Source organism: Grus americana, chromosome 8 (assembly GCF_028858705.1).
Source record: "Grus americana isolate bGruAme1 chromosome 8, bGruAme1.mat, whole genome shotgun sequence".
NCBI lineage: Eukaryota > Metazoa > Chordata > Aves > Gruiformes > Gruidae > Grus > Grus americana.
The window spans coordinates 3,058,690-3,635,405 of NC_072859.1; the positions used below are offsets into that span (position 1 = coordinate 3,058,690).

A 576,716-nucleotide genomic window follows, 5' to 3' on the forward strand; every position below is an offset into this window, starting at 1 on the left:
TTCCTCACAGATAATTTGCACATGTATCATACAGCGACATGCTGGAGGCACAGCTACAGCAGTATTTAGGAAAGAAAGGAGCTGGTAGCCCATCTGCACAAACAAACAGGGGCATCTTCTCTGAAGACAAGCAAAGCTTGTTTCTAAATATTCATGTCAGCAGCTTGTTGAGGAAAAGTTTGATGAAAACAAACACAATAAAATGGACATTCTTTATTTCAAGACTAAGTAAAGCATAGTACCTAGATCTCCAAAATCAGCTGAGGAATGTAGACCCACGACTTCTGTTCCTTTCAATGTGTCTGTATTTGCCAGCACAACCTGAAAACCTATGGCGACGTGACACCAGCTCACTGTAGGGTTATAGATCTAGAAACACACACAGTCCAGCAGTCCATCCATTAAATGGATAGAAATCTGCATAAAACAGCACATGAATTTTAAAACTCTCGTACAGAAAATAGCTGAGATATGTTGAAGGCCATCATATGTCTTGCACTAAAACTCCGAAATCTTACCTGCTTTGCAATTATATTTATTTTGGCTGCAGTGCCCCATTCTCCAGTTCTCTCTGCATTGCCTGGCAGGAAACATCCTTCCTCTGCAAGCCAGAGAAAGCTCAAATCAACTCCTGTATATAAAGTTATGCTTATAATAATTTATTTTTTTTTAAGGAGCTGGAAGTTTGGGGAGCAGATTCTGGTCAAAGACGAACCTGCTTGACAAGATCGGGTGATTTGCGAAGAGAAAATTGTTGCCTGTGTAAATGTAATTAGGTTGCACTAAAGAGAAGCTGTCAAAGTTGCTGCACCCTCCATTGGGATAAACCGGAGTAATTAAAGCAGTTTTGATGCCGATTTACACCAGCAAACAATCTGGCTCTAACACCGGCTGTAAAAAAAAAAAAGAAATGTAGAGGTGGTGAAATTACATAATTTCATAAAAAGTTGTTACTAACTAGTGAAGTGCTGGTGCTGAAATATCTAAATATCCATCGGTATGGTATGGTATATTATATTACGTTATGTTATGTTATACTATGCTATACTATATACTCTATATATACTCTGCCCACAGATGTCAAAGTGTGAAACAGAAGCAGTGCATTCAGCGCAGTCACACACTCCCCGAGCCCCTACCAAGGTGTAAAATCATGAGCCGCGGCAGGTGAGTTCACCTGTTAATTTGCCGTGAAGGCTCAAATCCTGTGTTCTGCTCTGCAAAACCCCCAAAAAGGGTTAATCAAAGCTTCCTGCAGCAAAAAACGTATGGACAGAAGGCCTTTGGAGCAAGGGAAAAGCAGGAAGAGCGTTCAGAGAACAAGTTGGAGAACCCAAAACACAAGTCACCCAGGCTGAGGAAGCCCTACCTCAGCTCGGCTCTCCCATGTCCGCACTGTAACATTCTTCATCTGAAGCACCGCTTCTCTTCCTATATTTCCTGGGAAAGAATTTGCAGTTAAGATCTAAATACCGTCCATAGGAAGCTAAGATAACCTTAACTGGCGAAGAGGTAAGACTTAATCATTTCTTAACTACTATCAACATTTCTATAATTGCCGTACGTTATTGAGATTTGAGAGGCAGGCGTTGTTTTGGGGTTTTGGTTGTTTGTTTGGTTTTTTGTTTTTGTTTTTCTTAAATTAGGCAAAGCAGACAATTTGTACTTTGTAATTTTCCCCTCACCAACAGAAGGCTTTGAACAACAACCGCTTCTTCCAGTTCTCTCCATTTTACCTACGAACTCAAAGCTGACTTTCACTATTGCTGACAAAGTGAACTTGAGCAGTGGGAAGCCAGTAAATCTCAAACAGCAGTGATGCTTTATGTACCTTAAGTACTGTAAGATTAAAAATGTGGTTTTATCACAGTGTGATACCAACGTTAATAACTAGTCTGGAGCAAGAATTCAAAGCTTTCAGTATTCTGTAATTGAAAGTAGCCCAATCGCACATGGACTCATTTAGCAACAGAGGAGCTCAAATCATCTCAATCAGTATTTCACTCAAAAAGGAAAGCCGGAGAAGGGCAGTGAGGCATCACTCGGTCACGTATTAGCAACAGTGGTGCAACAAACATGGGGTTTGCATTAGCAAAGGAAGCTACCTGCAACTAACAATCTGACACCATCTAATTACAAAGAAGTTCAAGCACGCAGAAAAATTCATTCATGCCACTTGGCAAAAGCAGAGAGAACATTGAAATTTTAGATTTTCAGCCCAACAATAATAATTTTACCTGCAGCTACATTTTCAGTTGTCACAGCACCAAGCAATTCTTTTTCATTCAGTTTTTTTATTATTGCTTCTCCTTTTCAATAGGCTTTTGTAAGACAATTATTTCATAAATCTTAATTGTTGTTTCATTTTATATTTTAACTGAACTCAACAGCTAATAACTACATCATGTTACAATCCAGCTGTCCCTCACAAGCATAGAAACAGATACTGCACATCGCACTACAGAACTGGCATTTGGATGAGGTCATCACCTACGAAAAGGATGCAGAGCAACAGGAGCAAGAGAGACTTAAGGAGTTACAGAGCCGGGGGCAAAGGGCCACCTGCCTCCAGCATGTGTACTGCACACTCCATGCATGGCCACCAAGCAACAGCATCGTTGGAGTTGACAGGTGGGACACTGCACGGCAGGAAAGATGGATGGACACAAGTTCATCAGGAAAGAGATGCAGGGATGATGAGGAGGGCAGCTGCCCTCCAGGTGAAGGAGCAGGTTGGATGTCACAGCTCTGCTAGGGGATGGAGGACAGCTGGGTGAGAGCTGTGGGTCAGAGGCAGAGGAGGGGCCAGTGAGGGTGACTCTGTGGTAGGGCCACCTGATCAGGGTGAGGAAATGAAACGAACCTTCCTTAAATAACTTAGAGAAGTTTTGACCCTGGTTCTCGTAGGGGACTTTAACTTCCCTAATGTGTGCTGGAAGGCCAACATGGTGGGAGACAAGTAGTCAAGAAGATTTGTAGAGGGTGTCAGGTATAACTTGTTATTCTGGTCCTGGACTGGCCAGCGAGGCTGATGCACAACTGGGTTTGCTATTCACCAAGAAGGAAGCGCTGCTTGAGGATGTGATCTTCCAAGGCAGCCTTGGCTGTAGTGACCATGAAACTGTGGGGATTACTATCCAGAGGGGAGAAAGGGGAAGGAGAGTAACAGAGCAGAGACCCGGACTTCAGGAGAGCGGACTTTGGGTTATTGAAGGAACTGGTATTTGGGACCCCATGGGAGGCAGCTCTGAAGGGAAAGAGCTCAGGAAATCTGGCAGGGATTTAAGGTCAGCTTCCTCCAAGTGTGAGAATGGTCCATCCCAAAAATCAGGAGAACATGTGGATCTGTCAGGAGACTGGCTTGGCTAACCTGGGAATTCACGATGGGTGTCCTACACAAAAGGCAGAGTACAGGAGGTGGGAGCAGGGACAGGACATTGTGAACATTGCCCAGGTGTGCAGGGGTGGTGTTAGCAACACCAAAGCTCACCTCGAGCTGGGGCTGTCTGGCCCCCCGGCCCAGCCCTGCTGCCTGGCTGGGAGGGTGGGCAGGCCCTGGCAAGGCAGCCATGTCAACCCCCTCAGCTCCCTGGGGAGGGGCTGGCCCTCGCTGCACCCTCAGAGACACCTGGGCGGATGACACGAGGCAACGGGCCTCAGATGAAACAAGAGAGGTTCAAGCTGGAGGTAAGGAACAGCTTTTGCTCCATGAGGACAGCCCAGCCATGGCACAGTTCGTCCAGAGAGGTTGCACCATCTCCGTCCTCAGAGGTTTTCAAGTCCCATCTGGATCAAGCCCTGATCAGCCTGGTCTGACCTCAGAGCTGACCTGCTTTGAGCAGGAGGTTGGACAGGGACCTCCTGAGGTCACCTCCAGCCTGAGTTATCCTGTGATCTACATTCAAGTTTATTATATCATAGAATATATTCCAGAATACAAGTCTAAATTGAACATATTCACAGATTCACAGACTGGTCGGGGTTGGAAGGGACCTCTGGAGATCATCTGGTCCAACCTCCCTGTTAGAGCAGGATCACCCAGAGCAGGTTGCACAGGATGGCATCCAGGAGAGTTTTGACTCTCTCCAGAGAAGGAGATATGCTTTATATCCTATAAAGCAGAAACTATACCAATGCTTTTTAGAGTTGATCATAAAGTTTGCTCTGGGCTTTCACGTGCCAGTAAAAAGTAAACTACTTAACACATGAGAAAGGTCTGTATTGTCATCCTAAGGCACACACACAGGGCAGCAGAAATGTCATAACTTTCCCTCTTGTTTTCCCAGGAAAATCACCTCTTGGAAATTAACTTTGCACATTAAAAAAAATTTTTTTTTTTCAAACTTTATCCTGGATTAATCCATCTTATCTTCCTAGATATGAAGTCTCCACCAGATCTTTGATAATGTCCTGCATACATACTAAATACTAAATCTCCTGGCATGACATGCATATGACTTTGCTGGCCTGCCTGGACTGTACACTTGTTTTCATGAACCTTTGGGCTTTGTCACTATGTTCTCATGCCAGGTCAGATAGAGCTCTTCAAATTGAGTAGCTCCATTCAAAGGTTGGTGACCAAAGTCTGCATCACCCCCTTGGCAAATAAGGGGTTGACATATTGACCAGCTTGACATATACATGCTTAATTTTGTGTTTTAAGTGAAGATATTTCTTCAACCTTGTAAATAAATATTATATCATCAACTAATACCTTCCCTCATGTATCTCCTTTCAAGTGAGCGCTAATAGTAGGGGTGGGGAGGTCAAACCTACCCAGTTTGCGAAGCAGAACAAACATAGGTCTTCTGAATTCCAATAATCCCTTTAAAATCTCTACATTGCATAAAATTCACTTAAGAAGATGGAGATGAACGACAGGAAAAGAGCAGCAGAAGCCAAACAAGCACCAACAACGGCAACCTGAAAACTGCACAACATTCATCTGGATTGCAACACTGTTTTCACATCTCCTTCTTAGCTGTTGCTAATATTAAACTCAGCACAAAAGACAGCATCTGAAATTATTTCCAATAAAAGCAACACTTTCATATCACCTCTAGAGTTCCATTAAATTGGGGCCACTTTCAGCGATGGGACTGCAAGTTAATTTTTTTTTTATTATTTTCCTTAAATCGTTAAACGCTTGCAGCTAGAAGACAAGCTCTTTTTGGCATGCCTCGTGCGCTGTGCTCCGGCGGCAGGCGATGCATCCCGCTGCTCACACCGCTGCTCCAAAAACCACGAACTCGCCCTGACGCATGGTTCTTCCCCAGACTTTTTTGGGACTCGCACTGCTCTTGCATATTTTGCTGCTCCCTTATTCTCCAGCTCTTGTGCTGTATCAGGAGAAGTGCGTCTCCTTTTACTTTTAAGGATTAACTAAAACATAAAACGATCAGAAATGTAAACGCTGCTCTTTCACAGCTGCAACCAGCTGGAAGTTGTTGATTCTGCTCATAAAGACCACGTGTCCATGGTTGCCTGGTACAGATAGCTGCTGATTTTCTCTGTTAGAAGACACGAGAAAACAGAACAGCAATGAACCGTGAATAATACGGTATTATGTACAATGCACTAATTCTCAGGAGAAATGGACGCATTTGGAGCTAATAAAAATGTCAGGATGTCATTTTAACAGCTTTTGGTTACTATTTCATCCCCTTCTGTCCCAGTACACACATCTGCACCTGACCTTAAAAGATCATAAAAATGTCAAGGACACAAAAACGGTCTCTCTGTGTGTTCACAGGTATGGGTGTAAATCAATGCTACAGTTACAATTAGTTCTGAACAACACCACCACCACAAGTCTCTTGACACCAACTGTCACCATTTTTACTTTCTAAATCAGCTTAAATACAATCTAACGTATAGGACTCAATACTACCTATAAGCCTGTGCGAATGGCTCTCCGGGCATATGCATTGCTCATTTCCAACATGAATATTCTATACTCCGTCTCATTTGTGCAAAGCAGACCAAGTGCGTGTTTCTGTTCCAGATCAGTCTGCAGTGGAGCAGGATGAAGCCGGGAGAGCTTTAGCATGTAGGGAAAAAAAGAGCAAATCACTCCTCCCTTGTAAATCACAATGAAAGTAGGTAGGTATAACGCAACATAAATTCAGGCAAATTCCAAAATTTCTGATGAAAGAAACCTAAGGGTATCAACCAGAAAATTGCCAGAGACCCACAAAAATAATAACAAAAATAAAAATCAACTTATGCAGACAATCGTAACTTTTTTAAAAGCAAGAATATTTAAATAAATCAGGCAAATGTCCTAAGGTGGAATTGCAGGTGTGTTATTATTCAGCCATAATTTCATTTGAAAAGTCTAATAACACCTCTTGATTTAAATTCTATAGATTCTGCTTTTGTTTTACAGTTGCTGGAAATGCCATCATAAGAAAACACTATACGCTGTTTCTAGTAGTGCGTGTTTATGGCTTACGGTTTCTTTATCCCAATGAATTGCCATATATGTAAAGAAAATCAATCTTTTCAATTTCCAAACTGTTTAAGAATTTATGTTCATTTTCTATTATAAGCACTTGACTTGGTCTGTGAAAAGTCAGATGGAAAAATCTCTACCCTTTACAGTCAGGAAAATTATGTTCTTGAGTATTTTTGGACCCTGCAATATACAAGTTTCAAAGCCAGAGATATCCCTTCACGTTTTCTTTTCTGATGCTTAATATCTTTTCTGTTGCCCATTGTGTGATAACAATTCCCGTCGGGGATAATGAGGAAAAGCAAACATTTGTTCTGCACAAATTCTGCCTTCTATCAATAACGCTGACAGGGATATAGATGTTGAAGGCAGTTTCTGTGCATTCGACAAAAAACCTGATAGGAAACTGTAGACGCATTTTTGGTTATATTTATCACCAGCTGTTGCATTTAAAGATCAACATGTTTGCAAAGTAAACAAAACAGAAATAACAATCATGGCCACACCTGCAGAAAGAAGGTAAAAAGCGGGGTGTAAAACTGTCACCTCCTGAACCTTGCCAGCTTGGCTTAACACACGGATTTGCAGGAGAATACAGGCACATGACATAAATTTGAATTTAGGGCAAATTTAGTCTCACCAAAAAAAAAAAAAGAAAAAAAAATCCTTAAAACTCTACCCCAACTGCAAGGAGCACTGTCACAACTCAAGATTGCAGAACAAGACGGAAATAACACGAGCCGAACTCAGCACATCCTCAAACAGGCAGCCTCCGCCAGCCCCCCGGCAGGGTCCCACCTCTTGCTCTCCCCTCTCAGCCCCTCGCGGGTGGCAAACAAACACCTTTTGCCTACAGATTTCCCACCGCAGACGACTGCAACAGACACGATCCCGCCTCGAGAACAACGTCGGAAAGTCACCTCCTACGGTTTTAAACCATTAACTTGAAAATCAACAGTAAAACCAAGCGATGCAAGGCACAATTTGTGAATAGGCTACTGGTGTGGAGGGTACTGCCCACACAGCCAGGAAGGAGCACTGCCCCCAAAATGCAAGCAGGTAAAAGAATATGGAAGAATTGTTTCTCCATAAAAGATTTCCTTGGTTTTTCTATCAGCATTGAGACTCTACACCAGTTCCTGATCATCGTAAATAAGAACTGGGCAGAGAAATAAGGAACTTCAGTGCAGTGCATGAGAGGGGAGGAGTATTTCCCCAAGATTGTTTTAAACCGCTTTAAATTTAGTGCGTTCTGGTAAGATTAAAAAGTAAAATGTGCACTTGGAGAAGCATTTTATAAGCTTGAAGGATCTGCTGTTGGACACAAATAACTTAGCGATGCAGGGAGGGGAGATGAAGAAGTGGCAGAGAGAATAAGTTACACCAACACTTTCTTCCCTAGTTTTTAACAGCAGAAATCTTAGAAGATGGATGAAAAACTTGAATCCATAGTAATTTTGAGAGTCTGCAAATCTCTGCCAACAAACGACAGTTATATTCTCTAATATTATGGGGAAACTTTTGTCTTTTGGAAATCTGTAACTTGGCAGGATTTCAAAAACTGTGTTGCATCTAAACTCACAGATGAAGCGAGATACTCATGGGTTATGGCGTTCTCACTGAAAATCCTCCTTTGCTGGAAAATAATATGATTTGTAGTGCTTGCCCCACTTTCCCTCGGGCACTGTACTCAACAGACACATACCCACCTCACAATTTTTGCGCAAATATTATGGCATAAATGTGCTGGGGAAGGAGAGGAGGAAATAACTCTACCGCTGAATTACCTGGCAAGTTTTTGCTCACCTGCAGGTTGGAAGAATTCTTGTGGATTTGTTTATTAACAAAACTGGGAAATCTTCATATTTCTATTAGTTGCTGCCCAACCATACTTTTGGCACTATCAGCAGCAAAATACATCTCCCAACACTTAACCGGCATCATTGGATGATCATTCTGGAAAATGTCAAGATTTTAGAGGCAAAATCTAACCTAACATAAATTGAAGTAAGCATGCAAATATGGTTAGGCAAAAAGTACAGTTTGTCTTTTTATTCTACTTCTATGTTTCTGGTATTTTCTGTACTGTTTCAGATATTTTTAATTTTTCAAATGGGAAGAGAGGCCAGTCACAGGAATTGTAATATAATTGCAAAATGTAAAGGTTGCTATGCAAGTATATTTTCATTTATCCTATTTAACTCTGAAATATACCACTAAGCTGTTAATATCTAATAATGCATTTATAGAAGCTGAATGTCATCTGTAAAAATTTAATTGTTTACATTCACAATGTCATACAGTAAATATAAATGCTCATTCATTATTTAAAATGTCTGTCTCTCCGCAGTACATTTACATCATCGCAAATTCTATGTTTCCCCCCTCCCTCAGTTTTGGCTAACCAACTCCACAGATGCGTTAGCACCATCTTTTGGCTAAACTGCATCCTGACCTATACTTCTATCTTTTTCTTACAAAATCTACTACAAAGCGGGTTTTTGTAAGGGGGCAGTGGGAAGGGTGGGAGAGGCTTTCAAATTCATATTGCTACCATAAACACTCAGGAGAGCTGGGGAAAGCTTTGGAAGCAAAGGGTCACACAGTCGGTTACCTGCGCTCGCTCTCTCTCTGGATGGAAGATTTAAATTGGGCTGTGAAATTGGGACTGACGTGGGGGACGGCCACCCACCATGCCTACAAAAACCACCTCTAATATTTCCCTTGGGAGCATCTTCTGACCATCAAGAGGAGCCAAAACGGGAATTGAAGCTCAGTCTCCAGCTGATAACCCACCTAAGAGAATCCTATTGGTCCCGATTTATATTTACACCGAGGTGCCTTTACATTCTGCTAGCCCTAAAACTGAATTTTTATAATTACTTTGTTGTCCACGAATTGTGTAAAGGTGATTTTGTGTACAAATACAAATTAATCCACTAATTATTAATCAGCTATGGATGCTTGTTTGCATTGTATCATTTTTGTAAAACATATAGCGTGGTCCTACTCTGGAGATTTGCTGCTACTTTGCCATTCACTTGTACTTTATACTTTACATTACCTTGTGTAGAGAGCTCTAAATTCACACTAAAGATGATTTGTAAAAAGTATTTTTCCCTCCTTATTTTTTGTGTTGCTTTCTTTTAAAATATTATTGAAATTAGTTTAAAAAAGGGATGAAAATGCTGCTTCTTATTAAAGCAGAAATCTCCACTCCTTTCTGTATCCTTTTGTCAACTGACATCGCACATCATGAAAAAAAGAAAAAGCTTACATATGTTACATCTACTAACGGACCCACAACGGGATTATGTAAGAGCAAGGATGGCTACTTGTGCAGTGACCAGGATGGAGGGTATATATGCCAAATAAAGCATAAATCCAGGACCTCAGAAGAGTGTACAAGCTGGGCTGCCGAAATTTGCTGGAATTTTGAGAATATTCCAAAAGAGAATTTTTTTTTTTTTCTTCCTTTTCTGGATCTGGATGGATTCTGGATAAGCACTTATTTTCCTAACTTCAAAAACTGGGACTCGCGGAGCACAGAGGACCTCAGAAAACGTAGAATTGTCTTGCTGTCACTGGGGCAGTCTTACCTTCATTCAGTCTTACCTTTGCCCAAGAGAGGTCTCACATTCTGCTTCCACTGAGATCTCTGGAGTTTAGTCAATGACCTCGGTGAAAGCATGTGTCGGCTAACCTGAGCCTGCAAGGCGCACTAGGATGACTGAGGTCCTTAACTACTTAACTTGCCTTTAAGGGTTAAGTTTGTTGTCTCTGTGTAGATCAAAGGGTATCCATCTCACCATATCGCCACGTACACACAACTGGGTGCACCACCCTTTGTACCAAAGGAAGTACCATTTTAGAGCAAGATGAAAACAGTAAACTGCAAACACGGGTGATTTCTCATTGGACAAGGACAGAACTTGGCATACCTTGCTGTTGAGCTCATGTCATCTGTAGAGCTATTAATCCCATCAGAATCCCCTCTACCTCACTTGTAAAAAAAATATTCTCCCAGGGCAAAACAACATAAAGTATTATGTCTTTTTAGTGTGATGCTTTATATTCCAACTACTGCAATATGTAATCAATTTGACATTCTGCTTTGCAAAGCAGTCATCATTCTTTGCCACCCTGATCTATGAGTGTAGATACATCATGATTTGCCCATGGCATCGAATATTGCAGCTTTGTTAATCTACAACAGAAAGATAATTTACTGCATGACAGCAGCAAATACCAGTGCAAAACTTAACATAAAAGAGAAGCAATAACACTTAAGAGAGAAATACGTGCCATGTATATATTCAATATGGGTGTATTAGAAATACATATTTGCTAATAACAATTACAGCTGTGGGGTCAGATTCTAGCAGCAGTGCTGCTTCAGATTGGTGCCTCACCCCACAAAGCTAGACTTTTTAAACTAGATTTCCTATGCCAAATTATTGTGACAAAACTTTTCTTTGTATATTACTAATTGCACGTTAGACCACAGTCTGGTGGTCTGGCAGTTTTGCCATGGTTTGCAGTGGGACTATGTTTACAGTGAAGTGCCATCTTGCATAAAACTGGCTGAACCTGTCCAATCAAAAGGCACAAAACTGGCTGAACTTGTCCAATCAAAAGGCACTTTTACTTTCTGCAAATTCTTCCTTCGGTGTTTTTTAGAGACAATAAGCAAAACTGGTAATAATTAGCTAAATTATGACTTATGTGTAAAGCTGTGCGGTTCAAAAACCTCCTTTAGCCCTTTGGTAGGTTTATACGTACTCTTGGAGACAGAGGTGCGAGACAGCTGCTATAACTGAGCACAGCAGGATAGGCAGGAAGCCTGTGAAAGGGTTTCGTAGTCTGAAGAAAGCCAAATGAATTTAAATAAAGGCATCTAATAAGTACTGTTAATGTTGCCACAACCAGATGCCTGTGAAGATGTGAATAACAAGTACTTAGAAAGGTATTACAGGTGTAATACAGCTTATATATCTATATAATCTGTAGCTGTATAACATAACATACCTATGCCGCGTATTCTTTTATCTCTGATGATATAATTTGAATCTTCAGGGTTGAGAAATCTGGAAGTCCTGATGTTAGAATGTACGCGTGAACCAGAATGTTTTAAGGCCATGTGGAATCACATCTGGGAACAGGAGCTAGACAATCACGTCTTAAAAGAATATTGTCCCGCATCTGAAGAAAATTATACCAAAATGGATAGTCGAAAGAGATACAGGTTATTTAAGGAAAGAGACACTGATGGATAGCAACGTGAATGGACATTTTGTCATAGCAAAGAGGACCCTTCTGCTGCAAACCAGTTAACCTTGTGTAGGGAATCATAATTCATCCACGCATAAGAGCTGACTATACAAACCGCAAAGGTGGCGCTACCTCTAGACTGGGTATCTAAAACTGTAACAAACTGCACATCGTTGTGTCTTCAGAACTGGAGGGGCAGAACAGATCACGCTGCTGTCCCACATAAGTACTACTACATACGTAAATACGGTCTTGTTACCATTAAAGGGGAATATCTGGTCCACATATGTACGTGCTGTTTGATTGTTCTGGTCACCTGCCCCTTTTGGGTGTGGCGATTAAATCTGGATGCAACTAGGAAATGTCCAGTCTTCCCAAGCCTGACTCGGGTGTTGGTCTTCTGACGTCCAGGAAGCCCTGTGAATTATTGTGTTGGTGGATGTGATGCCAGGAGCGGACCAGAAAGCGGGCATAAAAGCAGGAAAGTACAATAGCTCGTCTCATTCTAGCTGGCACCAATTACATTAACCGGGAATTGTACAATACCATAACTGGAGATGTATGTGATAGAAAACCCCATAGCTTGAAATTTCAAAAAGGTGGGGGAGCTTTCTGTTCCCATTATTCAGTAAATGAGGGGGAAAAGTGGTTACAGAGCTACGTTGCTTATATGCTTATAGTGCTCATAATTTTTTTTTTCCCCAGCAAGGGAAAATCTTCAAGGAACTAGTAGGTTTCTGCTTGCCATCTAAAGAGGCAGCGTATTGTAACTTTGCATCATTGACTGAACGCACAGTGTTCATAAAATGGCTATCAAGGGACCCAGTCAGGCTGAATCTCATTCTGGTTGCTTCCAACCACATCTAGTGGAAAAGCTACCCTGACAACATACACAAATAATAAAATCCACGACAGCAAAATTTAATATAAGAAAAGAGAAGAGGAAAGAACAGAAAGGAAGGAAAACATTTATCATTATGTGGGCAACACGGAGGCAAAAACTGAAATCACCTAAAGCAAGTTAAAATTGCTAGAACTGAAAAATTAGAAAAATAAGTTTTTCTTTGAATTCTGAAAGTCTAAAAAGTCTGACATACCTGTTTGCATAAGAGAGTTTAAGTTCAAGGGGATATTTTGGACAAATAAAAAAAGATATTAAAACCTGCAAGTTCCTTTAAAGGTAGTACCCCAAGCAGTTGCAATTAGTTTAAATTGATTCAGAAAGAATTTAAACTTTAAATTTGTTCTGAATTAATTTAAACTACATCAAAAAAAGTTTCTAAATGGAAATACACTGAAGTAAGGGGGAGGAAGGGATTGTGAACTTTCAGGAGGGACTTTTCTCCCTGTTGCACTGACTTTACTGGTTATTTTTTAAGAGTTTGGTAAGGCTTCTAAATCTATAGTTCATCCTTGTTAAATTTTTTAAGTGTGGAAGCTTTGACATTTAAGCCAGAAGGATACAAAACATACCTTTTTTTTTTTTTCACCTTCTCAGTTAATATTTGATAATTGGCTATGAAAGCACTTATTTGAGCAGAATCCAGACAGTCTCAAGTATTTCGGGTACCTGCCGTTAAAAGCAGTATTGTTATGCAACTTAGAAATGGCAATTTTCCCATGCCAGCCACAAATTATTTTTAACAGTCATTTGGCACAGCGTGTGTCTGCTGTATCATTATCAAGGCAAATGTTTTGTTTATTGAAAACCCACTCTCTGTGAACGGCTAAGCCAACTAGCATTAGGTATTAAATAGCACTCTTCACGTCGGTCCCTGAGCAAGTGCTGTCACACTAATGTATTCAACTACATTATTGCAAGCAGCGGAATATTAGCTCCTGCCAAACACTTAAATATTCTTTTTTAAACCAGCTATGAACATCTTAAGGAAACTGGCTCGTCTGAGAGATTCGATGTCACTGTTAGAGGAGCTGAGATGACGGCATCGCCATGGCCTCCTCGTGCACAATGAGGTATGGCGTAGGGAGACACAACGCAAAGAGCTTGTCTTGGGGTGTCCCAGTGCCCAAAGACTCCAGAGCTGAGTCTTTGCCATCCTTCTGATCCCCACCATCCTTCCAAGAAGCATCAGCAGGGGAGAAGGATGGGAGAGGGAGCTGTCAAGGACATGATGTTTCTGTAGAAGAGGCAGAGAATAACCAAATTTTTCTTGTGCATTGAGGGAGAGCTGGGAAAAACAGGTTTTGTCCCTCTACTATATTGTCCTCCATAAAAGAAGATAGGAAAAAAAAAAAGAACAGGAACTGTACCAGAAGACCTTAAAAAAGGAGAAAAAATAAACCACAACACAAACCACACAGGGGTTGTCATCTGGGATGATCCATCCTCTTCTATAAACCTGAACACTGCTTCCCTTTTGGCAGGAAAGGATCATTTTAAACGTCCTTAACAGACATGCTTCACTGCTCAGCACTCAGGTTTTCTTACCATATAAAACCATCTATCACAAGTCAGTGAAGACCCAGGAAGAGATGAAATACTAAGCAGGCTGAGCTCTTCCCTGCTTTTAAAAATCAACCCAAACATGAAAAAAAGATATCAAACTTCTCACAAGCACTACATTTCACAGGCTAAACCATAAATGTATTCAACCAAGTCGGTCTTTGAAACTTTTCATTTAGCTCTATGAAGATAAACAGTAGATCAGCATTTTCATTAAAAAGAAATGTCATGGCTCATTCCTTTCTGTGATTGAAGAGGATGTAGCAACATCTTTCAAAACTCAGGAGAGAAACATATGCTTGCAATAAAAAATAAATAAAAATGTGATTGTTGTTCCATTAAATGTTTCAGCCTGTGATTATAATTACTTCCTGATTGGGAAGAATTCCCACGTTAAAAACCCTATGTAATAATAGCTAAAGTAGATCAAAACAGAAATGATAAGGCTCACTGGATCAGCCAGGGGTTGCTTCCCTAGACAAGGTTCAGGGAAGGAAACTTAACTGCTTTTCATATGTTCTTTTTTTTATTACAATTGTGCAGCTGAAGAAACTTTCACCCCCTAAAACCTCACTGTTCTCTCTCCCCAATCCATATAATTTAGCAAAGACCTGGAACAAAACTACTTAAACAGCTGAAGTTAGAGCAGATTTGGATTGCGACAATACTTAACAGGTAGGACTGGCCGAGACGGTGGACTCCAGCTGGCACAGCAGCGCCAAAGACAGGTCTGTCCCTTGGATGTCAGCAACAGCCAGGGTGGGATGGCTCAAAGGGTGGGTAGGAACGAGTCATTGTCCACAAAGGAAACCGCTGTCAGGAAACAGGAGGCAGTGTCCCTGTGTCGGGCAGACACAGACCCTGGAGGCTGTTTTCTAGGGCAATGGCCTGTGATTAAAGGCTACTAAGATATAGACCAAGGAGCAAATATAGAGCAAAGCCAATCAGGAGGGTTTTGGTAAAATGTATTCCTTCACTGCAGATCTTCTGAGATCAGAACTTTTCACTGGAGGCTACAAGTTTCAAGGAAGGACTTGTCAAGAAATATTTCTTCAGGATGAAATGACTGGTTCAAATGAAGGATTGGTGGAGAAGATGAGGGAGGAGGAAGGAGAGAGCCTCAAGAAGCAGTACCTGACCTTCCCATCATTTTGAGCAGTGTATCTAGTTCTTATCATGACCCAAAAGCATAAGAAATACATAATGTGAAAAGCAGGAGATACAGCAGCTTTGTCTTTCAGGCAGCACATGACAACTCCTCCAGCGTCCATGGCAGGATGACATTGATGGGGATGTAGCCAAGTCCCAGGCAAACTTACCCAGACCGGCCTCAGCCTCCCCTCACATCCTTCTGCAACCCTCAGCAGTGCAACCTCCCTGCCATTTCCATTGCCCTCCTCCCAGCAAACCCCTCTGCCAGTAGCCTGGCACGGTCCAGGACGGGAGTTGCACTTGAGCTGCTGGGTATCATGGTGGAAGCTAATGCCTCATTTATTTAGACTGTCGCACAGAGTCAAACACCTAGGGCCACCAGGGAAGCTGCACAGGAGCTTCTGCTTGTGTGACATGTTAGACCAGGAGAACTAGTCAGAAGAGCTTGAAAGGAAACAGAAATGGCCGGTTTGGCTTTAGACCCCTGGGAGAGGTAGAAGCAATAGAGACAGGACAGGTATTAGAGCTACGACTGGAAATAAACTGCCCACGCGTTAAATCCATCTTTCAGAAAGCAGGACTCCTGAGAATTTGCAAAAACAGTCAAAACACAAAGAAAATCTCACAACTGTGCGTCAGTGATTGGATGCTCCACAGGGTAAGCTGGAAGGCAAAGGCCTCCAAATTCCTCTTCTTGAGAAGCGGTGAAATAGACACTGATTACTGGACAAGAATTGCTGAGCAATCTCAAACCAAAAGTAAGCTTCTGAAGTCCATACTTTTCTCCCTTCCTGCCCAATTGGTGTGTAAACTCCAGTCAAGAGCAGGAACCACTAGCAATCTTCACAGAGCACCTCTCTGCAAGAATCCAAGCCCAAATTTGCAAACCAAAGCGAAGACTTGAAAGAGTTTTGGATGTTTATTCAGGATTGTCCTTCAGCTCTTTAGTACCATGATGTCGTATACTAGTAATTTAACATAAACATATAACTGTACGTAAAAAGTATACACAGAGCGACTCAAAAAAAGCATCCAGAAAACTTACAGACAAGGAATTGGAAACCCTTGGTGTTGATCATGACTACTTTCTTTGTGTTAACTTTAAAATAGTAATGATTTTCTTTTATCTTAAATACACGAACAATGAAGTAAAACAATGTCAAGTCAGATGAGAAAATCCTAAATCACTTCAAACAATTGAAATCTGATGCATACTGTAAGTACAGTTCTGCTTTCAACAGATTAAAGTACTCTCAGATCTATTTTTTGTTCTAGTCAAAGGCAGAGACGTTGCATAAAACATCAGGGGGCTTTCTTTGATCAGATGCATATCTTTACATTTCTTGTTAAACAGTTATAAAAATAAAAAAGCCTTATAAAAGGTAAACTCAGGGGATATTTATACTTTTCAAATGACAGCTCAATCGGGGTCTTGAATTGAGTACCACTTTCGAGGTGTAAAAATAATTATTTGTGCAGTAAGTTTTGGAGTTATATCTCTAGAGGAGATAAAGGAATAATCCACAGCTCTGTGCAAAACAAATCCCACTTGGAGAGTGTTGTTACCTTCATTGAAATAAACCTCTGCTTAATATCACTGGATTAGAATGGCGAGAGTTTCTGAGCATTAATAGGGCCTTTTTGTGCCACTCTGGAAGTCCACAGGAATGACAAAACTGTCTTAATTAAGTCTAAAGATTTTCTCAGCATAAGAGATTATCCCTCTGAGAGACAGCCAGAGCAGTTCTTTGTCTTCAACAATTAGATCAGATCTGAGGTACGAATGGCAAAGCCCAGAACAGGAGTTTCTAAAAATAAAGCCTGGCAAGGATGGGGTGGTGTTCAGCCTCAACCTATAGCCTCGTTTATCTTTTTTTTTTTTTTTCTTAAGGCTTTTCCAAAAATAAAACTGAATTTGAGCTCTCAAATTTTTATATTGATTTTCCTCTGTGTCATAAAAAAAGAAGGTTAATCAACTGCTAAGAAATTGGAAGGAGATTAACCATAGAAGAGAACTTGTAACACAAAGGAAAATGGGGCTGTTAAGACCCTCGTACTTAGGGGGAGATAAAAGCCACGCTGGAGTGAAGGAGCTTGATTTCTCCCTTCTATTTTTATCTTGCAGCTCTGCAGACTTTAGCACCCAGCAAAATAGATCTAACCACGGAATGAAAGGCTGCTTTTCCTCGGACCACATTTGTTTGTCAGATCACCAAGTCGCAGCGAGCACCACGGATGCATGGTAACCGTTCTCCTTTTCTGCGTTACCTAGGCAACTTCATTCCAACAGTTGGAGCAAAAGAGGAGGAATTCTTCTTAAAACATCAAGAAATCAAATAACACTCTGGCAGATTAAAGGAGTTTTATCCTCGTTTATCTGAACTACTCGTCAACATACTTAAACTCAAAAAGATGAGTTTAAACTCGGCTGTTCTGTCCTTTCTTGAGTCATATCTGCAGCCATGACAGGGCAACCACTTTGAACAGCATCTGCTTGCCAATCCCACCCCTTGTCTCAGAAACTATAACTTTCATCACCCAAGACATTTAGGGGTTTTTCAGGAGGGCCCTACTTTGTATTTTAAAAGTGCATTTTTTTTCTTATGACAGGGGTATATCGAGTACCAGGTAGCATTTCTAAAGTCTTGATCTCTCAAGAAAAATGGTTACTGGTTAGGTAAATAAAGGCCAGCTCAATGATTCATGTTTTGAGTTCATCAACGCAGAGCAATGGATTTACACAAACAATTTTTTCAGACTGTGGAAAGCAATTTCATCCTGATTTGCAAGACTAGGGCTAAGAGCTATGTAGCTCCATTCCTTTAGTGGTCCACTCCCCGCACAATTCCTGCACCTGTTTTACAGCATGTTCAAAGGCATGATGTCAGACCTGTGCAGCAGTTAAATTTCAACTCTACACGTGTTAAAACTTCATATGTACACCTATGCTGTATACCTGCCGATATATTATTTATTCTCCTTCCAAAAAGCTGGAATAGATTGTGAATTTATTTATTTTTTTTAAACCAGCACCTCTACATGCACACTGCAGTATCTACATAGTGCAGTTAAAACAAGACTGGCATTTTGCTGGCAATTTTGTGTTTTCTCAAACCAGGTACAACTTCTGTACCTAAGGTAGGCTTTCCGTTAAACTGACGTAAGAGGTGAGGAATTATTGCAAATTGGTTGTACTAGACCATTATTCTCCATTTCTCTGTAGGATTGGAATCCGTATGGACTGCCAAAGTTTATAGAAATCATTTATAGTGATAGGAAGATATTTTTGTCTGCAGGTCAAGCTTAGGTATTCTCAGAGAAGACTGTTGGCAAGATGGCCAATTCATGTCATCCCTTGTAGGATGAGGTGAGGATCTGTCCGCTATGAAATCCACTGAGACTTCTGACTCGTCTTTGAACTGCATATCAAGCATTTAAGGATAAACATCCTCTTGGTAAACAAATACCTTTGGTAGCACAGCTTGGTAAAAATAGCTCCACCGTGACAGCTTCCAATATTAGACATTCTCTCCTGTTCACGTTTGTGCAAAATAATTTGCAAATACCAGGTACAACGGGATAGGGGTGAACAATGAGCAAAACTCTTTTTTGCATTCATAGGTTTCAGTGAATTCTTTCCAAGTAGTTCAACATGCCTATGTGTTAAAATGCTAATGCCAACCATTTGCATAGTCTCCTCTGAATAATAAATAGTGGAGACTCACTGAATGAGAATCACAGAGCGAATTCCGTGTCTACACAGACACACCACTGACCTTACAGTCTCCTTTACCAGTTTCAGGACATTTTCCTGTTTCACTCGGGAAACCACAAGTGATATTTTGCTTTTATTTTCATGTTTATATGCACTATGATTTATCCTTTGTTGCACCGACCCCCACTTCTCCACCCCTTGGGAAACTTCTCTCCACCCTCCATGGTTCAGTTTTCACGTTGGTTTTGACAGTTATTTCCCATAGCTGCAGTAAAATCCCAGATTCCAGGTAGCAATAACTGTCCAAAGAAGAAATTCTGTCCGCAGTTGCAAGTGATCACTGGAAAGCACTGAGAAGAAGTGCCTTCCATCTTACAGGAACCCACCCATGCATAGGTGACAAATGGGACCATGTTGGCAAACTAACCCTTATTGGGACACAATAGCTATTTAACCAACCCTCGTCTTTGTCATCTGGCTTTTTTGGGCCTTTTTTCTCTGAAAGCATGGCTACTGTATCATGTAAATAATGTATTCAATTCTTCATTTCAATTATGCAAAACCAAATCTACACAGAAAACTGTTTCCCTCTGGCTCTAATTTTGATATCAGAAAATTTTTCTAAGCTGAAAATGCGATATGAGGCCATGATGGAGACAGTAAACCTAACTTCATTTTTGAGGGGTTCGAGGGTAAAAGAATCATTTCTAGGATGATTTAAAATCTATAGTTCTCTGCCTCTTTCAAATTAACTGCATATGAGGCAATACAAAACAAGCACACGAGCAAAGCAGTTTGCAAAGCATTTGATTTTACCTGAAGCTTCAGACTCCAGACCTGCACCGTATATGTGTATTTAGCCTTGCACACAGGAGTAGCCCAGCTACTGCGTGGGCATGGTGGAGGTGGTTCCTCTAGGGCATGGCTAGAGGACATGTTTTGCAAGATGGAGCTTCTGTTGTGGAGAACCAGATCTCATGGAGACATTTCATGTATGGGCTAGAGTGTTATACCTCAACAAGATGCAGATTTGGGTCTGAACAGGAAGGATCTCACAGCTGCAACCACACAGCATAACCCAGAAGCAATTTAATTGTACTAATTTCAGCTAATGAAGCAGTGCAGATGAAAACCTCTTAGACACACACACACAGAGCCCCTCCAGCAAATCTTTGTGAAAAGGCTGAAACCTGGTCTCAAAGTCAACAGCACACATTTCATAGATGTGAGCAAGCCAGGATGATGTCCTGAATCTTTGAGTCTTCATGTCAAATAAATCATTGCAAACTGAAATCTGTGTTGTTTCTCAATACTGTGGGAAGTGTTGCTGCTCTGTAGGTCTTGTGGGGGGCTGTTTGTTTTCTAAAGACAGCTCATGTGTATACATGACAACCAGGTCAGAGGAACATGTGGCCTCTAACCCGAGATCATCAGCTTTCATCCCTCTAATTACTTATCAGAGAGCATGAGAGAGCACAAGAAAGAGCTGAACATACTTAAACAGAAAAAGCAGGGAATTAAAGAACAAATACACTAAACTTCAGGGGTATTCACAGAATTACAGAATGTTTGAGGTTGACAGGGACCTCTGGAGGTCATCTGATCTACCCCCCTGCTCAAGCAAGGCCACCTAGAGCGGCTTGCCCAGGACCGTGTCCAGACAGTTTTTGAACACATCCAAGGAAGGAGACTCCACAACCTCCTTTGGGCAATCTGTGCCAGTGTTTGGTCAACCTCACAGTAAGGAATCACAGAACCCCAGACTGGTTTGGGTTGGAAGGGATCTCAAAGCCCATCTAGTGCCACCCCCTGCCATGGGCAGGGACACCCTCCACTAGCCCAGGTTGCCCAAAGCCCCATCCAGCCTGGCCTTGAACACTGCCAGGGAGCCAGGGGCCTCCACAACCTCTCTGGGCACCCTGTGCCAGGGCCTCACCACCCTCACAGGGAAGAAGTTCTGCCTCACACCTCATCTAAATCTCCCCTCCTTCAGCTTCAGGCTATTCCCTTCGTCTTATCATCACACTCCCTGATAAACAGTCCCTCACCATCTTTCCTGTAGGCCCCTTCAGGTACTGGAAGGCCGCAATTAAATCTCCCTGGAGCCTTCTCTTCTCCAGGCTGAACAATCCCAACTCTCTCAGCCTGTCCTCATAGCAGAGGTGCTCCAGCCCTCTGATCAGCTTCGGGGCCTTCTCTGGACTCGCTCCAATGAGAAGAAATGTTTCCTTATGTTCAGAGGGAGCCTCCTGTGTTTCCGTTTGTACCCGTTGCCTCTGGTCCTGTCACTGGGCACCACTGAGAAGATGCTGGCTCCATCTTCTTTGCACCCTCCCTTCAGGTATTTATATACACAGATGAGATCTCTCCTCAGCCTTCTCTTCCCCTGGCTGAACGGCCCCAGCTCTCAGCCTTCCCTCACAGGGGAGGTGCTCCAGTCCCTTCACAGAACCATAGAGTATCTCAAGTTGGAAGGGACCCATAAGGATCATTGAGTCCGACTCCCTGCTCCTCGCAGGAGCATAACTGTACGTAGCTTTGCATAACTGTAAAAGATTTTAGTTTGCTTTTAAACAATCTTAAACTTTTAATTATGACAATAAATAGGAACAACCAATGCAGTGTTAAGAAACTGTGCAGAGCAAGTAGATGTGAAAGCTGTTGCACAATGTATCTGCTGAATGTCTTTCATCAGCTTCATGTCCCTTCTCTGGACTTTCTGCAGTATGTCCATGCCTTTCTCTTACTGAGGAGCCCAGGACTGGACGCAGGTTCAGTTATTAAGTAGGAGGTTCTTGGTTTTGACCGGGAAATGAGACTGAAAGCAAGAGGAGGGAGTTTCCGTTCTGCCCCGGGCATGGACTTCCTACGCACTGCAGACAGCTTAACCTCAGCTTCCTCTTCTCTGCGACTCAGCTAGCAACGTCCATGCACTTCTTAGGAGTGCTGGAAAATGTAAGTATCTGTAACTGAAGTATCCATGCATTTCCCTCATCAGAAAGTTTTTATGAAGTATCACAGATGGCCTGATAAAGTAATTAGCGCTACCAAAAAATCATGATGGCAGCGGCTACATGGCTACCTGGTGGCTCTTGAAATACCACTGTAAAGGGGAAAGGATGCAGAATTGAACGGGAATGTTTTCAGCAGGATCACACAAGGACGAATTGCTGCTTTTCATGGTTTTATTAGTGATAGGAGGAAGGAAAACTTCCACCATACCCTCACTAAAACTGGTAGGGGAAATAAAGAATAGGGCAGGGGAAAACATGAAAGAGGAGCAGTCACTGATAAAGACTTTATATTAATCTTTAGAAGACAGGTAAAGTAAGCAGCACTCCTCTAAATATGGAGAAACATAAAATTGTGCATCTGTAAGTACATGGCAGAGCTGGCAGACAGCAAACCCTCTCTTGTCTTGATGCATATGGTTCAAAATGCCTACTGATAAATCCGAGATTTTGGAAATTTACTTCACGGGGAAAGAGTCCAAAACTTCAGTCTTAGTTTAACTAAAAGATAAGTCAAAAGAAGATTTTATCATGATCCATAAACACCAATATGAAGAATTTATCTGTGGCACTGGACTCTTTGATTTTAGCCAATAAGTCTATGAGAAGGTCAAAAGATACAAGAACCACCGAACAAATTAAGGCAGAAGATTAGATTAATGTATTTTAACAATTCTGATGGTGGCACTTTCAGAAGATATGAGAAATTTTAATATCAACTGATGTTGCCCTTGTTTTGGAAAGCACTACACATTTTACTATGGTACAATGCTAGAAAAACATAAGACAATCACAGGTCCTTTACTGAGAAAATTATAAAAAAAAAAGAGTTACATAATTACTTGAACCAGTTTAGTCATAAGTCAATAACGTGATGATTTCCTGGAAGCTTTGGGTTGCTCTCCGTTACCCTGACGACATGCAGATATGCTTCCTGTGCAAATTCAAAGGAATTTAATTATTCTCAAACTTTCCCTTTAATTCATGAGGAGGCACCAGCAAGCTAGCCAAGACCATCAAGATACTTCATGGCTTCTAAATAACAGAGCCAAGAGTTGCTGAAGTTTGCAGTCAAGGGTTTTAAATAAGGATGATCCTAAGTAGAGGTGCCAGCAAAGCCCAATAAGTTCATTTCAGGTGGGAAGTGAGTTGTTATAAAAGGATGGACAAAGAAAAGTTAATAAAGTCTTGACTGATATCCAGGTTGAACCCTAGTTAAATTATATGCAGAGATATTACCTTTTAGAGAAAATAAAAGGTATTGCTGACATTGATACGTCAGAGCCAAATCTGCACGAGTACCAAAACCAATAAGATGCTTGATATGGCCTGAATGAGGGAACAGAAATTACAAATGGCCAACACCTGCTGCATGACTGATTTGGATTCTCTTCTTCTAAGCCTGTGGGCATAATTTGAAATTTCAGTTCCATTTGTACTAGACCAAAGTTTTCTGTCAAGGCACCATCTGTAGCAACAAAATTCCCATCCAATTCCAATTCCTGACACAAACCAAACCAAATGAAAATTATACCCACAAAACAGCCACATGAAAGCACACAACTTCAAAACATCAAACTCCTTATTTATCATATCATATTTACACCCTGTATAAAATGCCCTCTGGGATGATTTGGAATGGTAAAAGCCTCGATAAAAGCAAAAAAACCAACAATCTGAAAAAGGCTCACAGATCTGCGTCCCCAAGGCACCGTGTCCAAAATCACTCTCTTTGTTCTTACGGAGGGCGATGGGGACCATCATGGCCGGCTCAGCAGCTGCGGTGCGCCGGGCTCCGTGCGTACAGAGGACCACATGCACTGTGCAGTCAGACACAGGTGAGACAAGCAGTTAGGAGGAGAAAAGGGAAGTGTTTCTGATACAAAAGAGCATCTCTGAATTGATCTGTTTTATTTTCTCTCTTCTATTTCGTGATCTTCTGAAGGAGGTAAATGACTGGTGATGGGAAGGGATCCAGCAGTTTTGCATAGATTTTTCCCAGGACCATTCAGAAGAGAATTGGATTCTCAGCCAGGTAACAAAAATAGGAATTAATATCTTACAAGGGAAGAATCTGAAAGGTTTTCAACACTTTTCATATTTTAAGCTGGGACAAGCACACCAGAAAGTGTTGCCTAAACACAACATGTAAGCAAAGAAACTTGTCTACATTCTTGGTTCATGCTTGCAGAGTTGTGATAGAGAGGAAAGTGTTGTAACATGCTCCTGAGCCCTTGTGCAACTCCTTACTACAGGGTGGAACCAGGAAGAGCTCTAACCAGTAGTGTCACGCTCAGCACTTCTCTCAGCCCGGTATTTTGGGCTGGTAACCCAACAGAACTGTTTGGCATGTGCATTTTTTCTGTCCTTTTGAAAAGAATTTAATAAATTGCAAGCCTTTGATACCACTGTGGTGGTGACCATCAACTAATACTCATACTAAGGTTAGCCCCAAGGGAAATGAAGCTTCCAGGCAGGAGAAGAGAGAACTAACCTACTGGTGAAGACACCCTTCTTGGAAGCATGAGTTGAAAACCTTTCAGATAGAAGAGAAAGCTGTACCAAGGTCTCCTGCACCACGGATGACTATGAGCCCTACCTCTTTTCCCCTGGGTAGCTTTCATGGGAAGGAGATCCCAGATCGCACAGGCATCTAACTTCGAAGGGCCGTTCAACGTCATGCTCCTGCTGCAAGCCTTCTCAGCCAGCACAGCCTGGGCTGGGGCAGGACAAGCGCTCCCGGGCTGCTCTGCTCGTCCATCTCTGCCGCAGCCTCTGCAGCCAAGGATCAACCTGCCAAATCACATCTGCCCCTGACTTCCCTCCTAATGCTACCAGACATTAAATAGCTTCAAGCCAATATATCGAGCTGTTATTACAGTTAAAATTTATGAACAGTTTTGGATTAATTAGATTGTATATAAACATTTTAAAACAGTACGTGCAGAAATCACTAGAATACCTGGAAAATAAAGCTGCCAGGATTACTTTGAGAAATTTGCAATTTTCCTCTGAAAGCATGTACGTGTGACTGCAGGCTTTACAATGCACGCATGTAGTCATGGCTACTAACAGAGACTTTCATGGCTTTTGTCCAAAGTTGCTTAACAGCTTTGAAATAACCACCATCCTCTGAGGAGCTGGGTGAAGGGTTTGGTGTACATGCCTTTTCTGGCCTTTGAAAAGAACGTTCAAAATTGCACACAGCCAGCTCTTCCACAGCATCAGTTGTCTATTATTAATTAACATCTGTGCCACACTCAGCTGAGCCTACAAGCCCTTTTCCCTGGTCACCGCACACACTGATAACGAAGGGTAGGCTGATGCAGTGATTAAAAAGTAAGACTGGAGAGGCAAGGCAAGGCTGAGGCCACCCAGCAAGTCCCTGATACAGGAATGCAATCCGGGCTTTAAACAGCTTAACCCTGCTAAGGCCAGTATCTCCCTGCCCGTGTAGTCCCTGAACAGCGTGAGAAGCTGCTGCTGTTCCTTGATGCTTTGGTTGCAGAGATAGCCATTGATTTGTGATTTAAGGATAACCAGTGCAACATCACCTTCCTGATCCTGCAGACAGCCTGAAAACATATTTGGGCCATTCAGCAGGATATATGGATGGTTTGCCCTCCCTAAACGCCCAACTGTGTAGTAGATTGAAAGCCTACTCATTACTTTCTCCACTAGCATGTTTTACTGGAGGTCTCCTAAGCGGATGGAAGGAAACAGGGTAGAAGTCAAACTTGTGAGATAAAACTCAGGAGCTTTCCAATGAATTAGGTCTGAGCCTATCCAGAAGGTCAACAGTGCTGAAAGAAATAGGCTCGCTCCTTCCCACCTTGCTCCGGGAGCTGCTTCCCATTGTCCCCAGCCTGCTGGAGCTCCTTAAATGCCAACGCAGAACAAAACCCCCAAGGAGATGGAGGATGGGACCCTGTCCCCTGCCTTCCCAAGTGTTTGTCCACCACAAAGCTCACTTTTTAGCAGGATGATTTGCAGCTTTTTTTCTAGATTTGCAGGGTTTTTCCTGGGTTGGTTTTCTGTTGGCAGCATCAGTAAAGCGCTGAAGCTGGTGCAGTGGAAGCCATGACCACGTGTGAGGGCACTGAAGTGAGCAGATAAGCTTGCACTAGCCCTCCTCATTTGTCCATATCCTTAAACGAGGGGAAAGTAGGAGGAAAAACACAACAGAAGAGCTGCAAAGATACAATAAATCTCTTTAAAAATAATTTTTTCTAAGTGCTAATGTAACAAAAAAAAAAATTAAAACATGCGAATCCAAAGTTAAAATTAATGACAAACTTCACAACATATTCCTTTAATCCCTGCACTAATAATAGAGAATGTAAAGCTCATTAGTAATTCTTTGCAGGATTGAAGTCATAAATTCAAAGAAGAGTTAAAAAGGATAGCCTTACATTTTGCTGTTTTGCTCTTTAAAGTGTTGCCATGTACTGGATGCATTTAATGTGCTTAGAAAAAGGGCAGGAGAGGTCTCCGCAACTAGGAGATTTAGAAGGAAATTGTCACTTTCTACTCTTAAGTGACTATTTTATAAATTCTAGATGTGACAGTAACAATCGAAAAAGTAAATTATGGGGGGGGCGGGGGGTGGTGAGGTTGTTGGTGATGGGGAAGGGTTTGACACAGAAAGAGCTCCACAGGCTCAGTTACAGCGGTTTGATCAGGAATTCAGTATAGCTGCTATAATGCACTTCTACAGAGCAATAGTAACATCTAGTGGGCGTGGGGGAAACGTCCACAGTGGGATATTGCGGCTCCACACTCACCATTAGTGATGGAAACAGATTTAGGGAGAAAATACGGGTATGCCCTTACCCCCTCCCCCTTTTTTTTTTAAATATATGCGTACATCTATTTAAACAGTCCAGTCAAATCTCACTGGTACTTTGCCAAATTTAAATGGGATGCTTTGCCATTTCTGCTGGCAAGAGAGGTAAATTAAGTACCCACACACCAAAGGAAGAAACCCCAAACCCCACAGCAGGCTGGGAGAGGATGACGGGCTGCAGGAAGGGAGAGCTTGGAGGAGATGCTAAAATCCGTCCGCACGCACCCAGCTCACATTTAGCCCCGCAGCTCCCTTCTGAGAACCAGCATCCAGATGTTTCAGATTCAGAAAGGCTCCAGCAGCAAAAATCCTCCCAGCACCCTATTCTCAGGCAGAATTCAACTGATCTTTATCTCTTCTTTAACTGAAAACCTACCTAAAGGTGCAGCTGCTACCACAACTTCTGCCCAGAGAGGACCACAGAAAACCAGTTGTCTCCAGCCCTCTTGCTTCACCTTGGCTACATTTTTAAAGGAAATTTCTACAGCTGGACTTGCAGTTTCTTTGCTGGAAGTGGTGCAATAGCCATCAGCTGGAATGAAATACAGTCGATGTAAAAGAATTTCATTCAGTCCAGCTAAAAGATTTTCCGCTGTCCATGCTCCATTTTTCCCCAGTTGCTGAAAGGTCCGCAGCATTACCATGATTATTCATGTGCAGCTGAGTTGTAAAGCCCCCACCCCCTATCAAATAGCTTTAGCAGATAAAAATCAATCAAGATGTGGTCTTCATTAGGTTCTTCTAGGTGTTTCATCCCAGCTAGCCCTATAATCACCTTGTTTGAGATGAATGGGTCACAAATATTAACATCTTCAAGAATAGCTTCCTTTAACTATCAGAGTAGTAGTAACATATCTAGTTTTAACAAATTACTTGTACCACTGTTTCGGTTTTGTTCTGAAAGATCACAAAAAAGGCCCTTTATCCATCATACATATTGTTGTATCCAGATTTTACAACATCCTTCATGGGTAGATGACCATACCAACACCCTGCCCAATCTATGTGATCCAGAGGAACACATCTGATATGCAGGGCCAAGAATTTTTTGATAGTCTAATTAAACTCTTGACAACCTAGTCCAAAAAATTTTATTACACCAATTACAATGATACGAACATTTATAGTCCAAAGCATCCAATTATAACAGCTCTTTTGCAATGATGATATAATTGAAATCCATACATGCAAAACCGTCTCACAGCTATCCCTTTCTCTGGGGTTATGCCCACCTTTCACTGAATGGCGTCACATTGTCATCAGCATCCCACACTCCTCACCAGGAGGGTGATAATGCTGATAATGGCATTTCTTCCTCTTCACTCTTGAGTCTGCGTGGGTTATTTTTATGACTTTCCTAACAGTTGGCTTATTAGCTCTATCGTCGTTGGTGCATAAATTCCACATTATATCAAGTTTTACTGTATATGGTAGAGTTACTGTATGTTGGATACTTGTTTTTTGTTCTCTTTGTTATGCCTAAAAGCAGCTTTATCCAGTTGTCCATGGTTACATCCTTTGAGAACTAGTAATGACCACAAGTGTTTACAAGGAGTTACTATTCTATGCCTTGCACTCTCAAGGCCTCTGTAGCATCTCATACTTGTATTTTTGGGGCCCTCTGCTATCACACTATTACAGAATCCCAGACTGGTCGGGGTTGGAAGGGACCTCTGGAGATCATCTAGTCCAACCCCCTGCTAAAGCAGGATCACCCAGAGCAGGTCGCATAGGATGGCATCCAGGCGGGTTTTGAATCTCTCCAGAGAAGGAGACTCCACAACCTCTCTGGGCAGCCTGTCCCAGTGCTCAGTCACCCTCAGAGGGAAGAAGTTTTTCCTCATGTTCAGATGCAACGTCCTGTGTTCCAGTTTGTGCCCGTTGCCCCTTGTCCTGTCACTGGGCACCACTGAGAAGAGTCTGGCCCCTTCCTCTTGACATCCGCCCTTCAGATATTTATAAGTGTTGTTGAGGTCCCCTCTCAGTCTTCTCTTCTCCACGCTAAACAGCCCCAGCTCCCTCAGCCTTTCCTCATACCAGAGATGCTCCAGTCCCTTAATCATCTTTGTAGCCCTCCACTGGACTCTCTCCAGTAGTTCCCTGTCTGTCTGGAGCTGGGGAGCCCAGCACTGGACACAGAACTCCAGATGTGGCCTCACCAGGGCAGAGCAGAGGGGAAGGAGAACCTCCCTCGACCTGCTGGCCACACTCTTCTTAATGCACCCCAAGTACCATTGGCCTTCTTGGCCATGAGGGCACACTGCTGGTCGTGGAGAGCTTGGTGTCCACCAGGACTCCCAGGTCCTTCTCTGCAGTGCTGCTTCCCAGCAGGTCAAGCCCTCACCTGTACTGGTGCCTGGGGTTGTTCTTCCCTGGGTGCAGGACCCTACACTTGCCCTTGTGGAATTTCATATGGTTCCACTCCTCCCAATTCTTTAGTCTGTCCAGATCAATATATCTTCTGGTTTTTGTGTGCTAATAACTTATCAGCACAGGCTACTCACACATACATCCTTGTTCCACAGTCATTGAATGGTGCACTAAAACCAGTGATCCATTAGAAGGTACACATACACGTAGACATGCACAGACACACTGCTCTGGTAACCGTTTACTAACGATACAGTAACACCTACAGAAATTTCACTGGCATACCATTAAGACTGCTCTACAACATATTGGAGTCCCACATTACTTACAGAGCTCATAGCAGGAAGCTTCCTTCCTTCCAGTACCTCCTGGTGAAGAACTAGAAGGAAAGCCACAAGCTGTGGAGGAAATACTACATTTCTCTTACTGAGACATAAAACCAAGCATCTCTAAATTGCTCTACTACCAGCAGATCTTGATATTTATTTTCCTTCAATCTTTTGGCAATTTAAGACTTCCTTTCTACTCACTCCAGACCCTTCTCCAAACCTCCCAACCAACTGTAATTAATGGTTACTTGGAATTTTATTTAAAGATCTAAAGAGCTAAATCTGAATAACTCAGTTCCCTCACTTTGGGGTAAATTTTGCAGGACCATCAGATTTAGGTTCCTTTTTTCATCTTCCTAAATGTTCATTATTGCTCACTTCATGTTTTGCTTCTTCTGCGAAGTTCCCAGCTGTGATAAAGGAAGTGTCCAGAAGGACCTGGTATCTGCTCTCTGTGTGTTTTAATATGATTGATTACCAGCTTCTACCAGCTTCTCCTGGAAACTGGATCCCACCTAGGGTGGTCTTATGCTCACTCTTAAATACATCGAGAATTGTAAGCTGAATTTCTCAGGAGACAAATCAATGGTGGGATTTGTTGTTTCTGGGTAGTTTCTCATTGTTGGAGAAGTCAGACGACTGCAGTCTGGTTTCCCCCACCAGCTCATAACCCATTAGGTGTCTTCCCCTTCCCTCTATTCTCTTCCTGTCATCCCTGAAAATATATTAGACTAGCTCTGAATAAGTGATTACTTTTTTTTTTTTTTTAATTTCCCAGAGATAAGAAAAACCTCATTAAGTTTGCCACAAAAACTTCACTGCCGGGAATAAACTGGAAGTGGCATTCAGAAACAGAAATCGGCTACACCAGCCAGCGGGGCCCCGTGAGGCCAACGGGCTCTCACTCCGATATACCATACCGGTTCAAGCAGGGGTGCCCGCGGACCCACTACAAACGTGCTGGGGAGCTCCAGAAGTTAAAGACTACCTGGAGCGAGAGACGCTGGGAAGAGTCTGCATGCTCTTTTAGCCTGCACAAAGAAAAAAAAAAATTTTTAAAAAAAAAAATGCATGCTACAGTATGCTAACCAAGCAAATTGCAAGTGAATATATTCCTGCAGAGAGTTTCTCCACTGCTCCATCCACTGGGAAAGCAGTAAAGCTTTACATCACCTTGGAGGCAGCCTCAGGTACTTCATGCAAACCGCGGCCTGACTAACAATACGGCCTTGAAAGCAGAATTCCCAAACACTCCGTTTTAGGACCATCCGACTTAATATTCAGGGTTCTTCAGCTGGGTTCTTCTTTGCAGCCCTGAGGGACAAAAGTGTGTCGCATTTTACCCCTCTTGCTTTAAAGATAGATATGATATCTAGAAGAGGCTAAGTTCTCTTTTACTATAAGACCAATTTAGCAACATAAATGTGCAAATGAGAATTTATCCGATGGCATCTATATCCCAGTATTCAGGGCAGGCTTGCAAGACCCCAAAGTGACACATTAGCATCATTCCTGTCTCCATCTCTCTGACTCCCTCCTCTCAAAGAGATAAAAATATAATTTTGAACAAGACATTATGAGCTGACGTTATCAATAAAAGAAAAATTTTTGAAGAGTAATTCAGTTTGTTACTTACTGCTTACTTAGGTTACAGATTGCCTCTTTCAATGCGAATCTATCTTTTCTCATTTATTGTTTGTTTTAAAATAGTGACCCATGGTCATAACTGAGGTTAAAATTAGAAAGGGAAATTCAGAGCATTTTCAGAGCATTTTGTGCATGCAAACACATCCATATTGACTTCTAGGGATGTTTATAACAGTATTCCTTCAAAACTCAACTTTGCAAGAGCAGATCAAAGCACTGATCAGTTAAACCATCCTTTGAGCCACTTTCAATTTTCCCTGATTTACCCCTTATGGGAATAAATGAGTGGAATAAAATTTCAGTCTGTATTCAGCCCAGCATATACACCCAGACTTTCAAAGTCCCGTATTAGCTAACTCATTTCCTCAGCCTGTGCCTTGACTCTCTTTTGCTCAACATAGACATTAGATATTCACTAAATTTACCTGAAATTTCTACTTTAAATGAAATTTTTGCATTCGTGTAGCTTTTTAATCTCCAGATTAGACAATTAAATTACTGATTTCATTTCAGCTTGTTTCTAGGCTCCTACCAAATAGAAGAGAAAATAGAAAACACATTTTCTTTATTTTTACCAAGCTCAATTTCTACCTGTTTTCTTTCCCTTGCATTTTTCTTCCCCCTCCTCCCCAGCCCCGCTAAGGAAAACCTTTGGTTTTCTATGTAAGGAAAAAACCCAAGGAGATTTAATGAAATCATTCCAATTTTACTGCTTACCACACTGGAGCTAGAGGAGGAGAATATCAAACACTCAGAAACAAGGTACTGCAGTGTGAGAAGCCTTATGAGTATCTGGATCCCTCTGAGCCTCCCGACTTTTGGATGTGTCAGCCAGACAAGGAGAACACAGGTCCCTGAGATACCGTATGGAAAATGGGCGATGCCACATGTCTAGGGACATCCTAAGGGGTGGCCTATAAGATAACGTGGCTGAAGGGGCTGGTTCATCGTGAATGTTTTACACTTCTAGAAACTCTCTTCCACCTTTGGTACCTAGCTCGGACTACAAGAGGAAAGAAATTACCTTACCCAAGGTGAGTAACGATCCCTGCGAGCTCCTTTCTGCTGATGAAAACTAGTCGGCAATTCATGCCTCAAAGTTCAACTGGAAGCATAATCCATTCACAACAATTTTACTTTTACGGAACAAAGCTGGTCCCTTGAATTATGACTGGGGCAGTGGAAAACAGTGAGTAAGAGAATATTTTGTAGAGCTGACAGTCATAGAATCATTACGTACTTGAAACAAAGCCCTTTATTGGGTTGGGAAGGGGATGGGGGACACAGATCATCTCATTTTCATTTTAAGAAAAAAAAAATGAAAAAAATCAAACCCTGGCACTTTATTCCTCAGCGTTTTGCTCCTGCCATGCTGGTGTTGCCATCCTATTTAATTCAGGCTGTAATGAGAGTAAATGATCGACTAGTCAAGAGATGTACCGATTTCCAATTCCTTTCCTTCTTAATGATCGCACTGACTCTGGGCATAACTAAGCAGAGTTCTGCTAAATGTCTTCAGAAAGGGAAAAAAAAAAAATAAATACAAAAAGCAATGCTGTGCCAAGAGGAAAGCATCAGCTTACCGAGTCTTCTTCAGAGCATGCAAACAGTGGTCTGCTGCACCTGGGTGACACCGCCACGAGGAACGCAGCTCATCCGAGCCCCTTGGCAACCAGAACCCTGCCTCTTGCTGCCCACCTCCAGCGCGTGCAGGAGCGGTGCTTCACCTCTCCCGTCACAGGGCGATGGCACCCCGCGACGAATGGCAGACGTAGGTGCTGTGGGGCTGAAAGCAATTCCACCTCTGGTTGTAAAGCCCAGGACTGTTCTCAGATGTGGTGGATGCTCAAGTCACACCTGTGAGAGCAGTGAAGACTGCGGGGGGGCCGAGTGGGGGGACATTTGCACTACATTTTCACAGGTGCAGCTTCTTCCCATTACTTACCCGCTCTTTAAATATTTGTAGGCCTTCCTCCATTCCTTTAAAATTTTCTATTGCTTCTTTTAAAGATTACTTGATACCTGACTGAGACAGGTATCTCAAACAGGCTGCCCAGAGAGATGGTGGAGTCACCGTCCCTGGAGGTGTTCAAAAAGCGTGTAGACGTGGCACCTCGGGACATAGTCTAGTAGACACGGTGGTGTTGGGATGATGGTGGGACTTGATGATCCTAGAGGTCTTTTCCAACCTTGAAGATTCTATGATTCTATAAGGAATATCCTCGTGCTTTTCCAAACCATCCCACAGTCCTATAAACTCGTGTTGTTATTAGTTGCACTGTTCTCTCTCTACCTCCTGGCAATTAATGTTGTCTGCCCCAGCTAGAGCCAAACTGCAAATAAAGAGGAACATAAAAATGTCAAAGTCCCATCCATTACAAAATGCAGAGGTTGGCACCCCTTGTTGCTGGAATTTACAGACTGCTTTTTAGTTTTATCATTTTATCTCCCTTTAATGGCAAAATCAGTTAATCCTGGGTGGCATCATAAAACCTGCAAACAGAGGCAGACCATAAGTCAGCAAGTCATTCCTAGAGCTTTGCGGCACAAATCCCCTTTGTAAAAAGCAGCAGCAGCAGTTAACTCCTTCCACTTCTGCTCCTCTTTCAAGGACTTGAGGCAGGCTACAAAACTGTTATTTATCTAATTAACACCACTAATAGCGCTGCAATTCCTGCCCTTCAAAGGTAGAAAGCGGCCCGAAGGCACAAGTCCCTTAATTAGTCAGTAAAGCACATTTAGATCGGGGAGGTGAACCTGTTTGATGAGAAGGCTCAAAGGATGATGACATTGGAGGGCTCAGATACTGCAATAGCTTAGATACTGCAGGAGCAGGGCAGAAATGTTCATTTTCAGCTAAAATGCTCACCTTTCATCCCACCCATGGTTATACAGACCTCCTTTCATTTGCAACTCCTCGGATAACGCCCCAAGAGTCACCCAAGCACTCAGCATTAAGGAACTAACGAATGAGATTTTCATCCAAACGTTAACGCGGGATCCCAAGGGAGATCCGTCACCATCTGCTCAGTCTTCCCTGCGCACGCCACCGGCGGCTCGCAGACCGTCACGTAAAACCCTCCAACACATACCACGGCGAGAAAGTCTCCTTTCCTGAGAACAATAACAAAGGAAACGAAACACATTGTCTTGATCGATTATTGAAACTTTAATCAGTGATGTAAGAGTTTGGATGAATTAAAAGAAAGGCAACAGAGAACTGCACCTGTGCTTCTCTGAGTTACTAAAAAGGATGTTGAATCTCATCGCTTGATGTTTTCCCATCAGGCTGCTTTCTCCCTAGAGACCCCCCCCCAAAAAAAAATATAACACAAAAAAACCCAACTAGACAAACCTGATCTGATCCAAAACATCAGATTCTGTTTCTGCTCACAAACGTGTGGTTTAGAGAGGCAGTTTGGGGATTGCTTTCAGAGATGCACATTCTTCTCATTTCGAGGTATGATGTTAGTGAACCTCCAGCTGGTGCTGCAGGGATCTTTCAAACAAGCTGCTGACACTCACGCTCACGGCTCTCCTCACCACCGAGCAGAGCTCCAGGGCAGAGCCCATCCCTCAGCTCCACGTCCAACACCATGTGGAGGAGACCTGACCACACACCCCAGATCTCAGCGTCGTATAGAGAAGCTCAAGAGCAGGATATGGAAGATGCATTGAACTCATGCAACCATGATCCAGCTCACAAGCTTTGCTGCCAGCCTTCACAGGAGACGACCTACTTGAAGACCACGTTGTAGGGCAGTGTTGCAATATTGCTCTGCTTTGTAGCCAAATCACGAATAATGTAAGGTTCTCATTTGCATTACATTTATTTTAATATTATTTTCTTGAAAGCCCAGTGTGAAATGAATAGAGCGTGTGGAAACAAGAGCTTCACGAGCCCAGCAGAAGGAAGGGTCTATCCCCAGCGACCAAGAGGTGGCGCCCAGAAACCTGTAGATGTTGCCTGCGGGACTGGTTTGAGGTGGGGGAACCACCCAGCAGAATGCTGCTCAGATCAGGCTTATCAAGGCAGCTGAAAAACAGATATGAGCACCCAGCAGATTTTTGGTAAACTGTACAAAAAGAGGAACAGCCCTTTCCAGCCTCCATCTGGCAGCTTTCCCGGCTCCTCAGCCTCCAAGACCTACACCTCAGGTTACTGCAGCCTTGCATAGCCCCAATAAGCTGTTTGCTCCTTTCCCACATCTTTGCTGGCTGATTTATTCAAGACAGGCCCTTGGCTTCTTCTACTGGTCCCAGCTTCAGTTTTATAAACCCCTTTGAAGAACATCTGAGCACAGAAATGCGAAATTCCATAGTAAAATTTCCTATAGGCTTTTTCAGTACCTTTTCCAGTGTCATTAAGCTGAAATTTCTCAGGTTCACATTTAGAAGTGAATATCCAATATTCACATTTTAAAAAAACAAACTACTGGAAATTCAAAGAACTTGACTATACTGTCCTAAACTTTTGGATACTCTTGATGTCTTGATCAGTAGTCTTGCATTTCTACGCCATGGCATTGCTGTATGGATATGGTTGGATAAAATATATTTATATATAGTCCAGTTCAGAGACAAACAGCCATCAGGAGTGTTCAAGGATAAAATAAAAGTAAATACACAAAACGCATTGACAGAAAACAAAGACCCATCAAGGTAAAGTCAGAAAATAAAGTTGGACATTTAGGATGCGTTGGTAGTGGGGTGGCAAACACTGAACGTGGTACGATGGGCTCTGCTGCCAGCCAACTGTGGGGCAATCTCCATCACCACGTGCCTCTGTTTTCCTGGATAGGGGAGGTGAGGCAACTGGCCTGACTTGCAGCTTCAGTACACTGAAGCTCCATTCCCCATGGAGGAGAATAAGCCTTTTAGGGTAGGAATTAATAAAGCTAAACAAATCAAAGTGTAAGCCTACCACTTCTTGCTCTTTCGTGCCATGAACACAAGTCGATGATCAGTAATACACTGCAAGAGAAGAAAGAAGAGAACGGGGGGAGGGTCTGGTTAAAATTTGCCTATGAAATTCGCTGTCAAGAGATTTCACTGAGGCCAAGATGTTATAAGCACTTAAAAAATAGATATTTTTTTTATATACAAATGAGCAAAATATTTGCAGGACTTTTTGAGAGATTGATAAGCCGGTACTGCAGAGTACCCAGTCACTGACTAAGAGCTGTAACTATTATGGGGCTGATTTTTCTATAGCTGCTCGTATCAAAGCTTTTCTGAACACGACTGAAGGACATACCAAGCTTAACCCCAATTAGCAGCAAGGAAAACATCCCGTAAATCCACCCCATGATTTTATCAAGGGAAAGGAGCTGAAGCAGAAGCAATCTTTCAACAACTTTATTAAACGGTATTTGTCTAGATTCATAGCAGTCTTCCTCATAGCTGTCGCTTGCCAAAAAAAAGAAAAAAACCCAGGAGAGGGGCAGGGGGGGAGGCTGCCAATATTTAAACGTGCTTTTGGGAAAGCTCTGAGGTTTCGTTCTGCACTGAACCCAACAGGCCCTCTTCTGTCTCTTAAAGAGGGAAGAAGAGCTCTGGAGGTTTCACGCTGTAGGCTCCACGCTGCACACACCTGCTTTAAAGCCATGTTCCATCTGGAGCGCTCTAAGTGTTTTAATTAAACTATTTTCACGGCATAACAGCAAGACAACAGAGCAGTAAAGTCAAATACAGCCACGCGATCTTCCCTTTACACATAATTCCTGCGAAGTCCAGGGGTTGCTTTTCATCCTGTGGCTTAGGCTTTTTCTCTGCCTGCACGGCGTACAATTTTTTCCTTCTTTTTCCCCTTCGATTGCTCTCCACCTAACAGCGGGACGACAACAGACTCAAAAGCCATTAGCACAATGGGCAATCATCACGCGACAACGGCAAAAACCAACACAGATATAAGTAGCTAGTTTGCCAGCAAGGTGCTGATTTAACTGGAAATTCTGCAAACGGGAGAAGGTATTTATTCTCCCCATGAAGCTTAACAATACGGTTGAATTATTTCACTTAAAAAGAGAGTCTTTCATGCATATATTAATATGGCAAAAGTCTATTATATTCTTCCATTCCTTATAGCATACTTTTTTTGACTTATGTCTGAAGTCACCTCCAGCTGCCTTTGCAATTTGCTTGATCTGCTTACTAGCAAGCAATCAGTGGGAAACTCTACCGCTTTTCGTGCCTTCTATGTTTTTCTCCTAAGCATAAATTACTTTAGAAGAGCACTCTCCGTCTTCACTATGAGATTTTTCAAGCACGGGAAAATTAACCTCTTATGCAACATAGTGCATACTCTGTATTTATTTACACCATTTATCGTGAGTGCCAGGCGGTGTAACAGATAAACAAATTTCTTCAAAGTAGTCACAAAAAAATGACATTTGAATTTAAACACTTCATCTACCAAAATGAAAAGTCTTTACAGTGCCTGGCATGACGTAATTTTTTCCCCCTCCTGTATTACTGCATCTGACTTATCTTTTCTATCATTCCGATTTAGATGACAACATTCAGAGGACAGTTGAACACCTTTGGCAGGGTCAACTGGACAGACCTTCAAGCAACCAGAGTAGTATGGCTGAGTAATTGTGTTTAAGAGGACAAGGAGCAAAGTTTGAGCATTGCTGCAAACACAGGATCTAGCAGAGCTCATAAAGGAGAAACAGTAAAAAAAAAAGTTAGAATTCTGGGCCGCTACATAGGTTTTGTGTCCACACTGATGGATTAACCCAAGTGGGGTTACAGAGATGACACGGTAGCATTGGCATTAACACCAGCCACCCCACACAGCCCAGGAGAGGGAAGGTTTTTGGGCTCAGCTCTATCGCAGCAGCTCTCAGCTCATGAGACAGAAGGCACAGCACCAACCCCGCCATGGGTCAGGCCCTACTGCTGTCTTGCTCCATCGTCAACAGTGATCACAAACGATGCACCACCACCCAAAAGAGTTCTGTGGCTGCTTTGCCAACCAGGATCATTTCCAGCTCCCCCTGAAACAACCCCATTTCTGCAGCAGGATGCCAAACAGCCAGCAGCCGATGTTGGTTTAGTGATGGGAGAACCTGTTCTCAGCTGGGAAGTGGTCTTCTCCAGAGAGCCACACAACCAGACAGGCCCCCTGCAAGCAACCAGCATCTGCAGAAATGCTACTTGGTTTCCCCTCCATAGGTTGAGGGCAGGACCAGACTTAACTTTCAAATTCGCTTTCACATCCATTTTAGAGCTAAAACTGACTTTAATTAACACCTTCACTGCAATAACAACAGTAGTCCATGCGGGTGAAATGGCCTCATCTTCAAGTCAAGGATCTGTAGAAGTAACTCAGGAAGAAGTTTAACGTGCTGTTATTCCTTCCACGGTCATCACTGCGGTTAAGTGTCTGCAGAACATTAACCACGTGGGATTTCAGCACCAAGCCTTACCCTCAACTGCAAACTCTTACCGTGCAACATTATACAGAATTAAGGCTTTCCAGAAATAGAATTTAAAACTAACCTATTTGCACTGACAAAACTTTCTCTAGACTCTTTTTTTTTTCCTTTTTACATCAAATAAAATTAGCCTGTATTAATTCTAAAACAAGGAACTGTTAAAGTAATTGTTAAAATTTCTCACCCTTACAAAATTCATGACCTTTAGAGACTTTTCTAGTAGGTTTTATACAGTTCTGAGAGTTTCCTTAAATTCTGAAACAAGTCTCATAATGGACTTTTATTTAGTGAATTCCAAAACAATTTTAACTTTTAATTGGAGAGAGATTGTTTTGGATAAAAAAAAACAGATCCTGGTGCCACTGTCCTTTAGCAGAAATCCAGATGAATATGACCTTCAGTTTGGTACAATATTTTAGTTGTCTTCCAGCCTCATGATTTTGTAATTCATTGTCAGGAAGAGAAAATAAACCAGGTAACCATTACAAGACAACCTGTGAAATAATCACAGCCTTATTTACACGGGTAAATATTAACTAAGAAGGAACTAAAAGTTTGTTTAGTTCTGGGTTGGAGACTTAAAACAATGCTGTACACACCTGGAAAAAACATGACAGCTAATTAGTAATGCTGTTTGGATGAAGAATCGGGGAGTTTGAAAGTTTTACTAGCTAGCAAGTAGGAAAAAAGGGCAGGATGACTTTCACTAGTCCTCTGATGGATGCCCAGCTGTTAGCGATACCTATGGGTACGTGTGGGGAAGACACGCTGAAATTTATTCTCTTTCTCTTGGTTGGCCTCCGTTCCTCTTGCTCTTCTCCCCATCCCTGCATCTGTGTGACTCCCCTCACTACGAAATCCTGATAAAGTCTACATTTAATCAGAGATTTTCACCTACTGCTTACAACCTGCAAGAAGTCCCAGAGGCCACTAGATGGTATATTCAACCCTCCTAGCCTTCATAGGGTCAGAAGCAGGGGAAAATAAAGATGGGAGAGAAGAGCAAGCAAGTTTAGGAAATAGTGCAGGAATTTTCACTACTGGTAAAAAACCAGGTTTGAGATCAAACCTCCCATCATACTATCATCGCATGTAAATAGTCTACACTACCTCTGAATCAACCCCTTTTTTTTTTTTTTAAACAGCTAACCAACAGATTTTATGTATGAAAGTACGGTATGTCAATAACAGCAGCTGAAGTTGTGGCAATGTGCAGGAGGGCACACCCTGAAGGCATTGCCCAAGACACAACCAAAAGCCCACAAAAAGCCGGGGTTTTCTCCACCGTTTGATATTAAATCCAACACATTTTGAATGTTATGTGGGATCTGTCACTTCTAAAGAACAATGGCTATAAATATATGTATGTATGTATCCATGTATCTACACATAAAATTCTTACGTGTCAAAATTAAGGCCAACCACAGAGTCTCATTTTTTTTCTTGTCTACTCAGACCAGAGTAATACATAATAATATATTAGTAATCTATCTGTTAAGACTTTAAAGCTGAAAATACCTAAAGGCAAGAAAAAAAAAATAAGGCACAGAGCAAGCTACTAGTGAGCCTGTGAAGGAAACCCTGTTCCCCATGGATTTACCTTCCATTCCTAAGACCAAATCCTCGGCAGAGATTGATCACAGGAGTTGACTCACTTTGGTGCATAGATGTCCTACGTTTTCTTTATCTTTTTATTCCCATGGCTGAAATTCACCCAAAGCTATTATCAACCCATTTGTAACATGACAGTGGTCACGGGAGTTTATTAGATGCAAAACACAAGCAGAAACCCCAGAGGACACAACCGTCCTTCAGTGGCCCACACGCAGATATGGCGGGACCCAAAGACACGTCTACACTGACGGTCCCGGCGGAGGAGATGCGTGAGGTCACACGCTGCGGTTATCGACAACACAGCCAAGGCCGCTCTCCTGTGCGGACACTGACTCACTGCAGTTCCTACCAGATAAGAGAAAATGCCAGCAGCTCTTCCTTGATTTGTCACCGCCACAAAACCATTGGAAATCTGAATTTTCCTACTTTTAGAAGCAGGGGTTTATTTTATTTTTATTTTTACACGCAGTTGTCCTTGACATGAGCTGCAGGCTGGCAAGGACTTTTATAGCCACAGACCGCTATGAAGCGGGTGGACTGATGTACAGACTGATATATAAGTTACTTAGCAAATAGCCATACTTAACTAATTAAACCAAGAGTCTTGAACAGCAGCTACAGGTGGAGCAAGCCGGGGTGAGCTCAGAGGCTCATGGAGGCACTGACGATGTCTTCTCCGTGTTTTCCTTAAGCTTTACGGAATCCACAAGACACAAAGCTGTCCAGCGATTCATTCATGAATGTCTCGTATCCATATACGTAATTCTACTGAAAAAAAAATGAGTAGACTTACTTACAATTGGTTTTACTGCAATACCACCGAGAAGTAGCAAACGTTTTGGGATAAGAGTGCTGAAAAAAATCTCATGACAAATTAGGAGACGTGCATTACCGTAAAGGAAGACTGAAACCTGTTCAGTTTTACACTGAAATAATTTCTATTCCAAGGTTAATCAGCCTTTTTGCAGCTCGATGGACTGATTCTGCGGTGGCCTGTCCTCGAGTCACGGGAAGGACGCATTGGGTACCGCAGGGTACGTCCTCCTCACCTGACGGGCGACCAGATTGCCCAGAGGCACCGCGCGTTAATGTCCCGCAAAAAGTGTGTTTGCGCATCTGGGAGAAATCTCATGAATCATTAAATCCTCATTTACCGAGCTCATACCTCGCAGCGTTTAGCACCTTGCTCTCTCCCGGGGAAGGGCTTTATCACCTCCGCGGGATGAGCGAGCCATGAGCTTGCCCAGGCTTTCCGGGGAGCAGCGCATCGCTCCGTGGGTCTGACCTTACCGCGCTGGATTACATCGCTCTGCTAAAAACCATCGGCCCGCAGCGGTGGGAGGACGGGGTGGGTGGCGATGCAAACACCGAAGGAGCCAAAGCTGGCGAGAGGGAGGCACTCGAGCTGTTTCCTCCTTCTGCCAGGAGACGAAGGCCAGATTTTTTAATTATTTTTATTTTTACTAAACAACTTGTCTTTCCTTGGAAGGCAAAGGAACGTCACCTGGGTACTACCTGTAGATTCACAAGACAAAGTTTTGTGTTTTGCAAGAGCTTTCCTCGGTGTCCTGCCACACAGGGAACTGGGAAAATATCAGCAAAGGCTGTTTTTTCCACCGTGATGGTTTGCCATCAGAGAACCGTGATTCAATTGCATCCACTAAGTCAACATATTTTTGCTAAGTGCATCTTGCAACATCACAAGCAATTATAGAAAGACGTTTCAATGAAGTCGAATTTTTCACCCTGACATTTATTACATTACACAATATAGCAGAAAAGTTGGTTTTCATCACATTGCAGAACATAACTGTTGAAATTTTTACATCGGAGTGAAATGTTAAAACTTTACCAAAGTGAGCTGTTCAGCTACAAGACTCCGACTGCTCATTCTGATTTGAAAGGAAACTGAATTTAAAATAGCAAATTCTCTTCAGGTCTATAATGCAAGGTTCAAGTCAGCAATTTTTCTGTGCATAGTCCCCTGCGCATGCTTTTCCAGCTTGGCCACCACTATATATTTTTGCAGGAAGATCTTTGGCCTCCTTGTTTGGTTTTTTTTTGGGTTTTTTTTTTTTTGGTATTCCCTCCTTCCTGTTAACTTCTGTTTAAGAAATAAAACGACGTCTGGTGGGTGCTGTTTAGATGACACGTGCGTTCCCAGGTGAGCAGCTCACAGTGGTCAGCCAGCAATGGGAGCCCACCACCCATCGATGAAGCTCTCCGGCTTCCCGTGCCCCATCCACGAGGTACGACTCCGGCTGCAGAACGAAGCACCGCGCTCCTGGGAGTGTTTTATTTCAGTCAGCTCCACCGACATCAGCTGATGTGGTTTCTCCTCTGTATATCAGACGCATCCTCAGTCCCATCCAAATCTCTCCTGGTAAATCCTTTGAAGTCAGTGCACCCAAAACGTGCTTTAAAAACAAAGCATTAAATAAAAAGAAAAGGGAAAATAAAGACACTGATTAAAGACCGCTCGCCGCCTGGCTTACGCCGTGTAAGGGACGGGTCAGACCTCCCTTGGTTCGACAGAAGGAGAACTCATGGAACTTTATCCTGAGCAATGACAGTTCGCAAGTTGAACATAAATTTTAAACATATATATTTAAATATATAAATATCTGTGTTCTTCATCTAGAAGACTGTATTTCTTGTATTCTGACCAGTTGGCGAAGACCCTTTAAAACCATTTCAAACACCCAAACATCTTGCTTCACAGCAGCTGGATGTAAAGGGAAGGTTTCTATTTTTCCAACGCAGCTTGAAAGCCAGAAGCATATGGGGAAGAGGTAGAATTTGCAAAAAAGACAATTGTCTTGTTTCCCCCATATATTTCCACTTGGCAAATACAAAGTCTAAGGTGAGTAATGGTGTGTTACACTATCCTATATTTTTTTTGGAATAAGGATGAAAAGAAGTCATGCAAAGCGCCCTGCAAACGGCAGGTTTTATCTGCAATGGGTAGAGTGAAGGAGAGAACCTTTCCATGCACTGCCCTGCCTTTATATGTAATATCTGACATTATAGATACATATATATGTATATATACTAGCTGATATTATTGTAATGTCAGCTCCTGGCAGCCTGCAGGCTTTTGGGACACCGCTATTGACACAGGGGCTGGACACAGCAATGAAACTGCGGGGAACGGCTGCTTCCAGGGTGGCCGTGGGGCCGGCGTGCCGGCCAGATGCTTTTCCTTTTCTTTGGTATTTTCCATACTGAAATCGAGTTGCAAAACATCCAAACTTCCAGTGAACCAGAAACCTTTTCTGTTGTTTTTTCTGGGGTTATTTTTGCACATCCGGAGCCGCTTAGCTACTGGGCAGCTGCCTGATGCTCCATCACCCCACCCCACCCTGGATCTTCTGGGCACCCCAGCTCACCGCTGCGGGACAAGGCTCCATGCAGATAAATCAGGAAAAGGCAAAACACGCCCGGCCCTGGCGCTGGTGCGGAGAACCGCGTCTCAGCAGACCCCGAACAGACTGATTGTCCCCAGCACGTCCCAGCAGACGGCGGCACGGGGAGAGGAGAGTGCTGGGGCGGGCAGGGGCCGAACCGAATTTTAATCTGTTCTTCTGCGAAATAAATAAAAAAATAGCCGTGACCTTTTGCTATTTCCATTAATCATATTTGATAATGCGACCCATGGTTTCCATGATCTCCTTTACTGCTGGATGCAGCCATTACCCGTTAGCGACTTAATGAAGCCTACTAATTACAGGCACCTCGCTAATCTAGGCTTTGCTTCCGTATCTTGTTTCCAAAGTGCCACGGCAGAGTGACATGGAAAAGAGAGTGTAGATGTTCCTCCCGGGGAATTCAGAACACACGACGCTGGTGAACAGCTTCTGCGTTGCTGCTGAAGCCCCCAGCCGCTGTCGGCACGCCATCGCATCACTCCTGCGTCACCGCTAATTGCTGGCAAACAGCAATTGCTTGGCATAGCACATCAGGTTCGGGCTCATAAAGGAAATAAAAATAGAAGAAGAAAAGGAAATGAGCGATATATCTGAGGATTTAAGATGCCAAATGGTTATGTCATTTATCTTCTGGCAAGCCCTTGTCCCACGCTGCCTGAAAGAAAGAGAGAGAAAAGACGCTCAGGCATGCAATAACAGAAGAAGGTCTACGGTCCGGTGGGTTATTGAAACCTGCTCTAAACTGGCTTGAAAGAAATTTCTCCACCTAAAAATGCGGGGAAAAAAATGTGACTTTAAACGAGATGTTAAAAGAGACTTGAAGCTGAGGGAGGGACAGCAGACGGAGTCAATCAGCATTACTAAATTTTGGACCTCTGCAAGGTCAAACAAGCACCAGCTCAAAACGGGAAGAGGTTACTGGAGGCAAAACTACTTAATTGGTGTTTTTCAGCAGCTTTATTAGGCAAAGGGGAAAATGCTAAACACGGCGCAGGCTGTCAGGCCGCTGGTTCCTCCCAGCCTTTAATATCAGCTGCAACGAGTGCTGCAGCGGGACGGCAAACCCAAACTTCAGCAACTGCCCACGGCGCGTGTCCCACTTCGGCACCCACGGCGGGTTTCGCCACCGACCCCGACCCCGTTTCAGCCTCTGCTCCCGCCGCCACCGCTCATCCCACCCCGGGATCCGTGGGCAAACGAGGTCATGGCTCCTCCGCAGCCACCGCCTGCGGCATCCCAGCTGCAAGAGAGAGCCCTGGGGCGATGGAGGGAGGGACGGAGGGACGGAGGGATGGAGGGGCTTCCACATCCGCCGCTGCCAGTGCGCAATGTGATCTCAGCCATTCAGGTTGGGTCTGTTTCTGCCAACAGCTAGCACGGATTAGTTAGTGTCATAAACAGCGTTTGACCATAATACAAAAATGTCCTGTTCAAATCCCCAGGGTTTAGTAAAACAGGACCAGGAGGAAGGATTTGTATTAAATCCACAGCTGCAAAGTATCAGTATTTCTCCTTCCCAAACATGCTGGCAAAATACTTGTCTCAATTTCTTTTAATGTCATCACGTTAATTCCGTTTCATATTTTCCAGAACGCTCGCTAAACAACATGTTGACAACCAAATGTCTGTAACATGCTTAGCCCAAGCTGGATGCAGAACATGCCTCCTACACCAACCTCCTCCTCTGAAGCACTTCATGACCCGCCTTACGGAAGAGGCGAGTTTCCGCCGCCCGTGCAGAGCAGGGGCTGGCCCCAGCCCCCCGTCCCCGCGACCCCGTCCAGAAAGTTGGGCAAGGAGCAGATGTGAAGCTAAATTAGAAAACGCTATCAAAGAAATTGTATAACTTTACCTGCATAGCTTGTTCTGCAATGGCAGAAGTTATAGGTTCACACCCGAATAAGAACGGAGCTGCCTATTTTTTCTTGCTGACTTTTGATTTGCCTAAAAAAATACATCTGGCTGAGAATTAGAGGGGAACACAAAGGCCAAAACCTTCCCACACGCTCAGGTTTCTGCTTTTAGTTCGGCCACAGGCTTCAAGGCGGAGGCCCTGGAAGAGCATTGCTCTGATTAAAGGCAAAATACTTTCTGAGCGTAAAGTTGGACCAACGTTCAGTTCCCCAGGGTTTTTCTGGCAGGTCTCGGGCAGACGTCGCAAACGGGGCCGATGGCTCCAGGCGCAGACGGAGCTGCGGGGAAGCCGAAGTGCCATCAGGACAATCGGTCTCCACAGACATCAGACGTCGCCCGCCCCAGCCCTCGCACCAGCGCCTGCTGCCCCCGTCACGGCCGGGGTCTCCCTTTCAGTGCCCCGTTTGCCCCCGCCTATGTCTCAGACCCGGCTGGGTTTGTGGCACCGCCGGGGTCCAGGTGTCCCCTGGCCCATGGCTGCCTGCTTTGGGACTTTGCTTTTCTATTCCCGCACATCTCCTGCCAAAACCTAAAGAGAACGGAAACCTTTTGACTTGGCCGTGGGCCCCCAGTATCTGCTTGAGCCACGTTTGCGTGTCTTGGCACCCAAGGGTTAAATGGACACATGAGGAATTCCTGTTCCTATGATACCGAATATTGTGGGGTTTGGTTAGTCTAAAGGTTAACAAGTCACTCTGTCAACTCCAGTGCAGCACTGCCCATTCTTCGCGTGCGAAATAGTAATAACTTAATTGGATGAGTCACATCAATACACAATCTAGCCCGTATGCGAAGTGTAAAAGCACAGCAGTGATGGGTGAATTTACAGCTTCAGGAAATGTCTACATGCTTTTGCTTTGAGCCAGCATCAGAGCAAACTCGTGTTATGTAAATGCACGCGGTTGCACAACGGATCTCGCATCCACCGGCGTGCGCAGAGCGGCTGAACAGCGCCATGCAAAAACGAGGTCATCGCTGCCAGAAAGGCAGGGATCTGCGGGAGGTCCGGCCGTGCTCGAGAGCACCGCAGCCCCTGCACACCGACTTCTCAAGTTTCATCCCACAGACAAAATATCCTGGGTCAAGCCAGAAAAAGCGTCGTTGCGGCCCCGTTTCCCTGCCAAAATGACTTTTATTCTCGCTGATGCAAATGCTCTCGAGCTCAGCGCTCTCATGCTCTCCAGGGCAACAGGATTTTATTCTGAGCGTTCGCCTCCACTGCTGAAGAAGACAGGCAAGCGGAGATTTCAGGTACCTCTGCAGCAGCTGGAGACTGTCCCAAGTCCTGCAGAAAGGGAATGCCGTCTCAGGGCCAGGGCCAGGGCCGGGGCCAGGCTTCCCCGGGCTGGGACCAACGCGGGCTCCACCGCTGCTTCTCAGGAGCATTGAGCTCTCTGCCGTCACACCACGCTAGCGAGACGGCGCTTCCGCGTCCTGCAGGCATCCCCTCAAATAATTTCTGACTTCTGAAATAATTCATTCTCTAAACATACCTTGTGCCCGCTTCTAGGTATGCATGCATTTGGTTGGAAGGAAATATTGCAGGCTTAAACAGATGAACCAGGCACTGAAGGAAGGGAAAATGAGAAACAAAGGACAAAATTCTTCAGCTGAGGAAAAATGTTCTTGGTTTCCCATCAGGTGCCAGAAGTGGAAGAGGGTTTTTTTTCATTACTATTCTCTGCTGGCCCAATTGTTATCGCAGTGTGTAGCGAAGGCTTTTCCAGCATTTTGATCTGAACAGGTTTGGAGGAACTTCCCTCCTCGACCTGCTTTTTAGGAAATCCAAGATGAAATGGGTTGAGAGCAGCCCTGAGGAGAAGGACTTGGGGATGTTGGTGGATGAGAAGCTCAACTTGAGCTGGCAGTGTGCGCTGGCAACCCAGAAAGCCAACGGTGATCTGGGCTGCATCAAGAGAGGTGTGACCAGCAGGTCGAGGGAGGTGATCCTGCCCCTCTACTCCGCTCTGGTGAGACCCCACCTGCAGTACTGCATCCAGCTCTGGGGGCCCCAGGACAAGAAGGACATGGAGCTGTTGGAGCGAGTCCAGAGGAGGCCACGAAGCTGATCAGAGGGCTGGAGCACCTCTGCTATGGAGATGGGCTGAGAGAGTTGGGGTTGTTCAGCCTGGAGAAGAGAAGGCTCCAGGGAGATCTAATTGTGGTTTACCAGTTTCTGAAGGGGCCTACAGGAAAGCTGGTGAGGGACTGTTTATCAGGGAGTGCAGTGACAGGACAAGGGGAATGGCCTGAAGCTGCAGGAGGGGAGATTTGGATGAGATGTGAGGCAGAAATCCTTCCCTGTGAGGGTGCTGAGGCCCTGGCACAGGGTGCCCAGAGAAGCTGTGGCTGCCCCTGGCTCCCTGGCAGTGTTCAAGGCCAGGTTGGATGGGGCTTTGGGCAACCTGGGCTGGTGGAGGGTGTCCCTGCCCATGGCAGGGGGTGGGACTGGATGGGCTGTGAGGTCCCTTCCCACCCAAACCCGTCTGGGGTTCTGTGATTCTGTGAAAGGCAGCGAGGACCCACACCCAATGCCCGTGCCGTAACTCCCTGCCGTAGCTCTGACACAGCAGCACAAGCCACCGGGCAGGGTGCTGCTACCAGAGTCTGTCCGCAGGAGTAAAACCAGATTGATGCGCTGTTCCTGCACGCTGCGCTGCTCAAAAAAGTTGTGGTTTTAACATCTAAACTATCGAACAAGCAAAACTTGCTCGTGAGCTGCCCCATATATTCACGGTAAGGTGAAGATGGCACGTCAATGATCAAAATAAACTGCCTGAAAACAGTAGGTGCCAAATATAATTAACTTTTATTGTCTGATAACACTGTGATAATAAAAACTGTATAATGCATGATAAAAAAATTCCACGAAACAAGAATAGGTACATACTATAAAATAAAAAATACAAATACTATGTTACAATAGGGGGAAGAAAAACATTAAAAAGCAAATATTACAATAAAATAATGGTGCCAGTTTCTTCCTGTATTCCAAAATTTATTGAAAATGTTTAAATTATGAAGCACTTATATAAGTTACTTTTATTTTCTCTCTTGATTTTAAACATGCACTAACTCAAGCAGAAATAAAACCTATTAATCAATACAGAAAACGTTATTAATCACGTAACATTGCATGGAGATTTAAGGAGGGATGATGCAGCGGCTGCTAAAAGAAATGCATTATAATTACTTTCCTTCCCACGGGCTTACAGAATTTAGCAATTAAAACCAGCTCAATAATTCCCAATAAAAGCAACAGCCACCAAATTAGCAATAAACTCTGACAAACGAGCAGCTGTCGTAAGAATTGTTTGTCAGAGAACTATCGAGCCCAAGATCCGCTGCGCTTCGAACGGGCTGCGCGGGGAGCGGCGGCACTCACTGCGGCCAGGACCAGTGCCGGGGCCGGGGTCTGGCAGCCCCAGCGGCACGAGCGGGTGAAATCCCAACCCAACCGCCGCCAACAGCGATCCCGAGATTGCCATTCCGCTTACAGCCCTTGCAGAGAAACCCACAAGCACTCCTGCTTGCAGCGCGCTTTGTTTTCGCCGCGACGACGCGCCTCGCCAAAGGGGTTGTGCTTTTCGTCTCGGACAAGCAACCCGCGGGGCAGCCGGGGATGCCTTTTCCCCCTCTCACCTCTGCAGACACCGTCCTGCGTTGTTCCGCATTAACTCAGGGGCGGCAATCTCGCCCCGCACTGAACTGCGCGGCCCCTACCACCTTCTTCCCACAAAGTTCGTGACAAGGGCAGGAGCCAGCCAAGCGCCCCGCAGGCGTGACGCCGGGGTCCCGCAGCGCCAGGCCATCGGGGGCCAAGGCAGCTCCTTCTGCTCTGTCCGATTACCGTATTTCAAAGGAGGTCGGAAGTTTTCGGAGGTGCAACTGCTATTTTCTATGCTTTTGCAGAGCTTCCTCAGCACTTGTTGAGATGGTACTGAAACAATCTATGTCCACGCACGGTCTTTCATCATTCGGCATACTAAAAATGGATTTTTAAGATGAGCCCTTAACACGTGGAACTACTTCACATTCTTACCGAGGAATGCGTTATCTGTCCCCAGTAAACATTGCCACTGTCCCTTTGCAGAAATGTAATGCTTTTTTTAATCATGATCAAATGCAAAATCACTTTTACTTTAAACATTTTGGTCAGAAATACATGAACTAACAATAACTTAACACACAGGTGCTACTAGCTCAAGGATTCAAGCAATGTAATTTTGTGGAACAAAAGACAAAAAGAAAATGTAAGAGGTTGGATGCTCTGCTGAGTGGATAAATGCATTCTTAAACAGCAGTAAAGCGGGCTTCAATTTTTGTGAAAATATTTGTGATGAAAAGATTAAAGAGCGGATCCTTCTTTGCATCAGGTGCAAAAGCTCTACTAGCATTAACAAACAGCTGAGGATCCCATTTCCAATATCTAAGATGCATAGACTCCATTTTTTTGACATCCAAAGTTTGTTGGTTTTTTTTTTAAGGGACACCACTCATGCAAGAAAAGTGAAATTTGAAAGACAGCTTGATGATGGGGTTAGGCCAGCGTGGCCAGGGGTTATGAGCGAGCAAAGCCCCTTCCAGGAGAAGAAACCGACCTTAACACAGCGAGCAAGCCGCCAAGTGACTCGGCGTACGCGGGAGCTGCTGTTGCCTGGCACAGCTTAGCAATTACCGACTTCTCAAACCAAAGTCAGAGGTCATTGATACAAAGCAGAGTGGAATCTGGGCCCAAGCCCAGGTATACATACACTGTCTCTGTTACTAAAGCTTTAGACTACTGTGTTTCTAATTCCATCTTATGTTTCAAGATACGCCCAGCTTACATTGATTACATATCAGACAATTGCCCCGCTACAAGAAACCAGTGTTTACAATTTTGTAAGGAAAAAACCACACCACTGAACCCAATGACCATACTCAAAATAAACTAATTCAATAGTTTTTAAAATAAGGATATCAGCATACTGAAATGTTTTCAATGTTTTTAGTTTTTAAAAAAGTACAAAATCATATTGAAACTTGAAAATTCACAAGAAAATGTTTTCAGGAGTTTTGCACAATCCTGTTCAGGAGCGTGACGCTCTGATGATGTTTTTTTGACTCCAGTTATAAAGACAGAAACAGCTTCTTGAAGGAGTGGGACCTATGACACATCCTCTACGTATGGTTGTTGTTAAGATTGTTCTTATTAAAGAATCTGCTTGCTTCAACACTGCTAAGAGACACGGAGCAGCGAGATGGGTTCTGTTTCCTGTATTCAATGCTTTCCATCATAGCTTGCTTGATCACCTGGAAAACAGTGAACAACGTGCCAGTCAGGGAAATAACTAATATTTTAATGATGTATTAACTGATAGAAAAGGCCCCCTCAGATGTTACAACTGTTGCTCCTGCTTTTACCACTGCTCCATCATTGAACAAAGTGGTTGCTGAGTATTACTACAAATACTATTTTCTTGATTGTATAAAACACTGATTTAAATGTAGTTAATATATAAAGATTTGACAGAATACCACTGCCAAAGAAGTCACACAAGAATATGCACCATTTGAACCAAGTCCCAATGAAATTCTGAAAGGTAAATCAAACATTGAGAAAATCCATACTTAAAGGATATAGATAATAACTATTATTTTGAGAAAATATCCACATTTGCTTCCTTTGTCCTGAAGTAACAAGATTTGTTCACTATATTGAAAAAAAACCCCATTTATTTATCTGGGATGACCATTTACACTTGTGAATATGGCAAGTATGGATGCTGGGATCATGGTCTCGTGTTACAGCTAGCATCAATAAAAAATAATTATTACTGAGTTAGTTGATAAAGACATTTCCAGAGATCTTTACCAAAATCTTCCATTTTCCTTTTTTTCCAGTGAGAAGATCAGCATACCTTAAGAGCTGAGTATAAAGCCCTGAATATAATGTCTACGTCCTGTGCAGACACCTGTGCTCAGTTACCCTGCAGTACTTTTGATGGTAAAATGACCAAAAAAAACCAAATTAAAAAGAAATTAACTTACTTAGGGTACAATCCAGCTCTCATTAAAATAAAGCAGGTTTTTTTCCCACTGACTACACATGGGCTTTGATCCAGCCTCAATTCAGAGAATAGCAAGGGGCACAACTAAATGCAGGAAGCACTTTATATGTCATAATAATCAGGCAAACCCTGAAGTAAACGCCTGTACCTTCTGTATGACAGGTTTAGGGCTTTCCTCACATCACCTACTTTCCTATTTAACATTCTAGACCCTTTAAGCGCCTTCCACACCGGCATACGTACATCTATGTTATTGAGGGTGTTGAACTCCATGAGATCATGAAGCCTCTTGAAAGCTTCATTGGGATACTGGAAGTTGAAGGTGGAGAACGGTGTATTCGGATCATCAAAAATGTCAAAGTCTGCAAAATCCTTCTCTTCCTGTGTTTCTCTTGGAACGCCTGCATACGGAACAAAAATACAATCTAAATGTTAGGTCTGAGGACTTACCGCCTCATTTTTTAATGGGTCTTTTGAAATCTCTAACGACTACAGATAGACTTAAAGAGTTATTTCAGAGACAAAACATTTCTAGCATATAATCACCAGGTCATTATAAAGCTTCAAAGGGAAAGCTGGCTTTAGCATCAGAAACTGTGTGCTCACCTGGAGCTTTGTACTTCCGGAAGTTGATGTTGGCCAAAACAAAATGGATTATAGTTGGACAGTCTTTCTCTGAAGAGGTATCCTTTGGTTTGAAAACATAGCACTCCTTCATGCCCTCTCGATCAAATACATTTGGGTCTATTTTTGGGAAAGGGAGCTTGTTCATTTTGGCCCATTTTTCAGCAAGCAAAATTTCCTGAGAAAGATAACAAAGACTCAGGTGCATATAAGCATCCACTGCAAAGTGAGATTATCTTTAGAGACACGGGTCAAACTGGTTACTAGAAGCAGTTTTATTAACTCTTTGGGCAACCTGGGCTAGTGGAGGGTGTCCGTGCCCATGGCAGGGGTTGGAACTAGATGGGCTTTGAGGTGCCTTCCAACCCAAACCAGCTTGTGATTCTGTGATTCTATGAACTCACGCTTCGTTACGGCAGAAGACCCGATCAAGTCAATCTTTGTCTAGATGACCCAGTATGGCACCACCTGCGATGATTCACAGGAAGGAAAGAGCAGGTCTGTCACATAAATATTGGGGCGAATTTACAGAGCTGACAGCTAGAAAAACCCATCCATAATTTTACTTGCAAAACTGAGTATCAGTGCTATGGAAACCAAGGAGAGTTAATAAACACAAATCACGCGTTGTTATGTTCAGAGTCACATCACAGCGCAGACCAGCATTTGAAAGCATGCTAAGTAATAAGTAAGTCTGGAAAACAAGCCTTTTTTCCCTCGTGACAACTCAGTAAACAAAATAATTTGTAAATAATGACTCAAAAGCGTGTAATGAGGGTGTGCGAGAGGGAAGGTCAACAACATCTTTAATCTTGGTTTTGAATGAAATAGGACCCTTCTTTGTGCAACTGTTTTGGATACGCAAAAGATTAAAAGATAGTGGGTGTAAAATGATAAACCAAGAGTAGAGTTACTGACTTCAGCTGGCTGCTTTCCCTACGTGTTGGAGTAATAAAAGTATATCAGAGCTCTACCCTAGATACAGGCCAACTCTTGAACTGGCGTTTACTCCTTGCAATGCAAGCAGAACCATGGGATTGCACAGCCAGCAAACAAAACTGGTTTCTGTCCTTCAGGCCATTAGCACACAGCCTCTGCTTGTGGGATGTACCTGTGCATTAGCTAGAGGTACGTCACTCTTTCTAATATACATATATTTGTGCTTAGGAAATAATGAACCTTTCCCTTCAACGGTGGCTTCATGAAAACCTAAGGCGCCATTTAATTTTCCCACCATTTTTTCTTGCGTAAAAGGATTTTGCCTTTTGGAAATTAAGAGTTTACAGAAAAACATTCAGGGCACCACTTGACTTCCAATCAATCTCTCCACGTTATCCTACGTTCCCCAAAATGGAACAGAAAATTGCAGCTGACGGAGATGGAAAGCTCATGCATTGGCTAAGAGTAACAGAGACAATGAGACACAAACGTTTGCGCAGACTCCACGTGCAGAACACAACACAGGGAGGAAAAAGAAGATGTTTCAGAGGAGATGGCAGTGCTGTGTCAGTAAATTTAGCTGATGGGCAAAATACTCTGTCATGACAAAAAAGGAGACAAATTCTTAAACAAATAGAAAATTAAAGGAAGAAACAGGCTGTGGGATTCAGTCAGTTAAAGAAAAATGAAGGATCTTGGCACTATTACGAGTCTTCTCAGTGCTCTACTCTTCCAGGGAGTCCCTAAGAGACCTAGAGATTACAGAAGTTACTCCTTTTTATCCTCATGAAGCTTGTTTTCCTTTGCATTTGACAACACTGATCTAGAGTTCACTTTGCTGTTGATACTATTTTCTAACATTGTTTTGCAATTTTGTCCCTTGATAGCAAGAGGAAGGAAAAAAATGCCAGTTGTTTCTCAGACAGACATGTTGTCTTGGTTATTTTATAATATACACTTGGGTTTCAAATAAATATTGCCTCTTTTTTTAGTACCTCACAATGGTTTCATTAGTGCTGCTTTTTCTGCGTCAGCTACCAAAATGATTCAACATTAAACTTTTGTGATCAGTTGGAGCTGTCTGGCTGTGTAGGTTGTACAGGTCGTACAGAATAACAGCTGTGCTTTCCACACCTTCTACAGAAAATAATGTCATTTAATCTCTATTCTTCTGTGGTTGTTTTGCTCTGGCCTGAATGGATTTAGGAATCCTACTTAAACCAGTTCTGGGATTATCCTAGTGAGATGTAAATCAACAGTTAGCCCCTCTTCCAAAATGTTATATGTTTAGCAATAGCAGAGTGAGTGAGTGAAGACGTATTTCTGCAAGATGATGACGGAAAACCATGCATTTACATCACAGAGGAAAACAGCTGTACAGAACTAGAGCGCTAGCACAATGGCAAATGACTTAATTGTTTAGTAGTGACATAAGGTAAAATTCTGCAATTCAGTGTGAAGCCAAGATTTCCATAAAAACAACAGAGCTACTACTTCAAACAAATTATATTAGCCGCCTTTGTGTCAGCGGTCTCACGTGAGTCATGTAAACAGGAACTGAGGCAGAGTGTAATATTCTGCCTTGACATAGAAAGAAATTCCTCCAATGCTGTTGATACAACAGCACTAAGGCCTTCTAGAACCATGAAATGTGTAACCAACCCGACTGGAAGAATACAACTCAGTCAACTTAAATTTATGAACACAAAGAAAGGAATGGCCTCTCTTACTTACTTTGAAAGGAGGACTGGAATCACTTGGCCTCGCTGAAAAATCGAAAGAGATGATGAGATCAACGCCTCTTTGAGGTCTTAAGATAAGTGGGTATGGCAGGTTAAACGTAAGCCCACTGTCCACTATATGAATCTTTTTGCTCTTCACATCTAGTGGCTCATATATCCTCTCAAACTCATCTGGATCTGCGCAGAACAAACAAAACCAAAACAAAACAGGAATAAGAACTGAAATTGTGATAGGCTTTCCCATGTTTTCCCAAGTACTGAAGGTTCCACAGAATTTAAAGTATACAGCATCCCAGCTAAACATACCACAAACTCATCATGTGTAACCTTAACTCTCACCTTAACAACTGGAGAATGAGAGGGAAAAAGCAGAGCTGGAAGGCACCTCCGTAGGTGAGGTACACATGTGCCCTGTCCTAAGGCAGAAGCAGAGGTGGCTCCAGACATACCCAACGGGGACAAATGCCCAGGCTGGACCCCAGCCTTGCCAGCTTTACCCCTTCATCCCTAACAACCCAGACGCAAAGGAAAGTGTTTATGAGACGTGAAGAGAGAGACTCCTAACGTACATCCCCTCAGTGTCCTACAACTCCCGCCCAAAGCTCTTCCTCCAGGTTCCCTCCCAACCCCCCTTGGCCTTCCCAGCTCCTCTTCCCCAAATAACTGAGATTTGCCTAAAAAGCCTTAACGTGGCTCTGCTCTTGCATGATGCTTGTCTATTTTTCTGTTCATCAGAATTCGGACTGCCAAGTCACATCACTTGCTTCTCAGCCTACACCAAATCTCACGACCTCATAGTCACTACTATACTGGGAACAGAAAGGAACGGTAACCCATAGCCGTATCTGAAGTTTAAGCATTGGGTAGAATTACAGGTAAGCCATTTACTGCTACTCCTGTATAGCATAAACTAGTCTCCTATCTCTGATGCCCACACCGAGGCCTGAAGAAGATGGTATTTCCCCTTTAACCCTAGAATTCGCTGGGTTCAGCTTAGGAAAGAACGAGCCATTTTCCCAAAGTGCCTTTGCACTTATCCAAGTCTCTGGATACTAATAAATGATCCCTGCAGTTCTTTTCTCCTGACAGTTTTTTCTTGCTCTAGATCTTAAAAATATTTCCTGTGCATGTTTTTACCTTTTGACTAAAAACTAACGCTAATATCTGTAGAGGGCAGTGTAATCCAAGGAATGACAAATAGAATAATATAATCATTTCTTGTATAATTAAATTTCCTAGCACCTACTTACTGGTGATGGAAGTAATCTGAAAAAAGATATTTTAATGTGAAGAAAATCCATCAGAAAGAATTCAAACTCTAGTTCCTATCATTTCAGGATCCATGATAAAAAAATATTGTTATGAGTAACAAAAAAAATCTCAGAACAGGTATTTTGTCTTTTTATTTCTGTTATTGTTATTATTGTTTATTAAAGGGCACTTTGCTAAGAAATGAGGCACCAGTTTCCTAATATTTATCTGGATTTCTAAGGGAGAAAACACTTTCTCATTGTTGCCTATTGCTAAAGGGCTACGTGTGTTTACAGACCGATCTTAGAACCAGATATATTTTGTGCATAAATCAATGAATTTGCATAAATCAATGAAAATACAGTAGTGTTTATCAAATTCATCATCATTAAAAAAACACTGGGAAAAAATACACTTACTACAGATCCTTTTAGCACAAATAAACCAGATTTGTTTTCCTCTCCTTTTGCAAAGACAATATTTCAAATATAATTTAACCTTTGTTCTCAACAGAATTTCTAGAAATTGCATAAACATTTTCATTCAAGTTTTGTATTATCTTATTTTACAAAATTTGGATCTAAAAAACAGCAGTGGTCCTTTAAACGAGACTTGTACCACCTACAATCATGTTTGTGATAGGAGTGTTCTGCATACACAAACTTCCTTCCAAAAGGCATTGGAGAACAAGACGATTCCTATTGCTTAGAGCCTTCATGACTCTATCATCAAATTTATCATAATAGTTTTACGACATTTTAAATGATGAAACATCATACTGCCATCAATAAATTTATAATGACCACACAGATTGTTTTTATTAGTCGTGGTCTTCCATAATTACAGGAGAAATTCAACTTAAAGGTTTTTCTTTTTGTTACAATTAATTTTAGAAGTACATTTCTAATCTTTGAACTGAGGAGAAAAGTTCCCAAATGTAACTTGTGTCCACGTTACAGGGTCAGAATTCAAAAAGCAATGAAGATAACCCAATGTTATTTTAACGAGATGACTTAAAAGCAGACTCAGACTGTAATTTGATTTGATTTACAGAGGATCCAGAGCCAGAGGCCAGAAGCAGCAGGCAATACCCCGGTGAGCCGAGGCAAGCAGGCAGACTGACCGGTGAGTCAGGACACCGCAGGGGAGCCTGCAATTGCTCCTGGGAGAGCTGTAGTGGACAAGAAGCATCCTCGATGCTAAAAGAAGCGTCAGCTGCTCTATAGCCTACACTGTAGTTATTTGGAAAGGCTGGATAAGAAAACTTTGTTCTTTTTATACTTTACAACACATGAATCCAGAACAATCATTCCACATTTTCTGGGAGCCCCAGTAAGTCAATCCATCATTATTCATCAAACAGTATGAAGACTGAATGGAGTATTTATGCTCCGAGAGCCTGGGACATTAATTTTCAGGCCATGCAGACGGCTTTTATGAAAGATGCATCCATATTACGAGAAGCTTTCAGTCCATCAAACGGCAACCTGGGAGAAGCACAAGATGTTTACGAGTACAGCTCTGTGTGAAACCCACACAGCATCCCTATCTCATTCGCAGTAATCGGATACACAAACGGATACTAAGAATTTTTTGGAAATAAGAAAAAGAACATGTTCTAGAAACCAAACTTTGTCACAGATGGCAGCTTCAATGGAAGCATGGGAGACGAAAAGGGCATTTGCTACTGACGTGTGTCTACTCTAACAGAGTTTCCATAACTACTGAAATAAGGAAGCAGAGATTATGAGTTATTTCTTCCCTATTGTTATTCACTTGGCATTTTCTCAAGTGATTTTGGTGTGTTGTAATATCAAGGCATAGAAACACAATGAGTTCACCATGAAATTCAAGGGGTGGAAAGTTTTAAAGCATATGTGAGATCAACTAAGAAAATGCTCAGCAGAAATAGAATCCACAGCAAAGCGAAGCCAAGCATTTTACTTTCAGATCAAGCAGCTGGGATCTCTGCTGAATGCACTGCAGACCCTAAATTCAATCCTCAGTAATGACTGCAACATCAGCTTAGGTTCATCCTCTGCAGTGCAACCCAGTGGGTCTACAGAAGGTTTGAGACAACTGGAGATGTAAAGTATTATTTATATCGGGTTTGATTCATTTATTTCTCTTTTGGAGTGTGTGGTAACACAGAGAAAGTAAGTCCTAAAGCAATTCAGACTTCTCTCTGTACTCAAGTTGATAGGTAAACTCCTAGTGGCAGGAAAAAATGTGCAAAGCTAAAAATGCACTGAGTGCCTTGGTAATATACAGTATTTTACAGTTACACCAAAGTTTCCTTTCTATCATCTGCTCCTCTGGGCTCCGAGGCTCTTATATGTATCAGCAAAATTCACAGCATTAAAATGTGAATACACTTATCACACTACCGAATGATTAAATTTTATATTAACTACTGAAATTTCAGAGGTCTTTTTACTATTCTTTACCATAATATTGCAACTACTCATAGCTGTTAGATTTGAGTTGTTAGTTCAGGTTTATGAGTGTGGGCTTCAGCTAATGCTAAAAAAATGCCATTATGTCAAACTTTTGCCAGACATTTTACCCAAAGAAATTTCAGGCACTCAAAAAGTAATTGTCTCAAAGGTGCAGGCTCGTTCTGAATTTTATTTCAACTGAAATTAAAACCCAGGAAGTTGATAGTTGATTCTGAAGATTACCCACATGTCTTAATTATGCAAAATTCTCATCAAATGTCATTTTTTCCAACCATAAATTTACTACCCACTTTCCTGCCTCTTTTACAACTACTATAAATATTAAGATTACCCAGCTGTAAACACCTCTGAGATGATAAAAATATTTAGAAAGTGGAGTGCAGATGGAAATTATTATAAAACCACTCAAAGGGATTTGTTACATTAACAAATACACATTAGAATGCGTCTGCTACTTAAGCTTTTAAACGACATTTGGTATTTACTATTGCATAATAACCAGCTAGGATAATCTCTTTCCTCTGCATAGAAAATCCAGGCTGAAGTGACCGCTATGATGACGAGGGATGGTTGGCAGTGCTGTGCCGCTACACGAGAACATGGGAGGAACACCACTTTCACAGAGTTGTAGTTCCTCGGTTTGATGGATGTCAGTAATAATCCATAATAATCCAGAAGCATTATAGTTTGTATCACAGAATCAGTATGTGGGGGCTCCACCAAATACGCGTCTTCACTGTGACATAACTTTTCTATAGGGAAACTCGCATCCATAACTCAGTGTTCTGTTGCCTCCTGAGGAGGAAAAAAAAAGCAAGTGCCAGAAGAATGCTTAGAAATTCATTAGCTCTCCTTGAGAAGATTGCAATGAACACTGCCTATTGCAAATCTCCAAAATACTAATCGAACATGATTCCTAATTATCTGCAGCTACTGCCCCAGACACCATACACTTCATAGAGTGGGGTGAAGACACTGAACTTCTTTTGCAAATTAACTTCTTTTGCAAATTAACTTTTTTCTGAAATTCTCATTTTCCGTCTGCATTCCTGCTTCCTGCTTATGCCAACATGAAATGTAGATGCATCTACACATCAGTCACACGTGAAATGCGAATGCACCTGACACATCAGTCACACTGGGAAGAACACGGTGTCAGCAAAGCAAGGATCTACATGTAAAGAAGTGTCTTGCCTCCACAGGCAACAGAAGCGGAAGAGCTACAAAATTTTTGGAACAGGGAAGCCCTGTAGGAAGACAAGGAAAAGTTTTATTTCCACCAGAAGCTTAGCACCAACAAGAGAAAAGGAACAACACAGGATACCCACTGGAGAAGTCCAAGAGAGTGAGAAAGTGGCCTTAATGAAGGGCATCATACACAAAAGCAGCTTGGTCACCTCTGCCAGCAAGTCCTCCAAAACAAAAGGCCACTTCCCCTCCAAACGGTACTGACTGTTCTGCACACGCTGCCAGGGGACACGGGAGGCAGGCAGCAGAGAGAAACCACTGTGCGGTGCCCTTTGAGACACGCAGCCAGCTCACAACCTCTGCTGCTGATCAATACTCACGATTGCCGCTACAGAAACCCTCTCCTGCCTTCAGGTACGTGCTGTTGTAAGCCTCACGGTTCGACGTTACCACACTGAGAACTCGCTGCTTCTGGTTTTACTAATGCATATGCAGCAACACAGGCTTTCTGCGAACTAACCTGCAACGGCCGCATCTAGTTCGTCTTCCTCCACGGACTCCTGAGTGAGGAGGTCTGCCAGAGGAGAGAGCGGGTAACAGCTGTTGAGGTTCAATCCCAGCATGAAGTTGTGCACTTTCCCGGCACGCCCTTCCCTGGTGTTGAAAAGGGCACTATCACCCACCAAAGCCATCAGCATTCGCTGCACCCAGCTTTCTTGGCTGCTGTTCTGATATTCCTGATTTGCCTCAGCATTTTCAGTGCCTGCAGAGGAAAATTACAATAACATATAAAGTATAAAACCAAGATTTCTGGGTCTACTAAAATAAAGGACCTATTAAAATGAAAGGAACTGGCTCACAGCCTTCTTACAAGGAGTCGTGGACTGAATGTTCAGAGGAACGGAGAGAAACCATCCTCCTACCTTCACAGTGAAACTGTGTAGTGTGGATGTGTCCATCAGGAAAGCAGACTGGGAATGTGTTAGATGATCTGAGCCGGACTTAATTGGTCCGGATGGCAAGGGCAATGAGGATATGGCTTTATCTGTGCTAACACCCGAAATGCAAGCTCCTGGGCTCAGGAGACAGACTTGAGTCACCAAGATCCATACTCTGCCTAGACCTAAATTCATCTGATGTGTACTGACATCCTTCTCCATCCTCTGCTGACTGCTAGAAACCCAGCTTTCCTTAAGAAGGCAAAGTCAGTCTGCATAGAAGAGAATGCTATAGTATGGGAATTCTAAAATATCTGAAAATTAGCTTTCAGTCAACTGTAGACTACAATCAATATTTGGTTTTAATTAACTAAAGAGTACAATGAACCATCCAAACTTAGATGTCTACAGCCTAGACATCACAGCAAAAATGACTTGGATTAGCGTGACCTTGCATTTGTACCGTCAAAACCTGACTTTTTGAGGTGTTTTGTATAAGGAGGTAATTCAGGCTCAGGCTTGATACTTTAAATCCAGCACCGAAATGTGTCTCTTTAATCCAGGCTTTAAAGGAGCTCATTTTTATGTAAGTAGAGAGAAAACAAGCATCAAACACCACAAAGTTTACAGGTCCAACATCTGTACAACAATATTCTATAGAAGTGAGAGGGATTACCAAGTGTTTACAATCGCAGATTTGTAGGTTGTCCACTATGGCTACAAACTATGAGAAAAATGCAGTGTTTCATGCTGGCTACTGTGCTTAAACAGGAAACCCACAAATAAACACAAAATGTGGTATTGCCCTCTCCCTATTATTTTACACATAAGGGGAATTGAAGAAGTAATCATTTAACTGAGCTGATGACATAATTCACTGTCCCATCACACAAGATTTTCTTTTCTTCCTGTAGATCCTAAAATTACAGAGCTGCATTCCCATCTTTGCTTTAGTTGTTAAAAACGTAATCCCCGTGTGTATCATCCAATACAGAAAGCATTATTAGGACGAGATGGAGACCCTGACTAAATTCAGAGAAATCCCCAGGTGGGTTAGGTGCCTAAAGATAATTTTCAATAGGATCTTTTCTTCCCACTGCTCAGTGTTCTTCTGGGAAACTGGATCTGGGCACTGTTTAAAACACTGTGCCAACCACTAGGAACTTCCTCTATCAGATGTCATTGATGTCCCGATCAGATAGCATCTATGGATGCTGGAAATACAAACTGTTACCTGATTAAGGAACCCTTGAAAACAACAGACAGTGTTTGCTGGGCTGACAACAATTCGAACATGGCTCTGAGCTCAGTAGCTTGCTGGCAACAGATTTCTGGAGATTACTGGCTCAGCAAGCCTAATTTCTGGGTGTATGTGAAACTGCAGACCTTTGTGAAGCCCTGCTGAGCTGATGCCGAGACTGAAGACATGTGAAAGAATCATTTGATCATCAGCTTGAACCGGAGGCATGAAGTCAAGCCAAAGGCCCTCCTGAGGTCTCTTGTTCAACATTTCTCTATTTTGCTGGGCCACTGGCTCCTTTAAGATCCTTGAGGTAGGCAATTAAGTGTTACCATTGGTACAAATCAGAGCAGAGCTCTCCGTTGTAAGAGACTATTGCTAAGATTAAGGAAAACCAGCTATGGCTAATCACCAAAATCCACAAACTTGACCATGCTATGTGAAAGCTGAGGAACAAAGTAAGCTGTGAAATAAAATGTGAGGATTTCCTTACCTTTTGGATGCTGTGATTCATCTTCGCTGTCTGAACTATCATTGCTTACAAGGTGCTTTAGCCTAATATTTTCTGTTGAAAGAAATATAAAATTACTTTAAATTGCCAGGCTTTAATTGTTGGAACAGCTAAGAATTTCAAACTTGAGTCATAAAACTATCATAGTCTTCATAATAGAAAATCCAGCTGAAGAGATTTGATCTCTGTGGACACCTCTATGGTCAGAATCTGATCAGAATATATTGGCTTTAGCCTGCAATTTTTGCAAAGCTCCTGCACTGAGGAGATTAGTCATTTGTTCGAGAAAACAAATTGTAATCCTAAAGCAGTCCCTACCGCTCAACTCTGCACCACAGATCTGACACATTTCATTCACCTTGAATAAAATTTAGATGTATAGCTTCTGTCCTCTCAATAACTCCTAGTGAACTAGGAAGACAACGTTAATTTCTAATAATTACGTGCTAATTTAAAAAAAAAAAAAAAAGAGGAACACGTAACCTCATTCATACATATATGAATGGGTACTCTTAAAAATAGTGGGGAAAATCAAAAGCCAAGATGGTTACGAAAGTTCTACTGGCATATGTGTGAAAAACAAAGGCCAATGCAGTTACGCGCTTAGAAAAGACAATGGTTTTCATCTCATAACATTGAGAGAAATAAAACCAGAAATGAGTGAACTTCTCTGGCAAAGATCCACATTTTGTTAGGGTTAACAGTTTGGTTTCCAAAACAACCACAAAGGCATTGTTAACTGTTCATTACTATCTCAAGGAATTCTTTCTAAGTCAAAATGAGCACCGAAAAAGCAACACATCCCACTCAGGTAAGGTTTGCAGTGGAGGTGAATTCATGTGAAAATGGATGATCCCTCTCATTATGGAGGGATGCCTTTCTTGCAATACAGTAGATTTGCAATGTTTTATTGACAGCCTCATCTTGGAAGCTTATATCCTACAGAGATGGAAACAGGGACTGAAGTCCAGCAATGCAACTGTATCCAAGAGAAGACTTCTGAAGACGAAACCCCTTTATTCAGTAGTATAATGTACACTAGGAATCATCTCTAATTGAAATTTGAAGCCAGTTCAAACAAACTGAATGAAGGTTGTTTCCTAATGAACGTATTATCAACAAATTGTTTTTTCAATTAAAAAATGAAAATAAAATAACATCTACTTTTTTCTCACAGAAGGATAAAGTAGATGTTGGTCTCTGGTGGCATACCCCTGCTTTGGAATGTAATTCCCAACAAATGCTGTCATTTCTACCAAACGCAGGATCAAAACAATGGCAATTACACTTTGCACTTTTTGCTGAAGTCTAAATCTAATTCCTGTAACTACTCCTGGTTGAAAGAGAAGATTGAAGAGAGAGTCAACATAATATCCAGTGTAAAATCCACAGCTCTATTACCCTTGGTAATGAACACTGGATACAGCTGGCCACCACTGTTGCCTTTTTTCTGAAGAGGACTATGCCCTCCTGGATTACATACAACACTAAAAATCCCCACAGACTCAGGAGAACTTAGTCATCACATATCTTTCCTTAAATACTTTTTCTTTTTAATACCCTGTGGGTCCTCAGTCACTGCTCAAATATCATCAATGGACAAACATGCACCAAAAACAAATATGTACAAATTCTTGAGCGATGACATAGGAGACAGGTCAAAATAAAAATTAGCGACCACGAAAGGAAGCTAACAAAACCAACAAATCATCTCTTTAAAGCAACCCCTATGCAAAATTCATCATTTAGTGCCCTAAGCATGATTGATACATGCTGTGTCCAACACTGGCTCTTCTGACATCCACTGGCATTTTGGCATTCGCTTTGGTGGTACCAAGCTCTCATCGGGACACCTTCAGCTCTGGTAACAGCTTGTGGTTCAAGTCACATTAGTATTTTCAGATCTAATCCCACTTCTAAGCATGCTTTTTAAATTACATGTGAAATGAGCCACAGATGAGAGATAACAGTCTGTCTCTCAACATCTTAAAAAGCAGTAACAGAGACTTTTCCACTATCAAATTTATTGACAGAGATTTTCCATTAGTAGGTGTTAACACTCATGAGAGGTATCAAAAATATGAAACCGGAGGCACAGGTCTCATTTTCATCCATAAATAAGTACGTTATCAAACAGCTCGATACTATCTCTTAGAAGACAGAGACAGCTAAGGGGTTTGGGGGTTTGTTGTTGTTTTTTTTAAAATCAACTCATTCTGCATTTTCTCTCCACACTTTTCAGAAAAATCTGGCTGTCTAGTACAATTTATTTATTGGTTATATATTTCCCTGTAATGCCATCTTCTGAATGGGAAAAAAAAGTGTAAGAACCCCTTTCATTATCAACTGCATTCTCAAATAAAACACAATAAACTCTATCCAAACCATGCTACAACTCCTTCCTTACAGTCATTATGCCATTTGTGCATTAGGAATGAAATCGAAATCATTTGCTAGTAAGCAAAACCAAAAAAAACCCAACAGGTGACTTGTGGTCATAATGGAACAATCTAACAATCCAGAGATGATAAAATTTGGTTTTACTTTACTAATAAATAATACAGTCCAGTGTCAAGACTACACAAGTAACTATCAAGCATTTGTCAGCTTCTGATCTCTAAAAACTAGCGTAACAACATAAGAAAGGGAGTTGGATTCTTTTGACTTCCTGAAAACAGTTGGATGTATGCACGCGACTTTCAGTACCGCTGACACTGATGAGAAACAAAAGTGAAAGAAAGAAAAGAAAATTACTAACCCTCTTTCCCTGATCTCACTGGATTCTAGCAATGTCAGCAACTAAAGTCACTTGAATTCCACATTGTTAAAATGACTACCAGCGGAGTGCCACCCTTCCACACAGTGAGAGTGCACTGAATCTTGCTAGTAATTGTTTTGCATAGTAGAAGAAATATTTACTAATATTACCTAATTCTTCTTCCATGGTGGGACCTTTATTTTGAGAATTGGAGACGCCAAGCACTCTGTTAAATAATATAGAAAACGCACTGCCCCAGACACCTGAAAGGGAAGAAGTAAACAATGAATGGAGGCTGGTAGAAGAAAAAAACCCACCATATACTGCACTATTTAAGCAGTTGCTTGGTCTCTGAATACACCTCTGATTTTTAGAACATGCTAAGTCATAAGCTCAGATGTACATACCAGAAGCAAAAAACCAGGGAATGCCCATCCATGTCGGTGAAATCTTTCAAATGGATGTCTTCCAACAAACTGAGAACTCTACTTCTGGTCTCACAATTTGTGTGACTGCATGTAAAAGCCCTTGCCCACGAACTACTGAAATTAGTTTTATTTTAAAGTCTCTTTCTGTCACATACTCACCCATCAAGAAATGCAAGGGATTTTCATTATACTTCTTCACCACTGTCCCCATAAAAAATTTGCTTCCAAACAAATCAGGAGACATAAAAGTGCCATACTTTGCCATACCGATCTCATAGGGACTGAATTCCACCCAGTCTACAAAATAAGAAACAAAATTATGCTTAGTTGACAATCTCCACCTGAACAGAAACAGAGGATGAATAAACATAAATGAATGAAACCTCTGTCCAAGCAAAGACATTTTAGTTAAATGGGAAGCTAAACAACCAACAGGAACATCTCTTAGGTTGTGCGGAAGTCAAAATTTTGATTTCAAATGAAGGCCAGTCTAATGTCTCATTCTCATTCTCCCTTTTCGCAACAATCTTTAGTGAAAAAATATGAAGTCGTAAAAACAGAAGCATAAGAGTAGCGATCACAAATAAGAAAGCGTTTTCCTCTCACACTTAAATATGATCCCCTGTCACATGAAATGCAACGTGGGTCTAAGTTCCAAGTTTCTTTTCTTTCACTGTGATCCTACCAAAAATGTGGGAGGCAGTGACAAAGGCAGCAGAAAAAATATTTAGTATCACAGAAGTTGTGAAATATTCTAGGAAAGACATTTGGATTCCACGGAAACCTAAAGTTTCTAGTGAAATCCAATATGAAAAGGAAGCTGAGAGGCAGCTGAGAAACTTATTAATACCAAACAATGCCAAATGTATTTTTAAAAGTACATGCCATTTTATTCAATAGAGAGCTCAATAAAAATATGCAATCAAATGTTCAAATACATTTGCTGATCTTAGCAGAAAATTTCAGAAGTGATTTACATTCTATGATGTATGCCTCTCTTGAAAATGGATTTTAGCTGACTTTTTGAAATATTTTCTTTGATATCAGTGGAGTTGCTTACCTCAGAGCATTCATTTCAAAGAGGAAGCAATTACCATCACAAAATCCCCTACATTTTTAGTATTTCACCCATTCATCTATTTTCCATATTTTAGCAGTGATTAATTTGATTGCTTCTGTAAACAAGTTAGAAATACTTGTGAAAAAGAAACGTAAAAGAAATAGCTTTGAAAAATCCCCACAAGTCATTGGATGCCATCCACTTCTCAAGACAGTCAGTTTCTGTTTAAATGTTAAGCTTAAGGTTAACCCCTTGCCCTGAAAAGGAGAGATTTAATCATGACTGATGAGAGTTTTGTTTCATGGGGCAATGCTTATCTATGCTAAGTCAAATACAACATCCTATTTTCCAAATAAACCACCCACAAATCTTCACATTTACTGGAGCAGAAGGAAATTCATTTGAAGACCCAGTCCAGGAATTTAATGATATTTCCTTTTAGATACATAAGCAGGAATTGGCAGATACATATTCAGAACCGCACTGACAGCGAAACTGAATTTAGAATTACAATCGTGATAGTCCACATTCATTTTGTATTTGCACTGAAGAAGACGGTTTCTCAAATCACATATCCTGCTTAGGGAAATAAGTTTTCTGCCTTAAAATTAAAGGGCTTCAGCATTAGCTTCTGCCATTCCAGAAGCTCCTTGAGACAGTGGCCATTTAAATGAGCAGGACTTGAATGTCCCAAGGACAAGAAGTCTATACCAAGAGAAATACTTAGTGTTTATATCCTGGTAAACTGGGTTAGTTTCTTGGCTGTGGCTTAATCCAAAATATACTAATGTCAAACCTCTCAGCTGTGTTCACTGCATTTTGGATGTGGCCCTGAGGAAAGTTAGATCGTAACTCTGCACTGCTTCATACCAGATGAAGATGCGACAGATTTTTCCTGTTCTCAGGAAGGAGAACAGAGAGGTGATATTTTGCCAGCACTAAGCGTGATTGGGCGTCTCTATGCACGGACTGTGCTCACACGCTGAGACCAGATTCACTTTACAGTCCAGCCTTGCTGCATGCGGGCAGATCAAAGGCGCATACCCAATGCAGCACGTGTGATGAAGACGGCTAACCGAGCACCGACTGAAGGATCCCTCTGGAATCCAGAGCCTGGGATCCCAGTGCTATGAATCCATACCTCAAGGCAGCCCTGCTTCCCAAATTAATTCTGTACTGCTTACTGGTACGGAGCAACACTCACACTCTCCCTCCCACATACATAAGTTTACTATAATGACTTTCAAGAGCAAAACCCCAAAATCCAAATATTGGCTGGTCTGGCACTGCAGCAGCAGCAAAGCTGGTGAACGAGGCTGTTAGGGGATGGAAGCACGCGATACCTAAGCCAAACATTAAATTCCACTCCCCTCTTTAACATTGCATATCAGTACCTTCAGGTAATTTCTTATCATTACAGAAGCTATTGAAATAAAAAAAAATAAAATAAAAAATCTGTCTTTAACTAAATCACTGTAATTATGTTCAGTTACAATGAATATTGCAGTTTTGGGTATGGCCGGCGCCACCTGGGTCAGAAATGCTATTGGTAGGGGAAACATGCAGAGCCTGGGGCATGAAAGGTATTAGCAGCTGCGTGAAATCTTGCACCATCGCTCCCGGAAGGAATGTTATCTGATATAATTAATGCATTTCAACTTGAAACAACATGAACGATCTCACCTACATCTATAATCTAGTAAATAAGAAAGCGTAAATTATTCTGTTCAAAACTTACTATATATTTCACATCAAGAATAGCTGTTCAGTTCTAAAAGGAGAGAAAAACTTACAATAGAAACAACCAAGATCTAGCATCCTACATAATGCTATAGATGATAGCCTCAAAAAAGCAAAAATAAGGTCCATTAGCAGAGGCAATACCTTTTTTAGACCAATTGGTAAGACTACAGAAACTAAACGAGCCTTCAGGTGCTTCTGGTCTTGTTTAGAAAAGGCCATTATTAACTAAAGATAATCTTATTTTTAAAATGGTAAATAAGTAACTCAAAATGTTTTAGAAAACTGAAGCTCATCAAAAAACAAAGTACTTTTGTTTTCAAATAAAAAGGTTTCAGTTTCCTAAGGAGAAAAGTTCTCATGAAAAGTTCTCATTCTCCCATGAAAAATTTAACCTCATTTACAATCTCATTTTCCATTACAAAGTTTTGACAGCAACTTTTGCAAATAATCTTTTTAGGAAATGCAGATGCAACATCTGACTTAAAAACCCTGGGCCAGCCACTTGGTGTTTCCTTTCTCAGTCTTATATATAACTATATACATAGCCTTTCCTTTGCACATCTAGCATCTAGCGCAATTGGACTCACTCTCAACTGAGGCTACTAGATGGGATTAAAACCTATGGAATAAATAAAAGCAAACAGCCCTTTGTGTTACCAACAGTACTTTAGACTGTGCAAGAAATAAAAAAAGAGGGAGATGGAAAAAAAGAGAAATAAAAGGCTGTTGACCTAAAATACAGTCTGTCTGTCTCTCCACGGACAGGGAAAGATGCATTTTAAAAGCCAAGAAAAGGCTCAGTTCCATGGCATCCATGAGGAATATGCCTATCTGACGCCTGGTCTCCACAACCCTGTGACCTTGGTGCAAACACTGCACCAGTCGGGTAAGTATCCACCTACCTTAGTGTAGGATCACTTATCCCTGAGCAACTTCTTGTTATTAGACTCCACTGTCGGATCCCCAGAAACCGCTGAACACAAATGTGTCTGTTCCCCCATCACCTTTTAAAATGCATCAGAACTGCCCTTACGATGTGCCCATGTGGTATATCCTTCAACATTCCAACTTCCTATTCTTTCTATAAATTAAATCTCCCTGTACTTAGTTTGTAACTAAGTACAAATTAATTACAAATGCAAATTTTGTTAATCCTCACATAATGTTTCATATCATGGCTAATTCTTTCCTAATCCTAAGCCATAAAACTAATAATTTCAATGTGTACCAAGCTGCAAGACACAATTAGTCTCACAAGTATTAAAAAATAGGCTTTTTTCCAGCCACGCACTTGTCTCTTCACAAGTGACTCAATAGAGAGACCGAAACATACCTGCAAACATCAGCTCTGAGACATCTGGTTTGACGTGGAGACATGTAAAGAGTGGGAGAGCACACTGTGCGTTGTTGATTTTGTCTTTCATGTTGCTCAAAGTGGTGTCCATTCTCTGCAGGAAAAGAAAGACATTATGTCCCAACAGATCCCATAAAGGCCTGCCGGTATTTGGGAGACTACTCATTTCTCTGAAATCCTCAAAGAGAAGGGAAATGGACTAACTCGGTTACTTCCAAGGAAAACAGAATAGAAGAACTTGTAAAAGGAAATCACCTACTTGAATACCTTTTAGATACACGGTTCAGGAAGGAAGGACTGGGAGAAGACATGACAGGAAGATGAAATAAGCATGTGTTATAGAATCCAAAATAACATGGCCAAAAAGCAAACAGAATTGCTGGACAAAGCAAGTTCTCTTCCTCTGCCACTGTAAAGATGAAAACAAGGAAAAACCTCTCAGGCAGAACTGCCATTAATGATCATGTAATGATTTTCAATCTGTGCTGTTTCTGAAAAGTCGGCAAAGATAACTAAGAGAAGCAAATGGCCTATCAGGAGGCTTACGTTTGCTAACTGAGGATCTGCATCTCCCCCAGAAAATATTCTGGAGTCTGCAATCAAGACAGACTGAAAGTCATTATGACATAATGGTACAAAGACGTGTTGTCTGTGAATAACCAAGAGCCTTATTTCCATTTTTAGCTGATTGTGTCAGGTTCAGATTTAACCTAAACATCTGGGCATTTGTTTAACTCCTTAGCAAACAGGGACTTCTAACCAACCTCACAGATCATTAACATCCCTTCAGCATCAGAAACTCATGCTATATATCACAGTTACTAAAAGCTGTGCTGCTGGTTTTCATTATTTTAGAGTGTTTAAAACCTAACGGTAATGTGTACTCGTGAAAGATACAAGTGTATAAAGCAAGTCTGTGAATCTATTAACACATTTCAATCTTACGACAAGATCAAATCCAAATTCTGCTCACCTGACTCGTGAACTTGAAGTCTGTGTGCCTGATTCAGTCAATTAGGATTTGTCAATAATAAAATACAACAGTATGAAGCCCTCCCATTATCTCTTTTTTAAGAAAAAGAAGTAATAATAAACAGAGATGTGGATCTTTCACCGTGAAATTAGTGTTTTGTTAAGCAAATGCTGCTTTTCTTATAGCAAAACATGCATAAAGAGGTTACATAATTTTGTAATTTTTTTGTTGAAATGGCTTGAGCAGTAATTTTAATGGACAAAAACCAATGCTAAGAGCTTGCTGCAAGTACCCAGCAGTTGAGTTCATTTCTGTTGCACATGAATGCATGATGTCTTCCTAGCTCCTGAAGAAATGAGTACTATTCAGAAACATGTCCCACAGCAAGGAAAGCATTTTATATGTTTCTGATCCAGTATCTGTTCAGCTATAACTTAAAATAGCCCTATTGCTAAACATGTTTTGTTAAATGTTACCAAGGTCATTTAAAAAAAACCCCAACTAACAGCAATTGTTATGCAGTAGTTTCACAACTCTAATAGTCATTAGAAAATGAACTCACATTGTGGATAAGTGTTTCGCCTATTAGCATTCCAAAGATATCTGTGAAGGTGACAGGCTGCCCTGAGCTCTTCTTATTCCATAGTGCTTCAATGTAGCGTTTGACTTTCTGAGGAGTGAGCAGCAGAAGTGGGTTGTGACTCACGGAGTTCATCAATTCTTGATTAATCTCCTTTGGTCCTTTTTCTGGAAAATCCGGGTGTGAATACAAAGTTGACATGTACCTGCAATGGAGAATAGGCTCTGTAAGTATCAAAGCGTGGTTCGATGTCAGCTGCCTGAAGCGTACAATAAGCTCGTGAATAATTTGATACAATTACTGATTAAATCAGATCAATTTACTGTTTGTGAAGTAAATTGTGAGTTCTTTTTTTTCAAGGCAAAGCAAGCTAAACAATTTGTTCTAAATGTAAGCATACAATCAAACGCTCAACATACATTTCCATAATGTGCACGATGTAAAATATTAGTGTGTGCCTCATTTATCTAAGGGGTCAAAGAATCATAGAATCCCTGACTAGTTTGGGCTGGAAGGGACCTCAAAGCCCATCCAGTCCCACCCCCTGCCATGGGCAGGGACACCCTCCACTAGCCCAGGTTGCCCAAAGCCCCATCCAACCTGGCCTTGAACACTGCCAGGGAGCCAGGGGCCTCCACAACCTCTCTGGGCAACCGGTGCCAGGGCCTCAGCACCCTCACAGGGAAGGATTTCTTCCCAATATGTAAACTAAATCGACCCTCCTTCAGCTTAAACCCATTCTCCCTTGTCCTGTCACTACACTCCCTGATAAACAGTCCCTCACCAGCTTTCCTGTAGGCCCCTTCAGAAACTGGAAAGCCGCAATTAGATCTCCCCGGAGCTGCCTTTTCTCCAGGCTGAACAACCCCAACTCTCTCAGCCTGTCTGCACAGCAGAGGTGCTCCAGCCCTCTGATCAGCTTCGTGGCCTCCTCTGGACTCGCTCCAACAGCTCCATGTCTCTCCTGTACTGGGGCCCCCAGAGCTGGATGCAGTACTGCAGGTGGGGTCTCACCAGAGCGGAGTAGAGGGGCAGGATCACCTCTCTCGACCTGCTGGTCACACCTCTTTTGATGCAGCCCAGATCACCGTTGGCTTTCTGGGCTGCAAGCGCACACTGCCAGCTCACGTTGAGCTTCTCATCCACCAACGTCCCCAAGTCTTTCTCTTCAGGGCAGCTCTCAATAACAGCCAGAATCATCCTAAGCTGAAAAAACAGCTTCTCAAGGGTCAGAGTGCACCTAAACTTGCAGACTGGAGGTCTTATAAGTATACACGTGCAGTTCTTTCACTCTAAGATGTACCTCTCTCTGCCACTCTCCAGTTCATGATTACTATTCAAAAATTCCTAATGTATATTAGTATATGTCATGCTTTCCGGGTTCTAGAGGTTTTCATAATAAGATGAAGCACAATAACTACAACCTGTGCAGAGATTTAATTGAGTCCAAGAATTCAGAAGAGGACTATCAGGCAAATCTTGATTTTGTCACTAACTCTGGAAACTGAGGTTTTGTTCACTGAAAAAAAGTTTAGACACACATGCAGACAACTGCAGTTTGTGCTTGTTTGGCTTAAGTAATGCTCAAGTAAAGACTCAAGGCAGGCCGTCCTCATCTACTAGATGCTCATTTCACTATTATTTATTCAATTAGCTGGCTCAGGTATACATACCATACTGCAGGCATCATTCTGCATAGCAGTGAGGTATACGCTGTGTAAGCTTGGCCCTGACATCGTTGCCCGGCCATTCCCTTGACAGCATGATGAACCCCATCACATGCATGATGTTAGAATTTGACTCATTAGTCCTTGCGCAGTCTCTAAAGTTTAGCATGCACGTCAGCTGGCGAGTGGAACAAACACAGCAGCAAGCTTCCATGTGAGACGAGAAAGGAAAATGCAGGATGAAGAATTCAGTACAAGGTTGAAGCAAGATGACAGAAACGATCAGGGAGGTAAATGCATTGCTCCAAGGTTAGGCATGCATCTGAACGAACAAGCAAAAACCTGCCTCTCCCTGCAGGAAAGGAACTCTCCACCCTTCAGAAAAGAAAGAAGGGGAAAAAAAAAAAAAAAAAAAAGAAGAGAATTATTCCCAAGCAATAGACTGCATGGAAAAAAAGAAAGGGAGTGCCAAAGTGTCAATTTATTTATTCATCAAGCAAGGAAAGTCTGAATAGGTGACATTACCAAGACAGCAAAAGCAAATTTGTTTAAATACAACTGTTTCCAACATATGTTCCTGACTGAATCAGTCCAGCTAATCTTGCTATTTAATATAGATTTTATAGGTTTACATTAGATCAACTATGTATTCACACCTGGGTTTTCCCAAAAAAGGACCTCATGGCCACCTGACTGATGTCTTTTCAGAACATGGACTACACACCATTCCCTAGGAACACAGTGAAAATTTTTCACACTGCGTTGCACTATTCAATTGCTCTTCATCCAGCCATATGACATCTGCTACTTTTTGCAATTTGACAAAAGTGCATCCAGGTCCCTCAACAGACAGTGCTAAATCTGCTGCCCCAAACAACTCGTGATAGAAAATGCAGGTTCCAGGGATGCCAGGCTTTTGTAGTTCAATCCAAATGAGAAACTTACTCTAGTTCATAGACACTTGCGGTGTTTCAAAACCTTCTGGCATTCTAAAAGCTTTCTATCTAGTCTGGAAGGGGGGAATTAAACTTCACACAAGTGAAAAAACCCACACAAGGAATAGAACAGATCATTATCTGTTTCAGAAGAGTTAGCAGCTTTGGGGTTAGAGTATTTCCTTACAACGTGCGGAACCAAAATTCATGTGCTTCCTCAGAGTTAAACCAAGGGATAAAATTCATCCCAGGTAGATTCCCTGCTCATTTATATTTAGCTATTCCAACAAAAGTCTTTTACCCTTACTCTTGAAGAAATGAGATATTCATATAATCTTATAATTTAGACTGGAAGGAACCTTGAGGTCTCTATTCCCACCTCCTGCTCAGTGCAGAGCACACTTAAGAGTCAGATCAGGTTGCTCAGGGCTTTGTTCAGTCAAGTTCCACTTTCACATGAAGAATTCACTGAGTCAGACAGAGAGAGGATGACACCTTACCCAGCCCAGTCAAGTAAGGATGCGGCAATACATTCCTGTGTTTGACCACTCTCACTGCAAAATTCTTCTCCTAACAGCTAATCAACTTTATCTTGCTGGAACTAATAGCCATTCCCCTTGTCCCTTCTCTGTGCATCTCTTTTCTTTACAGCTACCCATTAGGTGGGTGAAGATAACAGTAAGATCTCCCCCCACCACTACCTTTGCCTACTCCTCAAGGCTAAACAAATCCAGCTGCCTCACTTTCTCATGTGCTCCAGTCCCCCAGTTGCCTAGGCGGCACTCTGATGGAATTAATCCAGTTTGTCAACACCTTTCTTGTACTCGGTGGCCCTAAACTGGATTCATTGAGTCAGACAGGAGGACATCGTAACTACCTCATTATGGCATTCTAATTGAGACATCATGGAAGACCTTTTCTCCCATCTGACCTACAAACTATTTTAAAAAAACAACGTAATTTCTAAGTTAAACAGTGACAACAGGAGTGATACAAGGGAATCCACAGCAGGATGCCCCGCGGCATGGCAGTCAGTCCATATTGCTTCCTACAAGCTGAAATACATCTGCTCACAACTCCTTACACTAAGAGAGAATCGGTGAACAGATCCTAGACATCCCTAGTAAATCCACTACAGGGACTAGTGAGTCTAAATTGGAGCAAAAGACCTTTCAGTGATTTTGAGAATAATACAATCCATTTGGGGTTGAATGAGTCACGATCTTCAAATCGCAAGGATTTTTTTTCCCCATTTCATCAGGAAAATAAAGCAACACAAAAAATATTTTGGATTTATAACTACAGCTTAAATTCTTAAGGTTTTGGTTATCAAGATGAAGGAATCAGTTACACAGTCCTTGTACGTACAGTATTGGCTGTCGGTACAGAAACGTGGGTGCGTATGAGTACCACCTCTTTTCATCCGTTCCTGCTATCAAAGCTTCTAGGAAGATCACCTGGAGACTGAGCTGTCCTCACCGGTCGAGGCATTCTGAAACGCCTCCACCAGCAGACTTGCCCCACTGACCTGCTATGCTGCAAGCTGTCTCCGTATGTCTTTTCCGTACTGATAGTGTATGCATAAAATTTGCTGTGAATTATAACCTTAGAAGTAAGTCAACTCTCATGAAAATGCGTTCTTTAACTGAAGAAAAACAAAAGAAAAAACGCTTACCATGTGGATCCTGAGAGACCAGCAATGTAAGTCGCACAGTCTAAAATTCCTGATTCATAAAGTGCTTTCATGACTCCGGCAAACCCTACCATGGCACGAAATCCACCTCCTGAACCCAATATTGCTATCACTGGTACCTGCAGAGGTGAGAAGAACGTAATCACCACACCAATTCTGATATAGACTTAAAAGTAGTAAATCAATGTTATTCATCAATCACTGGCCAAACATACCAGCCTTGTGCAATTAATTGGTCATCATCCAGAGATCTCACAGCACAGAAGAAACCTCTGTTTTTCCAAACCTGTGCACAGAAGTTCTAACAAGCCAAAAAGAAGGTGTTCTGCAGTCTCTTAGTGGTAAGTGTGTAAGAAAACAGCAAAATACTTTAATAAACACTTTGACGTACGACTTTTAAACACTGCATGTAGAATGGAACAGTACCGTAATGAAGTTACCTGCCCCCCTTAGGTTCTCTGGGCCCAAGAGTGATGTACAATATCTGTATGTTATTTACTCAGTCCCTTCTGCTTCACAAAGAGCTGGAGGGCAGGAGTACTTTTGGACTGCGGCATGGGAGGAGAGCACTGCTGATCACGAGCAAGGGAAGGCAGGAACCAGCCGACAGCATGAGGGATTCTGCCAAGGTGGAAAACTCACGGAGCAGCAGAGCAGACTTCCTTCCAGCTTCCTATTTACTTTGTACCTAGGGAGCATTAGCAACCAGGAGGTGCAAACAGATGGCACGTAACAAAGGACCTGGCATGCAGGGATATAAAGGGAAGCTAAATGCGTCTGGTCCCATCCAGACAAGAAGGAAGATACGAGTGAAGCAACACAAGGGCAGGAAGAAAGCATGAATTCCCAGGAGAGGGGGAGCTGCAAGCTTGCTGCTTCTGGCAGTGAGAGAAGTGTCCCCTTCCACCTGCAGCTCTGGTGACAGAGGAGGAACAAATGCTGTCAGGGAGCATTTTGGACCAGATATCACAGGTTACTGGATAAGAAACAGTGCTGCAAAGTGACAAGTGACAGTAGCTGATGAGTCCCTCTTCTATGGGACACAGGCCAATCTGCCAGGCAGAGTGATTGCTTATGGAGCTTTGCTGCTTGCCCAGACTCCAGATCCATGACAGCGCTGAGAAATGGCTGAGTCTCACCTGGCCTTCCAGATGCTACTCCTCATCCATGTGGGCAACAGTGATACAAGCAGGGGAGACCCTGAGCAGATGGGAGGTGCTTTGTCCCCTCCTGGAGCAAGGATGGGGGGTACAGGCGCACAAGGCTGTTGCCTGTGGACTTGATCTTTCTAGTCTGGAAGAGGAATGGCTCAAGCAGATGATATCAGGCTCAGGTTGTGTCACTAGTGAGAATCTTGGCTTCCTGACCATGAAGCCTTGCTTGCTGATGAAGATGCTCCATGGGAAAATAAAGAATCCACCTGACCAACAGAGTGAGGAACACCTTCATGAACAGACTTGCTAATTTAGTGAGGAAGACTTTAGACTAACTCCAACGATGGGGACCTAAGTGAGTGAAGGGTGCAAACACTGCAAATGCAGGAGGAACGTATGGGAGAAAGCTAGTAGTGAGACCTGCGTGTTCCTGCTAGGAAGGAAGAGTGTCCAGAGGCTTACCTCAAATGTCTCTATATGGATGCACAGAGACATCAAACAAGAAAAAAATGGAAGCTCAAGTGCAGTCACAGACCTGTGACACAATCAGAACAGCCCAGACTCGGTGGGACAGCACACACGCCTGCCGTACTGCCATGGCTGGGAGGAGGCTGGGAAGACAGGTGGGCAAAAAGGGTGAGTAAACTGAGTGTTGGCAACAGCGCACCTTCCAGGGACCACTGGGACTAGCTGACCTCTACAGGCCCCTTCCAAACAGTATTTCTCTGACTCTGTTATACTGTATTTTTTATCCAATACTATTGCTAATAGGGCACAGTATCGTCACTGCACAGAATCCTTACAGGCACAGAAAGGTAATGCCTGATGTTTCTGATTCTTCAGGTCAAATAATAAAAAATAACTATATAGTGAAAGTCAAATACTATCATTATGACCCTCCTTAGCTTCTTGTCTACTGAAACAATGCACAGAACTTCAGCTCACTTGCACAGATTTGTGCCATTGCTTCAGGCCTACAACCAATAGGTCTACAAAGTGAGTGAATAAACCATGTCAGGTCTCGGCATTAGCAAGTTGTTGCCCCCACAGTGCCCTGTTACTTAGAACTCTAATTGCCTGCTTTCTGAAGAATTAGAATCTATTTGAAGAAGTCGTCACTTGAGCAAAATTTCTAAATAAAAATATACTCAGAATTTATTTAGAATGTCTGTCCTTCTTATCTATAATCCAAAATACAGAAGATATTAAATTTAGTTATTAAATAAACTATTTAGTTACAAAACCACAGAAATTTTTACAGCAATCCAAACACCAGCTTTAATCCAAATGCTATCTTTGTGACAGAGCCAAAAGCTGTAAAAGTTACTAATCAGAAACAGAAGAGAGACAAACAATATTTTGGCTAGGAGTTGAAAAACATATTTTATAATAAAAACACCTGATATTGCTACATAGTATGAAGACAGTCTTACATTTACAACTACCTTGCAAAAACTACAGGAGAGGTAAGGAGAGTTTATGTATACCTGTACACCTTCTCAGCTACCAAGAGATAGCAAAGTGAGCAAAAGCAGAGCCAGTTACAAGTGACACCATATTGGAAATATATCTACAGTGGGGTTATTCTGTACTCCGTTCCTTCTTACTTCCCAGCCTTCACAGTTCTGAATTCAAAACTGTTCCCTTCCATTGCATAATTTTTTCAAGTATCTAGAAAGAAGGCAAAATAAAACGAGATAGTGATAGGAGAAAAACTGCCAGCAAAACCTCGACCCTGGATATGGGAAGAGCAGATTTTGGGCTGCTGAAGGAGCTAGTTAGCTGGTTAGTGCTGTGTTTGGATTTAGGATGACAATAATGTTGATAACACACTGATGTTTTAGTTGTTGCCAAGCAGCCAAGGACTTTTCAGCCTCTCACACTGCCCTGCCAGTGAGAAGGCGGGGGGTACACAAGGAGCTGGAGAGGACACGGCCAGGACAGCTGACCCCAATGACCAAAGGGATATTCCAGACCATATGACGTCATGCTCCATATATAAAGCTGGGGGAAGAAGAAGGAAGAGGGGGCTGTTCGGAGTGATGGTGTTTGTCTTCCCAAGTCACCATTACAGTGATGGAGCCCTGCTTTCCTGGGGATGACTGAACACCTGCCTGCCATGGGAAGTGGGGAATGAATGCCTTGTTCTGCTTCGCTTGTGTGTGCGGCTTTTGCTTTACCTGTTAAACTGTCTTTATCCCAACCCACGAGTTTTCTCACTTTTACCCTTCTGATTCTCTCCCTCATCCCGCCGGTGGGAGCGAGCGAGCAGCTGCTTGGGGCTCAGCTGCCAGACAGGTTTAAATCATGACAAGGACCTCTCTCCATTACTTTTCAACAGCCTTAGGAGTCTGGAGAGGTTCCAGCCGACTAGAAGCTGGCCAATGCTGTCCCACTTTTCAAGAAGGGAAAGAAGGAAGACCCTGGTACTTACAGGCCTGTCAGTCTCACTTCAGTGCCTGATAAAATTATGGAGGAGGTTATTCTGGGAGCTACTGAAAAACACTGCAGTCATTAGTCATAACCAGCACAGGTTCACGAAGGGAAAGTTCTGCTTAACCAACTTAATTTCCTTATATGACAAGGTCACCCATCTAGTTGACCAAGGGAAGCCAGCAGATGTGAGGTTTTTGGATTTTAGCAAAGCTTTTGATACTTTTACAGTATCTTTCTGGACAGAACACTCAGCACACAGCCAGACACGTCCACCCTACATTGGGTGAGCAATTGGCTGACGGGTCGGGCTCAAAGAGTTACAGTAAATGGGGTGACATCAGGCTGGTGGCCAGTCACCAGCAGGGTTCCCCAGGGCTCCATGTTAGGGCCAGCACTCTTTAATGCTTTTGTAAATGATCTGCACACGGGAATTCAATGTATGTGAAGTAAGTTTGCCGATGATACTAAACTAGGAGGAGCTGTGGACTCCCTTGAGGATAGAGAGGCCTTACGGAGAGATCTGCACAGACTAAAGAGCTGGGCAATCACCAGCCGTATAGAATTTATCCAGAGCGAGTGCTGGATTCTCCACCTGGCATGGGGTAATCCTGGTTATACCTACAAACTGGGAGACGAAAAGCTGGAGAGCAGCCCCACAGAAAGGGCTCTGTGGGTTTGGGTTGATGGCAAGTTGAACAGGAGTCAACAGTGTGTCCCAGCAGCCAAAAGGGTCAGCGGTGTCCTGGGGCGCATCAAGCAGAGCATCGCTAGCCGGTCGAGGGAGGTGGTTGTCCCTCTCTACATGGCACTGGTACAGCCCCACCTCAAGTGCTGTGTGCAGGTTTGGGCGCCTCAGTACAAGGAGGACATCAAACTGTTAGAGTGTGTCCAGGGGAGGGTGACCAGGATGGTGAAGGGTCTCAAGGGCAAGACTTAGGAGGAGTGGCTGAGGTCAGTTGGCTTGTTCAGGTTGGAGAAGAGAAGGCTGAGGGGTGCCCTCATCGCAGTCTACACCTTCCTCAAGGGGGGCAGCATGGAGGAGGTGCTGATCTCCTCTCTCTGGTGACCAGCCATAGGACATGAGGAAATGGAATGAAGTTGTGTCAGGGGAAGTTCCGGTTGGACATTAGAAGGTTCTTCACTGAGAGGGCGGTCACTGGAACAGGCTCCCCTGGAAAGTGGTCATGGCACCAAGCCTGTCAGAGCTCAAGGAGCGTTTGAAAGATGCTCTTAGTGATATGGTTTAGTTTTAGGTGGCTCTGCAAGGAGTAGGGAGTGGGACTCGATGATCCTTATGGGTCTCTTCCAACTTAAGATATTCTATGATTCTGTGATTCTAAAAATTAACTTGCTACCATCAGCAAGTGTTTCAGCAAAAGTCCCACCTGGTTTCCAGTTTCCGAAACCTAGAAGAATTTTCCACTGTTCAATGGTGATAAGGTAACAATGTCTTGGTTTTTACTAAGCATAAAAAGAATTACATACTTGTGCAGAAAGTCCCTATCTGATCAAACTGGTAATCAGTCAAAAATTTCACTGAAATGCAATTTAAGGTGCCAATAGACGGGATTAGTTATAAGAAAAGGAACCATGTGACTACTGAGTTCAGTTTCTATCTGCAGTCTCCACACTCCAACCCATGAAACTCCCCTGACGACTGAAAACACACAGTCACACGGAAATGACCATGCACAATGACCAACTATGTTGAGACATTTCTTGAGGCTTCCATACCACAAAAACTGCTTATTCTTCATGCAGTAATACTATTTTATTATCTTCATAAGTGTTAAGCTTTAGTAATAGAAACCACAGGTATTTACTGGCATCAGCATTCATCATGCACCTCCAGAGATAGCTATCTATCAAAAAATGACAAAACGAAGGTAAAGATTTAGGACATGCCTGTTTTGTTAAGCCAACACCCCAATAACGGAGCAGTTGCTTTGAACAGTAGAGCCACATTACTAATCACAAATTTAATAATGTACATTAGGCTTTGAAAGCTCTTTACAAACACCACCTAATTAACCTACAGAGACAAATCCCAACAGGATGAAGACAGTGGTTTGCAGGTGCAAGCCTGGAAAAAGTATGTGAGAACACTTCCAAAGCACCTCTATTCAACAAATCTTTTCATCAGTGCAGTGGCACGAGCACAAGGGAAAATCTGAGTTTTCTTCAAGATGCAGAGAAATCTGTAAGCAGGATCAATAAAGAATGTCGAGAAGAGTCACTAGCATCCTTATGGCGAATGCTTCCTGTATACTTAATCCACAGGAATTATGGGATTCATAGATTCCTATACTGGGGGAAGATGGGTATACCGAGAAGTACGTGTATGTATAGTATCTCTTAATTTCCACTTGACACCAAAGCAGGATATGAAGAGTTGCAATCACTGCTTTATTTCCAGAAATGAAATTTGACTAGAGAGCTCTAGAGTAGAGGGCATCAGCTTAACTAAACTTCCCACAGCAAATAAAGCTTTTAAATGATGAAAAAATAACTGAAGAGAAGCATCTACTGCACATTTACATTCATTTATTTCAGACAACTGAATACAAGTTGACTTGTAGGCATAAGTCAGGTGATGAAGGTTAAGAGTCCTTTCCTGCTTTGCAGAGGAAGGTAGAGCACGTTTCCAAGCTGGTAGCTTTGTTAAAGCAGCTTTTTAGCTGCAATTCAGTTTCCAAAACATTTAAGGGCAAGAAATGGCAAAATTTGAGACTACTTACACCCATCTTACAAGGTGCCATCAAGGATAAATAGGGCAGAGGCAGGGGGGCAGTAGCTGCAGACAGAGTACAAAGGGAAAAGAACCAAGAAGCCGTCTCACGATGGAGAAAGAATGGAGAAAAGATATTGTGTACGCTTCTCCAGGTACACAGGCTGGGGCTGACGCACTCCACTCTTTGAGGCACTCTGAACCCAAAGTCCTTTGTAGATAATCGGCAAAACTGGGGCAGAGGTAATAAACCCATTCAAACAGATTAGTAAACTTAGACCAAAAGCGTAAGTGACTCACAAGAAAGTGATGCGGTGAGTCAACAGCAAAACTGTGAATTGAGTTCAGAAGCCTTGGAGACAAAAGCCCATTGGTCTAATCCCTGGCCACGCTGCCACACTCAATTCTATACGGTTGTGCCCACTTCTGAGCAACCAAACAGCCATGGCTTGGTTTTTCCTATGGTCACTCCACACGGCACAATGCTGAGGGACCCAAGCTAGTTTTGAACAAACCAGCTTAGACATCATCCAAACAAACTCCACTGAACAGGACTGAACAACACAGATGAAGTGTTTTGTCAATACCTCTGTACTGTTTCTAGGATCCGTGGGGCACTGTACTGTGTGGACAAGCTCAGCACCGCACAGTTCCACTTCAGTAATGGGCGCCTCATCTCAACACGTGCTGATTGCTTCATCACCAAACTGGGCAGGAAAACGAAAAGGATTTGGGAATATGTTTTAAGAAAAGAGAGCTCAACCATATTTTCCAGTAATCTGGCAAAAAAAAAAAGCTAAAACATATTAAATCTTGTTTTGGGAATGAGTGGTGTAGATGTTTTTATCCAAATGCCTCGGAAACACAGTGCACAAAATCTGGACAAGAATACCTGTGGTGGAAACAAAATTGCCATAGGGTACACAGATGATTATTAAAAAATTGTTTTGCAAATCCAGTCTTAAAGAACTCTATGCTTTCTTTAATTGATTATGGTATTTTTAGAAAATTGTTTTAAGCAACAAAAACTATAAAAATAAACTGAGCAATAACACAGGTACGAGAAATCGCATCCTCTGTGTTTTCAGAACGTGCCCCAAGATTAAGTAAGGAAATTTGGAAGTACTCACTTCCCCATCCAGGAATGTATAATTATTTCACAGGTATTAAAGTCCCACAGCATCCCTGCAAGGCACGTGTGTTGCTACTCACAGGTGAAGAAACTTAGGTGAACTTTGAGTAAGTGACTTGTTTAATATTAAACAAGATAGACAGCCAAGAATACTCATTATTAACGTCTCCCAACTTCTGATGCCATCTTAAGACTATAAACATCCTATAAATCCTCCTGCTATCTCCCATCTGTAGCAATAAAAGTAAAAATGACAGGCTATAAGGACAAAACTACATTTTAATTTGAACAAAAAGGGTTTTTTCATTGCTAGAAGCAGCTAAGAATTCTGAAAAGTCAGCTTAAAAACACACACTTGGCATATGAAAAATGGGAGGATCGCATTACCTCAGTCCTTCCTAGGGTTGATAAGCCAACAATTAGAGATTACTGTCTGGTCTTGGAAGATGCAATTTAACTAATAAACTTCCAGTATTTGAGACAGTGACGGATACCAAGGGAAGATGATGACGAAAAGAATACAAAATCTTGCCTAGCGTTTATAATAATTCATGCAGACATACCACCTGCATAGAACTGATACTTCAGGCACCAAATATCACTCCAGTCCTGACTGGATCTTTGCAAAATATCTGCATCCTTTCTGAGAAAGATATTATTCTGCTGTTGAAGATCAGACTAATGTCACATCCACAAATATCTATTCTGATAAGAATGTGTGAAGATTAAAATAACTGAACTGAAAATTAAAAAACCTTGAAAATGTTCCTTCACAATACGCACAATTTATAGCTCTACGAATAAAATATGTATGATACTTGTCAAATTCTTTCATCTTTTTCAGAAAGTGCACACAAGCACAGTTTACTATGCAATACAGAGCTCAAAAGCGTACAACAATAATGCATTTACCACCTGCTCAAAACTTCATAGAAATTTAAAAGGAATTCTTCAGTGTTGGTTTCGGTTTCTGCAAAAGACTGTCACTTTCTGCTTATTCTAAAAGCACAAAAGGACTCAATCAACCCAGATTAATTTATTGACTCTGTTCATTGCATGACACGCCCCACATACACACAGTCTTCCTGTCACAATTCTGGGAGTAGAACAGGACGAGGACCAAGCAAGGAAGAAAGAGGAGGATGGAAAAGCTACTACAAAACAAGTGGATCTGTACCAAGTGTATCCTTAATTAACTCAAAATAATGCAGTGTTTTATGAATTCAATGAAATGATCAGTAGGGTTTGGCACCCTTCCTCACTCTGATGTGACCCAAACCACATCTGTTGGCTTGACTTTCTGTTGCCTTGGTACAGAGCTCCAGCCAGTCAATGAAAGCCGCAGTTTCTCACATTCTCTAAGGATAAACTTCATGACCCTAATCCTATAAAATGGGCTAAAGAAGAAGGGAAGGGAAAAAAAGAATTTCTACACTGACTCTAACATTAAAACACCTCATTTCCTGCCTAACCCTTTAGACACGAAGGCCATACAGCCAAGGCCACTTGAAGAGCAGAGGCTGGATATCCAGCATGCAAGGGCAGATTCTGCAGCTGGGTGCGTGCCCAGAGCCACCGCACGCTTTGCCTGTAGCCCGTATTGCACACAGCCTTTAGGCATTTTTCAGATGACGATCTCAGCTCAGAACCAACACCTTAACAAAGGATGGAATTCAGAATCGGAGCAAAATGAAAAGCATGGATTTATCTCCTTTACCCGATTTTAACCTAGGCACAGACTGCTACAGAATAAAACAATAGAGAACCAGAAAACAGCTACAGCAGTTTGTTTAAGGTGCCAGTGCAAAAGAAAAGCTGTGATTTCTATTCTATGATGGCATTTACGCAGTCTTGTCCTTTTGCACATAATGGAGTCTTAAATCTTATTTAAGCAAAGCTTCATTTTGGCACAGGATTTTGTTTCCTTCAACTTTAATCTATAAATGTAGAGCACGAGAAAAATTATTCTCCATTCTAAATATTGTAGGTGCACAGAGGAAAAAAATTTTTTTGCTTCTGACATCTGTCTTTACATGGAACCCTTGTACCTCATATGTCTCATTCATTAGAGAGACAAGGCAGGTGATACTAATCTTGATGTGAAGTCTCCAAACTTACATCACGGGAAGTGGTCAAGTTCTTGCTGTCTTCCTCTCCTAGAAACGATTTCATACTGTGCATGATGTTATCTTTTCTCTGTTGCCGAAATTTCTTCTCCTCATCACACAGAGCCATGCTGAACCGGAGATCAGTTGAAGAGCTATTTTGCAAAACAGACAGGCTTTAACAAAAGGCATAACTCAAAACAGAATTTAAAGTATCACCTCGGGAAATGAATGGAAATAAGAGTAAATTCTTCATTAATTACATAAGATGAAATAAAATAAAATTATGATTAGCCATCTGACATAATTGCATCAGCTGATTTCATGGAGTGATGGATGCAAAAGACAACGGCATGTTGTGTCTTTAAGACGTGCATTTGATACAGAAACCTCACTGTTCTCATACTAGTGAAAACCAAACACAAAATATGCAGCTTCTAGTGGTGTTTTACGTGGTCTTCAAAAGAACTAAATTGAAATATAGCAAGTGAGTTCACCACTCACATACAATTATAAATTTACAGTCTAGAAATCTGAATTCTCTGCTTATCCACTGAACAAAGAACTGCAATTAAAAATGTTCATACATTCCTACTAACATATACTCTTCTTAACTTAGAGGTTCATGTTAACGGAGGAGAGGGTAATTTTGACTCTGCATCCATTCAGTCTTACAATCAATGACTGTATGGATCTCAGCACAAATTGTACTGGCTGGCCACAGGAAAAAACCCTTTCCTCTAGCTTTTTCCCCATATTGTGTGATCAAAAATGTACACAGGGCTGTGTAAAGACCTCGATACTGTACTTAAATAAAAGCTACAACTTCAGCTCCCACTTCTTTGAGAATAACAGAGCAGAACTTGATCAGATCCTTTTGTTTAACATATTTCAAAGCCTACTGCCCAAGAGCAGCAAGACACAGCCAAGCATCTTCTGCTCATTTATTGTCAGAGGGATGAAATACTTGTAACGTACAAGCCCAGGACGGTTTAGGGGTGGTCTCAAGGACCACCCACATGTGCATCTTTATGAGTACAAAATGAATAGCAGAAATTATCCCTGGGGGATGTTTGTCAGTCTCCGGAGTCATTATGAAAGAGTTCTACATTTACAGTTACAGTGCTCAGCACTGCTATTTATAGTTACAGACAAAAAAAAAGACTCTTTAAATGTCTTGTTCTCAGTATTCATTTTTAGACTTAAAAGATATTATTCTGATTACGCCTCAAGGTGATTTTTGGTCTTTCACCTACGTAGGTGGGAGAAAGACAGCTAGAAAGGGGAAAAAAAAAAGGGGGGAAAAAAAAGGTCTAAGCTAGGCATCCGCTTAGCTTTAGACACAGTGAAATCCTGGCCCTACTGAGATCTTCACCTCTGACTTCAGTACTGCATGCTCTTAACATTCAAATACATTTCAGGGGCAGCTTTGTAATGAGTATCCATATATGCTGAAAGTTAATGTGAGACACAAAGTTATCGGAGAAGGTAAAATAATGAGGTAACAGCTGAACCTGATGTCTGAGGTTATTAGAGAAAAAGTCCTTGAAAAGGAAACATAAAGGTTAACATAAACCAGGATGAGAAATTCGTATATGATGGCATTGATCCTGCAAACATTTGGAAAGGGCACACCCCTTAGCACAAGTAATGGTGTTTAAGTCAATGATACAATTACAATGTGAAAATAACGCTCAATTTTAAAGTCTCCTGACTTTACTGTACTTGGTATTTCTATGTTAAAACAAGGAATTTTTGTACTCTACCTGACATGTTTTTAAGAAAATTCTAACAATAAAATAAAAAATACCTTTGCTTCTAATACTTTTTCCACCTTTTTCTTAAGGATGAGATACTTACCATACTTCAAGAGACAATTCCAAAGTCATTTCTGTGACCTAAACAAGAAAAATTTAAATATGGTTACACCACTTCCGAAGGGAAGAAAACCCACAAACACACCTCGAACATGAACTATTACTGTCAGAATTCTTCTTTAAATGGCTTTTTTTTTAAAAGGAGGACACTTCTGAAATAAATGAATGAATTTCTTTTCTACGCAACATTTTTTTTTTTAAAAGCATGCAATGTGATTCCCAAATACACCACTAGCACTGCATACAGTAGGAAATGCTGCTCAGTGCTGCTAGGTCCTGACTTTCATTCATCAGATGCCATTGTCTTGGCTTTCTTCCACTGACAATCACTTTTTGACAGTGCTACTCATCTTTGGCCTGAAGGGATCGAATTGTCTTCACACACTTATGATTCTTTGTTTCTACAGCCAGCCACAGTCTATCTGCCCCTTGGTTCACTGGGTAAACTTCATACCCAACTTGTATCTGAAACAAAGACTTGTTTTAGGAATGACTGTCCTGTGTTCCGCATGAGCCACCAAGTGTCTTTCCACTGTTAAATACGCTTAAAGTGACAATCAGGAAGAGTGAATGCTTACAAGTTTCTGAAAGATGCAAATAAATGAATAAATGCCACTGCATAATGATTTTATTTGCAGACCACATAGAACTACCTGACCCGTAAGCTATGAGTTTTGTCTCCTCTACCTCTTTCATAAAGCACTTAAAGGGGCTCCCTGCAGGCAAAAGGTTAAAAAATGCCGGTTAAAGCACCAATTGCATTTGTTAGGCAGAATTCCAGAGTATGAGGTTGCTAGAACTGAGACAGAACAGACAGGCACTATCATCTGCCCGAGCTCTCTCATACGCAATGGCCACCGACACACTGGTACAGCCTTTAGGTGTGTAACAGACTCACACACAGCGTCTTCCTCCTCCTCTGTGGTATGTGATCACTACGAAGGGAGCTAGAACAGCTCAGACTGAACGTCTGCTTGATGCTTATAGAGCAGTTAAGGACATGGAAGTGCAAAGCTGCATCTGCCTCCCACGTCCCACGTATCTGCTGGCGGGCCAGGTAAAACTTGGCACTTCGCTCCTGCCCTCTGAAACGGGAATTGTAAATGAGGTGGAGTATTCACAGGGTGGTGGGAGAAAGGAAAGGGAAAGATACAACAAAGGGAGAACATGAAGAAACAGAGAGAAGAGTCATTTATGGAAATACTTCAAAGACAGGGTAGTAATTACATTATTCCAGCACCTGATATTACTAATTTAGAAAGCACTTCAGAAACCACACAGTGATCCAATGCTTGAAAAAAATGTACGCACACGGTACTAAATAAAACCTTGAAGTGAAACGTTCCAATAGGGAAATAGCATGCCATTTTCTATACCTTATACAGACTGCCACAGAAATCCCAGGAATACACGTGGTGTATACAAATCATCTACACTGGGCTCAACCTGACCTGATGTTCTCTTACCATTTGCTTATAAATTCCAGAGTGCATTTGGCTTTTTTCACTGCTTTTTTTCCCCTATGTACTCCACCAGGTTTTGCTGAGTGCTGATGAGAAGTTAAAGTGTATCTGTAATGTAGCAAGGCCTTATATTATTGGCATGAGCTTTGTAAACTGTGTTTTCAAAATATATTCATGAGCTCTTTCTCACTACCTCACCTTGGGCCTGGCAGAACTAGTCATCTGCAGTCAGCCCATACTCTGGAAGCCCAAGTTACTGAAGCACTTAGTGAAATAAATATGCAGAAACTTCAAAAAAATGCAGATACTTTAAAAAAAAAAAGAAAAAAAAAGAAAAAAGAAAAAAGAAAAGAGAAAAAAGAAAAAAGAAAAAAAGAAAAAAAAGACTATCAAAATTCCAGCTGCCCTAAGGCTACGCCTAATTAAATGCTAAATCTTGCATATGAAACTCTCTGATTTCCAATAAATAGGACTGTTACCACACTTTCAAAGTTATATCACATGGAAAACAGCAGAGCAGTCACAAATTAAGACCTCTGATCATATAATAAACCACAGTCCAAAACAGAAATGCAGACAGTATTTATACATATAGCATATGCATACAATATATATACATACAAAGATAACCAGATGTGATGGATATAGCTACAAGTACTGAATTTTGTTCAGAATGGCCTGTGATGTGTTACTCTAATAAATGATGATATTCTGATATGTGCAGAACAAGCTCAATTACACACAGATTTAACAAAAATTTCCTGGAGTTACCGTGCAGGCAGACCACCCCTGTTAAACTGACTCAATCTGTTTCAAATACATGTTTAAAGAGAATAATCCAATTGGGACTTGCCTTTTTTTTAAAGCGTGCACATTAATGCATTATTGCATGGTAACTAGGGCTGGGTTACAACAAGCCAGGTATTGAAAGTGAAACATATAATAATAAAAGAATTTACATCTCATAACATCCTCGTCAGCAAGCTTAGGCAGTGTGCGTTGGGTGAGGGATCAGTGAGGTGGGTTGAGAACTGGCTGAATGGCAGGGCTCAGAAGGTTGTGATCAGCGGCACAGAGTCTAGTTGAAGGCCTGTGGCTAGTGGTGTGCCCCAAGGGTCAGTACAGGGTCCGGTCTTGTTCAACATATTCATCAGTGACCTGGACGAGGGGACAGAGCGCACCCTCAGCAAGTTTGCTGGTGATACCAAACTGGGAGGAGCGGCTGACACAGCAGAAGGCTGCGCTGCCGTTCAGCGAGACCTGGGCAGGCTGGAGAACTGGGCGGAGAGGAACCGTATGAAATTCCACAAGGGCAAGTGTAGGGTCCTGCACCCAGGGAAGAACAACCCCAGGCACCAGTACAGGTGAGGGCTTGACCTGCTGGGAAGCAGCGCTGCAGAGAAGGACCTGGGAGTCCTGGTGGACAACAAGCTCTCCGTGACCAGCAGTGTGCCCTCGTGGCCAAGAAGGCCAATGATATCGTGGGGTGCATTAAGAAGAGCGTGGCCAGCAGGTTGAGGGAGGTTCTCCTTCCCCTCTGCTCTGCCCTGGTGAGGCCACATCTGGAGTTCTGTGTCCAGTGCTGGGCTCCCCAGCTCCAGACAGACAGGGAACTACTGGAAAGAGTCCAGCGGAGGGCTACAAAGATGATTAAGGGACTGGAGCATCTCTGGTATGAGGAAAGGCTGAGAGAGCTGGGGCTGTTTAGCGTGGAGAAGAGAAGACTGAGAGGGGATCTGATCAACGCTTATAAATATCTGAAGGGCGGATGTCAAGAGGAAGGGGCCAGACTCTTCTCCGTGGTGCCCAGTGACAGGACAAGGGGCAACGGGCACAAACTGGAACACAGGACGTTCCATCTCAACATGAGGAAAAACTTCTTCCCTCTGAGGGTGACCGAGCACTGGGACAGGCTGCCCAGAGAGGTTGTGGAGTCTCCTTCTCTGGAGAGATTCAAAACCCACCTGGATGCCATCCTATGCGACCTGCTCTAGGTGATCCTGCTCTAGTAGGGGGGTTGGACTAGATGATCTCTAGACGTCCCTTCCAACCCCTACCAACCTGTGAATCTGTGAATTTCTGTTAGCTTTCTGGAAGCCACAGGCATCAGTAGTAGAGATAGTATACTGACCAGCAAAATCTGCACAACCTCTCAATGCTAACAAAGTCCATTAAACTAAATTGAACCAAATGGTGCAGAAACTGGTTTAGCAAGCGTAAGTTTGAATCTAGACTTTTAAAGAGGATTCTCTCAGAAAGGACACCAAGGCATTCAGCAGCACTGCTTAATTCTTCCTCAGCAGGACTGTAAGAACATAAAAGAGTGCCTTTAGGCTAGCACTCTGTGTTTAACTATGGACAACCATGAATGCTTGGAAAAGAACTTCAGAACAGGGTATGCAGAGAAAAAGCCTGCCCCAAGATACTCCCTCCTGTGCCCCACATGTTCAGCTATCTCCTGACTGAAGGGCTGCCACTCTTACCCCCTCCATGTCATATTCTGATCCCTTCCTGAATTCAAAACACAGCCCTATATTAAGAAAACACAAACATACATAGTACTGCGGTAGACTGATGGGATCAGAAATAGCCTTGGATTTCCTTTCATCTAGGACCATGTACATGATGAGTATCGAGAGCAGGCCATATGTTTTTCTTATGCTTCACCAAAGTGGTTGAGGGAATACTCTGAGTAACATCAGACTCAGAGAGAGCCCTTAGGACGTGTCACTTAGCCTTTATAAGCACCATCCTCTACTGATTTATGAAGAAGCTATATGTGACCAGAATGGGGCACAGATAAAATTCAGACACCTGATAAAGGACTGAAACACGGTACGTCCCCGTCTACACAACAGTGTAGGTCTCTCAGTTCAAGTGCTCTTTTAAGAACTTTCCATCGTGTTCAAAGCTGCACCAACACAGGCAAAGCTATAAAGGTCACAACTTACATCATTGAAAGTTAGCTGGACCTCCTTCTTCTCTCCCAGCTTCAGAGAAGATATAGGAAATGTGGATGTGCCAAGAGTCTCATCCATAACGTAGTTGGCATCCATCAAAGTAACCTAGAAAAGATATGTGGGTATTCAATTCTACTTCGATAAATCCTTTTTTAATTCCATATAGGCTATGCCTAAAGTTAAAAAAAAAAAAAAGAGGATATGGAAAAGGAATAGGCCTAATCCAGCCCAGTCAATGCTCAATGCCAACAGACATGTTCTTTTAAAAGAGGCTAAGCTCACATATAGTGTAGGTGGCACCTTCAAGGCATTCAATTCCATGAGTACAGCAGTATCATTTACAAAGCGTTTTTCATCTGAACACCTTTGTCTGTAAATCTCAGAATCGTTCAAGGCAGACATAATACCTTCAAATTATACGTATAAAATATACAATTACTTCAAATTTCCAGTTAGTAAAACTTGTCTACAGAGAAACTAATATAGTTTTGAAATTAATACACCAAAAAACATGTCAGTGAAGATAGAATCCATACATCCTAGCCTTGTATCTACAGACCAAGATTTTTATTGCAAAATTGCGCAGCATTCCAAATTACACAAAGCTTTTCCCTGTATCCAGCCAGATCTTCAAGTCTCTTCTCATATTCTCCATGTCAGAGCATATACCTTTTTCATCTGTGATACTATCCAAAGATGTATGTGGATACTGCAGAATACTGTTCAATGCTTTTGCTCTAATCTACATGGGTCTACATCTAGCAGTCTTTTTTCTCAGTGGCAGCCTTCCAACTTCTCAAGATGTTCAGAAAGAATTTCAAATTACCATTTACATGGTTTCTATTAAGCGAGTTCTCCAAACTCATCTGGCTTACGATTTTTTTCCACTTTGTGGAATTGTATCTTCTAAAATATCATATGTTTGCGGCTTGGACCATATCTTTTGCATAAAACAAATGGAATCAAGATACTATCACTTGAATAACTAGTTGCTACATCTGGGTTCAGCCTCTTCTCAGCTATAAAGAATCTTCTTCATCCTGTGCCACAAGCAACCCTTTGAAATGATGAAATGTATTTTAGGACAGAACTCATTATTTTAATGGCAGCTACATTCTTCTGTTTCCCTGCAGAACTTTATGCCCATTGCTGTAATCTCTGAGGGCTTTTAAAACCAATAGCAATAGCAAAAACTTCTTAATGGGATCTTGGAGAGTTTCTAACACTTCAGAGTAAAAACTGCACTTGGGATAGAGTTAAAGATTTAGATTAAAATAATCTGAGGAGTCAAGAGGATTGTGGGGTCTGTGTGAGCTTGGGAATTCACAATGAGGTTGTGGGTGGGGAGGTGGTTTCACAGATTTGAATTCTGACACTGCACTCCATGCAGAATCCAAAGGTTCTGCCAGGCATTGCATGTGTGTACAACAATGGCAGAACACAAAGTTTTAACCTAAAGACTATACCTTTCATGGTGAAGAGAATGTTTACTGTGAACAACACATATATGTGTGGCTAAACCACGGCAACGTATCAACCAGGTCCACAATTAACCATTATTACAGGGTATCACCAGCTCTTTGCAGGCAATTTCCATGGAATTTTATAGCATGTGTCTCAGAAACCAGCAACAGCCCTAAGTTATTGTAAAGATACATTTCCAAATTCTACTTATTATCAATCTTGTTGCGTTCTGTTACAGGAGACAGAGACGTGCAGAACCTGGCAGTATGCTATGGCCATACCGTCCTGGAAATCAACAGCGTGCCAGCTCATAAAAACCTGCACTTTATAATGACTGTATAAAACCATGCTAAAATCTGAGAAACACCTTACAAAATGTTAGACAAATTACATAAGATGTTTTAGTAACTGAGGGTTCTCACGCTGGTGGGAAATGAGCTAGTCACATTGTTACCACGGAAGGAAGCAAATGACCCAGGGCCCCAAAAAGTCAAAACTATCTGAGATCATGTAACAGTAAGAAATTAATGGCTTGCCAGCATCTCGACTTCTTCACATCAGAATGCATAAAGATACAGAGCGTAAGAGGTGGTACTGTTCCCAAGAAGGCAGCAGGTAAGCCATTGGCCACGGATGTTTGTGACTTTAAGAATTTATCTTTTAAAAATCCTTGAACCAAATTTTGTACTCAACAAATTCATACGTTACCACAGAAGCTGCCTAAGTGTAACTGCAAGCAGAATCTGACCTACTCTTCATAACTATTATTTGCTATTCCTCAGCTTACCATTTGTATTGGATTTGTATGGTAAGGTTTTGGGGGGGGGGGAGGGCTACAGGGGTGACTTCTGTGAGAAGCTGCTAGAAGCTTCCTCTGTGTCTGACAGAGCCAATGCCAGCCAGCTCCAAGACGGACCCGCCGCTGGCCAAGGCCAAGCCAATCAGCGCCTCTGTGGTAACATATTTAAGAAGGGAAAAAAAAGTTAGAGAGAGCTTTTGCAACTGGAGAGAGGAGTGAGAAGATGTAAGAAACTCTGCAGACACCAAGGTCAGTGCAGAAGGAGGGGCAGGAGGAGCTCCAGGCGCCGGAGCAGAGATCCCCCTGCAGCCCATGGTGAAGACCATGGTGAAGCAGGCTGTCCCCCTGCAGCCCATGGAGGAAGGATGAGGGGGTGTAGAGATTCCACCTGCAGCCCATGGAGGACCCCACACTGGAGCAGGTGGAGGCACCTGAAGGAGGCTGCGGCCCGTGGGAAGCCCACGCCAGGGCAGGTTTGCTGGCAGGACTTGTGACCCCGTCGGGGACCCCACGCTGGAGCAGTCTGCTCCTGAAGGTCTGCACCCCATGGGAGGGACTCCATGCTGGAGCAGTTCGTGAAGGACTGTCTCCCGTGAGAGGGACTCCATGCTGGAGCAGGGGAACGATGAGAGGAGTCCTCCCCCTGAGGATGAAGAAGCGGCAGAAACAACGTGTGATGAACTGACCGTAAACCCCATTCCCCGTCCCCCTGTGCCGCTGAGGGGGGCGGAGGTTGAAGCCGGGAGTGAAGTTGAGCTCGGGAAGATGGGAGGGGTGGGGGGAGGTGTTTTAAGATTTGGTTTTATTTCTCATTCCTCTACTCTGTTTTGCTTAGTAATAAATTAGATTAATTTCCTCCCTAAGTTCAGTCTGTTTTGCTCGTGATGATAATTAGTGAGTGATCTCTCCCTGTCCTTATCTCGACCCACAAGCTTTTTGTTATACTTTTTCTCCCTGGTCTAGTGAATGAGGGGAGTGAGAGAGCGGCTCTGGTGGGCACCTGGCCTCCAACCAGGGTCAACCCACCACACCATTCCATTTATCTTTTGAAGATAATGAGAGCTACTACAGATCACCTCAATAATTTAGCCAACTGTAGCTCCTGCAGATCTTCCAAAAAAGCACAGGATCTGCAAAGAGATAGATAAAAATCTCTGTCCAGGGACGTCTGTTAGAATCCACAAAGGCTTTATCACACAAAATTGAAACAATTTTTAGTTCCCATACTGCAACAAAGGCAGGTTGATGAACCCAAGTTATTCTTTTCCTATTTCCACAAATGCTTTCTCACAAAGAAGCCAGAATCACTCCATTCCTCTTTCTAATTCCTGGTATCTATTTGCCTGACTTACTAGCAGGCAAGAAGTAAGGGATTTCAAACTGTTCTCAAGTTTCATGTGGCCAGTTTGCATGTCTATGACCAAAACATTTAGTAAGAATCAACTCAGGTGACTGGTGGACCTGACCAGCTGGTGGAAGCTATTTTGGGTAACTGTGAATTCCTGAGTATTGCTGTCTCTTGTGCAGGACACATATGGTAGTTCTTTGTGCTCCACTGAGCTGAACATGGGATTCTTCCTCGCCCAACTGTCGAACGTACCCCTCTCCCCAGGAACACAGGGAGCCTTGTAGGAAGCACAATTCAATTTTCAGATCTTGAACAGTTTAGCCCCAAGAGATTATGGTTACTAGCTCAAGGAAAAGCTCCACCGGCATTAGCCTCCGTCCCAGTTGGCCCATTTATGCTGAAACTCTGTAACCTTGGGTCAGAAGACTTCACAGGTTATGGCCATCCCCTACAAAGAATCAAGCTAACAAAGGACTCCAGATAACCTTAAATGCTTGCCACGCCCACTTATAAAATAGTTACACTTAACACTCACCTTTTGTACACAACCTGGAAAGGCTTAACATACTGACACTTAATGGTGGCTTAGTCAACGAGCCTGCACATGGAGTAAGAGTACCCAAACCATTGCTGGGTGGGCTGCCCAGCCCTTGGCTCCAGGCACAGAGGACAAAGCAGAATCATGCTGCTGTGTTCTGTCTCCTCGGGAAGAAGCAGGGAGTGGGCAGAGACTTGACTTTACCCTCAGCTATTCACTGTCCATAATAGTTGAATCAGTGTAGGAAGCACACAGAAAATAATTTATGGCTGATGCGAAGAACAGTAAACTACTAGTCCTCAGGAGCAGTTTGAGATGACTCAGAGGCGTATCTCACAATGACTCTCAAGGTTACTCCTCGAATAACACAATTTATACAACATCTCTTGCCTAGCACCATGCCTAAAGGCAAAACCCAACCTTTAATGTTTAGAAAAAAGCTGAAATCTTGAGACAACAGATGCCATGCACGTACAAGCTACTGTTATTTTAATCTTCCAGACATTGTACAACTTCTGTTTTCACAGATGCAGCTCAGCCATGTGATTTACCTCAAGAACATTCTCTTGGTTGGGGTCCAAAATGAACTCGAAGGTCTCATTCCACACAGGATTCACATTGTTATTGAAATGCTTCGTTCTCTTCCTGCAATCAGGGGCAGATGGGATGAACAGCTCCACATACGGGTCTGGAGTGTCAACTACAGAGCAAAACCGATGTTCAAGTTAGATAAAATTCTCAATAATATAAATAATAATCAATACAATTATGTGAAACCACACATCACCTCCTGATCTATGACAGAGACATATTCAACTATATAAATTATGTTAATATAATGACATGAATGATACAACGATATTAACAATCTCCCAAAAAGAAACAGACATTATGCTTTTAAGAGGGGAGGAGAAAAGCCTTGAACAAACAGAATGGCACAGGGACTGATGCAAGTTTATTGGAAATGTGTATACTTCTACCAGGCAGTGGTAATCATTTGTAAAAGCTCTTACCCCTTCCTCTCTTTCTAGCCTTTAATTACTTTGGCCTGTGTCACAGACGTTAAGTATTCCACAAGAACAGTCTGCTGTTAACAACGAAAACCAGCAGCTTGGTATAGAGTTTTGGATCCTCTTTCACCTCTGCTGATTTGGCAATCGTAAAGGAAATCATCCAGGCCACTTGTGTACTGCTGAACACAGCGTGAGGAGAGCTGTTCAAATCTGAAGCCACTGCAACCACCAGAGCTTTGCAGGGGTCACCACAGAATCAGGATCTTATTTACACAGTATATTTCAGTAACAACTGTACGGAACACTAACTGAACATACAGAAACACACGCCAACCGTAGCTAATCAGAATTATCAGTGGGAGAAAAATACATGTTTGACAAAACTCATCTGATGTGTCTAATAACAGCCAGTCCTGAGAGGAAAGAACGCATTGCTGGCAGCAGTAAAAATCCGACCTCTCCAACTGGCTAAAGCACGTCACTTTGTTCTGTCCAATGAGATTTTTTCCTGTCAAATTGGGCCAAGGCTGATGTAGTCCTTTACAGATTTCTCTAAAACATTGCTCAGATGCTTCACAGGAGAGCATGGGAAGTTATTTCTGTGGTTTTGGTGATCATGAAAAGCCACCTGCTCTGCTGTGATAAAACGCGCACATCTTTCAAGCATCCTTTCTTCAAAGTTTGTCCTCTGCTTTAGCAAACACTTTCGAGCAACTACAATACCCATCATAAACAACAATTCTTTTCTTAAAGGTCTCTTTTTGAAAGAGATTGAAACCCACTACTACATAAAACAGGTCTGAACATTACTCCTTGTACACACTTTAAGTCTAAAGATACTTTTTTCAACAAAGCCACGTGATTTTAGAGCCTGTTGGATTTAAATACAACATTATCAATGAGATTGCTGACGCCCAGAACCACAAGGTCATTTCAGCTGGGAGAAGGAAGAAAAGAGAAAAACAGAAAAGTTTGATACTTGCAAATGGGAATTGATTATCTTTTGGAAAAAAATCAACCAACTAACAAAAAATAGGCTTTTTGAAACCACTCAGGAGGTTCTCTATGTGTATCAGGGCAGAACAGAATCCAGACTCAAAACATTTGGCCTCCTGGCAATTCCAATGAGGAACATCACCAGACCTCACGTGCCTTCTGATGCCATTGCCAAACGTAAAAGACACTGAACTTAGCCACAAAGCGCTTCAAATATCTCTGCAGATACACAGTAACAGGCAAGGGTTATGCTTTGAATTAAGTATTCCTCTAGCTAGGGAAACTTCAGGGACAGTAACCAAACCTTCTCCTAGACTCAGGCTCCCGTCAATTAAAATTGTGTATGTAAATAGATTTTGTGATTCAAAGATTTCACTGTGTGAGAATTTCCTTGGGCTGCTACAACACTCCCCAGAACTTCCTAGGGAGTTTTACACTGTGCTCCCTATCTGTGGGTCTTACCTAATTGCTAAGGTCACCCTGCTACCTGTATAATTAACAAGCAGCTATTTCAGGGCCTCTTGAAATTAAACAGCAAAATATCTACCGAAATCAGCAGTGACAAGATCTCATCTGGTAAGCCTGGACATCGAGTACTACTTTGGCCATAAATACTACAGACTTGCTCTGCCCAGAGACTGAACTTGCCTACAAAAGCTTGGGTTTTAACCAAAATAACGGTGCTCAACACTGTTCTGGGCAAAACATCAATGCTTCCCTTTCTATTCAGTTGTTTATGTGATTATGTGATCAGCTCAAATGATAAAGTTACAAAACTCTTTTAATTTTTTCTTTTAAACACAATCAGCAAATGGTTTCCTATCTGTACTGAAAATCCGAAAGCCCGTGGAAACCCCATACCACCGCAGAGCTGACATACCAATGCCATTGCTAACTTCTATCAGACAGGCTCCAAGTCAGTGTGGAAACAGAAACTAAACCCAAGGCACGGAACAACCAAACTTAGATAAATCAGTCTTCGTAACTCGGTATTGCTAAGCCGTCCTCTCACTCCCTGCCTTTATTATCTTTTTTATCTCGAGGCAGAGTTAATCATCCGGCCTTTCATGTTTGAAAGTTTATTTTGTGCTATTTTCAACTAAGAAAATAAAAATCTGTTCTTTTATAACTTCCTTCTTCAGATGAAGAGGAAAAATACTGGAAGACTGTGCTCTGATTAAGATATTGCTATAAGCTACGCTATATCAATCAAAATCTTACTCCTCATTATTGGTTAGGGACTAAACACTAGCTACCAGCAATCTGGCAAGTTACACAGAAGCATTCACTTACGTATTTCGAAACATTAAAGTTATCAAACAGATAGACAGGGTGTGTATCCTTTTGCATGGATATATTTATTCCTGCTTGTGGTTTTGCTACTTGTTTTGCCAGGTATGTTTTTCAAAAAAACTAATCTGAAAACGTAAGTGAAAAGTAGCTTGATCACTACCGTTATCTATATTTTGATTTTGAAAGCAAGCACCTTTATGAAATGCTTTATGGGTCAAAAGCTGATGTTTTGCGAGTGTAATCAATACAGAATTATCTATGTAGAGGCAACTGTCGTGGAATTGCTCTTTTATATTAGCAGCCTACTTGAAATACCAACCGCAGACTTTTCAAAAGAAGCAATCAATGTGTAAGAATTTGTACCTCTTCCTCGGGACAGCTCTGAAGAAAATAAGGTTCCTACACAGCTCAGCTAGGCTTCGGGCTATTCTTCGCGCAGGCATGCGCATGTGACTCCTCCATCGTTTGTGGGCTAGCAATCTGCAGTGCATTGCAACTTTCTAACGTAGGTAAAGGTTGCAAGGTTTGCAAATGGACGCAGGCAGTGCCATATGACAGTGGCTGTACGGTAGGATTCCATAGTCCTCTCTTCCCAGCACTGACTATTTGCAGCAAGTGCCTCAGTGTGTGCATGCAACTAAAATACCGTATTTTCACAGCGTCAAAAGCTTCATACGTAACAGCACAGGTCACAGAGGGACCAGACTCCGTTAGTATTTCTCAGGAAAAAATGAATCTGACGTGACAATTAAGTACAAGTGTACTTAAACCCCCACTTTAACACTAAAAAATAAAATTAAGAGTTTCAGCAGTGACGTCATTGGAACTAGCAGAGGGTCCTGCGATTAGCAGCTTATAGCTAGATGAATTATAAAAGTAATTAACACACCGCTTATAATAATCCTTTTGTAAGATTTATAGCACCCACCAAATCTCCAGGGGCTGAAGACAGATATCCAATAACAAAAGCAGAGTCAGCATCTAAACTGTTATTTTTCAACACACTGGCTTAAGAAATGGTGGAGAGGTAGGAAGTAAGGATTCAATGACTTTTCCTCGTTTGATTTATCTCCTGTTTAAGTAATTGCTATAGAATTCTATCTCTAAATTACATTATGAATCAGGAAGTGAAACACACAATGGACAGTAATTAGGATCAATCATTTTCACATTAAAAATGAGTAATGCTTTAAGCAATCTGTCTAGTAAAGAAAGAAACCTGTAAAATTTTCTACAATGACTGGAAACCATTTGATCTTATGTTACTAATTTGGTGAGAGGACTGTCATCAGGCCCCCATATTAATATAATTAATATTTCAGACATATAATTTATATTTCAGTCATTCCAATTTCAATTATTTCAACAGCAAAATAGACATAAAGAAACTATAGAAAGCCTGTTCAAATACAAAATACCAAGGATGAAGCCACTACCATCATACATTAAAATTTATCTCATTTGTCCATCAAAAGTTGAAAGAAATGCAAAGTTATTGAAGTGTGCCAAAATTTGGTTTGCTACCAAAAAAATTCTGCACCATAAGAATTTGTATTATTTTTTTCCACATGAGCATGTCATAAACACTTGTGATCATAATGGACATTAAATAAAACTGTATTAATTTTAATTTCAGTTAATATATGCATCATGATTACAGAAACAAAATCTGGATCCAGATTTTTTGGACCCATTATCTCCAGATACCATGTTTATGCAATTACAGGAATATTCCAGCAAGTACATGGCAGAACTTCCTTAAAGAACTACGTTAGTTTGGTTCATTGGAGGTTTTTTGCCTTCTGGTTAACCAACATCCTCCACCATTAAGTGCAATCACAGAATCACAGAATGCCAGACTGGTCGGGGTTGGAAGGGACCTCTAGAGATCATTTAGTCCAACCCCCTGCTAAAGCAGGATCACCCAGAGCAGGTCGCACAGGATGGCATCCAGGTGGGTTTTGAATCTCTCCAGAGAAGGAGACTCCACAACCTCTCTGGGCAGCCTGTCCCAGTGCTCGGTCACCCTCAGAGGGAAGAAGTTTTTCCTCATGTTCAGATGCAACATCCTGTGTTCCAGTTTGTGCCCGTTGCCCCTTGTCCTGTCACTGGGCACCACTGAGAAGAGTCTTGTCCCTTCCTCTTGACATCCGCCCTTCAGATATTTGTAAGCGTTGATCAGATCCCCTCTCAGTCTTCTCCACGCTAAACAGCCCCAGCTCTCTCAGCCTTTCCTCATACCAGAGATGCTCCAGTCATAAAATCTTACTCCCATTCATAAAATCTTACTAGGTCACGAACGACCCTCTTTGTCTACTTCCCACCATGGTTTTGGCTCACTGCATGGCAGTCCAACTCAGTTAGCATGAAGTTACATGCAGCTGAGCGGCTTGACTGAGGCCAAGCTAAGGACGGGAATTGCTAGACCACCTCCTTCTCCTCCCAGGGGAAGGAAGCTAAAAAACACCAGCAAGCATATGCACAGGAGGTTTTCTGGCCGGGGAAGGGAGCTGGAGCAGGCTGTGCAGCTCAACTCGCTGCTGCCTGGCTGCAGGGCTCCTCTGAATTTTATGGAAATTATCAAACCCACCGTTTGCCTAGAGAAACCCAAAGCGGGGGCTACAAAGGCGTTTTTGACTGGTTGAACATTAACTAGTATCAATCACAGCATGGCACGAGCTACATGAATCACTTCCTAGGCCGGAAGTTGTGTGCTTAAAAAATAATAACTGAATTTTTATCCAAATACTGAATTTTAGGGGCTCACTGGACAATATGCTTCACAGTGGGTCAGAAATATGATTTGGTCTCTCCGCCACAGTTAGGTGAAAATGTAATGAATTTTAAAATCACGTTTTTTCCCAGTTTAATGTGATTTTCCAGTTTTAAAAAAGGGAATTCTTAAAAAAACTATTAATCAGTAATTGTCATATATCAATCATTCCCAAATAATTAATGTTTCCCAAACAACATCTTAACAAATATATGAATTATTAGATTTCGCTTACTCTTGCTCTGCTGCAAATCAGTGAAAGGACAGACTAACACAAGGCCCTAAAAAAAAGGTGCCTCCGGTGTTCAGAGGACACAGGCACCATTAATTGATTAATTAATTCAGTATCAGATGAGCAAGGAGGACTGGATAAAAGGCAGAGCCGCGAGGTCCCCCCAGAGCAGCTGGCAATGCCACCTGGCCCAGGAATGCCAGGAGCCGAACTGGCTGTGTCAGGCTGCCGCACACAGAAGCATCTCGTCACCCTCTCAGGTAATCACTGCGTTAAAAACTACCGCAGCCGCACAATCACAAGCCCTCTGTTCAATACCATCAAACACTGCAGCGAGCGTCGGGGCTCTTGGCCTTCATATTCAAGAGCGATTTTGCAAAAGGGATGATGCAGTGCGAGATTTCATGAGCGGAAGGTGACTACAAGTGAAGTAAGGCAGCTCCTAAAGCAGCAGCTATGCTATGAGAAATCCTGTGATTAGGTAATACATTTATTACAGATTATTAGTGCCTTTTATTACAGTGCTTTGCATCTCCGGTGTTACTTAAGTGAAGGAAAGAACTGAACTCCCAGCACCAGCTGGGCACTACCGGGTTACTGGGGTGGGACACCACCAGTGGTTTCACTGATCCAGCCTTGAAAGGAAAAAAAAAACCCAAACAGGTCAGCTGAACCCTTCGGTAGGTTCAACCTAATTTGTAGAAGTGCCAAGAGGTGAAAGGTGAAAAAAAATATTCACTATTCTAGGTTATCTGTACATTTCCTGTTGCAGACAGACAGCAGTGAAACATGACTGAAAGATTATCTTGCAATAGCCCAGAGAAAAATCTGGTTTTCTAGTAGTGTGCCAGAATCCAAGGGGTTTGGGGTTTTTTAAAATTAATTTAAATTAATTTAAAATGCCTAGTTCTTTGGAGCTTTTTCAGTGTTAAACTTCTGAAACATTTCATTCTGCCAACACAAGGAGGAGAGAAGGAATAGTTCAGCTACGACTGGGGGTCCGTGGCAGCACCAGATCTGGGCAGTGATAATTTGGTCTAGAGTAGGTCTAGGCACATCATTACATTCCTGGTAAATTACTCAAAACCCACAATATGAATTTTATTCCAGATTTATGTTAGCTGATGGAGTATAGATTATTCCTAGTCTGGCATAAAGTTTGCTAATACAAATTTAAACCGGCAACTTTTTCTGAATCCGCAGAACAAGTTTACACTGGATCTGTGTTTGGTATCATGAGGCTTTAGAGGTTTTGGTCCTCCACCAGCAGCCCTGGAGCTTGATTTACTGTATTGCTGAAGCGGAGCCTCCAGGCCTTTGAGTGGGAAGAGGCTCTTCCCTTGACTTTTTAATTCAGATAATTGTTAGGGATGTTTTAAAAACCTGGAGCTGTGCTAACTGGGCAGAACCATAGCTAAGGATAGGCTCAGGTTGGCTACGTAAGCATCACATCTTAGTAAAGCCACCATCATTGCTGCTGCAAGCAATTACAGGAAATGCAAGAATAAAGTGACACCTGTGAATTGTTTCTGCCCCAGCCTCGCTGCTCAGTCAGGTTATTACAGGCATTTCATCTACAGGACTGAAGACTGGATTGCGAAGCACTTACAGCGGCGTAGGCATAGCGATTTTACGGGCCCGTAAAGGGAAAGGGATGACTGCGCGTGTGAGTTACGCTGTCCAACCAAGCACAGCGCGATCCAGCACTAAGCAGACGTTCCCTGCATCCCAACTGCCCTCTAACACTGCTTTGATAGACCAGGGGTTTTAGTGACAGGCTTCACAAAAGTGTTCCATTCTGTGGTGACGAAGCTGAGGAAGGCCGATGATTTTTTTCCTCCTCCCTTTCAGAACACGTTCAGTCATAAATACATAACTCAACACATTTATTTATTTTTAAGAACTTTTCTTTGATACAGACTGACATACGGGACAGTCAGCATCCTGCAAAATGTGAAACACTAACCAGAGGAAGTTTCAAATCGAACTTCTAAAAAACCAATTTCAAAACAAATTAAAAGTCTCTTTCATGGAGTGGATAGCAACCTGCAGAACTTCTTATCAAAGGAGCTGTGGATGAAAAGACTTACATGGATTCAAGGAAAACCAGTGTAGTTTATGCATGAGAAACTCAGTGAGGCTACTAATTACACCAGAATCACAACCAGCTCTAGGAGTCGCTTACTGAAGACAGCTGAGTGCTTGGAAAGGATCAGAGGAGAGTTTCACATGCCTACCCTGTTCATATTTTCCCTTTGTATCTGGCTATGACTGATGTTCTTCCTGATTTGCCCTCAGGATAAGGCATTAGCCCAATCCTAACACAACTTCAAGGCCCTCCCTGGGAAGGGGGATGAGAGGGAAAAGAAAAGAAAGCAGGAAGAAATCAAAATTTTTACAGAGGACAAATGGAATAAAAGAAGGGAGGCCCCTGCTAAATGGAAGAAGTGAAAGGCTCCAACTGGAGAAACAGTGGTGTCCACAACTCCCCGGGGGAGAGCCCCACCACCAAGTTCTGCCTGGAGAGATGACAGCCATTGAACATGAGCAGTTCCCAGCCACCGTCCAGCTCCCTTCTCCTGGGGCTGCAGCTGGTCACAGCGTGGCTGGGGCAGGGAAACACGGAGGGCCTTCAATCAGAGTAGCAGGAAAGATGGATCCTTGGTCTACACCAGCATGACTGCTTTGGTGGTATCATCACAGTGCAACGGAGTAACAGGAGAGCCTTCCTCTAGGACAGAAACAAGTTTTCTCTAATATTTTACAGAAACAGTCCCTACCTCAATAACTACACGGCAAGTATGCAGAGACAGAATTTGGTTCTCATTGAAAAGATATTTTTGCAACTGGAAAGAGCAGCATCTTCTGGATCAGCTTCACTGTGGAACACGGGAGCTTGTTTCAAACATGACTTTCACCTCCCAGCGCTGCTTCTGACTAACCCTACAACAGGGCAAAAATATTGCACATGTCGAGGAAATGGAAATCAAGCCTGCAGTTACCTCGCTGTTAGACTGAGACCTGCAGCAAATGTTTCACGAGCAGTTGTTACAGGTATTGCTCATTTTTGAGGATACATGGCTTTTAAGGATATATATTTCCTTATTAGCATATATGGGAACATCTCTGTCTCCTTCCTGCAAGATACTTCCAGCCCTCCTGCTCTGCTTTGCTCTGTTAGGCATACAGTACATCTTAGGGCTGCTGGCCACATGAAGATCTACATGTGCAGCTTGTGGGACTTGGAAGATTGGCCAACTCTGACCTACTTTTTCCAGGTTGTTAGGCTGGCAGAGGGGAGGAGTTTGGCTTGTTTTCTTCCTGAAGCTCCCTTGCAAAAATCAGGTCCTGCTTCAGGGCCTTGCAGGAAGAGTTATCTGATGACATTTCAACAGTCAAATCATGTATACGGTAGCTAAGTCAGGGTGCAAGACCAGCCAGCTGTGACACAGAGAACAGCTGGATTAGTCCTGAATGAGCTGCTGTAACACAAACTGTTGCATCTCTGCTTTAATACAAGCAGGCAAATCTCCAATTCCTTCCCTTTCAGCTAGCTCACGTTTGAAACACCACACACGTATGCCTAAATTGCACTAGACTGCTGTGACTCTGGCTTTAAATAAGCCAGCTTCAACACGGCTCATAGTGAACACAACCCCAGGGCAAGGCCTACGAAGAGAGAAACAGTGACTGAAACTGCACGGGGCATCACCTCCTCTTTCTCTGCACAAGCAGCTCCTACAACCAGGGATCCTGGGGGCAGGGAAAGGTGCGCACACATCCCACAGCTCCTTGTTTCCTTTGGAGAAGCAGGAGGCAACCAGGAAGCACGTCAGTGACATTGCCCCAGCGGAAGAACGTCTCCTTGGCTCGGGGGGGACGTCTATTGCTGGTTGCAGCAGCGTGGGCTAGCTGTGCCAAGAGCCACTTACAGGAGCTGCCTTCCACCTCCACGTTAGCAAGTTTTGCAACCAGGGCTGAGCTGTGTTGACAGGAGTGCTCCCAATACTTTAACTTGTTTATCTGAGCAGCCTAACAACAGTGGAAATGCATCCTTACTTCCAAGTGGAACAGAAACTGGGATAGAAGCTGACTACTAGTGCCACAAGCTATCCAAACTTTAAAATGTTTTTAAGAAAAGACTTTTTCTTTAAAATGCCTGGAATTACACTGTTTATTATCATAACATCAAAAGTAGATGAAGCAAATAAAAGCTGCAAATTGAAAACAGGATTAAGCAAGATTAGTGATCATTAAGAATAGAGTCATACAACTCATTTCCTTTGTAGATGCTACCAATTATTTTGAAAGCCAGTATACTTAAAGAAAAATAGATCTTTAAAGATGTAAGACAAATTTTACAATGCTTCCTTTGACCCAGTTTTCTACCAAGCCCCCAGAAAATCCAGAAGGGGAGAGATTCTGTGGAAAGAACCACCACAGTTTGCAAGCATTTCTCTTCCAGAATGCTGCAGTTTGGGATGCTGGTCTTTGTCTGCAAGTTCTTGTACTGTCATACTGCCCTACAGTATGGTGGGGCATCTGGAATAGATTCAAAACTAAACTTCTACTATATAAGACCTCACTGGACTGGAGGCAAGGTCTTTTCCAAAAGCTCCAGTCAGCAAAGTGATTTTACAAGGTCTACTGACCCCTGCGACCAGCAGAAAGCTAAGCAAATAAGATAATTAAACCTTCACCAAAAACATACAGATTTTAAGATATTCCATCTTTTAATTGGTTTGCATGGCAGGTTTTGGGCAGCAGCAGGGGTAGCTCCTGTGACAAGATACCAGGAGCTGCAACCATGCGAGACAGAGCCAGCTTTAGCTGGCTCCAAGATGGACCAGCTGCTAGCCAAAGCTGAGCCCATCAGCAGCACTGGTGGTACCTCTCTGATAACCTGTTTAAGAAAGGGTAAAAAACACCGGGCAGCAGCTGTGAGAGAGGAAGGAGAAGCAACTCTGCAGATGCCAAGTGAAGGAGGGGGAGACGGTGCTCCAGGTGCTGGGCAGAGATCCCCCATAGTGAGGCAAGCTGTCCCCCTGCAGCCCATGGAGGACCATGGTGGTAGAGATCCACACTGAAGCCTGTGGAGGATCCCACGCTGGAGCAGGTAGATGTGCCCTGAAGGAAGTCACAGCCCATGCAGAGCCCACGCAGGGGCAGACTCCTGTCAAGAGCTGTGGCCTGTGGAGAGGAGCCCGTGCAGGAGCTGATTGTGGCCCATGGGGGACCCACACTGGAGCAGTCTGCTCCTGAAGGACTGCAGCCCATGGCAAGGGCCCATGCTGGAGCAGTTCTTGAAGGACAGCAGCTTATGGGAAGGGCCCAGGTTGGAGAAGGTCGCAAAGGACTTTATGTTGTGGGAGGGACCCCATGCTGGAGGAGGGGAAAGGTGTGAGGAAGGAGTGGCAGAGACCACATGTTATGAACTGACTGCAACCCCCATTCCCCATCGCCCTGCGTCACTTAGAGGGATGGAGAAGATTCAGGAATGAAGCTGAGCCTGGACAGAAGGGAAGTAAAGGGAGGAAGGTGGTTTCAGTTTTATTTCTAACTATCCTACTCTGTTACAATTAATTGGCAATAAATTTATTTCCTCAAATTGAGTCTGTTTTGCCTGTGACGGTAATAGGTAAGTGATCTCCCTGTCCTCATCTTGATCCATAAGAGCTTTTCATTGTATTTTCTGCCCCCATCCTGTTGATAGAGGGGGAGTGGTACAGCAGCTTGGCCAGACAAGGTCAACCCACCAGATATCTGCTGCAGTTGCTCATCTCATAAATCTTCCAGCCTGTAAAAAGACTTAGCCAGAAGAGCTGAGCACAGCTAGTAGAGCAGCAGTCACTAAAAACAGAATTTAAATCTTTCGTAAGGACAGAGATGCATCGACTGGATGTTGATAGGACAGTCTCTAGAATGTGAGAGTCACCTTGAAAGGGACACTATAAAATTAAAACAAGTGAAATCAGTAAAGGAAGTACTCCTATATGAAGGCAACAGTAAATGGGCAAATAGCTGAAATAAGGGACTTGAATGAACTCCTGGGAAAGAGGGAGTCTGCTCTCAAAACTTCTTCCCCCCTCCCAAACATCCTAGGTCATGCATTTTTACAGTAATTCTCATTTATCATCCACACACACACGTTTACAGAATGACAGAGTGGTGTGAGTAGACCGACTTCCTTCATATATGAAAAGCATTTGCATGGAAAACTTTTATGATGCAATTATTGCCATTATTGTTTATTTTGATGTGCTTTATCAGTGAGAAACAAAAGTAGCTACTGCAGCTTAGCCACTCAGATCCTGGTATGACCCAGGATCAGATTTGATTACTTGTCTTTGCCAGATCACTCTACAAAAATTTTAAAGCTTACAGAGACAATGGGAAATCTCAGCCAGATCAAATAAAAACAGAGGGCTGGAAGCTATCCTAGCTCCAGCTTTCTCTGTTGTTCCAGCCACCCAGATCAGCCAGGACACTAAAAATATGTCTTGAATAAGCACTGCTGTGTGTGTGAACTGTTCGCTCAAGGAAACACATTGCCTGTGGAAGTTACAGTGCAGTGGGCATCTATTACCTAGTTTTAAGGATGACACAACCATTTATGCTCTCCATTACTGAGGAGCTCAAGAAGTCTTGAAAAACTTGCTTAAAACACTGCAGATCTCCCCAGCCTAGGCTTGAGGAGACAGAGGTGTGGATAACTATGCCAGAGAAGTCAGGCCCTCCATGTACCCACAGAGTTGGGGCACCATGCACACTAGACCTGTCATTGACAACTCCTTAAGCAGAGATAGACCTCAAATCTTTAGGATGAGAAATATCACACAAACAGCAAAATTATAAGCACTTCCACGTATTTAATAACTTAGATTTACTCAGATATTTCACAGCTATTCCAGAAAGTCTTGGAAAGACTTGGATAAAATAAGAAAAGCAAAACATTACACAAAATCTCTTGTGTTCCCCAGGACCCCCATCACCACCACAATGTAAAGTTACCTCTCTCGCCCACAGAGTGGTCACTGCCTACACAAACTGGAGCAACAGAATAAATTAGGAGAAACCCACCAGAAGAGTCAACAGCTTGGTAGTGTCCATCATGGGAAAGCAACACTCCGGCACCCACCCCAACCAAGCCATCTCCCATTATGTATCACAGCCACCTTCCCCAGCAGCGAATCCTATCCTTCAGATCAGAAGCCCAAATGTAAAAGTTCAGAAATTCTTTCAACAAGTTACAGTTTTGGCAAACCATATAAATAAATATATATATAGGCAACTATAAAGACCCTCCACCACTCACAGCTTCATACATCTTTCTTACGTAATTAACACAATTACTGATTTGATCAAACAGCTTCCAGGCTCCAACACACCAAGCTTTGTATATACATGGGAAATAAAAACATTTTTCACTTTCCCAAAATAAAAACATAAGTAATGATCTGTTGTTTTTGCTCTGGGGGATTTGCCAGGACTCCAAGAACAAGCCCTGGGAACTTGGAAGCTCAGCCAGAGATGCCCCAGACTGCAGGTGCCTCAGGCTACACAGCACTCCTGGCTGCCTCAGACAGGAAACCAAGCAGGTTTCGATGGCCCTTGAGCATAGTTCTGCCAGGTTTTATCAAACTAAAGTTCTTCCTGAGTAGCTTTTTGGTTTTGATGATTTGGCAAGATAACAGTTTTGTCTAGAAAAAAAATCCAATTATATTAATGGGTAATATTTGGAATTTATACTGTAAGACCATACTTGTCCTGAGGGTGGGAAAAAAACCAAACACACACACACAAACCAAACACCCAAACATGGTCTTCTGGCTTTCTTCCCCCTTTCTGTACTCCCTTTAATATCATACCATGAGGTTCTCATTTCAACCCCCTTTCTTCCCTTCCCATGTTCCCCACACTGTCTCATGCCAGAGACCTCTGTCTCTCCATTTAACCCAGCTCCTTACACACACAAACCTGTGGGCCCCTTGTTCTACTCCTTAGAGCGATTCTCCAGAGGTCTTCTTGTACAAACACCCTCTCAGAGGCCACCAGGATAACACCGCCCTGCATCTGCTCTGTGTGCTCCTTTCCTTCACCCCACAGCAGATGCTAAATGGAGTCCCAACTCCTCCTCCCCTCCTGCCAGGACTCCCGTCTCTCCCCTCATACTTGGGGCTCTTGAACATTCCCTTCCAGCTGTCTCTCCCACCTACCCTCAAGTTTAATATCAAGTGGCCACCAGTTATGAAAAAAACCTGTTAACCCACTGAAGCAAAACTGTGCGTCGGAGCAGCTGCTGTAGTTTGACCTGAAAGCAGTTTCCAGGAACGTGCTGGGAGAGAAATAATTGCACAAACGAGCCCGATGAGAGAGCAGGAGCAAAGCACCACACTCATCTTCCCAGCCCCAGCCTGCAAGTCTTGGGCTATGCAAACCTCTGCATGAAGTGCCAGGGAAAGGGAGAGATGACCTGACAGCAAAACAGTCATCATCAAGGAAGCAGGAATATTCTTTTTACAGATTCAGCCAATATATTATTCTCTCCCTCTTCCCCCCTTAAGAGCAGACAGTTTTCATGGGTCATTCTTCCTAGTGGTTTCCTGTTCAGCTACCAAGTGCGGAGACTCAGAAGCCTAACAGAAAGGGGAAAAAGTGCTGGTGCCCCAGAGCCCCCCACCATGAGATCTGCTTATCCATTTTGGACTTCTTTTTTTCTTTTTTTTTTCTTCTTACTGCATTGACTCAGCAGAGCATTGGGCTTCTTTCTTTTTAAGCGTTCTCACCACCAAACCACAGCCTTTTGAAGATACAGCAAATGCCAGTTTCACTATATTCAGAGCAGAACTTCTGACTGAGCCAAAAACCTAAGTGTAGGTGTTGCTTGCAAATTGTTTACAACTCACTCAGCTTTTCTGGATCAATGAAAAGAAGGAGCGGCAAATCTGCTTTCTGAGTTAGAGTGAGTGAGCAATGAAATGGGTACATTGCCCTGGCTTTAACAAGCAAGACTGAAAAAAAAAAAAAACCAGCAACCCACTAACCATTATTTAATGCATGACAAGCTTCATGTGTTGCCTCCCCCTGCCTACAGCAACAGTCTCCTAAAAAAAAAAAAAAAAAAAAGGAAAAATAGAAGGAAATACTTACGCATGTCACCAATCGCTCCTTTTGTAACATTTGTGGCTTTCCTTACTGTCACAGTGAATATGTGTGAATACTGGTGTTCCACCTGGAAGTCAGAGAGTTAGAGGTGATTAAGCTCCAGAACCAAAAAACACCTATCAAAATAGGTTTCATTTTGTCCAAAAACTGAGACACATCACCCAGTCAAAATGCAAGTGAAACTCATACTGGATAGAGCATCTTAAAGCTGAACTGCATCCTGTAGCTTTACTGAAAGGTCAGACCTTATACTAGGGTTCCTTAATTTTCCTGCTGCCCCACCTACTAATTTCAATGAATAACACTCCTCCTCTCTACAGAGCCTGCTTTAAGGCATTTAGTCAGTCAGGGACAACTTGGTATGGTAAGGAAAAAAAAAAGGGGGCTATTTTACAGTGATGGGTGCAATTATTTCAAAGTATACATTCTGGAATGAATATATGCATACTGCACACACAAGGGATATAGTTAGTAATGCATGGAGTATACCTTTTTAGTACACATCAATATTCAAAGTGCAAGTGTCCTTAAGATAAAGGAGGGAAGATGAAAAGCAAGCTATTAAAATATTCACAAGCAATTTTCATGCAGTTTCTAGAGCTTCCTGTTTCCTGCAAAGCCCAAGCACATAGCAGGAGCTGCCTTTCTAAGAAGTCTGTCCTGAATGAACTAGGGAAGTAGAAAAAGGCATGAAATTAAGAAACAAAAGTAAAAACCTTTATGAAAAAAGGTCACCGAGTCATGTCTATTGTTATTTTATCTATATAGCCATAGGTTTGACCAACATACTGAACACCATTATGAGAATTGCCACAGCATACTGCGATGCAAACAACATCAGCCTCTACAGCCACACAGCTTGTTGGTAAGTTTTACATGTTAGAGCCAGGACGAGAGCTCACGCAATCGCCTCTCAGCACTTATACTTACACCGCTATCTTAAAGCCAGTCTTAGAACCCTCAAGCTGCCCGAGTGCCCACAGTGCCCCGACACTGATGTACCCACTGGTACAACCCAGAGGGCATCAGCTCGCTCTCCTGCGACGGGAACATGGGCACCAGGAGGGGACCACCGCACATCTGAGCTCTGCCCCTACAGACAGCGTCAGGTCTGAGCTGCCAGGCTCTCGCAGCTCAAGCTGCTGTATCAAAGCATACCTCCTATGCGACCGCAGGTAGTGGCCCATCATATGCAGTGACACACCCTTACCTCAGGTTTCAATTTCTAAAACTGAAACAGTGATATTTTTTCATCTTTTCCTAACCACTCATTAACTTTGTGAAATACATTAAAATAAACACTGCATATCAGTCATTAGGACCAAAACAACTAACCATATATTAAAGGTCTTACAACATATTCCAATCAGAAGGAAAAGGGGGAAGTGCCAGAATGAGGAAATGCACTGATGATTATTTAAAATTAGAGACAATACCCTCAATATGGACATGCATATTCAGGCTGTGCCTGGTGCCTTCTTGCTGTGTTTTCAGCTGGATACTTCCCTTTTTTTTTAAACCCCTTTTCAAAGGGACAAACAGATAAGCCAACAAAACCCTTCAATCCATACATGGCTTAGTTTTCAACAGTGGCACATGCCTCCATTTAAGCTGCTTCGACTGTTAGACTTTATAACAGCCTTCAGGTGGTTTTTCATTACTATTTCAGAGCCAGTTGTTTCAGCCAAGCCTCATTATTTTACACCTACGACATGCTTCCACCCAGAGACTAGAACCACATTGGTTCTCTCCGATACAAGTAGACCCCAAAAAAACCCCACAGTTTCTTATAGGTATATATAATTTTCCTCAAAAAAACCCCCAACAAAATAAGAAAAAAGCTAAAGACAATGTTCTAAAGACAGCAAAAGAGTGGCTTGTGAATGCTTAAGTAACAGTTGAGTTGAAACACAACGCAAATGATACCAATACAACCTCCACCACAAGCCTGTAGCCTAGAGGTTTGCAAAGGCATAGCCACATTGCCACAGCAAAATAGCATGGAAAAAATGCCCACAGTGACACTGAGGGTATGACTTCACTGCAGACACTGGCTGACCCAGACACTGAATTGTTGCATCTTTAAGGCTGTAATCGCCCACATGTTATGATGACTGCTGGAGGCTCATTTTGCGACAGTCTGCCCAGCAGTACATTTCAACTCTAATTTTTCCCCTGTAAGCTGTAGGAGTTGTCTGGTTCGAAGAACAAGTAAGCAGGCAGGGAGGAAACTGTGGCAGTGTGAAGTGCTACCTTACAAGTGGTATTCTGAAATTGTCATTGTGCAGCAGTTCACCAACCGCAGTAAAAATGGAATCCAGACTCTATAATCGATTTTCTCCCAACTGGGACTGTTAACTCACCTTAAAAGCATCAAACCCAAGAGAAAGGGTTTAGATGTGGGAATTCAAAGTTGTAAAGGAGCAACACCTATTTAACAGCCTGCTTTGTGCTGACATGGAGACAGACCAATGATTCTGTGACACCTATCACCTTTTGCATTGCAGCTTCCCACTCCTGCAGAGTGGACGGATGAATGGGAAGGCAGATAGGACATCTCTCTGAACAAACTTCTGCCTCTGCTACGTGGCAAAAAAACCCAGTTTTCCACCACAGCAGGGTAAACAGGGATTTTAGCAGGTATATGGGAACAGCTGGTACTACTGTGAACACAGCTACATAAAGTCACCCCAGCTCTGTCATTCACCTTGCTTCAAGAATTTTTACAAGCTGTGAATCTGCAGAGAAGAACAACTCTCGCTGTCCCATGTTTCCAGTTTGCTTCTTGAAAGTGCTCAAAGCAGTTTTATCAGTGTGTGCCACCGTCACACACATGTCAGATCGCTGAAGTGTCGGTTTCACAACATGACACGGGCCTCAGAGTTTGTTCACACAGACTGATGTAGTTACTTTGTCATATACAACCTTATAATTAAGAGAAACAGCCCAAAGTACAAACACACCACCCTTCTCCTTATTCTTAGCTGTTAAGAAAGAGCCTGTCCTCACTAGAGACCACAAATCAGAGATCTGAACATTTAGCAACAAAGAGGAGGATGGAGTTATAATTAAGTTACAAGTATGGGACACGGGCGTGCTGGATTTAGTTCTCAGCTGCTATGAGGAACTTGGGTGCAATTCTGGTGCCCCAGAGTCCTGGCTGTAAAAAAGGGATACCGCGAGATGCTCACTGACAAAAAGCACTTCTGTAAAGTAATTTTCTCACATCTCATGAAACTCATATGCCTAAATAAAACACCTACTATCAAAACAATACTAGTGTATTCTCATTACAGCAGTACAGAGATCGTCACTACTTTCTATTACAAGTCAATAACTGGTTTGCTACCATGAGAACTGCTTTCTATTGACCTAAGCAGCAAACCCTGTCAGTCCAGCTGTTGTTCTGCCAAGGAAGTTAAGCCTGGTTTAAGATCTGGTATCCTCCAAAATGAATGCGAGTACACAGAGGTCTGGCAAAACAGAAAAATATTATCTTATTTCCCCACGCCTCACCCAAAATAACACACTGAGGCTTATAATTACAGAGTTATTAATATTTGGCCATAATCACATTCTTGGAAGAAATTTGCAACAGAATGGTACTAAAATAAATGATCTCCCTCTTTGTAAAAAAAAAAAATACACAGAGATACACAGGAAGCTCAAAAGTCTAGATCTTTTCTTACTCCAAAATAAATGTTTTTCATGAAACTTAAGCGCAATCGGAAATTAAGGCAATTTTCCACTTAGGATCCAGTTTCTAAGGGTGTTAAGAGGCCTAAGTGTCCGTATTGACAACTAACACAACTTTCAGAAGCATTTTTTGTTTGTTAGTTTTTTAAAGGACTGCGTTCTGAAGAAGTTAGATGCCCTCTGAAAAATATCACAGAAATGTGTTGACTCTAAATACTTTTATAAATCCAGCCCTTGCTAGCTTAGATGACTAAGCTGCATTTTCTAAAGTGACTTATGTTCACCGTAAGTCTTGATAAAGATCTGTACATTGCCATCTCCTCAATTACTTCTGAAAAAGAGACGATGATGTATAAATCACTTAAACGTTGCAACACTGAGTGGAGCAACATCTGCATACCTTTAAAAATCCAAAGCCAGGTTAAAAATCTCAGAAGCTCACAATTAACTCAAAAACCTAAATCCTATCATCTAAAGTGACTTAGCTTCAAATGCATGCTTGTCCTGGTTTCAGCAGGGACTGAGTCAATTTTCTTCCCAGCAGCTGGCATAGTGCTGTGTTTGGATTTAGAATGAGAATAAGATTGATAACACACTGGTGATTTTTAGTCGTTGCCAAGCAGTCAAGGACTTTTCAGCTTCTCACGCTGCCCTGCCAGTGAGGAGGCAGGGGATGCCAAGAAGCTGGGAGGGAAAACAGTCTAAACTGGCCAAAGGGATATTCCAGACCATATGGCATCACACTCCAGATATAACCGGGGGGTGGCCAGGAGGTGGTGTGGCTCAGGAACTAGCTGAGTGTCAGCTTCAGCTGGTGAGCAATTGTGCTGTGCATCACTTGTTTTGTACATTCTTTTATTATCATCATTTGCTCTGTCTTTATCTCAACCAACAAGTTTTACCTCCCCCCCCCAACTTCTTTTCAATTCTCTCCCTCATCCCATGGTGGGGAGTAAGTAAACGGCTGTGTGGTTGTTTTAGCTGCTGGCCTTGTTAAACCATGACAGTGCTTCACTCCACTTCCTCTTTCTCCATAAATTGGGGGGGGGGGGGGGGGGGGGGGGGGGGAGGATAAAAAAAAATAATCAATATGCCCTCTCTGAACATGGGTTTCCTGAATTATGAAAGCTCCTGTCTACAGCATTCCCTCTCGTCCTGTCTACAGCATTCCCTCTCTACTGGTGCAATCCATCCCTTGTAGATACAACCACAAGTATCCTGTACAGCCATGGTTTAGTATCTCCTGTTCACATACGACAGCCCGAACTCCTCCTCCTGCCTCCTTTGTTCCTCTCCCACCTTTGACTGCTTTTTCCCCCCTCTCACAGTAAAATTTCCCTAATTATCTGATTTCCTCTGGTTTACATATCACTGCATTCATATGTACATAAACAACACTACCTTCCCACTAGAGGACTGGGAAACAGAACACCACGTTGAGATCTCCTCTAACACAATCGGGTTTTACCTATGAACTTTCTGCACTTACTGAGAAAGCAAGGGATTTGCATGCACTGAATATAATGTTTTTCATATCCCAGAATGCTGAGTCACAAAATGCAATTCAATCAGGAGACATACTTGCACACAAAATACCAATCAGGAAACTCTGGTATAGACAGACTGTGGTTTAAGTATTTATTACTTTTACTTCCTTAACATTAAGGACACTTGAGCTGACGATTAAGCTGGACAAATGAAAATGTTTACCTGTTTTCTTAAGTAACAGATTTTCATAAAGTCCATGCTCTTCTTTCACACGGTATTACAATTATGACATTTGTGCATACACACACAAATTTTTTATCTTGGAGTGATTTTCCCCATTGTTATAATATTTACCCCCCATATCAATGTAACTGAAGATGTATTATGCATTTTAATTCTTTATTCTCTGAATCTAAAAGCACTTTTGGTACAGTCAGTTCTGTCTGTACCTGCAGTAGCTTTGTGAGTGCCTTATTTTATTGCTTCAAGTCTTTCATAAAATAAGACACACCAAAAAAAAAAGATATCAGAAAAGACATAATAGTTAACAGAAAGACTTTTGGAAACGGCAGAATTATTTTGAGTCTTTTAATGCCAAATATCATTAAAATGTCATTATTTTCGCATTGGTATGAGCCTGCTGCCCTGACTGTTATAAATTTTAGTGAAACTTTCCATGCAATTTCAATTTTCAAATTAAGAAACCTCAAAGTTTTCCATTCACTTTTCAAGCAGTTATAGGATCAGCTCTTGCATTAACAGTGTTCCTTCCTGCATTAGCAACATTCCTCCAGCAGCAGTTCAGCACTGCCAGAAGACTGTAACTACAAATACTTCTAAGGCTGCATTTTGTTCATTATAGTGTATATACATATTGGCATCAAAGATCTTTTATATGAATGATTTAATGAACTACAACTGAGTGCCTCAGAGACCTGTTCCATAAAGATATGGAGCAGATCAAGCATTCCATCCAGGAGAGGGCACAGATGCAGAAAGGAGTAAGTTAGTGTATCGTTAAACAGAGACATCAACCTGAAACTTGTGAGTAAAACACAAGTTTGACATCTGCTGGCTGCAAACTCGTGTAAAGGATATGACTGAGTGGGGTAGAAACCACATCATTGATAAGAGATCATTTCAAGGAAGCATCTGCTGTCTTTTTAGCAATGTGAAAGTTCAACATGACAAGTGTATGGTAACTATCTTTATGTATGTATCACTTTTCCTGCTGTGAGATTCTGGGACTGTTACAAGAAGTGCTTGATATGAACACACTCAGCTTGTTTCAAGATTTCAGTTTGACTTCGAAACTGCAATTTCAGTGTTCACTTTGGAAAGTCACTCAAAGATAGGCGAGTGAACTTTATAGCTGAAAGCCAGCATTCAGCAAGCTCCTGAGCCACTCCGCTCTCCTGCCATGGAAAGGGCAGCTCTGCTCCCATTTCCCTTCCCCTCCTTCCCCTGCACCTACTTCTCTACTTATACATGGGTTTACCCTTCCCTTGAGCCAGCTGACAGCAGAGAACTCATCTTTTGCACTGAACTGGTTTTCTGCCAATTCAAGCAAGGTCAATGCCAATCGCATTGATTTGATAGCTGGTACAAGGGATGCAGCAGGAACACGGGAATAAAGTGGGAAGGAGGGAGCAGGAGCCTTTGGCAACAGTGTGCTGTTGAGTGGCACAGATCATTTCACCACAACCTAGATCTTGCAGGCTACGTTCTGAAGACTCTCTTCCAATCAACATCACTGATGCACACTAGTTTAAGATGTGAATATCCGAAATTGCCGACTTATCCCTCTATTTATACTGGTGAAAAGGGAAAAGGAGTTATTTGGTAACTAGAATTGTACCCAAAAAAAATTGTACAGTAAGGGAGAAAGTTAGACACATGATGTTACTTTTGTAGACTACATATCAGCTTGATAATCAGTGTGTGCAAAAACTTACATGGAATCGTTAACTACAGGCACTTTGATGAAACACTTTGAACAGGCAAGTCCTTCAGAACAATACTCTACAACATCATACCCATGAAGTCATTAGGAGCCCATATTCCATTTTGATTTACAACTGAGCAACTACACTCAAAAGCCATGACATGCTTTCAAAAATCTAACTTGAATCTTTCCAATTGCATTCAAATAAGTTTCTGAACAAATTTGCTCTAACCATGCTCACCATTTCTTTAAGGAATTAAAGATAACTCTAATGCTGTGTGCTTATTTAGACTAACTTCTAATAGGATCCATTATACGAGACACTATATATTATACAAGGCAGTATACATGGAAGATCTAAAGCTACTTACCACAATGTGTTGATAAGGATCTATGACGGACATTTTTGCCTCAATTTTTATTCAAGACAACTGTCAAATGTCTATTTCAATTCTACACAGAAGAGGCTTCCCAGTTTTTCAAAGCAGAGTTCAGTACAACAGCTCCTTTAACTATTAAATAAATAAAAATAAAAAATAATTAAAATTCTTATGTTCCTTTTAAACTACATTTTGTAACAGAGCACTTCAGGAACTTATGTTCCTCCACTTCAGGAAGGTTCCCACAATTCATTTGTTTACCAAGAACTTAATTTCATATAAGCTATAGAGGTATAGATATTTACTTGCCTGAACTAGACAAATTTCTTGTACTTACTTCCTCCACTTCAGGGTAAGAGCATGAACCAAATATCTTGAACTCCAGTCATCCAAGTGTTTCTAGCAGCTCTACAGATAAATAACAGAATAATTATATTTATCCATTACATACATTCAAATGTATATGCTTGCATGCATTACAATCCTAGTTTAAAAAAATAAATAATGAAGTCAGTGTTTAGTTAATGGTCTTTTTACTGTAGTGACAAATTCTTGGTTCCCATGCTTTGCTTCTATGTTAAGATGCTCACATGGCCAGGACAGGACAGAAACTAAGTTCCTTTTTGTATCCTCCTCCCTGCACAAGGTGAGCTACACGGATATGTCCTGCACTCCCACCAAGGGACATGAATTTTAGAACTGAAAAGCCAGTTGGAGAGCACAAGCACAAGTCAGCCACTTGCACCAGACAACCCTTTGTAGTAAGGGTCTGTTTAGCCATTTTAACACAGCTTTTCATACCACCTTAACTTTGAAAGCTTTTTCCACAAACAGCAAGTTCCCAAAGTCACACCTTACCAGAATTTAATCCACAGCAATAGAACAGGAGAGTTCATTTGGCAGCTGCTCATTTAACCACAAACAAGCAGCAATAGTGCCCTCTGTAAACCTGGGAAGGGAATTCCAGCTGAAGCTGGCTCCCTGGACAGCCCAGGTGTCTGGAGATTCACAAGAGGCTCTGATGGGCAAACTGCAAACCAGCTGGTAGGATTTAAACAGGTTCTTCATAGGCCCCTGTTTTCTGAATGCTTTGTGAAGATTTCTACTGAAATCAGGGGCCACCAGAGGCCTTAAACTTCAGAACTGTTTCCCACCATCAAAATAAAAGTATATTAAGAGAGGTTATTTCTTTCTACATCTCTAAAAACACCAGGATTTCTCAGATTCAGCTGGACCACGGTCAGACCTGAACCATAAGCAGAAGCTTCAGAATGAAAAGAAAAAAAAGCACCACGTGGAGCTTGGTCTCAAGGAAATGATTCCTAATCCTCAATTTTGAAAGGGCAGAATAAGCCCTAAAGAACGATTTATGTCACTCCCAAAACCCTTGTTCTTGAGCAACTATGTGCAGGCATTTCCATAAAAATTTTGTTTCATTAAGATAACTAGAACATTACGATATCCCTTCTTTAATCTTGTCAGCCCTAACAATAGCTTGAGGCTTGAAATTACTCTGGTTCTATTTATTTGTTTTTATCTAAGGAAGTCTGAGTAAGACAGACTAACACACATCCAGTTCGGTTTTCATTCAAGGAAGCTCAATGCCAGGGCAACAGGAACAAGCCATCTTTATCATAGAAAGCAAGCAGCTTTTCAGACTTAAAGGAAAATCTCTAACACAAACCCACCATTATTTCTTCTACACCAATAATAAAAGCAAAGACTTATTTTTATTAAAATTCTATCAGCCAAATTCAGCAGCGGCACAAACAGGCAGATGGGAGGAAGTAATGTGTTCATAGACATATGGTATAGCTGGTTTGTTATACTAAAGTTTATTTTACCTTGTGTCCTACTTACAGTAGGACATTGGAGAACCTTGGTAAACAAGCCCTGCTGTATCAGTTTTTGAGGAACTGTTACAAAGCTCAAAGGCAATCAAGGGAAGGGAACAGTGAGGGCTATCCAATCACTGTAACAATGGGGAAATCTGCAAGTCATAAACCAGAAAATACACTGTTTCCTCTACAAGTTACCATGCTTGTTTTGAGAAGATACACAAAACCAAGCTGAGGATACTGCTCTGTCTGTGGAAATAAGAAAATGGGTTAGGCCTAGGATGAGAAGCCTGGTTCGAGTTATTTGTCTAGCATATTAGAGGCAGAGTTCCAGTTCTCTAGATCATCACTCAACTGGTCGACTGGCTTAGACATTACATCATCCTCTTTTCTCCTATAACCCCCTGCCTCATTTCAACATCTGCAGGAAACACGTTTGTGATCCTGCAAACAACAGTCTCTTTGACTATATAGCCGTAATGAATCCCTGAGCACCATCTGTCCTCCATATTGGATGATGCAAGGGTCACGCAGACAGACAAATATGCGATCACGTAATTAACAACTGTATCAAACACACATGCACAAACTGTGAGCTGAAGACATACAGGCGGATTCTCTGAATAGGGAGAAAAGGGCCAGGGAGCAAGCAGACCCTGATGTGAGGCGCAAAGCCTTATATCCTAGTTTTCCATGCAGCTCTGACCAACAGCAGGACAGATCCCAGCCCTAGTCATGGTGGCATCACTCCAAATTGGAACTTTGGGTTTGCTGTTTTAAACAGAGTCTTTCAGGATGTGCTAAACAGAGGCAGGTACCCAAAGACAGGCATCGAGTGCCATTTCAGATACGTGAGCGTGCCTGAGGCACCCTGGGGCTGGCAGATGGACAGGTATCGGTGCCTCAAAGAATGTTTACTTCAAACATCTGCATTAAATAGAGCTGTGATACCAAAATAATCTCACTTAACACTGTCACTATGCACTGTCCATCCCACAAAGCCTAATGTAAAATCATCAACTCATTAAGGACTGTATCACAAGCGCATACAAAGAACTGAACTCTAGGTGAAGCTGGTGGCGGGCCAACCCTTGACAGATTGCAGGGGAAGTAGTGCCTCTCAGCAGATCTTCAAGGACACTTTAACAGTATTAACATGTATTGTTTTGTTTCCCTGCTATCTGGTGGTATTGCAGTGTCTGTGAACTGTGCTGTTCCCAGGGCTGATAGCATTCCTTCCCAAAGGACTAGGAAAGCACCTCACCGGCAGCACCACTGCAACACAAGCATAAATTCTGTCAGTTCATACGGTATCACCAAATTAACTAAGCTGGCCCAACTGATTAACTTATTTCTTGGTGTTTTATTGACAAATGTCCAAGTTTACAAAACACCATAGCAAACACAAGCTGTTGAACAGGCCACAGTTCAGGTTGGTCATGTAGTACAGAGACAGCTTTCTGCTAAGTTCCTAAATCTCATTTTCACCTGAAAGTGAACTCTACTTTTGTCAGCCCAAGAGCATTTAACTGAGGCACAGTTTCAGACATCAAAAGTAAAAAGCTATTAGTGGATAGGTGTTTTGCTGTTTAAATCAAGACTCTTAGCTCATTTTCACTCGAGGTGACAGACTGAAATGGATAAGGGATTATCATCTCTAAAGACCGACAATATCAGAGCAATTCCACAAAAAGAAGTTACACACACACGCACACACGGAGATGATTATTACTGGAATGTTTTCATTCTCAGTGTTGATCCAGTAAATTCCTACAGATAATTCAGTTTTACAGGATATGTCGAGAACAAAGAATGAGAACAATAATGAGATTTCTCCCATTTCATGCTGAGTATGAGCTTACTCCACAGTTAGTCTCACTGAGTGGAAAAGCTCTGAAAATAAGTAAAGCACAACACAGTAGAAGTACCACCACCAGAATACGTCCTCAAGATTGTAAGAAAAATCATAAGAGGGAGATTGTTTATAATCAAGCTGGCCATTTCCTCTTAAAAATCAAAGAAACAGACAATTAAAAAAAAATTGAATAAGTGCAACTCACCAGTACAGTCATTAATGTTCAATCTAATATGATAAGAGTAAGATAAGTACAGAATAAGCTAAGTATTGACTCAGGCTTTCAGTATGAATGTCAGCATCCATTTTTATCAAGTGAGATTACAGTGTTTTACTTGGTTACAGATTGATCCTGTGATTGTATAATAGAAATAACAAATAATCTCTTTCTACATGATTTTGCCTAGCATCCTGGAAAAATCACCGTAATGTTATTTCTTAATTTAGGTCTTCCCACCTCCAGCTTGTTTTTCCAGCAAGAAGGCCAAAAACCAAAAGAAGAATGTGAAAAATCTGATGGAAGTTCCGTGAAAAAGAACTATTAGGATATATAAAAGTGTAAGAACACTTACAGTACACTAGTCAAGTCCATCTATTATTTAAATCATTTCAAGATGATGGTCTATGCAGGCTCTTTACTATATGCACACTGCCATTAAGAAAAAGCAAGATTTAAAAATGCCCAGCATTTCTGTACATTAGGATTTCAGAATTTAGTTACTCCACAAATAAACTTTTTTATGGCTGACAGTTATTTGTTTAAGGATATTCTTATTTTTGAAAGCCCAACTTAAGGCAGCAGAGAACAAAAACCTCACACTTCAAGATAACAGGTGCCCCAAGTACCCAGCATGTTTGAGCTATCCAGCCAGGCTCTCCAAAATGGAAACACTCAGTACCAGCAGCAGCTTTAAAAGTGTTGCCAAAAATGCAAACACTTAAATAATAACTTCTAAGATTAAATAATATACATCTCAAGTGCAACACCTGACTGGACAGAGTTCAATTTACCCCTTTAAAACTTAGGTGAAGGGAAGGAAAGAAAGAAAACCTCCCCTGCAATTTCATTTTTACCCAGACCTTTGACAAAACTTTGTTTCCTCTGCTGTGCTGCAGTTTTGCTGGTAAAGAGCTGTTGCCTGCCAAAACTTCCAGGAACCCCCTTTAAGAAGCCTCACTGGTACTGTCGAAAGAAGAGCTGCTGAATGTTTCAAGGCACTAGATTTAGACTCAAAAGATCTCAGTCCAAATCCCTCACTCTCCCCTGGTGACAACAGGGATGTCATCCAACTTCTAAATACTTCCGGGCCAACAGCTTTTAAAGATTTTATTAAAATAAGGAGAGTTTGGTTCTTACATATCTAACTTACCTATGCCTTCATTCCTTCTTTTGCTTCCCTGCTGTAAAATAGGGATCATTTAAAATAAAAAAACTTTAGGGAAAATATTAGAATACATTTTTATTTAAGTATTTATGTTTGACTTTTTGGGGAAGAGACAAGTATGCAAAGCTGACCGATACTCTCAGGCTTCAATCACAGATGGCAATCCTTCTGCAGTTATGCAGTGGTTACACACAAAAGAACCACAATAATAGCTAAAAATGCAAGGAAATTAACAGCTGGCTTCTGTTCAGGTAACACATGTCAACAATAAAACAAATCTAGCTGAAAGTTAGGCAAACATTTCCTTTAAATCTCTTTTTCAATCATTTTTCAATTCAGTTAGTATCCAGAGCAAGTTATCCAAACTGCTCTCTGTTGTTTTTTTTCTGAATTTCCTGGCATTTCAGTGCAAACTGTTAACGCCAGCCAGCACACACAGGCTACCGTCATGTTGGCACTGCAGGGATGGAGAAAGGACTGCATAGAAAAGGTGTGTTTTGTCATCTTACACTCATCGTGTCTGTAAAACATGACTCAACATTACAGCTTTCATGTCCTGGTTTTGGACTACTACTCAAAATATGAGCTCTGGTCACTGTCTGTAACAAAGGGGACAATTGTGCTGCACTTCCTTTGGTCTATACGGTCATAAAGTGTATGACAAAGTAAGAGTGACTCAAGGAAATTTGTCAAGACTTTCTAGTAAAAGTAGTCATGAACAGACTTCTGACGCTGAGAGTTTTCAGCCTCTTAAACGATGTGAGTAAAATTTATATCGAAATATTTTACGGCTATTGCCAAACAAGAGTTTAAGTCATACGAATGTATGTTTTACACACAAACACAGACACAAAGGCAAATATAGGCATTCCTACTGCATATGTTATATTCTTGAGGGAAGACACTAAGTGGTGAACTTATACTATGAAAGATGTCTTTGCATTTTTAATATACAAGTAATTTCATAACCAACTGATTTAATAAATAAATGCTAGACCTGGCAGGAAAGCCCAACTGCCCTATCCATTTTCTTGAGAAGTCTGCAGCTGGACACTTTTGCAACAGAAAGCACATCAATATCAGCATTCTTCATCTTGTACCTAACACCCAGCTTCCACACAATGCCAAACAGCCTGGGGCAAAGCCTGCCTGACCCCACACAGCCAAGCCTCCAGCCAGAGAGGCCATCAGTCCAGGATCTGAGCAGTTACAAAAAAGCTCCCGAGTTACTGGCTCATGTTTGAAGCCAAACTTCTATCAGCAGTGCAGAGAAAGCATTTACTCAAGGGTTTTGATTTTCTCTACAAATTCAAGTAGGACTTAGCTGCAGCTCCTCCACAGCCCTCTTGTCCCAGCAGGAGAGGGTAAGCAGCAAGTGATCCTCCTGCTGAGCAACTCCACAAAGACGTGGCACATTATTCTGACCATTCTTGAGCTTCCTCTTTCTGTGCCATGCCTCTCCCCACTTTGCTGGAGCTTTCTCTGTCCCCAGCCACCTCTGCTATCCACACTGAAGCTGACAAGTGCCTGTGCCTGCTCTTTTCCCGGGGCTATGGTGGCAGTGTAAAAACAGCCTCAATTTTCTCTTCTACCGTTTCGGCTGAGTTCAGCGTAACATCAGCAAAAGCACCAAGCTGCTGCAAGAGCTCTAGTGCAATCTCTCTGCTGGTTGAGGAAGAAAGCTTTGAACTGGGTGACAGTTGTCCAGAAATGAAGCAAGCATCTCAAGCGCTACTGGTAACAACACAGCCAAACCCTGAGAGGATGAGGGGAAGGATCTAAGCCCCTATTAATGGATGCACATTACCAACTAAGGCTTTAGAGATGGGTTAAACCTGAAAATAATATTTTCGTTTAATACAATTATCGGACAATTTTCTGTTTGTCGTAAGTAAAGTGATGTATTAAACATTACTGTAATCTGATTCTACCAGTACCTAGCTACACCAGTGGTTAGACAAAACAACACAAAACTAAAAAAAAAAAAAAAAAAACACAAACAAAACAAAAAACCCAGTAACTGCTACCTACCCAGACCTTAAATGTGGCCTTCAGGAATGTGACAGAAACAATCTAATTCACTAAGGAGTCACAAACGATGACTCAAAAAGTAAATGGACAGCAATCAAAGTCTGGAAGAAACCCCAAATTTACATGTTCCCTTGTTAAAACAGCTTTGCAAAATTAGGGACATAAGAGGGATTTTCATGCTCTTCTGAGACATAGAGGATTGGTCAGCCAGAGAAAGTTCAACAAAGCTTAGATGAACTATGACTACTCTCTTACCAAACTGCCTAAGCTTTTAATTTAACTATTTCTTAAGGCACCGAGGGCTTACTACCTCCCTTGCCAACTCAAACTTTCTCTCAGCGTATTAAAACACCGTTTGATGTGCCTGCTCTGTGCTGAAAGGGAAATGACTGCCACATATTACAGGCCAGAGGAATACACAGTGGAGATGTTCAAATACTTTTCAACAAGAGGTTTTGTTCAGAAAATGTCAATTTGTCAAAGCAAAAAGCTGTCATTAGAGAACTACATCAGTTTTAACAAAACTCTTTTTGTGATAGTTTTGGTCTGTCTCATCCCCAATGTTTGTTCTTTCCCTGGCCCTTCATTTATGCATAGCAGGTGATGCCAAGAAGCAGGACCGTCCCACAACCATATATTCTGCTCTAGTACGCAAAAAATTCAGAGTCTAATTCTTCACCTGAATGATGCAGAAAGCAGGTTGGGCACTGCTCTCCTCCTGCACACACCAGACTGTTAGCCAGCAGTGCCCCGCTCTGCTCAGCAGTCATTTTTCTGAGCTTCTTTCAGAAACATCTGTACAGCCTCATAGCTGATCATAGACAGACATAGTAAAATAGTAATTTTAAAGAGAAGGAACGGGAGGGAGAAACCAGGCTTGGTTCATACGAACCTCCTTACTTTGCATTCACTGGTGAAAGAAGTTTTACAAGCAATAAAACCTGTTTTCCTTCTGCCTTAGCCATATCAAACATTTTTTCCATGCTTGCCTTATTTCAATTACAAGAGATAATCCTCAAAAGCACACAGAAGATAAGGAGAAGAAAAAAAAAAAAAAACACACAAACACAACCACACACACATACTACACACCTTAATTTTTTTTTCAGACAATACCTGAAAAATTACAGTGAATAAAATTCACCATAATTGTAGTGGCCATTTTTTCACAACACTGGATTTGAGAGTGGAAAGTCTCTAAGGTGAGACTATGAGACACGCTTTCAGGTTTTTATACATAATTTTGATTCAGATTTGTCTTAGTGACTAGGAAGAAGCTATTTAATTTCTCTATATCAAACACACCCTTATAAAAATTACAACTATGTCCACCAGGCCACAGAAGAGTTGAAGAGCTCATTAAATTTATTAATTTGGGATCCTTGGACAAAAAGGAATGCAAGTATAAAAAGCAAAATAATACTTAGAAGTAGGTCATAGTTAAGTGTAATCAGTCATTTACCAGGAAGGTTTGTGTGCTATTCAAAGCAGAAAATACCAGAGAAATGCAACATGTTGGTAGATTTTGCAATTAGTCGAGTACTGGTTTTCATTACTGTCAGCACAGACATTACACCAACTTCCTATAGGAACCTCGAACTGCCTGCTAATAAAAAAATGAGTCTGCAAGTATCATTGCTGAACACACACAAACCCAGGGAAAAAAAAAAAAAGGATGCAAGAAAAGCTAGGACTTGCTTCCTAGCATCTTCCTCTCAGATGTTGTACAAGCTGCTATTCTTGTTTGTCTTGAGGTTTTTCACTAGTGCTGTCCTTGATTCAGAGTTCCGGGGTTTTGGTCACGTGAGGCAAAACTATTTTTCCACATAAGGTGACAGTCCAAAAACACCATAGTTGTAAAAGCTTAGCAGATTCATGCCTTTATCAAAAGATAAAGGGGAATTGCGCTTAGTGCCATGGTTAGAAACTCATTATCTATTCTCTTTGGATTAGGAAGAAAAAAGGATTCAAACAAAAAACAGCAGCATAAGAATAGTTAGCTTCATATTTTATTGAAATTGCTTAGGTCAAGTTATCATCATTATTACAGATGTTCATTTTAAAAGTTTTGTACTAATGAAACTTTTAAGCATAGAAGTGCCTCAGAAGTGTATTATCTTTCACAATTCCCCATTATAAGTTATTTTTAAAAGATGGTACACAAGGGTAATGACCAGAAAATTTCTAATTAGTTACATTCCAAGGGTCTACACATTCACCCTCTCCCCAAAATTATTTGTAGTTCTGTAGGGTTTGGTTTTTTTCTAACAGGACCGCAATGTCCAGCAGCAGCTGCTGATTTTGCATAGAGTTAGACTTTTGCATGCTGAGCACAAAGGCACAGTTTTTCTGACAGAGCATGCAAAGTAATGGTTCAGGCCACAGCGAGAGCCTCTCCATGTCTGGTACAACAATTATCCATTGAGTGTTGTTTGTTTTCCCACTGACGTTAAAGGGGTTTGGAACAGGTCAAAATGAATACTGTATTTGGGAGCATTTATTTTTAGCATCCATTGACAATGCAGTAAGTTAAATGCCTGAGAAATACAGTTCCAGTAGTTAAACCCCATTTACAATCTATATCCTGGAGACACAGACATGGTAACAGGGAGGAAAAAACCCACAACAAATAAGAACAACCAAACACACACCAAAACCCCACAGTTAACCTACAAAGCTTTCCAAAAGCCAGATCTTTCTGTATAACAGTCTGGCCAATGAAATGGCCAGACAGGATGAAACAGCCCATTACATATGCATTCACTGTGCTGCTTACACCATGAATCCATCTACCCCAACATTCCACTTAATCAGTCATCTTCATCATACATGTCTTAAAATGCAATCCTGGGGGCTGTGACTGCCACTTAGTACAATAAATACGCATTTGTACAGATCTTATTATAGTCTGTGTGTGTGTGTGTGCTAATAAATACAGAACTTTATAGTCAATGTAAATATAAAAGGATAATTTATTATAGAAGTGCACATTCCTACAGACCTTGGCTAAGGATATAAACACTGTTATAACCAACAATAGTAGTAAGAAAAAGAAATAAAAAGTTTAACTGATTTATGCTGAGATCATTTTTAAGGAAAATATTAGATAAATATCAAAGACGAGTCAGTTCAATGGCTTTACTATCGGATAACCGGAAAAAAACACAAGCATGACTGAGTCAAATCATGTATAATTCTGAACCTGTGTATGTGGAAGCTTTTGACCCTCCATTTTCCACCTCCTTCCTAAATCTGCATGTTTAAGGATGGAAGCCGGAATGATGGAGAGACAAGGATTCTTGTTTGCAGACAGCCTACTTTATATTTCAAAAACTTTTCACCACCTTAGCATGTTGAAAACATAACAGTGAGCAACATTAAATTCAGTAATTGAGCCTATAAATGTCTGCCAAAGTAATTTTGTTATCAACAGACAAAAAGCAGCACTATATTCTTTGCTCTCAGCCTTAGGATGCAGTTACCGATGCTACCACTCATTTGAAAGGAGTTGGCATCTCAAAACTTAAAAAGGATACTTGCCAACAGAGCTGTGCAGTCTGCGCAGGAGACTGGTGTGCTCAGAGACACAGACCCCAGAGGTAGGATTCACCTCACTTAACTTCAAATGATTACCATATAAAAATTTTCAACTGTGCTTAGCTAACAGAGAGCAAGAGGTACTCCTAGCACATAACTGATGTGGCCTGTTGGATAACTGCTTTAGGATCACATTAGTTTTATCCTGGAAGCACCTGCTTTTCCTCCAGGGATTACTCAAAGAGTCTGGGCAACTCGTACATCGGCTTCTACAGTGTGTGTATTTGTCAGTCCAGATCCCAAAAGCTTCCATCACTGCACACGCTGACAGTCTTGGAAGCCCCAGCACACAGCAAAAGCATGAGCTGGGATGGAAAGCATCATCTCAGCTACTGCCTTTCTGGAAGGGAAAACATATTGGGAGAAAAACTGCAGTGTCCACATCCCTGTCAACTGGCACAGGACCAACACAGGCTACAGAGTTATCACTGATGCCAGCCCATGGATTTCATTACGAACATTAGAGAAAATGGAAAATGAATAAAATCTGTATAGTGATGGCCCCATCATCTATCAACATACATCTGATATGGTGCCCTCTCCCCCTCTTTTTTAAAAAAAAAAAAAAAAAAAAAAAAAAAAACCACACAGAAAAAATCACATTCTATACAATACTTCCAAACTGAAGAACTAATTGATCTTTCTAAGGAAAGTCCACCAATTCTCTCTTGCAGTATTGCCACAGTATTTTCCATTTAAAAAAAAAATGAAACTAAAGTTTAAATGTTCATTAGTTACTTTTGCCACAATCGGTTTAAAAAAAAAAAAAAACTTCTCTGGAGCTCCTTAGTGCTTTGTTTGCTCCTGCTTTGTGGACCACTTTCACATGTCCAAGAGATCACCTCTGGTCCCTGTACTGTGAGCTGAGTAATGCTGCTCCAGATGTTGACACATAGGCTACTGGAAATTGGTACAGTCAGGAAATTTGTATCATTTTTCTGAGGTAAATAGTAAATGAAAGCCCTCAGGAAAGTCTGAATACCGAGGTGTTTGGGTTATTTGGTTGGGTTTTTTTTTTTAAAAAAAAAAGTTCTTTTGAAAGTATTATAACCTAGGGCAGTGATGAAATCATTTCCATTACTAAGACAGGTTCTGGGATTTGTTTTTCAGAAAGACAGTCATATCACTAAGGCATGTCAAACACACATGAGAAAGTTCATCACCTTTAGGAAGATGATAGCCAATTCTGCTGCCACTGCCCATGAAGTCAAAGATAAATCTTTCCACAGATTACACGGAGCTTCTGTTTAGAAAGAAGCAAACGCAACAAAGACAGAACAGTTGTAAACTCAATTTAAAAATGTGTCTTTTGACTGGTCCCCCAGGCTTTAGCTGGGAGCTGAAAGACCAGCTGAACCAGAGCTGTAGAAAATTAATTTTATTGGTTAAACCACTTCCAGACTACAAGTCACAAATATTTTTGACACGAACTTGCCTTTAGAGCAACCACTGAAACGTGGGCTTCCCCATCAATGTCAAGTAAACAATTAGTCAAAAATTCAGTTTTGCTCCCTTCCTTAGAACACTGCCCTGAAGGATAAGGAGATTTTGATCCACATCAGTATTTTGTGTCAGGTAAAGAATAAATTTGAACTTGATCTCCCACCTCTCAACTCTACACACTAACCATAGGCCATGCAGTACTCTGAGCTTCTGCCTATCATGCTAGAAAGTCTCCATGAGACATTACGTATTCTCTCATATTTTGGAGTCAGTTTTCATACGCTTGAACTTCTGGGTACAAGTAGGAGACATCTCCTTCTCTGGCTGCTGCACAAGTCTATCCCTAATACCTCCCAGCCGAAGCTGGTCAATTAATTCAATTTGAATTCACAGTTCCCAAGTTTCTAGAACTGCTTCAGTTCTACTGCCAATGCTGTCCTCTTCCAACCTATATGCAAGTCACAGACATTGCCACGTACCTGAATATTGCACAGCAAGTAAAATAGACTCAAACAGAGCCATTTTCTATTACTCCTGAAGTGATGTGCAACTGGAAAGTCATTGCTACATTGCACTGGATTCAGTCGCTTGGCGTTGTCAGGAAAACATGCCAAGGAAGCGACCACAAATAGAGGTTAAGCAAAATGTCAGTGAAGCCTGCTCAATGGCTTTGCAGGAATACCTCTGAAGGTAATAGCCAGGGCTCACTCCATATTCATCATTTTTTCCCCTATGTATGACTAGAGCTATGCGCTGAGGTACGCTAAAGCAAAAAACAGAGTGGCTGAAACATTTCCTATTCTGGCTATTTTAGGCCAGCTGACAAAAGTAATCTATTCAAAGTATCATGAAAATTCAAGAAGAGTATCTTATGATAACTGTGTTCAATAAAACACATTTAAGATTAAATCAAGTATGCAATCTTAGCGAACCAACAGCCTTGGAATTTTTTTTCCTTTTTGTTTTCCTTAGAAGAATTAGACACATCATAAACAGCACTTGGTGCCAAGAGTCAAACTGGTATTTTTCCAGTGAAGATTAATTGGCCATGCAGTAAGAGATTAAGTTACACGATTCAAACATAAATAAATATTTCCATTTCTCTTTTGTTATGCATTCCTGGCACAGCAGAACAAGAGACTGCAGAGAGGTGGTCCTAGAGGGATGAGGTGGAGATGTTGAGAGACAACAATGGCAGAGGAGCACTTAACTCTACACAGTATATTCAAAACCTTCCCCCTAACAGAAATAAAAAATAGGCATATCAGGTTTAGGCTCATGTTTTCTCACCTGAAAGTCTTAGTATACTGAACAACTCTTGATAACCACGAAGAAGCTGATCCTACGAATCAACTGCTTCATGCAGTAAGTATCTGGGCCTACTGAGGTGCAGAAGGCCGTCTTCCTGCCAGCAACACCCACTGCAGTTAGAAGTCCTAGCCACACCGCTGCTCCTCACTTGGGATTACATCTTTATCTGCTTTCAGAGTCTGCATGCCTTCACCTGCAAGGAGCCTCCAAACTGAAAGTTTCACACTCCGCACTTCAGGTGGCTGAAGGGGTTTTCCCGAAAGACAAGCTCCAACCATCCAATGGATGCTGGAGCCTCAGCAGCTCCAGTTCAGAGCCCAGCACCATAGTTCAAACCCACCGTCAGCGGCTGCTGGAGGGAAGGCGGCTGCCTGCCTCTGTACCAGCATGCACCACTGAACTACTGGTCAGGAAGCACAGCCACCAGCACAGAAACTGGTCATACCACCGAGGCAGCAGCTTCTCCAAACAACACAGCGGGGACTGACCAGAGGTCAACCAGGACGACAAGTTAACCTCTACCAGTAAGCGTGTGAGTTTGTTCCCAAAGAGGAACACGTAACCCCAGGAAAACTAGGGAGCATGGTCTGTGAGCCTACTTCTAATACGTACCTGCTATGAATCACAAATAGGAACCCTTACACATTTTTTTCATATCAGACCCAAAAGAAAAGCTGCCATCGCAGGCATTTTGTGAAATATTTCCTTAACAGATGTATTGTTTTACTTCCCTATAAATTTCAAAATGGATTGCTTCATCGCACATACTATGCAGGGATAACTAAATGAGATGACAGAGTTCACAGCCATCGTTGCCAAAATCGGTCCAGCGACACTGGGCCAAGGCAGGCATGCACCGACACAAACCTACACCGTAACGAGTAGCGCAGTTTATGTAACTTCTGCGCTCCCAACTTGCACTGCAGATCTCCACAGCCGTGCCCTCGTACCTCCGGCTGGACGCGCTGCTCTGGCACACGCGGCGAGCGTAGCAGACGCTTCCCCCCCTCCCCCCGCTGCCTTTCTTTTACCTCATGGAGGCTTCGTTTTACTCGCGTGTGTGCTCGGGGAGGGAGGAGGCCGCACAGCGGTGGGGTTTCTGACAGAGGCGGACGGACAGCACGCCTTCCTCAGCAGCCACGGCCGCGCTGTCCGGAAGCGGGGCGCGGTAGGGCCGGGCGGGCAGCAGGTGCCTGAGGCAGCGCCCGCGGGAAGACGCCGCTCCGCGCCGCCCGGCGCTCCCCCGGCCGCCCTTCCCGGCGCCGCTCACAGAAAGGGGGCACGACGACCAGCCGCCTGCCCCACCGGGGGAGTGAACAGGCGGGGGAGGGGGGGGGCTCCGCGGCGCCTCTCGTTACCGCCGCGCTCTATCCCGCCCCTGCGGGCGTTTCACCGCCTCAGCCCTGGCCCTGTGTGCCATGCCCTGCCCGCCCGCGGAGCCGGGCGCAGCGGTCGTGCATCCCCCGCCCTGTCAGCCCCTCCCTCCCTTCCCTCCCCTGGAGGAGCCGCCGAGCGCGTAAGAAGGAGGCACCGGACTTACGGTCGCCTGGGGTCCCGCGGGCTCAGCCGTCCCTCTGGGCTGGCGCACGGTGCCGGTCCCCATTGCTGGTATACGGCACTTTTCACTCGCGCGGCGAGGGAGGCGCCAGCCGTCAGCTGACCGCCGCCTCTTAAGGAGGCGTGAGGCGCCGGCCGGCCGGGCCGGCTGAGGGGGGAAAGTGCCGGCGCTCGGCACGGCTCTGTGCCTCCGGCCGCGCAGGGGGCACGCACGGCCATGGCGGAGCCGCGGGCAGGCTCCGCTGAGGGGAGAACGGCCTCGGGGAGCGCGGGCAGCCTTAAGGGCGAGCTGCTGCCCAGCCGCCGCGGCCCGCACTCCCGTGAGGAGAGGGGCGGCGGGGCGCTGCCCCCCGGCTGGGTGCCGCCCCTCAGCGCCGACTTCAAGCCGTAGTAACCAACCAGGTACTGACTGTGACAAAAAAAAAGTTCAATTACAGTGGAGAATCTGTCAAGTTAGTATTTTATCAACCGAAAGCTTACAAATGCAAAGCAGCTGAGTTTACAGACACATGGCAGTCATTCCTGTCTGTCTTTTCCCTGTCAGGCTACTGCTTCCCACTGCGCTTCAGCCTTATTAAAGATTTTAGTCAGCACACACGCTCCCATCACACCTTATTCAAAGTACGGCCCTGGCTCCTCATCTGGCACCCGCGAAGTTAAAGGTTGCACATTCTGGCTGTGAGCAGTGGTCTTTCCTGAAGGGAGGGTAAGGAGGGGATTAAGGGAAGCGGCCGGCTGGTTTTGGTTGTTTTTAGTGACAACACATTAATTTCTGTTAATTCCATCACTTTTCTCCTTTGTGAAGATTTACAATAACCTCAAAGTTCCCATCCGCATTTTTTCTATCTTGTTTGAAAGGATTTAAAATTGAGGTATTTTGAAATATACTGCAGCATATTTATAAAGTGAAGTCTTGTACAATTTGCTCCACCATTAACACCCCAAAAAATATTTCCCACCTAGGTTTGTGGACTTCACAGAGAGTCAGTGGGAGAACACCACATGCTTGAGCCTCAGCTGCTGCTCACCCATAACTGGCCCTCTCAAGGTAACAGATCTCAAAGCCGCCAGTTTTTCTCTAGACACACCAAGAGATGAGACTTTCACTTTGATGTTGACGTCAAGCTCTTTCCAAATATCCAGTTTTAAGTTCTACAATGGAATTTGCTGCGGCTTTGCACGTACTTAGCATCTAAATAGGAACTCACTTCTTTGACAAATGTGGCCATAAAAAAGCATAGAAGGGAAAAAAATGGCTTAAATGACTCCCCTAGGACCCCCTCAAAGCACAGAAAAACAAAGGGTATACTTCCACAAGGGAGAGGTAAATAAGTGGCATTCACATGCTGCTAAGAAGTTCCTGAATGTGTAGTAAACTGGTAGCCACAATTAGAGGACAGCAAGCCACTCCTCAGCACTAGGCAATGCAGGCCAGAAACCTCATTTTCTCCGTCATCTTACTGGTCTCCTGCTATGATGCACTGCAAGAGCTGAGCAACTCTGGCCATTACTTTTAACCTGGTTTTCTGTCTCATAAGGAAAAAAGGCATAGTAGGAAAGTGCTGTCCTGTAAGTGCTGTCACAAAGAAGGGCAAATTTATGTTTAGAAAGCAAACCTAGGACTGCCAGCTCAGAAAGCACTTATTTGATGTGGACAACCTCTTCACCCAATTCCTCATCGTGCCTATTTGAGGGAACGTTAACCAGAAAAATGCAGCCAAAACCATGATGATGCCATTATTTAGGTCTTCTTGACTTCCACGTCAACTACTTGTCTGAAGATCGCCATCAACCTGTCTTTTGGTAGGAAAGGACTCCTCAAAATGTGTCAGAAGAGTACAGTAATGCTCCTGAGACATGTAGAAATGACAAAAGGCATGAATATGATTGCAATATATATCTTAGCAAATCAGTTACTTTCTTCCCTTTGACTGGTGATTGATTGGCAAGGCTGTGGGTATGCCGACCTTTCCTGTGCTCTAAATCCCTCAAATTTTCTCATTTTGAAGTGTCCAAGACATACACCACATACTGCTGAGCTCAGAGAGGCAGAGTTCCTAGAAGCTGCGCACGTCTCAGAGGTGACCCTGAGCACTCACAACTCCAGCACAGGAACGAGCTGTGTTCCGAGGGCTCTCGTTGCTCCACTTTCTCCCAGGCATCTCCCCCCGGCACCGTCCTGCTCCAGCCACACACAAACTTCTGTGGAGCCACGTGTAGCTCACAGGCTTGGTTAGCTGTCCCAGAACTGTGCCAAGGAAGGGTTATCTGCAAACAGAGGCTTAATCGCCAACTCTCTTGGCATTTTGCTTTTATGCATAGCGAGATTCCCAGGGCATGGCTCTGGTTATACTCTTTGTGCTTTTACAGACAGCAAATGCAAAACTAAACACAAAACCCAGCAAACAGGGGAACTCCAATATTTCCATCAAAACTCCCAGACTTAGTTCTGAGTAGCAAAACTCCAATTTCTCCCTGTCCAAGGAAACCACACAGACTCTTGATAAGGAGCTGACTAACTAGTGAGCAAAATTTCCTCTCCCCTTCTTTTGATGCAAGAAGAAATTAAAAGCTTACTTTTACATTATGACTGTTTCTGTTATTTCATATAATATTATGAAAGTTATTTTTGGTCTTAATGCTATTTCTTCAAGAAAATTACGGGTAGAGTTTCATGATATTTTTTTCCTGTGACAAAACAAGTTTAGCAGATGCCTTCCCCCCTCTCTCCTTCTTCCCCACATACTGCAGGTCCTTATTCACCTCACCTGTGTAAGGTTTTTCTGGGGTGCCTTGTCAACTAATCTCTGAATGATTTGGGTTAAGAAACCTCCTTCCATTCTCTTTTATGTGAAGTTGTGGGTTTTTGTTTCTTTTTTATTTCAGATGATTTCAACCCACTAACAACTACCTGCTGCTGCTGTTTGTTCTGCAGTACCCCGCAGCATGATGAGGTCACTTCTGCCCTCCACTGATCAACACATGCTGTGTGTGTATATATGTATGTATGTATGTGTGTGTATATATATATATATATGTTTCAATCTGCCAGAGCCCCCAGACTACGAGCTGCCTCCTTAGCTTTTCTCCCTGACAGCGGCTGGTCTGCAGTGGAAACAAGCCACGGCCTGCGGTGAGGCAATTAGAGGGTGTAGAAAACGGCATTGTGAAGTACGAAGCAGACAAAGGACTTTTCTGAAGCAGAGATGTAAGGGAAGCTATGACAAATTACAGAGGCTGTTTTAGTGTGCTGCTCAAGAGCGTCAAAGCACAGACACAACTTTAGGCAAACCATGGAAAAGTGAGACTGGGCATATCAGGACAAACTAAGTAAACAAAAAGGGCTATTTTGTCAGATGCCTAACACAAACCCAGTATTTTCTTCCAGTCATCTTGAAGCATAGACGCTTCAGGATGCATCAGAAAAAAATCACTCTTTGATCAGGCTTACAAACACCAGCTATTCCACAGAGGACCACTTCCTGCTTCACATGCCTGAGGCCTCCACGACGCCTGAGACATTGGCTCTTCTCAAGATAAAATATCTCTCTGCCATGAAAATAATTTAATTCACTGTATATATCACCACAGGGTGGGGGATAAATTGTACATCCTGCTTTTAAGACTGCTTCTAGTGAAAAATAGCCATTTGCTTATCAATTGCATAACCTGAAATAGTCTATCTGGGTCCCTGCCTGAAGCTGGATTCTCAGCTAGCAGCAGCCAGCCAAGTGCCTCCTGTCATTGCCATTTGGCAGAATAAATGCACTCTCAATTTCCAGTTTGCTCCTCTCTGACAATTTATCAGACATAGCGGTACAGCAGAAAACTGAAATTTCCTCTAAGCCAGTTTGCCTCTACCCTTACTCCCCCACATCCACATGCAAACACTTCCCCTATCACTTAAAATATAACTAATCATTCTAGAGGACTTTCCATTGCGAATAAGGAAGATTTGCGCTCAAAAGGAATTCTGCTGAGGTGTCCAATTCCTTGGCAAACCCCTTCTGTCTGTCCCTCCTTCCACCTACACGGTGGTTTTCTGGGGTTGTGGCCAAGTCACCCATGGCAGTTTTGGAAACAAACATGAAGGACTAAAATAATAGCAGGTTTCAGACACAATCCTGAGATCCTGAAATATCTTCTGAGACCTTGAAGTACAGCACATTGGGTGAAACCATATTAAGGAAGACGTTAGTCTCTGTAATTGTCTGGTATTGTATCTATTACGTCTGACCTCATAAGATGATATGATCATAGGATAACTCAGCCTGGAAGGGACCTCAAGATGTTTCTGGTCCAACCTCCAGCTCAGACCAGGGAGTCAGACCTCAGCTCTGGGGTCTGACCAGGTTGCCCAGGGCTTGATCCAGTGGAAACCTGAAGACCTTGGAGGACAGAGATGGCACAACCTTGCTGGGCAGCCCATGCCATGGCTGGGCTGTCTTTGTGGAGGAAAAGTTTCTCTTTAGATCCATTCTGTACCCCTCTTGTTTCAACTCACACCCATCGTCTACAGTCTCCCCATCACGCCCCACTGTGAAGGACTCAGCTCCCTCTTCTCCATCCCCTCCCTGCGGGCACAGCTCTTCTACTTCACGTTGGATCGTGAACTGGTGAACAGCTGTCTCTGTCACAGCACGACGCACCACTTGGATGCTCCGCACAGCCCGTGCGTGAACTACTGGGTCAATTGTAGTAATCTCACAGCAGTTGATGTTTCAAGGTAGTTCTAAGTTATTTAGAACTCATACATGGTATTACCAGCTTCTTTGCCACGTTTGACAGGAAAGTCATGTGAATTTTCAACAAATTAGAATAATTATACATGAAGGCTGATCTTATTTATACTAGGACCACTTAAAAGCATTAATTCTAAAGGAGATGAGTACAGGACCTAATATTTTATTAAATTATACCCTGGGGTACCATTTACATTATAGAAATAAATAAAGTTGCCTCAGTCTAAACAAAACTCAGTCACGAAAAGAAGCAATAGACAAAAAACAACATGAATGGTACGGAGTTCATTATTCTGAAGATCTGCTGACCTCACTGTAATTTCCCACCTTCCTTCTTTCCCAGTATCATCTTCAAGTGTGACCAGTAGTGGGACTTAAGGAAAAAACGTAGGAACCAGAAAGGGCATGAAGTGCTCCTTTCCCCCACAGCAATGTGCAGACAAGGGATTTCCTCCCCTTGGGGTTGCACCAAATCACTGTCTGTGGACATAACTTTTATCATATCTATTTTTTTTGATGGAATACTTTCTGTCTCTGTACCTTCCTATGTCTAGGAATTCCACAATTTGAGTCTATAGAACACTTTCTTTTGTTTGTTTGTCATCAGGTTGGTCATTATTGGAAGCTGAGTTTTCATGTTGTAAGTAACAGCAAGTAATTTCCTGTATACCTTTTCCAAATCACCGATCACTTCCAGACTTTTGCCTGTCACCTCTTTTCCAAGCTGAAGAATCCATGTTTATTTAGTTTTTTTTCTTGAGGTGCGTAAGTCACTGGTCTTTCATTTACATTTTCTGTCATCTATGTTCTTCCTAAGAGGGCTGAGTAGAATAACACATCATTCAAAACATGGGCTGTGAGTTCATACAGTAACAATGGTTTTGCTTGTTTTCTATTTCCTTCCTTCCTATTTTTAACTTCCTACTTGCCTTTTGCTGACTGCTGAGGTAGGCACAGTGATATTCCTAAACAGTAATACTGAATTTGGATCTGCATGTGCATAGGTACTGCAGTTCTAGCTATACAGAGTAATTCTGCAAGCTGCAAAGCCAGTTCCTTCACTATTAAACCTTTTTTTTTTTCCTGAATGAATATATTAAATAGCACAGGCTCCAGCAAGAGATTCCACTGGTTATAACTCTCAGTTATGAAAACTGAACACTCCTTCTATCCCTTTTTCCCCTCTTTTAACCAGTTATTAATCCATGAGAGGACTGTGGATATTTTACCTTCTTTTTCAAAAATCCCAGTTTATCAGATTGGATCACCTTCATCTAAAGGGTGGTGACATCTTCAAAGCGGATTTGTGAGGCATCACTTCTCCTTGAAAAAACAGTTGTTATCACATATTTGTAGTTATAATTTATTATTACCTGGGAAGAAGTAAGAACTCACTGGTCTAGAAGCCCCAGCTCTGCCCTACAACCGTTGTTACAAAAATCAGTAGTACACCAGCTACTGGTCTCGCAGTGAAACGGAACTGGCCACACGCATCAAAATTAGCAGTTCAAAATTTTGATACCTGAGCTATGCTTATATTTGCGTTATCAATCTGTCCCCAAATTCTTTTACTAAAACTCTCCCTCTAACCCCATCCCATGAAGAATGGGTCCACTGTGGGAATCTCATTGACTTCTGCTCTGTGGAGGAAGGATGCAGTAAATTTATTTAGATCTCCTACAATTTCCTACCATCCTTGAGTGCACCTTGCAGCATCTAAAGGAATAGAAAAAGACAGTGTAAACAGAAAACTATATGAAATACATTTCAGTTTGAAATTCAAAGTAAAAATCAGTAACTAGTGAAGACTCTGTGATCTGAAAAAACTGCATCACCCCAGGAATCAAAAGAACTTAAGTCAACCCTACTACTAAACAGAAGAGTGGTTCAAAGTATTCAAAGCAAAGTGTGGAAGGCCACGTCGGTGAAAAGCAGAGACGTACACACTGGGACTGTCCTCTTTATCACAGCAATAACAAGAATATGAATACAGGGCATTCTGGGACTTGGTCATGTCTCATCCTTTACAGTCATGTTCCTTCTGACAAACCTTTATTCATGGACGCTGTTCAAATAAAGAGAATGCTACTACTCTTGGGAATAAGAATTTGCAGGACTCACTACTTTATTTTTGGAAGTGTTTCGTGTGCGAAGAGCCTTATGGACAAACTGCACGTTTCAAACAGAATAAATACGGAATTTTTATAAATAAGTTTCCAACACTGACAGTATGGAGCAGCTTGAACACTCGCTGTGATGAGTGTACAGTCCTGGAGAGGGCTAAGGCTTCAATCAGGCAAACAATGTTTTCTGCAAAGAACTCACACAGGTATCGGAAGAAAAATGAAAGGAACCCATAGTTTATCTTTGAGAAACACTCATCAGGAGATAAAATATTTCTGTTAAAAAACTGAAGGTAGTGTTTGGACAACCTTGTTTGCCCTTTTGAGAATTACTGCATAATAAACATACTCTTGACACACTATTATTAACATCACGGGTCACTGGTTTTCTGCATACTTCATTCAGGTTCTTCAAAGGCAACACTCCAGTTAAAGGGTAACTTGCATATTTCCTCTCTTAAATGAGTGCATTTCTGTTACAATGTCCTTTTTTTTTTCCTTTTCTTTTTTGTGATGGCAAAGATTCTCTGTGTATTATTTATGACAAAATTTCCACTACTGTAACATACCACTGTAAACAAATCTCCAATGTCTCATTTTGGCAATAATTTTTCTTCTGAAGTATTTTTTTAAAATATTTCTTCTTTTGCAGTCAATAAGTCTGTTTCAATTAAACATTTAAAATACTCCAGGAATGTCTGTCTTATTCAGATTAATACAATTCTGTTTGTAGTAGAACTATTTGCTCAGGCAGTTAAGAAAATGAAAATATGTGACAATAAGAGGGTTAAGCATTTTTTCAGCTGCATCCTCTTCAATGAACATTTCAACTCCAGTCTTCTCTGCTGTCTTTGTTACTAAGTCCAGATTTCCAATTTATCCTCTATGCTAAAAGAATTCCTTTTTTTTATTCCCCCCCCCCCCGCCCCAAAGCCCATTACTCTTCTGCTTCTCCTTTGGCTAAAATCAGTCTGAGCTCTGCTGTCACCACAAGACTCAACATCCATATCAGAAATTAAAATGGAAGCCTAGGAGTAGCAAAAATCTCAGGTGCTATTTCCAGAGTGCTGCCTGCTGCTAGAGAGCAGAGAATTCTCCAGGGAGTGCTCACTGCCCAGGAATCCAGGTATGACAGACTGACATGAAGAAGCTCTTGAGAAATGTGTTTGCCGAGTATTTCATCTTCTGCTGATATATTCTGCTTTAATCTCTTCAGGTTATTTTGTCTTCATTCTCCTTAATGTTACTTGGTTTGCCTCATGTCCATAAACTAAGTCAGACATAAAAAACCTACATCAAAGACCAATATGAGAAACTACACTAGGCGGAAAGGTGGCTTTATTTTTTAATATGTTCTAATATTCAGTAAAGTTCCTAGATACCACTCAAGAGTCTTTGACTATCAGGAAACCTTATTCCATAATGTCTTAAGTCTACTATATTCTTAGGACAAAAGCAAAGTATGTAAAAATATTCCCTAACCACAAAGAAACACTCTGTAAAACAAGTTAAACTCAAATAGGAAATTGTTCTACCAGTAAGAGTTACAGACACGCAGTCCTTTCCCGTTACAAGGAAATGAAGACATTTTGGTGTACTGAGGCGGAATTTGAATTTTCAAAATACTCTGAAAGCAGCTGAACCTCAGTGTACAAACGCTATCTGCTACCAAGCACCTAATAAGTCTTGTATGGAACAATCTTTCAACTTGCAATTTTTAAAGCTTCGGAAGATTTCAGTCCAAATTTGCACAATACTCTCAGAAGTGAACAATTTTCACATTTGCAGAATGAGAAAATTGTATTTTTTTCAGGCTTTGTTTTTGTTTTGCGCTATAAGAATAGATCATCTGGAAGCTAAACATGTCTCAAATGTTTGCCTTAATATACAAATAAAAACAAAATCAGGAACCAGCTGTTTCTCAGAGATTATACAGACTTACACATCTCTCGCTGAGAAATTATGAAATCCTTTCTTTATCGTGTAAGTGGTCAAAGGCACTCCAGAATAACAGTAAACCTGAAGACTTCTCGCTATCTGAAAGCTGAATTTTTGAGTTGCTGTTACTTATCAAATTGATCCTGGCAGTTAATTATATGTACTGTTATGAATACTTGTGTTATTTATTTCTGAATGATTAAAGACATCTGCTCCCAGCAATTACTGGCACACGTTAAGACCACCACATGACTAACACCACCCCACCCAGCAGCAATCTGTCACTCTCCTCAGAATAACAAACTGACAGTCAATTTTGCAAGTAGAAGGTAAGAAATAGAAGTAAAATCTGGAAATATCCAAAGCAACCAACACAGAGATCAACATGGAAGAGGTGATAAACACGCAACGCATTCAGAAATACTTTTTTTACAATTCTACAGACAAACCTGAGCAACCCAATATAGCAAGAAAAAAATATCTGCATTTCATGTCTCAGAACCTGGGGCTTGGGAATATCTTGTTTTGCCTATTTGCACAACTTTGAGTTACAAATATACTCTGGGTAATTTTCCTATACCTTCCCTCATTCTCTTAAACTTTCAGTTATCATCTTAATTCTAGAGATAATCTCTAAAGCAGGAACCTTGCCCCAGTCTTGCATCCCTAGTGCTGCTGCTCAAGTCCGTACAAGGTAAGAAAGGCTTTCAGCTCAATGAGCCCTGTCCTGCAGCTCTAAAGATGCACACTCTGCGCTGGGACACAGCGATCTGGGGGCATCTGTTGTAGCTAAATTAGTGAAGAATTAAAATCTCTGTGATGGATGATTCCTAAATCAACATGGGTTGTGCCTTAGGCTTCTCACTCATTATGTCTCACAATCGTGAACTGTGCCCTCCTAGAACCAGGTGGTCACATAGGAAAATTGTGGAGATCCCTGCCAGAAGATACTGTAAAGGTCCAAACACTATCTGAACTCAGAGATTAGAGAAATGCATGAAATGTCCACGCGCAGCCATTACATGCAATGTTACAGGCATTACCTCAGCATCGGTAAGTTCTTAAACCACTGCTTGCTGAATGCTGGAAAGGATATTTGACCAGTTTCTTTTCTCCAGCGTACACTACTGACCAACACTAACAGGGCGGCAGTGAACGAAGGTGCGACCATCTCATCGAATGTGGCGGCTTCCTCCCCACTAGGCAGTGGGCCTCCCTCCATAATCCTTCCTTTAAACTGGAAGCCTTTCCTCTTGCCTTGGGGGATAACCAAAAATCAGATTGCAGAAGACCAGAAAAATAGCTTGCTTCCCTGGAAAAGCACCCATTTCAGTAAATACAGCCTAAATACATCAGAGGATAGTGTTGCAATTTTTGAAACACCCTTTAGCTTCAAGCTTAATCTATCTACCCCTCACGAGTATCGCTATCTACTGGAAAAGAATTTCCACTGATTTGCCAAGTAAAACAAACCTTATACTCGAATTAGTAGAGGATGTTATTATTATTGGATAGAGCATAATCCCTTTTAATAATGACTAAATGGGCGCAACAGCTTTGTCCGCAATGATTATGCTTCTTCACATTCCTGGCTATGCCCAAATTAAATTCTCTTAAGGGACATAACTGTATTTACCATCGCTACAACAGGGCTTACTCCTGCCAAGTTGCCAAGTTAAACAGCTGAAGAAAAAATAATTACAGATTGAAGTATAAACTATATTTTTGTTACTATGTGATAGTGGAAGGTTTCACTAAGAGAAACCAGCCCATTACTGGCAGAAGGGCATAGTCTTGTGTCAGGATACTTGGAGGAGCAGTCAAGTGAATGAAATATATAAGAAAACCGATAGATATTGGTACTTTCAGAAAGACCCCAGTGGGGAATTATTATGGCAACAACGAACTCAAGGATGTAAGTTATTAGAAAGAGTAAAGAAGTAGAAAATAAAAGAGAACAAAGCAGTTCTTATGCTTGAGACATTTCCAGAATTTATCTTTTCTTCATTCTTCCTTTTATTTGGTGGAGTTCTGCACAGCAGCACTTGTGAAAACAGCACTGAGTAGAGACCAGGTACCTCAGCTGCAGTTGCACTCTTCACTTCTGGGCTTCCAGACCCCAACCCTTCTTCTTTTGTTCTGCTTGCTTTTTTTAAACTACAGAAGTAACATAAATCATTACCAGCCTTCAGCAAGCACTGTCAATACTCAAATCTCAGCAAGCAGAACTCTTCTTGCTCAACAGCAAACCGGATTTCACAGCAAGTTCAGCACAGTTTACATCAGTATTCCCTCTAATTTGATGCCAAGAACACAGAGCTTATTCCAGCATCACGCTTATCAGAATAAATATCTTGTTTCCTTGCTGGCTACCTCTACTCTCCCTTCTCATGTGGCAGGACAACATCCAATTCAATGAGTGTAAAAATCGTCCCTGCTCTCTCTCCCTTAATGAAACATCTTTCCCCAAATGAAGCTTCCTGTGTAGAGAATTGTGCAAAAGCTATATAAAAAATTTTGCAATAAATAATCCAGCTAGCCCTGTTCTGAATACGCTTTGTCACTGCATTTTTATTCTTCTGTGCACATATTCACCAGTGGAACTTTAATACCACATAAAAGGGCACATAGGCTTTAAGGACTTCTGCTCCAGTCCAGTTTTAAATCAGCAGAAACATGAGGTGATGGAAGCTTCTCTAATCAGGACATCACTTAAGCCCTCTTGAAGTCCCACTGACGTCAAAGAAATTTAAGCATATGCTTTACTTTAATTGTATTCATAAAGGCTGGTCTGAAACGGGTCATAGATGGCCACCTTCTACACTCGTTCAAAATCCTATGGGATCTTGCATTTCCCTCAGGGGAATTAATTCTCGTGTTCACACATTCCTTTTTTCAAGACAAAGTCCTTTCTCCATTCTGTACATGTAAACCATCCTAAGCCTAACCAGGAGAAATTTCCAAAGCTTGAGTAATAATTCTCAGACATGACATTAAAACACTGCTTTTCTTATAATAAACTGTTGAAAACAAATCATTATTGTGGTTAATGATTAATTTGCTACGTCTTTGGTCTTAAGCTTTGCCTAAGGCTGAAAACTGCTCTTTCAGGCTATTATTTGTTTCGAACAACCAATTTCCTAGGTGTATTTCCTTAGAATTTATTATAACACTACCAATGGGTAAAGGTCGCCAAACAAATCCTTCTGCCTTTTCCACTCATACACCATCTTTCCAGTTCTGTTCTCGAGCCTTCTGATTTCTTTTCTGTTAGCCCACTAGGAACATAGCACTAAAGAATAGACCCGGAATATTAATATTTCCAAAATGACTACCAATTAGTTGGTGTCACTGCAGGCAAGGGGCATTTCTTGCTCTGACTCCTCTGGATGGGCATGCATCCCCGCTGGTCCCAGGCCAACTTTGAATTCAGGTTGTCTTAACATCAGAGCTCCTGGCTACCAATCACTTGAAAAAGGCAATTAACGTGGGATGCTAACTAAAATTCTGCTGTCATTCATATGGAATGTATGTTCTAAGCTGGACTGAATGAATTCCCAGTTGCTGAGATACAATGTTCAAATAAGCTGGAGCTGGAAAGGCTCTAGTAGATGAAACCACCGCTGCTCAGCAGAACGGTTGTCCTCCAGAAGTCCGTTCCAGCGCAGGAATGGGAGGACCGGCCAAGCATGGCTGGGAAGAGGAGACAGCAGGACATTTCTTTTCCTCCTCCTCTCCTGCCTCGTTTGTGCCTGCTTTGCTTCTCACTACCAGGCCACCTCCTCCCCAATCCTCGTGCTGCTCAGCACCCTCATAATTTTCCAGCACTTCCCAGAAAGACAATGTGACGGCCTGCAAGACATCATTAAAGGATCCCCTCCCCTTCATCCAGATGAATGTTTCCTCCATTACTTTGCCTGCTATTTTTAAAAACACCTGAAACTCTTCTTTCATCCTCCCGTATATACCCTTCCAATGTCCATAGATAGTCAGCTGTCCAGTGAGTTGTCATTTAGCCAAGTTATGCGGTATATTTACCTACTTTATATGCTCTCATAACCCAAACCTTCCAGCCAATTACCTTTTTTATTCCTGGGTCCGCTCTGAACTCCTTCCAGCTGTCTTCTGCTCAGAAGGGAATGCCGTGATCTAGGTCTAAGTGCACTAAAAATTACTACATCCCACGTAATGGGACCAACCTCAAAATCATACTGGGTTGTTTGGGGATTTGTGACAAACTTGCTGTGAATTCTTATATCAGAATTCCAATGGCATAATTCTTTCTCTATTTCTCTCTTTTACTCTCTATACTTTTCAGATTATTTTCTTTTGGTTGCAAATCTTTGCAGTTCCCATCCTGAATTTCATTTTGTGTGGTTTTGTCCTGATTTCTTCAGCTATTCGTTACTGCATGTTTACTTCTGTGCCTTCCTGTCCTCACAACCTCCTGCCATTTAGTGTCATTTCAGGCTTCTCCATATACAGACCTCTGTAGCCCTTCGTCCATTTGAAGCTTAAAACCAACAGTAGAAGAAAAACAAAATGTAGTATTACTATATATTTCATGTTTATGGCTTTTTTTGAATTACCATAAATTCAAAAGAATATACAATATTGTCTTAATGAAGCCACCACCAGCAATCAGTTTCTCAGTTTAAAAATAATCATAATCCTCATCAATGTAGTTTAATCATTACTTTTTTTTTTTCCAAATGTCCAAAATTTCATTCGTATTCACTTTGAGATGATTAACTAACTTATTAATAACAACTGACTGGGTATTTACTTCTGTAAGTAAACCATTATCGTTCATTATCTTTGACTTACTGTTCATGAACCCATTATCGGTCTACTGGAAATTTCAAGAATTTTTGTACTTGAGATGGCAGGATTTCATTTTTATTTCTTTTGACAATATTTTACTTAAACTTTGCTTTATAATATGCTGTCACCTCTTCAGCCACTAGTTTTGTAAAGCTCACTTAAGAAGGAATGCTAGAATTTTGGAGGGGCGGATTACTGTGCCTGGGTCTAAAGTGGCATTTTTAACCCAAGCTTGAACCAAACAATGGCTGAAGTTTTCAAAGTTTGATTCACCTTTTAAGTCCTAAAAATATGTCTCAGATGCAGACCCTTTTGCCCTACACATTTTTCTTTTGAAATTTTTATTCTTCAGTGTAGAAATACCAAGATGTTTAACTGTTTCTAAGAAGCAAGTAAGAATCTGAGGCTTGCAATTGTTACAGTTAAAACTCAACACGGTTTATAAATCCAGGTTAATAGTCCTTGCTTTTCTTGTCAGAAAACAATGGTTGCCTAAGTGAACCCATTCTTCCTGACGTGCTTACTGAGGCTTAGGAGAAGCTTGAGTAAAAATAACTAACTCCTACTCCCCACACAGCACCCTTATTTCATGCTAGGAATACCCGTTATCAGTAGATTTTTTTTACATACATAGTACATTTTATTCATCTGCCAGGCAAGTGTAATCACTCAGAGAGAAAATAGCAAGTAGTCCTGCAGACACAGAGGGATATTAGCAAGGAGAGATTAGTTAGAAAAACCTAACTGCTCCTTTCCTAATAATTAAATGGAAATTATACTTCCAATTTAAATTTAGCACAGAGGTAAAAGCTCTACAGAATTAAAAGACTCTCAAGGACGACATCCCTGTGTTTGCACTGTGTCTTAATAGGGAACTGTTTGTTCTAGCAAAGCACACTGTTTCTCTTTGATGCCAACTTTGACAATGCCAGAACAGCTCTGGGTGTTTTTATTGCCGTTATGCAATGCCTCAGATTATGCTGCCTACTGCACACACATATAGTCTTGAACTTCTGTGCCACTTTCTGAGCCACAGACTGAAGTGACTGGATGGAAATGCAGGAGGAAAGGATGAGAAGGAAGGCCAGGAAATAGATCTGTCGTCATTAATTTTACCACCTTTGAGTGCAACGAGCCCCTGGTGCAAATAGGATCCACAGAGCACGGTGACACTCTGAAACCATCAGCACCACGCAAAGCCTCTGCATCCATGTGAATCACTTGGTTTATTAGCTTGAGATAATCTACATCTAAATGGAGATGACCATTAAGTTCTAAAAATGGTTAATTTAAAGATTTTATCTACATTTTATCTAAAATTCTATCTACAGCCAGACCTTTCAGAAACTAAATACTATAGATTTCTTAGCCAGATTGGAATTAGGTCTAGAGTTTCAGACACACCAAATTATTTTTTCACTCTGGACTCTCGGAAAATCCTGTAAACATGTGTTTATGTGGCTGGATGTGCCACATATGTGTACACACACACTCTGTATCTATGTAAGTACGTCTGTCCAGTATAGTATGAACCAGTTACACGCACAAAACACAAGGCAAACACAATCTGCATCGTAGTGTATAATATCAATTACTCAGAACCAAGATAAAGGAAACCAAAAGAGAAATACTTACCAGCTGAGGTTTTCTCCTACAACTGGACCTGCTCAGGTTTAACAAATTGTTGTTAATGAAGCTAGAAGATTAAGAACGATGCCTTTCCATCGGGGTGCTCATCACTCTGGCAGCCAGACGCTCTTCTGTGTAACAAAAATGTCCCCGTCAGCTGACTCATCATTCTCTGAATCCTTGTTCTGGATTTAATTTTCATCCTGCTAATGTTCAGCAAAGACTGCAATTCTTCAGTAATTCCCCAGGGCACAGTCCCGTCCAGCTCTTCACCACATGGAAAGATGGCTTGACTAGTTATTGGCTTTAATCCTTTGCTCTTGTCTCGGATGATTTATCTGCCAACTTGTCTTGATGCCTGATAGCTTCCTCACTGTGACCCTGCTCAGCCACTCCTTTGCCTCCGTTTGCCTGAAGGACTGGGGAAGTAAGATCTTTCGGATAGTGACAAGCACATGCGTGAGACGTAAATGCCGCTGCACTGTGTTTTTCTCTAAAAGAGCTACAAGATACACCTAAAACCTTTGCTAGAAGTGAGACACACATAAGTAGATAGGTATCAATACCAGGATCATGAAGCTTCAGATGGAAATATGCTGGCTCTGAGCCAGAACTGCAAAAACAGAGGTCCTAGTCAACAGCATGTCAAGCAGCAGAGAGCACATGGGTAAGCAAACAGAGTCATCCTGGAAGGAGGGACGTCATGCGGAGTCATGTCTGAAAAACCATCAAGCTGGGGCTGAGCACAGATGTACCTAAACAAATGCCAGTACAATACTTTCATATGTAGGGAACTTACATTAGGTCGAGAAACATTCTCGAATTCTTCCCGTGGCTTCAGAGTATGGGAGCTCCACAGTGTCTTCCTCAGGGGGAGCTGCTCCAGGATCCACCACTAAGTACAGTTATGACAGTTTCTCCCTAGACACACTACTTGGAATTTCACACACCAGGTTTGGCCAAGACTCTCAGCAATCAGAAATCCCCTTGCAACTTTACATTCAGCTTTAGATTCAACTGACCTGAGTAACCAAGGCAACTGCAAACTTTGGCTTTTCACCTCTTCAGGTCCATCCTGTTGTTCCTGAGCGCTGAAGCACATGGAGCTCTCAGTACATTCGGCCAGCAGTGGTCGGATGCACGCTGATCACCCTTTTGCACTCAGGTGGGGTTTTTAGGGAGTTTCTTTGCAAGTTTCTCAGCACCAACCATTCTAAACCAAAGATAAACTCATCTGCACAAAGCTGGTGAGGCCAAAAAGAAGTCTTTATAGCTAAACCAGCTACTTGACAGAAATGTAGAAGTCCATTTATTTTCCAGTACGCTACAAAACTGATACTAGTAAGCTAAGGTACAGGAAGACAACCAGAAAACGGCTTCCAATGCAGTGGCAGTGTTAAGCTCTAGTCCCCCACTGATGCTCTTTGCCACCAGGATCTCACCTTGATTGCACAGACCTGGTTGCAGCAGGAATTCACAGAACTGTGCAGATGTCTCTCTCAGCAAGAACCACACAGCATCCAAGCAACCCCACAGACCACAACCCTCCACTTCTAAGTTATGAGAAGTAACAATGGATGAACTTTCACATTGAGGCTGCTTTTTGTCGGTTATGTGCACTTTACTCTCAGGTGATTTTTCATTTTAGGGTCTGAGTAGAATTAACTGTGCTCGTAGGAAGGCGGCACAATACATCCACACGTGGCAAGTAGCTATTGCACATAAACGCAGCTGTTGTCAGGAATAGCTTCAGTGTCTCTGGGATTTCACAATGAGCAGAAATAGATGGCAAGAGGCCTTGGCGTGTGAACCACATTTCAGGTGGTGATCTGGGGGAGCGGGTAAACCCCAACTCCCAAAATGAGGTGCTCTGACCTGACCTTGTGTGCCACCTAGTGCTGCTGTTAGAAAACAAATACCCCACATCAGGCAGAAAGCCAAGTCATTAAATCACTCCTACACTTGTCAAAGGTAGAGATACAGCAGCCATATATCAGGCACAGTATTCATCCACATTTTAAATTTGGACTATTTGAGCACTTCCCCAAAAATTTTCTCTAATTACAGTTATTTTTGCAGATTCCTTCTCAGCATGCATGAAAATTTATCTTAATTGAAAATGTATAAAGAGGGCCAATCCAATGAGCATCAGTCACACCTCATGTCTGGTGTTTACCATCATAAACCTTCAATCCATCTCGTTAGGGAGATTATTTGCAATTTATAACAGCAGGGACTCTCACTGATGCTGCAATCCATCTGTGTTAAATTCTGTAGGAACTCAGAAGAGTGTCCCTGCCCAGAAGAAGAACACCCTAGCCTAGGTGTTCACATTTTTAAACTCAAGCACATATTTATAAGAGCGTATGCAGAAATACGAAATGCTGGATGCAACCGAGCGTGTGTACAAATCATACCTGTGCAGTGGATCCCTAGCTATCCACACCTGATCCTTCATCAAATATCCTCATTGTCTAAAAGAGCAAGTATGCCCAAGGAAAACCATCGCATTTTTACTTACATCTAAAACGAGTATGAAAAATGTAAAAGGCTATCTCAGTTTAAATTACGCTGCACTAGTTCATGCAGGGATACTTGGGTGGACTGCGACGACATGCATGTAGTTTGACCCTACTCAAATTAGCCCTCTCTAACTATATTCCCTGGTAAGAAGATCAGAAATCTCTTTGGGAGCTCAGTTGTGTGGATAAACTTTGTGTCCTCTCCCAAAAATGTTAATTTGTTTGATATTATTTCTGTTACTTTTTTTTACAATTACTTTTAATTTCCTGTGTTTAGATATACTTTATCATGTATATTTATCTAGTTGAGTTCATAAAACATAAAAAAACCTTGAAACGTGGCAAGGAAAATGTTGGGGTCAGAACCAGAGAGAGGAGATCGAAGAAGGCACTTATGTACGTTGCAATCCATGGCTTGTACGCTCCCAGGAACTTCAGCAAAAAGGGACCTGAATCATAGCAGGTCGAGGGAGGTGATCCTGCCCCTCTACTCCGCTCTGGTGAGACCCCACCTGCAGTACTGCATCCAGCTCTGGGGGCCCCAGTACAGGAGAGACATGGAGCTGTTGGAGCGAGTCCAGAGGAGGCCACGAAGCTGATCAGAGGGCTGGAGCACCTCTGTTATGAGGACAGGCTGAGAGAGTTGGGGTTGTTCAGCCTGGAGAAGAGAAGGCTCCAGGGAGACCTTAGAGCACCTTCCAGTTTCTGAAGGGGCCTACAGGAAAGCTGGTGAGGGACTGTTTACCAGGGAGTGCAGTGACAGGACAAGGGGAATGGCCTGAAGCTGCAGGAGGGGAGATTTAGATGAGGTGTGAGGCAGAAATTCTTCCCTGTGAGGGTGCTGAGGCCCTGGCACAGGTTGCCCAGAGAAGCTGTGGCTGCCCCTGGCTCCCTGGCAGTGTTCAAGGCCAGGTTGGATGGGGCTTTGGGCAACCTGGGCTAGTGGAGGGTGTCCCTGCCCACAGCAGGGGGGTTGGAACTAGATGATCTCTAAGGTCCCTTCCAACCCAAACCATTCTATGATTCTATGATATATGTGTACACAGCCAACTGAGAGCAACCTGCTGTGCGTTTTGAGTCAGCAAATATTTTGAAAAACAGTATTTGTCCTTTTTGAAAAGGAAGTGGGAAGACAACAGGAGGAGAACCTACACACAGATGATCATTTTCGGTCTTGCTAAGTTTTCACCCTTATTCTCTGGGCTGTCAAACAGACAAAAGAACAACAGCAAGCCAAAAATGATCAACTCGCCATGCCCATTATTTAGCAAGTCCAGTCTCTGAACCGAAGACATTATCCCAGCTACACAGGAATAACCTGGTGTTGCAGAGCTTGCAGCTCACCATAATCCCCAAGCTTTTCAAGAGGTGCGGTTTATGACCTCTGTGAACTGAACAGTTCTTGTAACTAGAGAAGGCAAATAATCCTCTCTCACACAACTCCCATGCCATGTCACGTCATATGGACAAAAGGAGGTGGTGTGAATTCAAAGAACAATAACGGTGGCTATCATTATCGCAAAATTTGTATGGATTATTTTAGGATGAATTCCCTGTGCAATTTGCACGTCAATTCAAATTTGTAATTTGCCCAATGGTACTTTATGCAGTAACTAAACAAAACATTTATTTATGTTAGTGTCATTTACCTTAATGTTAGCAAAATAAAGTTTGTTTCCCCCTTAGCTTCGATACCCAGCAGGTATATTAACTCTCAAAATAGGCATTTTCAGTTTTTTTCTCACTGGAAGGAGATGAGGGTACAAGCTAGAAGGAGAGAGATAAGGAGATTTTGGATATCTACTCCTTTTTGTATAGAGGTCAACAAAATGATAACTCATGTTCTCAAATTAGCAGGAACAGAGAGTTACTTGGGAGATGATATTTAATTCAGCAAATAAATTGGCTCTTGGCCAATGAAATCCATCAAATGAATCAGGCACAATTAACACCAAATATACTGGCAGCTTCTTCTTCCATAACCTTTGTGAGCACAAGAGGAATCCCTCAAATCCTCCATCCAGCGCAAGACATAATGAAATGCTTTATGTGGGTCCTTACATGAATCCATGAAAGTCAGTTTGGAAGCTCTTTGGCCACAGTTCATCTCACATGTGAAAAACCATGCAGCACTACCATACCATGATGGCTCTCATGCTCTAGATGTGCTCTTGGACACAAAATAACAGCAAGCTTCCTTCCAAATCTGTCTGCCCAGCTTCTGTTCCTCATGTTTTCCTAACTGCCTGTTGTCTTTCAGCATCGATTCAAATAACTGAAAAAACATAAGCCATACTCACAAAAAATTCTCTAGGAGCCCCATGTCTAACCTACGACAGATGCATGAAATGAGCAGAGGGGGGAGTAGTCTGTATGCCAGGCTGGACTAAAATACTTTTGGCTCTTGTCAAAACAAGGTGCTTTTGTGTACTTTTGTGTAATTTTTTTTTTAATGCAAGAAAAAAGCATTGTTTAAAAAAAAAAAAAAGGAAAAAGCATTATTTAAAACAAAAATTATCCAAATGTGGAATACCCTTTCAGACCTGGATAAGAATATGGATATGGCAGAGTTCTCTATATTTAAAGATAAAGATATATTCTGTAGCTTTCCTAGCGGTGCTCCTGTTCATGATTGCCTGACCTTGGGCACAACTGGGATTAGAGCTCAGGGCTGAGGACTCCATCCCAAAATCAGGACTGATCCTGGTATTAACCTCAGACACTGGTAGTTTAAAAAGATGGTTAAAAATGGCTGCATGAAATGAGAAGTTCAAAGTGAGAGAAAAAGATTCATGTTAAGACAAGGACGTAGCTATGCCAGGTGGAAAAGCCTGTTTTTAAATCACAGGACGTTAACAATTTATTAATATTTTAGTTAAGAATCTGAGCAAAAAGGAACGGGTTAGCAAGAGGAAAATTAAAATTACCTTCCTAATTAAGTTGGAATCAGAACACCCTGGGAAGTGGAGGTTTTGAGATTTTCACCTGGATGAAATCCAAACAGGCTTAGGGTATAAAATGAAACACATTATCCCAATCAACACTATTTTTGTTGACTGCAAGCCTAAAGTCATAGTTTTTGCATAGGAACAGGTTCCCAAGTTACATGGTTCGGTAAGAGTTACCCAGCTGACAGGCTGGCAGCAGTGTAAGAGACCTTTTGGATTTGATCTAAAGACAGAGTTCTGTATACAGGCTTGTTTCACTCCTGTTTGCCACAACATTTTAACTGTCCAAATTTTGATGTTGTACTTAAGTAAGTTCTTTATTTCACATGAATCTTACACTGCCTTGTGCTGAGGAGAACTTCCAGGTAATTGGCAAGCACTAAAATATTCCATCCCCAGGATAAGACTCGCAGAGTATCCAAAACATTGCGATGTAAGTCTCCATGGAGCTACCCAGACTTGTTTGGGAGCGGGTAACAAATCAACTGATACCAAATACTGTATGTGCAGTGAAGTGCAGCAAATAGAAGGATGTTACCCAGATTACCCAGCAATTCCTGCTGTGCAAAGTGCTCTGCATTTGTTGGGTTTTTTCTTCCCCGTTCAGTATTGCTCATAGCGTGACAATAATATATGACTTCTCATAGTACTGCCTTTATGTCATTTGCATTCATTAGCGTCAAAGAGCAGGGGATAAGGAGCCTTGGGCAAGGGGGCTAATCATTGTTACCAGCCAAGTGAAACGACAAAATGTTCTAAACATAAATATTTCTCCTCTTTCCTACCCTCTGGAAAGTCTATAAACATTTCAAAATCCCCAAGAGCCAAGTTACAACACCTAAGAACTACTTTGCATGAAACACTCCATATTTAATTGATACAGCAGGAGCGCCAGCTATTTCAAATGAGTTCACCGAGAGGAAGTTCACAAGGTCTTGCTTGCCACATCCATGCTGCCATTAACAGCTACCCCAAGATGCCCATGGGCCTGACCCAGAATCATCTGAGTTCACCAAGTCCAGGAGAGAGGGTGGAGGAGCTTTTCGGGAGTTGTGTTTGCGGTCAGAGCGAGGGGGAGTTATTTCATAGAATAGAATGGTTTCTTCTCCATATCCTGGGTAACCAGGTCGCCCGTTTCATTCCGGAGGGGACCCACATTTTCCCTCGTCCTCCTTTTATCACTAACATACCTATAGAAGCTTTTCTTCTTGTCCTTGACATCCCTGGCCAGACTAATTTCTACCAGGGCTTTGGCTTTCCTAACCCGATCCCTGGCTGCTCGGACAGTTTCTCTGTATTCCTCCCAGGCTGCCTGCCCTTGCTTCCACCCTCTGAAGGCTTCCTTTTTTTGTTTGACTTTGCCCAGAGGCTCCTTGTTCATCCATGGGGGCCTCTTGCTGTTTTTGCCTGACTTTGCTGGGATGCATCGCTGCTGAACTTGGAGGAGGTGACCCTTGAATATTAGCCAGCTGTGTTGGTCCCCTCTTCCCTCCAGGGCTTTGTCCCATGGTATTCTTCCAACAGAGCCCTGAAGAGGCCAAAGTCTGCTCTCCTGAAGTCCAGGGTAGTGAGCTTGCTGTGTGCCCTCCTTGCTGCCCTGAAGATCCTGAACTCCACCATTCCATGGTCACTGCAGCCAAGGCTGCCCTTGAGCTTCACGTCCCCTACCAGGCCCTCCTTATTGGTGAGAATAAGGTCCAGCATGGCACCTCTCCTTGTGGGCTCCTCTATCACTTGGAGGAGAAAGTTGTCATCGACACATTCCAGGAACTTCCTGGATTGCTTGCACTCAGCTGCGTTGTCCCTCCAGCAGATGTCAGGGTGGTTGAAGTCCCCCATAAGGACCAGGGCTTGAGAGTGTGAGGCTGCTCCTATCTGCCTATAGAGGGCTTCATCTGCTCGGTCCCCCTGGTCAGGTGGCCTGTAGCAGACCCCCACTATGATGTCCCCTGCCCCAGCGCTCCCTTTAATCCTGACCCATAAGCTCTCGGCTGGCTCCTTGTCCGTCCCCAGGTGGAGTTCCATGCACTCCAGCTGGTCATTGACGTAGAGGTGACACCTCAGGCAGCCAATCTCACTACTGCCTTCCCCTGCCAGTGCCAAGTTCAGGCACTCCCCGCAGCCTGAGAGCTGGGTGGCTGCATGTTTCTGCGGCAGCTCTGTCTGTGCTGCCACATGCCTCCTGGTGAGCACAGAGCTTAGGGCTTTCTGCCTGGTGGGCACCATGGCTGAACGCCTTCTGTGAGAGGGTGATGACCACCAGTGGACTCCCCTTGTGAGCAGGCAGACTGACTAGGCCCTGCCCGCGCGAACTGACGCGCCACGCTCCAGGTCGCTGGCGCTCCCTAGGCTGCTTTTTATAGGTGTGGGTGCCGTTCCTTTGGCAACACCCAGGTCTCGTCAGCGGTTCCCGCGAGAGCAGCCAGCTCGTGGCAGGTCTCTTCCACCTCCTTAGCATTTCCCTGCCTCTGGAAAGTCAGGAAAAACCCCCTGTGCACCTGGATCTGCTGCTCCGCCGTGGGTCCGGCCGGCACCGGAGCTGCACTCTTCGGCAACTGACTGCTGGGTTCTGGTTACAGCTTGTTTAAATCTCCCGCTGTTGCTTTGGCAATGCCCAGGTCTCGTCAGCAGTTCCCGCGAGAGCAGCCAGCTCGTGGTGGGTCTCTTCCACCTCCCTGGCGTCAGGGAGCATAGCAGCTACGGCCCTTCCCTACAAGAATCAAGTCAAGAGGAATGACACACACTGCAGAGAGTCGGGCATGGGGTTTTTTTCCCAGCAAGAGCTGAAACTCTTCCAGAGCCACAGGCAAAGCAGCAAAGCTCACCGGGAGCCAGCCAGGAATGGTAATCCCCATCGGCCCTGCCACCATCTGCTGACCCAGACACCACTGCAGCCCATCAGAAGACTGTGACAGGCTTTGCAACAGTCTGGAACCAGTCACTGCAAAGGCACTGGTGGTGGCTCAAAGAAGCGTCGACTCCTTGGGGACGCCGGCACATGAGAGCTCACCAGACAGAACTGGAGTGACAGGACAAGGGGGAATGGCCTGAAGCTGGAGGGGAGATTTGAATGACATATGAGGGCATTTGGTTTTTTTACAATGTTTGTCTTCCAGAGTAACGAGTACGTGTACTGAAGCCCTGCTTCCCAGGAAGTGGCCGGACATTGCCTGCTGATGGGAAGTAGAGAATAATCTTTTGCTTTGCTTCTGCGTGTGGCCTTTTGCTTCAGCTATATTAAACTGCCTTTATCTTGACCCACAAGTTTGGGGTTGTTTTTTCCATCTTAATTTTCTCCCCTCCCTGCCTTGCTGAGGAGGGAAGTGATAGAGCAGCTTGGTGGACACCTGGCGTCCAGCTGAGATTAAACCACCACGATTAACTGCCCAGTTAATAAATCCATCCCTGCATAGTCTTGGGCAGTCACGTACCTTTATAGACTAAGTGCCCACAGAACTGTATCACTCTGTGCAGCCTCACACATCAAAGCCTTCCAGGAAAACACTCAGCGGCCCATCGGGCAGATGCCTACATTAGAAGAAGTACGAGCTGTGCTTAGGCAGTGCTAATTTTCCAGTTTGAGATTTGGTTTTGAGTGCTTGATAATATTCTGTGAATACAGATGATTTATAGTTATATTTGTGGACTATATATATAGCTATATATAGTGTATATAGCTATATATGTGGATAATGTTTCAATTGGAGTTAGGTTCAATTTTCTAGTCAGTAAACCCTATCATGGTTTGTTTTATGCAGTTTATGCTAAAGTGCTGCTGGTTTTTTTCCTTTTTCGTCCTTTGGTAAGTGGTTGTAACCGGGATATGATCTACATCTCCATAACAAAAGACTGGGTTTCAGCTACACGACAAAGGAGCATTTGTATCACATCCTGGGTTCAGCTCTTGTATTTAAGAATTTGATGAATACACCTGTGAATGTTGTGGACTTCTTTTAGTAAATGAAGGCAGCTCACCTCATCAAACTATGAATTCTCGGAGAGCCTTACAAATCCGCACAGAGCAGAGGGTACTAGATGGAACAGCAGTTTTTACACTGATGTAAATTGACCTGGTAAATGCTCTTGAAAAATGTTGTGCTTCATACTCCATTCATCTGCACTCCTTGGAAAAAGTTCGTCCTAGAGTGCTTCAAGCCGAGTTTAAGTCATTTAGGGCTTGTTTTTCAGGAACTAGTCAGGCAGGACTGAATTTGTGACTACCAAGCTTGCAAATGAGGAAAAGAATAATATTGTCTAATACATTTCATCTGAAACACAAAACACACGGTTCTGGAAGCCATTCTGTTGAGGCTTCATTATTAACTTTCATTTAAAACAACGTGAATTCAATGTCTAGTCACCTCCCAAAGCAAAGAGCTCAACCTTGCTGTGGATAAGGCAGAGACTCACATTTTAGCTGTTACTAACGAGCAATTCTTGTGGTTTTGTTCTCTCTAGTTTTGTGACAAATTTCTGTTTACCACGTACCAAGAAGTGTGCAGATGCCCTCTAACCATGTTATAATACAGGTAACTGGCAAAGAATTTGCAAAGCAAACAGGCCTACCTGGGAGAAACCTGGCCATGATGCAGAATGATGAAGTGTACAGTTGTCCCATTTCACATCTCACCTCACTAGTTAAATTTGACATGAATTCACACTTGTCACCTGAGTTTCACTCCAGCCTTTGGCTCTTAACTGAATCTGTCAAGAATGTCAAAGGATTAAAACAAGAACTGGGAGACATTAATAAAAACAGAAGCATGGAAAGAGTTACTTGAACGGGATTTACTCTAAGCAGATGTTAATGATAGAAATTACAATCTTCCATATTGGAAAGCATCCCTCAAAACTCCTACTGGCTTCCAAATAAAACATGAGCAGTGGATTTACATTTCCTCTTCAGTAGCTGGAGTGCAAAGTTAAGCTTCTTTGGGGGGAAAAAAAAAAAAATTGGGGCGCAAACTTGCTCAGATCTTGCCTAAACCAGCTGTAGCTTTTCGTGCCATCTGCCTATTTTTTGTACACTTTTTTTTGGATAATTCCAGGAGGAAAAGAAGAAAAAAAACCAACCCAAACTGATTTAGACAATAAGGTATACTCCCAATTTCCTAAGCATTGATCAATGCCCACAGCTGCCTCATTTAACTGACCTCCCACCTCACTCTCACGCTGCTTGTCTCCCTGGAAGAGGTCTGCGTAGGCAGCCAGAGCCCGTGCACAAGCATTTCTTGCCAATCACTGTCCATGGTATTTTGTTCAGCGCAAGGCAGTCCAGTTCCCAGATCTCACATACTCTATATTCATACGTACTTTTGATTGGAAAAAGCTTCTTCTGTGTTCCTGACAACAATAGCAAAATCACAGTGGTCTAGAAACTCCACAAATGAGGCACATTTTTACTGTGATTTTCCTGGAAAAATAAATAAGCCTCCCTTGTTTTAAACCCAGGTAATGGAGTATTTTTGTTTTCCAGTGGAACCTAGGGGTGCCAGTGAAAACTGGGACCCAAATGGCTGGAGCACTCCATGAGGACACAGAATAAAGAGAGAGAGAACTGGCAGCCCCGTTGCCTGGCCAGACATGAAAGTTTAAAGCAACTACACAACCAAACACTTCTGTTAACACATTTCTGATTAGCAGAAGGCAGCAAAATAAGCTTAAAGACGTTGACTTCCTCCTAAGGTCTTTAGATTTTCAAGAATGTTTTCAGAACATCGAGAATTGTTATCGTATCTTTGTACCCATCAGCCTCAGAGTGCGTTTTTGCTTCAGATGCAACATATTAAAACTATGTGATGGCAGACTTCAGATTGAGCACATTTTGCAATAAGAAAGCAGAAAAGTACAGACTGAAGAAATAGAACCGGCTTGCTTGCCAGGAAATTACTGCGCTATTATACATGACAACGAGATTCCCACAATCACAAAGGAAGGGAAAACATTCAAAACATATTAAGAAGGCTTGAGGATAAATTCACTGCTAGTTTAAGTGCAGAGAGCCCTGCTGATTTGAATTCTGCTTTCTCCTCTGAACCAGCTGATATGAGGTGTCTGTGTTTTACCGATGCTCTTTCCACGTAACGCACAGATACTATACAACCTATTGGTTGGACGATTTTTTTCTTTTGATTAGAAACCTGCAAATGCAAACACTGGATAGGGGAAAAAAAGGGGTTTTCTTTCGTTCCGTCTTATAGAGTACCTATAAATATTTCAATCACGTTTCTGTGCATGTGTCACAAATCCCACGTTTCCTTTGGAGCAGCTGTGATAGATACATACACTGCCTGTTACACATCTGAGCTCGCGGTGGACATAAACCTGACGAGGCTCCAACGGGGATCTCCGTAACTACGAACAGAAATATGCCTTTATTTAATACCGTGCATTATCTACTCACTGTTCTAGATAAATACTGAGTGCTCACTAAAGTGGAGATGAGCAGCTCGCTTTATTAGCATCTCACTAGGGACCACAGGCAGCCTTTGCAGTCGCATGCTCTCTCCCCAGAATATTGCCAACAGCACTACTCCGTCGGAGCCTTTCCATTACTCAGCCTTATCTTGGAGGTGGCCAGACACCCCACAGTACAGGTGAAACTCAGCAGAAGTCAAAATCACCCTGGGACCCAGACAGCTACTCGTGCTCTACTTTGTCTCTGCTCCAAAGCATACTGTGCAATCAACTCACCGGTCAGCAGAACTAGTGAGAAGATGGCAGCTTTTTCCCTGGAAAAGTAATCTTCCCAGGGATACCTTCACTCTAAGATAAGCAACAAAATCCTTTCACTTGCTATGGACACAATTTTAACAGGTCTGCAACTTAAAGGTTGATTATTTTGTTATCTTCACCAAATATGACACAAAATAAGAATAAACTCACACACCCTCTAAGAACCTTAAGTTCTTAGACCATCTAGAAACACAGGGCAGCTACAAAACAACAGACAAGCAAAAATGCATTAAAAAGTCTTAATATTTGATTTTTAAGCCAGTTTGGGGAGGTAATTTATGATCATAAAGTGGCAATATTATAAAACCTTGCGGTTACTTTTCTTCTTTTTCCCCAGCAAATTATAAATCTAATTCATCTTGCCTTTCAATTTAGTGCACTTCTCTGACATATACAGCATTAGACTGACAGTGAAAGCCCCTGGGAGTCATTCCCATGCATCTGATGGCAATGCCATTTTTTAAATTATTTTTTAACAGCGCACTATAATCTGGTAGTTCAAGTATTTGATCAATTCCATTTTTGACAGCTACAACTTGAAATTCTGGAAGAACAAAAAGTATTCTGAATTATCGCTTTATCTTTTTAAATTCAAGTTACTTAAAAGTACTCAATTTTTTTTCCTTTTATTTAACAATTTCTAATGACAGCTTAACCTTGCAAAGTTTGATTACAAAACAGAGCTTTATGTGGCCTGGATTGCAAATGATTAAATTAATAGAACTTATTCTCAAATAAGGTATCAGGTAAACAGTAAGAAGAGCAAAAATGAGCTACTTACCATCATTTATCATGTCATACAATAAGAAACAAACATCCAGCAAAAGAGGGCAGTAATACTCAGTGAATCCTTCTGCATTCACACTCTCTGCTTCCTTAAAAGTTGTCAAAAAACAGCTCATGTGGGGCTCTACATACTATTGGGGCAAAAAATATCTGTATTAGCTTATATTGCATCATGCACAGAATTATGACTTAATTTCCATGTGCAGCTGTTAAGAATTGTCCCAGAATGGCAGAGCTGAATTTCACTTCAGGGGTGGAAATATTCCCAAAGTGAGGAATTTACTAATTTCTCCCACTGACAAAAACGATACACATAAAATGAATGAAAACAATCAGGGAGAAAAGACACATTTGCTGGCAGGATTTTGTTGCTTTGAAAACTATGCTTAAAGGCTGGACACACTTTGCAAGGAAGACACACAATGGGCTTCGCAAAGCCTCAATCTCCCTTCCACAGAAATGCCGTCTCAGAAAAATCATTATTTTTAGAACAACAGCATTTGCCTTGGATTTTCAGGAGTCAGCACAAAAATGGAGTAGCACCAGTGCCAGGGGACAACAATTTCCCTGCTGCTGCTCTGTCTCCCCTTCTTTTAGTGGCATTACTGAAGCATGTCAATCCTTAGGATTGCTGTATCTTCTCCCAATCCTGCTGTGAAATCTTGCCTTTTTGGGAAACGGCAACCCAACCTCAGCAGAGAGGTGTGAATTTGATAAGTATTCTATATATAACCTTTCAGATGCAGTCAAACCTAAAATAGAAACAGGAACAAAGAGCTTTGAGGGAATCACCTCCTCCAGAAATTTCAGCCAACGTAAAAATGTTGAAGTTGAGGAAGCTACTCTCTTCCACAGACTGCTTTCCTCTGGACTAAAGGCTACTTAAAATAACTATTGCAGAAGTAAAAGTAATACCGATTTTTCACAAAGATAGTTTATATGCTGGGAAATGAAAAAAAAAAGAGCACTTGTGAGTTGATGTATAAAATCTCCACCTGGTGGTGAATCCTGCCACAGCAAACTTGTTTTTAAGAAAAATTCCCGTTCCAACATATAATCACTTCTTTATTATAGACAATCCCTAAGCAACAGCTGGGGAGGGGCAGCCTTCAGAAAAACAGCACTATCATATCTCCCTGATTTCCATCATCTTGGAACGCTGAAGAATCCTTTCAGTTACACAGCAGCTATCAGGCACACGAGTGACCTTCCCCAGCTGAAAACAAACTTGCAGAGAGCTCACGTTGCACTGTACATAGAGGAGGGAGGAAGGTGAAAGAGCGCTCGCTGGCTTTGCAGCTGCAAAAAGCACCCCTTCCTAAGGGGAAGCGCCCTCTGCCAAGGCTCAAGTTCTGCCCTGCTGCTCAGTTTGCACATTGGTTCTTTATAATAATTCAAAACTTTAAGCAGTATCAGTTACTTGTATCCCCAGGGTCCTCCAAATCATAGCATCGTTAGCTTTGTATGACCATTTTAGGGGTAATTCTCTAGCTGCACACAATTAGTTCAGTTTTCCCCTTAACGCTGCCAGTTCTACACCCTAGAAACATTTTCTGGATTTACATTTTCCTATGCACCTTATTAAAGCATAACAGCTCACTTGCCTAGTCTTTCAGTAAAGTCTTACTATCAAACAGCATCAATAAAAGCTTTCTAAGATGGAATAAAATCAGCATAAAACGGACATGTGAAATCCAGAAAGCCAGGCCATCAATCTACAGCCTCGTGCACACCATGCATCCCTTTCCATACCCTGTTCCGCTGGACACTACCAATGTTTCACAATTAGTCAGTTTGGCTCATGACACTTCGTAACGTGGGAACAAAACATCCCCCTGTCCCTTGTGGTAAGGCTGAGCCGCAGTTACAAGCCTTCTGCGAAGCCACGACCTGCAGTAACTGATGGTCTGCTCCCAACAGCCATCCTCTGCTTCCAGCGCCAAGGCCAGGAGGGTTTGGTTTTTTTTTTTTACATGCATGCGTATAAATATATAAATACATAATATAAGGCTTTTCCTATGCCAGAAGAATCGTGCCACTACAGACTTCTGTGCATCATTCTCCAAAACGTCTAGGATGACCTATTGCTGATGTACACAAATTATTCACTAACCACAACACAAATCTTCTGGGCCAAAAATAAGATTTTGTTTAAACTGGACCAGATCCACTTTCTATAAAGTCATCAATTTGCACTTTAAACACAAATCAGCATAGAACCTCAAAAAGATATTTATATTGAAACAGCAATGGATTTTTTTTTTTTTTTTTTTACCCTTTGGCTTTCAATGCTGACATCAAGGGCGAAAGTGCAACGGGAAGATGGCCACAAGCCCCCAGCAGCCTGCTGAAGAGAATTACACAACTGCGTTATTTTTTTCAAATCACATTTGCCACGCAACGACTATTACAAAAAAAAGTAACAGATAAGTAGATTTACTGATTTAAAAAAACCCCAACTATGAACAATTGGTAAAGCATCCTCCAAGAGCAAAATCTGTGCAGTATTTTAAGGTAATGAGCAAAGATTTGTTTACAAGGCGACTATACAGAGCAGAGGGAGTATTTTAAAGCAAAAACACTGGGAAAGAGCCACTGGTCACTTCAAAATGTGATGCCTAATAACGGGATCTGGTCTCGCCAGAAACACAAGTATATAGACATAAAACTAAACACGCTCAGCGTTCACTGCTCTCCTCAGCGTGTTCATTTGCGACACCAGAGCTTTGCAGCGAGGCCCCTTTCGCGGCTCTGGAGAAAACAAGCCCTCCAACCACTCGTTCAACCAAAGCACTGAAACCACCACATTAACCACCTTGTTTTCTCCGGGGCGGGCAGGTGTAGTAACGAGCTGCCTTTTGAAAACACCGCTCGGAAAAGGGGCAGTTTGGTGGGGTCAGAAAACTGCGGGAGGGGAGGAAGAGGAGGAATTTCGGCCCCTCTCTGGAGCCCGCGCACGAACGACGCGTTCGGCAAACCGCCAGCCGCCGCGGAGCGCAGTGAGGCCCGACGCGCCCGGGGGAGGCTGCCTGCCGCCCTGCCCCGACGAGACGCCGACGGGGGTAGGACGAGCCCGGGCGATGAGGAACCACCTCCGCCAGAGCGACGCCTCCTCCTCTTCCTCTTCCCCGAGGCCGCGGGGAACTCAAACGGGACGGGGGGGGCGGGGGGGGGGGGCGACGCCCGTCCGCCCACCCGGGGCTTCCGGCGGGAAGAGCAGCTGCCCGCCGCGGCGCAGGCTTGGCATGAGGTACGACGGGCCCACCGGCACCTCAGGGCCCCCACCGCACCGTGACGAGCGTGGGGGACCGCGGTCCGCGGCAGGTAAGAGCGAACGGTGGCGGCAGGTAAGAGCGGACGGCGGCGGCAACAGCACAGCCCTGCTCAGCGCCGACAAAATCGTGTAGTTTCCGGCGAGATGACGCGGTGACTCAACACGGGTGGGAATAAATAGGCGGACTCCTACTGGGGAGTAGTACTTGTGTCTCTCCTAAGTGAAACAGCGCGCACAGCCAGAACCTGCCACAGCCAGATCCCCGCCGGGACATGATCCTGCCCTGCGCCCTGCTAGCCGCTCTCCTGGCTGCCAGCCACGGAGGTGAGTCGTCCCGTCCCTGTCCGTCCCTGTCCGTCCCTGTCCCCGTCTGTCCCTTCAGGGGGCAGGAGCGGGTCCGGCCGCGGGGGAGTCCTGGTTCAAAGCACGGATGGGGATTTATTTTCTGTGCTTTTCAGCTGCAGGTGGATTTAATGATTTTATTTTTTTCTTTTTCACGTTACATATTCTTTTGTGGTGTCTTGAATACTTGATGTATGGTAGGACTCGCTGGGACTGTGTGAGACAATCCAGCTCTTCTGAGGAGGTTTATGGCTGTCAGGAAACAGACAAATTCCTATGCTTTTGGTGATAACTAATACCTGTGGCAGCCTAAAGGCTACTGTGAATGGATATTCATTCTCTGGTCTTCCTGATAAGCAGTAAACTTCAGGGCATTGTCTACCTATGTCTGAAAAATTACCTGAGTGAGATGAGAGTACGAGTGTCACGCTATGAGATGCTAATTGGGAGTATTTGGTTTCATTCCAGCCAACCCTTGCTGCTCAAACCCCTGTCAGAACAGAGGAGTATGCATGACAACAGGATTTGATCAGTATGAATGTGATTGTACAAGGACAGGGTATTATGGGGAAAACTGTACAACACGTAAGTACCTTAAATCTCTTTGCTTGGAAACGAAATTTGAGAATTCGGTTGGCAGATTATTCTCAATAGCTAACTTATAACAATTTTTCCATTGATGCTCACAGCGGAATTCTTCACATGGCTGAGGCTAACATTGAAACCTTCGCCGAATACTGTCCACTACATCCTCACCCACTTCAAAGGAGCCTGGAATATCATCAACAACATTCCCTTCTTACGAGATGCTATTATGAGATATGTATTAACGTGTAAGTATGAGTTCTCTCTTCTAGTCCTCCTAACTGGCAGAAGTTCCTTGTAGGACTCCAGAATATTGTACTTGATTGGTCCATATATAAAGTTAGCAAGCTAAAATGTACTAAGATAAAAACACTCCAACTAAGATTTAAGATTTCGGTATGATGCATACTTGTATGAAACACGCTTTGAAATGGAAATGTATTTTGCTTTGATCTCTAGTAAAATCCTTGATTTTGCTTGCATAAACTTTGCACTAAATTGCTTATGTTAATAGTTGGATCCAGCTGATAATCCACGACCCAGTCCTGTTATTCAGTAACTGTAATCCCATTTAACATCAGTTACTGATGTGTGTGGAATTTGTCAATACAACTGCTGCCAAAATACATGGAAAATATCTGGCCTTCTGATTTAATTTTTGAGACCAAAATGTACAGTTTAAAAAAAAAAAAAATTTTTTTTTTCTTTTCCAGCAAGATCACACTTGATTGACAGCCCACCAACTTACAACAGTGATTATAGTTACAAAAGCTGGGAAGCTTATTCCAATCTTTCCTATTACACAAGAAGCCTTCCACCAGTAGGACTTGACTGTCCAACACCAATGGGTGTTAAAGGTAAGGAATAAACCCGATGTGTAATGTTCACTTCTAGCAATTTCTACTTAGAAAATACCATGAGACCTGCTCGTCTGTAACCTTTTTTCAGTGTAGCTGACTTTAAGAATAGCTGTGTTTTGGATACACTGTGTAAAGACCTAAAAGATAACTCTTCTGGCTCTTACTATTGAGTTATATGCTTAAAACCAGGGAATTTAGAAGTAAAATAAAGACAGCGAGCATAGAAAAGCAGATAACTCCCCTCATTTGTATGCTGCTATCCTTCAATAATACATTGAATGTCTTAAGCCTTTTTGTTTTTAGGAACAAAATTAAGTATTGCATAAACATTCTTGTCTTGAATATCTCACTTTTTTTCTCTTGCAGGTAAGAAAGAGCTCCCAGATTCAAAGGTGATTGTGGAGAAGTTTTTACTAAGGAAAAAATTTATTCCTGACCCACAAGGCACAAATGTGATGTTCACATTCTTTGCCCAACACTTCACGCATCAGTTCTTTAAGACGGACCAGAAGAAAGGACCTGGCTTCACTAAAGCTCTCGGCCATGGGGTACGATTATAGCTCTGTAACTGAAACGCAGCACGCACTTAGTTGTTAGGAGCTACTGGGCAGCTAGAATGGCACCTTACGGGTGGTCAGGGTACACAAACACCTGTGCAGATACTGTGCAACACTGTTTGCCACAAACGGATGGGCTTACCCCTTCTGTAGGCAAAATTCCAGCACTCGATAGCATTTCCTCCTGGGTCAGAACTGCTTGTGCAAAGCACGTGGCCCTGTTTAAAATACCTGCACAGTGACCTGCAGGACTCTTTATTCTTTCTAAGAATTTGCTTTCACCTAAAGCATGTTAGATAAGTTCTGGATACTCACTAGCTCTGGACTCTTGCTGTCAGTTACAGAGAGCTGTATCTAGCACTGTGAAGTATCTTGTGTGCTGATAATTGAAGAGATTTAATTTTAAAAGAACTTCAAAAGCAGACTTGGATTTAGGATCTTTGTCTAGAAAACAGGCAGCCTTTGGGCAAAGAGTTCTTCAGTATGAGTGTAGTGTGTATGTCTAAAACAGAAAGCTATAAAATATGTGTGTATATGCAAAGAGCTGTCTGCATAATAGAAAGCTGCTGACACTTTAAACAGAGTCCTCTTAAATTGCCAGTCAATTTAAAAACTTGCTCTTATGCAGAGATGGCTCCAGTTGCCAGGAAATAATTTGGCTACATCTTAAATATCAGTGCATGATACTTATAAGGTAACAATAATATAATTAAAAGGTAAACATCTAAGGGATGAGCTCCTATTGGCATCCGTAGAAGTGGGACCTATCCTAAAATAGCAAAAAATGCGGCTTGGCTTCATGTTCCAAATGCTTTTATTTTATAGGTTGACTTGAACCATATTTATGGAGAGACTCTGGAGAGACAACTGAAACTGAGACTCCTGAAGGATGGAAAGCTAAAATACCAGGTATGTCTTATCTCAAAATTCCTGCCTTCTTATTGGATGACATATATTTCCTAAAACTAGCACTCTGCGCATAGCGTAGTTGATCTAAAGTGTAAGCCTAAAGTCAGTACTAACAGAGTCAACGCAGCTTAACTCCTAAGCATCATAGCTTATGGCATGTTCTTGCTTCCTCCCCCCGGCAGATAATTGATGGAGAAATGTATCCACCAACTGTGAAGGACACTCAGGCAGAGATGATCTACCCTCCTCACGTACCTGAACACTTGCAGTTTTCGGTCGGGCAGGAGGTGTTTGGTTTGGTCCCAGGCTTGATGATGTATGCTACAATATGGCTGAGGGAACACAACCGGGTCTGTGACATCCTGAAACAGGAGCATCCAGAGTGGGATGATGAGCAGCTCTTCCAAACAACGAGACTCATATTGATAGGTGAGTGTCACTTCTACTACGTGTGACTAACCCGCTCTTGAGCGTGACCCTTCTACCCATTATCTACTACAGCTGCAGTAGGAGTAGTAAGAGGAAAAGCTATTACTTAACCTGGTGTGTGAGGGCATACATTCGAGCCTTCATGACCCGTCACTAGGATTGTATTAAGATACAGCTTCCTCCCAGCTATGTGAAAGACAGAACCGAAGAAAACCGAGCTAAGTGATACTTAATTCCCTTATCTAAGGGAAACAGCTGAAAGCAGTGAAAAGGCAGGAAGCTAAGGTTCATTTCGCAGAGAAAGCTTGTGAAGCTAGATGACCTCATACTCTCAGATCTTGTGGGGGTTTTTGTGGGGTTTTTTTTTTTCCCCTGGGATTGGGTCAGTTCAGGTATGCTTTAAAGGAAAGGCTGTGATTATGCCTAAAGTTCAGGAAGTTGCGTAAAATGTAATTCTACATCTAGACTTGCTCTGTCTAACTGTCTGTTCAGTGGTATTTTGTTTTGTGTAAATGACAGTAGACACTGAGCTTGAAAAGACCTTGCCCAAACTGACTGGAATAGTAAACCAAGACAATTGTAGTAAGCAGCTCAGAAGCTGACGGTTGCTTTTGAATACCAACTTTCTTCATTATCCTCTACCTCTGTCCTAGAGAGTATTGTATAACTGAACACAATGTTGATGCTCATGTGTGCTATTCTCTGGAATATACAAGGAAGCATATCTTGGGGGAAGCAGGCTACAGGAAACACTTCTCTACCACAGCCAAGAACTGTTGGGATAGGAAGTACTGTTCCACCCCTTAGTCACATCAAATATATGAATCACTTTCTGTAGGAGATAACAGAATGTTGACATGTTTGTTAACCTGATCGCTGTAGTTAGGGGTTTTTTAGAACAGTTCAGCAGTGGTATTTCCTCTCAGAGCAGAGTAACCACCTAAAGTTTCTCAGGGAACCAGTACCAATATTTTCTTCTCTTTTACTGTCCAACAGGAGAGACAATCAAGATCGTTATCGAGGACTATGTGCAGCACTTAAGTGGCTACCACTTCAAACTCAAGTTTGATCCTGAGCTGCTGTTCAACCAGCGATTTCAGTACCAGAACCGAATTGCAGCCGAATTCAACACTCTATACCACTGGCACCCGCTTCTGCCTGACACTTTCCAGATACACGACCAGGAGTACACTTTCCAGCAGTTCCTCTACAACAACTCTATAATGCTGGAACATGGCCTTTCCCATATGGTGAAATCTTTCTCCAAGCAAAGTGCTGGCAGGGTAGGTACTTTCTCAAGTTGCTAGTGAACTAGCAGAGCCATAAACTGGGGATGGGACCAGGGGGTGGAATAAAGCCATCCAGAACTAATCATATGATATAAAGGCACAACTTCCTCATGACTCTTATCGGGAGATCTTACTACTTTTCATCTTTATTAAACAGGTTGCTGGTGGGAAAAATGTTCCTGCTGCAGTACAGAAAGTAGCAAAGGCTTCAATTGACCAAAGCAGACAAATGAGATACCAGTCCTTGAATGAGTACAGGAAGCGCTTCATGTTGAAACCATTCAAGTCATTTGAAGAACTTACAGGTAACAGTTTTCATGTTTTCTAACAAACAAGGGTCCTTTTTCTTAAAATGGGTAAGAGTCCTGCCATGCTAGTACTGGACTTGAACAGGATAGTCTTGCCGTGAAAATAGGACTTTTCCACTTACGGTTTTTACTTATCAATAATTACAGGAGAAAAAGAAATGGCAGCTGAACTGGAAGAGCTTTATGGAGACATCGATGCTATGGAGCTGTATCCGGGCCTCCTCGTAGAGAAGCCACGACCAGGTGCCATCTTTGGTGAAACAATGGTGGAGATTGGAGCTCCGTTCTCCTTGAAAGGACTGATGGGAAATGCAATCTGCTCCCCTGAGTACTGGAAGCCAAGCACCTTCGGTGGAAAAGTGGGCTTTGAAATAATTAATACCGCCTCCTTACAGAAGCTCATCTGCAACAACGTGAAAGGCTGTCCTTTCACTGCTTTCCACATCTTAAATCCTGAACCCACAGAGGCAACTATTAATGTTAGTACCTCAAAAACAGCAATGGAAGATATCAACCCCACACTACTACTGAAAGAGCGATCTGCTGAGTTGTAAAAATCCATCTATTTATTTATTTAATTATATAATTTATTCTATTTATGGCTTAAAGTGTTTAAAAACAAAAACAACTTGAGCATCTTCATTGAGGGGGTTGCTCTAGATTCCTTACTTGGGTAAGGCTTCCATTTACAAAAGGGATTTTCTGTGTTTGAGGTCTACAGTTGTGAATCCCTTGTTTAAATTCTTCTGTAACAGAACTATGTATTCCAAAGTGGACCAAGATTCCAACTTTTTTAATTTTTTTTTTTTAAATACTTGACAAAGGGTGTTGGTGGGATTTTTTTATCTTTTCACTTGATAGGTCACATAACACTACACAAGCAAGTTATTGCCTCAGCGACTTCTTAAACTTGACAACGAACCATTGAACTAAAAGTACAAGAAAATTTAACTTAATGAAAACTGCCAGAAAAGGTTACGAATTCAGTATGAGCACTCTAGGATGAACAAAAAAACCCAAACAACTGATACTTGAGACTCACTTATTTATGTAAAGTCAGAAAATGCATTACATTTATCGTTGATGCTACCTCTCCCTCATTGCAAATAAGGCACTTTGTACGGTAACTTACATGGTTGGTTTTATGTATAAATCTACTTTTCTGTGTCGTACTTTTAAAATTGAGTTATATTTTGTTTAAATAATTACTCTTGGATCTTATTTTTGAAGCATATGTCACAGAAGTATTATTTGTGCGAGAGATTTTAAGCTTAGAAATAACTGATCAGGCTGTTTGTATTTTGATACAGATGTTTTATTGTGCAAGTTTAGGGAGGTCTTAAACTTAGTCCAAAGTATTGGTATTTTTTCCATTGCTGTCGTTCTCCGGTCTATTTGATAATACAATTTTAATCTCTGTTGCTTTAACAACAGATGGAGAGTGTTGCTTGCATTAAAAATGTGACTATAGTATTGCTCTATGTACCCAAAACACAGAGATTATTGGGGAAGAGTAAATACTGAGAAGCTGTGTGAACATACACAGCGGGAAAATTAATACAGAATAGATATAGCAAAACTTTGAGGCACTAAGACTTGAAGGTAGCCTATGTCTGTGTGCACAAGGCATACTTCTAACTTATAATTCTATTTATTGGGGGAGGAGGAATAATGTTTTGTTTGTAATTTATAAACAGAGGCATTTTAAGTAAGTGGCTTAAGCTTAAATAAAACTGGCTAGCTAGCACAAAGCCTAGACATATCTGTCCTGATCCACCACTAAAATATCTAGTCTCATCTGGGCACATAAGAAGTTACGCAGGATCTTGTACCAGCACTTCAACCTTTGCATATAAGGGTATCTTTCTTTAATTTCTAGAGAGGAAATGTAGAAGATGATCTTCCCATAAAAACAGCTGGGGAACTGTAGGTAAAAAGGAAAAAGTCACTTCAGACTGGAGTAGAGCAACCTGGTATTCTGTGCCCCTGCGCAAAATTCGTTGACTGCTTGTGGAAAAGGACTTGAGTTTCATATTGCATCGGAACCTCTTAAATGGTTATAGAGGCTCGTACATTGCAACAGCTGTGGCACTAGTATAGTTTGACAGTGACTTCTGTTTTCTGTTGATTTGTTCAGAGACACTGATTACCTTATGCTGAGTAAGTCTGGAGTTGTTACATCTCCTATAGCGATCAATACTGGTGACTGATGTGAGGTGAGCTTTGGTATGGATGCTTTGGGAGAAAGAAGGGCATTTGTTTTCCTTTTTCTATTTATTTGAAGTGTGAAGAAGGGAAAAACTTGTACCAAAAGGTGGTCAGTACTGTGTAAGTGAAGGCTGCCTGGATGCTCGTTAAGCATGGAACTGTCATTCAGATCCATCTTTGGAACACGCTTCTTCAGAGCACCCTTCTGCCGGTGACAAGGAAAAGTGTTTGGCTTAGAGTCAAAGGGAGACAAGCCTGGACAGATCTAGTTATCGTGGGGTAGGTAAAGACAAATTCCTCGGACCATGTAATTTGAGTTAAGTTATAAGCTGCTTCAGAAAGGAATCATGTTCGCTCTGCGTTTTGTACTCTGCAGCCACATTTCAACAGTGTGACCCAACCTGCTGGGTTTGGCTGGGTTCAAGTTGCTCCTGATTAAAAAAAATGTATGTTTGAGATTATTTATTTAAAATTCTGTGAATTGTTTTTCACATTGTTTTTGTAGGACAAGAATGTTTTTTAACGTGCAAATGTTTATAAAAATAAACTGAAAACATTACCTGTATGGGCTCATTTGCTTGTGATTTCCTTCAGCCATATTCTTTCATCTTATTTGCCACTCAAGATTAAATGGAGAATTCCAGGGAATTATGAACATCTGGCAACAAAGACAGCATTAAATTCTCTTGTATTCCAAAACCAAGATGCCTGTAACTTAAATCATGCAAATATGGTTATTTTTTCTCTTTAGTAACCAGAGAAAAGGGATTTCATAGTGAAATCCCTGGAGAAGCCAACTGCTATTGACCATAGCAAAGATGCCAGCGATGCTCTCTTCTTCCCGGGTGTTTGAGAGGGAAAGCGCTGTACTGGAGTTGCACAACTCCAAGTTGGTGTAACCACCCCTCCCCTCCCCACTACTGGGTGCTAAGGCTTTCCAAAGTGAGAACAGTCCATGGGCCTTTCTCTTCAGGCTTAGCCCACCCCAGAAGGCGAAACTGCTGTGGGACACAAGCTGCCACCAAATCACAGAATCCCAGACTGGTGGGGGTTGGAAGGGACCTCTGGAGATCATCTAGTTCAAACCCCTTGTTAGAGCTGGATCACCCAGAGCAGGTCGCACAGGATGGCATCCAGGCGGGTTTTGAATCTCTCCAGAGAAGGAGACTCAAGGTCTTTGGACAAGGTCTTTGCACTTGGACATGTTTTCAGCAGTGGTAGCTCGCCCTTGTTTGTCCGACAGCAAACTCTGAAGCTGTGACAGCCGCTTCCTCGTTGACACTGCTGACTGCCTTCCCTCTGCACAAGGGCCACGCTTTGTTACCTTTGTCACGGTCATTGACTAACTTTGCAAAGAGCGACGCAGGCTGGGAAGATGGGCAGTGGGGCTAGGACAAGAGTAGCGGTGTGCTAAATAAAAACAGAGGCAGGAACTGCATGAGCTGGTGCAATGTGTTCCTCTCCTGCCAAGAGCACCTCAGCGGCCACCCAGTCTCTTCCCTATGTTTTCATCTCTGATAAGAAATGAGGGGAAGCTATGAAGGAGACAGCCAAGGGGGTCATGCACCTTGTACTGCCTCAGTCAGCTCCTACCACCTCCACCCAGCCACTGGCCAAATGTCACCTCCAGCACCCTTCTGTGCTCAGCCCCCCACTATCATCCCACTGTTGAGGATCCCCAGTACTCTCCTGTCCCAATACTGGTGCCCTGTCTTCTCACAGCCTCTTCCAAATGACCAACCCCAAAGCCATAGTCCTTCACCCAGAGTCACCTTCCTTCCAACCACCCCAAGTCCTTTTTGGTCCAAGGCTTATCCCAGGGACCCACAGCTCCAGTCCGGGGAATATGACTGTCCTCCTGCCTCTGCTTTGTAGCTCCTTTCCATCTCCACCAGTGTGCAGTTCCCTTGTATTCCTACTGTACCCAGGCACCTAAACACCTCCAGCAACTCTCCTCAACTTAAAACTCAATCCACATGACTTCAGTGACCACCTTCAGCCCCCAAAATGCAACATCCTTCCAAGAGCATCCCTCCAGTCCTGCTCCTGGCCACATGCAGAGACTGCGGGTGAACGGAGGCACGTGCAGACCGTGTATAAGCAACGTGGAGGGTTTGTTTTTTTTTTAATAACTAATCAACTCATTCACTCTATGAGTTAATTCATTTCTGACACGTTTCTGTTTTGAGGGGAAGTCAGGCGAGGGAGCGAGCAAAGACGAGGCCGGTTGCTTCAGCGGGACGAGGATGGGCTCGGCCACTGCCGTCGGGATGGCGGGGTGCTGCACGGGGAGGCACGGCAGCGAGAAGGCAGCAGCGAGGTCATCCATGGAGAAGGTGTTTCAGGTGACTGCTGCCCTAATTAGGGAAGGGCCAGTCTGGATGGATTCAGCGCACGATGGATGAGATATAGCTCGATTGTGGAGGAGCTCCTCCTTCCCTCTGAGCAGGGGCATGTCCTGATGATACAAAAGGCAAGAATGTTCCTCAGAGGAAACCTGCCCTGTGAAATACTCGCTCTCCAGCCTAGGTTGAGGTAACTGTTTCACCCAAGGCAATACGGTAAAGGAGGGGGGCTCAGTGTTCAAGTCATACCCTTGGAGGCAAGTCCGTCAAGGAGCATGAGAGCAGCGTGCTTTGGGAGCAGGTCACCATACACCATCACCTTTACCGAGGACTTTTGCCGTACGTCATTTGCTCGCTTGCCCACTGCGTAAGAGGTCTTTATGGGTGCTGAGTCGGAGCCCCGCGGGCATCTGACCGGGTTTATTACTTCTGATACACTCGCTGGAGGTGCGCTGACCTTTACGCTGGAGCACTAATGCTCCCAAGGCTTTACCCAGATTGCAGCAGACTTTTGTATCGCAAGCAGCTTCCACTCAGCAAGAAATTACCCTTTCGGCATCTATCCAGAAAAGTCAACAGGTAGTTTGACCAAGTTGCAGAAGGGTGGGAAGGAGAGACAGTGAACCTGGGTGGACACATCACTGGTTCCTTGCGTGTTCACAGCTACTGAAATAGATGAACAGCTCTGGAAAAGCTTATGGCAAAGCCGTGCCGTTTGCTTTGGAAGAGCAGTAAGGAAAAAACCTGCAAGTTGTAAGAGTAGGTACATATATTGGACAGAAAGGAGCGAGCCGTAGCTATATACGCTAAATATGGAGAAGGAGGTGAATGGAGAGATCCCAACTTTTTTGCTAAAAGGCATGAGAAGAGCCACGCAAGGCAGAAATGCAGTAGAAACATCATACGGAAAAAACCCCCTCTCCTTGGAAAGAGCTGAGTGCCCCTCTTCCTTTAAGCTGGAATTTCAATTTGGAAATAACATGATACTGAGACGCAACATGACTGGTTTCAATTTGTACTTTTTTTCCCTCTGATACTTTTTTTTTTATATTAGTATAAAATCTCCTGTGACTGCTGTTCTTACTTACTCGGGAAGTCCAGACATTTTCATTAATATTGGCAAGAGACTGATCACAACCGAAAAAAAAGAAAAACCCCAACCACTACATTCCTCCTCTGCCCTTTGGGAGTGAGACAAACAAGAAAGTAGACGTCAAGAAAGTGAGAAGGGAAAAGGTAGCACAAGAAATTATTAAACTTTCCTTTCTGGGATTTTCTCTGGCTGAGAACCACACTGAAAATCTCAGCATTCACTGACAGCCAGACGCAGTAAAGCTTGAGAAACCAGACAGTCAGAGGTGGCCTGGGCAAGTCGGGAGCTGAGCACCATCAGTAGAGAGAGGGTGTTAAGGCTTGTGAGATCGCACGGGTTTACCATCGGGGAGGGCAGGGTACAAAGCACTCCAGGGTTGACTCATGCTGGTTGCTTGTCCTCAGTTCTGGGCAAGCCAAGCCATTTTATCCAGCAGGTATTAGCCATCCGATAGAAACCAAAACACAGAACCCCCAAATTCGTGGGAGGAAGGCAAATAATATTGAAAGCATCTACTTTCAAACCAACCCACTGCATACCAGCTGAGGATCTAGCCCATCGCAGGGATACAGAAAGTAGAAAATGCATTGCATCTTCTAACCGATGTCATCCTAATGGTCTTTTCTTCTGCTAATCAGTAGCTGAAGAAAGGCACTGGATTTTCCCAGTGTCACATAACTAGGAGCATCGTGCTTTCAAGTGTCTCAGACCTTTCCTTAATATGGTGGCAAAGTATTAGTTCATGCTTCTATCTAAGGATAAACCCAAAAATACTCGCAAAGGAGGATCCCGCGGAAAATGAGTTCTTGCTCTGCACTTTATTTTTTCACGGTAGCCAGGTGTAGCTCATTACTTCAGGCTTACACAGTAGTGGATAAAGGTGTGTGCAAGCATCCTTGTTCAAACCTGCCCTGCTGACAGGTAATTTTAACACCCATTCATTTTCCGCAAAAGGACTGCATTTATGGTAGACTTTTCTATGAGAGCACATGAAACTTTTTAAACACACACACACACACACCTAAATGGGCAAAAAAGTGGAAGCAATGCCCATCACACTGAGCACCGTGGAGCAGCCGCGTAGCTGTTGGAGAAGGCAGCATGTTCCCCAAGCGGCATGTCGTCTCATCTTGCTTTCCCCTATAACATGAAGATCTACCCAAGGAAAATATTTTCGCAAGTATTCATCAAGGAAACATTGTGCAAGCCATACTGGCTTCAGCGTAACGCCGTAACGTGTGGCTGCTAATAAGGATATTTCTGAATTTATCCTGGCAGGTCTTCAGAGATGGGAGGTGAGACCAAGACCCCAACACAGCTTTGGTGTAAAAACCCATCCTGTGAAACTGCAAAAGCATCAATGGTTCAGTATGACTTTTTAAGCCCCGAAAAGCTTCAGTGAAACGTGTCAGAGCAACAAAACAGGGCTAAAAGCCGTGACGCTGACTCCAGATACGTTCTCCAGCACCTTCAAAACCTTACCCTGAGAACTGACACAACTTGATATCCTTTCAGTTGTGGCTTTCGAGCCTGTTGCCTAGGCGATATTAATTAATCCTGCCTAACAAATAATGGCAGAGTTGCTAAGTAGCAGTCATGGGTATATAATTAAAACAAAACCACTTTGAGCTTGCTCAGCTGTGAAATACTAGTTCTTACATAAGGCTGGGATGTAACACGAGATGATCCAATCGGATCTGAAGGAAGCTGTTAAAAAGGTATTATGTCCATTGAGGCAGCGAAGTAGAGACCATTCCCTGATGGGCTCAGATTTTCATAGCGCAGATAATCTCAGTGAAAGCAGGAAGGAAAAAAAAACCAAAATGGCATTTCTAAATTACAAACGGACTGACTTTTCTCAGTGTCCAATAAATCAACAGAATTTCAGACAAATTCAGGACATATTTTTAGCCCCGGAACCATAAAACCAGCTTCTTTTCACTGCTTGCTAGGTGAGATGTTTCAGTGTTTGTCATCATAACTGAGCCAGCGTTAGTGGTAAACAAAAGATTTCTCAACCTGACCATGAAATGGAAGGTGTTTTAAGGATCAAGCAAAATATATAAAACAATCCAAAAAGCAAGCTGGCATTAGTGTATAGTCAATAAGCTTGGATGTTCTCAATGATCTTCACCCTATATCAGATATGTTCTTCACTCAATTATAAAAGCTCTCCTACTTAGTAGAGGGAGATGGAAAAAACACCGTTTTGAAGTTTCCACTTGTTCTTCCTTGATCTGAAGAAAGAAAAAGCATGCTTGCCTCATTCTGAGGAAAATTTAAGGCGCGTATGGGCACTCCCCGTGAAGACCAAGTCAGCATCTCCCAAAAACTGCAAAACAAACGTCAGAACATTTAACAAGAGGAGACTTTGAAAAGTGACTCTGCCTTAGCAGAGCCCGGTGTTTTGGTTTCTGCAACTCTTTGGCACTTCTGGAAGCATCTCTGGAGATCTCCTCTTTGATATTGAAGTCCAGGGCTCCACCAGCGTGCCAGCAAGCTCTCTGCATCCCATAATAAGTAGGTGCCAAATGTGTAAGGGTCTTCAGTTAAGATATCACTTTATGTAAGGTATAGAAAAAATAAAAGCAGGCAATGGTTTACCAGTAAGCCAAGATCAATAGTGTTTCACAGACTAAAAAGCAACAGCAAAACTGAAAACAACCAAACCATCCATTTCTCAGATAAAGACTTTGTGAATAGAGAATTAAAATCTCCCAGGTTCTTGGTTTCTAGGAAGATGATTTCCTCTTTAAAATCACTTCCTCAGTCACCCTGTGTTGCAAACATAACTCCCTTTAAACCTGCTATGCAAATAAATGAACATTTACCACCGTCGTCTTAAATATTTGCTTATTCGATAGTCAGGTCTACAGTGACTTCAGCCCTGATATCAAATTTGACATTGGTGAAGTTGCATGTGATTTGAATAACATCGTTCCGCTGCAAACATCATTTGCAAAGCTCATGTCCCTTCCTAGGAACAAGGGACAGCTATTTTAGCAGTACTTTCCAGTCACCCATCTTCAGTGGGATGCGATGGAAGGACAGGTACGAAGCCATTTTCCTACATAATTTGTTAGGGAACTGAAAGATCTGCAGGCATCATTAAACAGAAAGCAGCACCTTGGGATGCTTAGTACTATCAACCAACTTGAAAAAACTCTTCTGTAACTGCATATCAGATTTAGAACCGAGTTCTGAAAAAGCAAAGAGCTTATCTGCATCTCCTGACTTTGCGAAATGGACAGGGAAGCCCACCAGAAAAGGTTCGTGTGAGATTTCTGCCACTTCTGCTTTCAGTCACAGTGAGGTACTGCAAGACCAGCCTCTAATACAGAAAAGTTTTAGGGATTTTTTTTAGGGTTTTTTTTTTTTTTTTCCTCTTTACTTACATACGAGGAACAAGAAGATAGACTGAGGAACTATTTGCTTCAGCACTTTCATAATGGTTGGTCTGAGAAAAAAGGAGAGAGAAGGATGTATTACTCCCTATCACATTACATCTGCTTGCTCATTCTCAATAACTATAAAATTTACCGGGAGAACTGGAAGTCAGAAAAAGACATAAATTTTCTTGAGTGACTAATAAAATTTATATTTATTTGCCTCTAGCTCCATTTTCACAGGAAGGACCTTCCTTTAGAAAATAAATTACATTACTTATGATTCAGCACATGAATGGGTAGGCAACATGGGAGATTATGAATAAGATTCCCTATTATTAAACGGCCATAAATGCGCCCACTTGAATAAAGCTTTGAAAGAGCAATCCATCATCAGATTTTAGGCTAGTCTAGATTTGCGTGACTTGCACAAAGCCAGCCCCACCTTCCAGTTCACCGTCATGCCTGGTTCTTCTCGAATCAGGTCAAGTTCTCCTTACTCAACTATTGATGTTGAATCAAAAAGAATTTAATCACAGAATCATAGAACCATAGAATCACAGAATCATTTAGGTTGTAAAAGACCTTTAAGATCATCAAGTCCAACTGTAACCATAACGCTGCCAGTCCAACCACTAAACCACGTCCCTAAGCACCACATCTACATGTCTTTTAAATACCTCCAGGGATGGTGAATCAACCACTTCCCTGGGCAGCCTGTTCCAGTGATTGACAACCTTTTTGGCGAACAATTTTTCCCTAATCTCCAATCTAAACCTCCCCTGGTGCAACACAAGGCCATTTCCTCTTGTCCTATCACTTGTTACTTGGGAGAAAAGACCGACCCCCCATCTGGCAACAACCTCCTTTCAGGGAGTTGTAGAGAGCGATCAGGTCTCCCCTCAGCCTCCTTTTCTCCAGGCTAAACAACCCTCAGTTCCTCATCAGACTTGTGCCCCAGACCCTTCACCAGCTTCATTGCTCTTCTCTGGACACGCTCCAGCCCCTCAATGTCCTTCTTGTAGTGAGGGGCCCAAAACTGAACACGGCACTCGAGGTGCGGCCTCACCAGAGTACAGGGGGACGGTCATTTCCCTACTCCTGCTGGCCACACTATTCCTGATACAAGCCAGGGTGCTGTGGGTCTTCTTGGCCACCTGGGCACATTGCTGGCTCATGCTCACGTGATTACACGCATGCTTTCAGTTCCGTAACAAAATCCCCTCCTCATTTCCCTACTGCACTACCTGTTTCTCATAACCCTTAGGGCACAGACTCTAAGATGATAAGAAGTGCATTTACTTGAAAAACGAGTTGCATAAAAGTAAATTTTTTCTGAACATTTTGCTTTTTAGCTTATTTTATTCAGCCAGTTTTTACCAGTCTAAATCTAGCTAAAAGCCTGTATTTTCTGCTGTTAGCTGCAGTCCATAGCTGTTCCAGTTTTTGTTCTCTACTGGGAGGAAACAATCTATAGAAATTTGAGAACCAGGCAAGGACTGAACCCAAGGTTGAACATAGATTTTTATTCAGCGCTGTCCCACTGATACAAGTTTACTGCTTGATTGTAAGCAATGTGGAAATTTGGATCTAGATTGGTCTAACAATGTCCAGGTCACATTTATTATCAGAAGGTGAAGGTGATCTGCTGGACTCTTCTGCAGGGATTCAGATGTGGGACTTGTTACCTCAATCTCAAAGCACAGTGCAGAAGACCCTTGTTATCAGTTGGGCCAGGATGGGTTTCCCACAATAGTAGAGAAGTAGAAAAATGAAGATTTTTTTTTTTTTCTTTTCTTCAGTGCAAAGTGGGAAGACATCCTTCCTGAGCAATGGGAAGCTGTCTAGCAACTCAACTTTTGCTCAATGCCAACAGCCATGCAGCACCTTCTTTGCATATGGCTTATTCTTGTTATCTAGAAGGTATGAATTTTGCATGTGCCTGACTGAAATAAAATCTCATGCTAATGTTCACTTGGGGCAGAAAAGGTTAAACTTCATATACCAGCAAATGTTCTCAGATTATTTTTGCGGTATGTAAGTATTGCAGCTAACAGTGACTTGGGCAAATGCTTTATGTGTGATTTGCAGTACAACAGGCAATGGACACAACTAGCAATGGTAGAATCAGGGGATAACATGGGCTGGAAGGGACCTTGGAGCTCTCTGGTCCAACCTCAGGCGCAAAGCAGGGGCAGCTCTGGGGCCAGACACCAGACCCTCAGTCCATGACAGGTTTGACTAAGGTGTGCCTCTGTTTTTCTCAGCATTATGGGTACCTTCATTTCTACTATAAAACTACTGCCCTGCCCTAAAGGTAGTTTCTGTCTTCAGACCTGTTGTCAGGAAGGAACACGATGACTATTCCCAATGGAAAGGGAGAAGACAAATCAACTACGGATGAAAAACGTCCGGGTTTAAACCAGAACGACAAAAATTATGTCTGTAAAAGCTGCCCACTGATCAGAGCTCCTCTGCAGATGGTGTCAAAGATACCGTGTCTACACGTCCACGGGCGTGCGTGTCCATGCCTGCGTGCTACAGACACGTTATCCCACCGGCAGGAGTGTGCGTTCACGTTCAGGCAACGCAGCGATGCACCAAGGACAAGCGGCAGAGGAAAAGAGTCTTATTTTTAGGCTGTATTTAGTGCTATTTAGTGCCCTGGCAAGACAAAAATCAGTTGCAAAGCAAAAATCAGTTGCAAAACCAATTTAACTGGTTTGGGTTTGTTGTTTCATGAGGTAGAAAGTGGTGTACATCTCTGAATGTAGACATTATAATAAAAGTCTTCCAAGTTTAAATCTTTGTAATTTAAAATACTCCAGAGCAACACATGATAAGATTTATCTTAAGCTTCTTTTTTAGTATTTACACAAGAATATATTATAACAAAAAGAACAATTTTAATTTAGGATACGTATAACATAGGAATGTTGCAATTAATAAAGGCAAAGTTAATGTTTAAAAGAAATATAAACCTATTAAGATAATGAAATGCATATTAGGCAATAAACTACTTCAGCTCTACTTCACAGTGATATCAGGAGTTAAAAACAGGTGAAATGAAACTGATGTAAAAATAAATATATTCCTGATAACAGGGGCCTACAATAGGAAAAATCCATGAAAGGGCAGAGCTAAGGCTCCCTTGGTTGAGTTTAAAATTTAGATAAGCAACGAGGTATTTTACTCTCAGGTTTGTTTTTTTTTTTTAACTTTTATTAACGTATTTCCAATCTACTTATAAAAGCCCTACATCACTAGCCAATTTTTAACCTCCCACCAACATAGCCCTTAAACAAAAAAGCACTGTTAGCACAGACAATAATAAATCAGCTCTTTTCAGATGTCATGGGCCACGGCCGGTGCTACAGAAACTCGCTCATAACCTTTTTCAAGCTGGGTCCTGGACTTTTCCCGAGCTCATACAAAAGCATCTTTATCAGGAAGTTTATTTTGCTTAATAATATTAAAGCGTATTGAGTGGACTCATTATGAGTAAGGAGTGGACATGTGGAGCCACATTCATCCAGAACCAGGAGACACGTGTCCCCCCGCCCCACCCCCATAGAAAATATGAGGTCGTTTTCACCTCTTTCGTATTCTGGGAAGCGAGGAAACGTCTCCACTTGAGACTGGTGGAAATTTTTGGACAAATCTGTCTTTTGTCCGAATGTAATATTTTTATGGAAGCAGGCCAAGTTCAACTAAACCGTCCTTGGGAAATATTTCTCAGGTCTAGCAAGGAATGTCTTGGTCAAAACACAGCTGAGACCTCCCCCCTGCCCTCCACTTGACAGATAATGCGGAGGTTTACCCTCTCGCGGAGGCTCTCGGACAAGCGCTTGGGAAAAGCTTTTACGACGCCTTGATCCTCCAGGTAAGTACGTGAACTACCAATAAGTTCACTGTTGCAGGATCGCTCTTGCCCCACCAATTCCTTCCCTGGTTAAAAAAAATGCAACTTTCCATTTCCATTTCTCCTCTACCATAAAATGGGAGAATTTTTGTAGGATGACAAATCTTTTCCTGCCTACCGCTAGACCATGCATATGTTTTCTCACTTCATAAGCAGCTTCATACTTCACAGAAAGGAATCTGTCTGCAAAAGCAGCTTTCCCGGAAAAGCAAAATACGGAATAACCGACTTCAGCACCAAGGCCGATTTTTTTGGATCGGAAAGTTAATGAGACGTGACAATTATAGAAAAGATGTGATGACTGACCAGTTGTCCCTTGCTGAAATGCTCTGGAGAGTCGCTGGTTGTCGGTGAACTTCTCGCAACCTCTCCATCCCCAAACTTACAACATGGTTAGTTGCTAACCAGGTCTGGAAGATAGCAGGCAAGTAGCCAGGCATGGCCTTTATTCTCCTGGTGACCAGACTTGCCCTTCTCATGCCAGCATTGAATATTACTAAATATTAAGGAGCCTTTCCTTCCTAGAGGGAACTACCCCATCCTGTAGGTCTTCGAGACCCACCTGCTGTTCCCTGGCTTCCCCCTCCCTTTCCTGCCCTTCGTGGTCTGCTGGAGGGTGGGAGGGAGCAGGGGAATTCGGCAGGTTGTTAAACCCGGCTTGCCCACCTCCTGTGGGGAAACCCACCAGTTGAAGAGCGGAGTCCGGAGCGAAGCAGCGCTCGTGCCGGATTTGCAAGAAGTCAGGGAAATTTTTTGGCAACAAAAAGAGGCTATGAATGTCATACAAGGAGAGCCTGTAATAGCGTTATTGGGGCCAGTTGGCTGAGATGATAGCATCGTCTGGACAGGACAGCGTACTCCCAAGCCCGTCATGCTGTAAAAGGAAAACCCCTGGCCAAAATAAGATTGCACTGCTTGAATGATGTTTCTTAAATTATTACAGAAGGAAAGATGTTTAAAATGGTGTGTATAAGTTGTTCAGGGGATGGAAGTCTAAAGAAAGGCTAGAGATATTTTATACTGCCCTCAAGTGAATAGGGGCAAGAAGAAAGTTTTTTAAAATTCACACTGTATGCAAAATAAAGTCATTTTCATGCACACACAGTCATGCTAGCAGCACAGCAAAAGTGCCTCTGGGAAGCAAAACAAATATATTTAAATTGGGTAGGGGAAAAACACTATTTATTTGTTCTAGACTGTTATGCTAGCCTTTCTTACGTAGGCTTGTGAAGATACAGTAACCAACCAGTCAACTGTTTGTACCAAACCCATTTTAGCCGTATGTGACGTATCTGACGCACTTCAGGGTGCACAGGAGCAGGTCGCGAGGAGTGAGAGCTTTGGCATGCCATCACGTCTCCCTCCTCCCCCTCGTTCCCAGAGGGTGGTGGAAAACAGAGCGCCGAAGTGCCGGGAGGGTCAGGTCGATCGTGGACCCAAACCGTGTAGTCACCGAGCAAAGTTCAGCCGCAGAGCAGCCCCCATGCAGGAAACCAGACAGCCTTTTGTTTGACCAAAAATGGAGACTCGGGCTGCCTGCATGGTTGGAAATAATCTGAGTTACAAGAAACTTGGGAATATAAACAAAAAAAGCCAACCCTTTATGTGAGACCGTGGTCATTGGGGCTACCACCGTGGAGCAACAGTGATGCTGCGGTGTCAGCGGTGGGAAAAGCACGGTGTTCCAGCACACGTGAAAGGGTGCTGTAATGTCCAGAATGTAAGGAAATTCCTGACACCTTCTATATACCTCTCAAAGAACATCCATAGAGGACACCATGTTAAGCGTATCACCCAAGGGTCAGGCAATGGGCACATGGGCACCAGGGAAGACGGGGAGAACCAGAAATGAGACCTGCTGCTGCCTAATAGCAGCGGGACTGATCTGGGGTGTCGTTGCAGCAGGACAGTGCACTGACAGCCTAACTGGGCTGTTGTCCTGGTTTCAGCTGGGACGGAGTTAATTTTCTTCCCAGCAGCTGGCATAGTGCTGTGTTTGGATTTAGGATGACAATAATGTTGGTAACACACTGATGTTTTAGTTGTTGCCAAGCAGCCAAGGACTTTTCAGCTTCTCACACTGCCCTGCCAACGAGGAGGCTGGGGGTGCCCAAGGAGCTGGAGGGGACACGGCCAGGACAGCTGACCCCAATGACCAAAGGGACATTCCAGACCATAGGGCATCATGCTCTGTGTATAACCGGGGGGTGGCCAGGAGGTGGTGTGGCTCAGGAACTAGCTGAGTGTCAGCTTCAGCTGGTGAGCAATTGTGCTGCGCATCACTTGTTTTGTACATTCTTTTATCACCACTATTATTATTCTCTTCCTTTTCTGTCCTATTAAACTGTCTTTATCTCAATCCACAAGTTTTATCTGTTTTTTCCCTTTTCCATTCTCTCCCCCATCCCACTGCGGGGTGGGGAGTGAGCGAAAGGCTGTGTGGTTGCTCTAGCTGCCGGCCGGGTTAAACCACAACAGCTGTGTAGATTAAAATTAAATGTGTGGGGTTTTGACTGCTACTGCAGGAGCCACAAGCACACTTGGTGGTGCATCAATGCATGTCGCCGCAGTACGCCGGAGGAAACCCAGAAATAACTCTTTTCAGGTGGGGATGTTTTGGAAAAAAGATATGGGAAAGGGTATTGCATTGAGCTTGTTCGTCACGTACTGCCAACGGATCTATGTTCGTACATTGCTGTATGCAAAAGCAGTTTAGAGTCCTTAAGGCCTTGGCTGGTGTTTACTTTGGCCAACGGCAATTGGGCAGACCTCACAAGGACCTGGCCTAACGTGTTTACTTCCATCTGCGGCTATTGTTCATTAAACTCGCTTATGCATAGATTTCTTCTCTATTTAAATACCTGTAGCTCTGTACCTTGCTTGCACATTAATGGGTAACTCCTAGGAGTTAACGCCAACCTGAAGCAGTAAGTGCTTCCGCAATTGCAGGAGAAACATCTCAGCAGCCTTTCTTTAATGACCATATATGTTCGCAAATGTCAGCCCCATGTCGTCAGTTCTCCTACCTCTTCCGTACATGCAGCGCTCCATTAATTATCACTATTTATATTGTCATGGTGCCCAGAGGCCTCCATGGGGAGCAGCTTTTGTGGTCCAGAAACAAAAGAAACAACACAGACCCTCATGTGAAGGGCTTCCTTTTCAGAGAGACACAACACAGCAGAGAAGCAAAACATCAGCAGCATGGTGGATCACTTTCCTTGTGTGGGAAGAAAAAGAATCACAAGGAGCCAGAGTCAAAGATGGAGTAAAGGAAGGTGATGGGGTAATGGGAGGAGGAGGAGAAAGGGAGTGATGAAGACACAGTGTAGGAAGAGGAGAAAAAAGAAGATTGTGAGAGCAAAAGAAGGAACGCAATGGAGGGTCTGAGAAGGGGAGAAACGGAGGAGGCGTAGCATGAGGTTGGGCAAACAGGCACTGAGCATGAGCAGCTGTCAGTGGACTGCACTCGGTGTCCAGACTCCCAGCTGTGCAAGGAGCCTGACATCATGCTCATCCCGGGGCAGGAAGGGGCAGCAGATATGACGTGGACATTTGGCTGGATCCAAGGACAGCCCCCGGGGGAGGTGTGCTCACCCAGCACGTCTGTGGGGCCGCGAGGGGCCACGCTTCCCACCCTTCCTCCACCGCCTCTGCTTTCCAGCTCTTTCCCTGCTTTTTATTTTCTTTTTCTTTCCCTTTTACTGAAGAGCCCTTTGTTGTGATTGCTCTACAAAGAGGCTTCTTGCCAGAAGGCGACAGCTCAGCTCCGACCAGGAAAGCTGGACCATGAAGGCAATGAGGAAACAATTTAGAAATGCCTCTCTCAACAGTGGGGGAAAAAAAAACCCCAGATTGTGTTTTAAATGATGCTTGAATCCTGGAGGTGCCTGCAAAGCCCCACAGAGCAGTTTCGTGCTTGAGAGCTGAACGTAGGGACTCGCCCTGCCCCAAGCTCATGACCGAGATTGCCAAAGGGTTCGAAGGCAAAGGCCAACTTATCTTTTTAACAGACGCACTTGTGTCTTTCAGATAAAAACCACGTGAGGGGCCCCGAGCCTTGTAGTAACTTTCCTATGAGTGCAACAGATTTTCCAGCTGTAAAGAACATCTGGAAGACCCCTTCCTCCCACCTGGGACCAGGAGCTCCCCATCTCTGTCAGCTGGAGCTCTTCTTCCCAACTCACTGGCAAACCAGCTGAGCGAGACGTGCTAGAAGACCGCTGCAAGAAAACCCACGTTTTTGGAGTCAGCGTGCTCCACGATAGGGCAGAAGGGGACACTGAGGATTAGAAAAAGGTTTGTGGAGAGGTTGGTAGGAGATGTTTGTTACCTTCTGGGCTCTAGAACAAGCTGGATGTGTTGCACTGGGGGGCTGCATAAGTACATGGAAAAATTAATTACGGGTTACCGGTGGGAAACCACGTCAGGCTGTGGGGAAATGGCTTGTGCTGTTCTTCCCCAGGCACCACCAGCTGGGTGCGGGGCTGGAAGGACCCTCGGTCTGAAACAGCGTGTCCATCCTCGAGTTATACCGATAGGTTGTGAGAGCCTCTACCGATCGCTAGGGACCATATCCTCTAAGAGAAAGAATTTGTGTTACGAGCCCTGTTTGGGGCTGCTCTGTGCGGCTGGCCGCTGAGGTCCCGCATGACGTCGGGGCCAGCGGGGATCCTTTTGACAAACCCCAGGAATTTTTCCTCTCCAAGCAAGGAAGCAAATCCCGTCTGATCCTCCTCCTCCTCCTGCGTTGGGAATCCCACTGAGCTGTGTGACTCAGAAGACCCAAAAAAGAACCATTTCTCCCCAATGTAGTCAGTGGACAGAGCTGTGCACCTACAAAGGATGACTCAGAGCATCTCGGATGTCTAAAGCCCTTTGATTTTTGGAAAATCTTCCTAAATTGTCTGAAATTGTAAAGCTTCCTATGGCTGCCTAAATTACCTATGACTTACATTAAAGCGTAAGAGGGAGAAATACAGACTGGGTCTCTTGGTAGTGACAGAAAATGATGAAAATTTCATGATTCCTCCTCACATAATGTGTAACAGCAACTTTCCTGGCTTTTAGAGAGATTTGAATGTATAGAATAACCAAAAAAGATAAAAATGTTAAAGGTAGAAACTGTTTCTGTCCCCTCAGGCATCACATTGCAAGCCAAAAGAACTGTGGGAGCTCTAATAAAGTGAAATCGCTCTGGTTTGCAGCCAGAATGCTGTAAAGTGGAGGCTAGGAAGATTTTAGAAAGGTATGCAGGCTTAGACAGCCAGGAGTTGTATTATGATGCTTGAAAAAGCTATTTGCAACTACATCTTCCTTCGTCTAGTTCTTGAGCAGTGGTATAACACCACACTTGCTCCAGCATTTTGGAACGGCAGGAACGATTTTTTTTTTTTTTTTTTTTTTTAAATTCCTGGACTCTGACATTGTCTGGCGATCGTTGGCAAAAAAAGTATGACTTCCAAAAAATGCAGCTATACAGACTAATTGTTTTTCCATTTGCTCCTCTGCTTGTTGAGACGCAGTGCTAGCACGGCAGCAGCAGACCTGGATGAGACTGCAAGCACTACTGTAGGACAAACCAGTATTTTTCCTTCAAGTCCATGAAAAAGAAAGCCTTTGGGAACCTGAACTAATTGTAGCTGTCTGGCTTCATGTAGCTGATCTATCATACTTGTGCCCGTTACCATCCCCATTTGAAACAGTCTTTCCTAAATGAGAAGTACCGTATTGCAGTATATATCACGAAGAGTATGTACGCATTATAAACTAAACTAAAACTCAAACAAGCACCAGAGGACTCCTAACGATGACACCTGAAGCATTTTTGAAGCCTGTAGCATAGTGGATTATGTATGTAATGTAATTACGTATGTAAATGTAATCCACTGTTCCCGACCCATTTCATTTCTATGCATTGCCAATATTAATAGTCTGAATTAAAAGAAACTTTAACTTTCACAACTGATTCATCTGTCTTCTGTGAATCACTAATCCTGAATCTCTTTCTTTTGCCAGAAACGGACATCGGGTCTGTCCAACAGACAGCTTAGGTGTGCGTAAGCAAGTTTAGCAGAAGGAGGCGAGTCTGAATCGAAAGTCTGAAACCCGCTCAGATATTCCTACTCTCATTTCTGATGGGAAACCCTATTTTATTGGTATTTATGTGGCATCTGTGAAGTGATTCCACATGCTAAAATAATCTATAACTGCTTCTTCATTAGCTTAAATCCCTAAATGAAATTCCAAGGACCGGCTAACTTTTGAAACTGATGATAGAATTTAAAAAAATCCCTTTAGTAGATCATCAGTTTAAACGCAGGAGAAGCCGTGAGAAACCTGAAGTAATTTACTCCAGGCACCATTATACATACCCGCATATACATACACATATATACCATTATAGTCTGTGCAGCAGTCTGGGTTAGTTGTCTGTATGAGTATTGGCTATGTGAACAAGTGCTATTAGGACGGGACAATCCTTCAGAGCAAAGTTTTGGCAAGTGAATTTCTATTCACAAGCACAGTTTTGCCTTGTGCTCCTGACACAAATGCGACAGCAAATCTCAGGATATCGCCTGAAGAGACCTGATCCCAATGGTGGCTGCTAGCCAGTCTGCAGGAGTAGACAAAAGATCCGCGTGGAAGACACGTGCTGTGGGAAAAGTAATGCAAGCGACTGAGACCCTCGGACTTTTTTACCAGATCCCCTCCCATCATAAAAAGGATTGGGGGCGGGGGGGGGAGGGGGGAAGGAAAGGCAGAAAGACAAGGATAACAAAAAATACAGAACAGCTGCTACAGAAGGAGAGTTATGATATATGATATGATAACTGACATTTGATATATTGGGAAGGGAAGGAAAGGGAAGGGAAGGGAAGGGAAGGGAAGGGAAGGGAAGGGAAGGGAAGGGAAGGGAAGAGAAGAGAAGAGAAGAGAAGAGAAGAGAAGAGAAGAGAAGAGAAGAGAAGAGAAGGGAAAAGAGAAAAGAGAAAAGAGAAAAGAGAAAAGAGAAAAGAGAAGAGAAGAGAAGAGAAGAGAAGAGAAGAGAAGAGAAGAGAAGAGAAGAGAAGAGAAGAGAAGAGAAGAGAAGAGAAGAGAAGAGAAGAGAAGAGAAGGGAAAAGAAGGGAAAAGAAGGGAAAAGAAGGGAAAAGAAGGGAAAAGAAGGGAAAAGAAGGGAAAAGAGAAGAGAAGAGAAGAGAAGAGAAGAGAAGAGAAGAGAAGAGAAGAGAAGAGAAGAGAAGAGAAGAGAAGAGAAGAGAAGAGGAGAAAATATTTATAATATATACTAATATATATTATGATAATATGGTATAGTATAGTATAATACAATACAATACAATAAATATAGTTTGAAAGAGAGCAGGCTGGTAGGAGAAACAAGCTCATAGGATAACTCAGGCTGGAGGTGACCTCAGGAGGTCTCCAGTCCGACCTCCTGCTCAAAGCAGGTCAGCTCTGGGGTCAGACCAGGTGGCCAGGGCTTGATCCATGATGCAGATATGACCGGATGGCATTTGGAAGGTGACTAGCACTGGAGTAGTCACTGTTTCTCACTACCCAGCTTGAGAGCTATTCAAATTATCTGATGCAATTTTAAAACAAAAGGATGACTTTTTCCACACAACTTATAAAACTACAAAACATTTTGCCACAGTATACTGGCAAAGCCTAAAGTATAAATAGATTTAATAATTAGTCGGATTAATGGAAGAAGGCTCATTCATTGATTAGTAGCCGTAAATAGATGCAAGTCAATATGGTCACCCTTATACCATGGCGTGCTGATACTGTGTGTGTGTGTGCACGCCAGCAAAACCAGCCACGCAAGTGACAGCAAAGCATCAACCCTGGGATGGAAGCAAAAGAAAAATCCTTCTAACGAGAATTACTGGCACAGATAAAGAACCGACAAATTTAAGCGTCTGTAACATCGGCTGTTCTGATCTCCTAAAAGCCATTTTCCAGGCAGAGAAGCGGCAGCTAACACCATCGCCGTGCCTGCGCTGTGCGGGGATTTCATTTTGCAAGGACGCTTGTCTACTTGTGGGCAAACAGCCCCTCCCTGGATGAGAACAGCCCCCAGCGCCATACCCCAGGGAAAGTCCACTTTATGCCACCAAGTTATTACAGAACTCACATTAGCTCACACATTAGCTCACACAAAACTTTAACAAATATATATTTTTAAGGGCTTAATGTGTTCACAAAAGTATTGTTTATGGTGACAGGCTATAAAACTGTGCAATAACCTGCCAAGGGAAATTTCAGAAATATCTCATCGGAGTCATCTCCAACGAGGTCATGAAATGGAGAAAGCCTTTGAAATGAATTACTGGTTTCTGGGATGGAAAAACCGACCAACACCCCGCCACACACACGCACACCAACAGCCAAATAAGATCTTTCCCATCACTTACTATTGTTTTTCTGTTGTTTTCACAGAACCACACTATTGACTCAGTCTTGTTGTACGGCCGAGAGAAAAGACTGCCGCATACAGCAGGTCAAAACTCAGCATTTCCAATTTGCAGAGAATTTCAACATTTTCAAGTTGCGTTCAATTTGGGTTTGTTGCAATTCAAAGAAAAATAGGCTTTCAAGATTTCCCGTAGAGTAGAAACTCTGTTAAAAGTGCTTTCAGAAATACCAACATCAGGAATAATTTAACATATAATAGTGGCTGGGATCAGTAGCTGTTAAAAGACGTATTTCATCATCTTGTTGCTATGGTCATGCAGTAATGATGTAACTCTATACTCTCTCATAACAAGATTTGCTACAAAAAACTTATTGAAATTCCTATTCACATTCATGTGTCCACCTACAATTCACAAGGATAACGTGAAATTTAGGAAGCTGTTCTAACATTGATCAATAAACTGTATATTTTTACATACAATTTAACATAGCATGGTATCTATATCTCACAGGTCTCCTGATTAGAATCAGAGAATGCCAGACTGGTAGGGGTTGGAAGGGACCTCTGGAGATCATTTAGTCCAACCCCCTACTAGAGCGGGATCACCCAGAGCAGGTCGCACAGGATGGCATCCAGGTGGGTTTTGAATCTCTCCAGAGAAGGAGACTCCACAACCTCTCTGGGCAGCCTGTCCCAGGGCTCGGTCACCCTCAGAGAAGTTTTTCCTCATGTTGAGATGGAACGTCCTGTGTTCCAGTTTGTGCCCGTTGCCCCTTGTCCTGTCACTGGGCACCACTGAGAAGAGTCTGGCCCCTTCCTCTTGACATCTGCCTGTTAGATATTTATAAAAGTTGTTGAGGTCCCCTCTCAGTCTTCTCTTCTCCAGGCTAAACAGTCCCTGCTCTCTCAGCCTTTCCTCATACCAGAGATGCTCCAGTCCCTTAACATCCTCGTAGCCCTCCACTGGACTCTCTCTGGTAGTTCCCTGTCTGTCTGGAGCTGGGGAGCCCAGCACTGGACACAGAACTCCAGATGTGGCCTCACCAGGGCAGAGCAGAGGGGGAGAAGAACCTCCCTTGACCTGATGGCCACGCTCTTCTTAATGCACCCCACGACATCATTGGCCTTCTTGGCCACGAGGGCACACTGCTGGTCATGGAGAGCTTGTTGTCCACCAGGACTCCCAGGTCCTTCTCTGCAGTGCTGCTTCCCAGCAGGTCAAGCCCTCACCTGTACTGGTGCCTGGGGTTGTTCTTCCCTGGGTGCAGGACCCTACACTTGCCCTTGTGGAATTTCATACGGTTCCTCTCCGCCCAGTTCTCCAGCCTGTCCAGGTCTCGCTGAACAGCAGCGCAGCCTTCTGCTGTGTCAGCCGCTCCTCCCAGTTTGGTATCACCAGCAAACTTGCTGAGGGTGCGCTCTGTCCCCTCGTCCAGGTCACTGATGAATATGTTGAACAAGACCGGACCCTGTACTGACCCTTGGGGCACACCACTAGCCACAGACCTTCAACTAGACTCTGTGCCGCTGATCACAACCCTCCGAGCCCTGCCATTCAGCCCACCTCACAAATATATAGAATATATTTCAAGTTTTCAAAGATACTGAGCCATCTTCTAACAGCCCCTCACCCTAACAGATATCGCTGGGTAAACAAAAATGTCCAATTTCCAGTATTTACATGGTTAACTGTGCAATGGAAATTAATTCAATTCTCCGTATCTGAGAAGCTAACAGAAATGAGTGCCTAGGAGTGTACGAAAACATATGAATTATCTGTCCAAGCACCACATACTCAAAAACTCAAGGAACTGAAATAAAATATTTATAGGAACTCACTCCCCCAAGAGATGGAAGGTAACAGAGCACAGAAAATCCTTTAATCCTGGAATCTGTTCAATGCTTGAGCACATCCTTCTCAAATATACCTTCTTTCAATACAGTGGAAATAAAAATTTCACACACCAAACAGCAGCACAGGACTGTTTATCTTGAAAAGGAACTTTGCAAACCGTGAACTATTATCTTCTGTTCTGCTCAGATTTTTGGCACTTATCTAGTGACTCAGAGATTATATATGTAAACATGGATTAATCCATTATATCAGAGTGTATGCAAATAATGTCTCCTTTTCTCTAATTTGCCATTAAACACAGCATGTAAAGGTCACCATGGCCCTAGAAAAAATGTCCAGGGATCTGCCCAGGCCTTCAGAATATCAACAGCATCATGTAGTCATATCAGAGTTAAACCCTGCCTTCTAGAATAAACACTTTTCAAAACTTTTTTTTCATGTGTAAGCAAAGTTTCCTATGTTTCTTCACTTCTGTAAACATTAATGGTAGCTATAAATACTCTCTCCTCGCAACTCATGATTCAGTAGCACTGCTTACAAGTGAACATTCATCCAAAGATCATCTTGAGTATTTGACAGGGTTAATAGCCAGGTAAGAAGCTGAAGACACTGTGCTTTCCCAGAAGAATGAGAAAGCAGAAATTCAAGAGTCATAATGTGCTCTTAGATCTAAACACAGGAGGAAATCTCTGCCTTTACACTTCTTCTCTGTTCAAAACTGAAAGCGAATTCTCACAAAAATAGGAAGTGGGGTTGGGGGATGCGGTCATCCACGGCAGCCTTGTCCAGACTGAGCTCCAAACTGAGAAGGCAGCGTACGGAGCTGGGAGCAGGGACAGGCTACCAGGGAGGCACTTGGAAACATGGCCCAGGCCTGCAGGGATGGCATCAGGAAGGCCACAGCTCCTGCAAGGGAGGTCGAGGGCAGTGAGAAGAGTTTCCACACCTACATGGGCAGTACAAGGCTGAACAAGGAAAATGTGGGCCCACTGCTGAGAGGGGTAGATGGTTCAGTGACAGTTGATGCAGATAGGGATGAGGTACTCAATGCCTCTGCTTACCAGGAAGGCCTCCCACACTCCTGAGCTTAGAGACAGGGTTCAGGGAGGAGAGGATCTACCAGTGGTAGAAGAGAATCAAGTCAGGGTCTCTTGAGAAATCTTACCCCATACAAGTCCATGGCACCCGATGGGCGGCATCCACCGGTGCTGAGAGTGCTGGCTGGTGGCCTTGCAAGACCAGTCTGTGGTCTTGCAAGATCTTTGAAAGATCATGGAGATCAGGGAAGGACCCAGATGACTGAAAAGGCAAATGTTGCTCCTGCTATATGTTATGCCCATCTGTGAAAAGGGAAAGGAGGATGGGGAAAGTAACGGCCAGTCATCCTCTCTTCAGTGCCTGGAGAGCCATGGAGGGAACCTCTTGGAGCACATTTCTGAACATGTGGGGAAGAACGAGGTGACTGGGAACAGCATGGCCCGACCAAGGGTGAGTTATGCCTGACCAACCTGGCTGCCTCCTATGGTGAAATGCTTACATCCATGAATGCAGGGAGGGCCATGAAGGTTCTTCTGTTTTAAAGGCTCCTATGGTGGGGTACCACAGAGAACTGTCCTAGGACCTGTCATCTTTAATATCTCTTTCAGTGACCTGAAAGAGGAGACAGAGCACTCGGCTCACAGAGTCTGTGGATGAGAAGATGGAGCTACGCCCTTTGCAGTGGCACACGGCAGGAGGAAGAAGGACAACCAGCATAAACCAAAACAAGAGATGTTCAGACTGGATTTAAGAAGAAAGTTTTTGACCATGCAAACAGTCAAGTATAGGAGCAAGTTGCTCCAAGTGGCTGTGTCACCTCCATCCTTGAAGGTTTTCAAGGCCTAAGTGGATAACTCCCTGCGTAACCTGCTTTGAATTTAGTGTTGACCCTTGCTGTGAGCAAGAGAGACCTCCTGAGTCCCTTGCACATGAAGCGGTTTTATGAATAACTGACCATTTAACATTATTTATGTTAAATTATAAAAAAATATAAAATACTTATGACCAAAACAAACAAAAGTGATGGCTTTTACCTGCAAGATTTTCCAGTGCTTGAACTCTGAAGGTTTCTACTGTGGTAGAAAAACTACTGTGAATACCAAAGAAGAAATCCTAGACTTCATTTTCATGGAGAGACTACTCAACTCTTTGGAAGTCAATTTTACTTCAGGTTTCAGCCAGTATTAGTTAAATATACGTCGCAAAGAAATTGTTGGTTTTTCATAAAGTTCCAACTGCAGAAGCAAAACTCACTCGTACTTGGAATATATTTAAAAAAAAAAAAGGGGGGGATGTGAGTGCCCTCAGATTGAAGAGAAGCATCCCTAGCTTTGGAAGGGACATAAAGAATCTTTGGAAGTTAGTAAAAGGAAGTAGTCCATTGGGCTGTAATCAGTAATTTAATCAGTTTTATTAGGGAAATCTTAATTTCAAAATAGTGCAGAAAGGTTGGCCGTTCTGCCAATGATAGCCAACCCAAAAAAACTGAAAAGGAGTAAAAACAGGAAAAGAAAAAATGCAAAGCATTTTGCAGTGCACAGCAGCCGTTGAACAAAGAGCCCTGGGCAAAGCTCTGATAGTACAGAGCTGAAGAAACAGTGTGAACAGTTTAGTACACTGCCAAGAATATTTCGCTTCCATGCATCTGCCTCTCCAGCCCTTTGACCAACAGAAGACTCATTGTGTTCAAGAGAATTTTTGTTTGCTTACATATAATAAGGCACAAAAGACTTAAGTAATTTCCTGTATTTCCATCATTCTAACAGAAATCTTTGCAGAAGAGCAATTTGTTAGAGGGCTGTTGAAGAAGATTTAAGTGGCATTGAAGTGTCATTTGTAACTTGGCTGACATGCCAGCTTGAGAGCTACTTGTTCATATGGCACTTTTGTAAAAGTGTGCTATTTCAGCAGACTTACAGCTGGGAATTAACTTAATTAATTTGGGTGGAGAATAAATGGTACCAGCTGAGGCATCTTGCTTCCTTGAGTTTATTTTAAAATGTTTACAGCCCAAGACTACCTCATACATCCAAAATAACCTGAAATACACAATCTACCTAGATTTAGGGCAGCCACGGGGAGTCTGGACAAGCAAAAAAAAAAAAATCCATTGAAGGGTGGCAACGAGGGCAGCAGACCATCCCCACTGACCAGGATGCTATCCCACCACACCTGAGCAGGCTGAGCAGGGCTGATGGCCATGGTCACGCCCAGCCTGGACATCACCAGACAAGCCTATAGAGATGGGGAAGGCTGGGACAAGCCTGTGGTGGTGATGAGGCCGGTCCTTGTAAGACCAAGGGTGGGGGCCTGAGCTGATGTCAAGCTCCCTAGCAGAGGTGAAGGACCCTCCCACTTCTCCCAGCTGTCTCCCACAGCTGCTGTCACCATGGTCTAGTCCACATGGCTGCACCATATCAGAGCTGGCTCCAGCACGGGCAGCCTGACCCCTTGAATAGGGAAAACATTTCACTCACAGCCCTGAAAACTGAGCCTGCCCAGGTTGATCCTGGGAATACCTGTCCTCAAGTGGCAGCAGGAGGCAGCAGGAGAGATCAGAACCATCAGTCCTTGACCCTCAGCTCTCTTCTACTGCAGAACAGGTCAACCGATTTGCACAGGTCAAGAACCATCCGTGAATAACCTAGCTGCTCGTGACTCCAAAGTAGGCTCAGCTTGCAGTTCAGAGGCGAATTAAAACTGACTGATGTTTAAGTTGTTGCAGTCTAATTCCAGAATTCATGTCAAATGGTTTTGGCCAAAACATTTCAGGGACATTGACCACTTGTCCCTACACTCAGCACTCAACACATGCTGGATTTCATTGTGAAGTGTGCCACTGCGAAAGTTACTCCTTTTTAAAGAACAAAAAGTCCTAAGATTGAAATTAAAGATTTCAGGTCCAAAGTGTTTTAATCAAACTCAGTCATGCTGACATTAAACCTGAAAAATGCTTTTCAGGTTGACCTGAAACTTTTTCCAACTTTTAATAAATCCATACATCTCACAGCTACGCTGATAAACACATTCCCAGTGGCAACATCCTGAGGACTCTGAAACAGCCACATTAGCAAAGCTGCCCAGCAGTCCTTTCTTAAATGTTACCCCAATTCAAAAAGACTAACTAATTTAAAGAAAATATAGTCCTTTTCTCGGCTGTGCAATTTTAAATATATAGTTCAAGTGACTTAGCTGAATTTGAAAAAGGATTCAAACAGACCTGAAACTTCACCAACGCTTTCACAATTTGCTTAAGCAATACGCCAGCACTAAAAAAAGTTGTAATCAGAAGAATGAATTTGACTAATTTTGCCGCCTTGAGCGTTATGTTGCAATGTGTTTCACTCTGCAACACTTCCTGTTACAGTAGCTAGTGTAAATCACCTCCATTGTGTTTATACTGTGCATAACCAACATTTTTCATACATAGTAATTCTACAAATGGCAGTGAAAACAGGTGAATTTCAGTTTATTCCTTGAGCAGTTACTGATGACAATAAAATTGACCATAAAAAAGAGTAAATAAAAATACTTTTTTCATCCTCCTGGTCTTAGGGAATCTCTTTTTCTTTTACATCCTGCCTAGGGCAGGGGTAAAGAAAGATTTAATTCAAGTGATTTTCCTTGAAGACTTTAGCAGGGACAATAGGATCAACTGCAACTGTGACGCAGTTACGGCCTCCTTAAAATAAACTAGATCTATATAGAGAAGAATGTGATCTTGAAAAGAAGCTCAGGAAATCAAGAAGAGTATTGTCCCAAGAAGGAAGAGTTCAGCCTGCAGGTCCTATTGCCTGGCACAGAGAGGAAAGCCCATGTCCACAAAGCAGATCTTGGCTTCCCACCTCCCCCACCAACCATTCGTGCACTCACCAGGACCTGGCTCTGGGATTACCTTGGGGGGGGGTTCTTCATATGACTGTACAAAACACATCTCAGGACATCTTGGGACATAAGTTTAGTTCCCTAAGAAGCTACTTAATCTACTTAAGAGACCAGCAGAGCAATGGCAGCGGATGTGGGGCCAAAACACGTCATATTCCCAATCTGAGCAAGGATTAATAGCAAAGGAATTGATTTTAGGAATGGATGTTACAATGGCGATTTGGACAGGAGTGACCGACCTCACCGCTCGCTCTGGGCAGGAGGAGGGTACGACATGCCACACGTGCTCACATTGCCCAGGGAGGTTGCACCACCTCCGTCCTTGGAGGTTTTCAAGACCCAACTGGATCAAGCCCTGAGCTGAGCCCAGAGCTGACCTGCTTTGAGCAGGAGGCTGGACAGAGACCTCCTGAGGTCACCTCCAGCCCGAGTTATCCTGTGACCCTATGTCATAGAAATTATACTCTCTGCATGCATCAGCCAGCAAACATAGTATGTCACTGATCTTTGACACAATTTTTAAGACTTCCTGCACTTATGCAAAGATATTTCACTGCAGCAGATACAATCCATGAGATCTAGTAGGATCATCAAGCTAACCACAAGAACAGTTTCCTCACACTTACACAACCGGCGACTTAGCAAAGAATTACGCATTATAAATTCTTTCATCTTCATGAATGAAATACTAGTATTCGTGGATTTACTGTATTTTCCCCATGACAAAATGTAGTCACTGTTTAGATGTGTTAACCTATGCCGTAATACTAAGTGTATTACTGTTGGTCATGCAGTTATTAGCATTATGTTAATTGTGTGTCCATTTTCATTGCAATTGAGAAAAACAAAATGCTCCATAAAGGTCAGATCCTGTTTTGGAGCAGGCAACAGCCCTGATCCAAACAGTGACCCTTGTCCCCATTGTCATAACTAGCTTTGTACAGGAATGTGATCTGGGGAAGGCTTTAAAGATCCTGGAGAAAAAAGAAATACTGAAATTGCAACCCAAAGAATTCCTCTGGTCTCTGAGAGCAGAAAGAGCAGCCCCGTGTTGACTATTAAAAAATGTCCATCTACCTTGACAGGGACACCACCCCACCCCACGTGAGCAACCCTGTGATGAAACCTGTGCAAGCTCCTCCACCCACCCCAGGGTTAGCGCTCACCCCTGAACCCATGCAGAAATGCTCAGTATTCAACATCATTGCTAGAGTCTGTGGGTATTTTTGCAAAATTATTAAGTTCCTCCTCACTGTGAGGCTCACTATTTCATTGCAAAGAGCAAACTGATTCTCCCTGTTAGAAGTGAGCAGAGGAGACAAACATGACACGTCTCACGCCGAACGATCACCAAAACAGGGGAGAGCTGCTGAGTGACAACAGCTTCTGGCTCGCACGTGCACTGCTCGAGTTTATGCATACACGCCACAAAAAGATTAGATATGCCGGTATTATAACAGACACATTTGCTTTGGCTGAGGGTAGCTACACTTAATTGTTTTGATTTTACGATCTGCTGTATTTTACGGCTTAGGAGTTTCCTGTTCTCGCTAAGTCCTATTATAATTTCAAGGATGCTCCAGTCCCTTAGCCCTCATGATTCGGTAATACGGGTTGGCTTTGCAATAGCTAAATCCACGGACAGAAAAAAATATTTTGGTTCAACACTTGAGAAATCAAGATTTGTTGCACACCATGCCATACGCTGGCACGTGTGTGTAGGTCCCCAACAGCGGCATTGCAACAGCCAGAGAGGGGAGGAACTGCTGGCTCTGGGTTCCTGCAGCCAATGTTGGCGTAGAAAGCGTGTGTGTGCTCATGTGATCCCCCTCAGCACCCAACAGCGGAGGCATTTTTGGCTAACACAAGCAAGAACCCGCTGAAACCCACCCCAAAGAGTGACTTTTGTAGGTGTCTGAGGCAGCAGGTTGGCTCCGTCAGGTGGTGGGAAGGAGGCAGCGCTCTCCCCCTCATCTCCGCTGTGTTTTCCCTTCCACGTGCGGTGGTGATGGTCAGCCCTTGTCTTTGCTCAGAGGAAATGCAAGGCCGCTAAGGCATGGGTGGGATACAAGAACCGAGGGGGAAGTTTGCCACGGTGCCACACAGAGCTGTATTCCGCTCCCCCGTGTGTCTCACGCACGAGGACAAAGGGGACAGCTTAAAATTTCAGATGGGTACACGACAGCTAGCACAGGGCTGGCCAGGCGTGCTGTGGTTTGGGGGAGAAGAGGAAAATAGTGCCAACAAGCAAACTTTGCGACGACGATGCACAGCTCTAATGAGAGGGGCGTGAGCTGAAATAAGTGTTTGCTCGCACCGAGCTCCATCACCCGCTGCAAACGCATTTTGAAAGGGGGTGCCCATGCTACACCCCACAGTACCACTGAGGCCCGGAAATTCTTGCACCCTTTTTCTTTGCTATGAAAATCTGCCTTGATCGAGATCATAGGCTTAAAACAGAGCCCAGAGCAGCAGAACCTGACGAACCTTGACTCCGGCCCCACCGAGGCTCACGAGCAGTCCTATCGAGCCCACGTGGGGTTGTTATCAAGCTCAAGTTACTCAAGGGAACAAGCTATTTAATTATGCTGGTTTGCATCATATCCCTCACTCTGCCCTTCCTCTCGGGTCCTTTCTAATAAAATGCTAAAAGTATTTTCTTGTTGATGAACACGCTGTTCTGAACCCTGCAATTGCACTTATTTTGCTTTTTCTGAGTTTTTGATAAGATGCACAGAAGTGTTTCATAAACCCCAAATCTTTCCGCAGGTCCTTCGTATTACTCGGTAAAGTTAGTGGGTAAGTTTGTTCCTAGAGGCAAGGCACAAGACATTAAAGGCCATCCTGCCCTAATATCTGTGTTTCAATCAAGTTATTCATGACATTAAATGCCGAACCGGCGCAGCAAGTTCTGCACATAAGCAAAAGTGCAATAAACCACTTCCCTGTCTCCGTTCTTAACCAGAGCGGGCAGTGCAGAGCGATGCAAGTTATTCGGACCTTTTCGGCAACTTTTGTACCCGTGTGTTTGCTGGTACTTGACAATCAAATACATTTGTGTTTGGCCAAGACTGTGTCACTTCACTTTTCCCAACGTATTATACAGAAAGAATCACGATAGGCCGGTTTTATTATGAAAATTTTCGCTGTTTCTTAATGCAAGTCAGGGTCGGCTTTTAAATATACTCCACTGTGAATCTGAATATAAAAGAGCCAACCAGTACTCTGAATGGAAACCACTGAGTAACTAACAGTGTTTAAAGACCCCCAACCCTTTCCACATGTTATATTCTACAATTTGCCATTATGCAGGGTGAAATTTTTCTCTCCGTCCAGCAGGCTATGGGAAATAATAGCAAATAATTGATCATTTTTGGTATCTGGGACTGTGAGACAGTGATCAACAGGTGAAAGCTTGCTGAAGGCAGCTGGCTAATGCAGATTTGAGCTGGAATATAGGAGACCTGAACCTCTGTTCATCATCTCTGATTTCATCAAGCGGAGTTAGAGGTAACATTTTTCCTATTTCAGGGAAATATAAACAGTTCCTGGACACACTGACAGCGTGTGAGCAGTGATGAGAAAAAGGGGAACCCCTAAATTTCTTTGACCTTTAGGTGGAGAGGGTTGGTTGGTTTTTTTTAGCCGCCTGAGGGGCTGATGCAAGATGCCTGAATCACGCGCACGCTGCCAGCCTGCGATTGCTCTGCTGTGCCTACACGCTCACGGGGGCATTTGCCGGGGCCGCCTGGGTTTTGCAAGCCTTCCTCGCTCCCGTCGAGGAGAGGAAACAGCTGGTTTCATTCACTCTTTAACCCCCGGCGCGTGGGGACACGGGGCAGGGGCAGCAAGCAGAAGCTGTCAGAAGGCACCGCCACGGGACGGCGAGCAAAGGCAGGATGTTGGGGCTGGCGCGGGCGTTGGCCGCTTGGTCAGGCTATCCTATGGTCTATGTTATAGACATACTCTAAGAGGGCATCCTTGTGTAAGGGGCAGAGAGGTCTCTAAGAGGGCGTCCTGTGGATTGGTGCTGGCTGAAGAAGCCTCAGACTAACGTCGAGCATTGGGAGACCCAACTGGAGAGGCTGTTTTTGAGGCAGATCCTCAGATCAGCGTCCTACAGGACCCCCAAAGTTGAAATCATCGCATATTTCCTTGAAAAGTGAACACCAAGCCATGTTACAGAGGTTATTCGGTGCATGACCTCTTCCCAAAAAGCTCTTTCACCTCTTGTTTGATAAATCACCAAGATAAAGCGTGTCTGGAGGAGCAGGGGAAGGTGCTTGTCAGCAAGTTGGATACCTCTAGCACTACTGAGTTTGTCATTCACCGTACAGACCAGCAGCAGTCAGCAGAAGCCACTGTGCTGAGACCCCAGATACCCTCTGGACATCTTCCATGCTTTGGAGAACTGTCTCCCAAAGGCTGATGCAGCTGAAGTGGTGTTTTTTACGAGTCAATCAACGTGAAGCCTTTTGCACTGGGTCAGTTGAAAAGTCATCAAGAAGGGATGTGTCAAACCCCTTTCCCTCCCACTAGGGGAACATCTGCTCATTTCCTTGTATGGGCCCTGCGGTAACAGTCCTCACTGGGGACATAAAGTTTCACCCTTTTTTTCCCCCCATTTTCAAACATTTTTCATAGGAGGAAAATTCTCATGCATGACTCTTACCACAAAACATCGTATAAGATATTGATGTCGTAATCCTCAAGTTTAACCCAAAATTCCTGGAAGTTTACTGTAAATACTGTGGTGGGAAGTGGATACACCTTAGCTGACATGGTACCAAGAAGGGGAAAACCACTATTAGCAAGTGGAGAATAATTGTTGGGAACTGCTGCAGTTCATGCAAATTTTTTTCCAGTAGGAAGAAGGTCCCTTTGTAAGAAAAGCCTTTTAAAACATTCACCAAGACTGAACTCTGAAATAGAAGTTATGCTTTGTGGTCCCAGGGGAAAACGTCCAATATCGGTCTAATTTTCAGTCCCGAGAGGAGGCTTTTTTCTTAGTGTCCCTTCAAATGGAGACCGAGTTTAGGGATGGGCCATGCACACCAGCCTTCCATGGCACAGGCAGGGCACCCCATGGTTTCTCTACATCTGGGTCCACCCCATCATCCTGTTCTTCCAGGATCTCTCTCCACTAAGATAAAAGTTATTTTTTCTCAAACAAATGTGAGTCACCCTGCTGTCAACATGCAAGTAAAAATAAGGTGTGTTAAGGTGATGATTAATAAACACAAAAAAACCCCCACAAGGACGACCATTTATCAGTCAGAATAATCCCATTTACATTCCCATTATCCTCCTCTTCCAGGACTGGAAGCAGGTGAGAAGGAAGTCACCTTTCAGTGACTTTTACTTTCAAATACCACCAGCAATCTAGGTTGCCTCCCAGACATTGTACATCTGAAACGGCCTCAGCTCCTCAGGCAGATGCTCTCACAGGTCAAACCTGTGAGAAAAAGCTTCTTTCCATCGGTGCACCAGCTGCAAATGGAGTCATCCCTCGCTGCAAGCATTTGTGGAGCTAAGACTATTGTCCCTACAGGCCTAGTTGACTATTTAATAAAGTTTTTTTAAAAAACAGTCTTTTAAATGAAGTCCTTCGTTCTAAAGCTCAAACTTGGAGGTATGGAGATACATGGTGACTCCAAAGCCATAGGGAAAAAATCCAAGATAAAGGTATTTGCAGACTCAAACTGCTCAAGGTGGAACTCACGGTCAGTAATTTTTCAGAACAAGACTGAGCATCTGAAGTCCTGAACTCCCTTTCGCAAATTGTTGGGTTTGGGGTAAAGTGCTCAGACGTAGTCATCACACACCCCCCAACCTTGTGATTTATCCTGCAACCTCCATCCGCCAGTTAGCTGGCCGCCTTGTAGATATCGACACCTTCCAGCCATGCTGAAATAGAATACAATAAATATCAGGTAGCTTGACCCAATTTCCTAACAGCTGGTATAGACAAGTGGCCAGAGCAATGAAAACCTGAAGACCTCTCTAATTATGTGATTTGATTCATATACTACATGTGCAGTGTGTGCTGAAGAAAAAACTTGAACACTTCTGAGACATTCATCCATCACCTACCTGTTAATCCAAACAGGATTGTCAGGCTGTAACAACTGCACTTCCTTGGTCCTAAATTGCTCAACTTGTGCTAGATTTAAACAGTGACTCAAAATTAGACAATGACTTCTTAGATGCCGAAAATGCAGATGGGGAGAGGTCAAATGATCCAACACCTGAATGCTCTTATCTGGCAGTGGGTAGGGTGGCTCAACCTGGCAAACGCTCAAAACGGCAAGGTAGTTTGAGTGCATAGAGCATGGAAAAGGCTCGTGGGAGATGAAACACCAGTCACACCTACACAGATACTGACTTGTCACAAGCCTTCATTGTCCAAATTGATCCAAAGCTTCCTGCACCAACCTTTTCGAGGATTCCAGACTCCCTGGTCCTGGAAAGCCATGGACAGGAACAAGAAAACCCAGTCATTTTCTACCACCAACACTAGCTCTCTTCCGAGAACTGGACACCCTAACTGGTCAGACTGGAAAGCAGGATGGTTCCCAGCCTCCCAGTCATCACCATGACAGCTTTCCCAAAACCGCAGGCTCTGGTCACTGGGATTCCCAGTGGCTCCCTCTCCCAAGGGCAGATAGTCGGACAGGTTTATACCAAAACCCTGGCTGCTTTGGCCATGAGTCCTTCAGAAACGACATATTTTCCTGAATTATTTTGGGTGTCATCATGCCTCCCTTCTCCATTATGCATTTCTTCAGCTGAGTTGCAACATGGATGCCTGCCTTCTTTCTTTGACAGGAGTTTTTAAAACTTTTCTAGTTCTTCCTCCAATTTTTCCCCTGCTTCTGAAGATACCCCCATATTCCATATTTATATGCTATATAAAAGGGATTGTTTCCACAACTGCCTTGTGCTGAATGAGAACCAAAATCAGAGGAGGAAGCTGCATGACCTGCAATAGGAAATCTGTGTTCAATAGCTTTGCAGAGTCCAAAAAGCAGCTTGTAACAGCCCAGCTTGTATTTCTGACTGAGCAGAAAGAAGATAAACTGTGGCAGGATGTGGTTTCTCTTCATCTCCTCTCAGAAGATATAAACTTTGTAAAACAAAACCCAGAACTCTTACACTAAGGAAAACATCCAAAAGCCCCAAGAGATCCAAGGGAATTCCCAAGGAAGCAAACAAAAAAAAAATTACCTTTTTTCTTAACAAGACATTTGATTATGAAGCTGTGTGCCACAGTGCAACCGTATCTGTCCCTGACTACGTCTGACTCAGAGGCGCTTAACTTTCTCAGAGGATTAAGATACACCTGCCCTCCGAAAAGTGAAAGAGAAGTCGGCTTCAGTGTTCATCACTTAATTTAATAACAACCATAGTGAAATAATCCTGCAGATGCTAAAATGCTTTTTGACTAGCATTATCTCAAATTTGTCATGGGGAAGGAGCAAACCAATGCACACCATAACCTTGTCTGCTACCTGTTACCTTTCCTTATTCAATTCAGAGCAGGGTTAAGCTTCTCAGCTGTATGTATTTAACATGCAGTATGAATGCAAACATGACAAATAATCTAATTTATCCCAGGTCAAAAAATATTTTGTAACGATGGATGATTTTACGTTTTACACCTACAAGCATAACTTCAACCCAACAGAGCCAAACCATGCATCATGGCCAAAAGGCAGCATCAAAACCAAAATCTGCAGCCTGCTCAGCGCTGTATCTGGTTGGAGGAGACCTCATGCCCCTCTTCCTGGGATTTCAGAGCACTCTGGAAACAAATAATTATAAAATTAGGTACAAATTATTTCAGGTTTCGCATTCAACTTCAGAGCGCTAACAAAAATGCAGCAGGGAGGAGAATTGCGCTATACTAATTGTACTTTCAGATCATCTAGGAATAGCACGAATGACTATGGTCAGGACGATGGACAAAAGGTCAAATCCTTCTAGAAAGTTCCCATGACACTCAACGGGTTTAGGATCAGCCTGTTACCAAACGGAAAGGGGCCTTTGAAAGGAAGTTGGGTTTTTTTTAAATGAAATCCCTTTTTTCTACTGTATTGCTGGCATTTCCTGCTTCCTGAAAATGATTTTGCCAGTTAAACTAGGGGGTAGAATGATGGAGGAAAAAGGAGGAAGAGAGACACTGAAGCAGGCATAAGGAACACTTGAAATTTCCAATTATTTTACGTACTTGGAAAAGTATTTTTAAAAAATCATCCCCTGCCACACTTTCACCTTAAATAAGTCCAAGGAGTCTGATAATAACTTCAAGTAAATAAATCAACTTCATGTCCTAGAAAAATCTGAGGTCAAGCTATCATTTGCCATGTTATGGTATCCTGACAACCTTAACTTTTACACATAAGAGTTCAGGAAGAGAAAAAAAAAAAAGAAATTCATCAAAATATGTAGCATCCAGAAGGAGGAAACTATTTTTCAATGCTCATCAAATTAAGCATGAGTCTTAATAACATATACAGAAGAGGAAATCTGGGAGCTGACATTGCACTTCAGTATTTCAAACTGATATACTTCAAGTTTCTGTTTCAGAGTCACAGGGTTTGGGAGATTCCTCCCCTCCCCCAAAATTGAAGGTGGAAGTTATGGAGTTTGCTTTATCTGTGGGTTTGGGTTCCATTTAAAGAAAGTATTTAAATATAATTATGGACCACTAAGACCTTGTGACAAATCAAACTGATTTTGGTCGATCCAGAAATAGATTTTAATTTTATTTTGTGTAGCTACTAGGACAAAGAAATACAACTCACCCAACCCTACTTTTTTAAAGTACAGACAGCAGAGCTTCAGCAAGCTGCCTCAGTGTGGTCTAGGTCAAGGCTGTAGCAACAAGCTGTTTTGCTCAGACAGGTCCAGGAGCACTGGGGCTCTAGGAACATGGATCAGCTTGCAGGGTCTATACTGCCTGAAAGTCTGTCCAAACCCAATAAAAAATACAATCACTACACAAATACAAGCTGTCACAACCTTACAAAGTTCAGATTTACTGAAGAGGGCTAACTAGGTCACTTTATTTCTCAGCTATCAGGAGAACATGTGATTTGCAGATTCACGGAAGGCACACCATACATCACTGTTAGCTAGTGAGGTTAGAGATGGACCTTCCCTCATTCTCAGAGCCCCACAAAAATAACATAGCCAAGACTTCATTTTTTCTCCCGTAAAGACTCATCACATTTTATTCCCAGTCCATGGCTGCCAACTCCACCTACGGTGCAAATCAGCAGAGGTGATGCCACGTGCCAGGAGCGCAGTGCCATGGGATGGGATGGAGCTGGTGGCACAAGCTGCATCTAGGACTTCCCAAGCTCCCCAGGGAGCTCCACAGGAGCATCATCCCAAATTGTTGGAGGGCTACTGTCCACCAGCCACTGGGTTGCATGTGGCAGGAGAGGGAAGAAAAGATGCCGTCAGAGCAGCAGGAAATAATTAGACATGAGCTCCGTCATACGTCGAAGGTGTGACAGGTGTCTCCAGTGACAGCTCCAGCCTCTTGGCCCTATAGGCAAGTGCAAAGGGAAGGGCTGTGGCTCTTGGCAAACAGTGTGGGGCTGGGCAGGAGGAGGAAGGTGGCTGATCAAGGACCCTTTGTCTTAGTTCTATTCAGATTTAGTTAAGCTATATTTACTGTGTCGTTATATTCAGGTGCATATGGTATATCCCATTTAATGCGTATGATATGAAAGCAAACTTTTCAATGGTTAGCAGCATCTCTGGTATTTTATCTGCACTAGAAACTATTGTAGCCAGAGTAACTTTGGTTTGGGTTTTGGTTTGTTTGTTTTTTTTTTTTTTTTTTTTTCTGAAAGAAAGTTAATTAAAAGGCAATTTAAATTGTAGGGAATGAAGACAGTTAATTGAAACCACCACAGAGTCAGCCTTCAACCCACAAAAGAGGAAGAGCTCCAACAACAAGATGTTATGCTTTACCATTCCTGACTCCAGTGTTTCAGCCCACATGTAAAATGAGAAAAGCTTGTGTCTCTGTTTCCCAGATGCATGGCCAGCGTCTCCCTAGATGACAGATATTCAACATGCACTTTTCCTACTGTCCCTCTCTCCTTTCTTCCCCCAATTTCAAACAGAAACATCTCAAACCATCTGCTTTCCTAAATGTCTCTTGGCCAGAGAGGCAAAAAGCAATGCTTTCCACCAGTCTTGAATTAATATCATTGAGCTTCTTGCCAGAAGGAGCCCCACAGACAGTGAGATGGATTTCTGCATGGAGAAAGATGTGAAGTTCAAGCCCTGGGGCAAAACAGACGTTTTTGTTCAAGTGAGCCAAGCTTAGTTATTCCAGGGTGCCTTACTGTAAGAAAAGTGTAGCTCTGTAACCACGGTTTTAAGAGGGTTTCTTTGTAAAGAACTCAAAGCCAAAGCCGCTCTCTGGCAAGCAGAAGTGGCTGCAGTGCTCGGTGCACACTAGAAGATACCCAAACACGTAGAAGAAATGCACTGTTAGTAAACGCACTGGGTGGGATTCAGCTCACCTACCTTTATCAGTGCAAAAGTTAAACAATTTGGTCATCCAGGCTCCATCTACGGTCAATAGATAACAGATGGATGTGTTCAGAGGATGAGTCATCCCTCTCAGACATAGATGTTCAAGATGTGTGGTATGAGCCTTGTTTAGACAAGACTTTCTTTCAGATGGCTAAATTTAGACTAAATTAATTCTATCCAACCATTATCTCACCCCAAACCTGTGAAGTCTTGCCCTTCTTACGTTAAGACTGCAGGAGATTTGCTCATATTCAGATGTTAGCATTTCATCATCACTGAATAATCTGTTGAAAATCCAGACTCAATTCCATTCATGCCACATGCCGTTTACCATTGGTAAATTAGTCATCCTGAAGATTTCTGAGGCAAACACCAAATTCCCCTTTTCTACACCAGCATTCATCAAACTGAACTTGATTTCCAGGAATATTGACTATCTTAATGACTCTAGACTAAGATCTTTAGGAAGCACATAATTTGTTCAATTCTGTAATTAGCACACATGCTAAAAACGCTAATAACCACCAGCTGGATCACCCAGGACCCACCATCGCTTTCCACTGATAAAAAAACTGCTAGAGAAGCAGGCCATTTTCAAGGCCAAGGCTGGGTAAATATTTTCATCTAGATTCCTGGTCCAGTCAACAGTGATAAGGGTTCAGCGTTCTCCTCACCATCTCAGTAAACAAAATATCCTATTATTGAACCCAGCCATTTCCTGAAAATGGTTCATCTCAGTGGACTGCCCTCAAAGCAAACCCAGCACGGGGAGCCTTACGGCTTTGAAGCTCCACGACCAAGCACACAGCTTCCCTCTTCAAAATGAAAAAGAAGAGGAACAACTTGGGAGGGGAGGAGGAAGGTTTATTGTTTTCTAGTCTGTATTTGATTAATAATAATGTCTTTTTCAAAGGGCTTAGGGTTTCCATGGAAGAGAATGGCTGGGTTTTAACCCAATCTCATGGCCACTTTGACGTGCATGTGGATGAGGTGCTCCAGCCTAGCCAGGCACTCCTCCTGCAGCAAGCTGCCAGAAGGGACGTGAGGCTTCACCTTTGCTTCATTATAAAATTGAGTTTCTTTAGTGCAATTGATTTAATATAGCACTGAGAAAACACCAGAGCTTATTATTTATTTTAACCACTGACTGCTTTATAGGAGGCCTCCCAGGAGATGAAAGCAAGTCTTCAGTGAGAAGAAGCGACAGAGGATTTCTTTCTTTCCGTTCCTTCCGGAGCCTCTGCCAAGCTGCACGCTTACAGTAAGAAACGCCACTGAGAAGAGCGGGGGCTGCCAAGCAGAGGCTCCCTGCACACGGACACGAAAGCAGGGTGTTTTTCCCCCATTAAAAGCTGATTCTCAGCACTGGGGATATGTACTGCAGTGCCATGTGCAGAAATCCAGAATTAAAACCCTTCCTATCACAGCTTACATCCCTTCCCCTTATCATCCCTTCCCCTCCAAAGCTATCCAGCAGTATTTTTGGATTTGTGGACACCTGTGCCACTAGGAAGCAGCCTTCTCCCCTCCCAGCTAAAAGTCGAGTCCATGCCGTGACACCAGGTATGCTGAGAACCAGAGCTGCGTACCGAACCCGTGACAGGTCACGCCGGGCGCCAAAGAGAAAGCGCAGGGCTGCTCCCACCCATCCCCGGGGCGTGGTCAGGGCAAATGCACGATATCACACAGAGATCAGATCCGTTTCGGTAAGTTATCACCTCGATTTAGCATCTCAGCCCTTGAAAGGTCTGCTGACTCAGGCACGCAGCATGCGCAAGCCAAAATCTGGGTGATGGCAATGACTGCGATTTCTCATCTCAGCACGTAGAAGAAACTGGCTGGTAACTGAGAAATTGTTTCAGCGAGCAGACGGCAAAATCTTATTCTAATTTTGCTCAGAGCAATTAAGGGAATGGGTTAATTGTGTAAAATTAATTACAAGTGTTTGAATCATTAAAATCCGTGTTGGGAGCATCAATATAGCTATGAGATATATTGTATTCCGCATCCTTTCATTGCTTCCCTCTCTGGGGGAAGAAAAGCAAAATTAAGTATGATAAAAATGGCCAAAAAAAAAAAAAAAAGTAACTATCTAGTGCCAGAAAAACTTAGTTCTGGAACTGTTCTTGAGGGAAATCATCTGAGGAAAATTTATCTTGGGTCAGACAATAAGAATAAGCAGTAACAGGAAGATGCTGCGCTGCTGAACTCTGACTTTCACAGCTGTTTGCTCAATTACAAAGTTGAGGAATCAAGGGGAGAACTCCTATTTTATCCCCTCCCTCGCTAGAACAGCCAAATACACACACGCATCAGTGAGCTGTAGGTTAAAACTGGTCAGACCCAGTTCGCTGCCCCCGTGAGACGGATGCCGTTGCAGTCACAGGATTTCTGCAGACAGCAGCGCACGTACGATATGCCTGCCTGCTCTGCCTTCCCACAACCACATCATACCCTCTCCCTGGGCATGGAGGCTCTCGTGTTGCCCATATGAGCAATGAATTGAGGAAACCCCAATTTTCCCCTGTGGCACACGTTGCTGCGCACCAAGGAGTGGGTTTTCCGGAGATGAAATGGGATGGGATGAAATAAATGTACCCCCCATCTCTAAATTCACATGCCGTGCCGGAGCCTGTTGGGGCTCTGTGGGCATCTTGCATTTTAAGCAATAAAAATTTACCAGCAGGTGACTACAGCAAGAAAAGATGAGGAAAAAAGGGCAAAGGGATGACAACTTTCTCTTAAGTAAACGTCCCCTTAAGGAAACAGTTTTCTGCTAAAGCTAAAGCTGCTCAGATCTGTGAAGCTCACACAAGCGTCCAAATATTTGGTTATTCCCCCAACACAAACGCAGAGCCCAGGCTGGGGGCTCTGAAGTTCACTGCCTCTTCTGTTCTCACAGACGCTCCCCGGAGCAGCCCTAAGGGGCAGGGAAGGGAGGGGTTTCTTCATGTGAAAACACAACAGCGTTTTTGTTTGCCCCTTTTTTTTTTTTATTACCTTAGCATGAATTTATTTATATTGCATGTTTTGTGGCAAAGACAGGCTTCTTGGAAAAGTGGTGAACTGAGTAGGTTCCCACACTTGTGGGTGACCACCACGCACAGTAAGAGCACTCATCCTGCGCTCTCGCAGTGAAAGTAAAAGCATGCGCCCATTTTTCAGCAGCTAACGTAGTAATGCATCCCACAGAAGCAGCAGTTCATTTCACTGTAAACGAAAAACACGCCATGCATCAATATACGCTTAGTTGTGAGGCTCCAAAGGAGCAGGCACAGCAGAACTCGCCTGATCAAGTGGAGGCTGAGAAACACCTCTTTGGACATATGAGAAGTCTGGTGGATCTCATCCCATCTCCTGTGAGAGATTTAGGAAGAACTGGTGACTGGCAAGCTCTTCCCTACTTCTGGAGGTATCCCTCAAGCTACCAAAATTACCAGCATCATCAGTCCCAAGTCTACAAATCACTTAATTGCTGAGACAGTGTGATTGCCTGCAGTTGATTATGGTCCACCAACTGTCAGTAACTTCACGCTACAGCCTCTTACAGTCTTCAAACATACCGGCTCTGAATGCTCCTGGCAAAGACACGTACCCCCTCCTTCTGGGCCCAACCGCAGACATGAAGAGCTCCCATGACTTGGTTGAAGTGTTTAAAAAAGTCATTCTACACTTTGAACTAAAAAAAATGGGAATTTAGCATTTAGAAGCCAGGGGTTTTATTCTATTGCAACCATAATCATAGGGAAATTTTCTACCATAGATCCCGTGGTTGCTAATAAACCAGTTTCTGATGAGGAGCAAGAACACATGAAATACAAAACCCAGCACAGAACCCAAACCAGATAGTCTCCATCAAAATTTTATGCACGGAGGAGAACAAGGAGCTGGCAAGAGCTACCCCCGTTGGAAGTGAGGAACCAGATGCATGAGGAAGGGGGATGGCGCTTATTTCCTAAGTGACGCTCAGCTCCAAGAAGGCTAGACAAGGTCCCTCCCGCTGCCCCAAGCCATGATCAATTTGACCCAAATAATTTGACAGATGCTGGTCCAACCTATTCTTAAAAACCTCAGCAGCGGCGATACCACACCCTTAGACCCATGCTTTGCTTTCATCAGAGAAAGGCAGTGGAGTTTCCTACTGGAAATTAAACCCACAACTTCTTGCTCTATTGCCTGTGGCCAGGAAGAAACAGCTCATTGCCTTAATCCCTGCAAGAGACTTTTTCAGACTAGAGGACGTCCTTCTCTCCTCCAGATTCCACAAGCCTGTCCTCCATAAAACGCAACTTAAAACTAAGTCTACAGAACAAAGTCCACAAAATATCCCTTAGGAAAGCAGGACTATAGTTACAGGATTCAGGATCCTCCATATCCATTGAAAAAAAAATCTTGGTTCAAAAAACTTTAAAAGCAGGGTGTAAACTAATCCACTTTTCCATTTTTCTTTGGTGATCAAAGTTCTCCAGACATTGCTCATTCTTGCCAACATCCTCTCCACTTTAACTGAGCCAGACCTTCTCAGGATCACCCAGCCAACCCCCCCCGAGCACCCCAAACACAAAGGGCCCTGCCCACCAGCCAGCACCTCACGCAGCACCAGGACTCAGCCAAGAAGCCGCTTTGGGACACAACTCAGGAAACCCACCAGCAGTGCCAGGGGAGGGGGACGACAGTGCCACCGGAGTGAAGGACGCACCCCTCCACAACAGGGCTTCAGAACCCTTTTGAGTTCCCCAGTCCTCACCCCCAGAAACACGTGAATTTTCAGATCTCAACTAACCGGCGCACCCAGGATCAAACTCGAAGCAGGACCGGAGCTCCAGGGCTGAGCCTAAACGGAGCCCTGGGGCCACGTACAGGGGTGCGGGAGGCCCCAGCTGAGACCACCCAGCGCCCCAACACACGTTACCTGTGAACATCTTTATTAGCTCTTAAATTCGGTTTTTACAGGTATCTGCATCCTTTGCAGTATCTGGGTTTTATTAACTTAAATATCCCATCTGTGTTACTTATTATAGCACCCTATAAAATCTTTCTTTTCCTGAAAGCATTTGCTGCACCCACAAACATAGTTTTAATTTTATTTGGCCTGTCTGTTAAAATTCATCAATGTTAATACTTAAATCATAAAATAAGTCATGGACAAAGAGCTGCACTTAAGTCGAAATGAAGGTTTTAGGAAACAAAGTGTTACCATTTAAGAAATGTTTAAAAAAAGAGCACCAGGAACAGCAAACTTAATAATGTGCTTTGCTGCATTATTATTTACAGTGCTTTAGTCTCACAGGCAGGTTTACTGGCTGATTTGTCTTCAAAGTCTGAGCTAGTCTGAACTCACCCCGCGCTTCTAATGGGCTCATAAAACTCCAAGCCAGCAGGTTCATATCCCATAAAAACCAAACTGCCTTTGCAGCACTGTAGGAGCATGTCTTCTCCTCTGTCCTTCACCTGCTTGTGTCCCAGGCTGGCAGCATCCGTCCTGATCTCCCTCTTTGAACGGGTACTTAAACAACTCCCTTTGCAGCTCCAGCAAGAACCACATCGCATCACGCACGTGCAGTGGGTTTCCTTGGAGGAAATACTCCAAAGCGCTGATCGAGGCCGTTCTCCACAACTATTTAGGTGCGTAGTGACGCCGATGGAAAAGTCGAGGCTGGTAGCCTGGGGGAGACCCTTAAGGAGAGGGGGGCCTTGGTGAGCCCCAGCGTGACATTTCTGCACGCAACCTCAATCTCCAAGCCGGGTCGGGTTGCTGTGAGCCTTCCCATCAAGCTGTTAACATCTCCACGGATGGAGCTTGCAGTGCTAAACTATTTTCTCTATTAAAAACTTTTCCCTATGTCCACCTTTCCCCTGTGGCAGCCTGCGCCCATTGCCTGTTGCCGTCACGGTGTACAGCGGTGAGGGCAGCATGGGGTTTCTCTGTACGCCCTTTGGCACGGCCCTCCGCACCCCCCGCGAGTGGCAGGGACAGGGCGGCTGGCAACCCTACCTGAGATACCTTCTGCTCCCCGATGAACGCGGGCTCCAGCCACAGCAAAGATCTGGGCACGAAATCAATGGGACAAGAGGAATGTGCTGAGTTGGAAGAGACACCGGCAGCTACTGCCATGCCAAGAGAAAGAAGCAATATTTTCCAAATTTTTTCTGTGTGTCATCTTTCTCTCCCAGACAGCCAGGGCATTTTCCTACTCTTCTGCACCATCTATGAGTTGGTGTCTCCAGTCCCGCTCTGGCACATGGCTTACTCTGGCCATGTCCTCCTCTGCCCTTTACCCCTTTTTTTGCCTTTCCTGGGCTCTCTCTGGCCTTCACACAGGAAATTTCTCTGAAGCATCAAGCGGCTTGCTAAAAATTGCAGATTCACAAGCGTGGCATGGCTGTAAGACACAACCACACAAGGAAGGCTCCAGACTTACTCAAGAGGTCCGTCTCTCCCATATGAACCCAGATTTTGGCTTATATTGCTGACAACAAGTTTTTAATTTATCTGACTTTATGTAGAGTGAACAGGTCTGGGGAGCCTGAATTTGCAGTAAAGGAGAATCCAGCCCCGTTACCCACGTCCAGCTGGACACCAGTTACAAGAATGGGTTTGGTACAGAGCCTAGACATAGTCTCAGAGCTTAGATTTTTCTTACAAACCACCTGGTGTTTAGGTGCCTGGTAAAGACATGTTTAAATCTTGCTTTAAAAGTTTTGCCGAACTACGAAATGAAATCGGCTTTAGCAGAAAAGGTGGCTGCATCCTACATCTGGAAACAAGCGGTGGATCGGCTAACACTTCCCGTGGGTATTGGGGAACCCTTGGGACAGCGCAATCCTCTGGCAACCATTTGTAACTCTTGACGTTGTCCATCCAATGCGCGTGGTTTTTTCCGAGCTGTGTATGTGAGGCTGAACGTGTGTGTGTGTGTGCATGACTCTGAATCATTTGTTTAATACTGCATTTATTGAGGCAGCCTCACACAAGCTAAACAGTGCCACAGGTGTGAGAGGGATTTTCTGGAAACCGATGATTCAGCGGGAGTACACGCGTACATATGGAAATGCAACTTGCGGCCAGTTTTTCAACTTTTACTAACAAAGCTCAAACCGGCACAATTTAAAATGAGGCTTCCAAAGACCCTGCTAATCACTACCCTGCCCACTCAGCGCAGTACCTGCCCACTGCTGTTTGGGCTTGAATCCACTGAACGGCTATGTACGTCCTCTTTAAAAATCCTTTTCAAGCCAAAAAAGACATCAGCAGAAAAATAAAATATCTTGTGAGCGCATAAGACAAAGAAATAAATCTTTCACTCTTTCTTTCACAATTTCAGCTGCTATTTTTCTTTCTCATTTTTAAAATCAAACTCAAGAAACCCCTCGAAACTCAGGTTTTGTTTAGCTTGATGAAACAGCTAAGGAAAGAAATTCATTATTAAAGCTGCAAGGCAGGGCTGGGCAGAATCCTCATCTTTAAATATTTAAAGACTTATTTAAATAAACACTTGATTTACTTCAAAAATCTGTTAAAATTATGCTTCATAAGGAGAACCAGAGGGGGGCAAGCTGGAATATCAAATGATTCTTTAGCAATTTACTCCATATTTTACTTTTCTTTACTTCGGTGTTAGATTCACCTAAATTCAAGACAAACGCCATAATGACCCTGGAAATAAGTCAGGAAAATAACCGGGATGCTAGCAAAATACGGGTAGCTAGCTGTGTCCAGAAGACCTGGGGGCCAAGACAGTGGCCAGAACACCAGGTCTTGTGAAGACAGCATGATCCAACATTTGGACTAGGTAGGCTTCGGGAAGGAAAGGGAAAATATTACCTACAATAAAATCTACATGTAAATTAGTTGCTGTCGGTCATAAATCTAAAGCAGCAGTGGACGCTGAAAGGCATGCGAAAGAGAGCAAGCTCAGACACCAGGCACGGTCTGGATTGCCCCCAGTGAAACAGCTGCTGGATTAGAAGTAAAGCTGGCCAAAGAACAGGGATTTTGTCTTGAGAAAGTATCACGAGGTTTTGACATTCTTCGCAAACGTGCCTGCACCTGTACCTGCGCGTGTCTGGCCCTGTTTGCGTGTGTGCAGGGGTAACTGCTCCCCAAAAAGGCAGCGCGCCCACAGCTGCGGGCACCTCCCAGTTGAGATGCTCCACTGGGTTGTCGGGAGGTTGCTCTTCCTTTCAACGGGGAGTGGGGATATGAACCTCCATCTCTTCTCTCCTACGTGCCAAGGGAATCAAATGCACCTTCCAGTTGCCAGCAATTGCATGTTATTGAAAAATAATATTATTTTTTCTCTATTTCTACACGAACTCGCCGTGTCCTCCAGCCCGGAGGGTCCATCAGGAGCCACGCTGTCTCCTCCCTGCCCGTGCACGTTTCCTCTCAGAGGAAGGCTTTCCCGTCCCCGCTCCCGGCTGCTTGCGGAGAAAGACAGCACACGCTCCCGAAACCCCGTCCAGCCCCCGCGCACATCTGGGGAGCAGGGCTGGACCTCACCTGTCCCGCAGGGAGTGCGCAGAGTCACGGTGACCCCGCAGCGTGACCGCAGGGCTCGTCACGCTTCTGAGGCACTTCCCGAGGAGGCTGCAAAGGACACGTTTACAAGAACTGAGCATCGCTGAAAAAAAAAATCCCCCAATTTTTTTCCTCCAGAGGCGACGTGCTGCCTGCTTAGCTGCGCTCCACAGAGAGCTGCTCGCCAACGTGTGGATAAATAGGCAAAAGAGAGAGAAAGAGGAACTTCTCCAGCTTGCTCAAGTTTAGCACAGTGATTATACTGTAAAAAAAGTGAATTTCTTGACCCGTGAAAAAGGTTCCATGCCTAAGTTCTGATAAGCGGTTATGAAGAAAACCTTTCTCAGAAAGATTTCCAGACCAGTACTGCGTTCTGGAGAAACTAGGGTGGAGTTCAGGGGTACGTGAAGGTTTTGGGTGCTGCAAAAACCTCCCTAAGACCCCAAAAGCCAGAATTGCTTTCCTGGCCTTAGTGCTGCTCTGCGGTGTAAACCCCCCAAAATCACTCCGACTTCACTCCTCGGCTTCCAGGTTGTAACGTGGAGCGACACCAGACTCCCTCGTCAGCACATGGGGACCTACACACCGGTGGCACCACCCCAGTGCCACCACGTGAAGCTGGATGGAAATGGCGCTTGCGTTTTCTGCAGGCCATGATGACGTTACATCATTCAGAAGATTTTAGGGGGGGGGGAGATAAAAATCAAGAAATCAGTTTTCCACACAAAAAGTCCTTTGGAGTCGTTCGCCTTGTGTTGCGGACCGTTCACAATGCCAGGGGTGAACAAAGGGGAGCCCAACACGTGCTCCACACTCAAAGTTGTTTCAGAAGACTTGAATTCATTTTTGTGTTTTTCCCTCAAAACCCTCCATCTGAAGCGCAGCTGATCTGCAGCGGCTTTGTTCTGCTTTGTCAGCCCCTTCTCCCAGAGGGAACAGTGTGGGGTATTGCTCTGATTAAATCCGTTCCACTAGTTATGAGCCTCTGGAGGCTATAACTGACAGTGTAACTTTCACTTGTACTTTCAGTCTTCTGGCTAGTTATTTAGCAGATTTATTTAACTTAAGTCTGTGTTTAACCAGAGCCCCACCCGACCTTGCTGTGACGGTACCGCGTCACGGTGAAAAACAGAGGTTTGCACTGAGACACCCCCTCGATGTGAGAATTGTACCAGCAACGGTCCGGAGGCCGAAGGCCGCTCTGCAACTCGTGCGGCGCAAGGAATGCAAGTGCTGCAGCCTCGTCGTTAGCAGAGGTACCGGGACCAGCACCGGGGCAAGGTGAATTTTTCGTGTTCCCAGTCGTCACCTCCAAGTTCCGGCACTGCCCAAAGCTCCCCGTCCCTCTGCGGCACCAACGCCTTGCACCGTTCCTGCTGCCCGGAGGAACACACCTAATTACAATGCCGAAAGCCGAATCGCAAAGCTACCGTTTGTCCTGTTACAACGATGCCGACGCTTCTGGCATCTCTCATCCTGCGCAAGCTCTGGGCAGAGGCGGATGAGGCTGAGCGGTCAGGCGGCGCTCGGCACAAATCCTGCTGTGAGCAGGGGTGACCGCGCGTCTCTGGGCCACGAGAGCTCGGAGCAGCAAAAAGGCCCTTGCAGGAAACTCCCAGTTAAAATCTCCCTCGTCGACTCGTGACCCAAAGCTGTATTTAAAGGGCGAAGGGGAAGGGGGCTGGGGCCGTTCCCGTCAGGCTGCTTCTGCAATCAACAGAGCTCCTAGAAATTTGTTTCAGAGAAAACACATTGTTTTGCTCTTTCCAATTCGGAATGACAAAGAGACCCAGTAAATACAGGCGTTATGTGGTTCCCTGCATTTTGCGGTTTAATATTTCATTATTTTTGTCTTAATGATGCGTGCCAAGTAGTGTGTGACATACTAGATCAGCCAAAGACACAGAGAGAAACTCTTCAGATAGCAAAGACGCTCCGGTCTGTACTATTGGCTGCCTTCCCTTGTAAAATCAAATTATACGCAAAAGGAGAGTATTAAAACACATGATCATAGCAATGAGAAAAAATAAAATTTCATTGCTGCCACTGACACGTCATACAGAAAGTAAAAAATATGAACGTGAAGAAGGAATAATTTGAACTGCACCTCTTCAGTCTTGCATGAGAGTTACCTGAAACTTTTTTCCTTTGCAAATATTTTTCCCAGAGGAAAAATGTAAAAATTTTGCAATTTCACAGACAACCAAAAAAAAAAAAAAAAAAGAGGAAAAACTAATCAAGACAGCTTTTAACAAACCGATTATTTCAGTAACAGCTCCCCGGCTGGGTTTCGAGGTGGGGTGTTAAGCATCCCTAGCCTTGCCCTGCTGGCAGGTGCACCCTGACGCCGCTGCCGACGGGCACCAGCCCTCGCTCCTCAGCCTCGCCGGCGACGAGCACGGCCGACGGGCCAGGGCCGGCGGGGCGCGGGGAAGAAGCAAGCCCTGGACCACCCCGATGCCAGGCACCGTCCTTCCCGCACATCCGCCCCCCCTCCGTGTCCTCTCTCCCTCCGCTGACCACATCCCTGCCCAGGACGCAAGCCCTGCCAGAACGCCGTGGGAGGGCAGGGTTACCATCAGAGGCTATAATTAGACTGCAGAGCTCCGTGACACCACGCTCCAAGCATGTCTGACAAGAACGCCGCTGTGGGTCCTCCAGCGCGGAGCGGCTGGAGACGGATATTTCTGACGGTGCCTCGGAGCAGGACGAGGTTGCACGGCGGAGAACCCCGCTGACGTACGCGGCCCTTCGGCAAACCCCTGTCATTATGGGCTGCCGAGACTGTGAAGTCAGCGCAACGCTGTAGGGGTTTTTGGGGTTTGGGGTTTTTTTATTTTATTTTATTTTATTTATTTATTTATTTTTGCAAACGGAGAGTGTGAGTCTATCAGGGAACGAGGGGTATGGCTTGCAAGCACAGAGCAACGGAGGACGGGCAACCCAATTTAGCCCAGGACATGCCTCAAAACAGCTTGCAGAGATGTGCAAAGCCGCTCACGCTTGTAATTATGTTTCTTGCATTTACGTTTAGGTTCCTTGTGGCTCTTTACGGGTCTTGAACCAGACGGGCAGGTGGATGCAGCTCTGTGTATGCGCAGCACAAGGAAAATGCCAGACTTTGGGGAATATAAATAGACGTCAGAGCTGGGTTTTGGTGTTTCTGATGCTTGCCTGAAATACTAGGAGGGAAAAAAGGCGCCTGCCATCACATTTCATTCATAAATGGCTCTTTTCTGGACAAGGACGGCAGATGAGTGAAACAGGTTCGTGAAAACCAGCACACATGTATCAGTTTCTTCACATATCAAAGAAATTTTATGCATTTTTGGACCCATTTCTAGCACTTCTCCGAGCCTACGCAGTTCTTCCTGGTCAACCTGAATTAACCAGGAAATCTTGCTGAGAAACACCCATTCCCCTGAAAGGTGTCAGCGTTTCCCACGTTACGCTGGACAAACATCATCCCACCCCAGCACATCTCACACCATCCTCCTTCACAGCCCCAGCAACAAGGAGAAGCCTGTGAAAATGCAAATAAGGCCATCAGGAAAGAGAGTTTGGTTTTAGATCATGTTTTGGGTCAAGTTTGCAGTTTAAATCTATCCAATTTCTTCCTCTTTTATGTGCTACCCTGCTGAAATTCGGAAATAATCGTGTGCAACCATTTGTAAGGGACATAAAAATCACATGTAAAGGAGGTGCTTTTTAGTAACATAAATGAAACAGAGGCAGGAAAGTGAGAGAAGATATCCACAAGAAAAAAAAATCCATCTCAGTAGTTATTTTCTAGATTGTGATGGTCTAAATACCAGCCTAAATACCTGGTGGCCGCAGGGGGTAGAGGTAACTGGGCAATTCACCGCAAGAAATAAAGACTCCGCCGCAAATGCTGTGCCTCTCCGCACCACACGGTCTGCAACCACTTGTACGCACGCCACGTAGTCAGCACATCATCATCACGATCATCATCACCCCACCATGAAGGTACTTTTCCCTGCGTCCCTGTGGCCACACCACGCTATTTGGAAAGGCGGGCATCGGCGTGACGGCCAGGCGCGCCGTGGCGTCTCCGGGCTGGAGGCACATGGACTTCTCCGCATGGGGCAATGGCATTTCCCTCAAACCACAGGCTGGACTCCAAGGGGACGATTGTGAAAATGTTTTGTCATCTCCAGCTCTGCCCCAGGCTGGGAATAGCCCGCATTACAGAATTCAAAGCGGGTGATGAAAAAAAAAAAAAAAAAAAGAAAAAAATCATCAATAACATTTTATCATTCTTAGCAAGGAGACTGGATTTTCAAAACAGCCTGCTGCCCCTAGCAATTGAGGCTCAGACTGAATAACTCCCCTGACGGTTTATCTCATCCCACCCGTCTTGTTTTTGTCGGTCAGGTTGCCTGCAGGACACAGGCATCCTGGAGGACCGAGGCAAGCACACAAACTAGCAGCTGCCATGCATTAATCAACCGGTCTAGAGAGCTGAAAAGGCTGATAACGAGATGAGACATTTTCTACTTTTTTTTTTTTTTTGTTAACGTCTCTGGAGGACCATTCACACTCTACCAAGTAGCACAAACTGATCAGAGAAGACAGAAACTTCAGGATGCCGAAAAGCCAGTTTCCTAGAAACCAGGTGAACGAGTATCTCCCTTTTTATACAGTAGCCACAGAAGAGAAGCTGTCTGGGCGACGTTTTAGGGGAAGAAACGCCTCAGACTGCGCAAGCCTCACGCGGTTATGTACAGAGACTGTGCCACCGAGGCAGCGCCGCACTCCTGGGGAAAGTGTGTTCTTCTGCAGACACTAACAATTCTGGCTGTGATGGTCCACCTTCCCCCTCTTCTCCCTTCTCTTCCATACTTCCGTAACCATCATCCCCACCTCATCCTCTGTCTTTCTCTCACTTGGGGCACACCAGCTCTTGAACCATCTCATCTCCCGACACCTTCCCCCACGCAGCCTGCATGGGCATCCATTAAATCAAGAAAACTAGCCCTGGAGCAGAGTAGGAAGATTCAGAAATCCCTGTTTCTAGTTGATTAGTCAAGACTCTGTAGCAAAAGAGTTAACATCTTGCTCTCATGACACAATTCTGCATTTGCTCCTCCTGTGCCTATGGAACATGGTACGAGCAGATTTCTGGGACCACCTCCAGGTAGATGCTGGAGGTCCACCTGGGCAAGGAACGTGGATGAAAGAAGTCCCATGTGTCTCACAGACGTACGTAGAAGGCACATGTGTCTCAGCCTCCAGCTCACTCCTCCCTACACCACTGCTTTTGTTCCCAAATAAACAGGAAAGCATACACGAACGCTGTCTATTTGGAGGCACAGTAGGTTAGGAGAGTTGTTTCTCTGCTTTCTCTCCTTGCTCAAAAAAGCCTTTTGGCTTCTTGCCCACCTTTCTTCTCTATCTTTTTATACTTTATGTTGCTCTGTACAATGAGGGCGGTGAGGAGCTCCTTGATTTCACTGATCCTGAACACCTAAGAATAGAGTATTTCTGCCTCAGATATGAGCAAGAACCCGTTAAATCATGTACTTTTGAGTATTATGGTTGCAGGATCTGGTATCCATTTAAACACGAGAATGCCACTCTTGAATCACGCTGGAGTTGAGGCAAAATAAACAATCTCTTACATAAAGTTAGAAAGTCCAGAGGGAAAGCTAGCGTGAGTAGAAAGTAAACTTCCTTGTTATGCAACTCATCTTGCCTAACTTTTTAAAGAAAACCTTAAGAACCGAAGCTAAAACGACAGATGCAGAATGATCTTATTTCCTGTTAAACATTTACTCTCTCCAGCAACACAAGGGCTGTGCGCGGCTGATCGTCGACGCAGATCGCTCTGGCTTGCAAAGCAGCTCTAAGGAATGGCCGTGCCTGGTTCACATCACGAACAGAGGCAATTCATGCACGCACAGCACTCGGTCACCTACAGCCGTGTCAGCACTGATTTAATTGTGTCACCATTTTTATGTCCTTTTCTTCCCCCAGAAAATTGAATAACTCCACTTTTTTTTTTTTTACTAAGTGGGGTACATCGCTTGCACACATCTCAGCAAGCCATTACGAGCAAATCTGCTTACAAAGACAGCATCACTGCGTCGAGTCTGAGGAGCAAAAGTCTCTTTCCAAAAAGTCCACGCCCACGCACCGGGTTTCTCGCAGGCGTGCGCGTACCTGCAGGCACCGTTCCCCCACTACCAGAGCAGAGCCAGCACCCCCAATACAGCCTGCCAAAACCAGACTGCAGGCAGAGCTGGGTTAAACTCAGGAGCAGCATGGTTTTCCTCTTGATACAGGATCCGTGAAGAGCAGGGCTGGGGAGATACTGTCCCACCACGAAGCAAGGTGCTACCCGTGAAGTGCCTGCAAGCATCTTACCTGTTCGGGATGGAGCATCTCCCTGTCTCTGCTGAGTTTCCAGCAGCACGCTTAGCCTCTAATTTGAGAAAGGAAAAATACAGTCTGGCACACCACCCTTGAAATACAGCCCACCCATCTATTATGCCAAAGCTAGTATTTATAGTTTCCCTCAAAAAAGGTCACCAAGTACTCTGCAGCACTGCACAGCGTGGGACTCTGTATCCACACGGGATGTCAGAAAGCTTGCTAAAATGGGAACTTAGTTCTGTGCAGAAGAACTGTATTTCTGTCACTCACAAAACCTCCCTTAAAGCTATGGATTTCCTCCATCTCACATTAGGCAATCGTAGGAGAAGTCCTCTAGATCTCCCATGATGTCCTCTACAACCAAACCACCCTACTGAAGCCTGCAACTCCTAATAAAGACAATGAAGCCCTTGCAATGTAATGACATTAAAAAGCTACGCGAAGAGCAAATTTCCTAGCACCACTTGAAGCCTCCTTGGTATTTTAATAACTATACAACCACAGCTAGAAACACACGGACTGCAGGCTATGTGCACGGCCCCACAAACTAGCAGAAAAAAATTGATGTTTAATATGAAAAATTTTAAGACCTTGAATTTAAAGAGGTGAAAATGGCAGCAGTAATTAGCTATAGCAGTTCAAAATTTCAATTTGGAAAATGCCATTTGCCTTTCACTGTGACTAAAAAAAAAAATATTTGGATATACTTCTCCGCAAGGCTTTCATCACTGCACAAAATGTTCATTATCATCATCATCATCATCATCATCATCATCATCATCTTTACTTTTAGAATCATAGAATCATAGAAACATAGAATGGTTTGGATTGGAAGGGACCTTAAAGATCACCTAGTTCCAACCCCCCTGCTGTGGGCAGGGACACCCTCCACTAGCCCAGGTTGCCCAAAGCCCCATCCAACCTGGCCTTGAACACTGCCAGGGATGGGGCCTCCACAACCTCGCTGGGCAACCTGTGCCAGGGCCTCAGCACTCTAACAGTAAAGAATTTCTTTCTAACATCTAACCTAAATTGACCCTCCTTCAGCTTAAACCCATTCCCCCTTGTCCTGTCACTACACTCCCTGATAAACAGTCCCTCACCAGCTTTCCTGTAGGCCCCTTCAGAAACTGGTAAACCACAATTAGATCTCCCCGGAGCTGCCTTTTCTCCAGGCTGAACAACCCCAACTCTCTCAGCCTGTCCTCATAGCAGAGGTGCTCCACCCCTCTGATCAGCTTCATGGCCCTCCTCTGGACTTGCTCCAACAGCTCCATGTCTCTCCTGTACTGGGGACCCCAGAGCTGGACGCAGTACTGCAGGGGGGGTCTCACCAGAGTGGAGTAGAGGGGCAGGATCACCTCTCTCGACCTGCTGGTCACACCTCTCTTGATGCAGCCCAGATCACCGTTGGCTTTCTGGGCTGCAAGGGCACACTGCCGGCTCATGTTGAGCTTCTCATCAATCAATACCCCCAAGTCCTTCTCCTCAGGGCTGCTCTCCATCCATTCCTCGCCCAGCCCGTAGCTGTGCTTGGGATTGCCCTGACCTACGTGCAGGGCCTTGCACTTGGCCTTGTTGAACTTCATGCGGTTCGCACAGGCCCACCTCTCCAGCCTGTCTAGGTCCCTCTGGATGGCATCCCTTCCCTCCAGCATGGTGACCCCACCACACAGCTTGGTGTCATCGGCAAACTTGCTGAGGGTGCATTCGATCCCATTGTCCATGTCACTGACAAAGATGTTGAACAGTGCCGGTCCCAGTACCGACCCCTGAGGAACACCACTCGTCACCGTTCTCCACATGGACATTGAGCCGTTGACCACAACTCTTTGAGTGTGACCATCCAGCCAATTCCTTATCCACCAAGTTTCCATCTGTCGAATCCATGTCTCTTTTCGCCTGTAGCAAGTTAAGACATGTAGTCCCCCCAGCTGGCTAGCCCAGAAAGCGTTTCCCCATTAAAAGCTTTGGCCGAAGCCATTAAAATGCATGAAAGTGAAGATCTACCTCAGACCATGTTTTTTGTCCATAGATTGAATGAAAATTGGCCTTGGACTAGATTAACAGAGACCTCACCACACTTCCTACAACGTTTGGGTCTTGTTGGGATCGTGATGGAGCTCAGTCTCACGTTCCCGAGCTCTTCTGGGGACAGAAATAGCATGATCTGTCTACACTGAAGTTTCCCAAATATTCCCCAACTCCTGCGGACCTTTGTCCACCTACACCCCCCATGCTGGGCCTTACGACCAAACCCCAGGAAGAAAGGTCATTTCCCATTTCATCTTGCTTAAAGCGTCAGGGGTTTTTCAGTCCCCAGCATCAATCAGGCCCGTTTACTTTGAGAAACGAGGTCAGGAGAGGAGAAGGGTTCCCAGCCACAACTGACCATTTCTGACCATAGTTGACTGCTTTGTGGGTTCTTCGGTTCCTCTGGCAGAAAATCACTGTAATTAAGTGTTAGGAGTTTGATGAGGAAACCTTTCCTCACATCAGAGGCGGGAGTCTTCACCGGCCTCTTTCTCTCACTTTTTGACAATGCACCAAAGTCACAACATAAAAAGCCTTGGAATTTTCCAACATTTCTTTTTCCTATAAAGGCAAGAAAAGAGCTTTTTAGGAAAAAAAATCACTTTAGTCTCCAGACATTCAAAATGCAGCCGGAGGAATAATTTTTACCAGTTTCCCTCCAGCAAGCGACTTGTTTCAAGGGTGTTTTTTGGAGGAAAAAGTCGCACAGAAGATTAAATAGATATTAATTGAGATTAAATAGTATTAGCTGTTGTAACATGGGAAACCCAACCTTGTCTTGCTGCCTCTCGGCTGGCTGACTTATCATCCTTATTTAGGCAATTTTACTGGAAAAAGTGGCTGAGGGAAGGGGCTTACTTTCTGCTTTCTTTGGGGTTTTGGCGGGGGGGGTTTAATGTTCTCACTTAGGAGGTATTTCCAGAGCTTTTTCTCAGCAGCTGGGAATGAGTTCCCAAACCTTTGGAAGAGAAAACGTGGATGAGGGCTTGCCTAATTCATGGATGCCAGGCGTAACAGCTCTTCACACATGGTAGCTTTTGTAGACAACTGTCCACCTGAAGGAACCCACGACTTTGCACCCCAACTTGGCACAACCCCCTTCCATTTCACAGGACCCACGGCAGAGCAGTGTGACGAGCCAGGCTGTCACCAGGTCCTCAGCAACAATGAGAAGCCTTCTTGTGAAATTTTTTAACCGCTCTTAGAAATACATCCCCTCTCTGGTTTCTCTTCTTCCTCGGTCTGAAAATTCAAGTTTATGTCAAGTTCACTTTTTGTTTCAGTATATCGACCTCATGCCAGGAAGCACAGCAGGGAGGACGGACAGTGCTATAGCACCACGACACTTTTAAATTTTCCAGATTGGGTGCAAAAGTGTAAAGAAGAGAAGAATGCTTACAGTCTCTGGCACCCTTGCTATCATACGCAACTTAATCTTCAACCATAACCTTGTTCTGAGTTTGACAGCAGGTCCAACAAAAACTCATAAATATGAACATACAAATAATCGGAGCATGTTTAAAATCTCCCAGCAGTTCCAACAGAAATGCAACTTATCAAAAGCAGTCTTTTCACTAAAATGTGCGAATCTTGGGGGGGGAAAATCAGTTCTAAGTTAGCATTTATGGTCAAAATAGCTTTCCCACCAGGATTACTGCCCCTACCAGCAGCCAGCATTAAGGTATTCTCCTGTCCGCCTGTCCCAAGCTTTCTGCAGGAGCTGTTCCAAAATGTTTCAATAATTAAGCATTCTGTGAAGCAAGAATTTATATCTTTTATGCCATGAATTTATACTTTCCATATTCCACGTAAGGACTGTAACAGTGGACCATGCACTCAGCTTTTCTTTAATCCAACCGCTTCACCATAAACAGAAGAAGCAGAAATGACCCAAAAGCTAGAGCACATGTTTAGGACCCAGAGATCTGACAAGTCCATGCTTACCTAAGACAGGAAAACTCCAGAAATGTTTGTTGCATCCCTAGATGGAGCATGAAATTTTTCAAATGCAAAAATTTGCAAGAGATGGGAGAATTGATACCTCTCCGCTGAATATTTATAACCAGACACAGATTCAGTCGTATCGTCCATCAGAAATACAACATACCAAACCAACAAGCCTGAGAGAACAAAAACTTAGTGCTTCCGCCCTCAGGTCATAGCTCAATTTGTTAATTAACACCATGTTTGCACCCAGGGACTCTCTCCTACACTGCAGGAGAATGTGATTCATTATCCCATATGATTGACAGTTTCTTTGTGGTCCTTATTTTACCAAGAAATATCTTTTACCTTTAATCATGTATTGGCACGGAGCAAATGCTGCTGATTACAAATTGGGCTGTATTTAATAGGCATGCAAATATTTGGTTTTGGTGAAATGCAATGAGCTTCCAGCCCCATCTATTGGTGTAAGAGACGTTATTTAAGTGAAATTTAAGAGCCGTCATAAATGCCAAGAGTGCAAGAACTCATAGTGAAGGAATACGTGATCATCTCCGTGACTATCTCCATAATTCTTTAAATTGATCAAAACTTTTACCGTCAAACAAAACAATGAGAATTGTGGTTTGCTTTGACGGAGAAAAGAGAGGAAAGGATGGCTTTCAGTTGGGTAGTCACGGCCAAAGATGATGTTCCCAAGCAAACATTTGTCTGAAGTTATACATCTCCAGATTTTATAGGTAAAAGGAACGCAGATGTAGCTGAGTGGAACCAGAGACATTCATCAGTGCACAGAAAGGAAAAGGTAGCTGCCATACTGGAGTGGCTCCTGGAGGAAATTAGGGAAAAATATAGACTTTCTTTCTGGTTCTTCACCTGGTGAAATCAAGAAGCAGATTCATGGAATCACAGAATCATCGAATGGTTCGGGTTGGAAGGGACCTCACAGCCCACCCAGTCCCACCCCCTGCCATGGGCAGGGACACCCTCCACCAGCCCACGTTGCCCAAAGCCCCATCCAACCTGGCCTTGAACACTGCCAGGGAGCCAGGGGCAGCCACAGCTTCTCTGGGCAACCTCTGCCAGGGCCTCAGCACCCTCACAGGGAAGAAGTTCTGCCTCACATCTCATCCAAATCTCCCCTCCTGCAGCTTCAGGCCATTCCCCTTGTCCTGTCACTCCCTGCCCTTGTCACCAGTCCCTCTCCAGCTTTCCTGGAGCCCCTTTAGGGACTGGAAGGGGCTCTAAGGTCTCCCCGGAGCCTTCTCTTCTCCAGGCTGAACAACCCCAACTCTCTCAGCCCATCTCCATAGCAGAGGTGCTCCAGCCCTCTGATCAGCTTCATGGCCTCCTCTGGACTCGCTCCAACAGCTCCATGTCCTTCTTGTCCTGGGGACCCCAGGGCTGGACACAGTATTGCAGGTCAGGTCTCACGAGGTTCATGTGAGGTATTTACAAGAAGCTAAATGGAATACTGAGATAGCTTCAAGTGCTGTTTGTTTGCTTGGATATTATTTTTTTTTTTTCAGATGAAACAGAAACTTTACTGAATCTAGGGAAAAGAAACTTTTGGGAAAGATGCACCCCAACATCTTTGACAATTGCAAATTCAAAGTTTCTCATTAGCCAATATTTTGCTCCTATTTTATAAAGGTGGAAAACAGGGATCAGAAGCATACGAGGTATTTTAAGGTTTTCCCAAAGTCCAAAAGTGACAAAACAAAGGAGTCATGACAACTAGATAGACATTGTAAAAGTCCAGTGCCACCATACTGATGGCACATTCAATGACCTGAGCACTTCAGCAGTCCATTCTGTTCAGTGATCTCAACGTACTTGTATTAAGCTTTGGAAAACTTCTGAGAAATTAATATATTTACCCCTAAGATATTTTTCAAACATATCCCAAGGATGGAGCAGCAGATGTGACCAAAACCAAGCTCCACAGAAAACCATCAGGTCATTTCCCTGGACTTTCCTGGGAAAACAGCAGGACAATTGGTCTTAGGGGAGCAAGAGGCATACAGGCTGACATAGTCATGAACTAGTTATGACAGGCTGTTTTAAAAAGAACTGCTCCATCAAGATTGTATTTTATGGATTAAAGCTGCATTTATTATTATTTATTAGTGCAGAAAAAAGATCAAAGTCAGGCCGCATACCAATTTCACCTCAACTGTGATGCCCAGTACCCAACGATGATGCTGACTACATTAATTTTCAGTATGATTTGGAGTTCTAATAATAAAATCAAGTACCTTATAAACTGATAGTCTAGAGAATGCCTAGCTCTTATACCAGATGAACTAAACTACTTGAAGAAAAAAGGAAGCCCTGGCTGCAGTTGGTTAGGAACGCTTGAAAAAGCAAATTAGATCCAGGCTTCATATAGAGGTGGTAGATGCCCCATCCCTGGAAACATTCAAGGTCAGGTGGAACGGGGCTCTGAGCAACCTGATCTAGTTGAAGATGTCCCTGCTCAGTGCAGGGGTTTGGACTGGATGACCTTTAAAGGTCCCTTCCAACCCAAACCGTCCTGTGATTATGATTCTATGATTCTATTATTCTATACATTTTCTTACTCCTTTTCTAGAATACCCTTTTCCCTTATTGACTTAATTTTATCACTATCAAACAACTTTTGTTTTGCATTTTCAAAGCAGAATTTCATCCCAATGGAACTTAAAAGTTCTTCAGGGGAAACTACTGAAAGTAACTTCTCCTTTGCAAAATGACCTGCCCAAGATTTAATCTTCCTCTATTACAATTACTTTTTTTCATGAGAAAAAAAAACCCTCATAAAATTGTTATAATTGGTGCTAGCTCAAAACCACACATTAATTAAGAAATGAAGGAATATTTCTATTAATACCGCTTTTGTAATGCAATGTCTGTCTCCTGAAATGAACTGCAAGCAACTAAAAATAGCAAAATGAAAAACCTTGGGGGCAAGTATTGCCTCTGAAGTATAAACAGCTTCAGATTTTTATTCAGCACACAAAATTCCTGTGCTCTAACCTCCTTCTGTTTATAGGCAAGGAGCCAATACAAAAATAGATTGGTAATTAAAACCCTTGGAATTCATGCAGTCAAGCTATTTATTAGTATCATCACTTTTAGGTGTTGAGTTAGCACAAGGATACCACTGTTCAAATTTTATCACCATATCTTTTAATTCTTCTGTTTGCATTTAGCTCTTCCAACCATTTCCAAATTTATAAGCTAATGAGAATTGTTTTATAAGTGGAGAATTAAGGTGCCCACACAAACATTTTGTCTTAAAGAGTCCAATTTATCTCATACTTCTGAAGAGTTTCTTTTTTTTCCTAATCCATTTCTTTTATATGTGGCAATTACACAATTGCCTGTTCAGTTTATTATTTTATTTTTCTTGGAATTCTTCTAAAAATTGCACTCTTTTCCAATAAAGACTTTATTTTTCTTTTCCTTTTTATTTAGATATTTCCAACCAATTTGGAATCAATATACCAATATATTGTTAACAAAGCAGAATCTGCTTCCAGATGCAAACACTAGCTGGAAATGTGTAACAGAAATGTAACTCTGCACAAATTAAAAGTCATAAAATATAAAAATTTTCATATCAGATAAAAATAAAGTTGAAATGGAGTTAAGGATGATAGTCCAACAGGAAGCAAATGCTACTCCAAAAGTAAGCGAAATAAAATAAGTATAAACTAACTAAAATAAATACATAAATAAAATAAATTTATTTATTATAAAGAAATAGAAAATTTAAAGTCCATTTTAACACAAAATTCACACATGGTAAAAAAAGAACAGATGTACTCAGCAATTATACTTATGCCTGTGTTCGAGGCACAAAACCTCAGTCCCAAATCTCATAGACATATACAAAATATTTTTTCCACAGCAGCTTTAGGTCGTTTTGGTGTACAGACTTCACCCTTCCTGGGAACAAGATATGAAGAAGAAAACTTCTCTGAGAATTTTATAGATCGCAGAAATGAGGTTTTGGTTTATGAAGAATTATGGCTAGAAAATCATCATTTCAATAACTTTTTAAAACTTAAGTTAGGCAAAGGATTGCCATAAATTGAACAGGAAATTTGAACAGTATCTTCATCACTCAACCAAAAAAATTAGCCTGATACCAGGAGCTGAATTTCACAAAGGACTTTCTTTTTAATAAGTTTGAACAAATTAAAATGGACTTTCTAATGAACATGTGGAATGAACTCTGAAAGACAACATGCTGTAAATTTGATCACAATACACTATCTCACTTCAAGAAAATGAGGTTTTCTCATCCTTATTTCCATGCAGAATCAGCATGACCACAGCACAGTGCTCCAGAAGCACTTGGTCAGGATTAACCTCCTCTGAAGAATAAGGTCAGAGTGAGTCCATCCAAAATGTTTAAGCCATCAAAGGTAAAATGTAAAATAAGAATCAAAAGACAATGTTCGTTTCTGCTGACTGGTAAGTATAATTCATACTCAGTGCGTGAATGCGTACTCAGTATGTGGATTCACACGTACTCAGCCCAGTGGGATCCCTGCCATGGAAAACTTGCCAGAAGGTTGATTCAAGAGAAAAGATTTTAACCTTGGTGAGTTAAAAAAGAAAATATCATTCTCTTCTCTTACTGGATATAACAACAAAACAAATGACTTATTTCAGCAGATTGTGTTAGGAAATGCTGTATTGAATCATATCAATAGTTCTTTAAACAATTTTAGAATGATTATTGGTAAAGGAAGTTGAGTCTTAATTTCTTCTATTGAAGACTTCCAATCTCAGTCTAATAGTGAAGCCGCTAATAACTATCCAGCCTTCAAGTAAGTATTTCCAACAAATTTCCATCCGTTTCAATGAAGCAGACAGAAATGTGCTACCAGAAAAGCAAATTTGAAAATTTTACTTCAACATGCTCAAGATGTTATTGATACCCTCTATGGACATCATATAGCAGTGGCGGAAGCATACTTAAAAAAATAAATTCTGCTGTTAAGAACGTTCTATAATTTAAGACAACCACAAATAGATTAGCAGCAGGTGAATCCAAATTTGATCCCAGTTCCCTACGCTCTACAAATGTGAATGACATTTGGCATTGAAGAATTCACACTGAAACCAAAGGAGGAAGAAAGGCAGCTGTAGTGAAACTGCTGCTCCCGGTGGTGCCCAGGGACAGCCCTGGGTCAGAGTTTTGAGAAGAAAATCATCACCTCGTTTCTCTCTAGGCTTCCTGCAAAAATCAATTTCCGTATGTCTGTAGGGAGCACATTAATAATCTCCCTCTGAAATTTTATCAGGAAATTATCAAAACAAATAAGAATACTTCTCAAAGTTGTTTTCCCAGTGGAGTTTCTAGACAAAGTAAAGATGCTCCGGCTGGCCTCAGCAGCAGCTGCCTCCGGGCTGTGAGATCTTTACCACCTAAATACACGGGCCATAAGGAAGGAAGAGAGCCATGGAGCAATGGCAGATGGAATACAGAGCAGGGAGGTTCATTTTAAGTTACATTGCCAGGAAACCGAGACAAGATTATATCCGGGTTACGACAGGAGGAGCACGGGGAACCCGCCAGCTACGGGTGTCCCAAACACCCACAAACAAAATACCTGCCGGAAGCAGCAGCAGCCAGAGTAACATCGATTGCAGCTCTCCGACACCTGGAAAAAGATGTGTGACCACGATGTTGAATATCTATAGCAAGACAGACATTAAAATAAATATTTGGGCACAGGTTTACAGCCAGAGTAGCACAAATGCACTTTGCAACCTTTCCTCACCGAAAAATATAATTGGAGTCATTTGGTCTCGTACCAAAATGGGATTTGCAATATTTTAGAGAGAGGATTAGAGTATAAATCCTTCTAACTTACACAGGGAGATGAACATCCAACTTATTGCCCTGCTTTATTCACGTCTTCTCCCACATTCCCTCTCTTTCTAGTTCTTCTAATTTGAGTTTCAGATTCAAATAGCTGCAATTATGGAACAATTCAATCACCGGGTGAGGAAAAGAAAAAAAAAACCAACCACCAGAGCGTGGTTTGGCAGGGCATGTCCTGTCTTTAAACAAGGATTAAAATGAGAAGGATTGTTCAAAATCAAATAAACTTATGCAAGCATTTAGTGCAAATTCCTATAATCTTGGATTATTTCTCGTTGTTATTATTCAACTGCAACAGACTAGTCAGAACAGGAATTTTCCCTTTTTCGGGTGGTGTTCAAGGCATTTGTACAAACACTTAGAAAACTCAGTTACCGAAGTTGTGTTAAGATTTTAAGAACAATTAAAGCTAAATGTGTTAAACTGGCTGAAGTTTAGACTGAGAACCAGTCTTAAAACCAGCAAGAAGCCTGTTTTACTAGGTCTCTTGTGCAAAGTCGAGTGGAGATTAGAAGAATTTCAAGAAATGAAATCTCATGCAGACTGAAATTATTAGAAGAAACAGATTTATCTATTTTCATAATAGCAAACAGCCTTCTGGCTGACATTTCAGAAAATTCAACCCCTAGTCTCGAGGTCTAAGGGTTCTAAGAATTCTAAGGAATTTGAGACATACTTCGGGAAGAAAAGAGTGATTGAATCCAGGTTTCCCGGGTGAGTGGGACCCTTTCCATCACAACTGCAGCGCAGGGATTTCCAGGAACGGACCACTCAGCTCAGAAACGCTGCCCCACCGGCTTACTCACCTTGGGTAACGCATCAGGGGGCCAATACGATCCGGAAAGCTGACGCATATATACCTATAGAAGACCCCTGAAGATGCCACCATGTTATCAGTTTCCCTTGCCCCGCACGCAGGAGGAGGCAGCAGTACACCTACAGGATATTTGCACGTCACCCATGTCCTGATACCAAGGCAAATTGATAGTTCGTGTAATCTGGGGATTTTTCAGCCTCAGAATGGAAAGCTGGAAGCCAGAAGAGGGTCACGGCTATGCCTGCGTAATGATTTGTGCATCGGGTACAGGCACCCCAGCTGCAATGAAGAATAACCGTTTCGTTTGGTTTCAGACATAATACCTTGGCCTTTGCTAAAGCGTAATCAAAGGTTAGTCTCGGCAGTTAATCCTTTGTTTGGGAGTATTCCGTTAAATTAGCGTGAATCGTTTCAAATAGGTCACGCTCATAACGCATAAAATACATCAGTACAGAACAGGCAGCAGGTCACAAAAGGACCCCAACACCTTGAGCTTAAGATTTCGTTTGCTGAAGGTGTTACTGTGAGCCGTGGCTAAGGTCAGGTTCCAGGCTGGGAACGCGGGGTCAGGAGAACAGAAGCACCTGCATTCCGCCTGTAATCCTCCTGACAACGACTGCGATTATTGATGGACCTTGTTCAGCCTGCCTTGACTACAAACACCCACTCCCAAAACCAAAAAAGGAGGTCTGAAATCAAAAGGAATACATAACTTAAATGTTAGTAATAATGTAAGCTTTATGAAGGTGTAGCTCACCTAGCTGTGCTTAAAGCTAAGACAAAAGTTACGCCTGGAAGTCCCAAGGGACCTCTACTAGCCACTAAGGCTTGCGCTGCAAAGGCCAGGAGGTGAGCGTGCCACAGGAGACACAACTGGGAAGCGTGGGAGGTCGTCCTGTAATGTCCCATGGGACCCACAAGACCAGGACTTGGAACTGTGAAACGTCTCTCCGGGCAATCGGAAATCTGAGCGCGAAAATGTTAAGGCACGCATGGATTAAAATTAGTTGCATCGAGCATTTCATAAGAGATTTTCCCCTGCCTCTCCATCTTCTGCTACCACATATTTAGAATTATTTTTTTCTAATAACATCGCTTGCCAGGTAACGTATAAAGCAAAATGAGCAACAGTAAAACATTTAGTAGAACTGTTGCTGAACAGGGGACAAATTATCTGCTGCGCCACTGTAAGACAAGTTGGACTGAGCAGTCCGTACACAAACACTAATGATCGCATTACCTCTATTTTATTAATCACTACTACAGCAAAGTCCACGCGCTTGTTATGTTCTCTTCTGTCTCTGGATTTACTGTTCCTCTGAAATTAATGAGTTCAAAGCTATCCTCTTTAAAACTTGTTAATGGTCCCCATCTGGCTTGCTCACACTAGACCCTTTTGAAAATTTGGAGAAATACTTTACGTATCACCCTAGTAATTCCAAGAATTCAACTAAGTCCCTGTTGTCAAACTGAGTCACCAGCTTTTGGTCCACCATCATTGTTTCCAGTCAAAACATTTGAAAATGGAAATTACAGCAGACAAGATAATCAAGCATTGAGTTCTCAGGGTGGGTATTTTGACACCTTAAATTTTACCATGGAAATTCGTTCTGCTTGAATGAATCAGTAACCTGGAAAAAACCAAAATGAGTAAAAAATACTACAATAGGTTGTGATTCATTTTTGCACTGTTAAGTGGCTACGTGCATTCATACCATGTTAAGGGACACACTGCGAAGAGGAGCGCTGCAGCTAGCAAGGAGAAGAAACCCAAACTAACATATGCATCAGCAAATGAGCGTGACACATCCACTGGGTTTCACAGCTCCATCGCTGAAGAGGTGCTTTGACACCGTAATGATGAGTCCGGCAGGAAGATAAGGAGACAAAGGAAGAAAGAATAGCTGAAGAAGTCATCTTTTCACCACAGGAATCTCTTCCTAGACCTTAGGCAATATGTTTTACTCCTCAGGGCGATGTTAAATATTAAACATAGCGAATAACAGGATCTAGAGTTTTTGCAAGCCCCATTTGTCACTTAACAGTGTAAATCCTCCCATTCCAAGCCTGGAACAGAATACGGGTAGACATTGACTTATCACTGTGGAGAAACCTTGTGCTGGCCAGCAAGATGCAGGGAGCGAAGCAGCACGCCGTCGGTAGGGACGGCGTAGCTAGCTAACGGCACCTACGTCTGAAGTGAAAGGATTTACCATTTTCCCTATTAATACCAATGACATCATAGTAGGGAAGGAGAATTTAGGGAATCGCTTTTGTCGGGGACAAGCAATCACTCTAAACGTGCTTTGCTTATGCCATTTTGAACCCACGTGTTTTAAAGTGCCTACTTGTGCAACAGAGGCTGGTTGTTTTGTATCATGACATGAAAATACAGATCCCATCTTTACTACATGATGTAATACAACAACAGTCGGCAGCCAGGTCTTGCAAACATCCATCTGCCAAAACATCCAAGGTAATTGCATCAGTCACTGGCTCCAAATAAACAACTTCATGGTTGGTGGCAGTGCGGTCTGACGACCGTCATGAATTAAGTTTACTAATGAGACAGTGTCTCTTAGTCTACAGTCTACAGGCACAGCTCCCGTAAATTTGCATAATTTCACTGATTTCATCAAAATTCTGTCTATTTTGGGCTGAATTGGACCTGCAATCAGGCTGATGCAGCGCAGGGAGATGTGGCACTCACAATTTAACCGTCGGCCATCCAGAGGTCTTCCTGCTGGCCACACAACGCACCCCTACGTGCGTCCTCCTGCGTCCCAGCGCCTCTTGGGCACAGCAGCCACCAGCTCTCCCTGGAGAAGGTCAGACCTCAAATGTCAGACCAAATGAAAAGAAAGTCAATACGGACTAGGGCTGGGCCAAAAAAACACTCGTAGACTATACACACGGCACCCTGCTCAGTTTCACCCAAGAAACAAAATATAAAATAACCTTGGAGTGAGGTGAGGATTCAAAAATGCCCAGAATTGTGGTTTTATTTATTGATTATTTTCACTTGGCGGGAGAAAGGTGTTAGAAAGTTCAAAGCCATTTGGATATTTTTAACTTAAAAGTTTCACTTCAAACAGAGCAAAATCTGGTTTTTTTTAAAATTGATTAAAATTAAAAGATTATCCAAAGGTATCAGTGATTTCAAAAACCAAATAAGACATCTTCATGTGGCACAGAGTTAAGCCAAAATTGCTTTTGACTTTTTAATGTTTTAATTTCAATGAAAAGCATTGAAGATGTTATTCTGACTCAAAAAAAAGCTCTTTTCTCAAGTTCCAGTTACCTTGCTGAACCACATCTCTCTTCTGCCCAACTCTCTGGAAACAGGACCTGTAAAGTCCATACAGCATATAGATTGGAGCAACTAACCTAGCGAGCATGAATTGCATCAGGGATTTTCCAGCAGGAAAAAAAAAAAAGAAGTGTTGTTTCAATTTCAGAAGTTCACAATTAGCCTACTAGAAGGGGAAGAGAAAAGAGATTTAAATCTCCTTATTTTAAAAATTATATGTTCATAATGTTTCTTCAGGAATCTGTCTGGCATGCAAGACTGGGCTCATACCCAAGACGGTTGCACTGAATTTTCTGCAGATACTCAATTTTACATACACTCAGGTAACCTAGGAGAGGAAAGTACTTTTTCTTCAAACAGGAAAAAAAAACCCCCAACAACAAAAAAAGATGTTTCAGAGTACAAGTGTTTCCTTTATTTCCGAGACTGAAGTCATAGCAGGTCAGTCAGAAGAGAAACAAAAATAGAAATCTCTGTTTTTCCTTGCGCTGGATTCCCAAACCACTGTGCCGAGGCTTCACAAACCAGCAAAGGAGAAAGTTTCGTTGTTGGTGTACTCCTCGGCTGTCAGTGTAAAGTTACACCATCGTCCTTTATTGATCATTGGCAAGGTCTGCTCCAACGTTCACCTACGAGGATTACCGCACTAACTGTTTCTAATTTTGTTAACTGGGAAACAGCTCTTCCCCGCAGAGCTCATAACGGTTCAGGCAATTTTAACCCCCCTGACAGGCTCCTCCGAGAGAAGTCGCCGCAGACGTGGCCGTCCCTCTCTTCGTCCCCGCGCTCTCCGTTACTAACTGCAGCCCGACGCATCACGGCCGGGCAGACGCGCCACGCAGGCATGACTGTACTGTGATGTGCTCTAAGGTACTCACATTTTTGCACAGCTGTATGCATGTGGTACGGAAAGGCAAGGGAAAAACTGTCCTGGCGTTTGACATTTTGAGGAGCGGGGAGGAAGGAGTGCGGTTTCGCGGGTTTCCTCCCACCCCTTCTCCATCACCCCCCGCGGTCTGACACCAAGCCTGTTTTCCTACTGTCTGGATATCAGGACGGCAGACGTGAGCGCCAGACCGGTTTATGATTTTGCCTAGCAATTATCTTCTATCTTTCGATAACGTGCTGTACCCTCCTCGTTCGCAGTCAAGAGCTGTCCTGACACAGACATTCTCTGAAGCAGCTCTGGAAACTGCTATCCACTACAGTTTGGGGTTTCCGTCCTCTTTCTTTAAATATTTACATTGGAACAACCTGTTGAAATATGCAAATGTATACAGAAAAAGCCTTGAAACTGGAGAAGACGGCCAGTTCTACCTCCTTCATATACTTTTTTTCTTGCTGCAGTAGAGAGAAGCCAAAATACAGGGCTGGAAAGGGTTCAGACTTAAACCACTGGAACATGGGAATGAGGTTTTTTCCATTACTAGATAGAGTTTTATCTATCAGTTTGGAAAAGATTCTCAAACCTACCAGCGAGGTTAGGAGAAGGTCAGTAAAAATGAGAGAAAGCCTCCTTCCAACCAGCCCCTGCTTCAACTATTTCATTTTATGAAACTACACAACAAACTCTAAAGACAGAAAAAATACGGGAAAATATAATGACCGCATTCTTCAGTAACAGCTGTAGGATGTATTTAACTTGGAGAGGGGTAAAGTAGAAGAAGCTTTAAGCCATCTTCATGGTCCCCTAAGCCCCGGCCAGATGTGCCTGTTCAGTCGTGTAACATAACTCAGAGCATCCTGCTATAATTTCAGCCAGTTGCCAGTGACCCCCGGGGCAGCTGGAGATATCGCAGGCGGCAGGTGCTCCCTTGCAGCATCTCTCTCTCTACCCGTTGCCAAGATGGAAAGAGAATGGAGGAGGAAGATGATGTCTTTTTAAAGCATTTACTCTATTTTCAACTGCTTGTAAAACTGCGGTTCTTTATTACATCTGGAAAGAGCAAGATGCATTCACTTCCCCCTAAGCCTTCATTTCCCTTTCATCCTCCTTTGAGGGACTTGCATCATCTGCACAGTATTTCCTCATCACCTACCTTTCACCTGCTACTTGGGAGTCCCATTACTTGTAAGGACTACATCTCTGCAGCATAATTTCATCGGTATTTGTCTTGAGCTAAAAATGATCACTGTTTCATATAAACTGGAAGTTTACACAGTTTTCTCTCTCCATGCAGTTCCTTCAGCAAACCATCTGCGGGCTCTCAGCACACCCAGCCCGAGGTGACAGCTCCTGTTCAGCTGATGATAACAATCTTCAGAAGCCCTTTGATCGTAACTGTGAAAATAGCTGCAATCTGACTTGACACCTTCCTCCTGCTCCTGCTAGAAGTGCAATAAAGGAAGGGTGAGACACTGAAGCCCCCCTCCCAGGACTTCTCCGCTCAGAGCATCCCGGCATGGCCGTACAATGTTTTACGTATTCGGCTTCTCCCTCACACACAAAAATACAAGCGCATATCCAGGTGAGATTTCTCTGACTGTATTTAGTTTACTCCAGATACTCTGGAGGTCAGCTGTACCTCATAAGCTGCTATTTGTTATAAGAGGTCGATGACGTGAGGCATTAAGCATGCTCCTCTCTCATCTAGCAGTTGATGACTTTTAATTCATCCATTCGGTTACACAGACCGGGATTTCTCACGGGAGGCTGAGGGAGTTAGGTGGCGAGATCAGTGGATGTCGGTGGGCGCTCGGCACCAGTATTACACACGCATATTGTATTCTTTGCTATGTCCTAACCAGACTGCCATTTTACAAGGAAATTCCTATTGCTTATGTCATAGGCTCCAGGTTCTTGACTTACAAACACCACACGCAGCTACATAGATCATACACAGCACAGAAATTTAAAAGGGCAACTCCTCTTAATATCTAGGTCTTGAGATGGGCAGGGATCCAACTTTTCCATGAGCAAGCCGGTGTCAGAGGAAAGGCTGCCAAAACAGACAATGCCATCACTCTCGGGGATCCTACTCCAGGCTAAACAAGAGTCTTGACCATGTATGTCCTTCTATTTGTATTTTAAGCCCTTTGGGCAAAAGACATGGAGATCTCATCCAACCTGGCAAGATCAAAGCCACAAAAATAGAAGCAAAAAGGATTCTTGCAGTTTACACCATGGGTTTTTCTCTCAACTTCAAAAGCATTTTATGTTGCTAGAGGACCTCACTGGTAAATCAGGAAGCTATTGTGTTAGGTACGTATGAAAAGTAAAGCCCTCCAGACCCTTTCCCTCCTGCTGAGTAGTAAGCATCTCTTTTTGTGGAAGAGAAACTGAGGTTGAAATATTCAGGGTGATTAGCCAAGCAATCATTATTGATACAGTGATAACGACCACAACAATGTTTCTCAACACTTCTGTGGATGCATTGTAATGCATTTGATAACGCCAAGACCGATTCCAATAAGCATTTCTAAACCCTCTTCAGGAAGTCATGTTAGAAGGATCCCTGTAAGATATCGACGCGTTCATTTATAAAAAACTGTAAAACATTCTTGACAGGCATGACCTTAGATTATTAAAGAAGTTAGGTAACCAAGGATATGTTCAGAAATTTACTTCAAATCACTTTCTTACCGTAGATGCAGCACTTACCCGTTCACCTAAATAAAATGTCTTGCTATAGTCTGCAGCTGAACACAGCCTGCTGCTATGGCACAGGGAAAGATTTCTGAGCAGAGGAACACGCCATTCCCACCGTTCCTGCTGTTCAGGAAACAAAACTTTGCGAGAGACATTCACAAACTTTAATTCTCACATAGAAAAGCTAACGGCTGTAAGCGTCCTCCATAGCCAGTGAAAATAAAGTAGCTGGTTTTGTATTATTTTACATTAAAGTTTTGGCAACTGCAATATTGTAAGACATAATTTTGATTAGGCTACAGGGCTGCTGTAGCAAAGATCCAAACTAAACCCTGAGAGGTTTATGGAAAAAGGAAAGAGCCTTCAGCACAGACATGTTAACATCACATAAATCAGGCAAGAATCGGAGCCAACACAGGCATGAGTTAAGAAATGCATTAGTTCAAATAACAGAAGAAAGTGAGAACCCCAGGACACAGAGAAAGCAATCTCTTTCCCTTAAAGTTCGGAATCTGCCAGATTATAGCACTGTTGGGCTCGGTGCCATTAACACCATGCCAGACTAGGCAAGAATTCTCCTCCTCAGGCAAGGACTGGCAGGTTCAACAAAGGAACTCTTTCGAAAGTATATGAGGTAATATAAATACCCAAAGAAATAAGAAAAGGCCAGGGGGCTATTTATAGTCTGTTCGTATTTGTTTAATTTTGCAAATCCGACATAGCAGTGAGTCAAATGAAGTCAATTAGCCCATTACTTTAGCGGTACCTCAGCAAAGCCAAGGACTACGCTGAGATTGCTTGGACTGATCACAATCTTAGTGCTACCTCTTGATCAGTTATTGTGCACTCTACCGAGAACCACACACTTTGAACTCCCAAAGCAAAACTTAATTATCTCTTGCCTCCTTTTCTCTTAGATTAAACCAAATAAATTTACATAAGATAACATCCAGCACATCTGATTGTTGTGCCAACTTCTCGTTCTCATTGAAGCAACTTCTTGTGCTCCCACGTTTCATGAATAAATTCCCAAAATTGTCTTCTCCTAGCACAAACTTTACCATATCGTTTTTGCTATTACAAAAAAATAAATTAAAAAAATTGCTGCATATCCATGAAAAGGGGTCAGTAAAAGAAATATTCAAGGCTCTTGTGAAGGGGAGAAAAGCTACCCAGAAGAGAGTCACTCCGATGAGAAACAATTCACCCCAAGAAAGTCCATAAGAAGTTTTCACTCAGAAGAAAGTGGAGCCACAATGCAGCAACTAGAACATATTTTTTTGTCTGCCTCAACAAAGATAGCACAAAGTGGAGATGACTAGGTTCTGCTGCCTAGAGTAGCAGTGGAGAGCTGACAGGGTACTGAACGCAGGCAGACAGCGAGACCAGACCAAGAACTTGGGAGTTGCCATCATAGTAACTTCACATCAAGTCCTCAAAAGAGACGACAGCTGCCTGGATGCTAAGGCAAAGGCTATCAGCCAAGCCTCACCTCCACCTCCAGCTCTGTCGTTACACCAAAACATAATAGATGGCAAGAGTTCCCTTGGACAGTGCAAGAATGGGAATTTGGACACCAAAGTGCTCCAGGAAGGGAAAATGGAACATAATGAAGGAAACATGCTTGAAGCTTAAGTTTATACCTGGAACCTCCCGATCTGTCCTTTAGCCTTAGAAAGCAAAGTCAGCACGTTGCCTTACCCCAGACTGTCTTTGTACTGTCATGTCTTGAGCAACAACTACTTTTAAGCCTCAGTCTTGCAGGAGAATCTGGTACGGTTGTCCTCAACACCTACAGAAGGGCTTAAGCATCTGGCTTAAGCCAGAGATGATAACTAAGAATCTAAAAAAAAATTTCCTTTTGCAAGGAGGGAAAGGCTACTTAAGCAGAACAAGATAAGAGCTTATTGATGCAAGCAGGAGATTATCATTACCACATTACCAAGATTACAATAAGTGACTTGCGCAGTCCTCATGGTAGTTAAGCCTCTCGTGCAACTGTCTGCAGCTGAGAGCGCTGTAGGCATCCCATAATACCACAGTACTGCACTAATCCACTTGCAGCTTCAAGCTGGAAGACTCAAATTCTGTTTAGCATAAAATGAAAAAGTGCAAGTCAGTGTCAGGCCTAGAAATTCTTATTTTACAGCACCGCTTAAGTTCAATAACATATCTGTGGAAAGTCCTCTCTTCTTCCTCAGCTTTTACACAGACAAAAATATTTCTCTTCATGTTTATTACATCTTTCATTACATATTTTTTATATTTTATATTGTTTTCTCACCGTTAATGTAGGAGAGTATTTGAACAACCTAAGACTGAAGGCTGATTTGCTGGTGCCACAAATCACTTTTTAGCAGGACGGCTGTCACCAATCAAGGGTTCAGAAACGTCCTTGGCAACAGGCAATGTTGGATCAGATTGTGATCTGGTGTAAGTGGTAACCCGGACTGAGTCAGAACCAGTAACTACTGAACACTTCTTTTCAAATATGTCTCATAAGCAGCACATAATGTTCTCATCTATCTATCTTTATGGTTCCATCATCCCAAGTCCTATCTCTTCATCATCATGAGACAAGTATGGCTCAGAGGAAATTATAATGAGCCTGAAGCCACAGAAATATTTGTAAAAGCTATATATAATAAAGCACTATCATAAATCCCATGCCCTGTGTGCAAAACACCCTCTCTTACACTACCCACTTTGGTCTCCTCAGACTCAGCTGGACTCTGCCTGCTCCCATAGACCGCCTCGGGTGCCTTGCCACGGACTGCAACGACAGTGGGAGTGATTTGTGAACCCCACGGTACGGCTGACAGGTACAGACAGATGCAAACTCCTTTCTCTGACCATACGATGTACAGGATTTGGGCATAACCTTGTGCCCAAGTTAGCCTGAGCAGCTTCAGACTTACCTGTTCTGAGCAAATCCATAGATGTTACTGTCTGTGTAGGTACACCTTTATTTTCTTCTCTCCAGTTGGTAGGACAGCATCCTACTACTGCTTTTAAAAAACCCCTCTGAATAGAAAAATGAGACCTAGAGGCCAAGAGCAATAATAGATTTTGCAAATGAAAGTGTTGATTTTAATCTAATGCATTTCACAAAATGTCCAAAAATCCATCAGACAGCCATCACGAGCCCGGAAGCATCATGAAGTGTTACTACTCTCATTGCTAACAAAGCTTAGGTGACACCATCAAGTTTAAAAGCATTTTGAGGGAATGCCTTTCTATTCATGAGAATAGTGTGTGTTAAAAAAAGAAAGATTTTTTTATTACCTTTCTTAAGATGTTTTAAGTTCTCTGTTGAGACAATGAAAAATTAATTGATAAACCAATGCACTTAGCTTTCATTTTTGAAGTCTTTGTGCTCTAAGGTTTCTGTTTTGACCATAGTGTGGGGAAAAAACACTTCAAACGCTTCTGTTCAATGTAATAGATCAATCGATCAGTATCACCTTGAAAAGATACAGAAAAACATAATTTGGAAAGTATGATTCAGGGCCAGTATTTATCTTCAACTATCTATCTGCATTAATTCCATAGTCCAGAAGCAGAGAACCTAAGCACACAGAAAAATGCCTGGTATTTGCCATAACAGATTTAAAAATCCAGAAGAGAGCTATGGTTATTTGAACTAAGAAAAACTAATAATTTGAAAGCGGTTATTCTGCGCGTCCTTCACAGCCGAGCCTCAAGGAGCATACATGGTTGGATCGCTTTGTGTGGGTTTTTTCTGTTTCTTTTCATAGAAACAGAGTTGTAGCAGCATCACAGCGACCACACGTGATGCCTCACGATGCTCCCAGCTGCCAGAAGTTTGCTGGCACGAACCAGCGAACGTGCCCCGTGCTGTGTCTCCCCGATGGGGAAGATACGCTCACCCAATCAAAGAGGAATCAGATTCGCTTACTCAATCACATGCACAAAAAAGAAGGTTGAATCTCAAATACCAAAAACAAAGTGTGCACAAAGGACCTAAAAGCGCAAAAATTCTTTGCAAAAATTTTATCTAGGATCGCACATGAATAAGGCACAGTCTGTTCAGATAACTCACTGCACCAAAAGGGCAAATATTGATTGGAAAAGTAATTTTCAGCGAATTAAATATTTACTGTAATTATTCAGCTCCTCCAAGGAATCAGAAACAACTCGAGAACTCACACTCTGCTATGTCTAATGTGTGTGGAACATGAACACATGCAGGTGATATATATATATATGCGCATATATATATGACAACATAAACCAACATATGCATCTGAGCATGATTCTTTAGTAAAAAGCTAAGACAGGAAAAGCACAACCCCGCCAGAATTTCAACTCCCAGAGGACATTTTCCTGGACTCCTGTTCAGGAAACAAAATTGCAAGTTTACTTATCCACTGAAAATACTTAGGTGGCAGTTACTGAGAAGCAGTAACCATGGAGCCCAAATTATGCCATTTTTCACTGTCATTTCCCAGAGTTTAACAACATTACGCTGCAGTGCTTTTGCTTCTAAGACATGGACAGTGCAGCAAGCTGCCAAGAAACATCTTTGCTGGACATAATGACTATTTGGCCTCCATCTGAGGAGGAGCAGCTTAGTGTAATTAAACTCTTCCATGACGCAGGGGACTGGACCTGATGACCAACAAAGGGTTCCTTCCAAATGTCTTTTTGTGATTATATACTGATTAAATACCTGTGTGTATCACCAACTTATTTCCCCATTTTGCTCAAAATTCATCAGGCATGCTTGGATCTGCATCACTTTATGACGTCCAGTATTATATCAGGACCTATGAATAACTACCCACCTCCTTTGTGTGTCTGCCCCAGTCACTTCTGAGTTGGGGGTTTTTTTTCCCTCCCCCTGGTTTTATAATTATTTACTCTCTCCATGTTATAACCATAGTCTGTGTACACAGACCTCCCACTCAGCCCCTGCACGCAGAGAGCCAGCACAAGCAGTCTGACATTCCCGTGGTATATTCTCTGAAGATCCTCCAAAAAGATGCCCTTGATAAACTGCAAAAAAACCTCCACAACATTATCACAGGCAATTAGTTTCACTTCTGCCCATGACATTCAACTTTAAATAAACTTTGGAGGAGCAGCTGGCCATTGGAGAGAAATCTGAGAAGGAGCTTAAGGAGACCAGCAAGCACGGCACTTCTCTCGCTGTTAGAAACGGTTTGTTTGGGTTTTCTTCAAAACAGGCAAATAGGAGAGAGGTCCAAAAGACCTTTTCTGGGGTCTCAGTGAGGGGGGAACTTACCCTACAGCCAGTGTGGCTCTCTACCATAACACCCACGCATACTCTGATTCTTGGAGACATCATCCAGAGCAAGGGCAGCCAGGTAGCCTGGCACTAGGAAACTGCTCTTTCAGTTGCAAACTCTCTGGAGCAGGAACTGTAAGATCCTGTATTCAGACATCCACCCACTGCCTGCCTGCACCTAGCTGTCATCTTAGCAATTGTCTGCGTGGTAAATCAATAGCTACATGAGATTACCTGCGTTGCCTGGACTCTGTTAGGGAAAAACATTCTATTTGCTTTTAAAGCCTTCACTGAACCTTGCGTGGAGCTCTGGTTAATCCTTGGGAAGGAAAACAAACACCTGCAAGCTGCCCGCACTTGACTGCTGAAAGCTTTTGAATAATGGGGTGACTGATGGGTCAGTTTACTCAATTCAGTTTGGAACCTGGCCCTTTTCTCTGTCAAAACATTTAAATTGTGTTACACATGTTCACAACAGATTTCTGGAATGCATCCTTTACACCTAGCCCATGGCAAATGCAGTGGGACTCCCAAGTTGATAACATCCTTGGTGATACCATATTCACAGATTCACAGATTGGAAGGGGTTCGAAGGGACCTCTGGAGATCATCTAGTCCAATCCCCCTGCATCCAGGTGGGTTTTGAATCTCTCCAGAGAAGGAGACTCCACAACCTCTCTGGGCAGCCTGTCCCAGGGCTCAGTCACCCTCAGAGGGAAGAAGTTTTTCCTCATGTTCAGATGCAACGTCCTGTGTTCCAGTTTGTGCCCATTGCCCCTTGTCCTGTCACTGGGCACCACTGAGAAGAGTCTGGCCCCTTCCTCTTGACATCCGCCCTTCAGATATTTGTAAGTGTTGTTGAGGTCCCCTCTCAGTCTTCTCTTCTCCACGCTAAACAGCCCCAGCTCCCTCAGCCTTTCCTCATACCAGAGATGCTCCAGTCCCTTAATCATCTTTGTAGCCCTCCACTGGACTCTCTCCAGTAGTTCCTCCTCTCTCTTGAACTGGGAGCCCAGCACTGGACACAGAACTCCAGATGTGGCCTCACCAGGGCAGAGCAGAGGGGAAGGAGAACCTCCCTCGACCTGATGGCCATGCTCTTCTTAATGCACCCCACGACATCATTGGCCTTCTTGGCCACAAGGGCACACTGCTGGTCGTGGAGAGCTTGTTGTCCACCAGGACTCCCAGGTCCTTCTCTGCAGCGCTGCTTCCCAGCAGGTCAAGCCCTCACCTGTACTGGTGCCTGGGGTTGTTCTTCCCTGGGTGCAGGACCCTACACTTGCCCTTGTGGAATTTCATACGGTTCCTCTCCGCCCAGTTCTCCAGCCTGCCCAGGTCTCGCTGAACGGCAGCGCAGCCTTCTGCTGTGTCAGCCGCTCCTCCCAGTTTGGTATCACCAGCAAACTTGCTGAGGGTGCGCTCTGTCCCCTCGTCCAGGTCACTGATGAATATGTTGAACAAGACCGGACCCTGTACTGACCCTTGGGGCACACCACTCACTACAGGCTCCCAATGACACTCCGCCGCGCTTATCACAACCCTCTGGGCTCTGCCATTCAGCCAGTTCTCAACCCACCTCACTGATCCCTCACCCAACCCACACTGCCTAAGCTTGCTGACGAGGATGTTATGAGAGATGGTATGAAAAGCCTTGCTGAAGTCAAGGTATACAACATCTACTGCTCTCCCTTCATCCATTCAGCTGGTCATGCCATCATAGAAGGCTATCAGATTGGTCAGGCATGATTTGCCCTTGGTGAATCCATGTTGACCACTCCCAATAACCTTCTTCTCCTCCACATGCTTATTGATAACCCCCAGAATAAGTTGCTCCATCATCTTTCCAGGGATGGAGGTGAGTCTGACTGGCCTGTAGTTTCCTGAGTCCTCCTTCTTGTCCTTTTTGAAGACCAGAGTGACATTGGCTTTTCTCCAGTCCACAGGTACCTCTCCTGTTCTCCATGACCTTTCAAAGATGATTGAGAGTGGCCTAGCAATACCATCTGCCAGCTCCCTGAGCACTCGTGGGTGCAGAGCCCATAGATTTGTGGATGTTGAGTTTGCCTAGATGTTTTCTAACCCAATCCTCCTGGACCAAGGGAAGGTTGAGGTTCCCTTGATCCTCATTTGAGGTATTGATCAGGTTCGAGACCACGTGAGGAACCTGAACATACACAAGTCCATAGGTCCTGACGAGAGGCATCCCAGGGTCCTGAGAAAACTGGCAAATGTAGTCGCTAAGCCACTCTCCACCATTTTTGAAAAGTCATGGCAGTCAGGTGAAGTCCTCAGTGACTGGTATAACAGAAACATCACACCCATTTTTCAGAATGGTAAAAAGGAGGACTCTGGGAACTACTGACCACTCAGTCTCACCTCCCGGAAGCTATGTCAAGGCATACGGAAGGCAGGGTGGTGATTAGAGTCAGCCAGCATGGCTTCATCGAGGGCAAATCGTGCCTGACTGATGGCTTTTTACAATGGAGCGACTGCATTAGTGGATAAGGGAAGAGGAGCTGATGTGATCTATACTGACCTCTGCAAGGCCTTTGACGTGGGCCCACACAACATCCTGGTCTCTAAATTGGAGAGATATGAGTTTGATGGCTGGACTATTTGATGGATAAAGAATTGGCTGGATGGCTGCATCCAAAGAGTTGGAATCAATGACTCAGTGTCCAAATGGAAACCAGTAACAAGTGGTGTCCCTCAAGGGTCTGTACTGGGACCACTATTATTTAATATCTTCTTCAACAATATAGACAGTGGGATTGAGTGCACCCTCAGCAAGTTTGTGGATGACACCGAGATGAGTGGTGCAGTTGATTCACGTGAGGGAAGGGATGCCATCTGGAGGGACCTTGAAAGGCTTGAGAGGTGGGTCTATGCAAACCTTATGAAGTTAAACAGGCCAAGTGCAAGGTCCTGCACCCGGGCATAGGCAATCCCTAATGTCAACGCAGGCTGCGGGGATGAATGGATTGAGAGCAGCCCGGAGGAGAAGGACTTGTGTACGCCAGTGGGGTGGCAAATGGGCACTTGCAGCCCAGAAAGACAACCGCATCCTGGGCTGCATCACCAGCAGCGTGACCAGCAGGCCAAGGCAGGTGATGCTTCCCCTCTAGTCCACTCTGGTGACACGCCACCTAGAGTACTGTGTCCAGCTCTGGGGTCCCCAGTACAAGACAGACATGAACCTGTTACAGCTGGTCCAGAGGAGACCACAAAAATGGTCAGAGGGCTAGAACACCTCCCCTGTAAAGAAAGAGAGTTGGTGTTGTTCAGCCTGGAGAAGAGAAGGCTCCGGGGAGACTTAATTGCAGCCTTTCAATAATTAAAGGGGGCGTAGAAGAAAGATGGAGATTTTTAACCAGGGCCTGTAGTGACAGGACAAGGGGCAATGGTTTTAAGCTGAAAGAGAGTAGGTTTAGATATTAGGAAGAAATTCTTCCCTGTGAGGGTGCTGAGGCCCTGGCACAGGTTGCCCAGAGAAGCTGTGGCTGCCCCTGGCTCCCTGGCAGTGTTCAAGGCCAGGTTGGATGGGGCTTTGGGCAACCTGGGCTAGTGGAGGGTGTCCCTGCCCATGGCAGGGGGATGGAACTAGATGGGCTTTGAGGTCCCTTCCAACCCAAACCAGTCTGTGATCATATTGAGGAGTGGCAATATGAGGGACATATATCACTGTTTTGTACAAACATGTATGGCAAATCCCTACGAGAAAGCAATAGGAGAATTGCTTCATCTGACTCCAAATTGCCATTCAATTTTAGCAAGCAAAGGCTACCACCAGTAATGAAAGAGACAGAAAAGTCTTATTACGTGGCAACAAATTAGTATAGAGACTGCAAGTGCGTTGCTGAACAGTTCCCAGCCTCACCCTTTACCCATTGTTCTGGTGAAATAATCTGTTGCCTACGTACACCAAGCCAGCCGAAACTACGGGGTAAGTGGAACGTTACTATGCCTTAGGTAAGAGTGCTCCCTTCTGGCTGCAGTTCTGAAGAAAGACAATCCGAAAAGACGCGATTTTCGTTTGCCGAGACATAAATCAAGAAAGTTGTGCATCATATTGTCCTATGGACCTCACTTTAAAAAGTTAGGACCCACACGCCTGGGTGCGAAAACAATATTTCAACACTATGAGAATCCCTCACCCCACTGCCAAGACACTTAAGGAGGGAAAACACTTTTTAAGGAGGATAAAAGAATATTGGAACAGATGTATAAGCACTTTCAGCTGAACATTTCCACTAATACATGTCCAAAAGCAATAGTTGCACCATGCTTTCTGCAAACACTTCATTAATAATCTATCGTTCATATAAACTTCACAATGAATTGAATACTACGTACTATTAAGTTAAATTAATTGGTTGGATTTTTGTAGAAAAATGGTCATTCTTCAAAGAGGGATTAGGCCAATTTAGTTAAAGAAATACACAGAACTCTTATTAATAGTTTTTTCTTTTATTAACAGGAGTGAAATACGAGAATTCAGACTATTTTGCAGCCAGGCATACTGCTGAAAACCATTTCCAACCATCACACCCGATGAAGGTAAGGAATGCTTATTTCAGGAAACAAAATTTCCATGTCTTATAGGATAACCGAAGATTTTGATCCGACCAGTAACTTCATTTCACATTGCTGCTTTAAAAGCATTTAGTTAAGAAAACTGCAACGCACGGGGGTAGTTTACAAATACAGTTGAGGAGATAACGAAGGGTGGTGCAATCCACATGACTCTTCCCTCACTTTCCATGTGAAAGCATACAGGAACTAACTCAAAGTAACATTTTTCAAAGCTTAGTGTTTAGGTAACACTAGCTACGGTTCAGTTAAAGAACATCTGGGAAGACAGTCCTTACAAAATACAACCTGCAGTCATGGATTTTTTGAGTGACTGCTTTTACACTTTCCTCACCCAGCATTCACTCAAAAGCACTCTACAGACTTTATTTCCCAAAGTACGTTCCATAATCTCGTGTAATTCCTCTCATAGAGCCACAACTGTTGCAACCATTGACAAAATAACGGGAGATAGGTCTCAGGATAAAGAGGGAGGATTTCGTTCTACGAGCCAGAAAATGACTGCATAAAATATACATAAGATGCTAACTAGAGATACGGTTCTCACTCTGAATAGTCCTCTGTATTCCTCTTTTAGAGATGCAAATATTTTATGAAATGTCAAGTTGTTGGGTTTTTTTGAAATAGAATGTTTGATCATTTAAAATACATTAAAGATAGCAAAACCTAACGATGTACCAAAATACATACTAACAGTTTCCTTCTCAGTTGCATCTTTAGAACCTCAAAAAGAGATCAGTGTAATGTTATTAACCCAGGGAAACGGGTAGAAGCAGACATGAAAGCCCGTGTGTTGCGTGACAGATACTACAGTGCTTCAGGCATACGGCTCTCCTCCTTTTTGAAGGCAAACACCGACCTCTATGGGCAACATGTAATGGTGCAAAATAGATTTACCAAGGAAAGGCCAAACGTGTTTGCAAAAACATTTCAAAAAGCTTTGTGCGCCTCCCTGTAAGACAAAGTCATTGCACTGAGGTGGGATATGGATAAGAGCAAGGAGCCTTTCTCTGGAGGCAGTGATGAAATTCAGAAGCAATTCCATCCCTCACCAAAATGGCTTTCAGCAGTTTTGTGTCATCCTTCAGTGGAACAGGTTTTGCCTGTAAACAGACCTAACTCAACGTACAAAGCACTACTAGCACCGAGGGAATGACTCACAAAAGCACCCCCCAACGCCTGTACCACTCCAGAGCCCAACCTCCTGCACTGCAGGTGGTCCCCAGCCCCCAGAACGAGGAGGAAATACAGGTGTCTCGACTGCATGCCAACGTTTGAGGTCCTCCTTGCCAAGGCTGTGACGGTGGTCCAGCCCTGGCCCTGAGGCCGCACGAAGGATGTAAGGATGGGCAACCAGGATGCAGGAGGTGCCGGAGGATGGCCAGTCGGGAATATGACTTCTCCTCGTCCCTCTTCAAAGACAAGGCACTGCCAGCAGGTGCAGAACCATCGCTCTCTGCGTGACTCAGACTCAGGCCACACCAGGAGAGAAAACAAGACACAAACTATGACACGAAATGCAAAAATATGAAATGGCAGTGCATGGCTGGGCAGTGAGACGATGGGACAAGTCTCACCCTGACAGCGTGAGGACAGACAGATCTGGCCTATCCTATCCCCCAGCGCCTTCAGTACTATCGTCCAGTTGCAGGAGGCTGTTCTGACCTCTTCGGTGAAAAAATAACTAAACAGACCAAAATTTTAAGGTTTGCTATGCCTCAGAACTGCAACAGGGCAAGACACTGCAGCTCCATGATGAACAGGACACGGGAAACACATTGCTCCTCTTCCTGCTCTTCATTTTAATCGTCCTTAAGTTAATGACAAGGATGCAAACAAATGGAGTTTTCTTAATTGGTTTAGGATCAGTTTCCGTGCCAAGATTTAATCCACCTTTTTGCAACAACGGGCTTTTTAAGCCAATGATGAACAACTGTAATTTTGTAAATATTCTTGCAAGTACAAATTCTTCATCATTAGATATAAAACTATCATGAAATATCACTAGCAATGAATTTCTTAAACAGATATTTTTCTGAAATTGTGGCGCACGCACTACAGCTTGGTAGCAGAAAAAAATGTAATTTTAAATTAAAGACATTAAGGGTATGTTTTAACCCTTAATGCAGAAGTGATATCTCATCAAAAGTAAGGAAAAAAAAGAAAAAGAAAGAGAAAACTTGAAAATGTAAGAAAGCTTAGTAGCTGTAGAAGACTAAACTGTTTCAAAACGGCATTTTCAGGCCTCAAAAAGCTTTTTGGCCATGCTAATTTAGAAGGCTACCTTCATATGGCATACTGGTAATAAAAACATCGCTGTGACTTGCAGTAGGAAAAAGCTAGATGGAGTTAAGACCAAGGTTGTCATATCCAGGCTTTGCACTAAAATAACGCTGTCAAAAGAGAAGGAAACGAATGCCCGCAGTCGGAAGTTGTAAAAATGGATGAAACAGATAAAAGTACAAGGTCAAACACTTCGGAAGAATGATATTAAATATCATACTCAAATACCAAGCAGTCTCAAAACTAATGCGACCCTCTATCATCAAAGAACTGGAAGCTGATAAATTTATGTTTAGAAATCCCCTACCTGCCCTCTTTCCTATACAAAAAACCTCCCCATCAACTACTTCAGTGGTAAATCGAATTCTGCCTACACGCCGCTATCTGAAAACAGTGATATTATATGCTTTCATAAGCTATGAAATGTCTTGCTTTTGCCCTTTGGAATAGAGCTGAGTGAGCTTCCCAATTTAATGGGTTCTTCTATTAAAAATTAACAACCATCTCATAAAAGACATTTAAATATTGCATAAGGAAGTGAAACAAATGCAGCACCTGAAATCTCTGACAGCTAGTGCATGTCAGGTAGGAAATAGCTCAGGGCAAGCGTAGCAAATAGAGACATAATCAAGCAGGAAACAAAACCAGGCAAAGAAACAAAGAACAAACATAGATAAACTACTACATAAATGCTAGACATTTGGGAAAAATGTCACCGAATTGGAATGTCTAATTTTAAAAGGAAATGCTGTCATTTCAGCTTCTCAAAATGGCAAATTTTTTAAAATTAGGGCACAACGCTTGAGAGCTGTGCCCCTTAGTCTCAGTGCTGCTGTTAGCAGGATAATGTCCCATCAAACCTAGGTTCGGATCCCAGCATGAGGATGTTTCCTCCTGGGCAACATTTGAGCGTTCTCCACTCGTCAGCTATGCCAAATACACAGCCACTGTTTCAGCTGTCTGCAGCTTAACTTTTGGGATATAGAAAACCCCTCCAATAATGCATAGTTTTGTCTTCCATTGCAATAATCTCAGTGAAGAATTTTGGCAGGTCCCCAACACATTTACAGTGTTATTTCTAAGGATGAACCAACCTTTAATATGAAATTGAGTTTATTGATACAGCAGAAAACTGATTTCTCTTATCCTTCTCTACAATCTTATTTCTAAGGAAACAGTGACCTCATTTTTCAATAATTTGTGACTGATCCTTGAACAACTGTCACAGTGTACCAACTTAAATAGTTAATTACAGAATAGCTGAGGTTGGAGGCACCTCTGGAGATTGCCCAAGTCCAACCCCTCTGCTCAAGCAGGGTCAGCTAGAGCAGGGTGCTCAGGACTGACCAGGTGGGTTTGAGCATCTCCAAGGATGGAGGCTTCATAATCTTTCCTTTCTCAATGTCCAACCATCTTCACGGTAAAAAAGCATTTTCTATTGTTCATAGGAATTTCCTGTGTTTCCGTTTGTGTCCATTGCCTCTTGTCCTGTCACCGGGCACCACTGAGAAGAGTCTGTCTCTCTCTTCTTTGTACCCACCCATCAGATATTCATAAACATTGACAAGATTCCCCTGAGCCTTCTCCTCTGCAGGCTGAGCAGTCCCAGCTCTCCCGGCCTCTCTTCATATGACAGATGCTCCAATCCCTTAATTATCTTTGTGGCCCTGGACTAGCTCCAGTAAGCCCACATCTCTCCTGTACTGGGCAACCCATGACAGACACAGCACTCCAGCTGTGCCTCACCAGTGCTGAGACAAGTGACAGTGACCTCACAATGACATCGGCCAGCTCCCTCAGCACTCGTGGGTCCACCCCATGTCCCGTGGACTTGATTACATGCAATTTGTTTAAATGTTCCCTAACTCGATCCTCCTCCACCCTGAGGAGTCTTCCTTGTGCCAGACTTTCCAGGCTCAGGGGGCTGAAGCTTAATGAAGGCTCGTCTTAATGAGGACTCCGACCGGCGGCGAGCTTTCAGTTTTATCAAGGGTCACTGCTGGGTAGATAAAAGCAAGACCAACAGTTGACTGTAAGCTGGCCATTACTGTATCACTAATATTAGTCACAACTTACACAAAACCTCGGTTAACATCAGCTACTAGACGGCCACTCCAGCAACCCTTCAGAGCCGGGTTTCCAAAAGCTCCTGGCATCCTGCTCACTCCGTGCGCGGGGCAGTAACCCTCACATTGCACCCATGTACCACGTTCTCCCTCTGTGCATGGGGGTTTTTAGCTGGGTCAAATTCGCTGATTTTGGTGCAATAATAAACTATCTCCCTTACTGCTACATAAGCACTTTGAATGAGCTGAAAGCTAACGATGGACTGAAACTGTGCAGACCATAGAAGGAATGCAGTTCACACCAATTTTTTTTATTAGCTTTATCAAAAGCTAATTTAGCAGCCATTATGAAACTTAGAGTGGGATAAACCCACCAGCTAATTCAGGGTCCGAGTAGAGACGAAGAATTCCAAGAGAAACGTGCTGTGAGAGAGCAAACGGCTCCCACGCTCATCGGCGGCAGCACTCCTCGGTTCTCCTCTGCCGCACAACCGCAGCGAGACACGAGCTGAAGGGGAGGAGGACTCTTGGTTAAGGTACCACGCTGCACTCGGGGCATTTCCACGCTGCCTCACCAGATGCACGGTGGGCACGGACACCGAAGCCAGGGTCCCCATCCCTTCCTCACCTCTGCCGGCGTTCATCACTTGTTGGTATTTCCCAGAGCCACCCTCCCTGAGCTCCTCTGAGCACCAGATTGGGTGCACCAGAGATGGGACCTCCCTGGTTGCAAAGCATCCAGCTACAAGTAAGAGCCACAGCTGCCGATCTTTAAATACAAGTCTTCCATTTAAAGCTCCTCTGAATTTCACTGTTTCTTAACACCGCATAAGACGTAGTTTTCCATAGAAAGTAGAAAGTTCCATAGAATGTAGAAAGTTCCATAGAACTTTCTGGAAAAAGTTTTCCACTTTCCACAGAAAGTGGAAAGTTTCCATAGAAAGTTTTCATTTGCACTCTGTAAGTACTTGATTTTTTAAATTAAGAAGTAGTTACGTACGACTGGGTGATTTTTTTTAAATATTAGCATCATCTCCATGAATTATTTTATCCTTTTTATAAACAGGAGTCCTATCATAAGTCAGAAACATTTAAAAGGCCATCAGGGTTGTAAGGGTAGCTTTCCTGTGTACAGTAACGGGTTCTTATATTGTGCTTATAATCCATCTGCGTATCTTCAGCATTTTCAGTACACCTTGCTCTGCAGTACCAAGGTGCCATCTGTATCTCCTCTTTAGGCTCAGCTGTTTTTCTCCCTTCCCAATTATATCTATGCATTAAATCCTTTAAACCTCTATCCAGTCTGCAACTTCATTGGCTCCAACTAATGGACGGAATTTGCTAATTCCCTTACGATAATCCTATTACCTGTCCAAAGCTATTTCTGCAAGGGTCATCACTACACAGAGATGTAAATCTGAGACCAGGTCTATCTGTGGTCAGTTGTAATCCAGCTCCTCTCCTGGGAACCACCAAGGACATTTGCCAGCCCTCGGAAAAAGTGGAGCAGAGCGAGCGAGCCTCTCAGGTAGAGTGATCTGTGTGCCGGTTGCCTTTCAAGCTTTATTTTAGTAGGGGAATAAAATATGGTGTTTTGAAGATGGCCACAGCTGCTAAAATTTATTAGCAGTGTATTAAACATTCTAACAGATAAACATAACTGATATGGTCTCTCAGTAGAGCCTCACCTTTGGCATCAGGCTGAAATGTAGCTGTTGAGATAAAAACCAACGCCAGATTTCCAGTTATGAGTTCGGCAGGCTGTTTCGATTAAGCTGAGAATAACAAGCTACAACAGCTGTCATTATTTGTGCTTTAAATAAATACAAGGTTTGCTCTGGCATGGACAGCAAGCGGTACCTCACTCCGGACGGAGTCATTTTGAGGAAGAGGAAATATATTAGAAATCCAACCGCTGAGCTGCCGACGGCGTGTGCCCAGGCTATCTGAAGCGATACCCATGTCTAATTCAACAGAGCTTTTATATTCCTTGCACAGAATCCTCTCTCTCTTTATTTGATTTTATCACTGATTTAATTCAAAACGGGACTTCCGCTCTTTTGTAACCTATCTTTGAATACTAACCTGTATATAAGAATCTGCAAGAGAATACAAACGCGCTATTTCTTCTGCCATGCTGGGATGGAGTTTGTGCTCTAGTGAGGGGTGAGCGAAGGGCTCAAATGTCTGGGATAATCCGCAGAAAATGTTCATGTCTGGGTCCATCATTTTCAGAGCCTCCAGGAAACTCTAAATCCTAACTTTAGAATAAATCCTTCTTACCTAGGTATCTAATTTCTGGCTCAGAATTGTTTTCTTGCAAAAGAATGTTTTGGTAAGTACCAATAGCAGTGTGAAAGAATAGTAAACCAAATGTACTGGACGAGAAATTTTGCTGTGTAGCTGGTGTGACAGCATTAATTTTAGGCAGGTTGCAAGTACGTAACTAAAGGTATAGATGATGTGTTACATGAAAAGATGAAGAAAATGTCCTGTCTAGCTCGTGAGCCTGCTACTTTGCGAGCAATCTGCCATTGACAGCAACGGAAAAAGGCGTCAGGTCCACAGGTCAGTGGAGATGCAGAGGTTGCTTCCCCTACCCTTCGGTATTTTGCTGTTCTCAGTGGCACGTCTTTGTCAGTTGTACTCAGGTTTGGATTTGGCAGTGGGCATAAGAACAGCCATGTTTTACATATACGTGTCAATCCTTAGAAAATAACCCTAACATGAGCAAACAAAGAGAACTTAGCATACATAACAGTCCACTAAACCCCCATTTTTTTGATACTGAGAGATTGAGCCCCAGAAGACAAGGATGTTGTGAATTGTACAGGTCTAAGTGGTCAAGAAACCTCCGGGCAAAATTACATTTTTTTATTCTTGCTTCCAACCTGCTTACATGAACAACATGGTCTTCACAATCAACAGCTTTACAAGTTTTCTGCAAGTACTTGAAATTTTTTTTGACAGGAGGGAACAGTTTGAACATAAAGTCACTTTTCTGCAGCTGATATATACCAGATTGCTAGAATTATACGTGAATACTTCATCCTATTTCAGACTGGGATTTTAAGCTGATCTCTGTTATAAATATTCATGTCTAATCCTAGCAATTCTAATTACAGCACAGCTAAAATCATGGGGAAATGCATTAGAGAATGAAAGATAATAAAATAATACATCTTGAGAGCAAATTGCATAGCTAAAGATGATTGCTATACACCAGTATATGCAACTACTGGTTTTCAGTGATAAAGGGAGTTCATCACTAGCAGCAATGGATCTTGAAGCCATTAGAGGCCTCCTAATTTACAAAGTGCAAAAACCATACAGGTAATTTACGTCTTCAAAATACTCACGATGCCATCTGTTCATATCCTCATCTCAACCGCAAAGGTTTTTCCTGGGTGAATGACATTATTAAAGGACATCCTGACCCTTTCCAGCCCTCCAAAAAAAAAAAAAAAAAAAAAAGCAGAGAGCACTGATTCAGAAATAAAGGCCTGACTGATACAATCAGTAGCCCCACCTCAGCGTGAAAATAATTTTCAGTACGTATTGCTCTAGACTGCATTACAGGGATTAGTCAGCTCAGTCGTGCAACTCACTGCAGTTAGAGGAGGTTGCAATTCTCAAATTCTCACTACGTGCAAAAGCTGTGCAGCTTCAGAATAGTCTTAAATGCTGAAGATGCAAGAACTTACGAAAAATCTACATCACCCTTAAATTGCCACCCCATGTTTTAGACCTATTGTCTTCTTAGACCACTTTCAGAGAGCCAGTGGTATAAAACCAGAGTAACAAATCCATATTCCACAAGCCAGCTGTGGACAGCAAACCCTCCAGAGACTCTACAGCACTCTGGTTAGACACTGGTGAGCAAGGAGAGGAAAGAAAAACCAGGGTGCGTCCATAACTTGGTATGTTTAACACGGCAAAAGGATGCAGGGAACTCAGCTGGAGAGTCTGGTAACTAGCTTTCAGCGTTATCCCATCTTAAACTACAAACAGGCTTTATTTTAAGGCATACGGCTAACCACAGGTAGACTGAATTATAACCTTAATTCTGAATTCCTTGAACGAGCACGAAGATTTAGCCTGAGTCCCAGCACAGTGAAATGCTTCTCACCGATTGAAATGTAAGCTGGAACATGCTATAAATCAACACAGAGAACTCTGTTATATTGTGACGAGCATATGTCACAGTTTTTGCCTTTTGTGTTCAATGCCTACGGAGTTCAAGTGAAAGCTGTAGAGCTGTTTGCACAATCCACATCCGAGTACAGAGCGATTCCTATTCTGCTGCTTACTGGAAGGAAGATATCAAAGAACTGTGAGTAGAACAACATAAAATGAAAGAGAGAAATGGGGTCTACCCAACACCAGTTACAAGCAGAGTTGGCCAAAATTAGGGGAATAGCGCTTTCTGGGTTAAAGAACAAAAATCAAAACCAAACAAAAAAATATCCCTTCCAACTATTTCAAGTGAGAGACTTTGTGAATTCATGTCACCTCTTGTATTAATTCTTTTTTTTTTTAAGCTGAAATGAAACATTTCAATTTTTCATTGGCATTTTCATTTCGGACAAACATGCAAGATGAGGACAACAACAAGTAGAGGAAGTATGGTAAGCCTGAAAAATAGCTCGCCAAATATTTGCCCGCCAAAACAAGAAACTGTTTTTGGTCACCCAGAACCCTTTCCAGGTTCTGGAAGCCACAGACAATAGAAGAGAAAGAAGGAAAATGCAAGAAATCGCAGTGAGCAAGTGCCATATAGTTTTTCTCACTGCATTCAGAGGAAGGGACAGCAACATTGCAGGAACAGTGATTCCTGCAGAGCGCACTAAGCCGGGCTTCCATGAGCCATCTCAGCTGCTCATTACGAAACTCCACATGGTCAAAGCCCCTCCAAGAAATTTCCAAATTACCAGTCTTCTTCCCTAAGCCAGCCATCCAAACAAGGCTCTGTGAACTGCAAAAGCAGCAGTGACTTCAGCCTAAACGCAGCCGCACCGGGTGGCAGATTCAGTCCTTGGTCTTTCTCAGCCTCATAGAAAACTGCCGGCTAACAGGTCTTGCGCAGAGCCAGGTGAAAACGTGTTCTCAAAGTCGTTCTTAACAAAAAATGTTTCGCTGATTTTTTTTTTTTTTTTTGGTAATTGTTTCAGTGTTGATGAGAACTCCCACAAAAGCAATACCTTCGTTTTGAAAACATTAAAGTAATAAATTCAAATGGCATCTTGAAATTAAATTTGTTTCTATTTGCATATCCTCACCATTACAGTACTACAGCAGTCATTTATAATATGGCATCATAATTAAAATATTCTTAAATGATTCCATTTATGCAACATCTTAAGGAGAGTTGCTTTGCATGGAATTAAGTGTTACCTTAATTTGAGATGAAACCATGTTATAACAAAGTCTTGTCATTTTGACACAAAGCATCAAATAAAATAATTGCGGTGCCGATTCCTGACCTTCACAATTGCTGGAATCCTACTGAAACAGCTGCCTCCAGCGGTACCAGAGATAACCACGCACTCCCATTCCTCCGTGTAGCGGGGATGCCGTCTAGGCTGAAAGCAGGGAAGTTACTGGCTATTCCTCTTCTCAGAGATCCCTTAAGGAACGGCCTTTGCAATTTTTAAATAAAGCAAACCAAGAGTGTTTTGAAAGAAATTACAAAATAAAGCCTTGGATCTCACCTCTTTGAAAGCACACAACGAAGAAATGCCTTCACTGACAATTTTAAGTTAATTCCAAGCATATCAATGCTATTGACCATTCAGTTCAGCAGTGTTGTCCTTTGGATCCTCCATGACATGCAGAACTGGTTGTGGGGAGACCTCAATTCTCTCTTGAGAAGAGATGCCAGAAGGCAGCATTTGGCCACCACTCCCCTTCCTTCTCTTGTACGTTGGATGCTGTCCAGGTTTATTTTGTTACATATCACATTCAGGCCCCAGACAAGAGGCACATTTGAGAATACAGCCTAGCTAAAAATAACTTCGCTGAGCCTTAAGCCAAGCAGGATGAAGTAAACCCTCGCTCAGAAAGCGTTAGGAGAAGTCAGGCTCTATCAGATGAGGAAACATGCCAGCCATTGACCATCCGAGGTCTAAGCATGGTGCCTTTAGACCCCAGGGATTCCTCAGTACCCACGCGACAGCGACCTCCAGGCACTCTTTGCTTTTCAGGAGACCGTCTCTCCCAATGAATGCCAATTTTTGTTCCCATTATCCATGCCTGCATCCTCCCGAGACTAGTTAAGTTCTGCAGTTCATCCAAAGAGGGTTTCAGGCCACTGAACCAAGTTGACTTGGAGATGTCAGTAATCCACAACCTGCAGTAAACACCACACTGGAATGCATTTATTCAGATCTTACTTAGATGACTTAATAAATAATTTTAGAAAGTGGCTATTTATTTAAAAAACAGTAGCAATCAATTTAGGACTTTAGAATTTTATTATACTCTTCTGTTTAGTATGGATATTGATGTGTCCTCCAACACTCTCCTGCAATATTTAAAATGTAGGGATTAATATAGACTTGCTGTCATAAAGACTGACCTAGTGTTTATCGACTGTTAAACAGTTAAATGAATTACAATTTTTTTTTTTTTTTTTTTTAGAGAGCTTGTTGGAACGCATCAATAAATAAGGCTCTTACAAACCAATTCACGTTTGAACTGTTCTGTTGGGACAGTTAATGCTGTAACAGCCATTTATCATGTAAATCCAAATAACTGACATTACGGGAATCTGAAATAGCATGTTTTCTTCTCTGATTTATGATACTCTCTGGTTTTGTGTCTGAGTCTAATTCTCCCAAAGGGAGAGTGAGTGCTCTCGCATGCATTCACACCTTACTCTTTAACACTTGGGAGTCCACAAATAGAGCCCCTTTAAGTGCTGAAGCCACAGCAAAAAGCTTTTAGACACCAAAATCATTAGGGAAAAAAATCCTAGAAAAATCAGATTTCACTGCTTCTAATGCTCACAGAATTCCTCTCCTTTCCCAAGTACGGCACGCTGCCTACAGCTGCTACTCCATCCACATCCCATGGCTGCTGCAGCCAATTCCACAGCTGCGGTCAGGTTCCTACAGCGGCTCAGGTTTAACCAAATGTTATGCTCTGCTGCATAAACAAATCCCGGAGGGAGGAGAAAAACCAGATTCAGAACACCTTCAGTATCTCTTGATCCTACGGCCAGCTGCTGTAAACAGAAGAGGTCAGGACCCGGCTTATCTTATCACGTCAGCCACAAGAGCAATGAGACGGGGCTGCTCGGGCACTTTGCAGAAGGTACCTAAATCCTGCAGCAACTTCCTACAACGCAAGGAACATTGTGTTCAGACACTCACCGCTCATTTCCTATTTTATTCACTAAAACTTGTGCCGTTGAGTATATTTTCCATTTACTCTTCAGATTAGCACTGAGGAAGCAAAGGAATGCAGGCATCTTTGCCCGTACCTCGGACCGCAGTACCTGCGATGCTGTTATTTCTTGGGTTTTGCATAGGCATTTTCACATCACGCAGGTGATAGTAATGCTTCGCCTGAGCTTTGCTCCAAATTCTGTCCCTTGAAGGTAAATTGGCATTCCAGCGCTGTGTTGGTGTGCACATATGAAGTGGATTAAATGAATCAGAGGCACAGTAAGATCTTTTCCGATAAGATCATTTTGTTCCCCTCATTTTCCCTTTTTCCCTTTCCCTTCTTTTCCCCACTCTCCCCTAAGCAAACAAGCTTCCTGGTACCTCCTGCTGCTTGTTCCAACAAGCCCTTTTCTGCTGATGCTCTTTTCTTGTGCTCGGATGGATGTTAGAAGCCTTCAAGAAAAGATCACTGTTAGAGGGCTGCAGCCAGGCTGGCTTCTTACGAGGTGAAACAACTGTAGTCTGACCACGAGAAAGGCTAAAATATTTGGAAAATATCTCAGCCACAGCAGTCCCTGTGAAGGAGTCTTAGAAACAACTGTATGCAGAAAAACTGGCCCAGAATTTGCACTCCAGTTCTACATAAATAAAAGCAAGTCCCAGGGAAAGGATTTACTATTCTGTTTTTCTGAGCTATGTTTTGGAGCAGATAGGAAAAACGTGTGATTTAAGCCATTGGCCTTTTCTCCAAATTGTGACATTTATTTACACGTTCAGAGAAACTTGTGTAAATGCCTTAGCCGCTCCACGACTGCAACCCCAGTTTGCTCAGTTTTGGTCTGCAAAGGAAGCAAAAACATTAATTCTGATTTCATGGCGGTTTACAAGCCACCTGTAAAGCTGTTTACAATTTAACCGGTGAAAGCTCACCTTTTATAATTTAGAGTCCATCACAGGATCCAAAGAAAACCATGAGGCCTCTGGAATGACACCAATGGTACAGAAGATCTGTGCAGGAAAGGGATAAACCAGGAAGCCACGGACCTGACGTAACCGCTACAGGAGTCGCAGGGCTCTCTGTGGCCACACGGTATTGTCCGCTTTGGCTTTCGTCGCCTAATTAATAAAGGCAATGGGAAATACATTCCTACTATTGCTTTCACTTCATGCAATTGTAGTTGCCAGAGGGATGCCAGGATCGTACAATTATTTCTGAAATTGCAAGCAGGGGGCCAGGCAACCCTGTAGCACACACTGTGAAGTTGCAGCTGGTTGGAATGGAACTTGGATGTGGGTCATTTAATCAATTGCTTTGTAAACGGTTACTGCATTTTTTGGTAAATGGTCAAGTAAAAAAAAAAAACCAAACAAAACATTCTGTTGTAACAAAACCAGCTGGCAACAGCTTTACAGTTCAACAGAGAAAATTCTACTCTTCTAATTTGGATATACCAACCCAGCTAAAGATTGCCTGTGCCCTCCTCACATTTTTACAAATATGGATATACCACTTTTACATGCAGATCTTCCCATTTAAGATAAATACAGAAATTAATCCTTCAAACTAGCAAGTTTCCTTTTCTGCTCTGTGAAGGGAAAACAATTTTGCATCCGATAGCTGCTCAGGTAGCTACTGTGTTAGTGTAAGTGCCAGGAGAGAAGAAAAACATATTGTTCTTCGTATTTCTGCACACGTAAGAACCATCAGTGGATGGCTGGGAGGAGAGATCACAGAATCGTAGAACCATCCCACCTCTAGGTAGTGGCTCTTCCCATATTAACAGAGTGGCTGAAAGCTTTTAATACACAATGAATATCCACTTGATGATGTAACAGCCAGGAGGATGGGAGATGCACGCCAGCCTAACCCAACCACCTACGTTACGCAGCCTGAAGAAGGCAATACAGACTCATTTTCTGCAAAGCCACCCGCAGGGCTTACCCCCACACGTTGACTAGATAAAGATGAGAAAAACTCAGCTTCCCGTTGTTGGTGCCTTAAGTTAAATGCCTGTAACAAGATGATGGGAACAACTGACTCTTGTCAACTCTTCTAAAACACGGAGATGTGCTTGGCGGAGTCTCAAACACTTCACCAGAAGGAAAAAGGTCTAGTGGAGGGTGTCCCTGCCCATAGCAGGGGGGTGGAACTAGATGATCTTGGAGGTCCCTTCCAACTCAAACCATTCTGTGATTCTGTGATGCTATGATAAAAAAGGGAACAGAAGAACAGCAAGTGCCTGGCAGTCCCAAGCAAGCCCTGTGTGCTCGGCTCTGCCACTCCTACAGGAGCAGCTCCAAGGCAGTACGGCAAGACATATGTAAATCTAATTAAACTGCCAAGAAGTTAATAAATACTCCCTGTCAAGAGCTACGGCCCTAGCTTGCCCAAAGCATTAGATGCTGCACTCTATCCAACCAGGGTGAGGAGGTCCAGCTGCAGAGAAAGGTACTAATTCAGTGTTAGAGTGTCAGAACTGGAAGGTAATGTAACTTTTCAAATGACGGGAAAGCAGCAAACGAAATCTTCACACATCTCAGAGGATGCTCAGAGAAAGCCAGGAATGACAAATACATGAATTTGAAAGCTTGTCATGAGCAACTTTTTTCTAAATTGCTTAATTCTCTCAAATTTGAGAGAGACTGCTTAGGTAGACTCTGCATTTATAGGGAGTCTGTTGGCTAGGTGAAGCCCGCCTTTTGCAGATAATGATAACAAAGTGTAGATATGAAGAAAGCAAAAGTAAGAATTCCTACTGATTTATAGTTAAAAATACACATTTAAAAAAAAATGTCAGCCAAAGGAAAAAAAAAAAAACAAACCAACAACCCACAGCAGAATTAAATATTATCATTTCTGATCCAAACCTATTTTGCTAACTGTTTTCTGTGGGCAATTTTTTGCATATCCAGAGCCTTAGGAGGCATTCTCGGTCAAACCCTACCCCAAAACAGACAGCGGATGCTCTCCCAACTTCACAAGTTTTGATTCCCCCCAGCCCTCCCCTGCAGGCACCCTTTTTTTTTTTTGATGGAAAGGAGCAGTAAGAGTCTGTTCAAAGTCCCTACAGGGTACTATTTCTACTAGATCTTTAATTAATCTCACAACAAACTTAGGCTTCTTCCCTTTTCCATAAAATGCTGGCCAACAACCTCACTGAACGCCTGCCTCCAGTCACTGCTAGAGCTAGAGCTCTGACATAAGTGATTTTTGACACAACATCTGTCAAGCTTGGAAAAAAATTAATACATAAAATGTCTCCTCTGGGCTTCTGCCATTCATCATGCCTTTGCTAATTACAGCAATAAACTCCAACCAAAACTCTGAAGGACATGTCAATTCTAGCAGGCATACAGATGTTTACTTAGAGTTCAGAAATTAAATATGTACTTAAACATCAACTGAAAACTCTGTCCTGACTTTGAGTACCGTGGTGAAATGCCCAATCCCTCTGACAAATCGGGCCAGGCATTGAGGTTAAACATGGATTGAGGTTCGTGCCCTTAAATATCTGCATTTGAAAATGTTGGCTGTTCTGCTTTCGCTTCAAATAGACATTTCCTTGGCATCCAATCACCCTCCTCTTCCACCCCACTTGATATATCCAAGTTTTTTTAAAAAGATGAATGAATAATAGGTTTCCTGACAGAATAATAATAATAAAAAAAGGATTAATTCATCACAATAGTAACAGCTATGTAACTGCTCCAACAAATATGTAACATGCTCCAAAGAGTTAAATCCTGAGTTTCAAAAGACATTCACCATGTAATATACAAAACTAAGCTTTTTCAAATAAAACATTTTGGTTAATGATAACTAAAATTTGACATTATTAATATCAACTAATATTTTTTCTGAAATAATAAATCAAGTCCTGTTTTAAAATATCTGCATTCTGCCTTTCCATACAAAATATAGTGGCGCTGTGGTAGAAATGAAGGTGATTGATGTGAAAGACGTTGAGCTAATTTCCCATTTCGGCATGAAATCCAGAAATAAATGTGCAATCCATAAAAGATGAATAATTTCTGATGCATACCTATAGGCCAAATTTTGAAAGATGAAATAAATTTTAAAAAAAAAGAGGAAGAGAAAGGGATATTTTTTTAATCCTATGATTTTTAACCTAACGCAGTGCTGAAGCAGGAGTAGTCACATAGGGAATTTCCTAATTGGCAAAGCCTTAAGGATAAATGAAACGCTGGACTGCATCTATTTAAAATGTTTCCATCTCAGAAATAAAGAACAGCGTAACTCTCCTAAAGCGGATAGAGCGAATAATCCAATCCCTTAACCCTCTCATCAGTCATACTGACCTGCCGCGAAGCTGACAGCTTTCTACGCCAACCCATCCTGGTTTATATTTTCTTCCTATTGTATGACCTCTTCTTTAAGCAAATAAAGTCCCGTTCCAGTGTTTTGAAATTATGTTTTTTCCCCCCCGAACACAGTGATCTAATCACTACATGATACACCACATTTTTCCTTTAGGTAAGCCCAGGAAATTTCCATTTCTCTGTGTAATAAGCCTGTCTTTGCTCATCTGGGTAAGACAATGCCGTGGCAAGCGGTCAAAGCAGGTGACGGCGGCTCTGAGGGCTGGCTCTTAAATCTGTATTTGCCCACCTTAATGCAAGGGACCCGATCGTCTCCGAACACAAAGGGAGCACCAGGTACTCTGTGTTTTCAACTAGCAGGCATCTGGCTTGGTGCCTGGCCGTCGTCACTGGGAGCAGATCACTAAAGGTGCTTATGGCTTTCGGCTCCCCCCATGACGATCTGGCAACGGGTCTGAAATTCTGACCTCCAACCTTGACATTGATTTTGCTTACGTAATGATGCTAATGCCTCTTGCAAATCTAAATGCATACATGACCAAGGATGGATAGCACTCTTGCTTTCCCCTTCTTTTTAAAAAAATAAAAAAAAAGGGACCAGTTGAAACGGCACTTGGTTCATATGACACCGATGTGCTCCAACCCCCTGTCCAGCCTCTTAATCAGAAAACGTGCATTTTTGACTAACACCAAGAACTATACAATGTACAGAACACATCATGAAAAATTAACAGTCTCTTGGAAACGTAGCTACAAAACAGATCACGGCTGGGGCTGAAGCATGCACGTCCTAACCATGGAAATCCGCCTTCAACCACTCCTGCTCAGCGCTGCAGATGACACCCTGCAGTGCGCTGCAGCGACTGAGAAGCCTTCAATGACATGGATGACAGGAGGTGTGGAACCTCACACAGAGAGGAACTCACTTGATTCTGCTACACTGGGATGTTTCCACTGCCTAGGTATGGGGGAACGATGCCTTGTTCCGATTCCATGTTATTTTACCCGATTTCCCCCAAATTCCAGCAACCTGAACATTTAAATCCATAGCTGCTCCTTCTCTTGGCTGGCTTGCTCAAGTAGCTGCCCATCTGCCGGGTAAGTCCAGTGGCCATTGTCATTTGGCAGAAGGGACACGAATAAACAGGGAAGGAATGCTGCAAATGGAAACCAGGAAAAACAGGCAGAGAAGCGACATTCAAATTAGTGCTTGGATAGAGGGAAACACTGGTGAAATTCAGACATTTTCCGAAGAGGCAAGAGCCAAGGGGACAGTCCGGGCACATGTATCAGCTGACCAACCACCCACACGTAGCTCGAAATAAACATGCAATCACATCTCACTGACGAAGATCCTTTACTTTTCATTCTTCCACTTCCACGAGTCCCCAGAATTTCATACTTCCCAGTTCATCAGCAACATCCCGCTGACTGCTGGGGATTAGCAGCATGCTGCTGATTTACAACCTTATGTAAACCCAGACACAGAACAGCATTTTTGGCGGGATTTGCACATATGGAGAGGCAGCAACTTGGTGCCAAGAGTATGTTTATATTTTAAGGAAAAAATATTTCTCATGTTTACTTATTGGACTAGTAGCAAAAACTCTTACTTTAGAAAGCAAGTTTTATTTATTGGCTTTGTTCTTTATGGAATGCATCTTGCCTTTTACAGTTTGTTTAGAGATTATTTTTTTTCAATTTCCCTCTCCTTTTCCTTCTTCTCCTTGTTAACTACAATTTACCACTTGAAGACACTATTTTGGTATTCACAGCTGCAATATATTACTGGGATTAAATAAGCCTTCATTTCAAATACACATGTACAGTGCTTTCTTCCTGAGTTACCTCAATATGCATAAGAGAAAACTGTAAAAAAAAATAAAATTGTAATTTTGGGAAAACAGAAAACTCTCTGTGAAGGCCAAAAGGCACAAAAAAAATTGTTACTAAGTAGAAAGCATTCTTTCGTAGTGGGTAAAAAGGAAACAAACACTTTACTAAATGGCCATTTCTACCCTGTAGTAAAGCTGGCCCATCTGGGCTAATGACAACAGAAGGATGAGCATCAGTAATAGGAATTGCGATTCTTGACCTACAACAGATCCAAAGCTCATAGGAATTAACTGGTAGCTACAAGCACATACTTAGGGTTTGGGCTTTTTTCTTGCTGAAGAAGTGACTTTTAGGACACAGAAAGGTCTCAAGTCTCCTCTATGAAGAAATTGTAATTTTTGCTTTCTTCACTCAGAAAGTCTGACACGAAGATAGAAAAGTAAAGAAGTTATAGAATGATAATTCTCTTAAAATATGTATGTGAAGTCATCATATGCATTACAAAATGTGACCTAATCCACTGATGATCAGCAGAACTAACCAGGAAAAAATTTTTCAGCCCATTAGTATTTGTCAAATAAAAATGTAAGGATCAGCTTTCAGTTCAAAAACAATGACAACAACTAATGAAAATGCAACACATCATCTAAACCAGCAATTTTCCCCCCACAAAGACTGCTGTTCATCTGGCATGCCTCAGGCTGTTATCATGGTGCAAAGGAAAAAAATTGAGATCACTAGCAATGCAGTTGCTGTCCTGAAAGGTCTGTCAGTACTTCCCCAGAACTAATGGGCACAAATAGCTTTAGCGATGACAATTATTATCATTTTACCATCACTGTACGTCATCTTGAGTTGCTGATTTACTTGACTATCCTCCCAGATTATTCTGCGCTCACCACGTGCTCTTACCCCGAGCAAGTATCCGGCAGGATTGTGAGACTACGCATTTACATGAAAAAAAAAAATATTAAAAAAAATAGATTTAAAGCAGTAAGGAATTGATAAGAGATGACTGCAATGGCCAGGGGTGTATGCTCTCCAGCATGCAACCCCATCCCTATCAAATACAATCATCCCCATGCCGCTGACTGCTGCCTCTGACCTCCGTGCTCCACGATGCTCTCAAGCTGACTCGGGCTGAAGGGCTGCATTAACAGATGCCCTTAACGAATTTCTGAAAGACAGCACCATCAGTCAACTAATCAGGACCCACTTGCAGCTGGGCGTGCGAACATGAGCACTGCGGTCTGTGCACAGGTGTGCCGAGCACAGCTGCTCTCGCGAGAGCTGCTCTCTCTCACAAACGATGGCTCTGGCCGGCCCCACGGCTGGGCACGCCGGATTTCGGTGCACCTGTACAGCCGGGGAGCTGGCAACGTTAGATCTGAGGCATCTTGTGATGGGTCGTTACACTATCTGCTTTACTGTCTCAGCGTTACACATTGACATTTCCACATGGAGGCACTTGCACAACAAGCTCCAGAGCTGGTAGCACCCACATTTCTCCAAATATTAGGCCCTAACATTGGAAAACGCTGCATGCCCAGCATACAAAAGAACATCACCCCCAAAACCACCCGAAACAAACACATAACCAGCAACAACCACCCACCCGTCTGTCTAAACCTGTCACAAGGCTGTGGGAGAATTTCCTACGCTGGTGATTGCACATTTTTGCCCCCACACTAAACGCAACAGCTTACACCTTTTTCCACTGTGCTTTCTTGAAGGGAAGCGTAGGTACTACAGGCGAGCCAGCTCATCCTATAACCGAGCTTCCCACGGATCGCCTTGCAGTTACATGTTCATGTGCCCTTGTCCTCAGGTGCCTAATTGGGAAACACCTGGCTTGGACAGCCTAATTCTCACAGCGCCAAGATAAGAACGATAAATATTTGTAACTTGACTGAGCGGAAAGGAGAACGGTTCGTGTGACTTGCTCCAGGCTCACAGCCTGACTCAGGGCCAGGATTAAGCTTGAGGAGTTCCCCGTTCCCAGGTCTATGGTCAGCTTTGCCCGTGCATCGTCAGGATCGTTGCTTCATGCCACGCTGCAGAAGAATGGTGAAACGCAGCTTTCTGTGCTTTTATGATTCACCTAATCTTTTCAGACTTATTAGGCACAACAGATCAGTAACACAGACTTTACAGAGAGCTTCATTTGTTAAGCAATCAGTTCCCATCTCTCTGTTTCACCGAAAGAGTGGTCAATTTTCTGGTTCGAGCCTGCAATAGACTGCTTAAGTTTCACATCCTGTATTTTTAGTGCCTTTCAGGGCTAAAAGCCATGAAACAGCCAAGCCTACAGAGAATCAAACCTTCTCTTGCCTCATGCAACAAAGAAAATCCTCAGCATCAGCAGACAGGAGAGCTTTTTGTAGATATCCATGTAAGACAGAGGAATGACTTACAAGGCTTTGAGCCAGCATATCCACACAGCTGTCCACCCCTGACACGGTAAAGATTCTTAGTTTTGCCTACGTGAGAAGGGATTAGCTTCATATTTCTATTTCAGAACTGACTGAATAGCAATCGATCCAGTAACCCGGATCTATGTGCTGACAACAATCTATCTACAGAAAGAATTTAGACTAGTAACCTGCTTTGCTTCCAAACTTATTTGCAACGTTTCCCACAAGTTTTGATGAGCTGCCGTAAGTACACATATGGAATAATTTCTTCCCACATTTACTAATTAGCTTTAGTCCTAATACACACCAGAATCTGATTCTTTGTGTCTTGCTCAGCCGTTATTCCACTTTATTACTTGATGCTGGTATGTAAAAACAAAGGTGCATTTCCTCTTGTGCATACATGCTACAACACTAACATCACTCTAGCCTGACACATCACCAGCTTTTAAATGCAGCATTCATGGCATGGTAACATCTTAGCATTTGCTTCAAGATGGGATTTACTGAGAAGTCAAATAAAGCTTTACCTTAACATCTGAACAGCTAAAACTAGTCTAGACTAAATGGGAGCGCTCAAATTGTCTGCTTTAGGACTCCTGTGGGTAGCGACGCTTTATCACATTAGAATTACAGTTTTCAACTAAAAAGGAAACTCGTGACTGATGTGCAACATGGATAAGACTCAGTACTATGCAGTGGCAGAGCTCATGCAGAGGGCTATGCAGATGTCTATCAGCAGTGTAGTAAAAATGCATGTGAAGAATCGGTACTTTTCTCCCCCAGTACATCCTCCTGAAACAGATAATCGATCTTCCCAAGAAAGCTGCAGGACCCCAAGAACATTTACTGTGACTTTTGGGATCCAGCAGAACATCAGCCTGACCTGGAGAGCTCGATGCTCTGGCCAAACCCTGCTGCTCTGCAATGCCCTGGCACCACCCAACAGGGCTCGTCTTGTCGACGGGAATACACGAAGGGAAACCTCTCATCTTCCCCGGAAGAAGAGTGCTTCTACCTCACCCCTCAAAAACTCCACCATAAAAGATAAAAAGGGTGTTGCTTGAGCACTGCCGTATCGCAGTGCCCTCTGATTGCTGTCTGGCTCCCAGGGTTGCCTTATTTATAGAACGGGTGGAACAAGAAAGTTATTTTGATTTATAAACCCCGTAATTTTTTCTGTTTTGTAGCAAACATGGCCCAATCAGTACAAGCAGTCTGTCTCCAGGATGTTCAGAGGTCTCTTGCCCAACAGGTTCGAATACTTGTCTCTGTCTTCTGTATGAGAAATGAGCAGGCAACCCTTAAAAATAAATACTTAGAGGACTTGGAAGATTAATAGGTTCCTGATTCCAAGGGGGATTAAAAAAAAAAAGAAGAAAAAAAAGAAAATACTCACTACGCATTCCCATTGCAGACAGTTTTACTACCACTATTTCACACCATGTTCCCAATATTCTCCGATGACTGAGAAGCAACACTATAATGAAGACACCCTCGCCCAGGTACTTTCAGTAACAATCTGGGCAGACATCTTTTTAAAGAGACTGACATATATCCTAATTGCTTTTTATGAGATGATGAGAAGCTCTACAATTGTCATGTGTATTTTGACCTTCACTGATACCTAACAGTGGCAGAAAATTACACACCGCGCTGTACCTGCTGTAAACTTATCCCTTTTCTATCCTGTTATTAACCGTTCTCCTTTTTGAACTTGCAGCATCTCCTACTCCAGCCACCAAAATGGAAGAAAATGCCAACACCAGCTTCGAAGAAGATTTTGAAGGACAGGCGACACACACAGGCAAGGAAACTAACTGCACTTTTTTTCTAAAAACAAGCTAAACCATCCCTGTTCACTGGGGAAGCCCAGAATTCAAGTAGATCCAATTGGTTTGCCAAACTTCTTGCACAGAAATACAGGCTCCAAAGTCAGCAAGAATGTATTTTGAGTAAGCGACACCCCTCATGGACAGGCCGGTACCCCTAAACTGATATTTGTGGCAATCCTTCTCATATCTGAGGCAAATGGCAAACGCAAAAGACCCCTGAAGAAGCCACCAACAGCAATGGCCCAATGCAGCTCCTGTTGGTTTATTGCTTCAGTCATGAACAATGGCCTTTCTTCTTCTGGGGAAGAGGGAAGAAAACAAAACTGCAACAAAACCCACTCACACACGCTAGAATTACGTTATAAGGTTTCACTATACAGGCTGAATTATTTTTTTCCTTCTTATAGAAGGAACATTCAGTGCTAAAAGTGAACCTATAAATCCTTTTGGCAAACACAGCATAGCATTTAAAAGCATCCTTGCTCAGAATCACAATTCTTTTTACCCCAGCACTCAATCACCATGATTTTTATGAGTACTGACATTGTATTCAGCTCTACAGACAGGTAGAGCTTCATCCCACCCCACCAACAGGTAACTATAGGGCAATCATCCCCTCCCTGTGCTCCCAGGGCTTCTTTGTGCTATAATAAACGTAGCTCTCGTAATAACTCTTCCTGGGGTTCTTTCCCAACCAGCTTTACTGCTATTGGCTAAGATTATTTTTTATATATAAGGGACCCAAATGTAGGGCACTGCATCCACACCTAGGCTTTAAAACAGTTTTGGAAATCATGCTACTGTACTGTTATCACTATGCCAACAGGTTCAGGGTAATTCCTGAATCTTGTTTGCAAAAGATCAGGTCACCTTCCCACCGAAGGGTGTACTGCCTTTAGCCACCACTTCAAAAATGTTGAAATTTAATCCCAGACAGCCTTGGCAACTGGCAACATCACATCTCTCTCATGAGAGGGAGAGCTGCTTGCCTAGCCTTTTCTGTATTTTTCATAGACATAAATTTCGCCCCTGAAAACACTAAAATATTCCTTGGTTTTGCTTCATATTCTAAGATGCAGATTAAAATGTTTCATTCTGAAAAACACCACTGGAATTTTGATTTTTTTTCCCCATTTCAAAATTTAACTGCTTTAATCAACCAGCTCCAAAGACCAAGATCTGCATTACAATCAGAATTATCAGAGCATTTGCCTTACAGGTTACTCTTCCAGTGGAACATGTATGGGCCTTAAAAAAAAACAAAACTCAAGCGTCCTGTATTCTTGATTTTACTATAAGTCCTCATGCATGTTATGCATTCAAATACAGAGTCTATTGAGAAATGCAAATGTACTTCTACGAAACACTAGCTTTGGCCAACATGTCAGTTCTAACAGGTTTCAACATCCTTGTCCTTGTTAACTATTCATGTAGTTCACCAAAATCCTTTAACAGGAACCTGGTAGGAACCAGACGAGCAAAGTGATCCGGGTGAGAAAAGAAACCTCTTTCTTTCAGTGGCTAACGTACCACCTTGGTCTCAAAGCTCTGGTTTTCGGCACTCCTGGAGAGCACTCTGGAAGGAAGAGGGGCAGATGGATAAACTGCGGCACAGAAGGACAAACCAGCAAAGGGCAGAAAGTTCTTAAGACAGCTTCCTGTTGAGCCAGTTTCTCACCTAACTTCATCTCTCTTAGGGCCCAAAGGCGTTATCAATGACTGGAGAAAGTTTAAATTAGAAAGCGAAGACAGAGACTCCTTATCCTTGAGCAAGAAAGAAATTCTTAGACAAATGTCTTCACCGCACAGGTCTTTCAGTAAAGATGATAAAGACAGCAGAGACAGATTCTGCCGCAAGGTAAGAGAGGAAAAGCAAAATAAATTCATTTTGATTCTATATAAAACATACTGGTTATACACTAGAAAACCCTGAATTTGCCAGACTCGATTCCTTTGCAGCTTAGCAGAGCTCTCACAATAAGGGCAGAGCAAATGCACGTCCAACCATCTATCTAGTCTCCTCTCAAGCAAAGTCTAACTTCCATAAAACAAGCAGCGTATTTCACAACAGCATATCACACAGCGCAGTCTGACCTTTCTTCCTCCTTTCCCTGCCTCAATGCTCCATCCTTGGTTAAGGCAATGGAAAAAATTTAGTAAGTTTGAAAATGTACTAGTCAGGATAGACCTCCGAGCCCGAATGTCACTCATTTCCAGTTACCAGTTCTGAAAGGGGGGACCCAAACCCCAAAAAAACTCAGGAATTAAACTTTGACCCCACTACAGTCGCTGGCAAAATTCCCATCAACTCTGGAAGATCCAGTTTTTGCCAAATATGGCAACTCTCTTCAATACCATCAAGTTGACATGCAAGTGGTGAGACAGGATCTTCACCCGTCTCTTGAAGAGACCTTCCAGAGTCACTGCAGTAAGCAATTGCTCTTCTAGCTAAGCTTTCAATGCAATGTTCTTTAGACAACAACTTAGTCTCTTCCTGTTTCAGCGTCAACAGATGACCACTTATTAACATAACGTTCTCTCAATATTCACAGATGAGCATGCAGGAGTATGAATTAATTCATGATGAGCAAGAAGATGAAAGCTGCCTACAGAAATACCGCAAACGCTGCATGCAGGATATGCACCAGAGGCTGAGTTTTGGGCCAAAATACGGTTATCTGTGTGAGCTGCAGAATGGGGAACAGTTCCTGGAAGCCATCGAGAAAGAACGTAAAACTACCACTGTCATCGTCCATATTTATGAAGATGGCATCAAGGGCTGTGATGCTCTCAACAACAGCTTGACCTGCCTGGCAGCTGAGTATGCCACCGTGAAGTTCTGCAAGATCAAGGCCTCCGACACAGGGGCTGGAGACCGCTTCTCAAATGACGTGCTTCCCACTCTGCTTGTCTATAAGGGCGGGGAGCTTCTGAGCAATTTCATTAGCATTTCTGAACAATTCAATGAGGAGTTTTTTGCTGTGGATGTGGAGTCTTTCCTAAATGAGTATGGGCTGCTACCTGAAAGGGAGCTTCCAGCACTGGGAAATGGCAACACGGATGAGCAAGATGTTGAATAATTAGAGAGCCATAGTCCTCACTGTCTCCCTTTCCTCCTCAGTACATTATAAATCAATCTCAGTAACACCCATCTCATTTAGAGAAGGCTGTCTCTGCTAACTTATTTGTAAGATACACATATATAAACATTGCTTAACTGTTAGTATGTGAATGCTACTTAAAGCACATACAACTGGCAGTCTTGTACATAATTATTTCTACGTCAGCCACAAGCAGTAGGAAGAATAGGAGACGACAATGGTGATCTCTAAGAAATTAAGAAAAGAAAAAAAAATTAAAAAGCGAGGGCCCAAGCGCGTCTCCACGAAGCACACAAAGAACTTCATTTCAGCAGGAACAGGACTGATCCATCCCTCTGCATACACAAAAAGCCATCTCTGTGCTCTGGAATTATGGCAAGTCCTGGCTCCTCAGATTCACTTCTACCGACTGCAGTAGGAACAAGATCTCATCCAGCAGTTTTAAGAACAAACAAATAACCCAAAGTCCTTACATTCCTAAATGGCTTAGGTATCTAGGACATTACTTTATGCTTCTGCATTTAACTTTCAATATTCATGAAAATACAGAAGTTAGCTCAGCACTTCTATAAGTCTGTCATCCAAACAGCTAACAGACACATTATTAGCTAATTTCAGTTCATTGTTGCTCCACATTTTGAACAGAAATATTTAAAATGTCTGCGAATTACTGAAAAAGTATATTATGCTTATGTAATAACTCCGAATAAAGCTTTACAGCTCTCAACACCTGCCATTGGAAGTGTGAAATATATTGGTAGTGTATAACCTTAACCTTAAAAACATGCAAAATATTAGTAAGCACTCATTAGATATTTACTAAACTCAAAGTTTTAAGTTTTGCTAAAGGGATGCTGCTGGGAACTACAATTTAACAACCCTTTTGAGAGAAAGACACAGGGTAAACTCAATATAAACCTTCTCTCTCTCTGTAGGTCTAAAAAATCCACCTCCTCCAGTTCTGATACACGACAAGAAATCATTAGAAACATTTCAATGACTTTTGCACACTGGCAAAGTCGAAGGCTGAATTTTACTCTGAAGACAGAAACATCTGTATCTTACTCTGAGGACAGAAATATCTGTATCTTAACTGCACACAACTTTGCTGATAAGACTTGATCAAAATCTCAAACATTATTTTTAGTACTCATATGACTCACCCATTTTTATTTGATTTGATATTTTCACATTTTGCTCACTTCAGAGTGGGAGTTTTCAGTTCTGCTTCAAGTCAGGATCCCACCATGGAAATGTCACTCTGAAATTCTGCACGTGGATCAGTAAGAATTCAGAATTGAGTGGCCAGGACTAAGGAACCATTGCTGCAGTGATGTAACACATTAAAGTAGGTTCTTACCACTCTTTTAAATACTTTTTTTTTTTCCTCTCACTTTTCATTCACATGGAAAATTCACAGGAGTAGCAGAAAGTTACACTACTTTCCAACAGATCTGCAAAACAAAATAATTAGACTCAAAAATATTTGGGAAATATGGCCCTGCAAAACATTAATGGAGTCACGAAATACCCTCTCAAACAAAACAGTTTAAAGACAACTTATGCCTTGCTTTAAATAATGGCCCCCCCCCAAAAAAAAAAGAAAATCTGTCTTTTTTTTGTTTGTCCAATTTTAGGGACTATCAAAATGCTACTGAATTTCTACTTTTAATATTCTTTTGCCATGGATTAATATTTTAACAGAGCACTACAAAACTCGCCGCGTGTACACTAAGCAATACGAATGAAGTTCCTTATCATCTCTTAAAAATGTACAATCTTCTTTACCTGTAAAACAATTCATGATTTTATTCCACCAAAAACTCAAACAGCATCTTCAGAAAACGTTATGATTTCTGTGTTGTAAATTTCTGACCGTCATAAGTTTTTCTGATGGAACTCCAAGTGGAATAAAGCTTTTCCCTTAGAGCAGTCCCTTTTCCCCTTACTCAAGCATGATGTTTACCCCTCAGCCATAATCACCATCATCTTAACATTTCATTTGCATCAGTAGGCTGACTCTCCAGAAAGATGTCATTTGCAGACATACCTAACATTATGAAAATCTCATGATCTTATAATAGGTTATGCAGAAATAACGAATTCTCTTTTGTCTATCACAAAAATAGCCAGCTGCTTGAGTAGCGGGACAATATTTATCTTGCATTTTCTGATGATATGTTTTAAAGAGGAGGCATGATAAATTTCTGTCCTCTACACACCAGAAAATCTCCATGTAACTGGTGGGAACTTAATGCTCTTGAGAACTCTCCCTCTTTATCAAACTTGGTTCAAAAGTTATTAGACTGCAGATCAGCAGCCTGATCATGTAAGTTTCATTTCTTTGACAAACCAGGCTGTAAAGCAAAAAAAAACCCTTAACAAGAACCAGCACAGAAACTACATTTACAGCTAGTTGTAAGAAATAGGCTGACACTCCAATTTAAGAGACAGATTAAGCATGCTTAAGCAGGATTTCTTTCAACCTGTAATTAACAAACAAAGAAAAAGAAAACACACATGTGACGCCAAGCCCCAACAGAAGCTCATGACTAATGAAGTTGCAAATAAAGCTCTGATCACAGCAGTCATCCATATTTCTGCAGAAAAAAAAAAAAAACAACCTTAAAAAGAAAAAGCAAGACTTGACTCAAACATCATATTACTGCACAAAGATTCATCAATAAGTAAATGCTTCAATAATCAGCTGGGAGCAGCCTTCCTGCTACCCTCGGCTACAGTTACTCTTCCTTTTGACTCAGTCACAGAGACCCTGAGGGTCCTCAAATATTCTGATGCAGATGAAAACGGAGGAGAGGGGGGAACTAATTACCAGTGGTGTCACTGCTGATCAAACTAAGAGCAGAAGCTCTAGTAGATGCATGGCTGTTATCAGCTGGTGAATGCTGCCCCTCAGGTCTGAGGCATTATAAACCTCATTGTACAAGACCACTGAGGCTTTTTAAAACTACACAGCACAGAAACTAAGGTTTCTGTAAAATTATTCCGTAACGTCAATATTAGAACTACACTTAGAAGAGCCAGATATTCGGATGTGGAAATCCCAACCGCTCCTTTAGGCTCTTACATATTAAAATAAAAATGTATTTGCAGTCATGGATACGAGTTAACAAAACTCAATTTCAGTCATGATGGGAGTTTTCACAATCTGAAAGCTTCAGAAGATGATATAGGTAGCAGGAAAAGGATAAACCTGAGGAAAACTTAAGCAGCAGTCAAGAAACAGACTTTTAAAAGGGTGCTTTCCTTTTTTCTTACACACACCTTTTTGTTTTTCTTAAAGAAATCATTTTCTTACGTTAACAATGGCTAACAGTACAAAAAGGATGGGAAGCAAGACGACAATGAAATCCCCTCTTGGTTAGTTCTGTAGTTCTTAGACAAGCGAGAACCTGCTTTCTTCTACATCCACTATTTCCTCATGGCAAGATGACTAGAAGGCTCAATCTGTAGATACAAGTCAAATTACTCATTTTTTTCTTTGACAGGGTTAAATTATTCTTATTGCACAGATGATGGTTAAATGCAGACTCCTGCATTAATGCAGAAATCTCATCCAAAGCAACTTCTTTCTTCCAACCTCAAACTGGAAAATTAGACTTCCACAGATCCTTGATGCCTAGTTAGTTATAAGCTGAAGGATTAATTTGACAGTCTGTAGTAACACCATAAAGAAAAGGATCATTTGCTAAACATAGAATAAGCTTACAGGGCAGGGAACAAAAAGGGAGCTCTTTGCTAGGGGATCCATGGAATACTACCTCCAAACAAGCTCTACTTTTTATACTGTGGGTGCTAAACAAGAGCAGCTACCGGAAGAGCGTTTCATGACAATTTTCTTCTCTGGTGTAAGATAGTTAGCATCTCAAATGTTGTACTTCACTTCTATGGCTAAGTTTTGAGTAACAGGCAACTATAGAATAACCGGTTTGTATTTTACCTCCAAAAGCATACCTCTGTCCCCAAAAAAAGAAAAAAGGAGAGACCAAAAGAGACAAAAGAAAACCATCTACCTTCTCGTTACTCCCTTGCTCCTCCTTCTAATAGAGACTTTAGCAGAGCAATTTTTAAACCAACCATATTTTGAAGCGCCTTACAAAATTCATCTCATTTTCTGGATAGCCCTCAACCTCCCCTGGAATCCACTACTTCTGCATAATGCCATTTTGCCTATTGATTCCACCCCTCTGCACGGAGTAACACGCATCTATAAATCATGGAGCAGCTGAAGGACTTACCTGAAAACAGTGCCTCCATTACAACATCCACTTTCCTCTGAAAGGCCCTACTTCAGCAATACTGAGCACAAAAGATCAACACTGTGTTCCAAAATACAGTTACAATACTAAAAGCAGATCTTTTTCCAAACATGTAAAAAAAGAATACACAGATGAGGCAATACTATTTAAGACATCTTTCTCATAGTTGCCTTTTATTAGAAGTATCCCAGTACATCCTTGATTATGCGTTAGAATCGAAACGTTTATATTTTTTCTTAGTGTTCCAATGCCTTTATAAAAAAAAAAAAATTGCAGTGGTATTAAAATGCCCTAAAATCTGGAATTCTTTTCTGTTGTAGTTCAGATCGAAGTAAACATCACATTTTATATACGAATTTTCTTTATTAACCTTAGTAGAATTCTTCCCTCCTTCTACTCTCCTCATGGTGAGTAAACAATAATGTTATCGCCTAACATAGCCATATCTCGAAATGGAAAGCTACCTCTTTATAATCTAAAAATCCTGATCAGCAAACAATTTTGACAACTTGCATGTGCCTACAGGATAATCCACAAGGGCTGCCTAGCCGTATCTCTTGCTGAAATAGTTAATATTCCAAGAGCATCACGACTGAATCAGAGCTGGACAGAGAAATGCGCATCAAGAGTCACAGAGTAAAAGGCAGCATATACACATCTCAAAATTTCTACGCATTTCATTGATTTCTGAGTTCTCCAGGTCTTGAACTAAGGTATTTGCAGGCTGGATTGGTCTAGTCTTGAAACTACTAGAAACTATTTATTTATCTATTACACTAGTTAACCAATACTACCTAAACCAATGCATATTGTGGAATGTTGGCTTCACTAAATCTAATTTTTCCCCAGTTAACTTTAGTGAGATGAGATTTCTCTTAGCAAAGGAACCCTTAAAGCAAGAATTGTTATACCAGGTAACTACACTAGTCTTACCAATAGCCTGAAAAACACGGGTAGTAGCATTTTGCTTTAAAACATCAAGTAGGAAGAAAATGAAGGTTTTACATTTGTTTAAGGGATTTTTCTAGAAAATAATACTATCGTTCATTTATACAGAGCGATAGGGTTAGTTTCTTGTGAACTTGATTCACCTTCTACTTGATATTGTAACCACATTCTTCTGCTTGATATAGAGAGTGCATGCTGGAACAAGGTAACTGAACCTATCATTACTATTTGTATTGCACATCTACCTGGTGATATTTAGGCAACAATTCCTATTTATTAATATATTAAACCCAGATGTTTCCATCTTGTAACTGGCCAATAGTTCCAGGAAGTTCCAGTTGCTTGAGTTTAATCACTGAAGTAATTGAAAGAGAAGATCGATGCAAAGACTGCGACAGCAGCTGCTATTACCACACCTAAAATAACAAAGGAAATGCATTCAGTGAGTGGCAAGGGCAGCACAGTCATCAGCAGCAAGGGTGTGGAGGGCAGGGCCAAGGTGAATGACAAGCAGGAGGAGAAACAGTAAGAGCCACCCCAAAAACTATCTACCACTGCTAAGCCTAAATCTAAAGCTACCATGTCAGATAATTAAATTATAAAAGCTCCACATGACATTTCTAATCAGAGCAGGATCCTTCCAGAAATCCAGTTGGCTGCATACTTCTATAGTACATTGGCCATGCCCTGGCTCATAAACTAATGCACTACTGCTTAACTCTAGGAATCAGACTAGAAAAAATAACAAAAAAAAAAAAGCTTTAAGAAACAGAAGCTATTAAGTTGTTTTCTTTTCTGTGTGGCACTACATCTACTCTGTAAGTCTCTTTGTAGCACGAGTCATTTTTCTATTGATTAACATGCTGCTTACTGATGCAGCTGAAAAGACAACACACAAAAAAACCAAGACACCTGAGTGATGATTCAAGGGAAAACATTTTTACATCCAAAGCAAACACGTATTTACTGCTACCACTCTTTCATCTTCCTGTTACTATGTTCTACTTCTAAGAATTAATAGAAAACAAAAGTTACTGTTCTGTTGACTAAGGTGTAACCGTATTTTAATATGAAATGACAGTCATATCTCACAGCAAAGAGAACTGTACTAAGTGCAGACAGATATACGAGAGCTGGATGAAGGAGTATCATGGAAAAGTTATGTTTGAAAGAAGAGTTCTGTGGCTGGTGTTCCCTGAATTATTGAGGCTGACAATTAGCACCCAAGCCCGTATGTATTTGTCAGCTTCGGAACAAGATTAGTGAGTCACTAGCCAATTTATGCATACCTATTTGACAAAGCCATTCAACTGTGGGTTTGGTTGTTTTTTTTTTTTTTTTAAAGTACAGAATTATAGAAGTGGTGGCTCTCCAAAAAAGAAATAAAGCTACATGAGCTTTTTGTATTGACTTGTGGGCTGAACAAATGCAAACAGTGCTTTTGTTTCAACAGCAGGCTGTGGTTCGTTCTTCCCCAGAAACACCCTGCACCTACACCACTGAAAGAGGGACTCATTTTAGAAAAGTATCGTATTAATCTCACCAGTTTATTAACAATGCTGTGGAAGCTAACAGTACCGAAAGGGCCCATTATAGTTTCTGGATTGCCATAGCAAAAATCAGGGAAGTAACGTACCCATATTTTGTTGGAGTTTCAACAGCAATGTTGCTTTTGTCAGTTGTTTCTGCTGTGTGTCATCCATGTTGTCCATAATTGGACAAATATCAACTGCAGAAATCAAGTGAAGAAGTGAATACCAGGTGAAAAGCTAACAGTTGTGTTTTACAGTTGAAATAATGCAAAAGGCCGAGAACTTCCTATCAACTTTATAAAGTACATGTACGGTAGAAAAAACAGTTTATTGCAGTAGAAATGGTACAGTAGCAACAGCATGGTACTAACCTATTCTGTATGGCTGGAAGAGTAAAAATGAAGAGGAAAAAAAACATTTGGGAAGGAGTTCCTCTCCCATACTTCATTTTCTACACCCTGCTTCCAGAGTAACACGTCCAACCCCCTTTACATAACCTGGGGAGAATCCAACTGCTGTGAGAGGGAATCCCCGAAATGAACAATTAACCACCTTTCAAGGTCAAAGTTTTCCCTTCAAAGCCACCTGTGCAGAGTTCAGGCTACGTGCAAAACCCACTGCCACTAAAAGAGTGAGCCCAGTATCATTTCCCTACCTAACAGCCATAAATGCTTTTTTAAAAAAAAAATCAAAAAAAAAACCCACAGAAATTCCTTGTTCAAGACCCCCTAAAAATACACTTCCAGATCAGAGAGGACACATTCCCCTTTGGAACAATTACTAAATCCTTAGACTGCTCAGCCAGGATGTGAGAGAGCTTGACTATTTCCAGACTGATGGGATTCAAACCCATATCTATTTCCTTTCCAAAGATTTCCCTAATCACTTGGCTATATCCAGCTTGTTAGAGAGGAGGAGGAGAGAAAGAAGGGGATTAATCTCGAGTCCTCTAGCTGAACTTGTTTGTTTGTCCCACACAGAGCAAGCATGCTTTGGACTACACAGCTCAGTCACAAGGCTACTCGATGATGCTGGGCCAAACATTCTCAATTTCTTTCCTGTCCCCAGGATAGTTTGCTAAGGCATCACTTGTCAAAAGTTCCGATTACAATTCAGTAGCTACTATTGCAGCTATCTTCTGGACAAATAAACAGTAAGAGAAAGTGCTTATGCTACTGCAGTGAGATCTAGGTGTCTTCAAAAGAACAGAATCGGCATGCTGACATGAGAAAAAAAAAGACTAATGTATTGCTCTTATTCAGAAGATGAAGAACAACCCACAGCAGTACCAGATACCAAGTTTTCGCAGTTCATGGACTACTGATATAAATAAAAACAGATCTCCCATTTCCAGAGTGCAGTTGTCAATCACCTATAAATTACAAATTATATAGTTGAGTAATAAGGCACAGCCCTTGTATGATTCATATGAAAATGATTCATGGAAAAGTACTTTATCATATCATTAGGTATGGACGACTATGTCTTAGTTTTGATGAGCAAACAGACAGTTTGTACCCTCTAACTTTATGTTTCTTTGCACCTTCATGAGAACTGCTGCACTTTTCTGAAGGTAACTTTTGAAGCTGCACGTCAAGGCAGCAATGCTCACTTGCTCTGGGCGGGGGGGGGGGGGGGGGGAAGAGGAAAAAGAAAAAAGAAAGAAATACCCTTGAGCTATTTAGTTTTATGCCATTATGGAAGACTTGCATTTAAAGCAGCTGTAGTATAAATCACACAAAGAGTTTTCAAAAGCAGATGCTTTCTAGTACCAGTTATATGAATCCTTAATTCTTCATTAATTCTTCAATTTGCTAACAAAGATGGGGAAGTGATTACCACTACCGAGGTCTTATTTATGTTTATGCACTCAGGGTATTTAACACACCACCCCTACCTCCCCAACCAAGGAGGAGCAGGGATTTAGTAAAGCCAATCATAAATGCAGAGCTTTCAATTGCTTGTATTAAAGCACTAAATACCTTGAAACTACAGAGTTAGAGCTATTTATATTTTTCAATTATAAATAGGTCCGGTTTTACTTTCTATTTTCCATGTAACAATTTTAAAGCATGACCCAGTTTGTGACCTCACTGGAGAGGTGTCCAAGGAATCAAGAGAATAAAACTGTAGGAGACAGCAGCAGAGGCCGTACTAAGCAAGCACATAAAACTGACCTTCTCATAATACCTTTATTTCATACGTTTTGACTAAAAGCTACTTAAAAATAATTTTTTTTGCTATAGTGATTAGATCCTCTTCTTTTCAAGTGCATATTTTAAAGAGCAACAAAAAAAATAAACTAGTTGAAAAGCCTGCTCATGTTCTTGAATTTTAAACAATTCTTTTTATCAGCAAACTCTCCCCAGAACTTCACTATGGATAGCATTTCCAGTTAATTCAAGGTTGCTGCCTAAGACCACAGGAATTTTGATACAAACAGAAAGGCTGATGTCAAAATTCACTACAAACCAATTTTTATACCATTGCCAAATTTTGACTATTATTAATAAAGATAGCGCTAAGCTTTGAGAAATAACAAGTGCTACCCAAATTGGAATGATGCATTGTAAAAGCCCTCACACAAGGGAAACCCCAAACTCGCATTATGTCACAAAAACATGTTTACAGCAATACTTAGACACTTCACACTAAAGTACCAATAAAAAATCAAATTGCAAAATTAATGCTTTTTCCTACAAAGCAGAACACTTTTCTGACACAGTTAACAGGTCTAATTTCTACAATGGCCTTCCTGGCATTAATAAAAGTGTATAACTAATTTGTGATTTTAATAAACCACAAGTTAGTAATGCTGTAACAATAATTACCAGAATCGAACAGCGTTGTGCTGATAGCATCATTACTGTAATCGCTATTAGCAGAACCCATTCTACAGACAAACTCTATGGTGTTCACTGGGATAAGGCCAGTGTCTCAAGTTTTTTCTAAAATCCTCTTTATGTTTTTCTCCTTTCCTCTGCATTAATTTGCTTTAAAAAAAAAAGAAAGAAAAAGAAAATAAATCCCATACACCTAACTCTACAACCAGTAAGCTACAAGAACACACAAACTCATTTTCTGAGCTACTCAGACAGCACTTGACAGGTATTATTGGCATCAAATCTTTGTGATGCATTGCTGTTAGTCTACTTGTGCTTTCTTCCTACCTCCAGATCATATATCCTTACATAAGCAATAAAGCTAAACTGAATCATCTCTCTCCCTCCCACACCTATCTGCATTGCTACAACAATATTAATTTGCTTCCCTAAGTTATACTAATTCCTTAAAGCTCAGTAATAATTAGCTTTAAGATTATTATATTACTCTTATAATGCAAGAGAGATTTTTATTGGCTTTCCTGTTTTTCTTGCAGGTTCTTGAGCTGTGTACATATTTTACTTCTCAAGATAATGAGTCAGATTCACAGCTAACAGGTTTAGTTGAAGCCTAGGGAAAACTGATTAATTTAGAAAGACATCAGAATTTATGGTTACCTCTGAAATTAAGAAACACAAAACCCCCTCCAAATAAACAAGTAGGTCAAGTAGAATATCAGTAATCACAGTTCACCCTGCCCAGCAAGCTCATGGCTACATTTCTCAATTTTTGTCCCTAAATATCAACATCAACACGTGTTCACAGTTCTCATCTGAGAATTAATGTTGTGGATTTTTTTAAATTTAAATTATAAAACTGTAACCTGCAGCTCATATTCACACTGATGAGGGGAAAAAGGGAGAAATCTCTAAGATCACAAGAAGTATTTTTAGAAGTATTTCAACTACATTGATATCAGTGTCACATGGGAAATGAAAAACCCAACAGAAAACAATATCAACTAGAAATATTCAGAAAAGGAAGTCAGTAACTAGATTATAGCAAAATATCTGTATTAAGAGGAATGTAACAGTCTCATAATCAGATCATAAACTTCTAAGACATTCAGTAGAAAATTAAAAGCTCTCTCAATTTTCTTTCCGAGTGAATCACAAAACTTCAGTTTGGGGCACTGCGTTTGATACATAAATTAAAACACGCAAAGAAAGGTATTTTGTATTTTTGAAAAAGTCAGGTTTTAGCATGAGAACTTCCGGAAAGATATGTTAAACTATATATATTTTTTTGCTAACAGCATTTTTAAAGTATTTTTTAATTATTTAGTGAAAAAACTAAATTCGACTAAAGCACTCAACTTACTCTAACTTATTCTTAGTAGCAGAACTACTCAGCTCTAAAAAAGTTCAACCACTGAAAAAGTAACCAGAATATAAAGCTTTAAAGGTTTTTCTTACAGTTTATTTGCCAATATAGGATCACCTCTAATTCACGTGCAGAGTAACATATGCAAACCTTGTTTAACCATATGTTTATGTATCCACTGCAGTTCATGAGCTGCAACCATGGTTGCACAGATAACGCAGTGAAAGAGCAAAATATTTGAGAGGAGAAAGAGAGGTCTGTTACAAGCCAAACACAGAAACTGCAAGAACCCTTGCCATTTTTCACTAATCTATTTAAACTGTAATTAGATTGATAGAAACCCTTAGAGCTTGATATGACGTAAGCCAACTTTAAGCATATCCATATCTGGATAAAACTGGCCTATGGCATTAGTCAACATTTTCGTAATCTGTGATGCAGTCTATCCTGGGTCTCAGATATTGCATTTACCATTTACCTGTGTTAATTTCCTCCGCTATATGGATATCTTCAGCTGGCACAGACTGATCCCACATCTCAACAAAACGTTCCTGGATTTCTCCAGCGGCCTCATCACCGAACTTATAATCACTGAGCATCACACTGGATCCAGCAATGGGGACAAACAGTCTTTGAGGTAAGACATGATATTCCCTCTCAAAATCTAAAAGAGAGAGGAAAAAATACCATTGAAACAAAAGCCTTGCCAGTTATGATAAGATTCCTCATTAATCTCTGACCAGAAGATACAGCTATTGCAAAAGAACTGCTCAAGGTTTCCATGTAAAAATCCTGTTTTCAGGCATGGCTTGTTTAGTTGTTCCTGTTTTATGAAAGTTTGGGCTGCTATCATACTGATTTATGTTCTTACATTAGTCTCTCCAGAAATACCCGATACACCTCCAAAACAGACCATAAAATGTTAAACAGACATTTCTTTCGTGTTTAGAATGACTAGCAAAAAAACTCTGGGAAAGACTGCAGATAAGAGCGTACACAGAACAGCAGATGATTTCAACACCACAAAGGACTGAAAATGCTTGGCTGCTTCATGCCATACTTACAGCCACAAAGTACGGGTGCCACCTGAAGAGGAAACTGAAAACTGCATGCAATTGAAAACATCAAGTTTAAGTCATGCAAGTTGGATAACATTGGCTAACACCAAAACGAACCGCGTTATCCTAAAGTAAAGGGTAATTCTGAACATGAATTGGTTTTCCTTACACAATCAACCCATTTCCATTTCTTTTACTATTTTTTTCTAAAATCATTATCAAAGATAATATCTTTTAAAAGGCTTTCATTTATATAAGATCTTCAAGTTGATATTTAATTACCTAATAATATTTGGTTTAAAAAAACCCAAAAACCAATACAGCAAGAAGAAAACTTGATACCATTGCACTGACTCAAAGAAGTTTAAAGCATCACCCAGCATGAGCAAGGAGATCTGGTCTCAGCACGTACTCCCTTAGTTTTTAATATACTCAAGATAAAGTTTTATTTTCGTTAGATCAACTTGCACTGTGTTCTGGCCTCGACATGGTGCTCTGTTAAATTCAAGCTAATGCAATCCAGCAATTATTCATGCTGCTGAAATACGATCTACTTCTTTAAAAGACACAAAGCCTATAAAATAGTATTTGATGAAGGGAAATAAGTTCAGGGGGCAGAGATACCACAAATGATATATTTGTATATAAAAACAAAAAATCAGGATACTTCTTCACACCATAATCACCACTTACAATGTCGTATTTAATTTAATGGCAATCATAGAATCACAGACTAGTTTGGGTTGGGACTCACTTGGTTAATAATATGTTGTAGAATCATAGGATGGTTTGAGTTGGAAAGGACCTCAAAGCCCATCCAGTCCCACCCCCTGCCATGGGCAGGGACACTCTCCACTAGCCCACGTTGCCCAAAGCCCCATCCAACCTGGCCTTGAACACTGCCAGGGAGCCAGGGGCAGCCACAGCTTCTCTGGGCAACCTGTGCCAGGGCCTCAGCACCCTCACAGGGAAGAATTTCTTCCCAATATCTAATCTATTGAACTTCAGAGCTCATGTCCACTAACATTCATAATATAGGTGATATAAAAACATGGAAGGCCATGTCCAGTTGTTTCTTTTAATCCTACTAAGCTTTAACATACTTCCATATTAATAGGAACATCACACAGTGATTTTAAAAAAGAATAATAGAAATTTGAAATGTGCAAGTTACAGGTAGAACTTCAGTGACATGAGTTTCAACTACAGAATTTTTTAAAATTCCAAAATTTCCCATCAGTGAGAAAGAAGCTGAAATCGCATTTTGTGGTCATGAGAATTGAATACAAACTTGGCGTGAAAGCTGCAATGCCAAAGAACATATCTGAACTTGACAAAAAATCTCCAGATTTAAGAAAAAGTCAAGGCTGCCAAACAAATTGTGCCATTTGCTTTTGATTCTGCTCTAGCCATACTGGAATCTCAGTACACTAGCATGAATTTTCTACAACAACCAAAATTCACTGCAAAGGTAAGATTTTTTTTCTTTTTTTAATTCCTACTTTTTTTGTGAGGTCCTTCATTTATAATCAGATCTTCAAATAGTATTTCACACCGATCCCCCAATGTGTTTATTATGTCTCTTTTCAAAGCCTGCAAGGACAAAGCGAAAACATCAGTAATATAAAAGCCATTTGCAAATCTTTTGACTAGTAGAGAAACAACAAAAGAAGTCCCTCATAGGTTTAACCCAACTTGAAAGAATAGTTTTTCCCCAGAAAATAAAAACTATAAAGGGAATTAAAAGAAGTCCAATAAAGATAAACTAACATCAAAAGAAGTGCAATCAAAAAGGAAAACAAAAATGAAAAGCTGAGGAAAATTTTAATATTGTTAGAATAAGAACTGACAACTTCTAGACATTACCATTAAAAACAAAAATAATCACAAGACACTGACTCAATAAAGGGGAGGAAAAAAATAAATCACTAAAATAAATCTGTATTTTTCCCTCTACACATACAAAAATATAGTCTGTGACCTTTTCTTAATTTTAAGAAAATTCTTCCAAGCCTAATCACTTTGACAATTCATGCAAAGATTCACCAGAGAACAGCCTTTGCACCAGGAGACATACCTGCCAGAACTGAAAAAGGAACTGACCCCACCACATACACACGCAGATGGTTTCTAAAACAATCCCTATGTTCAAGGGGACGAACGTTTTGACCCCGTTTATCCCATTTTGGCAAAGAAAAAACAATATGACAAATTTCACATATTTCAGAAGAAAATTTGTGATGAACTAACCACCTTTTCACTACCTGAACAGCTTCTTTGACTTTTGGCTTGTTGTTATGTATGTAGGCTCTGCATTTCACAGCACCTTTCAGATTTATGGAACCACTGCAGATCTGGACTGTAGCTGTTGATCTATGACTTGAACCCTGGGACTGAAAAATAAACATGTTTCAGTTTTATCTTGTTACCTAGGCACTTGCAGCATAAGTAACAAAAAACAGAACTAGGAAATTAATAGCATACCTTAATATGTTTACTTATAACCTGTTTTCCCTCATAATTTATAACTCTAATTTTTAATTTCATGTTGGTTTTGTTAGTTAAGACTGAAAACGTCTCTCCTCTTCCATTATGGAAAATGTATTTACTTTTCCAGACATTCCATTTCTTGCAATTTAAATATATGGCTATAAGACTTCTAAAACTTTTCAGGCAAGTGGCTTGTGGCTAATACTAGTATTGCAATCTAGACTTCTTTTTAAGATTTTTTTTAACAATGAAGTTTGTATGTTTACAATATAATAAGCACAACCTGCGGTATCCTGAGACTCATCCCATCAGTCAGTACTAAATTATAAATGTGGTCACATTTAGAACTGTATCGAACTGTTGCCTAGAAATATTCACCCTAATTACCAAAACAATGAGTGTGCCGCATGAAGCACCCTACGACAACACCTGGAAACACAGGGATGCGTAACTTCCACATGAACTGCATAAACTACCTCTGCCAAAATAAAAAGCTTTCCTTACTCTGAGGCAATTAACCATTGGAATAATGGAACAACAGAAGAAGCTGAGATACTCATCAAATCTTTAAAATGGCATTTTATACATTTCTAAAAGTTTTGCTAAACATAGTTTTAGAGAATCCATGAACTACCTGACAAGATGGGATGGCCTGTGCTGTCAAGAAGCCTACAAAACAATGTCTGGACACATATGGACTTCAGGACCCAGTCTAGGGCACCTAAGTCAGGGTTCAAGTCAGCATAACCTCTGGTAGCGAGGAAACTCCTGACACAGACCCAACAGCTCCAGGATCTGGATCTTAATCCAGAAATAGTGACTGAGCTTCTGACGAAAGCATTCAAGTAAACGTCCACAGCTAGCTGTGGCAAGTTGAAGTGCAGGGGTGATTCTTAACTTCCGAATGATGTAATGTCACCTTGAAATCAACATACGCAGGTACGTACAGGCATCCTACTATCAAACAAATTAGTTTGCAGAACTTCATTTCTATAACCAGTTTTTCAAATTTTCCTTCCAGCTATACTATGCAATTCTTAGACAACATGGTTATCACAGCACAAGAATTCCCAAAGACACGAAATATGCAGATCTGACCACAGTGTCACAGTCAATATCCACGGGGAAATAAAGTCTTTGTACAAAGTAAGCTGGATTTCTAGTCAATAATTCAGAATGTTCTTTTATTTTTTTATTCAGCTCTATTAGATAACAGAGAGGTTATAGTTTACAAACCACTAAATACTTACCAGCTGTGTCAGAACTTTGACATCAGAAAACTGAGTGCTGGATTGAGTATTTCCTCTTAACTTTTTCTGAGGGGAAAAAAAAATTCTGCGTGTCATGAAACAGGAAAAAGTCTCCCTGAATCAAAATCTCCTCGCTATCATATAAAATTTCTCTTAGGTCATACCTGTTAAGAGAGAAAAGTGGCATATAGAAAAGAGCCATAAGAATACAATTACAAAACTAAAAGGAGCGATGAATGCATCAGCCAAACAACGTGTTTCCACTCTTTGTTAAACATTTAGACACACGTAGGTCTTAGAAATCTCATCACCTACACTCACCCCTTACTCATGTTCTTTAATGAGGAGACAGCTTATAGAAAAATTTTTAGTCAGACTTCACATATAATTATCGTGTTTGCATTGCCAGAGGAAGAGGAGGCAATCTGCAGGAACGCAAGTAGTCCGGCATACTAGTTACCCGAAATAGGCCAATTAGATCAATAAATATCGTACAGAAGATGTCTCAGCCAATGCTTTATCACACTGGAGGTTCTAACTTCACGTCTATTAGAGTTCAATTCCTTGTGGTTCGGTACTCACCTGCCCTTCCAGTAGTTCTGCATCATCATCTTTGACTTGTCCATTGATCAGAAAAACACTGTCTTCTATTTGTTTTGACCATCGATTTAATCCATTCTTTAAAAAAAGTGAAAACACAAAAATCTCATAAGAAAGAGGAAAGAAAATTTCACTAAAAGGGTTGGACAGTATCATGCTGAAAATTATAGAAATACATGTTTCAACAGTTACTCCTGAGAGTTTTAAAGTCTCCGAAAAAATCTGTCTACATCTTTTTCCAAAGCTAAAACTTAAAACCAACATGTTCAGAATATATACATTAAGAAACAAGCTTTTCAAAATATGTGCTATCCTTGGGATTTGATTTTTGTAGAGAGGGATGCAGCCAATTGAAAGTCCGTTCACATTAAAAGCACCCTTTACCCCTGTTCTAATTCGATGCAACCTTTCACTAGGTGAAGCAGAAGAGACTTTAGTTGGAATGCTCACAACAATTGCTTAATAAGTTTGAGCACAAGAAACTGCAAACACTAAGCACAGCAGCAGAAGAGCTATCCACATTTTTTATACTACGAATGCTTCACAGTAACTTCAATTTACGTTTAGAAGAGAAATAACTGCCAAACATTCTCCACTGATTAGTCCTACTCCTCTACTCACACCATTCAAATCTTTCTCATTTAATTTTCAACCAAAAAAGTAGTGTAGAGATCAACTACACAACTGGTGCAACCGGTCAGTTACCTTGGTATTCTTCTCCAAGTCATGGTTTGGTGAAGTAGCCAAAAGTGGAATGTGAATATTAACATTTACTGTGCAGTCCAAAGCTAACCAGGAAGCAGACAGAGCACTCTGGTATTTCCAATCTGCTGGTTTAGCTGAACTCTGAGAGCAGAAAAAAAAGCAATAAAGCATCTATACAAAACACTGTATAACTCAAAGAGATTTTTTTTTTTTTGAAACATTACTTGTCATGAATTAAAAGCTGTATATGACACATGATGACGAGCTTACCTTTGGGTCTTGCACATCATAGGTTCGGCAAACTACTCTTTGCTACTTAAAGAAAAAGATCCAGTGAAAAGCAAAAAAACAAGTAAGAATATTCCACAATTAACTTTGTCCTCTACTTAACTCTTTGTTGAGCTAATGTATGCTCTGAAGGAAGTTCTCACCTTTCACTAGCGTAAAAAAGTGGAAAAACATTTGACTGTAAACTCCAACTACTATAGTGATGCTGTTCCATCTCTTACAAATACATTAAGATCAATAGGTAGTCACAGGGAGAACCACCAATGCACCAATTTGTGCTCATCTCTCTCACCTCTCTAAGGAAAAGCCTTGTTCTCTCTCCTTGTATTATCTCATTATCAACAGACCCAGAATTCTGCAGCACTAGTACAGGCCCAATACTTCCCACTTCCACGTACGTATCATTGATAACAGCAAGCTCAAGAAGCTATATAGTATTTTAGATGTTTTCCTCAATTTATGCTGACTAGGGAAGCTAATTTGATGCCATCACACAGACAAACCTAACAGTAAGAAATGATGGAAATTCTGCAAGCATAGGACGGTCAATATTCTTACGCACAGCTAGTCAGAAAACTTCATGATTTCCACTTGCTGATCTATGCCTATCTGAACTCAACTTCCTCCTCCCAAGTTATCCTTTATTCAGAAATAGCTATAGAAAAGAGGTGGGGGTAGCAGTCTCCATCAATAAACTTTGCTCATGAAGGATACTTTTTCGTAGCAGAACAAATTTGAAGAGCTGCTCTGTCCGAGACCTCCTCCTCAGCAGGTTTCCAGAGCCTTCTTTTAGTCAAGGACTTTTCCACTGAGAAGATTAGCTAAAGATGAAAAGAGTATTATGCATTTTTCCACAGAAATACTGCATTACAATTTCTGGAAAATAGTCTTGTATTAAAGTTCTAAGTCCAAGTGATATCATAATTATATATAAAATACAGCTTACATGTCACCAAAATGTCAGGTTAAAAGAACATTCAACAAAGATTCGTAGGCAACTACTCCAAAGCGAAAGTTGATTGTGATATCTTAATTCAGCTTCCTTATAAGGAACCAAGCAAGACACATTTCACATATTCAACTTGTATGCTTTTCTCCTTACAAAAATATTACGGCTTTATGCCTATCAGCTGAGTATCAGGAAAGACAGCTGTGCAAAATTGCTACTGAATCAAAAAACCACAAATTTTAATTCAGCAATCACCTGGACACAGCTCATCTGTTTTTCTTGGCTACTAGTTTCAGCAATCACAACTGAGATCGGATTGCATCGCACTGCCAAAAGTGAATCTTGGGCCTTACGCTTCAAAACCTACTCATGTTTCAATCACTTATCAGGGTTACTTTATGAAAATGATAAAATGAACCTACATCTACAGGACAGAAAAGAAATGTGGCACTAGATGCCCCAATACTGTAACAAAACTGTATTTTAAGTCTATCAAACAGTAGCACGTTCTAAGTAGATTTTAAATACAACCCCACACACCTAAGTCAAACACCACTAGTTCTGTACAAGATATTCCTTTTAAAGGAATCAGAGCTATAGATCTTTCACTATTGTAAACATCTCTAATCCGAACAATTCATGCAGACAAAAAAAGTTAACACACTACCATTACCAACAATTGTGCCACGAGGATTTAGCTTAATATAAACCTTGAAGATGCCTTCCTTAAGCCAGAACGTCCACTTTCAGTAAATACAGTAAGATTTGCTATTGCAGTAACAAACATCACAAGAAACAGAAAAGTTAACAAACACGAGCTGTGGCACAGTCCCATAGCACAGTGATTTCTGAGGTTTCAGTCTTAAAACCATACATCAAACCAGAACGTTTGTGCTTTTAGAAATAAAGCAACAGAACAACCATATATACTCAAGTCAATGATAAAAAATTACTCAGCTACACCCTGCTGATATCCCTGCCTTTCCACCAGGAAATCTACTTACCTTGCGCAAAGCATTTTGACTATCTTTTGACAGTTCTGGAGTTGCAATAATAAACACACCAAGAACTAATAAGCCTCCAGGAAGCATTCGAGAAACCTTAAAAATAAAAACGAACATTTATTAATAGGAATCAGAGATCTAGCAACCATGTAACTTGATATATCAAAAATTTCTAATGAGGCAAGTATGCATGAAGAACAGAAATGAAATAAGCAAGACGGTTTTTCACCTATAGGTTCCTCTGAAATGTAGGAACACGTCTCGCAAATTTTCTCACTTCAATCCTATCAAGTCTCTGTTTCATCATAAACTTTGAAAACAATACAGATATTTTGGTTTAAAAATATCCATACCTAGCATGGTTAGGAAGGTTCTTTTACTTGGAGAACGAAGTTTCGTTTGAGATTACACAAGTGATGAGATAGTTTTTGTCAATCTTATTTCCTTTCTGTTCTTCCCACCCCCTCAATTAACCCACACTGTGCTACCTGACTGGCGTGTGTAGTTATCCATTCTTCGTCGATGGATGCCAGATTTGGAGGACTGACGTTGTCTCCCTTCTGCTCTTCCTTTGGAGGTGTTCGAACAGCCCGAATTACATAGTCTCTTTGCAGGGAACACTTTCAAAAACATTGATATAAGCAAATATACCATGAAGTCGATATCAAGCCTGAGAATATACTACATAGTATAGTAACCGTAAGGGCTGCTTTACACAAGGTATTGTTAAACTCTATAGTAATCTTTTACAGAAATAATTCCTTCACGATCTCTTTTTGCCTCTGCCGTAAAGCCTTGTTTAGTGGTAAGTTTTACCTTTACAATTTTAATTTATTTTGTGTGTCGTATCTTTCACAAAATGATTTTAAAAGACTTGAGTAGTTAGTTGACACTGCAAACCCTTTACAGAATTCTTTTCCGGTGATATTACCAGCATTTTGCATTATATGAGCTCAATGTGATATTAATAGACTTATCCCAGATGATTACAGCCAAGGGTTTTTTCCGCTATCAACATGAATGAACAGAACAGACTTCAGATATTACACACTTACCTGCCCTATTAACAGGCCAGTGACATAAGGCTTTAATTTTGTGCTGAGGTCTGAAAGATACTGCCCAATAGCTTCCTCAACAAAGTAAGTTCTACCCATTTCTGCAGGTTTAAGAGTAAGTATTGTAGTTGCAACCTACAAAACAAACAACGCATGAAGTCAAAGAAAGTATATATACTACACTGGTTATATGAAAAGAAGTCTTACAAAAAGATCTTGAATAGGTTAATACTTTATCTGCCAACAAAGGTTAAGTAGCTTTATGATCTGCAAGTGTGTTTTTTTAATGAACAACCTAACTGTCTATACTAGAGAAAAAAGTATGTGATTGTTTTTTGAAAGAAAACTATTTTAAATACCTGCCACTGAAATGACATAGCAAGTCATGCAAGAAAATGCTAGGGAAAACATGTCTCCAAGCAACAATTTCTTGCTGCATCATGTTCCATCAGAAGCCAGAATGTAAAGTACACGTTTTGCATTGACATTCCTCTCTGAGGGACTTGCTAAATTCCACACGTGTATCTAAACATGCCATGCACAATTTCCACTGCAATTCCTAAGGCATTAAAAATATAGCATCCGTGGACTCTCCAAAAGGCCATCTTTACAGCTCCCATCAGCAGCCATATGAACCCAGGACATGGGGACCGCCACAGACACCTCTCCCTCCCATGCACACTCATTCTGAAAACTGCTTCATGCACTTTCACAAAAAAATTAGCTACGAAAAAGCTGAAGGCAAAGAGCACATGGCGAGGAAGCAAAGGGCATTCTGAGCGTCCGCAAAGGTGTCAGCTGGAGAAAGCCGCACAGGGATAGCGGAGCTGAAGCTCTGGGCCGGGGCGAGAAGGCAGGCTGTCACCCACTCCACCTCAGCCCACAGAGCCGGGCCAAAAGCTCCCCCCTGCCCTGGAGCTCGGCGGCCGCTCCCGCACAGCTCCCCCACGCCTCGAGGCGCGGGCCGCCCCCAGCGCTCCCCGCACTAGCCTGACGGGCGCGGCCGCCGCCGGGTCCCCAAGCTCGGCCACCGCCACGGCCACCTCAGCACCGCCGCCGCCTCAGCCGAGCCCTGAGGCGGCCGATGTCGCCGTCACCGGCAGGCGCCGCTCGCGCCCCGGCGCAGGGGGATGACGCACACCAACCCAACGCCGAGCGCGGGAAAACGGCGCGGAGAAGCAGAGCTCAGCGCCGGCGTCGCCACGCTTTGCGTGGCGGAAGCCGTAATCCCTGCTCCTGCATCTCCCGGGTACGCAGGACGCCTTAGAAGGGCGAGCGGCCTCGTGAGAGGCTTCGAGACGAAGCCTTCGGGCCTCCCGTCTCGAGTTTAGCGGCTGTCACACGTCAGCCAGCAACTCCGGCCTCACTCAACATGGCGGAAACCGTGGCCTTACCGGAAACGGAAGTGCTTATCCGCGCGCCGCTCTCTGCCTTGAAAACTACATTTCCCATGATTCCGCGGGGGCCGGGCTGGCCTCCTGCGCGTGCGGCAGTGTTGCGCCTGCGCCGTTGGGCGCGTCGCGGCCGGTGGCGGTTAGGCCGGAAAGCGCAGCGGCTGCTGCCAAGATGGCGGCTGTGCTGCAGCAGGTCCTGGAGCGGGCCGAGCTCTCCAAGCTGCCCAAGCCGGTGCAGGGGAAGCTGGAGCGCTTCCTGGCTGACCAGCAGAGCGAGATCGACGGGCTCCGAGCCAGGCATGAGCGCTTCAAGGTGGACAGCGGTGAGTGTGGGGAGGGGGGAGGATGGGAGCGGCGGTGAGGGGGCACAGCGGGAACGGGGCAGGCCCCGGGGTGCTCCGTGCGGAGGGAGCTGCGCTGCCCAAGCGGCTTTTATCGAGTATCAGTGTCGTGGTCCCCTCTGAGGAGAGGACTGAGGGCGGCAGGGCTGGGCCTGGCGGGTCGCCGTTGTCTTCGAAACGGTTTCAGGGGGTTACCTGAGGCGTGGGGGGGGGTGGCCTGGCCGGGCCCGGGACCCTGAGGGGGATGTGTGCGTCTGCTGGGAAGGGGCCCTTCAGCCCAGACTTGATGGCGTTTTTTCTCTTGCTTTCGCATGGCAAGTGGAGTCTTGATTTTATTTTTTCTTTTGCAAAGGACTGTTCAGAGTTACAACTGCATTCAGCATGGGCTTAAAGAGCAGCTTTTCATCAGATTTTTAACAAGCATTGATATGCTTCAGTCTGCTTTGGTCCTTGTTGTGGAAGAGAAATAATAGCTTGTTTACCCAACCAAATGGTCTTAGGTTTATACTTCTTTTTGAAGGCCATAACCTTTCTGTAAAATGCTCCTGATAGAATCAACGTTTTTATATTAATTTGGAGGTTACTTGATCCCAGAAGAATAATACCAGTAAAGAAATGGAGTAGAAATGAGAGAAGAGTATAGATGAATGCAAGTGCTGGGCAGGGTTGTGAATATGAGTTAATTTATCGGGTAGGTGACATACTTCACTTCCACCTTTCCTTCAGACTTTCATGATAAAAATCTTGCCAAAGTTAATAAAGCATAGTGTAAATTAAAGTAACCCACAGATTAAGCAGGTTAGTCTCTTTAAGGTCCATTCTTCTCATATGCGGCTGGAAGGACAGCATTATTTTAAGTCGTAAAATATAAGTTAAAAATTCCTCAGTACTTCCTTAGAAGCCCACTACACCCAAGGGTGAAATTAGTTCTGCTTTTATTAAGTATTTTACAGTTAAGCTCTATGACACAGTTACTGTTTCAGATAACCAAAATTTAAATCTAATTATTTTTCCAGTGCTGTGGGATGTACAGCCCAGAGCACAAGAGCTCATTTTAAGAAGTGTTCATTAAAGATTTTCTAAGTCAAATCTCTTGATACCTAGGGTTACGTGTGTTTGATTGTATGTGTGTAGGAATATGCTACAGGTAAAAGAAGTTTTAAATCAATGAGATCACACTGCATAATTGTGCTGATACAATGTTGTCTAGCTATATCAAAAATGTTAAAGATCTATTGAAATTAACTAGGCTGTTATTTTATGGATCATTTCTGGAAGCATATCACTTTCCATGCTAACAAAGTATTTTAAACAATGTTAATTCAATGTGGAAATGCATCTTTTTGCCTTCAAAAATGCTTTTTTCTTCAAATTCTACTGTAGTCTTACTATTTTTAGATATTTTCTTTATAAATGCAGTTCTATCCATTAATATGGATCCTTGATTAAGGTGAGAAAGAAGAATATATGTTTATTAAGTGAAATTGGGATAACATTGTTATTTTGCAGAGCAACAGTACTTTGAAGTGGAAAAGCGTCTGGCTCAAAGTCAGGAGAGACTTGTAAATGAGACACAAGAATGTCAAACTCTCCGTGAGGAGCTTAAAAAACTTCGTAAGTATAACTGCACACTCATAAGAGTGGACAGGATATTAAATTCTGTAGTCCAATGTTATGCTGAAATGCTTTAAGTTTGAAATAGGATTTGAAAATCTATCCATTAACTGTATTTGTTATTTCTGCAAGTAGAGACATGTTTTGCTTTTGTGTTCAGGTTGGCTTTTTTTTAATGAAATTTTTGTTCTAATGGGGAAAAACCCCTTGTTTTCTGACTTTTGTGGTAATAGTAGTACAGTGGATTATGTATTGATCTTCACAATAAACGCCTATGCTCTAAGGATTGCATTAGTTTGCCGCAATACTACCTAGTCCATTAGTATGGACTTGAATTCTTCTCTTTTTTTTTTTTTTATTTAGTTAAGGGAAACTTTTGGCTTAATTGCATTTGGAGAGTGAATTCTGTCATTATGGTACAGTGGAGATCCCTCACTACTATTTCTTCTTATCCAACAGATGAACAGTTGAAGTCACTGAATGAGAAGAATAAAGAACTTGAAGCTGCTCAGGACCGTAACGCAGCTGTTCAGGTACTGGAAGACTTTGGTTCACCTGTCTCATTGCAGCAAAGAATGCAGGCGGTTTCCAAACTGAACTATATCAATATCAGTACAAATATGTACTGATGTATTTATTTACATGGCCGTATGGCCGTGTGTACAGGAAAATTGTGTGGGTTTTTAAGTAAATGCTGGTGTTTTCACAAACTGAATTAGAGGTGCTTTTATTTCAGTTTGAATAGATTGTTTCATTCTAGCTGAAATCTGTTCTGAAGTGACTTTAAGCTGAACCTCAAAAATCGATGAAAGAGGTGTTCTGTTTTCTTCCCATCCTTTCCCACACTCTGGCACAGTTTTCCTTGCACTGCGCTCAAAAGTCATGGAGTTGCAGGGCAAGTCATGGAGTTTTGGAGCAGGAAGCAAAAACATAATTACTAGCTGGATTTGTCCACAATGCGAAAAGGGATCGGATGGTTTCCCCAGAGGGGCTTGTCTGGGCCTATCTGAAGTGGGTTCTGTTGTATAGCCTGTAAATGATCCAAGACTATTGACTTTGATTTGATACTGATTTTTTACATGTGTTCATTCCTTGGTTACTCTGTTATCTCTCTTATTTAACCAAATAAAACTGTTTCAGTAAAGCCTTAACTATCAAAACTGTCTTTCAAAGAATATTAAAATTAGATGCGGTTTTCACCAGTTCCTGTTGCTTGTGTTGGATTTCTGTCGCCTTCAGTTCATTTCACCTGCTCTAAGTTCAACAGTTTTCATTCTAATCTTCATTCAAATACAGCTAGAACCAGAGGGAGACTTGTGGCAGTCTGGCCAATTGAAAAGCAAAGGCATGAAAACTATCTTTCCAGCATGCTGGTCTTGAAAGCTGTATGATACTTGTCTCATCTTTGCTGTCTAATCTTATGTGATAGTGGCATTTTGCACTGAAGTACAAAGGGCCAGCTGGACATTAGTATCACAGTGATTTATGGGGAAAAAAACCCCATTGACTGAAATGTGTTGGCTATTAGGCACTAGGAGAAAGGTACATTAGCCTGCATTTATTTGAATTACATACCTCAATGTGATAGAAAAAATGGGCTCAGCCATGCTTTCAGGCTATGTGGTTTAGACTGATTCAGCTGCCTGCTATAAAAGCCTAGTTTTCAGTTGGCTGGGGTAACTCACTGTGGTTTAGCATGCTTCTCTGTGATGGTGAGTGTAAATAGTGACTATAAACTGTTACAGAAAGCTGATCACATTTCTTTATTGCTCTTTTGTAATTTTTTTCAGAGCCGTTTAAGTAGAGAAAAAGAAGAACTGGAAGCTGAAAAGAGAGATTTGGTTCGAACAAGTGAAAGACGATCTCAGGAAGTTGAACATTTAAATGGTATAGCCAAGAATATATTAACAAAATACTTCACGTGATTTTGCTAACTAAAAGACATGCTTGAACAATTGAACTGGTATGGAGTATCCAGTTTCTGTAGGCTGCACCAAATAATGGGTTAGCAGGAAACAGTAATTACGGAAAAGGAAACAAGGCAGGAAATTACACACTAATTGCAGAAAAACGCAGCGGTTTGATGCTTGGTTCTGTAGATATAAAAACATACATTATACAATATCTTATAATGTATGTAATTGTATATTGTATCATATCTTGCCTGCTCTCATGCTTTACAATTTAGTTAAGCTGAGTAATTAAAACTGTTACACAAGTACCTTTTTTTTTTAACACCGATTCCCCTCTTCCAGAGGATGTAAAACGCTTAAATGAAAAGCTTACAGAAGCAAACACAGAAAAGGTAAAACTGCAGTTAAAGTTGGATGAACTTCAAACATCAGATGTTTCCATGAAGGTGAGTAGTACTTTATATCCATAGTACGTGTTAATGTTCTAATAAGTAGTTGTTTACGTGTGATGTAATCATCATTTTGTCATTATTGACTTTGGAAGTAGGTCAAGTGTACTCCTGTTATAAATAACAAATTATTTTATTATAATATTGATGGCTGTGACTGGAAGTGAGACATGTATTTATGGAAGGTGAGGGGGCATCAAGTTGGGCAAGCACGTCCAAGCCTTGTTTGTGGCAGTGGTGGCTGCTCCTGCCCACTAGGAAGAAGGATTCCAGGTCCATCAAGGCAGGTAGAAAGGAGGAAAAAATGGTTTGTGAACCTGCACCATTTCTCTGTGAGCAGAATAAGCTCTGTAAAGAGCTGAAAGAGAGGAGGAAAGGCGAAAAAAGGAGGAAAATCTTGATACCTTAATTTATTTCCTTTAACTAGATATTAATCTAGTTAATGTTCCCAGCTAACGTAAACTTTGAGGAAACTAACTCAAGTTTCAAGAAGCTCTTGTCATTTGAGACTGGTCAGTTAGTATTACCAGTGTAATAAGGAACACCGCCTGTCATTTGGTGCTATTTACCAAATTACAGTATGTTTTTGCTACTCCTACTCTGATCATAGTGCTTTGATTAGCTTTATTTTCTATGGAACCAGTACAATTACACTATGCAATTTTTTTTTTAGTACCGTGAGAAAAGATTGGAGCAAGAAAAAGAACTACTACAGAATCAAAACACGTGGCTGAACGCTGAGTTGAAAGCCAAAACAGATGAACTTCTACATACTGCCAGGGAGAAAGGCAATGAAATCTTGGAGCTTAAATGTAATCTGGAGAACAAGAAGGAGGAGGTACTGTGATTACTGAGTGCTTTTGCCATTATAAATTAAACTTCCTGAATAACTCTGTTAAACAAAACCAAGTACTTTAAGAACTGTGTTCAAGTAAAAAAGAAAGAGAATGTTTTGCAATTCATAATGAGGTGTTCTTTCTTTTAACTTGTGATTTTTAAGGAATATATATAGTTACCATTCTCTAGAATAGAAAAGTCAAAGATTTTATTCTAAGCTAGAAATTTTGGGTGACAAAGCTGTATAATGGTATAATACTATGAAAATGTATGGGAATACAGTTCTTAAGTCAGATCCCTCTGCCCCTCTCCCTTATTAACATTCTTTGCCGAGTAGGGTGATATTTTTGTTTCCCTGCAACAAAATACATGGCAGAATCAATGGCTCTCTTTTGAAAATACTCAGCTGTGGTGAGCTTCTGTTTGGGTACCTGGGCAGTTTCTTTAACAACTGTGACAATTGGTCAGGTTTTTGTGGCACTTGGCTCCACTGAGGCTCATGGGTTTATTTCGTTATGCATAATTGGAGCAATGTGGGGACTCTGATTTTTTTCATTTTGCTGAATGCATGGGAGCAAGGGCTGTTAGAAAATGTAGCCGTTTATGCTCTTTATGGAACTTTTTGATTTTTTTTTTTTAAAGTAAAAAACAATGAAATGGTTATTTTCCAAAATAAACTGGACTGGAAAGACGGATTTATACATGCTGTTCTCATTTATTCTCTGAACAGGTTTCCAGGATGGAGGAACAGGTAAACAGCTTAAAACAGTCGAATGAAAATCTTCAGAAGCATGTGGAAGACCTTTTGAGTAAACTGAAGGAGGTAAGACAATTTGAACTATATGTGAAACAGCATTACGGTTACTTCTACAAATTAAAAACTAAAATGTGTGAAATAGGAATAGTGGAATGCTCCCCCACCCTGTCTCTTCTTTAATTTACTAGGCAAAAGAACAGCAAGCTAGTATGGAGGAAAGATTCCACAATGAACTGAACGCCCACATAAAATTATCCAATTTGTATAAGGTGAGTTTATTGATTCTGTTATAAGCGTATATTAGTATTACTTGGGGCTGAATCTTAGCATTAAATGTAATGCAGGCCAGTTTGGGGGGTTTTTCCCCGCAAAGTGTGGATGTGGGGAAGACTAACTTCCATTGCAAAACATTGTGAAATATCCAAAATACTGTTTTCTTTGCTGCTGTCTTAGGCAGCATTTGAAATCTTACATTGCTTGGATCATTTTGTAGATGAAGCAAAACAGGGGTTAAAATAGTAATTTTGTGCTCACTGTTTTGAGGCTTCATGTCGTTTGAGTGTGGCTATGTCTTATGGTATTGTATTGGGAGGTAAAGGTTTGTATGTAAAATGTGACTATGCAAACAATTTTTCTGAGTTTGGTTAGTGGAAGTTCATTTCAAATAACACTGCAAGTGGTAGTGATCTGATTAGTAGTACTGAGTATTGGGGTCCTCAGGACAAGAAGGACATGGAGCTGTTGGAGCGAGTCCAGAGGAGGCCATGAAGATGCTCAGAGGGCTGGAGCACCTCTGCTGTGCAGACAGGCTGAGAGAGTTGTGGTTGTTCAGCCTGGAGAAGAGAAGGCTTGAGGAGACCTTAGAGCACCTTCCAGTCACTGAAGGGGCTCCAGGAAAGCTGGAGAGGGACTGGTGACAAGGGCAGGGAGTGACAGGACAAGGGGAATGGCCTGAAGCTGCAGGAGGGGAGATGGAGATGAGATGTGAGGCAGAACTTCTTCCCTGTGAGGGTGGTGAGGCCCTGGCACAGGTTGCCCAGAGAAGCTGTGGCTGCCCCTGGCTCCCTGGCAGTGTTCAAGGCCAGGTTGGATGGGGCTTTGGGCAACCTGGGCTGGTGGAGGGTGTCCCTGCCCATGGCAGGGGGTGGGACTGGATGGGCTTTGAGGTCCCTTCCCACCCAAACCAGTGTGGGATTCTGTGATTAAGACACAGCTGAATGTCATGTATTGTGTAAATAAGCACCATCTAAACAAGTAATTTTTGTTTGTTTTGTCACTTTGTTTCAAAAAGTGAAAAATATCCTGTAGCATATTGACTAAGACAAAGCCAGCTAAAGAGGACAACTGATTGCTCTTTAGTTTACACATATTGGATTCACAGGTTAATTAATTGTTTCCTGAGTTTTCTTGCATAGATACACACATAAATGTTGTACCCTGCTTAATTCTGAATTGTACATTAATACTTTGTCTGATTAGATGTAAACTGATGTCCTTTCATCAAACAGCAAGTCAATAACTAACTTTTCTGGAGTGTAATGCAATTCTATTTACCTTTTAATTTGGTTTTGGTTTGGTTGTTTGGGGTTTTTTACTCCTATTCATTCATGCTTTTGTAATAAAATCATTGATTCGAAGGGGCTTAAAGGTTTTTCTTCTGCTTAACATAGGGTTTGCTATGTACTTGTAACTTCTGACACATTTGCTTGACCTGATATTAAAAGCATTGAGATAGAACAGGCGCCCATGGGAGGGCACTCAGAGAGTTCGCTGATTAGCAAAAGTTGAATCGACTTTATTTGAGTTATCTCTAATGGGCTTGCAGAATTGCTAAAGTATTGTACAGTCTTGCCCTTGTGAGATGTCTGACTGGAAGGAAAGAAACGTAAATTGTTTATATAAGATTCCCTAAAAATACCAAATATTTCAGAACGATCAAAATTGAGTACTCAAAGTATTTCCAGATTTTCTTTAGTGAGGAGAAGGACCAAAGCCAGCACCAGCTATAAAGCAGCTAAAGTGCACACATTTCTTTTGGGTATGTCATATCAAATCCACGTCTGACACATCTTACTCTCAGATGGGCAGCTTGCATCAATGTGAGACTTAATCTGACTGGAAAGAGAATTATCCAGTTCAGGTGAATCTTCTGGCGTTTTACTCAAAAACTGCGTGTTCATAATTTTTGGTCAGTTTGAGCTTTCTTATAAAAAATATAGTCACTATGTACTAAAAGGTTAAATAAAATGCCTTTGTTTAGAGTGCTGCTGATGACTCGGAGGCAAAGAGCAATGAACTGACGGGAGCAGTAGAAGAGCTGCACAAGCTCCTGAAGGAAGCAGGTGAAGGTAAGCTGTCAGTGAGAAACAACAAATGGAACCGAGCAGTTTTAACTCTTTTGTAACTGCCTTGATGCGTTGAAAAATGGATATGGAGCTGTTATGAAAAACAGATATTGAGTGGTTATGAAAGCAACTTCATTAGACTTGTGGGATGGTGGAAACGTCAGTCACTTTCTAACAAAAATTTTACCTGACTAGTTGAATGTACTTGGAGGTGGGGGGGGAGAACTATTTTCGAATATACCTGGAATTTTACTTTGGATTTTGATCAGAGGATCTAATTTTGCAAGCTACGTCTTCCATTATGGTTTCTCGGTTTAGATTCCTTTTCACTGATAGAAAGACTGTTCATATTTTAGCCCTCTTCTAAGCAAGGGTGACAGGCAGCAGTTCATGCTTCTGTCATGCTACTGAGTTTTCTTCTCCGCATGAGCTTCTGCAGATCATACAAAGTTAAAGTAAAATTTAAGGTACATATGCAAATTTTTATCTTTTTTAAAAGAAAAAAATAAAACCAACTGCAACACAGCAAACTGCTTGTCTGATTTAATTTTAGCTAATAAAGCAACCCAGGAGCATTTGACTGAGGTGGAAGAGTCAAAAGCTGTAATGGAAAAAGAACTCAAAGAGAAAATCAGTAAACTGGAAAAGGAGCTGGAGAATGCTAATGATTTACTGTCCGCTACAAAGCGCAAAGGTAGGGATAGCACTGGCAACTAAAATATGTAAAGCCTCTGGCTTTCTATCGTCTTGCATGAAAATACTATGCCGAATTTCTATAGGAAGTAAGCGCATTCATCTCAATTCATCTTTAGTAATTTCTAATCGTGAATTTTGGAAGACTTTTCATGTGTGTATGTATATGAAAATATATCCTTTTTTTCCCCCACCAGAAAATGCATTTCTGTAGAAATGGTTTTTGAAGTTCTTCTGTTAATGTGACTTACCTTTCAAAGAAAAGAGAGAGGAAACACTTCCTTGAGGCTGAATCGTCATGCTTTTAATGGTTGTGTGGAGAGGGGAGAGGAGACTGAGGATGATAAACTGTCTTATTTTCCTCTTTTTAAAAAAAAAGCAACAGAAAACAAACCTGTCTTTAAATTTCTATTTAACATTAAATCTTGCTCAGTATTCACTGTTCTAGTTCTACCTTTTTCGTCAAAAACAATAGTTTGTTTCCTACATAGAAGTAATTTCTAAAGGAAAGAGAGAGCAGAGCAGGTGGAATAGAGGCATGAGGTCTATTTGCTATCTCCCTGTGTTAATTTAATGCAAGTAAACAAGCGCTTTGCCACTGTAAACCTCCTGCAGTTTGCTAAGAAATCCGATGATAAGCTTTGCTCCAGCTATTTCAATTGCTTATGTTCAGAAATGACCTAAATTTTAAGAGTCTAGTAGCAAAAGCTTTCCAGCATTTCAAATTAAACTTGTCAGAGACCTTGATAACATATGACATGGAATATTGTATATAAAACCAGTTACTTGCATGTGTATCTGTATAATATAATTACAGAACGCTCTTAAACCAGTAATTTTAAGGACTTAAAATGGTAATTAAAAATACAGTATTTATAAAGTACAAAGATGTGTGAAGACAGACATTCTTTATATGAATAAAGAATATTTATGATGGGAATTATTGCCGTTTTTAACGCATAATTGGTGGGATTGTGTCTTCAGGAGCCATACTGTCTGAGGAGGAACTGGCAGCTATGTCTCCCACTGCTGCAGCAGTAGCCAAAGTAGTGAAGCCTGGAATGAAATTAACTGAGGTAAGGAAGAAGAAACTCCAATTTCAAGGCCCTTGAAATGCCAACAGAAATACAGTAATAATACAAGGGGGCAGACTTCATTCGCTGTTTCAGACTTGGTGTAAGGCCTGACTGAAGTCAATGAAATTTTGTCGTGTATTTGAGGCAGACTTTGCTAGCTAAGTTATTAGGATTTTTCTCAACATGCCTTCCAGTTTTTCTTTAGTGGGTGAAAATATTTGTAGAGTCTTTTGGTTCTTTTTCTGAAATATAGTGGTTTGTGGGGGTTTTTTGTGCACATAAACTTTCTTTCTGCATGCATTTTTGGCAGGAGCTTTTCTTTTTGCTTTCTTTTGCTTATTTACATAAACTTTTAATCTGTACTGCTGCTCATTTGGCTTATACGTGCAGAAAAAATTAACATAATGATAGGTTGTACATATTCTAGGTGGGGGTTTTTTACACCTCTATTCTTGCAATTATTATTTTTATTTTGTTTGTTATTGGTGATTCTGTTCAGCCATTAAATTACTTTCTTCTATGCTTGCTGCTTTCTTTTGTGGTACTAGTTCTGATATTTCAGTTGTCTGAAACTTGCTTAACATTTGTCCATTTTACATTGAATTTTTTTATTGCGTACAGTTGCACTATAAAAATTTGCCAATTTTAAATCAATAGGGATAACTGCTTTGCCATGGTATGAGTCCTAAATCCACATTTATTTAAAAAGTCCAACTTGTTTCTCTGAATTAATTACAGTTGTATAAAATTATACTGTCCTAAGATATGAATTATGTAGTTATCTGGACAGAAGTATTTAAAAAAAAAAAAAAACAACCACCAAACCCCAAAAAATCTTTTGTTGCAGCTGTACAATGCGTATGTAGAAACTCAGGATCAGTTGCTTTTGGAAAAGCTGGAGAATAAGAGAATCAATAAATATTTGGATGAAATAGTGCAGGAAGTAGAAGCCAAAGCACCAATCTTAAAACGACAACGTGAAGAATTTGAGCGTTCCCAAAAAGCTGTTGCTAGTCTGTCTGCAAAGCTTGAACAAGCTATGAAGGTCAGTATAAAATAAAAGAATATGTAAAATTATGGAAATAAATGGATTTTTTTCATTCCTTAATCCTAATGACTGTTAGTAAATGTATAAAATGGATCTTTTAGCTTTTATTGTGGGAAAATATCTCTTGAACTTTAGCTTGTAAATTATTGGACTATACACAGTATTTTACAGAAACAATATTTTTCAGAGGTTTTTTAATAGGGAAGGCTTAAATGTGGTGCCTTACAATCTCTGATTTTCTGAGAGTGTCAGATTCTTTATAAACAAAGATTAGTGTTTGTCCAAAGAAATAAAATTGGACTTCGGTGCCCACTTTCCATTGATTTTAATACATACACTAATACAGCATGAAACAGTGTGGTTTTTGATTCCTAAATATATGGAGTTTAACCTTTGGAGTGTAACTTTAAAGAAATAAAGCACAGTTTGATTCACAAGGCCTGTCACTCTAAATTGCTGTCTCTGGAAAGCAACATGTCTGAGTTTAATTGCTATGTGTTTCTTAATGTTTGTATGCTTGCAGGAAATCCAACGATTGCAGGAGGATACTGATAAAGCCAATAAGCATGCCTCTCTGCTTGCAAGAGAAAACCAGAGGCTGGAAATACAAGTAAAAGACCTTGCACAGCAGGTAGAACAAATGTTGCTATGGTTAAGTGTACTATTTGCAATTTATTTATTAATATGGAGCTGTATTTCTGAAGTGTACTTGGAAGTTGTGTTCAGCCACAGCCATGTAGATTTTGGCTGTCATAAGAGCCTTAGTGATGTTAAAAGCTTCTCCTTAGGACAATGTGATATTTACGTTTCTGCTTACAAAATTAGAATAAGTTTAGCTGGGTAGGAGTAATGCGCTTTGGGATAGTACTGTTAAACATCTGACATGGAAAACTCAGATATGTAACTTCTGTGTTCATTTGATTGGAATGTCCTGTGATCCATTTGCAGAACTCAACACAGAATATCTATGTCTGATTTTGATGTGGTTTCCTTTTTGTCACACTGTTTTTTCTATAATGTAATTATCTTACAAGGATCTATTGATTGTAGTAGTATGTATGTTGTAGGAAAAACTTTACTTAATTTCCAAGTACTTTATTTCTAATGTATTGTTTTTCAGAGCGAACTGTTGAGTGTTTGCAAGTCTTACATTAGAATGTTCTCTTTCAGATTCATGTGCTTTTAATGGAACTTGAAGAAGCTAGAGGCAATCACGTGATTCGTGATGAAGAAGTGAGCTCTGCTGACATCAGTAGCTCTTCTGAAGTGATATCTCAACATCTAGTCTCTTACAGAAATATTGAAGAACTTCAGCAGCAGAATCAGCGTCTCTTGGTGGCTCTTCGGGAGCTGGGAGAGGCTAGAGAAAAAGAGGAGCAAGAAACGACATCATCTAAGTAAGTTACTTGTTCTTCTTAGTAAACTGTTTGTACTAAGTAGCAACAGTGATTTATTCAAACACTCTTCAGTTTTTAGCTTCTGATTGCTAGTAATTGTGCGCATATGGATACATAAGTGCACATACACTCATGAGCAGCTATGTAATTCATAAAGGCAAATTGTTAGTAAGCAACATTGTCTTCAGGTTTTAGATTAAAATGGCTTTATAGCTATATATCTTGTAATTTCTTTTCATCATTTTTTTACTCAGCTAATGTAAATAATATCTTCCAAAAAATTCTTCCTAAACAAACTTCCTCAATCCAGAGTTGCCCAGAGGTATCAGAGCACACACTGAAATGTTAGCCTTTTCTAATCAGAATAGATTTCTGTGAAAATTTTTTCAAACTTGTGACATTCAGTAAAAAGTAATTGTCAGTCTTCTAGTGAATGTGATTTCACACAACAGACCTGTGTTTTGAAAAAGAAAGATTAAGTTTTCATTCTCATTAGCTGAACAAAACATTGAATATGTGCATATCTAATTCACTAGCTGTAAAGCCCGCAGATAATGTAATTCCATATTAAAAGTTCTTAGTCTGATTCTCTGTTCGTGCTACTGTCTTTTGTTTGAAGTTATTCACACGAATAGAATTACCTCTCTCCTGCCTTTTCATGGAAGAGGCCTACTTTCTTTGTCTTTACAAAATGGCAAGCCCAAAGACGTATTTTCCTGTAAGTTTGCTCAAAAATCTCAGTGTTGCTTAACTGTCAAAGATGCAATAAACGTATACTAAAAGACTTGTGACAAAATGTAAGGGTTGTGTCACCTTGGTATGCCTCGCTGTGTGTGTTACTGAAAACAGCTGCTGTTGGTTTCAGAATTTCTGAGCTTCAGAGTCAGCTTGAGGAAGCTCTCAATGAGCTAGAAAAACTGCGTGAATCGCGTCATCATCAGCTGCAGCTCGTGGAGTCTATAGTTCGTCAGCGTGATATGTTCCGCATATTGTTGGCACAGACCACAGGAGCAATCATTCCTTTGCAAGGTGAGCTTCATATTTCTGTGCCATTGAAAAATAATGAAATTGTTGTTTGTTAGGAGCTTTAAGTAACAGTGCTGTAATGATACCAGTAACTTCTGTTGCTCTGATATTCAACTTTTACCCTTACTCACTGGAAAACCTGTGAATTTGGATTTAGACACGTGATCCCACTTTCACTGTGTAGTAGCTTGCTACATAATGACTGCTGTGTAGGGGTGACTACATGTGTTCTAGTAGCAAACTGTGGGCATAAAGAATGGACAATCATTCACTTGCTCAGGAGAGCCCAAGACTTTCCTAGCAATACAGTATTGTTCTTGGCCCTATTTCAGTATGGTTAGATGATCTTCTGCTTTGGCAAGCAGTCATTCAGTTGTTGCCTTTAAAATTCCCTTTATCTTTTTTAAAGCTTCAGGTATATTACCAGAGGAGATTTCTCTTACATCTACTCCAAAGCGCCCAAGTTTACCTCAAGCCATGTCAACTCCTGCTCCGGTGTCAATGACTGAGTCAGTGGAGACTGTGGAGGCTAAGGCTGCACTTAAGCAGGTATATTTTTCAATAAACACTGTAGAAAGCCATCACTATTTCTTTTTACTTTTGTAAGCGCTTGAATGTCTGTTCTTTGCTGTAGTTACAGGAAGTTTTTGAGAACTATAAAAAAGAAAAGGCAGAGAATGACAAGCTGCTGAACGAACAAAATGAAAAGCTTCAGGAGCAGGTCACAGACTTGAGGTCACAAAATGCAAAGATATCCACACAGCTGGAGTTCGCCTCCAAACGGTAAATCAGCTATTTAATTCTGTTGCCTTATGTATGTGTTCTCTGTCAGTGGTATCACGTTGACTGCTTGATATTGTTTGCTCCAGAAGAGTTGTCAATTCAACATTAACATTGTCTATTCTGTTAAAGAACACAGAGGAAGTAGCGAAGGTGAGATCAAGAATATACCTTCTAGTTGAGTGAGCCACATGTGTGAGAACTGGCGCACAGGAACATGAAACATATAGCTGTGTACATATACCTCTTGCAATTAAACAATTTACTGTGGCAAACATATACTTTGCTTTGTTGTTCCACGTGAAGTTATGAAATGCTACAGGATAACGTTGAAGGCTATCGTCGAGAAATAACATCTCTGCATGAAAGAACCCAGAAACTCACAGCAACAACTCAGAAGCAAGAGCAGATAATTAACACAATGACTCAAGACCTCAGGGGAGCTAATGAAAAACTGGCAGTGGCAGAGGTTAGTAATACAGTGTATTGTATTCACAGATACTCCAGGTATAGCACGAGGGGTTTTCTCATGATTATCTTGAAAGCTTTTTTAAAAATAGAATTAACTGATCATTAAAAATAATATTGTCCAAACTAAAATTAATGGGCAGATTTGGGATTGATAACAGAGTTCTTGCTATTATTTGCTGTCTTAAAGGTGAGAGCAGAAAACTTAAAAAAAGAGAAAGATATCCTGAAGATGTCAGATGTGCGTTTGACTCAGCAACGTGAGTCTTTATTAGTTGAACAAAGAGGACAGAACTTGCTGCTTACTAATTTGCGAACTATTCAGGTATGTGTTATTATTCTTATGTCCACTGCTGGTCTGTCTTTCAGAGTTTTCAATAAATACCCATCGAAATCAACTTCAGCAGTCATGGGATTGGGTCTTAAAGTGGATTTTTTTTTTTTCCCTATTACAAAATGATATTGAACATAAAATACTCAAGGAAGTTGTTTAAGCAAGTATGTTATTCCTGTCCTGAATTATGATGCTCTGTTGTTTACCTGGGCAAGATCCTGAGAATTTTGAGTTGATGAGAAGGATTTTCACAATAAAATGGAAACAAAACACATGAGACAAAGTGAAAGGAAAAAATCTATATGTTAATTTTTATGATAGCAAAATTTACCAGTGCCTGCTTTGGTACTTTATTTTCCTGTTGTTTTAAGGTGTACTTACTTTTATATCTTCTATATCTTCTATAATAAGGTATATTGATTCTTAGAGTATAAATATTTAAGGTCGCACATTTTGTCATGTGACTGAATTCTGTTTCTGTAGTAGGTCTTTTGGGGGGGTTTTAATCCCTGGAATTAGAAGATTTTCTTCTAATAATACTTATTGTAGTGATATTATTAAAAAAATCTTTCAAAACTAAGTCATACATTGGAAGTGCTACTTCTTTTTTCATCATTTTCTGTACCTACCTATTACTGCTTGTTCCCTGCAGTAATTATTTTGTGGATGGGAGAAGTGTTGTGACAACTTTGTATGAAGTGCTGGTGTAATTCAGAAGAAAACTATTGAAGTGTATTGTAAGCATCATGCATTATGCTCTTTTATCAGGGAATACTGGAGAGGTCTGAGACAGAAACAAAGCAAAGACTCAATAATCAGATCGAAAAGCTAGAGCGTGAGATATCTCAGCTGAAGAAGAAACTAGAAAATGAGGTGGAACAAAGACATTCCCTTACCAAAAATCAAGAGGTGAGTATAATTATAAATATGCTAAACTGGTTTTAGTGAAAGCAAAGCCACAGTTGCACGGCTTCTGCCAGCTCACAGTGCATTGGTTTTCATATGTGGAATTTATAACCGTGTTTGGTCTTAATGCTGTTTGTGAATAATTACAAGTTGAAGAACCTTGTGTTTTCAGGTTCATATCCTGGATCTTAAGAGGCAACTCGAAACTGAGACAAACCGTCACATTAACACAAAGGAACTTTTAAAGAACGCCCAGAAAGAAACTGTGATGTTGAAACAGCAGCTTAACAATACGGAGGCTCAGCTAGCATCTCAGTCATCACAGAGGGCTCTAGGGAAAGGTAAGATGTTTTTCTACATTGAATTTCTCTTTATGTTAAACGTTGCTGCCAACAGAGTGATAAGATTGATAATTCATAATAACTTAGAATTAGGAGGACAGTACACTAAATAATAAACCTCTTCATTATTACAATCACATTCAAACAAATGATAACCAGGATGATTTGTTAAAGTAAATTTAATGTCCAAGCAGTCTTTGACAAAGGGGAAAAATAAAGCAGAAGTTAATAAAGGATCCCTTTTATTTTTATTCAAAAGAACTTAAGTCTGTTATTTTTTTTTAAATAGCCTATTTTTTTTGTCTGAATCAACAATGTTTATTGTAAGCTGCTATTTGGGTTAGGGCTGACAATTTCATTTAGGGAAGCTTTGTGAGAGTGATTGTTTTTTCCATTTTGTTATCCTAAAAAGACTTCAGTTTTCAACAGAACAGTGATTTAAAAAATGAGTTAAGCTTCATTGGTTAATGAATGTGGTTTTAATATTGTAGGTCAGCCTAGTACAAATGAAGACGTGGATGATCTTGTAAGTCGACTAAGACAAGCTGACGAGCAAGTTAATGACCTGAGAGAGAGACTCAAGACTAGTTCTAGTAATGTGGAACAGTACAGGGCCATGGTTCTTAGTCTAGAGGAATCCCTTAATAAGGAAAAACAAGTAAGTAGTCACCATTGTTTATTAGAGCAAAAACAAACAAAATTAAAGATGTTGGGGGTTTTTTGTGCTACAGTCCAGTCTGTAGGATTATGGGAGGAGTTACAAAAAAACCTGAAGTTGGTTTAGAAGGCATTAGAATATAATGTAGTGAGACCATACTTTAAACAAATTTTATTAAAAACACTTAATCATGGAAATATTAAACCTTTTTGCAGCGTATTTTTAAAATGTCGAATGGTAAATTTGACTCAAAGCTGTACTCTGCCTATGTCTTCCTTTGAAAGAGGGGAATTGATTTAAAAAAAACTTCCTTATAACCCTGTGATCAATGATTAAAAATATTAATTAGCTCTTAATCAGAAGCAGTTGAATTCACACCTTCTGTATCAGTAAGGTCTTCAGTGATGCAAGAGAACACTCTGTGTGGTTCTCTTACTGTAAAAACTTCGTTGTGGCTTGGTGTGCTTTAACAGTATTGCAGACTTCACTGCATGATAAAAAGATATGCTGGCTGCTGCAATCTTGAGTGCAGTCACCTAAAACTGTTCTTAGATGGACTTCACAAGGTATTGCAGCTTTGAAGGGAAATTAAAAAAAAATTTAAACATCAGTGCTATTTGTGATTTACCACATTTTCAGTGTTCTAAATGAGGTGCTCAGAATATCTATTCTGGCTCTAAATTGTTAATAAAATACTGGTTTCGCATCAGAATACCATATTTAAAGGGAAAAAAAATTGATCTTTTATGATGGATTTTAATGAAGGTGACAGAGGAAGTTCGTGCAACAGTTGAAGCTCGGCTGAAGGAATCTTCAGAGTATCAAGCACAGCTGGAAAAGAAGCTGATGGAGTCAGAGAAAGAAAAGCAAGAACTGCAAGAGGAGAAACGTAAGGCTGTGGAGAGTATGGAACAACAGGTATGTGCTGAATGCCCCCTCCCTTAAACTCCCTTGCAGAGAGTCCACAAGAATGTGCTTTTATAGAATTCCCTCAACTTCAGTTTGTTTTCACAGTGTAGTAGTGTCCAAAACTAAGTCTTTTAGCATGTACAAAAAGCTAACTAAATTTGAGAGGTTTCCAAACATGAGTAGTACATTAACTCTGGCACTTTGTTAGGGTGACTGTGTATTTAAAGCCATCCCTATCTTCCTGAACTTTGGGCGCTGTTTGCAGAAAAACAAGAGTAAAAGCCTTTGAGAAAGGTTTTTTGGAAAACCCTTTTTGGAACATGAGCCGAAACCAAATTTGTAGTATGTGTGTATTTTAAAACCAGAGTGGTCTATGCTCTTATTTGTCTGGTTTATATTTGGGCTCTTAATGAGGTTGAAAGAAACCAGATGACTGCAACTAGAATTACTGCAGGCCTGGCTCTGAAAGAACAGTAATACGTTTTTACCAGGAAGAACTCTGTGTATTAATAAGTCAAAATCTTGGAATAATTTCTCTTTAGATTAAAATGAGTATTTTTTTAAAAAATACAATAAAATTACCACCTTTGCTTCTACATTATTCATGATGTCTGCATTCAGAGCCTTGCTGTGTTCAGTACTCTGTGATTTGCCATTCAGTCTTGGTTTTGTTCTTGGTTTTTTTGTTGTTCCCTCCCTCCCCATCTCTATAGCTATCAGAACTAAAGAAGAGTCTGTCAACCGTGCAATCAGAAGTTCAGGAAGCTCTTCAGAGAGCCAGCACAGCTCTGAATAATGAACAGCAAGCCAGACGTGACTGCCAGGAGCAAGTATGTTTGTAGTATTTGCCTATTTTAGCCAGAGGTAGTAAACTTAATGTTAGTTTTACATTATTTTTCAGTTGAACTCAAAATGCTTTTTAAAGGTCTCTGCTGATCAGAGATTTCTGGAGGCAAGAAAAGGGCTGTAAGAGCACTTTGTCCATTTTGTGAATAGCTGCTTATGTACTGCTTCATTCTTTTACCTGATCAAACATTGTGGTAATATCAATTAAACTGACTGAATATAAAGGTCTGTTTCTTTATGTAAAAAAAAAAAAAAAAAAAAAAAATTGATCAGAGGAATTGATTTAGCAGCACCTGATAAGATTGTCTTTTTACCACCTGTTATTTAAAGGGAATCTACTTTTCTGCAGGTGATAATTCCAGCAACACTGACTGGTGTAAAGGGTGTAGAAAAGCTTTTGGCTGTTGTTTAATCCAACCCAAAATTTAGTAGACAGGCATTTCCAATTTTTTCAGCTACTACTATGACCATAGTCTGCCCTTAGCTTTTTTAACCTCATGCAGCAAGTATCTTTGCCCTTTCACATGTAGAAGTAACCATTGGATGTTCTTAGACCAAGACCTGCCCGTTATCCGTGCAGCATCTACAGCAAGAGATTTGATTGTAGAGTAACTGTAAAGAGTGCATCCTCCTTCTAGCTACTCAAAGAAAATTATTTAGAATGATTGTACATACCAAAGATGTAACGTTTAAGGTAACAATCTTTTTGGTTTTGGGTTTGTTTTTTTTTCCTGCAGGCAAAGATGGCTTCTGAAGCTCAAAATAAATATGAAAGGGAATTAATGCTCCATGCTGCCGATGTTGAAGCATTACAGGCTATTAAAGAACAAGTTGCCAAGAATACAGCAGTAAGGCAGCAGCTAGAGGAAGCTGCTCGGAAAGCTGAGTCTGAATTGTTGGAGTGCAGAGCCTCCTGGGAAGAGAGAGAGAGAATGATCAAGGTATGATTGTTTTTATGGTTTCAGTGGGGTTTTTTCAGTTACCAGCCTTCACAGAATTCAGTCATTGAATGATTTTGTTGTAGGATGAAGCTTCCAAACTTGCATCCCGCTGTGAAGACTTGGAAAAACAAAATCGATTATTACATGAACAGCTGGAAAGTCTGAGTGATAAGATGGTGACTTCGATGAAGGAAGCCATGCCAACTGCAGTGAACGTTTCTCTCAATGAGGAAGGCAAATCCCAGGAACAAATCTTAGAAATTCTTAGGTAAATTTAGCTTTAGGCTCCTTCTCTCGGTGGTTATAAATTCAGTTGCCAAATTAAATAGTTCTGTATTATGTTGTATTTGAAGGATAATGTATAAAATCTAAGTGCTTTTTTGCTAGATAGGAGGTGGTGGTTCTACATCAGTAACTAATAGAGGAGATTTCTTTCTACTCCTAGGAAAAAAACTATAAGTCAATTACAACAGGAAGCTAAATCAGGTTTTAGCAAATGCGTTTAGCAGAAAGTTTCGTAGAGGCGATTTTTTTTTTTTTTCTCCTCATTGTGGTTTTTAGGGGGTTATGTAGATTTTCAAGGATTTTTGTCTAGGATTTTCTTTTTGATCTTTCTGAACCAATCTCTGTACTGAGTAGACCTTCAGAAACAAGATGCTTCCACTTAAAATCTTGCTTTTTCATTGACATGGTGTGTTGTTCATTTTCCTATTGCAGATTTATACGTCGAGAAAAGGAGATTGCAGAAACTAGATTTGAGGTGGCCCAGGTGGAGAGTTTGCGTTACCGTCAGAGAGTGGAGCACCTGGAAAGGGAACTCCAGGAACTGCAGGACAGTCTCAATGCTGAGAGAGAGAAGGTGCAGGTATGGTTGGATATCATTGCTTATCATTTCAATAAGGAGAGAGGGCTGTTCTCTGTGTTCTACTCTTTGTCTTTGCTGCCTGTGCCCAAAAATGAAGTTTTGGAAGACTTGGGAGCTTTTAATCTGAGGTTGCTGTATAGCCAAATGAAAGATCTTGTTCTGAGTCCCATGAAGCAGCATGGCAATTCCAGAATCCCATAAACCGGGAAAACAAAGATAGTATGTCTTTCCCCACCCCCCCACCCCCATCTCCCATTTCTTAAGTGATATTTACTTCTTCTGAGTGTACACGTGACATAATGAATGCCATGATAGCTTTCCAAGATTTGTTATGCCAGATCCAGGTAAATATATATGCACGTGCAAGCAAAACAAATGACTGAGTTAAATTTTTTCAAAAGGTAACAGCAAAAACCATTGCACAGCATGAAGAATTAATGAAAAAAACTGAGACCATGAACGTACTGATAGAAACCAACAAGATGCTAAGAGAAGAGAAGGAGAGGCTAGAACAAGAGCTGCAACAAATTCAAGCCAAGGTTAGTACTGAGATTCATGTAAATTTTTCAGATGTTCCAGCTGATGAGTTAGCGTCTGGATATGCCATTGCTAATTACAATAAATATATGATTTAGATTGTGATTATTCCTTTACATCATACACAAACGAGGAGTCTTTCCCTTTAGAATTTTAAAAGACATTGGTCTGCCTAGACTATTGCAAAGTTTAGTTTCATTTAAATGAGACTGAAAATCCGCATTTGGCTAGAGGTATACCAGTAACAAGGGTATTATTAGCAGATAAATGAACAATGGCGCAGGCATACAAATAAAGCCAACCACAGCTTTATTAAGATTTTAAGAGGGAGATACATGCTTCTTTCCATCTTTGCATGCCAGTTAATGGAATCCAGTGCATTGTTGCTTGACTTCTAACCTGTAATTAATAATCTGTTTCCTGTACCAATGTACAAAGAATCTAAGATTGTGAAGTCGTGTCTGTATTCTTTTTTTTTTTTTGTCTCTCTCTGTGGTCTCATCCCCAGCTCTTGCTCCTTGTCCTTCTCCTTGCCCCCAGCTGGCCACTGGAAGGCAGAGAGCTGAGAAAGCAGCTGTATCATGACTTCTTGAGGGTGCTGGTTTTGCTCTCTGTCCCTCTTACCATCATTGTTCAAGGCCTACCATATTCCATCCCCTTCAGTTTCATAAGATCCAGAGAGTTTGATCCCCAGTTGTGTTTTTTTCAGGTACGCAAGCTTGAGGCAGACATTCTACCTCTGCAAGAGTCTAATGCTGAACTGAGTGAGAAAAGTGGAATGTTGCAGGCAGAGAAGAAGCTGTTGGAAGAAGATGTTAAACGCTGGAAAGCCCGGACTCAGGTGGGGAATGCGTGTTTTCAAAGAAGATGTTGGGGGGGGAAAGACCTAAAAAAAGTTCTAAATTTTTTTAAAAATGACAGCAAAAGAAATGTATTTGAACTATAAAGCATTGTTTATGCAGCTTCAGAATGGGCTGTTCTAATTCATAGGCATTCTAAATCAAAATGCAAAAGCAGTAGCTCTAATTCAAAGAGATTTTCTGGATATAACTGTATAATCATTTTACGAAAATGCAGACTTATTTTCTCAATCTTTCAGCATTTATTGAGTCAACAGAAGGACACCGATCTCGAAGAGTATCGGAAGCTGCTTTCAGAGAAGGAGGCAAATACCAAGCGTATACAACAAATGAATGAAGAAACAGGCAGGCTTAAAGCAGAAATAGCCAGGTGCGGTATAAGTCAATTAGTAAAAAGTTTTGTGTGAAGCAGAGTATTTTAAAGCTGTATCTGACAGTGTAATTTCTTAACTGTCTCCATGCAACTATGGAACCTTTGGTATTCTTACTGTAGCTTGATAATACACAGGTAAAATGAAGTGAGAATTGTTTTGGAAGCTGTCTTTTAGCTGAACTTATTCTAAATTAACATATTGTAGAATAATTTATATTCTACAAACACCCATTTGTATTGCAAAATCCTAGAAAACATAATTTACTACAGATAATGCCTGTGATTTTACATAAATGAGCAATATTGAAATGTATTAACTGTTTCAAACATCTCATGTGCATCTTCCTCCAATCTCTTGTTATTTAGAACAAATGCATCCTTGACTACAAGCCAGAATCTTGTTCAGAGCCTGAAGGATGAAGTAACTAAAATAAGAACAGAAAAGGATACTTTGCAGAAAGAACTAGATGCTAAAGTGGCTGACATACAAGAAAAAGTGAAAACCATAACGCAGGTCAAGAAAATTGGGCGCAGGTACAAGACTCAATATGAGGAGCTGAAAGCACAGCATGATAAGGTAGATAAGCTTTTTCTTTGTTTGCAAAGAAATGCTATAAAAGGTGTATGGCTTTATCTGGAGTCATGTATGATCTAGGTAATGATCGTCATGTTCCCCGAATATACTATATGAGTACTTACCTGTGAAGAGAAAAGGAGAAAATTGCATTGTTTATTCTGCTGTCAGCTCTAACTGCCAGAAGGCATGAGCTGCATATCACTTCACACTTCACAGCATTCTTACAGAACTTCAGAGTTCATTAGAATTCCTGGGGTTTGCCTAGAACTTTTTAAATGATCACTTTGCACGCAGAAGCAACTTGTGAAAGTAATGACATGTTAATCAGAAAATACCCTTTAGCCTGATACCGCTTGGCATATTTCAGATGGTTGCCGAAGCATCAACTCAGTCTTTTGTAGAACAACAAGAAGAACAAGTTTCTGTCCAGGAAGTACAAGAGCTGAAAGATACTCTCAGTCAAGCTGAAGTGAAAACAAAGGCTTTGGAGACTCAGGTTGAAAGTTTACAAAAGGTAAGAACAGAGTGAACAAGGTAGGAACAGTGAACAATTTGAGTGCTGTACTCTACCGCAATCTTAAATACGTGACTGTGAAGAACGTGAGGGTGTCTTTCTCTGTGTGTGCACACATCCACTGTTTCTTGGAATAAATGAGTGGGAAGGAGAATGCTATTCAGCGGTTACATTCAGAGAGGACTGGACTCGTCTATGGTTGATGAGAAGCTTTTTAACCTTAATACAGTGGCCAGCTAATACTAGGTTCTTGGAGCTAGTTAGGCTATATATTTGCCAAAGTAGCTGGTTATGGCCAACTCTCTCTCTCTCTCCCCCCCTTTCTAGACTATAGCAGAAAAGGAAACTGAAGTTAGAAATCTTCAGGAGCAGATAACGCAGCTACAGTCAGAACTTGCTCGTTTTCATCAAGATCTGCAAGAGAAGACTACACAGGAAGAACAGCTCAGGCAACAGATCACTGAGAAGGAAGAGAAAACTAGGAAGACCTTGCTTGCGGCCAAGCAGAAAATTGCACAGTTAGCTGGTATTCTACTTTTTCTGTCCTTTAGGTGTCATCTTCTGTTCGGGTTTTTGATTATTCCCATGGAAAAGCATTTAGAAAAGTTGCTTGGGAAAATATGACCTGCTTCATATTTTACTTAAAAAGTTTTTTCTGGATTAGATGTTACAGGAATTGTTCTAAAACTTAAGTTCTAATTCCTTCAGGACATTATAAAAGTGTATAACTAGCTGTATGCTGAGGGGAGGAAAAGGTTTTGCTTAGTTTTGGCCAGCCAAGGTGATCCTTTTGTTGATTAGAGCAGATTGACCCTACTAGCAACTTCGGTAATTCTCCCCTTCCCTCTTGCCTTCCCTAAGTGTACAGGTGCAAAACAAACTGCCTCTTCTATTTTTAATTGATCTTGAGAGCAATGATGGTGTAAGACCTTGCTGAAAACACCTTGTTCTTTTGTGACTACTTCTGCATTTCAATTTTTATTTATATATGTTTATTACATATTTTTATATTTTTAATTAGAAAAATGGCATGTGAAAGATAGAATTACCTCTCAGAACTCCATTAATAGCTTAAGATTTCGAAATACTTCAGTAACCTATCAAGACAGACAGGCATTCAGCATGCAGACTTAGTAGGCAGCTTTACAGTGGCAAGGCTGGATTCTTTCCTGTTCGATTAGGTACAAAAGAACAGTTAACAAAAGAAAATGAAGAGTGGAAGCAAAAGAGCAGTTCATTAGAGGAGCAGAAGACTGAATTGGAGGTGCGAATGAGTGCACTCAAATCCCAGTATGAAGGTCGAATCTGCCGTTTAGAAAGAGAGCTTAGAGAGCAGCAGGAGCGACACCACGAACAGCGAGACGAGCCACCAGAGTCTACAAACAAGGTACAAAATCGTTTTAGCTGTGGGAGAGGAAACAAACTGCTCACGTCTCATGACTGAACACGAGCAACAGCTCTTAGTACAAGCACCGCTGTCCAGCTTGGTTTGGTTTTGTGGATACAGTAGTTAGGATTACTTTACATGACAGTGGGTTTTTTTAAACGCCCTAAATTGCAGATGGAAATTCTTGTCATAGGATTCCTACACTTTTTTTAAAATAAATAAATAAATACCAACGAGCCCAACAAACTGTGTGCTATTCAAGTTCCACTGTCCCCTGGTTTTGGGAATATACAAGTTGGCTTTAGTTAAGGGTTCAGAACTTAATTTAAAAAGTTATTTCCTGCCATAGCGCGAATTCCCAGTGCTAACAACCATACATGTTCCATCATTCACTGTGAATCAGCCAGTGAACTGTTTGCACTCAGCTCTATTTTTGCATTTTTATCCATGTGTTCAGTGTAATGGGTTCTGCCTGCTGTTGTCTCAGTAGCTTCAGGAGACACCTGAGAAATTACTGAACTGGTTTACGTATTTGGTATGACTGGTATGATTTGTTTTGGAGAATTTGCAATAGTCGTGGAGTCTGGCTAGGCCTGCTAACAACTATGTTAGAGAAATTATTGTTAGTAGAGAGATCTGTATTTTACCAAATTGCTCGCTCTGTTTTGTTTGTGCATGGCATGATTCTTCTGTTTCTTACGTAATAGGTCCCAGAACAGCAGAGACAAATCTCACTCAAGTCTACTCCAGCTTCAGGTGAAAGAGGAATGTGAGTCGAAGGGTTTGGGGTTTTGCAGATTTTATGTGGTTGGTGTTTCTTGGTTTTCTCTTTATCTAGTTGCTCTTCTCTTTAGTAAACCACTGGCTTTTCACAGTTTTTCTTAAGCAACTTTGAAGATACTGATTGACATATGTTCCTCCTGTTCTCTTAGCTACATTTAATCAATAAAGTTTTTAAACTGTGAAATTGTCATATTAACCACCAGGAACATGGTGTCTGGGAAACATAAAAGATTTTTTAAAATGTTTTCAGACTTGAAGATTCTTGAAGTTGTGTTACCTTTAACCTTTTCGGTTTTGAGGGGGGATCTTCCTTGAGCAAGAATCTCAAACATGAGAAACAAACTAAATAGATGATGGCTCTAACAACAGATAAAATAGTCAAACGACTAAGCTCTGAAATGGGAAATGTTACTGGATTACTAAGCTTAGATAACTAACTCCCTTTCAGTTTTTATGACGGCATCCATTGAGAGCAAGGCTTTCAAAAATGCCTCTTAAAACTTGGCTGATCCTTGTCTCAACCAAGAGATGATGTTGCTCTGTATTCAGTGAATCAGTGAGTTTTAATGTAAGATGTATTGCTCACTGTAATAAAGACCCAGCACAGCTAATAGTATGAGCTACATGCTACTCCTTTTGATCTGCTTATAGATTTCTAGTTGATTTCCTTTGAAGAAACCTGTCAAATCTCTAAGCTGGACAAAATGCTACTGATGGCATAGTGGGTCTGTCTTTTTTAACTATAAACAAATTTTGGAAGACAATTCATTATGCCCTTGTCACGCTTTTACATTTTAAACCTTTAAAAATTAGTACTTCTGGCTAAGATAATGTATTTACATTCGGTATTTTTAAAATCTGCTTTCTGCACTACCATGATGAAACCAATATCCTGTTTTTCAGTGCAAGCACTTCCGATCCGCCAACAGCGAACATTAAACCAACTCCTGTTGTGTCAACTCCAAGTAAAGTGAGTGCTGCTGCAATAGCTGGGAATAAGTCTACTCCAAGAGCCAGTATCCGTCCAATGGTTACTCCTGCTACAGTCACTAATCCTACCACTACTCCAACAGCCACAGTTATGCCCACGACACAAGTGGAGACTCAGGAAGGTGAGCACTTTAGTATAGTATGAGGACCTACAGTAATCATAAATGCTACCTTTGCCTTGAAATCTCGGTAGTTAGTAGTTTGAAAGTACCTCAAATAGTTTTATTGTCCCTGCATCTCTTTCAATATTGCACTTTTGTGACCACTTCCATTGCAACCAAGTTCCTGATTCCCCAACTGCAGATGAGTATCAGCAATGTTAACTCAATCTGCAAAACACTGAATCTGCTTATTTAGGGCATTCTGCAATGGAGAATGTGAACTGTACTGGACAATATGAAGACAGTTGAATGTGCTACTGTTTGCCTTTCAGCTATGCAGTCAGAAGGACCTGTGGAGCACGTTCCAGTCTTTGGAAGCACTAGTGGGTCTGTGCGTTCCACCAGTCCTAATGTTCAGACATCTCTCTCTCAGCCCATCCTGACTGTTCAGCAGCAGACTCAAGCAACTGCTTTTGTGCAGCCCACTCAGCAAAGTCATCCTCAGATTGAGCCCGCTAATCAGGAGCCATCCCCTGCCATTGTAGAAGTTGTACAGAGCTCTCAAATAGAGAGGCCCTCCACTTCTACAGCAGTGTTTGGCACAGGTTGGTTTTATTTTATAGGCCTACCTTTTTGAACAGTTCCTTTTAAGTAGCTCCATTTGGACCCTTGTTAAACCAGGCCTAACTTCAGCAAAAGAATTTGCTCTCTTTTTTTTTTCCCCCCTCCTTAGTTTATTGCACGTTTTACAAACTTCTGAGGTTAGACTCCTTCAGAAATGGCACCTCTGAAATGCTGTTGTCACTGCATTCCTTAAAGTAGAAAATAAAAACTCATGTGTTTATCTATTCAGAGCAGCATTGGAGTTTAATACACTAAACCTTGCTGCCTCTGTTTCCGTGATACTGTTGGAGGAAGGTTAATGTTAGGAGTCATGGGTAAGCTACTTATGCTGAAATATGAAATACAGAGAAGAACTCTAAAGCTACTCAATGTGATACTGTTGCACATCTGTTTGCCCTACATAGTGTAGATTTTAAGCATGTTTATTCCCCAAAATACGCTTTTGTAAGCTGCTTTTTTTGTTTCCCAGCTGCTACTCTGTTAAACTTTTAGGTCTACTTGTCAGAAGCAAAGAAGTTGGAAGAAATTTTTCCGTTGTACCCTGAAGCTTATGCTTGGGTCAGTTAGGTTGTGCATATTGGCCCAAGGGCATGAGACTTGTAACAAAAGGGGCTGGCATTTTCATGTCCTAGGAAACGGCACAAGGTGATTCTATCTGATTCTGTTTGTTATCATTCAATGCAGAAAAAGAGACGATCTTCCAGAGTAAAATACCAAACCTTTTGATTTTCTGTTTTGCCCATTTGTTGTTCTGAAAATAACTGAGAGGCTCTTTTAAGTTTCAGCTACCCCAAGTTCTTCTCTATCTAAACGTCCACGAGAGGAAGAGGAGGACAACACTGTGGAAAACTCAGACCAAATTTCAGAGGAAACAGTGGACGTACCTCTTCCAAAGAAACTGAGAAGCATACAGAGAGTTGGACCTGAGGTTTGTGAGAACATAAAATGCTAGTACTTAATCTGTCACTTTGGAAGATTTTAATGGGAAGAGGCAGTGGATTAATTACTTCGGAGCAAGTCAGTTAATTCTTAACGTGACTTTTTAATCTGTTGGGGAGGAAGCAGTTATTTTTGGATGTTGTAAAAGGCAGAGGTTATACCAGTTGCAGTGAGTGATGCAAATCTTAGTGAACTGTAGGGTGGAAGAGAAGGGGCCACATCCTAGCACTGAGGATGAAGAAGTGAATTTTTCAGTGTGGTCTGGGAGGTCATTATCTACGGTTATTCTGGAATAAAGTACAGTGTGCTTCAGGAGAAGCTAGGGGAGCAAAGATGAGATGTTCCATGGAGAAGCTTAGAAGAGATGCATGTGATAAATTGGTGGGAGGGAATTGGGATATCCTGCAAGAAAGGAATGAACTTGAGACAGAACCTCACAGCAGGCAATTCGTGAACAATGTTAAGGAAGTCAAAGATATTTTATTAACTCTATATGGGGGGGATGTTCCATAACATAAAAGGGCAAGGTTGTGTCTGATCATTATCACTTAATTAGCTGAGCAGATAGAGGTGGAATGGGAAACCCTGAGGGTTGTTTTTTCTGGTCCTGGAAGGGTTTAGAGACACTGAGTAGAGTGGGTCCAGTGGACTGGAATGGGGAAATTGTATTTCTCCAGGGCAGAGAAATCCAAGGTGCTAGATAAAAGCAGAGCTAAGGAGTAGTAGTAGAAGGGGAACAAAATGTTGCCCGTGATCTTTGTGGGAAAAGAAAATTTTTTTAAAAAAGTAAACAGTTAAAGAATCAAACTTTAGGATTAATGATGTGTTTTAAACAAGAAAAAAAATATGTTCTTTCAGGAGGAAGTGACAGCAGAAGAGAGCACTGATGGTGAGGTAGAAGCTCAAACATACAATCAGGACTCACAGGACTCAATTGGAGAAGTAAGCATATTTCAAAAGAAAAAAAATCTTCATTTCAACATGTTCAGTACATTTAGAAATGAAATCTCAGATCTTGCAGATTTCTAGTTGAAGAAATCTCTTATAACCATTTAAAGTTTAGACTTCACATGTTCAAGGATACTCAATTTTTATTGCGCTCTGCAGTTACCTATATAAGTAAAATTCAGAATGTTAATGAAGCTTTGCAATTGTAATTCAGTGTGGTGTCCTAGTATGCGTAACCCCAGTTTTATATAGTGAAACTGAGGTGTAGAGGTTAAATGAGTCACAGTTGTAAAATGGAATTGGAGTTTTCAGTTCTTCGCTTATTCTCTTTGCTTTCTGGCTTTTCTTTTACAGAAAGATTTGATAAATCCTTGAGCAAGCTTAATGTTAGATGGCTCATGATGTGATAAACAAAGGAAAAAAGTTGGGTTTGTTCTAGTTCTGTAAAAGGCCTATCGTAGCTGTGTTAGGAAAGCCAAATATAAGTGAAAACCATTAATTTAATCTCCTTTCACCTCAGCAATGAGCAGAAGTTAAGGTAATTCTCTGCCTTGGCAGAACCTCATGTTGAGTCATGGAATCTATTTTCTTTAAGCATTGGTGGGTACGGAGTCTGTAGTCAGTCATTTTTTCCCTCAACCTTCACATATTTAAAAGGTATGACCAACGTTTACCTCCCCATGAAATCCCAGCTGTGTGCTTTCTGTTCCACAGGAATCTTCAAATGTTCTTTAACAATTCTAGTTCTCAATGTGATTACTTAAATTCTGCTGCTAGACAGCGATTTGCAACATTAAAGTGACATGTTCAGAAAATAATAGAACCTAGTTATTGTACCTAGATCAAAAGTCTTGAATGCTACAAAACGTATGTGGTAGAGTCCCAAATTATTTGTTTTTAAGAGGTTGTGGGGGACTCTCCCTAAAGTTGTTTTGTTTTTTCCTGAACACTACTAGTCATACTTTCCAGATTCAGTTCAAATGTTTTGAATGTGTGCTGAATGGAAAGATAACTGTTTGTTAGCTCTGTGTCTGGCTATCGTGTGAATTGCATTACTGTTCCTCCAGAGCAAAAACAGCAGCTCAGAGTTCGTGCTGAGAAGAGCGATGGTTGTTCCTTGATCCTGGGGAGACTTCTAGTTGTCTGTAGTTGATTGCTGACAGTCATCTGCAGCATTCTCTTTTGTCCTCTCCTGAAGCAGATGGGTAAACATTTAGAGGGCAGCTTTTTAAGCATGTGCATTCGAGTGCATCATACATGAATACAGTATCGCTAGTGATGGCCCCCGTCCCAAATCAGATTTGGAAGTGTGCTTGTGTTGTAGAGCAGGCCTCCGTTTGGTCGACGTGGAAACAGGAAACGCTTAGAAATACAATGGACATTTTCCTGAAGAGCGTTCTAAGAATTGTATATATGTGCTGCATTTCATTGTGTTTCTTCTGGTAATTTATTTTCTCTTTTACAGGGTGTTACACAGGGAGAGTACACTCCCATGGAGGATAGTGAAGAAACTTCCCAGTCTATCCCAATAGATCTTGGACCTCTTCAGTCTGATCAACAAAACACTTCTTCATCTCAGGATGGTCAGTCCAAAAGAGATGATGTCATTGTAATTGATAGTGATGATGAAGATGATGATGATGAAGAAAATGAAGGGGAGCAGGAAGTATGTATATCATGGAATTACTTTATGGACTACTTTGTTTATGATTTGGTCTTTGATCAGATGAAAAGCTCACCTGGCAGGGTTAATTTAATAATTTTTTTTTTTTCTGTATAAATAGTCTGTATTTGATGTAGTCTGAATTCTAGTGGTTTTTTAAAGATACTTGCTAATTCAGCTTGATTTTTTTGAAGTCATAACATTTCATTGTACCTCTAGATAATCTAGGAGTAGTCAACATACAAGGGTGGCCTCTGTGAGGAGAGGCTGAGGCTGCCCTGCGCCAGGGACAGCCTCTTCCAGCTGGCTCCGCAGTGGCCCCACTGTGGGACACGGCTGAGCCCATCAGCTGGTGGAAACATATATAAGAAAGCAAAATGCTGCATGGCAGTGTTAGCGTGAGGAGGGGAGGGGAAAAAAATGTGAGAAACAGTCCTGCGAACACCGAGGTTGGAGAAGAATGAGAGGGAGGAGGTGCTGCAGGCATCGGAGCAGGTATTCCTTGTAGGCTATGGAAGAGACCACAATGGAGCGGGTATTTCCCTGCAGCCAGTGGAGAGGACCGTGGTGCTGCAGGTGGGTACTCCCTGAAGGAAACTGCAGCCCATGGAGGAGCAGGCTCTACTGCCAGGGACTGTGGCCCATGGAGAGGAGCCAGTGCAGGAGCAGGTTTATCCTGAAGGATGAAGGTTTATTCCCTTCAGTGGGAATGACCTGCTGCTAGAGTAGTTCTGGAAGGACTGTGGAGAGGACCACGCTGGAGCAGGGGGAAAAGCGTGAGGAGGGAGGAGTAGCAGAAAGAAACTGACCACAACCCCCGTTCCTTGTCCCCTCTGCCCTGCCTGGGGTCGCGGAGGAGGAAGAGGAGTCGGGAATGAGGGAGAGAAGTTAGGCCTTGAAAAGAAGAAAGGGGTGGCAGGAAGGCTTAGTTTTTGTTTTGTTTCTGGTTTTTGTCTATTTCTCACTATCCAGCTCTCATTTGTTGCCAATTAAAAATAAATTTCCCCAAGTTGAGTCTGTTTTGCCCATAATGGTAATTGGTAAGTGATCTGCCTGCCTTTATCTTGGCCCTTGAGCTTTTTCATCTTATTTTCTACCCTTTTCCTGTTGAAGAGGGAGTGAGAGAGTGGCTGGGGGGGGCAGCCTACCACAGCAATCGAAAAATATGTACATCTACTCTGTGGATAATAAAGGCTGAACATCTTCAGAAAGAGATCCACAGACAGGTGGTGCGTGTACAACAACATGAAGTTTCCAGCTTCAGCCTGTGAAATGATTCCACTACCCTTTCCACACTTCCTCAAAGCTGTTTTATGGTCTTATCATAGGACTATGAGGACGAGGAGGAGGAAGATGAGGATGATGATGAAGACACGGGGATGGGAGACGAAGGTGATGACAGTAATGAGGGAACTGGTAGTGCTGACGGTAATGATGGATATGAAGCAGATGATGCTGAGGTGAGATTTGTACCTTTTTTTAAGAATGAATTGGTGTTGCAATGCATCTGTACAGATTTGAATACTTGAAAGAGAAAATCTGAGTATGAATTCATCCCAGAATAACAGGAAAATGCAAAGTACCAGAGCCAGCAACAAATACTGTAGTTGCAAAGCTAGTAAGGCAGTCTTTTCAAAAGCTGGATATTTCATTGCTTGTTATTATTAAATGATGATGGCTGCATTGTTCACATTTGTGTATATATAGATAGGCATTTCTGACATTTCTTTTAAGACTTTCATATATTTTACTTTGTTTACTTTCTGAATACTTTTTTACTGCTTTTATATTCTCTTTACAGCCTATAAGTTGGTTAGTGATAAGTCATATTATGTTTATGTGGTTTTTTTAGGGTGCTGATGGTACAGATCCTGGAACAGAAACTGAGGAAAGCATGGGAGGAGGTGAAAGCAACCAGAGGGCAGCAGATTCTCAAAACAGTGGTATGGTTATTGCCTTCCAAGTCTGTGTCTGTAAGGGGGGAAAATGTAGAAGCTGTTCTGCATGTGTTAAATATGCACTAAAGACCTTTTCAACCTGGAAAGTAGATTCTTTTGAAATACTCTTTTCTGGATATATTCTACATTCCTTTGAAAACCCTGCAATGGGTTTACTCCTCGATACTCCTGTGTGTTTTAGGAGAAGGGAGCACAAGTGCTGCAGAGTCCACTTTTCCTCATGAAAGTTCAAGAGAACAGCAGCCATCATCCGCCTCGGAGCGACAGGCCCCTCGCCCCCCACAGTCGCCACGCAGACCGCCGCATCCGCTGCCCCCACGACTGACTATTCATGCTCCTCCTCAAGAACTGGGTCCCCCAGTACAGGTATAAACTATCTAGCGGTTCAGACGACTTAAATTACTGTATGATTTCTTCTAAATAAAACCCAAGTACTCTGCCTATTGTAAAAATAGATGACATCTCATCCTAAAAATGGTAGCTGAGCAAACTGATTTAACATGTCTCGTCCTGCAGATTAGGGCTGGACGGGGAACATGAAAAGCACTAAGGCACTGATGATGGATTTGTGTCTTGAAATTATTATCCCAGGGTTGTTTCGGTCACTGACTGCTGGTATTTCCACTACAAAAGCTGTTCTTGAGCAGGTTGTAACTCAGACAGATCGGCAGAGGGTTGTATTAGGCTCTGCCCCAATGCAGATTGGGCAAAGGAATGTTGCCATTTGTTTTCAAAGTTAAACCTTTCACAGTCAGCACCTGACCCCGTGATTATGCTTTGACATAGACCTATCAATTTTGTAAATGAAAACATCACAACCTGAATTCTGCAAAAATGTCCTGACTGAAATTATCCTTTACTATTAGCTTGTTCTGAGGCTTGGAGACACCATATTTCTGTGTTCAAGTTTTCTGTCCTCAGCAGAAAGTTGAGTAAAATAGTAATGTCACTTACCCAGAATTTAAACCTACATGATTCTCTTCTGTGGTTAGACCAGGCAGCAGATACGAGATGTGGAGTAGCTGCTGCCACGGTCTGTTCTTTAAGAAGGTATGATGCTGTACTGAGCAGTGTTGTACACCGATATAGAATTGTTACACTTATTTAGCTGCTATCCTTGGCTCTGATTGAACAATTGTATGTTATCAGAGTGCCAGGAAAGTATTCACACTTTGTTTTTTCTTTACTATAAAGAGAATCCAGATGACTCGAAGACAATCAGTGGGGCGTGGACTTCAGCTAACTCCTGGTATAGGTGGGATGGTAAGTATATGAAAGTTTACTACTAAAAACCTGCATTGAGGGAACATTCATAACTCTTGGGATTTACTTTGGTTTTTTAAAGAAGTCTAGCTACTGTCTTCAGGGGTGGGATGGTTTCTGTGTAGCCTTGCAGGTAATATCCTAGTCCTGTTCATTTCTGTATTAATGGCAGGCAAATGCTAGAAGAGTCCCAGGAAGCTAAAGCTCTTCAAAGGAGATTGAATTGGTTTTGTCCAAGATGATTTTAATTACTTGTTTTTAGAATTAATCTTTTAAAGTGGATATGTTACTGGAAAAAATAATAAAATGTTTTCAGCCTCATCCTGAAGGAACAAGGCTAATTTATGCTTTCTGTCTCATTCAGCTAATTTTGAACCCTTTATTCAACCTCAGCTGTATTTGACAGAATGAATGCTAGTTCAGTAAGGGAGGGGAGAGAGAGACCGAGTGACTAAAAAAAGTATCTTTTTTGAGATCAAAGGCATCAGCTCAGATTTTTGATTCTGCCTTTGACACTGCCATCCAATTTCTCATTGGAACTGGCCTCAGTACCTACTGCTTTTTGCCTGGACAGTAACCGAGCACAGGGGAGGGACCTCAGAGAGAGAGGCTTGAAAGATACGGGAGGAAGACAGGGAGATGAAGGGAATGTCTCGTGGAGGGTGAGGGAAGAGGCAGCTGAGGTTTCTGACTGTGTAGATAATGCAAGAACAAAGGACACAAGTCTGTAGGGAACAGGTGATTTGATTGACATTGTGAAAAATCCTCTTGCTAGGCATATGAAAGCAATCCAGATTAAGACCAATGATTCCTATCTATTTATGAATGAGTCACCCTCAGATTCCTTTGTAGTCAACAGGGACAGATGGCACTTTGGTAGGATGGTCTCACGGAGTAGATGTCTAAAAATCCTTTGAAAGATAGGTGCCCTGTGAGTGTGTGCGCTTATTTTGGTTTGGGTTTGGTTTTTTTATTGCCTGTAAGGGCAATCTTTATAACTAGCTCAGATTTACATGTCTGAAATTAGACAAGAATTTTGTTCAAGCTAAATCTATCTTTGTTTTGCTGACAATATGGAATAAGCAAACCAACCTTTAACTTGGCTTGATAGAAACTGGAAATACATTGTAGGCTCTCATATCAGTCTCTTTTTTACCAGCAGCAACACTTCTTTGATGATGAGGACAGAACAGTTCCAAGCACACCAACTCTTGTAGTTCCACATCGTACAGATGGGTTTGCAGAAGCCATTCAGTAAGTAGATGTAAAGGCGAAAGGAACAAAAAAAAAAGGCATCTATTTCTTTCTATTTTTCAGTAGAACATAATAAATTCAGATGAAATGAACTTGTGATTGGAGTAACATGCTGAAACATGCTAAGTTGTATGATAGATAACTGCATCTACAAATAAGTAATCATTGTTTGAACTGTGTGTCATGAAACTTGGCAGCAAATTAGGAGGCAAATCATCTCCAATGTATTGTAACTTACTGATGTAAGAAGAAATTAAGCAAAAAAAAAAAAAAACTAGGTTCTTCTATTTCAGCTCCTCCCCCTCTTCCTCCCCCCACCCCCAAATTACCAATAAAAGTAGGAAAAGTTATCTTTGTTTTTGGATTTGGGATGGTTCTGAACATGTTGAATAATTCACTTAAAATTGTGAGACTTCATAGGGTGAATAAGTAAAGAATATTCTTTTCAGGACTGTTTTACTCATTTCGGATGCAGTCTATGTAAGTTTGAGAAACTAATTGCTATTTAATTAGCAGTAGTTTAGCTGGTTTTTATGGTCAGTATTAATTCATTTTGTCTCGTGCATAATTTGTTCTCTTGGTCAGAAAGTTGTGCGCGTGTGTCCTGATCATTAGAAAAACTGCAGAATTCCTTACATCTTTATGTTGATAGTTCCCCCCAGGTAGCTGGAGTTCCTAGATTTAGATTTGGACCCCCTGAAGATATGCCACAAACTAGCTCAAGTCACTCTGATCTTGGTCAGCTTGCATCACAAGGAGGTAAACCATTTCTGTACTTTCTTTTCCATGGTTGTTAGAGTGAAAACCAAATAATGCAGTCAATAAAATGCAATTCTACTTCAGGTACTTGTTCAAGTGTGGAAACCTGCCACTCTTAAATAATTGTCAGCAGCGAGAGATTAATGGCAAGTGAAAAGATGTTTCCTTCAAGCTGCTACATTTCTACCTGTAACGTGGTTTAAAAAGTAGAGTGAGAATGCTCCTGTGGGTGGGAACAAGAGGCTTGTGAACCAGAGAAGCTGAAATTAGGGCAGATTGCCTGCTGGGCACAAGAAACTTATTTAAGGAGAAATGAAATACTGAAGGAATGGCTTTTAACTTTAATTTTACTGTTGATTGTAGCTTTCCTGTAGTAAAATAATAGGGGAAAACAGGAAATGCAGAGATATCTTTGGGGTGTATCCTTACCTGTACTTTGTCTGTGTCGTCTTGGATGTGGTCCTCAATCAGTCCCTTTCCCCTGTATCCCCGTCAGCATGCGACAATAAGCTGATCTTTGAAGAAAGCTTACAGCAAAGTAATGGAAAAGGATGAAAGTAAACAAATAGAAATATTTTCATCAAGGTTTTACCCTTCAATAAATTATAATTAGCTCTGGCAGCAAGTCAAAATAGCTTAAAATAACAAAAATCTCCATATCGATGTACAAACCACTGGATTTCATCAAGTGTACTGAGAGAAGACATTTAACCTGTTTTTTAGCTGGCTGTTTTAGTTGTCATTAAAACTTTGTGTTGCAGGTTTAGGAATGTATGAAACCCCACTGTTCCTTGCTCATGAGGAAGAATCAGGTGGTCGTAGCGTTCCCACAACACCATTACAAGTAGCAGCACCAGGTAAGTGGCCAGAAATTTGCAGGCTGAAGCACTGACTTTCCGGAAAAGAATTAGATGGTTGTTGCTGTAGTGCTTATTGCTACATCAGGAGGATTCAGTAGCCCTTTGCCCAACCTGCCCAAGATTTCCGTAGATTTTCTGTAGGAAATAAAAACTAACTTAATGTTTATTAAACTACCTTTCCTATACAGTGACAGTTTTTACTGAAAGTGCATCAGCTGATGCTTCAGAGCACGCTTCTCAGTCTGTTCCGATGGTTACGACATCTACTGGCAATCTGTCCACCACTACGGAGGCTGGAGCGGGTGATGATGGAGATGAAGTTTTTGCAGAGGCAGAATCTGAAGGGTAAACTATGACTTGTTTGGATTGCTAAGATTTGATGTCGTGTTAGTTTTAGTGATTTTTCTTTTTTTTTTTTTTTTTTTTTTTTTCATCTAAGTGTGCCTGTGATTCATTTTCAATTTAACCTATTCTGGGAGGCAGGACGGCTCAAACAGGATGTAGTAATTTTGTGAAGTAGTACAATCTCTCCTTTTTGTCTAAACCCAAAGATTTTCTTCTGATTTAACATAGCTAATATAAGAGTCACAAAAAAAAAAAAAAAGATTTCTTTAGTTTTTCAGAATGCAAAGGGCTCTGTAGTAGTCAAATACTGATGGTAAAGGGCCCGGTATGAAGGACTGGGGTTTGTAGAATAACAGCTAAAGCATTCCTGTTTGTTAACAGAGAAAATCACTCCTCGTTACACAGCAAGCATATCCAGTGAAGTCACTCAGGTAAGGCAGTGCGAGTACAAAAGATGTGGCACGAGGAGGAGAATAAGCAGGTCTTCAGAATTTGATAGACAAATTATTTTGTCTTCCACTTTGCAAGTGCAATTTTTAATATTTATAGTTATTACTGTATTTTGTCTCATGATCAAATACATTACTAATCTAAAAGGGGGGATAGGTTATCATTTTGTGATACATATTTTTAGTTTTATTGATTGCATAATAATAAAAGATGTGTAGTTCACAATTTACCTAAACTTTTTTCTACTGATGGCAGGAGGTAGGAGGTTTGGTCATAAGAGAACGAAACGTTACTGCTGCAAGTTAAATATGCCACACAGTTTTCTTGATGCAGTACCAATTTGGACTGCAATAGTCTGCCTACGAGTAGATAAAGCATCGGATGGGTATTCTAGTGTTAAAGTCTCAAATTTTGTTTCTTGCAAAACCATCTAATCTTTAGTGAGTTACAAGTATATGCCTAGAGGACCTGAATGGTTCAGAGAACGGTCTGTAGTTGGGAACAGGCCTTTAGCTTGATAGGAGAGCAAGTCAATCTGTTGCTAGTAGAGAGCAGGTATTTCCCACAGTTTCTGAGTTTTAGTTATCATCTTCTAACGGTTTTCATTTACTAATCAGGGTAAATGAAATGTATACCAAAAAGTGAGCTGCATTGAAACTAAATTGAATGTTTGTGGGGTTTTTCCAGCCCTATAATGCTTTTTGGTTTTTGTCTTCTGAAGACAGAGTCCAAATAATTTGGGGATTGCACCAATGAGCGATCTTTAGGCGTAACCAGTCAGCGGTGGTCCCTCCACTTAATTCTTCCCCTGCCTAAACATAACCCCACCATTGCGTTAGGTGTTTAGTTCTTGTTATTAAACAGCTTCTGTGAGCTTCTCTGAGAGACAATTAATATATTGGATATGCATCTGGAGTTGGGCTGCATATCAAGGAAGTTACGTTGTTATTTTTCTAGAAGCCAGGTAAATATCTCATGATTGGGACGGGGGGACGTGACAACACAGAATGAAACCAGTGAAAATTTCCAGGGAAAGACATTTGCACAGGAATCTTTCTGCTCTGAGATGATGCTTTTTTTTTTCCTGAGCTTTTTGACACTGTGTGAATACACTTGTATGTTTTTCATCCCCCTCCTCCTCTTACAGAATTACTTCAGAAGCAGGCCTAGAAATTGATAGCCAGCAAGAAGAAGAATCAGTTCAAGCATCTGATGAGTCAGATCTTCCTTCGACTAGTCAAGATCCTCCTTCTAGTTCATCTGCAGGTACGGGTTAATCGCTGGAACCAATTGTTTCATACCTTTCCATTAAGTGTGGAAACTTTTTGGACCAGCATCGTGCACTGCTGATAGCCAAGGAACACAAAATAAGATAGAACTCTTAGAGCAAGGTCACATTTTGATGCCTTTAAGTCTTAATGGCAAACAATTTTTACTTGGACCACAGTTAACTAGAGTAGACCACAGTTAGAATAATGCTTCAAGGATCAAAAGTTATTGATCCTTTGGTGATTCTATCCACTATTCTGTGTGATGTCAGCTTTAAAAATGTGTTTTCATTCAATTAAATTGTCAAAGAACAGTAAGTAAATCACTGTTCAGTTACCAGTTTACCACCTAGCCTATTTAGGTGATGAAAGAAATCCCAAACTCACTTGTTTTGAGGCTTTTATTTATATCAGAGAAGATGTCAATGAAATAAGGATGCACCTTCATAACGTTAAAGTAAATTCAAGAGCATAATGCGTATCAAATCATGTAAACATTAACCGTGAGCAACTGTACTAGACACAGACATTCTTTCCTGCATTTCCACTTTTTCACAGACACAAGCAGTAATCAGCCCAAGCCATTTCGGCGTGTCAGACTTCAGCCCCCGACACTGAGAACTGGTGTTCGTGGTCGTCAGTTCAACAGACAGAGGGGTAAGTGTTCGTGATTGCTCAGATTCAGACTCTTCAAAAGAAGTTTTTAGCACGTTCTTCCTGTGGGGACCATATGTGAAGTACTACTTTATACGCCCGTGTTTGCTTGTAAGGCATTAAATAGCAGAGCATCCCTGCCCTAGCTTTCAGTGTGTTACCCTAAGAGCTCTGTAATGCCTTTTGCTATGTTAGTCCAAGCGGTTTTTAGGCAAACTTCCTTCTTACGTGGCACTTGGTTCTTATCAATGGAGAGAAAGTAAAGTGCAGTAGATCTTCAACTGTGCAAATTTTTAAAAGGAGATCTTAAAAAATGATCTTTGTTTTCAACATTACATATGTTTCCCATTTGGTACGTAGGGATTCCAGTTATTATCTCACTATGTCCTACACTGATTTTTTTTAAAAAAAGTTTATGGCGGTCTTACAGATTTTTGTAATGCAGTGTAGAGTTAAACCATGACAATAAATTATTGTTTGCAACTTAGGTATTAACAAAATCCTTAGATGAATTATATTCAGCTTGGCATTATTTTAACATTGGAGAAGACTTGATAGTAGCATTGAAACCTAGGTATCTGGTATTTTAAAGAAAAATCAAAAAGTGAGGAGGTGCACCTAGACTAGGAGGAAAATCTGTCTTATTCTTTAACAGCAAATGGGAAGGACTAACCGATTTCAACTATGGCAAGAGTGCTATAGTTGTTCTTTTGGTGCAGGGCCTGAGATGGGATCACAAGTCAACACCGTCCTTTGAAATGACAGAAGTAGGATGTATCCGTATTGCCAGGCTCTAGGCGAGGAAGGGGGAGCTTGAATTTTACCAGAAAGGAGCTGCTCCGCTGCAGTAGCAATTCCTTATGGAGGGATGAAGTATCACATGTACCCATGGTTGATTAAAAGGGTGAAAAGGATTTCTATTAATGCATTTGTTTTCTTTCCCAACACAGGTGTAACTCATGCAATGGGAGGCAGAGGCGGCCTGAACAGAGGAAATATTAGTTAAATGATCTGTGAAGTCATTACAGCTGTGTATACAAAAATGCCAGTTTGCCTGTGGTTGCTTTAGTGTAATGAAGCCAGAGCTTAAAGCAGCATTTTTTACTTAGATTTGTGTGCACACATTTCAGTGTCTTTATTAATAAAATTAGACAAAATGTCAATATTCAAATGGCATCTTTTGTTAACATCCTCTGCTGTGCATCACTTGCTAGGACAGTTGTACCAGTCTTTGGATACCGTCTTGCCTGTGAGAGCGGTAACAGGTCTTGCTATTCTTTTGCCAATATCCAAACTGTAGTACCGATCTGAAATGAAGATACGTCAGAATGAAATTCCAGAAACTACATTCAGTACATGGGAAGAGTCTTGAAGCTAAAGCCTTCCTTTAGTTTCATTTAGGCATGAATTTTTCATTCTATGTACATATGTGGAGTTGAGAGCCTATACCAATTAGTTTTTGTCCTCAACTTTATTTTTCAGATGTCCTTCTTTGTGTTTAGCTAAGGTCTACAGCACTGCTAATCATTAAATCTGTCCCAAGAACAGGGGGTAGGGTAGAATACTCTTGTACTGCTAGAACACAGAAATAGTCTTAAGAAGGTAGAAATCAAACAAACTAGACACAAAACAATCCTGCACTGAGTACAAAAGTGGGAAGTCTGGTCCCCAAGTGGGAACTGGCAGACGTTAAGGTGAATTTGGATACTGGCAGTGACTTACTTTAGTATCCTCTGTTTGGGTACAGCTAGTTCCTAGAGATTTTTTTTTTCTGAATTATCCAGAAAATTGTGAGGAATGCTTTTACATGACCCTGGCTAGAGGGAAAGGATCTACCTAATCTGGAATCATAAATAATATTTTCCTGGGAAGCAAAATGGTTCATGTCCCTTCTTTTTTGAGTGTTTGTTGTTTGGGGGTTTTTTGTTAGAAACATAGTTCCGTGGAAGCCAGTGAAGAAACTATGGATGTGTAGTGGTTGGAGGATTTCACTGTATCGTTAATATACTGTGTCAGGGTTTTTGTTGCTTTATGAGCCTGAACTCTTCTGCCAATGCATTCCACAACTGGCTACTTTGAATCATTGCACCACTTGCTGCTAGTTGTCCTGTAACTATTGATTTTTAATAGAAACATCTCTTGAGTACAGGCAACATTTTAATTCTCAGGAGTTTTTAGCAGTGCTTAAAATTAGTCTTGCGGAATGACAAGCGCTAACCTCATGCTTCAGAAAGCTGAGGGATACATGGGCTTCTTTCTTCCCCATCCCTTAGTCTTTTGAAATGTATAGTAACTTGCATTAGCTTTAACTTACTGTAAGAGAAGGCATAATAATCGTAGCCGTCTGGCTTATTGTAGTTGGGCAGTGATATAGTTGAATGAATTACTTTCGGGAGCCCTCTCCAGTAGGCTGTCACTTTGATTTCCTTACGCAAAACTCCTGCAAGCAAAAGAAAACTTAGGTTAGGAGCTGTCAGTGTGTTTGCTGCAAGCCATCTTTTGCTGCTATAATCTACAGCAAGTGAGATCTATTGGATTAAAAAAAAAATTAAAAGTGCTATATTTAAAAAAAAAAATTGATCAGAATGTTGTGTTTCAGAAAAGACTAAGATTTAAAGCGGTTGTATAAAAGAAACTTAATAAACGTAAGTTACCAGATGGATATGGGTTCATTCTGACAGTCTGAATGACGGTTGGCGTTCTTACTGCACGTTGGAAGCGTCTCCTTATTACAAGTCTCGGGACATATGCTGGGTATCTTACGGTAACCTGGGTTCTTCTCTGACACTTCTTGGCTGGTTCTTGTCTGTACACGTACTGCTGCATGTTGCCATCTAAAACAGACATTAGTTCCCTTTGCTTAAAAAACCCAAACAACCCACCAGCCTCCCAGCTAGATCAGATATGAAAATGTCATCGATGTCCGTATCGCACGATCGCCACATCACATGCAGGAAATGAACAGCGTTGCAGCCTTCAGCTTTTCCTACCCGTGCCTACGTTTTGAGGCAAAAGCCTTGCTCTCTAAATCCAACAGTCCACAGCTCCGGGGGAGCTGCTGCTGCTGCCACCCTTCCTGTTCAGCAGGAGAGGGCAGGACCGTTACCTTAGGCTGCATGAGAAGAGGGCTACAGTCCAGAGAAAGATGTGCATTTCGTTAACCTCTGCTTTTAAATTCAGATAATTCTTATGTTGGCAATATGTCGTTCATATCAGATAAGGAAATCACATTAATTTAAAATGTAAAGTGAGAAGTTGGTTTAGTTATGAACTAGTAAGATTAAAGCCTTCCCTTCTCTAATTAACTTGAGGCTAAAAGAGTTTTACAACCAGAGAAAATTTATTTCAATGTTTGTCCGCTGAGATGCCGGATTCTGTCCCTTACAGTCCTGTCTACTTTAAAATGCACTTAAAGATCCGTAAGTAATCTGTCATACGCACTTTCAGAGCTTCAGACTATTTTTTGACCACCTAGCTCACTCTGAGATCGCTTACAGTTCTGCTTTCGAAAGAAAGATTTCAGTCATGAGAAACGGTGGTTTATTCCAAAGGCATCTCAAGCACTTTTTGATCATCGGTGAACTTCTGAAATACGAGACATACCTCTTTTGATAAAATAAACGGATTCTGGTCTGCTGTTGTATCTTGCCACAGGGAGGGTTGCTACTATTTTCCCACTTAGCCCTGCAAATCCGTTTGCGAGAGGTTTGGGATAACCTCTGTCCATTACGCCGTTAGTGAAACGCCAGTACAGGGGACCCTGGTGATGGAAGGAAAAGATCAGCTTTAGAGGAACCTCATTTTTGGTAATTCAGCTCCACCAGAGAGATGAAAAATAATCCTAACTCTGGTGTTTTGATAACTACATTGTAAAACTGGAACCATTCCTCCTACAGCCATTAAAAATGGGGAAAAAATATTACAACTTCATAAAATAACCTTCTGCAGTCTTTTAACACCGCCTTTGAGCAGGAAAAGAGTCTCTTGGAAATGAACTGTAAGAGCGGTCACTGAACAAACAGTTCAAATCCGGCTTGTCGCAGGCAGAAAAAGCGGCTTGAATTCCAGGGCTGAGCAATTAATTGGGGAATAACGGTACAATGCCTTTAACGAGGTGGCGTATTTCATTATCGTCTCCTTTCAGGAAGGGAAATGCATAAGGAACTAATTTAGGCCGCGTGCGGGCAAGGGAAAGACACGATAAAATACCCGTATTTTAAAGAGTTGGATTTTTTTGAAGTGCGGCTCCTATGGAAATATTACTCAATTACCGCTTACTCCGTCGGTGCTCCGTCTCCTCGCGTGTTACTGAGGAAAATCCCTCTGAGCGGAGTCCTTCCCTGAGAAGCACCATCCCCAGGCAGACGAGGGGGGCCTGGGGACGTGACACTTAACTTCCCCCACAGACCTTCGAACCCACCACGCTCTTCGAAAACCCCATTTATTCAATAAAACGAGCAACCCAGAGCAAGGCAAGGCTCCTCTTCTGGGGGGCTGCGTTTCAAAACCTGTCCTCTTTATTCCAAGCCGCCCTCCCGATCGCTCCCCACCTTGATGAAGAAGGTCTTGCCGTCGCAGTTGCACCGGGAGAAGACGGAGTCGATGGGGGACGGGATGCCCCAGCCGTCGCTGATCCGGCGGGGGCTGGTCGTCGGCGGGTTCCTGCCGTTCAGCAGCCAGTAGTAGTGACCTGCGCGGCGGGAGGAGACGGGGTCAGACGGACAGACAGACAGGGAGAGGCAGGGAGAAAGGCACCGGAGAGGAGGATCGCCCTCCCGCCTTTCCTCGCTCCTGCCCTCAGGATGCGGCTGAGGGGGTAAGGCGGCTCCTGCCCCTACCTCGGAAGACGGCCAGGGTGCCGTTTGGCAGGGCCACCATGCCGTCCGCCGGCTTCCCGCTGCACAGGTCCTTCTCGTCCTTCTTCGCTGCAAAATACAGTGGGTTGGGTTCGTTTCACATTTAACAAAAACCGCGCTGGTGGCGCTGGGGCTGTCAACTGCTGTCGCTTGTCTCGGGCGACGCTCAGGGCTCTCTGTCCTTCAGGGCCCTGCCTGGCAAAGCGTTTAATTACGCATTTGAGACGCGTTCTTGGAAAGCTTGGCCTCGTGTTTTGGTCCCGGGAGTGCCAGACCAGCCGTTTACCTCACTAGGTATGGCTATCTTCACTTAGCGCTTACCTGAGTACCTGTAGTTCAGAAAAAGACCTATAAATGCATCGCGTGCTACCTCCCTCGTTCAATTTCTTCCTGTTCTGGGATGGTTACTTGACGTTTCTCTAAGCTGCTCTAGTAGGTCATCATCCTCCTCCTTATTTCTTAAAAAAATGTTTTCATTTATTTTCAGTTAAATATAAAGGAAGGATGAATCTGGTTTGGACAAAAATCCCAGTATTTTCCATCTTAAAAACTTCTTTTTTTTCACCACAAAATATCAGTCAATACACAACTGAGAAAAAATGCCCAAGCACCTGGGGGCTGGATCTGGCTAAAATAAACACTGAGGACATGAGAAATGTTGTGGCAAAAAGCACAGAGGGAAGAGAATACAAGGAAAAGACTTCTTGTCTGTCTTACCGGACTTTTTTGTACGTGACTACAAATAACAGCTCAGGTACCGTGAGTAATGGTGCCTGACTCCCAACCAATGTTTTCACGGGACTTAGAAATTTATCTTCTTTTTCATTGACTTTTCTGTTTGCACCTTCTACAATACTCACAGCAAACATTTTTCGGCCAGACCAATTACCGAAACCAACTACTGAAACAAGGTCACGCTCTGAACTACACGGAGAATTTCCGTCACGACACGATCGGAAACTGGGGTACCCGTGTTCAGGATGCTGGCAGCCGTACCACCGTGGTTATGGTTGACCACCGTGCCACATTCTTGCGGCAGCAGATAGAAAGGTCTCGCGCGTCCTTTACTCGCGTGCTTTGTTGTGCTCTCTGGTGGAGTCACTGGTGCTTTTGTACCTGCTGGAATGCAATTACCTTGTGTTTCTCCAGTTAAACTCGGCAAGTCCGCAATCTGTATTAAAGGCTTGTTGTTTATCTCGGGCTCTTCTGCTGGCAGAGTTTCAGGGTCGGCTGGCTGAGGCTCATCTCTTGTGTCGGTAACCTCCTGGAAATGTATAGTTGGCTTGGACGTCCCTTTAGAAACAATAAACATTTCTTCTATTGTGTCTTTCTTATCTCTTGTGGAGGTCTCTTTGGTAACTGTGGTTTCCTCTACTGTGTCAATAATGGGGGCCTTTTCGGTGGCATCTTCCATTTCTTTTTCAGGTGTGACACTAGTTTTTTTGGTCGTTACCTCTTTTCTGCCAGCTGTTGTTGTCTCTACAACAACACAAGTAGTACTTGTGCTCTCTTTGGCTGATGCTGTTACAGTCTGCTTAGTTTCCGTAGTTGTGTCTCTTTTGGTGGTTGTTACAATCACCCTGGGTTTAGGAGTGGGCTTGGCCATGGGAGTTGTAGCTGCTGTTGTTACTACAGTCGCTGTTCCCGCTGGGCTCTCTTCCTTCTTAGTCGTTAAAGTCTCTTTTGGCATGGGGGTCTTGTCTTGCTTAGCTGGGGTTACTGCTTTGTCCGCAGCTGCTGTCGCAGTATTTTTGCCCACAGTAGTTGGTTCCGATTCAGCTGCTGCAGTGACGGCTAGCTTGGCTGCAGGAGTCGTGTCTGGAATATCGTCCTTCCCTTTAGGAGAGTCACCCAGTTTAGCTGTTGTCACCATAGTTACAGTAGTTGTGTCTTTCCTACTTGGTGATGTTAAAATGTCTTTAAGCACAGTAGTTCTGTCTTTCTTGGGTGTTGTTCTCTCTTTGATCACTGTGGTTGTTTCTATTTTAATTGTTGGCCCTTTGGTTCCAGGAGTGGGAACAGCCTTAGCTGTCGGTTTGTCTTTTTTGTCAGTTATTGTTACGATCTCAGTAGCCCCAGCTGCAGGTACCACCGTCCTTTGTACTGCTGCCGTTGTGTCTTTTGCAGCTGTGCTGGGTGCAGGAGTTGTCATTGCTTCTGCTATTGTTTCTGAAACCATTGCGTCTGCTTCAGGTACGGGGGTTTCATTCCTAGTTGTTGGGACCACCTCACCGCTCTGGGTGCTTGTGTCTCTTTTAGCAGTTGTTACTAATCCAGGGACAGTAGTTGTCACTTCAGTAGGTGTTGTCTTCTGTACGGCGGTGGTGTCAGCCTCAGTGACTGCAGGGGTCTTCCCCTTGACCTTAGGGGTGGTGGGAGGGTCTGACTCTGCCTCCACCACTTTAGGGGTGGTGGGAGAGTCAGCCTTGGTTGTTGGTGCCTCTGGGGTTGTGTCTTCAGGTTTGGGAGTGGTGGGAGAGTCGGCTTTGGTTGTTGGTACCTCTGGGGTTGTGTCTTCAGGTTTGGGAGTGGTGGGAGAGTCGGCCTTGGGTGTTGGTGCCTCTGGGGTTGTGTCTTTGGGTTTGGGAGTGGTGGGAGAGTCGGCCTTGGTTGTTGGTGCCTCTGGGGTTGTATCTTCCGGTTTGGGAGTGGTGGGAGAGTCGGCCTTGGTTGTTGGTGCCTCTGGGGTTGTGTCTTCAGGTTTGGGGGTGGTGGGAGAGTCGGCCTTGGTTGTTGGTGCCTCTGGGGTTGTGTCTTCAGGTTTGGGAGTGGTGGGAGAGTCGGCCTTAGTTGTTGGTGCCTCTGGGGTTGTGTCTTCAGGTTTGGGAGTGGTGGGAGAGTCTGCCTTGGTTGTTGGTGCCTCTGGGGTTGTGTCTTCAGGTTTGGGAGTGGTGGGAGAGTCAGCCTTGGGTGTTGGTGCCTCTGGGGTTGTGTCTTCGGGTTTGGGAGTGGTGGGAGAGTCAGCCTTGGGTGTTGGTGCCTCTGTGGCCTCTGGGGTTGTGTCTTCAGGTTTGGGAGTGGTGGGAGAGTCAGCCTTGGTTGTTGGTGCCTCTGGGGTTGTGTCTTCGGGTTTGGGAGTGGTGGGAGAGTCAGCCTTGGGTGTTGGTGCCTCTGGGGTTGTGTCGTCAGGTTTGGGAGTGGTGGGAGAGTCAGCCTTGGTTGTTGGTGCCTCTGTGGCCTCTGGGGTTGTGTCTTCAGGTTTGGGAGTGGTGGGAGAGTCAGCCTTGGGTGTTGGTGCCTCTGGGGTTGTGTCTTCAGGTTTGGGAGTGGTGGGAGAGTCAGCCTTGGTTGTTGGTGCCTCTGGGGTTGTGTCTTCAGCTTTGGGAGTGGTGGGAGAGTCAGCCTTGGTTGTTGGTGCCTCTGGGGTTGTGTCTTCAGGTTTGGGAGTGGTGGGAGAGTCAGCCTTGGGTGTTGGTGCCTCTGTGGCCTCTGGGGTTGTGTCTTCAGGTTTGGGAGTGGTGGGAGAGTCAGCCTTGGTTGTTGGTGCCTCTGGGGTTGTGTCTTCGGGTTTGGGAGTGGTGGGAGAGTCAGCCTTGGGTGTTGGTGCCTCTGGGGTTGTGTCTTCAGGTTTGGGAGTGGTGGGAGAGTCAGCCTTGGTTGTTGGTGCCTCTGGGGTTGTGTCTTCAGGTTTGGGGGTGGTGGGAGAGTCAGCCTTGGGTGTTGGTGCCTCTGTGGCCTCTGGGGTTGTGTCTTCAGGTTTGGGAGTGGTGGGAGAGTCAGCCTTGGGTGTTGGTGCCTCTGTGGCCTCTGGGGTTGTGTCTTCAGGTTTGGGAGTGGTGGGAGAGTCAGCCTTGGGTGTTGGTGCCTCTGTGGCCTCTGGGGTTGTGTCTTCAGGTTTGGGAGTGGTGGGAGAGTCGGCCTTGGGTGTTGGTGCCTCTGTGGCCTCTGGGGTTGTGTCTTCAGGTTTGGGAGTGGTGGGAGCATCTGCTTCAGTCATTGGTTCTTCTGTAGCCTCAGGTGTCATTTCTTCAACCTTAGGTGTAGTGGGAAAGTCTGCCTCTGTCATTGGTGCCTCTGTGGCCTCTGGGGTTGTGTCTTCAGGTTTGGGAGTGGTGGGAGAGTCTGCCACTGTTGTTGGTGCCTCTGTGGCTTCAGGGGTTGTATCTTCAGGTTTGGGGGTGGTGGGAGAGTCAGCCTTGGGTGTTGGTGCCTCTGTGGCCTCTAGGGTTCTGTCTTCCGCTTTGGGAGTGGTGGGAGCATCTGCTTCAGTCGTTGGTTCCTCTGTGGGCTCAGGAGTCATATCTTCAGCCTTAGGAGTCATCGGGGAGTCTGCCACTGTCGTTGGTGCCTCTGTGGCCTTTGGGGTTGTGTCTTCAGCTTTGGGAGTGGTGGGAGAGTCAGCCTTGGTTGTTGGTGCCTCTGTGGCCTCTGGGGTTGTGTCTTCAGGTTTGGGAGTGGTGGGAGCATCTGCTTCAGTCATTGGTTCTTCTGTAGCCTCAGGTGTCATTTCTTCAACCTTAGGTGTAGTGGGAAAGTCTGCCTCTGTCATTGGTGCCTCTGTGGCCTCTGGGGTTGTGTCTTCAGGTTTGGGAGTGGTGGGAGAGTCAGCCTTGGTTGTTGGTGCCTCTGGGGTTGTGTCTTCAGGTTTGGGAGTGGTGGGAGAGTCAGCCTTGGGTGTTGGTGCCTCTGTGGCCTCTGGGGTTGTGTCTTCAGGTTTGGGAGTGGTGGGAGAGTCAGCCTTGGTTGTTGGTGCCTCTGGGGTTGTGTCTTCAGGTTTGGGAGTGGTGGGAGAGTCAGCCTTGGGTGTTGGTGCCTCTGTGGCCTCTGGGGTTGTGTCTTCAGGTTTGGGAGTGGTGGGAGAGTCAGCCTTGGTTGTTGGTGCCTCTGTGGCCTCTGGGGTTGTGTCTTCAGGTTTGGGAGTGGTGGGAGAGTCGGCCTTGGGTGTTGGTGCCTCTGTGGCCTCTGGGGTTGTGTCTTCAGGTTTGGGAGTGGTGGGAGCATCTGCTTCAGTCATTGGTTCTTCTGTAGCCTCAGGTGTCATTTCTTCAACCTTAGGTGTAGTGGGAAAGTCTGCCTCTGTCATTGGTGCCTCTGTGGCCTCTGGGGTTGTGTCTTCAGGTTTGGGAGTGGTGGGAGAGTCAGCCTTGGTTGTTGGTGCCTCTGGGGTTGTGTCTTCAGGTTTGGGAGTGGTGGGAGAGTCAGCCTTGGGTGTTGGTGCCTCTGTGGCCTCTGGGGTTGTGTCTTCAGGTTTGGGAGTGGTGGGAGAGTCAGCCTTGGTTGTTGGTGCCTCTGGGGTTGTGTCTTCAGGTTTGGGAGTGGTGGGAGAGTCAGCCTTGGGTGTTGGTGCCTCTGTGGCCTCTGGGGTTGTGTCTTCAGGTTTGGGAGTGGTGGGAGAGTCAGCCTTGGTTGTTGGTGCCTCTGTGGCCTCTGGTGTTGTGTCTTCCACTTTGGGAGTGGTGGGAGCATCTGCTTCAGTCATTGGTTCCTCTGTAGCCTCAGGAGTCATATCTTCAACCTTAGGAGTCGTGGGAGAATCTGCCTCGGTCATTGGTGCCTCTGTGGCTTCAGGGGTCGTGTCTTCAGGTTTGGGGGTGGTAGGAGAGTCTGCCTTGGGTGTTGGTGCCTCTGGGGTTGTATCCTCTACCTTAGGGGTGGTGGGAGGGTCTTCTTTGGTTGTTGGTGCTTCTGTGGCTGCAGGGGTTGTGTCTTCAGGTTTGAGGGTGGTGGGAGAGTCTGCCTTGGTCGTTGGTGCCGCTGAATAAATAATTTAAAAGAATAAATAATTTAGAAGATCCAGATGAACCTGGACTGGGTTAAATGTTAATTAAATGTTAATTCCTTTTGTCTGCATGGGACTTTGCAGCAGCTTAGCTAAGTAAGTATTTCAGTAAGACTTTTGGCTAACCTGTTGCAACTCCGAGTGCAGCATGGCAGATGCTGCTTTGGTGTTTGTGGGTAAGGCCACCTGGTGTTTCCATCCTTTTTCATGGAAGGGGAACCACACTATAAAATACAGTTCTTCTAATGGGACACTTCCCTTCTCAGCCTGCTCTTTTACTTGTTCCTCTGGCTTTAATTATACAAAAACCTGCACCGATCACCTGGACTTGTAGGAGAGAGTTAGGGGAACAGAAGAAAACTAACTTTTGGGGTACAGACACCTGACTGCATCTCCTACTGTATCTTTGTATCTTGGGTGGTTTTCCTCTTTGTGAATTACAGCTTGAAGACTCTTGCATATGTAGTTACACTGACTTAAGTACAATTGTTAGTATAGTTATATTCAGCAAAAACTAACAGTAAACATTTCTGCATTCTAATCTCTCGCCGCGAGTTATGTCTGTGATGTTTAGCTGTTCGGTTCTGTTTTCACACAGGGTGGTTTTTTTTTTTTTCTCTGCGATTCCTGCTGTGCTGCTGTCTACCATTACAACTGAATTAGCATTTGTTTCTTGAAAACCTGAAAAAACCAAGTGCAGCATCACGTGGTTTGGGACCATGTCATTCAGCTTTCGAACAAATCTCAAAATCTAAAAAGATCTGAGCTATTGCTGATGGTCACAGCCTGATGACTGGTGCAGTGTCTCTTCCAGCAGACTGGAAGAACTTATAATACTGCAGTGTACGAAATAATCCCTGTGTAAATTTGTTAATAAATTTATTATTCTGTGTAAATGTATTGTAGAAACGGTGCGGTATGAGCAGAACGTTACAGAATAGGTTTCCCTCCCACCCAATGTGTCTGAAATACCGCAAGCCAAGTGGGATCCTGTTAATGGTTATTTGAAGTTCCTTGATTTTGTTTCATTTGATCCGCTATATCGATTTTTGTAATAGGAAATTGCCACAGCAGCAAGGTAAGTACTCCAAATTTAAAATAAAAATTAAAGATTAAATATTGCCCAAAATTGACTTCTAGTCTTATTTCATACTTGTTACTTCAGGTTTCAAGTTCAAACTTGAATCTCCCAAGTTATCGCTTAAAATGCTGGAACAGAATATCAAAAATCAGAGGAAAGCAACATATTTTCCATTCAGAAAAAAATAAATTATATGTGTTTTCTGAAGCTGCATGAGGTCTGGTTTGATTAAAGCTACAGAAACCTGCTAGGAGACTTTTCAGTCCTGGTCCTGCCAATTCATCACTGTCCCAAGATACACCACCCTTCCTGTTCCAGCCGTGGACTGGGTCCAAGACGGACAACGGCATGTAACGTGTTTTTTGGAAGGTGTGTGTGCAAATCCAAGATAGACGCAGGAGACATCACCACAGTGCACCATCTGTGTGAAGTGAACTCTCCAAAGTCAGTATCCTGAGGTCTAGGTGAGGTAATTAGTTTATAAACCGAGCGGTTCCAAGCTTGGTAACTGTCTGGTAATGTCTCGCATCGGCTTTCTATTTCCAGAGCAGGAAAATGGGCTTTAATGTTCCTTCAGGTAACACCCATCCTGTTTCATTCATATGCTTTCCTACCTTCCATAACTTCATGGGGCTGTGTTACTTCCTCTGGCTTCTTTTCCTCATTTTTGGATGACCTTTTAGATGTCAATTTGTTTGCCGGAGGAGTCTTAGGTGATGGCTTTACTGTGTGTGCTGAAAGAAATAAAATAATCTGTTAATGGGAGAGTTTTTCTTTGTAGGTGCTTGGTGTCAACTGTATAAGAAGAAAGTGGTTACAAAATATCAGTGACTATCATCTTCCATATAAATCTAAGTTTCTTGCTATCTATAGGATTCTTTATTATCTGGGGGGGGGGCATGAGGGGAGGAAAGGAAAAATACCCTTTGGATGCCCAACTGTTTAATCACAGACAGGAGAAACGTTTTTTTCCTGGAAGTTTTGAGGTGAGACATTGTTTGCTAACGTGAATTTTGAGGTGGGAAAAAGATGAATTCTGAGTGGAGCTCTACATTCTGAAGATTTGTCTAATTTTTCTTTTTTTGTCAGCTTATTTTTTTGACTCCAGATGTCTTGGGGTTAACTCACTATAGTGTACCTCTGAGAGCTGCCATGCTAGCCAAGCATTTCCTTTGATAATCCCCTGAAGATTTAGTTATATTGTAGTTCTTCAGACATGTGATAATTCTGCACATAAGCGATCATTTCAGAGAGACATCTTGAAAGCAATTCTTTCCTTGAAAGAGGCAGAAGCTTCAAAGTAGGCATGGACCAAAGAAACAATGCAAGGTCTAGGTATTAAGCTAACTTCTAGTAGGTTGAGTTTTAGGAGAAACTGGATGTTTGTGTTCAGTAAGAGCCAAAAAATATATTTTAATTCATTGTTGGGTCAAATTGTACAACTGGAAGCAAGACTTTCTCTTCCCACTCTACGTAGCCTTGTAGAAGGATATTGTTAGTTGTGAAAAAAGCGTGATGGAGCTCAGGGTACCTGCGGCATCTTTTTGATCCAACTAAAGGAGCTGGTTACTGCTTCTTACAAAAGGAGCAGCACTTCTGTCTCAGGAGGTGATGAACACGGTCTCAGAGGATTTACCTTCATAGCAAGCTAGTAGTCACAGCAAGTAAGTTGGGTGGTGGACTATATCCTGAAGCTTTTCTTGAGAGAGACATTGAGTAAAATCCCTTTGGGAGCTGAATCGGCTTTCAGAGGCATCGGTGGGGGATCGGGAATGTTTGAGCAGTCCTTAACTGTGTCTGCGTGTGTATTCGGGGGGGTACAGGGCTTCGGGAGGGTAGGAAAGGTAGACGTTGTGAACTTAGCTCCACTGCACACAGCAAAGCGTTCAGAGGATGCAGAAATGGCAAAATGAAAGCTCACTGCGTAGCCTTAAGTTATCGCATTACTCCAAAGGGTGTAACAGGTTTCTCAGTTACTCACAGGTAGCAAAAATACTAAACTACTGAGTAGAGCGGTAGGCTGGGGTTTGGGGATGGTTTTGTTGGGTTTTTTTGACAAAAATTAATAGCAAAGTTAAGTAACTAAAATACTAGCAGAAACTCTCTAAGATTATGAGCAGTTGGTTAACTTTTCATGTGTTTGAACTGAGGAACAAGTGAAACTGCTGTTGTTTGTGAGTGTTTGTGCGTGTTAAGCTCCAGCAAAAAAGAGGGAGCAAATTCACCTCAAGGCACTTCTAAGACACTTACCCTCTTCTAGACATCCAGTCAAAAAAAATGCTGAATGCAGAATCTATTTCGGTATAAATTACGCTGCAACCGAGCAGCAAAACCACGCCACTATACCAGCACTTGGGGACTGGGAGTGGTTGGTAAAGGGAACCAAATGATAATCCGTAACTCATCTTGTTTGTTAAACTGCACGCTCTGGAAACTGGCTGCCTTGGAGGTTGTCTGGTCTGTGAATGCAGCAACCCCGTGCCAAGCCACGTTTGCCAAGTGTGCTTGCAGAACTGAATTTAGGTCCATAAGTAGCAGAAAGTTTAAGGACATGATGAAACATATTCTGTTGGTATTTTCTAGACTAGAATTCAATTGCTAGTTTCTTTAAAGCTACACGAAGTGAAACTGCTCCTCCAGATCTGCACGTTAGTGCTCAGCTAACAAAAACCCATCAGGTTCTGCAGTGAAGGACAGAATAAATTGTGAAATGTGCATTAAAATTCCTCTTGCTGCAGCGGGAATGTGTAACTGCTGCTAACCAGGCAAATCCCACGGTTCATCCCACTTGCCCCAGAGGACCGGTTTCTGTGTTGGGCTGCTCTTCCTTCCCATTTTGGATTCGCGGTGGGCAGGACCTCGGACATCTCTCGCTATGGGCTGCCCGTGACTGCAGTAACCCAAAGGCAGGGATCAAGCAGTGCGATCCCAACGCACGGGGTAGGCGTTCTCCACTTCTGGATGGATGGGGAATTCAAGGGAGTTGGACCTTCTGTGGTTACTATTTTTTTTTTTTTTTTTTTTGGTAAGATGAGCTAGACTTTTTACTGCAATGTGTCATTCATTCCCCCAGCTTCTCTCCTTGGATTCTATTATTGATGGACCTTTAGTCGCATGAGTGGAAGTGCACGTGCAAAACCTGGCCTTACATGTATAATTCTGGGTGACGGTTCTGATATAGTAAATTAGAGTATGGCTGGTGCCAAAAGAGGCTAAGGCAAAATAAAACGTTACCCTCAGGATTCATATCTTGGGGATGGCTTCCAGTTTAATCTACCTTTATGCATCCGTAAAGTGTTCATGCTCGAGAAAATGGCCAATTTATTTTTGAAATTAGGTTTTGTTGGTTTCGTTTGGGGTTTTTTTTTTTTGTTCAGTAACTAACTTCACGTGTCCTAAGAAACCCGCACAGTTAATGTTTTATGATAACGCAAAGCATCTCTATTTAAATACATCTAGGAACAATACAGCGATAAAGAAATTTCTTACCCTCTTTACAGTGTTTCACGTAGTCTGGGCAACATTTGCCATACCTCTCACAGTCTGCGTCGCAGTCACACTCTCGTCCTCTTTCAAAGGCTTCAAAGCAACGTCCTCTGCAGGAGACCGCTGCACAGGGCAGAACAAGAGTTAGTATTTTGGGCTAGCTCACATTTTACGCTGGGACCTCTCTACAGTGAAGTCGTTTGCTTAAGCTGACGTAAAGAACAGCGTCATAAAACCAGGTGGTTATTCTGCTCTGATCCAGGGCTTGTTTGTGTAACTGTGGGGACTGGATCAGGCCGTACAACCAGAACTGCACTCGGCCATTGCAGTATATTGAGACCAGTTAGAATTCATAGTGGAATAAAATGTGACCTCAGAGTTTACTTTAGCCAGGTCCCATCCATTTCCCTCATCAAACAGCAGCTATCATCTCAAGGGTAGTACTGAAATCCCGGGTTGGCTTTCCAAAAAGGTGTTCATCAGGGTACCACTTTGCAGCGAGTGGTGTGTCTACCAAAGCATTTCTGAAAAATAATTTGCCTAAATAGGTCGTGACCAGGCGTACCTGGTGTCTCTGGGCAAATACTGTGGCTTAATTGAGTGAAGGAGTTAATGAAGTTATACAAAGTGACTATTTTTGAAATGTTATCCCAGTCTATTTAATACAGTTCTTAAATTATTAGTACTAAAGGAGTATCTACCATGTTTTGACATGATTAATAACCACATGCTTTTAATAATTCATTATTGATTAACTTCTGATAACTTCAGTCACTACGGTACTTCCGTTTCATGTTAAATAATGCCCAAATTGTTTTGGAAAGTGCGTGCGCAGCCATTACAGACCGCAGCACAACACGCTTGCTGTGTTTTTCACAAGGACAAAATTTGACCCTAAACATTTCCATTACATTACAATCTCATATTTATTAACATTCAGTAGTACCTTTCGTAGGTCCTTAGTTAACTGTTAAATTGAAGTGGTTACATTTGACCTGAAGTGGACATTTTTTGAGGTTGCTTAGCATCTCACAGGATTGAGCCAACAATTAACTATCACTTGGTATTTCCAGAATTCACCATATGATCTGTTATTCTTCTCCTGTATCTTTTCTGTACATAATCTCTACCAAAGCCCTTGCGGCACGCAGGGCATAAAATCGTATTTTACAATTAAATCTAGCAAAATTATGATTACTGTATAGGCAGGTTCTGAACGCCTTTTGACCAGCGTAGGTGCGGAGTGAGTCTGTTGATGCCAGTGGATTCATCCCACGTGCAGAGGTGAGAATTGGTTTTATTTTCTACTGTTAGGGCCGTTTTGTTCATAAACAGTGTTTGACATTTCTCTCATTTAGTCAGCACCAAACACACTAACTGAGCAACAGTCCTCAGTCAGACTGCTTGCGTCCTCCAAGGATGGTGTCTGCTGTGCTTGCCCAAATTCAGTGATTTAGGGTAGAACAGGAAAAAACATCCTCCAGCCTTAAACTTTTCCTTAAGACATTACCTAGATGCCAGAATACCTTTAGAATCCAGCCCACAATAAATAAATAGCCTACATAATTAAAATGCCTCAGTATGTACTTTCAGTTATGAAAAATGCCCACGTCCCCTCAGAAATCAGAATCGGGATGGGGAAGACCAAAGTGCAAGTGCTCCCAGCGTGTGTCGGAGGGGCAGAATTTGAATTTTGGGGAGTGCTGCATCTGCTTTGAACAGCACTCGGCCCGTATTGCTGGATCTCAGAAGTTTTATCTTGCACCTCTAATCTTACCAGAACTACAGTGCAGTGTAACAAACTGCAGTGATCTAAATCACTGGTATTTTTGACATTGATGATTCATAAGAAAATATTTTTTAACTCTCAGTAAAACAGTTTGAAATGTCTGTATTTATTTGCACTCTACAGTTTTGCATGTAAAAAAAGCACATAAAATAATACCCATCCAACCATCTTTTTTCATCAAACTCTGGACGTGGTTCTGATCCAGAATAAATGTCTATCCATGGAAAGATTCCCTCTGACTTTGGATTACACCCTACAGACTCCACCCCTCTCAAGCGTGAGTTGGAATGTCCCAGAATTTCTTCCCGGGGAACCCCGAGTTTGCTTTTACCCATGTTTTGTGTAGGAGACAAACAGCGTAGAGAGGCGCCAAGGAGGAAACGAGCGGCAGGTAAACTGTTTTCCCCCAGCCTTGCCTAGCTCTGCTCTTCTGAAAAGCAAAACCCTTTTCCTGGCGACAACCTGCGGATGCACCGTTTTCTTGGAATGGGTCGGGAGGGGTGATCACTGAGGTTTTGGGAGGGAGCACAATACACGTACGAGAAGCGAACAAGGACGCAGCAAACGAAAGGAGGCATGTAAGCATTCGGAGGAGAGAGGCTGGTGTGGCGGGGGGTGGGAGGAACGGAATGGGGGGGTCTGGTCGATAGGAACTGGCTGGGTTTGGGAACTTACCCACTGTGCAGACTTTCCTGAAGTCAGGGCAGCACTCCATGTAGTGTTGACAGTTAAAATCACAGTGGCAGTCATGCTCTCTAGAATACCCTTCCCCACATCTCCCTGTACAGCTTGATAAATCTAAAATCACACAACACTGGTGTAAGCATTGCCAAACCAAAATGGTACGTGAGGAAACGCTGAACGGCAAAGCAGTGAGATTTATCTTTTTTTTTTTCTACAGAACGCCATTTCCTCCCTCGGTATTGCAGAACCTGTGGGCCCGGTGCAGACCCAGAGGTTTGCTCTGAGGACCGGCAGCACCGCGCTGTGGTTAGAGGGTAACTTATCCTGCTCCTCCCAAACGCTAACGAATCCCCGGGGACTGGTTCAGTAATACGGCAACACCAGTCCTGACAGCCAAACTAGCCCGTGCAGATTTACCTTAAGCGGTATATCAGCCAGGCACTGCGTTGTTTTTGCAGACTTAGTCTCCATCTTACTCCACCCTATGTATGGTTACAGATGCGCGCCCGCACCTCCGTGCCTCACGCTCATTTTACTTTTTGTTACGTTCTGCACGACGACAAAACAAAAATCAGTTTTGCTTGCAAGCTGGTGAGTGCTGTCATCATAAATACAGCTCCCTGAAGCCGTTTTTATTGGCAGTTTTTGCAAGCTGCCTGCCCTCTACATTATTTTTTTCCCTGAAGTCAGAGAGGAATTTGATATTGACTCTGCGGTCAGGAACGGCTGGGCTCTAGTCCTGCAATCTGCTCTAAAGCACTTTCCGCTTGTTAATTAGGAGATTACTTATCAGCGGAGTAACGTAAGAGCTGATCCCACGACGGCTTTACTGCTAGACTGCCGTAGTGCTGGGAAACACTGGGTAGTACCAAACGGTGCCGGTGGTAAGCGAGACGTCGGGAGGTCTGCTCTCAACCTGCAAGCGCTCGCGCTCGGCAGCGGGTTGTTACGGTCCGCTGCCAGATCAGATACTGACCCCGGAACGACCACCCTGCCTGTGTGAAACCTCCCCTAACAGAACATGCTAACAGCTTCTTCGGGAAATGAAACATGTGGGACCACAAGTGAAGTGACCTTAAATACAAAGAAAGAAGCTGAACAATCAGCAAGCTCAAACAGAGTTAAGGTTATCAGCTGGAACATTGAGGAACAACAAGAAAATAACAAGAAACAACACGTAACGCAACGTGACACCAAAGACAATTGCTAACAGCACGCAGGCCGCAAGTGTGCGTGCCTGAGGGAAGACAGTGGGATAACAAATAATTAAACCCCTGAAAAATCTGTTGTGATTTTCAGTAGTTAGGTATGTTTGTTAGCACTTCTTTACAAATAATGAAGCAGGACTGGGGACTAAATGGACAAGTTAACGGGCCCTTAATAGGGGAGGTAAAAAAAAGACGCTAGGAATCTTCCTTTCTGGATATGTGCCAAATATATATCGCATCCTTCTTCCCTTACGGGAAGAAAACACAGATAAGTCCAAAAAGTAACACCTTTTCATTTGTTTGCTTTAAGTTTATGACTTGTAAGCTATGGAGTTACTTCTAAGGAAACCGCCTGAGTGGTTGTAGCTGCTGTTGGCAAGAGTCTTGATTTTTTTTTTGCTGAAAATCATCCCATCAAATATGGAGGGGGCAGTGTCAGGGTGCTCTGCCCTGCAGGTAAAACTGAACATCTGCTGTGCCCTGGTGAGCTGCTCAGATAGCCAAATGTTACATTTTCTGCCACCAAGCTGCAATAAATTATTTCCTACCAGTAAGTAATACAGTTTTATCACTATAACAACTTGACGGCTACTTGAGAGCTGTGACAGCACAGCACTTGCCAGGCTGCAAGTTCTTCCATCTCTTTGTAACCGTGCCACTCTAGTTACAAATCAGTGACAGAGCTTCGAGAGTAAACAAAAATCTGTAGTATTAGACAAATAATTGGCAAAATTGCCCTCGGTGGTGGTAATAACAGTGCATTTAATGGCAAAGCACTTTTAGCATGGTATAGACATTCCTTTCCCTTAGCCTATGGTATTTAAATATTTCTAACCAAATTACATGGATATTGTAATTTTAGATTCTTCTTCGAATCATATTGCAAATCACTTGGGCTAAGTCTGAGGGCAACAGGATCTGTAGAATATGTCTACAGAAAAAGTAGCAGGTTCATACACAGTTTGCATGATAGCCCTCCGAAAAAGAGGACCATGCTGTACCAATGTGTATTTATGAAAATATTCAGTGATGATAAAACTGAATCATAACACCTGAGTAAATGCAAAGTTCTAGAATTTAGTAATTTTATGAGGATGCATTTGAAGTACTCTTACTATTTGTCAAGTATCCTAGACACCGTCCCTTCAACTTTGCACGTTACAGTACCTTCAGAAGACACTTCTTGAATCAAGGACAGGGAAAGGATCACCAGGGATACACAAAGTATGTTCCGTACGATCATTACTTTCAGGTACGTCATCATCCCTAAACAGAAATAATCTTACATCACTACATGCAATTCAATTAATTGGTTCAGAATTTTTAAAAAATTGCATTGCACATCTTTAATAGTAGTTTAATAACAACATAAAATTAATACTAAAATTATTCAAGAACAAATTTCTAATTTAGAATTACTCCATAAATTCTCTCTTGGTTATTAGTCAATGAGCTGTTAAATTTTGTAGTAAGACTAGGAAAATTCATTATTAGCAAGTAAAAGTAGTATTTTTTTGCAGAAATCTACTAAGTGGAAAGTACATTCACAGCCTACTCCTTTTAACACGGATGCACATCAGTACAACAGTTTCTAAGGTTATAATACTGATAAATACAAATGTAAAGTAAAAACATACTGTCAAAACATTAGTTATTAAGCAGCATAACCTTATAAATGATAATCTATCATCGAAATACTAGTGTTTAAGTATATCAAATGGAAATGTAGGATAAAAGTAAATCTTTCAAAAGGAAAACTTGTCTGGTTTTTCTGTTCCAGTTCCTCATTTTCCTTTTGAAGACGAGCACTTTGAGCAAAACGCTCGGAGTAGAGGTAGGTGTTACACTTACCTAACAAAGAATATGTCCCCTCTCGGTGATGTTTCAGATGCCTTATATATTGCTTTGTAACTACGCTGGGGTTAACTAATTAGGCGGCTTGTTAAACAAAACCGCCAATGACAGCTTATGACAGCAAACTTTCCACAGGAGTTGGAAGAGGTCCCAGATGACTAGACTAACGCAACATCTGGAAAATACTCCCATTAAGAAAAATGATTACAGAAAAAACTAAATAGGGACTTGCTAGTCAAAACAGATTTTGATTACTGAGTGAAATGAACAAATTGTCCTGAGTGCATCTGGAAGGCATTAGATATTATTGCATAGCACTAAAAAATCATTATAAGCAAATGCTGAGTATATTTTCTTTCCTGTCAAATGTAGCTTAGGTGACAGTAGCCTACAATTATGCAGTAGTATCTGCTACTGATGGTGTATCTTCTCCAAAACTTTTGAGATCTAATTCGTGCAGTCATAAGTAATTCCCCAGTTCTGCGCTGAATATATAGAATCACAGAACCCCAGATGGGTTTGGGTAGGAAGGGACCTCAAAGCCCATCCAGTCCCACCCCCTGCCATGGGCAGGGACACCCTCCACCAGCCCAGGTTGCCCAAAGCCCCATCCAACCTGGCCTTGAACACTGCCAGGGAGCCAGGGGCCTCCACAACCTCTCTGGGCAACCCTACAGTAGATTTCCCTCAACTGAATGGAAATTTTGCCAAGGTGCTGGCTAGAAATCAAAGAATTTAGTCAAACCTCAAATTCATTAAATATATGTAAAGCATCAAAAATGAGACAGACATAAATTGTTTCAGTGGTCTTTGTGTTTATTGGTTCCAGATTTGAGGGACTGGAAATGGTTATTTGTAACTCTCAGAGCTAATGAGGTTTCCATTGAAACTTTGAACGGTCCTGACTCTCAGGGTTCAGGAGGGACTTTTTATTCAGAAACTATCCTAAAGGCCAGGGAACCTTCATACTTCTGTCTTATGATACTACTTGAATTCCAAAGTAATTCTGCTATCCCCAAACGGTAAATATGGTATAATAAGCATTGATCCCAACTGAGGAAAGCACTTAAGCATGAGCTGGAGTCTCTTAAGGAAAATAAGGCAGAGAACCTCTGAAAAGGAGTGGGTTTGCACATAGGCTTCAATGTTTTCCTCACTCAGGCCTATGATTGCGCAGCTTTAGCATTTTTATGTTAGAATTTCTTTCTAATTTCTGGGTTATCACAGTAGAGGCAGTTTCATTCAATCTTTCTGCATTGTGGACACTTCTGATGATTGCTTTCATATCACAGCCACACTGAAATTAATTGATTCCAAACAATAAAAGAGCGGGTTTTTTCATTGCTCTAGGAACACATATAATCTTTGCAAAAGTTTCCAGCGTTATTTAGACAAGTGTTAAGTGGGAATACTTATATAGTGTTCATTTGCTATTCAAGGTTCTCTGCCTGCTGCCAGCCTGTTTATGAAGTAAATATTACTCTACTTTGCAGAAAAGGAAACCTGAGGCTCTGAGATTTTGTGGATTTTATTCAAGGTAACACACAGAAGGAAATATCTATTACATGTCTTCTAGCAGGAACTTCAATGCTGTCTTCAGTGGAGCTGACTACACGCTTGATATCAAGAAGCTCTGTGGTTTGAGAAGAAGGGTGCCTGTCTATGGATATCTAAAGCACAGGGACGAAGCAGCTGTTAGGGTGGCTAAATAGGATCAACGTGATGAGAGGATAGGTTTTCTAGAAAAGTACTAAAATGCTCATAACTTAAATAATTCATCACTTGCTCAAGCAAAACATTTAAGACTACATTACTGAGTATACCCTTACTTTGGTATCCATGATATGGAGGACATTTGTTGACTCTTCCATCATTTCACGGCCAGTACAGCTGTGAGTCCCAGTCAATACTGGTTAGCTACCTGAGGTGGAAAAACAATATATATAGTAGTAAATAAATGTAACAGAAGCTCAAAATTATTATCATGCTTCTGTTAACAATTAAGACAATTAGGGACATGCACAGATTGAAAATACAGGTAGTCATGATTGGCTGCTACGTTGATTATGTGTAACAGGTATGTTCACTTTGGAAGGGTTGTAGTGTTCAATTTCTCTTACAAATTAAATTTTTGGACCGTCAGAGGTGACATGGGGTTGCAAAGTTTGAGTGACGAGAAGACGACAATTCCATAAGTGGATTAACAGGATGTGAAAAACGCTGACGACACCTGTAAATGGTAGCGCCACAGCTGCATTGCGCTGGTATCTATGCGGGCACGTCGCAGTGTGAGATCTGGCAACGTTAAGGTGGGGTTTGTATCCTGACCACCTCCCACTAGTCTCCCCTTTATTTTCAGGGATGAACTTTGACATCCTGCTTTAAATCATTGTTATGGTTTCTGGGAGGCGGTAAGAAACATGCTCAAATACGGACAGAGTCGGGGCACTCGTGATGGACAGAGTTTGCTTGCTACTGGTTTGCCAAGGTGGTGTGCCAGTGAAAAGGGCCGTGAGAGCGACCGTCAAACAGAAAGCAGGGAGCTGCATGGGGAGGGTGAGGTGGGGACACAGCTCAACCATTCTGGGGGTTGAGCTCCATCTGAGATGGACTTGGAGCTGTGGGAAAGAAAGGGAAAGTACAAAATGTTCCATTTCTTTATTTCTGCTGCAGTTAGGGAAACAGGACTCATTACATTCCTGCTGAGTAACTAAAGATACCTGGCTACACCACCATTCTTCTTCATCTTGGAGCAACATACGGGACCTAATACTGTGGTTAGCCACTCCAGTTGGAAAGAGATAACATTATTTTTTGTCTGATATTTGGTTGCTTCAGATAGGTGTGAACTGACCAGTCACTGAATTTAGCAAGGGTTTCAGGCAACATAAACCTTTCAGTAAATCTTGTCATGTGTATCCAAAATTTTACCGTGTTTCCCAACTTCATTAGTTGATTGCATTTTTTTTTTTAAAGAGAAAAAAAAAAAAGACTTTCTCTACAAACCCTGCTTTGCTTATATATTGAGATTATTGTAGTTTCAGTACTATTATTATTATTATTATTATCTTTTATTTCTGGATCAATGGATTCCTTACGCTGATTCCTATGACTCAGATGTATTCTTACGTCTTTTCAAGCCTTGGTTTTTTGGCAGCTCATCAGTCACATTTATGATAGTGGTTTTGGGATGTGTTCATATCCACTGGGGATCGCATGGAAAATGTAAGCCAGTGAAATCCCAGAAAATGGTCATTGTGTTCCATCTGGGTTTGGTCTGACGGATAGCTTGTTGTTTTCCAGTCCCATCGTTGATCCCCATTCTTAACCCATCAGTATCCTCAAAGTATCACGTAATTTTCCTGTAAAATCTAAGTTAGGTTTGGCGTGATCTGACTCCCTGTGAGAACTCAGTTGGCTGTGGGAGCAGCTGGGGTGTCCCAGCAGAAGTTATATGAAGAAACTGAGCTGAGCAAGAGTGAAGAAAGTTAAAACAAAAGAGCGTGTATTTAGAGCAACATGGGTCTGTTAAATAGTCACTGTGTACCTCTTTTTCATCTTTAACCTAGAAGGAATCATAGAAGGAATTTAATTGAAAGTTAAGTGAGAGTGCTGGAAGATTCATTAAATGACTTACTAAGAAAAATTCTGAAGAACTGCAGAAAACTTTTGCCCCTGCAGGAAGGATGGATGCAGTTCCTGGCTTATGGTCATGAAGGGCTGAGGAAAGAGAATGATGTAGAGGAGGCAGAAGCCCTAATGTGGGAAGGGCATGGGATTACCATTAACTCTTCTGGGACATGGGGCAATTGATCAAAGCACGCTTCCCTGCGTTGCCTTGTACGATCAGTCCCATTCTTCCATGCCAGAACTGGCAACATTTTATTGGCATATTTTATTTGATTATAGCAAAAAAAAAAAGTTAATTTGCAAGAACACTTAAATATGCTGAGTTCTAAGACAAGGAATATTAATACCATTGCTTTTCTGTGATTTATGACAAGCACGAGTATCAGTAGTATTGCAACGAATCCCACTGTAGCAAGCTGCTGTAATAAGGGTCAGATGGTCACATACATCATCCAGTTGATGTAAATACAGACTTATTGTATTTCCAGTTCTTAAAAGGTTGAGAGAATGGCATAAAAGTAAGAAGTAGGGAGAAAAATATGACTTAGAAATTATATTTGTCCTCACAGAGGTAACAGATGAGGCCATGATGATAGATGGAAGATGGAATCTGCATGTGTCTGTTATTTTTACAGTAGTACTGAAATCAATAGGAGACATCTTTTTATTCCAGAGGAGCTTTATTCTCAGCAGAGCTGCAGACACTACTGAATATCTTGGAGGAGGAGGAGTAGCAGGTCTGCTGTCTACATCTGTAGGTGTACGTGACTTGACTTCCTCAGGAGCCTTGACCCCAAGACCATCACTTCACAGCTATCAGAATATTTCTAAGTGGGTCCTAACAAGTTCCTCTAAAAGATCTTGACAGGTTTTTATCCCAAAGCTAGAGCATGGATTTACTTGAACTCAGCTGGAATCTCATTTTGTGTGGAATGCATGCTCTGATTCATAGGACAGGACAGACTTTTAGTGCCAGCATTACAGGGAGAATGTCTGGCAGAACAAGACCTTACTAAATCAGAAATAGCCAACTTGTCTTTCTTTCCCAGTATATGAATTATTCCCCTCCTAACTTGGGTCTAGTGAAATGGTTATTGATTTGGATCCAGATAGCCTGATTAAAAAGTGACTAGTGCCTCATAAAAATGTCTCAAAAAATGAATTATATTCCATATTGCTTGTCCTTTTTCTATTAATACAGTGTACGGACTAATTCTCCTACAGAATAATAACAGGAAGAAAACAAGAGATTCAACTATAAGAAGAAAAAATTTTCACGCAAGATGTGACTAATATGAAGGATGGTGCATGATAAGAATAAGGGAAATGAGAAAGACAAGGTGCTTCAGGTAGGAAAAAGAAGTAAAACTAAGAGAGCAAGAAGTTATACATGTCTGGTTTTAACATAAGAAATGATCTTTACCAGTTAAACACGGAATCCCAGTTAAACAGTAGGAGTGAATTAGCACTGACTCCCAGTGAATTTGTGAATGGAAGACGCAGAAAATTCTTTCAGCCCGCAGCTATTTCATTACCACCTACAGGACTGTTAATAAAGATTCCCAGAAACAGTCACCACTTTGTATATGACTGAAGAATAACACCCCTGCTTTGGCAAAAGAGCAGTGAAAAGGTGTCAGACAGTATGGCAAGGGTGTCTTGGGGTGGGGGTTTTTCTTTTTTTTTTCAGACTTGGTATGACGTAATTTTCTTGTAACACGAAGAATCATCTTTCTTAGACATCACACTCAGGCTACTATAAATAATCCTTTTAACACATTCTCAAGCTTTCACCTCTTCTGTATTTGAGCAAAATGGTCTGTTTAAACGTGTATATTCAAGGGGAAAGACTTGCTGGATCAGCGTACTTGTACTTAAGAGCGACCGGTAGTTGTTAATTTATACTTCTCTGAGAAAATTTATTTTTTTTCTTTTTTGGAACTTTGCTGCTGTTGGTCGACTTCAGAGTGAGAAATGATCAGTGACCCTTCTGATGTGTATTCAGCAGGAAGGTCTTGAAGGTCAAATAATAAGTTCACGTACAAAACCACTCTCTTGGCAGTATCGAGCACTGTATGTTAATGTTAGTAGAGAAAGCTTTAGTTAAAGCTGCCAGAGGCTTGTGGAAGCTGCCTTTTTTCTTCTTATTGTAAACACCTGGTTTCGATCATTCATAGTTTCACAGGAATCTGAATTATTCATCTGAAATATTCAGTACTTTGCTTCTGCCTAATAGGCGTCTATCATGTCAAAGACACCTACAGTGAAGAAGCGTTGGCTGGGCATTTGGCAGAGTGGATTGTCTCAGCAGGATAAATCCTTTTTCCTTTGTCAAAGCTAAAGATGCAAAAAAAGAGGAGAAAATACTATTTTCCCCTTCAGTTTCAGTGACCTTTGAAATAGCTGTATTCTCTTTCAAGCGCTTCCAAAATGAGCTCTGCCTCTGAGAAATTGGTTTTCTTCCCAAGCCTCCTGCAAGAGTTGCACACACGCAGTACGACTGCGGCAGCTCACAACAGGGCACTGAGAACACAGCAGCCTGCTCGGAGTTTAAATACAACAGGAAGATTCTTCCAACAAATGAAATGATTGCAAAAATGTTAATTATTCAGCAAGGCTATGGTACATCGCAGGCTGCGCAGTGCTGATCTACATCTGAAAAAGGAATAAGCTGCAGCAAAGGCAGGATTCTTCACCTGATCTGCTGAGGGAATAATGAGGAAAAATAAAGAAAATAACCAGATTTAGTTGGTTATCATTTAAATATCTTTTTGCTGTATCCAGAAATTTCTAGGCATTGGTCTCTGTTTGCCTGTAATTAAGTCTGAGGTTAGAACTGAAGTAAGTATTGGGGTTTAGCAATCTAAAACTGAAGGTCCACTGAACGACCTGTTTCTGAAGGGCACAGGTAGCTGGGAGCATGATGGGTAGGAGCTCCTTTCTGGCAGGAGTTAAGTTCTTCACCTCCCCTTAACAATCCTCTTTCACGGCGTGGACTACTGTAATTAAAAGCTACTGCTAGGGCTGGGGATCTGAATTAGTTCCCATATCCTTCCTCAGGTGTGACTATGCTTGAGGTTGGGGTCAAGGTCAAGCTTTGGAAAGACAAGTCTTCAAGAACTCGGTGGATTTTAAAACCCCTAAGAGTTAAAGAGGGCTGGGAGTAGCAGGGATTGGGTTTTTGATGTTTAAATGATTCATCCCCCTTCTAGACTTCAAATTAAGTTTATGGTTTGAATTAAAGTTAGATTATAAGACTCTAGTGATTCACGTTTTAGGAAGGTGTCTGGCAGGGCCCGTTTACTCCCATGCACTGCAGGGAGTGATCAATATATTGGTATTACTAAAGATATATATGGGCTCAGAGTTAGGGCTTCTGGGTTTGAAGCTCAGGTACTAAAAGGTTTAAAAGGAGTGCTGAGGATTGCTGAAGACTTTATCTTCTGTGTTATTGTAGGAATTGATCTCCAAAGTAAAATTCAGGTTGCGGGGTTCATGCGATTAAAATCCTCATTTATGGCTACATTCATTATATGCTCAGTAAAAGCATTTCAGTGTACTTCATTAATGTTCAATTTATACGTTTCAGTTTCAGTCTACATTTTGAGATATGTGTGTGTGTTCTGGTTGCTTCCCACGTCACTTACCGTGCTGACTGGCCGCATTCTTACAACTGAGGTTAGCACAAGGATGTGGGCTGGTGTTAATATTTAGGCACCTACAGCTCTAAGAACCAATAAGCATGGCCAGACATGAGCCACAGCCATGTATTTTACTTTTATAAAGGGATTAATCTCTGCCTATAAAGAAGATCAGGTTTAGGTTTCAAGGATTTAACAATGCAACACATCAATATATACGTTACCTGGGGCCTTCAGAGATAGGGTTTGAGTTAGGAGAAATCCAGATGTCCTGGAATCCATGGGCAGTGACAGCTGAAAAAAAGGTTTCAGAAAGGTCTCATAAACCAAATCTTCAAGAGCATGTACTGTTGTAAGATTCTCCAGAAGCTCTCTGGTACCAGTAAGCGCCTAGCACCTTATGTTTTCTTTCAGTGTTTGAATGAGTCCCATAAAATTGAGTCCCCTAACTGAATTACGGTGGGCTAGGGCAGCAGTATGAACAATTTCAAGGCCCATTTTAATCTGTTAAAACTGTAGAGGGGTGAAACCATACCTGGATTAGGAATCGTTTCATTTTTTAGTGATTTTAGCGCTATACTGTATTCCATGGACAATGTATGCTTAAGCAGCGGTTTGATGTTAGTAGGAGATAATGTCTCATGTTTTGGGGGTGGTTTTGCATATATGAATTCCATACTTAGGGTTAAGAGTTGGAAACCCAAAGGCCAGAAATCTGTGGCCCTCGTGTAATCTGAAGACACAGAGATAATTGTTGTGGTTTAACCTGGCAGGCAGTAAAACACCCACAGAGCCGCTGGCTCCCTCCTCGTTTGGGAAACCAGCACCCCAGGAGCCTTATTTACTGCTAAGTTGGACGGGGTCAGAAGAGTCGGTATTGGTAGCGGTCTTAAAGACTTCAACAGTCGTTAGCCGAGTAGATGAATCTGGTACTTAAACTCAGGCTTAGAGGCTATAAATTAAGATTAAGAAAATTGGCGCAGGTATTCCCTCTGTGGTGTAGATTCTGGAGCTGAAGTTCGCAGACTTTTGACTGCTGGCATGTCTGCCCCTCAGTTTTAGCTGGGAATCGCCTTGGTGTTTGGACTCCGAAATCCCAGGACCTTGCTTTTTTTGTGTACGTCACAGAGCTGTAATTTGTGCTGACGTCATTCATTGGCTGTAAATGCTTAATAGTATTTTTTTTTTTTACTGTAGAGATGGGTAAATGATGTACATTCTGGTGTAACATTTAGGAAACGACAGTGTCAGAAACCTGTTTCACTGATTGCTATTATTGGTATTATTTATCCTACCCGGTGCTTAGCCTAAACCCATCACCAAGTGTAGCCTGGATAACAGCAAGGGAGCAGATCCCCGCAAAGATCCCACAAAGAGGAAAGAGAAGCATCTTTAGCATCTTTCTATCCCCACCAACTCACACCCTCGTAGGCTATCTGAACGTTGTGCACGTCTAGGCAGCAGAAGACCAAGTGCTATCAATTTCTGTGCTCCGGGACGTTATTAACCACGAGTGAGCCACAGGAACAGCTACGTTTCTCTTCCCTAAGGCACAGCATTGAAGTGTTGGTGCAGCTGACGGGTTCTCACACCTCAGTTGGCATCACTGCGAAAGAAAGGGGCAGGACACTGAATTCTGGCAACAGATTCCTACGTTTTTGGTAACGACCATCTGAGACTGAGTCAGTAGCTTAGTGTCACCAAGCATAGTCTGCTCGGTTTCTGTTACAGTATTCTCTTTGCTGGCGGCTCTTTAACTCAACTTTTTGAGGGACTCTGGGTTGTAATGAGCACTGCAAGTAGAAGAAAAATCTCTCCGGTGGGTAGAGAATTCGGGAGTTTGCATCACTTTCTGAATGGGGTGGCAGGTTTATAGGTAATACCTGCCTGCAATAAAAGCTAAGTTTGAAAAATTACTTATTTTCCTTGGCCGGACTGTGAAGATTTCCTTTCCAGTGTAGACTGTGGGAAGGAATCTTCTTTTTTTTCCCAAAAAAATTTGGACGTTAAATTCTGACGAGAGGAAGGAGGTGCATTTGTAACTGGGATGCCCCAAGCAGGTGTTTAAGGATAGTAGCAGGTCATCCTTCTAAGCTTCTGTTCTTCCAAAGCAAATCTCCTCCCTGGCTTTTACTCCCTTGCAGGCTGTGGTCTGTTGGGCACGCTGAAGTTGGCAACTAATATCTTTGGTTTGTATGTGGCTGTGTCAGCAAGTGTTCCCGAGTACATCTGGGGTTTTTTTTAACTGCTATTGTTCCATAGTAATATTTTCATAATATCCCGAATCTCTTAGGTGCTTTTCAGAACAAACAAGAAAAAGTCCTCGCCCTGTACATCTAACTAATTTTAGTACATCATCGGAGATGTATCTGGAGGATGGGATGTCTTACAGGCAGCTTGCTTTTATACTTTTCAGAATGAGTCATATGTTTTTGTGAGCAAAGCAGTTAGTTTAAAAATTAAAATTATAAATAATGCACCACCCTTAAGACAGTTCTATTCCAGAAAGATTAGACTCAGTGAATTGTCAACATCTTATGCTCAACGTTGGTTTTCAGAAAATAAGAGAAAATTCTAGGGATGCTGATAAAGAATATGTGTTGACATCAGAATACTCTTATAAGAAAATATCATTTATTCTTTTTTTTATGGATGCTCTGCCTGAAAAACAAATCTATACAGACTTAGTCAGACTGCAAATCAAAGAATTTGCAGAACCAAAATAATATAAAATAACTGTGCTGCTTAAAAGCCTGGCCTTCCAGAAATCATGCCATTAATAAAATGATATTGTTAATTCTTTCCTTTCCTGGAGAGGAGTGAAAACCTTGAGCATGAAGTGTAGGTGTATGTGCTGAAATATTGACACTGGATATTACAGTCACTGCTCCGCCTGTACTTCAGTAAATGAGTTTTAAACCAATTCTTGCTTCTATTAAGTCAAGAACATGAGAAATGAACAGGATGGACGGATGAATTTCATGGGAAAGCTCAATCTAACAACATGCCAAAACCAACTCCTGTGTGAGCTTATTGATAATATAACGATGTGAAATAATAGTGAAAATTCACTCAGAGACAAATGTGGGGGCCACATGAGGAACAACAGCCCCAAGAAAGATGCTACAATGGTCATCTCTTGGGGACCTGATCATGTTTCTTGGTTGTCCTGAATCCACTGAAAGGAAAATGGGTTGAAAAGGGAAGCAGCTTGCTTAGCCTTTCATGGCAAGCCCAGTGGAAATTCAGGTGTCGCGATTAATGTCTTGATTAATCTTTTTTTTTTTTCCTTGATTCTTCTTTAAATATGCTAAGAGTAGGCATATCAAGTACCTAAGAATATAGCACATGTTTCAGTTAAGGATATGCCCTAAATTCACCAGTCTTTTCAGGAGAACAGCAATTCTTTCTAAATGCTTAGCTCAACTTTTAGATTAACGTAATTTTACGTAAATATGATATGAACTCCAGACTGTCAAAACGATCTTTGCATCTAGTTGACATCTACTAATAGGAAGAATTATTAGGAAAGGTGTAAGGGCGGAGAAGCTAAAGCAGGTGGACTACAGACAGTCTGTCAAATTCTAGAAAATTCATTTCAGAATGCCCAATAATATGCAACTTGTATTTGCAGATAAAGAAAGAGCTCCTGTGCAGATAGTGTATTTAAAATAAACAAACCTGTTCTCATGTGAAATTGAGACAAATTTAAGACAGCAAGATCTCAACTATGAACCGAGATAAGGTACTGCTCCTAACTTTGCAGACATAAGTTTGTGACCTTTTCAATTGGGTTTATGTGCTATTATCTTTCTATGAAGATTTTATTTTAGCTCTATTAAACCTAGAGAAGGGTAAATATGTGACTTTGGCTTGAGTAAAAATTGTTTTATAAGCAAAGAGTTTTAGGCATAGGTATTTAAATTCCAAATCCATGTGATGCTTACTTTTAATGCATTCAAGTGATTTTTTTTTTTTTTAATCCAAATACTGAATTTGTGAGAATAGGATAAATTAAAGGCTTGTATTTCTGAAAAAAATTGGGATATTAAATAGGATATTTTTTCAAGCTTACATCATCAGAGGTGCAGATCACAAATTGCAAGCGCCAGACTATTCCGAAACAGCAACAGAGTGGCTGGAACTGTCTCTATCAGCCACAGCAGGAAGATGGCCAGAGGGGCTGGCGTAGCATCGCTCGGGTACGAGCAATACAGAATACAGGCGTCGCTCTGCAGCAGAGCTTCTGCTCCCTTTCTTTTTCACTTGACCTAAGGCTTTCTAATCATGAACCTATCTATATCTCAAACACGTGAGTAAGGAGTTGAGACTGCTGGTGTTTTCAGTACAGCTGGCAGCAAAGGAAATCGTTCTGCAACTTGGTAAAGAACCAGCACACATGCAAACCTGTCGATACGAACGTAGTGCAAACCTGAGCTCCGTTCCGTTTGCTTTCTGTAAGGGAGACAGAACAAATTTGCACATTATTCAACCTCTGATGAAGCTTCAACACTTTTTTTCCTGAAAGTACATTGAAAAAGAATATGCAAATGTAGTGCCTAGTTTGAAGAGCAAACAGGAAAACTCAAGTTATTTGCAGTACTTTTTATGAATGCAACGATAAATATTTCAGTTAGGACCTTGCCACAAGTAATTTCTAAATGGTCCTAGGAAGCTGTCAAGTAAGAAAATTCCCTAAATTAGTTATTTACATCAGTAAAATGTATGCCTAAAATAACAGATGATATGGTCGTGTATTCCTGTCTATTACCTCTTTGTGAAAACCCACAAAAGATCTAAGCCTTTTTTCCCCCTGTATATAATAAATTTTAAGCGTTACAATGATTTTAAATTCCCGGGAGTTACGCAGAAGGTAAGTAGGTTCCCATTCTAAAAGAGTGTCAGAAGTGGTTTGAGGCTTTATTGAGATTTCATTGAGATTATCGTGGCATTTCTTTTCAGTACTTTTGATGAGGAAAACATGAAGGACAGCCTGACACTATTGTCGGACTGCCCTGTTTTGTAGGTGGCGTAGATACGGGATAAGCCTTTTTGTTTCACCTCAAACTTCCCGAAATACACGGTGACTAGAGGGTATACACTTGCTTTCTGTTTTGATCAGCTGCGTTATTAGATCCAGTGACAAAGTGGGCCAAATTAAGGCAAGCTTTAAATTTCGTATGTTAACAAGAAGCTTAGCAGCAGCGTTGCAGGCAAGCTTGAGCCTGGAGCAGTAAAGTTCAAGGAGATCTTAGAGGACGTAGCTGAAGACTGAGAGGCACTGAAAGCGTAAATGAATCCCTCAGTTTGGTGGAGATGATGTATTGGTTTGTTTAGCCAACGGGGCGTTGATGGTAATGGGTTGGGCTGCAGACACAGGACGTACGAGGCGAAGTAGAATTTGGTGTCGGTGATCAGCTCCCACATTGTAGGCAGCAGGGACTGACTGGAATCTACGGTCACGAAGGAAACGGGAATGGCCCTCGCTGCCAGCAGATAGGCTGCTGTGGTTTTGTCTTTGGGAATCCTGTGGGGGTTGGGTGAGATGGCTGTGGAGGCTGCAAAGGTTGCAGAAGTTTGGCACCGTTTTAGGGCTGATGTTATATTCATAACATTCTGTTCCAGGCTCTGGCTTGGGCTGGTGACTCTGCATTACTTAATGGTAACGCCCTAGCTTTCTTCTCCTGAGGGCTTGGGTTACTCAGCGAAGTTAATTATGTGGCCAGATAAAACTTCACAGTCATTGTGACATGTTGTTGAGATTTTTCTGGTGACATTTAGGCCAGCACACTTCAGAAATTCAGGGTCCTGGATTCAGTGGGAGTAGAGAAGGTAGTCTAAAAAATATTAACCAAACCCCCCGGTCTGATAGCGAATACTGTGAGCGTTTTTGGCTGCCCTTGCGCAAGTTACTGAAACTAAGACAGGCGAAAAGAGAGGCTGCGCTAATAAATAAAGTAATGGAAAGATGCAAGAGGAAACCATAGAAGAGTTTAGTTTGTTAATTCCAGCAAAGAAGGGCTTTGATTTCTGTGTGTAAGTTCCTCCAGGTGATAGGGTCTGGGGGACTGGGAGGAAGAGGGTTATTTAAAATGGAGAGCAATAGCAGCCAAAAGTCAAGTAATTTTAAGCACTTTGTAAGTTAGATTATGCAGGGAATTAGAATAAGTTTCTTAAGCATTGGAAAGCTTAAGCATTGGAAAGCTTAAGAAAGCTGGAAACAGCCTTCCGATCAAGTCAGTTTTGAGATGGAGCTGGACGCGGTTTTGAACGAGGTGAGATGCTGTGGGAGAAGGATCTCGGCGACGCAGGAGTTCCTTCCCGGTGTCCCTCCCGTGCTCTCCTCTGGGTCTGCATCACTAAAAGGGAACAGTGAAACTGAGGTTGTATTATTAACCTGTTGCGATTTTTGTGAGCGTATTACTGGAAGACGGTAGAGCGGGGACAGATATTTTAGAGACATTACTTCACTGCGAATGGATCTGATTAATTTCCATTTACTAAGTCCTGTATCATGGCCATCTGTGGAAGAGTCTTATTTGGGCAGGCAGTAAAACTTTGCCATTACATAATTATACAGAGAGGCAAGAACAGGCATTTCGCAGCTTCCTGATGCTGGAGCGCAAATGCCGATGGCCCTAATAATTTACTTCGATCCCTTTCCTGCTGGGAGCAGCTGCAGGTTTCTTGGTGGCTTAGAGGACCTGGGGCGAGGAGGGGAGAACTCCTCAGTCGTTACTCTGGACTTTGTCCTTCCAATTCTGTGAACTCTGTGCTTCACTTACTGGTTTTGCTCTTGCTAACCGTGAAATTGAAGCAAATTTTGAGGAGATTAAGAGTAAGAAAAAACCACAGTAGCTGTAAAAGATAAGGCTTGTAGCATCTGCAATTTGTGTCATGCAAAATCTGAAGGAACGTTTCAGTTGATTATATCATTGTCGAAAATGATGCTGTTAGGGCATCTTGATGGCAGTACAAGGCTGTCTTTCAATCCAGTTTTGGAACCAAAGCCAAATTTAAACTTGTATCTTCTTAGTGACAAAGATGATAAACTCCTATTTATCTCTCTAAAATACTACTTTAGAACAATATAATTTAAATGCAGCTTTCCCAGTTCATGTATTTTGTAGCAAAATGGTATCACTAAATAGTAAAGAGTGAGAAAGCAGGTTTGCCATTAGCCCCTTCACATAACTGTTGAATCAGAGGACATACTCTACTGGCCCAGCGGTAAAAGAAGGTTGTGGTCTTTTGAGGTCCCTTCCAACCTTGCTTTTGCTCATGAAAGTGGTTCAATTGACGAGTCTCTTAGCTGTCTCAGCTGATCTATGAATAGCCACTTGGAGAATGAAGATGTCCATAGAGCACGATAAGTGTCTGTAGCTTTCACTCCCTTTTTCCTTTTTTTTTCTTTTTTCTTTTCCTGTGAACATCATGCATGGTCACCCTCTGGGACCTTTGGCTTCTGCCAGGACGGTAGTTCGCCTGTGATTCATATGTGAACTTCAGAAAATATGGACACTTAGTGATGATTTCGGGGATATGATGTTACTTCCATCCTTTTAAACTTTTTACATTGATATAATCACTGTGCCTGGAGTGATATTAAAGAGCATTGCAAATAACATTTATTTGGAGCGATTACTCTTTCACAAGACTGTCTGCAGATTGCAGGCTTTTACCAGATGTTCTGCTTTACAAAGACTGTTGCTCATCTTACAAAGTAAACTTATTTTAAATAGGACCAAAACAGCTTTAAAAACCCCCGAAAACATCCACTGCATAACAGGTAAATGTAATCAAATAGTTTCTTTCCTTACAAAATCTACCTATGAAAAACTGGAGTAGACAATTCCCTGAATAATTGTCATATGAATGCTGCTACTGCCAGCAGAGCTGAACAATTCTTATAATGTTTGATTATTTTGTGTGTGTGTGTTGCAAAACATCAGATTTCATCTAAAAACATGCATGAATGTCTTCTGAGAACATCCAGCAAGAGGAGAGATCCTTTTCCATCACTGTGATAATTCAGGTAATAGCGTTGATTATTTGTTCTCATCAGAGTCCCTCAAAAGTGATCTACAGCTTTCCTGGAACACAGGGCCAAAATCGGGATGGGATACTATGGATGAAATCGTATAATAACAAACAAAAAAATGAAGCAAGACTACATGGCATGTCTTGCATGCAATGCTTTTGTTCAGAGACCAGTGGGAAGCTTTTGCCATCTCCGTGTAAGAACGTGAACTCCCATTTAGCTGGCGATCCTCAGTAATACCTTTTGAAATCCAGGCGTAGCGCACGTTATATTTGTGCAATTCTATCTTCCTGTCTAATGTCTCATATGTTGGGTTTGATCTTTGAACAGCATCCTGGTTTTTGGGAGGAGTATCTTCAATTGATCAATTTTATTTGCAATTCTAATCCTGATTTTGCCCTCTACCTTTTGGTGCACCCTGCCCTGGTCATTAATAAAACCATAATCAACCCTTGCAAAAGCCCATTGAATGTAACCTTCCAATCAGAAAATAACCAAATAAGCAGTTGAAAGCAGTCTGGCCTGGTAAACTAGAGTAAGAAATGTGTGATCCATGGTTCCCTCCTTTCTGTTGTATTGTAATTCTATATTTTTCTCCATCATTAGAAGCCTGAATGCAAGAAATGCCAAGTGCTTACTTCTGTTCACAGTCTTATAAATATTGAAATTCCTTCCATGCTTGGCACAGCACTGAAAAACCCAGAATTTCAGAACCAAAGTCAAACCCGTAACTGCAGATGTGCCTGCTACTTAGCAAAGCTTTTTGATACTGTGTGTGTTCTGCTCTCATCAGAAACATTAAAACAAAAGAACAAAATCCCCAAAATATTTTAAAAAAAAAAATCCTATCCATCGTTTCAGCAAATATGGACTGAAATTCTGTTTTCTGATTTGAGTTTGTCCCAGTGTGCTGAGGCAGCATGGCTGCATTTCTAAGTGCTCTCATACTCTGGAAGTAGCTGCGGAGGATGCTGTAAGGAATCGGTGACCGCTCTCACTTGGACTAAATCTGTAAAGCCGTGGTGCAGCAGGAAACGTGAGCCGGTGTTTTATGGCCTTCCGACTGAAATCTAGAGAGGATCTTTCTCTGATTATTGGGGGGGTTTGGTAGTGATGAGAGACACTCGTGTTCCTCGATGTTCACTCATCCATGCAATTTTTCTTCTCGGTCACCATCATTTGAGGCTGCTTGGGGCGTAATTCACAGCACATGGCACAGCCTAAACGGGGCATCCGCAGCCCAAAAACGCGCTGTGCCGGCCCGCGTCCTTCCTTACGGCACCACTGCTCCGGCACCTCTCCCGTCCACTCCTCTGCGCTTGTGCTCAGCGGCAGCAAGGACTCATTTTAGCCCAAACTCTGCTTTTGCTGATAGCGGTGTTTGTATTTTCAAGAATTCTTCTTCTGCAGCACGGTGTTTGGCGTAGCGTCAGCGGGCACATTTCAGTGCATCGTTTACATCTGAGGTTGTGACCCAGAGGAACCCCCTGCCCTTTCCCGAGGAGCACATTGCAGAACAGGTCTTAAAGTCCATGCGCACGTTTTCTGTCTGTCACGGAATGGAGTTTATCTGGACTTTAGATAGAGTCTGTAAAACTGAAAAAAATAAAAACAACTCAATAGCCAACCCTTTCATAAGGGAAATAATTATAAAAGTGCTGTTTACCAACATGATTTTACACTGGAAGATGTTTAATGTCTTCCAAAAGACATTTTTTAGATAGCTTCTACAGACAAAGATGACAGGGTCCTTTCCTGTAGTTACGCATTTCACCGTCTTCGCTGTCTTTTATCTCTAACGACATCCTGCCAGAGGAGTACCCTGGCGAAAGCTTTGCAAGAGCGAAATGAACTGTTCCTGTGTGAGGGGGAGCTTCTGCCAAGTACAAAGGACAATTTGAGAGGAAGAACAAACACATCTGAAAGTCTAGCAAGGCTGTTTCTTCATAGTGAGGAAAGGCTGAGGAGGACTTGAAAGCAAAGAAGTAGCAGCTTGTATCGTTAGACTAAGGGAAAGGTCTTCGTGGCAGCAGTCGGAATTATTGTGAGCGGCGGGGGACGGATTTGCTGCGATCAGAGAAGAGGTTACAGCCGTTGCTGAGAGCTGGCTGGAAAGCCGATGCTCAGTCATATAAAGCTGGTGCTCTGATGTCATGGCAGCTTTTAGGTGTGAATGGAGATGGCCGTATTGTTATATGATGTTTAAGGAAAAAACCCTCTGACTTCAGTGTAAGTAAGTCAGACCAAATGTCTCATTTGAAGATGATGGCTGGGTTGTGTAGCTGAGTACCAATCAGAGGCATTCGCTGAAAGAAACGAAGCCCAGTAGAAAAGCCAGAGAAGAGACAGTTCAGGTTTTGCCAGGTCAAACAGACATCCATCTATCCATCAGGGCATGGCAGGCAGGCTGAGATTTATTTTAGCTAGAAGATTTTAGCTAGTATGGGGTTTTCTCAGCTCAGCTTTAAGTGTTCGGCGGTCTTTGTCAAAATGCTGTCAATGTTTGCATCTTCCACTTTTAGGATTGTCTTGGCTGGAATACTCGCTAAGTACCAGACCATGGCACTAAGGGAATAAATCCGTTTAGAGACATAGTGACAAGCTGTGTAATAGGCCCCAAGCGAAGTACTGTCTTGTCCGAGATAGCACAGCATTTATTACAAAGTGTTAGGCAAATTAAGTGTCGGGTCTCACTCATACAAATACTTGTAAAAAAAATCTACTGATGGTTAATTTATTCAAATGCCTCTGGATCATGAACATGTCTCTGATTTTAGCATGACTGGTTGAGAGACAAGTTTCAGGTTGGAGATCCAGCGATCGTTATTTTCTGTTGATTCTTTTCTAGCATACAAGGTGGGAGCAAAACCAGTGCTATGTCATTTATTTAGGTAATCGGCAGGGCTTTATAAATAAACAATGAGCAGTTTGGCAAATGCTGAACTTCACTGCTCAAATAACAACCTTACTTCTCAAAAAAGCTAGTTCTCAGCAAAATGCAGACTGTTTTTACTAGTTGCTCTGCAGGTGCTCTTTTTCCTGCTGTGGTAATTCATTCTGCGCTGTATCCTTTTTTTTTTTTGTCCTGTTTATCATTTTCAAATCTCTATCAGGAGAATTCATTTCACAGCAGCTCTAAGTAAAACTCAAGGCCAACTTTTGCTCTTGTTCTTAGTATCTGCTGAGAGCTGTTTATGTGATTAAGAGCTACCCTGATTAGCTGAGGTGTCCAATTTGAAGGCAGCCAGGGGTTTTTAAGCAAAGCTGTGACTGGTTTTTACTTGATGTGACTCTCCGGTAATCACTGATGGCTCTTTGCTTGTCTATAGTAAAGCTACCACACATGGTAAAAATACCATGACGTTACCTTGCTGTGCATTTCGGCTGGTGAACACCAAGCACTTCTGTGCCACAGCCTCATCTATTAAAGGACAACATCGCTTATGCATCCAAAATCTTTGCAAAACATGAGCTGCAAAATGTTAGCGGTAATATTTTGGCAAAGGCTTTGCAGGGTTACACCCAATTTGAGGTTCTCTATCAGTCTCCACGTCGCTGACAGCATCGCAGAGGAACCAGTAAGCAAACCACAAATACTCTCTTTCGATCGAGGCCAGGGCGCAGCAAAGCAATCTGACCTGTACGGCTGGTAAATACGCGAAGATTTGTGAGCTAATTCTGTTAGCAGACGATGATGAAGCAGGATGAATAATTTGATGTAATCCCAGTTATTTACAAAGTTTGTATTTGAAGTCCAGTTCCTTTAAGCAGAAGAGGAGTCGAAGAGGTGATAGTTCTGGGTCAGATGCGAACATCTTTGCAGCCTACCTCCCACTCGTAAGCGCTGTAGCACCGCAGGTTTGCCCGCAGGCAGTGAACTGCCAGGACATTTCCGCGGCAGCAGCGCCGTTCTGGTGCAAGCACGCCTTGCCCTGCCCAGTTTCTCTCTAAGGCTGCTGTAGTCCCTTCAGCGTGCGTTTGTAACGTTGTTTGCTTACACAATTTTTGCTTCTTCGATTTCAGTCGCTCACGCGGTTGCATCGGAGCACTCTGCATTTTCCTCTTTGGACGCGGAGAAGTCCTGTTCGTCCGCCTGCTTGCGGTGGAGAGCTGGGGCACTGCTGTTCTTCCCATGGCCTTTGGGAATTCATTATTCTCCCAGCTTTGCCATCCTCACTCTTTAGATCTACAGCATCGGACTCCAGAGGCAACCCAAAGTCCTGCGAAGGCTGAGACACACTCTGACGTTGCTCGGAACCCAGCTGTGGTTTAGGCACACGGCATTTAGCAGGGACAGTGTTAACCAGGGCCACTTACGGGATTCTTCTCTTCAGGGCTCCTGGCTGGATTTTGCCTCTGAAATTGTAGAACCAAAATTAGATACGTTCTTTTTTTGAAGCTTTTACGCACAACTTTAAGTGTTTGCCAGTGGCTGTGCTACAGTTTTGCGTAGCAAGAGTTTGGCCTCGATTTAATTATGGGCTAGATCATATCTGTACAGTCCAGAGCCCTTGATACCTCTCTGCCATTCCCTATGAGAGGCTTCGCTGGGACGCTTCTTGTGATCCCAGCAGAAGGGCTGGACTATGGTTGGTATGACCGGGCCTGCTGTTCGGTAGCCACCAAAAGGTTTGGAGGGGGCTTGTCCGGGTCCTTGGCCAGCTGAACCCCCCTGGGCTCCAGGAGAACTCTGCATGGCAGATTTACTGTGCATTTTCATAGGCAGCATCCAGATTTTTTTAAAATTTTTTTTTTAAAATCGTGCTTAAGTGATTCTACTCAAGATGTCTTCTCTTGACCTGTAGGTGAACTAGTCTACAACTTCAAGTGGGCTGGGAAGTTATTACTAAGGAAGCCAGCTGCATCTCACTGAATCTCAAGCCCCTCAGTTAAGCTATCAAGAACAACCGGAATTGTGCAGTCCGTACTTTTGTGTGCTAGCTTGTCCCATGTGGGGAAAGCTCCTTCTAATGCAAGCGCTGTATGTGCTATACTGTTTCTTTGCTTCTTATGCGTGTGTTATCCAAGAAATTATCTCAACTTGTTCTCAGTCCCAAAAAGGGCCGCAGTTTTATAATCCCCACCTACAGTGACAAATTAACGGAGCTTATCTTTCCATCAGATCCTCTTCCCCTTGCAGCAACGGCACAGCATTGCTTAAGAGCACTTCGGAACCTGTGCTCTGTACTCTGAACACCTTCTTGACTTGATCAGGTTTCACATGCCCCCCCTCATTTGGCTATTCATAAATTATCATTTGAATCTGTGTTGGCGTAAAATATTACAGAACGCTTCTTTTTATCCATATGCCCTTATCTGTAAGTGGGTGTTCTTGGTTTCCCTTTCTAACACTAAATTTATCAAAGCAGAAGAATCGGCACCAGTTGAACGCTGAAGATGCTGAATAGCCGAACTCAGCAACCTGAAAAGTGATTGGAGTTGGGTTGACATGCAAATGTGTTTATGAAACTCTGCTTGCCCGTTAGGGGTTACATTTAACCTTTTTCACAGGGCACGGCTGGATACGCTGTGCTTGGACGTTAAGCTTATTAGTGCGACGCTGTGTAACTCCCCACTTAGCTCTGGCAATCGGCTGGCACTCTCTGGCGTTTCCTTTCTGCTTCAGCTCCCACCCAGAGCTACCCTGTGCCTCGGAAAGTTTGTCCAGGGAAAGGATGGACAAATAAAAAGCCATTCGCTAAGGGTGGCTCGTGGAGCAGCAGCGGACAAAGCGAGCGTTGCTGTATGTGCAGGAGTTGAAACCCTCTCTGATTTCCCAGCAAGAAACATGGCTGTGCTTGAGCAAGTCATTGACCGTTCGGGCTTTTTGGTGTTAATGAAGATTGGTGCAGAAAGTGTTCTAAATTCCAGGCGTCAGTGTTCGACTTCTCAATACAGTGTTCGACTTCTCAATACAGTGTTGAATCACTGCAGATGATATCTGTGTCCTGACTCTGTGGATTCTATCAAAATCGCGTCTGAAGCAGAGGTTGAAGCCCAGAGGCTGGAGGAGCCTTCGTCCACCCACGGGCTTTCCGCAGAAACAAAGCGGGAGACCTGCCCCGCAGCCCTCGCCCATCTATACGTTCGTCTGTCGCAGCACCTGGGCAGGGATTAGTTTAAACGGAAATGTGCTAGACGAGCTTTCTCCTGCAGCTCTTTGCCAGCGTGATTAACCACAACCGGTGCGGTGTTGGTGCCGCGTCCCTCCTCGCACAGTGCTGCATGTCCTGTTCTCCGCCCGTGTGCAACTGGGGGGTGGGCGGTTGGATTCCAGCCTCATAAGCTAATCCGTGCATTTCCGAGGTCGCAACGTGCCAAGTTTTTATTGGCAGCAGCCTTAGATTTGAGCTGCCAGAACCTGAAATGCCTCTGAAGTCAAAGGGTACCGGAGCTCCCGCTTGCACCCCAAGCGCAGAGGCCTGCCGTAACTGCCCACCGATGTGAAAGCGATGACGACCGCTTTACTCATTCTCCTGCTTTGTTTAGCATCCGCTGTCTGGCTCTTACTTGGCAAGTGTACGTTCATCTGTCAAGCACAGCTACTCCCCTCTTTTCCGAGCATCGTTCTCTTCTGATAACTTGTTTTCCCTTCAACCCACAGCGCTATGTATTCTGCGTTGATTCATCGCTCTACCCATTCGATAGCTTTGCAATTCAGCCAGAGTGTGAAGGAAAACAAAACCCCGGTGGAATTTCTCTCGCAAGGGATTAGCAAGCTGGACCTCTGCAGAGGCGTGATGGGGATACCGTGCTCCCCTTCAGTTCCTGAGCACCTGCCCTGTAACAAGCGGCGGTGGCAGAGGATTTTCTATCTTTTCTCTGGCGGTTGGCCCCGGTTTCATCCCTGAACTCCTCTTTGTGCCTTAGTCCTCCGGCGGCACTTCTATTCGGGAGGAATCGCGCAATTTTTTTGCTGCACGTTGGCATGTAGTTTCCCTGAGGCTTTAATAAGGAAGGATCACTTGCAGGAGGAAAAGCGGGTCCGGCTGTGCCCTGGCAGAGGCTGAGCTGTAGCAGGATGTTTTTCCTGGGTGACACGCGTGGGCTGGGTGCTCTCAGGCAGTGCCGGCACCTAACGCGTGTTCGCCGGGAGCTGAGCTTCAGGGAGCTGCGTGCCCAGCTGTGTGCTGCCGGAGTGCCCCAAGATGTCACACTGAAACTACCAGCACGTTTAAATTAACGTCTGCAATGCACAAAACACATTTGCCATCTTTTGTAGGGTACGTTTAATCTCGGTAGTGTAGTTAATTAAATGTTGTTGTGCTCGTGCCTAGGTAAGGCCCAGGCCCAGGAGGTAGCCAGTGTCACCAGGTAGCACTGGAGCGTTAACTGGTTGTTCAGCACATCCGAACGACCCCAAAACAATTGCTCTCGCTGGGACTTCTTCTTTTCTTTTTTTTTTTTTTTAAGGTCCTTTCATGCTCTTCCTCTCCTCTACCTCTTGAAATAACCAGCAGCAACTCTGGCCTGCGCCTCCTGATGTTTCCAAGACTTGAGCGGTCCCATGGGCAGCGCTGCAGACCGGGACAAACAGCGGAACTAGTTACGGGCAGTTAAAGGGCAGGCGATTTTCTTTACCAACAACGGCACCACGCTTGCGGTGGGGGTTTTTAAATAAGAACTTTAGATTCTTGTATACCGCATTAGCGTCCTAGCAAGAGTTTGCTCTGCGATTAAGTAGCCAGAAATTAATGAAGGGACTGTCACTCTTTCTGGGAAAGAGCTCGCGTCTATAGTTTAACTCTTTGACAGGGTTTCTGATTCTCTGGATGGTGCCACGATCCCTCCCTACGAACGCTTGGCTCTACCGCCACAGAGGTTTCCCTGTCATGTCTGTGCCCCGTCGCGCCTGTGTGGCTCTGACGCCGAGAGCAAGCTGCAGGGCCGGGGCCGTGCCTCCAGCGGACGGACACGCAGCCTCTCGCCCGTCTGGCCCCTCCCGGCAGGTGGGGTCACCCAGAACTGGCTGTTGGCGTGTCGTCTGCCCCGACTTTCACCTCCGTTTGCTTCCGTACAGACGGTCTTTCAGGTGACAGTTTTGTACAGGCTTGTTTGGGACAGGAGGCCTTTTGGGAAATGTCGGCTTACAAATGATCCGGGGAACGTACCACCCTTTCGCAGGCGGCCGTGCAAATCCGACTTGCAAATATTTCTGCAGCCCCATGGCTGGGGTTGGACCACATGGCTGCAGGCTCAGCCACACAACCCTTAGACATGAAACCCTGTGTAATTTAATTTTTTTCTTTATGGAAAAAAATTAATTTGCCTCCAGGGTTTTGCTCACCTTACCTAAAATAGAGATACATACAGTAGAATATTTACTGTAGTTATAAGATTTAAAATTTGTATTTGTAATGATTTTTTAAAATCTTTAACAATTAACAAATATGCAATTTTATGTGGGCATGTGCACACATACTGACCTGCCTCTTACCTCTCCCCTTAGAACAGAAAAACTATTTAATAAGAAACAACAGACTTTTCCACCTGTTAGGAGGAGGGTCAGAGCTTCTGGAGGTCAATCTGCAGCAGGTGGATTTAAACTAACAAACAGGTGTGATTCTTTTCTTAAAGCAAGAGATTGGGCGTTTGTCACACAAAGCGCGACGTCCAAGGGAGAGGCGGGCACGGCACAGGTTCTCCTTTATTCATAACTTCCCTTCAACCGGTCAGTGAGTGAAAACCGTAACAGAAATTTTCCTTCTCTTCTCGTCTCACAGTGCAGCTAAAGTCCCTCAATGACATCATTTTTAGTGTGATCCTCATCCTTAAAAGAAATTGAGATAACTACTGTACTTCTTATAACTGACTCTCATTTCTCCTTCCCTCGGGTCTTTGTCACGAAAGGTATCTCTTTTTCTTCCTTAACCGCTTTTATCTTTCAAGTCAGGCTTCCAAGAAACAAACCTGTTCTCTTTGAAGTCTGTCACTTGTATAAATTTGTATAAAGAGCAAAATGATTTTGTCATCCTTGTTTTCCAGGACTATCTCACTTGTTGCACTGGAAATTGAAGAAAAAGCAAAGTCAGGGGAAAACCGGTGGGGCTTTCACTAGGGATGGGTAATAATAGTGAATTATAGAGTCAAAATTCCATCGTGGAACAATTTGCCCTGTCACTAAAAATGTACTTTAATTGAAATGAGTGCAATAATGAGTTATTCTTGGTCCGTTCCTGCATGCCAATCATGCGACACAGAACCCAGAAGTCTCCAGTTCAGCCCCTGTGCAGTTCTCCACTGCAGGGGCTGCGTCGACTGAAAACCGCAAAACCTTTACGGTGAACAGTGGTAATTGCCAGTGGGCTCCAATCTTGGTGCCCTTCAGTGATTTATTTTTCTGGTTTTTTTTTTTTATAAGCATTGGAATTACAGTGACGTATTTCATGTTTGGCAATGAGCTGAGTATATTTATGAACAAACACTGCCTTTATACACAACAAAAAATTAACTCTTAGCAAAATCCATTTCCTCTGAGGAAATGAGATGTCTCCTAGCCGGTAGGCTCTGGATAAAATAAGAGGTTTTACGGTAAGCGCACCGGTTTCCTTGAGTTTTTTTGAAAAACAGAAGGATGTGGGGAAGCCAGCAGTGCAATGAACGGGAAACGTGGCTGCATCTGTGCACGCTGCTCCCCGGCTTGCCGGGCGTGCTGCCTTCTGCCTTCTCCGCTGGCACCCAAGGCGTTAAGCATGGGAAAGAATGTTTTTCAATGATAAAACTCGCCGCAACCTCAAAGGCAATGGGAACCTTTATTTTGATTATTTTCAATGTATTGACATTGCCCTTTTATGCAAACTTAACTGTAAAACACTCTTGAGATACTGCATAGAAAATACATATAGGAAAAAACATATATACACTTTCATAAAAATAGAATACATCTTGGCAAAATTACTTGTGTACAGTGTATTGACATTATTGAACCAAACTTACATCATCTTTGGAGAAAAATGTTCCATTTGCAAAAAACCCAAACCACTTTAACTGAGTTGGGAGTACTGAAATGGATATGGTTTTGAGCTAAATAAATGGCTATACCAGAATGTCAGAGTAAAAAAAGAAAAAAAAAAGTTATAAAATACCTGCTGTATAAAGTAGAAGTAGCCATGTTGGTTTTTTCTTCCAAAAAATAGTGACATCCCTAAACTTGCATGGAAATCAAAGGTACCAGTTCCAAATTCTACTGTAGATTCTGTAGCTGAAAACAAGCTTTAATATCATTTGTTTCAGCATTTGCAGCCATTAGGTACAGTGGTATTTGTGGTTTTTTTGAGCACATGACAGTATAGTACAGCCCTAATTCTATCAGGTATTTGATAAGAAAAAAATCTAATAGATATAAAAATTGTAAAACACTTAGCGACCTTTAAAATATGTAGACCACTTGAAATTATGGGGGTTTTTTTCTTCTGGGAAGGCTTTTCTTTAGTTGCTTTCAACAGAGGCTGCTCCTTGCTTACTGCTTTGACCACATACTTCAGCTCATGCTTTGATTTTTCTGCTGGTTTTCAGAACAAACTGTGGAAAATGACTACTCCAGTGTAATAAATAAAGCAAGTGGTAACAGGTCCTCAAAGCCGTGGCTTTTCCTCTTGAATTGGAGCAACGGGACTGGACAGGCAGCCTCGGGGAAGGAGGGAAAAACAAAAGAGCACAGCACCATTTTCAAGTTACATGGTTCACAATGGTTTGGCAGGCGGTAGAGTCAGTCTGGAAGCGGTAATACCCACCGGCGTTTACGAATGCGGTTAAAATACTGTGATTACTGTCAGGTAGTTCGGGTGCTTAATAGGGATAGGCTGACACAGCTATATAGACAATGAACGTTGTCCGATACTCAATGTTTCCGTCGACACTGTAGGATAAGGCCCTGACCCCCATGCGGTAAGTCTTTGGCTCTCGCAGCGGCCGGGTGGTGAACACAACTCCTTTCAAGTTCTCGTCTCGCAGGGCAAATGGGATTGCTGGGTCCTCGTCTGCCATCGAGAAAGTTGTCCTTGGGTGCACGACTTGATCGTGAGTATAGGCAACCAGCCGGATTAAATCCTGACCGGCCGCTATGCCGAAGGGGAGGGAAAGGAGTTTGTATTCCAAGGCGTAGGTACTCAGGTCACAGTCCAAGTCGTTGGCGGGGCAGTTTTTGAGACAGAACCTAGGAATAAGCAGAGCGCTTTAGCCCAGGGAGAAGGCGTGATATCCCCAGTACTGCAACTGGGCTTAAAGGAGAAATTCTTCCCCTGTTTACCCTGTGGCACTATGCAGATTAAAACACCTCTATAGCACTCTTCATCCATTGTTTCTTTAAAGTTGCAGAATTTTATTGCAGTTATAAAATTTAGAATCTGGATTTATAAAATAAGGAATTTTTTTTAATCCTTAACAATTAACAAATAGGTAATTTTAATTTCTCATTCTCCCTCAAACAGGATCATCTCAGAAAGCACCGAGAGGTAACGTAAAGATATTGGACACAACATCTGTCGTTGAAGTCAACGGTATATGTTTTAGGGACCTTGCTCTTAAACATAAGAGTTGAAAAGGGTGGTTTAAAACATAGCGGGCAGCTCCATTTGTGGTGTCTGTGTGTTAGATCATAAAATAAAGAATTGGGAACGAGGAAGGGCAGAGGAAATTTTACTTCTATTAATCCAAAGGAGATCTTTGCCAGCTCTGCGTGTCAGTGCTAACAGAGGTCAAAGAACTTTATCCATCTCAACTGAAGGGTCATTCCAGTTCACTTTGGTCACAAAAGATGGCTTCTGCCTATGAAGCAAGCTATTTCCTTCAGTATATTAAAAGATTAAAAGGAATTATTATGTTTTTTTTCCAGAACAGGGAAATAGAGAAACTTAAAAATAACAAAACATACTGTAGCATTGTTTTCACGACTAAAAGAATACGTAAAAGCTTTGGACCTGATGGTAAGTCAGGCCTCCCGAGAAGTCAGTCAGAAGACTTGTGGGGCTGCCTTCGCCTCTCGGTGACAAAGGAATGACGCTGAATCAGCAGGCAGTACCGCAGCGCGCTGCCTGCCGGGGTTCCTGCAGTAAAGGAACCTTCTGGGGCTATTTCCTTTTGAACTAACGGCGAAATGCTGCACGGATACGGAGGGGCGGGCAGCCAGCTCGCCTGCAGCCGCTGCTCTGCAGTTCTGCTGCGGGGGAAACGTGGAGCACTGCTGCTCGAGAAATGACAACGCTTTACCTTTTGCCAGCATGAGCTTTACTGGCGTGACTCAAACTTAAAATTCCTTCTTTAACGAATGCAGGTTAAGGATCCGAGCTTGGGGTGGGGGAAACAAGGCCTGGAAGGAGCTGGAAATAAAACGTACCCAGAGAGCGGCTCTCGCTGGTAGTTTGGTGGACAAGGTGTGTCTATGCACTGGTAGCTTCCTCTCATGTTGAAACACATCTGATTTGATCCACAGTTAATGTTCTGTTCCAGGCACTCGTCAATATCTGAACATAAAAAACACGCCAATTATCAGCTGCTGGTACTTAGATGAATTTAACAGTTAAAAACTAGCAGGGCCAGAAAAGGCCGAGCAGCCCGGCAAAATCCTTCAGAATCCGGCCTCGCTGCTTGAGCCGCTGGAGCGCCGAGTTCCAGTAAGGTGCATTTATTATTGTTGGCATTTGATTACTGGGCAGCATGGCGTATCGCGCAGGAGCTGCCCTACAGCCACGATCCAACATAAACTGTAGCTGTCTCGTCAACAGGGACTAATTAGTTCAAGGTTTTGGGGGGTTTTGTTTTGAGGATCAGTAAATCTGACAGCACCTTTCTTTGACAGCAGCGGGTTAAGGATTATATTGGGTGTGACCCTAGGGCTGCTCCCTACATGCCTGGGGTTAAACGTGCAGCGTAAGGGCACACGAGGAAACCTCAGAGAACAAGAAGCTGCAATTGTCCAATTTGCTGGCGCTTCGTATACGCAGCGTTAAAATACGAAATACGAAAACTTCTGAAACTTGAAATTTTGAATGCCGAATCTCCTATAGCAAATTCAAAGAGGTGGCTTATACATGTATTGAGCATGATTTGTGTCTTATTTATTTACAAAGATATTTCTGAAGACTCAAAGGGATCACCGTACCTTGACAGGTTTTGCCATTGGGCGTCAGGCGATACCCAGAGGGACAAGCGCACTGGTAACTTCCCAGGGTGTTCCTGCACTCATGCTGGCAGGTGTCTCTGGTCTCACATTCATCGATGTCTGCGGAAAGAAACACGAACCCGTACGCATCAGGATCATTTGAACCTGGTATTGAACCGAAGTATTTTTTGTCCTATTTATGTACAAGCGTAAGGACAGAGGTGGTGGAAGATGTCTGGATCTTGTTTTCTGATGGGGTCGAATGTCTAAAGCTAGCAAGTCCTTTCACACCTTCCCTGTGCCATTCCTTACAACTTTTTAAGAATTAGAGTCAGCTTTGAGGGGATCCTCACGTCTGTTGATAGCAGCCAAATGTGTATTCTAGGCGAAGAGGCCCGATACAGAGCGCTGGGAGGAAAGGACGTGCCGTCTGCATACACCGACAAGGCTACACAAACGGGGTCTCGCCCCAAAGGCAAGCTGAGCTGCCCGAGAGCGGGGTTCTAAGCAATACGCTTCGGAAACGCCCGGAGGAGTTCTATCTCGCCAGAGGAAGCTGTGACACTGGGGGAGTTGTTCTTACAGTTAATCCCTCCTCAGGCAAAGCGGTTTCCCTTCCAAGCTGATCTTCCCCGTGCCATGGGGATGAATTAAGCTCAGTATCTGGGAAGACTATCAGTAAAGGCTCTTAGCTTTTTTTTTTTTTTTTAAAATCTCCCTCTCAAATGTAGAAATACCAGACCACTTTATGTGAAATTTTCAATGCAGACTAGTGTGATTTAGACACAGATCATATATAATTATAATTTCTTTTGAAACATCTGCCTAATTCAGGAAAGCAATAGAGATCCTACTCAAGTTAGTCCCGTGCAAGAGTTAAGACTTGCATGATTAAACAGTGGAAGGAATGTCTTTGCTTCCCCTCGCTTCGGCCGATTTACAGGGGTTGCATTAGATAAAAATGCAAACGCAGAAGAGAAACAGGTGTGACAGTAGCAACGTACAGTATGTTGTTATCAGGTCCTGACGGCTGTCTATTGAAAGAAGTTTCTTTAAAAAAAAAAAAAAGCATCATTTGGGTGTATTTTTCATATGAAACAGTATTTTTTAGAATGAGATGCTTATTCCAATGACACAGAAGTAGACGAGTATTAGCTAATTCAAACTGGAAGCCGGGGTGAAGATCACAGATTTTAGCTTAACCCTTTCAGCAGCAGTAGCTGCGTTCCTCGGTCTTTCCATTAAACTGCTATACCCACAGCTGCTGAAATGTCTGTAGAAGGTAAATCCACGGTTCGATGTCTCAGTATCTATAACTTTTATTCATAAAAGTATATTCCTATTTTCTAAGATAATATATTGCCATGTAATTGTACCAATAATTCTGGTTGCTATAATCTCGCTGTAGATCCCTGTCTCTATCCTGAAGTACGTTATGGCTCCTACGCGGTGTCGTCGGCGTGTACGCTAGGGTGAGGCAGAGCGCGAACCCACGCACGCTGCCATCTTAAATGCGCTGGGACAAGCTCTAGTAAAGCCCAGACTGCGTGAGCGCCCGTGTTCCAGCGGTTACAGAGGGTCCGGCACGTGAGAACAACCTGACATTTCTAGCTTTTGAGCACTAGTTTGTTGGGGGGGTTGTGGTTGTTTGGGTTTTTTTTTCTTTTTTAATGTCTTAGTTTCTTCACACTTCGCCCAAATCAGCCCATGAACAGTACAGGCCGCTCCGCCTTTTGACTTTCCCGAGGAGCTGAATTAAATTTTCAGTACTTGTGAAAATAGCAGCATTTCACTGAAAAACGTCCGAACAGCTCACGGAGTAAGGATGAGGTGAGCTTAAATGCTTGATAGCTAGAGGTGCCCAACACCTTTGTTTCCTCTTCCTCTTAGAGGGTGCTCTGAGGCTTTGCGCCTCTTCAAAAAGCAAAAACCAAACCCGCAACAAACTGGGGCAGAGCTTGCCAGGTACCATGGCTGCTCTCCTCATCAGAGGAAGAGGCGGCAGTGCCGTCACTGTCACCACTCGACAGCCCCCCAGCTCTGTAATCCTTGTAATCAGTCTCTCTGCGCTCAGTGAGTCCCACTGCTCCGTACCACAGCTACGCAGGACCGAAAAGCTGCTGACTAACCATGCCATAGCAGTGCTGGCCCCGGCCCCGGCGTGCTCGATTCTAAAATCGTTATTCCAAACCTTTTTTCGCCAAATTATTACTACGATCGGGGGGAGTCTGACATAAGCAACATCCCCAGGACCAGACTGGGCCTACTGGTGTGTTTTGAAGTGTGAGAAAATTCGCGAAGGTGAGCTGCCGTCATCAGGAGAAAGAGAGTAACAGAGGGAAAGAACTTGCAAACACACAACAAGCAGCATGATTTAAACACGAGGTTACAAAAGATGAAGGTTGGAAAACATTTTTGCCGCAACGTGCTCAGGAGACAAGAACATGCAGAACTCTTGGAATATTTATCAGGGTAATATGAAAAACCCCACAGCACCACAAACCATCAACAGTAACCTAACAATAAGGACCAAAACAAGAGAATTGCATAGATATGACTGACATTTACCTACACATCTGTCATTTCTTGCCTCATAGCCTTCAGGACAAGTTTCTCTAATGTTCCTTCTAGTCCTGGAGAAAGGTATTCTGCTGTTTCTATACTCCGAGAAGGAGCTGTAGAGATTTGAGGAGTGCCTGTAATATTGTTGAGGTTGATAGTTGTCTCTCACAGGGGAGAATTGAGCATAGTTATACCTATTGTAATAGGCACCAGAATTTGGCAATCTCTCCAATCCAGCGCAAGATTTCCCATCACCTAATAACTGTTGTCCAGGTGGACAGATACAGGTGAAGCTGCCGGGGGTGTTGGTGCACTGAAAAGCACAGGGTTTAGGCACTTGGTCACATTCATTAATGTCTGCTCATGTGACATGATCCAGAGCAACAAACCATGTGGAAAGGAGAAAAAACAAACAAACAACACGTAACTATGTGTATATACAGACATACATACTTATCTCAGTCTGTGGAACAAGCTGAAGACATAAAAGTGAGATACCGAAGGCAGTAAAATAGAGAGACCACGTCGCCAAGTAGGCAGGTTACTCTGTCCTGTGCAGGAATTTACCTTTATGCTTCCCCTGAGGCTACCTGTGACCTAAGACCGTGCTGACGCAGGACAAGAACTCTGCGGCAGGTCCGCCCCGATGCCACCAAAGGTCGGGGCTGACTGTAACATGGGGCGGGGGGGTCGAGCCTGTTCCCCGGCTCTTGCAGCAGCAGGGCTGTGTGACAGCCCGAGAGCTGCCGGCTCCGGTTCCTGCTGGTTACCGGGAAAGATGCGCTCTGAGAAGCCAGTGGCCCTCAGGGCCCACGACGTTCATCGATCGTTTCGGCCTAAGCTGCTCACTGCTACTTCAGGATTTTTTATTTTTTTTCCCTTAAGTGCTCCGCAGATGAGCGGGAGAAGCTGGCGGGCCCGTTTTTAAAGGAGGCTGCGTAACGCAGAGCATTCTGCAGGAGTACGGCGTCGGAAATTCATTCGAAACGGCACCGAGGGAAGCTCCGAAGCTCCCGATCGTAATAATAACAACCCATACGGTTATTGTACTCTGCGTCAGGGGAAAAAGCAGGTCCGGAGGCCGCGTCACAGGGCTGCAGGGGAAGGAGGTGGGCTGCGTTCCAACCTCTCACGTTGCTATCGGCCATTCCAGCTATGAAAGGTTGGAGACTTAACGGTAAATACTAATTCACTTTTGTTCAAGTAGAATTATTTGTCTTTTCCTACGGAATGCTTTTAAGTTCAGTTTCCCTTTAAATACTAATCCAAAGTAATTTGACCAACCCTAGCAGTAAATATCCGTCCTTAAAACAGAGTGGGGAGCGTTCACGGTGTGGTAGAAGGTTTAAGGGGATCACACGGTGAGTGTCCTTCACTCAAAATACAGGTGAGCGCTCCTGCGTCCCGCAGGGACAGACCTTCCCCCACGCTCTGACAGCACCAGAAAGAAATTTTCTGGAGTTTTCATCGAGTTGCTCCATGCCCAGCGGAAAATTGGACGTACGCGTATTCCTTTGCAAACTTAGGTTCGTTCTTTACTAGAAAAAGACAAAACCCTGCTAATTCCGAATGGGAATGTGCAACTCCAGAATGACCAGAAATAACCTGATATTGAGAGTCCCAACACCAGATCGATAATTGTCTTACAGTACAAAGCTTGTTTTACTAAAATTTAAAGATGATTTTAATGGTGACTCAATAAGGGTGCAATTATATTAGTGGAAAGTGTATATTTAATTATTATGGTAAGAATGCCATTAAGCTAGTATTATTATAATTTAATTTTGGTCCTCCCTGAGCGTAGTATTTTGAGCATAGTTTGTATCCCTCTCAGGTAAGCCATGTATGAGAATGGTATTTAAAAAGTAATACTATTTAGAAACATAATAGAAAAACAGATTGCATTTTTAGTAACTGTTTAATACTTTACATATTTTAAAGTTTTAAAGAATTTTTGGGGGGTATCAATAATTTTGAGAGTTGGAAACTCAGGGGCAATGACTGCAGTATTTTTCAAATTATTTTGCAAACACATAACTGAAACTTTACACATTAGTTGAAATATCGTTAGGGTAATATCGGCAGGTGTTATAAACAAGAAAACTCCATTTTTAATACAGCAACAACTAACACAACTTTTAAGTTTATATTCCTTCATTACGTGCACCAGATGAAAAGCGTATTACTCGTATACATCTAAAAGAATACTGGAACTCATTATTTCCTTAGCACTCAATTATTTTCTAATTCCTGAGATTAACATACTTTACCTGCATCAAACAGACAATAGGTATGTGCACTAACATCCTTACAACAACCAATGTCCTTGGAACAAGTTGTGGATAAGCAGTAGAAGACTATCATGGAAATAATTTAAGAAAATAGGCGAAAAATCAAGCAATTTCTTTTGTAGGAGCAGCCCGTGCAATACAATTAAAATGGCACGCGGGAAGGCACTTGCGTTTATACCCTGTGAAAAGCGGTGGCTGACTCCCTGAGTCGCCTGAGTCGCCACTGGGCAACGTCCCTTCGATTACACACCATGAATATTAAATATTTGCAAGACTGAGATGAAATGAGTTGAAACTAAAAGAGCTGAATTCTCAGGCTTTCTTTAATTTGAGGAATAATATTTGATTTTAAATTCCAGATAGCCTTGCACGTGTTACGTGCAAAACTGCTTTATACCAGCTCTTGATAATGCCCTCCCACCTATGACAGGGCATGTTGGCATCCGACCCAGGTCACAGAAATACTCTAATTTAGTTAATTGGGCACGCGGATCCCTGTGGGCGTTGTGACGACCAACGAGCATCTTATCCCCATTTAACAGGGAATTATGACACAAAGGACATTGCGCGGGGTAAGAGGAGCACAGGTAGGAGCAAAGTTTGATTCTTCTGTTTCAGTCTGGGGTCCTACTTACTTTCTGACTCTTCCCTGTGCTCACTGGAAACATTAACAATAAAAAATGGATTTTTTTTTAACACGTGAACTAGTATCTTTGATGCATCTATATTTACACATATTTTTTTAAGCAGGTAAAATTTCAAAGGTGCGTAAAGGTTATACTTTATTTTAAGGGGGAGCTTTCAGTGGTCCTTGGTCAGAAGACAGCTTTAGGGCAGCTGCTAGTGTTTTGTGCAAATCTGTAGTCCTAGACTTTATCTAGCTTATTACTGTCAGAAATTTAAATGGGTTTAATATATGTTAAGGAGTCTGGGATTGATTTTATTTCAGTAGAGAGGCAGCTGGTGGAAGTAATGTCTTGGTCTACAGCCAAACAGTTTCTTACTGCAATTTAATCTCTTAAAAAAAAAAATAATTAAAAAAATAACCAAACACTCCTGGCTTTTGGTAGTCCAAAATCGTAGGCCATTTAAAAAGAACAGCCCCCCCTCCTGTTCTCCAAAGCAGCTATTTCTCACTCCAAAAGCTAATCTGGAAGAAGTCAGCATGGAGGAATGCTTCTCTGATACGACACATGAGAGCAACCGAAACCAGGTTCACTTGTGTCATACACCACCATTCATAAATCATTATTATCAGGATGGATCAGCTATTATGTTCTAAACATTCTACGTAAATACAAAAAGGGTGAGTCTAAACGATCCAAATGCCATCCTGAGGTCTGTGAAATGCCAGGGGAAGCGTTTCACGCACCGGCACTGTCCCCTTACGTTAAACTCTCTGCTAGCCGTGTTGGAGCCAGGAGAGCGCCCTTCAGGTGCTGCGCCTGCCTGCGTGGGAGAAAGCTCTGCAGGTGCGAACGCCAAAAGGTTTGACGCAGCTAGCAGAGGGGAGTTACCACACGGGCAGCATTCCTGACAGGAATCCTCCTCCCCTGCCGCGAGCCACCCGCACCGGACGCGATAAACGCGCGCCGGCTTCCCCCGCTCTGCCCAGACGAGGAACGCCCTTCCCCGCGTGGCTCAGCGGGTGCGTGCCGTTCACCTGCAGAGGCGACTTCTGGGTGTACGGGGCCTCTGGCAACACACTTCCTTTGGGTGTTCTCCTTCAGGGGAATCCACGTCGCTCCCTGCTTGGCTGCCTTCAGGTGTGAATCAGCGCAGCCCAGTGTAGAGCCGGGCACGTTTCACTGCCCATCAACTAACAAGTCTGGCCTGATTTTTAGAAATGAAGCTTCTTGCGGCGTGGTAGCCTGGCACACCCCTCCACCAGTGCTCTGGTACAATTTGTTTGCAAAGTATGGATCTCTAACAATCTCCGTTTTGAATGATTTTGAATGGGACGCTTTGTTTTAGATGGGTCATTTTAAACTTGAGAGCAAACTCCTCTACATAGCATAGTCTTCACCTGGGATAGCGTCGTTGGTTTTGTTACAGCAGAAAGCCCGGCCAAAAGCAGCAGCAGAAAATACGCGACAGTGATGCGTTTGGACAGCTTACCCACGCAAGGCCTTCCAACTCCCTGTGACCGATATCCTCGTGGGCACACGCAGCGGTAACTTCCGCGTGTGTTCTCACAAAGCTGGTTATAGCGGCACTGGTGGATTCCGTCCCGGCATTCGTCAATGTCTGCAAGCGATGAGGCAAGAGGAAGTAGTCAGAGTCTTCTTGAACGTTCTTACAGCTTTAAACTTCTAAACGTGTAAGGAATGCAGTTAAACCACACGTGAATTTGGCCTCTAGAGAGATCTGGCCTCTGAACGTACACTTTTCTGACCCAGTGCCGTGATTAGGCGTTACTCTAACAGTTTACCAATCACAATCTGTACTTCCCGATCCGAAAGCAGATTTTAAGTAGATACACAGATAAATTTTTCAACCATGCTGCATTTTTACCATTCATTTTCAGAACTTTTCACTGATCAGCTGCTCTCCAAAGAGCCATAATCCATCTTCCTGTCATATCCCACCAGACAAAACCAGAAGATCTGACGGCGCATGCGACATCGGCTATGTTTAAAAGCAGCCACAATAAGCGCAAGGATCTATGATCTCGATTCAGAGCTCCCGAGACAAACTCCTTAAGAAAGCATTCACACATGGGGCGAAAACATTTCCGTCAATGAACAATTTCTAGAATTCAAGGTGACAATGCAGAAGAAATGCTGAGGAAAACCCTACCGTTCTTTCTTAAAAGCAACGGAAAACTAGAAGTAACAAGGATACATCTATTCTTTTAGTACCAATTACAAAGAAGTTAAATACCTATGTTCCTGTAAACGAAAAAAACCTGGTACCTTAATACGTGCAGATCTTAATAACTGGAGCTGGATTATAGCCAAGATTATTTGATTAAAAAAAAAAAAATTCATCACTGTCGCTGCGTTTACCATCATCATACAGTACATTAACACTTGTACTCACCAATACAAGTTCCATTCTCCGCTTTGGTCATTCCACTGGGACACAGATCAATGCACTTATAGCCACCACGGGTGTTTTTGCAAAGCTGATCAGGCCTGCATACATTCTGCCTGCACTCATTTACATCTAATTTAAAAAAAAAAAAAAGAAAAAAAAAAGAGGCAAGAATGGACATGAACTCGCTGCCTTATGCTCAGTTCCTAAAGAGCAGAATGATGCAGCTGTAACGATACGGGGTACACGCGTCCGAACGCGTTTTATGCGCATTCATCAGTCAGCCCCATTTCCTCTGGATTTGAGTACTGCTTTACAAACAAATTCAGAAACACATACTAAGTACAGCATCCCCAGTAGGATTTTCATTCATAAGGGTTTCAGGTAACAAATACAGCAACGAATAAATGTTGAACTCTGTTGGAAAGAGGGAACGAACATTCAAAACTTCATCCGTACCCACGCATTTTCTGCCCTTCAGCTGGTATCCTGGATCACAACCACAGTGGAAACTTCCTATGGTATTGAAGCAACGCTGATGACAGGAGTTGGACTCTTGACACTCGTTAACATCTGTTGAACAATACAAATCCATGATACCATAGCTGTGAATCGCCTTGTCGTCATTTACCTGACCAGTGTTTTGGTTGAGTCAACATTCTGGACTCTGCTTTGAGCTCTAGTTATTACACTACTGAGGTATGTTCGGAAGCTTTTACTTCTCTCACTTCTTTGTAAAAGACAACGCACATGGGACACAAAAGCAAGAATGTTAGGTTATTCTCTGATAGGATTTTAAATTTATTTCTAAAGGTGGAAAAAGCAAAGGGTTTAAAAAAAAAAACAAAAACCCCCAACAAACCAAAACTCACCCACAAAACCACCAAACTCCCCAAAGCCCCAACTTCGATAATGAAAATTTACAGACACCTTAGCTGGAGATATCTCTTTGAAAAAGTTACTCCGAGTTGGATGAAAGACAGGATTTTCAGTTTAAAAGCAAATACCAAAAACCAGAGACCTCTCCCTACCTTGGCAGCTGAATCCATCAGCTGTTCTCCTAAAGCCATTCCCACACCTAACGACGCAGCGGTACGAGCCGATGATGTTTTCACAGTCCTGGCCAGCACGGCAGGTGTGTCCGCCTAATGCACACTCATCAATATCTATAATTAAAAACAAGCTGTAAACCTCACGGTGTCAGAATGAAACACAGATTAAGTAGCGTCTTGAGTAGGATCAACTATGAAATACTCGATTGCAACTATCTTCAGATATAAAATAATCGGAATAGCACCAATAAATTATATTCTTAAAGTGACAAAACGGCCCAGCCCGACCAGCCCATTTCCCTAGTGATGAAGGTGCCACAGGGCTATTTGTATCCAGCCTGTCCCCAGCAACACTTCCCTTACCCTGACACGTTCTACCATCCGCAGAGATGGTGAGGCCCTTCGGACAGGAGCAGTAGTAAGATCCCATGGCGTTATGGCAGGTATGGGAACACGGATTTCGCACGGCACATTCATCTTCATCTGGAACAAGGAAACGGTTGAAAAAGCAGTGAGACGTCACAAGACTTCACGAGACACTATACCAAGCCCGCCCTTCGTAAGAGGTCTATGTCTGGTGGAGCCCACAGGGCAAAACTAGATCTAGCCATGGAGCAGCTTCACAGAAACAGTTCAGCGGTGCATTCTCCGCTCTTGTTTTTACGGTTACCAAACCCCCGCTAACACAGCTCGCTGGATTCTTGCGTTAGCTCTGCAGGACTGGGTCACAACCGCAGTAATCGATGTTTGCTGCAATCTTTTCCAGAGAATCTCTTCACAACCGAACAGACGGATTTCAGTGTCAGCCTTAAGACTGCCTAGATACACGTGCACACATTACTACGTTTTCCATATTAAAGCTTTAGAACTCATATTGTTTTACAGACAATATTGCAAGTGGAAAATTGTTTTAGTGACCTTATTTTCAGTTTTCCTGGTTTTAAACCTTTTGGATTGTGTAATGTTTGTTTCTTGTTTAATTTCCTTAATTTATAAGCTTTCAAGGGGCAACGAAGTAAGTCCACAGAGGTGTATCAGACAATTGTTCCCTAAAACAAATGTGACTCAATCATCTTACAAATATCTGAAGGGCGGATGTCAAGAGGAAGGGGCCAGACTCTTCTCAGTGGTGCCCAGTGACAGGACAAGGGGCAACGGGCACAAACTGGAACACAGGAAGTTGCATCTGAACATGAGGAAAAACTTCTCTGAGGGTGACCGAGCCCTGGGACAGGCTGCCCAGAGAGGTTGGGGAGTCTCCTTCTCTGGAGAGATTCAAACACGCCTGGACGCCATCCTGTGCAACCTGCTCTGGGTGATCCTGTTCTAGCAGGGGGCTGGACTAGATGATCTCCAGAGGTCCCTTCCAACCCGTACCAATCTGTGAACCTGTGATCTAGAGGAGACAGCTAAAATGCTGATAACCTCCTCTTCACCTCCATCTCCCAAGCAGGAGCTTGGGGGCTGTTGTCTAGGTTGCCAACACTCGTCCGTCCCTCCACACAAATCACGTAAGTGCGTGCTTTGTTGCTTTGCAGGCTCAGCAGATACTGTGGCTCAACGTCCCCAAATCATATCTGAGGTACTGATGAAGAGCTCTGGGCACTACTTATATCCTGATGAGTACAGAAGTGAAGTCTTCATCTGCCTTTGGATCCACACCCTTGTATTAATGGCAACTTACACTTTTCAAAGTATGTACTGGATGCTTTGAAACTCCAGAGAAAGGTGATGTAGATTGAGGTGGTTGAATACTGCGTCCAGCTCTGGGATGCCAGCACAGGACAGACACAGACCTCTTAGAGCAGGTCCAGAGGAAGCCATGGAAATGGTCAGAGGTTGGTCCACCCCTGCCACAGAGAGAGGCTGAGAGAGTTGGGGTGGCTGAGCCTGGAGAAGAGAAGGCTCCAGGGAGGCCTTAGAGCACCTTCCAGTATATAAAGAGGGCTTGTAAGAGAGATGGAGAGGGACTTGCTGCCAGGGCCTGTAGGGGCCTGATGAAGGGCCAAGACAAGGGGTAATGGTTTTAAACTGAAAAAGGGCAGATTTAGATTAGATATTGAGAAGAAATTCTTCCCTGTGAGGGTGCTGAGGCCCTGGCCCAGGTTGCCCAGAGAAGCTGTGGCTGCCCCTGGCTCCCTGGCAGTGTTCAAGGCCAGGTTGGATGGGGCTTTGGGCAACGTGGTCTAGTGGAGGGTGTCCCTGCCCATGGCAGGGGGTGGGACTGGATGGGCTGTGAGGTCCCTTCCAACCCAAACCAGTCTACGAGTCTGTGGTTACACGCTATTTGAAGTCACATCCTTACCTGAACAGTAAGGCCCAGTTGAATCCAAACCAAACCCAACAGGACACTGATTGCTACGATCTCCTGTACGGTAAAGAAAGCACATGTTACTTGTGGATGAAAATATGGCCATTTTATTACTTTTAAAAACACCTTTAAGGTAAAGAATTGCAGCCCAGCTATTTATAAAAGATTTATTATACTTGGACACTAGGAGAGAAGAAATCCAGACTTGAGTGGTTTTTCTACTTGGGCACTAAAAGTCAGTAGTACGCGGGTTTTGCTGGTTTGAAAGTCATTGAGCAGGTTGGGGGGGTTTCCCTCAGAGTGACTGCACGTTGCGTCCCAGCCTAATACATCCTGCAAAGCTCCTCCATAAAGTGCTCGTTGTAAAAATCCAAAGACCATTGAGTTTCATGTAAAAGGAGGGAAATAAACCCAAACTAAAGAAATCACCATGTCGTAGATTGTGGGGAGTCACTGTAGAAGAGAACAAGTGCGTACTATGAACTGTAACGGAAAACTCTGGTAGAGGCTGCTCAAAGACCATATGAACATTGGTTCAATAAATATGAAATTTTAAAAAAAAGCAGTATATTAATTGTTGGAGGAAATAAATGCAAGTTCAGTAAAGGCTTGGCCAGATATATGCATAGGCATAACTCGATCTGGAGACTTCCTCGTATCCGACCTCTTCTGAAAATGGAAAGAAAAAAATCTTATTTGGCTTCCAAATTGCACAATGTGTTCATAGTCTGGCAAACGGGAAAAATCATTATTTTACTTCGTTTAGAATGATGATGTTGAAAAGAAAGCCTGAGATAGGCAATCCCACTGTTTCATTTACTTTCAAACCTGAGTTATTTCACTGGACAGAAGATGTTAAGCTCTACTGTGTGAAAAAAGCCCAAATAGTCTATAAAAGGTAACGGGACATTCTGCTAACCAATTATGCCCTCTCAAAGGAAAACCCGCTTCCACAAATATATGTCCTATTCCTTAAGGCATCACTTAGGTAAAAGGATAATGAAAGCCAGCAGTTCGTAACGCTCGGACACAGCGCAACAGCTACTACCTCGCCGCCTCTGAGGTAGGACTCACCAGATTTACAGACCGCACACAAGCCCGTGTCTACGCAGCGCTGCAAAACTGTGCACCATTCGTATCCGGCCGAAAAAAATACATCCGGAAAGTGCCAGTAAAGTTTTCAAGCTGCAGCTCAGCATCATATTTTCTGTATGTGCCAAGTAATTCCACAGAAGTTGGATCTGAGGAATGACTTAGGACATTTTACCCATTTTAGTGCAGAATTTTGAGTGTTCTTCCACCTTAGTGCTACCTGACTTGGATTTATATGGGTTCTGCTGTGAGAAGAAAATATACAATCCTTTTTCTTAATACCTATGCAAAACCAAACAAACCCAAAAAACCCACCAACACTTGACTCCACACAGTAAATTAATTTTAGAGAATGAAAGGTACATGCAAGGAAATAGAGAACTATTTTAGGTTGGCTCTCTGAAGCTACTGGTGCTGCTTTTAGCAGTGTCAGCAAATGCAGACGGCCATCATCGATGAGAACTGCGGGTGAAAAGTGCAAACTACAACAGCTTTTACGTATTAGTCTATGGGTATAGTAACAAGACACGTAGGTCCCAGGATCTACTATAAAGTTACCCAAGTTTCACAGCATTTTGTCCTTCAAGGCCATAACCAGCTTTTGAGAATACAGGTAATGAATTCTAGGAAAACATGGTATTATTCTTCCATTGCGTTATTTTCGTGAAAGATTAGAACAATACCTTTCGCAATGGAAGCGTGGATTCGAAAAGCTACAGTTTCTTCCAGCGGGTTGTACTCTGTTGTAATGGAGGAAGCATGGAGTGTTTCCACCAAGAAAGGCATTTTCCCTTTGGTGTAATCATAGGTGATGGTGTGGTTCCACGTATAGGGAACACTAACTCCATCCAGAGTGAAGAGACGAGTGGACTGGGCGTACAGTTGCCCAGGACCGGTTTGAATATAGTCTTCTGTGTAATCCTGAAACGGCAAGGTTCAGGCGTCAGCCACTGCCTACAGCCACCGCCACGGCGCTCTTCCTATTTCAAAGTGCTATGAGATGTATTCCGAGAAAGGTTTTTTCCTTAACCCCTGAACAAACCGCGTTTCACACAACACGCACCTTTTTTGCTCTTATTTTAACTGTCTCTTAACAGCATCAGGTGTATTTCTTTAAATACAAAACTGTACTGCGGATCCTGATGGTACTGAGGATCCTGATGCTGGGGGCCACAGCAGAGCATTCAAAACAACCTGAAAATGATCTTGTTGTTCAATAACAATCTTTTGAGGTATCTGGCTTTTTTTTTTTTTTTGTATTCTAAGGCAGACGCTGACAACATGTGCTAAATAAACAACCAGCAGAGAAAAATTCTGCCACTGAAAAAAGGTAGAAATATTAGACACGCTACATGTTGCGGTGTATCCAAATATCAAGAACTTCATGTATGTTTACTGTACTGTGGGATTAATAAACATTTTCACTGGTTACCTACCACTAACTAATTACCACCTTTGTAAAAACAACTCTAAAGAGCATTCTTTCTTTCACGGTAAAACTAATTATCGAGCACCTGGTTTTAAATCAAACCTTTAATACCACGTATTATGGTAAGCAAAATGTTTTTCAAAAAGATAGAAAGCCAGTTCCTTCGAACTCCGTCTTTCTGTCAGGAGTACAGGGTCAGTGATAGAAGCTATCTTACTAGGAGAAGGAGAGAGTATCTCCTAGAAGCAACAGGCAGAGCAAGTCAGTAGCGAGATTCTAACCTTTTACCATAGTGTCATGCAAACTGCCCTCTCTAATCAGCTCTGAAAAAGTTCACAGAGAAGCATCAATCTTTGAAAAAATCAAATTCTGTAAAATATTTGAGATGAACTGCATAATAGGACTGTTTGCCACAATGGATATCTCCACAAGACAAAGTTTTGATGTGCAGCAGAGAAAGGAGTGCATCGTTAACAGCATCCTGACAGCGTCCATGATGGGAACACCTAAAATACCCTGTGATGTAATCTGATTCCCAATCTGTCAATCCCGTCTTTGCAATCTCATCAGCCACAGGAATGTTTCCCCGCCAGACTCTGTAGAATTGTAGCTGCAAACAAGTCATCAGTAACATTCAGACATTTCTGCAAGGTGCCGTGGCGTAAAAGAGCTGGTGTCATCCGCAGGGAAGCTCAAAGGTCAGACAGGCTCAAGATGCACCTCTACAGCTCTGCTGAAAGCAACCCGACGTGCCCGCCTGCGCCAACGAGCCCCCAAGACACTTTTCAATGCTGCCTTCTACAGCTAACGCTCTTGAGTGACCAATACTACCCTCCTGACAACATCTTCTTGTTTTCAAAGGCAATCTCAACATCCGTCAATTAAACTGGGCACAACGTTATATACAGTAAAACAGTTTTCCGGACTTCGTGTCTACCGCTTTCATCTAGTTGAGAGGAAGTACGGATCCCTGGGAGAAGAGGGCGGTATCTCGAGCAGCGTTACCTTCACGCAAACATCAGCTACTGCCTGGAGCTGCAGCACGTGGCCGCTCACAACAACATCCAGCAGCAAGGCTCCATCTGAATCCAAGCCCCGGGCAATATGGGTCATTCGCAGAATCTCACCTATGAATTTTAAGAGCACGTGGATTTAGGAACCATCCTAACCAGAGACTCTCGTTAGCCACACAGTATCTGAATTGAGATCCCTTGGCCGGTTATTTTATACTCATATTTTTACAAGGCATATTGTGCCTATAATGTAAACGTTACGAGTTTCAAATTACAGCTCTAAAAGCCGTATTTAAGCCTCGGAAAGCTGTAGTCATTAAGAAAATACTGGCATAAGCACAAGACTAAAAATTCAGCAAGAGTTAGGTGCTAGTTTTTAAGAAATGCAGTCTCTCTCAGGCTTATTGGAACAGGAGGAGGTGGTGTATCACAGGCAACTAACCAGTTGCAAACTCCACTTGAGTTTCTCTCTTGAAGACGGCATCAGTGAGCGTAAACCCATTCACTGCTTCTCCAATTTCTTTTGCAGTTGTCCAATAAACCGGGCTGAGTATAGAAACGAGCTTTCTCATCGCTGGACCTGAAATGCGGAATAACATTTGAGAGCTTTTTCCCCCAAGTTCATGCGACCCACATCAGTAGGAGTTGAATATGAAAACCTAAAACTAATGTAACCCTTAAGATTTAAACCAGAAAAAAAATATGTATTGGTGTATTCAGAGGAATCATTTTACAAATATTAACATACTAGAAGTAAATGTTGAAGATTTCCTTTTCCTCTCTCTATGAAAAGTTTAGATCCGTTTCTTCAGTGACACTTACTGAAATGCAGTGGTAAAAACTGACATTGCACAGAATTCAGCCTGGCTCAAGGGAAAAAAAAGCGATAAAAAGCAATAAAAAGCTCACCGAGGCTCCGAGGGACGTTTGTAATCTTTGCTTGTATTACTCTGGCTTCAGAGTCACGGCTGTCTGTTACTGTGGCATTCAGGAAAGCGACTCCAAATTCACGATCGTTAATATTTCCAATGATGCTGCCTTTGGCACGCGAAGGCCCGCCTGTGCAGGGGAGGGGAGGGAGGAAGGTGAAGAAAAAGCCCCATGTGAAAACTCTGCTGTCCGATATTTTAAGGGAGAGAAAAATCAGAAATATTGTCCAGAATTGCAAGCAGTAAGGCTATTTCTGCATATATTGCTACATTATTTGCAAGGGTAAAGCTCTCCACCTGCAAGTGACAGGATGGCGGTCAGACGCGGTCCGAGCTACGCGCACAGTAACAGGGGAGCCACCTTACGCCCTCCCCTCGGAAGAGCAACAACTGCTCAGCAGCACGCTCTAGTGCTGTGTAACAGGTTAGCAAAAAACTCATCCAGCTGAAGTCGCAGGGGAGATTTAAGCCTCAAAAATTAAATTTCTCGGTCAACTGGCCAAGACACAGGAGAGCACCAGTGAAATTAGGAGGGGCACAGGCTTTCACCGTATTGTCGCTGCGTGCAGGCTGCGAACGAACTCACCAGGACACGCTTGGGTGTTACACCTGGCTATTTGGGAGGAGTCTCCAGCACAAGGACGTCCTCGATTTAACGGGGCTGGGCTGCTGCAGAGGCGTGTTCGGGTCTGCTCTCCCCCTCCACAGGAAGCAGAGCATTGGCTCCATGTTTGCCACTGCCCCCAGTTTCCATCCACTGAAGAAAGAAAGAATGCAGAAAGCCAGTTTTCATTTCAGAATGTTTCAGGCTGCATCAGTGACGCTTTTGTGTTGTCCCGTCTTGATGGAAGCAATGTGACAGAGGAAAAAAATAGCTAAAAGGATGACAAAGAGACCTTAATGGGCAGGCACGAACACTTCTCCCCTCAGAAACAAACACCTTTGAAATGTTGTTTGTGTATCAGCTGTACTGGAGACACGGAGGCTCCTCTGGGGGACATTTCCAGTATAATGTTGGAGATTTAGCAAGGGTCAAGTTCTTCCCTCTGTGGCATTGAAGAGGTACCACTTCACGGCTGACCAGGGAAGCTTTGTACAGTGTAAACCACACGTGTCCCTCAGCACCATTGCGCAAGTCCTCCCCGGCAGCATACAGAGAGGTCCGCCGCGCAGGCAGCGAGCTCAGGCTGGCTGGGGGCAGCTGCCTACACATCGCTCCTTGGGGAGAAGAGACGTACGGCCAACTGCTGCCTGACTTCTGCCAGCCGCTCTCTGGGAGGTTCTGCGGAGGTACCTCCTGCCAGTCTCCAAATCTGTTCCCGGAAAGCGTCGGGCTCCACAGAAACTCATTTCAAAACTGAAAAGCATCGTCGCATGTATCACAAACCAGGTCGTAAAGAACAGCTGTCCATCTTCAGACCCTCCTGCCGTAGTTTTTGGTAGCTATCTCTAGAAAGACAACCCAGCTGTCTACAGCCTGGGGGCTTTTACTCCTACAGAGAAAATACCTGAGATTGCACAGGTATAAAATTGATGGAAACCAAACAAGCCATAGATCTTTCAGAAAAAGAGCACGTTTTCTATCTAACCAAACACTCCCAAGAGGTCAACTAGAGTCGGCTTGAAGTACACGTGTGCACGGCCTCCTCGTGGTATCGTGGCCTCGATAACAGTGGACGACACAACAGGAACATGACCGTACACTGTGTGATCACAGCGCCTGGAAATGCCCGATCTGATACGACATTTGCCCAAAACTGGCAATGATGAGAGGAAAGTACCAAAGCAAAGTTCGCTTAAGACGACCATTCGCCGAAATAACAGTATACGAGGGAAGTGAAAAGTACAAAAGTAGCATGAAAATTTGTGACTGCGGGGGGAGACACCCAAGAGGAGGGTAAAGAGGCAACAGTCAAACTGGGCTTCGTGCTGTGCCCTCATCAGTGCAGATGTGGCCTCATCGCGGCTTTGGCACCAGCAGGTAGGTCAGCAGGGTGTCAGGAGTGGACACCTCAGGCTGGAGCTCCTGCATCTCCCGCAGGAGGAGGGGGCATGAAGGGGTGTGCATAGAGCAGGGATTTAACAGTAATCTTTTGTTATTGTATCAGAATTAATAATAATTTAATAGTAATCCCTTTCTGGGATGAGTTATAGAAGGGTGTTTAGAAAATTGTAGGTGTTTAGTAAGTCTGGCATTGTGGTTTATCGGCCGTATTGCTGATATTGATCCTGAATGTCTATGTTCTCTGATTGCCCCTTAGTTATGTATCGTCAATAAATCAATTAACTGCTCTGATTGTCATTTGATTCAAACCATGTGAGCTGAGCATGAGTGCGTTCCCTGCTCCTGGAATACATTCTGACAGTTCACTGGGAGCCTCTTAAACTGTATTTACTGTAAAAACTTACGTAGAACTCCTAGGTGTAGGAGAGATTTTCATATGCTATTTCCTGTTTTGAATTATTCCACCTCATTTTGGGAAAATCTAACGCGGGCAATGGGAAATCACAGCGACAGTCATTTAACAGATATTGTATATACCCTGAATTCTTCCAGGGAAAGCTGCATTTAATTTCTCTGTTAGCGTGGGCACTCACCGGGGCACAGCTCAGTGCTGCATCTCTGGATCTGCATGTCAGCCCCTGCACATGCCCTTCCACCGCTGGCAGGGCGAGGATTGTCACAGGTCCGGTATCGCCTCACCTGGCCTCCGTTGCACGTTCGACTGCAAGTTCCCCAGCTACTCCATGGGCCCCAGTTCCCATGAACTGTAAAAGGAATACAGATTTTAGCTCTCTTGCCCTTGATAACATATACTTAAAACCAGACAGACAAGCTAGGAAAATATTCCTATTGGAGAGTAACTTTTAAATTTATTTTCCCCAAATAACAATAAAAAAATCATCCCCAAATGATTGAAGATCAAAGTTATGTTGTTCAGCATTCAGCAATTTCTCAGAGTATATTAACCAACTCCAGAATGTCGCCAGTCATAGTAAAGTAAAGTATGGAGGACACTCTCCATCATATGGGAGAAGTCCTGGCAGTACAGTCAAGTTCCCCCTGACTGGAAAAGGGGAAACAGAACCCCCATTTTTAAAGAGGGAAACAGGGAAGACCTGGGGAACTGCAGGCCAGTGAGTCTCACCTCTGTGCCCAGCAAGATCATGGAGCAGATCCTCCTGGAAACTGTGCTCAGGCACATGGGGAATAAGGAGGTGATTGGTGACAGGCAACATGGCTTCACTAAGGGCAAATTGTGCCTGACCAATTTGGTGGCCGCCTATGACAGGATTACAGCGTTGGTGGATAAGGGAAGGACAGCTGACATCATCTACCTGGGCTTGTGCAAGGCATTTGACACTGTCCCACACGACATCCTTGTCTCTAAATTGGAGAGACATGGATTCGATGGATGGACACTCGGTGGATAAGGAATTGGCTGGATGGTCGCACTCAAAGAGTTGTGGTCAACGGCTCAATGTCCAAGTGGAGACCAGTGATGAGTGCCGTTCCTCAGGGGTCGGTACTGGGACTGGCACTGTTTAACGTCTTTGTCGGCGATATGGACAGCGGGATCGAGTGCACCCTCAGCAAGTTTGCTGATGGCACCAAGCTGTGTGGTGGGTCGCCATGCTGGAGGAAAGGGATGCCATCCAGAGGGACCTGGACAGGCTGGAGAGGTGGGCCCGTGCGAACCGCATGGAGTTCAACAAGGCCAAGGGCAAGGTCCTGCACGTGGGTCAGCGCAATCCCAAGCACAGCTACGGGCTGGATGGGGAATGGATTGAAAGCAGCCCTGAGGAGAAGGACTTGAGGGTATTAGTTGATGAGAAGCTCTACGTGAGCCAGCAGTGTGCGCTTGCAGCCCAGAAAGCCAACCCTGTCCTGGGCTGCATCAAGAGAGGCGTGACCAGCAGGTTGAGGGAGGTGATCCTGCCCCTCTACTCTGCTCTGGTGAGACCCCACCTGCAGTACTGCGTCCAGCTCTGGGGTCCCCAGGACAAGAAGGACATGGAGCTGTTGGAGAGAGTCCAGAGGAGGCCACAAAGATGCTCAGAGGGCTGGAGCACCTCTGCTATGAGGACAGGCGGAGAGAGTTGGGATTGTTCAGCCTGGAGAAGAGAAGGCTCTGGGGAGATCTAATTGTGGCTTTCCAGTCCCTGAAGGGGCTCCAGGAAAGCTGGAGAGGGACTGGTGACAAGGGCAGGGAGTGACAGGACAAGGGGAATGGCCTGAAGCTGCAGGAGGGGAGATGGAGATGGGATGTGAGGCAGAAATTCTTCCCTGTGAGGGTGCTGAGGCCCTGGCACAGGTTGCCCAGAGAAGCTGTGGCTGCCCCTGGCTCCCTGGCAGTGTTCAAGGCCAGGTTGGATGGGGCTTTGGGCAACCTGGGCTGGTGGAGGGTGTCCCTGCCCATGGCAGGGGGTGGGACTGGATGGGCTGTGAGGTCCTTTCCAACTCAAACCATCCTATGATTCTACAACATATTATCAACCAAGTGAGTCACTACGCTGCACTGTGAGATACAGAGATCCACTTTGCAGTACTTTCTGACTGGGCAGTTGTAACTTTAGAGAGGTGCACGACCTCTGACAGTCCGGCAGGACCTTATGCACCAGCTGCTACTGGTTTGTGCTCCTAATAGGTAATGTTTAAAATGTCCCAGTCACACTGACTGATGAAGAGACGCTTTCGCTCTTGCCAGGCAGCTCGTGTCACTTCCCTGTGTTCAGACCTCCTAATTTTTGTGGGAGTGTGCGATTTGTGGAGGGCTTCCTTCTCCTCCCACGTACGTACAAACCCAGGCAGCGGACAAGCATCCTAACCCACAGCACTTACTCGGACAAGGATCGCTGTTGCAAAAATCAATTTGTATGTCGTTTCCTTCACATTTGTGACCCCCAAACTGTGGGGCTGGGTCTGAGCAGTGGCGTGTTCTCTGCCTGCTGCCTCCTCCGCAGGACACGGTGCAGGCGCTCCAGCTGCTCCACGTGGCCCACTTCCCGTCCACTGGTGAGAAAGGCACAGCACGGTACAGTTACGTCTCTGATGTTAGAAATAACAATGTAAATCAGTGCTACCTCAGGTTATTACTCAATTATCTCACACGAGCCAGGTCTAAGCAGTGGCGTAGCAGGGTCTTTGCCCTCCCGAGACGTGGTGACACAAACTGTTATGGGTACGTCCGTGCGAGCACTTGAGTTGGTGGCTGAGAAGAGGCCGATCAGTCACAACCTGGCTGTAAGCAACAGCAGCCTCAGCAGCAGCACATCGAGCCGGATAAACGTGCGACATCGAGCCCTCAGTTGCTCGACTAATACAAGGTCAGTTCTCTCCTCTACCAGTTTGATAGTTACAGTGGGGACTCAGCTGAGGATCCGGCATGTGCAAAACGGAGCCCGAAGCCCAAAGGATCTACTCTGAACCGCTGCCCATTCCACTTCACAAAATTTCCCTACGTTACCCCTGCACCCAGCCAAATACAGAGGTCGTATTTCAGAAATGTGAGTTTTCCTATCCAGTCATGAAGGACTCACTGAAATGTGGAAGGATAAATGAATAACAGAACCTTGGAAAATTTAAAAAAAAAAAAAAAGAAACGTTTAGGAAACCTGTAACTTAACTGCCAAGCATTTAAAATGCTGCTTTTGCACAGTGGCAGGGTAACGGAAGAGGGACAAAGATGGGAGAAGAAATCCCATACCTTAGGGCTACAGAGGATGCTAAAGTGACAGGGGGCAGTGAAAATAAAAGGCTTGAATGGAATTTTTTCAGGGGCTACAATTCTAGAACTGGAAAGCTTTCGATATAAATTCAGCAGAATTTGGAACGGAAACGACAAGTTTGTCATTGTTCCCTCTGTGTCTGATGCATCTTACCTGGGCAGCGTCTCTTGTTGCAAACCTGCATCTGTGCATCAGACCCCTGGCAGTAAGACCCGTCGTGGGAAGGAGGAGGGTTATTGCAGAGCCTCAGCCGCGTCTGAGTTCCTTTCCCGCAAGTCTCGCTGCAGGGACCCCACGGCAGCCAAGAGCTCCACTCACCATCAACTGCAAAGGCAGCACAGCCATAAAACCGTTCAAACTACACAGCTGCTTTAACTTGAGGCGACAGCTCCACAGCCTAAGGCAAAAGAGCTACGTTGTTTAATCACAATAAATGCAACAGCCTGAACAAGCCCTTGGAAAAAACCTTCGCCGTGAGCAACAGCTGAAACGGACCAACAGTTTCCAAAAGCGAGATCAATTCTTTCCTTTTTTGTTTTCTGAATACTTCGCCTCACTACAGCCTTGGAACCGAACACTCCATCAAACGTGGTGTTTCCCCAGGTTACCTGCCTCCGTCTGTCCCGCGCTCGGCCGAAGGTCCCAGCAGGGAAGGGACGCGCTCGCTAGGAGCTGGCACAGAGCTCCAGCGGCTGCCAGTGCGCAGGAGCCATAACTGATTGCCAAGATCTAGGGAAACGAATCTCAGGCCAACGGATGGACATTTGGCATCGCGGTGGCAGCGGAGCCGGGGAAAAGACGGAAAAATCAATATAATAAAAATTGTAGAGGAGGAAACGTGCCAGTGGGGAAGGGTTGTGAATAAAACACAACCTGGCAGACGTGGGAAGTACTACTGACACAGGAAGGCAATCTGAACATTCTTAAAAAAACAGAGGAAAACATACTGATAACACCTTAAATTATTAACTGTTATGTTTTACATGGCTGTTTAATAGGTGGGGGGGTTTTTCATTTTAATTGGTTTTGCACAATAGATTTAGAGTAGTGAGTTTTCCTCTGTGAGAACATGGGAAACAAACACTGAGAAGCATCAAAATACAAACTTAACAGTTGGGGAGGAGAAGAGAGAGAAATTGCTGAAAATTTTCCTCGCACTTTACTTTTGTGACTTCTGTTTCCAATACTTTACAAGTAATTTCAAAATAAAAAAAATTCAGTTTTAATTCTTTTATAATATAATAATCTGAAACGAGCTGAGAGAAATCAGGTTTGGAGGAAAAAAAATAAATAATAACCTATACAGAAAGCCCCTTACGCAACTAATTCTAACCCAATCGTTTCTTACCTGGGCAAGGCCTAATATTACACATGACTGAATCCACAGCGCTGCCATCACAGGGCTTCCCGCCGTGCTGAGTCGGTGGGTTACTGCACGTTCTGGTTCTGGTCCTGTTACCTCGTCCGCAGCTCTTCGAACACTCTTCCCATAGCCCCCACTCCGACCAGTTGCCATCCACTAAGAAACAGAAAACCCCACAGTTTGAATTAAAAAATATTTTTGCGGTATGGATTGAAATTTCCTCTTCCATTCCACAAAAATCAAAATGAATTCCAACTTCTTAGAAAAATTAATTTTTCATGACGATCCGCGGCAATAACGGTTCGCTGTTAGGGCCCTGAACGCAAGGCGCATTAAAAGTATCGGTTCGTTAAAGAAATACCTGGACACGGCTTGTTGTGGCAGCTGCGTACGTCTGCATGGGGCCCCTCGCACCTCCGCCCGCCGTTCGCTGGAAGAGGGTTGTTGCACTGACGGACTCGCTCCTGAACACCTTGACCGCACGTTACGCTGCAAGCTCGCCATTCGAGCCAATCGGAAAATCCACCATGCACTGCAAAGGGAAGGACGACACTCTGTTTAACGACGTGCTCGTGCTTATGACTCTAATCCCAGACTGATGCGGCAAAGAGAAAAACGCACTTCATAAGCCGCCCTTGGAAATCCAGCTCACTTCACTCACTGCAGAAATGCCGCACGACAGTTCAGAGAATCCCTCAGCTGCTCTGAAACAGTTATTGCTTACGCTCCAAATGCTTTTCTTTAGAGGTACAGTTAAGTTATGATACGTGTTCTGAGGATGGGATCTAGTTCAAGGCGCTTTTGTTATTATTTATGTCTCTCACTTCTTTACACTCATCTGTCTCACACAGCTGGATGAGTATAAGGGAACAAAATTTCATGAAACAGAAACCCACTGACACCTCAGACTGGGCTTAACATATACCTAATGCATATATGGAAGAGAAGATAAAAGATCTTATCTGTAAAATACAGATAAGACAAAACCTTGATCATATTAATTCTCAATTAATGCTGCAATCTCCCGGTTTGATAGTGCCTGTCCCATATTTTGCGCACCTACCCTGGACAGTCAGCGGTACTCTAACGAGAACAGATCCCATTAGATTCCTCGCCACGCACTCATATTCAGACGTATCTTCCTTCTGTGCTGCAACGATACGCAGGGAGCCATTAGACAGCACAGTCACCCTCTCGTCGCTCACGACCGGATGACCTTGGCGGGACCATTTGATGGTGGGAGGAGGCTCTCCGTTTGCCTGGCAGTTCAGCATCGCTGTGGCACCAGCTTCGATAACCGTCTCTACAGGTTCAACGGTGATGAGCGGAGGGCCTGCGAGAGAAATGCTTTCTTTAGGCAACAGCACACGGTTACGTTTTATTCATTGTATTGAGTGTTAAAGGTCTGGTCAGAATGAGGGCAAAAAAAAATAATCTTAAGTTAGTTTACTTTGACTAAAATTATTGATCAAAAGGTAGGATATATGCAAGTTGAAATAACAATGATGGGTAATTTTTAATATGTAGCAAGCTGAGGACCAAAGTTGGGCTTAAGGCCTGACTACATGAGCACACAATCTTCTTTATTGCTGAAATGTGTTGCTTCTCATAAAACCTGCAGGAAGATGCTATTAATCGTGTCGAGAGGCAACTGAGACGTAACAGATCCATACTGCTTGAGGCTATAATAGAAACGGGATGTTCAGAAATTCTACCACTAGTGAAAAAATAATTCTAAAATATCCTTTGTGCCAAAAATAAAATATTGTCAGTGAAAGCTGGGATTCATCTCACGTAACTTTCTTAGTTTAAAAGTTAAGAGTCTAGTTTAATCCAGTTGTACAGACATCCTCTCTAGTCAACTAAGAGATACGGGCCCCTTCAGAGGGTGATTCGCCCCACCCTAAGTTGGTTTCTAAGACGAGGCCGAACCACCCTCTACATGCTTCTCTGCTTTGACCTCAATCCCCGGCATAGACTAGACTCTTAAATACCAATGACGAAAGCTGAGATGAAGCTTAACCTCCAAAACTTCAACGGGAGCTGCATACACCTATCCCCAGGTAGGTTAGCGCTCCAGCCTAGCGACGCTAGACTTATCGCTTTGAGTCTTACTCTGAAGAGTTAGCGTCAGACTGCGTTCCACCACACCAGCATCGTTGGTAGCCACGCACTTGTAGTCACCAGCATCTTCATTCTAAAGAACAAAAAGCAAAGACTCAGATGTACGTCATGAGGGTTCCTGTTGGCAGAGCACGCGTACGTGAGTTTTCTGCAACACAACGTGGCACGTGCTGGCCGTTAAGAGGCACGCCGTTAGATTCTAGGGTATCTCAACGTTTTGCTTTTACTAGCATTAAGCTGATATTGTGAATTATTTTTATTATTCCGTTATTTATTTCCTTTGACTTCTTAATGCTAGGGTTAATTTTTCTTTTTAGCTTGCACTCAAGGGAGCTATTGTTTTTAACCCCATTTCAGAACGCAGACATGAGTTTATGGGGGGAACAAAAAAGGGTCTTGCCGTTCATATTAGGAAGTTAGATGCTAAGAGATTTGCACAGGGAGAACGCAATCGCTTTTCAGCTGAGCCGCCTTTGTAGAACCCAGGCTCTTTTAAGGTCCAAAGCAAAAGTCCCGTTTAATTGGGCACGACCACGATTTCACGCACCGACGATTAGTAATGTAGATTCAGTCCTTCTGACAATTAAAGAGAACGATAGCCCTTCTGGGTTTTTTGTCACAATCATTTGAGTCTCATTTTAGTCTGAATTAAACCAACATTTGTTAAAGGTAAAAGCAAAAGTGGATGAACAGTCTAGCCTCATTAATCAAGTACAGTGCAGAAACACATCGTAACAGACGAGCGACTCACTACGGTGCCGTAGATAGCAAGAGAACCATTGTTAAGCTGTCGGATCCTGTTGCTAATCGGAACGCCAACTCCTTTTTTACTCCACTGGATGGTTGGAGGCGGATCTCCCCTGACTTCACAATTCAACATAGCGTTGCCACCCAAGGGCTCGATTCGGCTAGAGTGGTAATCCCCTTTGAAGACTGGAGGCTCTGAAAAAACAAGTCATGGCAGAGAAACAGCAGAGTCAAAACGAAATGCCCTTAATGAAACTGCTGTACAGATCATTCATCTCTGACTTTCTGAAGTGTGAATGTCACCCTATTTCAATTTTTTTCCATTTAGCCATACACAAGGTATCAAATACTAGGGTTAACGGTTTTAAACTGAAGGAGAAGAGATGGAGATGAGATGTGAGGCAGAAATCCTTCCCTGTGAGGGTGGTGAGGCCCTGGCACAGGTTGCCCAGAGAAGCTGTGGCTGCCCCTGGCTCCCTGGCAGTGTTCAAGGCCAGGTTGGATGGGGCTTTGGGCAACCTGGGCTAGTGGAGGGTGTCCCTGCCCGTGGCAGGGGGTGGGACTGGATGGGCTGTGGGGTCCCTTCCCACCCAAACCAGTGTGGGATTCTGTGACTCTACTATCAAAACAGACGGCTGTGTGAAACTGTCTGATGGTGCCCACAGCCACCGTTACTTTACATACCTTTAACGTACACAAAACCTATAGCTTTGATTGAGCCAACTGTGTTTTCTGCTGTGCATACGTAGGTACCAGAGTCATCCTTAGACACTCTTTCGATAACAAGTTCACTGTGTCCATTGACATCATCGTATTGTGCTGAAGGGAGAACACACAGGAAAGCGTTACTTCAACGAATTTTAAACGTATACATCTCAGTGACGTGTGTGTCGTGAGGCTGTTTGAATTACAGCACTACCCAGCAGCGCAGCTCCGTGGCGCCGTGCCATTTCATTTCTGAGATGCCTCAGAAAGGCACAGAAAAGTCACTCCTACGACGTTTGCCCACAAGCATGTATTCACTTCAGGTGTCCCTTAATTTCGAGCTTTGTGCATCTGCATTCTATGAGCTGCCGAGGTTTTCCTCATATTTAAGAAATAGCGTTAGTTGTTGGACGCTGAGTAAATATCACACACTGAATGTTTTTAACGTGTTACCCGGGCTACAGAACAGGAACAATTTCTCAACTATCTTCTTCCTTACAGCTTTGTCTCAGAGGCAATTTAATGACAGGATTGCGTTATACTGAAGATATTCCTCACACAAGCACTGCCTAACAAATTTGCTCTCTCTAGATTTTTTTTTTTTTTCCCCCTCCTTATCCTAAACTAATTGCAATGCTGTGGGGAGGAAAACAACCGTAGAGCAGAATGTCCGGTAGGACCCGGCGTTTCCCACCTGGAATGATGTTATTGTTAAAGGTCCACGTTATTTTGGGTACGGGTATCCCAGTTGCTTTGCACGTTAACCTGAGCTGTTCTCCTTTAGTCAAAGCTATATCTCCAGGCAGTTCAGTAAAAGCTGGCAGGACGTGAACTGTCAGGGTGACGGTGTGCGTGTCTTCTCCAGCAGCGTTGTTAGCAATGCAGGTGTAACTGCCAGAATCTCCAGGCTGAAAGGAAGCACGTTGGGGAAATTTCAACTGTGATATATCCTACACAACAATACCACTCGTAGCAGTAAGAGAATCTCAAAAGGTCTGGAACAAGCATTCAGTAGAAACGCTCATCTGAACTCCTTCACTTCCTCTAAATTTGAAAGATGACCTGCACGTCTTTTTGCCCTTCCTGAGGATTTATCACTACAAATTTTTCACAGATATTTTACTCCTCAGTGGAAAATGAAACACTTAAAGACTTTGGAACATTAAGAATGAGAAAACAAGACAAAACAAAGGCTAATGCAGAAGTGGGTGAAAACAAAGAGAAGCAGGGTCTTATTACTGCCAGACCTGTCAAGTCATAGCTTAGATTTAAGGACTTACAACAACATTGTCCAAAATGAGGTCTCCATCTGGCACAGCCCGGTATTTTCCTACTATCTCTGTTAAGAGCGTATTGTCCTTCTTCCAGTTTATTGTTGGTGTTGGAATCCCCTCAGCCACGCAGGACAGAACAGCCTGGGAGTCCTCCGGGACTGCGTACTGCGTCTCCATGCTGTGAATCTTGGGTGGAACTGTGAGAAGGTTTATTAAAAACATTGACCTCGTAGCGTTATCCAAGCACTACAGCAGAAGCATACAATACTGCACTGAAGAAACCATTGCCTGGATCTTCTGTATTGTTTCTTCTCTCCATCAATGACCACCATTAAGCACGCCAGAGAAATGCGTCAAATACTTCTAACAAAGTAAATGTAACGTGTAAAAAGGGAATGTAATCTTGTTCCTAAATTCAAGCAACTGGCTGATACTACAACCCAATACAGCTCACACATGAAGTAGCACAACTTTCCTGACCTTCTCCCTCACACGCTAGCTCCTTGCCCTGCTCCGCAGGTTCACGCTGCGGTAACGCACGCTGTTTCCGTGCAGTCCCACTCACCGTGCACAGTGAGCTCCATGCTAGAACTGCTGGACCCTGCCGGGTTTGCCGCTACGCACGTGTAACGGCCCGTGTCGCCAGGCTGCACGAACACGATCTGCAGCGCGCCGCTGCTAAGGATTCTTCTTCGAATGGACTCCGTTATTTGCTGTCCATCTTTATGCCAGCTGATCTCCGGCCCAGGGTAGCCTTCAGCCTCACACTGCAGAGTGACAGACTGATCAACAGGAACAACGTATTCCCTCAGGTGAGACTTGATAACGGGAGGAACTGGAAAGAATTAAGACCATTTTAAAAAGAATGAGATGTTGTAGGAAGCATGGAACAGTTCGGTTCTTAGTGAAAATAATCCTAGAAGCATACTTTGATCCTAAAGTAGACAGACCACTAAAAGGAATAAACCTCCTGGGCTCTGTTCAGCGTCACATAAACAGGAAAGCGTTAGGACGTTTCTGTTGCTCAGAATTGGGTTTTGACTAACAGAGAGCGCGCACAAATTTCTTGTCTGTAAATCACTGCAACAAGAGTCTAAAAGATGATTTACCTTGAACTTTCAGTTTGATCTTCCCCAGAGCAGTGCCAGCTGGATTTTGAGCAACACACATGTAGGTGCCAGCATCTTCAACCGTTGATTTTGCAATCTGTAAACTGCCACTGGGAAGAACCATATAACTGTTGCCTAAAACAAATATAAGCAAAATATGACACGTGTGTGTGTGTGTGTGTTGTGTTTGTTTTGGTTTTAAATGAATGGGTTCCTTCTATCTAAGTTTGAATATTCAGAGAAGAGAAAACAAGTTTCTGAGTTACGGCAAGTAGGCTGGAGCTACGGGCGTTAAGAGGGTACCTGTTGTGATTATATTGATGCCCTCCTTTTGCCACGTTATTACGGGTCGAGGTGTACCCGTCGCTTCACACGGTAGTAGGATGGGATTGTTCACAATGACGTCCAGCGCCCCTGGCTGAGTTTGGATAGCCGGTGGTTCTGTGGAACGAAATAAAAAGGAAAAGGCAATAGGTTTAACCTGCAAGGCTAGGAAAATACAGAAGATACTAAAGTCGCGTAACCCGAGAGTCTGCGAAGGCTGCATTAGCAAAGGCTGTATTCTGCCATCCTTACGGAGAGCTCCGTGGAAGTGCTCTTAAATATAACGGACATGCTCAGCATGAGTAGGGGTACAGAATATGACCTTACTCTCTGCCATTTGCCATCACAAATACATCTTAACTTACCAAAAAGCAAAGAAACAAAAATCTGACAAAAATAAAATAGAGCAGCAGGGACTGGGGGGCTCTATCCAAGGTATCAGAGTAACGTGCGGAGTAGTGACTTGGTGAATAATCAGCACATCCACAAGACAATTCAGCTGAGCAAGACACTGCTTGTGACGGTCCACTCCAGCCTTGCCGTTACTCCGCAGCATGCGAACATATTAAATGGGCAACGCTTACTGACAGAACGCGCTGTCCCTTCACCTTCCCCTCTTACCCTGAACGTGAAGAGTGGCGTGTCTGTGAGCCGAGCCAGCCGCGTTCCGGGCCACGCAGGTGTAGCGTCCCGCGTGGGCTAACTGAGCGGCAGGTATTTCAACAGCCCCTGCAGCACAGAGAGAGCGCATGAGAGCATACGGCAGCATCCTCCATTCACAGCAAAACTCGCTTACAGCCGCCACCTCAAGAGGTCTGTGTTTTTATTCTAAGAAATTGGAGAGGGGTTGCTGGGGGGGTTGTTTGCATTTATTTCATTATTTAGTTCTGGGTGCGCACAATCACACCCTTTCACTGATTTTCTGTGGCTGAGCTCCAGTCATGCACAGTACCTGAAGAGAGAATTCTGTAGCCATCTCCTCTGGGAAGCAACTTGATGCCATTTTTGGTCCAATGAACCGAGGGGACAGGAACCCCTGACGCGGTGCAGGAGATTACTACTGGAGACAGCTTTGTTACCAAAAGGTCTGTGGCTTCATCTGCTATGGATGGGGGCACTAAAAATGAAGATCAGCATAAAGGTTACTTGCCCATTTTCATTTGTATGAATTCTTGGCAATAACTTATCTTTCTTGGGAATACCGGAGACTTACGGGTATCGGTATCATAAAAGAACGATACAAAAATCTCATCTCAACATTGGAACGCCCCAAATTAATTCTGGGTGCCATACAGATGTAATAGCAATATCCCCTCTACCTTGAACAGTGAGCTCAACTGCTCTTTGATCTTCTCCTGCATCATTTGACGCGGAGCACTCATAGACAGCAGTGTCATCCACAGTGGGAGAAATGATTACTAAGGAACCTGAAGACAGAAGTCTGAACAAAGAAAAGAGAAGAAAGTAAAAGCCATTGAGATACTTCTTTTCTTCTCAGGTAATCAGACCACTGAATTTGCTGGCTATATAAGACTACATTTAAGCATGGCTAGATTTTTAAAGTGCCAAAATCATCCCTGGAAACTTTAAACCCACGGTGAAAAGCAAACATCTCTCACCTGTAGGTATTCTGGTTCTGGTCAACGCTGAGCAGATGCCCATTCTTTTTCCAGCTAATTGCTGGTCTGGGAATTCCAGTGGTTTCACAGGGCAAAGTGGTCTGCACATTTACAGTAACTGTAATGTTCGTATGTCCAGGAGCAATAGTTGGAGGAACTAAGGACAAACAAAGCCTAATTATTCAGAATAATTATGTACGTATGTCCACACGCCCCTCTCGTACCTATATGTAGAGCTGAACTGCCTGAACACATTTACTTGATTTTTATAAAGACTAACTTGACAGTAGTAAACTTACTAAACACGTGGCAAGGGATGTGTCAAGTCTTTCTAGTTCCAGTGCACAATGAATAAATGTTTTCTTTTCGTGAACATTTGGGTTGTATTCCTAAGGCCGTAAATTTTTCCCTTTTTATTTTTTTAAACCAGAGCCACTAAAAAGAGCCTAAACTTAAAATTGGATCTGGCAGAACAAGAAAAATGATATAACTGGACTTCAGTCTTGTAAAAACACATAGATTTATCTAAACCCAAAACTTTTACCAAGAACCTGCAGATCAATCCGTTTGCGTTCGGTGCCAGCTGTATTGGTTGCCATACACACGTATCTTCCTGTGTCCGTAACATGTGCTGCGTGGATGTGTAGAGATCCGTCCTCTAACATGGAATACCTGAAACAGAGCCATATTATTTTTTTTTTCTGCTATCCAATCAACAGAACCATCGGCTATCCTGGCAGTGCAGAAAGAAGAGATGGCTCAGGGTACGCAACAAAGAGCCTGAACACGTGGTGTCTTAATTTGGGCACACAGAGTTCCCTCATTCATTGCGTTTATTCTGATTTCATGCTTTCCCAACACATCCATTTTCCAGAGAAATTAGGAAATCTGGCTGACATAGTGATCCCACAGAAATGATGGCAGATTTGCAGAAAGTATCCAAAAGTCCTTTTTTATGGTTTCTCATTTCACCTTAAAAAACCCTAATTAATGCTTGTGCCTTTTCTTTTTTCTTTGAAATATAACTGAATTCTTTAGCATTTGCCCAGTTCTAGAAAATGCCAAACTACTTCCCCTTAAAACAATCAGAAGATAGAAACGATCGACTACAATAAAAGGCAATATTACAACACGTATGGAAAGTTTTATGTTTTAGGAACCACAGAGTACACTCAACTAGCTTTTGGTCTGCATGAAATTGCTCGGCTTCATCCCAAAACTTCCATATGTAGATGTTTACTGTTCAAAATCTTTAATATTGGAATTATTATTACATTTGGTTGTCAAAGGAATTTTTTGTCCTTCTTGACAAGGGAAGGATGAAACCTTCGGTACTGATACTTTTCTGTAGAACAGCATCTTTGTATTACTGTGTCTATCACCGTATTTTCCACGTTTGGGTCTCTTTGAGATGATAGGACAAATACTAGTTCTGATCCCTGAAAATAAGGTCACAGATGTCTAATTAAGCTTTCTGTAATTAATACATTGATAAAAAACAATGAGGAATATTTATGCTGACTTCTGGACAATACCTCGTGCTGTTTCCAGTAAAAATAGCCCCATCCTTCCTCCACGTAATTCTCGGGGTTGGTACTCCTTCGGCAACACACTCCAGAACGGCAGAAGCATTTATCCGCACAGCTGCAGTCTGAGGACCGCTTCGGATCGTAGGAACCACTGTGAAGGGAAAATTGCTGATGACGTAAAGAAAAAAAAAAACCCTTTAGGCTGCAACGATTGAAACTAAACACGTGAAAACAGATGCAGCACCAGGTACGGGGATCACTGCAGAAGCAGAAACAAGTTTCTTACCGTTTTGTGTAGCGCACGGTAAGTGCCAGGATGCGGTAGGGAATGAAAAAGAAAGTTTGTCTGAAATGCACTGCAAAGATCATCTCTGCAAGTTCCTGCAAAGGTTATCGTGCAGCTAAAGCAGTGAAAGAGTTCAGCATATTTAACTCAGCAAAGTAAGGCTGCGGTGAGCTCCTTGTTTCCTAACGGTAAATTAAGGAGGAAAAAAAAATTTTATTTGGGCCAGGAAGGCCAGTCCCTGGGGGCACCGTGTAACGCAGGTACACGTGACTGCGGTGCGAACAGAACAGAATTCGGAAAACCGTTTCTCATCATCACCCAAGTGTGAGAATAGAATAGTCTGTCATCAGACTAGAGGTGAGAAAATAAATAGGTTTAAAATGAAAGGCAGGCCCATGGTGGTACAGGACACGTATCGAGATGCACGGGGCCCTTCAAGCCCTGTCCTCTGCTGCCTCCTGCTTACGGGTGCAGAGAAGAACCCCCAGCTTCAAGCAACTTGCAAGCCCGGTGGCCAAGCCCGCTGTGAAATCTAGTCCCCCACAGTGCCAGTCAAACGCTTCTAAGAATTAGTCTAAATTTGTCCAAGAACATTTCTCAGTCCTGGATCCAGGCGTTCATTCTGCACGTATCCTGACTCTGAATCAGGATGAGGGCGAGATGCGCAGCACCCTCCGTTAGCAGGAAGCAGAGAGAGATGGAGGAGCAGCCACGGCGAGTCCCCAGCAGGTCCTTTACTGCGGGGGTCAGCTGCGGACTCAGCTGGTGGCACACACGACGCAATACACGCGGTCCCATGGTTTAGACGCAGCCCAAGCGGCCAGCACTCGGCTAGAAAGAGGCTACTAACGCTTCCTTCCCGCCTTTGGAACTCCAGCAGAAATACCACGCAAAGATCACAACGCACAAGACCGGATCCGTGATTTTACCATGTACTGTCAGCACGAACTCCCTGGTCGTTTTTCCCGCGACATTACTTGCCACACACACGTAGCTTGCTGTATCGCTGAGGTCAGCATTATTGATCTGCAGGTATCGCCCACCGGAGAGGATTCGAACTCGAGGAGTTCCCTAAGGGGCAAGAGAGAGAGTTTGACAAATTTAACTTTACCGTTGTTCTCTTTACGAAGACAGAACATTCTGTCATTGCAGAGTGATAAAAGCCACAAAGGAAGGCCACAGATAAACTGGGGACTGAATTCATTGCTGGCTTAACTTTATTTATGTCCGTGAAGATAACGGGGCAAACAAAATTTTAAAAAATTATCACTGCTTAATGGTTCCCCCTTGAAACCCCGACTTGGACTTGTGCCTGAATAAGACAGCTTTTTGGGTGACACAGCCAAAGGGCTTTTCAGTTTTTAAGGGAAGGGGCAGCTAGTAGCACACGATGAATTTATTTATTTTTTCGAAATTCCACGCACAGTACGGGCAGAAGAAATACGAGGTTCTCTACACTGTTCTTCAAACATCACAGACTTGACCGGGTGGGAGCCAGAATAAACTTAGCCTACTGAGCGTACTGGCCAGCATTTCTGATGGTGAGGGTACGGCTCTTGGCGACGCCAAGGCACCCGCTAGGCAGCCGGCTGAAGTCAAAGCCTTTTTGCCACAACCAGTCTGGATCAGATCTGCACGCCTGACTGTCAGTAACAGCAACTACAAGCGTTCAAAAACCTGACGGGATAAAAAGCAAGGGAAAAAGAACGGAAACTCAAGCTTTTCCAGTGCACGCTATTCGTGTTTGAGATGAAACTGCAGGCTGCCCTTCCCATCTGCTCTTTTGGCGAGCAGATCTGCAACTACACCGCATGGGTGAAACTCCCGGTTCTGCACCTCTCCGCGCTAGTACCCCAGGACGCTGCGCTCACGCTAGGCACCCACTTGGCACGTCTGCCAAGGCAGAATGAACAGCAGTGCCATGATTGACCGCCGGAGCGGATTACGGATGGGCCGATTTTGGGTGATAACTGGTACTTCCCGCTGAGTACGCAGCCTGTGCTGCGGTTTCTAAACACAGAAGCACATACAAGACCAAAGCCAGGCAACGAAGCCATCATTTCATTCTTACATCCTACCGTCAGAACGTACGTCGGAAAACCAATCTCTGAAAAAATACTGATTCAGCAATTCTTCTAGCGTGTAAATAAAGCCAGATCAGGTCAAGAGACGCTCCTCCCTCCTCCTTTTCTTAACACTCAATCTGATTTCCAAATCAATGAAGAGTGCAAGGACTCTGCCTGCCAAACCTGCCACGCGCTAGATCTTTCTGTAGCGGTGCTGCACAATTACATCAGCGAGCATGCAGAGGTCTAGAGCAGCCCGCAAAGTCTGCGCAGCGGGAGACAGCAAAGCCAGAGGAATGACACCCTCCACCACGAGGCCGTTTCACAAAAAGCAGTGATGATTTCAACTGAAATAATGCTGCAACCTAAAAACCTGACTTGCTCCAATCCTCTCTCGTCGCTGCGAACCCTCCATTTTCCCAAGAGGAGGAGGAGGATACGCCACAGAGCGCCTCTTTTCCCACACCCAAGGAGAGCTCCTTCCCGGCTGCTTAGTGTGAGTAGCTACTACATTTCTCTGAGGCTGAGGAAGCAACCAGGCATTCAGGAGGACACTAATGTAGTCCTGCTATCTGGAGTATATCTTTACACGAGCTAAGCTGAAGGATGAAAAGGATGGTAGGGAAGAGAACAAACCTCAGTCTGCTACTTAAAGTACACGTGACAGATTTAAGAGTCCTGTGTCTGAACTAAATTTATAACTTTAGTTAGTGCTGGAGGAGACCCAGCTAGAGATTGACGTTCCCTGCTCTGTTATAAATCAAAAGGCCGGGCATCGACCATTCTGCACAGCCCAGATGCCTCAGCCCTCACGTACTGCCGTGAATTCATGAGGCAAGAGGTGAACTAATATTACGGAGGTTAATTCACAGCTGAGTACCTATGTCTAGCACAGTGTTCCTCTATTGCTTTGTTTTCTGGCGAATATTTAACAGCGGCTTCCTTTCATGGTTTATTTTCATTAAGTATTGCTTTTAAAACACAGGCTTTCCAAGGAAAAAAGTATCCCCGTACTTAACTTCTAAGCCTTGTTCAGCCTTGCTTTCATTAAAAAAAAATAAAAATCACTGCCCAATTAAAGAATTGACCCTTCAGAAGACGAGTGTTTCTCTTACACTTGCTTCTAGCTAGTTTTTGTGCTATATTCAAGGTAACATTCCCCAGCAGCACTTAGTAAGACATAATCGCCCGCCATATTCCTACTACTTCGTTCCTACTAATATTTCGTTCTTCTAAATTTACAAGAGAGAAAGAGACTCTGAGGAACGGCATGTCGGAAGGAAAGCAAGTAAGCAGAACTGCAGGTGAATACTATTGGTGGACTACAGTTAAGGGAGACACAATTCATAAGCTGAATTTGTCTCCTCTTTATTAATGACTGAAGATCAATTGAGGGAAAATTATCAATTAATTAAGTTCCATGTTCCATCAGTAACTGAACTTAAATTGTTCAATTGGAAAGCACCTGGTTTCTGAGTGATCCCAAGGAAGAGGATGGAAAGTAAAAAATTCTTCCTGTATAAACCGTCCTCGTCTTGCTAATTGTCTCTCAACCACCAAAGACTCGATGCCTTAACATGACACCACATGGAATTCTGAGTGAAAAAGATGCATTTGATACAAAACTGTGGTGATTAGCAACCCATTTTCTTTTCTTTTTTTCCAAGGTAAAGAATTTTAATTCCTTTCTAAATGCTACTAGAATATGAGGATGCATAGTATACCCAAAGGAAACGTATAGTGTAGTCTTTTCTCAGCTACCTTTCCTGGGAAGCCATTCAGGAGTATACCGAAGGCTTCTAGCATTGTTCAGAGGATCCAGGAGGAGCAAGGGATCCCCCTAAAGGAAAAAAGAACAAGTAACAGCGGGATGGCCACTTCACATGCTTGCTAGCTTCAGGTACTCATTTAGGACTAACTGTATTTGTACTGGGGCTACTCAGCTTCTCTTGAATTCAAGGCACCGTAACTTGGACTGCACTGGAGGGGCGAGCGAGCGGAATAAGAAACCTCAAGCACTGTGTGTAAAAAATAATGGGAGCAAAAAGACTAGTATGAATAACGTAACCACTATACCTCTAAAAGTTCTCCATTTTTAAGCCAGGAGATTGTCGGAGGTGGGACAGCATCTGACTTGCATTCCAGTATAACTTGTCTGTTCTGCAACACGGTGAGGTCCTGTGGACCACCAGTACCAGCAATGTTAGGAGGAACTGTTACAAAAATTAAGGAAAAAAAAAAAAATAAACACCAAACGTATGAGCTACCGTTACAATCATTCATTGACAATTTCCCATTTATTTCTTAAGTTTAAAATAAGCGCAAAGGTACAGTGCCATTAAGTAGTTCTACTTTTCAATATCCGTGTTAAATATATCACTTTTGCTTAACTGGTGAACCTGTGTGCTAACTCACACACTGAAAACTGCTGTGACAGAAATCAATGTCAAGCCCGCTCTCAGTGAGGGTACCAGCACTGAAGCCAGACGGAGCAGAGATCACTGAAGTTCCATGAACTGTTCGTCAATAAGCATGGAAGCTATCATCTTCGAGGGGAAAGCCAAGGCACGTTCTAGAACTGCAGAAGTCCCATTTATACTTCTTTAATTGTCATGACACTTTACGCATTCATTTCTAAATACATTTCTTATCTTTTCCTACTGAAAAGCTAAGCTGATCACAGGTACGACTATACATCCCATCCTTTTTCAGTAAGCACAATAAACTCAGTGCAACTGAATACTGCCATCTATAACCCTCCACGTCGTCAAAATATCAGACTTGGCATTATAACAGAAATCAGTTGCATCTGGTGGAGCTTTCCCTTTTAATCGTGTAGCACGTTCAGAATAGTTACCCTTAGTCAGAAATGTCAGTTGTGATCATATGGTGCAGTATCACTTTCTCAAAACATGTAATATTTCTTCTTTAGTAATACGTAACTTGTTAAATGAGATACCGATACGTCCCTTAGGACGAAGGTTTGAAGGAATAATTTTTTCTCCTAAATTAAACTTACCATGCACTCTTACTAAATATTCCTTGTCATCATCTCCTGCTGGGCTAGATGCCAAACACGTGTATCTTCCCGTGTCCTCCACCTAGAAACACAAAACCTTCAGCAGAAACCTCAGAATATGGGGAGAATTCAGAAAAACTGAAATACAAACACTGACGGTAACACACAACAGGCAGCACTTTGACACAAACACAATAGATAAGGCATGCCCGAAAAGAAATTAATACAGTTCTTGAAAACTTCATTTTACCATGGTGGGATTGTACAGAGATGGCTTAGGAGTTGCAGGATCCCATAAAATCTCTCTGGATAATGTGTCTCCAGCAAGAACCCTTCCCCTTGTGATGCTTTTTGCAACAGGTAATCAATAAAGACGGAACTGCCTACAGGTATCCAGCTAAGCAAGGGTCAGTTCTGGGTACTAAGGAAATCTTTCTGCGCACACATACTCATTACTACCTTTATGCTTTCTCCTTCCTGTCAACGCTTCATTGTAAAGACCGAGCCCTGTCCCACTTCTCTTGGGTGATTTTCAGTCTGGCTGTCCACAGCTGAACACGGCCTTAGTTCAGCGGTGCGGGTTTTTAAAGGTTATTTTTCCCTGGACTCTTACTGTCTAAATTCATCTGGAAGTCTTTCTGCTGCCTTTATGGCTTTTTTTCTTAACTTGCACACAGATGACTGCAAATGCAGCTTCTCTCTGCAATCTATGGCTTATCCAGGGGAGAAGCAAACGGAGATTAGGAAACTCCGAGCTAACGGGAAGAGAAGAAAGGCTGAGGAGGAACTATAAAACATGAAAGAAGAAAAGCAAGAGATAGTGACAAGAGTCTAATAGGTAGGAAATGCACAAGGACAGATTACAGACACAGACCAAATCCGGAAATAACCCCAGAAAAAGATGAGTCCCCAGCATTGATCGTTCCGCTTTGTAACAAGAAGCACCAATAAATAAAAAAAAATTACAGACCTCTGAAATGAACTTGAAGTAACAATGCTCTGAAGAGGCAGAAGTGCTTGGGCACTCTCAACCCATAATACTACTGCTTGCTCTGCATAGGAAACTCCAAGGCAAGGCTGAAAAATCTATTTTCCAACCACAAACGCAGGTGGATGATTTTACAGAGGCTTTTTAGGACGTCTCGTGGGATGGTTCTAAGAGCAGGCAGCTCTGCGCACTCCTCTAGGGTTTGCAAAACTGAGCTTACCGGGAAAGAAATCCCGTACCTGAGCGCTGGTTATTCGAAGGACTTCTCTCAGGACATGAACATTATCATTCTGCAGAAGCGGGCGCCCATCCTTCATCCATGAGATTTTGGGGACTGGAATGCCAGAAGAGATGCAGAGGAGTTCGAGAGGGTTGTTAACGATGACAGAGAGCTCTTCCGGTTGATCTGAACCATTGATGCGAGGCGGCTCTGTGGAAGGAAGAACATTCCAGTTCTTTATTGACTCAAAAAGCCTACAAAACGTGCTACACAGCCCTGTGGCTAGAGTTTGTAGAGTTAGTCTACATCAGCGTTATTACTGGCTGTGTCATGAACTCATCGAGTGTCTCACGTAATTTCCATCTGCCTCTGTCTATTAATCTGCATATTTTATGAGTTGGAATTACGAGTTAGAAAATGTTTTCATAATCCCAGGTTAAATATACCATATAATATCAGTGAAGATTTTTATTAGCCTTTTAGCCGTTGTACCTTCAGCTCTGCTATCATCCTGTCAAGCTGAATTTCCACTAGCCAAAGTTATTCACTTAAACCAAATTACTTTGTAAATTAGTTTAGTATTAATTATAGCACATTTCAGTACTCCTGAAACAGCAGGGAAAAAAATATACCCTGTATTACACATGCACACATCTTTAGGTATCTTCCACTTCCTTGTTGCTTGTATTTATCACAGCGAATCTTTCTTGAAAATACCCCTTATCCCTAGAGCTTTTTTTCGTTGTTGTCCTGAGCAGATACACATTTACCGCTCGCATTTTGTTCAGCTGAAAGATTAACACTTACCCAGCACTTTCAGGGAAAAGTGCTTGCTGGTATCTCCAGCTTCATTGGACGCCACACAAGTGTATTTGCCGGCGTCACCAGTCTCCGCTCGTACAAAATGAAGGACCATTCCTTGGTTACTTGAGGTCAGGTGAGCTCCGAGGTTTAAAGGCTGTCTGTTTTTAAACCAGGACATAGTGGGGGCAGGAGTGCCATCGGTAAGACACTTCATGGAGGCTGCACTGCCTCTTACTACAGTCACATCCTCTGTTCCTCCCGCGTTATCCAAGCTTGGCGGGACTGCCGAGAAACAAAGATCCCATTCACGCAGAGTACAACCCGGGTGTTCATTCCGAATCCAAAGCAGTTGGAATGCAGCTACCTTTTTGCATTTCCCCACTTACATCTGTGTTTGCAACATGTGTTAAAATTCACTTACAAATTGTACATTATTCTGCTTTCTAAAAAACCTGCGACACATTATGGGTGCCAATTCAAGTAGGGACTCTTCTAGGGTTAAACACTTCCCATTAACAAAACATAGTGAAAAATTAATGTTTCCCTAATGATTATCCACATAAGATAGATTGTGGCTGTCTGCAACTTTGTGTTGGCAAGAAAGAAAACTGAATGTTAGATTTAAGAAATCTAACTGAATCGAATATTCAGTTTTCAGAAATGAAGAACTAAGATTCTCTACATAAAGCATTTCAGAGAAACTCACCAAAAACTTGAAGGTTGTAATGTTTGTTGTCCACTCCAGCCCTGTTAGATGCTACACAAGTGTACACGCCAGTATCAGATACCTGCACTCGGGCAAGTCTAAAGAGAAAAATCATTTTAAGCAAGCTGTAGATTGAATACATTATTATGGCATGGTTTGAATCACGTTTTATTCTTGCTTCCAAAAATACTAGTAGAATTATGCTGATATAGCAAAAAAGAACGGAAAACTCAGCTAGTTAAAAGAGGTGAAAACCAACCTGAGAACTTGCCCAGCTGCCAGCAGCCTGATCTGCGAGGAGACAGACAGAGGAAGGCCATTCTTCAGCCAGTTTATCTGTGGTGGTGGGGTTCCAGTAGCAGTACATTCAATATTTAGGGAGGTGTCCAAAAGGGCAGTGAGGTCCTCTGGTTCATCTTTGTTATTGGCTATTGTTGGAGGAACTACATATCGTAAATGTTGAAAAGGAAGATATGAAAATTGGCTCTAAAAGTCATTCCACATGTGTTACCTTGCAGGAAATCCTGCACCGAATGCCCCACAGGCGATTCAACGAGAAGATCTCCATTCTTCGAAACAGTAAATCCTCTAACAATAATATCGAGCACTAATAAGTATCCATTTACATATTTAAAAATCACTTTAGAATGATAGTAGAATTACCTCTCTGATTTTTCAGGCTGTGACAAACAAGAGGGAGCTCAGAGCCTGAAGCTCATGGGGAGAGAATGACAATGCGGGAAGGAGCAAGTGGTCAAGGCTTAGAGGGGCTGGATTGGCAGTTTGCTGCCACTCAAACGTACCTACTTCAATAAATCTTAAATAAAGCGAAAGCCAGAATCACACAGGAGGAAGGTTAATTAACTTCTAGACATATATGCTGACTTCATTTTGAAACACAGAAAATTTCAAAATGCCTGGTTAAGTATTCTGGCTGATTATTCTAACAGAACTGCTTTTGGGCTTTCTGGTCTCACACGTCGGTTTGAAAGCCCTGGTCTTGGGGGCAAGAGGGGACTCGCTCTATAAAGAAGTCCCAGCCACACGCAGCTCCAAGCTCGGCTGACTTAAGATCCCACCACGCACCATGAGAGTTGCACAGCTGAGACTCTTCAAGTTGGTTACTGCTTGAACCTCAACCCATACAAACCGACCAAAGAAGTCTCCACTGTTGCGTAGTGCCATTCTGTCCCCCAAAGATCTGCTGTGGTCATTCAGGACTGCTGTTTATTACAGCAAAGTCATCTCCTGCTGCTCTGCTCGTGTTCCATTGGATTCTGAGCCTCTGTATAACTGGGACAGACACTTGCGCCGCTGTGACACGCTGCCTGGGCGGAACTCTCCCCTCTTTCACACTAGTCATTTTACTTCATGAACACATTTTCCACAAATTCAAACGTCCGCTCTCTACACTGCTAAAGAAGAGTTAGGCTCGCTCTCCTCTGTCCGTCAAATTGCGCGACAGAAGAATTTCATCCAAAACTCCATCCTTTTTCTTCTAAACTCTAAATAAACTCTTTCTCAGGGGAGGAGGGACCTTTAACTATTAGTTCCCTACCCTACTACTCCGGTTTTAGCTGATGTACTTCGATTGGAATTAGTGAGGATAAACTAATACAACAAAAAAGCAGTATCATAGCAAATCAGCCCCAAGTGTATCTTTCTCTACAAGAAGGAAAAAAATAAATCACCGCAAGCAGAATTCCTCTATTATGAAATACACCAAAGGAATTAATTTCGGTTCATCCCAAACCATATTTAACAGCGATTTTAATCGTTTTGTCATTGTCAGAACATCCTGTGTAATATACTGTGATATCTACAGTACATGAAATTGGAAACACATGCATGCAGCATTACACGGAAGACAGGCATTCATTTCTTGGCCCTCTCTGGGGAGCGCTCACAAGATAGGATTATGGACCGGATTTCAGTTTCACGTCTGTGAAAACTCACCATATACGTTCAAGTTGAAGATGCGGTCTTCCTCTCCTGCGGGGTTAGTTGCCACACACGTGTATTTTCCTGTATCGGAACTGAGAGCTCTGAGAATGTTTAATGTGCTGCCATCCGGAGTCACTCTACAAGGAAGGTCAGAAAACACAGCGAGTTTGTTTACGTATTCCTATGACCTGGCAAATAAACAGTCAGTTTGGTACATTTAAATCAACTACCTCTACCCTCTTGGGGATTCGGCGAGAGAACCATCGTTTTTTGCAAAATATTATTATTAGAGATCGGCTAGGAAGTTTTTCCTGGAGCTGGCCTCTTTGACCTTGTATTAGGATTCAATTCCAACCAGGCTTCTGAAGAACCCATAATGAAAAGCATCAAGAGTAAAATGTTTTCATTTCTCAGATCGTTCCCCTCCAAAGGAACTTAATGACCTTAATGAACTGTTATGAATCTGATGAACTTTAATGGAACTTATTAACCGAGAAAGAAATAAATATCATATACTTATGTCAGAAAAAAAAAAAACCCCACAACGAAGTAGTAACAAAGTATACTTGATTTATAGACGCTAAAGAGGGAGGTGATGTTCTTAACCTGTCTAAGCTAAGCCTCAGGCCCTCTTCCCACTCCCTCCTTAGGGCCCTCTGAGGTTTAAAATTATACAAGAAGAGAATGCTTATTTTTGCTCGCCTTATTCTTTCCACATCGTCACTGGCAATCCTTTTCCCATCTTTAAGCCACTGCATAGCAGGCGTGGGCACTCCGTTGGCGCTGCAGACGAGCTGGATGCTTTCTCCCAGGAGGACGCTGACCTCGCCAGGCATCTCAGAGCCAACGATATTAGGAGGAACTGGAAGTGCATGATGGAGGGAAGAGGAGATTCATCAGCAGAAACATAATCTAAACTATAAAAAGTTACATTGCAGTAGCTCACGAGTACGAGTGTTTATTGCAGTACCTCCATTCAAGTCTAGTATAAGATTATATCGTTTCTAGAGGGGGTTCTGCAAAGATTAATTCAAAGCCACTTCAATCATCCCTTAAAACAGCTAATTTACAAAATTATAAAAACATGTCTTTGCCATTGTATTTAATATCTGCAGTTAGCTGCTCGAACAACGCTCACGTACGCAGTAACGCCAAAATCCCATTTCATTAAACATCTCAATGCACTGTAACAACTAAACGCCTCTAACTCCTGAGCACGTGCTGGGCGCAGGCAAACGCTCTGTGCATCGAGACCATCACGTTCCTGTTAACAGACAGCAGCCAGTTTTAGCCTGTTCTCCTAAAGAACAACGATGACAGTCGTGCTATCCACCAAGTCAAGACGTGCAGTCCCACTAATAAGTTTTGAGCACTTCAAGTAATTTCAGTCACATTTGATCAAACAAACAGCTTGGTACGAGGCTTTGGGCAACCTGGGCTAGTGGAGGGTGTCCCTGCCCGCAGCAGGGGGGTGGAACTGGATGATCTTCAAGGTCCCTTCCAACCCAAACCAGTCTGTGATTCTATGATTCTACGATTCTATATTCAATTCCTAAACTTGGGGGAAGCTGGCAGGCTGGGGGACACACAAAAACCAGCATCCCTCAGGAACAATCACTCTGACCAAGAGTTACTGGTTCTGTTTGGTCTCCTGATGTCCAGCTCACAGCCGATGCTGCCCTTTCCTCAACCAGCAACCACCGGCATGGGAAGGGCCCACGGCAGAAAGCTGGAGATACTGTACCATAAGCATCTTATGGGACGCGGGAGGGAACTAGCGCAATTAATGGGGATGAGTCGTTAGGAAGAGAGGAAAAGAAAGGTGACTGCAGCGTAAAGGGTGATGTGCAGGGAGGCAGGAGGCAATTCCATAACAAATAAGGGGTTTTTATTTGAGCAGGAAAAAAGAACCGTAAGGAAATTCTGCCAGTATTTCTTTGCTATCTCTTTCTATTTGCTATGGCAAAAAAAGCAAGAGGTATCACTGCATCTGAAACCACCTCTGTGTGGTGCTCCACACTCAACCAACCCTCGTAGCTTCAGTGCTCGGCAGGAGGAAGGATGCGATCAGCAGCCCACACACAGCCTTCCCGATTGCTGTCAGGTTCTCCTACCGTCAGAGGTTAAGCATATTCTTTTTCACACAATTTTCTGGTATACACTACCAGTCTGTAATCCTCTCGCCACTGTTCCCCCCTGGTTGGGGATGACAGAAATAACGGTCCGAATTCTCCACTTTTCTACATCTTTATGTCATCTCAGTGTCTCTGGTACAGACACAGTGTCACACTCAACCGATGATTAACCAGTTCTGCCCACTGCACTCTCATGCCTTACCTTGAATGGAAAGCACATAACTTTTCTGAGCTTTCCCCTCTACATTTGAGGCAATACACGTGTAGGTCCCACTGTCTAAAAGCTGAGAGCGAGCAATCTGAAGTTTGCTTCCACCAGATAAAATATGAACTTCAAGAGAATCGGAGTTTTCTGAAAAATATGTAAACAAGTAGTCATTCCAAAGCAGGCCCCAGAGAGCAAATGCGTCTTGAGAAATTTTTCCATCAAAATTTCAAAACAAAACAAAAGACAGATTCCAATCAGTTAACATAAGAGTCTGTCTAGAGACGGATGAAGAAGTAACAAAAAATAGACAGCAAATAGCACAGTGGTGCCCCAAAGAGGGGGAAAACAGAGCAGAAAAGAGCGTGAGAGAACGTTACCTATCGGCTTGCCGTTCTTAAGCCATAACAAGGTTGGTGGAGGAATTCCAGTAGCATCACACACAAAGGTAACAGGATTACTGATAGTTTCATTGACCGACTCTTGTTCAGGGCCTTCTATATTTGGTGGCACTATAAATTGAATGGAAGCAAGGAGAATCGTTTGGTCACCAAGTATTTTTGTAAACTGGTTTTGAATTGTCTACTCTACCATGTCTATGGCATTATAACAACTACCGCAGGTCATGCAGAGTATGCTCACCATAAACATTAAGATGGAAATTTTTATCATCTCGCCCTGCAATATTTATGGCTTTGCACACATATTGGCCCGTGTCAGAAACCTAAAATAAAAATAAATTAAAAAAACCTCATTATGGAGTCTTAGTTTGAAGCTACAGCTTAGAGATATTAACAGCCTTTGCCTCTGCCAACTCAAGGTCCTTTTCACAGAATGAAAGGCCTTCAGCAAATACATCTCCTAGTAGAACACACCAATAAAGAGCAAAAAACTGCCTAACAGTAGCGGAGCAGCGGCAGATAGAGCACCCCGCACCCTGGCCTACCTCTGCACCCTTGATTCGTAACGTTTGCCCGTCTGCTAAGATCTCCACGTTCGCAGACTCTGAAATCAGGCGCCTGTTCTTGTACCAGGTGATGACTGGTGGTGGAATAGCGTTGGATTCACACTCTAACACCACCGGCGTGCCCACTCTCACGTTCAGCACTGTCAGCGAGGTCCCGCTGTGGTCTTTGATGCTTGGGGGCACTGTAGAAGAAGCTCAGAGTTATTTCTGCCTTTGTTTTGTGAGAAGGCAGAAAACAACCTAATAAAAATAAATACAAAACACTGCAATTTTGAAGCAATAGATACTATTTCAGAAAACTGTAAAAAACAAACCAAGGACAGTTAGGAAGCTCTTCTTCTGACTTTCCCCAGCTTGGTTTCTGGCAATACAAGTATATTCGCCATCATCAGGTAGTTTGGCTCGAGGAATCTGCAGAGTCCGAGCACCTGGAGCAGAGAGAGAAGGCTTGAGATTTATTCCGTGGTCATTGTATCAACCTCAAATGCTATTTTAAAATCGCAGGTCCAACAGACTGAGCACAGGCACAAAATTAACCTCAGATTCAAAAAGGCACTGCATTGTCCTTGCTTTTTAAGGTTTATTAATCCTTAAAAAAAAAATCCAGCCAAGAGAACAAACATTTTAGGGTAAATTTCATTAGTGCTGTTAATTGTATTTGTGGGCCGAGCTTACTAATTGATGGTTGGACTTGATGATCTTAGAGGTCTTTTCCAACCTTAATGATTCTATGATTCTACTCCTTTCAGACCTGTTTCTTTTGCAGCTGCTAACTGCTGGCTCCTAACCCAACTATGCCCTTTCCACTTAGCTCTGTCACTAGCCCACTCTCACCTGTGTCCATCCGTGACGCTACTCAGTGCCCGTGCCTACACTACCCATCTCCACAGACGCCTCTACAGCCATCCAGCAATTTCCAGGTCCGTGCTGTAACACAGCCCCTGCTCACGTAATACCAGCAAGACAGAAGTGAGCAACGCAGCAAGCGATCTTCACTTCATAGCCGGGGCTGAAGGTAAGCAGCAGGAGCAGAAATGCCACTCATGGTCCTTATTCAGTGAGGAGCTTCAAATGGCTAAGGAGACCTCGGAACACAAGGATTTCTTCCTCGGAGTTCGGCAGGGTTGATCGAGTTTCCCACCGAAGCCAGTGGGAAGGTTTTTACTTTTTGTCATCTAAGCCAGCAGGATTTAACTTAGCCTCCATCACAATTTCTGATCATTTCTTTGAAAGGCGGCTCAAAGGGACTCAACTTTAATCAATACCTGTATCTGAGCACCTCTGCTACGTGGCTTGCCCTCTAGTCTTCTCCACACAGTTTATTTCAGTGCGTTCAGTCTGAGCCAGTTTTCTTTACAAGTGAACGCACCCAAGAGCCAAGAAATTATTAAACACAGTAGGTCAAGCGTCTTGTCTACTCACGGGAGCAACACTAAGAACATATTGGCTCCATAAATAATGGCCATCGCTCTTATCAAGACAAAACCGACAGAAGTTGAGTTCAAAGGCTGGGGAAATAGCTGAGATTCCTCACCAGGCACAATAAAAGTGTTGGTATTCGAACTGATAGGTTTTCCGTTCTTGAGCCAGCTGAGATCAGGAGGTGGAAAGCCAGTGACCTCACAAGTCAGAGAGATGAAATTATTCACCACCACAGTCAAATTCTCAGGATTAGTACCAACAACACTTGGAGGAACTGCCGAGAGAAATACATTAATAGTATCATCATAGCGCCAACAAACAATATTCCACAAGATCCTGATTTACTAAAATAAAGCTGAATCGCTGAGTTTTGCCAAAGGGTCAAGTTGCAAAAGTCTTTCACATCATCCTATGAATGGATCCGCCGCTTTTTTGGATGTATCTGGAAATATGACTGAAGTCAACCTAACGGTCATTCCTGTTCCTATAATTCACAAAAGCCATCACTGATTTCAGCTGCAGTCCTTCTGTGCTTGGGATTCGGGAAGGCTAATTAACCTCTAAGAGATCCTGCAGCTCCTGACTAATGCACTATCGATCTTCAAATGCTGTACTCACGGGACGTTTGCTACGTAAGGCAGGACAGCTTTAAATTTACCTTGTCGGGATATATAGGATGACTACACGTCATTTCTTCCGGACGTTGTATTGCTCCTATTCTTTCTGAAATAGTCCATTTTCTCATCATAGTGAACTAAAAATGATTCCTTCTGATACAGTCCTGAGTTCTTTTGTTAACCAGACAAACCTGTTGTTTAATAGTGAGCTAAGCAATTTAAAATTCTGGCAGGCCAGCGTTGCTCTAAGGGGTGCCTTTTTAAGCTTACAAGTCCCAGTATGTTTAAATACAAGGATATTTTGACATCTGACCTTTCTACAAGAACTATTTAAAATGAAATAACTGTAAATCTCTTCCTTTTAATAAACCCCAAGTTTTCGTTTCCGTGTTTTTGCAGCGTGGATATATAAAACACTTAAGAGGAAAGCAAAAGCATGTTCTTGGCTCTATTGGGTGGAAAAATTCATTCCAAAGAACACATGGAATCCTCTTCTTCAAAGACAGAAATGTTCAAGTATTTTGGGCCATATCCACTAGAAATACTCCAGCTGCTTTCTGTCACTTGAACGACACAAAGCGGTCATTAAGCCAAGTTTATTGCTCCTCCGTGGCACTGCAGAAACGAGAGGAGTCAATGTGAATGGGTGAATTCAGTCCATATTTTTCAGCTTGGAATAATAACTGAAGGTTATTTCCCTGATAATAAGGGTAAAATGGTTCACTAGAAGACACGCAGAATTCTGATCTGATGACATTTTACAGTTATTTGTATTTATTTACTTTTACAGTTACTTTCCCACAGATGTGATTATTGGCAGAGCAAGCCAGAGGGTAATTAAATATACAGGGCCGAATCGGAGCTATCGTTTAATGGATTTTGCTTAAACTATATAGAAGGTACGTTTCAAATTCTGCAGCCTTCATGGTGTGTGCAAACCACTCACAAATGCGCCACAGGTAATCTGAGCACGGACGCAGCAATGGGCTCGATTTCACTGTTCAGTGTGAAAATTGCCTATTTGTTATATATTAAGGTTAGAGGTTGAGATTTTAAACCTGGATGCTTATTTTCGGCGTTTTAGAAGGTTTTATTTTAGTTTTATTACTCACCTTTGAGACAAGAAGTGAATTTTTCAACTGATTAAAGAGAATCTTGTTTAATATTTTCTTTAAATTCATGAAAGCAGTTCCATTAGAAACATATAAAAATGCTGGCAAATAACCTTTTTTTGACACTGACAAATGTTTAGTGATAAAGCACTTTCGTCAGTGCTTCTCCCTGGGTGGTCCTATAGTCTAATTTTTCAAATGAAACTGCAATCAGAGATTAACAGACCTAAACTGGTAATAACGTTGAGCTAGAATTGAAGCTTCATGCAAATATTTCTGTTAAAATAATGGGATTAGACTATAGACATTATAAACAAATATTTTAAAGACAAGAAGTTTAAATTTAAACACAAATGTCAAGAAAAACAAAACTCAGCAAAGCTGGATAGACTCCACTAAAAGAAAATAACTCCTCCGAGAATGACTCCAGAGCAAATTTTTCCCATGACAACAATACTTTTGGCTAATTTTTTTTACTGAGTAGAAAAAAGCACTATAAATTTGTTTAATTTTGTATGTCAATTTGCTGCATGTGTCAATGTGAAACAAATTTATTTCTTCTGTATGTAATAACCTGAATCATCAAATTCCTTGGATGCCGGTGCTGCATTTAAGCAAGAGAAAGCAGCACTTGTCTCTACGTAACACAAATTATTAGCTAGCTAAAAAGGATGTGAAAAAGGAGACTGATCACATGGAGAAGATGTGGTATGTCGCCAAATCAGACTGTGAAAGCAGATAAAGATGTAGCTGCCAGTGTTCCCTGGAAGGTTTAAACACGTAATTGTGCAGATGATTTTGTGGGGTATTTGATCTTCAATTCAGAATGGAAAGCTCAAAGCGGTGGGATGAAGAGCGGGCAGAAATAAAAGGCCAAGTTAGGGTTTACCCTGAGACGTTAATTAAAGATATCCTGGTTTTCTGAAGCTATCAGGAGAAGTAAGGGAAGGTGGTGGAGAGACCGTTTTTTTAAATAATGGGAAATGTCTTAGTTTCTTGACTGTATTACAGACTTGTGATGCTGAAGTCCAAAATTTATTTTAACCCTATTTTAACTCCACAACGAAACAAAAAATAGAGAACAGAAAGAAATCTTAAACAGTAAATTTTTAAAAAGTTAAGCTTTTACAACGTCCTATCTCTTTGTTTAATGCTTTCTAACCTTTACTTTCCTTGGAAAATGCATTTTATGATCGTATAAAAACCAGACTATAATCCGACCTGTTTGTAACTCACGGTTTCAGGGCTTAGCAACCCCTACCCAGCGCACGCACACAGCCGCTACACAAGGCTCCCTCGATACTAATTTCCACCTATGTGGAATACATAGAAGGAGCTAAAGCCACGTGGCATCGACAGCCAGGCGCTGCCGAGGTTCGTTAAACTTGTATTTCACTTCTGGTACGTCAGACTGTCCATCACGCCCGGTAAGACGCCTTGCATGCACACAGCTAAGTCTGTGCCCAAGCGCTCTGCTAAAATTCACACATTCAATTAAACAAACGTTTGAAAGAAGACAATCAGGAAACGATGGAGTACTGCACTCACCGTGAACGTTCAGGTTAAAATACTTTTTGGCACTCCCAGCTATGTTTTCCACAACGCAGACATACCTGCCAGTATCTGTTATTTGGGAATTCAAAATCTAAGAAGAAGAAACAAGATTGTTGTTGAGCGAACATGTAAGACAACGTACTGCGAAAACATCGAGTTTTGGTGTCCGCCCAAAGACCCCGAGGTCCTCAGGGCCTGCAAGTCCACAGGTTTTTGGGTTTGATTTGTTTGTTTGCCAAGGCCTTTGCGGTGTTACGAAGAAGCCAATCGGAGAAACTTCCGCTGCTGCTTCTCCTTTCAGAATCTGTTACACGAAGCTGTGCGTCGCCAACCTCCAGACAAGTTAACGTAGTTTCTTTCGCGTTAAATTCATTCAAAATTATTAACGAAACAAGTATTCACAAACTATTTGTAATAAAAATCCTAATGTTCTATATGGGGTTTATATTTTATTGTATTCCTAGGTCATGCTATGAAAATGGAGAGAATTCAGCTCAGCTCTCTAACCGCTGCAACAGTCTCCTTCACCTTCATCCATTGATAGGAAGGGGGGGTTCCTCAGAATACACTATTTTCTTTAAAAAATAAAAAAATAGTAGTACATTTTGCAGTAATTAAACTCTGGTAGGGAAACTTGGACAAAATGACAGCAATAGGTCATTCTCCACCAAAATGAATGTTATTTTAAACCAAGTGATTTCCTTCATGCAGTTCAGAGCGTGACCCCACAAACAGCTGGGTCAGCACAACCGAGCGGGGGTCTGCTACAGGCCACCCAACCACGGAGACCGAGCAGATGAAGCCCTCTACAGACAGACAGGAGCAGCCTCACGTTCACAAGCCCTGGTCCTCATGGGGGACCTCAACCACCCTGATACCCGTTGGAGGGACAACACAGTAGGGCACAAGCAATCCAGGATGTTCCTGGAACACTTTGATGATAACTTCCTTCTCCAAGTGACAGAGGAGCCCACGAGGAGAGGTGCCATGCTGGACCATGTTCTCACCAACAAGGAGGGGCTGGTGGGGAATGTGAAGCTCGAGGGCAGCCTTGGCTGCAGTGACCACAAAATGGTGGAGTTCAAGATCCTCAGGGCAGCGAGGAGGGCACACAGCAAGCTCACTACCCTGAGCTCTCCTTGAGCAGAGCAGACTTTGGCCTCTTCAGAGACCTGCCTGGTAGAATACCATGGGACAAAGCCTTGGAGGGAAGAGGGCCCCAAGACAGCTGGCTAATATTCAAGGGTCACCTCCTCCAAGCTCAGGAGTGATGCATCCCAGCAAAGAGGAAGTCAGGCAAAAATGCCTGGAGGCCTGCATGGATGAACAAGGAGCTCCTGGGCAAAGTCAAACAAAAAAAGGAAGCCTACAGAGGGCAGAAGCAGGGACAGGTAGCCTGGGAGGAATACAGAGAAACTGTCCGAGCAGCCAGGGATCAAGTTAGGAAAGCCAAAGCCCTCATGGAATTAAATCTGGCCAGGGACAACACGGATAACAAGAAGTTTCCATAGGTACGTCAGTGATAAAAGGAGGACGAGGGAAAATGTGGGCCCCCTCTGGAATGAAACAGGTGACCTGGTTACCCACGATATGGAGAAGGCTGAGGTGCTCAATGAATTTTTTGCCTCAGTCTTCACTGGCAAGTGCTCTAGCCACACCACCCAAGCCACAGAAGGCAAAGAGCAGGGAGTGACAGGACAAGGGGAATGGCCTGAAGCTGCAGGAGAGGAGATTTGGATGAGATGTGAGGCAGAAATTCTTCCCTGTGAGGGTGATGAGGCCCTGGCCCAGGCTGCCCAGAGAAGCTGTGGCTGCCCCTGGCTCCCTGGCAGTGTTCAAGGCCAGGTTGGATGGGGCTTTGGGCAACCTGGGCTGGTGGAGAGTGTCCCTGCCCATGGCAGGGGGTCGCACTGGATGGCTTTGAGGTCCCTTCCAACTCAAACCATTCAATGATTCTATGAACTACATTTGAGTGCAAACAAGCAGCTGAGGGACAGCGCCAAGGGACAAAACCTCCTTCGGTTTGCAGCACCTTGTAGAAAAAAATAAATTCAGAATTGCATACTCAGCAAATCTAAACAGTTTTGTCTTTATGGGCAGCTTGTGTCTGTGGCTCTAAAAATCAGTTGTTCACAAAGAGCTACCTGTAACCTCCTTCCATTAGACAAAAATACGTGTTTGTCGTCTTCTGCTAGGAGGTGGCCATCCTTTTGCCAGGTAATACTCGGAGAAGGGCTGCCACTGGCGACACAGTCCATCACCGCAACCTTGTTCACAAGCACAGTCACTTCTTCAGGCAGATCGCCATCAGCTCCACTGATGGACGGTGGTACTACAAAAGAGCAGAACATGATAAGAATATTGTGACTGAGTACCTCCCAGTGGTTTTTGTTGGGTTTTTTTTTTTTTAAGGTTGCCCACCAATCTTTTAGATTGGGTTTTTATAAAAAAGTAGTGAAATCTTCAGTGAATACAGTGAAAGATAATAAAATCCCAAGAGTAGTTCAGCTGGAACAGATCAGTGTAACTCGAGGGACTGCAGGAGAAGTACGCTTATGCACAACAGCCATAAAGAAGAAGAGGTGAAAACTCATTTTCCAGTTAGTCCGTCATGTTCTTTGCTGCCAGAACAAAAGAGGATTTCCATGGCAGGCCTCTTCCTAACAATAAACCATTTTTTTTCAGTGGTAGATACAGAAATAGAGGTAAAGAAATAAGCGTTTCCCAAGGCAAAACCCTCGAGTACATCAACAGAAACGCAAGCAGCGTACCAAAGCTCTCTGTGCAATGTTTGTAAACAGACCACACAGAAAGGACTCTGCAGGCATTCAACGGTTGATCTACATCAATTCCCTTATGCCTTCGGGACTTTTGCAGGTATTTTAGACAATGACGAGCAAAATAAGGAGAGAGAAAAGTTTAGGAGGTCAGAATTTTGAACTGGAAACTGGATAGGGAAGAAGAGATACCAAGATAAAACCTGGATTTCTCCATAGACTTTTCTTTCTGGTGAAGCGTAATAGGGATAACACAACTGAGCTCCTGTAACAATAACCCAAACCCGCACTGAACTAACAACATTAACGCTATTGGCATGCAATTCCGCACACGCCTACAAAACTCTAGCACCTTCCATAAACACATGCATTTCATAGTTTACAAATACGCAGAATTTACAAACTTTAAAAACATTAAGTAAACCTGGACTACAATGCTTCATTAGGTTCCACACAACTCTCTCTTTTTTTGTCATTCAAAAGAAAAAGGAAAGCAGGAAAGCAGGAAAGCTCACAGAGCACGCGGACGTCGTAATGAATGGAATCCTCCCCGGCTTCGTTTACCGCCACACACATGTATCTCCCAGCATCTTCAGCCTGCGCCCGGGGAATCTGCAACACTCGGCCTCCTGCAGGGAAAATGCCGTCAAGATTTAAATGCAGCATCAAGCAGTTTCCAACTTTTCCACACCACATTTCACTGGAGACCTGAGCAAGCAAATTTATGAATGGTCAGCATTTGTTCTGAATTATAAGTAACTAAAGACTTTTCTTTCCTAGCTACTTTTTGTAGTGGCAGATACTTGGAATTCAGCAATGTTCATACTGAAACGTTAGAAAAGAGTCATTAATTCCACAGAAAGGAATAACGTTCTTCAGCAATATGCAGCCAGACATTATTCTTCAATCAAAAATAGAAATATTTCTCGGCAAGGTGACAGAGAACTAACAGGCAAAAGGAAATATAAGCACAGAATATTCTGGTAAAGCTGTTCCAAATTGAAAAAATTCACTTCTGAAGCTTATAGCTATATACGATTTTTACTTTTCACTCTATTCCTCATTGAAAGCAGAGCCACATAAACAGCTTCAGAAGGAGAGGAGAGATTAGGAATACATTCTGGGAGCGGCTGTCACTGGTGTCCCAACAGATGAGCAACAGGTAGACAAAAAGACGTTATCCCCGCTGCTGCCCTTCTTTCCACACGCCGTCCAAAGCCATCCTCCGCACAGCAAGGCTCCTTTTTGCACCCTCAGCATCGTACGCACCTCCTCTCTCCCCTTCCCCGGGAGGCTAAGCGGGAGCTCATGGCTGGTTTTCTGCTGGAAACGTTATTTCCATGCCTCACTCCCTGGTTAAGAGGCTTTTCTACTTCAATTATGATTTTTGCCAAAGCAAAACTTAGTAAGGAAATAAATCCTTATTGGCAGGTAGCAGCTCCAGACTCCTCTGAGGTTGTTAGCCAAGGCATTTTGTCCGTGCTGGAGGCAGGTCCAAGCCCAGTAGCTCCGCCGGACTCCTCCCAGGAAGCTCCAGAACGTCTTGGCCACCCCTGGAGACAGCTGACTTTGGCAGGTAGCAGCCCCAGACTCCCTTAAGGTTGCTCCCCAAGGAGGTTTGTCCATGCTGGAGGCAGGTCCGAGCCCAGTAGCTCCTTCGGAGTCCACCCAGGCAGCTCTGACATGTGATGGCATATCCTGGGGAGCGTGGAATTTGGCCGGTGGCAGCCCCAGCGTCCTCCAAGGAATCCACCCAAGGAGTGTGATGAGTGTTGGAGGCAGGTCCATGCTCTGTAGCTTGCTGGTAGTCCTGGCAGGCAGCTTTGGAGGGCTCTGACCTTCCCTGGAGGTGGCTGGATTTCCTGCGTAGCAGCTGCCAACTCCTCCTCGGTAGTTAAAAGATTTCTCCGTGTAGGACTGAGGGCCACTGCCGGTAGATCAGGCATCACTGTCGTATTTTATTTCTCAGCACGTCATATGATGTGTTAAACGGTCACATTCACACCATTTTAGGGGCTACTTTTTAAATGAAAGAAGGAAACCGCTTAAGTCCAAGGACCGCAGAGAAACATTCCCAGTCAAGAAAGTCCGAAAGGAACATTGATGCAGTGTTTTGAAGGGGAGAAGTTTATTACTACCCAAATACTAGCACTAACACCATTTCTTAAGGTCAGAGAGCGACATTTTAATACTGACCTGGTAATATTAGTACTTTATCGCTAGAGCTCAGAGGATAGCCGTCTTTATACCACGTAAGAACGGGAGGAGGAACAGCATTGGTCTCGCAGTACAGCGAAAGGGGATTGTTGACAATCACGTCTTTACTTTCTCCACCTCTTCCCGCATCTACCGTGTTACCGGCTTCCCATTCCTTATACGGCTTGTGGAAACTAGGAGGAACTACAACCGAGGAGGGGAAAAAACGTTAGGATTTTACAGTGGAAACAGCTAGTTTTAAAGTCAAGAAATGAAAAGATACTGTAATTGTTAAATAGCAGCAACAAAAATTAAAGTGTACTAAATTAAAACAATCCCCCCCCTCAATTTAGGTTAGCCAGGAAAATTCTAGTTCTTGTCATCCCAATGAACAATTGAGCAATCTGCTGAATATTTTCTGAAGACTAATAAACAACAGTGTGAGAAGATTTGATAACAAAACACAGAGGGTATTAATCAACAATAATACTGAAATAGTAAGCTATCTGGTTCTACTCAAGTTCTAATTTTGTCTAAATTTTCAGAAATGACTAATGATTGTTTTCACGTATTTCCACACAGCGTGTAGGCCGACAGGATGCATGTGTCTGGGGCCTCTAAGTACGACTCAATACAGATAAATAAAATATGATGTCCTAGTTTGAGCTAAATTAAAACTTTGGCATGTAGTTTAGTGACAGATCAGAGTTACTATGTCATTCCACTGACTTCAGAAACACCGCATATGTCACAAAATATGAAAGAAAGAATAATCAGATACTGTATTTCTTAAAGCTGGGCAAAATATACACGAAATAAAAATCATACAAACCACAAAAGCGCTGGATTGGACTAAGCAGGTGTAAAGGGTGTAAAATTATAATGAATGCCAACATCCCAGAACATTAGAAAAGGAGCCTACCGGAAGAATTTTATGATCTGAACTCTGTTTACCTTGGATATTTACATCAAATTCCACTTCATCCTCTCCAGCAATGTTGGATGCCAGACAAGTGTAACGACCGGTGTCTGATACTTCGGCCTCCTTAATCTGCAGAGTACGGCCACTAGCTTGGATGATGACATGATCGTCCGATTTAAGTGGCTGTAATGTAATTTTACATGGAGATTAATACTCGGCAAAACATACACTAGAAATGGCCGTATTTGTGGAAATGATATGATGTCATCTCTCTTTTGGTCAAGTCCAGGTTGTTTTAAAACCCTTCCTAAGGCAGTAGACTGGAGTAAGAGCATAATTTGGTTTTGTTATTTTCCTCTGCATCCTTCAACCTTTGCTGACGCTGCCAGCAAGGCCCGCTTTCAACGTCTGCAAACAAAGCCATGGCTTAGGACACCACGTACCGAGGGTCACCACTCAGGACAAGGTCCTAAGCTGGGTGCTCCCGGGATGGCAGCCTTGGCTCAGGTGGTGCAGCCCAGCTCGTTCTGATGCAGCCCAAGACACGGTTGGAGTTCTGGGCTGCAAGCGCACACTGCCGGCTCATGTTGGGCTTCTCATCCCCCCACACCTCCCAGTCCTTCTCCTCGGGGCTGCTCTCAACCCATTCTCCACCCAGCCCGTAGCTGTGCTTGGGATTGCCCCGACCCACGTGCAGGACCTTGCCCTTGGCCTTGGTGAACTCCATGCGGTTCGCACGGGCCCACCTCTCCAGCCTGTCCAAGTCCCTCTGGATGGCATCCCTTCCCTCAGACCAAAAGCTTTTCCTCCCTGAGTAAATGTGATCAAGCTCCAAGTTCCTGGAGACAGGTTTCTTGTCACGGTTGTCAGAAACTCTGCATCTTTGCCCTTCTGATCTTGGTAGCTGGTCTCCTAAGAGGATCTGGTTGTACATCACTCTGAACCCCAGCTGCAAGCTGCTGCTGAAAGGAGCAATGCCATCCCCATCAGGCAAGGGCTCTCAGGCTGACTCAGTCCCTGAACTCACCGGCCAAGCTGATGGCAAACCTACACATGCGAAACGATCAGCTTTCTGTGAGGGGAACAACCTGATCTAGCTCATCCTAACAACCACTAGGACCCACGACCAAGCAAGGACATGGTGTGAACATAAATCTGATGCAGCCGCGACGCAGAGATACACAGGTTAGATGTATCTGTCCCTAGAACTGACATCACACACGACAGCAGAGTGCAGCGATACAACCTGTATCTCTCACTGATGAAAACGGAACGCATCAGGGAGTCAGCACTGAACTCCTGGCCCCTGCGGGGGACAATTAATTTAGTCTGTGGCTGTCAATGAAAGCCATTTGCCCAGGGGCAACCTAAGAGAAAGCTGCTGCTCTGACAGCGGCAGCAAGCTGTTTACAGCCACCGTCTGTCTTCGGGGACCTCTCAGCTCTCCCCGACATCATTTTTCATTGGCAATACAACCAGTACACCCAGGAGGTCCCAGAATGACAGCTAATGCTGAACACAGACGGAGGGCGTACAGTCTCGCCTGTGACTCCAGGGCGTTTCTGCACGCTTGGGAAATCCAGCGAGGGCTGGTCCAGCTGCAGAGCTGCACCCATGGGAGTGCCCTACCAAGGACAGCTAAAGCAAGAGATGGTCTACAGTCCTCTCTCACATTAGAGTTGCACCGTTTCTTTTTTGTTTATAGCCAGCCCCCGGTAGAATGCACATCAGTACAATTCTGTGGCATCGCCCTTCCAAACTGCTTCTCCTCCAGAGCGATGCTGTTGTGAAGACTGCGTGTGGCAGGAACCACGCCTCATTCCCCCTCGCAGAGGATCCAGATGCTTCTGTGGCTTTGTGAGCTCTGCCAGAACCAAGTGGGAGGCTCTCCGCAACTTTGGCGAGGGCAGCACTTAGAGGAACCAAGCGTGGGGCCATTGTAACGGCCTTTGGGGACTTTACACAACGGCAAAGCCCCACGCGGTCGTACCACGGGATGCTGCTTCCAGCCAGGGCCCCCCCCTTTACAGCGCAGGCCAGTGGTAGGCCCTGGGAACTCCAGCACTGCTGTCTCAGTGGCACTGCCAAGCACCCACAAAAACCCAAGGGTGTCCATCGGGGGAGGTCTGGCCGACAGCAAACATCCTAAGATGGGCGAGGGGCGATCCTGCCAGCAGGACGGCAGGAAGATGACTTCCTGCTGACTTCAGCAGTGCCGGCGAGCCTGTTAGGCTGCACGAACATTCATCGATAGCGACAGCGAGCATGCAGTTGTTTCCGTAGGAAATGCACCCGTTCGAAGGAATGAAGTTGGTGACTGGCCTGTCCATCCTTGTACCAGCTGATGGCAGCAGCAGGAATGGCGTGAGCTTCACACTCCAGGGTAAGGCTGTGGTTTACTTTGATCTTCACTTCTTTAGGGGAGAGACCCAGCCCTGAGAGATCCCCTCTGGTAATGGTGGGTGGAACTGCGCAAAAACAAAGGGACTTTCATGACTTACTGTCTTATGCAGCATTTCAAAATTAACTGGAAAAAGGGAGAACCTGGATGATAAACTCAGGGAAAGCAAGTGCATCCCCCCTATAATCTGCCTCTTCCCCACAGCTGAATTCTGATTTTTTTAAACACATATAAGTATTTAAAACTATTTTTAGTATATGTATTAAATATAAAAATATATAAAACTATGTTCAACAGTTTTAGACATGTAAACCTATAGCCTTACCTAGCTATAGCACTTTATTATGTGTTTGGCTTGAATTCTACAAAGTTCAGTGTACTGTAGTCATTAAAAAGCAGTTTAATGGAAACTAATATTCTCAGAAACATGTGTTTGAACTGAAGTCCACACTCAGAGTAGCTGGTCAAAACTCAACATTTCCATTCCATTGAAACCCCAATGTTGCAAAATCTCATTTCCTTCTGAATCAGCATGAAAACAGAACATTTCAAAATTCTTAAGCTACCCCCTACCCTGGTCTCGTAATAACTTTTAAATTATTTTAAATGCTTTCAAAGCATTTTCCATTCTTTGTTCAATGGGAAATTTTAAATTCTCCCTACTGCTTACAGTACCATAATAACTGAGAGTTGCAATGGCATTTGGGGGTGGGGGCTTTACGTTAGTGCACAGCCATACTTCACTAACGAACTCTTTTGTCATCTTCTCATTATTCTGAATACAATGGGGCCTTATTAGGGACTTAATGTAATTAAAGTAACAGCATGGTTACTGTAAGGGAGCAAACCAAACTCCAATTCAGACTAGGAAACTAAAAAAAAAAAAAAAAAAAGATGAAAAATCATGCTTGACTGAGCCCACAATGAAGAGTTTGAGCATTAAAATGGAGTATTGGGCACAGATGCTCAAAGGACAACGTGCTGACAGGAAGCCTTGAATGGGAAAGCTTTTGTGCAGATGGTATTTTATGGAAGGATATAAAAATAGTATCCTCCTGTTTTACCTTACTCAAGAAAGTTTCCCATTAGATGTTGCGGGTCCCCTCCCCTCCTTTTTTTTCTAAAATAGTTTCTTTGCTCGTGAGATTTTCTGCTCACGTCTCCCATTGAGCTGCACTCGTCCGATTTGAAAATCGTTACCAAAAGCATTTTGGCAGAACCTGAAGTTCAACGTTTTGGAAATGTCTTCCCCTGGGTGGTACAAAGATTTTTAGCCCAAGAGCAGCACTTGTAAAGGATGCAACAGCAAACACTTTTCTAGTGCCTCTCCTCAAGCAATGCCAGGAGCTAACGCAGATGTTTGCTAAACAAAGCTACTAACGGAAATCCTTGTATTCATCAGGACAGGTAACACTGCAAAGGGGGGGAAAATGGAATAATAAAAAAGAAGAAAGAAAAAAAAAAAAGAAGATGATTAGAAAAAGTTGGAAGTATTTCCGTACTGTAAACTTTCACTTCATAGTGTTTCAAAGTTTCTCCAGCCTCGTTCGTGGCTACACAGGTATACCTCCCAGCGTTGTCCTCCTGCGCATTTAGAATCTGCAGGGTTCGACCACCTGCCAAAAGACATCAGTCTTTAATAGTGTCCGTGTTATACTCTTGCTTCCCCATTTTTTAAACAGTTTCTGCAGCATATTTTCAACCCTTTGGTCCAAAATTCTGCCCTTAGGTGAGCATGAGAACCTGACTGCTTACCACCGTGTACACTGCGTAATGCACGAGCGTATAATTTCCAGGAGTGCTTTGGATCCCAACTCCTGTGGCTTACAGATTCTTGGAAAATTTGTTAACAGAATTCTGGACAAGAAATTTCTTGAAGATAGTTAGATAGGAAAAAGTGATTTAGGGTCGTGCACTTCATTCGCAGACAAAGGGAAAGGAGGCATAATCAATAGGACTAAGCAAGAACAGCGTGTTCATCGCACGGGGCGATGTGAGCCTCTGTTCTGAAGTGCCTTTCTTCCCAAGAAAGAGGCTCTTCACTCCCTCCGGAGAATGGACAGAAGGAACAGCCACGACGTCAGAAGAAGCTCAAACATGAATGAATCGGTAGGATTTAAGACTTCAGGTGGCCTCTACAACTTCGACATCCATCGATTTCCCCCCGACAGAATCCCGTTTGTTTATGACTTATACTGTCTGCGTTCTCAGAGGTGAGCCACTATTTAATTTGGCTGCAGCTCTTTTCAGACTGCATTCCTAGAAATTGTCCCCCCATGCAGTAAGTCAATCCCTCGCTATCGACTCAGTCCTCCTCTGAGCATTTGCAGTTAACAATGCTGAAATATTTGTTCATCTACATCACTTGAGTGTTACCGGTGAAGCTTGTTCCTGTTTTCCACCTCCGCGGATGTGCGAGGTAAGGGTTACTCAACAAATTAAAAATGGCAAACTACTAATGACCTAGAAAAATGCCACCTCGTTCTTTTTGCTAACATTGTTTATATCTCTCTCCATCTAATTTCCACACTTAATTTCAAGTTATTTACATTCATCATTAACTCCAATGAACCTGTTTGCCATCATTTAGCTTTACGGAAGAAACGGATAAATACCTAAATACAAATAAAACACAAGGAAATAATCAGTTAATTGTGAAGCACTTGAAAAGATTTGAACAGGAAATGCTACAAAAGTACAAACATTGCACTTAATAGAAATATATCCTTTGATTTGTCCAAAACTTCTGTAGTAGGAAACTAAACAATACAAGAATAAAGTGGTATGTTATTTTTCAACAACAACAAAAATTTTACCTGGCAAAATGCGGATATTTCTGTTTGATTCTAAAGGATTACCATCTTTCAGCCAGGTGATTGTAGCTGGAGGGTACGAGTAAGCCTCACAAACCAGCGAAGTTGGGCTGTTGAGGATAACAGTGACTTCTTCTGCATGTCCAGGGCTGTCTGCACCCACAATGGTTGGAGACACTAGGGACAACAAAATCATTAACCAGAGGAAGGACTTCTATGAAAAGCCAATTTTCTGTTCCCTGTTCTGCCTAGGAATCTGGTTGCAGCCTTAAATAGCTGGGAGGCATTCCTTTGAGGCGCGCTGAAACCCAGAGCCAGACAACATTCATCTGGTTTTATGTTTTGCCCTGCAGCCAATGGCCAGCCCGGGGCGGCGGACTCCATCCACCCTTCGCCGTTGTCAAACGCGGGTCGCCGGGAAGCCAGCCACCGTTTCTCGCGCAGCAGGCTGCCTGACGAGCCCGGGAGGGGCAGATTGGTAGGAGGCATGAGCCTAGGAAATGAGGACGTGGAAAACAAACTCGCCATTGTTTGCATCGGGTTATGCAATAACCATCGTGAAAAAAGCGAAATGCAGATGTTTCGGCTTTTACGAAGAGATCGCAATCTCAAGTGCTCTTCAGATACTCCTTCCCTGAATCACAATAAGCCAACGTCCTGCTCATTCCATACAATGTCTTGTTGCAGCTCCACAGTTTCCAGCTCTATATTGCCTAAAACCCAGAACTGCTGTTTTCATTGAACTACTATTATTTCTCAATTACTAAGCTATAAAATTTTAATCGTAGCCAGGCAACTGAAGCATTGCTGTAATTAAAGTACTACAAAATTCCAATGTGATTATCTGTTTTTTCCCCGAGATGACTATTTTCTCCACGAGAGCCAGCCCAGCTGTCTTACCAAGTACATTAAGACTGTAACTTTTGCTCTTATCTCCAGCCGTATTGGATGCAATACATGTGTATCTCCCCGTGTCAGCGACGTGAGCGTTGGTGATTCGGAGAAAACGCCCACTGGACAGAAACTGGTGATCTTCATCTGCAGTGAGAGGCTGCCCATCCTTTATCCAGGTGATCTGTGGTACAGGGTTGCCTTAATGCAGTAGAGAAAATTGCAAATATTAGTTGCTGCACAGCCTCTAGGATACACCAAGGTTTCTGAAAAACAGAAAAATACAGTTTCAGATGCCCTTTTAGAATATATCCTTTAAGGAGATATTTTGGAATATGTATTCTAAAGTCTTTGAAACTCCCGAAGTAATACACGCCTCCTCTTAAATTCCACAGGACTTTAGAGAAGAAATATCACAGCAACTATCCTCTTGGTTACGTTTTACACAACCTTCATAAAAAGGAGTGCTTTGTCCTGCTATAAGCACCGTGGTTAAAGCTGAAATTGAAAAAATCCACTGCATTGAAAATTCCATTAAAACCATGCTGTTCAGAACCAACGCTGGTCGACACCATGGGTATGACCGGTAAATATAAATAATATTGTATAATTTTACCTATCACTTCACATGTTAGGGTAACTCTGTGCTTCTCCTTCACTTTCACATCTTCCAACGTATTGTCACCCACGATCCCTGGAGGCACTGCAAACACACAGGACGACAACATCAGCAAGTACTACTTACCATCGCTTTAAATACAACGGACACAGTCGCGCTCTACCTCAGCATACGCTTCCCTTAATCACATCCACCATCGAACGGCTCAGATCTACCAGAAACAGGTCCAGATGTGAGGCAGCGTAGAGCTGACCATCCTCAGGGCTAGAGACATACTCGGGGAGCTGAGGAGCACGGTCTGTAGGGCAACGTTTCTGAGCCTGCTCAGAAGGGCGATGGTGATGAGCGCCGGTTAGCGAGGCCGGGTTTGATGTTATGCACCAGCAGGTTTGATAAGTTTGTAAACAGGTTCTAGGACCCGTATTAAGCAGCAAGTGATTTATTTGTTCAAAACTGTATACTTAAGTTTAAGTTGTTTGTTTTCCAACAGTAATCGAAAGTCTAGGGAAAGAATTGATTTATTTAAAAAAAAAAAGAAAAAAAAAGTCAGTTTGTCTATTCAAATACCACGCGTGGGTTTTTTCCTCACCAGCACGCTCAAAGCACTACAGCAGATGCCCAACAAGTGGATGCCGTGTAAAGGCGTACACGTGTGCTCTGCAGCTAATTCCATACAGGCAGGTGAACAGCCTGTACAGGTCTAAAGGCACCTTGCTGTGGTACCAACGAGGTCTCTCTAGGGAAACAGGACACAAAACCATACCCTTAAAATACCTATCCACAGCCCAGCAGCTACCTCAACACAAGGAAACTCTCACTGTACGGCCGACCAGTTATGACTTGTCTCCAGATAATCTTGGTCTACAGAGAGCAACGTGCTACGGGCTGAGGAGGCCAGATCATGGACGCGCTGGTGAGTAGCTCTGGGGGCGAAGAGCTCTGATCGACGACTACTTTCTAAGTAGAGGCATTTGTAGATTCAGCCCAAAAGAAAACGGCGTTACAAAGCAAAGTAGGCATGGAGTAGAACCAGTTGAAAAGGAGGCCTATAGCTGTAAGAAAGCAAGTCGATCTCCCAAAGATAATGGAAAGTTTTCTAACAAAAATGCTGGACTAAGGAGCCAGGTACTACGCTTTAATAATCCTACAAAATGCAAACTTCCAACCTAGATACAAGACCTAAAGAGCCAGGAATTAAAACATATTCAGAAGCGTATTTGTGAACTACCAGTAAGTTGGAAGCAAAAGTTTTGTAAAAATGAGAATCGCAGTAATACATAGAATTCATTGTCAACAGAAAAAATAAGGTTACACCAGATTTTTGATACTAATGAAGGGTACAAATTAGAGTGGACAAGGAAAAAGAAAATAATTGAAAGAGGTTTGCATGTCACTTGGCTGGAATGGTGAAGATACTACTTCCGCGTGGCTAAATGCCGACCTGTGAACAGGAGACGTGGTGGGACGGGGGTAAGTAGAATTTAGCCTGCAGGCAGACGGGGCCAGTACCGGCACTCTTGCCAACTTGTCACGCAGTTACGATCAAATTCCCTGCTCTGACTGTGCAAGCAATGCAAACCAGACTTTTGTATGGGTTCTAGTGACCAAATGAGATGAGAAAAAGGCCCATCAACTAGGGAAGGAATCAGATGGGGGAAAATATAACCTAAAATCATAAAGTGCAGGACTTTTAAGTCAAGCCAAAAGTTACAATTCACAAATAAACATAGCAACTCATCGCTTTGGCCCCTAAATAATACAGTAAGATGTCAACACATATTAATTTCAGAAATATGACCAAGCCACACCAAACATTTCGCAAATATATACATATTCTGCTTATTACACCAAGCTCTCCATGAAACTGGCTCGCCTGTTGCACCTCCCGCACCACTCCAGAGAAACCCTGGGATGTCTCTGTGCAGTTCCTATTTACAGTGAGACGGTGAATATTCTGTGTCGCTATCAGGCCACATTCCAGTAACTTTCCTCCAGGAAGACAAAGAAATGACTGGGAGGAGGGAAAAGAAGACCGAACAATGGAATTTTCCACTTAGCCCACTTGAAATCAGCTTCACTGAGCGTTTTTCTTCAAGGCAAACAAAGCCTATGCAAGAGAGATTTCCAGAACCCTCACGAACACCCTGCTACTAAAACCCTCCAAAGAAAACAATGAAACAATGAATGCTTTTCAGCGTTTATCCTTCTCTTCCATTCTACCAGACTTACACTTCCATGAGCTCATCAAACAAACATGAGCTGACATGAACGCGAGTTATCGTTTACAGGCTGAATACGCGAAAGGCAGCTGAAGGCGAGGGGAGCCGAGAGCGCTCGGCACCTCGGAGAAAAGAAACTTATAGGAAAATTCTACACAGCAATGCTGTGAGGCAACCTGCATCGGGCCTGGTAATCGTTGAGAGAACTAACAAATAGTTACTAAACCAAAAAGCAGTATTTTCGGGGAAAATACCATTTTTTAAAAATAAGTAATGTGACAAAATGGCACATTAAGGGTTCCAATTAGCCACCTCAAAAGCCCACTGTACCAGCCCTTGTCCAAACACGTTAGCAGGATCGCCCACTCCCACACGTGGTTTATACGATACCCAACCCTCTACTGACTGCAAGTTTCCACTGGATCCGAGACCTCTCGCTTGCAAAAATGATTCCAGCTCCAGTGTTTAATTTCTCTGTCGGTCTTGGCTCTGCCTTCGCATCTTTTGTTGCAACAGATCAGCACTATGACGCCACTCAGCCAGGCATATCATACCCACCGCCACACAGTAACGCTGGCTTTAATTCACGAGTATTATTCACATGGGGTTGCACCTTTCTGCATTTGAGTGTTAGGTGCAACAGATTCACATGAATTTTGTGTGGTTTCCTGGGGTTGTAGTCTTCTTTTGACTTAAACCTGCTTAAATTTAGGCCGGTGCCAAAAGAAACAGCACTGTTCCCCTGGCCGCTCTTGGCATCTTCCTTTCAGCAGTACCGCATTTCCGGGCTGTGTGGGGAACCAGCAAGGAACCCATCTGGCTGAAAACTACCCTGACCAGGAAAACACAAACCCCATCTTTCCACATCGCCTATGAGCTGATTCGCCTCGCTCGTCGCGCCCAAGGGAGAGCGAAGCTATGAGCAACGAGAAGCTATGAGCATCCGGCTGCCAGCATCCCCCAGACTTCCATCCAACCGAAAAAACGACCCAACTGAAGCCAGTTGCGTTGACACAGTTCCTTTTCGGAGAAGAAACAAACCGACCACAAAACAGAAGCAGCTGCCAGTTATTCCAAATTATGCCTGAAGAATCTTAGTTTGAAAAACTAAACAAACAGCAAATTCACACGTAGAAGTAAAAGTCTTTAAAACCTGATTTCCTGACCGTGTTATCGAATGCGCTTTTTTCTCCCCCCTAAGGACATATGTTTTGGCATAATAATCTTTACAATACCAGCCAGGTATACAGTAGACCCCCTTATCATCTTCTACTGTAGCAGAAATTATCACGTACTTACCTAGAACGGAAAGGTCAAAATCCTTCCTCACTTCCCCCGCAGCGTTGCTCACCACACAAGTGTACTGCCCTTCATCTGCTACGCTCGTGTGCGTCAAACGCAGCGTCCTGCCCCCTGAGGAGAAAGCCAGAAACAGCCAGCCATTAAAGTCCTGCTCCAACCAACACGCTCCCCAACCGTCTCTGCTAACTCCATTTTTTTTATGTTTTGGTTACATCTACAGCTGTATTTCCCTCTATTTTTGTAATGTGCTTTATTCTGTTGAACAAACAGTACGAGTTACTCTTCCTCCCATCATTTCGGTACACCTGCTCAGGCCCTCAGCTCCGCAGCGCTTTTAGATCTGCGTGCAATACTGATGACGCTATTCTTTCTAGTCAGTAACCTCCAAACTCCCCTAACATACCCCTTTTCTTTTCCTCCAGAAATTACATTTCAGTGAACTTTGATCAGCACAGACGCTTTCGATGTTTTTGTGCACGTTCTTCTACACAGGAAATTTATACGGAATACAGCGTCTCAGCGGGATTTTTGCTCACGCGAGGACTTTGCTATACTGAGAAACGGGATGACTATACAGGAAAAATAATAAAGCCTCATCAGGGGGTGGGGGGATGTACACATAAAGATAAGTTTATTTTTATAAACACATACAAACGGTCCTTAAAGGTCCTTTCACATGTACAGATAAGGAATAAAATTCCGCTCGTCTCTTCTGGCATTTGTATTAATTGTGCCAGCCATAATAATCACAGGTGACAACAGCACTGGTGTAAAGGTAATGCTTTAAAATAATGGGTTCTTCTTAACACTAAAGCAGAGCAGTTGTCAGAACACATTTGCAGAGGCATGCTAGTTTAAAAGGAAGAAGATTTGCAAGTACATTTGACCATAGGACCAAGAACATCCCCGCTTTGCCATGGCAGAATAACTTCTCTCTGCTTCCTCGATGGCAGAGGAACAGCAAAACAAACATCAGCGAGCATTTAAGTGTGAAACCAAATGTGGTGGCCATCCTTCAGCCTCCTCCAGTTTCTCATTAGCAGCTCTCACGTTAGCGATCATTACCACAGTACAGCACATCCGAACTGCGCGTCTCCCGCCTGCGGGTATCCACAGGGTCTCGTTATTGGGATACATCCCAGAAATTTATGGTCCTGGTCACGTGCTTTGAAGGAAGAAACCGCTGACCTGGCTCATGGATGTGGCTCTGCCCAAGGAATCCTACCTTCTGGGAAATGGAGGAAGGCTCAGTTCTTGCAGCCTCACGTCACCCTGATCCCTTCTCCCATCCCCACCCTCAACAACGCCACCTAATAAGCAAAATGAAGGAGACACCTGCCTGCAGGAGACACTAGCTGTCTCTGGCATCACGTACCATAGCACACGCAGGCAGGATATGATTTTCTACATTTAGCTAAAACGTAACAAAAGCTTTTCTCCTTCCTAAAGCCAGTGTGCAGCTTAGCGCACGGTGTGCAAGGGAAGCAGATGTGGTATGGTGAAATCTCTTTCTTTTTTTTCTAAAGGATCTGGAGGAAACATCATCAAAAGGAAACATCAGCATAGTATCTGAATTAACAGATTAAAAGTTGCCAGCAGCGTGTCCACACCTTTAAATCACCTTCAATGCCAAGTATGTTTTCAATCAACAGAACCAAAATCTTGCTTTGGCAAAGTATTTAACTCATAAATTAGTCAGAGGGGGATTTTGTTGTTGTTGTTGTTGGGTTTGGGTTTTTTACAGCTGCACAAGCACAAATGAAGTTCCAAATGCCGTGTTGGTTACAGTTCACTACCACAACACGGAGTTTTCTAAAGAACCGCCCAAAAGCACAAAGTTTGCTGGAAAACAAAGCACTGAGCTCTGGCCTGTTTCCCCACTCCCACTGCAGCTAACATTCAGAGACAATAAACCTCTTTTTGTCTCTCACCCTTCCTGACCCTGCGATCCGGGTGGTGATATTAGTGTGGGTGTAGAAATCAACAGACAGAACAGAAAGAATCGAGCCCAGAAGACATCAGTTTTGTTGATGGTAACTTCGCACCGAAAGGAATGCACACCAATTCAGACAGCCAGATTTGTACCAGACAATAATCAGACACCTACTCCTTTTTCCACGCACCACACGTAACGATGGGAAAGCAGAAGACAGGTCATGTTAAAAGCTACACTGATGAAAAGAATCCTGAAAAATTTCAGCTTCAAACCCAATCTTAGCTGAGCATCTAAACACCTTCCGGTGCCTTACTCCATCTGACAGTTTTCGTGTGCTCCTGCTGGAGGATGGCCTGGCTTTGTACGGTGGCTATGTCAGAGTATTGGAAACTTCATCGAAACATTTCTAGCTGTGAGTGGCAAACCAAGGTCAAAGAAACATCTCGGTTGTCATCTGCACACATCTCAGTTGTAACCAGATACTTAATTACATCTACGCACTCCACGGAGCTGATCTCCAGACACGTGAAGTCAACGCAAAACGTGCTGCCTGCCTGGTACACGTTTTCTGTTTGTAGTCTCGAGGGCTCCTGACTCAATTTCCTGTTGTAAACACAAAGCTTCAACATCACTGCAGCTGCCAGTCAAGTGCTCTCGCTTCCCTATGGTATTGCAGGAAGAAGGTTTGCAGGAAGAGGTACTGAGCCCCTCCTATTTCAGACACCTCCACCAATTACCACTGTCGTAAACAGGCACCGGAACTAGTTCTTTGTAGGTTATTCCAGCTTGAAAATCGAGATCCCTGACGTTTCTCTGCTTGTCCATCACAAGTTTCTCCAGATCCCTTGGACTAGTCTTCTTGCTAATGCAGCGTTCTGTGCTGTCTTTGATCACCTAATTCCAGCTTTTATTAGTTTATTATTTTTTTATCAGATGACACTCTGAGGATCACATTCAGTTAGCTCCAAGGCCAGGAAGTATTTACATGCATTAATTTCTGAGGTTCATGAACAGGTTTCCCTTTGGGTTTATATAGAGATGCACAGAAGTGAAAGATGTGTTTTGTTTATTGTCATTTGTATTCATTCTCTCAAAGGTTTTTCCTCTTTAAAAGGTAAAATAACTGTGGAGAGGTAGAGAAAACGAATCAAACGAGAGAGCGAATGCAGTTGACAAAGCAAGCTGTTACCATCTGACGTATTTCTGGCAATAAGCATTGGACTAACACAGACTGACGGCAAGAAAAACGGCCTATTCCAGGTCACAGCCCAGTCACCACGCCTTTGGCCCAAACACACGGAGTTTGGGAACAACTTGAAAAGTTTACGTTAGCTACTCGCCAGGCACTCCAGCCAATCGGACCCATTCACTGAAAAGCTTGGCACTGAGTAACAGTTGCTCTTCCCACCTTGTCTTTACAGGTTATTCAGCCAAACCTTCTTCCATGTGAACTACCTGCCCTACAGATGCAGAGGGCCCTTCTGCCCCTTCCTTCTGTTTTTTTAAATAACTACAGCTTTTGTACCTGAGAGGATTCGGACTGAGCTGTTCAGTGTGACAGGCCACCCGTTCTTCAGCCACGTTATGGATGGCAAGGGAATTCCCGAAGCTTCACAAACCAGAGAGACAGGGTTCTTCTCCACAATGCTGATGTTTTCAGGCATCTGCAGGTGACCAGCAATACTTGGGGGAACTACAGAAAAGAGCAGAGAAAAGCCATACTTGAGAACAAGTAAAAATGAATTTTGCTCTTAAAACATTCTGTCATCCAAATAATAATTGACTGAGGCTACAAAAAGCTTGGCAAGTGAAGAGCTACAAAACAGAGACATTTCATACTATATATTAATGACATTTCCGACTGTGTAACAGCATGGAAATATTACAATTAAATTCTATCAGTTCTATTACCTTTATTTTATGGCTTAAGATCCGTAGCGAGTAACAGTTTATAGATGTTCTGTCCATTCTACACTAATTATAATTTCCAGTATCTAATGAAACGCTAGGGAAAACGCTAACGCTGACAGAACTATATCCTTTTTCTAATGGAAAGACCAACCCCCTATTAAAATAACTACCACAAATTTCTTTTTGGCTTTTCTCTGCTAGGCATCAGAATATTTCCACTTTGGAAGCAGTTCTGCAGTTCTACAGTTCATACTTCAGAACATAAAGCCCAGGGTCAAGAATTGACCAACGTCCTCCAGCACCCTGAGTAGCTTGAGGAGGTTTAAAGTTTCTCTTTCCTACCCAGACGGTTGATAACACTGTACAGCAAATATTCAAAATTAAACAAATAAAACCAATAAATAATTTTGGCTTCTCGTTTTCAATAACGAGAATTCCTGTGCTTACTTTCACAGCAAAACCATAAATATTCAGTGTTTGAGGAAGCATAATAAATCATATGCAAAAGCGTTCCAGTGGCTGTAAGGCAACGTGATGTTCCGATCAATGCCGTCAAGTCAAATCATGGAGATGAATTATAGTTGGAGGTACCACCTTTAAATTCTTTGGATTGTGCAAACTGAGATAACCTGGTAATTAGATACTGGCTGCCCTCAGGTAACGGTCATCGGGTAGCAGGCACCAGCTGGGTGTTCTTGGTGAAACCTTGATTTCTATCTCCCACAGCAGAGTACTTCCCACCATGACACTCACCCCAGTACTGTATATAATTACACCGTGTCTTGGTTTTCTCCTCTTGGGAATGGAGCAGCTGGGGGTGGATTGATATTAACAGGGACAGGGGCACGACTTTACAATATTCAGGAGTTACAAACTGGATCTGGATTTTTCTAACACTGCAAGTGAAATGCATCACGTGTAAAGCCTGCATAGGTATAGGTGGTGCATTCAGCTACACAACTATTCCTTGGAAGTCCTTGGGTGAATTGAAAGGTCTAATGTGTTTCTGTTATGCCTGCCCCATTTCACACATACTCACCATGAACATTTAAATCATATTTTCTGTCAGACAACCCTGCCACATTGGCAGCAACACAGACATAGCGGCCGGTGTCAGACACCTGGGCGTTTTTCAGTTGAAGAAAGCGACCATCACGAAGTATCGCTACGTCCCTTCCACTGACCAGCGGCCGGCCATCCTTCATCCACGCTACTGCCGGTTCTGGAATGCCCTGTACGTCGCACTCCAAGGAAATTTCATTTCCTTGGGTAACAACGACTTCTGACGGGTGGTTACCACTGTTTAATATAGTTGGTCGAACTATGAAAGAAAAAAAACCCACAGTTTAGACATCAACTGAAAGCTACATTTCAGGATCTTCACCTCTTGCTGAACAGAACAGTCAAGTTTGGCAGATCAGCGTGTTAATAAAGACAGGTTACTGCGGGTTACCGCTGGCAAATCAGTTAGGGGCACTCTGCGATTCACAGCATTTTCCGCAGAGCTGAGACACGACAAATAACCTCCTCTCCCCTCACCCCTAAAGGAAAAGTGTTCTTAAAAAAAGGAACTTCCAGGCAATTGTTAAAATGCAAACAGGAGACAAAATTAAAAGACTGCCCAAAATTTTGTCAATTCCTACAGATTTGATAAGACTGCCTCTTTCATGGGATTGTTTAAAAATACCTCCTTTTATTCCAGACTGAAATACAGAACTTGCAGTAAAATTGGAAAATCTACGTTCAGCCAGTTGTCATCACTACTGCAGTTGGGTGACAAGGAACATGACGCTACCTAAGGAGTTTACGCCCCTGTAATCATCTGCGGCCAAATGCACTTTCAACAGGGATGTGCAACATCTTCATCAAGCTCCGAGTCCAAATTACCAAAATTTTAATTACTTAACATTCTCCTCGGAGTACCCTTCAATTGTCCTCTACTCTCTGAAAATCTTGCAGCTTAATACTTATAACACTTTCATAATGTGACTCTATTGCAGAACCGGTAAACTACGAGCAGAATTTTTCAAGGTAGCTTACTGTATACTTGCAAACTGTATTCTTTCTTTGCGCTCCCAGCTACATTCGAAGCAATACAAGCGTAAGATGCAGCATCAGACTTTTCGGCAATCGAAATCTGCAGCTGTCTGCCTCCAGATAATATCCGCACCCTTCCTGAAAGGTCAGCCACCAGCGGAGAGCCTGCAAGAGACATTCTTTCAGATAAAATCACAGAAAATGGTAATGAGCTCGCTCACGTGGGGTGAAGTCCACTGGCTCATTTAAAAATTACCAAGGTGCACGACTGTCCAGTTTAGAACCACTCTGTCAGAGTCTTCCCAGGCATCAGAAACTTCACGCAAGCAGATTCTGAGGACTTCTCCTATTAATTGCTGACTTTGTGACACAGAGCAACCCGAGTTAAACTACAGTAACTCTCACCACACTCACATCCATTCAGAAAGTCTTGGACACTTCCACTGAGCAGCAAATTCAACATTTTTAGTAAAATCTGGCTCATTGTCCAGTATATAATTGTCTCACCCAGCGCAGCCAGCGCTCAGAAACATGTAATTTAGTCTTCACAGCCAGACCACCTGAGTATGGTGTGTCACAGCACATGGGCATACAGTTCTGCCCAGGAAACCCTCAGCAGAAATGTGATGGCAAAATCATACTGCATTCTCTGAGGAGAGTTTTCAGTCTTGGAGACCTCAGATTAGGCAACTAACTTCATCTTTACAAACCCCAGGCAGCCTTTGCGACAGAGAGAATACACCTGCCACTGATAATTCTTCCAATTCTTTCATTTCCCACTTGGGTATTTAAAATCCTCTCTATGACAAGTGCACCAAATATCAAATGTGATAAAAAAATCTCGCTCTCAAGTAACATTCTAAACTAACTAACTGCCTTTCTTGACTTTCCAACAGGTTCAAGTTTCCCTTCTGCCATTTAAGCATATACACTTTAGCCTAGCAGGACATTATTAAAACATCTCAAACAATGCCTTTTTGGCTTCCAAGAGACAGGATTTAACAAGAACTTGATAAGCTTCGTGTTCTCTGAAAATTTTATGGAGTAAAAAAAGTATTTTGTAATTAAAATCTGCTCTTTCCACAAGCCAAAATTAATTAAGGTAGGCACATACCACACTATATTGTGCCTTCTACAAAAACACAATGATTAATTACACAAGAATTTCCGTACTGAAGAGTTCAACATCTTACTTCATCTAATATTCTGTCTCCAACAATGTCCATGCTTAAAAGATGTTAAAAATGCCTGCTTTTGTCTACGGATTCATTAGAAGGTGTTTGTCAATGTCACTTTAACCCCTAAAGCAAAAAGGTGTGCAGACTACTCCTAAATATTAAGATGAGATGAAAGGTTCAGTAAATCTCAGAAGCAATTACTACAACTAGATGCATTTTCATCACTTGGTGGTACGCCGTGGCTGCAAATTTGAAAATAACCCAGAGGATACGTCGATGTTATGCAGAGACCCCCAACTCAGCACCGCAGACTTCACAGGAGCTCACAGCCTGGGCTCATGGCTGGGATCCACAAACAACGCATGGAATCACAGAATCATCGAATGGTTCGGGTTGGAAGGGACCTCACAGCCCATCCAGTCCCACCCCCTGCCATGGGCAGGGACACCCTCCACCAGCCCAGGTTGCCCAAAGCCCCATCCAACCTGGCCTTGAACACTGCCAGGGAGCCAGGGGCAGCCACAGCTTCTCTGGGCAACCTGGGCCAGGGCCTCAGCACCCTCACAGGGAAGAATTTCTGCCTCACATCTCATCTCAATCTCCCCTCCTGCAGCTTCAGGCCATTCCCCTTGTCCTGTCACTCCCTGCCCTTGGCACCAGTCCCTCTCCAGCTTTCCTGGAGCCCCTTCAGGGACTGGAAGGGGCTCTAAGGTCTCCCTGGAGCCTTCTCTTCTCCAGTCTTGATGCTGTCTTGCTGCACCATGGCAAATAAGCAGATTGAGAGGGGTTAAGTGCTTCACTAACATGTATAAACTGTCCATTCCTATGGCAGCTCCGGAATCTCTGCACGGTGCTTCTCTTGCATGTCTTTGGGAATAGTGACTCCTAATCCAAGCAGAGGTGAGTTAAAGGGAAGGGCATAATCTACGCCTGTGGCTCATTTTACTCAGTATCAGGATTCTTTAGATATCTGTGCGTTTGAACTCCTCAGAACACACTATCTAGAATGTTCACAGAAAAAAAGAAAAACTGGCAGGCCCGAATTATCACGTTTGCTTTACAAAACAGACAATGGACGGTTACTCACCATTCTTTTTCCAGGTCAGACTGGGTGGTGGGATTCCACTAGACTCACAAATCAGGCTTATCAAGCTCCCTTCAATTACTGTCAGCTGAGAGGTGTCATCTGAGCCATAAATACTTGGCGACACTGAAAAGAAAGGCCAAATAATTACAGTGTTTGAACCAAAACGTTATCAGCCAATGTTAAGACCCAAAATGACCCTCATATAAATTTGTCCCATTAGGCTCTGAAGCAATTACAAGGTTGTATTCGCTTGCTGACAACGCAGACCAGATCCTGGGTAGGGAATGACACACTGACTGCATCACCCTGCCAGCCTCTGAGGTCCGGTGCGTGCAGGGGCTCTGCTCCTGGCTGACTCCGGAGGGGACCGCACACAACAAAGCCGTTTCTGGGAATTATCTAAACTGGCTCCAGCTCGAAGAGCCTGCCGCGTTCAGGGCCTTAGCTCGGAAACCTACAGATATCATCATTAGTCGGATGGGGACTTTTAAAATTCAGCCCCAGACTTCCCTCCTGCAGCAAGACACCGGCCGCCACATCCAGCGCGAAGGACCCCACCCCTTCGATTGCCCTGCTGTAGCGGAGTGTTGGCTTTGCTCTACAGCTCTGTGACTCTAAACCAGTTGCAGACAAAAGGGAGCGCTGCTTGCACTCTGATTCTTGGTCTTCAAGAACTTCGGTTCGGTCACCAGGGAAGGGATAATTGCCTTCTTGAAATGGGGGAACCATTTTCATCAGCTGAAAACAGTGTAGGGAGCACTTGAAGAGAGACCCAAAAAAAGCAGAGGAGAACACAAGCTGAACCTGGAGAATAAAATCTCACTAGTGAACGACTCATCCAGCACATTTTTAACGCACGTGATAGTAGGCAGCTTCTCCTTCTCACCCCTCAAACTCTTTGTTTAGCAGCTACTAGAGGTATGGGCCTCAAACCGACTGCCTGCAAAGGGCTTTATCGCACGGCCTGCCTTCAGCCTTTGCCTCGTCCTGCTTCTAGTCAAAACGTTTGTGGCATTCTCTGAGGAGGCACATCTTACGCTCAGCACGTGGGCTGGTTCCAGGAACCAGAGTTAGGCCTCAGGATCTCACCAATCCTCAGGAGGACACATTTCCTGGATTTAAAACTTAAAAATATGGCAAGCAGGACTTTTGGTCCCTGGGTGTAAACAAAGACGATAATTCTAAACACTTATCCACAGATGACTTTCACAGGCAACTTTTGGTTTCCATTAAGCTTATTCCATCAAAGCTGTTCACCAGCAAAGAATTATCCCTCCTCTCCAAATCCTACTGAAATGGTCTCACTGCACAAAAGAACAAATCCGCATCCCTCCAGCAGCAAACGTCCTTTGTGACGCTGCAGATCCTACAAATCTGGGGTAGGGAGAGATGGGAGGTGAAGATGACAGGCACGGTAAATGGGTATACGCTTTAGCATAGGAAAATCGCATGGTCTTGCATGGTACCACAATATCCACCTCTAATTTAAACACTAGGAATGTTTCTTTATAATAAATAACGACAGAATTCTGTACTAAAAATTATAGTTTTATCATTACAAACCCCATTAGATAATTCTAGTCTTGTGACTTCAAAGCAAGAAATTAATTTGTAATAAAAAAGGCACATTTTAATTTGCATATGAGGAGAAAATGATGGTGCAGAAAAAACATTCAAAATCAATTATTAAAGTAAGTGTCCTGAGGCACATTCATCATCTAGCCATAGAAAAATTTGACTAAGGCTATTTTTATGATTCAGTGCTAATAACTTTGCAGAGCAAACAAAGCTAGGTCAACCAACGTCTTTACCTGAACTTCCATGCTTCAGCATTTAAACAAGTGGAAAGTCGATAGGTTACTTTAAATGGCATTAGAGTGCACAAATAGGAGCTACAGATACAAACCCAGTAGTTCTAGTTCTAAACTACCACCACACGTGCAAACGCAGCCTGACAAAGGCCTACGAAGTAGCTGGTATTAATTTAGAACCAAACCAAAGCAATTTGAAAAATGTGCGCACTTTCTTGGGACTGTTAAACTACAACAAATATAATAACATCTCCCTGCATGAACCTCAGCAATTAAGTGTTTATGAACTACAGAGGATTTTAGCGTCTCACAGCATAATTTCACTCTGAGCTCCGTTCCCATTCCTGGAATAAGCTGAATAAATCTTACCCCAAATATTGACATTATAGTTCTTTTCAGTTTTCCCAGCAACATTTGTCGCTTCACAAGTGTAACGGCCAGTGTCCTGTACTTGAGCTCCTTCAATCTAGGAAGAAAATGAAAACCCGGATTTCTTCTTCTTACATTATTATACACGAACCTTGCAGGGAGAGGTTGTTCAGGTTTCAATTTTTATTTTTACAGCTGTCTCTCTAAATATTAATAATACAGTATTACTCCTGCAAAATCTGTATGCAAACATCTAGATGTCTCTGACCTCCCTCACTCTTCACCCACTACTCTCTATTGCTATCGCATCTCCAACGGGTATCGCGTGCCTTCATACTCCCCAGAAAGCAATCACCACCGGAGCCTGACCGCCCTTTTTACCTTCAGCACACTTCCATCCTCAGAGACGTGAAGACCCGGCTTCTTCAGCAAGGGTCGTCCATCCTTGAGCCACGTCAGCACGGGTGGGGGAACGGCATTGCTCTGGCAGAGCAGCTCCACTGCTTGGCTGATGAGCACAGAGACATTTTGTTCCTCTCCCATGATGTTTGGGGGAACTACAGCAAACAACCAAAACAAAGGACCTTTGGGCATTGCAGACTTCCCAAAGGAAGCACGCTGTGGAGCTAACAGTTCATTTAACAAAAATAAAATGGTAGTTACTACCTTTCTGACACACAACTTCAGTCTCCTTTACGTGACAAAAACCACCGGCATAATTTTTGTTACTTACAGAATATCCTCTACGCAAGATATATGCTAGTGAGATATCAGCTACAGAGAAACCATGTACAAAAGCCAAGACTAGCAAAAAAATACTTGAAATACAGCTAGAAAGGAAAATCACCAGTATATAAAGAATGGGGAAGTACATTCCTGTTAAGAAGAAAAAGAGCTGATGAGTGAAAAGGTTCCCAAGATAATAATCAGACCCAGAAGCTGAAAATGTCTTAAACTTTTCCAGACAGTGCCAATATGGATAATTGCCTTTACGGACAACTCTGACTTTAAGAAGAATTTTGGCTAGAGATGGCCAAATCCAGAAGACAGAATGACAACTTGCATGGTTCCAGCCAAGCAAATGGGTTAATGACTTAATCATCAAGTCATTACCTACAATTACGTTATTGTCTATTTGGTTTGTGGGGTACCTGCTAGCTAATTGCTGCAATAGCTGGCACTGAGCACTCTATTTAGATTTGTACTACAGTTTCAGTGATAACCTCATTATTAGGCTATTACTTCCAAATTACAGGGTAGAAAAATCAGCTTTTGGAATGAAAGCTTTCTGTGTGGAAGAAAAAAAAAATGCTTCTGGACACTTAAATTGAAACCCATTAACTGTTCTTGAATAGTGTCAAGATTTAAGAAAACACATTTCTTCCCCCATTTTTAAAATTATTTGTGTTTCCACAGTCAGAAAAACAAAGGAACGGAGACCGAAGTTGGGAGAGCTTGTGATGCACACTGCGGCCAGGCAGGTCCCTCCTCCTCATCACCTACAGGTAACGGCAGCAAACCGCAGCCAGCAGAAGTGCTTTTACTCAAGCACCATCCAGAAGGGAATTCCTGTTCATGCCCTCAGCAGCATATATGTTCTTAAATCCTTCAAGCAAGCCATAGGGATCCCTTTTCCTTTTTTATGTTTAAAAACACAAAGCACATTCATTGTAAACTCTCGACATTAATGCAACATAATACCTGCAATTAAAAGATTTACAAAATCAGAACTCTCCCAGCAAGATTTACTTTGCCTGGTTACATGTATCCAGTGGGATTTTTATGCTTGTTGTGTACTAAGACTGTTCAGTTTGCCCCAAAAAAGTTGACCAGGGCCAAATATAAGAACCTTTGTTGTTGCATTTCCTTCGCTTTTTCATTTTGCAATCCCTTACTCCAGAAACTGCATGTCTGATCGCACAGAACATCGGGGTAAGACGAAGGGAAGCAGTGGGACTGTCTGTGAGAAATACTCTGGGCTTCAACAAAAAGATACTGAATTAATTAGTACACGTGAGATTATAAAATGCCCCAAAGTGGTACTCGGTAAACCAGCAATACGGTTCTCAAGATGTCCTGAAAAATAACATTAACAATAAAGCGTTGTTGTTCTTGCACAGGAAGTACTAAGCAGAGCAGCTGATTTCACAGTTTGGAAATAATTTAGGGAAAAGTCTGGTCTCTGTGGATAAGAAATACAGTAACTGAAAAAAAATCTGTTTATCTTACTTTCTTTGTAGAATTCACAAAGGCCCAGATTCTTTACGAGTGTTGTGGAACTGAAAATTGGAAGCTGATCCATTACTGCAGAAGGCAAATTTATTTCCAAATACTTTTCCACCAATTACTTTTCCTCTCAGCTTAAATGAATTGAAATGTATTCAAAAGGAAACTGAGTTTATGAAACACAGAACGAGACAGACACTAACGCATTCGTTTCTGAAGGAACAGGGTTTAAAATTAATCTAATTATGCTCATGGTAACTATATGTTACCCAGATTGTTCCAACTCCTAGACTGGCCCAGGGCACCACACATTTCTAAGCATCTCAGCTCCAACTGCACTCCAAATTATTTTCCTCCTCTGACTTCTTGCTCAGATTACCCCTATGAGGCAAGTCCTAAGAGTAGTATTACTTTTTGGTGACAGCCTCACTCAGGACGGCACTGCAGCTGAGCTCAACCCTGGCCAGCTTCTCATACAACGGTAATTTTAAATGTACGCAACTTCTAACTCACTCTTAATTTAATCTAGCTAAAATGGATGGATGTTCCAGAAAATAAAAGAGAAACAATAAATATATCCATGGCACTTCTGTGGTTATACATCCACATCTGCCCTCAAACTCCAAAAGGGACCTCGACGTTCCTTGCTCTAGCCATAAAACGTTCCACCCCACGTTACCCTTGAGCTTGCTCGCCGTGCCAGAGCCCTGACTGCTGATCTGCCCCGTGCAGATGCAAAAGTAGCCATGACTCGAGTCACGAGTATCCTAACCACAGCGCATTCAGAAGGAAGTCAATTCTGAAAGCCAAACTCAAAAACAAATAACCTGGCCAGCCGTCCCTCTTCACCTTAGAAAACATCCAAACTTCTAACTTCTCTTGCAAGATTTTCCAGACTTCCGCTGGCGGTTGCCATAAAGCTGGAGATTGGCAGACTCAAACCAGTTCTCTCTCCACTGACCTACTGCAAGCAGAAGCAAAACCACAAAGGTTCTTCACTTCCAAACCCCTCTCTCCACATCTGGTACCGTGAGATTTCTAAACCAAATGGCAGATCATTGTTCATCCTCATTCCACTGTTGGACAGAACCGCTGAGCTGTCCAGGGAAACTTAAAGCTCGCTACAGCCAAGTAGCTGTACGAGTAAGTCCCTGGCATTCCTCCTGGCTCTCTGGTATCTGTACATCACTAAGAACACGATATGAAAAGGCATCTTATACCAAAGTCACAAGAAATTAGGATGAAGCTGATACAAGTTACAAGAAATCAGAAGGAAGGATGAATTCACATGAGTTCAGTTAAAAAGACTTCAGAATTAACTTACTGACGTAATTTGGAGAACTGACAAAGTACAAAAGCTAAAGACACGTTGCCTGCTTCTTGATAGAGACAAAGCTGACTGGTTGGGCTCAGTGCAGTGCCGTCGTTAGCACTAAAAAAGTCACCACCATTTAGGCAGGCATAGTAAGGCCTTGAAAATGGAACAGAAACTGGAGAGCTGTTCGGCAAACTCGCACGGATTTGTTCTGATTTGATAAAGTCAACTGAACTCTGGCCCCAGTATCATCTTTTGCCTGTGGGATCTACATGAAAACCACGTTGCAGCTACATTTCTTCAAGGATACATAGGAGAAAATACATACATACTTTAATACACATGCACGTGTGTGTGTATATATATATATTTTTACTTATACACCCCCCCCCCCCCCCATCACTTTGCCTTTCATTATGGGTTGGAACAATTCTTCAATGTTGTTAAAGGTCTGGGCCACCGTGTGGTTATTTAAAGCTCCATGAACAGTTTTCACGACCAAAAAACTAAGAGGGATTTGTCAGAAAATCTCACCATAAACTCTGAGATCGATATCTCTCTGGCTCTCACCCGCGGCGTTCACTGCAACACAAGTGTATTTTCCGGTGTCACTGATCTGAGCACTAGTCAACGCCAAGACTCGGCCCCCAGACAGAACCTGCAATACAAGTGCGACATGTTCAGAATACCCACCTCGATGTAAAACACAAGCAGAGAGAACTATTAGGCTTCATTTCAAAACGAAATACTTGTTTTGCCCCTGCTTCCCACCATCTCTCCGTTCCCTACGATCTTCCCTGCACTCTGTTGTTCCCTGTTGACTGAGACCTGCAAAAGCAAAAGTCTAATTTCACGCATGTCCACGGGGAACTCCTGGCACTCGTGAGTCTGTGGAGGACCTGGACGTTCCTCCCTCTTACCAGCTGTGTGTGCCCCGAGTTGTCCACCCTGTATACAAATTTCCCCTCTTTCCCTTCAGATCACAAAATTAGCTGTCACGCAGCAGCCATGCCTGCTCCTTTTAACTCAGAAACACCTCCTTCCATCTGGGGTCTTTTTGGTTTTACTGCATGACTATTTTATGTAATGAGATACTACACAATCTTGAGCTCTACAGATCTCTTCAGCATAGGAACATGGTCCAGTTTCCCCTTCTTCCCAGTAAGTGAAAAATTTGCTGATGCAAACTCTTACTCAGTATGAAATCAGTTGAAAGCATCACCTTATTCCAAAATATCCGTATTTCTACTTCCCAGAGCAATTACTGGAGCTAAACTCACACTTAATAACCTAGAGCAAAAGGCCCTATACTCTCATTCCAAAATCTCTAACTTCTCCTGTTCCATTCTGGTTTAAAAGCCTCCTACCACAACTGGAAATGGCACAGGTAGCAGGATTTGATCCCAGTACCTGGAGTCCATCGCTAAAGCTGGAAACAGGGCTCCCATCTTTTAGCCAGGTCAGAATAGGCGCAGGGATGCCTCTTGCTTCACATTCCAGTCGCACGAGATTATTAACCACGACTGTCACCATCTCACTGCTGCCAGAGATTGATGGTGGGACTGAAAAAAAAAAAAAAAAAGAAAGCAAAGCTGAAACAGCTACATAAGAGTATTAATCACAATGAACTTAAACGAGCCGCTTAATTTTGGCCATTATTTCTCTTTCTGCAAGGCACTGCATTGTTGGGAAGATTCCTCGTGTTACCACTACTGAGCTCTTGTCGTTTGTTTGCTGTGTGCCAAATCCTGCTCTCCACTTACACAGCTGACTTGAGTGAAACGGCTGTGAGCAGAGGTAAGCAGGGCTGGGCCCACCGCCCAGAGGGCAGCTGCGAAACCCAGGAACCATAACATAAACCCTGAAAACGTTCCCTCAAACTTTTATACTATTCCATTCAGACCTTGTGAAAGGCCTTAAGAGTGGTGGGGATTAAAGGAAGAAGTTTATCATATAAACTGCATAAAGCAAATAAAGACGCAGAGTAATAAATTGGCCTTTAGAGTATTTGTGAACATTTACCAGATTAGGCTGTATAACATCTGCCTGTCTGATGATCAAAAACATCTTAATGGAACATCTCAAAACACTTACTATAGGTATACAGTCTAGCAAATTTTGTAGAGCTACGTTAAAAAGGGAGACAAGAAGTATTAAAAAAAGGGAGATGTTTCATTTATCAGGAGAATCAAAACTGTATTATATGCTCCTACCACTAATATCGTGATACTGCCTGCAAAGCTTTATTACTAACACAAAACTTAATGCCTGAAGTCACTCCTAGAAAGAGAAGAGAATGGTGCGATCTACTCATACATATCCTATGGAAGAAAAAAAAAATAAAATGTACAAAATTCCGTACTGAAAGTAAGGTTCATTAATAAATTCAGCAACCTCTAACAGCCAGTAACTCAGTCTACCTGCTCTTAGATAAATTCCAGTAATAGCAGAAATGGCAGGAAAAAACTGAGTTTGGTGAGAAAGAAGTGGAAAAATCTTAATCCAATAAAATCATACGAATATCCTAAACTGGAATCCAACCACTTCCTTCAGTAGGTCTGCCTAGTTTCATTGAATGTTAAGCCTGCGGTATTAAGCATTGTTTTTAATGCAAAAACAATCTGAGAATTTCTACCATAGCTGCTGCATCCACTCTTAACACTCTTAACACCAGAAGCTGTCGAATACAACCAGTGACCGATCAACATCGGTGCTCATTCACCATGCCAACTGCCCCCCAGAAATCTAGAGCAGGCTTTCAGCAAATGCAGCGTAACGTTCTGTACTTGACACTTCAGAGTCTGTTCTCCACTAAGCAGGCCTTCTTGCTTCCACTATTAAGAGAGGAAAAAGCTCAAGTTTTCTCAAACTCAGGAGTTATTTTTCATTTTCTGGTTTAATCAGAATAATGACCTTGGCTCTAAATATTTCCTGGGAATTAATCACTGGGTGGGGTTAATTGCCTTCAACCATGTCTTCAGCCATCAGTTTTTCCCATGATGGTCATTAATTCCATGGAAATGTACTGCCCAACTCATTATTTCTTAATTAACATTAATAGGAACTACATACTCTGTGTGCATCTCAGCTGGGAAAACTGTGCCAAATTTGGGCCACAGTTTTGCATGGAAGACTCCCACAGAAAACCAGCGACATGCATACGCATGTATCAAAGATAAGCATTTGGATTACGGCCCCATCCAAAAGCCACTGAAATCAGTGGAAAAGCTCCAATTTGGCTTTTGATCAGGTGTCTCATGTCTGCAAACACCCACACTTCCACTTCATCTTATTAGACACAGTACATTTTTCTTTAAAACTTTTGGATTATGGAAGAGCGTTTGATCTGCGCCCTTTCTTTATCTACTGTGAGCTTTAAAGTCATCTATAGCAAAACCCAGCAACTGCGAGGCGTTCCAAATTGCCGAAGTGATAACATAAATACCTTTTTCACAAATCTGGTGCCTCTGCTCAATTCTTCCTAGAATTGACTTCCCCTGCCACATTTTCCTAATTCAAAACATGTATTCTAATGTCGCTGAAAAACAGGAGTGAATTCTCTTCCCTCTGACCTCTGCCGTATCGCTTCCAGTACGATGGTAAGTCTGTTAAGCAGACTTGAAACTTGAGGAGAGCAAAGGTGGTGCGTGCAAGTGGTTTTTCTAAGTTCTGTAAAACTTACCATGAACCTGAAGACTGTAAAACAACTCGGCTGCGCCCGCTGTGTTGACAGCCACACACTTATAGATGCCGGTGTCGGAGATCTGAGCACCCTCAATCTGCAGAGCCCGCCCTCTGTTCAGAAAAGTGGCGCTTGCAGCACCGACAAGCGGACGGTTGTCTTTGTACCACGCGATAGCTGCATAAGGAAAGGAAAGGTGGAAACGTTGCCAAAAATACCCCTATTACAAACAAAGGGACCAAAAAGTTTTCAGATACATAACACCAACACTTACAAACCAGTATCAATATGAATCGTAATTACTAACAATAAAAAGCAACTAGAAAACGAGGAAATCGGTAACATTTGTGCAAAGTACTGATCATGCCTAGAGAACTCAATAACAAACTCAACACTGTCATCCACGCGCCCCATGTATTTATGAAAAAAATGTTCTCGAATTAAAAAGTTATCACACAAAACATGCTTATAGAGGATTTACTCATCTCATACCAAGGCCAACAGCAGCTGTTTAAAAATATCCAGTAATATCTCATTTTTTCACCTTTTACCCTGAAGTATCGCTACATCAAACTGAGCCACTTGGGCAAGTTTATAGAATCAAAACACAAGTAACCAAAGCAAAGTTCAAATGCCAGGCTGAAAACCTGATGATAAAGCCCAGAAACCTGGTATTACCCCAAAAGAAAACTTTATAGAAACTTGATAATCAATAAAAATTGAAGGGCTCTTCTTTGCATCTCAGCCAAAAGATGGCACCCTCCATCAGCAGAACGTCTAACCAAGGTTTTACTGGCATCGCCTCACTGTTCAGTTAGACGAAACCACCACTTACTGAATCTGTTTTCTGAGACAGACACGCGTTCCAGAAGAAATCTGGCCTCACTGACGAACAAGACTTTTTTTTCAGCGTGATGCTGTGCTAGCACTTTTCTTAGCCAATGTCAAATCTTGACATCAGTATGTTGCATCACATCATACACAGAAGAGGTGAACAAACTGGTTTTACTGTATAAATTACATGAATGCCATCATTTTAATTGTTTGTCCCAAAATAATTCACAATTTGATAAGGAAAAAAGAGCGCGTTATATATCAATATATAACATATATTATACATCAATATATCAACGTCAGTTGATATATTGACATTTCCCATTATACACAGCGTTTAATAGTTTCTAGCTAGTTTAAAAACCACCGGGTTAACTTCGCATTCAGAATATCCGTTATCTTCAAACGACGCGTACGAGTGACAGCCTCTTATCAGCTCTGCTTCGTGTTCTCGAAGGTGCACGAGCATACCTGGGAGAGGGTTCCCCGATGCTCTGCATTCAAGATGGATCGGATTATTCACCACCACTGTTTCATTTAACATTTTCCCTGCATCTTCCAGACTGGGTGGTTCTGGGAAAAGACAAAGGCAGGAGGTTTTCATTAATCCCGCCACCCAGCTAGCAGAACATCCAATCACAAAGTCATCTGCCCTCTGAGAAATTTTGGGCAATGAATTGCGCAAGCTTCAACTAACTGCTGGGGGACCGAGGAATTTCTCAGGAAAGTTCGTCTTTGAAAGGAGAATACCCTCTAATTATATAACCTCCTTAGTGTCAATAGGAATAAAACGTTATTTTTATTACTTTTTATTTTTTGGGGGGGGGAAAATGGCACTTTAAATGGACTTGTAGGAAATAGGTGCACAACACAGAACAGTAGCTCTTCTGATGTGGCAAGCTCATCCCACTTGAACTGGTAGCGTTAAACCGAATGCTGTACACGGCTCTAACAAAGCAAGACTCCCTCCCTTACTAAAGTCTATAAATGTGCAAAATGACAGAAACACCAGATACAGAGGTACTTGTGAGCATGGGACTGGCACTAACTATGACGCAAGTATTACGTGTGCGGTGTCTCTTTCTAAGTCTCATCCACGGAGACACTGCAATCTCTCTTCATTTCAGTTTAACATGTTCCACTTACTGGAAATTTGGTTTGACAATGAAAGTCAACATAGCCATACTCATGATGAGCATTTTGCCACAGTCCATTCCCGCACCTTCCGTATCCTTTGAGGATTGGGTCACATCAGGAATGCACAATACTTCGTGACCACTTCTGAAGCAAATCATGGTGAGAGCATTTATTAAGTTCACATGCAAACAACAGCTTCTCGAGTTTCCCTGATTCCTTTTATACTGTTTTTAGCTGAAAAATAAAATTCCTTTTGAACAGTCTGAAAAAATCCCCTTGTAATAAAATGTTTCTTTCTCAGAAAAGTCATTCCAGTAAAATTTCCCCATTGCGAGGTCACGAGGAATGCCGTTATGCCCAGAAGACTTGCATCAAATTAATCATGCCAACAGTGGTACATCGTATCTTGAGTCAGAACCCCAGAGTACCCTTCGGAGCGGTGGGTCAGTGGCAATGCGTTCGGCTTCTTGGGATACCTCTGAACAGAGGAGTTAACTGGATTTCTGTGGTCCTCAGCACCACACGAGAAATGCTAAACGTCAAGACAGGCAGCTTTTGCCCTGACCTCTTAGCAGTGGAGCGGGACAACGAAAGAAAACTGAAAGATGGATGTGCAGAGACAACAAAAATGCCAGAGAGCTTAAAAGAGAAGGGAATACAGATGTAAAAAAGCCTTCTTAAAACAGCCACGTTTTGCTTCTAACTAGAGGCAGAAACATTACCATGCACATGAAGCCGAACGTGCTGTTGGGCTTCTCCTGCAGCATTTGTTGCCACACAAGTGTATCGGCCAGCATCTTCGAGCAGGGCCTTGACAACTTGCAGAATACGGCCTGAAGACTCCAGCTGTACCAAAACAGAGAGCAGGGAACCACTTTACACAACGATCCCAGGCAGAGCCGCTAAGCGTAATGGCAAAGCAGACGTTTACGCCGAATACAGCCAGTCTCATCTTTCTTCTAACCTGGGGCTAATCATGCAAGAGGTGTCTCAGTAGTTCAGAGACTTCAGTGTTCCTGGGACATCGGGATTATTAGCTGCACAGCTGTGAGGAGACCTAGATGGCAGAGGGGCAGGCAAGCAAGGTGAAGAGGAGGCTGTAGGCAGAGCGAGCTGCCACCGGCAAGATGTCAAAAACTGCTCCAGCCTAAAGTAAACCAAAGCCATTACAAGCACTCAACCCCCTGGAGCATGCAAGCACTGGGAAGGGCTGTTCAGGGACAGTCAGAATCTCACAGCGAGAAGGGAACGTGTAGGTAGGTGCTGCAACGGCAGTGCTTGTAGAAAAACTCAACTAAACCCCGCCTCGCAGTGACAAGTGGGTAGAGCCACCTCGTAACTGGTGGACAACCGTACCTCAAAGGTTAAAGAACAACTGAAAGGAGACGGATGCTGAATTTACAGTCATGGACTCTTCTGGTATGGAAGGGTCTAACGGGAATCAGGCTACTAACTACTGCTATTCAAGCTGAGATACCGTCCCAGGCAGGGAAAAGCCCATCGCTCTCCAGGATGGATCTTTAGCATCCTTATACCACAGCATGAGGGAAGCAAAAAGAGAAGCAGCACTGACATGTATAACTTATTGTAACTATCCTTCATGGTTTGGATCCCATAAAAGCGTAGTGCTTACTCTTATATTTCCTCTGGCTGTGTTTACTGGCTGACCATCTTTTAACCACGTTATGGAAGGGCTGGGAATGCCGTTGGCTATGCACTGCAGTGTCACGGGCTTGTAAATCACAACAGCTCTCTCAGAAGTCCCCGTCGATTTGATGGTTGGAGGAACTGCAAGAACCACCAGAAACAAAAATGAAGTGTCATTTGAACATATACATTTAACTATATACAAGCAATATCCCACAGGTAAGAGCAGCTCTACTTCTATTTCATCTACTCTCATCACCGATTTTCCAACCCACTAATACAAACAAACATTTAGAGAAAATTTGAGCACCTGCTCACCAGCAATTCAAAATAAAGGCAGTCTGCTGCTTTCTCCCCACCCTTGAGTAACCTACCATGCACAGCAACATCAAATTCCTTTGCATGTTCTCCTGCCTTATTTGCAGCCACACATTTATAGTGGCCAGTGTCTGACACTTGAGCTCGAGAGATGAGAAGTTTTTGTCCATTTAATAAGATCTTATGTCCAGCTCCCTCTTCAACTGGTTGGCCGTCCTTCAACCACCTACCACAAAGAAAGTACAACCTCAGATGTCTATGAAAGTAAGATCAACAGCACTCCTAAAATATGCACAGTTCTACTGAACGGAATGTCTCCGTAACACTATTTGCATTTCTAGGAAGGTTTGGAGATGTCGGGTACGATTCAGCTTTCCTGAGTGCCACTGAAATGGTTTATCAGAAGGGAGGAGAAGGGAATGGGCAGTAGAGAAGTCAGAAAGGTGACAGCTGGGCAGCAGTAGTGAAAGCAGATGCCACCAGCAGACAGAAACCCCCAAAGCAAAAGCAGTCACTGGTGGCAGATGAGAAGTGTACAGTTGCATTAACGAGGGAAGGAGAGTTTTGTCAGCTCTTGTTACCTATCCTACTCTCCAGGACATGCGTATTGGCACAACATACCAAACTACTTTAAAACAAAACCCTGATCCTGCCATGTGTGTCTGACACTGTCTTCAGTGGAGCCAGGAGTCTGTCCTCCACACATCAGCTATCACTAAATAACAGGGCCAGTTCATAAAGATTACCTCAAGCTCACCTAATCAACCCGCACATATTTTTTTTCCTACTGTCATACCAATCCCTTACGTGATAGTTGGTGAGGGCGTCCCTGCTGCTGAACAATGCAACTCCAAAGGGCTATGGAGAATCACAATGTAGTCCGAGGGCTCATCCCCCCCTTCCACAAATGGCGGGACTGTAAGAGAGAAAAATTCATCAACAGAAACATTAAAGCATTAGAAATGTCACAAAAGTCTATCTGAAATAGTAACATTAAAAAAAATTAATAATCTTGATATTTATCTCACTTTGGGACAAGCACAGATTTGCCATTCATCACTCTTCCTTTTTGAAAAGAAACCTCTACCCAATGATATTTTGTGGCTTCAAATTACACTTCTCATTCTTTTTTGTTGTTTCTGTTAGTTTGGTTTTTCCCAGATTCTGTCTGAACAACCTTGTCAATGGGGTGTGTGTGGTGGGCCACGACTTTTAGCACCCTCTGTCAGCAGAAGGAAAAAACAATGGTGCAGAGGACCCTCTTCCAGGTCCTCTTCACCCTGTCTCATCTGCTCGGAGGAGTGGCTGGGCTGGGGAGGAAGCATGGCCATACAGATCCTCCCAGCTCCTCGCTGCAAGGAGCAAGGCCAGCGAGATGTACCTGGAGTGGCAGAATGAATGCACTACATCTGCACGCAATCGTATGCAATGTCCCCCAAGGGGGCAGTTCAAAGCCTAACAATCAAGCCTTTGAAGTTCTTAAACAGACCCTTCCACGTCAGGAGAATGTGATTAACATTTGTACAAGTCATTTACCTAGAGACATTCAGGAAGGACTGCTGAGATGCAGACCACGGTAAAGGTTTCAATGGAAAAAGAAGAAAAAATATTTTTCAAGAAAAGGTTCAAAATGTGCACGACACAATTCAAATTCAGAGAAGGATGTTCTCCCCCCAGAGGCAACTACTCAGTCATATTTTTAATTGATACCTTTCATATCTATGATTTTCTTCTATGAAGGCAAGTTAGAAGAATTTTAAAGGTTACTGAAAATAGTATTTACCTACCATGTGCACAAAAACACTTCCAGAACTAACCTGAAAGTGTCTTCAAGCTGTCCTGTAACCCTGGACAGAAAAAGTGTGCAGTGCCCAGGTTTAACTAGACACATAGCTTGGCTAACTGATATTTCCTATAACGATACCAACAAAAATAAAAACATACTTTAGTAGGTTTATGGAAATCTGATAAATCAGTAGGTCTGCTGCTCACACACCTAAGATTTCAACTTCATATTTGATTTCCTGTTCTCCAGCTATGCTTGTGGCCACACACAAATACTGGCCCCGGTCAGACTCAACAGCATTCAGAATCTCCAGCTTCTTCCCACCAGACAGAACGCGGAGGTTGTCGCTCGCTTTCACGGGCACACCATCTTTTAACCAGGTAAGGAGAGGCGGAGGGTTGCCAGCAGCATTACACTCTAACGTCAGGGAATGGCCAGCAACCACCTGCCTGTTCCGGGCTGTGTCAGCATCGCCCTCGATCACCGGAGGAACTGTAGAAAGAAAAAAAAAAAAAAAAAAACAAAACCCCAAATATTGCAAGTGATTAATTCTGTAGCCAGAAAATGTATTAAGAGCAAATGGGTTAGTTCCCCCCCGCCCACTTTGGCTCTACGCGCCATCATGTCACGCACAATTTCATGTGAGGATTTGCTGCCGGGAAGCGGAAACGGAGAAGTCAAATGATGTAGTTCAGTATTGACCAGTTGTATAGAACAGAGGATCTGCAGGGCTTTGAGATGGAAGAACTAAACCTGAGGGTCTTAAAAGAGGACATTAAAGATCCCACCCAGGTGGCTATTTCAGGTAAGTGTTGTTCAGCATGTGAGAAACAGAAAGGATACGTGCAGAAGAAATAGTTTAGATACTTCGCTAAAGCGTGGGATCGAGGCTCGTGAAGAGCTTTTTGAGAGTCACCTAAAGCACAGGGTGTAAAGCTCCCTTCAGGGCCCTGCTACGCAGGCCAGGCTTTAAACACAGCCACTGACTGCTGCTCGCCCTCGACAGGCCGGCAAAGGCAGAAACGCTTTCAAAACGCGCTTCCAGTAACGTGTGGCAAATAACCTCTCGCTTACCGTAGACATCAACGTCGTATATCTTCTCAGCAGCTCCAGCAGCATTGGTGACGCGGCAAGCGTACTTCGCAGAATCTGACACTTGGGCCCGAGGTATCTGCAGGAATTGTCCTCTGTCCACGTACAGAGCTTGGGGGCTGGAAATAATCGCTCGTCCATCTTTGTACCATGTAATGGTGGGAACAGGGATTCCCTTGGTTTCGCATTCCAAATTTATAAGATTGTTAAGAAGCGCCGATACCTCTGCGGTAATGTTTCCTCCTTTAATACTAGGAGGGACTATTTCAAAAGACAAAACAACAATATTAAAGCCTTGGTATACAAGTCTGTCTAGATTTAAGTAGATTAAACATTAGAATGCTGGAAGAACAAAAGATTTTAGCTTAATCAGACTTCCAGCCCTTCCTGGTGTTTTTTGTCTTTGTTTTTCCCCAGAAGAATTATACGTTGCCTGGACAATTCTCTGGGGCACACCGAGAGTTGAAAGCATGAAGAGACCACAACATAAATCACAGAATCATCAAGTGGTTTGGGTTGGAAGGGACCTCACAGCCCATCTGGTCCCACCCCCTGCCATGGGCAGGGACACCCTCCACCAGCCCAGGTTGCCCAAAGCCCCATCCAACCTGGCCTTGAACACTGCCAGGGAGCCAGGGACAGCCACAGCTTCTCTGGGCAACCTGTGCCAGGGCCTCACCACCCTCACAGGGAAGAAGTTCTGCCTCACATCCCATCTCCATCTCCCCTCCTGCAGCTTAAGGCCATTCCCCTTGTCCTGTCACTCCCTGCCCTTGTCACCAGCCCCTCTCCAGCTTTCCTGTAGCCCCTTCAGGGACTGGAAGGTGCTCTAAGGTCTCCCCAGAGCCTTCTCTTCTCCAGGCTGAACAACCCCAACTCTCTCAGCCTGCCTCCATAGCAGAGGTGCTCCAGCCCTTGGATCATCTTCATGGCCTCCTCTGGACTCTCTCCAACAGCTCCATGTCCTTCTTGTCCTGGTGACCCACCGTATACTTCAGAAAGATGTGCCACAGCAAGGGGCGCTGAAAGCGTTGCTGCCCTACGAGAGGTACCTGCAAACATCTGACCTTCCAGGCTCCAGCATGTGCCAGGGTAGGACAGCTGGGCCCCTGTGCCTCCTGCGATGCATGTGGGCACAGCTCTGCCTCTTCCCTGCCTCCGAAGGGTGAAGAAAGAGCCACCCCTAGGTACCTTGGGAGGTGCATCCTCCCAGCACAAACAGCGACCTGCTATTTAAAATACCAAACACACATCCAAGAGCCTCTACGACTGGAGTGGGAACTGCTCAGTACTCAAACCTTCTGAAGATGAAGTCACTTACTTCGAGACTAAATATGAGCTTAACAGTCTAGCTTTATGCTCCTATTTTTGAAACTTTTGGCCCATAGTCATTTCCCTTGCTCGCTAGGCAGCAGTACTCAGATTTTTCTAGCAAACAAGCTCTCGTGTAAATCAGCCAATATAAAGAGTTCGTAAATCTCTGTAGAAGTAATAAAAACACAGTGCAATTGGCAACAACTAAATTTATGACTGCTGAAAGTACCAGACACATCTGGCAGACACATTAACTCCTCTGCTGCCAAACATGCTCAGTATATCCACTGACTCCCATAGAGTCTTCGTTTACAAGAACTGCCGAAATGTAAAGCGAAGCGCCTGTGAATGCATTTGCACCTATCAAAGGGGTCTTGCAGATTATCAAACCAAGAAATTTGTGTGCAAAAACGCACAAACTTATAAAATATGCTGAAACACACCCAGTTCAAAGGCGAACGCGCTTCTCTATCAGCAAATGCTTTCATCCACAGAGATGGGGAACGGTTTTAACGTGGTGTTTTGGGAAAATACGAAGCCAAAAGTAGAGCTAAACAGCTAAAACAACGTAAGAACTAGCAAGAATGAGCTTCTAGGTTTCTCACTTACTCTGTAGGTTTCTGTTTGTCCAGCCAGGATTAATGAGAAATTTAAAAGTAAAGAGACATTCCATTCTACTATCCCAAATTCACCTCTCTCTTCTGAAGAACCTGACGTAAGGTCTACTCATCTGCGAGGATCTTCTTTCTGTGGGGTTCTTTTATTCCTCTAATCTCACAACAGCCACAATCACCTGCAACTCCTCACAGCATTTTCTTTGTTCCCGATGGAAAAAGACTTCACTATGACTGGTGTGCAGGCATATTTCTGTGCACGTGATTGCTCCATGCAATGATCAGGGAAATCATGTATTATAAATTCACAGTTATCACAAGAGAAGTAACGCAATCTTGAGAAGCAAATCCAGAGAAAATAAGGACTCATCAGCTTAAGGGCGCACAGATTCAAATCCCTTCACACTCTGGGCACAGGAGTGTTATCTCACCTATAGCACTTGTTTCCCCCCAATTTCTGGTAGTGCTGCTGTGCTCTCAGAGTTTTCAGGTCTGACTGGGCTTTCACCCGTTCTTTGTCTTCCAAATTGAAAAACTCTTCCTCTTGTCTCCTTTGGAGTCTTCCTTCAAAAGCTACTTCTTCCCTCTTCCACGAATCTTTCCTCTCTTTTTCTCCCAACTGACAATCTCCTAATTTACATTAAACTTATCCAGACTAACCACAGGAACTGTCTGTTCTCCAGGTCTTTGCTAAGACTCCACTGCTTGTGACAACACAAAAAGTATACTCAGTGTGCTATAAATGTCACAAAAATAATAATAATGATGTTAACATGGTTATCTCATGCTATAAATGACCTCTGTTTACACCAATTTAAGGAAGATGACATACCACACTACCTGAAGATCCTCTGGAACATTCTTTCTCAAAGACTATTTAGGTCTGATTCTTATTCATTTTGCACTTTATACTTTTGCACTAACTTTAACTTATTCCCGGCTGAATTTACTCCCAGCACTAGGTTAAGGAAAATTAGATCATGAGTGTATTAAAATAAAAATCTAATTAATTTTCTCCTCCCTAAGACAGATAAAAAAAATGAAGCCAATGTGATAATAAAATAATGCAGTTGAAACTAATTTATAGCAAAATTTGAGAAGGCCCTTCAAGATTTTTTACTTTCACCACTTAGAAACTAATAAAAAGCACATAAACATGACTTAAAGGCTGAGCTTGTGAAGACTACACCCATACTTCACTTGATACAGACAACTGCTCAGAAAGATCACTTTGTGAACCGACGAGCGTTAAGTTATGTTTACACACAAATCTTGCAGGATCAGAGCCTCAATTTATATTTGTCTGAGTGTCTCCATTCAAAAAAGAAATCTTATGAGTTAAATTAAAGGATCTTCTAGGACGAGGCATTCTATAAACTTACCATGGACGATCAGCTTGACCTCCTTAACTTGTTTGCCAGCAGTGTTGGTGGCACTGCACTGGTAACGACCTTTGTCAATCCTTCGAGCATTCTTTATGTGTAGAACTTGATCTTTGTCCAGAAGCTCAACATTGGGATCACCCAAAAACAAGGGCCTGGAATAGACATGACTTGGTTTCACAGAACTCTGATCCCATCCTTCCAACAGTAATTTAAACTGACAGGAATAAGAAGAGGTCCTTTCACGGCAGTAATTGTACCATTAAAAAGTACCATTCAGCACTAGAGTAACAGCATTAATCCAAAGAAACACCATAACGTGACAAACTATCATAATTAACTTTATTCCTAGTTTTTAGAAGAAACCAAAACACAGAAGTACTTTACTCAGGTCATCCAGGATGCCAGCGTCAAAGCCAGAGTCCCACTCCTGACCTCAGTTCCTTTTTCTCATTACTTAGGTCATGACAGTCCTTTGCGGACAACAAAACGTCAACTACTAGATCCAAGTGTGAACGTATCAATACCAAAGAGTAAGGAATTGTCACATCAGAATACCTGTGAGTACTTGCCAATGCCTATACTGAACTACACTGTTAAACACCAACGCTATTTAAAAACACAGCCCATTTTGGGTTTCAGCTAATATTTAAGCTGCCAAGAATTCTTCTCTCGGTATGCTTTCCTGGAAGATGAGATGAAGAATTTAAACATGCAGGCTACGAATGCTTTAAAACCTTTAATGTATAAATGCAGAACTGCTCAAGGCACTAGCTAGAAAAATGTTTGACATGGGGACCGTCTACCAATGAAAAGATCGTGTCAGCAAAACAACTGTATTTTAACTAATGATATGTTTAAAATAGTCCAGATAGAATAAACTCAAAGAAATGGTTATATTTATCTTGCTTCAAGCGTTGTCTGGCCTCAAATACCACAAATCTGTTCTGCAAGTGTCAGTGTCAGTAACGGGGCAGTTCACAAAGAAAAGCGGGATGCTAACTTTCGATTAAAGAACTCACCACCTCACACCACCACAAATTATATCCGATGACAATAACTTAACACAAAGTAGTTAAAAGCAGAGCTTGCTGGTACAGCGCGCCTTCTTCCTCCATGCTCTGAGGGAGGAGTAACCTAGACACACACCACAAAAGCTACGAGGTACTTACTTGCCATCTTTGAACCAGTGAATGTCAGGGAAAGGGAAGCCTTTGGCTCTACATTCCAGACTGATTTCCTGGTTGAGGATGACTGCAATTTCACCGGGGGCATCAGCACCTATTATACTCGGTGGAACTTTAAAAAGACAAATGTTACAGGAAGAACTGGTATTTAACCAGGGAAGGCATGCTATGGAACTGGAAGATCACACTATTCCCTCAAAACAGCTTTTGTTTTCACTCCTGCTAGTTCACAACATCATTTCTACCCCGACGAGCACTTCTGCACTCGTGCTGGTGAACTGTACATAAGACAACTCCTACGTTAGACTGCTGTGCACCCAAAATACAAACCAAAGTACCAAAGACCAAAATCCAGAAATGAAAAGCGGCATTTTGACTGTGTTACTACAAGAATGGCAAATTTTCAGTCTTCAAAAGCCACCATGAAGAGCGCTTCGGCAGCCAGTATTTGGTGGGCAGTGAGAGGGAGAATTCATTTATAATAAATTGAAATTTAATGGCTTCTTAAATATCAACTGTTTTTCAGACCGCCATCGTAAAAAAAACCCCAACCAAAACCACAGAACTAACCTAGTATATCAAGGTTGAACAGCTTCTCAGAACTTCCTGCTACATTTATGGCTTTGCATGAATATTGTCCAGCATCATCGGTAGCAGCTTTAAGGAGCTTCAGTATCTTCCCATTGTGCGAAATCTGGAGAGTACTGCTTTCCACAACCTTAAAAGAACCCGAGACGTTAGCCTTATGTGATCCAAGTTACATCAGCCAAATATCACAGCTGGATTTTTATAAGAAAATAGTAGTTTTAGTCTAAGGATAATCTGTTTCCCCTTTCAGTTACAGCACTAATCTCCTCCACCTCTGCGATCTATTCAATATGACTTGTAGCTCAACATACAACAGAGAGTGGGAAAACCAAAGAAATTCTTTGTCCACCAGTAATGGTTAGTCACAAAGGTCACAGAAGGGTCTCTCCTCATCTTAAACTATCACTTATCAGCTACAAGTAGAAGCATAGGACTCAAGGATAATCCTGAGGAATCCAAGTCACCTCCAAGAGTTTTTATTTCGCCATCTATAGAATGAAGAAAATACCATTATTGGTCCCCTCTGCAAGGCCTCTGGCGTCTACAATACTGGGAGATTGCTAAGGCTAATTCCCAGGGGAATCCTGAAAATAAAGAGTTTCCTTTTGACTTATTGAACAGCTGAATGGCTTAGCCATTTTTAGCTGGCTTTCTGTGTGGGCATTTGTAGTGTGGTTTAGATATACATAAAGGCACGTACATGTATTTACTTTAAATAAATTCTCACACCAAGCACTCGAAAGTCATCACAAAAGTGACTGCTGATGGCTATGTTACTTCAATTAGGTTAATCGTACCTACCTGGGTATCTTCTTTATACCAGGAGATGATTGGGAAGGGGTTACCAGATACTTCACAGAAGAGACTTACAGGATGATGAACAACTACAGATGTGTTTGTCACCTTTTCTTGATCTCTAATTTCAGGAGGAACTACAAGAAAGCTCAAAGTCATATATTAAGCCTTCTATTGCAGTGATTTCCCACTTCCTCCTGCCCCCCCAAGTCAAGGACAACTGTAATCTAAATTTCTGAGACCCTTTTCATTCCCTCTCCAACTTTTCGATTTGCCTTTTGGCTCTGGACAGATCTCCCTGTGTCCTCTCTTCTCTTTCTCAAAAAAAGAGTCTTCTCTTGCCCACTAACAGACTCCCAGGGAAATTCACTCAAACACTATCACCATCAACATTTTAAGAGCATAATCTTAAAATTTAATTTAATCTTAAAATCCCATGATATTTGCTTAGCATATAAAGGAAGCAGATTCCAGAGAGACATCCTTCCTCTTCACTGCTCTTGTCATGCCCAAGAACATCTATCTGCCTATCATTTGTCCCCCTATGAACACAAGAAGAATGGCCTCATGCGGTCAATTAGAAAGTTCAAACCCCACTGATGAGCCCTGCTCGCACAGATGGAATTCCTCTTTTCTCAGAATAAAGATAAGGATATAATCCTGCTCAGGCATCAGAACTAACTATCATCAGAAGCGAACAAGGCTGGAATGAAAAGTACTCTGTAAGAAGCAAAATATCAAAACATATCTCAAGGCCACCTGTAGAGTTTCTATTTTCCAATTAGGATTCTGGAAGAAGAATATCAGGAGCAAGAATTCTCCTATTTTATGTTCATTCTGATAAAGAACTTTTCAAATATTTATATCTGAAATGCAGATCTATCACCTGATCTTTAATTGCTACAGTACAAAAGTCTTCATTTGTTATTTGAATTGAAGTTTTCAATATAACTAGGGCCCTCTACCAATGAGATGCACCTAGCTCTTTGAGGAAAACAATGATGGCTTGTGCATAAAGTCACAGAGAAGGGAAACGATAGAAAAAATATAGAGACTATCAGAATAATAGAACTGCAAGTACTCAGATTAGATTTTATAATTTAACTGCACATGGGTAGATCTGGGGCATGCGATTTCCAACAATAGAAGAGAAGATCTTCTTCAAAAATGGTTCCCCAATAGTTGTATTTATTATTTACCATGAACTTTCAGGTTATATTTTCTTTCTGTGCTTCCAGCTTCATTGGTCGCCACACAGATATACTCTCCATTATCAGAAGGTGTAACAGAAGCTATGATCAGCAGCGTCCCATCCTCCCGAATCAAAATCCCTGGCTCGCTGCCTGTCAGCTCTCTTCCATTACGTAGCCATTTGATGACAGGCTTTGGAATTCCTAACAAGAAAAAGGTGAAACTTCAAGAAACAGTTCGCTGTACAGAGTAAGAAAGATTCAAACAATTCCCACTGCTTGCCGGAAGCCTTACTGGCAAGGACAACACACAGGGAGGTCACGAGCTTTCAAACTTAGAGGAAGCCCCAACTGTTACAGTATGATTTTGACATTAAAAATCTTAGTCCTGAACATTATAATATCCTTGTTGGCCAGCAATGACTTTTCACAGAACTTCCACACGCGGTGGTTATTTAAATCACGGCTAGTTTGAATTTTTCCACATAAAGTATATATGGAAAATACTGTGCAGATTGTACATTGTTACCATGACAAGGAGTACACAGAAACTTAGAAATTTTCAACGGTCGACAGAAAAATACGCTTTTGTCCCTAAAGGTGGTAACGATGATACACACCTTTTGCCGGGCATGGGAACGCAATGCGTTGATTTGCCACTCTTTCTTGAAAGGGACTATTGTACGGAGGGTCCAGCTCATCAATAGTAGGAGACTCTGAAAGAAAATTAGACCCAAAAAAAAAATTCTTGACCTCTGCTCCCAACGGTGAAGATAGAGTCTGGCAATATGTACCACTGATAAGCGTCTCTCCTTCACACAAGGTCAGATCCCAATAACGCCCCTTACGCTGATGAAGCGTGCTACACGAGCAGTCTTCATTTCAACGGGAGTGCTTAGGAAGTAAGCAGTACAGAGAGGCTTTCAAATCTGACCGAAACTGCTTCTCACTAAACCCCACTGTATTTGTTTTGAATGTAGAGACAGCGTTTCTGCAAAATCTGAAAAATACTATTTAAACTGTTTTTTCTCATACCGCATATTAGTAACTACTTCCATCCCTTGCTCTTGCATCTCATTTTAAACTTGTGTGCAGACTCAGACCATACAAAGAATATAATTTATAATTAAGTAAAGTTACTGGCAGTTCTTTGTTGTTTGTAACACGCGACTCTCAGCACCTCTAATCCAAAGGGACAGGAATGCTGCCTTAGACTATTACGAAGAAGAATTAATTCCTGCTTAGGTCAAGTCAGTCACGCTACGTTGAGGTATGTCAGCCCATCAAGTGAGGAGTTATACTGCGTATTTAAATTGGCACGTCGACCGCTGTTGCCCCCTCACCATTTCAATAGCATACTGACTGATCCAGGGAAGAGCTCAATTTCAGCTCATACAAAGTTCCAATTCCTTTTAAAGCTGTGACACCAGGCTTTGAAGTTCTCAGACAGTCTCTGAAAACGTGAGATACCTGAACACACGGAAATAATATTTGAAAAAGAGGTTTCCCATACTGGAATCGAATTTTAATTACCTACTACAAAACCAAATCATGAGTAGCTTGAAGATTTTTTTTTAATTAAAGAGTAATATATTTTGAGTTTCTTCTTCTTATTTCTGCAAACTCTCCAAAGACTATTTTCCTATTCTAATTTTCCATAATTAACATCAGAACATAACATCTAACACAGATTTGGATTTTGCACCACATAACGGTCAACAGCAAAGAGCACTGCTCTCCAAAACATAAACCAGACAGCACTGGCATGACATTACACCTAGCCAGGGCAGGAGGCAAGACTGCAGCACTAACATAAATACCTTGAACTTCTACTGTTATCTCCGACGCGTCACTGCCCGCTACGTTACTGGCGACACACTTGTAGATCCCAGCATCGGGAACCTGGACGTTGCTGATGCTTAGAGCTCCATCCAGGCCGTGGATAAACTGCCCACCATCTCTTGGCACAGCACTTCTGCCTTTGAACCAAGTGACTGATGGCGGGGGGATCCCCTGGGCGCTGCAGGGAATGTCAACTCTCTGGCCAGCTTGGACTTTCAAAACTCGAGGCCCACGCTGTATCTTTGGAGGAACTGAGGAAGACAAGTTTAGTACACAGTAATGTGAACAAAATAATGTAAAAGATCATTCTTAAGGCTGAGAGAGTTGGGGTTGTTGAGCCTGGAGAACAGAAGGCTCCAGGGAGACCTAATTGTGGCCTTCCAGTACTTAAAGGGGGCTTATAAAAAAGATGGGGACAGAGTTTTTAGCAGGGCGTGTAACGATAGCGTAAGGGGTAATGGCTTTAAACTAAAGGAGAGGACATTCAGACTAGATATAAGGAAGAAGGTTTTTTGCGCTGAGGGTGCTGAGGCCCTGGCACAGGTTGCCCAGAGAAGCTGTGGCTGCCCCTGGCTCCCTGGCAGTGTTCAAGGCCAGGTTGGATGGGGCTTTGGGCAACCTGGGCTAGTGGAGGGTGTCCCTGCCCATGGCAGGGGGTGGCACTGGATGGGCTTTAAAGGTCCCTTCCAACCCGAACCATCCTGTGATTTTATGAAATTCTTTTCCTTTTTTGGCATTTTAGGAAATGTCCTTCCTTATTCACTGAAAACAAATTCCCTCAGGTGACTAAGGAAGCAGACCTTCACGTTCTCGGCATAGGATAGGATGTACGATACCCTACCGCTTAACTTATTTGAAGAAGCTACGTTTCAAATTCTACCACATGACTTCCATATGAGTAGTATAATATTATTATACTGAGCTATGGGTACTGGCTCTTCATAACACAAAACAATTCAAAAGCTTTTATGATAAAGTTAATGACATTTTCTTTTTGACATTTTCATTTCCTTCCTCTAATCCCTGATCTTCGTATGCTTCCAAACACAAGTTCGGACAAGGAGATAAAATATGACTGGAAGAGATTTTGCTGGTCCCAAAGAATAATATAAATACAACATAACTCTTTTGCCACAATGTTTTTCTTTCTAAGGATCACTGACAATAAAAAGACTTATAAAGAATGTCTGAAACAATAACAAGTGCCATTTTTCCAGACTCTGTTAATGTACAAGTACAGATAAACAAAGATGTGCACTGATACCAGACTTCTCCACAGGCAGAACCAGACAGCAGTCTGTTCTAGCCATTGTACTTGAATTAGTGGAGTCTAAAGCTTTCAGAGCTGCTGGGGGCAGGAGGTCCAATCTGGCACATTTGCGATACGTGATCCACTTCAAAGATGCGTGCTGGCAACGGGCACTGGCAGCAACACTTCCCAACTCTCCCTGAACCACAGGAGAAGTATCTGTACACCCGCAATTACCATTGACCAGCCTCGTCCGGGCTGTGCCAGGCCACGGCTCCTCCACCCGCTCTCCTTTGTGCTTTGGCACTGGCAGGAGGTACACGTGCCACAGCCCGTGCTTCTGTCTGACACGGGCAGGGAGGAACAAATGAGAGAGCACAGAGCCAACGCCACACGACACTGTGTAAGGGCGTGAGAGACCGTGGTTGAGGCCCCAGCGTGGGGAGAATAGGAGAGAGACGAGGGAGTGAGAACGTGATGATCTGTGGTAAGAAGGCGAGGGACGGGGACAAGGGTCCTAGCTTGAGCAACTAGACACCTTCACGGAGCGGGAGGAAGGTGGGCACGAGCCCAGGGTGCTGGTTTGAATGGTGGAAGTACGGTAAGATGGGTTAAGGTATTATTTGCGAAGGCGGGTACAGCAGGATGTATGGGCATACAGCTGTGCACCCGGACAGGAGCAGCCGTCTATCCACAGGTGGCACAGCTGCACACCGGCTTCACCACCACCTGAGCCGCTGTGCAAGCAAACTTCGACATTCGCTACCGAAAGAGTTTGGATATGCAATTCCTATCAAGTTGGTGGGAACTTGACACCGGTAAGCCTCAGCCAAGGTTGCTGTTCTCAGCCACTGTTTGCAAACTTACTGCTGAGACACCTCTTCTGCGGAGAACATCCAAGTGCACTAGAACGAGTTTTCAGTTCTTAAGACCCCTCTGGTTGACTTAGAGTCAAATGTCATACTGCGCTCTAATTCTTCCACAAGTCTGAGGAACATTAAAGGAAGGGTGCGTGGGTGTGTGTATATATATATATGTATACATATATGTGTGTGTGTATACAATATTTCCTTTCCACATAATCAATAACAACTTGCATATGAAGATAATACGACCTGAAAGAATACAGGTCGATAGTATTTAATGTACGGAAGGAAAAACATGTGAAAAGCTCTGCACGATGCTAAATTCCACGTAGAAACTTGCAGATGATTATCCTTTAGGTTAAAACTTACCGTGCACACTTAGCTTCACTGACTGAGTCACATTCCCAGCAATATTTGTGGCTACGCAGATATACATTCCACTGTCTGAAACTTGGGTCTCACTGATCTTCATTGACCCTGAGGGCAGGAAAGTGTGTCTGGAAAAATAAGAAGCAGATACACTGTATAAACATGTTTGAAAGGCGAATGACCTCCACTTACACATTGCTAATGATTGCTACAAGCTACAATAACACCATACTACAGGGCACACGAGCTGTGCCGTATTACTAAACTATGACTTACATTTACGCTTTTCTTCTAACTCTTTACTGAGCTACTACATTCAGAATACACAGCAAATACCTAAAATATAAGATCCAAATTACAAGATTTGGTTCTAGCTACTTACAGGACATATTAAAATCTGTCTCATTTCTAGAAATTTAAAAAAAAAAACAAACAAATCCCAAAACCCAGCAGGTAGAGAAATGGAGCTCTTCAACCTCCTGTCAAAATTTTTGGCTCAGCCCAGGCCAGTGGGGTCAGAAAGTTAAACAACTTTGGATACTACTTCCTCCTGGCAAAAAAAGATGTTACATTGATCCAAGATGGATGAGGGGATTCTGAAGAGCATTCCCATTCGAAACTGCCAGTTCTGGCATTTATAGAAATTGTCATTATTCATCAGTAAATACTTAACTACACAGCATTAATTTTTACTACAGCTCTGGTCACAGGCCTGTAACATTACAAGACACATTGGCCAGCGAAGTCAAAAAGCTCCTTATGTAGAAGTCAAAAGTAATAAAGATAGGGAAAATAAATGAGGAGGGAAGAAAAAATGACAGCTAAGAATTGACAAGAGGAAATTCAAGTCTAGCACTCAAGGTTACGTACAGAATCCAGGGAATGTTGGTGGGAACTGGTGGTATGGTCTGTCTTCCTTTCTCTGGCACTAACGAGGACAATGTCACCATACGGGCATAAATGCTGAATTTGGGGATTGCAGCGGCCCAGAGAGATGAATGCAAAGAAAGAGAAGTGTATTTCCTCCAGGTCACCCAAATCTATCTGGTATTATAACTCCTCCTCTGCTGCCCATATCTTTCCTAACTTTTTTTTTTTTTTTTTTTTAAATAACCCCAAAAGACAGATTGCTGGGGCAACTTATCTTCCATTAACTTGTCCACTAATTACATTCGCTTTCTGATAAAAGTTCTTTCATTTCTGATTTCACTTTTGTTTACTGGTCACATTTCTAACATCGTCTTTGGGTGGTCTCGAACAATTTTGTTTGGACTAATTCTTTAACTTGTGCTGACATTTGTAAACAATTTTATGGGACGGGCTGAGCTGGACTTCTGCTACTCTGGACAACTTGGATCTCTCCACAACAGCCATGAACAAGTAGCCTAATTTATGAATGTCTCCTGAGGTAAAATGAGGACAAATAAGAGACCAAAAATGAGGATTCCTTAGTGCTTGCAACATGCTCACAGGCCACGGCAGAGAATTCCACGTAGATTACTAACAACAAACCAAGTCCCTGTGCACAAGCCTCCTTCACCAGGTACGCTGGCCCAGCAGCTCTGAGGTGCTGAGGCTGTTGCAGAGGCGCTGGAACGGAAGGCTCCATTCCTTAATTCAGCTCAGACACTGGCTGATTCCTTCCCCTGGGAGCTGTGAGAGACACTAGACAACGGGCCCAGCAATCGCTACAGCGTGCGTTTGGCCAGCGTTACCATCTCCTGGCTCAGCGATACAGCTGCAGCCTGTACCCCTCCGGAGGTCCTTGAAGACTAGAAAGCGCAAGCACTCCCCGTGACAGTACCTGGCACTTCAGCTGGGAACACACAGAGAACAACCACCCGCTCGTTTCCTCTCTGCTTCGGTACCACACTGAAATAATAAGGAAGAACTCCAACACTGTGGCCCATGCTGTACAGAAGACAGTTTCCAACTCTTCATCCTCTAAGGCTGTCTACTCAACATTTTTATGAGCGTTTAGCTATGTTTTCACATGCTCAAGAATATCTGGAGAGTTTTTGGATCCAAAACACAGCCAGCAATAAGCCCTTGTAAGCACTCCCAAACATTTATCATCATCTGTATTCTACTGGCAGCCCAGACTTCATGTGAGTAACAGACAATGCTCCCCTGAGCATAAATATGAAGTGCTTAAGAAAAGAAAAACAGTTTCTAAACATTTATAATCAGACGCAGATTATGTGGGTCTCTGGGCACCGCCGCAGCACAAATACAACAGGATCTCTTTCGTCTCGGCCTCCCGAGGTTGCGTATAAGCATGCAGGGGAATGGAAGCGGTGCAATGCTGCGTGGTCTTGGGATCCTTTGGGAAGAGACAGACGCTTGGTTTGGGAAAGAGTTTTGAGACCTAATAAAACAGGACAGCCTAATACCTTTGATTGATCCTGTGGCAATTATATACCCTTCCGAAATCTTGAACGCTTAGACGCAATTTCACTTTTCTTTTGTTTTCACCCAACATTGTTACCTTGGAGAGAATGGAGATATGAGCTGCATTTCTTTGGCCCAGGTAATTATGGGGGGTGGCAAGCTCTTTACTTCACATGGAAGTGTGACATCGTCCCCTGCAATTACTGAGATCTCTATGGGTTTATCATATGCATTTCCTTGCTGGTCTCCAGGCCTGGATACTCTAGGTTTCACTATAACATGGAACACGTTAAGAAGCTGCAATGAATATACGTATTCGCACAAATGTAACACCAAACAATTTTACTTCAGATTAAACATCTATTTTTTTATCAGGTATATAACATTACAATCCTAGTTTTAATGACATGTCTGCAATAGACATAAACCACCATAATGCTGACGTACAGAGCCTGCAGCTCGGACGCTGGCTGACACCTCCGTGCAATACCACAAATGCCAGCAAGACTGCACTCTCTACCCGAAAAGTAGTTCGCGCACACGCTGAGCTCTGAATTGCACGGGTAGTTTGCAGTCAACACCTGAATTATGTTACACTACAGCACCAATACCTACAAGCCATAAAAGCCTTGCAAAGAAAGCTTACACCTAAATGTAATTTTTTATCATATTGGGAGACAGTAGGAAGCTTTGGGACCAGTGGGATTAATGGATCTTCATTCTTCTATCAGCAGGAACTTCTATTCCTATACAAGTATTTCCTGTCCACTTCCATAAAAGATGAAATTATGATCAGCCCAAGATTGTAGTTCATGAACTTGAGGTAACGGGTATCAGGAGGCTTTAAGAGAATTGTAACAGCTGAAGGATAAGCCTTTCAGTATCAGCCGTTTGCAAAATGGCCCAGTATGTGGATCCAGTGATCTCAGACAAAGTCAAAAGCACTAATCAGAGATCAGATTAAATCCCGTTTGCACTGTGGATATCCCAGTTCACAATCCGAGTGGGTTTTACCATCTAAAGTAGAACACAACAGGGAGAAGAGAGAGACAGCAACGCTACGTTTGATTGCAGCCCACACGTACCATAGACGGTCAGCTGGACTTTCCGTGTAGCGTAACCAGCAGCATTTGTTGCAGTGCACACATATTCCCCAGTCTCTTCCCCCCCTGGTGAAACTACGTACAGACTTCCATCAGACCCTGCGGAAAATTTCACATTGCTGGAAAGAATTACTTCTCCTTTCTGTGGAAAGAAAAAGAAAACCAAAAAAAGTCCACAGCACCTGGATTTTCTAAAATAAACCGAATTACAATAATTTCATTCAATAAAAGAAAAAGCTTACAGCGATAAAATAAAATCTAATGAAAGCATAAACACTATGAAAGCAATATAAAAATTGTTAGTGCCTGTGGCAATTCCTCTAGCTTACTCCATTGCTGTAAGTGATTCTTCATATGAAGACCTCTATATTTTTAATAGAACACAGAGTCTGATTTTTTACTGTGCACTCTGCTGCATGCTCTTTAAGGCAGTTCTGTAAACCAAACAATTTGCAGGCAGTCTGAGTAAATTGAGCGATATTTCAATTTACATTACAGTACTGCTTCTATTGTTTATGGCTGAGATAGACAAAATATTTTATGTTAACTAAGAAGCCTGGCCCTGAAATTCCATCCACACAAATTAACTAACTTCAACTAACTTTTCACACTCCATGAGTGTCACTGTCTAAGCAGTAACAAGAGCAGGAGCAGAGGGATTCTTACGCAGAAAACTTGTTACATTTTACAGATCCTAATTCTTAAAAGAAAATTAAAAAAGATTCAAGGTTTCAACTGAGTTAATTTTGACATTGATTTCTGATGTCAAAACAGATCTTGTATACATTATATGAAATGTTTCTTGGTCAGGAGGCTCTTCCTTGGCCGCACTGAATGTTAGAGGTGATAATTAAGAAACGCAGTCTCTCCATGTTTTCCTCCCTGCCAAACCGACAGAGTAGAACTGGTATTAGCAGAAACAATGTTGCTCAAGCAGGGGGGAAAAAAGTGCCCGACTCTCAGACAAATTCCCAAAAAGGCTGAGGTGCTCCTCAGTTGGACATCTTGCCAGGGACATGATTGAAAAGTGACCCAGAATGCCATTATTAGACACATTTTCCTCAGAGGAAAAAAAGTCACCTTAAAAGTAAACTTCCAAACCAAAAATGAACTTTCAATCTGTGGCAGGTTGCCTAATCTCAAATTATCAACTCGCAACAGGGATATGAACAATTTCTAAAGTGTTAAAGATATGGCGATAACCAAAACCCTTCCAAAGAACAGACCACTGATCTACGGCTGGAGCATGGCCAGAAAGCGCTGCTCTAAGAAACAAAAGCAGACAGGAATAAACGGAGACATCCAGGTCCCTCACAACTGAGGCTTTTGGCTGTGTTTCTTGCGACTACACGATGTGTTCAATTCGTCTTTCACCATGAACAGCTCAAAGATGAGAACTTACCTTGGACCAGACGATAGATGGCTTAGGAACTCCACTCGCTTTGCATGGTAACGTTACTGGGATTCCTTCAATGGTGCTAAATATCTGCTGTCCATGCTGAATAACAGGCAGAACTAAAAATAAAGGCAAATATTAAAGACACGCAGAAGACAGATTTCAAAAAATAAAATCTTTATGTTCAATTACTCCTTCATACAGGCAGCAGGGTTAGGATATTTTCAGCCTCTTCTCTGAACTCTGGCAATGCCCAGCCACTTCCCCCTCCACTCTCCAGTCTTTCGCGACAGAATCGATCCCCGTTCACAACAAAGCACGTCCGCCGGAGGCTGACCATGGGATTGGGTACGTATAGCTTTAAACTCACTGTAGGTATTTCACATAGCTGATTGCAATCATTTCAGAAAGTCTTTGTTACAATGTCCTCTGACAACACTTTAGGCCAGGCTTCCCGAAACAATCCTGTACGTGATTCAGCACCTTTTGTGAGAACGGGTTCAGCGTTTTTGGGGCTGAATCAGTTTCCGCTGATGGACAGCGTTTGGAATAGAGCAGATATGAGAGCAAAGAACTGATCACACTCCAGGCTTATTTAATATCTGTTATAAATGCTACAAAGATGTGCTAACTGCAGTGATGGTTTCTGCAGGGACTGGCTGTCAGACGAACTTGAATAAAGATACCAGATCACCTCACAAAATCAGTAACAAGAGATAACAAGAACCCCAGCTCCCCTATTTAACCGAGCTGGTTTTGAATTAACAACAGAAAACAGAGATCAGATTTAAGGCTATAATACCAAAAACTAGATCCTTCTAAAGACATACAAATACATTCCTTTCTGTTCTCGATTTCTGAAATATTCCAAAAACTAGTGTTGACATGGAAGACCTTGTCAGACACTGAGTACTTGCCCGTATTAAAAAATAATAGCTATTCTTAATGTGAAAGGATGTTCCAGCATCTTCAGTGAAGCTTAAAATAAATCTCCCACGATTAATTTAACACGTGAGAAAACTTTGGGCTGTGAGTTATGAAGTGGTTGTGACCCCACACAGAGTTAATACCAGTACCTTCAGCTGAAATACAGCTGGGTGACCACAGCGCTAACACTTCGTCTTGCTGTCAGTGTAATTTTTGGTATGTTTTAATTAAAGAAAAAAAAAAAGGGGGGGAAAAAAACCCCAAACAAACAAAGAAACCAAACACATTTTGCCAAACTCATAATTCATTTTAATTCTAATTCTCCCATGAGTTGTGCTTCCTTATATCAGTTACGAAACCCCCAGGCAGCACTTTCCATGGTTTTCCAGTAAACTTCCACTTGCATCTGTTTTGTTAATAAAGCTAGAGATGAACACTGCGCAGCCCAACCTTTGTAGGTGTTTAAAAATTAGGATCTTTTACGATCACAAAATGGTTGTTTTATTTTAACAACAGTCTCAATCGCTCAATTCTTTCCTGAGCAGTGGATCCGATTTCCCACCGTGTTACTTTACAAAGTAACATCACTACAAAGAGGGAATTTGAGAAATTAGTATAACCGTACCAAAAGCTCTCTAGCGAGAGCTCCGCTTGGTAAGAAATGCACTCTCATCTTGCATTCAGCCCAAAAGCAGCAGGACAGTGTTCCTTACCATACACATTAACAGTAGTAGTTTTGTTGCTTGTCCCAGCAACATTACTTGCCATGCAGGTATAATCGCCACCATCCTGCAGCCGAACTCTTTCAAGGTGCAGGCTTCCATCACTGCGAACATTAACGTAGGGATTGGGAACCAGCTGCCGAAAGAGTGATGTAATGTTTTATTGAAAAGAATACTCGCCGGTAACATTTACTTTGGGACGCAGCGTGGCTCTACTTGACTGCTTCATATTCTTAAAAATTATATGTTCCTGGAGAATTTAATCAGAGCTTTTCCTACTTTCCATCTTTCATAAAAAGCTAATTTTAATAAGAATTTGGGTAGCACCTCATATTTACTGCTGGAGCGAGATTAAGATCTGTAACAGCACCTCTGCTCTGCCAAAGTACATACAGAACTGCCACTCATGTTATCATCATACACTGAAGCAAACCCAAACTTAGTGGAATTATTTTACTGCATTTTTTACTGGTTATTCCAGTAATCCAGTTTGATCATAGATCAGCTCTTGATGAGCACAACGACTATTTCTTCCACAAACAGATCACATCCATCAAGTAGAAGAGACCAATTCTGAAGCATACCGTTGTCAAAGATAAGAAAAGTTATAACTTTCACAAAAGAAGAGTAATTTTTTTAAAGTTAGATACCCCATAGCAACAACAAATAAATCAATGAGCTCAGCCACACAGACTTGCCTTACAGAAAAGTTGTTAGAAGGCAAAACTGTTCCAGTCACGCCGTACTCAGAAAAAGCTGCATTCTTCTCTAAATATAACATACCCCAACACTTTCCTCAGAGCGTAGCTTTTGCCGCAAGCTTACAATTACAGGAAACCAGCACTACTACACAGAGGAATTAGCAACTCAACAAGGAGGATCCTGCCAGTATTTCTCACAGGAGTTACAGCCTGTGCTACCTGCACTTACAGAGTCTAAAAAAAAATCCAACGATTTTCAGGGATTCAAAAATTGAGCAGAAAACTCTAGCAAGCAAAGGGTCAAGTAGCACCAGGGTTCTGCCTAGTGACAATAAATTAAAAAAATTGCCATCATTGTTTAATTACAGCTAATTAATTAATTTAGGGAGAAATTAGCAAGCAAGATAAACAGCAGGGCTTCACAGGGATGTTAAAGTCAGTAATTCGGGTACTACTAAAGAAATGAAACTTCACTCAGACAACTAACCAAGGCGCGGTGTCTGCACCACCTTTGTGTCTGCAGGAGTTACAAACCAGCAACGGCACGCACTCGGGGGAAATAAGACATACCTGCCTTCGCGTGCCGAGCAGTGCACCGCTACGCAAGGAGTACATGGGACAGGAATGCTGACTTCTGTCTCATCCCATCGGCAACATTAAAAGTCATGATGTTAAAAAAAACCCTAAATCTACAGAAACTTTCCAGTATCTTTATTTTTAAAGAACAGGGAGAAAGAAATGCTTTTCAGTTACCAGGGTTTCAATTCCAGCACTTTTGTCATTCTGGCAGGATATTCCACTAGCCTTCCTATACTCAGAGCCTAAGGCTGAAATTCAGGAGCTAAAGAGAATGTGTAAAACTGCCTCAAAAGCCAGTAAAGTAGAAGATAAAAGGACAATTCACAAATACTTTGGTTCCAAGTTCTTTTCTAGACCTTCACACCTGCACACTACCATCTCCCATTCCCTGATCTCCCCAAGAGTCAGAATTTCCCAGCGTGGGCAGTGACCAGAGTGAGGCGTTAACCGTCAGGATGATGCCACGCTCCACTTTCCTATTTTGAACGGCAGTAAGCTGTCGTTTCTCAGGGAATGGCTGTAGTCTGAACGCCAGCACCTGCAGAAACTCAGAAGCGGGCACTGCCTTCCAGATACAGCCAACTGGCTTCTCCTGCTGAGGGGTGCTGTCTGCCGTAATTCACCTCCACGCCTCTGGATCCTTGTTTCCCATGAGCCAGTCCAATCTCACGAAGCATCTTTATTTGTAAGTGTAAAATCTATCAGTATATTTGTAGGTCAACTTTGGTAAATGAAACCAAGTTGTTATCGTGGCTTGAAATGGCAGTTGTAGATTTTCTCTGTCAGTAAATCTTACAGGAAAGAAATCAGTCTTACCACCATGCTGTTTTTAATCCACCTCCGGTCTGGAATAGGGTTTCCAGCGAGCAGCACGCAGGGCAAAGTGAGCTGCTGCCCCTCAATTACATTGGCCGTGGCTGGACTTACTCCAATCAGAGGCGTAACTTGAACAAAAGAAAGAATTAGAAGAAATTATTAGGAATTATTCATGTAAAGTATTATACCTGAATTTTTATTATTAGTCCTGTCACTAATGCTACTTGCAGCAGCTTCAGCCAAAGGTCTCCTTGTGCAAAGTACTATACAAATACAGAGCAAGAAACATTTCCTACAATGAAAACTATACAAATTAAACAGAAAGGGGAAAAAAGGGGGTAAAAAAAATATGTAGGTGTCGACAAACAGCATGGAAGTTCCAACGTACTTAATTTTATGACAAAAAACACCAGATGGGGTTCTGGTATCTGAAATGTCAAAAAAGCCCCAGTCCTTAGTTTTAGGATCACTGTATGTGTATTCCTCCAGCTTCCTTGTCTCTCCTGTGCTACCCCACATGTTCATGCGTTTCTTAGTCCTGAGACTAAGGATCACTGCAGCAAACGGAAGATGTTGTCCAGCTGAAATTGGATCCAATCCAGCGTTTCCCTGAAAACTCACGTTCCCCTGGTTACCAAGTTGATACATCATTTTTCCTTACTTGGGCAAAATACCAAAGAACGAAAGCAGCAGGTTTGGTGAGGACGAAAAAATAAGTGGCAATTTCCTTTGGGCATAACATTTTAAGGGATTAGAATAGAGGTCAACAGCTCAGCAGCAACTTCTGCATGCTCAGTAAAGAGCCAAGAGAAAGAGCTCCTGTGCACATGCTTTTTAAATTAATTTTAAATAATGGGGATTAAATAACACTTTGAAATAGGTAAAAACATGTTGTCTATCAAATACTACTAGCATTACAGATTCCCACCACATGTTTTAGGTTAACAAATGGTTTCTTTGATGGCAGATGGACTCCATTCTTACCCTCCCAGAAATGTATACATTCCGTAGCATTATTTCTGCTTTTATTGCCAATTGTCCAACTAAGATAATAAACAACGCCTTAACAGCACAGCTATTGTCGAAGCTAGACATTTACTGTCTTCTGGGATCACTAAGATTCCTTCCCTTTATATCAACACACTGACCTAAGCAAGCTCAGTGCTGCTTTGCTTTGGTTTTTTTTTTTCCCTAAGATGAATTAAATGGCAGAAAGCCCATCATTAGCATTCATCATTATGGTGATTTTTCATTCCTTAATAAATTTACTTAGGAATAAGAAACAGAAGACAGGACAAATCACTTTTTTAAGGCCCATGTTATAAAGTGTAGATGGAACCAATTCAAACAAACATGGCCAGTGAAAAGACTATGTTCTAACGCGCTACATTCACTGAAGTAAATTACAATATTCCATGCAAACGTCTTCTAATTCAGTGTGAGTGGATGACGACACGTGGGTAAATACAGCTGTAGCTAAAAGCATACAGACATGTCACCACGTATGTACGTAGCCCACAGACAGCCTACATGTTGCACAACCACCACCGACTATCGCCGCCTCCGCTCCGCTCTGGGTATTGAAATGCTGTCAGTCTTTCCTCTCACGGCCGTCACTGCCGTTAACCCGCCTTACCCAGTCCAGTCACTGTGATCGTGGCTGGCCGCGACTGAACCCTTCCAAACTGGTTCTCAGCTTCACAGACGTAAGTTCCTTCATCACTGACCCACAAACCTAAAGCGGGGGGAAGAGATCAGGTTGCAGCATCTGATGTGATACTGAGAAGTTTGCAATACATGGACACCCTATCCTTTTCCCTTTCAAATAGTCATTTCCAGCCACATCATTCCTTTCCATCTGTCACCAAGTACAGAAGCAACAACTATATGAGCACTTGAGTAAAAAAAACCCCCATTATATATATATATGAGACTTTTATCACTTTATATATTGCATATACTTTAATACAGTACATACTAACGTCCATAAATAATATAGGGCAGTACACTATATATCCACACATACGTACGCTATCACGTAGTGCATTTACTGTGGAGTACCACTTACTACATACAGCAATGTGTGTCTGTATGTGAACAGACACCCGCATAGTAGTACATAAGACACGAGTTACTACACTGTACGTAGAGAGGAATTACTTCACCCAACCTGATTATGTCTGGAAAGGAGTAAAAGAGCTAATTAAGAAAACAGAATAACATCATTTAGTGTAAGGGTGACTAAAATGCTCCAAGTAACTGAAATTGCAAAGCCACTTGCACAATTTCTAGTTATTACCCAAGTTAGGACTTGCCTAAATCAATGAGTTTAGAAACACTTCTCTCAGAAAAAACCAACCAAACAACAAAACCAGAACCCAAAACCAACCACCCCCAAAAATGAAAATCCATGGCTCCTCAGTATCAACAGAGAACATAACCCACATTTATTTAAACTAAGGTGTCATCATTTCTGTGAAGAAGAGTGGAGCCAATGACCAAACACAACTGGATTCACAAACTCAAGGGAAAATGAACTGCATGTCAAAAGCAATGAAGTCAGTATCAGAAACACAATCTCTGATAAAGATCCAGTCTTTTTACAAGGTTAACGATTTTATAAAGTAGTGTAGTAACTTAAATCCATTGCATATGTCATATTTCCTTCTGGAATCTTTTTCAAAAAAAGTTCGGTCTACCTACTATGAATAGCCAGAGCTCCCGTTCTGAGCTGACTGATGGAACTAACTGCGAATGGTCTTGAGAAAAGGGAAGCACCATTTAGCCGCCTCCATTTAACCTTTGGTTCTGGGTAACCCTGAACATAGCACGGCAGCGTGATGTTTGAGCCAATATCTGCAGATTCATCGCTGGGTTCCTGTGTGAAAACTGGGGGAGCTGGGGGAAAGAAAAAAAGAAAAAGAAAAAAAGAAAAGAGCACACACAAAGTGAATTGGGGTTGCAACATGACATTAGCGTTCTGCTTGCACTACTGACAACCTAAATTTATGTCCCATTATGCACAATTATTCTTCTGACAATGGATTTTCACCTCTAGCAGCACCTTACAGAAGCAGCCTCGCACACTCTGTATTTACAAAGGGGAGCTCAGAAATAGGCTAAACACCTCAAAAAAATGAAGATACAGCCACCCCCATCAGACGAACGCGCATGCTCAAGTGTTAGCATGATAAAGTTCCTCACCTCCTTCAAACAGCGCTGCTCGTTGCTTCAGAAAGTGCATGTGCCTGACAGGAACGTGCATTTAACAAGACGTGATGTGTCAGGCCACAAGCAGTTAGAAAGAATTAGGAAGAGAGGAGAGGAAGGGCTAAGTTACAATAACCTCACATAGTCACTTAGGTTAGTATAATGTATTTTCTACTTGAGAATTATGTTAGGTGGAGGTTTGAACAGTTTCCTCCTCCTCTGCCTCTCTCTTCCTAACTTCTATGCTTTGCAAAAGAAGTAAGAGTGAAGGAAAGCTGGAGTCCAAATATGACAAGGAAACAGCGGAGCGAACACCACCGAAAAGGAGCTCCCAGCACACACAGAGACTCACACATCTTTGTGAGAAAGGTTCAGATAAACAAGGACCAGACACGGAAACACTGAAATCAGATTACGTCCTGTCTAGATTGCAAGCTACTTACAGCCAACATCTAGAGTTATCTTTCCGGAAGCTCTCCCTGCATCATTGGTAGCCACGCAGGTATAGTCACCAGCATCCAGGTCTTGCGTTTCCTGGATCTTCAAAAGACCCCGATGAGTATCAATAATGAGAAACGCTGATGCCCTCAACTCCAAGTCACCTAAGTCCAGACAGAAAAAATGTAACTGAAATATAACAGGGTATGTACCAAAATTACTCCAACATAACAATGTCCAAGTTTCAGATCCGTTCCCAAGGTGCCTGTGTTCAATTATCAGATGAGTACTCTGACTTCCACTCAATGAGTGGAAAAATTTGTTACTACATTAGATACAGTCCCTTTTTATTTGTTTCACAAGGGGAACACAAACCCAAGTAGCTCTGGACAGAGATCAGCATGAACTAGGACAGCGTGCCAGGCTGTATTTCTTCTTCCCAAGTTAGAGACTACACGTGGCAGCCACGTGTCTGCCAGCTCCGTACCAAGCCGAGAACTCCGCAAAACCTAGAAAACAGCTCTGCTACCTCTCAAGCTCAGCAGGAGCCACGGTACTGATGTGTAACATTCGGAATCGACCCGTGTCCTCTTTGGGATGAGTATCAAAGCCTGCTTTAAGATACAAGCCAACCATTGACTGCAGTGAGTTCAGAAGTAGCTTCCTTTGAGGGAAGGTTATTTGCAAACAGACCAGAACGGGTCTGTGCTTCCCTCCGCCACTGTCAGAGACAAAAGACTGGACTGGATAAGCTATCTGTTCTGCACCCAGAACCTAACAAGATTACTGGTTTTTCAGAAAATCGGGAGGCAGGCAGCTTATACAACCACACCCAGGTGCCAACGGCTTTTCCTGAGAATAAACGTTCAGTCCCGAGACATGGGATTCTCTGACTCCCATTTAACTCCAGGAAAACTCCTGCAGCTGTGATACCCAGTATCCTGCCTCACTACTTAACAAACTGTAGTGGATACCTCTGAGATTCAAAAAGAACAAATAAAATTCCCTAGGCGTTGCAAAGGAATTTGAGCAAACATTCAACGGGAAAAATAGAAAAATGTTTTGCAATTTTTATAGCTAAACATTTTCTGACAAAAAAAATGAACGTTATTTAAGTAGGCAAGAGGCTCTGCTTTTTCTTGTTAATTATGTTACAGTGTGTTCATCCGTCGTATTTAAACAAGAGCAAGAATTTATGCCCTAAGGTCAAGTGCCGAATCTTTGAGATATTTAGAGAATTTCACAGGTCGGTCACTGGTTGAACACTACATAAAGCTTTTGAGAAAATAAAGTCGCTTCAGGATCATTGTTCTAAATATTATTCCTAAAGTAAATAAATCAAACACAGAGTAGTAAATGCACCTTTAAACCATTTAACTTGGGGATGTGGGATTCCAGTTGTTTTACACTCCATAACAGTTGTGTCTCCAAGAGCAACCAGAATTTCACTTTGAACTACGGTCAATGTTGGGCCCTCTAAAAAGAAACAATACAGAAAAAATGAGTTCGTCACCCAAAGCATATACTATTTTTAAGACGTAGAACATGACATAGTCTAATTCACCTTTGTTATATGGAAGAATATTTGCCTTACAAGTCAGAAAACCTTAAAAATCATGTAAGGTGACAGATGAACGCTGGGAAACGGAAAAAGTAGAGTCTGGGATGTCCAGAGGACCTGGACCATATGTGGAATATATGGGAATTTAAGGGAAAGAACTGGAAGAGTTTGATCATGTAGAAAGTAAAAAGATTCCGAGTCTCTCTCCCGCTCCAGCCAGATGTTGGTCATCAAGAATTTTAGTAGTCTGCTATTAATACAATAATGTGCTGTTTAGAGTACACAATTTGGACTAAGCCTCCAGAGTGCTAAGCACACTACAGGAATTTACAGAAATGTGATTCCTTCTCCAAGGACATACTCAGGTTTGCAAACCTACCCCACTTTAATACCCACTTTTAGTTTTGTTTTTTTCTTAAAAACAGCATAAGAACAAACATTAAGCCCCAGAGATCACCTAACAGTACTACTCAGATTTGAACAAACAAAAAGGACATCTGTGAGCTAGTCAACATCTTTTCTGAATTCTTTGAAATTCCTACCAGTATGTTCTGTACAGTTCTACTAATTTTAATGGTTCCTCCCTAGTGATGTATTAGTTTGCTTTTTTATTTTCTCTACGTTGTTTCTTTTACTGACCGATGTACGTAAGGGTGGAAGTCTGTGTCTCTGTCCCAGCTGAGTTACTTGCCAAGCAACCATAAATTCCTGCATCTTTTGGACTTGCCTTTCTTATGATTAAGGTGCCTTCTGGGGTCAATCTGTACCTGGGAACACACCGTGGACCAGTCAGAACGATTAGTTAAAGAAAAAAGAGTAACTGTTACGTCCACGCTCCAAGCAGCAACAGCAGCAGCATGACCAGGTGGTTTATAAACAGTTATTGCTGGTTCCTTCTCATAATAAATGACGTTAGTATTATTATATCTACCAGAGAATATCGATGCATTTTGTGAAAAGCATTTAAATTAACCTTATTAAAAAAACTTTCGGAAGAAAAGAACTAAAGTATTTCTATTTTAGAGATGAGGAAATAGAAATTAAAGAGTTATAAAGGCAAAGGGTTGAGGTACTATTTCCAAAACTCAGGCTCCTACAGAAGAAATTGTCCGAATATTCTGGCATTCTTCAGAACTTCTTTCTCACATAGGAAAAACATAAAAATAAATACAGAAAGCTGTAACCCCTACCTGCTCGATCCAATAATAAACATATCGTTGTGTGTCCATACCACTGTCGGCTTTGGATACCCTGTCGCAGAACACCTGATAGACACTTCAGAGCCTTCTGTAAAAGTCTGATTCTTCGGTGAAATGACAACCCTAGGTGGTTCTAGTAAAAGAAATCAAAAGCAGCAACTGAAAAGATTCATTTGAAAAGCACTTACAGATTATAATAATCACTTTATTTCCATTTTCAAACAGCTCTATAGTGAGAAAACAGTTCTAATAAAGGACACGTGAATGACTCCCTACAAGTGCCTTCATTTAACACAGCCAACCATTGTCAGACCCTTATGAATTGCATCGTGAGGTCAGTAACTGCACTAAAATATAATCAGCCTGGTGATAACACAGTCTTTTAAGTCTCTTGTTTACTTATTATTCAAAGAGTTGCTATTTCTTCAATTAGCTATTCTTTCTCAAAGCCCACTTGTTTCCTCCCTTCCTCTAGCACAGTACCAATTCCTCAGCATAAAACACGCATGCCTTTCAGGTAGTAAGTCAGGATTCAGGGCACAGAGACCAAATTAACTCACATGCCCAAAGGGTTTGCTTTGTCCTGAGATGCAGAATTTGGAGCTCCTAAACGTGGCCACCAATTCTGACAAAGAGCTGCCCGAACCAAGCGAAATTCACCAACGTGTCCCATCACGGTGACCAAGCCACGCTGAAACACGTAGTGCCAGCTCATCGTTTTGAATAGAAACGATGGGAGCATTAGTGGTTGCACGTGGATTTAACTTGAACACAACAATTATGTAATCATTAACCTAAGAATTTTTCACGCACGCTTAAAACTCAGCAAGCCAGCAACAGAGACAGTTTTGACAAATTTGAGTCAAGTTTGTGCCGACTCCAGGAAATGAAAGCCAATGAGCATGAGGCTTCTGGCAGGCCAACAGTAAGGCTATCACCCGAACGATGAAAATCAGAGTCACGATGTACGTGCACGCACACAGAAGGAAGTTAACAGCAAACTCACGTTGAAGACACTTGATTTTGCAGGGTTAAGAATGCCAAGGGACATTATGGATTTCAGCTGCATTTTCACCAGAAAAGGGATTGGTAAGTTCACGGAATTCATTCGCTTGCATCCTTCGGCAGATTTCCTCAGTAAAATACACCACCAAAACTATTCGCGGCAGCAACTGACACTTTCTTCTATGGTACGTATGATTTTGTCTTACTTCTAGTGGCAAGAAAAATATCCACAGCACTTAACGGATGAAAAAGTAGCAACCTGTAGTACGAGCTGCTCCTACCTCATCTTCAGTAGGCTACTACTAGATCAGTAGTATCAATCCTCACCTCGGAGCTTTGCCCGTTGCTAATCACACACAAGTATTCCTCTGCAGCCGATCTTTCTACTAGCAATCAGAGAATGAAAAGCCTAAGCGTAACTCTCAGGAAGGGAGAGTAAAAGGCTAGCTGTGTGTAACACAGAGATACCTTGAATCCAGGGCTGCTCTGCATAACTCTTTGTTACTAGCTTCAGTGGGAATTACACACCCCATCCTACCGACTCCGGTGACGTCTGGCATGTTTTCGTGGCTGCACAGGAAATAACGCGTCTAAGAGGCAGTACACACAATCTATTTACGCGTGGCATGATCCATCAAGGAGAAGATAAAGGTGCGTTGCTACGCAACTTCTAGGTGAACAGCAGAAATCGTTCTAGTTCAGTCAGACTGCAAACAGAAACAACTCAGTGCTACCGCAAACGCCTTTCTGGCAGGATTAATACCATGCCCTGCTCATTAGCGCTGCGGGGAGGAAGATAACCGTCCAAGTCCTGTGTTGTAACACCATTTGCTTACAAAGCTGCTAACTAAAAACCACAGTGTTTCTGGCCTGGAAAAAGACTCTCCTGCAAACCTTGTGCTGCTTCTAGGAGAGAAGCGAGGCAGGTTCTGCCTCCTCGCAGGGCGGAAACACCGCGGGGTTTAGTCAGTTCTTAAGCAAATGGCATTACAACACAGAACTTTGAAAACAATCTTCCTCCCCGGGATCTCAGCACACCTAGAGGGCATTAGTGACCAACAGAAAATGAGATAATGAGAAATTAAATGGTTTTCAAATGCTCAAACATCAAATTAAGAGCACCGATAACAGCAGGAGATCTCTTCACCCTTCACACGGAAGGGTTTACCAAGAGTAGCGTAGGTTTGGGCAATACAGGCTGGCAAGTATACAGATACCATCAGTCGAGTCACGCTCTGCTGACTTTAACAAGGTGCTTGTGCCTCTGCAGGTCCGACTGCCCTTGGTAATACGGACTAATTCCCCCCCACTGCCCCGCAAGGCAGGGGAGTGCTGCGCCACGGAGAGCAGGCGCTGCACTGCCTGCCGCAAGCCCGCGTACCGGAGAAGGGTTTGTCCTGTAAGACCTCTTATGAACAGGAGAGCAAGGGTCCCAAGGAAAATATAGCGAGTTGAAATACAATTAGTAGTAACATCAGCGTGCCAGTCATGGCACGTGTACTTTTATTTAAAATAAATTGTGTTTGAGTTTCATGAATAATTCATATGTTGGTGTTTGATGCAAACTTATCCGCCCCTCCCTATCAAGCACCCAAACCCGTCCTTTAAAGAGAAAGGTCATTGCTGGGTTGAGGAAGGCTTTTGCATGCCGTAGGGCACCTGGTGCTCTGTGGAGCAGAACTATTATTGCCAGGACCTGATGGCTCTGTTTTCAGTCACTAACTAGACATGTGAGCTCGCAAAGGATTCTGAGATCTGTAAGTAAAAGCGTATGCAAAGCCGCACCGCTACATTGCCAAAGACAAGGAATAAGTAATAAACAGCAACTAATTTGCACACAGTTGCAAAATTGTAAACACAGATGCACATAATGCCTCATTTCCTTTCTCAACTTTATGTCCATTAACCTTCCCCAAGATCATTAGTTTTTTACTTGTAGATTTAATAAAAAGCTGTGGGGTCCTGAAAAGTCCCTCCCGCGTTTCGTAACAGCTCCGAAATCTCTGAGCTCCCAGAGGACAGGCACCGGAGAAAGGCAGAGCCGGAGTTCCAGAAATACTAGGATTAAATCCAGATCCGAGGGGGCAGGGAGAGGCAAGAAAGGGGTGCAAGTTACAGAACTGTCCTCAAGTGATTCATGATGTGCACAGCTTTCTCGGCTATTTTTATTTTCTTTTAAATTCAGCCAAGAGACTCTGGGAGATGTTGTGCATGCTCTGGTCTTTGGGAAGGTCTACTCTCGTGTTGATATTAGGAAAGCGTCTCAGATGGCAGTCCCACAGCGTGCTTTGGCAGCACACCATTGCCCACACAGTTATTTTCACACAATGACAGTATGAGGTGAGCAGAAGGTAGAAGACTTACTTGCATTTAACGTGTAATCAATAAAATGAATTGAAAAAAGTCAATGTACGTAGGCTGTAGAATAAAGCCTTTTAAACACAGATCATGTGTAAAGCTTCTGAAGAGAAAGAAGGTTGGCGTGAAGATTCCAGGGTCTGAAGCATTCCCACTTGTAACCATCTTTGGCCTTAATATTTGTTAAAACCATTTGAAGCAGTTAATTTGGAATTTGCTGTCCCTTTTTCTGTTAAATTTATTTCATGCAACATAAAAAAACCCCCTCTTATCACTCTTTATTAGTAAAAAAAGACTTATTGCCAATGTTTTTTCACTGCTTTCTGCATGCTTTTATTTTTCTTTAACAGAAGCTTTCCCCCAAAAGCCACCCTACAGCTGGCATTTGACTGAACCATTACTCAAAGTATCAGCCTCAAGGTTCTTTCTTGCCTTTTACAAATTAAGAGCATTTTTGGAAAGCTGAATCTAGATCTGTTCTCTTCCTGTGACTGCATGTATGTAGGAGGGTCTGGCTGTTTACTGTAAGGTCTCGAGGAAGTGAAATTCTACCAAAAAAAATCAAATCCTTGTAAAAATTGGCAACAAACGTGCACAAACCGCTGCAGTGGTTGCATTCTTACAGATATTGGATGAGAATAGATGGAGCCCCACCGCCGTGTCCGGTCCATTCACTATAAAAAAGTCTGAATTGCCCTACTTGGGCTTCTAACTACCAAGATGGTGCAAGAACAGTTGCTTCTCCCAACCCCCTGCTTTTAATAATACAGAAACTGCAGTGTTGGGGTGAAAAATTAATTCTCTTCAAGCTGAAGTCCTGCGTGACCACAGCGATATCTACGAATTCTTGTGTTAGTGTGAGTTTTACGGATATGCCTTAGCTTTTCCACGTGGAAACAAACACAGAAGCGAATGGGTTTGAGCTCAAACTGCCTGAAAACTTACATTATGTTAGCGTCAAGCGTGCATACTGGGAAGGCATGGGGGGAAAACATCCAGCTTTACTATTACGATAGCTATTAACGTATGTCAGTAAGTGAGAGAGAAGACTGGCGTTATGCAGATATTGAAGAATTCCTCCCAGAGCTTAGATTTCCCCTTTGAAGTCAGATCAGGGACAGAATTCACTTTATAACCTATGTGTGGGGTTTTTCCATAACAAATACACATAACCCGTCACTACGTTCACAAAAGGAATCTGCACCGTCCATCTGATTTCTGTTAAAGTTTAAATCACGTTTCAGCAACATGCATTGGAATTAATATTCGAGTCAATTTTATACTTTTGTTCACAAGCCAAAGGAAAGAAGTGTAGGAGAAAAATTGCACATAAACCAGAAAAACTGACAAAGGCTCCCGTTTGAATAGGAAGCTGAGAACAGATTTGTTACAGCATAAAGAAAGATCAAAACATTCAATAGGGATAAACAAAAAGTAGCCTTCAGCATTAATCAGCCAGTCACATTCAGCTGTACTTTTGGCATCAACCAAGCGAACCTAATTAAAAAGGAATATTGTCTTTGGACATTGTTATCTCGCTTCATTCACTTGCCAGCTGTCCCCCTTAGCTGCCAAGTTCCCGCTGAGCTCCTTCCCAACGCAGCCCGACCCACGCAGGACGCAGGGCGTGCCGTCCCGCATCATCCCTTGCCCTGGTGCTCCGCAAACATGCCGCTGCACAACGCACATCTGTTTCCAGAACTGCTTAGGCACTAGCTCAGGTAAGAGATTCACAGCAGCAGCATCCATCGTTGCTTTTGTGAGACTCTCCACCAAGCTTCCAAGCACAAATTTAGCTTCTGTAGGGTGGAGGGGGAGCACTAATGAGATCTTCTTGTTCAGGCAGGGAGTACGCACAAGCTGCAATTTCACCAATGCCAATGGCACCCTTTGCTACTGCAGGAGGGAATGACTTGATCTGCTGTGATATACCACGCAGCACCCACCCCAGCACTAAGGAAGTTGGCTGCGAAAGGCAACAGGGGAAGGAACACCCATTTTCTCTCTGTAGCCAGAAGAACTACTTCCCAAAAGACAGGCAGATACGCACTACAGTCAAAGAGTCTTCTCAAAGTTGTCTTTCATAACCTCCCTGCACCTCCTTGGCATTCACTGATCATATGCAGGCTCTGTCAGAAAAAATTAAGCCGTGAACAAGAGGCCATGAAGAAATTGCCTGACACCACACATACCGCATGCCTGGCCTTTACAGTGACCTCCCTGTAGGAGAAAGACCTGCAGAAGGAAAGGAAATGGGTTCCTTGCTTCTCAAGTCCCTGACCCAGGTTTGTACTCAGCCCTACAAGTTGGTAGACTCAGGAAAAAACACTTGGTGGACACCTTTGAAAATGAAAATGGAAAAGTCAGGCTTCCTGCTCCACAGAGCAGCGCTGACATGCTGCAGATAAAGAAACACCATCATGGTACACCGAGATGTTTACAGAAACGGGGGACTTCAACCTCTGGACTCAGTGGGCTCTTCTCAGGGGATGTGTCCCCATCCTCACGTGCCAGAGAGACAGTTCACTTTATTGAAATGTAAATTGAACTTGGTTACGCTCCTGTGCATTACCAAGGACTGCACACAGCCCTCCTGGAAAGGTCGCCCACCTAACAGCTTTCCTACAGCTGCTAGTACAATACTTAATAGTTCAATTAATGATTTCCTTGTGCTTTTTATTAACTGTTGCAGTAACAGAGATCAAAGGCCCTGCAAGAAGCTAGTTTTCAAGAGATCCGCGTGGTATATTGCCTCGAACCAGAGGTCTGGGTAGGTCAGAAGACATCTAGAAGCAGTGATTTCTAATCACGTTATGGTTACACTCCTCCAAAACTTCTCTCAGGAGTCCTTCTAAAGGCCTACATTTTCTATGAGAAAGTAGCAAGAAAACAGTGAGCAAAACCAAGAAATCAAGTGACAAAAATTAAGATGCATGACACTAATTTCCTGTTTTATTTAATACCCTAATTTTTTTATCTTTCATCAGGTTTGGACTTAAATTCTTTGGGGTAAGAACTCTTCCTAATCTGAATACTATAAAAAGTTACAAAAGGATTAATCATCACTTATTTAGTTGAATTTGTAACAAATTATCTAAGAGACACAGGAAATGTAAAGATATTTCTAGCGGGATGAGAGTGCTTTGGTTGTCCTGCTTTTGTACTGATCTGTAGAGGCTCTCACCCAGGGAAAATTATCAAAAGAAACCTCCCAAACAATAAATTCAGGCCAACTCATTAAATCAGGCCATAAGAGTGATGGGTATAACAAGGCAACCAATTTTTTCCCCTCATCAGTTCCCTTTCACCACACATAGAAAAGAACTTCTTACGAACAGCAGCTGAGTGGAGAAGACAAATGAACTTGGGAATACTCATTAATTTTCTGGAGTGGCAGAGAACTCCAGAGAGGCGGCTGAGGGAATTCCTGACCCTTCTGCTAACCTGTATCTCCCCTGCAAGAGGCCAGTTTCCGAAAATCAGCTTAATAACTATCATCGAGCCTGCTGTGCCCGATAATTAGCACCAAGGATACATACTGATTCAGCTCTCTAAGATTACTGACACTTTGGCATGCAAGAGCCTTGCTGAGAGTTCAACTGGTTTACTTCCTGCTCTAACAGGGGTGGAAGTGGCACAGCGGTAACAGATTTGAGGTAGTCAATTTAAAATATGCAGGCTCGAAAACAACATCAACTTCTCTTCTCAGACAGTTCCAAATAACAGCCTAGAAAGAAGCACAGAAGGCACTAAACTGCTTTTCATTCTTTAGGACAGACACCTTGCATTGAATTAACTTTCTAAATTTGAAATAGCAAGTAAACCAGTAATACTTCAATTTTATTCCCTGTCTTATTTTCTCCATTTAAAGAACTCAGTACAGTATAACAAATTTCTCCGTATTACAGTGTATATCCATATATCTAAGTGTATATATAAAGATGATTATTTCTGTATTAACTCTTTTCAGAGAAAAGACCAGAGGAAATTGAGGGAACACAGCACTGGGTGACACCACGGAGGTGATTTACCTTTTGTCCACCCGGACAGTCCCTTTCCTGGAATTCCTCCAGATATAAGCACGTTCGCGCTGAAGTCTTATTGTGTTCATTCAGTTCTGGTTTCCGCTCCTCGTCTGGGATGTACCTGAGCGTTACCACTGCTTGCGTTGAGCCAAGTCACACACATTGTCTCCTGGGCATTTTTTTTTTTTCCCAACCTAGATTTCAAGCTATTAGTTGGCTGGTAAGCGTCCCCATCAGTTCCCTAAAGCAGCCAGCACACTTGCATCTTGCCAGGCTTTCCCCCACTGCACATCTAATATAGTTGGCTGCGTTATACCGTAGGACAGTACTCTTGGCACGTGTTGCCTTAGCAAAAGATCACTTAGCAGTTTTGTTACAGCAATGACAATTCTTCAGTGCTCAAACACACACTTCATTTCTTAAGTGAGCAGGTGGAACACAACATGCATGCTTATTTCTTGCAGGTGTGGCTTCGGTTCTTCTAGCATAGATCATTCTGAATTATTTAATAGTGCTACTTGTAAGCAGATGCTAAAAATGCCTTTCAGTTGTGATGGTGATACCAGACAGGCAGTTAAACATTTTAAAACATTCAGCAAATAAGCAGGCAAAGGAAACCCACCGTGCTATGGACAGAACAGTAACTACACTGTATATGATTTTATTCTACCTGTACATTCAGATCAAGAAATACATCTGAATAGTATGCCGACCTTTGTCAATGCAAAGCAGCCTGCACTTCGTTACCTTAGGTGGCTCCCAATAAAACAAATGGTCAGTGTTGCCTCACTTTTTGTTAATCTACAGCTGGAATTCATCAGATGCTGAGATTACTGAACTCAAACAGCTCTACTAATCACCAATGTACACACAAGCAAAAGCTGTAAAAGTTTCTACATACTATACAGCTGTGTTGCAGAGGCAAGAGACAGTTGCAGTCATTAAAAGAAGTGCTTCGGTGTCTACTTACACCAGAAAACATGCAAACCCAAGGCATTTAGCATCACCAATCACACTTAGCATCACCCAGATCTCAGGGATCTGAGTTTTAATTGTGTATTTGGAGTTCTTGGAGGGGGAAGGAAACAAAAAACCCACCACAAATCAATCTCTTCAGCATACATGATGTTTAAATTAAAAAAGAAAAAACCCTAAATTCCTTAAGTAATATTGATTGGGGGGTGGGGATTTTATGTGTATGAAAACATCAAGCTACCAAAACAGGCCATATTAATTCAACTTGATAAATACGCACATGGCAAACTCCTATTTTGCCTACAAGACTGTAACAAATGGGAAAGAAGTTCACGTGCTCAAGGAATTTTCCTCATCAGTGAGAAATATATCACTGAAAGGTTTATGGGATAATCAAGGTTTCACACTCCTGGCCAACCTCTAGTCTCACACGGCTGCAACATGCTCCTCCGGGCTTCTGCTAAATTATACGGAGCACCTGAAAAAGTAGCAAATGCCCTTACAAACTCATTAATGTTCCCATCTAAGATCAATCTGCTGGGAGGACTTGAGCAATTCACACTACGTAGCCACCGTTTAACAACGTCCAAAGATGAGTGTGTACTTTAAGAGGTGGTCATAGCACTCAATAAGCACCAACACAATCCTAGAAGGCTCAAGAGCTTACGCTCCTTGAAACGTATAAAACTGCATTTGGTGACCTTTCAGACTACTCTGAGCAGTATACCACCACTGCACGAGTAGTTCTAAATGAGCTCTTCATCTAGCTGTGCTCAGTATTAGCGTGGGACACTCAGTGACTTAGTATAGTATGTTCTTCTTGACACCGAACACACAACTGGGGGAAAAAGTCAACTCTCATTCAAGATTTCAGTCTGTATTTGTACAGCTGCTGGCACAAAAATCAGATAAATGTTCTCTTTCAGACACAGCAGCATCCAAATGAAAGCTTTCAAAACAAGGTTTACTACAATCCACTTAAGCATGTAAAGCAGATGCTGGGTTATTTTTAGAGCTACCAAGATTTGTTCTCGGCCTTAACTCCCACTCCAGAAAGAAAACGGGGATGAAAGCAGTGTTTATTCTCTTACAATCCAAAATTCAGAGATCTATATGGAACTGTCCCAACAATAATAAAGGGCTCGAATATGAATTTAATTTGACATTCTGAATTACTTGCAACTACACAAAGCATGAACTATCTCCATTTATTAACAAGACTTCAAATTTCCTTCTTCAGAACGCTAATAGCAACAACCCTATAAAAGCTTTTGCTTCTTACACATAGCCACCCTTTACTCTTTTGCTGCCAAATGTAAACTGTTCTTTGAATGCTATTCTAGACCCTAACAATTGAGTTGTACATGACAATCACACACACCAAAGTCCTTCCAGAAAGCTGACCAAAATCATTTTGGCCAAGCAAACTAAAATGATCACAAGTAATAGCGCATACAACCAATCCGATACCATTCGGCTTCTGCATATAACCATCTGAAATGCTGGCAGTAGATTACTTTTTCCAAAGAGGCAGACACTACTGCAGAAATCCGAATTCAGCCGCAGCTTTGCATTTCCTACATATTTATTCTGTACTAAGCAGCTTTCATCGGAAATGAAAGAAAACACAACTCAGACTCTTAACTAAGCCTGTCTAAACTGTCCAAGAGGGTTACCTCAGACACGTTTTAGGGCTGTTAGCAATACCGGTACCAGCCAAAACGTAATTCCCAACTGTTTGATATAATCATTCTACATATAAGTGATTTGAAACTCAATATTCTGCTGCGGCAGCAGCAAACTTCTTTAGCTTTACTATAAAAAAAACCTGCCAAAAGTAATTTTGTCATTGTGTTAAAGCTCCCAGCTGGTCTACACACATTAGGAAGGAAGATCTAAATCCCAGGAAGAGATGAACAAGGGAGGGGAGCACTTCTCTTGCTACCTTTGACATGCTTGAACTAGTGTCCTGATGGAAAAATCCTGTAGAATTTAAAACCAAGTTTTCCAAACGTATGGGGTTTTTCGTGTTTTGCCTTTTTTTTTTTTCCCCCTTCAGTCTTGTTAGAAATTTAACAGTTATAACTCTGCTATAGCCATCTAAGGGCAATTCAAATGGCTCAATGAAAAAACACTTCATTCTGCTGTAGTTCATAACAGGTCCTACAAAACTGATTGCACATCTACTTATTCCACCTTGGTAAACCGCTATGCTCTTCCTACAAGAAAAACTACATCTCATGAGTAAGCGTTACAACTCCATTTCTGACCTTTCACTGTTTTGGAGCACCTTAAGCCAGGCAATTCCACTGAATTTTTCTTTTTTTCCACAATTCTAACTTTTCCATCAGTTAACAAAGTACTAGAATTAGAGCAACAAAGTTAACAAATTCTGCAGAGAACATGACCCAGTATCGCTAAGCAGAAATTCTGTTGGAGTCACCTACAAGTAGACAGAAGAGTTTTCTTTCTAAAAGATTTTAAGTTCTGTCTCTTCCTACCCACAGACAGGCAGCCAGGAACCAAAGGTTCAAGCCTTCACATGACGAAGGCAAATAGAGAGAAACCTGCAGTACTGCAGTAGATTTTAAAAGTATTTGCTCCAAGACAAATTACTGCATTTATACATTTATTTTTTTTTAAATTTGTTCCTGGTATGAAGCAACAGCACAGATGGATAAGTTTAAAATGCCATTTCCTTGTTACCTTGCACCGTAAGGAAGACAGATGCTGTGGTAGATCCACCCTCGTTAGAAGCGATGCAGTTGTACTTGCCAGCATCCGTGAGCTTTACAGCCTTCACCTCTAAAGACAGGTTGCTCATCATCCTTATTCGCAGGGGGTCCTTAAGCCTCACATCCCTGCCATTTCTCTGCCAGGTGAGGTTGTAACGCACCGTGCTTAAAGTTAGGCAGGTCAAGATGGCTCCTTCGCCAGGGACAACTGTGACGTTATTAGGAACCTGAATCATGGGTGGAGGCTCTGCATAAAAAGAACAGAACAAAGAACAATATTATAAGAGAATAATATTTGGGAACCTTTGCTTCGCTTGTGGATTCTTGATAAACAATTTCAAGTAAACTATAGTGTAAAAAAATAACAATAAAAAAAAAGATAATGTAACACTGGTTTAACATTTATTTTCATTTCACATTGCTGAAGCCATGAAGCAGAACCCAGGGCAGCATCCTCATTCCCTGATGCTAAGGTACCGGACAGGAGCTTACATCACAAGAACACACCTGATTTAGGTCAAAACTACTGTATCGGGCAGGATGAAAGATCACATCATATATGAGAAAGGATGTAGCACTGTGTTCTTTGAGTTCATCTTGCACTGAGAAGAGACAGGACCACCACCACGTCTGAGTCTGATCTCTGACTGAGGTGTGACCACACACAGTGGAATCTCAGCTACACATTAGATTTTTACAGGCTTCATATGAAAAAAACCATAGAATCTTAGAATGGTTTGGGTTGGAAGGGACCTTAAAGATCATCTAGTTCCAACCCCCTGCCATGGGCAGGGACACCCTCCACCAGCCCAGGTTGCCCAAAGCCCCATCCAACCTGGCCTTGAACACTGCCAGGGAGCCAGGGGCAGCCACAGCTTCTCTGGGCAACCTGTGCCAGGGCCTCACCATCCTCACAGGGAAGAATTTCTGCCTCACATCTCATCTAAATCTCCCCTCCTTCAGCTTAAACCCATTCCCCCTTGTCCTGTCACTACACTCCCTCATAAACAGCCCCTCTCCAGCTTTCCTGTAGGCTCCCTTCAGAAACTGGTAAACCACAATTAGATCTCCCTGGAGCCGCCTTTTCTCCAGGCTGAACAATCCCAACTCTCTCAGCCTGTCCTCATAGCAGAGGTGCTCCAGCCCTGTGATCAGCTTCGTGGCCTCCTCTGGACTCGCTCCACCAGCTCCATGTCCTTCTTGTCCTGGGGAACCCAGAGCTGGACGCAGTACTGCAGGTGGGGTCTCACCAGAGTGGAGTAGGGGGGCAGGATCCCCTCCCTCGACCTGCTGGTCACACCTCTCTTGATGCAGCCCAGGACACACTGCCGGCTCATGTTGAGCTTCTCATCAATCAATACCCCCAAGTCCTTCTCCTCAGGGCTGCTCTCAATCCATTCCTCGCCCAGCCCGTAGCTGTGCTTGGGATTGCACCGACCCACATGCAGGGCCTTGCACGTGTGACTAGCAAGCTCCAACAGCAATAATGACACCAAGTCAACAGCTGCTCTGTGCATCATTATTAAGTGCTTTCCATGACGATCTCTACAAGGGAACGTGGAAGGAGAGAGCATCTGCTCCCCTAACTTTATCTGATCAAGAACCTTGTCACATGGGATAAGGAAAAGGGGAGGTAATAAACACTATGCAGAGACACAGACCTGACAGACAAACAATAGCAGAGACAATGACAAGAAAAACTTCATCATGCTGATTGACCAGCTACCAAGAAGCGAGAGCATCATTTCCAAGAGGAGCCAACCTGGCCTTTGCAACTGTAAGGACCCAAACCTGGTGGTCCCAGATGTGGCGGAAGCTGTGCCAACTGATAAAGGAATGTGCGGGGAAGCGAATCAGGGAGGAGCCGGGGCAGTAGGCAGAAAGGGGCATAGAAGGGGCCTGTTGCACGTCAGACATCACCAGTCAGTACTCTCATCCGGCTGAGCCCTGCGCCTGATCTCCACAGTCTGTCCCGTCGCCTTATTAAATCTTTTTGTGGGGGGTGCAGTTTGTTAGCAAACAGCTGGAACAGCTGGCATGAAGCACGTAAGAGGGCCTGGGATCTGGGCAGGGGTATCGGGGGGGACAGAGGGGCCGTGCCAATACCCAAGGGATCTGCGGTGCGTGTGCTCTCCGTAGCGAGCTCCGACCTTACCAGGCGGGCAGGAGGGGGGCTGGCTGTCCCATGCTTTATGCAAGTCCTGCATGGAGCTGCTGTTGAAGGCAGTCTGTGGAGCCGGCTGTGTCAGTGGCGCATGCTCAGCTTCACTGCTGACAAATGTGCAACAGGAAAGCGGCAGCAGTGTCCGTGCGTCTGGGACACGGACCCTCGGGTCCCTGGGAGCACGGGGCTGAGCGCCAGCAGCCAGGCTGGGGGAATTCCTACCACCACCTACAACATCCCGTACCAGTTCCCACTCAAATCTTAGGTCACTTCATTATCTTTTCCTTCCCAGTTGTACGTATTTTTTGTTGTAACTTCCACTATTTGTCATTATTTGCTTTCCACTCTACTCATCTGTACACTTCTGTCACACTCCTGGAAGAAAGCAGCTGCAATAATTTTGTACTGGAATTAAAATTTGAAACCACAAGTGCTTAAGAGAGGAGCAGTCGTCCTGATCCTTCTTGAGATATCAGTGATAAAAGGAGGCAATATTTAAATGCTGGAGAAAGAAAACACACTATGTGTCGCTTTATGCATTCCCATTGAAAAGCATTTTTTTTTTTCCTGATTTGTTTTTCCTCAGACTGGTTCTTGAAAAAAAAAAAAATATTCTAAGTGGGATGTTTAGCAGAAATAAGAGAGCTGGAAGAACAAGACCCAATCTTTATCAGTACCTGTCAAAAATCAATTATCCTAAGTAAAATTAAAAAAAGTCTGTATTTATTATAGAGCCAGCCGTAACTCCTCCTGACTTAAGCCTCACGCGGGCTCTCAGATGAGGTTCACAAGGTTTCTGCTGGATCTCTGCATGCTGGCGTGCAGCCCCGCTGCGCTGTGAGCGCAGTCCCTAACAGCAATCACCTTTACTACCGAAACTCTGAACGCATGCAGAGGAGAGTCAACAACAGCTAGACTTGCTTACTGAGAACGGGTTTCTCCCCTGCGCTTTAGGTTTTGGTTTGCTTGGGAGGAACAACAAGTCTTCTAATGCTTTCCATGGGTGTATCACCAAGTATGTTGCTTAAAGAAACTTAGGAAAAAAGAGAGAGATGAAGGCCAGTTCAGGACTAAAATCCCTCTCTTTTGCGTGTCAGTCTGGTGGAGCATGACATCTTTTGGACCACGCCAGCCTCTTACCACCACAGTGGACACACAGCAATCCCCCCAGCCGAATCCCCTGTATTCAGGGCACTTTGGTTAAGGTGCCTGCATGAGCTAACGAGCCATTTGACATTTTAAAGATTGATTTCATCTTACTAGTATTAAAACTCAAGTGTTTGCTTTTTCTGAAACTAGAAGATGTTGACACAGTTCCAATACCTTTCACACAGCAGTCGACAAAACGGATTATCTGCGATACACTGTCTGTCAGCTGGGCAAACTAAGAATACTTGAAAAGATTGTTTACTTTGCTTAAAGAAGAAATTTCAAGCGATTTTCTTCCAAATATTTGTACACAAGGATTTCAAAGCATCTCCCTCACATTAATCCGCTTCATGGCTCAAAACAGAACTAATTGCTCATGTTTACATAGTGAGTCAGTCTCAGCCAATCTCTCGGTGCTCTGTAAATGAGAGGACACAGGAATTTTTCCCCTTGTCACTCTCTACTTTCAGGTGCTACCAATATCACAAGAAAAAAGTTAGGATTCTCTTTCAGTTTTCTCTGTAAGGAGGAAGATGGTTGCAACTTCCAGACCAAGAATCTTTAGGTCCACAATTTCCGGGACAGAATATAACAGCTTCTTGTCCTCCAGAACATGGTTTGAAACAAGGATATGGAAATACCCTATCCGCCTGAAGGATCTGCACAGCCAAAATATAAAACAGTGCTCTAGACCTAGGACTTGGGTAAGTATTTGAGTAGAATAGAACAGGAACATCGATACTTTATGTGACTAAAAGGATCTTTCTCTCCTTAAAATTTACTACTTGGTATAAGAGGGTTGTTCCTCTACAAACTTTGCCTTGCATGGAATCAATAACAAACCGGTTTCTTTGGATTTGCTCATCCTGCCTGGAAAAGAGAAGGTGAAGGGATATCCAGTCACCCTCTTCAACTACTGAGGGGGACGTTTTAGAGAATACAGAGTTAGAGTCTTCTCAGGGCACAAAAAACCCCAAGGATGCGAGTCTGTGGTCAAAATATGCAGTCGGGGAAATTCTGACTAGATATGCAAAATATTTTCCTAGTGGGGGTAGTTAAGCACTGCAGGCTGCCCACGGAACTTGTGAAATCTCTGTCCTTGGGGACATTCAAAGTTTGATTGGACAAGTTCCCGAGAAACACCATCAAGCGTGGAAGTGAATTCTGCTTTGAGCTGCGAGTTGGACTAGGTAACTTCCAAAGGTCCCTCCAGCCTAAATTGTTTTGTGCTTCTGTGGTTCATAATCCAGGTTAACTAACCTGAATTAGCTACTTCAGGAGATAAAAAAACAAGACAGCTTTGATTTCAAGCAGTTATATGAAACCCTGATGCTGAATTCAAACTGCTGTTCTGAGCTCTCCTATCCTCACAGCCACTGCACATCAACTGACTCATCTCCAGTGTCTTCCCTAGTCAAGAGCAATAGTTTACACTTCTGCATGACAGATGTCCCATCGGCACAAATAGAAGACTGTATAGAACGGATTTTTGTTTCAAAATAGAAATTATTTTTCCCCTTGTCCCTCATGGCAACTGTGAAAACTTAAGTGACAGAATTTGCTATAGGACAGGCAGGGTTTTCATCCACCCACCTACGTGCATAAATAAGCTTTTCTTAATTCTTCCTGCAGACAACCTCTACTGTCCACTGAAGCAGCTCAAACCCATGCCTGGTTTTATGTTTTCTCCATCTGTGTTTGGGGTGTATCTTGGTTTACAGTTACTTAAACTGAACTCCTCTGACAGAGTAGAAGGATTAACTTTGTGAAGTAAAGCCTGTTGTTATACTTTGGGAAACATTTCTAGCTGATCTGCAATTGAAACCCTCCAGATGATCATCTGGACATTAACATTTACCTTCACAGAAGAACGACTTTACTCTCTCCCTTCCTCCCACTCCAAATTTTTATGTCCAAAGCTTGACCAGGATGACACTATTCACTTCTCTGGAAGGATTCTCTCTTACCACAACTAACTTGCAGTAATAATTAAAGGAGCATAATCATCTGAACAGGTCATTAACTTAGATAAGGAGAATTCCCTCTCCCTCAGAGCAAGTGGAATACCAGTGCTTTATGCTTTGAAACTGCTCTAACACATAAGGCACACCAACTGATACTAAATGGATGGCTAGATTTATAACTACTCATCCTGTAAATTGAGATTTTTATGAAGTTAGGAATATTTTAAATTAAATTCAAAAAATAAACGAACAGTAATTAAAAATTATCTACTGGGTAGATAATGATTGCTAGCCAATTTGGGGCTAGCAACTAAATACTACTGTTTATTCAAAATTATCTTTGTTATTAGCCTGATTTACTCCTCATTTGTTTTTACTTCATCTAGTTATTCACTTGTAAAAAATTCAAGGTACTAGATGAGATTTCCAACAATTTACTGAATCTCGTTCTTAAAAAAGTAGAACACTTTTGAATGCAACTTTTGTAATTCCTTGTCTATCCCATAACACATAGATACAATCAAGTAAACATGTAATTGCTACAGCTTGAAATAAACACGAGAACAACTGAAATCTCAGATTTCAATTTCTGCTTCTACAGGTCGTATTTATTCTGCAAGTCCAACTGACAGTAGGAACTACTTTAAATATTAACATTGGATTTGTTTGAAACAGATGTGCTGAGTAAACATCAGCACACTTGTGTGCTTGAGTCAGAAAAAACACATTAATTAAAAATATATTTATTTTATTGGCCTGATGAGCCATTGCTCTCTCAAGCGTTCAGCGTAGAAGGATGGACTACTACCCACCTGATACATCCAGAAATGTCTGCGCTCGTCCAGTTCCTGCACTGCTGGTTGCCAAACATTCGTAAAAGCCTTCATCGGACAAGGAGACCTCAGCAATTTCCCAACTCATACTAGATGATTCTCTGGGGGAAGAAAAGGGCATACTCACTAAATTCCTGAAGGACTCAAAGAGGTACAAGAACCTGGTTTCCTGACTACAGGCGTAGGAGATTTTCACAATAATTAAGAGGAAAAAGAGACCCTCTGATGAATCAAATTGGACCTAGCTTTATGGATTTTATCTAAGGAAACAATATATACCTCGTCAGGCTTTTTACAAGTATTAAGAAGTGTAAGGTTTTGCAGAATGTCTCACTTGCACATATGCCTTTAACACCTATCAACAGTTGTCTCAATAGCTAAAGCCACTGTATTTGCAGTCATTCACTCAGCTGCTCGTACTCTGTTGTGCTATTTCCTATTGAGAAGATACCTTTCCTTAACACCAACAAGTTTCTACGTAGAGCCAGTATGCAGTACCAAACCCGTGGCTCTTACTAGCAGGGGTAACAAGCGTTCACCCTCCCAGCCCGAGCTTCTCAAACTCACAGGAACAGGTAGGGGCGCCACATAAAGGAGTCCTCATCCTTTACCAGATACAATCTGCTTTCTCCCCTCTATATGCAAATCCACCATTAGGTTCATACCATGGAGAGAGCAGCACCTACCCTACTACAAGATGACCACAGCCAGACAGCTCTCTTTGCACTTTTTAAACTGCAGGGACTATCTCCATCCCAGACATTTACAACCCAGCGAAGTGTGAAGTATCAATACGAAGATGACTGACTTCTGCTCTGCTGGCTGCACCTCTGAACCTATGACCAGCAATAACTACGATAACCCAATATTCTGCACATTGATTGCCTAGCCGTACAAAAATAAACAGCACAACAAATTGAATTGATGGATTCAAGACTGAAAGTGGAAGGTGGGGCACAGAAGAGACACGAGCAAGATAATACAACAGAAATGCAGAGAAATACTTAGAGTTTTTCAGTAAATCACAGAGAGGGCAAAGCTGATAGACAATAATACCGTGTATCTATCGCATGCAACATTAAAGTCAAGAGGAGAATAAAATAACAATATTGACTGGTGGTTACATGTGCTTAAAACTAGACACTCCTACAGCTTCCCAAGATTCCAAACCACATTTTACACAACTAATGGTGCAGACACACAGCTGATGACAAAGGAGCAAAACAGTGGTGGTTCTGCAGCATCCCAGTGCTCCCTGTGGCCTGTTGCTATGGCATATAAACAAAACTGATGAGCGCCCAAACATCCATGATAGCTTTGGCAAGTCATTGCCACCTTATGGGAAAACACTGAATTACTGACCCCTTCATCTCTTTTGTTTGCCTGAATAGATTGATTTATCAGCCCTTAAAGGATAAAGAACAAGAGAAAGAGAGTTGGAATATGCGTGAAAGCTCAGTGTTGTAATGCGGTGAGACAGACAATCCAATTACACCACAAAAGAAAACAGTATATAGTGACCTTAAATGGCTTCCTACTTATTCTCTCTTACTTCATACTTATTCTAGATAACCTAATATATCATATATCAAATCTGTGACATTTTACAGCGCAATGCTGGCAAATAGTGTTGGCAGTTACTGCCAAGACTAAAGAATAAGGTAGTGTTTCTTCCAAGTAAAGAGTGAGAAATTTCTCTTTTTCATGGAAAGTAGGTTAAAAGTGGAGTTATGCAAGCCTATTCTTCTTCATTCCTGACTTTTGCTGTACACCAGATGTCGAACATGGAAGCCTTCAGAATGGAAGCATAAAAGGAAAAGTCCAGAGTGGAAAAGCTTGGCAAATAGAGACCCACGGTGGTCTATTAAAAAAAATAAATAAATACAAGAATGGCAGCACTGAATAATACACACCTCAAGGCATCTCCTGCACACTTTGGCACTGACTCCAAAAAGCAGTAACCGCACACAACTCTTTGCACCATGTGTTGCTGGGATAACTGAGCACCTTTCAGCATCACGCCATTTATTCACCCCAATCGTTTTACAATACGTGCAATTTGCTGCTCGAGCTGCTTATCTAGTCAGCTTGGAAAATACAAACACACTCCCTTAGCCAAGTTGCAAAATCCAAAGACCAAATCACATCCTTGTTACTAGTTACCATAGAAACCCCATCAGAGAGCACAGTGATATTCATGTTGTATCTGACCTCACCACAAACGACCACGCTCCGGATCCCGCTTTCACCTGGGAAGAAGGTACCACCAGCAGCAGGCTGCGGCTCACAGGAATGAGCTAATCCCACTCGTACCGCACTAGTTAACACATAGTTTGGAGGGGTATATTCTGCATGGTTTAGCAAATCAGATGCTAGGCTTGATTAACAACCACAAACACTAGTTAATTAGAAAAAAATTACTGTGAATCATGATGATTATTTTAATTAACTAAATGGATTGCCTTTCTTGTCAGAATTTCACATGTTATTTTTGCTGATTCTGCCCTTCGCGGGATTGGTGGGATCTGCCATTTACAATACAGAATGGATTTTAAAGACACATTGGTATTCAGTTCCCACTGATTTCCCACTAGAATGAGGTGCTTAACTACTGTTCTTGGGCTCCTAAATCAGACTTGTCAGAAACACACTCGGACATTAATCAAAATCCAAGTTTTCTTACTAGACCACCACGGGATGCAGAAATCTAGAAAAACAAAGCTGTTGCGATTTTAGAAAAATTTCTTTTTCCTACACACATTACTCTTTTAAAGTTTCCTACAGACGTTACTCGTCCTACACACGTTACTCATTTAAAATTAGGAGTTATTATTAAAGCTGATAGTACCTCTGGAATCAAAAGTAAAAAACCCTTTTTCTAAGTATGTTCACTTCAAGAACCCTCTACCCATATTCATTCTAATGACATTTTCACATAAACAGCTGTCATGATAGAACTATAATGTTCAACTTATAAATAATTTACTTTTTGAAGTAAGTATTAAAAAAAATAATTGAGTAACAATGACATCACGTCACTAAAACAAAACTCATTCAAACTCATCCAATGCAGAGCAATAATACAGCTCAAATCTGCTTTAAACTAGTAAGCTGGACAATTCCTGTATGGAACTTCCCTACTAACAAAATGCAGACAAGCCAAGATGAATTAGATCCTATTTAACTGAGACCAATAATATTTGGCTTGAGATATATTTTGTTAAATTAACTTGGATGATCTGTTCATTCATCTGGTCTGTAATATGAAAATGAAAAATGCAGCCCAATCATAAAGGTGCTGGGTATGTGAAAAGCAAGGAGTACACATGTGTGGTTTGATAACTGAAGAATGGAAAAAGTTACACAGCTGCTGAAGTATGTGTCAGGCTTGACTAAATGTAAATGGCACCTCATTAAAAAAAAAAAAAAATAAGAGCTGCAGCATTTCACACTGCCAACAGTGTACAAGGGAGCTTCAGAATTTATTTATTTTGGTAGTCATGTACTTGTAATCAAATGCTAGATCTTCCCCTTCAGCCTTCTCCTGAAGTGCTCCAGGCTTTGCAAGAGGCTGCCGATACCGTTTTCTAGTACATACTTACCTTTCATTTCCAACTGCCAGAATTACAAAATGGACTTTATAAATGAATTAAAATACTCATAAGTGTTTGTTCATTCTTTTCTCATTCTACAGAGAAAGAGCATGTAATCCATTTTGTATACAGAAATCTCAAGAGCCTTGTGGCATATTCAGTATAAGTTTTCTGATTGAGAGACTTTCTGAAGAGGAAAATTTTCTAGGCTAGGTCATAGGACGTACTGCTAGGGCATCCGTGAAAGGAATTAGAAATAAAACAACTTAAGGTATGTTCCGTAATCATCTATGTATCATTGGACAGGTGGGGGGCGTCCAGAAAAAAAGCTAGTTATCGATCTACTTTACATAACTTTAAAAATACAAGTTAAAAGCATTTGCCTTCTAGACTTAATTTTAAGAGTTAGTTTATCATAATTTAAGAGCACATGTTTGAGGGGAATTTTGGCCAGAACCATATAATCTCATCATCTACACAGAGTATACACCCTCCTCAAACACCCTCATGTGTGTGTGTATATATGTAAAATAAATCTCTCCATAAAATACAGCCTCCCTAATGAATATCACCAAAAATAACAGAATGGAAGTAAAAGAATATAAGCAGTATATAATAGTAAATAATAAATAGAAATCATAGAATAGGAAATAAAACACTGGGGTGGGGGGGGAGGTCACTACTTACTTGAAGAACTGATCCACTCCTAGTTTAAGTCCATTTTTAGCAAAACGCTGAGTAAAAGGTATAAGACTTTCTACGTGGCAAGGAACAGACCCTGGCTGCAGGTAATATCCTGGAGTCTTGGTGGGCATTGTAACTTTTGGAGCATCTGAAGAAAGCAAATATTGCCCAAAAGATTATTAATAGCTACTAACATATATCCTGTCTTTTCCTTTTGTTAAAAGGAAATTCAATTTCTGATAAAGTCATACTTGGTAGATAATAACATTAACTTGTCCATCATGATATAAAGATAGAACTTTGGAAGGAAACAGCACAGAAAGTACTTCTGTAAGTTAGAAAAAGATATTACATATCAATTTTAACTGATTCAGCTGTGACAAGTGTACATTCAAGTCAAAATCTCTTACCAGGAGTAATGCTAGAAAATGAAACACTCGAAACTCTCTGAAAAAGATAATCATCCTTGTCATAGCCCGTTATTTTAACAAAAAAAGCTTCATCTGGTGGAATGAAGTCAGAAATATTCCACAGTCCATAGGGCTTTCTGTCAGGATAGTATTTCACAGGCAAGGTTTTAAGGAGCTCCCCTGTAATACTCAGAAGTTCCAGTCGGTCTACTCTAGCTGGAAGAAAGATCCCCGTGGTATTTAGCAGCACGAAGGTAGGAATCCCTAGAAAAACAGAAACATGCTATTTTAAGTGCTAAAAAAATAGTAATTCAAAAAGGAAAGGTTAAATTCCAGATGTATGGCCCACTACCCCATGAATACTCCATTCAGTTTCAACCCTTACTAAGTAGCGCTAAGCTGCGCTCTGCTTATTAGCTGTCAGGAGAGGCAGCGCTGATTAGGGTGGAAATTGCTGAGTTCCAACAGGCATTTCTGAAATAGCAGCCTCTTCATTAGCTCCTCACCATGCCCCAGAGCCAAAGGCTTTTTCTGAAGCTCCAAAAGTAACAGAAATAGAGTTGCAATTTTGAGGTATTTCATAGCTAATAATATCTGGATTTATGTGACATAAAAAAACCCAAGCTAATACGAAAAAATACCGTAGTATGAGCCCAAGAACCAACCACCAGCAGCCCCACAGTTATCGCAAAGTTAACCAGAGAGACCATCACAGAGTTCTACTTGGGGGCCCAAAAATGCTAATTGTTTAGCATAGAATAAAACGGAAACGAACCTTGCACTGGTCTGCTGGATGTTTTTTTAAAGTCTAATGTTGGCTTCCTAGAAAACCCAGCTCGAAAGTCAATAGTGCTGAGACCTGTGATCCGAACAGAGTGCCTTCCACTGCTCGAGGTCTGAAAAAGCAACAGAGTGAAAGACCACGTGCGTAACCAGCACTTCAGGAATTGCAAACTTTCTGATCCATCCACCGAGTTCCGTAGACAGACTTCAGCTTTCATTCAAAACAGGACAGAAAGAAGGGTTATGCCAAAAGCTGCAAGTAAAAAGACCTCTAATACAGCTTTACTTTCAGCTACCAGAGCCTACAATTGTAGCATCGGCAAGAGCAGCCAATTAGTCTGGGAGGTAAATCACAACGCACACAAGGTCAGCAGCTACTTGTCACATGCCAGTGGCTGTAATGGGAGGCTCTCTGGAAGTTAGGGTTTTCACCATTATAAAGTATATTACAAAATAGTAAATGAAGTCAACAGAAATATCAGCGTAAAATTTTTGCTGGTAATCTATACAAACAATTTACTTCCGGCACTACAATAATTTATCTTACCTTTTAATTAGTAAGCGCCCTTTTTAAATATACACAAAACTAACTTTACCCATGAGGCACATGCAGGAGTCATAGGCGCTGCACATCATGAAGCAAGCGGCAAGCACAGACCAACCTCAATCCATACCATATATTAAAGGTTCTTCTCTTTCCTGGCCAAGGCCTCAGAGGGAAAGCAGAGGATGCAGAAACACCGCTCACCTCTATTCTCCACAGCCCCACTTTGCATTTCTGGCTGAATCAGCAAAAAAAACAAATCCCAAACAATGCCTGCCTGTCCACCCACTCATGAAAAGCCTTAACTTCATGTTGTTTGAGGGCACCGTTGCTTTAGGCAAGGCCTCAATCTTACAATTATTTTTATTTATCCTCTTTAAAGTTACTTTTATCATTCTACGCCAAGAAAGAACAGGACAACTGGTACTTGCCAAGAGTGCACAGGAATCCAAGGCTTTTTGTCCTTACCTGCTTCCACCCTTCAGGTGTTAGGAAAAAAAAAAAAGAAACAACCCAAAAAACACCCCACTGCTGCACTGCACCGAGCATGGAGTTAGATTTTTTTTCCCTCCTCTTTTACACAGACTTAACAGTGACAAACCCATGGAGAATTTCAACCAGCACAGCAGGAAAAAATAAAGCTTCAGAAGGCTGTGAAGAGTGATAGCTAAGCTATATTATGCCAAGATCAATCTGCAGTTTGTAGAACCTACTCTGAGTTTTTGTTCAGGGAGACGATACGGCACACAAGACTTGCAATGTGAAAGAAAATCAGTATTAAAATGAAGTAATTCCACTGAGCTTTATCCATCTAGAGAGTATTATCTGATCCAACCACACAATTCCTTCAGTTTAGTAGCCACCTCTGATACAGCTGCATGTGAATATTAAACAGTTGTTTCTTGTAACTAACTGCCTAGGGACAGCCATTTAGACATTATGACAAATTGATGTCTATCTGATTAAAACAACCTCTATTTGGTTAGCCTTTCACCTCAGAAAAATCACTACTGAAGCCTTTTTTATATAAACCAGCTGTTAACAATACAAAGAAATATTTAAGTGTGCCAAACAACTCATGTTATCAAGCGTTAATTGGCAGTTAAAATTTCATTAGACAAACTCAGTGACAAAGTTTTCTTTTTATAGCTTTATGCATCTGTATAAGGAATTTATGGTGTGAATAAACTTTTCACAAAGTTTTAAGGCTGTAGTCACAGCCTTAAAATCTTAGTGCACACAAACCAGGGACTAAAGCTGAGTAAACGATCCACAGAAAAATACATTTCTCTTCATGAATTATTCAGACCTTTGGATACCTGTAAAACAAACCCTTAGTTTTTACACAACAGAAAAACCAAGCTAGGATGGCTAAATCAATTTTTAATTGCATGGTTATATTTGTATGTTTATATTTACAGTGATGGAGATACGCAGCTGAATCAGGCTCTCAGGAGTGTGCTCGTTAGCAGAAGTTACTCTGGACTGGTTTGTCCTTACACTCCGCTGAGGCTGCCGCATCCGGCTCGGGGGAACCGCAGCAGCAGCGCTCATTAAAGACCTGTCTGGATCACAAGAACAGCCAAGCTGTTCTGCTGATTTCTCACTGCTTTCCCTCTCCTTTTCTCAACCACGCAGACGATCATTTAAGCAGCAGGGAAGTTTTTGTGGCATTGCCCAGCTGAAGAAGGCAGGGCCTGTGGATTAAGGACAGACCACAAGAGCAGCTGATGGCTCCTCGGCCTGCCTCACCTCCATCACTCGCTAGCCTTCTCAACCGAAAACACAGGGCAGGCAAGGCCTTAAGGAGCAGTTAGGTACAACTGCCTTCAAGTGCTGCTCTCCTGGAGCTCGCAGATAACTTATTTGCAAGATGCTAGATGCCTCCCAAACTGCTCCCAAGAAATCTTTTAAGAGGAGTCCACAGGACAGGTCTTTGTGGGAGGGATTTAGCAAAAACTAACTGATGCTTCCTCTTCCATCAAACAACTCCGACTGTTCCTGATGAGGCTCATCTCTTGGTAGGTATCTCAGCAGCAGGACCAGCAGATAAATTCAGTCTCTCTGCACCTCCAAGCTAGCTGTGAGCAAATGCAACAGCAGGAGCATCTTTCTGAAGAAGCACGCGTCCTCCTGCACAAAACCTGTACTGTTTGCTGACGTCCTACGGAGAGAGGAGCCACATGCTCATCTCATGTCATTGCTCTTTGAAAAGACTCCTGTCACCTTGCAAACCAAGGGTACTGTAGCAGATCTGAAAGGAAAACTTATTTCTAAAATATACACATACAGGCATGGATTTGACATCCTCACAACTGGAGTACCTGAAGGCAACTGGAGGCCTCCTGCAGCACAGGAGCAAGTGGATTGCATACGGTACATTTGATAGGACTCAAACCTTTGATTTGAAGGCTTCGCTGAGCGCTGAAACTACACTAACACTTGTTCATGGATTAAGGTGGGATCTTCTTGGACTGATCATTCTCCAGCTGATTTAGTAGCAGCTAATACTGTTTAGCTCACCATGATTTATAATCATACTAAAAGGACAACTTTTTGCACTTCCAGGTGACAAGTACAATAAGCTGTTTGCTCAAACCTAATTAAGACCTGGTTTGCTCATAAAAGTTAAAAGTACTTAAAATATTTCAATTATATTCAAGATCTTTTTTTTTTTTAACCTGAAATACATAAATTGGACTCTTTTGTTCTCCACAGAAGTGGAGACAGCACTATGCTAAGCTTAGAAAAAACAAAAACCTTAAGAACCCGCACGGCAAGAACAGCCTGATGCCTGGGACTGGTTTGTGTCTAGCTGAGCGCGCTGGCCCGCTTCCACCGGAGCCACTTGGCAGTTTGCATCATGCCGAGCGCCAGCCTCGGCTTTAGGAGAGCTTGTTAGCTCTGGAGGGTGTCACGCTTTGAGCCTGTAAGAGTGGCAAGTTCTTCTCTCGGCAATTCCTGGAATCTAGAAATTTGGGCAACACAGTGCTGGCATACACAAGTGGTTCCACACAGCTCAGCTCCCATCCAGAAAGGCTTCAGCTCAGCAACGGCCATGCAGGGCCAGGGAGGGATCATGCAGGGCTTTTGCTTTTTCTGTGTCCCTCTGTCACAGGGCACTGAATGTTTACTAGGCTGCATGCTTAACCCACGAGACTCCAAGAAGCTACAAAGTTCAATACTAAGACACTGACTGTAGGAAAAGTTCTCTCAGTACCCAACATGTCTGATGTTATTAAGTCCATCAGGACCCAAACCTTTCTGGTTTTTGTTTGTTTGTTTTTTCCTCCGCCCCAGACCACCAGGGTGTCTCTGTACCAGGTTTTCCAGCATTGCTGGTCCTGGCACCATAGACAGACATTCAAACAATTCTCCGTAGAGCTGCTGAGCTCTACATGCTTTTCTAGTTCCAGTTCTGCAGCAGTATCAAAAGTTTCCTGCAGCATTGTATGTGAATTCATAATCCTTTTCAAACTACTTCTGCGCTTACAGTGCGGACAACACACAGCATGCATCCATTCCGCACACCTCATTGTGGACTTGTCTATAAAGGTATCTTACATGGGTGACTTCCCCTCCAAAAATGACACTGTAGCATTTACACTTCTAGAATAGAATAGTTCACTTGGAAAGGACCTATACAAGTATGATTGTTTCCACACCCATTTAGGAAAGCTGGGATCATGCTGCTTTACCTACAGAAGGAAGTATATGACAATAAGAAAAAGCATGAGTCAGTTTAGACCATGGTTACGCAACAGAGTTGAGAAGATGATGTAAAAACTTACAGTTCGTTATACCTCCCTTCCTCTCCCCCACTCCAAACACATACATCACAACACGCTGCCCCCTACGAACCAGCTTAAGGTACAGATTAGACTTTATTTGTTTGAAGATAATCTGCCCACAAAACATAGTTACATAGTCCGCTTTCTGCATACAGTTAGGCCTTGCCCAGGTTTTAAGGTGTGGTAGTAGGGTGTCATTGTGAGCTAACAGATTTGAAGTGTTGTGAAACATCAGCATCTAACTATGAAAACTATGTTGGGGCTGGTTCTTCAGTTTATATAAATACTATCTTATCCATAGCACAAGCCTTAAAGTTTTAACATTTCATTCACATTTGGTGCAATTGCACTTTGAGCAGTTGATTACAATGATATAATGAACACGTCATAAAACAAAATAACAAATAGATACATTTCCCTAACTCTAGCCAAGTCCTAAGCTTCAGCTTCCAGTTTACCACATTATAGTAAGAGTGCTCTTGCTCATCCCTACTCCCTGTTATGGTTTCAGGTAAGCAGTGTGGGGCCTGATGTACTGTGTTAACTCGAATCTCTGCTGAATTAGGAGTTAAGGCTAATCTAAGCAATCCACTTTCTGTTCCTGATTTACCCCTATTTTATACATACGTTTATTGATCTATGAACGGTAAAGATTTTAGCCACACTGGCTTCAGTGGCTCTTTTGTGTAGCAAGGTCCTAAGTGCTGTGGGAGGTTATAACATTTACACATCTCATTCCCCACACACCTCACAGCCATGGCGTGGCACTCACTGGCCACATGTGGCCAACACCAAATGTTTAAACTAGCACTGTCACCCAGACACAGTCCCACAGAACCATAGTTGTAAGCTGCCCTTTCATCACTAAGCCATTTTGTTCTTTCATTTCAGAAGCAAGTATGTAAATGGATCATTATGTAGGAGCTGGTTGCTTGTGACAGTCAGTTCCAAGAAGACCATTTCAGCAGAGTCTTCATGATCCTTTCTTGGTTGGTCATTATTGCTAATCATACTGATCTTAACACTTCCAAATCCTTTAGGGTCCATTCTGTAACTGTACGTGCTAGGATAGCACTCGCTCACATGAACAAATATACTTACATTCTGCACTATTTAAATAACATACTGATAAGGAGTATGAATTAAATGTATATTTATTGACTTTGTGAACCTGCTAATGAAATCTCTGGCCTGCAAAGTGCATGTCATCTCCCTCTCCCAGTCCCCCAAACATGCTGTGCACAGCAAAGCCCCTCTGTGCCCACGCTCTCTACAGAGAGTATCTGCTCACTAGACTCCTGGTGCCCACCTCATCCTTTTTCCATCCAAAGGAAAAGGATGACCTAAGGATTAGACTTCATATAGTAACGTCTAATACGTTATCATCTTGGTAAGAATTTTGTACTAGTGCCTTCAGAATATGTCACAACACATATGTCAGAAAGGACATTTATTATAACACAATCTATGAGTATTTATGATAAATAACATAGTAAATCATTAAACAATCCCCTTATAAGCCATAGGACAAGTCATACATGATTTCTGCAGTAACTTTACCTTAATTGTCCATGTTCCAGGCTCTGGATCTTTAACATTTACTACCTTTGCAGAGTTGTGGATATTCAGCAATTCATTCAGTCCTGATCCTTTACTGATCTGCTTGCCTAAAAAACCAGAGAGTAAATACAATATTGTTCTTCTGTACTGATGTATTTTTGATATTTGACTTACTCGTTATTTAGCAGTGGAATTTACAACAGTCAAAATTCCCTGAAATTCTTTGCCAGAATACTAAAAATGCTCATTTATTTTCACTCTTTTCATTCACTTGGGAAATTTAATGCAGACTGCAACAATACAGAATGGTGGGAAACCCAGAAATTGTGAGTAAAATAAGTTCTCTTGGTTACAGAAAACACTCAGCTCTCAGTGAAAAGAAGCAGTGTAGAAGCACACTCCCTCGAAGGAGATCTTGGAACAGACTTACCCTAACCAACCTGCCAGCCCACTCACCCTTCCATCCTCTAGACCCATTTCAAGCAGGATAAACTCCACAAGACACTGAGATAAGCCAGGTTCTCCTGACAGAGGGGCATTAGGATGTGACTAAGGGTGGGAATGTATACGAGATCCTTACAGGGAATTTAGCCTGTTAGACATCACGGACATCAATAAAAGAGTGCAAGTTTTCATACTGCACCATGGCACACTTTTTACGTACACCTATGCATACAAATATATGGATGGCTGTATGCAGGAACCAGTTCTCTACGGAGAAGCATTTTGCTCCCTCAAGGCTATGAAGTACCATCGGCACTAAAACCACATCTGCCTCTTCCAGAGCACTAAAGGGAAAGGTGAAGTTGAGAATGGGATGTCCCAGTGTCGACTCTTAAGAGCTTATTAGACATGCCTTCACAAACTTCAGTGAAACTATGTGGATTTAGATGCATGGAGCTGACCTACAAAAAAGGAAAACATATAGATGGGGTCAAAGCTTCAGCTAAGCCTGAAGTTGCGCCCAGGATTGTGTGTTACCATGGTTTGAAGAGACACTGAGCAAATTTCTTTCCTGTAAACAAAGAACAATGCCTTAGTGGGGGACAGACCAGATTATATCACAGAGAACCCATCCTGTGCATAAAATACTTCCAAGATACTAGAATTTCAGCTATATCCTTAGCCAAAAGTCATTCAGAGAATACAAAACATGATCTGAATTTACTTCTGCAGTGCTGTTCCAGGTTCCTAAGGCATCAACATAACAACGAACAGTAGATTTGTTCAAAAAAGCTTTAATTAGAAATCAGCATCCAAATCTGCCTTTGCATTCCCCATCACACACTGTTCAGCTAAGGCGGGCACATGAGACGGGGTTTGATTCTCAATGCTCTCATAGTTCAAAGAATCCACACCTCGGTTTACCTTTTCCACATAAAAACCAACCATCGTGTACAGCCCCTAAATGGTCGTTCAGTGACTACATAGTACATAAAAACAAAACAAGCGTCCAGAAATTTGGAATGCAAGGACAAACAGTAAGAAAGTAGATGTGGGTGAGATCAAGTGGTCAGAATAGGGAGAATTTCCAGTTTCCTTCGAGTCATAAAAATGGAACATTGGGAACAATGTAAATATCAGAAATGCATATATCCAAAGATTCTGTATTTTAAGAAGAAAATAAAATTTTAAAGTATCCTGAAATCCTGATACTGCTTTTCAAAATGTGAGAGACATTTATGAATCACAAATACAGCCTTCCCTATTGGAGACAGTAGAGATGATTTCTTTTTTTTCCATTCACTCTTTTTGCTATCAACAAAAGAAGGTAGGAACTACTTCACCTAATGGATCATGAATTTCAATTGCTGGTGAAAGACCACTCAGGGACACTGTAACCTCTTTCAGACTTGGATCAAAAGGGATCTGCCAAGTATTTACAGCCATGGTCAAATGGTCTGTAGACAAGAGATGCACTTTGGAGGCTTGAACTGCTTCTTCAACCCATTTTAACACCTAGAAGAAAAAATAACAGTTATTATTATACTGTCAACAGTATTTTCTGCTGAAATACTGTCTCTACTGTCTTGTAGAGATTCCATGTTAGCTTCTATTGTAATAGAGCTTCTATTGTAATAGAAGCTCACTACTTTCACCTATGATCCTATGTCTGATGACACACAGCTACCACATCATCCTGAGCAAACACAGTGGGAAAGAACTTGCCTAATACAATCACCCAACTCATCATTTCAACAAAGATATTCTGGAGACAGCACAAACAGGATCTCAACCTGTATAAGGAACACACAAGAGCACAGGAATATGGAAAGAAGAGAAGACCGGACCGCCAGAAATATACAGGAAACAAAGCACCAACATCAAAGCAAAGGTACACTTCAACTTCTACTCCTCAGCTTAAGAATCAATATACACAATATGACAAAACAGCCTGGAAAAAACAAGGCCTAAAACTATATTGTCTTACCAGTGCATTATAAATTCTGAAGTCAATAGGCTTATTTGCCACATCAGGGTAAATATATTTTAATAAATACTAAGAGATATGGAATTTTAATAGAAGATATTACTGAAGCCATGATTAGCTTGATGTTTAGAGGAGTACAGAAACGGACCTGGATACACCTCTACACAACATCCACGCGTACACTTTTAAAAAGGAATTAGGGATACAAGTCTACGCACATTTCTGGTCATCAACTAACTATTAATTGCCTGAAGCAAGAAGGAAAGCCCCCTCATCCAGATGTACTCAGTAATTGCCATCTATAGACTTTTTCAAATCTTTTCCCCCTGAAGCACCTAACACGAATTACTGTGAGGCACAGCATACGGGTCAGAATAGCAGGGAACAACGCTGTACGATAGAAATTCTTGTGACCAAAACCTCAGTTGTGCCTTAGGGAATTATAGTCCTTAACTCTAAATATTTTCAACCAATGATTGTGAAATAGAACAAATTTTTAAGAGAGCAAAGCACAGGTCTACATTATCACCTATTTCAAGAGAAAGTAACAAAGACAGCCAAAATCCAGAGAGAGTCCGAGGTCTCACCTATGTACCTCCAGCTTCCACTGACTCCGGGGCTGAGCACTGTCAGATCACCCAGCAGCAATAACACGACCCAGACTGACAGAAATGGAGTCTGGCAAGCGATGCCACATGTCCCAGAGCACATCGTACAGGGTTTACCTCAGGTTTGTGGTAGGCGAGAAGAGGTGAGATGAGATTTTTCCCAAGCATACCATTAGAATAATACAGGCAGATGCCACTACTCTAAAATTGCTTTATATAACCTGATTTATCCATGTAGTTGGTCTCAGTGCCAAGACGCTGGCAGCAGGGTGGCCGGCACCAGAGTGGAGGTCCTCCGGACACCCACACCAGGGCAGATGTCTCCTGGCAGGGCTGTGGCCCACGGGAGAGACCACAGCAAAGGAGAGGAAGAGCGTGAGGAGGAAGGAGCAGCGGAGAAACCTCTTTGTACTGACCACGGCCCCATCCCCCTGGCACTGCGGGGAGGGAGGAGGAGGCAGGAGTGAAGCTGAGCTCAGGAAAGGGAGAAGGAAAGGTGTTCATACTTGTTTCCCGCTACCTGAATGAGTAATTAAATATCTATTTTAATCAGCAACAAATTAATTTTCCCAAAGTTAGTTTGCCTTGCCCTCAACAGCAATTGGTGATTTCCCCATCTTTATCTCAACCTAGAAGCTTTCTCCCCTCATTCCTCTTATTTTCTCCCCCTGCCTGGCTGCAGGAGTGAGCAGCCGAGTGGGAGCTGAGCTGTTAGCCAAGGTGAACCCCCCGCAATCAAAAAACCCAACCTCCCCCAAAAAACTACACTTGGCCTATCAAAACAAATTATATTACATCACAGAACTGCAGGTGCGGTTTTTTTTTTAACCCCATTGAAGCAACATTGATTTTGTATAACATCACGAATATGTATCTTGGCAATACTGAAACATGATTTTAGGTTACAGTTAACTATGGCTGCATTCAGAAACATCTTTTAAATGTAAAGCAGCTTTCCGTTGTGCCAGTTCAACTGGTCAGGGCAAGAGACCTGAAAACCAACAATAAACTACCCCGGACCCGTCATCCGTCAGCACTGGAGGGCTCAAGAGTAAGTCCTCAGCTCTAGGACCCAACTAACACACTAGCCCAAGAAAGCCTCGTTTCCTTGGCTTGTTGGACATGATTTGCATAAATTCTCCATTTAAAAATGGGTATACCACAGGTTTCTGTGCGAGACAACTTTGTGATAGAACTAGATTCCAGCCTGCCTTAAATAAAAGTATACCTGTTGTTGTATGTTATACTACGAATGGCCAGCAACCTTTGTGCAAATGCACAAGAAGTTTAAACAAGTAAAGGGCATAATTCAAAATACATTTGAAATGGCGGGGGCATGTTCAATAAATTATTATCCCCCCGCTATCAGTAATGCCTCACCTGAGACACGCTGAATGCTCCCAACCAGCACTGACCAGGTAACGCTACCATGTGCCCTCTCCACAAGGGTCTGCATAAGCAAGGTACTTTCAAAAGAACATATAAAAATCACTGGAAAATTAACTCTACTGCTCAAAAGCCCTGAATTAAGGTCACCCAAGAGAGAAATATGGTTTCTGCAACAGCTAGTGACACCAGCTATACAGCAACTCTGTTTACTTTAGACCAGCCTGGAACAAGAATCACAAAATTAGCTGGATCTTTTTGAAGCATTAAGTTTTACCTTTAGAAATTATACATTTAGGTCCAAAAACGCTTCCAAAAGAAATTTCAACCCGCTCTACTCACATTACATTGAGATGAGTATGCCACTTTTTTGCGCGAGGTATTTGGAAAGGTTTCCATTAAATTCCAAGATCTTAACTCCACAGATAAATTTTTAAACAAATTGTAAAATTTAATGAACCTATATGAATTTTCAGAAGAAAGGGATTTTCCAGTCTCGCTTAAACTCCTTTTGAGACACTTAAGCAAAATAAATCAAGTCACAAGGTAAAGCATCGCTGCAGGAGCTTTGCCAATATATATAAGAACTGGAATCACATTGGTATTTACACACAAGATTCCTTCTTAAGCTCAGAAGGGTTAATATTATATACAGAAAAATTTGGTACAATGTCATTGTAACATAGATACGATGGGGTGGACCAAACTGTTATTCCCAAATTACTTTTAGGAAAAAAAGTAACAGTTTTAGCTCCCATGACGCATTTTTGGGGGGTCCTAGCCATTGGTACTTCATCCCCAAACCACAACCATCACCCTGACACGCCTCTTCCTGAGCAGCAGCCGCCACAACCAGCAGGGAGATGGCAACCCACCCATCCAGCACTCCTGGACCGTTCTGTGCTTCCCGCTCGTGCTTGGAAAGAGTCAGAAGGTCCAAGCCTTCAGCAGCATAGCTCACTCGTACTCTACCCTTGTGAGAGAAGGCTCTCTATTATTTGTCCAGTTTTTCTATTAAAACCATTAGTTCACAGTGAAAAGAAGCTAGAAGATACAGACTGAAAGAACACGCAATTCTACCCAGGTCAATCTGTAAGCACTACTGAAGCTTACAAACCATCTCTCCACATTATAAACCAGCACAAGGTGCCTGTTCGAGATTGCTCTAACCCATTTCTGCACTGAATGAGAGGCGACTTAAGTTTGATAGAATTATAATGATGAAATTACTAATTGAGAGCGTACACGCCTACATGGTCCCAGTGATCCCAAAGCACTTTGACAGCAACTGCAACAAGGAAGATGCATCTTGAGAGCAGATTACTGGCCATGACACTATTCCAGCAGCGCTTACCAAGAGAGATAAAACCATGCCTACCAGCAGTCATGCTGATTGTAAAATGCACCCGGAGCCAAGTTAGCATCTTGCCCTTCGTTACCTCCTTGCGGTGCTCAGGTTTTATACATTGTTGTTTATATGTTGTAATTCATGAGTAGAGGCGCATGACGGAATTGTTTCAGAGGTGAAACCAGCATAAAGGATGCCTCTCTTCCCTCCTTGCAACTGCTCGTTCTCCTTCCTAAAATTCACTGCCCCTACTTACTTGTTTCTGTGGTCAGGCCGCAAGCCAGATCATTAGAATCATGAAATCATTAAAAGGATCTGGAATGAAAACAACCCATCAAAGAGGGGGAAAATGTCTTACACCACAGTGACCAAACCTCCATAGCACACAGCTTCAGCAAAAGAAGTTAAAGACAGGTTCTTCCAGCTTTGAAACTGTTTGGTGTTTGTTGTGGTTGTGGGGTTTTTTTCATAATTACATCTCTTAGTCTACTACATCATATTCATTTCCTTACCATATGAAAGCTCGCTTTCATACAGCACAGTTCACTTCAAGCTACTGCAGGACCATGTTACTTCTACAAACCTGGGAGATGAGTGGGAAGGTTCTCCAGTGGGAGAGTTTATCAGCATGCAGCCATTGATTTCAAAACAAAAATCTAATCAAAGCAAATACTTTTATAAGCCCCAGGCACCCTTTTTGGCAGACAGGAGAGCTGAGCCATGGAAATTGTTCCAAATTTGTTCCAAAATTGTTCCAAATTTGTCCCAAAAGCTCACTTTCTTTCAAAGGTAAGTTATACCTTGCGGCCTAGCACTGGAAACACAAGCAACAGTTATTTAATGATGCATAGCAGTCCAGAGTACTTTAAGAGAAGAATGAAGAACACTTTCAAATTAGAAAAGGAATCTTCAGTAAAGAAAGTGAAGTGAATCAAGTCCTCTTCTTTCTCTTGTCAATGACAAAAAAAGTAATTTCAGTTAACCATAGAGTCAATTCAGACAACACTCTGCCACAAAAATACCAACACCAGTTCAAATAGCACTGGGAAAAGAGGAGCCTGCCTTGCACCCCAACTCCTCACAGGTCCCTTGTGAAACAACCAGTATACTTGAAACTGTAGTGCTACTCTGATTCTTTTAAGGAAAGTTGCTGGTCTTTGGACAGAAATGTATCTGGCACAAAAACACCGGTTTCAACTTCTGCTGAGCCACCTTTCTTCAAATCGGACTGTCAGCATCTCTCGGGCATGTTCTGCAGAGACCAGGCATCAACTATTTTTGGGTGTGGAAGGGAACCAACTCTTTAGGTTTTGGTTTCTTTGTTGAAACAATCCAGCATGGGGTTCACTGCATGTGACCGGGCTGGTTTGCGTCCAGGTGAGGACATATCTTACCAGAAACGGGAGCTAAGCCTCCCTGGTTAAATCCAGTCAATAGTTCCTCGCTACCCAATCAAACCAGGTCAAAAGTCTAACCTGAAGGGCACATATTGGCTGTCTCACCGAGTTGGTTAATAACGGAAAACAGGGGTCCAAAGGGTTAGCTTCTGCACTGCTTTGGCAAAGTTAAACTGCAATTGAACTACCACTAAATGATCCAGATCTCTGCATAAAAAAAGAAGTAAGTTTGTATGCATTCACCAGATGACACATTTCAGAAGTTGTAAATCACAGTGATTTGATTGATTTCCAGAGTGGCATACCGAATGTGACTCCTTCTGGCATTTCCCAGTGCAGCTGGGAAAGTTTGTCAATAAAATTACTTTTTAACAGAGAGAGATGACATGTCTGAGACAGAACACTTTGAGCATACAGCTACCACTGCACAACAAATAAAATAGTATTGACATAACTGAAGACCACCAAAACTGATATCACTAGATTCTTTAATAAATCTCAACATAGAGAATTACCTATGTTCTCTTTACAAGAGAAGGGAAGGTAACATTTTCCTCTAGCTCCACCCTTCTCCCTCTGCTCCCATCTTTGACTCTCATTTTACCAATAAGATTGTTCATTCAAAAATTAGTCTAGAGGATTCGGATAGTTTAAGGTTTGAGTTAGCATATGAATGTGAACTTAATGCAATTAATCTCATTTCTTTAAAGCAGTAACACACACTGAAAACCAAAAAAAAAAAAAAATCTATTTTAACATCCTTTTGCTTTCAGAAGGCTTCAAAATGTCAGCCTCAAAGACAAAACTCTCCACCTTGGATTTTTAGATCAATTTAAACCAGCTGAGTTTAAAAACACTGGATGGCTGAGCACACTAAGTTTTGTGGGCCCTGTTGGAACTAGATAATTTGCAAGCAATGACAACAAATTCTGAGGGTGTAAAAATATTTGAACATTTACCAAGATCCAGTCCAAGTCCAGAACAGAGATTGAGCTCAAACTTTATTTTTTTAAATCTTTACCAAGTTGGCTTTGGTTTTTAATGAAAACAGTCTTCCACTATGCAAGAACTTTCTAGACACCTTGACTAATCTGCTAGGTTTGATCGTTTATCTAATGGAATAGATATAAAATTAAAAGACAAGCATTGCCATGGTTTCATCTCAGATGTATAACATGAATTTCAAGAATACTAGGTTTCCATCTGTGTTTCTTACAGAATAAGAATATTTATCTGCTCTTGAAGCACATCATGAGGTTCTTCTGGTTCTGCTTATCTTTTAGTATTAATGACACACACACTTAATTCTGTTATCTTTCCTTATCTTTCTGGGCACATGAAGTAGAAGGTGACAGGGACCAGTCAGCAAAATCCTGTGGATTTTTCCACAGGAGGTAGTGGATTGAACTCTTCCACCCAGTATACCTTTAATGGGAGTTTGGTCTTCCTTCTTTCATTCCAACAGCCGGGTAGTCAGATGAGGACATGACTACAATACCTGCCAGGATTCTAAAAGTACCACCTCCTACTTCTGTAGCTCCTACCATTTGTTACATGGAAAAAAATAATAATCTTAAGAAGAGTTTGCATCTTCTTCCACTTTTGGAATCTATGAAGCAAAAGTAAGTAGGGCTACACAACATTTCTGAAGAGCGGGCATACACATTTTTTATTTTATATATAATATATATAAAGTATATACAAAGTAGTGTGGGGCCAGCTCAGGATCTTCAGGAAAGCCCAACCAACACTGAACATTAGGCACGCGCTTTCAAGGCCACATTATGCCAACTATGTCTGACCTTACTCATATGGAAATGTATTTCCTTATATAAATACATATTGATCTAGTTATATAAAGTATGATTTTTAGACCCTCTGGTTCCTATAATTGTACCCTAAGTTGACAAGGGTTCTGTCTTCAGTCTTGTATTTTCAGTTTGTGCAATTACATTGTGTAACTGCCAAGCTGTCACATTAGCCACGCTCCTTCCCCAGAAGGGGAACACCACCACATTTCTCTCACAGGAGATTTACCTGAACAGGTACAGCAATGAGGTACTTAGATACTACAGCAACTGATAAAATTCCAGTCTATGAAATATATGCAGCCTGGCTGATGACCCTGAGGCTGCTTAGTTCTCTTATAGCAGAATTTGCCCTTAAAATGCATCAGCCCAGGGACCAATCATGTTGTGCAACTGCCATTTCAGAAAAAAGAAAGCAAGAACACACCAGTTTGTAACCCAAGTAGCATCTACTGAGAGCAAGTAAGGGTCTTTAATTCAGAGTGGAACCCAGCTTCAGTTTGTGAGAGTTTTTCAAGTTCAAAAATGAAAATGGAAGGCCACAGGATGACCCAGCTGTCTTAAGTCTGGCAGTAACCTGCTCGTATAGTTCAATTTTTCCCCAGTTCAATAGGCGAGACTGGGAGATCCATTTCCCAACCCTGTCATTCCAAAGAGGTTTGCAATACTGCTCTAACACTGGTTTGGAAGTAGATTTTTTTCTTTTCCCCCCCCTTTGGGACCCTTACAGAAAGCCCTCAAAACAACAGCAGCTTTTGTTGTTCTGCCAAAATGTGACTTGATTAATATTATGAGAGGGGGAAGGGCAAATATAGAAATAATTTATAATGCTTCTCCAGAGAATTTGCTCTTGCAACCTGCCCTGCTGTCAGGTCATTTCTTGGAACGCATACCGAAACCTGGAAAAATCTATGGAGCATGGTCTCTATTCCCATTTGTTTATTCTGGGTCTCAAGAATATTTTTCAGTCAAAGTAACAGGAGTTGAAGTTAACTGTTTCACTGCTTAAGTATATATAGGTTCATACTTCCATCCAAAGAGAAAAATATTCTAATAATGCTTTTAAATATGTGTCTAAAAATATGACTGAGACGGAGCATGTGAAAATTATACTATGAAAATAAATCATGAATTATACATATAAGTACATGTGTAAGAAGACACGACTGAAAAGTTTATTAATGTTGAATCTCAAGCTCTTCAAAGTTAGAAAACACAGGATTTAAGCCTGCCTGCTTGCAGCTGTCTTTGAAACATCCTTTTGCAGTTGTTTTATGACAGTCCTTATGTACATATTATGATTACAGTTTATTTTTTCCAAAGAATCCAAGTTCCATATAAAACAGAGAAAGGTCAGCCGTAACTATTATTTTTTTTTTTTCCCTTCGTTGTTTGGCGTATCTTCAGAGTAGAAGCACACTCTCCAAGGCAGCATTCAGTTGCCTCTGCCATGAAACCATTCCTCCTCCTTCCATGAAAATGCATACTGACTGTTTGGGACGGAGGGAGAAGAGAAGGCAAGAAGCACGGCTGTGCAACAAACTTTAATTCTAAGTTTTTTAATTTTAAGCTTTTGGCTTTGTCACCTTCATGTTATTCTCGTCAAGCAGTGGAGTGGCCTTTTACTTTTTTAACAAAGTGAAGCAAAATTTAAAATTGCTTCCTCACGTAGCACCATCCAAACATACACTCAGTTCATACACGCTACAGATCTTTAACGCTAACCCGAGCCACGTAGGTGTAACTCCTAGGTTGCCATCCTCTGTGAGGACTAACAGCCAGCAGAAATAGGACGCTTTTCTGGTGGGTTTGAGAGACTTCTGTTTGCAGCAAAGCATTCCTGAGCACGAAGAATACCGGACTCTATTCCAGATCCACGTGATCTTACAGACATTAACCTTCGGCACCTTCCCCACAAGAGCGACCCCTTTTGCACCATTCCTTTTAACACGTTCTGTTTTGACTTGTCCTATCCTTATCTTCAGGCCCCTTACCAATCTCCTCTCACTCACATCGTTGCTTTTAGTCACAGGCTTCTCACCCAAATTCCAAACTTCTTTTCCCCCCATCTAGTCTCATCCACCTTTCAATTCACTCAACAACACCTCCTCTTTCCAAAGTCAACACCATGTTTCCAGTCTCCTTCACAGTCATTCTCGGTTCTCCTCCCACCAATGTTCTGTATATGGAACATCTATTTCTACTTAGTTAAAAAAAAATCAGGATGAAAGTTGTATTTTTAAGCAGCCTAGGGAAAATATTCCCTTCTTACAGGAAGGTTAGGATAAGAACAATCCAGTAAGTGTTTCAATACTAAGAGAGATGGAAAACTCCTACTCACTAGCTCAGCTCTTGTGAGCCCCCAGCTTTAGCCTTAATGATCAGTCCAATTCATCAGACACAGTCGTGACTCATTTCTACCACAAAGTGACCTGGAGGCATGATCTGAACCACCAGTGACTGATTAAATCACTGCTCTTGTTAAGCTGTACAAATTCACACTCTGCTGACCATCACCGCTCATCTTAACGCCAGTTCCAGCATCGGCACAAACCTCTGGGCATCAGAATTGTTTACAGGAATTTCCTTACAGTACTCCGTTACAAGGGGAATAAATAAGTGTGGTGTAACATAACTTCAGTTCAAGTCAAAATTAGTACCTTTTGGAAAGACATGAATAAAATTGCGTATGGTCATGAACATACAGAATCTGTTCTTAACAGGAGAATTTAACCTGTGTTCGATGAGTATGCTCAATGCATTTTAATTTTGAGCAATTATTGCTAATTAAGCCCTGAGCGTACAAAAGCAGCCATGGAACCTCACTGCAGCCAAGGAAATCTCACCCTAAAGAAACACCTTTCAACATCCAGATTTAAATGCTTTGCTAACACAAGCATAACAACCTTTCCAAAACATTGGAGATAAAATGAGAATGCTACCATTCTTTCGGACAGAAGGACATTCAGTTTAGAACTAACTCAACAGGATAAAAATCTCAAAACTAGCAACCAGTTTGAAAAATTTCAAACCGAAGACTACTGTAGTTGTAGTTTAGTACGGTAGTATTCACAAGTTGTTAATAGAAATAGAACTTCAAAACCAAACTTTGAATAGTAAGCCTTTCCCTTTTAAGGGCTCTGATCACGAAATACTCTTCCTCCCTTGTAGGCCTGTAATCAGATAATTCATCAAATTTTACCCAATATGATGAAAACATATTGTTATATATTATATATAAACCTATCATGGTTTTTGAGTACAGAGTTACCTCTGGAGATGACAGCGCACCCAATACCTCAAATTAAGGAAAAATCTAGAAGACTTTTAGGAAATAAAAGCAAAAGTTGTGCTTTGGACTTTAAGAATATTCTTATTAATCTAACTCACAGAAACCACGGCAAATCTGACAAAGATACAACCTTCCTCTTATTCTGTTAGAAGAACTTCATTCAGCAAATAATCGGACATACTGATCTATTGCACACTTTGCTGGACTGAACCCAACATAACTTTGTCAATTGACAATAATTTTGACCAAGGTAATTGTAGGATTTGAGATAACATCTGTTTCAGAAGGCAGTAAGTTTCCTTAGCCTTCTCGATAACAGAAACATTGGCCAAGTATCAAGTATTGTTTTGTTGTGTTGCCTCGTAGCTAGCTTATAATATTGCTTCATTCTCCACTTAATGCACAAAGGGCAAGGATGAGAGTAACGGTTTGAAACTTTATACACTAAAAATAGCTTTGTTTGGGTTTTTTGGAGTAGAACAATCAAAAAAGTTTTAACAAAACAAGACATTGGTTTGGCAGAGTATTCACAGTCAGTGACTTTGTAGCTCTTTCCCAATCAACAATTCAGCATTAGCTGTCTCTCGGCCCAAAACAGTGACTATGTTTTAGCATTTATAAACTTCATTCTTTACACATCATTGACTACTCGGATAAAAAAAGAGGACAAGGTTTATTTCTGTTTAATCTTGCCTGAAGGATATACCATAAACAGCTGATGCAGATTACTACTACATGTCCTGCTCATTTGCATCCAACCACTGGCAGAGATGCTCCTTGAAAATAGGATTTCTGATCCAGAACTGAAATTTGCAGCAAAGATTTTATTTGGGATGACAGGATTTTGGTAAACTCGTTTCCACAGTCCGTTAGCCCAGACACAGCTTTACATAAGGGCAATGATCACTGAAGTTATTTCAGAGTCTTCTGGTTTTAATGCAAATTGTTCAGCAGCTATTGTGGAAGACTTCTGAAAGTGATGTAGAGGTTTGGGTTTTTTTACCTAGGTGATCTCTTACAGCCTACAGCCACTGAAAGGAGATGCAATTATATGAAGCAGTGTACTCTTCTCCCAGAAACCCCTGCGATAACAGCACCTACTAACATCATCACTTGTTGACATCACTCTCTGGCTCTTGGGCAGGCCATGGGCTGTCCAGCCCGCAGATGAGGAGCCCACTGTTTGCTCGAAGGAAATGCTGAGATGAAGCGGGAAGGCAGTGACAGCGGCTACTGAAACCCCCTGCTTAAAACCTTACTCCAAATTCAAAGAGAGACTAACCATTCAGGCAGAAGCAGGCATTCTTAGAAATGGGAAAGCGCCGGGAAGTTCAGAAAGCTGAGGCAGCCAGCCAACAGAACAGTGCATGCCAGCTCCACTTAAGAACAGTGTTGCCTAGCACCTACAAGTTGTTCCTTCTGCTCACTCCTACCTCCCAAAACCAGAAGAAAACAAAACCAAAAACAAATCAAACAAAAACTTTATCCTAAAACTTCAGTCCTGGCACAGAGCATTTCCCATTGGCAGTATCATGATCCCTTCTGTATAAAGGGATTTCATGGAGTATCACAGAGTAAAGTTTTACCCTTCAAACACAAATTATTACAAAATGCAGGTCAGGAGCTGCACAGTCCCAACAATTAATTTCTTTTCCTCTGACTTTTAACCTATCTAACTCTAGGAAGATAAATCCTCTGGGAAGTTCTTCCTTTTGATCACCTTCACACCACTGTCAACCTCCAATAAGAACTTCAATTTTTCTAGGCAATAACAGTAGAAAACTGCAATGTATCCCCAACATTTGTCATTGTCCAAGTTCTAGGAAAGAAAGAAAAAGGAATAAAGAGAAGTATTTTTTTTAAAAAACAAAAAACCCTCATCTAGTTATTGCCTATACCAGGAACTCAAAGGAAAATATTTACAACATTTCTAAACAGTTCCAGCTCCCCAGATTAACTAACATGTGATTTCATCTCTCTCCAAATCATTTTCTCATGCACTATTGAAATTTCATTTCTGCCTAAGACTCATTGGAGTTTTCAAAGAAAACAGTCATTCAAGGCTGTGAGTCAGCAATCACAATTACCAGTAAGTCAGCAGAGCTGGCAAAAGTATTGACACCATAACCTCAATTAAAAAAACAAAACCAAAAAAACCCCAAACTTACCACAGTTAGTTAGCGAGCAATGGAAACCCGCTAGCTCGCACCTATCTGTCCATCACGTGAGGAATGTTTTTGCCCGGGCTGATTAGCAATCCTTTGCTTGCTACAAAATGCTCATTTAAAGCTCATTCAGAGTAGTAAAGTCACTGGGCTACTCAGAGCACAGAGCTGCTCCTTATATGTTAAAGGAGCTGCTCCTGGAAGGCTTCTGGCACAGGTAGAGGGAAGTTGGTGAGGTTCTCTTTAGATATGGCAGTTCACACTTCCCTAATGTAATTAAAAGTTGCAGAATTGCATCCTGAGATACCAGATGAAAAAAGAAGGAAGGGAAAGGTGGAACAGAGTCCCCATACCAACAGCAGCACATTTAGAATTTCCCCTTATTCTCCCTATACCCACGGATCAGGTCATTTACAGATTTAGAGTATAAGCCCCTGCCTTGTTTTCTCTATATATTGCAGGATTCAAGCAAAGTTACCTCATTAACTTGTTTTTTGTCCAGGTGAAAAACTTGACCAGAACTCGTTGAGGCGATTTCTTCATAGACCTTGTAACCAATATGCTCCCTGTCATCACAGTCTCCAGTCAGCACAAACACTACCTGTATTTAAAAAAAAAAAAAATTAAAAAATAATCTAGCATGTGGTGCTAACTTCAGGAAAAAGCATTAAGGCATGACAACAAGAAGAACTGCGTCACTTGGTACAGGTTCGTATTACTTTGCCTGAAGGACAGCCATATTGCACTCCCTACTGATGGAAAAAGCAGTGAAGGAGAAAAGGAACAGACAGGAATCACCACCGCAGAAGTGATACTCATCTGTCAGCACTGGTACTTCCCAGAGTACTTACTTCAGAACGCTATAAGAACATCCACATAACTGGCAAGCTGACCAGGAATACATACACTAGCAGAAGGTTCACTTGCACTATTTAATTCACAACATAGAAGAATTTTACCCTTCAATATTGAGAAAACAGGGCATTAAATACCTAAACCAGCTCAGAATGCAAATCCCCTCTGTACCTGTGATTGTTTCTGTTGAATGAGCTGGAGCACTTCATGGGTAAGTCTATAATCTTTGGATCGTGCATCAGTAAATACATAGATGAAAGAACCGGGAAGAGAAATTTCTAGAGCAATCTTTATTGCCCCGATGCTCATCTCTGGACAGTCTCCACCACCCTGTTCACAATTAGAAGAAAAACAAAGCATTTTTTTTTATTTTATTTTTTTTTAGGAAAAAAGAACATACCAAATAAGTTAGTTACTTTTGGGACATTCAAGACAAATACTTTCTTTTCTAATAATTTATTCACTTCTTTATCCTAAGCATTGCATGGTTTCTGCAGGGTGCTGTCACAGACTCACACTCACAAGCAACAACTGTAACAATTCCTTAGGGAAGAAAAAAAAAAAAAAAAATCAAAGGAAGGGTTGTGGTTAGCCCTGCAAATAGTTGGTGTGGCGGTCACTCTTATCTTTCCTGGGAGCACCATGTTTTGTTTAGCTCCAGCTCTGGTGACAGCTCCGTTTCCTATACTCACACCCTCCCTTACTGGCTGACAACTTCATTGCTCCGGTAGTACGCAGCAGTCACGGGAGGTCACGGCCACAGTCGCCGATGGGAAAATGATCTCAGCCAAGCAGCACTGAGCTCCAGGAGGAGCTTTCGGTACCCGAAGAACAAGAACTTGACCCAGGCATTACACTGCGGGACAGCCGGTGCGGGGGGCTTGCAGAGGGGGCACAGGTGATGTGTTCCCTGCAGTGCTAAGTAGGCAGCTGCCTAGCTGGAGATTTTGCAGACCGTGTGTTTAATCAAAATGCTTCCAATTATGACTTTAACTTTGTATGAAAAAAAAGAGTCTCTTTCTTCCTAAATTAAGAATTAGAGGAAAATACAGCTTAAATAAAAGTTCGCTTTAACTTACATAAAAATTAACTTGGCATATTGAAGACAGAACTTTCCAAAGAGCTGAAGACTAACTGTAAAACCTGCCTCTAAACAGCAACAGATCTCTGCACTTCCAAGATTAAATATAAAAGGTTTTGCTTTTACTTCTAAAATCAAATGCCTTCACACATACCTACAGACAAATCTCCACATGCTGGGAAGGAAGAAGAAAAAAAGATAATGCAGTTGTTCCATCTAATTTTAATTCTTGAGATGCCATCAGAAATTAGGTTTTGAGGTTAATCATTCACGCAGACACATAAACGAGATAAAACCTTGTTTCCCCACAGTCCCCTAAGTCCTTAAGAATTTCAGCTGTCCCCAGTGAAATGTTCATGTCAGTTACAATTTTTAATTTATCAGTATCTTTAATCCCATTTCAAAGCAAGAATATCAATAAACTTCTCATCTATGTTAAAGAATAGGTACATCACCATTGTTCTTTTTATAAGTTAATCCCTTCTAAATGTAGTCTTAGTTTTATGGGAAAAGCAAGTGGTAGACTTCAGACTGCCTGAAATTCAAGAGATAATTCTCCAAAAACATTTTTGACATGTCAGAACTTTACCTTGGCAATGCTTATATAGAGCTATGGACAGATCAGTATATCCAAGTTCTTTCTTTCCTGCTCTTGCAAAGTAAGTATTACCTTCAGCAAAAGACTCTTCCACGTAAAGCTTTAATTTGTAGGCAAAGTCAAGGTAATGGCTAATTTCTACAGACACCTACTTGGAACAAGAAAAAAGTCTCTATTCCCACTTGAAGTCTACTAGATTATCTCTCGTAATATTCTATATGGCAGCATCTATTTTCTACATATAATAGGAAGAGCACTGCTGAGCTAAATGGTTATTCTGAGAACAAATGTGAACTTCTTTATTCTCATAACATAGAAGAGGGGCATTCTCAAAAGGCAGCTATGTAGAATGACAAAACAAAAATGTATTAACTCTAAAAAAAAAAAAAAAAGGGGGAGAATTTTCCTTTACATGTTTCCTGCCTTTCTCTCTAAATTGCAATTAAATATGGTTACAATTACCTTGCGAAGTTTTCTGGAAAAACGGAGGTGAGTAAAGCTCAGCAAGTCTCATTTTCCATTCAGTTTGGACAGGCACACAGAAATTTAGGTTGTTAGCTCAGCTCATCTGTACTATTCATATTTCTCATGTCTAATTTTAGTATCTATACAGCTATCTACTTAAGTGGCATTGGATCCACTTACAAAAGGATAAATCTAGTGTCTGATTTAAAAAGTATTCTCAACACTCTTACTGAAAACTATTTTCATTAAGCTGTCATTTTTACACTGACAAATACTCAGATAAGGTCTTTTCATAACTGGTGAGTCAAGTGTATCGGCATCTGTATCACAGGATCATGTAACACTCAAACTAGGTGAATATACTTTAAAAGATTTTCTTATAGACAAGATTTAAGTATATTGCTCATGCAAATAATTATGCATTGAGAAAACTGTATTTAATATGAGAATACACCAAGAATCTGGTTAACCCTTAAAAAAGGCACTAAGAAGCCACTGCTGCCCACCTACAAGGTACTGTTGTGCTGGCCATAAGAACGATTCAGAGTTACGGATGAAACACAGGCAAAATGGGATCAACTTCTGAGGCATCAAAAGGAACACCTCCTTTGTCACCTTGACTGTAAAAGGAACGGGCCTGGTTTCTTCAGTGACAGGTATACAGGCTCATTTTTACCTGACGTCAAATGCCAGCCAAAAGCCCGTTTCTAATGTCACATGCAGACCCTCCAAGCGTTCTCCGACCAGATGAAGTTTGTTGGAAAACCAAGAGCTAGGCTTATCCTACTGCCCTGGGAGGACAAGTTTTGCAGTATGCCTGGACAGCATATTTTGATCTGTTTTATACGTAAGACTCCTTAAAATAATTTATCTTTACCTTAATTTTAGCTTTGTTCATTAATGAGAATATTTGCTCTATGCTCTTTTTTAAAATGAGCCTAACCTAAAATTTCCCCTACCTCCCAAATATTCATCCTTGCATCTTTTAACTGCCTTTCTAGGAAAAATACTAACAACAAACACATAGGAAGTGTTCACATTTTCTGGGAGAACTACTGCAAGGTGTCCTATTAGTCCTGCTCTAAACACTTTTTTCATTTATATTTTGAGCCTTCACCTATATAATGAGGGAATCCAAGTCAGTGAGAGTCTTAGCTGAGTGAGCACACATTGAAAGTAATTAGAAAATATGTACTTAATCAGGATTAAAGAAAGAAATCTTAAATTCATTATACAGAAACTTTTAAACAACTTGTTTGTAAATTAAGAGTTTTAAATTTCTAAAAGCTTCATCTAAATCATAGATACCTTTTAGAAATAGCTGCAATTATTGGCCAGTATAGCTATTTAGAAAACAAAAAGTGAAGACCAGAAGGATTTTTATCAAGTTTAAGTTTCCCTATGAAGGAGAACAGCATAATCTTCAAAATTTACTATTGTTTTCTCTGAATTTCAATCTTTCTGCCAGCTTTTAAACTACTCATTCTTCCCAAACTAGTACTACTGCCTCTCAAACAATCTTTTATTACAGCAATTACACCACATGCCAGTTTCCAGAAGATGGTTCTTTAAGACAGGAGAGTCTGTCTGGCACTACTAACTCCAGCCAGGTTCTCCACAGGTCAGAAGCATTTTGCTTGATTAAAAGAGACAAGACAACAGGGTCATATTTTCTTTCTGCAAGGGTAACTTCATTCCAATACTTCTCTTACCATCACCCCATCCAGGTGTCATTTGTGGTTCATTCTCACCCCGAGAAACTCCACTGAGGGAGAGAGAGCGGTGTGCTAGTTCAGAAACTGCCACTTCTCACCCGAGCACAGCTCCAGAAGTGATTCACAGGGGTTAAGAGAAGAGTACGCATGCTTTTCAATCAGGAGCTGCTAAGGAAGGTATGGCAGCGAAGATAGTACCCAAGTGTACTTCATGGGTCGGTCTTACAGTCCTTTTGTACCTAAATCAGTTAATTAAAGCTAATGAAGGGCTTTCATGGGAAATAACTTCCAAAACACAGTAAAACACTTCATAAAGCATCTGTGAACAAGTGGCAGGACTAATTAAAACGCAAAATAAATGCTAGCATTATTTAACTCTTGTATCTTGTGTTTTAGAACCAAGTTCCCATACGAAATAGCGTAAACTAAGACAAGTAATTAATCATAACCATAAATTAAGATGACCAGAGAAGAGGAAGATGACAGTTTGTGCAGGTAAAATGACAGAGAGGTGGCCTACATCCTGATGAAGCACTGTAGCAGAAACATCAACACAAGAGAAAAGATTAGAGGGAGGAGCCAGGGCCTTTGCTAGAACCACATAGAGAACAAACGAGTTACTCACCTGAACATAAAGTTCCCTGAGTTCAAATTGAAATTTCTTGGGATCTGTGGTTATTGTCACTGGACCAATTTCTAGGATGAAAACAAATTTGGAAAGTATGAGGAAACCACAATGTTATCAAAAGACAACTTCAAGTGAAGAGCTGACTGCTTCAGATTCATAGAATTCTGGTAATAATAAACAAACTAAAAGCACTTAACAGAAAGGAATCATTGAGAATTATATAGCCAGCACTGAAAGCTATGGTTCCAATACCATTCCAGTATTATCAATTTCTAGGAGTCTTCAATATTTGTAGGCACAAATAGCATTCTGTGTTGTGTTTCTTTCACATGTGATTTTGACCAATCATTTAATTGCTCTTAGTAATCAAAAAAATCCCACAAACAAATGCAGCTGCACCAAAAAAGTAGTTTTTCGGAAAGAGTTGTATGAGGAAACATGAAGCAGAGGCCTCTCTGAACAGAATACATATACTGGCTTCACTGACCAGTGGAGGGGGGGAAATAAAGAAAAAGTGCCACATTTCTTGCCTGAAAAAAATATGTACCCTCTAGCTGGAAGAGCCCGGTGTGAGCCCAATACCCAACCTCAGCATATCTAGCAGCACTTGCCAGAAAGAACTGAAGCAGAGTCAACTTAATTCATAGCATTTGCCATGCCTTCGTATACTGAGAAACAGCAGGACATCAAATTGAATCGAGTGGGCTGCCTGAGTAACGGCAGCACATATTTGAGCATTTCCCAATTACGCTGGCTGTACCACAAGCCTCCCTCTGCCCCTTCAACAACTGCCTTCCCCGCTGTATCAAATGCGATCCTAACCAGCTGTTTTCCTACGGCTGGGGCTTCCTGACAGTTTGCCTTACTCTGCCTTGGCACTCGTGCCCCTCGTTCTTTCCCTGTCCTGGGCAGGCTTTCCTGCCCTGTCCGTGTGCCACTAACGGCATTCATCTAGCTCAGCAAGCTGGTTCAGGGTGCTAAGCCTTACATAAATAAATAAATAGGCACAAAGAGACAAAAGTGAAAATATTTCTGCTAGTTTAGTGCCCCAAACCACTCAGAGATCAGCTGAGTACCGGCATACGAAATGGGGTACAATTATACAGGCAGGGTGAAAGAAAAGCATGAAACTGCAGTGGTGCCAGTTTAATACAGCTGCAGCTTACATGGAAGTGCTGCCTCAGCAGACCATACAGTGCTTTCCAGGCTCTATAAAAGTTAGTATGTACTTATCTTCCATACCATCTAGACATTTTTCTTTTTTAAACGGTCCAAAGTTTTATTTCACTGAAGTTGCAACAGCAGTCATCGCTAAAGTCTACTATACTCACACGTGCGTTTGCTTGGGGGGCTCTATTTATGAGTGCCTTTTGCTGAGCATAGGTTTTAATTTGCTTGAGAGTCACCCAGGAGATCACACAAAACCTTTCCTAGAATATTAAGCTGTCTTAAGTGTTGGGGGGGGTTTGTATGGTTTTGATTTGAACCGTTTATCCATGAATGTTATTTACTAGAATGTTACACTATCCTCAAAAGAGCCATTATAAGGACTCATCATTCCTCCACATATTTCATACCACCATGCTCCTGCTCCTACCGCTCCACCTGGTACCATCCTCCTTTGGGTATTCCTTAAAGCATACGCCTGTAATAAAGCTATCTCCAAATTGGTTTGCTTCAAATCTAGCCCCTGCCAACCATTGTTCTAAAGCATACGCTAGAATGGGGTTTATACATACAGTAAAACCACTGGCTCCATTACTCCTTGTCAGTTGAGGGCTTACATTTTTCAATTCTAGAGCAGTAAATCCTTTGGAAAGGCTTTCTTTCCCTATAAAATATAGAGATCTGAAAAGCAACATTACTTCAGCTAAGCTAAAACAGCACATCCAGTTAAGATCGGATGAGAATTTTGCCTCGTTTCTCCGCAGGCAGCAAGGTCTCATGCCAAGCCCGAGCCCTTGGCAGCACGCCGCAGGATCACGCCGCAGGATCACGCCGAGGCTCTGGCCGCCCTCTGCTGTGAGCTCAGCAAAGAGCAGATCTTTGGAATGGCACCTAGGTTAGCGTTAGAAAGGGAGCATGGCCGAGCCAGCATCACGTAGAGAGTTATCCATTGTCAGGACAGAACCGAGAACTTCACAGGAGCCATGCAGAGGACAGATCTCCCCAGCCAATTCTGCAACCAGAGTTCATCAGCTCCCCCCAAGGTGAAGCAAGGCCCCAGGAAGCAGTGAATAGGATCATCCACATCTTCAGTGACAGCGATCTCCTCTACAGGACAAACATGACTGACACTGACCCTCCCAGGGTAAGACAGCAACCACATCTCTCTACATGTCAGCCCTTATCCAAGAGACACCAGTACTTCCAATTGTAAGCAACGATCACAGAATCACAGAATGGTTTGGGTTGGAAGGGACCGCAAAGCCCATCCAGTCCCACCCCCTGCCATGGGCAGGGACACTCTCCACTAGCCCAGGTTGCCCAAAGCCCCATCCAACCTGGCCTCGAACACTGCCAGGGATGGGGCCTCCACAACATCTCTGGGCAACCTGTACCAGTACCTCACCACCCTCACAGGGAAGAATTTCTGCCTCACTTCTCATCTAAATCTCCCCTCCTTCAGCTTAAACCCATTCCCCCTTGTCCTGTCACTACACTCCCTCATAAACAGCCCCTCACCATCCTTCCTGTGGGCCCCTTCAGAAACTGGAAAGCCACAATTAGATCTCCCTGGAGCCGCCTTTTCTCCAGGCTGAACAACCCCAACTCTCTCAGTCTGTCCTCATAGCAGAGGTGCTCCAGCCCTGTGATCAGCTTTGTAGCCTCCTCTGGACTTGCTCCAACAGCTCCATGTCCTTCTTGTCCTGGAGACCTCAGAGCTGGACGCAGTACTGCAGGTGGGGTCTCACCAGAGTGGAGTAGAGGGGCAGGATCACCTCCCTCGACCTGCTGGTCACACCTCTTTTGATGCAGCCCAGATCACTGTTGGCTTTCTGGGCTGCAAGCGCACACTGCCAGCTCACGTTGAGCTTCTCATCCACCAACGTCCCCAAGTCCTTCTCCTCAGGGCTGCTCTCAATCCATTATGCTGCTCGTACTTCATGTACCTACAGCTACAGTCAGTTTGCAGCACTGAACTAATTGATTACGAATTGACACAGAAGGTGTCTGAAATGGCAATAACCATCCAAGTGGCATTGCTTCCCCCATCTGCATGACTTGATCTTCTCTCAGTTGTACAAAGGTTATTCAGTACTCTTCACACGCAGCTTACAAGTTCATCATTCTAGGTCTAAATGGTGGTGTGACTGATTCTCACCCTCTGTACCAAAACCCCAGCATCTGCTGTCTTTCACATGCTGTTGTGTCACCAGCTTATGTGACCTGCTTGCCAAAAAGGCTGAAACAGCCTTCACCAAGGTCGTTTTCTTTTATCCTCATTCAGGTACCTCAAAATGCAACCCAAGCAAGACCGCTTTTTCAGTGCGGGTAGACACAGGCCTTCAAAGCATTCAGCATAGGTAAAAGTGAGAAGACATTACCAAAAGTGCTTTAAGTTTACTTGCCAGCTAAGAACGATTTCCAAAAAGGACTTTGGGAAAGAATGGCAAGTTCTCTCTCAAAGCACCACAGAAAGTTCTTATAAAAGGTTAAATTACTGATAGGGTAAGAACCTCAAAAACTGTAAAGTCCGAATCAAGCAGCAGTCATCAACCTGGACACAGCTCTGTAGGACAAGTGCACAGAGGCAGGTCTGAGACACCTGCGCAATGCTGAACTACAGCAGTGTTAAAGAACTATATAGATCACGATAGAGAATTGTTCTCAGTGCTTTGAAGACGCTAACTGTGAAGCATGAGTTCAGGCAGAGTTTCTTAAGGAACTTAAAGGGTTTAACAGCTTTACAGTAGCGCGCTGCACGAGTTCACCTTCTGTAAGAGCTTTTCATCTAAACAATACTGAAAAGCTTCGCGGCATTAAATTGAGACATCTAAAAAGCATACAGTCAAGTTAACAAAATAGTAAACGTTGTAAAAAGAAAAAAAGACCAATGTGTCAGTACTCAAATACTTTTTGGTGTGTGAGAAAAAGCCATGAAAACACAGCTTTGCTCTTTTGTACATCTTTAATGGTACGCATATAGCCAGTCAACTCATAGGTCTAATTGCACATTTATCTGCATCCAAAATTGCCCAAAGTCACAATAACTGCATGCGGAAGTCAAGCACACAAGTCAGACATTCCTCAAATCAAGCATAGTTACAAATGTATCGTTCTAAATATTTACTCAGAAACTAGATCCTGCAAACAAGCCAAGTAAAGCAGAAGAAAACACATTTCCCTTTTTTAACTTTGTTAGTTCTTTAGGAAAAGATTGACACACGAAATACTCCAGCAGAGTATGTCTGTTCTGATGCTGAAATATGAATCTATTTTTAGCACCGACATTGGAATATTTGGGACTAGTCTGTTATGGAGGTCTCCCCATTGCTCATTACTCCAAAGCTGTCCCCAGTCTTCTAGAGGTGGTTGTGCGAAAGATGAAAAGCCCGATACGGGCACAGCCAGAGAGCGTGTCTGCCTTGGGCAGTAACCACACTCTCCTGTCTCAAAAGGAGAGAGCAAACGTCAGTTCCTTCAAACCCACACGGTGATCCGAGACTTAATATTGCACACACGCACACACAACTGATAACGCAGGAAAGGAAGCACATTTTAAAGGAATGGTTGCACATTACTGAACAAAGCCTGGGCTTCCTAAACTTAAATCACAAAACTCAACATAACCATTACAGTGTTTGAGCTTGTACCTAAGCAATTAAACAAATATGACAACATAAAAGTCAGTACCAGTCCATCTGACAGAGATTAAGAGTCTCGGTACTTCCTTTCTGGGGCAAAACTGATAAAACCCATCTCCTTGGTAAATCAGCAGAGAATTCCCCAGTAACCTGAGAAACTGGCCACTCTGAAAGGCCTTGATGTTTTTCTGTGACTTTCTGCCACACCTCAAATAGCTGCATGGTTATAGACAAGCTGAACAGCAAGCAGGCTGGGAAAACCACAAATTACCTAGTGACACACAATCACGCGTAATTACTGCAGAGGGTGATTGCAAGTTTGGCACTCCCTTAATCCTGACCACGTAAGACATCTGCACCGAATATCTGGTTTGGACAGCTGGGTGGTTTAAGAAATCTAGCAAAGGAATATGGAAGCCATTTGCCTAGCTCTCATCAACTCAGTACACTGAACTTGTTTGTTCTGGAAGAAAAAAATAAAAAGCTCTAACTAATACTTGGTAGCCGAAGGAATTTCGGCAGACCTACTAAGTCCTGTGGAATGCTCTCACCCACAGAATTCCTTCTTCTAATTCAGAGTGAGGACATTTCCCTGATGCAAAACTATATCCAGGATAAAAAAACCACAACAAAAAACCCAAACAAACCAACCCAAGACAAATCACCACCCCAAAAACCCCAACACCTTTGGATACTTCCAAAGAACAAAGAAGCTTCAGAAGTAGTATGCTACAAATGAAAAAAAAGAAAAAACCAAAACCCAACCACATAACAGTAACAAAACCCTGGTATTTTAATAAGAAATGTAATTACAACAGCCTTTTACCACATTCTTGTTTTGTTACACACAATGATGTGTCATCCCAATTCTACTAGTTTATTGGTATAGTGTCAGAGTCGTGCAGATTTTTACCAGTGCCGCATCTTTGCGATGGAGTAGAAGCATAGCCCTCTGGCCTAGAACTGAACAGATCAAGGTATTTTTATTTATTCCTTAATTACATTGTATCCAGCTCAAGAAATATATAGTTTCCCCCACTTTATAACACAAAGAATACCTGAGTGGCAATTATCTCCCATGTTCTTTTGTATTTATAAAGTGAACAAGCTTAACAGTAGGCATCTGAAAAATAAGGATCTGTACTCAGTAGAAGAGGCACGTTTTTTAAATGCATACCTTGAAAAGTGAAGTGTGTACAATGAAGACTCATCCCCATGAAAAATAATTTTCAGAGCTGCAGTAACACAGAAGATCATTAAATCTTTGTCAAGAAGTTGCATTTACAAAGTAATTGCTGTTTTCACCATTCACTATGCAGTAAGTATCATGATTCAAGTGAAATAGGACGAATAAGAATTTAAAGGACAAACTGTGCAAGTGAGTTATTTGTATCTTCAGGCTGTCAAATGTCTTATTTTCACACAATTTGGGAGACTCTGATTTACTGGGATAAGTGAAAATACATGTATGGCAAAGGGTCAGGGGGAGAAGGAGGAAAGACTTCCGATGACGCGAATGGGAACTAGGTAAGCCAGCGGAGGCACCTGAGCATACGTTTCTAACAGATGTCAAGACTCACGTCAAGACGGATGTCTGATGGCAGGGAGAAAACAAAAACCACACACTGGGCATGGTTACATACATCCATTTCACGAGTGGTGCCAGTTTAAGCAGTTCTCACCTTGCCTTTCCACCTGAGTGCTGCTTACTAGCTATGGCAATTTTGACAGTTTTTGAGATCAGAAGACTAGTACGGGTTTCCCATATACATACACACCCTTATCTGCCCATATTTTATTTATATATAAAAATAATTTTTTTTGTATCAGATCTGTCTTCCAGTCTTGTTTCCTGTGCACACTCTCAAGTACTTGTACCACCACAAGTGAAGAGATGATAAAGGACTGGGAATGACCAGCTGGGACAGCTACAACGCCTAAACCAGGATGGCTGCCAGAAGAAATTGGTGTACAATTATACTGAAAGAGCTGTTTACTAACAGTGCTGAGCATTGAGCTTTATCTGATTTAATGCTCTCTTCTCAAGCTTCCTTCTCTGTATCCAATTCATCGTAAAGCTCTGCTTATAATTCTGCTGGAGACCTTTAGGAGTAGCTACCTCCCAAGGACTGAAAAAATAAGAATAATGATAGTTACTCTTAACCAGGCTCCAGCCAGCTGTCTGTCCTAAGGGCACATAAGCAGAAGCCTTTCGTTTCCTAACGGTGAATTAGGTCCTACGCATCAGGACTTCGTCCCACTACAGATCACTCACGAGCTGCCGTTAGAAGCGTTTCGCACCGCGCTCTTGTCCTTTCCAGCACCACAGTATGACATCACAGGGGCAACCAAATAAACATACTTTTAATTGCCATCTCTCAAATTCTAGTGAACTTTTTTATTCCTCAAAAAGCTGACAAACATTCATACACAGAATCAGAGGATTTTTTTTACCATTGTTTTGACCATTAGTGTAATTAAAATGCTGCTCCACTTTTAACTGAGTGCAAATTTCTACAGCAGACTACTAAGCCCAAGCAGCTGACTGAAAATATAAGTTAGATAACGATTACTAACCACTACCTAAAAAAAAAAAACAAACACCAAACCACCAAACCAAAAAAAAAACCAAACCCAACCTTAAAGCCTTCTGCTTCATGCTTTGAAGTGAAGGACATCCTCAGCTCGTATGCAAGGTGATGGGAGCTGTGCGGATAAACACCTTGCTGAATTTTTCCAGAAGCACAAGCACCTTTGGAGATGTTGTCCCCCACGGTCAACGCACACCCCACTGGGCAGAGCCAACCAACAGCCTCAGGGAGCACTGGAAAAAGCCAAGATGCTCAGCACTAGAACATGTAATAAGCTATTTCAAGTTTCTTCCTAAGTGATATTCCCTCGCGAGTCAGTTGCGTTTAGCTTTCAGACTCTAACCTGGGTCTAATTAAATTGAAGAGCCCAAGAACTGCAGTGAGCAACTTTTACCAGATTCTTAACCAGACAGAAAAAAGCCAAACAAACCCAGCAAACTCACGTTTCCTTAATGCAGTCACTTATTTTTTTTAATAGTTTTACAGCCACATGACTTATGACTATTAACTTTAATATGCAAACTTCAACTGAAGACAACAACTGACTGGAAGGAGTCAGACTGCACACGGAGTTTGTTTTTTATTTGAATAGCCAACTAAAGAAAAACAGATAGGCAGTCCACGGAAACTGCAAGGCACTGTTAAGCTGCCTAACGTCGCATTAGTGGAGCATTACTGAAGCTCCATCCTCAGGGGTGGCAATGGTCATCACCCCTGGATGTCAAATTCTTCACCAGTCACCTCAGGGCAGAGGCTGAAGCCTGGATGAAACTCAGAGACCAAAGATTTAACAGAAGTTTCAGTAAAAGTGTGCCTTAGTAAGTGGCATATTTGTATTGTTATTTCCTGTCATTATAACACCTAAGAGGCCATGTGTCTTTTAAAAGGAAAATAACAATGGTTAAGAAAAGCTAGCTTGGAGATCTACCATGGATAACATCTACTATTATCTTTTGTCAACTGCAACCAGCACTAAATTTAGCTTATGGGCCTCAAGTGCAGGTGTCAAAGTTATTAACCCAATGCATTAACAATAAAAATCAGGTGCTGCTTTGCCCAGCACAATAACAACTAGCACACTGTTAACTCTACCTTTACAAGCTACAGGTATAAACCACAGGATGTACAGAGTAACAACTTCTACCCAGAGACCACTAAAATAGAACAGAATTTGTAACAAGCCTAGATTTTAAACGGGTGATGCACAGAACAGCCTTAGAGCTTCTCAAGCCCCTTGCACGAGTGGGACTACATCACACTCACCATGGAACCACGAATAGAAAAATCTACTCCCTCAGGCTGGAAATAAGAAAGCTTGGATTAAATAGGGCTACAGGTTAATTATTGTTCCAAGGAAATAATCCACTTGAACGTCCCCTCTAGTTACACTGGTATGCCAGATGATTTTGTTTATTGCTGGGGTACAAATGAGAGGCAAAGAGACCAGAAAACTTGACTCCATGTGGCTGAAATTTAAAATAATGCCAGTGGCTATTAAATGTCCCGAGTGTAAGAAGATCAACACAAAGCAAGGGTTTTTTTTTCCTTTCTGGGGACAAGCAAACATACAGAATCCTGGCACCTTCTTCCTCCCTTCCCTTGGTTCTTTGAACAGCCCTGGAGGTCTGTTCTCATCAGGGGGCCAGCAGCCATCATTGCTGAAACGACTTTGGCTGCCTCTAGCCAGCTCTCAATGGATGATTGCCCAAATCACAAAAACCACAGCCACAGCTGGCAACTCAGCTGACAGTCCCCAGGAGAGGCCAAAGGGCTGAAAGAGCCACGGAGATTATGTGAGTCTCTTAGAACTAGGTGGTCCCGAGATCAAGCCTCGAGCCATCCCAGTGACCTAAGTACGTGCAGAGCTGCTGCCCATGCTCTTATGCTCCTCTTCTGTGCGCAGAGGATTTTGGTTTTACGCTGGTCAGTCCAGTACAGCCGGGAGTAGAGAAGTTCATATTGCTGCCTTTCTTTTCTAAAAGGACGAAGCATCAGCAGACACCAGAAAAAAGCTTTTGGTGATGCTATACAGCATGCACGTCTTAACTAAGTTGCTTCCCTCAGTCCACAGTCAAGACTAAAGAGCCGGTAAGGACTACAGCCCCAGCTCCCTTCCTGTACTGCATGGGAGCAGCAACCAGTCACTGAAGCTGGCCCACGCTCTTAGCTCCCACTGAACATCTGAAAAGGTCATCAGATTACTTTCTGGTTTTGTTTATTTCCCCTTGTTAACAACAATCTAAACCCAGTAAAATTCAGTTCATAATGCTCTTTAAATTCTTTCTCCAGACTGAACTCCAGTTCAGTCCAGGCCTATTTCTGTCTCATCTCTTGGTCTGTGTATTTTGGCAATACTCCTTCAACACTTGTAACAGCGCTGGGTAAAGAACTTACACTGAAGAACAGGGCAGGAATGAACATAGCTACAGATTTTACAGTGCTGTTTTGTGATTAATAGCCTTAACATGTTGAAGTCCAATCAAATACTATTTAAAGCTCATTTTTTAATTCAAAATTTATGCTTGGTATTGCATTACAAAATGAACTTATTTACTGGAACATCTAGCAAAGATTCATTTTGAGCTGCTGCCCACACCACTGGCTGCGCTGCTGCCAGCCAGGAATAGCCGAGCTCCACCATCGGGAGCCTCTTGGCACTGCAGGTACCGCAGCTCGCCCCTAAGGCTCCTCTTCCTTCCCTGAACTCTGGTTCCCACCATGTCCCCAAAGGTATCTCACCAGAGGAGGGGTCCACAGGCTGACTGGCAAGAAAAAGAAATCACAGCTTCTTTTATTTTTCCAGGATAGATGAATCCTATTACAAAGTCTAATTAAAAGCTTCTGCCGCTTGGAAGATTATATTCACACATTACTTCCTTCAAAGAGACTTGGAAGATCCTTGGAGAGGGCTACCTTACTCAAGCCAAGTCAGCGTTTTGATCATGAGACATAATCAAAACTGAAAAAGCAACTAGCTCATTCCTGCTGAAACTGCAGCCCCATTGCTCTCACAAAGGATATGGAATTACTACTAGTGCACTCAGCACCCACACCGACGTAAAAACAGACCACGAAAGCAAAGTTACCAGCAGCAACTTAAGCATCCTGACAGCAGGACAACCTAGTGATGATGAGAAATACTCTACATTCACGCCAGGTAGCATATAGCGATATCCCAAGTTGGGAACAGTACTTAACGTGTTTCATTACTACCAGTAAACCAGGAGTCAGTGTTTTCCTGAAGGAGTCATTCTCCTAACAAGCTTTATGGAGACCACAGCACTAATTGGTGCTTAAAACCATCAAGAGACCAAGGAAACAAGGACTTTCCAGAATAAGTTACCATATCAATCCTATGCTGTTCTTTAACAGGCTTATGTTCTGGTACTGCCTTCACATGGTAAAAGATAATTTATGTTTTTTAAATCATAGATGGAATGTGGTGTATCATATTTTAATGGGTCTGTTGGGGTTTCTTTGACAAGAGTTAAATGACCTGGGACAAAACACAACAGCACAACTGTTAGATACAAAGCTCATACACAGCGTGGTAAGTTTTAGGGGGTTTTCCTCGGTAGAGGATAAAAGAAATACAAAAAAAGTAACAACTGACCTAAAATTCCTTCAGATGCCAGACATGAACAAATTTTGCTCTGAAAATTATCAGCAAGTCTCATAATTAGTCAGTTAGCCCTAAGCAAAGATAAAAGATAATGAGACTCTTACCACAGATCTACCTACACTTGCATAATGAAAACACAACTAAGTAAGTTCTCCTCATTTTTCATATCAAGTCACCTGTCTCAAAAGACCACAAAGAAAAAGATCTTTAGAAAATTCTAGGAGAATAAAAGTAAGCTTCTACAAGATGACATCTTGCATGTGTGTGTGCATGTATATATATATACACATACGTGCATGAACATCATCATTTCAACACTACAAAATGCTTTATGTATCCAGTTGCCATCCTTTGAGAATGGAGATTTCCAAGCATAACAAAAATAATCTGAGACCAGCTGCTAGGAGAAAGAAGTCATGTCACGTTCCGTACAGAAATCCTAGTATTCTGCATATGAGTTTACTCTGTAACAAAATCTTTTTTTCTTTTTACTATTAAAAATACATCTGCTTTAAGTCAATGACAGAGTTTTTATTGATTTCAATGAGAACAGGCCCTAGCTCTCCTCCAAGTAATACACCATAAAATGAACTGCTAAAGGATTACCAGTGTAAAACCATTAGAAACCCAAACCGTTTCCTCTTAGCCATTACAACTGTAAATTCAAATCTCCATGCATCATTCTAAATAAACGTCCACTTCACAAAACTAATCCATATGCAGCTGACAGAATCTGGAATTTTACAGCAGATCACATTGTCTGTATACACTGATAATTCACTCTGACAATATGCTGTTGTGAATATTACAGCCTTGGGGGTAACAATGGTTCAATATTGTCTCAAATACTGCTGTCAATCGCAGAATCACAGGACGGTTTGGGTTGGAAGGGACCTTTAAAGGTCATCCAGCCCAACCCCCTGCACTGAGCAGGGACATCTTCAACTAGATCAGGTTGATCAGAGCCCCGTTCCACCTGACCTTGAATGTTTCCAGGGATGGGGCATCTACCACCTCTCTGGGAAACCTGTGCCAGTGCCTCACCACAAAAAATTTCTTCCTTATATATAGTCTGAATATCCCCTCTTTTAGTTTAAAGCCATTACCCCTTGTCCTACCACTACAGGTCCTGCTAAAAAGAATAAAGAAGCATCAATTAGTTTAAGTTAAAACATCTATTTAAAGATGTCAGAAGAAGGTCAGTTACTGGTGTACCAGGTTAAAGTGAACTTTGTGGTCCTTTTAAAAATCTATTATTCATTTTAACAGTGAAGACTTCATAAATAGTTCATTTTCTATTTCTACTTAACAGACATTTCTTACTTCTGGTGAGGCTCTGTTTGATAGGTTGGGCCAGATGATTTTTCAAGGGCCCTTCCAACCTGGGCTGTTGTAGGATTCGATTGCACAAGAAAGTGATGGGAAAAAGCTGCAGAAAGCATGACTGCAAAATTGCTTGTCTGACAGAGCCAACCTAGGCAGAAAAGAATACTGAAACATTTTAGTTCTTTTTTTTTTTTTTTTTTTAAAAAAAGTGGTTTGGATTTAAACGTCAATTTAAAAAGAAAGTTATAGCAAGTTTTTCATGACAGGATAAGCCTCTCAAAACCTTAATTAAAGCGCTGTTTACTTTGGTAACTGATGAGTTGACTGGAAGCAGCTCTCTCCCATCCCTTAACTTTTGCCTGTAACATTTGTAATTGTCTAAAAGACACCAACGAAAACATTTTTAAGCAGCAGAAATCATTCAGTAAAGGATAAACTTATTGCAGAACTATAGGGAACCAAGCCCGAGGCACTCAAATGGGTAAGGGGAAAGGAATCACACAGCCAGGCTGAGGAGTTTCTCCACAGCTGCCAGAACAGCTTGGCAGTGACAATAGTCTTGTGTGTCTCCTTCCCTTCTGAGGGCCAAACCAGTGAAAATGCCTTGCAGCATGGCTTCTGGTTCTTCCCAGCTCTCACTTTGGAGCAGCAGCAGTGCAGGCTGCACAGAGGTGGACTGGCCACACAGTCAACTCACTGGCACACTCTAGTCCCCAAGAGGTTAGCTGCTGGGAGCCATTTGACAACCACACGGTTGTTCTACTACCCCCTCTGTAGCATTGCACTTACTTCACCCTTTTAAATATGCGGGAAGAATCAAACCCCAGAACTTGTCCCCACAGTAGTCATACAATTAATCTCTGACAATATTTGTTAAATAAATCCTGTTGCACAGAAGTCTCTGATTCTGACTGTGCTGCCGAGGATTTGGCTGCAAGCCAGACATGTTTACTTATCACTTCGGAAAGAGAATCTGCAAATTCACTGACCTTAGGTAAGCTGCATGGTACATAAACAATCCCCCAATTCATGTCTAAGGATCATTTCTGCTGACAGCCATTTGATGTATAAAATTGAGATCTCGGCTGGCAAAACACCTTATACTAGAACAACATCATTTTAAAAAATAAATAAAATAATCTACTGAGAAAAGACTAGAAGAGAACCAAAGCTGAAGAGAGTTGTGCACTCGTTCAGAAAGCACCCATCTCAGCTCGCTTCTCCAGCCGTGAAACAGGAGTTCTGGGGTTTCCTCCCCAGCAGTTCAGCCATGCACGCAGAGCAAACCGCACAGGGAACTGGTGGCAGCAGCCAGCAAGCCAGCCCAGCGTGAGCTACCTCCACACAGGAGTCAGCATCCTAAAAGCTCACCAGTCGCTTTCTTCATCGTCTTTCAGACTCCACCTAAAATGTCTTGGAGGCGGGCTAAGTTTTTGAAGTAGATGATGCTGCCCTACTAAGCTGAAGGACGTTGCTGGTGTGTCCAGGGAAGAGATACAAAAAAGAATGTCAGCAATTGCATGGATTAAAGCTGAATAGACTATAAATGTCTTGGACTCCACTGCAAAGAGACAAGCAGACACTCAGCTTTACCTGTTACTCCTTCCCACCCTCTGAGCAGGTAAAGCAAGAGCCCTTGCTAACCACCAGCAGTACTACGGTGCAATGTCTTCACTCCCTGCGTGAGCAGCTACCACAACTCGAGGCAGCGGCCAAACCTGCAGGTTAGGCTCAGGATAAACTCATAATTAAACCACCAGAAGTGTTTTACAAGAAATTATTTTTAAGGCCACAAAGCACAGCTCAGAAAAAAAAAAAAAACAACCCATAGATACATCTAGGTGACAGGGCCTGCTGCAGCAGTGCTGAGATGCCATCTACGTGTCCCAGAAGCAGCATTTGTTTCCTTTTCGCTGGCAGCTCACTTACAAACTTGCAAAGAGTTGGCCTTTTTGCCAACTCTTCTACACAAGCAATAACTCTAGGCAGCTCATTACAGCAAGATTCATGAGAGCTTAACTGGGTAGCTACTAATCCATCCCGATTTACCCATGCTTATCTACACACCGCAGTTCAGTGCGATTGGCTGCGGTTAGCAGCGTCGGCAGGAGCAGAATCACGTTCTGCGCAGATTTCTGTCACCCCTTTGCAAAGGGCTCGTTGCCCCAGCACTGACCGCAGGGGACGTGACGTTACATATCCGAATGTGCGGTGGGATGCCTGAACAGAGCAGGAGGTTAATGGCTATAGGAAAGCTGTTTCATGGCTTTGGAAAAAGGGAAATCGTGAGAATATTTCTGATCTTGATGCAGGTTTGAGTGTTCAGCAGTTTTTAGGAATCTGTGGAAGAGAGGGAAACATTACGTATTATCTGTTGATTATAAAATTCCACTGAGTTTTACTGGTGTAAAAATGCAAGCACACTCCAAACTAATTCAAAAAGCAGATGTGAGGAGGGATGAGGAAAAAAAAAAGACGACTAACTTTTTTACCCTAAACAAGAGTCTTTTTCATTTTGCATGAGGATAACTTAAATCAGTTAAACAGGAATATGTTATGCAGAAACCTTGTTTTCTGTTTGCTCATCTTTTAAAATCTGTTCAAAATAATACCACTATTTATGTTCAGACAGAAGCTAGCTTAGACCAACTCGTTTGCCTTGACCCCTGTATTTCCCAGTTTCACCTTCTATCTGGCCTAGTCCAACAAGACCAGGATGTACTCAGCTCACTACTAGAAAAACATGGAACTCTCACATGGAAATAAAATAATCAATTGCTAAATAATTACCAAAGTTACTTTTAAAGAATTACTAAATTTAAAAATTGAAGCATTTACCATGACTGTTTTCAGTAAATTGTTCAGCCTGTTTATACAACAGAGCACAAAGCTTTCTTCTTTGGAAAATTTGGATTTGTGGCCATGAAGCCATCAAGCTCAAAAAAAACCAAAAAATCAATGCTATAACCTGCCTTGTGCTGTTTATGTAGCTCAAATGAAAAGCATATTTTCTTCCAGACACAATGCAGGCCCTGAAAAAAACCACCACTTACTCTCTTAACATGCAGGTGCTTTCAAACACACTCTGACAATTCCTACTAAGATATTTTAAGTGGTAACCACTCCCCTCACCTGTGAGCACAAGGGAAAAAGTGGGTGCTAATTTCTTAGTTGCTCCAGCTTGAAGTACATTAACTGAGGATGCCACTGGGGAACATCGAAAGCGTACTTTCAGTGCAGCCCGAGATTTTTGTCACTCACCATTGTTGAGAAGAAATAAAGGGGCTCACAGACTGATCTCATCAGCTCGCAATTGGTGGTGTTTTCAGCTGCCCTGTCATCAGTTTCCCACCCTTTTTGTGCTAGCTAAGAATTGAATGGGTAGGGGCATGGTTTCAGTGTTTATCTTACATGGGTTTCTCATCTCTTATATTCTTTCATCAGACTGACACAATAATACATCTAGTATTCTAATATCATTAAGACTTAAGACTTATACTAAACAGCAGCAGTTGTTCTAGATGTTACTACAGCTATGTCCACCCTCAAGTAGATCATTGCTCCTGTCATATCAGAGTTGGCAAGTGAGTGCTACTCAACCTCTTCAGAGCAAAGTGGCTTAGCATATAATATGGAACAATTTTTACAATTATGAGCACTTAGTAAGATTCCAGTAGAGCTAAGAATACCAAACTCATCCAAAAACTCTACACCATTGAAAATTATTCTTCTTCCTTTCCATTTTTAATAGACTGTATGAATTAATAACTTAAATGGTCCGAATTGTCACACAATGCATATGACTCATCTTTCTTTAAAGAACAAGAGCACTAGTTATACCTCTCTCAGACAGAATACATTCTTCTAGCTGAAGCTAGTCTTAAAATAGATTGAACTTGCCCTTCTGGGACCAGCACTGTTTAACACCTTTGTCGGTGACATGGACAGCGGGATCAAGTGCACCCTCAGCAAGTTTGCCAACAACACTGAGCTGTGTGGTGGGGTCGACACACTGGAGGGAAGGGATGCCATCCAGAGGGACCTGGACAGGCTGGAGAGGTGGGCCCATGCGAACCGCATGAAGTTCAACAAGGCCAAGGGCAAGGTCCTGCACGTTGGTCAGGGCAATCCCAAGCACAGCTACGGGCTGGGTGAGGAATGGATTGAAAGCAGCCCTGAGGAGAAGGACTTGGGGGTATTGATTGATGAGAAGCTCCACATGAGCCGGCAGTGTGCGCTTGCAGCCCACAAAAGCCAACCCTGTCCTGGGCTGCATCACCAGCAGTGTGACCAGCAGGTCGAGGGAGGTGATCCTGCCCCTCTACTCCACTCTGGTGAGACCCCACCTGCAGTACTGCGTCCAGCTCTGAGGTCTCCAGGACAAGAAGGACATGGAGCTGTTGGAGCAAGTCCAGAGGAGGCTACAAAGCTGATCACAGGGCTGGAGCACCTCTGCTATGAGGACAGACTGAGAGAGTTGGGGTTGTTCAGCCTGGAGAAAAGGCGGCTCCAGGGAGATCTAATTGTGGCTTTCCAGTTTCTGAAGGGGCCCACAGGAAGGATGGTGAGGGGCTGTTTATGAGGGAGTGTAGTGACAGGACAAGGGGGAATGGGTTTAAGCTGAAGGAGGGGAGATTTAGATGAGAAGTGAGGCAGAAATTCTTCCCTGTGAGGGTGGTGAGGCCCTGGCACAGGTTGCCCAGAGAAGCTGTGGCTGTCCCTGGCTCCCTGGAAGTGTTCGAGGCCAGGTTGGATGGGGCTTTGGGCAACTTGGGCTAGCGGAGGGTGTCCCTGCCCATGGTAGGGGGCTGGAACTAGATGGGCTTTGAGGTCCCTTCCAACCCAAACCACTCTGTGATTCTATGATTATAGCCTAGATTCTGTCTTTGTTCTGCTAAGGGTTGCTTGGTGCTCCTGCTGCAATGTCTCACTGGCACAGCCTCAAGTGCCGATCTCATGCCTGATGTCCTTCACAGGCAGCAAGGCTTAGAGTTCAGCCATCCAGCGACTCAAGACTGAATCTTCAACTGCCCGTTTCACCTCCACTTACACACTTTTCCAAACATGCATTTCCAACAAGAGGCCTACTAGCGATGAGAGTTCTGGTTTGCTAGCTATGCTGTCCAGGCACGGCCTAGCTGTAAAGCAAGGAAGCACAGTCCTAGAAAAGGAACATCTTAACTACAGACGCTTTTCATCAGCATAAGCAGTGCAGATCTGAAGAAAACCTACTTCTGAATGCCACCCCCTTCAGTGGGACTTCATTGCCCTGTGCGAGTCTCAGGCCAGCACGCGATAATGGAATAGCTTCCCTTCCTCAAAGGGCAGTCTCTTTAGAGGGCGGCCTCTGCCAACACCCTTTCTGTTTTTGAACATCCTCTCAAGAACTTTCTCATTCCAGCCACAAGGCTTCCACCACTGACCACCCGAGAAGCCAGAGCAGTTATCCAGCGCACAGCACAGTCTCTTCTAAGAAGAAAGCACAGGTATACAAACTGATGCCGTATTTCTTGCGTCCCAAATAAGGCTCAAAACAACAAGAACCAAAACATACAGGTTCTTAATGGCATTCACAAACCAACCTGAAATTCCTACATACATTCATAATCAGGCTTTTTTGAATGCTGATGCCAAGGAACAAAGGCTCTAAGTGCATGACTAACTCTTTAAACAGGCTGTTGTGCCGGATCAAGGAACCATCTGGTTTTGAGAACTGCCCACTGCTATAGTCACAGTGAAGACTGTCACTACGTGGAATTTAGGAGAGATTCAGGTACAGACATGAACAGTGACTGAAGTCTTTCTGTGAAGCTCTCACTCAGGTTTCTGCAGTACAAAATGGCATCCCAATGATTATCACTCAGGTTTAAATCACTAGTTCTGCCAAAGATTCTCTTTGTTGCCCAAGGCAAATCTGTAAGGCCTCACTCAGAAAAACACTTAAGCATATGTGAAATCATATCAAAATCAACAGAATATAAAAAAAACATTCTTAAGTGTTTTGCTTAACTACAGACAGTTTGTTTGTGCCCAAGGTCTAAAAACTGAAGGGTGTGGTGTTTCCCATCTCCCATCCTTTCTTTATCCTTCATGTAAGAGCTAGATATTCTGGGCAGGATTATTTATCATCATATGAAGGTAGAGATACTGTAACAGTAGAAGTCCAACTATAAAGTTGTTAATACAACTGTTACGGATTCATTTCTGGTATGATTATGAGGACCAAGACCCCAGTGGACCAGCTAAACTATATAAACACAGATAAAACTGTCCTAACATCTAACCTTAATAATAAACCCAATTTAACTAACAGAATAACCTAGATGAAATTCCACATGTCTCACACATGGTAAATTAAAATGCTCTGTAATAAAGTTCAGAGTACACTTCTACAAAGCTAGATTCATGTCAGGAAATACAAACAAAAACAGGAAAAATTTAATTCATCTCATTCTCCAAAGTCACATCTTGCATTTACTAAGCTCTTTCAAACATGCTATGTTGCTGATTAACAGTAATGCCTTAAGGCACAACCTTTTTCCTTTTTCTGATCTTTGGAGCTAAAAGCTGCTTTGAAATGTCACTGAGGCATACAATTCTTACTCAATGATAATGTCGGAGAGCACCCTATAATTTAAAACACCGCACTTCTAATTGACAAAATTGAGTCAAGTAGGAAAAGCACGTTGCATTCAGATCCTATCCTGAGTACAATGAAACTTCAAACAGTGCTGAAAAAATGAAAAACAGCTGAGCTAATAAAAACCAGACCCTGCTTAAACAATCTTTCATCAAGCAAATTTCACCTATGTTGTTACTCTTGGAATTTGGGAAAGTAGGAGGAGCCAGCAAGGTCTGAAGAGGAGATGCTAAGGGATATTTGGGAAATATGTAATATTTAGCAAAATAAGAAAGCAGACAACCACAGCCAGACTCTGACCTCAGTTATACTGGTGTAAATCCAAACTAACTTCGCTGTTTGTAATGGAATTACTCTGGATTTACTCCATGTTAACTGAGATCAAAACCTGTTCAATGAGATGGAATATGGAAGTGGAAAAAATGGCTTTTATATCTACACAATGGGACATTTCATTGCAAGTAACTAAGAAACTGTTTAATGCGATGTAGCTACAACACAAAAGGTGAGATGGGCTTGAGTCATCACAAATATTCACAGCCAAAATTTCTAGAGTTTGAAAGGTTTTATGCACTTCAAATCTGCCTCTAAATAAGCTTTATGCAAATTAAAGAGTTAATTCAAAACATGCTTCACTTATTTAGAGCTGTTCTTGTTTGCTTCTTTCATCTCATACCATACTCTTTACAAAACAAGATTCATCCCCATGAAGCAGGCATGCAACAGCATCTCTTAAGTTGCTTCCCTCATACCCCTTACAGAAACAAATCTCGTACCACTTGCTAAGCTAGAGCTCCATCTCCATAAGCTACCACACATCTCTACGCTATACAGTATTTCCGCACCTTCCCTCCAAAAGGAAAAAACATGGGTGGGTTGAGAACTGGCTGAATGGCAGAGCTCAGAAGGTTGTGATAAGCGCTGCGGAGTGTCATTGAAGGTCTGTGGCTAGTGGTGTGCCCCAAGGGTCAGTACAGGGTCCGGTCTTGTTCAACATATTCATCAGTGACCTGGACGAGGGGACAGAGCGCACCCTCAGCAAGTTTGCTGGTGATACCAAACTGGGAGGAGCGGCTGACACAGCAGAAGGCTGCGCTGCTGTTCAGCGAGACCTGGACAGGCTGGAGAACTGGGCGGAGAGGAACCGTATGAAATTCCACAAGGGCAAGTGTAGGGTCCTGCACCCAGGGAAGAACAACCCCAGGCACCAGTACAGGTGAGGGCTTGACCTGCTGGGAAGCAGCGCTGCAGAGAAGGACCTGGGAGTCCTGGTGGACAACAAGCTCTCCGTGACCAGCAGTGTGCCCTCGTGGCCAAGAAGGCCAATGATGTCGTGGGGTGCATTAAGAAGAGCGTGGCCAGCAGGTCGAGGGAGGTTCTCCTTCCCCTCTGCTCTGCCCTGGTGAGGCCACATCTGGAGTTCTGTATCCAGTTCTGGGCTCCCCAGCTCCAGACAGACAGGGAACTACTGGAGAGAGTCCAGCGGAGGTCTACGAGGATGTTAAGGGACTGGAGCATCTCTTGTATGAGGGAAGGCTGAGGGAGCTGGGTCTGGTTAGCCTGGAGAAGACTGAGAGGGAACCTCAACAACGCTTATAAATATCTGAAGGGTGGATGTCAAGAGGAAGGGGCCAGACTCTTCTCAGAGGTGCCCAGTGACAGGACAAGGGGCAATGGGCACAAACTGGAACACAGGAAGTTCCATGTCAACATGAGGAAAAACTTCTTCCCTCTGAGGGTGACCGAGCACTGGGACAGGCTGCCCAGAGAGGTTGTGGAGTCTCCTTCTCTGGAGAGATTCAAAACCCACCTGGATGCCATCCTGTGCGACCTGCTCTGGGTGATCCCGCTCTAGTAGGTGGGTTGGACCAGGTGGTCCCTTCCAACCCCTACCAGTCTGGGATTCTGTGGGTATGTATCAGTATAGGTGGCTATGCCAAACCACCAGGAGCTTAGAAGATTTGCTTGAAGTGATACAATTGCCAAATTCTTTAAAGTGCAATTTATCCAACAAGCATTACTTATCTTCATAGACCATGGTTCACTTTAGGTAACAGACTGATACTCCATTACACTTTCAAGGGTGGGAAAGTGCTGAGGTTTTACAGTAATGACAAGATCTTCACTTTTCTCACCCTAAGCATGAGCACCAACAGTAATATTTAGAACAAAGCTTGATACACAGAGCAGCCACATTTTTTTGTCCCATTATCAGCATTCAACAGAGACTGTCTAGATTTGCACACACACAGATCCTGTGTAACTCAATCTTTCCAGTTCAATTCAGTTCACTAGTGCTAGGGACACTCATTCCCTTCCTGCTGCAGCTATGCCAGCTGAACAAATTGCCAGCCCTGCTCTCCAGAACTGTCCTGACACGAGTCATCACGTCCTCTGCTCGGCAGGAAAGAGGTTCATGCACACTCTTGCTAACCAAGTTAGCAAGTTCAAAGAGTTTCAGCAGTCTCTGCTAACCTGGACATTTTGGAATGAACCCAGAATTGCAGAGCAGCACTCATGGCTGGGGATCAGAAAAAGCCCTAATCTTGAAAAAGAGGGAAGCAGAGAGCAGCGCAGAGCAGTACTTTTTTTTGTCCATTACAGCTACACCTTTAAGAAACTGTATGTATGTCCACAGATTCAGCCAAAATTTCAGAGAACAAAATATCACAGTCCGTTGGTGCAATTCAGATGCAGAACAAACTCTAGAAACGTCCTCGCTCACGTGGCCAACATGCAAAGTGAAAATGACCCATGTCCCTGCTACCACCCTCACTCATGCCAAGGCAAACATCAGCCATCAGACACTGAAAGCAGTGAGGGACAGACTTCATCATCTCCTGCACAAACCTGTGTGTGGCTAACACAGCGCTCCCTTCAGAGCAAGAATACATTGCCTTCAGCAGCAACACATTTCATCACCAGGATACAGTCTGTATATGTAAAAGATGCTCCAGACTGCCAAGAAATCTTGAGATAAAGGAGAGTGCTGAGAAGGGACAGTGAACCTCTGAGGGAAAAGGGTCAATGGAAACTTTGAGGGAGGGATAGGCTGAAGGAAGAGGCAGAGAACATAAGAAGATGTGGGAGTCTGACAGATTAGGAAAGAAAGGAAAAGGAAGAGTAAACATTTCAGGGACAAATAAGTGATTTGTGGGTTTGTGGTTAACACAGAGGACTGTGACTCAGGAGTAAGTCACATGAATTCCCTGTGTTTTCATTCAGCTCATGTAAAATTTAAAGGGGGAAGACATGACCAAAAACAAAACAAACAAAAAATCCCAAACACCAAAAAACCCCCACTCATCTGAAATGCCTTAAGACACCAAGATGTAAGATCTTAAGAAATATGTTATTAAATCAGAAGACAACACTCCTGGACAAGCACCACTGCCTAAGCACCATGTTATGGTCTCCAATGCTGTAGGAAAGTGCACACCGTGTCCTCCTGGTGCTGTCTGCCAGGGGCCAGCTGGGGCTTGGCTTTGCCTGTGCCACTTGTGGGGGCTAGCAGTACTTCTGGTACTCAAACTCTGGTAAAAGACAGTAGTTAGGGTGTGCACAGTGGTGCTAAAGATCTCTAATTAAAACCACACTACTGTTGTGTTGGTGCTGTACAAGCTAAGTAACATAAAATGGAAAAGAAGTGCCACAATGCAAAGTGATTAGCCCAAAGATTGGCAGCAATCGTGGTCTCTCTACCTGGGTGCTCCACCTACTGCTCTTTTACTTAAAACCATGTGCTTGCCTAACCGTTTCACCTATTTACAGCCTAAAAAACTAGCTCTGACACAGCAGTTGCAAAGTCATAATGTCTTGAGGATTTAAGTAAATAGAAATATAAATTAATAAGTGGGCATAAAAGAAACCACAGTACTCCTAGCTGTTCTAAGGCAGAGGAATTCATTTTTGCTGCACAGCTTTCCTCCTTTTCTGTTCCTCAATAAATTATAAGTGCAAAAGCATACTAGTTCAGTGAACTAACTAAGACCTCACTAACTAAACAAAAAGCTCTGTCCTTTGGAAAACAGACTCGGACATACCATTGTACAGCTTAAGAGAACTCAGGAAATGTTTCAGTGATATTCAGCATCCCCAGAGACACTTAACTTCAGCTCATGAAAATACGCTGGTGTCCAAAGCATGAAAATTACAATGGCTTCCTGCTTACACCCCCACCCCCCAGGCTATGAATCTAATTTAAACAAGATGGCAGGAATCCAGCAGTAACCTATAGTCATAGATTAGAGCTGCTATCCTGAGCAAACAGACCAGACGTTTTGCTGGGACTACAGCAACACAAGACATTCCTTCATTTTCGTTTAATTATACAAACCCACCCCCACTCATTCCACTTCAGTGGGGTTTTTCCAGCCCGAAAATCTGGGGTCCCATTCTGCTTTTGCTACATCTCACTGCAGACAAGCTCTACTGGTTGTAATTTCTCCTACAGTTATAAAGTTGATATTGGGAGTTTGGCTCTCCTATGTATCAGGCTACATGAAATTGCCTTTTAAAGCTCTCTTCGTAATTTTGTAGTCCTGGAGCTGGGGAAAAAACAGCAGGGGAAGGAAGCATTATGGTTCCCGTGAAAACACTGAGCACTGAAATCCAGAGCTAAAGCTCACTCCCTCTCAGCTGCAATTCTGCAACAGGCTCCGCACCGTGAGGGGACCAGCTGTCAAGAGCCAGCTCGTGCAGGCACCTCAAAAGAATAG

At 42.5% G+C, this 576,716-nt stretch overlaps 7 protein-coding genes across 21 annotated transcripts in view; 3 read left to right on the plus strand and 4 right to left on the minus strand.

Annotated features, from left to right (window-relative positions):
* Nucleotides 1-48,447: 48,447 nt before the first annotated feature.
* Nucleotides 48,448-162,934, minus strand: PLA2G4A (phospholipase A2 group IVA). 9 transcript variants are annotated; one of them, XM_054834126.1, is made up of 21 exons: nucleotides 162,835-162,934; nucleotides 162,038-162,173; nucleotides 159,088-159,225; nucleotides 119,088-119,186; nucleotides 118,770-118,910; nucleotides 111,255-111,336; nucleotides 96,349-96,497; nucleotides 91,640-91,753; nucleotides 87,209-87,246; nucleotides 85,362-85,503; nucleotides 75,776-75,912; nucleotides 71,481-71,703; nucleotides 69,925-70,039; nucleotides 65,948-66,085; nucleotides 65,531-65,623; nucleotides 62,585-62,656; nucleotides 60,434-60,676; nucleotides 55,008-55,192; nucleotides 52,317-52,512; nucleotides 51,954-52,111; nucleotides 48,448-50,952 (listed from the first exon to the last, which is right to left on the minus strand). In XM_054834126.1, the coding sequence occupies exons 5-21, from the start codon at nucleotides 118,800-118,802 to the stop codon at nucleotides 50,821-50,823; spliced, it is 2,250 nt and encodes a 749-aa protein (XP_054690101.1). In that variant the 5' UTR covers nucleotides 118,803-118,910; nucleotides 119,088-119,186; nucleotides 159,088-159,225; nucleotides 162,038-162,173; nucleotides 162,835-162,934; the 3' UTR covers nucleotides 48,448-50,820. The 9 variants fall into 9 exon arrangements, with proteins under 9 accessions (XP_054690101.1, XP_054690103.1, XP_054690102.1 ...); XM_054834128.1 differs by lacking the exons at nucleotides 159,088-159,225; nucleotides 162,835-162,934 and having other exon boundaries at nucleotides 162,038-162,061; XM_054834127.1 differs by lacking the exons at nucleotides 159,088-159,225; nucleotides 162,038-162,173; nucleotides 162,835-162,934 and adding an exon at nucleotides 149,058-149,975.
* Nucleotides 162,935-165,233: 2,299 nt separating this feature from the next.
* On the plus strand, nucleotides 165,234-173,366 carry PTGS2 (prostaglandin-endoperoxide synthase 2). The gene is made up of 10 exons (XM_054834135.1): nucleotides 165,234-165,640; nucleotides 166,127-166,243; nucleotides 166,348-166,491; nucleotides 166,957-167,100; nucleotides 167,470-167,651; nucleotides 168,486-168,569; nucleotides 168,752-168,998; nucleotides 169,995-170,281; nucleotides 170,445-170,592; nucleotides 170,743-173,366. The coding sequence occupies exons 1-10, from the start codon at nucleotides 165,589-165,591 to the stop codon at nucleotides 171,147-171,149; spliced, it is 1,812 nt and encodes a 603-aa protein (XP_054690110.1). The 5' UTR covers nucleotides 165,234-165,588; the 3' UTR covers nucleotides 171,150-173,366.
* ODR4 (odr-4 GPCR localization factor homolog) lies at nucleotides 172,394-298,421 on the minus strand. 2 transcript variants are annotated; one of them, XR_008578108.1, is made up of 14 exons: nucleotides 298,290-298,421; nucleotides 297,300-297,434; nucleotides 296,733-296,864; nucleotides 296,245-296,340; nucleotides 295,006-295,112; nucleotides 294,274-294,310; nucleotides 294,004-294,144; nucleotides 293,281-293,376; nucleotides 292,699-292,764; nucleotides 291,223-291,351; nucleotides 290,461-290,551; nucleotides 288,379-288,564; nucleotides 173,364-173,461; nucleotides 172,394-172,519 (listed from the first exon to the last, which is right to left on the minus strand). XR_008578108.1 is itself a non-coding variant. In XM_054834136.1 (14 exons), the coding sequence occupies exons 2-14, from the start codon at nucleotides 297,396-297,398 to the stop codon at nucleotides 282,511-282,513; spliced, it is 1,341 nt and encodes a 446-aa protein (XP_054690111.1). In that variant the 5' UTR covers nucleotides 297,399-297,434; nucleotides 298,290-298,420; the 3' UTR covers nucleotides 281,360-282,510. The 2 variants fall into 2 exon arrangements, 1 of the variants encoding a protein (XP_054690111.1); XM_054834136.1 differs by lacking the exons at nucleotides 172,394-172,519; nucleotides 173,364-173,461 and adding exons at nucleotides 281,360-282,578; nucleotides 283,799-283,891 and having other exon boundaries at nucleotides 298,290-298,420.
* Nucleotides 273,730-276,930, plus strand: PDC (phosducin). The gene is made up of 3 exons (XM_054834137.1): nucleotides 273,730-273,805; nucleotides 275,531-275,691; nucleotides 276,386-276,930. Exons 1-3 carry the CDS (start codon nucleotides 273,745-273,747, stop codon nucleotides 276,911-276,913), a joined length of 750 nt encoding a protein of 249 aa, XP_054690112.1. The 5' UTR covers nucleotides 273,730-273,744; the 3' UTR covers nucleotides 276,914-276,930.
* A 33-nt stretch (nucleotides 298,422-298,454) lies between the features above and the next one.
* TPR (translocated promoter region, nuclear basket protein) lies at nucleotides 298,455-341,006 on the plus strand. Of its 3 annotated transcripts, none has more exons than XM_054834122.1 (51): nucleotides 298,455-299,016; nucleotides 300,544-300,648; nucleotides 301,108-301,181; nucleotides 302,439-302,535; nucleotides 302,904-303,007; nucleotides 303,684-303,848; nucleotides 304,578-304,670; nucleotides 304,793-304,873; nucleotides 306,865-306,952; nucleotides 307,503-307,643; nucleotides 308,627-308,718; nucleotides 309,566-309,763; nucleotides 310,290-310,397; nucleotides 310,937-311,163; nucleotides 312,029-312,192; nucleotides 312,599-312,738; nucleotides 312,824-312,972; nucleotides 313,276-313,438; nucleotides 313,628-313,762; nucleotides 314,540-314,680; nucleotides 314,850-315,018; nucleotides 315,510-315,676; nucleotides 316,442-316,594; nucleotides 317,299-317,415; nucleotides 318,169-318,372; nucleotides 318,456-318,640; nucleotides 319,090-319,237; nucleotides 319,639-319,776; nucleotides 320,484-320,615; nucleotides 320,874-321,004; nucleotides 321,374-321,584; nucleotides 321,952-322,098; nucleotides 322,426-322,624; nucleotides 323,280-323,485; nucleotides 324,193-324,254; nucleotides 325,172-325,380; nucleotides 325,692-325,964; nucleotides 326,763-326,911; nucleotides 327,781-327,864; nucleotides 329,336-329,536; nucleotides 330,862-330,993; nucleotides 331,386-331,476; nucleotides 331,673-331,857; nucleotides 332,686-332,754; nucleotides 333,914-334,008; nucleotides 334,661-334,767; nucleotides 335,529-335,624; nucleotides 335,816-335,972; nucleotides 337,570-337,688; nucleotides 338,249-338,347; nucleotides 339,295-341,006. In XM_054834122.1, the coding sequence occupies exons 1-51, from the start codon at nucleotides 298,866-298,868 to the stop codon at nucleotides 339,348-339,350; spliced, it is 7,107 nt and encodes a 2,368-aa protein (XP_054690097.1). In that variant the 5' UTR covers nucleotides 298,455-298,865; the 3' UTR covers nucleotides 339,351-341,006. The 3 variants fall into 3 exon arrangements, with proteins under 3 accessions (XP_054690097.1, XP_054690098.1, XP_054690099.1); XM_054834123.1 differs by having other exon boundaries at nucleotides 333,917-334,008; XM_054834124.1 differs by lacking the exon at nucleotides 325,692-325,964.
* PRG4 (proteoglycan 4) lies at nucleotides 338,078-358,431 on the minus strand. Its single transcript, XM_054833720.1, has 11 exons — nucleotides 358,335-358,431; nucleotides 355,951-356,073; nucleotides 353,490-353,609; nucleotides 350,615-350,734; nucleotides 344,335-348,873; nucleotides 343,183-343,269; nucleotides 342,895-343,034; nucleotides 341,948-342,104; nucleotides 340,999-341,178; nucleotides 340,659-340,784; nucleotides 338,078-339,651 (listed from the first exon to the last, which is right to left on the minus strand). Exons 1-11 carry the CDS (start codon nucleotides 358,429-358,431, stop codon nucleotides 339,548-339,550), a joined length of 5,793 nt encoding a protein of 1,930 aa, XP_054689695.1. The 3' UTR covers nucleotides 338,078-339,547.
* Nucleotides 358,432-384,066: 25,635 nt separating this feature from the next.
* The window catches only part of HMCN1 (hemicentin 1), a 204,855-nt gene continuing 12,205 nt past the window's right edge, over nucleotides 384,067-576,716 (minus strand). The window contains exons 2-107 of one of the 4 annotated variants that reach the window (XM_054833522.1): nucleotides 553,009-553,079; nucleotides 548,696-548,854; nucleotides 548,148-548,270; nucleotides 535,022-535,193; nucleotides 533,235-533,341; nucleotides 527,332-527,452; nucleotides 526,557-526,820; nucleotides 526,150-526,294; nucleotides 521,849-521,970; nucleotides 515,731-516,006; nucleotides 504,653-504,794; nucleotides 504,102-504,229; nucleotides 503,264-503,377; nucleotides 501,907-502,065; nucleotides 500,957-501,151; nucleotides 499,890-499,988; nucleotides 498,254-498,381; nucleotides 496,149-496,293; nucleotides 494,515-494,627; nucleotides 493,095-493,254; nucleotides 492,107-492,281; nucleotides 489,619-489,746; nucleotides 487,113-487,385; nucleotides 485,913-486,008; nucleotides 485,302-485,496; nucleotides 484,109-484,239; nucleotides 483,290-483,437; nucleotides 482,705-482,831; nucleotides 481,533-481,687; nucleotides 478,205-478,483; nucleotides 477,341-477,622; nucleotides 476,152-476,260; nucleotides 475,401-475,570; nucleotides 475,013-475,167; nucleotides 474,102-474,225; nucleotides 472,714-472,815; nucleotides 471,409-471,585; nucleotides 469,137-469,288; nucleotides 468,261-468,384; nucleotides 464,567-464,742; nucleotides 464,186-464,282; nucleotides 462,006-462,128; nucleotides 459,744-459,905; nucleotides 458,743-459,024; nucleotides 457,318-457,485; nucleotides 453,854-453,967; nucleotides 450,333-450,419; nucleotides 449,726-449,917; nucleotides 448,829-449,002; nucleotides 447,515-447,628; nucleotides 445,934-446,079; nucleotides 443,644-443,794; nucleotides 442,690-442,893; nucleotides 441,009-441,122; nucleotides 439,861-440,048; nucleotides 437,711-437,807; nucleotides 434,546-434,707; nucleotides 433,326-433,439; nucleotides 432,991-433,193; nucleotides 432,687-432,768; nucleotides 432,425-432,556; nucleotides 432,042-432,191; nucleotides 430,407-430,566; nucleotides 429,717-429,841; nucleotides 428,020-428,203; nucleotides 427,761-427,858; nucleotides 427,058-427,336; nucleotides 426,270-426,460; nucleotides 425,043-425,124; nucleotides 424,100-424,236; nucleotides 420,887-421,028; nucleotides 419,678-419,822; nucleotides 418,687-418,814; nucleotides 418,143-418,299; nucleotides 417,843-417,964; nucleotides 417,476-417,640; nucleotides 417,145-417,252; nucleotides 416,503-416,640; nucleotides 416,200-416,334; nucleotides 415,656-415,925; nucleotides 415,097-415,287; nucleotides 414,511-414,724; nucleotides 413,796-413,930; nucleotides 413,116-413,306; nucleotides 412,356-412,437; nucleotides 411,304-411,573; nucleotides 410,602-410,772; nucleotides 410,226-410,396; nucleotides 409,031-409,201; nucleotides 407,991-408,161; nucleotides 405,746-405,916; nucleotides 403,734-403,904; nucleotides 403,128-403,277; nucleotides 402,661-402,798; nucleotides 402,211-402,332; nucleotides 400,460-400,697; nucleotides 398,679-398,741; nucleotides 396,737-396,856; nucleotides 396,353-396,487; nucleotides 395,781-395,894; nucleotides 395,328-395,453; nucleotides 394,404-394,532; nucleotides 390,001-390,351; nucleotides 387,433-387,552; nucleotides 386,668-386,794; nucleotides 384,067-385,488 (exon numbers count right to left, since the gene is read on the minus strand). In XM_054833522.1, the coding sequence (XP_054689497.1) occupies nucleotides 385,122-385,488; nucleotides 386,668-386,794; nucleotides 387,433-387,552; nucleotides 390,001-390,351; nucleotides 394,404-394,532; nucleotides 395,328-395,453; nucleotides 395,781-395,894; nucleotides 396,353-396,487; nucleotides 396,737-396,856; nucleotides 398,679-398,741; nucleotides 400,460-400,697; nucleotides 402,211-402,332; nucleotides 402,661-402,798; nucleotides 403,128-403,277; nucleotides 403,734-403,904; nucleotides 405,746-405,916; nucleotides 407,991-408,161; nucleotides 409,031-409,201; nucleotides 410,226-410,396; nucleotides 410,602-410,772; nucleotides 411,304-411,573; nucleotides 412,356-412,437; nucleotides 413,116-413,306; nucleotides 413,796-413,930; nucleotides 414,511-414,724; nucleotides 415,097-415,287; nucleotides 415,656-415,925; nucleotides 416,200-416,334; nucleotides 416,503-416,640; nucleotides 417,145-417,252; nucleotides 417,476-417,640; nucleotides 417,843-417,964; nucleotides 418,143-418,299; nucleotides 418,687-418,814; nucleotides 419,678-419,822; nucleotides 420,887-421,028; nucleotides 424,100-424,236; nucleotides 425,043-425,124; nucleotides 426,270-426,460; nucleotides 427,058-427,336; nucleotides 427,761-427,858; nucleotides 428,020-428,203; nucleotides 429,717-429,841; nucleotides 430,407-430,566; nucleotides 432,042-432,191; nucleotides 432,425-432,556; nucleotides 432,687-432,768; nucleotides 432,991-433,193; nucleotides 433,326-433,439; nucleotides 434,546-434,707; nucleotides 437,711-437,807; nucleotides 439,861-440,048; nucleotides 441,009-441,122; nucleotides 442,690-442,893; nucleotides 443,644-443,794; nucleotides 445,934-446,079; nucleotides 447,515-447,628; nucleotides 448,829-449,002; nucleotides 449,726-449,917; nucleotides 450,333-450,419; nucleotides 453,854-453,967; nucleotides 457,318-457,485; nucleotides 458,743-459,024; nucleotides 459,744-459,905; nucleotides 462,006-462,128; nucleotides 464,186-464,282; nucleotides 464,567-464,742; nucleotides 468,261-468,384; nucleotides 469,137-469,288; nucleotides 471,409-471,585; nucleotides 472,714-472,815; nucleotides 474,102-474,225; nucleotides 475,013-475,167; nucleotides 475,401-475,570; nucleotides 476,152-476,260; nucleotides 477,341-477,622; nucleotides 478,205-478,483; nucleotides 481,533-481,687; nucleotides 482,705-482,831; nucleotides 483,290-483,437; nucleotides 484,109-484,239; nucleotides 485,302-485,496; nucleotides 485,913-486,008; nucleotides 487,113-487,385; nucleotides 489,619-489,746; nucleotides 492,107-492,281; nucleotides 493,095-493,254; nucleotides 494,515-494,627; nucleotides 496,149-496,293; nucleotides 498,254-498,381; nucleotides 499,890-499,988; nucleotides 500,957-501,151; nucleotides 501,907-502,065; nucleotides 503,264-503,377; nucleotides 504,102-504,229; nucleotides 504,653-504,794; nucleotides 515,731-516,006; nucleotides 521,849-521,970; nucleotides 526,150-526,294; nucleotides 526,557-526,820; nucleotides 527,332-527,452; nucleotides 533,235-533,341; nucleotides 535,022-535,193; nucleotides 548,148-548,270; nucleotides 548,696-548,854; nucleotides 553,009-553,079 (16,652 nt within the window). In that variant the 3' untranslated portion in view covers nucleotides 384,067-385,121. The remainder of the gene's footprint in view (nucleotides 385,489-386,667; nucleotides 386,795-387,432; nucleotides 387,553-390,000; nucleotides 390,352-394,403; nucleotides 394,533-395,327; nucleotides 395,454-395,780; nucleotides 395,895-396,352; nucleotides 396,488-396,736; nucleotides 396,857-398,678; nucleotides 398,742-400,459; nucleotides 400,698-402,210; nucleotides 402,333-402,660; nucleotides 402,799-403,127; nucleotides 403,278-403,733; nucleotides 403,905-405,745; nucleotides 405,917-407,990; nucleotides 408,162-409,030; nucleotides 409,202-410,225; nucleotides 410,397-410,601; nucleotides 410,773-411,303; nucleotides 411,574-412,355; nucleotides 412,438-413,115; nucleotides 413,307-413,795; nucleotides 413,931-414,510; nucleotides 414,725-415,096; nucleotides 415,288-415,655; nucleotides 415,926-416,199; nucleotides 416,335-416,502; nucleotides 416,641-417,144; nucleotides 417,253-417,475; nucleotides 417,641-417,842; nucleotides 417,965-418,142; nucleotides 418,300-418,686; nucleotides 418,815-419,677; nucleotides 419,823-420,886; nucleotides 421,029-424,099; nucleotides 424,237-425,042; nucleotides 425,125-426,269; nucleotides 426,461-427,057; nucleotides 427,337-427,760; nucleotides 427,859-428,019; nucleotides 428,204-429,716; nucleotides 429,842-430,406; nucleotides 430,567-432,041; nucleotides 432,192-432,424; nucleotides 432,557-432,686; nucleotides 432,769-432,990; nucleotides 433,194-433,325; nucleotides 433,440-434,545; nucleotides 434,708-437,710; nucleotides 437,808-439,860; nucleotides 440,049-441,008; nucleotides 441,123-442,689; nucleotides 442,894-443,643; nucleotides 443,795-445,933; nucleotides 446,080-447,514; nucleotides 447,629-448,828; nucleotides 449,003-449,725; nucleotides 449,918-450,332; nucleotides 450,420-453,853; nucleotides 453,968-457,317; nucleotides 457,486-458,742; nucleotides 459,025-459,743; nucleotides 459,906-462,005; nucleotides 462,129-464,185; nucleotides 464,283-464,566; nucleotides 464,743-468,260; nucleotides 468,385-469,136; nucleotides 469,289-471,408; nucleotides 471,586-472,713; nucleotides 472,816-474,101; nucleotides 474,226-475,012; nucleotides 475,168-475,400; nucleotides 475,571-476,151; nucleotides 476,261-477,340; nucleotides 477,623-478,204; nucleotides 478,484-481,532; nucleotides 481,688-482,704; nucleotides 482,832-483,289; nucleotides 483,438-484,108; nucleotides 484,240-485,301; nucleotides 485,497-485,912; nucleotides 486,009-487,112; nucleotides 487,386-489,618; nucleotides 489,747-492,106; nucleotides 492,282-493,094; nucleotides 493,255-494,514; nucleotides 494,628-496,148; nucleotides 496,294-498,253; nucleotides 498,382-499,889; nucleotides 499,989-500,956; nucleotides 501,152-501,906; nucleotides 502,066-503,263; nucleotides 503,378-504,101; nucleotides 504,230-504,652; nucleotides 504,795-515,730; nucleotides 516,007-521,848; nucleotides 521,971-526,149; nucleotides 526,295-526,556; nucleotides 526,821-527,331; nucleotides 527,453-533,234; nucleotides 533,342-535,021; nucleotides 535,194-548,147; nucleotides 548,271-548,695; nucleotides 548,855-553,008; nucleotides 553,080-576,716) is intronic. The other 3 variants (XM_054833523.1, XM_054833524.1, XM_054833525.1) reach the window with 3 other exon arrangements.

What these genes read in the sequence shown, in the direction of transcription:
- PLA2G4A (XM_054834126.1), bottom strand. Translation starts at nt 118,802, where the DNA reads ATGTCCGTCATAGATCCTTATCAACACATTGTG. An exon ending in CACCATGGAAGAAGAATTAG is followed by an intron (nt 62,657 to 65,530) that starts GTAATATTAGTA and finishes TTCTTTCAACAG; the next exon opens with AAAATATTAGGCTAAAGCAC. An exon ending in ACACCCTCAATAACATAGAT is followed by an intron (nt 50,953 to 51,953) that starts GTACGTATGCCG and finishes ACTGTTTTCCAG; the next exon opens with GTGATCAAGCAAGCTATGAT.
- PTGS2 (XM_054834135.1), top strand. Translation starts at nt 165,589, where the DNA reads ATGATCCTGCCCTGCGCCCTGCTAGCCGCTCTCCTGGCTGCCAGCCAC. An exon ending in CCTGGCTGCCAGCCACGGAG is followed by an intron (nt 165,641 to 166,126) that starts GTGAGTCGTCCC and finishes GTTTCATTCCAG; the next exon opens with CCAACCCTTGCTGCTCAAAC. An exon ending in GTCATTTGAAGAACTTACAG is followed by an intron (nt 170,593 to 170,742) that starts GTAACAGTTTTC and finishes CAATAATTACAG; the next exon opens with GAGAAAAAGAAATGGCAGCT.
- PDC (XM_054834137.1), top strand. Translation starts at nt 273,745, where the DNA reads ATGGAAGAAAATGCCAACACCAGCTTCGAAGAAGATTTTGAAGGACAG. An exon ending in AGGACAGGCGACACACACAG is followed by an intron (nt 273,806 to 275,530) that starts GCAAGGAAACTA and finishes CATCTCTCTTAG; the next exon opens with GGCCCAAAGGCGTTATCAAT. An exon ending in GAGACAGATTCTGCCGCAAG is followed by an intron (nt 275,692 to 276,385) that starts GTAAGAGAGGAA and finishes CAATATTCACAG; the next exon opens with ATGAGCATGCAGGAGTATGA.
- ODR4 (XM_054834136.1), bottom strand. Translation starts at nt 297,398, where the DNA reads ATGGGTAGAACTTACTTTGTTGAGGAAGCTATTGGGCAGTATCTTTCA. An exon ending in TGAAGGACCTCACAAAAAAA is followed by an intron (nt 288,565 to 290,460) that starts GTAGGAATTAAA and finishes TCTCTCTTTTAG; the next exon opens with ATTTTGAGAGGGAATATCAT. An exon ending in GAAACTCCAACAAAATATGG is followed by an intron (nt 282,579 to 283,798) that starts GTACGTTACTTC and finishes TTGTTATTTTAG; the next exon opens with GTGTGGTAATAGCAGCTGCT.
- TPR (XM_054834122.1), top strand. Translation starts at nt 298,866, where the DNA reads ATGGCGGCTGTGCTGCAGCAGGTCCTGGAGCGGGCCGAGCTCTCCAAG. An exon ending in ATTACAAGTAGCAGCACCAG is followed by an intron (nt 335,625 to 335,815) that starts GTAAGTGGCCAG and finishes TTTCCTATACAG; the next exon opens with TGACAGTTTTTACTGAAAGT. An exon ending in GCAGAGGCAGAATCTGAAGG is followed by an intron (nt 335,973 to 337,569) that starts GTAAACTATGAC and finishes CTCCTCTTACAG; the next exon opens with AATTACTTCAGAAGCAGGCC.
- PRG4 (XM_054833720.1), bottom strand. Translation starts at nt 358,431, where the DNA reads ATGATGACGTACCTGAAAGTAATGATCGTACGGAACATACTTTGTGTA. An exon ending in GCAAGACCTTCTTCATCAAG is followed by an intron (nt 342,105 to 342,894) that starts GTGGGGAGCGAT and finishes TTCCATCACCAG; the next exon opens with GGTCCCCTGTACTGGCGTTT. An exon ending in AATGAACCCATATCCATCTG is followed by an intron (nt 340,785 to 340,998) that starts GTAACTTACGTT and finishes TTTTGCTTGCAG; the next exon opens with GAGTTTTGCGTAAGGAAATC.